General features: G+C 47.2%; 3 protein-coding genes, 4 long non-coding RNA genes and 1 pseudogene across 18 annotated transcripts; 5 read left to right on the top strand and 3 right to left on the bottom strand.

Annotated features, from left to right (window-relative positions):
• The first annotated feature begins 73,060 nt into the window (after positions 1 to 73,060).
• Positions 73,061 to 169,304, top strand: Stk24 (serine/threonine kinase 24). Of its 5 annotated transcripts, none has more exons than XM_087586281.1 (11): positions 73,061 to 73,241; positions 116,482 to 116,712; positions 144,845 to 144,901; positions 152,087 to 152,195; positions 152,698 to 152,855; positions 158,138 to 158,323; positions 160,140 to 160,285; positions 160,655 to 160,778; positions 161,550 to 161,618; positions 163,088 to 163,224; positions 166,201 to 169,304. In XM_087586281.1, the coding sequence occupies exons 3-11, from the start codon at positions 144,866 to 144,868 to the stop codon at positions 166,235 to 166,237; spliced, it is 1,002 nt and encodes a 333-aa protein (XP_087442407.1). In that variant the 5' UTR covers positions 73,061 to 73,241; positions 116,482 to 116,712; positions 144,845 to 144,865; the 3' UTR covers positions 166,238 to 169,304. The 5 variants fall into 5 exon arrangements, with proteins under 5 accessions (XP_087442407.1, XP_087442404.1, NP_001120966.1 ...); XM_087586278.1 differs by lacking the exon at positions 73,061 to 73,241 and adding an exon at positions 73,543 to 74,030; NM_001127494.1 differs by lacking the exon at positions 73,061 to 73,241 and adding an exon at positions 73,851 to 73,892 and having other exon boundaries at positions 166,201 to 166,291.
• On the bottom strand, positions 146,763 to 154,063 carry LOC148001158 (uncharacterized). 2 transcript variants are annotated; one of them, XR_015639084.1, is made up of 4 exons: positions 153,996 to 154,063; positions 153,687 to 153,830; positions 148,930 to 149,059; positions 146,763 to 147,432 (listed from the first exon to the last, which is right to left on the bottom strand). It is a non-coding gene; the product is annotated as an uncharacterized LOC148001158 (long non-coding RNA). The 2 variants fall into 2 exon arrangements; XR_015639083.1 differs by lacking the exon at positions 153,996 to 154,063 and adding an exon at positions 147,910 to 148,099 and having other exon boundaries at positions 153,687 to 153,895.
• A 407-nt stretch (positions 169,305 to 169,711) lies between the features above and the next one.
• Farp1 (FERM, ARH/RhoGEF and pleckstrin domain protein 1) lies at positions 169,712 to 407,928 on the bottom strand. Of its 5 annotated transcripts, none has more exons than XM_087585903.1 (27): positions 407,537 to 407,928; positions 350,446 to 350,639; positions 242,023 to 242,127; positions 231,944 to 231,986; positions 228,287 to 228,365; positions 222,244 to 222,341; positions 218,940 to 219,054; positions 217,886 to 218,033; positions 215,223 to 215,318; positions 214,031 to 214,194; positions 212,563 to 212,631; positions 210,607 to 210,682; positions 209,670 to 209,928; positions 197,462 to 197,649; positions 195,976 to 196,065; positions 194,774 to 194,907; positions 183,571 to 183,652; positions 180,381 to 180,618; positions 179,436 to 179,566; positions 178,061 to 178,129; positions 177,816 to 177,905; positions 177,181 to 177,263; positions 176,989 to 177,101; positions 176,398 to 176,564; positions 173,622 to 173,729; positions 172,548 to 172,699; positions 169,714 to 171,185 (listed from the first exon to the last, which is right to left on the bottom strand). In XM_087585903.1, exons 2-27 carry the CDS (start codon positions 350,614 to 350,616, stop codon positions 171,104 to 171,106), a joined length of 3,150 nt encoding a protein of 1,049 aa, XP_087442029.1. In that variant the 5' UTR covers positions 350,617 to 350,639; positions 407,537 to 407,928; the 3' UTR covers positions 169,714 to 171,103.
• On the top strand, positions 302,368 to 306,005 carry LOC134482025 (uncharacterized). Its single transcript, XR_015639080.1, has 2 exons — positions 302,368 to 303,500; positions 304,522 to 306,005. It is a non-coding gene; the product is annotated as an uncharacterized LOC134482025 (long non-coding RNA).
• On the top strand, positions 343,603 to 349,031 carry LOC148001157 (uncharacterized). Of its 2 annotated transcripts, XR_015639082.1 has the most exons (4): positions 343,603 to 344,087; positions 344,745 to 344,847; positions 346,058 to 346,164; positions 347,001 to 349,031. It is a non-coding gene; the product is annotated as an uncharacterized LOC148001157 (long non-coding RNA). The 2 variants fall into 2 exon arrangements; XR_015639081.1 differs by lacking the exon at positions 346,058 to 346,164 and having other exon boundaries at positions 344,003 to 344,087.
• A 30,569-nt stretch (positions 407,929 to 438,497) lies between the features above and the next one.
• LOC100909886 (uncharacterized) lies at positions 438,498 to 441,801 on the top strand. The gene is made up of 4 exons (XR_015639079.1): positions 438,498 to 438,560; positions 440,125 to 440,240; positions 440,820 to 441,065; positions 441,565 to 441,801. It is a non-coding gene; the product is annotated as an uncharacterized LOC100909886 (long non-coding RNA).
• A 27,625-nt stretch (positions 441,802 to 469,426) lies between these two features.
• Rps7-ps12 (ribosomal protein S7, pseudogene 12) lies at positions 469,427 to 470,065 on the top strand (annotated as a pseudogene).
• Positions 470,066 to 491,321: 21,256 nt separating this feature from the next.
• Positions 491,322 to 527,182, bottom strand: Ipo5 (importin 5). Of its 2 annotated transcripts, none has more exon segments than NM_001427143.1 (24): positions 491,322 to 492,662; positions 493,121 to 493,262; positions 494,692 to 494,920; positions 495,412 to 495,631; positions 496,826 to 496,948; positions 497,685 to 497,852; positions 498,453 to 498,625; positions 499,894 to 499,990; positions 500,525 to 500,779; positions 502,708 to 502,791; positions 503,961 to 504,179; positions 505,939 to 506,112; positions 506,195 to 506,284; positions 506,368 to 506,492; positions 508,980 to 509,086; positions 509,995 to 510,082; positions 511,844 to 511,964; positions 512,049 to 512,171; positions 514,916 to 515,020; positions 515,352 to 515,448; positions 516,191 to 516,293; positions 518,076 to 518,268; positions 520,849 to 520,929; positions 526,981 to 527,091. In NM_001427143.1, coding segments are annotated over 24 exon segments (3,294 nt in total). In that variant the 5' UTR covers positions 527,071 to 527,091; the 3' UTR covers positions 491,322 to 492,575.
• Positions 527,183 to 528,965: the final 1,783 nt, after the last annotated feature.

The following is a 528,965-nucleotide window of genomic DNA, read 5'->3' as shown; positions in this document are numbered from 1 at the left end:
GTAGAGGGTGTCAAGGATTTAAGACGAGACACATGCCTAGAGATGTAGTTCGGTTGATAGTGTACCTGCAGTGCCAGCGAGAAGACCTGGATTCTGTATAAAGAACACAGAATGCTATGGGTTGGTAGAAAGGAAGCTGAGGTTAATTTCCCTTCAGAGGATCTTGTCAGGCTGTCTAGGTCATGACAGTGGTCCTGCAGTTCCAAAGGGCAAAGGGAATCCCTCATTTTATGTTCCCAGAAGGTGTGGTGATGAAAGTTCCATACCATGTGACCTAGCCTGTGTACAGGAGTCAGTGGGCCCAAAGACACTGAAAGCGATGTTGTAATTTAAGCTTGTCTTGGGCCCCAGCCTGTACCTGGGCCTGGGGCAGGGGCAGGGGAGGACTGGGCTTGGGGCTGTAAGTGGGAGGGAGCATTCAAGTCCACTGCTGGTGCTTACCAACATGGTGGAGATTGAGAAGCTGCTGGTTTGGAGATGTTTGTGTGGGGAGAGAGAAAGTAACAATTAGAGGTATTATGACCTGATAGGTTAGATCTCCCTTCACAGGGAAACCTGGCATGAGGGTTCCTGCCTGTGATCCCAGCACATGAGGTGGAGACAGGAGGTGAAGGCTTCCAGTTATCAACCCCATAGAGAGGGAGACCAGGACTTCCCATCCCACAATCCCTCGCACCTTTCCTTTCCAACTTGGGCTGGGCAGAATGGCTCCCACAAAGAAGGGCGGCAAGAAGAAGAAGGGCCATTCTGCCATCAACGAGATGGTGACCTGAGAATACACGATCAACATTCTCAAAGTGCATCCATGGAGTGGGCTTCAAGAAGCGTGCTCCTTGGGCACTCAAAGAAATTGGGAATTTGCTTGAAGGAAACGGGGACTCCAGATGTATTCACTGACACAGGCTCAATAAAGCCGTCAGGACCAAGGGAATAAGGGATGTTCTGTACCGCATCCGAGTACATTTGTCCAGAAAGCGTAAAGAGGATGAGGGTTCACTAAACAAGCTCTACATACTGGTAACTTACGGGCCTGTTACCACATTCAAAAATCTACAGACGGTCAATGTGGATGAGAATTAACCTGCTGGATGTCAAATAAAGTTGCAGAACTGCCGAGAGAGAGAGAGAGAGAGAGAGAGAGAGAGAGAGAGAGAGAGAGAGACAGAGACAGAGACACACAGAGACACAGACACACAGAGACAGAGACACACAGAGACAGAGACAGATAGACATAGAGAGACAGAGACAGAGACCAGCTGCACATGTGGAAGGATGACTTAGAAGGAAGCATGTTAGCCTCCCTCAGGCGTGAGGAAAGCCATCATAAGGACCATCCTCTGAGCAAAAACAATGCCATCTTCAGCTCATCTGGGCCTGTGCACCAAAGATCAACAGCTGGGCTTGTTGACTAACTAATGATCCTTCCTGGAAGGAGGCCGTGGTGAGGGTCATGAGACCTGCACCTGAGAATCCAGCCATCCCTCCCAACCAGTTGTACGCAATTCTGTTCACACGTGGCCTCCAGTCTTGGGGTAAGGCTAGAAAGTACAGACAGGGAAGGACTAGAGGAGGGAACTCCGTCCACACAGTCATGGGAGAGTCATCAGACATGCCTGCAACCTCCCAGTGCAGCTCTTTCAAAGTCACCTGTATCCATTGCTCTGTTAGAAAACCCAATAAACTCTTAGATTCCTCAGAATGAACCTTGGTGCAACCACTTCTTGGTTTTTCATTGGGAGGTAGAAGGAGATGGTGGGTGTTTCCTTCTCCCCAAAGAAAGGCATTTTAGCAACGGAAGCCATCACCATCATAGCTGGTGGCAGAGAGGCAGGACACAGGGGAGGGCTGTTGTAGTGCCAAAAGAGGACATGTTTAGGGTCTTTGAGAAGGAGCAGGAGACCATCACACACAGTCAAGAACAAGGGCAGAGGTTAGGGGTGGGGACAGAAGGGACTATGTGTTCAGTCACCGGTTTATGGGTCATGGCAAAGACACTGGCTTCTCCTCAAAAAGTCCCTAGCCACACACTGACCAGGGCTGAGGTGAGATCTCTCCAGCTAAAGACGCAGCAGAAAGAAGTCAAGCTATCAAGATCCCCTCATGACCTACAAAAGGGCTGTTCAGTCCAGGAAGGTGGCAGTGGAGTGGCAAGCAGACACCTGCTCGGAACACTTTGCAGGTGATGAGAAAGGATTCTCGGATGGACTGTGTACTGGCTGGTTTTGTGTGTCAACTTGACGCAAGCTGGAGTTATCACAGAAGAGGAGCCTCAGTTGTGGAAATGCCCTCGTGAGACCCGGCTGTAAGGCATTTTCTCCACTAGTCATCAAGGGAGGAGGACACAGCCCATTGTGGGTGGTGCTGTCAGGGCTGGTAGTCTTGGGTTCTATAAGAGAGCAAACTGAGCAAGCCAGGAGAAGCAAGCAAGTAAGAAACACACACACCGCCCCATGACCTCTGCATCAGCTCCTGCTTCCTGGCCTGCTTGAGTTCCAGTCCTGACTTCCTTTGGTGATGAACAGCAATGTAGAAGTGTAAGCTGAATCAACCCTTTCCTCCCCAACTTGCTTCTTGGTCATGATGTTTGTGAGGAATAGAAACCCTGACTAAGACAAACTGGACATGGGAGACAAGAGAAGGATATTAGGACCTTCAAGGTGACCCGTCCTAAGGGCTCTGAGTGTTTGGTTTCATTTGGTACTCAAAGCTACCCTCAAAGGAAGTGGTCCAGCATCCCCTGACTGCTCCTGAGGAGACTGAGGTGTGTGTCAAGCAATGTGTGTGAGGGACCATGTTTGTACCTACATGACATCTCCCCTCCCTTTCCCTCTCCTCTTCTTGCCTCTCCCCTTTCCTTTTCTTCTCTCTCCACCCTTGCTATTCAGTTATTTGCTTAACAAGTCTCCCCAGAACGCACCAGAGGACACCCCCAGTTTCCTTTGTACCTTTACAGTCACGGGAACAGAAGAACTCACAGGACCTTCAGCTGGAAGGAGCCAAGGCTCTGAGACTGTGTACATTTGCCATCCAAGGGCAGCATAGAGGAGTGGTCAGTCTACGCCATAGAAGTCAGGGTTTCAACTTAAGGTCCACCTGCCTTTTATGAGTTGTCCCTTCCCCGCCACGGCGCCTGAACTGTGAGCCCTTACTTTCTAAAGTTGTGTGTTCTCAGACCAAGCAATGAGGAAAGAGCAAAAGACAGGGAGTAAATGATTACATACAGTCCTGAGGCTCAGTCTTCTGGGCAGGAATATGGGTTACCTGGAAGTATTGCCCTGGGTGATTATGTTCAATGCCCTTTTATCCAGAACTAAGGGGTTCCCAGAGGGATTCCCAGGACAGAGGAGAGCTGGTTGCTTTAATGAAGTGAAACTAGACATAGAAAGTGTATTGGTTTGGCACATAATAGGTATTCTTTTTTTTAAAAGACATTTATTTTATGCATGTGAGTACACTGTAGCTGTCTTCACGCACACCAGAAGAGGGCGTCAGATCCCATTACAGATGATCATGAGCCACCATGTGGTTGCTGGGAATTGAACTCAGGACCTCTGAAAAAACAGTCAGTGTTCTTAACCACTGAGCCATCTCTCCAGCCCAGTAGGTCTCTATACAAGCTGGTTACTGTTTTACTTCTTCACCAACAAATAAATACTTAGCAAGCACCTACTTTATACTAAATGTGATTTAGTGCAAAGCAGATGCACCCTTGCCTGCTTTGATACATTTTAAGGCCAGCATCCAGCCCAATTCCTTGGGGTTGACCAGCAATGGCTGAGTGAATAGTGGAGACTATCTAAACTAGAGGACTGATGGGGATCAATCCGAGTTGGCCCTAACTTTCAACTAAAGTCACCCTTAAATGTTTATCTGGGAGTGTCCCATCTTTGCCACAAGGTGGCAGAAGAGTACACTTGTGGGTTACAAAATAACAAAAGTTTTTTTGTAAACATCAGCCCGGTCTCCGGAATTCTTGATGCTTAAACATCACAAGCCTTGCTAGATACGGGGATTGATATTTCTAGATGTTTCCATCTCGAGATGGGTGGAGGTGAACTTAGCTAGTCTGGTCCGAGGATTCCAGCAACGGCTGCTATTCCTCAGAGCGGCACTAAGAGGCACCCAATAGCAATGGGCTTTACTGAATTGGGGGATACTGAGGAAGAAGACTGTCAATTGGAAGGAGTTTTCTGTATGGTGGGTTCTGCAGCATTTCACTCTTGTCTGATGCATTCATTTTTCATTCAACCCGTAGCACATTGCTGTTTTCCATGTGTTGAGCTGCCCGACGGATTAGCAAATACAGAAACGGTGGAGTTTGCAATAAGTGCTAACAGAAGCAAGTCGAACAAGGTTAGAGAACAGCAAGGGTCCACTATGATTATATTATTTATATACATTCTACCGAAAAAAGTTCCGTTGGTTTCAATATGTTGTTTTTTCCAGAATCTTCTACAAGATGCTAGTCTGGGAGTCTATTATACACAGAGTTCTTCCAGAGGAGTCCCGTAGAAATTATCTTGGGATTTCCTTGGCGTTTTTCATCTGAATCCTGTTTTTGCCTCTACCCCCCCGCTGCCCTTGGATCTTTAAAGTCTGAAAACATCGGAGTCCTCTTCTGTTTAATTGACTTGTCTGGGTACAGAAATCCAGTTGAAGGAGGTTCTCTCTTAGGTATTTAGGGAGCATCCTTCCTTGTCTTTCTACTTTTGGTGATGCTATTAAAATCCCTTGCTAGAGAGATGGCTAAGTGGTTAAGAGCAGTGTCTGTTCTTTCAGAGGTCGTGAGTTCAATTCCCAGCAACCACATGGTGGCTCACAACCATCTGTAATGGGATCTGATGCCCTCCTCTGGTGCGTCTGATTTGAGTACAGCTACAGTGCACTCATATACATAAAATAAATAAATATTTCCAAGGGACAGCACCATGAACATTCTGGTTGGTTCTTTTCCTCTCAGTTAAATCTTTCTGGAAACACCCTCATGGACACACCCAGATATGCTAGCAGTAAAGATAAGTCATTGTATATGGGAACCCTTTTCTCTAGATAAACTTATCCTTTGACTATATTACAGGCTGCTTATTTGTATCCAAAATGCTTGAGGCTCTAATAATGTTTTATTTCAATTAGAAACAGAATCAGGAGATGATACATCCCAGCACTCGGGAGGCAGAAGCAGGTGGATCTGTGAGTTTGAGGCCAGCCTGGACTTGGCAGAGTGTTTCAGGACAGCCAGAGGTATACAGAGGAACCCTGTCTCAAAAAAGGAAGGAAGGAAGAGAAAAGAAAGAAAAGACAGACAGACAGGCAGACAGACAGACAGGCATAAATAAATAAGTAAATAAATGGTGTATTTTCAATTTGAGGACTCTTTAAAAATCAATTTGGGGTACTCGTGTACATAAAATGAGGTATCTTGGGTTGGGAATTCCTTTTTTTTTCTATACAACTTACACACACAATCTGAAAGTAATTTTAAATTATTTGTTTTTGAGATAAAGTCTCACCATATAGACCAGGCAAGCCCGAAACTCGCAGAGATCCACCTGTCTCTGCCTCTGGAATACTGAAATTAAAGGTGTGCATCACGATTCCCGGCTTCACAGATAGCCATGCGCAGCCCCTGAAAGTCATTTTATGCAGTAATTTTTTATACTGTGCATTTTGACTAACACCTGCCACATGAAATCAAGGTGTGGAATTTCCCACTTGCGCCCTTACACTGGCAGTCAAGAACTTTCAGATAATTAAGCATTTTAGATTTGAGGGTTTGGATTCGGGATGCTCAGCCTATAATTTGAAATTTCATTGTGATGTGTCTGTGTAACCTTTTTATCCATTGTGCCGGATGCTCGTGGAGGCTTGCAAATAGAGAACAGTGTTCTTTGACTATCAGAGAGACTGTGATGAATGCTTAGTTCAGTCTCCTGCCTTCTGTTTCCCTGCCTGCCTGCCACAAAACTCTTAATTCAGTATTAGTGCTCCCTGACCAGCCTTGGATGCTCTTACCCTGTTTCTTCCTGGTATCTCCTAGTTCTGATTTCTGTCGTGATTGCCTCAACTATGTTTCCGACTTTTGAACAGACATTCTCATTTCTGCCATCCTGTCCATAGGGGGTCTTGTAAATTCTGACTTGAAAGCTGGGTGTGGTGGTGCTCACCCAAAGCCCCCAGCACTTGCATGGTGCTGGCAGGAAAATTAGGAATTTAAGGTCATCCCCATCCATATACCTAATTTGAGGCTAGCCTTGCCTATGAAACTTGAGATATATAAATAGATGGGTAGACAGGCAGACAGACAGACAGATAGGAATGGATATTTTAGGTAATTGAGAGATGGAGGCTGGAAGATCTCAAGTTCAAGGCCAGCCTGCACTACAAAATGAATTCCACACCATCCAGGGTAATATAGCGGGATCCTGTCACGGGGAGAGAGAGAGAGAGAGAGAGAGAGAGAGAGAGAGAGAGAGAGAATGAATATGAGAATACCTACACACAATACATTAGTTAAATTATCATTTGTTACAATGCCCAGCTGTATTCTGTGATCACAGCATCTTATAATGGATACTATTTCCATGTCTTTCTTCCTATATACATTGTATCCCCAGCTGCTTTTTTGTTTCCTATCCGATGTGCTTGTTCCTAGTATTTTTCCAGACAGACTATTTCATCAAATGTCTGAGACAGTTGTTTGCCTGCTTGTGTTTAGGAGTTGAGGCCGAGAGCCCAGTTACCAGCTCTAGGTGTCCTCATTAAGGAATGTGACAGAATGACATTTTCATTGCAAAACCAGAATGGCACCGTTGGAGCTGCCAGAGCAAGGGGACCTTAGGAAGGCCCTCCCCGTGGCGGTGTAGGTACAATGTGTGATGGCTGTCAACTTAACTCATCTGAAATTAACTAAAACCCAAACTGCCGGGTGCAGGGGAGAGAGGAGAGGGGGGAGAGGAGAGATGGGGGAGACAGGTGACGGAGACTGGGCCTGGCTTGAGCATTGAAAACCTCAAAGCCCACCCCAAGTGACATACTTCCTCCAATAGGCCACAACACCTAATCCTGGTTACATAATGCTACTCACAATGACCAAGCATTCAAATCTATGAGCATATAGGGCCCACTTTTATTCAAACCATCACAGCCCCCTTTCCTTCCTCTAAAACCCATGGCCTCTTTTTCATTGATTATTATTACATATGTGTGCTTAAATCCATAAATATAACCTGCTGTGTCCACTTACTGTTGCTTGTACAGAGGCGATGTCAGGATTGGCCTCTTGATATTAGGTAATTGTGGGATGATGTCACAGGTGAGGCAAGTACAAGATAGAAGGAGGCCTGTCATTGGACAAGAAGGAAGGGCGGGAGAAAAGTTTGAGGTAAGAAGAGACTGGAACAGAAAGGAGGCAGAGACAGGAGGGAGAGGGAGAGAAGCCGTGGCAGGACAATATGGCAGGTGATGTTAAGATCCACGCTGTACCTTTACAGGTTGTTACGAATGTTCTTAAGGGATGGATGTGTATTGGGCTTTGTATGTTTAGGTGGGCAATTATGTCTTATCAATTGGGCCAAAGGTTATTGTGTTGTGTGTTCTTTCATGTAGCAACTTAAGTGTAAGAAAGTGTGGGGCGGCTGGTCTGGGCCACCACAGAGTTAGGATGTGTGTTTCTGGCGTGGAAACCTGCTTTGGGAACTAGATAGGTAGAGAGATTGCTGCCAGGCTCAGAGAGAGGCCTTCAGCAGTGTGATATGGGATGGAGCAGAGCGGGTGAGAGGCTTTGCTGACTGAGACTTAAGATATCCAGCAGCTACCTTGGGGCACCGTGGTGTCGGACCTGGGGGGGGGGGGGATAAAAGACAACCATACTTTTTTTTTATATTTTTTACAACGACATGTAATTAGGGAGCACATCCCTGGGGAAGATTAACTGCCTCTCTCTCTTTCAGTAGTTGCCCGTAGTTCTTTGTCGTTTGGGACCCCTGGAGATTCCCCCCTCCACGTTGCCATGATTACATGTCCTTATTCATACATGTTGTTGTGACATCAAGAGTGACGCTTCCCAGTCATCTCTCAGTCTGGGACTCCTACAAACTTTGTGCCCCTCTTCCTCTATGTTCCCTGAGCCTTAAGTACAGGAGTGGTGTTGTAGATGGGTCCATCAGGGCTGGAGGCCCCAGGATTGCATTCTGACCAGTTGTGGCTTTCTGTAATGACCTCTATCTGCTGCAAAAGGAGACTTCTTTGATGAGGGTTGAGAGCTGTGAGTACAGAGATTCATAGGATACAGTTAGCCATAATACTGTCCCCTTAGCACAATCTTCTTGTTGTTTTGAGACAGGGACTCATCCCTGGCTTTCCTGAAACTTTCCATGTAGACCAGGCTGGTCTCAAACTCACTGAGATCCGCCTGCTTCTGCCTCCTGAATGCAGGGATTGAAATGCATGCCCAGCCTGGCCCAGCTGCTTAGAATAATCTTAAAGAACCACAATAGAAACTGTCTTTGGATGGTTGACCTGAGAGAGGAGTTGAATAGAGATTGAAAAACCATGGCTTCTCTGTGAGGCCCATGGGGACCAGGCATGGCCCTTGCTCTGGTTACCCTGCCAAGTGGTGTCTCCTTAACACCACGGATCTCTTTCTGTGATTTGGATGCAGACTTCGAAAACAAACAAACCTGTGAGTGGAGGCACATACCTGCAATCCCAACATTCGGGAGGCTGAGGTGAGAGGATTGCTGGGAGGGCCAGTCTAGCCTGAACTACAAAATAAGACTAGTGGAAAGAAAGACAGGAAGGGAGGGAGGTGGGGAGGAAGGAAGGAAGACAGGAAGGCAAGAAAGAAAGAACAGAAAGGGGAAGGAAGGCAGGCAAGAAAGACAGGAAGGAAGGTAGGAAGGCAAGAAAGAAAGGAAGGAAGGAAGAAAAGAAAGAAAAGGAAAGAAAAGAGGAAGAAAAGGCATGATAAGTAGAAATAGTCTGGAGAGATGGCTCAGTGGGTAAAGGAGCTCACCACTGAACTTGATAACCTGAGTCTCAGCCCTAGTACCCATACGGTGGAGAGAACTGACAGAAATAGTACACACACACACACACACACACACACACACACACACACAGAGAGAAACACACACACACAGAAACACACACAGAAACACATAATATATTCATACACACACAGAAACACACACACAAACACATAATATATTCATACACACACACAGAAACACACACACACATATACACACAGAAACACACACACAGAAACACACAATATATTCATACACACACAGACATACACAGACACACACTCACACATATATACACACAGACACACACAGAGACATACACACACAGCACACACTTGCACGCACAAATATATACAAAATATTAAAAGTAAAGGCTAGCAGATTGTCATAAAAATCATTGAAATGTTTTATTACATTATGGCTTAAACTGCAAGAGGTTTAATATTAAAATCCAGAGACTGAGAATTAGGAAAACCTTACAATGAAACAAAAAGCTGAATTGCAGTAAAGCCAGGGACTTCAGCCGCCTCCCCCAGTGGTAATCTCCCCAGCAAACATTTTCAAGGACAGAGGACATGGAATTATCATAATAGTTCTGATCTAGAACAAAACCATCCATTCTGATCCCTCTCTGAATAATCAGAGCTTTTGAAATCATTGTTTAAAAAAAAAAAGTAATTAGGTAATGACCTCTCTGAGAAACGTGAAAAGATTTTTCAATTAAAAGATAAGTTTGAGGGTGAAGACTTTATTTATAGTTGATAATAACCACATTAGTCAAATTAATGAGTTCATGTTCAGAAGGTGTCCAGTGAATCGTATTTCTGTAAGAATTATCTCGGGTTTCCCATAAATTAGGGTGCTTGCAATTGGGATTTTGAAGACCAGGTGAGGGGAAGGCTCCCAATCACACAAAAGAGGTGATTATGACACCGATGGTTCCCAGCTCTGAGCACACACTACGTGCCCCACCGGCAGGAACTCATTTTCCCTTAGAGGTTAGGGTTTATCATCAGAACGCATGCGCACTCTCTGCTCTGCTCCTTAAAGTCTCCAAGGGTTTTTCTCGACACTTATTTAAAGAGAATCTAAGGTGTGCACTTAGGCAGGTGTGCCTTTTACATGCAAGTGTAACTTGGGAAGGTCGTACATTATGAAATGAAAGAAAAAGTTTAAGAGGAAGCCTTGGTCAAGGGAGATGGACTCTCAGTACGTTACTGTATAAAGTCCTGCAAGGCTTTCTTGATTTGCTGAAGGACTTTGTTTTGGAGATTCTAAGTTTACATTAACAAATTAACACATAAAAAATACTTTAAAAAGAAGAGCACCACGCGTTGAAGAGATGGCTCAGTGGTTGAGAGCATAGTGGTTGAGAGCGCAGTGTTCCTTCAGAGGACCAGAGTTCGGTTCCTAGCACCCAGGCACCCAAGTAGGTGGCTCACAGCAGCCTCTCTCCTGCTCCGCGGCTTCTGACGCCCTCTTCTGGATTCCATGGGCATTGTGCTCTCATAATGGTTTCGTTGTTTTCCAAACCAGTTCTCTCTACTTAGTGCTAGATATCCTGGAGCTCACAACATAGACCAGGCTGGCCTAGAGCTCACAGAGATCCACCTGCCTCTGCCTCAGAATGCTGGGAATAAAGGCATGAGCCACTATGCTGGGTTCCTACCCACTGTTTTTTAAAAAATAAATAATCTTTTACAATAAAAAAAAAAAACACCAAGGAAAGCTTATTCTATAAAGTCAAGGATCACGAGGCATTAGGATTTTATCCTCCTTGGGCACTAGATTAGCCGGCCCCAATTTCACAATGCTAGTGGAAGACACTGCAAATTCTGGGGGTGGGGGTGGAAGGCAGTGTTAACAGACAGAACCTGAGTCGTGCAATCAAGTCTTCTTCAATGAACATATGAGTGCAAACTCCGTGTAGCAGGGAGACATGACCATCGAGCGATCCGTTGTATCTTCCTTAAAAATCGTCTGGAATGCAGACACCTTCAGCTTGTCTGAGTGTGAGTGAGACCCAAAGACAACTGTCACACAGTAGGTAGCCCAGCACAGAGAACAGCCTCTATAGTTCAAACATGTGCTGTGAGCACACGAAAAGACACGAAAGAATGAAATGAGAAGGTAAAGCAGATTCGCGTGAGACCAGGCAAGATGTGTGTGTGTCGTCACAGCAAAGGGGAGGCTAAGGGTACATAGTGAAGTCTTCCTGGGAAGGAGATATGGGAAGGATGTCCAATTTATATGGGCATTTAAAGTTATAATAAAGCTGTCATCTCAAATTAATTGGACAAAACGTGAACTGTTTGACTTTTCAACAAATGTGATAGAAAAGTAGACCAATTCTATGCAGAAAAATTAAATTGGACTCCTATGTTCCTGAGAATGAGTTTCAAATGAAGCAAAGAGTTAAATATTTTGAAGAATGAAACACTGTGAAAGTCTACACGTCAAAGTAGCAATTATGTATCCAGTGTCACTGGGGAACAGTATAAGAAGAATTTAGTTTAATATAAAATGCCCCATCCCGGGGCTGAGGATTTAGCTCAGTGGTAGAGCGCTTACCTAGGAAGCGCAAGGCCCTGTGTTCAGTCCCCAGCTCCGAAAAAAAGAACCAAAAAAAAAAAATGCCCCATCCCTCTTTTCCATTTTTTCCTGTGTGTGCTATGTTCATATGTATGTATGTTTCTCATATATGTGGGCACTTGTGGGTGTGGGCACACATGGGTAAATGCGCACACACTCATGTAAGGCCCAAGGTACATGTCGGTGATCTTCCTCAGCCACAGTCTACCTTATTCACAGAGGCAGGGTTTCTCAATCAAACTCAGAGCTAAGTGATATGGCTAGTCTTGTTAGCCAGCGTCTCTGAAATCCCCTGTGGATTAGTTATGTTTCTGTGGTTGTAAAAACATGCCATGGCCAGAAGCAACTTACAGAAGTTTTAGGCTTGTGGCTCAAGAAGGATAAGCATCTATCATGGCGGAGATAGAGCAGCAAGCCCCAGGCCTGGCTGCGGAGCCAGGGAGCAGTGTACAGCTTCAAAAGCAAGTACAGCGCAGAAAGAGCAGACCAGAAGCAGTGTGAGCCCTTAAAATCTCGAATACGCCGGATGATGCACTTCCTCCAGCTCGGAGCAGCTTCCTATCTTGTCCCCAACTGGCACAAAGTATTCAAATGCCTCGTCTTTTTCATTCAAACCACCACACTGTTTCAGCCTTCCCAGTGGACTCTCCTGTACATGCTGTGTATTTGAACTCTGGGTCACATGCTTGTGTGGCAAGGACTTTATCCAAGGAGTCCTCTCCCCAGCCCTGAAAAGCCTCAGGGAACTCATAGGACTATGGATGAAAGAGAGTCGGAATCCTTTTCATTCTGAGCAGTCAGGCTAAAATGATGGACCAGCGGTAAGACCCCTCGCAAAAGCTTATTGGATAGGATGGTTAACTTGATGTCGCTCAAGGTTATCCTTTAAGCCAGTACAGTTTAAAACATTATTGTCTTCATGGGGTTGGGGGATGGGGATGCTCATCCAAATGGGACTCTCCCAAGGAAAAGAATTCCACCCCCAGGTTAAATTCCTTTCTTTTTGTTTGTTGGTTGTTGTTGTTGTTTCTTTGTTTGAGACTGGCTTTCAGACTCTAGCCCAGGCTGGCCTCAGACTTGTGGCAAGCCTCCTGACAGGAGAAACTATACTGTGGTGCTTCAAATGAGAATAGAAGAGACCCCTTAGGCTCATAAATGTGAATGCTCCGTTACCAGGAAATGACACTATTTGAAAGGATCAGAAGGATCTGGAGGCGTGGCCTTGCTGAGGGGGTTATCACTGGGGGTGAGCATTGAGGCTACAGAAGCCTACACCAGGCCAGAGTGCCTCTCCTGGCCTGGGGAACAGGATGTAGCTCCTAGCTACTGCTCCAGTATCTGCCTGCATGCTACCTTGCTTGAGACAGGGACGATCCAGGACTAAATCTCTAAAGCTGTAAGCAAGTCTCCAATTAAATGCTTTCTTTTATAAGAATTGTTTTGGTCGGGGTTGGGCATTTAGCTCAGTGGTAGAGCGCTTGCCTAGCAAGCGCAAGGCCCTGGGTTCGGCCTCCAGCTCCGAAAAAAAGAAAAGAAAAGAAAAAAAAAAAAAATTGTTTTGGACATTGTGTCTCTTCACAGCAATGGAACAGTGGCTAAGACACAAACTGAACTTCTTTTTTCCTTTTCCTATATAGCCTGCCTCTATCTCATGGCAATTCTCCTGCCTCAGCTTCTTGAAGTTACAGACGTATATTTAGCTTATGAATTTCTGTTTGGAAGGATGGTGGCTCTCACCTTGAATCCCAGCACTCAGGAGGCAGAGGCAGGAGGATCTCTGTGAGTTTGAGGCCAGCCTGGTCAACTGGGTGAGTTCCAGGACAGCCGGGGATACATAGAGAAACCCTGCTTCAAACAAAAACAAGAATTACGGGTGGCATTTTTATTACTTATTGCCTGTTTTGTAATGGTGGGATTTGAACCCAGGATCTTTACATGCTAAGAAAGAGGAAGTGTCCTAACCCTGAACTACATCCAAGTTTAGATTAACACCAGACTCTGGGTGTGCTTGTTCTCTCTCTCTCTCTCTCTCTCTCTCTCTCTCTCTCTCTCTTTCTCTCTCTCTCTCCCTTTTCTCCTCCCTCTCTCTCTGTCTGTCTCTCTCTTTCTCTCCCTCTTTCTGCATCTGTCTCTCTTTGTGGCTCTCTTCACATCCCCTCTTTCTCCTTCTCTTTCTGTCTGTCTCTCTTTCCCTCCTCTCTGTCTCTCCCTTCCTCTCTCTCCCTGTCTCTTTCTCTCCTTCTGTGTCTCTTTCCCTCCCTCACTTTTCCTCTCTCTTCCTTTCCCCTCTCTCCCTCTCTTTCCACCTTTCTCTCCCTCTTTCCATCTCCCTCTTTCTGTCTTACCCTTTCCCTCTCTCCCCCTCCCTCTCTCTCTCTGGCTGTCTTTCTCTCCCTTCCACTCTCTCCTTCCTCTCTCTTCCTCCCTCTCTTCTCTCTCTCTCCATCCTCTCTCTCCCTTCTATCTCTTTCCCTCTCTCCCCCCCGTCTGTCTTTCCCTCCCTCTCTTCTCTCTCTCCCTTCTCTCTTTTTCTCTTTCCCTCCCCCTTTCTCTTTCTCTCTCTTTCCTCACTTGCTCTCTCTTACTCCTGGTGAACACGATGACTTCGTCTCCATCTGAAAGTCCTCATAGCTGGAGAGAAGGGAGCCCTGTAGTGGAGACACCCTGGGCACCAGCTTCACTGAGCATCAGCAGTGGGGGATGGGCTGTTGTTTCCTGACGTCTGGCACTGGTAAGGGGGTGGTGTCATTTAGGCAGAAAGCATAACACAAGTGGTAGTTCTGGTGGAGAAGAAAGCAGATTGCAGTCATGAGAAATACAGCTAAGATGGGGACATCTTACCAAGAAATGGCCTGTAATTCTGTGGTGTTAAAAGAAAAAAAATCAGGCTGATGACCTAATTAAGGGAAAATAAAGGATATATCAACTGGATGCAAGACCAGATTCTGAGTCGGGGGAAATTATAAATGCCATCATCTAGTTAGGTTATAGCATACCATCATTATTACAAAATCCTCTACCTTCTACTGTAATTAAGCAAATGTCCTTGTTCCTCAGAGGTGGGGGGAGGAGGTAGGGGAGGAGGTGGGGGAGGAGGTAGGGGAGGAGTTCTTCTTTTCCAGAGTCAAGTCACAAAAGTAGAGATGTGTCAGGTGTAAAGCATATCTGGCACTCAAAAAGCTAAGGCAGGAGCTAAGGTAAGCTAAGGGCTCCCCAGGGCTACACGGTGAATCCAAGGCTAATCCAAGGCTATAAAGCAGGCTGGCAACCTGCCCGATTACATAGGGAGACACCCTCTTTCTCTGTCTGTCTGTCTCTGTCTCTCTTTCTCTCATACATACAATCTCTCTCTCTCTCTCTCTCTCTCTCTCTCTCTCTCTCTCTCTCTCTCTCTCTCTCTCTCTCTCTCTCTCTCTCTCCAGCTCCTGAACTGAAAGGTTTGATAACCACCAGGAAAGATGCCAGGTCATTGATAAAACCCGGGAGACAAGAAGATCTGTGCCTTGGTTAAAGAACACCTTCTCCTCAGGGGTTTTCATTACATTGGTCTTCATTCTCAAGAGTTTTCATTACATGTTTCTCCGTGTTCACACAGTCGGGTGCTGTAAGTGAACAGTGCTCCTTTTTTTTTTTTTCTTTTTTCTTTTTTTCGGAGCTGGGGACCAAACCCAGGGCCTTCCGCTTGCTAGGCAAGCACTCTACCACTGAGCTAAATCCCCAACCCCGTGAACAGTGCTCCTTATTTGTATAGCCTTGTCACTATGCTCACAGTAATCTACGTGCATGAAGTCAGGATGTGCACGGAGATAATACAGTCGACTGTGTGTCCAAAGGTAAGCCTGACTGCAAAGCTGACTCAGACACTGGCTGACAGCCAAGGTCAAGCTGGACTGCCCTGCGGTTTATCTGTTTCCAGATGTTTTCCGGAAGACGGGAAATTGCAGGATCAGACCTCCTTCCAGACCACACCTACGTCCTTTGGATTCCTAATTCACGAAAGCACATTGAGGTGCAACCCCACACCTGACACTTAGTCCTCAGCTATGAGGCACAGAGATGTGCTTACATTGGAACCACAGAGAGCTGCCCAACAGTGACTTCCCGTGACGGGAGCAACTGTGTGTGTTTGAATTAAAGCTCAATAGGTTGGGGTCATGTTGACATTTTAGTTGTGGGTAGACTTAAGGACATCGCAGTGACCTGTTAGGAATAGAGGTTTGATTGGTTTTTGTTTGTTCTCTCTCTCTCTCTCTCTCGTGTGTGTGTGTGTGTGTGTGTATGTGTGTGTATGTTTATGTATGTGTGTGTGTGTGTGTATGTTTGAGTATGTGTATGTGTATTGTATTGTGTGTGTATGTGTGTATGTGTGTATGCATGTGTTCATGTGTATGTATGTATATGTGTTTATGTGTATGTGTGTATGGATGTGTATGTGTGTATTGTATTGTGTGTGTGCATTGTGTATGTATGTGTTGTATGTGTGTCTGTATGTGTCTGTGTGTATGTGTGTGTATGTGTGTATGCATGTACATGTATATATTGTATTGTGTAGTGTGTGTGTGTCTGTGTGTGTGTGTCTGTGTGTGTGTCTGTGTATGTGTGTGTGTGCGTGTGTGTCTGTGTATGTGTGTATGTGTGTGTGTGTCTGTGTGTGTATGTGTCTGTGTGTGTATGTGTGTATGTATATATGTGTGTGTATGCATGTATATGTGTATATTGTATTGTATGTGTATAGTGTGTGTGTGTGTGTCGGTGTGTGTGTGTATGTATGTATATGTGTGTATGTATATATATATGTGTATATGCATGTGTATGTGTGTATTGTATTGTGTGCATTGTGTGTGTATGTGTTGTATGTGTGTCTATATGTGTCTGTGTGTATGTGTATGTGTGTGTGCATGTGTATGTGTGTATGCATGTATATGTGTACATTGTATTGTATGTGTGTAGTGTGTGTCTGTGTGTGTGTCTGTGTGTGTATGTATGTATATGTGTGTATGTGTATGTGTGTGTATGTGTGTGTCTGTGTGTGTCTGTGTGTGTATGTGTGTATGTATATGTGTGTATGTGTATATGTGTGTATGCATGTATATGTCTATATTGTAATGTGTGTGTAGTGTGTGTGTCTGTGTCTGTGTGTCTGTGTCTGTGTGTATGTGTGTGTCTCTGTATGTGTGTGTGTGTGTGTGTGTGTGTGTGTGTGTGTGTGTGTAGATGTACTTACACATCCCACATGCAGGTAAAGACCAGAGAACAGCCTCAAGCATGAGTCCTCAGAGCTGTCCAGCTTGTTTTCAGAGACAGCATCTTTCCCTGGGACATGAACTTGCTGATCAGGCTGGGCAGAGTGGACTCTGGGGATCTTCCTGTGTCTGTCTTCCTCACCTGGATTATAGTACATCCTACCACACATTCAGGTTTTATGTGGGCGCTGGGATCAAATACAAGTTCTCATGTGGAGATCTCTCCAAAGCCCCTACTGCTTTTCTAGCCCAGTTTAGCTTCAGCTTTCTCACCTTCATCTCCCAAGTTCTGGGGTTAAAATCATTAGCTACCATGTGCCACATGAAGAAGGGTGGGTACAAATGTACAATCAATTTATTTGTCTTTTTTTCCCCTCTCTCCCATCCTTCCTTTCTTCGTGAGACAGAGTCTTACCATGTAAATCTGGATGACCTAAAATGTGCTATGTGGACCAGGATGTCTTCACACTCAAAGAGACACACCCGCCCCTGTCAGTGTGGTTCTGGGATTAAAGGTGTGGCTTAGGATCCTTTCAAGCTTTGGGTAGTTTGGGGAAGGCATATGCTTCTAGGAATACCTTGGAAACAACGCTGAGAGCAGAGGTGAGGACTGGGCTGGATTTCCAGAAAGGACCAAGTCTGGAGAAGACTCGGAGGAACACAGAAAGAACATTTGCTGGTAACACTCTGCCCTTCCTGCAGCCTGTGTTCTCCTGAATGTCACCCTGGAGAGCAGGGTTTCTCCCAGACTGCCCGAGCTCTGATCTGGATGAGGATCCTAGGCTACAGAGGGGATGAAACAACGGCATTTGAAGGGGAAACTCCCTCACTCTCTCCTCCCAGTGACATCCACATCAGGCTCGCTACTGGTGTGGCATGACAGATTATCATCTAAACCCTCCTGGGCCAGACCTCATTCCTCCTGAGGAATTCTTCCAGTGAGAGAGAGAGAGAGAGAGAGAGAGAGAGAGAGAGAGAGAGAGAGACCGAGACCAACCAAGAAACCCCAGGACCCACGGAAAGAACCAACTCTCAACTGAATGTTGTCCTCTGATCTCTGCATGTGCACCATGTATGTACACACATGCAGAGATCATGCCCACACAAATGCTCACACACTCGAGTGCACACACGAATAGACAAATAAGAAAGTAAAACAACAAAACTGCATAATCCATTTGATCGAAAAGAAGGGAAGCTTCCTAGTCTCAGCACACAGATCACTGCCAAGTTAGAGAGAGAGATTTTTCTATTCTTTCCAAACATGCATGAATCTTCTGGTGATTAAATAAGGCACTCACCAATGTTACAACTCAAGAGTGTCTCCTCTTAGACTCAGAAGCCACTTCTTCACAGGGGGCTCATCCAGAAGCCCTGTCAGTCTGGTCTGAAGTGTCATGGATGACATGGGCCTGGTCCCACACAGCAGAAGCTTGCCTGATGTGATGGCCTATGTCCTCCTTAGGCAAGTTGTCCCTGTGCTCAACATAGTCTAACCTAGGAAGAGCTTGTTCAGTGTCCAACCTCATGCCCTTCTCTATCATGGGAGTTAAAGATTGTTCAGGGTTGGGAATAGAGTTTCTCTATTCTCCCTCTCCCTTCCCTTCCCCTCCACTCCCCCTTCTTCCCCTCCCCTCCCCTTCCTTCCCCTTCCCCCTCCTTCCCCTTCCTTAAACCCTTCCTTTCCTTTTCCCCCCTTCCTCCCCCCCCTCCTTTTCCCCTCCTTTCTCCCTCTTTCCTCCTCCCCTACCCTCTCCCTACCCTACCCTACCCTCCCTTCCCCTCCCCTTCCCCTCCCTCTCTGTGTACCTATGTCTGTGTCTATGCATGCATGAGCTTTCTGATGGCTAGGTTTTATGTCAACTTTTAAGTCAGAGCCATCTGAGGAGAGAACCTCACCTGAGAAAATGTCTCCAATTCAGACTGTAGGCAAGTGTGTGGGGTGTTTTCCAACATAGCAACTGATGGGGAAGGGCCCTGCCCACCGTGGATGATGCTGCCCCTGGGCTCTATAAGAAAGCAGGGTGAGCAAGCCATGAGGAGCAGCACCCCTCCGTGGCCTCTGCATCAGCTCCCACCTCCAGATTCCTGCCCTGACTTCTTTTGATGATGAACAGATAAGGAGCCCTTTCCTCCACACAGTGCTTTCCCATACAATGTCTAATCAAAGTAATAGTTACCCCAAAACAAGCTTGTCCATGTATGGTGTGTGTGTGCGTGCGTGCGTGCGTGCGTGCGTGCGCGTGCGTGTGTGTGTGTGTGTGTGTGTGTGCGTGCGTGTGTGTGTGTGCATGCGTGCGTGTGTGCGTGTGTGTGTGTGTGTGTGTGTGTGTGTGTGTGTGTGTGTGTGTGTAAGAACAGCATTGAATACTGTTCCTCAGACGCTACTCTTTACTTTTTGTAGCCAGGGTCTCTCACTGGCCTGGAACTGATTACTAGCTGGTTGGCTAGCTCCAGGGATCCAAGAGTCTCCGCTCCCTCATCTTTAGCCCTGTTTCCCACAATACTGCACAGGTGCTGTGCACACGAAGTCATGCCAAGTCTGAGGTAGAAGATACTGAGCACAGAGATCCACCATCTTGTAGCCTCCAGGTCGCCAGCCTCAGGCACTTCCACTTGGGACTTTCTATTGAGGCCAGAACACAACCTTTGAGCATGAAAACAGCAAATTGGAGTCCACAGGACAGAGCACTTCCTAAGTGTCCACAGAAGACTGTTGCTGGCCCAAATGCTTGCTTGTGGGGAGACTCCTGAGCACTGTGGCACTCTGGATGTCATCGAACCCATGAGGCCTGTTATCCTGTCACCCAGAAAGCCTGGGGACACCACCACCACTTCACACAACACCAACTATCCCTGTGGTGCCTCCTTCCATTCTTTCTAGCATGTTCCCTGAGCCACAGCCCAGAAACTCTCCTGAGTGGAAGGTCTACCACCTTCTGCAGGCTTCCTCTTTGGAGACCTGAGTCACAGGAAAGGTCACGCCCCCTCCACCATGTGCTTTGTGCATCCCTCACCAAGACTTCATAGTCCAAGCTTAGACTTTTGGAAAGAGAAGCTAATGACTGAAGAAAGATGGAGAAGGGGCTAGAGAGATTGCTCAGTGGTTAGAGCACTGACTGCTCTTCCAGAGGTCCCGAGTTCAAATCCCAGCAACCACATGGTGGCTCACAGCCATCTGTAATGAGATCTGATACCCTCTTCTCATGTGTCTCAAGACAGCCATCGTGTTTTATATATAATAAACAAATAAATCTTAAAAAAAAGAAAGAAAGAAAGATGGAGAAGGAGGAAGTTACCCTGAGGAAGAACAGGTGAGAGGTGGGGACCCTGGAGAGAGGTATTCTGGGATACCCGTGGGTCCTGCATTCTGCAGCAAGGTCACCATTATACAGTTACAATGCAAGTGAAATCAGACCAGCAGCTGCCCTCTGACCCTAGCCAGGTTGGTCTTTTACTCTCAGAATTTGGTAATGAGACGAGACAACTCTCATCTCTGGTCCTTTCCTAAAGACACCTGAAGCAGAGAGATCAAAGCTAAGAGGCTGGAGAGCTGGTGGCATGGTAGAGCCTCTCTGAGACCAGAGCTCGGGAGGCCGCCTGCCTGCTATTACTTGTGGGAATCCAGCAACCAACCAGCCCAGGAAGCTGAGTGACCCCCCTCTATCAGTCAGTCCCCTAGCAGCCAGGATTGAATGGATAACCAAAAACCCCTCTGTTTCTTTTCTCTCCCAACTTTGGACCAACCAGAGAAATATGCCACCAATTGGCGAGCCCATTCCTGTGGGGGTTTTTACCCAAATGATTTTCAACCTGAACAACCAGATTTCGTTTTATGTCTTTTTTTGGGGGGGGGGGGGGCAGCAAGAATGTTTTGCATTATCGATGTCTCTCATCTCTTCCACTGTCCCCAGCTCCATTATCAGCCCTGGGAGGCTTCCCCAGCCTCGCTCATTCTGAGACGTCAGCTATCGAAGCTGAGATTTCTACCCCCTTCCCGTTCCACTTTGTGCTTATTCCTCTCTCTCCTTCCCATCTGATCCTGAACCTTGGTCTAGCACTGAGAGCCCTTGGTGCAATTAAAACTCCATCAGGGAGACAGCCCTCGCAAGACAGAGCTGCTGCCAGCTCACTAATGGAGGATGCAAGGCATGCGCAGAACAGCGTTCTGTCCATTAGAGGCTCTGAGAAACTAAAGAGAGCCCCCTTTGACCTGCTTGCCGGGAAACTCAACTCCTGAGTAACGGAGCGGCCTCCGGAAGGGACAGTTTACCAGTCGAAGAGTAAGTAGTTCTTTGAAACAATCTTTTATTAAGAAGAGTTAACGAAGCTTTTTATTTATAAAAAAAAAAAAAAAGAAGAAAAAAGAAAAAATAAGGCTTCCCAGGCTAGGTCATATTCCCTCCTCAAGTAAAGCTGTGTGTCCTCATTGACTCTGAACTGTTCAGGGAAACCCGAATGGTTTAATGGGACAGTATGGGAGAGGCTTGGAGCTGGACCCGGCTGTCACTGCTGGGAAAGTGGAGGACTGTACCTGAACCAGCATAGAATACAGCAGAAGAATACAGTGCAATTTCCAATTGCCTACACCTCGAATTCCAGAGTTCAGGGGGGGATGGCCTGCCGAGGCAGGATGCCCGTTGCAAGTTTGAAGCCAGCTTGGGACACAGTGTAAGACTTTTCGGAACCAAAACCAAAACCGGGTCTGTGGAGTATGTTTCAGGACACCAGGGCTATGCAGAGAAACCCTGTCTTGAAAAATGAGACAGAGAGAGGGACAGAGACAGAGAGTCAGAGACAGACAGACACAGAGACACAGAGAGAGACAGAGACAGAGACAGAGAGCATGGTCCCTGGACTACAACCTTAGACCCACCTGTGAGACACCCACAGCTGTGCAGAGGCAGGGACTCTGAGGATGGTCCCAGCAACCTGTGTCTTACCACGTCCCCAGGTGACTTCAATACTGACAAGGGAAGTTGCCAGCATACGGAGCTGTTACCCACCTGCCTGTGATCCTGTCTGCCCGAGAAGGCAGAGCCCAGCAGGAAAGTCATAGACCTCATTGTCAGGACTTCAAACACCTTCTATGTATACGTGCAGTGCTCATCCCAGGAACCCAGAGCTGGAGGTAAGGCTTTGATTTGAATTTTCTGTATCCCATAGCTTCAGATTACCTGGAAAGTAGTCTGAATAGGTTTTAGCTGTAGCTGTGGCTTTGTATCTGTCGGGTCATGTGCTAGTTATTGCACTCTGAGTCCCCTGGTTGATTGTCAGAAATACCATGAGTTAAAACTGTCTGTCGATAGAGTGACCTGAGGCTTTGCATCTCAGTCCTACATTAAGCACTGCTGGATTCCTGGCTTTCCTCATAGTGAGATGAGAAAATGCCAAGTAAGTAAGTGTCTGGGAAACGAGTCTTGTTTACTAGTAGTCACACCATTTTATAGGCCCAGTGCAAAAGCTTTGAGAAACACATCAGAGTTTTCCCACATCAGAAACACTGAAAAGGCTTTTAAAAGACCCTGGACCCTTCACACCACCTGAGACCCAGGAGTTCAGTGAGTTGTGAGCATTCTAAGCCAGCAGGTAGCAGAACTGGGATCTGAACCAGATTTCTCGATGGCCAAACCCTAGCTCTGGCTCATGAAGCTAGCTCATGGAGTTCAAAGGTCAAGGGACACCTGAGTCACACGGCAGATGTGCTATGGGAGCACGCTGGTCCCTACCAGGCTTCCTTCACAGTAAGAACAGTGTTCTCCCAAGTGGGCCACTTCAGAATCCGTCTCACAAGTGTGCTGATCTCGGAGAGGAACCTTTGGGAATCCTTCTTACCAAGGGGATTATTTGATATTTTGAAAAGAAAAGCGGGGGTGTAACTGGTGGTGTAGCTTAGCTGGCAGAATATTGCTTGCCTCACAGACACAAGGCCCACTGTCTAGTCTCTCGAATGGTGGAACACACCTGCCCTCTGGCACTTTGACGGTGGAAGCCGGAAGATCAATAGTTTAAGGTCAAGCTTTCTACATGGGTTGAGGTCAGCCTGGGATATACGAGACCCTGTCCCTCCCCTCGCACCTCCCCCTAAAAAAGAGAAAGTTCACATGCCAGCTAATTGCTTGAAGATCATTCCCACTAAGCCAGCCCACATCCTTTACATTCCGACTCAAAAAGCATAGCTTTTAAAAAATGTCCTTACATTTATTTTATCTCGTATGTGTTTTGTGTGTACATGCTTGCATGTGTGTGTATATATGCGTGTACGTGTCTATCTGTATGTATGTGAGCATGTATATGTGTATGTGAATAGGTGTGTTTGTGTGTTAATGTGTGTATGTGTGTGCATGTTTGTGTATTGATGTATGTATGAGTCTGTGTATGTGTGTGACTTAGTGTGAGTGTATGTGTGGTTATGTGTGTATATGCGAGCGTGCATGTGACCGTGTGTATGTGTGTATACATATGTATATGTGTATAATTGTGTGTGTGATCGTGTGTGCATGCATATGTGTGTATATGTATGTGTGTACCCGTACCACATGGCACATGTGGAGATCAGAGGACAGCTTGCTGGAGCCAGTTCTGTCTTCCTATCACATGGGTTCCAGGAACCAAACTTAGCTCATCAGGTATCTTGGGCACTTTTCTGTTCTGATGATGAACCACAATGATCAAGGCAAGTTAGAGAAGAAGGAGTTTATTTGGGCTTACAGTTCTGGGGAGATAAAAGTCCATCATGAGAGGGAAACACCAGGTATAGTGACTGGAGAGGCAAGCTGAGGAACCACATCCTGAACCAAGCACAAACCAGCAGGAGCCGGCTCACAGTGGCTACTTCCTCCGGCAAGCAATGGGCCCTCAACTTCCGGGTGTTCAAATACGTGAGCCTGTAGGGAACTTTCTTATCTGAAGCCTTGCCTCAGGCTTGGTGGCAGAGCCACCCGCTGAGTCACCCCCATCTCTGTCTTTTTATCTTTTTCAAATATCAGCAGAGAGAACCTAAGCATGCTTTCCCTGGCGCCTGGGCTTTCTCAGAGTTTCTCCCGAACTACTCTCCTTGACTAACTTAGGAGTGACTTTCTCATGTGGTCCATCTCTCTTCCTCCTGCTGCCTGCATTTTCAGCTTGCCTGGCCTGTCGTGGGTTTTTTGTTTGTTTGTTTGTTTGTTTTCTCAAATGCTAATACAATTGTTCTCCGGTTTCAAAAAGAAAGGAAGAAAAGAAGAGAAAGGTCTGCGTCCTAGCATGGGGGCGGGGCCGTGGTGGGGGCGGGGCCGTGGTGGGGGCGGGGCCTTGCTCCACCAACCTCCTTCAAACTTCCTTCCAAGCTCTGCTACTTCCTAGACCAGTGTCCTTCGACAAATTACTTAACCCTCCAGCTTCTCTATTTCCTCATCTGAACATCGTTTGGAATGACGAAAGCAGCTGCCCACAAAGGGACGCTAAGAACATGTGACCATGAGCAAAGCACCCAGTAACATCAGCGCGGATTTCACACCACTCCTCCGAGGCTCAGCATAAACCACAAATTACCAGCTAGTAATCCAGAGCTTTCACAGGACCCAGGTTCCCTAATCTCTGTAGAAAGGTCCCCTTGCTTGATATTGATAGTCCCGAGATCCGCCAGAGAAAAGCCAGTTCCACCATTTTGGGCCAAATGTAATGCAAGCTACATTCAATATTAAATACTGACCAAAGGATGAACTTCAGTCAGGACAGTTCCCTGGAGTTTCCCAGCTGAGAACGGACTCAAGCTACACGTTGAAGGGGTTTATAAGGACAAGCCTATAGGGAGCTGTAGTTTCCCATGACTCTTTGTGTCTTTCCAAGATACACAACTCCCAGCCTTCCAGGAAGTTACCTGGTGCCTGGGCAGGTGGACCTTACAGGTTAACTTTGGGCATTACGACAACTCCATGACAGAGGGGCCACACAGTGGATGCCCACCCATGTACCCATGCTCTCCATTCAATTCTTCTTTTAAGTGTGTGTGTGTGTGTGTGTGTGTGTGTGTGTGTGTATGTGTGTGTGTGTGTGTGTGTGTGTGTGTCTGTGCCTGGATATGAGTGTTTTGTCTGCATGTATGTATGTATAGTATAGTATGTATAGTATGTATAGTACATGCCTGCCTAGTGCTTACTGAAGTCAGAAGAAGTTGCCAGATCCCAAAAAACTGGATTTACTGATGGTCATGAGATGCCATGGGGATGCTGGGAACTGAACCTGGGTCCTTTGCAAGAGCAACAACTGCTCTTAACTGCTGAGGCCTCTTTCTGGATCTACTTATGTATTTTCTAATTGTTGGTTTTATATTTTGTTTTGATCCTTCATTTACTTACTCTTTTTTTGTTTGTTTATTTGTTTGTTTTTAATGTATATAAGTACAATGTGGCTGTCCTCACACACACCAGAAGAGGGCATCAGATCCTATTATACATGGTTCTGAGCCACCTTGTGGCTGCTGGGAATTGAACTCAGGACCTCTGGAAGAGCAGTCAGTGCTCTTAACCGCTGAGTCATCTCTCCAGCCCCTTCTTACTCTGATTTTAAAACGTTTTATTGGTAAAGGAAAGAATAGTCACAGAAGGGCTGGAGAAATAACTCAGGCAGCAAAGGCTTGTCTGTCAAGCATGAGGACCCAAGTTCAATCCCCAGCCTTCACCTGAACATCCCGGTATGGTGATCCATGCCTGTAATTCCAGGGCTGGGGAATCAGGAGTAGGAGGAGCCTTGGGACTCACTGGTCATCCAGTTTAGCCTAATAAGAGGCTAATGAAAAATGAGACCAATGAAAAATGCTTTTTCAAAGAAGCCAACAGCGTTCCTGAGGATAATACCTGAGGTTGTCCTCTGCCCTGTATACACCATCAAACGTGCAAATACACATATGTGCATATGTAATTTACAACACATATATGTACAACTCACATGTATATTGGCATACATAACACTGTTTGGTTTCTGACCCTGGTAGAGACTGAGCTGCATATTTTACACATCAAAGCAGACCTGACCTCCAGGTTCTCCCAGCATCCTCCCTCAGTCTCTCCCTGGCATACCCTGCCCCAACCTTGAACTTGCCAGCTCAGGGGCTGGGCTGCCCTTCCCCCAGAGACTCTACCCTATATAATCCAGACATTTTGGCCTTTCTATCTTTGCATGCCCTTTCTCTCTCTTTCCTCCCTCCTCCCAACCCCTGTGGCAACTCCCGGGCACAATCTGGTGCAGTGCAGTCAGCTCTGCAAGGGTTCCGGCAGCTGAGGGAGGGGTTGGGGTGGGGGGGGTGGTTAGAGCACAGGGTTAGTCTGAGAGCAAGCTCACCTCCTCCTTCTGTTTCCTGTCCTATGGACAGAGAACAGCACTGACTTCGACATTCTCAGGATGTTCTGTTTTTGAGACTCTCCTTCAGTCTGTGTTTTAGGCAGGGTCTAAGCTGGCTTTGAGCACAGAGATACACCTACCTGTACCTGCCTGTGCTGGGACTAAAGGTGTACATCACCACACCTGGCAGAAAAACAGCCTCATGCTTATCGGTTTATGTTGAAGCTCACATGTCCTGGCCCACTTCCATGGTTCAAAAGGTCCTCCCAGGCGGGCAAGATGGCTCAGCAGGTTAAAGAGCTTGCTGTGTGAGTCGGATAGCCCGGGGCTAGTCCCATGAAGTGGTGGAGAGAACCAGTTCCTCAAAATAGTCCTCTGACCTCTTAGTCACATAAACAAAACATGCATGCACCCCAGTACATATCACACACAGCTCAAGTGCACCCCAGTACACATCACACAGCATGCATGCACCCCAGTACACATCACACAGCATGCATGCACCCCAGTACATATCACACAGCATGCATGCACCCCAGTACACATCACACAGCATGCATGCACCCCAGTACACATCACACACAACTCAAACCACCCCTGTACGCAACACACAAACATGCACACACACACACACACACACACACACACACACACACACACACACGATAATAATAGTTTTAAAGTCTTCAAGTCTATTTTCCTTTGCAAGGTTTTTTTTTTTTTGGTTCTTTTTTTCGGAGCTGGGGACCGAACCCAGGGCCTTGAGCTTCCTAGGTAAGCGCTCTACCACTGAGCTAAATCCCCACCCTGCAAGGTTTCTTACTACTTTATTTTCTTTGTTAATTAACAGTGGGGAGTCCTCAGCCAGGCTGATGACACAAAAGTCCTTCTATTGAAGGAGAGAAAAGGTAATATCAGGCATCAGGAAGACCTTCTCTGACTTTGGATAAATGCAACCATTGCCTGGGGATTGGACAAGGGTTTAGGGAGCATGGCTGCTGTGGGCAGGCCTCTGTGTCCACAGACACCCCCCCCCACACACACACACACACTGAACATCTGGTTAACATCTGGTTTCTGAAAGACCCCTCCCCCCAGAAGCTATGTGGCCTTCTGGCCTGTCATGGAGGTTGCCAGGGGCTTAACATTAGGGTTTTGAAAACTCTGACTCCCCCAAGGGGGAACAGAACTTTCACAGTTCTCACTGACCAAAAGGTTTCTTTATTCATTTGTAGTAAGGGCAGTCTGTCTTCATTTTAACAAGTCAGTGGAGGAGCACTGCTTTGAAGAAACAGCCCAAGATCAGAATTGTACAGTTAATATAAAAATTAAAGCACAGAAGCAAAATATTGTAAGAAATATTCCTGCCAGGCAATGGTCAGCTAACAATTTCCCATTTTTCGCTATCTAGTAATAAATACTTTGTTTCTGTTGTTTTTATTTGGAGACAGGGTCTCATATAATCCAGGCTGACCCCAAACTCACTAACTAGCCAAGGATGACTTTGAACTCTTGATCCTTCTCCCTCCACACCTCAAGTGCCAGGTTACAGCCATACACTATCCCTGCATGGATTATTTTCCCCATCCTGTATGAAAAACAAGACCCTTACTCTGTAATAGCAGAATCAAGAGACTAGCAAAGGACAAACAGTTCTTTTTTTTTTTTTTTTTTTTTTTTTTTTTTTTTTTTTTTTTTTTTTGGTTCTTTTTTTCCGGAGCTGGGGGGACCGAACCCAGGGCCTTGCGCTTCCTAGGCAAGCGCTCTACCACTGAGCTAAATCCCCAACCCCGAATTTCCCAACTCTTAGACCAGCAGGTGCCAGCCCCCAGCTGGTGGGGAGGGCCCTAGAGCCTACTTGTCTGTGACTCTTTGATGATTCTAATCTCACCTCACACTGCAAATGCTCCATAACCATGTCCAGAACCCCTTTTCCTCAACCATTCCCCAGGCTTTGACACATTCCTTGTTCTTCACCTTCATTGTGTGTCAAGCCAGTGCTTGGACGAAGCCTTGGAAACATTGTATCATGGTGGTTCTTTGGGTGGAGTTTCTGTCAATCAATCAGTTGCACTTCCTTGTTTCAGCTTGGCCGGCTTCCAGATCATTTCTGATAACTTCTCTTAGGCCCTGCTGCCAATTTTCCCCTTACCTAGAATTCAGGCTCTTTGTCTGAACTGTCCTCTTGCAGTTCTGAGTCCCTGGTAGTATCAAGAATAAGGTCCAGAATCTAAATAAAAGTCTGTGCAAACAGAACCTGACGACTGGTGAAACTGGTTTTGTGGGAAAAGCAGGCTTTCTTGAGAATGATTGGCATGAAGAAGTCCTGAGGTGGGAATGTATGCCAGGGCAACATTTTAGGGCAAAGTCTGGTTTGTTTTCTCTTTCTCTCTCTCTCTCTCTCTCTCTCTCTCTCTCTCTCTCTCTCTCTCTCTCTCTCTCTCTCTCTCTCTCTCTGTTGGGGTCTTTATCCAGACTTACATTTCTAGTTTCCAGGAGCTGTTGCTGTGGGAGGGTGGTGGCTGTGCCCTTTCATTAGACTTCCTCTGACCTTTGTAAACAGCAGCCTACAGGCCTAGAGAGAGAAGCCTCCACCCTATTTTTGCTTCCCTTATCTCCAAAGCAACAGTTTCTCAACAAGAGTACTATGGACGTTTGGGGCTGGGTAATTCTCTTTGGGGCTGGGTAATTCTCTTTGGGGGAGGGATGTTCTGTGAACTGCAAATTAAACAAAATGTCTCCCCTCTACCAACAAGCGGCCAGTAGCATACACTCTCCTCATTTCTGATGACCCATGTATCTGTAGACATTGGTAGATTCTCCTCGGACGGTAGGCATGGGTGGAGAAACCAAGGCCAGGAACCACAAATCTAAAATAAACGCCATACTTCCGAGAGAGACAGAAGGAGGTGGGGGAGGGGAAGCAGTGACTTGGGACCTCAGACTGTGACTAGGCCACAGGGTAAGTAAACACCTGTCATAGCATGTGGCTACATTGAAACACAGGGCTCAAATGATCCCCTGCTATGAAACCTCAAAAGCTCATCTGTGTAGCAAACTATTAATATATGTTTGTGGAGAATGCACACCTTCTGTGTTTGCTTACTCAGATGAAACACGATTTTGAAAAACTTCCAAATCAATCCGATTTGTAGTTTGGCAATTTTTCACTAATACGTGTGTGCATATACATATTCTATCCACATGTATAGTGCATTCTGATGACTCTGAATCCCCACCCTCCTGGTCTCCCTTCCCTCCTTGTCAGTCCCCTCCTCCCTACAGATCTATGTGATCTTTATCTTGCCGTTTTACTTTGTGACCCAGAGTTTAACCAAGCTCTTCTGTGTGACCATAGGCTGGGACTCCAGCCTACCCCTAAAGGCTGGTAGGCTCAGCGACGGGGCACGACTGAAGACCCTGACTTACCCTTCACCTAGAATCCGTGGGTTGCCAGTCGTTTAGAAGGGAGGGGTAAGGTCCACATGCCCCTCCCACATCCAACACTGACTGTTGACAAGGTCTGTGCTGGCCCCCTGCGTGTATGTGGTTACAGTTGCTGTGAGTTGGTGGTTACAATGTCTGGTTCTTCCATTCTTCCTGCCCTCTTCTCCAACATCATCCAGAAACAAACAAACAAACAAAAAAGCCCAGAAACAAAACAACCCCCCCCCCACACACACGTTTTAAACAGAATATCACGCTGGGCAGTGGTGGTTCACACCTTTAATCCCAGCATGCAGGAGGCAGAGGCTGGCAGATCTCTGAGTTCCAGGTCAGCCTGATCTACAGAGTGAGTTCTACGGCAGCCAGTTCTACACAAAGAAACCGTGTCTTGAAAAGCAGAAAACAAAAAGTGTATACCCCGCTAAGGACTGATACCAGAATCTTCCTTAGAGTAACAAGCAAGCTACCCAGAGCCACAATCTCTGTTCTTGATTCTTTTGAGATTCTGAGTTGTCAACAGTAGTGGGACATAAGTCACAGAAACAATTCCGCAGTAGCCTGAGGGGTTGTTCTCAGAGGCCACTGCCGAGGATAAGGCAGAACTCTTGACCTCACTGCAGAAAAGAATTTCAGGAAACATCAGTGGGAGACAGGGTCTTAGGGTCTTATTGCTGGGAAAAGACACCACAACCAATGTAAGTTTTTATAAAGGACAACATTTAATTGGGGCTGGCTTACAGGTTCAGAGGTTCAGTCCATTATCATCAAGGCAGGAGCATGGCAGCATCCAGGCAGGCCTGGTGCAGGAGGTATTGAGTTCTACATCTTCACCAGAAGGAAGCCAGGAACAGACTGAGCATCCCCTCAGGCAGCTAGGAGGGTCTCCAAGCCCACCCCACAGTGACACACTTCCTCCAAAAGGCCACACCTTCTAATAGAGCCACTCCCTGAGCCAAGCATATGCAAACCATCACAGACAGAGTTAGGTTTATTAAGAGAATTTTAGCATCAACTTGAGTGGGGTTGTTTAAGACAAAGGGTTCCCAGGAGAGAGTAGCCACTTAAGCATCCTTACAGTAGCCATGTATATGATTTTAGTGGCTCCTGAGGTTGCATCTCAAGGGTTGCTAAGGAACTCATCAGTAAACGAGAATATGAGGTTGTGGGGCTGCTCCTGGGGTGGGCTGGATACGACAACGATGCAGTAAGAGTTCAAGGTTGCAAGAGCAGCACGGGAAGTCAATTTTTTAAAAAGATTTATTTTTATCGAGCTGGAGAGATGGTTGCACAGTTAAGAGCACTTGCTGCTCTTGCAGAGGACCTGAGTTCTGTTCCCAGTAAAGATGTCTGGCAACTCACAACATCTATAACTCCGACGCCAGGGGATCTGCCCGAAGTGGAAACCTCTGGTTTCTCTGGACAGTCAGTTATGTCAAATGATGTTTTGCTGGGGCACACGGCTGAAAGAATGTCTTGCTAAAGGAGACAGGTGAAAGAATGTTTTCCTGAAGCAGACACGGGTGAGAGGCTGTTTGGATATGGCAAACACGTGAAAGGACGCTTGATGAAGGAGTATAAATATGACCCCATGGACAGTGGGGAAGAGCACTGAGCATTGGTTTGGTTCGCTCTGCATTGCTATTCTTTGCTAGCAACACACACGTGTTGTTTTGCCTTACGCAGCATGGTTGAGCTCAACGTTGGGGTAACTCCAACACTGAGAGAAACTCAAGAACTGCTCCTGAGGTTCCTGAAGCAGTGTTGCCTCCTCTGTGGACTCACCTCAGACCCATTGGTGAGCCTTGCAGTTCTTTCTGGGTTGAACTACAGCTGCTGGTTCCTGCCTGGTGTCTGACGGCAAAGGACTGGGCTGTGGCTGCCAGTTCATATGTGGCGTCTGCCTGCCTAGAGGGCCGGTCTGCAGCTGCTGAGTCCTATTTGGTGTTTGCTACAGGACTGAACTGCTGCTAATGAAGACCAAGCTCGTCCCCAAAGAACTATTGCTGACCAGGTACACTTCCCCATATCCTAATAATTTTTCTCTTCCACTACCTCTGCTGGGTGGTGGGCAAGAGGAGAGGTTGAACCCTTATTAAAAGTAGGTTGCAAAAAAAATATATTTATGCCTACATCTGACACCATCTTCTCCACACACGCATGGGCACATACTCTACACAGAGGCATACACATAGATAAAAGGGGTAAAAATATCCTTTATAAGAATTACTTTTTGGGGAATTGGGTATTTAGCTCAGTGGTAGAGCACTTGCCTAGCAAGCACAAGGCCCTGAGTTCGGTCCTCAACTCCAAGAAAAAAAAAAAAAAGACTTACTTTTTGGTCTTGCTTATATGTATTTAAAAGATTGCCATGTGCTGTGTGGGAGTCCACAGAAGAGAATGTCAGATAACTGGAGTTGGAGTTAACAGGCAACAGTCATCTACCCCCTGTGGGTGCTGGGACCCACACTCTCGGGAAGAGCAGCAAGGGCTCTTAACTGCTGAGCCATCTTTCTAGCCCCGGGTTATTTATTTGTTTGGTTGATTTTGTTTTTTGAAGACAGGGGTCCTCTATATACTCCTGGCTGTCCTGGAACTCACTCTGTAGACCAGGCTGGCCTAGAACTCAGAGATCCGCCTGCCCCTCCTCCTAGGTGCTGGTATTAAAGGTGTGTGCCACCACTGCCCAGCTCACTTTTTCTTCAATTGTAAGCAAAATTAAGTCATTTATTTATTTCTTTTCTTTTCTTTTCTTTTCTTTTTTTTTGGAGCTGGGGACCGAAAGTGCTCTACCACTGAGCTATATCCCCAACCTCTAAGTCATTTATGTGTTATTGTGTATATGTGCACACATCTGCACACACGCCGCTGTGTGCATGCTACAGCACACATGTGGAAATCTGAGGACAGCTTATGGAAGTTGGCTCTTGCTTTCTACTTTTGTGGGTCCTGGGGAACTGACATAAAGATGTCAGGCTCAGTGGCAAGTGCCTTTCCCAACTGGCCTGTTTCAACATTCTCCTCTGAAAACATCTAGTAAAAAAACACACATAAAATAAATACTACCTCTGAGTCTGCAAACTTGGTGGCAGATGTTACCTGTGCTGAATTTTTTAATTTAAATTTAATGCGTGTGGGTGTTTGGCCTACATGGACATCTGTTCACTATTTGTGTACCTGGTGCTTGATGCCAAAAGAGGGCATAGGGCACTGGATCCCGCGATCCAATAGTCTCCTTAATCTCCTGTGTCTCTCTGTCCTAATTATATTGCCCAGGCTAGCTACAAACTGTCCACCCGCCTCAGCCTCCGCAGTACTAGGATCATGGGCATCGTAGGCCACCATGTGCAACCCAGCAGCACTCCTTTAAAGTGAGCCAAGTTCTCAGCACCAGGGCTCACCACCAACCCGTAACTGAGTGTTCATAATGAGGTTGTTACTGCATACACAACACTAAGGATAACTGAGAAAGAAAAACCTCTTGTTACTCCCCCACCCCACAATCAGGTGTTTTCATTTTCCTCTGGTCTTTACCAAATAAACATGTTTTTCTTATACACATTTCCCCTTCTACCACATGCCACACACAAGGACAACATTAAACTTCAATGACCCTCCTAAGGAGCAGGAGATGGCAGAATAATCAGCTGTAGGATGCTAGAGTATTCACCTATAGAGTACTTAAAATACTCAACCAGTAGGGTGCTAGAGTACTCAGCTGTAGGGTGCTAAGTACTCAGCCAGTAGGGTGCTAGAGTACTCAGCCAGTAGGGTGCTAGAGTACTCAGCTGTAGGGTGCTAAGTACTCAGCCAGTAGGGTGCTAGAGTACTCAGCCAGTAGGGTGTTAGAGTACTCAGCTGTAGGGTGCTAGAGTACTTACTCAGCTGGTAAGGTGCTAGAGTACTTGGCTATAGAATACAGGGTACTCAGCTGTAGGGTACTAGAGTACTTAGCTGGAGGGGGCTTGCCTCTCATGCACAAAGCCCTGGGCTCCTCCCCACCAGCACTGCACAAAGTTGGTATGGTGGAGTGTAACTGTAATTCTAGTACCTAGAAGCTAGAACAGAAAATCATACGGCCAAGGTTATCCTTGGCTACATAGAGAATTTAAGGCCTGCCTGGGCTCAAAACTATCCAATACTTGCAAGGGTTCACTGCCCTGAGGTATTAGCGGCAGGCTTCCGAGAAGGCTTCAGTCCTGATTCCTCACACCCATCCACGTCACTTACTTAACAGAGGACTTTAAACTAGAAGTGACCTTAGGTACCATCCAGAGTTCTCACCTTACAGATAAGTCGACTTTTCTAGATAGCAGGAAGTGTGGATGACAAGGCTGGGAAAAGTTCCAAGCCTTCTGAGTCCCTGAAGCTGATCGGTTTGCAGGACACTGCTTTCCTTAGTGTGTGCCTGTAAAGTTCCAAGGCACGCTGAAACAGAATTATGACAGAGGGGCTATAGTGGAAGTGGTTCCCCAAAGTTCATAGGTTACAAACTTGATTTTCAAATCAATTCATTGATGATTCTTGGGGTAGGACCTCTGAGGGTTATTTAGGGTTAAGTGAGGTCATGAGAGTAGCAGCCTCATGATAGCACTGGTGGAGTTGTATGAGGAGACCAGAGCTGGAGAAATGGCTCAGCAGTTAAAAGGCACTGGCTACTCTTCCAGAACTGTCTTTAACTCCAGTTCCAGGGGACCCCGTGTCTATTTCCCAGAGGTACCAGGCACAAGCACTCTGTACATACATACATACATACATACATACATACATACAAACATATATATGTACATACATACACACATACACACATACATACACATACACACATGCATGCATATATACACATATACATACATACACACATGCATACATATACACACATGCACATACATGCATACACATGCACACATACATACACATACACACAAACATACACACATACATGCACACACAAACATACACATATACATACATACATACATACATACATACATACATACATACAGTTAAAAAGAAGTAAATAAGTTAGAGCCGAGCCCCCCCTTCTGTCATGTCCCCTGTCACATCATGGTGCAGTAAGAAGGTCCTCCTGCAGGGAGGCCCCAAGTCTATGGAAAATAAACTCTTTATGAATCACTGAGTATGTGTTGTTCTGTTATAACAGCAGGATTTGAGACAAGAAGCTCATGTAGTTGATTTATTGCAAAGGGTTTTAATTCCATTTCCTGTACTGTAAAGGCTCAGTTCTCAGCCTGTAACATTTAACGGAAATTGCTCCTACCAAAAGTTAAGAAATATGGGTTTAATCTGTTCTCTATAGTTTATGAGCACCGAGCCCTAGGATGGCTTAACTTCCATGAGTCTCGGTTTGTTCCTTTGAAAAACTAGGCAAAGCCCAAGAGATGCAGAAGACCCTCAGAGCGTGTTGAACGTTCTGTGCACCCACTCAGCAAGCCTCGCTTCTGGGAATCACATTTACAAAACTTCATTTGTCAAAATGGCCCAGTGTTTGAAAGTCATGTGGCCACCCTCTGGATTACAGCTACTGTCCTCTAAGTCTGCCAGTGTGAGTGTCCTAGCTGGTTAGTGTCATTGTGTGTTAGCGATGGGTACTGTAATGTTCACAGAGGAAGAAACTGAAGGCCACAGTCTCCAAGCATGCCTGAAGCCAGTGGTGGAAGCAGGAGTCATGCCCCTGTCTGCCTCCCTCATAACCCGTTTTCTTCCTACTATGTATTTTTTTTGTGATGAGAATGACCGGAAGACCCAAGGAGAAGGTTTGACTTAAGAGTTCTGCAGTGGGAGCTGGGCAGTGGCTTAAGTGAATGTATCACTTGGCCGAAGTCTATGGACTATATTTGAACCCTAGCGCCCACATAAAAACCAGGCAGTTGTCCCAGCCCAGTTGTCCTGTAGCTCCAGTGGAGACTGGTGATTTCCCAGACATACAGGCTAACTAGACTAAGTGAAGGCAAGCTCTTGGCTGGGTGAGGGGCCTTGCCTCACCCCCAATTGACAATAGTACAGTTTTTATTCATTTAAGTGTTGATTCTAGTTCCTTTCTTCTTTCCTTTTGTTCGTTCTTACTTTTGAGCTAAGATTTTGCTTTGTAGCTTAGGCTGGCTTTGAACTCCTGCCTCCACCTCCTCATTCTTGATATTTAATGATATTTTACTGAAATGATCAGTAGGTTCCTCTCATAGATCTGCCAGGAGGTGCCAGGGTAGGAGAGGATCCCCAGGTCCAAGGCCTGGACACAGCATCGTTGGGAAGAGGTGTGGGCAGGAGAGGTGTGTACAGGAGTGGGCAGCAGGGGTGGGTAGGAGAGGAGGCAGCAGGGGTGTGTACAGGAGTGGGCAGCAGGGCTGGGTACCGGCCGTGTTCTGTGGATTAAAGAGCTAGAACTAGGACATATTCCAGGTCTGTCAGTGAAGATTTAGATTCAGTTGCTTTCACATAGAAACTTCTACTTAAGAAGGTAAGCTGCAATTTTTGTTTGAATCTATTTTCTTGTTGCTTATTTCTGCTTTTGCTTTAAGACAGGGCCTCACTATGTAGCCAAGGATGGTCTAAATCTCGCTGTCCTCCTACCTCAGCTTTCTGGGGTACACATCCTAACACCAGTTGGAAAATTACATTCAGCCTTTCTACGCGTGCCATATTGGCTAGAACTTAGTTACAGAGGATTCTGGGAAATGTAGTCTTTAGTGCGGTTACCACATACCCAATAGTTAATCCCAATTATAACAAATAGAGTAAGATGGATGTTGAAGGACACTTCCCACAGAAGACTGTGGGAAAGCAAGCAAGGGGAGAATCATTGTCCTGGTATGGTCTCTGAGGACTATGAAGGAGTGTTTATTTTAGAAAATCAACAAAATATCCTCAATCCAACACTTTTCCAGTGCTAAAGATCGAACCCAGGGATCTTCTCACACATTCTAAGAAAGTACTCTCACTGAGCAACAGCATGGCACTTTGTTTTTTGAGACAGGGTCTTACCATGTAGTCTTAACTTTGCCATGTACCCCAGGCTAGCCCAGAATTCTCAACCTCCCTGCCCCCACCTCAGCTCCTGTGAACTGGGATAACTGGTGTGTGCCACCACCTCTGGCCCCAATCCATCTTACATTGCACTTTCCCACTGAGGTTTCCTGTTTATATATGTGTTCGTATTCTCTACCTCTTCCAGAATCACTAAGTCAAGCCCTGAATTGTTTGCCCAGGCTTTTAAAAGCCCTTGAGTGTTTTTAATTGGACAAGACATGAAGCTCTAGAGGAGGCTGGATGGAATGTATATTAGATGGCTTGCATGGTCTATCAACATGTCCTTTGACTCAGGCATATTTAGTCTACGTGTACAACATGAAGTCCAGTCAAGGTTATTCCTGACAGCATTTTCCTAATAACTAAAGAATGGAAGCCAGCCAAATCCCTTCAGTAAGGGACTAAGTAAATCATGGAATGTAGCCCTCCAATGAACTGCTCATAGCTATTAGCAATGATGATGTCCTCATATGGACACATTCCAATATATAGTCAGTGTCAATGATACAAATGTATTCTAACGATCCCATAAGATTACATTGCCTAGTGACATTGTAACCATCTCAGTTTAAGTAAAGACATTTCTGGAATGATTTTACACAATAGTAACACTGCACAATGACATCAGAATATATTACCACTTAAGAAACTCTGTGTTACTGTTTTTAAAAAGATAGCTAAAGGCTGGGTGTGGCAGCACATGCCTTTAATCCGAGCACTGGAAAGGTAGAAGTAGAGGGATCTCTAAGTTTGAGGCCAGCCTGGTCTACAATGTGAATTCCAGGACAGTCAGTGCTATCACACAGAGAAACTTTGTCTTGAATCCCAACCCTACCCCCACAAAAGGCAAGCCAAAGAAGACAGGGAATGTTGTATCAAATTTTGTGTATTAGAATACTCAGTGGTATGGGGTTGGGGATTTAGCTCAGTGGTAGAGTGCTTGACTAGCAAGCGCAAGGCCCTGGGTTCAGTCCCCAGCTCCGAAAAAAAAGAAAAGGAAAAAAAAGAATACTCAGTGGTGCTTGTGCTGTACAGAAAAACTAGACAATTGAACAACACAGTAGACTGGGCAAAAGGTTCCAGAGGAAGCTAGGGCTGTATCAAAGTAACAGGAGCCATGAGCATGAGAGGGCAGATGAAATCAAGGGTGTGGGGAGTAGAAGACTTGGGTGTAGATCCTCTTTAAGGTTCTTGGAAGATTTGAAGCAAGGTTATGTCCGTTTTCTCATTTCTTAATTAGAGTTTCACTGCTATGAACAGACACCATGACCAAGGCAACTCTTATAAAGGACAACATTCAATTGGGGATGGCTTACAGGTTCAGAGGTTCAGTCCATCATCATCAAGGTGGGAGCAAGGCAGCATGCTTTGCCCCAATTTGGGAGACAGAAGCACCCAGTTAGTGACTGAGACGGTGACCAAAGCTCTCCAATCGATACAGAATTCCAGCCCCTAATTAACTACTCATGAACTGCTTAGTAATTTTACTGGAATATATTTCTCTACCTAAATATTCTTGGAAATGAAATAATAAGTGTATATTTTCCTTTTGTGGATTTGTCTGTTTGTTTTCTAAATATCCCGATTTTACTTTTTAGAATTAATGTGTATGTGTGCCTGTGGCTATGTGCGTGTGTGTGGGTTTTCACAGAGGCCAGGAGAAGGTACCAGAGCTATTGGTAACAGGTGGTTGAAAGCCACCTGATGTGGGCACTAGGAATCAAATTCGGAACCTGTACAGCAGCAGTACGCACTCTTAACCACTGAGCCATCTCTCCAGCTCAGATTTTGACTATTGTTAATTTAAAAATATTACTCTGAAAGAATTAAAACACCCCCTCCCCCCAGTTAGGAAACACAGAAGAGGCCATGCAGCTGGTCACCCAGGGTGGGTAAGAAATACTTTTTGCTATAAGCAAGATGCCAATTATGTTTATGTCAGTGACTCTGACCCAAACAACCATCTGTGATCTCTCAGCTCAACCAGAAGACCTTCAATCCAAAGACCTGGAAGTTTTCAGTCTCCACAGGGGTCGGTTCCCCTGTTCTCTGTACCCGTCAGAAGTTTCCGAAAGTGGCACGCACGCACGCACGCACGCACGCACGCACGCACGCACGCACGCACGCACGCACGTAGGCAGGCACGCACGCACGTAGGCAGGCACGCACGCACGTAGGCAGGCACGCACGCACGTAGGCAGGCACGCACGCACGTAGGCAGGCACGCACGCACGTAGGCAGGCACGCACGCACGTAGGCAGGCACGCACGCACGTAGGCAGGCACGCACGCACGTAGGCAGGCACGCACGCACGTAGGCAGGCACGCACGCAGGCTCAGATGCGGAAATTGGCAGATTTCCCTTAAAATGTGAGTTTTAATTACATTTCATGTATTTATTTTGTGTCCAGCCACAGCCATGCATATGGAGGTTAGAGGACAGTCTGAGGGAGTTAGTCATCAGCTTCAAACATGTGGGTTCCAGGGATCAAACCCAGGTCATCAAGTTTGGTGGCAAGCACCTTCACCCCCTGAGCCATTTTGCTAGCCCCATATTTCTTACTATGCATGTAAAGTTAGCATTTATGTCTGAAAGTATTTGTTTGCTTGCTTTTATGGTACTAGGGATTGACCCTAGGGCCATACCATGCTAGGCAAGCACTCTAACACAGCTCTTTTTGTTTTGATTTTGATTGATTGATTGATTGATTGATTGAGACAGGTCTGGTTAAGTTTCTCAGGCTGACCAGAAACTCACCTTTGAACTTGAGCTCCTCTTTATCCTCCTGAGCATCAGGAATGATAAGAGTGCACCATTATATCAAACTCAGAAACACAAGGTCTGACTGGGCTCTTTGTCAGCTTGACACAAAATAGAGTCATCTGAGAGGAGGGAACAATTGAGAAAATCCATAAGACAGGGCTGTACCCAAGCCTGTAGGGCACTTTATCAATTACTGCTTGATGGGGGCTGGCCCAGCCCATTGTGGGTGGTGCTTTCCCTGGTCAGGTGGCTGAGCTCTATAAGAAAGGAAGCTGAGAAAGCCAGGGTGAGACAGCCAGTAAGCAGCACTCCTCCATAGCCTCAGCTGCTGCCTACAGGTTCCTACCCTGTTAAGAGCTCCTGCCGGACTCTCCCTTCAATGATGAACAAGGATACAGAAGTGGTGTTTCATCACAGCAGTAAAAACCCTAAGACACTTATATTTAGCAAGTTACTTAATACATGAAAGCTTTTCTCTCAGCTTTCAATCTGCTGCATTCAGAATGGTTTTGCCATTTGCTATTTTAAGTGCCTGGTACTCTACATGTACTGTAAACGCCCCTGTATCTGTCCGGCTCTCTCAACAGGTTTTCTCTCTTGAAGCAGCAACTCTTCAGCTTCCAGTGTGAGAAAGATGAGTTGCCTTCCGTTGTTTAAGCTCCATCAGACCCAAAGTCATATATCAGAACCTGTCCATGGGAAATTTGATTTCTGGACATCATGTTCTTTACTTGTATTTATTCTCATGAGGAATTCTGGGTTTAATAGTATCCATCTGTCTTAGTTAGGGTTTTATTGCTGTGAACAGACACCATGACCAATGTAAGTTTTATAAAGGACAACATTTGATTGGGGCTGGCTTACAGGTTCAGAGGTTCAGTCCATTATCATCAAGGCAGGAGCATGGCAGCATTCAGGCAGGCCTGGTGCAGGAGGAGCTGAGAGTTCTACATCTTCATCTGAAGGGAGCCAGGAACAGACCGAGCACCCCAGGCAGCTAGGAGGAGGGTCTCCAAGCCCACCCCACAGTGACACACTTCCTCCAACAAGGCCACATCTTTTTTTTTTTTAAAGATTTTATTTATTATGTATAAGTACACTGTAGCTGTCTTCAGACACATCAGAGGAGGGCATCAGGTCTCATTACAGATGATTGTGAACCACCATGTGGTTGCTGGGATTTGAACTCAGGACCTCTGGAAGAGCAGTCAGTGCTCTTAACCGCTGAGCCATCTCTCCAGCCTAAGGCCACATCTTCTAATAGTGCCACTCCCTGGGCCAAGCATATGCAAACCATCACATTCCCCGAGCTGGCCTCCACAGGCTTGTTTAAACAGAAGAGTCTGAAGCCATACCTAAACTTAGCATAATAAAGTATATTTAGTCCAACTTCCAAAGTCCCCATAGTCTACAGCAGTATCATCAATGTTAAAAGTCCAAAGTTCAAAGTCTCTTTCTTGATCCATCTAATCACTTAACTGTAATTCCTGACTTAATTGTAATTCTTGAATTAAGACAGGCAACCAGCTGGGCAAACTTCAAACTCTGTCATCTCCATGTCTTCAGATCTTCAACTCCTTTGTTATCTCTGTTGTGTAGCAAACTCCTTTCTCCTGAGCTTGATCCACTCCCTGTTAGCAGCTTTCCTCAGGAGATAGCCTGTGGCTCTGGCATTTTTAAAATCTTTGGGTCTCCAAGGCAGCTTGTTTCAATGTCTTGGATCAACACATGATCCTCCAATGGGCTGGCTTCACTTCTCCAGCTCTGTAGCACTCAGGTTGATCCACTCCACTGCCTCAGCCGTTCTTGGTGATCATCCCATGGGACTGGCATCTCCAATACACTGGGGTCTTCCATTGCATCTAGACTTCACCAATAGCCTCTCCTAGGCTCTCTTCATGGTGCCAAGCCTCAACTCCTTTGCCTGACCCCTTCAGTCCTGGACCATTAATTACAACTGAGGGTGCACCTTCACCAGTGGCCTTCCACGGCCTCTCACCGTGCCCAGCCTTAGGTGCTCTTCATGACCCCTTCATGCCTTCAAAACCAGTACCACCTGGGTGACTCTTACACATTACCAAGTACAGCCACAGCATGAGGTACAACCTTGGCATCTCTGGAACACAGCTCTCAAAAAACTCCAGAAGATTTCACCTCAGTGATGTTGATCTTTTTCTTAGCTCCAGCTAACCAGCATCAATTGTCCCAGTGGTCTCCTCCTCATGATTATAAAGACAGAGACACATGGCTGAAGCTGCTGAGTTCTGCTGCTTGCAGGAGCTGGAACATGGTCTCCTAGTTTTATTACATTATCACCAGCTTCCTCTTTTTTTTTTTTTTTCCGGAGCTGGGGACCGAACCCAGGGCCTTAGCGCTTCCTAGGTAAGTGCTCTACCACTGAGCTAAATCCCCAGCCCCCCTCTTTTCTAATCCCTTCACTGCCTAAACTTGGCTGTCCTGGATCTTGCTCTGTAGATTGACCTTGAATTTAGAGATCTGTATGATTGTCTCTTGGGATTAAAGGTTTGTACTAAGTTGCCTGGAGCAAACTTAGCTGGGTGGGGTCTTTCCCAAGGTCATTACTCCCTTAATTCCATTTAATATCCTTGAGCACAGGACTCAGCTCCATTTCACTTCCTGGTGTCCCTTTAATACTCGACCATATATTTTGTATTTTTCCTTTCTCAATTTCCCTTTTTTTATTAAAATGCTCTTCATGAGACTTAACCAGTGAACAAAATCTATGATGGGCATTTCTGAGACTTCCTTTGTCAATTTAATTAATCTGAGTCTTTTCACCTTAGCCTCAGACCAACTCTTCAGAAAAGGGCAAAAAGCAGCCACATTCTTCACCAAAATACAGCACATACTGAAATTCTTCTCTGAAAATTCTTGGGCCAGGCCTGCACAATTCAAATCACTCTCAGTAACAAAGACTTCTGCATTCCTACTAAGATAGCCCATTAAGCCCCATTTAAAGCATTCCACTGCTTTCCAAATCCAAAGTCCCAAAATCCACATCCTTCCAAACGAAATCATGGTCCGGCCTATCCCTGGTACTAACTTCTGTCTTAGTTAGGGTCTTATTGCTGTAAACGGACACCATGACCAATGTAAGTTTTATAAAGGATAACATTTAACTGGGGCTGGCTTACAGGTTCAGAGGTTCAGTCCATTATCATCAAGGCAGGAGCATGGCAGCATCCAGGCAGGCCTGGTGCAGGAGGAGCTGAGAGTTCTACATCTTCACCTGAAGGAAGCCAGGAACAGACTGCATCCCTAGGCAGCTAGGAGGAGGGTCTCCAAGCCCACCCCCACAGTGACACACTTCTTCCAACAAGGCCACTTCCTGGGCCAAGCATATGTAAACCATCACACCATCTAAGATCCATAAATTCTTCTTAGAACTGCAGAATGGATCCTTACTTGGGAACAGGATCTTTGTGTTGGGCACAGTGACACATGCTCATAATCTTAGCAATTGGGAGGTAAATGTATGTGAATTTCCATGAATTCTAGGCAAGCCTGGGCTACAAAGTAAATACGAAGCTAGCCAGAACTACATAATAAGACTTTGGCTTAAACAACATCAATAATAAAATACAGTCTTTGCTAGTATCATTAAATAAGATAATGTCATGAGCTCATTAAAATGCCTCTTATGGAAATAAATGGAAATTAGCTGGGTGTGGTGGTGCATGCTTTAATCCCAGCATTCAGTGGGCAGAGTCAGGAAGATCTCAGAGTTTGAGGCCAGCTTGGTCTACAGAGTTCTAGGACAGCCAAGACTACACAGAGAAACCGTGTCTCAACAAAAGAAAGAAAGAAAGAGAAGGAAGGAAGGAAGAAAGGATGAAAGGAAGAAAGGAAGAAAGGGAAAATGGAAATTGACTAGTATTAGCCAGGATATAAAGAAATCAAAACGCTGTGGATGGCTATTATGAATATAAGATGATGTTGTTACTATGGAAATAGTTTGACAGTGCCATTCAAATTATAGAATTACTAGCAATATCACTTCTAGGTAAATACTCAAGATAATTGAAAGCAGGGACTATGATGCCTGTGTACCCTTGTTCACAGCAGTGTTAAGAGACAACTGTAGAAACGAGGCAAGAGTCCATCCCGAGATGAAGGATAAGCAAAGGTGTGACAGACAAACAATGGAGTAGTAACATCCTTAAAAGGGAAGAAGGACCCTAGGAAGATAGCCCTGAGGACAATGGGAAAACAGTCCTGAGGACCCTAGGAAGATAGCCCTGAGGACGATGGGAAGACTGCCCTGAGGACGATGGGAAGAAAAAGGTACCAGACAAGGAATGAGAAATCATTTTGGGACCAGTGTTTCTCCACGCCAGTGTGAAGCCCACGGTTCCTTCTAGTACCTTCTCTTTGAGCAATATAAGGAATAATCGTAGTCTTTGGGCCAACTTCATTATTTCATGAAGGAGGAAGTTGAAGCCCGACAGTTGAAGTGACTCGAGTGGAAATACAGCTTCTGGAAGGTTCTAGGGTGGTTTCCCTCGCTGTTTCTGAATTTTCTTTTTAAATATTGCACTATCATTGATAGGTTCTCTTTACAATGGGAGCACTCATCTGTTCATGGAAAAGTCTATTTATTGAGTAATATAACTTTTTAAAATCACAACTAGTGAAGAACCTACTAATATAGTTTAGGGCTTTTAGAGAACAGCAGCAAATCACCCTGTCTCAAGCAACGAACAGCCAAGTAAGAGACGCAGGCTTGTGTTGTTGTTGTTGTTGTTGTTGTTGTTGTTGAGTTTATTTATCTATTTATTTATTTATTGGGTATGAAGGTACATGCTCCACAGTGGAGGTCAGAGGACGACTTTGAGGAGTCAATTCCTCCTCCTACCATGTAAGCCTTGGAGCTCAAACTCAAGGCTTCAGGTTTGGTGGCCAGTGCCTTAGGCAGCCAAGACGTTTTTTCTTTCTTCTGTAAACGAGACTTTTGAGCAAATGGAAAGATATGTAATTTTTATTAAATTTTAAAAAAGCTCTTTGTTCCTAAAAAGTGGCGCACATAAATATATATATATATATGTCAGGTACTTCATGTAAATAAACATAGTGTACATTTAGCCTTTAAATGCTTAGAAGTGAAACAGAAGTATACATGTAGGCTAAAATAGCGGGCTAGGGTCACAGGCAAGTTCAGATCTGATAAATTTTGAGCTTGCCCAGCTGGTAATTCCCCTCTGCTCGGTACCATTGGAGGGCACTGCTCACTGAAGACGCTGTGGGACTGTGGAAGCGGTAACTGCAAGGTTCCTGAGTCAAAATTTGGGGGTATCAAGTAAGGGAAACTAGCTTGCTCAAATTTAACCCAAATGGGAAGTGGGTTGACGTCAACCATTCAGAAGGAGGTCACAGAACCCACAGGACAGAAGAGCCCTGGGCTCCTCAAGGGACAGGAACAGAGGGAGCAATCTCACAGGCCAGGCCCTCCCTGTTCCTCTGGACCACCCGTTTCCATCTGTTCTGCGGGGCTGAGCGACAGCAGTACCAGCAAGGGCACGTTATAAACTCTGGCAACGCTGGAGATAACGATGGACAACAGAACCTAGTAACCAACAGAGCCACCACTGAAGAAATCGACCAGGGACCTGAGCTCAGAAAAGCAGTGAACCGGACAGATGACTCACCGTTTGTTGGCGGTGGAGTAGCAGTGAGGGTGAGAAGCAGGGCTCTTCCAGGCACGTTGCTGGGTACCAACGTATGCACCAAACAGCACCCCAGGCACGTAGCTGATACCTATGTGGTTATGCTGATATTCATCCATTTAAAAGAACGAATCTCAGGGGTTGGGGATTTAGCTCAGTGGTAGAGCGCTTGCCTAGCAAGCGCAAGGCCCTGGGTTCGGTCCCCAGCTCCAGAAAAAAAGAAAAAAAAAAAAAAAAAAAAAAGCGAATCTCCGGGCTGCAGAAATGGCTCAGACGTTCAGAGCACTGACTGCTCTTCCAGAGGACCCACATTCAATTCCCAACACCCACATGGCGTCTCACAACTCTCTGTAACCCTAATTCCAGGGGATCCAACATATATGCTGGCAAAACATCAATGCACAGAAAATCAACTAATTAACGACAAAAAAACTCCATGTTAACTTTTTTTCCTTTGGTGGTTTTGCTTGTTTGTTTTGATTTGGTGTTTTGGTTCTCTGCTTTCTATTTTTCCCTAATTTATTTTAATTAATTAATTAATTAATTTTAGTACTGCTATATAGTAAGAATACAGGTAGGCAATGAGACGACTCCCTGGAGAAGCCCTCACACCCTCTTGAGTCTATTCTCTGGCGCTGAGAAATTTGGCTCTTCCCTATTTCCATCTTTAAAAGTTAAGCCATAAAGGGAACAGCAGAACCCACAACAGCGGTGTAGTAATGTAGTATTTTTAAACAATCAGGGAGAACAGACACGGGATACCCAGAGAGTCAGCAAAGGGGGAGGGCCTACAGCTTCCGAGTCACGCTCTGGGCCAAAGGTCACCGCTCCTCTAGCATGGGTCTAGCAGGGTTTTTGGTTCTTAGCAGAAAACATCATTCCTGGAGTGAGGGTGGTGAGAAGCAGGAGAAGGAGGAGAAAGAGAAGAGCAAGAAGAGGAGGAGAAAGGAGAGGACTCCAGGTCCCACAGACTTCCAACACATGTCCCTGAAGCCACTGCTGTGCACAGAGAAATCCAGGGAAACAGGGAAGGCAGAAGCTGGACCAGAGAATGCACACTCGAGGGTCAGAAGTCAGCTGGTTCTGTGGCACAGACTTGTTAGGCAGAAGCAGGTGGATCACTATGAGTTCAAGGCCAGCCTGGTCAACATGGCTGGAACCAGACCAGCTAGGGCTATGTAGTGGGACCCTGTCTCAAAACTTCAGAAGGAAAGAAAGAGAGGGGGGAGGGGGAAACAAAGAGGCAGAAGTACCCTTACTTAGAGCTGTTCACAGAAGCAGTCCTTGATACAGAAATGGCTTTCTGCTGTGGGCTAGACTTCCATGAGCAGGAGGTGGGAGACAGGAAGAGGGATGTGGTAATGGTGTCCTCCATGGGTGAGAAGCAAGGCCAGGGCAGAATTCTCAGAGAAAGGTCAGGGCCTCTCTGTGGACCACAAAGTTCCCTTAATGGACCTAAAACTGATGTGAGCACTTGGGTCGTTTGTTGCCTGGGTTGCGGCTTGGTGTTCTGTGCTTGTCTAGCGTATGTGAAGCCTTGGGCTCCATCTTCAGCATGGCCACAGAGCAAGCCTGCCCTGAAACCTTCCAGCTCTCTCATTGTCCGTACTGCAGTGACTCGTGTACAAGTCACAGACTCCTGTTTACAGACAACACAGAATCCAGGAGATAGGACAGCGTGTTTGTACATTTTCCTAGTGACCTTCTCTCCCCTGGTCCACCAAGGAGGCAAGGCCTTTGCTACCCCACCCCACCTCCGACTCCCATGTCCTCAGCAGGGCCACAGGCTACTTTACCTAAAATGGAATCACAGAAAACTAACTGCCTTTCTCTTGGGTTTTGTCTTAAACTGAAGAGATAATAGTTTTTCCCCTTCTGAAATCTCTACTTTTGAAGATTTCGTTGGACACATATGTAATGAAATACGTGTCCCCCAACTCCCCCCTCCAACTCTCCCTGTATGCTCTGAGCATGTCTCGTTCTCCACTTCATGGCCTTTTGGTGTGTGATAGCCCACCAAGTTGTTGGTTTTGTCCGTATGTGCATGAGTGTGGAGCTGTGCTCTGGAACACCGGAAACCTACCAGGGACTGTTCTTTAATAAAGAATGATGCTCCCTCCCACAGCAGCTACTCACTGCCCATTGCTCCTCTCCACGGGGCAAAGCCGAGAGACCATCCACCACATCTGCACAGGGATTTCAGCTAACTCCGTCTCATGCTAAGACTCAGATACTCCGTGCTCAGCCCTAAATAGGACAGCTAACCCCTCTCACCCCACAATCTCCAAGTTCAGGAAACACCGGAGAAGAGGAGGCAGAAAAGAATGTTAAGAGAGGGGTTGGGGATTTAGCTCAGTGGTAGAGCGCTTGCCTAGCAAGGGCAAGGCCCTGGGTTCGGTCCCCAGCTCTGAAAAAAAGAGAAAAAAAGAAAAAAAAAAAGAAAGAATGTTAAGAGTGGAGAGGGTGTATGTTGTGAGGTGCCAACAAGAGAGGGGGACGGGATTGGGATTGTCTGAAGCAAATAAAAGGCCAAAGGAGGGATTCTTCCGCCTGGGACTGCCCTCTGCTTTGACCACTGTAGTTAAAGATTGCAGGGGGTGGGGGGGTTGGGGATTTAGCTCAGTGGTAGAGCGCTTGCCTAGGAAGCGTAAGGCCCTGGGTTCGGTCCCCAGCTCCGGGGGGGGGGGGGGAAGAACCAAAGATTGCAGAGGGCCCCACAGCGAGCCCTTGACCCAGCCTAGAGCACTCGGCCTCAAGAAGCAGACCCGTGCAGACTGAAAAAGACACTACGTTTAGAGATGAGAAGGGAGCAGGGGAGATTGAAGTGCAGCCCTGGGTGTGACCCAGCACACAGACTGGGTAAGGCAGCTCAGAGCTGCAACACCAGTATTCAGTGGGTAGAAGCCACATAGCAAGCTCGAGGCTACCTGGGCTACACGAGACTGTCAAAAGGGAAGAACGGGACAGTGATTACTCATTTGCTGCTCTTGCAGAATTGCTGGGTTCGGTTTCTCCAACCCACACGGCAGCCCACGAGCACCTGTGTCCTTTACCGAGGTGGGCTCCAGTGCATAGTTTGCCACAGTGTTATGAGGTCAGGAGGGTCTGGCCTTTCTTCAGGGGCAGAGACACAAGTCCTCACCAAGGATGCTGTAAGCAACTGTGAAGAAACTCACCAGATCGTCAAAAGCAAGCAAACCATTAAATAAAGGCAGGAAGGTCAAAGAGAGGCTAGGTGAAAAGAATGGAGAATTCAGAGGAACCAGAAGGGGAGAGAGTGGTGAGCTGAGTCTGTGATAAAATGTGCACATGAATGGGGCTAGAGAGATGGCTCAGCGGTTAAGAGCACTGACTGCTCTTCCAGAGATCCTGAGTTCAAATCCCAGCAACCACATGGTGGCTCACAGCCATCTGTAATGAGATCCGATGCCCTCTTCTGGTGTGTCTGAAGACAGCAACAGTGTACTCATATACATGAAGTAAATAAATAAAATCTTTTAAAGAAAATGTGCACATGAAAATGTCCCAGGGAAGTCATCTGTCCATATGCTAAGAAGAAAATAAGCAAAAAAACCCAAAAAAGCAGGTCAGGGTTTGCCACTTGTGAGGTGTGTTTTCAGCTGCTGCCTGTGACGTCAGCGCCACGCTCTCTGAGTTGGTTTGACAGTACCCGCTCCCAAGGGCTGAGCTCTGAATTAATTATAAATCTACAGCATAAATCTAGGGTGACAGATTCAGACCAGTGGCTGCCAGGAGCAAGATTAAGAAGGGACTTCAGGAGACTGTGGAGGGCGGAAGACACATTCATTATCTTGATTGTGGTGGCTTCACAGGTGTAGACATACGTCTAAACTTGTCAAATTTATGTTATGTGTGTGAAATTCATAATTGTATTTCTTTGGGTGGGGCTAAAGATATAGCTCAGTGGACAAAAGTGTTTGTCACTTGAAGCCAAACAACTTGAGTCTGATTCCCAGCACCCACATGGTAGACAAGAGATCAAATTCCCAGAGGTTGTCCTCTGATCTCTGCATGTGCACTGTGATATGCAAACACACACACACACACATACATGTAAACACACACACACATACACACACACTCACACACATATACATACATACTCACACATACGTACATATACACACACATACACACACTCACACTCACATATATATACACACACATACACACACACTCACACATATACATACACACACACCCGTACACACACATACATATACACACATATACACATACATACACACACACGTACACATACACACACATACACATATACACACACACGTACACATACACACATATACACATACATACACACACTCATATACATACACACATATACATACACGTACATATACATACATACATATACACACATATACACATACACACACACTCACACACATATGCATACACACATGTACACATACATATACATACATATACACACATATACACATACACACATACACATGCACACATATACACATACATATACATACACACATATATATATATACATACACAAACACACATATACATATACACACACTCACACACATGCACACATATACACATACACATACACATACACATACACACATATACATACACACACATATACACACATACATACACACACTCACACATATACATACACACACTCACACACATATATACACACACACTCACACATACATATATACACATATACATACACACACGTATATATACACACATATACATAAATGCACATACACATGCTCACACATGCACACATATATGCATACACACATACACATACACACACAGATATGACGCATATACTAAGTGAATAAATAAAGTATAGTTTAAAAAGTTAAGCCAGTGACTGGAGGTAGAGAGCTAGCTTGTGGTTAAGAGCAGGCAGGACTGTTCCAGAAGATCCACGCTTTCCTCCCAGCACCCACATTGGGCTGCTCACAATCTCTGTAACTCCGGCTTAGTGGGACCCCAACACCCTCATTGACTATCACGGGTACTGGACACACAGACATAGACCTAAACACATAAAGATAAAAATGAGTGATGCCCTATGACAGTAGTTACCTGGAAAAGGAGTATGTTTAAAGCCAGTGAATAAGTGAGGTTAATGAAACTAAATAAGCATCAGCCGGACAGTCACATGCAAGGAAAGTAACAAAACACGCAAAGACACGGAGAAATGGGAGGTCTTCACACAAGGACAAAGAGACGTACAAAGAATGTACTCAAGAAAGGACTTGCACTGACTTGGAATTGGAGATGTTGGTGTTGACTGATGGGCTTTGGTAGTTACCTGGGTTCAGTCCCCAGTACTTGTTATTGTTCCCATAGTAACTATGCCACCGTTGTAATGATGATGCCACTGGGTAGAAGAATAAATGTGTACAGGTGCCAATGAGTGCCTGTGTACACTGACTCCCAGTCCCAGACTTGTTGTTGAATAAATGTAGGGTTGTCTGCTGTTCCCTCCTCCGTTAAAGGAGCCAGCACTCTTTAGAGAAGGCTGGATCCAGAGCTGAGGCAGTGAAAGCAGCAGACAACCCCACACCATCTTCTACCAGGAAACATGAGTCCTCCTGAATAACCTTTTGAAGGCAGCAGGTCAGAAACACAGATTATCTCCCGTTTGGGGTTTCTTAAACTCAGGCCCTGTGTTTTGGCAAGAATACCACAGTTTCACCTGTAAAACCAAATGAAGTTTGAGGAACCTGATCCAGACATTTGAAAACTAGGGAGGTGCGACAGCTGTGTAACAGGCCATTTTACTAATTGCTTTTGTTGTAAAAGGCACAGCTGGGTCAATCGGCCGAACTGGAACTGGATCCAGAGATGGCATACTAGTAAAATATAAATGCTAATTTTTATGTAAAAAAAACTTTGTAGAAAATTATGTTGAAAGAATTTTACAATGGTAGGATGCCAGGTCAGCAGCGTGGTCATAAAGAACTCTATCTAGAAAGATGGCGTCTGCAGTGTTTCTGTGTCTGAGATTGTTTCCAAATGAAAGGAGGCGGCTGTCAGTTTCTGTGGAACATGTAAGAAATAACTCTGCAGAGCTGGCCATGGTGGACTGCCTATGAGTCCAGCATCCTGGAAATTGGGACAGGAGGATGAAGAGTTCTAGGCCAGCCTGGGCTATAGAGTGAGCCTTTTCTTAAGAAATAATCCCAGGGGTTGGGGATTTAGCTCAGTGGTAGGGCGCTTGCCTAGCAAGCGCAAGGCCCTGGGTTCGGTCCCCAGCTCCGAAAAAAAGAAAAAAAAAAAAAAAAAGAAATAATCCCAAGGGCTGAAGGTATGGTTCAGGGGTAGACCACCTGCATAGCATGCCTAAGGCTGTGGGCATGATCCCCAGTACAACACAAAAGCGAAGTTCAGATGGTAGAGACTCCAAAATAGTGACAGATGCTCACGGAGATAGGGTGCATGGAAAGCCTTCGGTGTGGCGAGAGCATGCTTTCTGTGTCACATCCCTGTGTCTGGTCGCGCTATCAATAAAAGAGAATAAACACACTCAAGTATTTAGTCTCGAAACGTTCACAAGAAGGAACCAAGAAATAAAGGTAAGAGGCTCCGGGGAATCTGGGCTCAGAGAAGGGGTGGGGGCAGGGTGACATTGGAGAGGGCCAGTTCCCAGCAGTGGGCAGTGCAGCAGGTCTGAGTCCCCAAGGTGGATGATAAGTTAGTCAGTAAGGGGATGTCTTCAGAAGACGAACGCATGGAAAAGGTTTTGTTTGTAAAGAAGGTTCAATTACTTTTACTGTTTTACATGTATAAATGTCTTCCATTTATGTATGTATGTATGTATGTATGTATGTATGTATGTACACCTTATGTATGTCAGGTGCCCAAGGGATTCAGAAGAGGGCTTTGGATCCTCTGGAACTGGAGTGACGGGTAGCTGTGACCCACCATGTGGGAGCTAGGAATTGAACTTGAGTCCTCTGGAAGAGCAACAAGTGCTCTTAACCACCGAGCCTTCTCTCCGGGCCCCGAGAGGAATTTTACACTCTGAAGCGTAAGGGGATGGATAATGACGGGATGAAGAATGTTAATGAGCAGAATCAGTAATGACGAATCCAAAGCATGGATTTATAGCTACGTGGCGCGTGAAAAGGCATCTCGGAAAACAATGAAAGCTGGGAAGACGAGGCAGAGGATTTTGAGTTCGAGGACAGCCCCAGTCTTAAAAGCAAACAGAAAGCTAAACCAGAACAAAATAATAAAATCCTAATATTCTATATCCTAAGAAAGAAAATGTCTGCCTAGGCTCAGTCTGAGGGACCAGTCAGGAAGCAGAGAGCAGTGAACGCTGTGCTCTGCCTCCTCCTCTCTGTCTAGAGTCCCAGACTGCAGGATGCTGTCCAGATTTAGGATGGGTCATCCCTCCTCAGTTAACCTAATCTGGATAACTCTTCACAGACATGCCCAGAAGTCTGTCTCTTCAGTGCTTATAGGTCTTATTTAATTAACAGTCAATATTAACCATACCTCCACACCTTGTCTACCTGACACCCAAACAAATCACGTTTAAGGCATGATTTCCACTCCTTGTCCCCATAACTCATGTCTTCTCATAACGAAAACACAATCCAACCTCAAACATCCCCATCGCCTTCACCAGTTCCAACACAGTTCAGAAGTATGAGCAAAGGCAATCTCTACCACAGCTCCCATAAAAACAAAAATGAAGGTATATTCTTCCGACATCTGATGGCACAGAAGAGTGAGTATTCTCTCTCTGAAAAGGGATATGAGAGCTCAACAAAGAAAGATCAGACCAAAATAAGACCCCAACCAAGCTATCAAATCCCAAGGATCAGAATGATACTTTGTTTCAAACACATTGAGAGAGGGAAAAAAAAAGTCCCGGATTTGATCCCCAGAACTGGATAAACCAGGAGCAGTGGTCCTCACCCACAGTCCCGGCACTCAGAATGTGGAGACAGCTCAGTAATTCAAGGACATCCTTGACTGTGTAGTGAATTTGAGGCCAGCCTGAGTTACATAGTTCACCAAACAAAACAACAACAGCATCGAACTGTACAGGTTCCCTGCACTGCTTTTGTTTTCACTGGTTCAGAAGTACCCATGGCAACGGCTTCTTTTTCCACGCTGGCACTGGACACGGGAACTGAAATAGGACGCTGGACATATTTCACAGAAGTGGCCGTCATGTCTAGGACAGAGTCTTCCTCATAAAAAACAAAATTAGAATGAGTTTTCGTTTCCATTGCTTGCAACTTTCAGATCTCAGTCCTAGCTATCCAAAGGGATTTTTTTTTTCAAGTTTGTCAAAGGGATTTCACATGTATTTGTTATATAAAGAAATTATGTCAACTGAGAAATAGTTCTTTCCCGAAGCGAATACTAACATTTACCCTTTGCAACCCATCGCCCCCAAAATACAATTAGCTACATGTCTTTGAATCAGGAACGATCCCCCTGCTCCTGGGACCATGTGCTGAACAGCTGGTCTCCCAGCTGGTAGTGGCTGTTTTGGGAGGCAGGGCTCAGCTGGTGTAGGGAGGACACGAGGATGGGCCTTTGAAGGTTCTAGTTGGGCTCTGCTCTCCACCATGGTCTCTGCCTCCCAGGAGCTCTCTGACGGGACCCGCCATGTCTCCCCCATGATAACAGACCGAATTCCCTCTGAAACCATGAGCCAAAATAAAACCTCTTTCCTTGTGTCCATCAAGCGTTCTCACTGTGATGAGAGAACATTAAATGTAGGCACTGTTTAAAAATGAAGGTTAAGGGGGTTGGGGATTTAGCTCAGTGGTAGAGCACTTGCCTAGCAAGCGCAAGGCCCTGGGTTCGGTCCCCAGCTCCAAAAAAAAGAAAAGAAAAAAAAATGAACGTTAAGGGCTGGAGAATTGACTCAGCGGTTAAGAGCACTGGCTGCTTTTCCAAAGGACTCTGGTTCAATTCCCAGCATCCATATGACATCTCAAAACTGTCTGTGGCTCCAATTCCAGGGTATCTGAAATGCCCACATAGACAAGCATGCAGGCAAAACACCAATGCACGTAAAATTAAAAAATAGAAGTAAAGGTTAGGGGAGACGGAGAGATGGTTTAACTGTTAACACTTCCTATTTGTAGCGGTAAATATTAATAAAAGAATCTCTACCGTCCCACGCTGGTGCTGGCTCCGGTGGGCCACATGGCATCTGCGGGGTATTTTCATCTCAGTCAGCAAAGCGTCCCAACCTCTAAGCTCCCAATCTCCATCCCACACCGCTGGCTACTCTCTGAGCCCAGGAGCAGCCGCCCTCCTGTAACTGTCATCTAGTTCCCAATGCGGGTCGCCACCACGCCAGTTCCATACAGAGTCCACCTATCCAGTGGCGTTCTTACTGCGGACTCTGCTCACATTCCCAGCATCCGCCCCCTAATGGTTATCGTCACAACTCCCAGTAACCCGCTAAAATCAAAACTCATTTAGCTTGTAATTTAGCAATCAGATGTATATCAGTAAATTCAAACTCCACAAAATGTCTGCACAATAAACTCACAACCAATTGATAAAGATATAATCTGCCCACCTAGATAAGATAAATTGTCCTATAAAAGTCCATCCCTTATGAAATATTCATAACTACCTGTGGCCATTTAAGGCCACACGGATCTGGGTTGTCCCTCTGCCTCCACCTTGGTTCCTCCCTTTCTTTTCCTCTCTCCCTGCCTTACAAAAACTCTGTCCTGCCTTACTTTTTCACTGCCCAGTCACAGGCCTTGTCTTATCTTGTGCCAGCCCTCTCCTGCATATAGACATCAACCACACCTGTTATTCCAGGATGTGCTGCTGTTCCAGTTACACCTTATTATCCAGGTCTGGTTCCAGTTGCCCATAACGGGGAGCTCACAACCTCCTGTAACTCTGATACCCTCTTCCGGCTTCTGTAGGTACCCACAGAGTTGTGTCAGTCTCTGTCTGTCTCTGTGTCTCTGTCTGTCTCTCTGTCTCTCTGTCTGTCTCTCTCATACACACATACACACACATACACACACACAAATAGATTTTAAAAATAAAAGCCTAAATCAACTTTAAAAAGCTTAAATCATGCCTCTAATCCCAACACCTGGGAAACTAAGACATGAGGATTGCCAAGAGTTTAAGATAAGTTTGGGTTATGGAATGAGTTCAAGGACAGCCTGGGCTATGGTGTGAGAGGCTGTCTCAAAAGTGTGTTAGGGTATAGCTTAGTGGTAGATCCCTAGGTTCTGGGTTCTGTTTTGAGAGAGAGAGAGAGAGAGAGAGAGAGAGAGAGAGAGAGAGAGAGAGAGAGAGAGAATGAGTGTGTGTGTGTGTGTGTTGCACACACAGAGCTATCAAATATGTTTGATCTTAAGAAATAAAAGATGGGGCTGGGAGAGTTGGGGATTTAGCTCAGCGGTAGAGCGCTTGCCTAGGAAGCGCAAGGCCCTGGGTTCAGTCCCCAGCTCCGGGGGGGGGGGGGGGGGAGATGGGGCTGGAGATATGGCTCAGTGGTTAAGAGCACTGATTGCTCTTCCAGAGGTCCTGAGTTCAATTCCCAGCAACCACATGGTGGCTCACAGCCATCGTTAATGGGATCCAATGCCCTCTTCTGGAGTGCTTGACTGAAGAAAACAACAGTGTACTTCTATATAATAAATAAATAATTAAAAAAATAAATAAAAAATGGAAGACAAACAAGGGACCGCAGTCTTGTCAGCCACCACCAAGAGAGGAAGAGCTACATAATGTTCTTTATTCTAAGAAAAATGGGAGTCTGCCATTTCCCTTTCGTGTGGGAGTAATAGTTTACGGTTTGGAAGATCTACTGGAAGAGCCAGGAGCAGAAGCTGATGACCAGGAGGGGATTTCAGGGGATTTCAAAGTGATGCACCATCTTTGCTGTGCACCCAGTCACCTCCGTTTTCCTAGCTGTGGGCTCTGGAGTTTGTCTGGAAATACTGTGTGGCCCACCCCCACCCCCACCCATCAATGGATGCTCCTAGCAGTGCCGTACATAAACAGCAAGACTTCAGAGTAGGGGCAGAGCAGATGGATGAAATGTGAGTCCCAGGCTTAGAGAACTGAGTCAACAGGAAAGGGGGGAAGGGAGGGCCAAGGATGGGTCCCAGCACTTGGAGCAGGTACACTGATTAGACCAGGTCAAGGATACAAGAGGAGAAGCAATATCATGTTGTGGTAGCCCTACATGGACTTTAAAATATGCTAGCAGAGGTCACGCTTCATGAAGGCATCAGACTAACCCATGTTAGAGGCTAAAACAAAGAGAAAGGCAGCCAGCCGGTTACCCATGAGCCATGTCTATGTAGGTCATTAGTAAATGGAGCTCCATTTCTGTGGTGTGGTCAGGCGTGCACCAGATTGGAGAAGTCTGACAGAGTAACACAAATCTGAGACATTTGTCTGTCTGCTATGTGACTGAGTGTGGTCTGAGGCAGATCAAGTCTCACACTTGAAATGCCTTTCAGGAGCTCCTTTTAATCCTGGGTGTGTGTGTGTGTGTGTGTGTGTTTGTTTTTGTTGTTGTTGTTTTGTTTTTGGGGAGGGTGTTTGTTTCTTTGTATTTTGTTTGTATTGTTGTTTGTGGCCACAACTAGAGATGCAAAGACACAGCCTTGATGATTCTTGTCCTTTCTTCACCCCGCACCATCTCACCCCCTTGAGCTTTATACCTTCTGAATGTGGAGCAACACTGTCCAGTCAGCCAACGGGGGAGGTCCAGCACCTCCTGCCAACCAACAGGGGAGGTCCAGCCCTGTGAACAGCAGCACTGTGACTCCTACCCAGCCTTAGGGCTGAATCTCAAGCACGATCAGTGACAGGAACTGCCAGTGGTGGGTACAAAACAAAGCAGAAGCCCCTAACAAACACGTTAATGCTAATTACCAGTGTTAATGTACAGAGTAATTTTATTTTTTTTCTTTTCTTTTTTTTGGAGCTGGGGACCGAACCCAGGGCCTTGCGCTCACTAGGCAAGCGCTCTACCGCTGAGCTAAATCCCCAACCCCAAGAATTTTAATCAAACATTTATTAGTTGGATATTTCAACCTTTTAACTGCTTCTATTTTTTCTCTTATAAAAGTAATATGGGGGGACTGGAGAGATGGCTCACTGGTGAAGAGCACTGACTGCTCTTCCAGAGGTTCTGAGTTCAAATCGCAGCAACCACATGGTGGCTCACAACCATCTGTAATGAGATCTGATGCCCTCTTCTGGTGTGTCTGAAGACAGCTACAGTGTATTTATATATAATAAATAAATCTTAAAAAAAAAAGGAATATGACCTCATTTTCACATATACATTAAATTGTTATTATTTTTCCCTAAGCATGATGTTGCAAACTAGAAGTGTAATACCCAAGTACCAGTACTTTATGGTTTTGTTTTGTCCTCTTACTGAAGGCCCCTCTAGGAAATTGCATCCGTTTACATTTCCGTCTGTGGTCTGTCACTGAAGATTTTCCAATATGGGCATTTTCTAAATAATAGAATTTTAATTTTCAAACTTGTGCATGTCTAGCTATAAACAAATAAGCATCTTAATAAATGATTCTCTTGCTGCCTCATGCTAGAACATTCTGGAATCACAAAGACACAAACTAAACCCAGATTCCTGCCTTACAGGCTGCATGGCTGTTCATTGATGGTGTGTATGATCTTGGGGATCAGACCCAGGGCTTCATGGGTAGGCAGACACTACACCACTGAGCTTCAATCCTGGTCCTCACACATACTTCCCTGTGGGGAAGGATGATACTTTTTGCTTGTCTGAGACTGACTTTGAACTCCTGATTCTCCGCCTCTACCTCCCACACAGTAAGAATGCAGCTGTGTGCCACCATCCCTGAATCCTCTCTGTTGAGGTTTGCTTGCTGTTCTTGTCGGTTATGTGTTTTGGACATGTCTTTATCTTTAACTGCTTATGTATTATGGACTTACTTATTACAGGCTGTCATGGAGTCATTAAGGATAGCACCTTGACCTTTCCGGTGGCTACATAGTTTCTGTTTTCCCCTTTGTGAGCTTTGGAGTCGGCCTACTTCAGACCACTTACCCAACTTAAGATGTTTACAACCCAAGGCAAATCACTTCGATCATTTGTCGACATCAACACACAAGGTCCCCAGAGCCCCAGTATACAGTTTTATTTACAACTTTGTGAGCAAATGTATCGCCTGTGGCTGCTTTGCTAACACAACGGTGAGGTTGAAGCCCAACATATTTACTATCTGTGTCTTCAATGAAAAGTATGTTGGCTATGATCTAAGACTGGCTAGCCTTGTAGTTCTGAAAGATGATCCTGGATTTCTCAGGTTTCAGATTAAGCAGCTACCCTTAGCCCCTACTTCCCCACTTCAGAGGTCACAGGACTTTTGTCTGCTGACTACATCTTTATTTAGTCTTGCCCCAAGAAATCACTCAGGCCCATTTGTCTCCATTGCTGTTCTAATTGCTATGATGAAACACCATGGCCAAGGCAACTTTTAAAGGGACCATTTGATTGAGGGCTTGCTTATAGTTGCAGATCATCATGGCACCGGGAGTAGTGGCTAGCTAGCTGGCAGGCAGGCAGGCAGGCAGGCATGGTGCTGGAGCTGGAGCTAAGAGCTTACAGCTGATGCATAAACACATGGTAGACAGAAAGCAAGACTGGCCTGGCATGACACACCTCTTCCAATAAGGCCACACCTCCTAATCCTTCCTAAACAGTTCCACTAACTGGGGAACGTGTGTTCAAATACATGACCCTATGGGGGCCAGTCTCAGACCACCCCGCCTTCCAATGCCCTTGCCCTATCACAGCTCTTTCCGGGCTTTCATCTTTTCTATTTCGTTCCTTTTGTAGTGCTAGGAATCAGACCAGAGCGGGTGTCTTACCACGAAGGCCCCATCTGGCTCCAAACTCAAAATAGTAGTAAGAGTCCTGGGTACTTGTTCGAGTCTTTAGCTCTGGTTGTCAGAAGCCATAGTCACCTCTTGCAGCTTTCATTCTACTTTCTCTATGTCCATGGCTGTGAAGATGGGTTAACAATTGATATTTAGCACCTGCTCTGGAAGAACTGCAAGAAGACGGGAGTTTGGCTCTCAGCCGTTTGTTTGTTTGTTGTTTTGTTTTTCAGGATAGAGTTCCTCTGTGTAGCCCTGGATGTCCCAGAACTTGCTCAGTAGACCAGGCTGGCCTTGAACTCACAGATGTCTGCCTGCCTCTGCCTTCCAAATGCTGGGATTAAAGGCTAGTTCTCAGCATTCTTATTGGCAGTGCACAACTGCCTGGTAACTCCAGCTTCAGAAGTTCTCAGATCTAATGCCCTCTTCAGGTCTCCTTGGGTGCCACCCCACACATGGCACTTACACACCCTGGCCTCATGTAAACACTGTGTAGCTGTGCATGGCCTTGAACTCATTTTTAATTTTTTGTTACAGTTGACATAAACAAGGCTTTATTTTTTTAAATTGACATTTTTATATTTTATTAAGAGTATAGCAGGGGTTGGGGATTTAGCTCAGTGGTAGAGCACTTGCCTAGCAAGCGTGAGGCCCTGGGTTTGGTCCTCAGCTCCGGGGGGAAGAAAAAAAAAAGAGTATAGCAGAACTGACTGAGTTCTTTTGAACATCTTTGTTTTTTCTTGTGATCAAGCAGGAAGGATGACTAACAGACTCTTAAGATTGAGGTCCCAGGTAATGGGTGATTCTTTTTTTTTTTTTGCATTTTTAATTGAATATTTTCTTTATTTGCATATCAAATGTTATCATCCCCTTTCTTGGTTTCCCCTCCGGAACCCCCTGTCCCAGTCCTCCCTCCCCTTGCTTCTATGAGGGTGCTTCCCCACCCACTAACCCACTTCCTCCTCCCTGCCCTGGCATTCCCCTACACTGGGGCATCGAGCCTTCACCAGACCAAGGACCTCCCCTCCCACTGGTGCCCAACAAGGCCATCCTCTGCTACACATGCAGCTGGAGCCATGGTCGCTCCATGTGTACTCTTTGGTTGGTGGTTTAGTCCCTGGGAGCTCTGAGAGGTCTGGTTAGTTGGTATTCTTCCTGTGGGGTTGCAAATCCCTTCAGGGCCTTGAACTCTTTTTTTTATTTTTTTTTTTCCGGAGCTGGGGACCGAACCCAGTGTCTTGCGCTTGCTAGGCAAGCACTCTACCACTGAGCTAAATCCCCAACCCCTGGGCCTTGAACTCTTTTTTTTTTTTTTTTTTTTTTTTTGGTTCTTTTTTTCGGAGCTGGGGACCAAACCCAGGGCCTTGCGCTTCCTAGGTAAGCGCTCTACCACTGAGCTAAATCCCCAGCCCCAAACTCTTAATCTCCCTGCATCTATTTCTCTGATTCCGAGATTGCAGGCAGGTACATCACACTTGGTTTATGTGGTGCTGAGGGTCTCCTGCATGCTAGACAAGCGCTCTATCAGTTGAACTATATTGTCAACCCAGCCTCTTACCATTTGAGTCCTAATATGTGACTAAGGCTGACTTACAAACATTGGCTGTCAGCCAGGGAGAGGGTGTGCTTCAGTAACCCCAAGCACTTGGGAGGCAGACTGAGGGGGACTGCAGGCTCATTGACAGTCTGAGCTACATAGAGCCTCTACTTCAAAATTACAAGGACAGGGACATAGATCAGAAGTGACCCGCCCAGCATGTGTAAGAGCCTGGGTGTGAGTCCCAGACTCACAAACAAAACACACAAGGAGAATCTGCTTTTTTTTTTTCCTTTCAGTTATATAAGACAATAACTTATTCTTCCCATTTAAGATAGTTTTGAATACTTTCCCATCATCTAAAATTGACAGTTTAGAGAAACAAGAGACTTGGATCAGGGGCTGGAGAGACGGCTCAGTGGTTAAGAGCATTGACTGCTCTTCCAGAGGTCCTGAGTTCAAATCCCAGCAACCTCATGGTGGCTCACAACCATCTGTAATGGGATCCGATGCCCTCTTCTGGTGTGTGTGAAGACAGCGACAGTGTACTCACATACATAGAATACATTAATCTTTTTTTAAAAAAATGTAAAAATGTGCACCTTCCATGCCTCATGCATTGGGGGGGGGGGGAGAGAAAGAGAGAAGGAGGAGGAAAGAGGAAGAGAGAGAAGGAGGAAGGCTTGGATCAGGACCAGAGGGTGTCTGGAAGACTGAGCTGGGCCTGTGCTCTGTGGAAAGCAGAAGGAACCCCTATGACTGGAAAGCTGGTGCTCCTGTGATGGGCTTGAGGCTGGCTGGTTTGCCTTAGGGGACGGACCACTTGTAGACCTTGGACTCTGTAGGTTTAAAGATGGGATTTCCTCACAGTGTTTTCACACCCACACAAAATAGCACAGCTGTGTAAGGCTTGCTGATCCAAACAAACAAGGATGCTCCCTGCCAGACGAGGGTGCTTCTTGCCAGGGACAAGTGACCAGGAGCTCTGCAGTCTCAGGTGTTGCTGTCCTGCTGCCTGGGACTGTGGGCACGGGATGCTACTTCCTGGCTTGCCCGCAGCCTGGCACGCAGGACGCTCTTAGTCTAAAAAAAGTCAGATCGAGAGTGCTGACCTCTTTCATGGCCTTGAGTACGTTGCACAAAAGAGACAAGCAAGTCTCAGCCAAGTTGGTCATCAGCAAGCTATGCAGTCTTGGATGACAGCCATGTGGTGTTGCCCTAGAGGTCCTTCAGGCTGGTTCCAAGTCAGAGGTGTGTTTCATGCCAAAGGCATAATTATGTTACAGTGGGTGACCGCGAGCCAGAAAGGCAGGTGAACACCGGAAGTAAACCTGGGTCCAGAGGTAACACGTAGTCCTGTGTGGGCCTGCTCCTAAAGCAGTGTTTGGCTTACTGCTCTGCTCTTGCTGCCTTGAAGTTGCTCCTTTGAGCCAGGGTGTTGTTATTCTGTAGCCCAGGCTTGGTCTCCAACTAGTGCCAATTCTCCTGCTTCTCAGCACTGGAATTATAGGTGTGAACCGGCACACCGAGCTTTGAAATCATTTTGTGTATGTATGTGGTCATGGGGTGTGCACAGGCTTCTAAGACAGAAGTCAACATTGAATCCCTTCCCCACTTGAACCACTCTGTCCCGTAATTAATCAATTAATTGAGATAGGGCCTCTCACTGAACCTGGACCTCACCGTTCCGTTGCGCTGGCTAGCCAGCAAGCTGTAGGCATCTGCCCACGTCTGTCTCCCTAGTACCAGGATTACAGACATTTGGTTTAGATGGGTACTAAGGTCCTCATGCTTGAACAACAAGCAAATCTCTCCTCAACTACTTGGCATGTTGTTTGTTTTGTTTTGTTGTTATTTTGAGGTAGGGTTCACCTAGCCCTCACTAGCCTCAAACTCACCTTGTAGTGGGATCTTGAGTCTCATGCGACTACCTCCCAACCGCTGGGATTGCAGGTCTGAGCCACCACACCGTGGTCTGGAACTGTTAATACATTTTGGCAGAGGATGTGCATTTCCATCTTGCGTCTTGCTTGGTAGTCTGAAGAAGCCAGAGATGCACTGGACCCTGATCATCTGTCCCTCTAAAAATCCCAGCTTCCTTCTTCCTCCTGCTAAACGGGAAGCCATGATTTTCCCCATGGCCTGGGCCAAGGGACTCATTAGCCCTGCCTATGTATAAAATTTACACTGTGGCATCTTATCCCAGCAGGCTGTGGCCTTGACCTCTACCCTGTTTTCCAGGGAGTTGGGTCAGCAGGGAAGTCATTTGATTGTCTAATTCTTAAAACTCATGGTTCCCAAATTCTGGTCTAGGGGATTCTTGGGTATTGCTCAGAATCCAGAGGTACCATGGGACACTTTACATTTTTTAGAAAACATAGCAAGGCTAGATATTTATCAGACATCACACTGACAGGTATTAATATTTGTCTCAACATTGATCATATATTAGATCAATGATGCTATGTCATTTGCAAAGTCAATGATATGTAATTTTTTTTTTTTTTTTGGTTCTTTCTTTTGGAGCTGGGGACCGAACCCAGGGCCTTGCGCTTCCTAGGCAAGTGCTCTACCACTGAGCTAAATCCCTTTGGCAATTACTGTGATTTAAAAAAAATCAGCGTGTGGTGGTGTCCATTATGACTCTAAGGTTGGGAAGTTATACCATATCCAACAGGAATGCATCCCGTTAGCCTGCTAGTCCAGGAGTGGATATGACTTTGAGGGACTGGAGAGGTGGTTCCGTGCTTAGCTGCACTGGCTGCTCTTCCAGAGGACCTGGGTACAGTTCCCTGCATCCACATGGCTGCTTACAATCACCTGTATCTGGTTCCAGGGGATCCGATGCCTTCTTCTGGTCTCCATAGGCACTGTGTATATATATGGTGCTCAGATATACACACTGGCAAAACACCTATACGTATAAAATAAAAACAATAGTTAAAAACTACATTAGCATTACAGTACTTTCTTTTCACCTGTTCTCTGTGTATTTATGCATGTATGTATATCTTCATGTGTAGGTACATGTATGTGTGTGGCTGTATATATGCATGTATGTATACCTTCATGTGTAGGTACATGTATGTGTGTGGCTGTGTGCGGAGGCTAGAGATCAACCTTGGGTGTTGTCTGTGACACGAGCATCCACCTTGGCTTTTAAAAACTGTACTTATTATTATTGGTGGATATGCGCATGGCGTGTGTGGAGGTCAGAGGACAATCTTGTGGTATCGGTTTTGTCCTTCCATTGAGGATCACACTCAAGTTGCTAAGTCTGTATACACACACACACACACACACACACACACACACACACACACACACCCCATCTGATAGTTCATCAGTTATGCTAGGCTGGCTCCTTACTGATCTTACCTGCCTGGGATTACAGGTGCATCCCAGCATGCCCCTGGCTCTTTATTTGAGCCTTGGGGCACCTTATGAACTGAGCCATCCACCGACATTATTGAGGCACAAGTGTGCGCTAAGCTATTTATACATGGTGGCTTCCTCCTCCTCCTCTTTGTTTCCTGGTTCTGTTTGCTTGTTTTCTAAGACAGTGTTTCTTGTGTAGCCCTGGCTGTTCTGGAAGGTAGACCAGGCTGGCCTCAAACCCCAGAGAGCCGCCTCCTTCTGCCTCCCATGGGCTGGAACTAAAGTTGTGCACCATCGTCACTGCCTGCAATACATGGCTCCTTAATTGGTCTGTTAGGTATGTCTTTGGGCCAAGACACACTACGAAAAGTCAAGGCTTTAAAACGGGGCTATAGAGGAGAAATCTGAGACCTCCACACTAAAATGGTGACGGGTGACCCCACACCCTCCCCAACAAGAGGCGAGCTAGAAAGGGTCTAGTGCACTAGGAGTCCCTCCCAGGTGGCTGTGGTGCATCTCTCAGGGTACAGAGCCAGCACAGCCCTGAGACTGGCACAGCTGCCCTGACTTCACTTTCCAGGAAGGTTTCAGACACACGGGGGGTGGATGGCGACACCTACTTGTTTTCCTGATCCCTTTCAAAGAGGTTTTTCTTTTCTGTATGCATGTTACTAAACATTCTCCCTACAAGAAGGGGATTCGGTGTTCCTGTGCACTGCTGTGCTCTGAAGGGCTCGTCTACCTGAGTAAGAGATTATGTTTTATTCCAAGACCCTCGGAGAGGGGCGATTTCTGTAAAAGGGACTGTGCATTTCTGTAAAAGGGTTGGCATGAGTTGGTGCCATTATTCTGGGATGTAGGCACGCTTACGGAGTTACTGTAATGTAGCAGCTTCTTCTGGGTCGGGCACGATCACTGCCACCCTAACCTTTATTTTCGTGTTCACTCATTGAGCTGAGCTATTTGTATATGTATGCTCCAGTGTGTGAAGATCAGAGAGCAACTTGCTGGAATCTGACCTCTTTTTCTACCGTGGGGCTGAACTCAGGTTGGTGGGTTCAGAGGCATGTCCTTTTACCTCCCTCACAGGCTGTAGACGGTCGCTATCTTTGCTTCAGAGTAACTGTGACCACTAGGTCAGTAGCAGGTGACTCCCAAGACTTCCAGCCTATTGGCATTCCTTACACAGGGATTACAGAGGCTCACTGAGCTCTCAGGCCCTGTGGTCCACCATCCTCCTAGGGAGCCTCCGGAAGCAAACATTGGACTGGTAGCTCTAATGTGTAGCCTAGGGGGACATCTTGGGGAGTATAGCTGCCTTAGAATGTGCTCCTTCCTATAAGAAAGCCCAGTAAACTTACTGATTCGCCAAGATGAATCCTTCATGGTGGTCTGCCTGTGTGCTCTCTATTTGAGGGGAATAGACATTTCTTTACATCTCTCCAGGAAAAAAAAAGGTAAGAGTCGTGAGTGTGTGTGTGTGTGTGTGTGTGTGTGTGTGTGTGTGTGTGTGTGTGTAAAAGCAGATTGTATGTGCAGACACATGTGTGGGTATGTGTGTGTGTTCTGTGTTCACACATGTGCTGGGCAGCCTCTGTAGACCATATCATGCTGAGTCTTCATTGGCTGCAGAGTGGCCCTCCCATGTTGCAGAATCAAAGGCCAGCTACACTGGCCTCCCTTATCTGTGTGCTTTCTCGCCCACTGGTCATAAGAATACATAGCCACAAATCTAGGTTTATCTAGTGAGATTTTATGCACAGAACCCCCACCCCCCACCAAATGAAAGATCCTCATCCCTCTGGAATTACTAGGATCCCACAGAGTAGCTCTTGACATCAAACCAGGAGAACGGAGATGAGAGTTGTACCCAGCAGAGTAGAAAATGAATGTAGAGAGAAGAGCGGTGGTTCTGCTTTACCCTTGAATCCATGTGCCCTGCTTCCTTCTGGGTCACTATAACCAAAGCATCTGGCAGGAACAATTGAAGAAAATGTATTTTTTTTTTCTCAATGGATCTCAGTCCATATGGACAGAAGGGGTGAAAGCCGGTGAGGGTCAGTCTGTGGAGCAGGAGTATATACGACTGTTCACATGACCCACACAGGAGGCAGAGAGTCGGGGCTGGGGATGACCTTTAAATGCCCTGGCTAGTCACCTTGCACCAGCCACTTCCTAAAGGCACTACAGACCTGGCAATGGTCACCAGTTTGGGAACAAGTATTCAAAACAGGAGGCTGTTTACTGCTGTGGTCCTTGCCTGTGATACCAGCACTTGGGCCGTAGAAACAGGAGGACAAGGCGTTCAAGGCCAGACCCAGCCACATAAAGAGTTCAAGGCCAGCCTAAACTACATGAGATCTTATTTTAAACAGACATATGCAAATGAAAACAAAGCAAAAAAGATGGGCGGGGCAACTTTTTTCCTAACACAGGTGAAGTCAGAAAAGTACAGCTTCCAGCTTCCAGTGGGGGCTGAGACCGCATGTCAGAGACCAGCAAGAGGATGACAGCAAGATCATTGTGGGTGACGGGACAGAGAAAAAGGAGTCATAGGACCTAGCCAAGAGGTCAGGTTCAAATCATGAACTGAAGCACTTAAGTGACCAACCAAGGAGGACCTCGATAGGCTCAGGAGAGCTGATGAAGCCTTGGAAGAGGAGTTTGAAAAAACCCAACAAGTCTGGAAGGGTTCCTGGTGCTCCCAACGATGAGTCAGAATGAATTCTTTTAGAATTTGAAAAGCGCCGAATCAGCAATTAAAGCTGTCTTGGATCCGAATGGGAGCTATTCTGGTAGATGGGTGGTAAGAGCGTGTTTCTGTGGCTTGGTTAAATTCAGGGTCTTGGATCTGTCACAGCAATCCGATTTCAAGGGCTAGCGTCACCCCCAGCGATCCTTATACAACCAGCACCCTGAGCAACAAGATGATCAGCGTCCATGGGTATTTGACACCGAGGCTGATGGTTCCTTTTTGATTTTGATATTATGGTTATTATTTATTTATTTATTTATTTATTTATTTATTTATTTATTTATTTATTTTCGGAGCTGGGGACCAAACCCAGGGCCTTGCGCTTGCTAGGCAAGCGCTCTACCACTGAGCTAAATCCCCAACCCCTGTTTTTTTTAAATACAGTATAAAAATACTCCAGATGGGGCAGGGCAGGAAGGTAAGTCTTTGGATAAAGTGTTTTCAGTGAGAGAATATGGGCTGTCTGGTCATGGTGGTGCATACCTTTAAACCCAGCACTCAGGAGGCAGGACATAGGCAAACCTCTGTGAGTTTGAGGTCAATCTGGCCCATATATTGAACGCTAGGTCAAGCCTATTAAGGAAGACATTGTCTGAACAAACCAAACTAAACCAAACCAAACCAAACCAACAGAAAGCACCCCTCCTAAATACACATAAAGGACTAGATTCAGATCCCCTGAACTTATGTAAAAGCCAGGCAGGCATGGTGGACAGGTCTAATCCCAGAATTCCAGAGGCGGAGAAAAGGATCCTTGGAGCAAACCTGCTACACTCACTGGAGCTAGTAAGGTACAGCGTTAGCGGGAGATCCTGCTTCAATAAATATGGGGAAGAACATTCCCAAAATATGCCCAGGGTTGACGAGGATGGAAAAACATGCCTAATGTCAACTTTGGGCTTATACAACACACACACACACACACACACACACACACACACACACACACACACACACACACACACACCAGGCCCCTGAACCAACCATAAAACAGTAAGGACCGAGGCTCTTGGGTTGGATCCATAACACTGCTTCTTTTGTTAATCCAGGTCTGATTATTCAAGTTTGGCTTTCCATCATTCAGGAGAAAGTTCTCTCTTGGACTTGCTGAGGGTGGGGGGAGGTAACTTTCTCTTACTGGTTAAAAAGGGCCTCGGCAGCTCCACCAACCTTCAGGAAACCAAATGAAAGTGGGCTGGGAAGGCAGGACACATACGAGATACCTGTCTTTGACCCAAAGGCAGGGTCATTTCTGCAGTGGTTCCATGCTTACTGAAGTCATTTGTAGCCTGGAACCTGGGTCTGTGACTCACCGGCATGCTTTACTTTGTGTTGTGACATGGTGTTCTTTGGGCCCACAATTCTGTGGATCTGCTTGAAGTAAAAATTAAAATCATTCTCCACCATTTATCTTTCTTGTCAGGAACTGGGGCCAAGAGCTTTTTAGCAGTGGCAGTGTGTTCCTGTGGGGTAGATGACATCATTCTTTGGGGGATGATTTCATTTGTGTCCTTTCTGGATCCATTGGAGAGCAAACCCAGCCTTGAAGGGGGGAGAGGGGGGACCCACACACACAGCACTCATGAGTCTTTGTGTACTGAAGCCTTAAGAAGTTGATTGGCAGGGTCAAGTGGCCGCTGTTCAGAGTGTGACAAGCCTTGTTAATTGGCTCTTCGCTGAGGGAAATCTCACATGAGAATTTTTCCAGTGAGCCTGCCCTAGCAGGTGCTTCTGAACTGCCAGCCGTTTCTTAGTACAACCAAAGTCTTCCCTTGACTGGATGAGGTCTTGAGACCCTGCTCTCCCGAGATGGTGCATTTCTAAAATGTAGCCACGCACAGAGACAAGGAGGGTGCTGGTGGGAAAGAGCTCACTTGAACAAGTTTGCCAGAAAACACTGTTTACGGGCCCCTGGTTCTGTTAACATCTTCCCTGGAAGATCTCGCCAGACATCCCAAGTGATTTCTTTGCTTTTGGAGCACTCACCAGACAAACTCTCTGAGGTTCCGGGACTGAGGGGTAGCGCTTTGCTTTCCCTATACAATAAAACCATAGACCTACACCCCAGGAAGGATGAAATGATCCCTCCCCATAGACATGGGAAATGAGAGTGCGGAAGGAGGCACACAGTCTCAAAAGAGAGGAGGCTGGTTCATCCCACTAGCCAAGATGGGAGGAACCCTGGAAGAGCGCTGGTCAGAAACTCCGAGATCCTGTGTGTCAAGTTTTATCCTTCCCTTGCGATTCAGAGTTTAAGTCCTAACCAGAAAACTACCCAGAACTGCGGCTGGATTTGGAGATGGGGGTCTTTAAGGAAGGGAGGTAAATGGGGGTGTTAGGATAGTCTTTTTTTTTTTTTTTTTTTTTGGTTCTTTTTTTTGGAGCTGGGGACCGAACCCAGGGCCTTGTGCTTCCTAGGTAAGCGCTCTACCACTGAGCTAAATCCCCAACCCCAGGATAGTCTTAATCTGCTCTGATTGGTGCCCTTATGGAAAGGGAGCTCAGGACAAACATATTCAGACAGAAGGTGGCGGGTGGTGGCCAGCTGCAAGCTTCAGAAACTTGACCTGTGGCTTCCAGCTTCCAGCACCACCTCTGTACTGTGGGGGTGTTCTGTGAGGGCGGTCTTGGCAGACTGATGTGGGGTGTGATGAAAGGTGACCCCAGTGCTGTCCTATAAGAGCCTCCGAGGACACTGCATGATGCTTTACTCACACCATTCTTCTGTGTAGCTGGTGTAGCATCCTGGTCTATCTGTCACCCGACAATGACACGTTTCTTTGTACAGTTGCTGATAATTTGGGGCCAACTACTTACTAGACGTGTAGAGATTGTATCAAGTAGCTGTTAGTTAGTTACCAATCTATCCATATTTTTCTCCTTTAAGTTCACCCTGAAAGTTCCTGTCTTTAATCTGTGCCTTTAAATTGCTAATGCCCTGGTGTCTAGCTGTTCTTTATAAAGTGGTGTTTAGGGATGCTTGTCTTTTTGACTCAGAGAGACGCAGGCAGGATTGAACAACTGATTTCTGCTGTACTCCTCAAGCTTGGCAGAGTTTAGAATTGGTTTAGGGGTGACTAATACAAGGGGGGCTCCTTGTGTCGAAGAGGCTCTGTATAGGAACATAGAAACGTCCTTTGAGGCCCAGAATATATGTCAAGAGCACAATCCATTGCTCAATCCATGCCTTCAAGCGAACACAAAAGGCAAAGAAGGGGATGAAAATAATTTGATGCATTAGTGTCTCCATGGAGACTGGAAATACGTATAATCTTTACGGAGCCCCTCACAGGCTCTCCTTTCGGAATTAGGAAGAGTATACAACCTGTCATAATCATGTATTGGAGGTGCAGAAAAAAAAATCGTAACAGGAGGCAGAGAGATCCTCTTTCCCACTCAGCTGCAAAAGCAGCTATTATAGCTCCAAGTTCTGTATTGTATACTTCCGAAGTTAGGATCCCAGGACACTGGTCTGTCTGCCATTAAGGGAAGCACCCAGGGTCTGGCATTTGCATTCCCAAGCCTGGATTGTAGGCTAGATATGTAGCTGTCATTAAAAAAGGTGTGAGTGAGTGAATGTGCGAATGAATGAATTCTTGAATGAATGAAGAGTTCTTGCATGCGATTAGCTATTGGGCAGGATCTGATTCTGCACTCAGGTCCTGCCAACCATGTCTGGGATCTACTGGCCTAGGAATGTTGGGTAATTACCTATGAAGGATGCAGCTGAACCAGTAACTCCCGTGTGACTTCCTCTCTCCCCACAAACGTGGTGCTCAACGTGGTCTGAGAAGTAAAGTTCAGCCAGGGAGGGAACAAGAAGGGTACCAGGAAGGAGAAAGCCAATCACGTTGTTCAAAGAAGTCAGATCCTGGGGTTGGGGATTTAGCTCAGTGGTAGAGCACTTGCCTAGCAAGCGCAAGGCCATGGGTTCGGTCCCCAGGTCCGAAAAAAAGAAAAAAAAAAAAAAAAGAAGAAGTCAGATCCCATCGTATGTGACAAGTTCTCACAGTCATCTGTGTTGGGGCACAGAAGGAGACACTGGCTCACTTTGTAAATTATGTCACACTGCGCTTCGGTCTCTGTGGCTTCTCCACTGCAAGTTAGCTCAGCAAAGTCAGTTGCAGTTGTCCATCATTTACTGGTCAAAGGCCAGTTCTCCAACACTTCTGGTTGTCCCCATTCTCTTCGTCCTCGGTCATGCTATAGGTATCACTGTCCTGATCCCTAGTCCACATCTTAGCACGGTGTCTGCCTAGGTGGAGGTTAGCAGTGGCTGAAGAAACCATCTTTAAGTCCAAGAATAGGGCTGGAGAGCTGACTCAGTGACAGGGGTCCTGAGTTCAACTCCCAGCAACCACATGGTGGCTCACAACCATCTGTAATGAGATCTGATGCCTTCTTCTGGTGTGTTTTGGAAAACAGCTAGAGTGTACTCATATAAATAAAATAAATAAATCTAAGTCCAAGAATAATAATCATTTGCTAAATCTTGGTATATAGTGGGCTTTTTTACTATGCAGATATATAATTCAAACACACACATATGAATTCTAGTAGCTTGAAATCAGACTACCCTTATTTTTATTTACCTATTTATTATTTTTGGTCTCACTTACCCCATATGCAACTAAATATGTAGGAGAAACTGGCCTTGAACGCCTGACTTTCCTGTTTCTACCTCCCAGAGTTAGGACTTCAGATTACATATTATTGTTTTCACCCCTGTATTTTCCTGACACTGTGTAATAAAACTATCTTTCTATATTGCTGCATTAGTTACAGCTCTGTGCTGTGACAAAGCACCAGGACCGAGGCAACTTTTTTTTTTTTTTTGGTTCTTTTTTTCGGAGCTGGGGACTGAACCCAGGGCCTTGCGCTTCCTAGGCATGAGCTCTACCACTGAGCTAAATCCCCAACCCCGAGGCAACTTTTATAACAAAGTATCTATTTGGGTGAATTTCTCCAGAGGGTCTAGAGTCAGTGGTGGCAGGGGAGCTTGATATGGGTGGCAGCAGCATAGGAAGCTGACTGCTCAGGTCTTGAACCATAAACACCAAGCATAGAGAAGAGTACTGCGCAAGGAACCAGGCTTGGAACCATTAAAGCCCACCATCACCACCACCAGTGACTTCCTCCAGCAAGGCTGGGCTGCTTATACCTCCCCAAACGGCACTGGACTACTAGGGAGCAAGTGTTCAGATACATGAGCCTGTGAGGGACATTCTCATTAAGGCCATCACAATTACTAAACATGTAACCTCCTGAAATTATCTTTCCCTCTTTTCTTCTTGCTCCCCCCCCCCCCCCCTGCTTTTTGCGGGTCATAAGAAAGGGTTTCCCTGTATAGCTCTGATTGTCCTGGAACTGTGTAGACTAGGCTGGCCTTGAACTCATAGAGATCTGCCTGCCTCTCAATGTACTAAGAAAGTACTCTTTATGTAATCAGTCATTTTCAAGACTGAAAGTCGCTGCCTCCTAGTAGACACTGTCATGTATTTCTGATCATTCTTTCATGTTATTCTAGGTAGAATTTGAGTTTGAATATAGGCCTACTCAAAATTCATGGTCTTAATCATTTTCCTCTGTATTCTTTATGCACTGTTTTTTTTCTTTTCTTTTTTTAAGTTTCTTATGTTTAGGGAACACATAAACTCTTGGGTATCTGGGTTCATACTTTAAATGTTTTCAGTTTATTCTTGAGACGAGGCAACGCATCTCAGTCATGTGACCAGGAGTAAGCCTTCTAATGGATCCTAGAGGACACTTAGGCTAGGTTTCCAAAGGTTATGGATGGGGCTTACTTCTGATGCAGGACCTTGAGGGAGCCTGTGTTCTTGGAATACAAGGACACCTCAGAAAATAATCTCTTCCTTATCTTCTATTTCTGAACTCCTGGGGACTCACTTTGTATGCTTAACCTTGCACAGCCGAGGGGCAAAATGGGCATTCAGGAATGAGGTCTCAGGGTCCCTATGGCCCGAGGCAGAGCGATTCTGACTCTTAGACCACTTCCTATTTGTCACTAGTACATACAGTACTTCCTGGAGGCGCATGGATTCACTCCATCGGTCCTTGTTTGCTGCAGAAGAAACAGTTTAGAAGGAGGGCAGAGCTGGTGCCCAGAGTGGGCCCGCGGCCTTAGGAGCAGTAAAGCGAGGGGAGGGCTGGGTAAGAGTCCAGACCGTGGTTTCCTTCCATTGTCTTCTCTTCCTCCGTCACCCCTCCGCACCTCACTTTCCCCTTCTTGTGCGCAGCGCAGAGATGGCGGGGGCCCAGCCCTTCCTCCGTCCAGCTAAGTTTCCACACCCGGCGGCCCAGGCGAGGTTGAGTTCAGTATCCAAGGCACTGCACACAAACTGCCCTCTCTACCCTTGGGGTTTCCTCCTTGATCTGGCTGGAAACTTCGTACGGACAGCGAGGACGCTCCGCCCGAGTCTTTTGGAACAGGCCCCAGGCTAGGCCCCTCTGGGGACACCCCGAGTGCAGACTCTGGCCTCTGGAGGGCCGGGGCGGGTAAGAGGGAAGAGTAGGAGTGGGTGGTGCTCTCCGCTCCCCCGGGCTCAGCTCTGCTCCGCGCGCGAGGCCCACCCCGCGGTTCCGAAGGACCCGGCCACGCAGCACCCGGAGAGCGCCCGCTGAGCCCCGAGGACCCCGCCCGCGCGCCCGCAGGGAGGCTCCACTGCGGCCTAGGGCGCCCGGCGGCTCCTCCCCTCCCCCTCCCCCTCCCGGAAGCGCGGGGCGGGGTCCCCGGCCGGGCCGCGGGGGCGGGCGCGGGGGCCGGGCCGGGGCGGGGCGCGGCGGGTTGTGCGCGCCCACTCGGCTCCAGGCGGCCAGCGCTCGCGGGCCCAGGCCGCCCGGCTCGACCCGAGCACCGCGGCGGCGCAGCGGCGGGAGCCTAGGAGAAACAGCCGCAATCAGGAGACATTCCCGCTGTCCCCGCTGCCCGCCCCAGGCTCGGTGTATGGGGCCGCGGCCCGCCAACCTTCGCTGAGACCGTCCCCGGGGTGCGGTGGCCTCGGGCTCCAGAGCCCGCCCCGCCACCCGAGGGCTGCGCGCGGCCCCGGGCCTGCTCGCCGCGCGACTCCGCGCGTCCCGGGCCAGGAAGTGGCGGCGCCGAGAGCCATGGCCCACTCCCCGGTGCAGTCGGGCCTGCCGGGCATGCAGGTAGGCTGGGGCGTCCGGGTCGGGCTGCGGGCCGTGGCGGAAGCGGGCAACTTGGCGGTGTCAACACGCCCCCCCTCCCCCCAACGGCCGGGCCCGTTTCTCCGGGATCTTCGCCGACCGGAGCAGCCGGGATCTCGGGTGTGTGCACGTGGAGGGGCCGTGGGGTCTGCGGCCTCGGGTCGAGGTGGGGTGCAGGAGCTTTGTGCTCCCCAACTCGGACGCTCAGGCCAAGCGCTCATTCGGGGCAGGAGTCTGAACTAGTGTCCTTGGAGGCCCCGTTTGGGTGCCTGGGCCCTGTTTGGGCCTGGCACAGGGACAGCGGGATTCCAGGGTCTTCAGTCCCCAAGAGTCCCTCCCCAGAACCCCCAGACGGGAGACGGGAGCGCGGGACGGGGAGCGCGCCCCGGCTGGTCCCAGCCGGGCGGGCCGCAGGGCGGGGTGCAGGAAGGTGTAACCTCGCGTCCAAGCCTGTAGTTCTGGTGTGGAAAGTGCGAGGTTGCAAACCCGGGAGGCGGAACCCACACCTCTGCGAGTGCCCTGGCGTGCAGAGCCCAGGTTCACCCCTCGGATGCCAGGTCTCCGCTGCTAGACTTTCACTTTGAGACACGATGGCATCCAAAGCAGCTGTGTGCTAGCTTGCTTCTCCCTGCACTCTTTGTATCTTCTTAGTTCGCCAGTGACTTTTTCTTTGGAGGGGAAGGGGGCGGTGAGGGGAGGGAGTTGAATTTCAAGTTTACATGGATGCACGAACATTTTTTTTTTTTTTTTTTTTTTTTTTTTGCTTTTGAGGATGTTTTTCTGTACTTTGAAAAACAATCACTGGTCTGTTCTTGTAAAGTTTGTGAGCGTATAATGCAGACAAAATGATTGCGATTAACACCGCAAGACCAGTCAAAGTTTTGTTTTCCCAAGTGAGTGAACGGAAGAGTTTTGCTTTAAAAAAGCAAAAAAAACAAAAAACAAAAAACAATAAAACCTCAGAATATCCGAGATGATCAGTCTACAGACGCAGCAGGCGCTTTCTCTCGGGCTCCTGGGTTGAGCGGCACGGGCCTTGCCTCTTACTGCTTCTGCTTCTTCTGAAACTATTTTCCATCCCTGTTTTCTTTCTTTCTTTTTTAATTCATACCTCGGGAAGGAAAATGGATTTCTTTGTCCAGGTTTGAACTCTGGAAGAATAGGAATTCAAAGTTACCACTTTAGTGGCCATTAGAGCTTGAGCCCTTTTTATTTTTGAGGAATAATAAAGTTGGAATTGAGTGTCACTGGAAAGGTGCTCTCAAAGTATTCTTGAAGTCTCACCTTGCGAGCCCGGTGTAAAACCTGATGCTGCTGGCCACAAGTTGAAAGTCAGCCGCGGCCTCCTACAACTCTTGCCTTGGTTCGACTTTAGAGACAAAACACCTGGGTCAACCGGGCGACAGTTTCTTACCTGTACAGCAAAAAGGACCTCTTGGCACATTAAAAGCACGTTTTTCCACGTTTTCTTCATTCATGTGTGGGAGGTCAGTACCAGGTGGTTCCTAGCTGGGGGCTGCTCTCTCATTTTGTTTGTTTGTTTTAAAGAATGGGCCAAAATTCTTCACTTTGGGAAAAGAAAAATTCAATAACTTTACCTAAAAAGTGTATTTCCTGTGTGTTCTTGAGAGGAAGCCTTTTTAATTTTGTTTTTCGGTATGGAGATGATAGCCTTTTCTCAGTATTAATTTTTTTTTTTTTTGTCTGTTCTGGTTCTGCCAAGGAGGAATACTGGCTTTTCACAGCCCAACCTGCCCCTCTCTATGTCTTCAAACCACATGATAACATTTTTAGTGCATTACTGGAGACTGTTCCTATCCTTCCCTTCCCTCCAGAAAAGAAAAACCAGTACATTTATTTTCAACTTGGAGTCAGGAGCTGCAGCCTGCCTCCCTAGGAGCTGTTTTGAGGATCACATGAGAGGCTTGCCTGGCCTTGACTCTTGTCTAGGATAAAGCTGGAGAGGAAGAGGTCTTCCCTGTTGCCCCACAAACTCCCTGCAGACTCCTGGCTAGGGTTTAGGAGGAACTGGGTTAAGTGTTTTGGCAAGTGGGGTGTGGTAGGGTCGAGGCAGGAGGATTTCTGTCAGTTCAAGGCCAGCCTGGGTTACCTTAGGGAGTTCTAGGCTAGCCAAGGTTAATCCTGTGACCCAGTCTCAGAAGAACTGGACAAAGTTCGGCAAGGCAGCAGACTCAGACAGCCCGAGGGAAATAAGTCGAATTCAGGAACTCTTTTGTATAAGGACTTTATGGCCTGCTAATCACTTTATATCTGTTGTTGATTGCTGGTCTGATGGAGGAAGAGGTTACTTATACCGTCTTGTAACTTTGTGAATGAGGAAGGGTTTGAATGGACCAAGGTAAAGTAGTGTGTAGAAAGGCATACAGTGATTAAACCCAGGTCTTCACTCTGCCTTTGCCAGTGTTAAACACCATTTTGTTTTAGGTTGTATTTGCTGAAGAAAGAAAGATAAGATGAATGTGTGTGTGTGTGTGTGTGTGTGTGTGTGTGTGTTTTCCCCCTCACTCAGTAGCTGTGATTGATGGGCAACTCTAGTGATCTTTGGTGAGGAGTTTCGGGCTGTACACCTGACTGTTTTGATGAGATTCGCTGGGGATTTTCTTTTCCTCTTTGGGTTTTGTAGTCTGTTGAGAGAATTAGAAAGTAAGACCTGGCCAGGTGCCTTTAGTCCCAGGAGACAGGGACAGGCAGATCTCAGAATTCGAGGGCCAGCCTGGTCAACAGAGTGAGTTCCAGGACAGCTAGGGCTACACAGAGAAACCCTGTCTTGAAAAACTAAAGAAAGAGAAGCCATTTTGAGCTGAAGGTGGAGGTACTTCCTGTCTTATTCATGAACGTTCACTGTTTGGCCGTGCTGGTTCCAGTGAAAAGTTGAGTTGGAGGTGGGAGGGACCTGTTTAGTGCTTTTGAGTTTACAGTAACTCATGGTACACAAGAATTAGCTTTATGCAAGTCAGGCATCGGTGGCTCGGACCTTAATCCCACAACTAGGGAGGCAGAGGCAGGCGGATCTCTGACTAGTTCGAAGCTAGTTTTAGGAAGGTTAGGGCTACATAAAGAAACCCCATCTTGGGTGGAGGGATCTAAAAGAATTAGCTTTTTTTGCTTAAAGGATTCTTTGGGGAAAAGCATATATGTATGTAGTATGAGATAGACGTGTGTAGGAGCCCTGGGAGGTTATGAGAGGAGCCATGGGAACCAAACTCCAGTCCTCTGCAGCAGTCCACCTCTGCAGGCTGTACATTTCTGTCGAAAGAATTCTGCTAGCCACTTTTACAGCCTCTCTGAGCTGTGACCCCTGGAAGATAGACTTTGTTTGCATCAGGACCAGAAATTAAAGCTTCAGACTGTGACACTATTTCTTGTTCCTTGTAAGTCACTACTGCCATATTGGGCGTTTAAAAAAGAAAAGCCGGTTGTAACATTGAATGGATTCCACAGCCTATTGGTTCCTGGCTCCAAGTTTAAAATATACTAAGTCAGGTAAATCACATGTGTAAGAAGGCTGGAGTTAAATTCAGCACGTCTGGAGGCTTTGCATCTAAGAGACCCTTGTGCTTTGCAAGTATAGATAATTTAAAGGTGTAGCTAAGAAACTTAGATTTTACTTGCCGGTGTTTTTATATTCCTGTTTTCTCTCCCTTTCTTCAGCTCCTAGTCTGCACATCGTATCTGTGAGAAGGCTTGTGCACTTAGCCGGAAAGGTGCTTGCTAGCGCATTAGAAGTCTGGGAGAGAAGACAAGATCATTGTTAGTTATTCTGGCTGTCTGCCCACCCTCTGTGTGGCATATGTCCATAGGCTGTTGTGTACTGTCTGGTCTCCCTCTTCTCTCCCTGCTTCCTTGGGAGATGCCTGCTCTTGTTGCTCCTGCACCCTGGTGGGTGGTTCTGTGTCTGAGTGGCCTTTCAGTAAAGTCACAGGCCTGGGTTCCAAGAACATAGATGGAGGTTTAGCACCTTCTTGTCCTGATGCAGACAGGGAGTCTCAGAGGATGATGTCAAGACACAGGTCCCTGCCTCAAACAGTCAGCAGGCAGGCCCTGAGAAGGTTCCAGTAAGTGGCCCAGGAGGCCAGGTGCACGTTTAGAAAGCACCAAATTTCTGTAGGGTGGGGAGGTGGGGTGTCTAGGGCGCCTGCTGGGGCTGAGGCCTGGAGACTGGCTTGGGTGGTGTCTTGTTCTTTGGGCTGTCTGTGTTCTCAGGCATAGATGATGGGGAAAGTGTGTTCTGGGTGTCCACCTGGGTATTGGAGTTTTTGAGCAGAAGATGCCAGAGTAGGGAATCTGTTGTTGGTGCTGTGCAAAATAATTGAGGAAAGTCGGGTATGTTTTTCTGTTTTAAGTTTTTTTCTCACCAGGACGATCAAGTTCTTCATTCTGTTCAGGCTGGCTTTGAACTTCGGATCCTCCTGTTTCTACCTTGCCAGTGGTCACATACGTGGTTGGTTTTATACAGTGCTGGGGAATCCAGTTCTTGGCTTCGTGAGTGGTTGGTTAGCTGCCACTGGACCAAGTGAACTGAGGCACAGCCTTGCCTTTCAGTCATTCTGTACCTATGTCCATTTGTGGTGTTCCTTGTTGCTAAGAATTTGTTTTGTTTGAAAATGTGTAGGGTTGGGGATTTAGCTCAGTGGTAGAGCGCTTGCCTAGGAAGCGCAAGGCCCTGGGTTCGGTCCCCAGCTCCGAAAAAAAAAGAACCAAAAAAAAAAAAGAAAATGTGTGTGTGGTTCCCTGGCCCTGCTGCCTCCTAGCCGCCCCATTGAGCCACATACTACCATCCTCATCCCCGAAAAGGTTTTCTCGTTTCTTTTCTTTTTTTGATAGGGTGGAGGAAGTCCTTGCTGTGTGTACATATGCATGCAGATGTGCATGTCCCCATATTCATGTTGGGGTCAGAGGACCACTTTTCCAAAGTCAGTTCTCGCCTACCATGGTGGTAGGTGAGATATGGGGATCAAACTCAGGATATCAGGGTGGTAGATCCATCTTTTTATTTTTTTAAACATTAAATAGCTTTTGGGAGGTTTTGTTCTAGTCCCAGATCAGGGAGTGTTTTTTGTTTCTTTTGAAATGGGGTTTCCCTGTGCATTCCTGGTTGTCCTGGAAGTAGGGGAGCCTCCGGCTCAGTTCTGCCTTCAATTGCTGGGTTAAAGGTGTGCGCCACCGTTGCCTGGCTCAGGGAAGGTTATTGATAACATTTCATACAGGCACCCAGTTACCTTCAGCAATGCAGGCAGATTGTCACTGACAGTAGTGTCTCCCAGCAGCTGTGACAGTGGCAGGGTGGTCTCCTGGCCTCCAGATCTGTGGATGTTTGTTCCTCTTGGAGCTGCTGTGCTCCCAATGAAGTTGAGCTGCCTCTCTGGTCTGGTGCACATTTGTCTTAGTGCACGTTTCTATTGTAGTGAAGAGAGACCATGACCACCGCAATAGCAACTCTTACAAAGGAAAACATTTAATTGGGTCCAGCTTACAGTTTCGCGGGTGTAGTCCATTATTGGCATGGCGGGGAGCATGGCGGGGAGCATGGCGGGGAGCATGGCGGTGTGCAGGCAGATGTGGTGCCAGAGAAAGAGCTGAGAGTCCTACATCTTGATCTGAAGGCAGCAGAAGGAGAATGGGTGTAGCTGGAGCATATGAGACCTCAAAGACAACATCCACAGTGACACATTTCCTCCAACTAGGCCACACCTCCTAATTGATTTCCTTTCAGAGTTGCCACTCTTTATGGCCAAGCATTCAAACACAGGAGCAAGTCTTTGGGGGTCATTCCTACAAACCACCACAAGGTTGATGGAGTTCTTTTGTTGGTTCTTGGCAAGCTGCAGTGTGAACAGCTAGTGATGGGTGAGCCTGTTCTCTGTCCTAGTGTGGTTTTATGGGGCACACCCTCCAGACCATGGTCCAGGAGGAGTCTGATGGTCTCTTGCCACACAGTTTTATTTGGGTGATTTTTCCTGTGATTCAGACTTGCCTGCTTGGAAACTGGTACCTACAGGAAGTGGGCCCCACCCGACCCTCCCTGCTAATGCTTTCTGTGTGCCTTAGCTGGGGTGATTATCACTAATGGAATCTTGTGGCTGGAGTGCTTGCAGGAAATAGACCTGCATTCTGTTACTCTGCTGCTGCAGTGGAGAACCTGGGCTAGCCTTGAATCTGTTGGTAGTAGTCATTTCTCATAACTAATTTTTACAGTGGGATCTACTAAATGTCTTGGTGTTAAATGTCTTGGGAAAAGGATACATTGTTATTAGAACATCTGCCTGGGCGGGGGCTGTGTCCAATCCTGAGTTCTTGGAACTGGGCACTGCGGCTTATTTCTACAGGTTTAGCATTCAGAAAGGCAGGCAGGAGGGGCGCTGTGAGTTTAAGTCCTGGACTACAAGGTCAGTTCCAGGCCGGCCTGGATTATAGTGGGAGAACTGTTAGCTGCTCTGGGTAAAACAAGATGGAGATTAGCTTGCTACAAAGTACACCGTGGCCTGCTCAGTGCGTGGGAGACTTCAGAGACCTCCTCCTGTTTTGTAAGGGTTTGTGGTTAGCAAGAGAAACTGTTGCGTGCTGGAGTCTTGTCTGAGTCAGTGATGGGGACATGGTGAGTTGTATGTGAATGCTTACCAAATGCGCAGCTAGGGCTAGCCTAGTTAAATCTCTTCCTGTTTTTACCTCTAAGGTCTGGAAGCTCTGATAGACCTCCCTATCCTTTGTTTGATTTTCGGTTCCTTAGATTTGTTTAGTTTTTATTAGAAACAGATGCACAGATTAGATGCGCATGGTCACCTGTCCCCTGCCTCCATTTCTTACTTCCTGAAGGCAGCCCCCGTGGTCTCTCTGTGCTGACTTAGCCATCACTCCGCGGCTTAGTGGGCAAGTTTAGAAACTGCATCCTCTGTAGACCCCGGGTTGTGCAGATGAGGATTTAGGTTTGGTTTTGTTGACGTCTCTTCCTTCACGTTAGATCTGACAGCAGTGTCTACACAGTCTGCAGGCTGGGCAGTGGTAGTGAAGTACAAGCTCTTTTCACGTGTCTTGGGTTTTTTCAGCTAGACTTCCCCAGGTGTCAGGACCTCCTCTTAGGAAACTCAGCTGGAGCCAATCTCAGGCCTTTCACCTCCAGAGAGAATCTCTGGTGCTCCTCCACTGGGCTGTGGTGCTCCTCCGCTGGGCTGGTACCCTTCAGTTTGGTCCACTCCTCCTCTCTGAGTCTCTTGGCCTTTTGCTGCCTTGGTTCTTTTGCTGCCTTGGTTCCTTTGCTGCTGTCTGCTGTTGGATACCTGTTTTCTGTATTCCAGTCTTTCCTGGCTGTATTCCGTTGGATTGATGGGTAACCTGAACTCCCCTCCAGTGAATTAGGGCACAGGCTCTTCATAGTTACCTGTCGGTTGGGTAGTGTGATATGGCATAAAATCATAGGTTTCCTTCCAGAATTGGGTTTTCATTCCTGGGGGCCGAGACAAGGCCTCATGTGTTCTAGGCCAACACTGAACTACATCTTGTTTTTTGTTTTTGTTTATTTTGAGACACGATTATGTTGTGTAGCCCAGACTGACCACCCTGAGGCTGGGGGTACGGCTATGTCCCCTGTGTCCTGCAAGCCTCCTCCAGGGAGTTTTGAAGACACTTCCTTGTCTGCTGTATTCTAGCTGCATTCTGCTGGAGCGCAGTGCGCACCAGGACTGGATTCCACCCACATAAACCATCTTGTCCCGAGCCTGGAAGAGGTTCCTTTGTGTTGTGATGTTCCGCAGGGGTGCCTTGGCGTGAGTGCTGTCGTATCTGTGTGCAGCGGCCAGGAGGCCTTTACAGTCAGGCAGCTGGTGTCCTGTGATGAGGTCTGGTTTGTTTTGTTGAAATTCTTTTGGAAGCTGTACCTTCTCCTCTGATCCTTGAACAGCCCTACCCTTTAAAGCTGTTTTCTGTCCCCTGTCTTTCCCACTGGTTTTCTGGGCCATTGTCTTTACTTTTCAAGCCCCCCAGTGAGCATTTCTGCTCCTGTGTTCTTAGACGCCAAGAGCCTCTGTGATGCTGAGTGTTCCTCGTTATAGTGTGCTTCCCTTTTTGCCTCAAGTGTCTGTTTTATTTCCAAGGCATAATTCTTTCAAGTCTCTAGTTTTTCCTTTATTGGGTTTAGTGGCTGGGTTTTTATTTTGTTTGTGTGTTTTGTGCTAGAGGCCACCCTCTAATCCCCTTTTGTTTATGACTGGAAATTGCTAGGACCTCAAGTAATTTTTTTCTTCTTTTCTCCTTCCTGTCTGTCTGTCCCCCCTTCACTCCCCAGGGTTAGTATGTCCCTCTAAATTAGGGAATGCTTCCAGGCTGGCCTTAAACTTAGGTTTTCCTTACCTGAGCCTCCTGAGTGCTGGTATGTGCCACCATGCTGTCTGTCTGTTTATAGTAATGCTTGCTGTCTGTCATCCCTACTGGACAGGACCGTTGGGAATGGCCTTGTTAGATGTTTGCCTGTTTGAAGACCTTGGTGAGTCTGATCTTTCTGCTCATTTCCATCTTTTTCATCCGCTGCAAGTTCCCCTCTTCCTAGTCTTTATGGAGGTAGACTGGGTCGGGGGAGGGTAGACGCAGTGCTGTGTGGTGCCTGGTTAGGAGTCCCGTGCTTCCCTCCTGCCCTGGACAGCATCAGGACCATTAGGACAGCGACTGGGCTCTGCAGGAGGAGGGAGTCTTTCAGCTGCATGGTTCCGTTATCAGACTTGCCCTGAGTCCCTGAACTCAGGCACCTCTGTGGGGAGATTAGTTACATATTACCCGGCACAAGTGCTGTGAGGGTTTAACTTGAGGAGAGTGCATCTCGGAATGGAAACATCATGGGGTGGGGGTGGGGGAGCTGGTCACATGTCTCCAGACAGGAAGCAAATGGATGTTGGCATTCAACTGGCTTTCCCTTGCCCCTTTTAATCAATACTGGACCCTCCCGATACCACTGTGCTGCCTTCAGTGTGGGCCTTCATGAGTGAAGCCTCTTTGGAATCTCCCTCACAGATGCACCCAGAGCTGGGCCTCCTAGGTTATTATTCCTCTAGGTCATTTACAGCCTGCTCACCGGGAGTCCACCGAGGCCGGGCAGTACCTTGGGGCCGGTACCCGCGGTTGCCAGTTTCTGGGATGTTGGGGTTCAGTGCTGTGAACTGATTCTCTGCTCTCCCCACATGTGGATTGTGCTGCCTTCTGCTGTGGCTTGAGACTCCAAGTTCACGTGCTGGAAACTGAACTTTCAGATTTATGTTTTCTTCCTGTTGTGTGTGCAGCTTTTGGGAAGTAGGACTGGACAAGACCGTAGTGCATAGCTCTATGATGGGGCAGATCTGTAGGGAAAGGGGATCCTTGAGCTGACGGGCTGCCCTTACTGCTACATGCTGCCTGACCCCCAGACTTCCCCGAATTTGAGGCTATGAGAAGTGAGTTTGCTTTGTAAATTACATGGTCTGCAGTGGCCTGTCCCAGTACCAGGACAGACTCCGACTCGAGTTCTCTCTCTGCCCCATCTTCTCACCTGCTTTCTAGCAGGTGCAGTCTCCTGGCTGGCAGGTGAAGCAGCTCGGAGGAGGACGTGATGCACCTGGATGCGGTCGAGGAGGACATAAGGCTAGAGGCATCTGGGTGGGTCCAGAGTGAACTGGACCATGGTGGGAGGGGAGGGGGATGATGGAGGGGAAGAAGAGAGAAGGGGAGAAGGCTAAGAGGATCAAGAGAGCATGTGGAGCCAGGAGAGAGCACAGCCCAAACGGCTGGTTTATCAAGGATGAGAGAGGAGCTGGGGGAGGGAAGCTAAGCCCAGCCCCCAGGCTGGAGAGGCTTGGGGTAGGAGCAGGATGAGAAGTGCTGGGAGAAGGAAGCCACAGGTACCAGTGAAGCTTTCCCTGGGTTTCCTTGAGACTTAACATTAACCATGCTGTATTTATATCAAACTGGAAAATACTAACCTTTAATTTGCCACCTTTCGTGGGAAGCCTTGTGGGAGGGGCCTGATTTTATTGGTTCTTGTACTCTTGGGTGGTGACTGGGTGAACAGCAGGGCCGTGGGGAAGGGCTGATGTTGTCGGGTTTGCAAAGATGGGCTTAGCTGTGAGGAGAGCGCCGGCTTTGGGTGTCAGGGCCGTGTTTCCCTCTTTCTTGTCCCAGACCCTTCCAGCGTTTGGATTCCCAACACTGTTCCCCTGCGTGCCCAGTGCAGGGCTGGTGACTGACGGCGCGTAGGGCCCTTCAGTATGCATACACGTTTGTTTTTATACTTTCAGGGAGAGAACCCAGGGCCTTGGGAATGCTGCGTGAGCATCGTTACCTTTGAGAAAAGGTCTTCCCTGGGCTAGAGGACTGGTGGTCTGGCTGGGCAGGATGGGTACAGTTGGGTGGTACTTGTTCTTGTCACTGTGCACCTGACTACTGCTGAGGGTGTCTAGCCTTGCTAACCCTGTGAGAGGAACCGAGTGGCTTGGCCTCTGCGCTGGTCTCATCCTGTTGGTTGGTGACTGCACAGGATGGCGTGTGCGCCTTCAGGTCTTCTGACTTGGCGCCGGTCATGGCTCTCCTGCTCACACTTAGGCTCGCAGTTGGCTTCTTGGTGTTAGGATTGCGGTGTGGATCTCTCTTCATCTCCTTTCTGTCTGCTGCGTTTTACAGGGGTCATCTGACGCCATGGAAAATACAGATCTTTACATTACACTTCATAGCAGAATTACAGTTGTGAAGTAGCAATGAAGGTTATTTTATGGTTGGGGTCACCACAGCATGAGGAGCAGTATTGAAGGGCTGCAGCGTTGGAAGGTTGAGAACCACTGCCTTAGGGCTGGCTTCCCAGCTGTCAGGGTTGTTGAGAATGTGTTGTTTGAACAGTGACTCAGGTCATTGCTGCTGGGCTCCACTCTCTACCCTCTGGTTTTGGAGGTGGGAGGTGGGGCTGCGGTTCTGTGACGTTGGTTCCCAGGTGTGTTGCTGCCTCTAGGACCACACGTGGAGAACATTGTGTTGGGGAATTCAGCATCCAAGTCCCAGTGGGTCCGGGGGTCCGGGGGTCCGGGTCTCGCTGGGAAAGCCAAAGCCGCTTATGTGGCTCCTGTTTGTAATCTCTGCAGGTCCAGGCCAGCCTGTGCTCCACTGCACAGGGAGACCGGTCTCAGCCAAACCCAGACCACTGCATGTCCTGGCTTGCATTTTATTTGGGGAGACTGATTTTGGAACCTCTGGTGTAGATCTGGGGCAAAGAGGTCTTTAAGTTGTAAGACTTGGGCTTTTGTTTTTCTAGTCTGTGTTTCTAAACCCATGGGGTGGCAGCATGTGGGTGTCCATGTCTTTTTGACCCTGGAAACGTCTTTGTAAAGGAGCACATCTCTTGGAAATTGCCCGGCCCATTAGGTTATCCTGGCACCTGGCACCTGTGTGGAGACTGTTTCCGGTGCTTCTCTCTGCTTTCTGGTTCTTCCTGACATGAGGTAAATGCCAGCGGGAAGTCAAGGCATGTGGTGACCCCAGCTTCTCGTGGGCCGTTTCCCATATATCAGCGTCCTGGGTTTGCTCCAGGGCTACACCACACACATTCTTCCTTATCTGGCCTTAAGAACACCGGTCACGGCCACAGCCACAGCCACCACAGCCACCACCACAGCCACCACCACCACCACCACAGCCACAGCCACCACAACAAACATAGGTTCAGGGAGTAACCTCCGGTTCAAGCACTTTCCTCAGCCTCAGATCTATCTGTATTTTGAGATAGGGTCTTGCTCTGTGGCCCAGTGGGTTGTCGTCATGTGTGTCGGTCCGTCCGTCCCTGTCCCCGTCGTCATCATCATCGTGTCCCCCCCGCCCCCCTTGGGCTTCATGCTTAGAAATGACAGCTGTGCTTACATTAACTCCCCTGAATTGGTTAAATTATACTTTCAAACTTTGAGGTTTTGGAACTTTTTTTTTTCATTTTTAATTGTACTGTGACACTTGTGAAATTTGAGTTGTGTGTGTGTGTGTGTGTGTGTGTGTGTGTGTGTTTGCTTTCAAACTCTAGGGCAGACAGTACATGGTCGCGTTAGTGAATTGTTTTAAGAAAGGTGGATGCAGAGCCTAGCTCCCTCACTAGAAAAGAGCTTGAAGTCTTTCGGAATGCCTTCGTCTACTGTGTTTTTGGGAAAAGGTGAACTCAGTGTGAAGTGAAACCACACGTGTTTCCTGGCTGTGTGTTAGCAGGGGAGGGGCACTCGCACCTCACATCGGGGAGGTGGACCGTGGGGAGGTGGACTGGGTAGATAGTCTCGTGCTGACCTGGAGTAAAGGCTGTGGCAGGTATGCTGGATGGCATTTCATTCCCCAGGGGCCTGAAGCAGAGCCTGTCTGTGCTCACACAGTGGTGCAGTGTTTCTTCACTGTTTGATCCATGTCTCTTAGGTGTGTTACTGTTCAGACAGAGCAAATGGTTTCTGGAGCACAGGCTTGAGAAGTCCCTCCCACTTGTGTAAGCGATGGTTTTCTGAAGGTGCCTGTGGAATGTAGCAGTTCTGGAGCTCTGCTGTGGAAGCGCTCCTGCTCTGACGATGTCATCAGTCCACCCTCGGCATGTGACCGTAACTGCTGTGAAGAGCTAAGGTGACAACAGATTAAATTGTTTAAGAGTAGTAGACTTTTGGTTGTTTTGTTGTGGTTTTAGAGTTTCTCTGTTTTGTAGCTCTAGCTGTTCTGGAACTGCTGTGTAGACCAAGTGCTGGGATTAAAGGCAGGAGGCACCATGCACGGCTGAAACTCCATCCCCCTTTTTTAATGTATGACCTGTTGCATGGGATGTTTCGACTGTAGCTGTGGGGGGTTCCGGTCCTCAGTCTTCCTGCAGCAGAGTCTGCAGCCTGTCCTGCTGGAGGCCTGTGATAGCGGGGCCTCTGAGACTTAGCGGGCGGAAGGGCTCGTGTTGCTTATCTGCTGTCTCTGCCAGCCCCTTTCCTGCACTGGCCATGCTGTGTGGGCACAGACTGTGGAAAACAGTGTGAACTGGGTGTGAGGACTGGGAGAGGAGGGCACTCCCTCCCCGGGGAGCACCACCCCTCAGCCCGTGTTTCTGCTTTGCCCACTTCTCCGTCCTCTGCGTGTATGTGAAGCTTTAGGTGGTGGCACCCATAAGGCAGGTGCCCGGCCATGTCTTCTTTAAAACTGGACCATAAACCATCCTGAATTTCCATAATCTTAGGATGATGTGTTTTATCTTAGGTTCCTAACAGGTTTCTCTCCTTCTCTAATACAAGGCCTGCTGATTTCCAGGGCAGAAGTCAGCCTGTCTGTCTGTCTGTCTGTCTGTCTGTTCATGCCACAGCATGCTTGTAGACGTTCTAGTTCTCTTGACTACTGCCCTCAGGTGCAGCAGGCCATCAGGCATGGTGGCAGTTGCCTTTGCTGTTTGAGCGTCTTGCTGGGCCTCCAGGTCAGAAGTCTAGGTAGGAACATACTGGTGTACCTTTTTGTTTCTGGAGAAGGAATGGTTACTTACCCACACATCCCTGCCGTGCACGCGCTCTTGCTTGGGAAGCATTGAGTTCCCTGTGGTTAATTGCGTTGCACACACTGAACAGTGGCGTTTGTAAGACCGGGCTCCTTACTCCTTGCCCCGCTGTGTTTTAAAGAGTGGGTTGGATGGGAGCGCTTCTAGGTTCTTGGTGACTTTGCAGCACGTGCAGAGGCCAGATAAAGGCAAGCAGCATGAATTGTAGGGTGGGGGCGTTAGAGTTGTGTTTCCACCTACATGGGTCTGCACGTACACAGGTTGTTCTGGAGTGTGAGAGTGTGTGTGTGTGTGTGTGTGTGTGTGTGTGTGTGTGTGTCCCACAGCACGCACACGGGTATGTTCTACAGTGTGAGTGTGGAGGCTAGAGATAATGTTAGTGTCTTCCTCAGTCATGTTTTATCTTACTCTTTGAGACAAGGTTTCTCACTGCACGGAGCTCATAGGTACATCTAAACCGGCCAGCCGACTGCTGGGAGCTGTGTCTCACCCCCTCTCGTACTGGGAGCATGGGTGATGGACATCAAACTTGGTCCTGTCTATTTGCATGTCAGTATTATGAATGGAGCCCTCTCCCCAGCCCTACCCTCCCTCTTTGTGACCCAGCTTCATCTATGCTAGTCCAGGCAGGCCTTGAACTCACCTTGTAGCTGGAAAGGGAAAACTTGTGAGCCTCCCGCTTCCCCCTCCCGAATGCTAGGCTTACCAGCAGTTGTACCAACATGCCCAATTTTAGAATCGTATTGTAAATTGTCACACAACCATTTGATGACTCTTGTTTTAAAATAGCCTTTTAAAAAATGACTTAGTTTTGGCCAACTTTACCTGTATGGGTGATTTGCCTATGTGTGTGTGAACTGTATATATGACTGGGAACTGTGGAGGCCAGAAGGCAGCGTTAAGTTAACCAGAGTCATGGTTAACAAATGGTTGTGAGCTGCCTTGTGGTGCTAGGAACCGAACCTGGACCATCTGTGGCTAGGGATTACGGAGGCCTGCCGCCATGTTCCGGTTCCTGTCATGTGCCCTTGATTATTCAGTGACTTAACTCTTGAACTTGGGCTACGCACAGTGAAAGAACAGATGTTGCCAGGCTTCCTAGTGATGTTCCTGGTTTGAGCCCAGCAACCAAGAGTAGCCTGATGGCCATTCGTTGACCTAACAGTGCTTACGGTAGATTAGTGGCAGGTACTTCCTATTTGACTATGACTGTTGTTATTTATTTATTTATTTATTTTCTTTCTTTTTTTTTTTTTCCGGAGCTGGGGACCAAACTCAGGGCCTTGTGCTTGCTAGGCAAGCCCTCTACCACTGAGCTAAATCCCCAACCCTTATTTTTTTTTTTTTTGGAGACAGGGCCTCTTTACATAACCCTGGCTGTCTGTGAATGCACAAATCTGACCATCTGTCTCTGACTGTTGGGTTTAAAGGAGCGTTCCACCAACACCTGGCTTTTGTGATCACTTCTCTGGTGTTCAGAAAGAAGCATCTTTTCCCACTGTTTTTCCGAGGGTGGGCAAGTTTCAGCCTGTACCCAAATCGTAAGAGCTGGGAGGAGGAAGGGCTTTGTTTGTTTAAATAACTTTCAGAGCAGGGTGGTCTCTGCTGTGGGTACAAGTCAGTTCTGATTGGTCAGGAGAGGTGAGTGAGCTTGACCTGTAGGATTTCTCTCTCTTAACTTCCTTCCTGGTGCTGAGCAGCTGCGGGCTTACTGTCCCTTCCAAGGGAACTTGATTTCTCCTTTTGAAATTGATAGTTCCAGTAGGCGGCAGCCCTTAATGATCAGAGGAAAGAATAATTGCTAGGGAATGAAAGGTTCGCAGCTTTTACCATGAGGGGAATGGAGCTCTGGGCTTTGTAGGGAGGCTGCCGTTTGTCCCATTCTGACTGGAGCACTGGGGCTGGAATCACAGGTCTGCATGTGCATGTAGCACATCTGAATGTGGTAGTGTCTGAAGGAGGAGGCAGGGACACAGGGCAAGCTTCGGCTATTACCACGTGACAGCCTTTCAAAGGATTTTACCTTTTTGTTGCCTTACTTGATTAGCTGGATCTCACACTGTGTTCCAGGATGGCTCAGAGCTCAGCATGGCACAGGCTAGCCCCCGACTCAGCACTTCACCTTAACCTCTGGATTGCCGAGATTACAGGTGTGAACCAACACACCTGCTGTAAAGGGTTTCTTTTCCACCCGATGAGAAGGTCAGAGGGTGAAACTTTACCAAGCCTGGTGGCCTGATCCATCTCTGAGATCCATGTTGTAGAAAGACAGACTCCGTTCCCTGGGTTCTCTGATTCCCACGCACATGCTGGGATAAATATAATGAGGATTTCTTTTCAAGACGGAATCCAAGCAGGTTGTGTGGAAGCGTAGGGACTTGACGTGTCCCTGAGTGCCCAGGGACTGGATTTTTCTTACTTGGTGAAAAGAAGATGTCAGAGGGGTTGTCCCACCTTGTCGTTTGGCCGGGAGCCCACTCACGGTGTGGAAGTCTTGGGAGTATTTCTTTACCCCTTGAGTTTTGTAACAACAGTTTTGTTGGACTGGGGAGCCTGGTCTGCTGCCACTCTTGTCTGAGGAGGGAGGTATCCGTGTGGGCTGAGGTGCTTGGCAGAAGGGCAGGCTTGGCGTTGGAGTCTGCAGAGCCTGGGAAGGCCATGGCTGTGGGTTAATAGACCTGGGGCTGCCAGCTGGCACAGAGTGTGGACGTGAAGAACCTGTGGTGACAGGGACTTCTGTAAGTGGACTGGAGGAGGGGGTGTGGACAGCCACATCCATAAATGGGTCTGGAGCTTGGGGAAGAGTCCAGGTCAGGGAGCCATACGCTAAGTAGGTCAAGTGGCTGCAAGCAACCTAGGAACGGGTGTGACTGAGTGACTGAAAGGGAGGAGTCTGTGAGATTGCCCCACCAAGCGAGGTCCTGCAGGTCTTGGCTTGCTCTCTACTGAGAGTTCTAGGCTGAACCCTGACGCCCACATGACCACGGGAGTGGGTAGTGCCTGCCCCAGGTGGAATCGTTTTCGTTTTGAAAGTTTCAACATTTGTTTGTTTTTCTGTTTACGGGTGCTTTACTTGAATGCTTGCGGTGCACCACGGGCACGTAGTGCCCATGGAGGCCAGAAGAGGGCGCTGGATGCCTGGAGCTGGAGTTCACACTGCTGTGGACTGCCTTGTAGTGGGCAACGGGAATCCAACCCAGTCCTCTGGAAGAGGAGTGGGTCCTCATAACCATCCCTCCAGCCTTCCTTTGAAAGGTCTGATGAAGAAAATCATGTCAGAGCCCTGAATACCTACTATACAGATTTTATTTCGACCCCAAATCTCCCTGCCAGATAGTTGAATGGATGTCAGTTCTGTGGGAAGTCAGAACATGACTTCACAGTGAGCGACTAACTCTTAACAGGGGGCTGCCTGAAGTCCTGGTCTTGGGCTACATGCACAGGAAGCTGCTGGGCCTTTTGTAGGCTCAGTCTTAGGGCTTTCAGCTGGGTGAGTGAAGCTGTGCTTCCTGAATTGGATGGTGTTTTCTGGGGCTGAATTCTCGTTATTGGGGCTTAAGATCCGCTGTGTTAGAGGGTTTCTCAGAGACTCACTTGCTCATGTGCCTGAAAAGACCAGGTTTGTCTTCCTGCATCATCCCCGTGTGCTCCCAGGGACCGAGATCCTTGCCCAACTGTTAGAATGGTCCTCAGCTGTCCTGAGGTGATCCTGGAGGACCAGGAACACCCTTTACCAGTAATGCTAGTGCAGGTTTTTAGGAAGGTGCTTCTTGGCCTGGTCTACACCCTGTCCCTAACCCAGGGCTGAGAAACCAGCCGGGTAAGCAAGTGTATGTTTCCCAAGGTAGGGTAGAGAAGTCCCAGCAGAGAGTTCTCCCTCCAGAGGGACTTCTCACAGGCAACTCTCAGGGAGGAGCATGGCCAGGCATGCTGCGTAGGAGAGTGGTTGGTGTATATATGCAGGCTGCTCTTACTTGCAGCACTGCTCAGGGGTTTGCCCTTGGAAGGTAATCGAGTGACCTGGCATCATGGCCACAGTTAAGGTTGTGTCTGTGTGGGGAAGACCATGGATTCACAGTGTGGCTGTTGAGAATGGCTGTCCCCCAGAGAGGAAGGATGGAAGCCAGGAGCAGTGTTAGGATTATTGTGTGCTGGATGATTTTAATTCTAAGTTATCTCTTGTCTGTATGACGGAGGCATTTAAACTAATGTGTTAGTTTTACTGGGGAAGAGATTTTGGGCTCTTCTGACTCTTGTTTTCTTCACCCTGTAAAGGCCCTGTGTTGATGGTAACTTGGAGATGTGGAGGTGACAATGTGTGGACCCCAGCAGCTCCTCAGGGCTCCCATGTTACTGTCTCAGGCACAGAAGATGTATTAGTGATTTTAACTTTTAGGAACAGGTCTATTAAGGGCAGTTGGAAGTAAGTATTTGGGAAGCAGTGCTCTCTGGGATTTGGAGGAAGGGGACATTTATTCTGTCCTTTTCTGGGCTTTGCCCAGGTAAGTTGTAAGTGAAGAGTACCGTTTTCCACAGCTGGGCCCACAGAGCAGCCTTGGCGTGGCCTCACGGTCATGTGAAGTCTATGGTTGCTTTCAGGACTCACACACACCCCTCCCCCACTCCTCTCTCTTTGAGAATGGTCTTTCTGTGTAGCATCCGCCGCCCAGGAACTCTGTTTATAGACCAGGTTGACCTCCAGCTCAAAGAGATCTGCCTGCCTCTGACTCCCTAGTGCTAGGATTAAAGGCTTGCACTGCCACTGCCCAGCTGTTAGCACTTGCTTTTTAATTCTGTTTGGTGTGTGTGTGTGTGTGTGTGTGTGTGTGTGTGTGTGTGTGTGTGTGTGTGTGTGTGTATGGATGAATGAGTGAATGCCTTTGTCGTGGTGTGTCGTGGGTGTCAGAGGACCCACACAGAATTGGTTCTTACCCTCTCCTGTGTGGGTCCCAGAAATTGAGCCCGGGTTGTCAGCATTGGTGATGTACGCCATCTGGGTGGCTTCGGGGCTCATGCTATTTATTTATTTTTGGTAGCAGAAGGAATTAAAACACAGGGCCTGCTCCACATGTGCCAGGCAAGAGCTCCTCCATTGAGCTGCCCCAGTCTGGGGCTCATTACTCCACGCTCTGTGGGTTGTTCTGTGGGTTTAGACGAGTGGACGGCAGTCCTAAGGTTCATTCTGTCATTTATTATGCTTGCTGTGAGGTTCTGTTTCTTGCAGCTGCCCCTCAAAATCACCTGCATGCAGTTTTGCCCTGCTTGCACACTTGCACGTGGTCTCTGGAGGGGCAGGAGTATAGAGGCCGAGGAAGACGGAGGGTCTCCATCTGTGTGGCTGTGAGGATGCCATCCTTCATACTGGGTGGAGACCTGACTGCAGCTGCTGGAGGTTGCCCACGAAGGGACTCAGTGAACACATCGGTTCCCTAGGGTGAACTTGGGTTTGTTGTTGATTCCCAGACTCTGAGGGTGGATGGGATTTACCTCTCCCCAGGGAAGGAATCCTCCTAACCTGAGGTGCAGAGTGCCTTCAACAGGCAGCTGAGCCTGGTCTAAAGGTTTCCTTTCCTCTTTTTTCAGGACAGGGTGGCTTTCCTGGAATTTTTACTCTTAGACCAGGCTGGCCTTGAACTCACAGAGATCCACCTGCCTTTGCCTCTCCTTCCAGAGTGCTGGGATTAAAGGTGTGTGCTGCCACCACCCAGCTTTGACGGGAGAATCTCAGTGGGGTTGTTAAGCCTCTCCGCTAGTCTGGACCCCCTCTGATTTTTCTCACAGGCCCTCCCAGCTGAGTCATTGGATAAGCTCTCTCCAGAGTTAGGGAGTGGGGACTGGTTAGATGGTCTGCCTCCTGCCTCTCTCATGACAAACTTCTCGAGGCACTGAATTTGGTGTCTAGGTCCCAGGTACCTTTCCACTGTCCTGGTTCCCCTGGGTGACCATTTGGTATGGTGGCAGGGGAAAACACTACATGGCTTCTTCCTCCCCAAAGCGTATATATGCTCTTTTAGGTGAACTGTTAGCTCAGGGGGCTTGGCTGGAGGACTGTGTTTCACAACACTAAGGGATGATCCGGATGTGTGTAGCTCTTGCTTAGAATGGCTGTGTCCCATGCCCGCCCTGCAGCTCTCTCCACCCCCCACATCCATATATAGGTAATGTGGGATCAGTAGAAAACTGTAGACCTCCATGGTTTTACTCAGGTCCTTTGCAAGAGCAGTCAGTGCCACTTTTAGCTCCTGAGCCATTCTGCAGCCCTGCAGATACGTTCGTTCTAAAGTGAGTGAACCTAGCCTTTAGTATGAATTAGGGATAGAGAGCTGAGCTCTGAGGGCTGCCTGCTTATTGTCAGTGTTGAGGTGGGGGTGCTTGATGCTGTGGACCGTTTAAGTGATTTAGTTTTACTCTGCAGGAGCCTCTGAGCTAAACATTTTATGCAAAAATAACATTGAAACGTGCACTTTCAACTTGGAGCCAGGGGTGTTCTCCATGAGAAAGGTCAGGAGTCCATGGGAGACCAGCGTTGGGAGTTGAGGCTGGGCTTTGGTGATCCTGCGACTGCCGGCCCTGGGAAGACCGACCTGCTGTGGGACAGGGCTGCTTCCTCTCAAAACAGGAGCTGGAGCCACAGATTTCACTTTGTGCAGAGAATTTTACCAGATTTGGGCGACTAGCAGCTGGGTGGATGGTGTAAGCTAGAGTGCAGGTCTAATCTCCCTGTCAGAGGGAACCTACAGTGTCTCACTTCTAGCTACTATAAACCGTGAAGTGTTAGCCACACACCTGTGGAAGCAAGAGCATTCAGCCAAGCAAGTGTGGGCAGTGACGACCCCCTTCTCTGTGAGCTTAGAACATGGAGCCAGGCAGGAAAGGGCTGTGGGCTGTGTGTCCCCAGATTATATGTCAGCCTGTAAGGTGGGAACCTAATTCCCTAGGTAATGGTAAGGGAGGGGTTGAGGCAGGGGAACCATGCTAGTTTGAGTCCAGCTTGGGCTATAGGTTGCTATAGGTTGCGAAGGGAAGAGGACATTTGGGAAGATTGGTGAGCATGGAGACCTCACAGGTAGGGTTAGTGTTTGACGAGAAGGAGGCCCGAGGGAGCTTGCTAGTCCCTTCTGCCTTGTGTCAACTCTGAGGAGCAGACCGCTGCCCTGTATCTGCTGGGGCCTTGGGGTGAAGGGTTTTCATGCTCCAGAGCTGTGAGCAGTGTTTCTGTTGTTTGTAAGTTACCTAGTGTAGGACACTTGCTTCTAGCAGCTGGGGTAGACTGAAGTGTAGCACCAGGCTAGTGGAGGGCACTGTATGAGTCCAGCTGGCAGTGCGCTGCGTGCGTTATCTGTATAGAACTGCTGCTCGTGACTGGAGGCAGCTCTGAAACAGTTTGGGGCTTACCTGGGAGAGCTTGTGTATGCCTGGTAGGGGTCACATTCATGGAGTAATTTATTTACTTTATATAGAGCGGCACCGTGCTACATGAAGAATAGTGAAGTGTGTGCAGTCATGTATGTGTGAGGGTAAACCGGCACTTGTCATCACTTGTGTAATTGAATGTCCTGTATTCAGCCACCAAATGAGAAAGTCCTGTGTGCCACAGTCGTCTGATTCTGTGCTGTTGCACATTGTGCTCAGGGAAAAAAATGCACTTAAGGTTCCAGGGTAAAGACTAACGGCAACATTTGTAAATACCAGTGAAAAAAAGGAAAAACAAAGATAGAACCTTTCTGGGGCCAGTGGGATGGGCCAGGACTAGGTGCTTGCTGTGAACCTGAAGCTGAGATTAGTGTCCTGGACCCGCATGGTAGGAGAGAAGCGACTCAAAAAAGTTGACTCTACATCTGTGTCCGTGCATATGGCGTACGCGCACACACAGTAAATAAATGCAATAAAAAATAAAATCTTAGGCGGGGTGTGGTGACACTCAGCTTTAATTCTGGCGCTTGAGGGACAGAGGCAGGAGGATCTCTCTGAGTTTGAGGCCAGCCTAGTCTGTAGTGAGATTCTGTGGGTGTGGGTGGGGAAGCAACAACAAAAAATAAAATCTCTTGAGTCCGAGGACAGTTTGGTCTACAGAGTGAGTTCTGGGAGAGCCAGGGCTACACAGAGAAACCCTGTCTTGGAAAACCAACCAACCAACCAACCAACCAACCAACCAACCAACCAACCAAAACCCCTTCTTCGTATTTTATTGCCAAGAGAACTATATTTTGTGTGCACTTCCTGTCTGGTTTTATCATGTGGGAAGACTGAAGTTGAGAGGCAGATGGCTAGGAGGAGGCGGCATGGACCTGAGTCCGTGTGCCCACATGTTCATCAGGTTCTCCAGGGCTCTGCCCGCTGGAATAGAGGGAGGTAGGCTCTCTCTCCATTGACTTCTGAGGAAGCGGCAGGGACGGGGACTGGTGAGCCTCTTCACTACAGTTGCCTTGGCCAAGCTTGTGCGTGGACCAGAACCGCACTGATAGCTTGGGCTGGGCTTACGGGAGTGTGCACTGTGCATGTGAAGGAGGCTGTGGTCCAGGGTGCAGGAAAGGTGTGTGCTGCACTTCTTGTTTGGTTCAGTTACCAGCAAAGACTTGGACCAAGGCCAGGCTACTAGGTGCTTGATGAACAAGTTGCGAGTCTTGAAGCTAAAACTGGGTTTTATAGTCTTGGCTTTCACCTCCCTGGCTGAGCGTCTTCACCCATGGCTTGCCACTGCATGAATTGTGGACGTTTAAAACAGCAAACGCCTGTATATATCTTTTTTTTTTCCTACCAAATCATTCAGTCCCCCCTCCCCCCAGCATAAAAGTTGTATTTAAAAACCTTTAGGGAAGAAAAAACTTCAGGCTGAAGTCCTTAGAGGTCAGGTGTAAATGGCCACAGGAGGGCCACAGGAGGACTTAGTGGGCTGTGTTGGCGAGCGTGTGTCTTGACTCTTTTCGATTGCTGTTTGCTGCTTGGCACATCAGCGGGAGAGAGAAATGGAAATTTGATTTTCTGCGATGGGGGTTTCCCTGTGTGCACTCATGAGATGAGGCCTGTCTGTCGTGGGAGGCGCTGGAAAGATAAGCTGACCTGCTTATCTCTGGGTTGTTGAGCCGCAGACCAAGAAGGTCCTGCAGGTGGTCTGGGAGGGTGACAGGAGTGTTTGGGACTTGGGCTAGCCTGGTGACAGAAGAAAGCCCCAACTCACCATAGTTCTTGGCAAAACTGGGCCACCCTTTGGTAAGGTTAACCATAATTGAAGCTGTTTGGCTGTGTGACTTCATCATTTAAGAAGAAAAAAAAATTACGAGGTGCTCTCTAAAATGAGTCACCGTAGGGATGTTGGCTTGGTTTTTGTAGCTCTCCTGGCACTGGGGAAGCAGGCCTTTGAAAGTCAGAAAGTTCTGTACTTGAGCTCTGTGGTAGCCCCTGTGCTGGGTGGATGCTGGGACCTGTGGCGCATGCCTGCCTCCTCTGCCTTCACCATAGTGAATGTCTTGGTGTGGTTCTAAGTGTACCGTATCACCCACTTCTGTACCCTCAGCCCTTTGGTTAAGAGACAAAGGCTTCAGGAGGGGCGTGGGTGGGTCGTGGCGTCTTAAGAGAGTCCTGCCGGAGGGCTAGAGACACGGCTCAGTGGTTAAGAGCACCTGCTGCTCTTGTACAGGACCTGGGTTTGGTTAGCACCCACAGAGCAGCCCACCATCTTAAAACCAGTGTCTGGATTCGATGCTCTGTTCTCAGCCGTACATTTGCACAAATGTACATGCAGGCAGGCACTCAGACACGTCAGATTAAATTGCTGGACGTGTGGGCATTCAGGAGGCGCAGGCTGACTGATGCCTGTGAGTTAGAGGCTAACTGGTCTATACAGTGAGACCTGTCTCAAAACAACAACAGACTTCATCAAGTCTTTAAACTTTTATCTTAGTAATTTCGGTAAAGAAACAAAAAACCTAAAAAAATATTTAGTGGGTTAGTAAATATTTTTTTGAGCATTTTCTTCTTGTTTGTTGATTTTCCTTATGAAAAGAATTGTTTAAAAACAACACAGAGTGTTTGGTATCATTCAATTCAAAACATTTAATATGGTGTCCAACATGTGATGCCTTAGAGTCATCATCCAGCTTGGTCTAGGGTAGAGAAGTCGTGTCAGTATGCACACACGTGCACGCTCGTGTGCAGGTGTGTGCGCGCACGTGTGAGTGTGTGCACGTGTGTGTCCATGCGAGTGTGTGCAGGGGTGTGTGTGCAGGGGTGAGTGTGTGCACGTGTGAGTGTGTGCACGTGTGTGTCCATGCGAGTGTGTGTAGGGGTGCGTGTGCACATGTGAGTGTGTGCGTGTGCACGTGTGTGTCCATGCGAGTATGTGCAGGGGTGTGCGTGATGTGTGAGTGTGTGTCCCCTGCCCCTGTGCTCATGTCCATGCAGGTACACATGTGAGCTCCGTGTCAGTGGAGGCCTCAGGTGTGTGAACTGGAGTCATGAGCAGTCGTGAGCCACTCCATGTGAGTGCTGGGGTCAAACGCAAATTGAACTTGGGTCCTCTGGAAGAGCACTGAGCTCTTAACTGCTGAGTGACCTCTCCAGCCCTTAGCCTGGCCTTATTGATCTCTCACACTCTCCCCCCTCCAAAACAGAATTTTCGGAGCCTGCTTTTCCCATAGAATTAAAAAAAAGGTTTAGTGCTAACACTAGGACGAGGGAAGTCAATAACCAGTGTTAACATTTATTGTACATCCTCCTACGTGTAAATCTTATATCTTTCTGAAATGTATACATTATTTCTTCTTCCCCTCAACTGATACAGAATCAAGTCCTGTAATTAATGCTGTCTGGTTGGCTGCATGAGGTGTATGTGGTTTGACTAAGATGTGCTCCTCCCCAGGCTGCTGGGTTGAATGCCTGCTGTCTGGCAGGTGGCTGTATTTTGTGAAATTGTGAAATCAGGATGAGCCAAACTGGAGGAAGGAGGTCGGTCCCAGGGTGTGTGCCTTTGATGTTCGTGCCTGTCCTACCCTGTCTGCTTTCTGTTTATGAGGTGAGGGCTTTTCTCCGACACTCATGCCCACCACCATGGGAGTTTGCTGAAGTTCGTGGGTCTAAAAGGACCTGGGTAAAACCTGAGAGTGAGCCAAACTCCCCCTTTTGTTCTTAGATAATTTCTACACGAGTGTAACCAATATAAATAGGTTACAGCTTTATAAAGGATGAACGGCTTCATCGACTGTCAATCTCCCCACTTGTCTAGTTTCCCCTTCCCCTTGATCCTGTGTTCTGAGACAGGCTCTGTTCTCGGTCTTGTCTCAAGGCTGACTTGGCACAGCCATCCTCCTGCCTCTGCTCTGACTCCTGAGTGCTGAGGTCAGGGATGGGCGCTGCCAACACCCATTAGTCTTCCACTCACCTTGGCCTTACCTTCAGGGTGGGGATTTTTGCTATTCTTTCCATTCGTTTACAAGTGTGATAAAGGGATGTCTGTCTGTCTGTGCACACTTAAGAGCTGAGACATCTAGCAGCTCTTGTGAGCACTTCTCTTTTTGGCTGTCCTGGAAAAACTTCTCTTAGCAGGGGTCTTGAGATGCCCTCGTCACGAGTCGTCCTGGGTGACTGTCATGGAATTGACTAAAGGTAATACCTAATTTTCTGGCCTCCCCGCATCTCGTTTTCATGGTCTTATTTCAGAGGACAGTCGCATGAATGTGCCTATCATTTGATGCTTTCTGCTTGAGGGCTCTTCTTTTTAAACTCAAGTTCCTGTAGTGTCACTGACTCCATGATAGGGCTGTTCCTCTCGCGTCTGTCAGTTTGTGGGTACTGTTCACACAAGTCTAGCATCAAGATTGACCGCAGTGAAACACGACCGCTCTGTACATGGTTGATCTTACGAGTCAGTTTCTTTTCCTTGTTGAGAAAAGAGCAACGTGGGTGGGGGGAGGGGGGTGTTTTGTTCACCTGCAGGACAATCCTCGTGGTTGGGAAAGCGGGGTGTTGGGAGCGAGAGGTCACGCCCGGTCCTCAGCCATGTCCTCAGTCTCGTCCCCACTAGCCTTTTCTTTTGTTCATTCTGGGACTCTAGTCTGTGGGATGGAGTGGCTCCCGTTCTTGAGTCTTGCCTGTTCAGGAAACCTCTGGAAACAAACTCACAGAGAGAGGTGTATGTATCTCCTGGGTGGCTGGGACTGCGGAACAGTCCGTAGGGGAGACTCTAGCACATCCACGAAGCTTTGTCCTTCTAAAGGGTTAGGGCTGAGTTACTGTACCTGAGTAACTGAGGGCTACCGTTCAGTACTCGAGCCTCCCAGGGCAGTCCAGCCCCGGGGAGCAAATCTGTTGCGTTATTTATTTGGTCTGTCCTTGAAGTGCTGAGGTCTTTTTTGGGAAAGAAATAGCTCTCGGGTACTTGGGAAGAGAGGGGTTTTATTGGAGGGTGGTGTTTGTAGCTATTTTTTCCCAGCTGGAGAGCGGGGTCATGCCCTCCCCTCCCCACTTTCCCATTTCTACTGGCCTTTTGAGGCCCAGAGTAGCTGAAGGCAGGCTCCTTCCTCCGTGCATGCTGGGTGTTTCTGAGATGTGCTTTCTGTTCTGTTTTTCCCACAAATACACCTGTTCTTACTGGGCTGTAGTTTTGGAGTTTGGGTTGAGAGATTACAGGGTGTGGGTGTAAGTTGAGTTGTTGTGGCCATACGTGGGAAGTGCTCACAGTGGGATGCATAGACTGGAAGTATAAGAAAGTGTTGTCTAGGCTCCACCGGCAGACCATGCGGGCCTTTGCCTTTTGCTCTCGCTCTCGGCATACGGGGCGAAGGTTTCACAGATGTGTGGAGGTGAGGACCTGGGAAAATCCATTTGTGTTCCAGGCTCTGCCATGCTTTAATGTTTCCTTTCTTAATGTGATAGCAGTGAATCGACCTGAAGATGGTCTCTAGGTTCTGAAAAGCACGGTGGACTTGAACCCAAAATCCGTGCTGTGATTTGGATAAGGTTTGAGTGTGTGTCCCAGGTCTTCTTGTGATGGAAGCTTGCTCCCCAGTGTGACTATGTTAAAAAGAGGTAAGGTGGAACCAGTGGGAAGTGCTTGCCCTGGAAAGAGATTAAGGCAGGCGTGTAGGATGCCCTGCTTGGTTCTAATGAGAGAAAAGGTGGCTAAAGAAGGGTGAGGAACCATCGGCAGGAAATTCTGGCTTCTGCCATGTTCTGGGCTCCTTCTCTGCCGTGTGTGTGTGTGTGTGTGTGTGTGTGTGTGTGTGTGTGTGTGTCTGTCTGTCTGTCTGTCTGTCTGTCTTTCTCTCTTTCATGTGTTCTGTGTGGTGCTGCATGCCACGTGACACAGTCAAGGGCGACCCACACTGTGCTTTTGACCACCATCAAGACTGAGCTAAGTAAACATCTTTGTGATTTAGCCTCAGGTACTTCGTTATAGCTACAGAAGACAGACTCATAGAATCCACGAAGTTTGCCTGCATTTCAGTTACCATCTGTAGTGCGGAGGGCCAGGAGCTGGAACCAAAGTCCTAGTAGAGCTGTTCTCTGGTGGTGGTTGTCTGAGTGACTGTTGTTTTAGACGGTCTTTTTGTCCTTCACCTGACCGGGAGCAGGCTGGGAACACTGCTTATTGAGCAGTGTTTATTTAGGATCACAAACCTCCCAGAGGGTTGCTTATTTAAGTCTATCCTTAAAATACGTGAAAGTGGCCGGTGTACTGTTCAGCAGCGGGGCTGGTGGAAGGCAGTGAGGAAGACACCGGCTCATAAGCGCCGATTTCCATGTCCAGAGCCTAGCGCAGTCCAATGTGGCCTCAGTCTTCCAGGTGGGCAGAAGCAGGAAGTTATGAGTGGCCCGTGGTTGAAATCCACCAGAAGGCTGAGAACAGCATTGAGGGGATAGGATGGGAAGCTGTGGCTCTGGATGCTCTCAAAAGGCCGTGCTTAGGGTGGGACCTGCTCAATCACCTTTTCTTTTCTTTTTTTTTTTTTTCTTGGTTCTTTTTTTCAGAGCTGGGGACCGAACCCAGGGCCTTGCACTTCCTAGGTAAGCGCTCTACCACTGAGCCAAATCCCCAGCCCCTCAATCTCCTTTTCTAATGTAAGGTTTTACCTTTCCGCTGTGACGGCATGTCAATAGGTGGACTGCATCACGCACCGCTGAGCACTAAGGCAGCAGTGGTGATGTATGGGTGGGAATATATTACTCGCCATTTTCCTCATGCTGGAGAATTCGGTGCAAACACATTAACCCTGGGCTTCTGGGATGCTCCTGCCTACAGATCACTGAGTAAATAAGACATCCCCATGCTATTGAAGTACAGCCTCAATCCTGTCCCTGCCTGTGTTTACTTCATGAGTGGTAAGGGTTAGGCAGTTTGCTTCTCCACATCGGACCCATCCCTATAGAGGTAAGTATTAAAGTAGCTACTTACAAGTACGAAGTGACAGATCTGATGTCACATCGAGTGCTTTGTTGTCCCTGTCACCTAACTGTCCTTAGGTCGCTCAGGTGAGAGCTGTAGGTGAGGAAGGGTGTTGTTACATGAACAGAAGCAGCCACTGGACTTGGTGCAGGCTGGCCTTGAAGTTGAGATCCTCCTTGGAGAGGAGGCTTTACCGCTGTGCACCCCTGCCTGTCTCGGTACATCGCGAGTGCTGACCGTGTTTCAGGTTGCCTGGCAGAAGACCGGATGTGTTTAAGTCATCAAGTTTCGAATCACAGCAAAGCAGGTCTTCATTCACTGGTCATGCATGCTGTCATCCCGTACCAGGTCTTCGTTCACTGGTCATGCATGCTGTCACCCTGTACTGAAGAGGCACAGGAAAAGGCATTTGCCCTTAGGGTTCCTGTGCTCTTTCAAGTGTGGTTTCTTTTAAATGGCTTTGCTGAGGTGCATTTATGAACCAGGATGCTCACTTCAGGTGCGCAATTCAGCGACTGTCCGGAGACCACCACCATTTTCGACTGTCCGGAGACCACCACCAAACGATGTACCGGTCTTGACTCCCTCTCATTCCATCCCAGCCCCGTGCCATCTGTCTCACACCCCAGCCCAAGACCACAGCAGTCTACTTTGTATGTTGTGGTTCTGTAACTTTGCCTTCCCCTGGTTTTTTGTATGAATGGAAACACATGCCATTGGCTCTTTCCATACAGTGGCTGTGTGTGTGCATGTCTCAGTTATTTCTGTGTCTGTGGTCCTGGGAATGGAACCTAGAGCCCTGTGCTTGCTGGGTTCTACATAATTCTACTGCTCCACAAAGCTCTTAGCTACATCCCCAACCCTTTTCCTCCTTTTTATGGCGACAGAGGTTCTATAGTCCAGACAAGCCTTGGTTCACCTGCATTAGCCTCCCAGATAGCTGGGGTTGCAGGCCTGAATGCCTGGGCTCAGTTTAACACCTGTCTCTGTCTCCTCCCCTCTTTTGGGACTGTCAGTGTGTGGCTCCGAGTGGCCTGAAGACCAGGCCTCAAACTTATAAAGATGGGTCTGTCTCTGCCTTGCCGCACCATGGCTTACCTCCACTTACATCTTGAGAAATTGCCGTGCTGCTTTCTGAACTGGCCACATGACCTTTGACCAGCAACAATTTGTAGTGGTCCTGTTTCTCCGGGCCTCCTGAGCATTGTAAAAAATGAAGCTTTGCAGAGGTGACTTCTCTTTTCACAGAGCAGCAGAGCCGGGCTCAACTGGACAGAGACCTCAGGCCCTTCCTACCTGGAAATCTGCTTTCCTAAGTGCTGGGGGCTTCCGGTGAGGCCTCAGGCCTGGGCGTGGCTGGAACAGAGTGGAATGCTGCTAACAGAAGCAGCTGCTTGCCTGTCTCCTATGAGCATCCTCCCGGCAACTTGCCCAGGCACAGAACAATGACATGGCCTGGCCTGGGTCCCCTCCTCAGAGCTGAGAATCTGATTGGGGGGGGGGGGGTCAGTGTTGGGTTGGTTCCTTGTGTGTATAATGAGGCAGTAGGATGTTCCAGGTTAAGAGATAAGAGTGCTAGCTGCAGCTTGCCTTTGAGCATTCTCCTAAGACTGCAGTGTCTCCTCTGGTCTGCTGGGTCCTTGTTCTGCAGGCAGCAGGCACCTGCCTCTGGGTCATCTCCTGATACACTCAGCAGACTTATGGAATGTCTCCTGTGCTAACTAGCTCAGTGTAGGGGACAGTTCAGAGCAAATGATAGTGAGGCACAGAGGTAAGAGCCCGTTCTAGGGAAGGATTCCTACCCCAGGTGGACTCTGTCTGATGGTAGAGGTGTGAGGATGAGCGGTCCTTCCCTAGTTAAAGTCTCTTGAGGGGACCGGCTAACCGTTCAGTAGATTCCTACTACTCCACTATGAAAGTGAGTGACCTTGACAAATAGCCTGTCCCTTAGCTGGGTCTGAGGGAGTCATGGCGAAGCGGAACAGCAGGAAGACAGACTGGTTTTTAGGGTTAACTAGAGTTGTACCGTGTTCTGGATAAGGGACTTGTTCTGCATTTCTGAAATGCTGATGATAGTACAATAGACAACGTGGTTTCGGTGCTCGGAGATGGTGCACCAAAAATGCTTCTGGAGACTATGGTATTTCCTGGTGTTCTTGGCCATAATCCCCAGTATAATGAATCCCTGGCCTGGCCAGGCGATGTACCGGCCGTTTTGTATCAACCTTCTGATGGTCTGATGGTCTGCCAGCATCTGTCAACTCGTGAGCAAAACGAGGGTGTGTGTGTGTGTGTGTTTCCCTGTGCCCTGAAGTTTTTGAAATGTGCACTGTGCCTCTTACGGAAGTATCGTGACCCAGTCTGGCGTGCCACCATGGAGTTCTCATTTCTGTAAGCAGTTTCATGGGACAGCTTACTTGGTGCCAGTTGTCCAAGGGCACAGAGCCTCGGGGTTTCAGTGAGAAGCAGGGCTTGGCTAACACTGAATGACTTATGTGCAGTGCTATTCTTGCCCTGCCCCTGATGCCCTGCCTAAGCTAGAGCAGAAGGCCCTCATGCCCAGCAGGATATGTGTGCTGCCCTGTGAGCTTTTGAGGCAAGTAGGCTTTTAGTAGCCTCTAAAGGCCAAGTTCCCTCAGGTAAAGGACTCTATCATTGACTGAAGTCTGCATATCCCCAGGTTGGCTTGGTTTCTAGAATGCTTGGTTTCTTGACACTCACTGCTCCTGCTTTTATAAACTATTCATGGGAGGGTGAGCTCACCTGCGAGGTGGTATCAGGTTTCACTCTTGGTGGTGTTATGGTGTGACTAGGGTTTGCTTTGCCAGGTCAGCATCCCTGGAGTCAGGTGAGCCGAGAGGGATGTGGCTTCTACAGTACTTTTCTGGGTAATTCTCCCAGCCCACAGGAGACCGGGCTTCTACTCCACTCTGGGCTGTGCATGATGAGATTGTGCAAGGGTTGGCCTGCAATTGTCTGCACCCTGCTATGAAGTTCGGTAGCTTCTCACTGGACTGTTCTGGAGTGCTTTTCAGTCAGCCCAGCATGTGGCCTGCTTGAGTGGGACTGCTGTGGTTCAGTTTATGAACTCTGGCTACATACACACGCAATATTCCGCAAGGTTCTTTGTTGTTTTGCATTTTTTGTGTTAATAAAAAGTGCAATATCCATTTACCAACAAGCTACATAATTTCTTTGTGATTTTATTTTATTTTTTCCAAGCCCAACAAAGTAGTCCTGACTTCATCTCTGGTCCTGCTTGATATCTCCAGGAAAACCCTGACCTCTATTTTTCTCTTTCTGCCTCTGACTGCTGTGTGTGCATATGTGCTTGCAGTATGTGTACAAAGGTCAGAGGAGGACATTGTGTCCTGTTCTATTACCCTGTCTTACTCCGTTATGACAGGATCTCTCTTTGAACTTGGAGGGTGGCCGTTAGCCATCAGGTCCCAGGAGTCCCCCTGTATCTGTCCTCCACAGAGCCGGGGCTTACAGGTGCACGCATGGCCACACCCAGCTTTTATGTGGCTGTCCAGCTCTGAGCCATCTCTCTCCTCTGTGCAAGAGCCTCTGTTGACAATTGCATACAGAACCGCTAGGGGCGCTGCGGAGCTGCAGAGGGCTCCATCCTTGGGGCTTGGGTAGCAGTGTGCCCTGGGTGGGGGGATTTGGTTGGAGAACTTTGACCCACAGGTAACTGAAGCCAGAGCTCGGTTCCTTAGCGTCTCCAGCCCTCAGGTCTCAACATGGCTGGAAGGGGGGCGGGGAGGTAGGTGCCCCAGGGAATGCCCTGGGCCAGCCTAGATTCACTTTGATCGACTCCTGCCAAGAAGGAAGTAGTACGTCTATGCATGGACCCTGCTTGCCCTCATGTTCTGAGCCTTGTTTACTTTCTCATGACCTCCCAGAACCATCTCCTCCCTAGAGTAATGGGGTTGAGGGGTGGGACAGAGAGAGACACAGGCTAGGAAGAAGGCCAATTTTTATTTTCTTCATTGTGTCTGTTTCCCAACGCCATGTCCGCCACCCCTGACCCGGATCCTCCACACCCTCCTTGGCCCTGGTTAGCTTGAACTGTCATGAGGACCAGCTAGTCTTGAACTTGGAACTCCATTGCAGATCTATTGGAGTACTGGGATTTAAGGCATACAAATCACAAACCCCCATACCCAGCTTCCTCCTTATTTATAATGCTTTTTAAACCTGAATTTACTTTGTTCTTTAAAAATAAAAGTTTAATCGTGCGTGCGTGTGTGCGTGCGTGCGTGTGTGCGTGTGTGCGTGTGTGCGTGCGTGCGTGCGTGCGTGTGTGCGTGTACACGTGACTAGCCCCTGGAACTAGAGCGAGATGGTTGTGATGTTGGTGCTGGGAACCAAACTCAGTACCCTGTGCTTGCAACTACTAAGCCATCTCCTCAGCCACGGTTCTGCTTGGGGACAGTCTTGTTGCATAGATGAGGCTAGCCTTGCACGTGAGCGAGCTCTTCCTCTGCCTCCTGAGTGCTGGACTTGCAGGGCAGCCACTGTCACCAGCATGGTTTCATGGTAGACAGAAACATCTGCTGGCTGATGTTGGCAGTAGGACCCCTGAGTAATGGGAGTCTCTCTTAGTTGTTTGGACACAAAGTCCTCCCCCCCCCCCCATTCTTATCTGTCAGTTCTGTGGGATAATTGTTGAGATTTTCTTCTAGATCACTCTGCTCTGGGGTATGGCCGAGCTTTTTAAAGCAGAACAATGAGGCAGCGTTTGTGTCTAAAGGGGCTGAGCATGAAGAGCTGCACAGGCGCGATTTTCCATTAGCTTGTGGATAAGGTGGCGGTTATGTAGGCATACGTTTTTTTATGTAACCTTTTAATAAGGGTTCTCTAGCCCACCACCCAGCAGAGGTGGTGGAAGATAAACGTTATTGGGAATGAGGGAAGTGGACCTGGTCAGCAGTAGTTCTTGGGGGTGAGCTCCATCGTCTTTGGCAGCAGTGCAGCTCTGCAGCAAACAGCAAACATGACTCAGCGGCTGCAGTCCAGTCCTCTGGGCAGGCAGACGGCACACACAGACCAGCGGCTGCAGTCCAGTCCTCTGGGCAGGCGGCGGCGCTCATCATTTGACATAACCAACTTCCCAAAGAAACCAGACCTTTCCGCCTCACAGTTCACCTTGTAGAGCTCGATGAGAAAGGTCGCTGTGACTTTTGTATGAACCTGCGGTTTAGGTCTCATTTAAATAGTGATTCCTTGTCATTCACTTAACAATGGCACTTCCTTTGAGAGAGAAGAGTGCCAACTCTGTTACAGTTTCTTTGAGTCATTTTGCTAAAGATGAGTTTGTGCTGGCTCGTGGGATTTTTTGGTTATTTTGTCACAAACTAGGGTTATCTGCATGCGGGACATCAGTCGAGAAAACGCCTCTATTAGACTGGCCAATAGGTGAGTTGGTTTGGCATTTTCTAGACCCTTGGTCTTCATGGGAGGGCTCAGGCTGAGCAAGCTAGTAGGACGCTCACCTCAGTAGCTTCTGCCTCTGCTTTCTCACAAAGACTGACAGCAATCAGGACATGGGTGACACGTTACCCTTTCCTCTCTGACTCACCTGAGTCAGTGTTTTATCACACCAGTGGGGAGGCAAGCCAGGGCAATAATTCAGTTGGCAAATGAACGTTTGTGGTTTGGAGATCAATCAGAAAGCTTATATCCTACCATCTTCTGGGCTTAGGGAACACAAGGTACGCTAATTCTTCACTACTTTAGTAAGTGCCTGTTTCTGGGTGTAAGTGGTGCAGAATGTCACTTCAGAGGGGCATGAGGCAAAGTCCAGGCATACCCCTGCTCCCTCCAGCCATTCTCACTACCTCCTGTGTCACCATGGAATGATGTCATCAGTGCATTGATATACTGATGAGGTCAACCGTCAAGATTCAAACACTCCAGGTAGGATCACCAGTTTGAGGCAAGCCTTCCAATACATGAACCCTTTTCGGGGGCGGGGGGGGGGTTCTTACTTGAATCCTAACACTGGGCGTGGGCTGAGCCCCAGATGCAGGTGAGCTGAGAGTTCAGTATGGGAATTGAGCTGCCAGGCCGGCTCCTCTGTGGTCGTGTAGTCCCTCTCCAGATGCTCTAGGAGCTGGGTTGAGAGCTTCCTGGGTGTTACTGCTGGGGTGGGAACTTCCTGCTCTAAGAGCATAACCTCATGGGGATACTGCGTTCACCTCCCCAAAGGTTCCTATTCAGCTGGTGTAGACTGGTAACTTAAAGACTCCTTTTGGCAACCCAGGTGGAGAACCTCTCCCTGGCAGAGGACTTCCTGGTGAGGTCACCCAGTATTCCCGAGATTTGGGTGTCCTGTGGTTGTTGGTTCTGTTCACTTCAGAGAGGGTAGAGAGATGTGTAGGTGGCAGGCGCTGTGGGGTGTGGCGGTGGTGGTGGTGATGCCCACCCCAAGCACCCCTTGCATTAGAACCTGTGAGGATGAGGTTCCAAGGAGGAGAAAGCACCACATAAACCCACTCCCCAGCAGAAGCCCAGAGTGACCTGGCTCTGGGAGGGTGTAAAACTGTCAGGAGCCCTTCAAGCTCCCCTGTTGAGTCATGCCACACCATGTCTGGGGCAACTGTTGCATAGCATACAGGGGCTCACCAGGATCCCTGTAAAGTGTGACTGCGACCTCGGTTGATATCTTTCCAGAGGGGACACTTGCTCAGGTAGCCAGGCTAGGGCTATCTTCCTTCGATCTGTGTGTTTGAGTCCTGCAGAGATTTCTCCTTGCAATTATTTTGTCCAGAAAACTCCCCATAAAAGGACATTCGGTTTTTCTTAGTTCTCTCTGGTTTATATGCTTTTTGTACATGTCTTGGGAGTTTCTAAAAGAACATTTCATGGAGGCTGATTGAACTCGCACCTTGGCGGAGTGGAGAGTCTCATGTGGGTAGACTCCACCTGTGAACGGCCAGGACGGATTTCCCCATTAAAAGCCTCTAGAGGCTAATGCTCAGCTTAATTCCTCGGTGTGGCGTTCCAGGATTTTGGGGTTTTTTTTTTTTTTTTGGCTTGCCAATTAGCTCAAAGATTTGTTACCCATGAGAAAAATAATTAGAAGTTCAACTGGAAATAGTCCAGGCTAAGGAAATAACCCAGTCGTGTGGGGTGTGGAGTGTGTGTGTGTATGTGGTGTGGTCATGTGTTCCCGTGTCCTCCTGTCATTGAGCATTTTGGCCGTTGCTTTTGGCGATTTCTAAAGTGCCCCCGCCTTAGTGCTACTGTGAGGAGATGCTTGCTGGTGTCCCAGAGCTTTACTCGCAGTCTTTGGAGACGGCAGTCACAGGGTCATATTGCCTCTAAGCATGGCTTAGTCCCTTAACAAACTTGTTGCATGTGGCTGAGACGTTAGAAGCATGTTGAGTCTGTCCCCAGGGTGAATGTCTTACTAACCACAGTTCACTGTGGAATCAATGGTGGTCTTATTGTTATAGACTTGGGTGCAGACCTCAATTCAGATTTCACTAGCTTTGCATGCACTTTGGGTCACATGTGTTTTGTGACAGTCACTACTGCAGAAGCTGTCCCCAGTTCCTATCACCCTGTGTGCCCAGCAAACACGGATCCAATCACCATGTCTAGAATTTTGTCACCGTGGAGATTTCTCTACAGATGAAGTTATGTGTAACTGCTGGTACTTGCAGGCAGTGCTAGTTGGGCGGTGGGAGGGTGAGTGGGAAGATGAGAAAGGAGTTCAGGGGTTCAGGCTCCCAAACTGTGACTTCAGCCTTCAAGCCTTTACTAGCATTAATCAGTGAAGGGAAATAAACCATGGACTCTGAGGAAGGCTTTCATCAGAACATGGTCAGCCTCTGGACTAGTTTAGTCGGGGGAGGCCGCTGCAAGGGCAAGGGAGCGAGGATTTTAGAAGAATGATGGGCATGGTTTAGATGTAAGGGCAAGAAAGGAACTGGGGACAGAGCTTCTGGCTTTAGGGACTGGTAGGTAGTCAGGAGCAGTATTGATGACCTGGGGCGGGGGAGCCAGGTACACAGGACTAAATTTACATTGAGGAACAAGCTTGCACAGGGCTCTGTTGGTGTAGGACTCGGCCAGGCTGGATGAAGTGCATCCAGTTGGGGTGAAGCAGGGATTCTCTGACCCAGTTCACCTTCAGGAGGCGAGATGCCTGCCAGGCTCAGAGGGGCAGAAGGTTGCCATGCCTACAATCAGCTCATGCCCTCGGTATTGCAGGGATGGTGCTGTGGTGTAGAGCAGGTACGGGAATGTCAGACCACAGCACCAGCTAGGGGAAGCTTAGCTTCCCTGATCATGGGGGTGTGGGGTGTGGGTGTGGGTGTGGGTGTGGGTGTCAGGCAGACAGAAAGACAGAGAACTAAAATACCTACTGTTGGCTTTCCCAGAGGCAGAGGATCTGTCTATAATGGGGACATGCTCTCACCTCATCTTTCTCATTTAATTGATATCTAGTCATTTTCCTGGGTAGATGTTCAGTTGCTCCTGGACTTATATGCACAAATTGAAATTGTCCCAGATTGAGAATATAGTTAGAATATCGCTCTGACCTACAGGGCGATATCGTCGGGCAGCAGGGTCTGCCACAGAGTACCAGCTGTTTGCCACTGTGACCAGAGACTGAGTGCCAGCTGCACTCTGGCCCAGTGCTCCAAGAGGATGCTGTGACATGTCACTTGCTGCCAGAGCTATGTGCTATGTGCCGCATGTGCTATGCGCTGCATGTGTCCCATGTGCTATGTGCTTCATGTGCTATGTGCTGTATGTGTCCCATGTGCTATGTGTCCCATGTGCTATGTGCTGCATGTGTTCCATGTGCTATATGCTGCATGTGTCCCATGTGCTATGTGCTGCATGTGTCGCATGTCCCATGTGCTGCACGTGTCCCATGTGCTATGTGCTGCACGTGTCCCATGTGCTATGTGTTGCATGTGTCCCATGTGCTATGTGCTGCATGTGTCTCATGTGCTATGTGCTGCACGTGTCGCATGTCCCATGTGCTGCACGTGTCCCATGTGCTGCATGTGTCCCATGTGCTATGTGCTGCATGTGTCGCATGTGCTATGTGCTGCATGCATGTGTCCCATGTGCTGCACGTGTCCCATGTGCTGCATGTGCCCCATGTGCTATGTGCTTGGAAATGGAAGTGAGTGATACCAGCCCTCACATTAGGAATCTTCTGAGCTAGCCTGTCTGCTATCACTGTGCCTACATTCAGACTTTCAAGGAGGAGGCAACCGCTTAAATGTGTAAGAGTCAGCCCATGTATCTTTAATTTTATAATTTTTTTATTTATTCATTTATTATATATAAGTACACTGTAGCTGTCTTCATATACACCAGAAGAGGGCATCAGATCTCTTTACAGATGGTTGTGAGCCACCATGTGGTTGCTGGGAATTGAACTCATGACCTCTGGAAGAGCAGTCGAGTGCTCTTAACCGCTGAGCCATCTCTCCAGCCCAATTTTATAATTTTTTACTGACATTTTTGTAGGGTTAGTTGTGGTTTGGGTAACAATGGCTCATATATTTGCATTCCAGTGGGTGGTCTATTTAGGAAAGGTTAGGTGGTGTGGCCTTGTCCAGGAGGTGTGTCACTGGGACCCAGGTGCAGTTTGAGGTTCAAAAGCCCATGCCAGACTCAGTTTCGTTTTCTCTGCCTTCAGCTTCCAATAAGATGTGAGATCTCAGTTCCTGTTTCAGTGCCTGTCCGCTGGCCCACCCTTGTTCTCCCTGCAGTGACGATCATGAGTTAAGCCAATGAAACTGCAAGCCAGCTCCCAACTGTAAACTCCTTTATAGTTGCCGTGGTCTTAGTGTCTCTTCACTGCCACAGAGCAGTGACTGACAAGTCTTGTCTAGATGGAGCAGTGTAACGTTTCACAACGAATGGTCAGTCATTCAGGGTAACTGAAAAGGGAGGTGCCTTTGTGTGCAGAAAGCAGAGTTAAGGGTGAAGGAGTTGTAATTATGTGGCAAGCTTGTCTGTGGGAACTGGCTACATAGAATTTCTTCAAGTCTAAATTCTGAGCACTGGGATTGGATTTAGACCGACCTTTCCCCCAGAAGTCCATAATGGCACGAGTCCTTGTAGGAGCTTGCTGGGCCCTCTCAAGAGTAAGGGCACGAATGCAGCACTTCAGTCCAGCGCACTGTGGCGTGGCAAGACTCTGCTTTCCCGGGGGGTGAGGGTGGAGTGGGGGGTGTTGTTAGCTCTTCTCTGTCTGAACCCAGTGAAGAACTTCTGCGCGGGTGTTGGCTGTAGGCTCTCCTGTGTGCTTCGAGACCATGGCAGAAAGGTCTTCTCAGAGCCCAGGTGAAGCTTGGGCTTTGGATCTGGGACACTGCATTGCTATTTACTTTGCTTAGTTGTTAAGGGTTATGACCTTCGTATGATTAAGTATGTCAAGAACTTGGAGCTTTTCTAAACCTTGTTCCCGATTAAAGGGAACCAAGATAAGGTTTGAATACGACGGAAGGTCAAGAAGTCATGCTGAAAGTTGGAGGCATGGTGGCAGGGACCGCTGAGAGCTCACAGGGTATGGCAGGGACCTTTTGAAGCCCCAAACCTGCCCCTAGTGACATACCTTCTCCACCAAGACCACATGTATCCTTCCCAAACAGTCCCACAACTGGAGACCAAGCATATATGGGAGCCATTCTTTTTCAAATCACCCCTCCCCAAATGTGTGTGTGTGTGCGTGTGTGTGCGTGTGCGTGTGCGTGTGTGTGTGTGTGTGTGTGTGTGTGTATGTGTGGTGTATGGTCATGCATGTGTACTAGGGCTTGTGGCTGTCATCAGTGGGAGGGTTGTAGGGGCTTTGGAGGTTATAAGGACAGCAGGTGACTGGGCTCATGGCAGCTGCTCCAATTGGTCAGAACAGGGTTTTATTTGTGTTGATGGAGGTATTCCCAGAGGCCTAGTTGAGGGCCTTGTGATCCTTTAAGGCTTGACCTTGTAAACTCTACAGGGTTTGAAGAAATCCCAAGGCAGGTTCCTGGGCCACAGTGAGTTTGGTGTTTGCAGCAGGCACAGGTGAATGGGGCTGTGGGGTGGGCTGGGTTACCTGTTGGCTGTCAATGTAGCAAGGACTGTGTCACATACACATGCACCACATGCTCCTCTCCTGCTGTCTCCCCTCCCTCACGGCATAGCAGCAGACTGCACCAGGGGGCTGTGGTCTGTTGGTCTCAGCCGTCAGGCAAGGCAGGAGTGTCTGCTGCAGATTGTCTTCTCCTGAGGGCTCTGAGGAGGCCATGACGGCCATATGGGTGGTCACTGGTTGTCAGCCTCACTTCATATTAGCTGTCTCATAGTGACAGACAGCGCAGGCCAGGCAACCTCCAGTGATCCTACGGGTGCTGGTCAGATCTGGCCTTGGGCCATGGGTGACCTCATGTATACGACAGGACCTCTTCATTTGGGGTCCAGGAGCTGGCCACATGGGTCTCCCCTGTGGTTGGGCAGAGCTGAGGTACATTTGTGGCGGTGTTCAAGGGCATGTGGGATTGGTAGACAGATACCCTAGTAACAGCATTCCTTCACTGGCCTCTGCCGTACTGGGGAGTGGGTGGTGAGTTGTTTTTAAGTCTAAAAAGGAAGCCCTAGCTTTGCTCATGAGGATCGAGCAGAAAGATGGTTGCTCTGCTCCCTGAAGCCCCTGCGGTACCCAGGCTGGCTGCCCTCGGTTCTTAGGAGTCTTTCTCTAGGAGTGGTCAAGGGCTGCTGTCTCAGGGAGGTCACTCTGTGGTATCTAGTGTGGTCTGTTGGTGTCTCTGTAGCCTGATGACTTCCATCTTCACCCTTGAAATCTTGAGACCCTTAAGCTTCTTCAGCATAGCCTAGAACACAAGAGTGTAAAAGAGGAGGCTCATGACAGGGCAGCTCCGTTCAGTAGGGTAAGATAGATACGCAGTTGTCTGTGGGAAGAGATTGTACCTAGAGAGCGAACTGTTCTGGGGTTCAGGTTTGCGAAGCAGGGTGGGAGCTGGAATTGTGGGGTCTGCATAAGCAGCTCTGGAGTCACCTCTGGAATGCTTACAAGATGCGGATTGTACTACCTACCCCCAGCCGTCACTAGGTTTAATGTTTAGTGTCCTGGGTGATTCTGTTCAGCTGTGGGGGGTCACCTGGGAGAAGGACTCGAGGAGGAATTGAAGGCCTGGGCTGGGATCTGACTGGTTTCTAGGATTGGCTGGAAGAAGAGCTGAGGGCCAGCTGTGGAGGCCAAGGGACTGAAGTTATGAGGGACAGAGGGTGTGGCCGATGAGGCTCAGAGGCAGGACACTGCATTACTGACCAGAGCTGCCCCGCCAGATGGCTGTGGATGGGCAGGTGGGTAGGCGCAGAGGACGGTCGGGAGCCTTCAGCAGAGAAGCCTGTGAGGCGTGAGCCCAGATGGGGTGGGGTGTTCTTGTCTGTCTGAGTGGGGAGGGACCTGAGCGTGCTGCCCTGGGCGAGGAGCCAGTAGACAGGGCTGTGTGGAAGGAGAGCTGCCAGAGGGCTGCTGGTGAAGCGTGCGGACAGAGGAAGATGGAGTCCAAAGTCCCACGGTTAGGATTAGCCTTGAAGAGAAGGAAGGCCACCCCGCTTCATCCTGGAGGGAAGGAGGTAAGAGGCAGCTTGAACTTGTGTAGTGCACAGCAGCTGCCCCGTCTGGGTTTGAGTCTTATGGAAGGGGGACAGACAACTCGGGTCTTACCTCCTGGCTGCTTGTGGGATGTGGGATGAGCAGATAGACGAGTCCCTATTCGCACTCTCGGTGCTCTTGGGGATATCCCCAAAAATGGTTTCGAAGAGTGTTCACCTGGTGAACTTCACAAGTCTAGAAACAGAAATTTTAGGGTAACCCACCAGCTTTCAAAATGGCCCTCACTTCAGGAGATGACCCTAAGCTCTGAGTTCTCAGACCTCCTTGGCAAATGGAGGGTCTTGGAAAAACTTACACACTGGTACCCTGGCTGGAGACAGTGATTGCCCAGGTCAGGGATGCTTTGTCAGTCACCCAACACAGTGCTATGCTTCAAGTGCAAATGAGCGTGGGTGGGCTTTCTCCTCTGAGTGTGGCAGTCTGTTTAGCTGTGAGCCAAGGAGGTCACAGCCAAAACTGTAGTCTTTGCAGTTTCTTAAGTGGTGTGTGGCAGGGCACTTCGTCCTGTTGTGCAACAGGAAGCAACAGACCTTCTCCCTCTGCTCTTTGGTGGTATCTCTGAGGCTCACATCACAGTGTGTGCACCATCCCAGCGTGTGGACTTTGTTCAGTGAGGCTGCGAGGCTGACTGCGATCATGGGTACTGGTCTCCTCCTTGTGAGAAGGGACTACTGTGACCGTTCCTGCCTGGTTCCTGTCATACAGTACAGCATAGCAAGGCTCCCAGGTTACACCCTTGCAAGCCAAGTGCCAGGAACTTCAACTCTGAAAGCATGTGAGCGGCTGGCACCCAGTGACAGCAAGGTCATCACCACTGTGCTGCTGGTGCTGGCAGTGTCCTGTGCCTGTGACCTACCTTGTCACTGCTCACAGATAACCATCTTCCCTTCTCTTTCTGTGCCTCCTTTGCAGACCCCTGTCCCACCGCATTGCTCTCTTTCTTGTCACCCCACTTCCCAGCCCCCAAGCCAGTAATGGAGTTTCTTTGAAGGAATGGTTTATAAATGACTTTTTTAATAAAAGGGCTGGTTCCATGGGCACTGTGTGTTTTTTTATTTATTTATTTTATGTACATGGGTCTTCTGCCTGAATGCACACATGTGTGCACCACTGCCACGCCGGGTGCCGTAGGTTCATCCTTTGGAGCAGGACTTACAGACCATTGTGGGCAGCCATTCAGGTGCCGAGGAGTGGAGCACGGGGCCTCTAGAGGAGCAGCCGGTGCTCTTAACCTCTGAGCCATCTCTCCAGCCCCTAATAATAGACTTTTAAGGATCAGCTGAACAATCTCTTCTTTCTGTGGTCTGTGGGAAAGCGTGTTCCCCAAACTGGCTTTCGGTCTCCTAATGTCCTTTGGGGTTGCAGGTTTTGGGGCACTGTGGGCATTTTGTTCTCTCAGGTGCTTGTTTTGTCCCTTGTTGGGACAGACATCTCTAGCACTGACAGTGACCGTCCCTGCTGAACCCTGGTGCAGGGCTGCCCTGCCCTTCCTTGGGCATGGGGACTGGGTGTAGTCCAGTACTCAGCCCCCAGTGCTCTAAAAGTTGTTGCAAGATAACAGCATTTGTGGGCCACAGAACAGTCTCTGTTTCCTCTTCTCTGGGACCTGGCTATCGTTCCACCGAGCAGAACAGCTGTAAATGACAACTAGTGGGCCTTTATTTACTGGGGGATTCTCCTTCCCCTTTCTTGTTACCTGGTAGTTGATTAACCTGTATTGTAGCAACTAACCCATCTGGAGGGAAGACATGTTGGGGAGATGGTTTGAGAAAGAAGTAGAGATTTTGCTTGAAGCAAACTAAGCTCATACCTCTTCCTGTCCTGCCTATTGAACCTAGGGGCTCACACATACTGGGCAGGCCTTCTACCACTGAGCCGACTGCCAATCCAAGAGCAATTTAGAGCCCAATCCTTGTCACAGAAAGCAGGCAGTTCCTCCAAGGTCCCGGTGAGCACACGGGTCAGGTAGGACAAACCAACTGTGGCTCCAGGAATACTGATGTCTCCTCTCTTCCTGCAGACCCTGAAAGCAGACCCAGAAGAGCTTTTTACCAAGCTGGAGAAAATTGGAAAGGGCTCCTTTGGTGAGGTGTTCAAAGGCATCGACAATCGGACTCAGAAAGTGGTTGCCATAAAAATCATTGATCTGGAAGAAGCGGAGGACGAGATAGAGGACATTCAACAAGAGATCACAGTGCTGAGCCAGTGTGACAGTCCGTACGTCACCAAGTATTATGGATCCTATCTCAAGGTAAGGCTTAAAAATAACGCAGCTCCCATTATGCTGTGCTTGGCCGAGCTGGGAGAGCGGGCTCGAAGGACTGACAGCACAGCAGGTTTTCAGAGCAAGGAGAGATACGCTGACCTTTGTGTCCAAAAGAACCCGGCTCTGATGGCATTGTTATCATCGAAAAAGTTATACACGATACAGAGTTTTATTTTGGGTAAAAGTGGATGGTGTCCCATTCTCTTTCAAGGAAGAAACTGGGTTGGACTTTGTTGTTGAAGCTGTTCATTAATTTATAGCAGTAGCCACTAATCATTCACAGGGTGACTGTGAGTAGCCACAAGACATCTTGGTATCCTAAACTGTGCATCTTGCTGGTTTAAGTTATCAGCTGTGGCTTGAGCTGGGGCTGTTCCATGCTGCGGAGGTAGCTGATGTGTGTGCCTTTGACTGTAGGAAGGCCAGGGGTGAGTGCTCAGTAAAGCCCCCGGCCGGCAGAGCCCTGCACATGCTCCCGTCCGGCAGAGCCCTGCACATGCTCCCGTCCTGCAGAGCCCTGCACATGCTCCCGTCCTGCAGAGCACTCCACATGCTCCCGTCCTGCAGAGCAATCCACATGCTCCCGTCCTGCAGAGCCCTGCACATGCTCCCGTCCTGCAGAGCCCTGCACATGCTCCCGTCCTGCAGAGCCCTGCACATGCTCCCGTCCTGCAGAGCACTCCACATGCTCCCGTCCTGCAGAGCACTCCACATGCTCCCGTCCTGCAGAGCACTGCACATGCTCCCGTCCTGCAGAGCACTCCACATGCTCCCGTCCTTTCTCTGTCCTGTTGATGGTGACAAGTCGTGTTACTGTGGTGGTTGACTGACCCTTTCACAGGGTCACTAAGACCATCGGAAAACACGGGTATTTAATTTGATTCATAATAGTAGCAAAATTACAGTCATGAAGTAGCATCGCAAATAGGGCCACCACAACACGAGAAACCGTAGTATTAAAGTATTAATAGTAAAGGGTCACAGCACGAGGAAGGTTGGGAACCCCTGTGTTAATGTTCTCTGACCCTGCTCTGAAGCTCTCTACCATGGTAGATATTCGCAGGACCATCGTCCCCGAGAGAGCTCAGGGTGTGTTCAAGCCCCCGCATGAGGATTCTGGCTGAGCTCATAAAAGTAGTGCCCTTAAGAGTGGAGATTTAGAACTCCACTTAAAGAGCTCATACAATAAAACCTTGAAATGATCGTTTCAAGCTAAAGCTGTGTGTTCAGAAGTGAGCGTTTGCTGAGGAGTGCATGGAGCTTCCTCTCAGGGCCTGCTCCTTTTCTGACGTTATCTGCTTGACACGATTGTGCTGAGGTGAAAGGGGTATAGGGTTTGGTTCTCGTGGAAGGGTAATGGTTGTCGGTGTAAGGCTGGGATTTTTGAGAACCATTGGTACACCAAAAGTGAGTCTTAGGAAACAGAAATTCAGTGGCAGTACTGTTTGTTGATGCTGTGAGGAAGGATGGCAGTGTGTAATTGTCAGACTTACGTAGCTTGAGAAGGCCCCTGCGGTGTTATACACGGAAGCAAACCCATGACATAAGAATGAAAACCCAGTCAGACTTGAGGGGTGGGAAGTCTGTAATAGGTGGCTTTTTCCCCAATGTATTTAAGCCCTGTGTGGTTTGGACAAAAGTTTCCTGGAGTAATATAATCCCCATTGCATATACTCAGGGCAGTGTCATTTCTTCCAAGGTGTTCTAGAAATATGCTCCCTGTTCTAGCTCAAGGGCCTAAGGGTCTGTCCTGATCTTGGTGCTACAGGTAATGTAGAGGTCATTTGGGCTGTTATCCACCTCTGGTCCTAGTGGTGGGAGCTCGGGGAGTCTCTGGCTACAAGGGTATTCATCATTGGCCACTCTGGTGCGGCTGGCTGTATGAGCTCGATGTGCCTGACCCGACAGATAACACGGATCCCCGGCTGTAACCCACTTCAGTTCTCGGCTGTCCAGACGGAAGGACAGGGTTTTCATCTTTCCCATTGGGAAAGACAGTCCTGTGATTGACATTCCTGGTTTCTCTGGAGAATGTGGCCCACGGACCTTCATGCTGTGTTGCCAACACTTTCTGAAGTGAGGAGAGTGACTTCTAGGGTTAGATGTCACTGGGCTTTAGACATCCATCATTTTGGTGTATGGATACTGATATTTTTTTAAACATCCCTGCTTCCTTATTTGTAAAATGGAAAACTCATGTGTACTTCAGGGTTGCAAAGATGAAATGCAGATGGAGTTTAGGAACCTACTTGCTTAGTTGCCCGGTTCCTTCCTCGTTAGAGTTCTTCTCTCTCAGGACTGGTAGGTTTCAGTGACATTACAGTGAAAGTGTTCAGTGAGTCAAAGGCCAGTCCGTGGGAAGAAGGAAGACGGCAGATAGAGCGAGTGCTGGAAAGGAAGGGCTTCAGCGTGGGTCCTGAAGCAAAGCAGAGACTTTCCCGGGGAATACCAAGGGCATGAGGAGAAACTCTGCTCATGGTTGCCCCTTGTCCTGCTTGGGTTTCATGTCGGTTGCTGGAGGTGTGCAGGAACCTTACCTCTTGGTGATTTGTAACTGGCTGGTTACGGGTAGCTGTAAAAATTCTTTGCTATTCTTTACTTCTAATCTAGTCAACCTATATTTTTAGCAAATACCCATCTGAAGTTAGGAAGTTTTGGAGTTAGGGTCAGGAAAAACTGGAATAGTGAATTTATCTCCTTTCTCTTCCTTTTACTGGGCATTGAACCCAGGGTCTCACGTGCTAGGTAAGCCAGAATCAAATTATACAACTGTTTTGTAGATTATTTTTTCCTTCAAGGTTAAAGTTATGGTAATTGTGGAGGGTAGTTTTAATCGTCAACTGTACATAATCTAGACTCACCTAGGGAGTCTCACTGAGGATCCTGAAGGTCAGGTTGGCCTCTGGGCATTTATTCAGGAGGATATCTTAATTAGACTAATTGACATGGAGAAAGACTCCGTGGTATTGCCCTGCTGTGGGCAAAACCATTCCCTAGACGGGGGTCCTGGGCTGTGTAACTGTAGAGGGGTGCTAAGCAGGAGAAGTTCACAGATGTTCCATTGTCTCTGTCCTTGACTGGATGTGACCAGTGGCTTCCAGTCGAGATGTCCTGACTGCCCTGCAAGATAGACTACAATCTGGGATCGTGAGCCACATTACTCATTTTTCCTTAAAGTTTCCTTTGTCAGCGTGTTTTTATCACAGTAGAAATGAGAGCGAGAGTGGTATTGTAGGGAAAGACTGTCTACTGCATCCAGATTCTTGAGCTGATACAGGAAGCCTGGAGACTGATGGATGAGGCTGTGCCATTTAAACTAAGTTCACTGTTAAATTAAACCGGCCAGGCTATTAACCCACAGTCTCCTCCTCCCCCTCCTCCCCCTCCTCCCCCTCCTCTCCCCCCCCCCCCCCACCGGTGCCAAGCTTTCTACTGCAGTGGTACTGTAGACAAGGTCAGATGGAGCTGGGTGAGTGGAGGCAGGAAGGCCCAGGGAATCCTGTGGTCTTACGGAGGCTGTGGAGAAGTCAGGCTCTGTGCAGCCTCTCAGTCATGGCGTCTGGATGCTGTGTTTGAGGAGAGCCTGCCAGACCTGTATTCAGGTTCAGTGGTCACAGCCAGGGTTTCCTCTGATCCTCCGCAGGGGTCTACCAACAGGCAGCCCTCAGGCTTCCTGGAAAACCTGGGAGGGAGCCTGCCATGTCTGATGTGCCTGGATGAAGTGCATTTTGGCAAATGGTGACTTAAAAGAAATTTCTTTGTTTTAGATATTATCTCAGTAGAATGACTACAAATCCTTGCCTGAACGTTCTTTGTTAGTGTGCTAATGGGGTTTGTCCTGTTCTTACTGGTCTTTGGTCTCTGGCAGGGTCCCAGTTTTAAAGCAAATCAGGTGTGAGGCCCTAATAAAAGGAAAAGGTATACTTTTGAAATCCTCACTTGCTGTATTTTCTTGTCTAAGTGTCTTAAGAACTCTTTCCTACCCATGGGGTCATTGTCTTTGTGGGTTCAGATCCTAGGTTTACCAGTGAGGTTTTTGATTTTTTTAAAAATCAGTTCCTAAAAATCATGGGGGCATTTTACCCACAGATTCACAGATGTTAATGTGGGAAAGGTCCCTGCCGAGTTCTAGGAAGGGCCTGTGGGTGCATTCCACACCTCACTTGGAGTGCCTTTCCTCCTGGCTTTGGGTTTTCAGGCTTATCTTTTGCCCACCTACCCCAGAGGGCACTGGTGGTTGCCTCAGATGAACTGAAAAGACAGTTGTGCCTGCAGGGGAGACAGAGATGCTTCTGTGGGTGGCCAGTGTCTGCTCCTGGCCTGGATTGTGCTCCTCAGAATATGGCCACTTTCCTGACCGTAGACGTTCTGAATTACCATAGCAGAATACCAGAAACGTCAGCTCCTGGACGGAACCTCTGTGCTGGCTAGTTCTGTGTCAGCTTGCTACGCCAGAGCCACCATTTTGGGAGAAAAAAAAAAAAAAAACAAACCTCAGTTCAGAAAATGCCCCTACCTGGTTGGCCTGTGAGCAGTTGGGCATTTTCTTGATTAATGGGGGAGGGTCCAGCTCTTGGTAGGCAGCTCTGGGCTGATGATCCTGGGTGCTTTGAGCAGAGCAGGCTGAGCAGACCACGAGGAACAAGCCAGCAACTCCTCAGTCAATGGCCTTTGCCTCAGCTCTGCCTTGAGTTCCTGCCCTGACTTCCCTGGATGTTGCGCTGCAGGCCGCACGTTGAAATAAATCCCTTTCTCCCTCAGAGTTGCCTTTCAATGGTGGTTGATCACAGCAGTGAAAACCCTGACTAAGACAGTCTCGGGGAGCACCCTGTACCACCGTGCTTCTCTGCCTTGCCTGCACCACGTTAAAATCTAAGGCACATTTACGTCTGGGAGAATTGGTCTTGCTGCATGGAGAAATGGATCCTGTTAAAGCCTGACTCATGTTCTCCTTCACTCAGACCTTTCTTCCAGGTGTTTTTCAGAAAGCCACTTCCCAGTCTCAGGCATGTTTAGGAATCCCGGTGGCCGTTCACTATGGAGAACATACAGCTGTGTCTGGTCTGTGCATCCGTCTACACCTAAAAAGTCTCATCCAGGGGATTGTCTCTTATTCTCTTTCTTATTCCCAAAGACAGAATCCCACCATGTTTCTTTCCATGAGGAAGAAATAAGACAGTGTTTAATTAATACCAGTATGTGAAAGGGATTTGACATTTATTGGGACTGGTGTCACCACACCAAATATAAAGGGCCAGAGAAAGTCACAGCTCCCACGTGGACCAGCCTTGCGCAGCACGAGGATGTTCTGTGAACCACTGCATTGTGAGTGCAGCAGCTCTGCATGCGTTGGCTCCCACACCACCTTCCTCACACTGAAGGTCCAGGCGCCAGTGTCTGTAATGCCTGGTTGTCCGTGCTGCCGGTTGGCTTCTAGTGAGTGGAGGTCTGAGATGTCTTATACACCCTGCAGTGCACAGGACCACCCTGAGGCCAGAAGTCCTTCCAAATCCTATACAGATTTCTTGTCTCAGGAAGCAGTTGTTGGAGAAACGGTATTTACTGGCTGATGTTTGGGACTGGTTTGGCATACTTAGGCAGAATCTCATATATGATTTCTCTGACCAGACCAACTGTGGGCCCTGTGAAAGCAAGATGGGTCTACACTGTAGATACTGGACCTACATAGAACCTTTCAGTGGTAGGTCATGGTGCTTATAGGTCCAGGCATCATTTAGAGGTGTTTTTTGGTTGGAAAAGGTTTCAGCTGGCAGAGGGAGGCTCAGGGTGGCCCTGAGGGCTGAGGAAGGGAAGTAGAGCCACAGTAGAGTTGCCTTGTGAATGTTGCCTGTGGCATTGGACTGTGACTCTGCTTGTTCTAACAGTGTGCACCAAACCAGAAGTGGGATCTTCTCCCTGACAGCTGCCCTCCCAGGAAGTTAAATGTCTGTGATGGTTACTGAGCCTAAAAGTCCTCAAACTTCGGTCATTGGAGGAATAACGAGACAGGGAAAGTAGTGCTAAAATCGTTTCCTTGTTGTTGTTAGCTTTCTTGGTTTGCTCTTTAAAGAGTACTGTTTGTTTTTGGATGGGTTTGGTTTTGAGATAAAGACTTACATAGCCCAGGCCCTGATCTCCTGCCACCTTGCCTCTTAAGTGTACTACCATGACCAGCTGGGATGTTTTAAAGGTTTTAGCTGAACACGTGTACTCAGTGCTGAGGCAGGCTCTCTCCTCTGTAGGCTCTGGGCTGTACTTGCTTCCCAGATGTGTAGTGGCCCCTGGGTTCTGTGAGGTCGTTTCGTCATCAGTTATTTTCTTGGATTCTCGCCTCCCTTTTCCACTCATGGGTCTCAGAGGAGGAGAGCTGAGGGTTTCAGATCCTGTGCTCCTGTATTAGATTTTCTGCCTGTGCGTCTTGAGTAGACAGGAGTTGTCTTGTGCGTTGTGTTGGTTTATTTTTCCTGTGGCATAATTTGTCTGTGTATGCACAGTAAGCCTGTGCACAGTTCTGTGTGCTTTAACACATGTGCAGATTCTAAAAGCACCGTGGAATGGACGGTGGACCAGCACCATCGTTCCAAAGAGCTGAGCTTGTCAGCCAGTGTAGGATGAAATCATCGCGCAGGTGTAGGCAGGTACAAGATAGAGCGAGGTCTGTCATTGGACGAGAAGGAAGGATTGGCAGGAGAAAAGTTTTAGAGAGAGGAGAAGACTAGAAGCCAGGTGGAGAAGCAACGGACAGAACATGGATTTGTATGACTAGGTGACCAATTATATCTTATCAATTGGATCAGAGGTTATTGTGTTGTGTGTTCTTTCTTGTGGCGATTTAAGTTTAAGAGAGTATGTGGGGGCTGGAGACACTAGGCCACCACAGAATTGGGATGTGTGTGTCTGGCATGGTATCTACCTGCCTTGGGAACTAGACGGTAGAGAGATTGCTGCCAGGCTCAGAGAGAAGCCTTCGGCAGTGTGATATGGGCTGGAGCAGAGCGGGTGAGAGGCTTTGCTGACTGAGATGAAGACATCTACCGGATACCTTGGGGCGCTACGGTGTTGGACTTAGTGCAGGATAAAGACAACCTTTTTATAATTTTACAGCAACAAGCCAGCTGTCACCAAACCCTTGTATCCGTTCGCCTTTCTGTGTGCGCCTTCTGATATCTGAGTGTCCTTGAGGAATCAGTCACGGTATGCAGCCCCTTGTTTAATGGCTTCCAGCTGATATAGTCACATCTGTTGTTTCTTTGTACGGACACAGCACTGTTGCATAGATCCTCCATATCTGTATTTTGAAGGCTACTTGGGTTGCTTCCAATGTTTGATGTTCATGAGTGCATGTTGCTGTAAACATCCACACACTGTTTTGGTATAAACCTAAGTTTTTCTTTTCCCTCAGATAATAAACAACCTTAAGAAAGATTGTGAAATCACGTGACTCGTGTCCTGGTGTTGTCCAGAGTGGCTGCTTCCCCTTGTGTTCCCTTGGCATTTGGTGTTTTTCTTGTTACTTCTTCTAGCAGGAGTGGGACTGTTGGTTCTGTATGGTAGTTTCCCTAATGGCTTCTGAGTATTGTTCACATGGTATGGTGTTTCCCTGTAGCACTCTGGATGTCATACTGTGACACAGAAGACCATTAAAGTCAAGTGCTACCAGGTGACATTCAGAAGAACCTGAATACTTTGTGTCCTCTGCCAGCAGCGAGCCTTCATTGAACTCTGTCCTGCCTCCCTCCTGCCCTGTCATTTTCTTTCTTAGCTTTGTTGAACTGTAATTTATGTGTGAAACAATTTTAGTCATGTAAAATGTACAGTCAAGCTCAGAGTTTCGTAGTCACAGACATAAAAGGTTGTTTTCATCCTGGAAAGAAGTCCAGTGCTCCACGTCAAGCCAAGCCTCGCCAGACTCTGGATCAGAAACTACGTTTGTGTCGGCTTTGTTTAGTATAGTGCGTCTGTATACAGTATGGAGCCTGTGTGTCTGAGGTCGCAGGTATATTTAACTTTTAATTGCCGAGTGTGTTGGTCACATTGTGTTGCTATGACACAATATCCAAGAGCCAACTTAAGTGGAGGGGAGCTTTGTGTCAGGTTTGGTGCATGGTTCCTGGCTCTGTTGCTTCCAGACTGTAGTGAGCAGAGTTACACGCTCATGGCTGCCAGGAAGCTAACTGAGAAAGGAGGGCACAGGGCCTGTCAGTCCTTTCCCAGGTCACACCCTGACCTTTGCTCCCTCGTGCATATGGTTCTTGTGTTGACTCTTGTCACTTTGGAGATACTGGGAGGTGCCCATCTTCTGAGTATGAGCAATGTCACTATAAACATTTGTCTGTAGTTTGTTCTGTGGACCGACTGCATGCTTCCTTTGTCTGCACCCTTAGGGGTGGGAGGGGCTGGGTTGTGCGCTTAGCCTTTTTGAGGAGGTGGTTTTTGTTGTTTTCATTTCCTTTTGAGGAAGGCTTTCACTGTGCTCTGGCTGGCCTGGAAGTCATTGGTAGACCAGGCTGACCTTGAACTCCCGAGATCAGCCTGCCATTGCCGCCTGAGTGCTGGGATTAAAGGTGTGTCTTGAGTAACTTTTGCTTTGGGAAACTATTCAAACTATTTTGCAAATGACTGCTTAGGGTGAATTGTAGCTCTTATTTCTGCTCCTGTTGTTTTGTGTCCTGGTGGCTGCAAAATAGTCTGTTTTTCTACCCAGGATGCTCTTAAACTCACCATCCCTCAGCTGTTGTGAGAGGCATCTTCATATGCTAGTTGTCATTGGGCAAATGAGTTCCTCGGGGTATCCCCTTCTGGCCCGCTCCGTCCCCCCATGCCCCCATCCTTTGATTTTCTGTCCAGTTCTGCAGCTCTCACCTCTTACTGTCCGCTGGTCCCACACTCCTTCTTGCCGATGGATGTTTCCTTACTCATTGCGCATGGATGGTTCTTGGGCTTATCCTGCCTAAGTCCAGCTACTTCCTTGGTATATGAATGGGGTCTTGCATGGCGGCTTTCACTCTCTCACCCTAGGGCAGGCCCCTAGAAACAGGGTGGTGTTTTGGTTTTTTTTCTTTTTCTTTTCCCACCCAGTGATTGAGACTTGCTGGCTCTGGACTGACATAGATAGACTTACCTCCTGGTCATCTTTAGAGCTGTAACAAGTACACTTTTGCACTTTGAAAACTTACAGGATCCCATTTTACTGATATGTTTGAGAGTTAGTTAGTTTTTCAGAGAAGTAAAATGTACCTGCAGGTGATTCCCTCCCCCCTCAGAGTACAGGAACATTTGAATTAAACTTTTTCAATTGTGTGTTGGGGCGGGGGGGGGGCAGTGGTATTTTGAGACAGGGCCTTATGGGTAATTATGTCAGGCTAGTCTTGGACTCCTGGTCCCTACTGCTTCTGCTTCCGGAGTGCTGGCGTGCCCTTATTTCCAGTGTTTACTTCGTTATGGTAGCAGGATATTTGAACTCTTGGGTTGTTACGTGGGGTTAGGCACTCAGCTCACTGCCGTGAGCTTCCGTTATTTAGTTGTTGTGAGATTGGCTTTCTGATTTTGTGCTTCAGTTGGACCTACTGGCCTTTCTGGTCATTGGCCAGTGGGGATAGGTTAGAGGCAAGGCTGATTAGACCATGGGTCCCCGAGGTGGATCACCTACAGGGCGCACCTATCCAGCTTCCCTCCTGTTTACCCCCCCAGCTAATGAGCACGGGGCAGCCTGGGTTCAGGTGTCGCCATGGAGCGTGTTCTCACTCAGCGTGGTGAGGTAACGGATGCTGATGTCTTCAGCAGTAGAGTTCTTTTAAAGTAAGTTCCCAGCTCTCCATGGCCACGTCTGCTTCCTGTGCAGCAGTGGGACATGAAGTCACCGTGCCTGTCTCTCCTTTCCTTCAGTCCTGGATCCATTACTCTGGAATACTTTCTTTCTGGAAGCTGAGTTCTCCTTCAGAGCTCACAGACTTGTTCTTGAGGAAATGGGCTGTGAGCACCCAAGGCAGTGGTTGCCTTGATTGTAGGGAATGTGGCCGTGGCTAGTGTGTGGTAAGAGCTCCCTCTGGAGGGAAGGTCTTTGGCTCTATCTGTGTCTTCCTGTCCTCAGGGATGGTAGCCCATGTGACAGTGGGCACGAGACCGGGGTCCCTGACCTTCCTCACCTTCCTCGTGCCTTCCAAACCTGCCTCTGTCCATCCTTCACACAAGCATTAGAGAACCTCAAGAGCTCCTGTAGCTTTCAGCTAAGGCAAGGCCTGGCTATACCCCAGCAACAGCAACAGACAGCCCTCCCTCCATTGGGCTTAGAACCAACTAGGAGGAAGCTCGTGCTTGGGTGAGTGTGAGAGCCCCCGGATAGCAGTCCTGGCCAGTGATTCTTTATGTCCTTGTTTCTCTGCGTGCTGACCTAGCTTTGTCCTGGCCACCCTGACACTGGAGCTGCCTGAGCCTGAGTGTGATTTCAGAGCCAATCTTGCTACAGAAAGACATGGTGGACCAGACACCTGCACTTCCTAGAAGTGCACTTCACCACAGACTGGGAAATGGGTAGCAGTCATGGACTGGTTTCTGTTGGTAGAGGTGCGATTGCCAGCTCAGCGAAGGGCACATCTGTGAGCGGTTAGTGGTCTCCAGAGAGCTTGCGTTGGAAGATGTTTTGTATATAATTATAAGGGATTCCTGATTACGAAGCTGAGAGAAGAGTAATTATAACTGTGTTCTCAGGAACGTAGGGAGAACTTTGATGTTGACTGATAAAGACCATGTGGCCACTGAGAGCGTGCCTTCCCTCCCCTCCCCTCCCCTCGGACAGTGTGTGGAGAGTGTCTTTGGCAATGGAGGAGAACAGGTGGGCCATTCATGTGGGATGTTCTGCAGGCAGAGTCCCCAGTGTAGGGTGGTTGCTGGGTCTATGCTGCTGCTGGAGCTGTTGCGGTGGGGTGAGGTAGGGGCTGAGGGGACTTACTGAGGGGTCAGGAGGTCACCGGGTAGCTACTGTCACAGTCTGTGTTCATTTTGAGATGGAGAAACATCTCAGTTTAGAACTTTCATTTTAACCCTTGCAGATGATATCTGTCATCCATTCACTTATACAACATTAATTAGTGGAGTGTTTTTTTTTTTACACAGGCTAGGCTGGCCTCCTGGGAATTAACTCTGTGGCACAGGGTGTCTTTAATTAGTTAGGATCTGCTGCATCTGGCATTCTGTGCTTAGGGTTTACTTTTTAAGCTGGCAGTCACACTTAAGACACAGTCCTTGTGAGGCTCTTGACTGGTGTGGGAGAATTAGGATGCTCCTAGTTCCTGCATGTTCCCAGCATGCTCCTGGCTCCTGCATGTTCCCAGCATGCTCCTGGCTCCTGCATGTTCCCAGCATGCTCCTGGCTCCTGCGTGTTCCCAGCATGCTCCTGGCTCCTGCGTGTTCCCAGCAAGCCCACAAATTAGGCTTGCTTTCTAGAGCTGCCCGTGGCCCTCTGCAGGTCTCGCCCTTCCTTCCTGTGCCGTGTGAATTGCTTTAGTGACAGATGGAACAAACTTAACTGTCGGTTATGAATGCCAGGTTATTAAAAGGATTTAATATTGTACCAAATTTTCTATTACTTGGCATAATATTGTAACAGCTTATTTATAACCAAGTCCGTGTCTGTGCTTTATAGTCAGAATATAAAAATTGGCTCACTGGCATGGCTGGTGACGAGGGACTTGTTTTGAGTCCCTTTCTGCTGTCTCCCTTGACCAGACAATTGCTGGTCCTTTAACCTGATGCTGGACTTGCTGCAGAAGTACACAGTGGTATCAGAATTTGACTTTGACTTTGGGGAGTGCTGTGTAGTTGGATACTGAGGAAGGTCTCTTGATTTACCTGTTTGGCTTATGGTGGAAGTTCCTAGCATGCTTTGGCTGGGTTTGTTTCTGCGTTATTGAAAGCACAAGGCAGATGTTCCTAGTGTATTCAAGATGCGGTCTTCCCCATAGGTCCTTCCAGGTCCTTCCATGTGGGAAGACAGCTCTAGGTCTCCCAGGCCAGCTCCCTCCTGGTAGTTACAAATGTGTGTGATTTCCATGTGTTTGGATTCAAAGGCTGTAGGGCCTCTGTGACCTCTGAGCCCTCAGATGCACCTATAGGGCCAATATTCACGATTCCTGGATGCCTGTTCTCTGAGCTTGCCCACTGCTGTGGCTACCATGCAGAGGAAATACTTTGCCCCCAGAACCACGTAGGTACAGTGAAGCAAAGACAGTTGGCGGGGAAGGTTGGTGAAGGCCAGTCAGTTGTGCCTGGTGCACCCAGCAAGGTCACATCTGGAGCAGTAGGGAAAGAGGTCAAGTCCAGTTTCCTGGATCCATTTCTGAGGTTTCTGAAGAATTAGCAGCTTACAGAAAAGACTCTTGATGGTGTTGGAAATGGAAGGACAGGTGTCTGGGGTGGAGACCAAGGGAGACACTAGGAAAATTTCTCCTAGAAATTGAACCTCTGGAGTGTCTGGACTTGTGTGTAATGCTGCCTATACCTTGAGAGCATACTTTGTTTTCCAGAGAGCGTACTTTTCTCTCCTGAACCTTCATTTTCGATTTGAGAGATTTGTTCCCTGGCCTTTGGAGAAGGTGGGTGCAGCCGCTGGGTTCTCCCCTGACTCTTTTGGGTGTCTCCACTGTGGAGGAGGAGCGTCTAGTTTCAGGTCTTACCATGGTGGCATTTAGGCACTAAGTCAAGTGATTGCGTGGCTGCCCAGTAAGATCTCCCTCACCCCAGGGAGCCGCCAGCCAGCTGCATCTCAGTTCCTGAAAATGGAACTCTTTCTAGTCACTTTGGTTAATTAGAGACTTGAGTTTGAAAGCACAGGAGGTGTGAATAATGGAATATAAATATCGTCGGAGTCATTTGTGTGGTTTCCTTTCCTTCTCTGTCTTTATTTCAGAGTCAAAGCAACAGCGGGAACAACCAGGTTGGCTTTAGGAAGGCTCTTGGCCTTCCCGTGTGGACACTGATGTGTGCGGTGAGGAAGGGGGCCACCGGGGAGCATCAGGGCATGAACTTTAAAGTCTGGGTGTGTGAGCTGCGTGCGATGGTGCTGGTCGGTGATCCCAAGCGTCTGGAGACAGCAAGAAGATGACAAGTCTGGGTTGTTGTTTAAACCTGCCGTGCCCTGCGGTGTGGGGTCACTAGGGTGGTGCGGCCTATGGCTTGAGTCGCACCGTTGTGCTATGTACTGGGCATCTGCCCACTGCAGGTGGCTGGCTCTGGTCCGGAATGGCCGTGCTGGTGGGAGCCTCTTCCAGGGCTTCTGAGGAGATGCAGTAGGTGCAGCTTGAGTAAGTTTGGGTTAGCAGGCTGGATGCTGTTCTCAAAGGTTTATCAGGCTCTTGGGAAGGTTTTATGCAGCATTTCCTGAGGATTTAAATCTGAGATGCCTCCCTCTCCCCTGTAGATGTCATTTTTCTGTCAGAGTTCAGATTATAGACTCCCTCTTTTTTTTTTTTTTTTGGTTCTTTTTTTTCGGAGCTGGGGACCGAACCCAGGGCCTTGCGCTTCCTAGGTAAGCGCTCTACCACTGAGCTAAATCCCCAGCCCCATAGACTCCCTCTTAAAGTGGTCTCTCTAGTCCCCATGCTTTGATAGGGGAGGCAACTGGGCTGGGAGCCCCAGTGTGGAGAGCTTAACTTGCACCTCCTGTGGTGCTCTCTTGTCTGTGCTCTGCACCCAGGGATCCTTCCTTTCAGCCTTGGTTGGTGACAAAAATGCAACACTTGGATAGTGTGCTGGACGTGGACACACTTTAAAAACATTCCCCTTTAACAGCGTGCGTGGTGGGCAGTATTTCTGTTGCTGCACATGTCACATAGTCTAGATACGGCTTTGGGGTGTGTGTAAGACTGTATCTATTAGGGACCAATAGCATGTCCTATAATCTAAGGGGCTTAAGACGATATCCGCAGGGGTCCTGAACCAACTCCCCATGGGCCGCTGGGGTTGATTGTGGTTGGAGCTTCATGATGGGCTGAAGAGGTTCCTTAAATGTGTGTTTTGTCTGTCTTTTGGGGGCAGAGTCTTGAGTGTTAGACTTCCCAACTCCACGTGCTGGAATGACCGGTATCTGCCACCACCTCTGGGAAAATGGTGTAAAATTTGGAAGGCAGGGTAAAGGGCTAGGAAACATATTAACTAGGAAGCAGTTACTGAGATTAGGGTAAAAATGTCCTGTTCCCAGGGTGGTGGCACAAACTGTGCAGACTCTGTGCATTCTGCTACTTGTTTAGCTCACATGAGACGTCTCAGGGCTGAAACCCTAATTGAGTGGCTTCTGAGTGTCACTGTCACCTTGACGCTTTTCTGTCAGGACTGGTGTGAAGATACCTCTGACGTTTCTCCTCCTACCTTGGGTGGCTGCTTTACTTTCCCTGCTGGTTAGCTGTAAACTTAAGGAGTCCTGTGACACAGCTATTTCAGGGTGGCCATTGACCCTTGCCCTTAGGTCTGGCAGGGTGCCTGCCTTCTCCATTGGGGCTTCTTGTGTCTCATAGCCCTTCTTTACTACCTTCCTTGCCTGCCCCCCCTCCCAGTACTTTCCTGTCAGGCTCACTGTGGTTCAGCCTCTCTCTTGTCCTCAGGTCCTTGGCGACAGCTTCTCTCAGCAGGCCTCCCTCGGGGAGGTTTGAGTGAGGCCTCCTTTCGGATCCCAGGTTTTGTGCCTCAGGTTTGCAGTGCTGGCACCATAGGTGCGTTGAGGCCTTGCTGCTGAGCTGGCCTTATGTCCAAGAGTTGACGAGAGCAGGATAATCACTTTAACTCAGAACACACAGGGGTGGAGACTTCAATGCAGAGAACCCTTTCTTCACAAGGTTAGGCTGAGAGCCAACCCTAACCTGCAGGGGAAGCAAAGCCACCCACCCAAGGCAGGAGAGACCTCAGATACATCTTCACACAAATTGAACACAAGTCCAGATGTAACAAACTCCTTGATGTGAATTCCTGAGAGGCAGGGCACACCTGGGCCCATGCATCAGGCCCCGTGGAAATGCTTGGCAGAAGCTGATCTTAGATTAGATGGTGGAGTAGCGACAGCCAGAGCTTGGGAAAGGTGTGGGGAGGTGAGGGGTGGACGGAGGAGGAGTCTCTGTGTTCTAGAGCATAGGAGGGGAACCGAGGTTGGCAATAGCTAACTGAATTTTTCTAAATTGATAGCAGAGAAAATTTTGACTCTTTGCCCAGCATGAGGGAGTGATAGAGTAGTTATTCCAGTGCCACCAGTCTGCCCTAGATGTTTGTTGAAATGTCACACCATGTTCCACAAATGTGCAATTACCACATGTCAAGGAAAATAAGAATAAAAGCTTTATGTGGGTGAACAGGTCAAGGATATGGATCCTTCTTTGAGGCTGTTTTCAAGGAAAACTTGCAGTAGATTTTCCTCATGGCGGTGGAAGGGAAGCTAGACACAGCCACCACAAAACCCCTCACAGCTTGTCCTGTCAGCGTTGTGTGCCTCTCTGGTTGTAGTCACAGGACCAGGATGTGACAGGTAATGAGTGCCCCTGCCCTCTTGCAGACATGCTGAGGGAGCGACTGGGGGAGAACTCTTCAAGTCATTTTCTACTCTCCACCGGTAGGCGTCCTGGAGGCTTTCCTAACTTCATACGTTTTCTCCAGAGTCTCCGTTCTAACTTGAAGGACACTACTGTTTCCTCAACAGTGACCTCGCAGTAACAGCCCCCAGCCTTCAGTGTTGAAAGCTTGTGTTATGACTTGTAATTCAGCAGCTCACAAGACTGATCCTGCCTTGATGTTTGACACTGCCCTAAAGCTGCAGGTCAGACTGTCCCCAGGGCGCAGTTAGCAGCCCCTACTGACTCAGAGTTAAGTTAGACAGGGCTTGACTATTTGAATATACTCCAGTTCACCCTTTCTTTCCTTTAGCTGCTCCCCTCTTAGATTGTTGCTTGAGAGAATAACACATGGGGCAAGGGAGATGGCTTGGTTGGAACTGCTTGGATAGGAGAGTTCAGACCTCTAACCTCCCCTTGGGAAGCTGGGTGTACACCACTCGAACCTGTAATTGTAGTGCTGGGGTGAGGTGGAGTGGTTATGGAGATGGGAGGATTTCTCAGCTTAGCACTTGCTGCTAAGCTTGATGATGTGAGTGCTTATATATTGATCACCTTCACACACAGTCTGGTGCAAATGCACATGCATGCACCTGTCTGTCTCTCTCCTCTCTCAGTCTTCTCTGTCTCTGTCTCTGTCACACACACACACACACACACACACACACACACACACACACACGGTTTTCCTAACAGTCCTGGCTGTCCTGGAACTCACGTTGCAGACTAGGCTGGCATTGAATTCACAAAGACCTGCCTGCCTCTACTTCCCGAGTGCTGGGATTAAAGGTGTGCATCCCTACTGTCCGGCTTGGCACAGCGTTTTTGAGAAGAGCCAAGTTGGCCATCTCTGTGAGCGCACATAGACTGGCCTACAGAAAATGGATGGCTTCAGTCTAATAGGCCCTGGGTCGTCATGGTTACGTGGAGACCTGTGGCATCAGGTTTAAGGGCCAGCCACACTGGGCACCTTCCTTCTTGTTTAGGGGCCTCCCTGCGCTCTGTAGCTGTGATGATGCAGTTGGAGTTGACCTTCTTCTGACAGTGAACAAAAGCCTCATCCGATGCCTTGGTGAGCACCAGAGCAGTTCTCTGTTGCACATGGCTGTGTGACCTGGAGAGGGTAAGATGGATTTGCTCATGGCTTCTGTGCGGTACTTAAAATTGGTGCTGTGTGGGAGCCTAGGGGCCCCCTCCCTCTCACGTCTGCAGTCAGGGCAGCCCCCCTCTGTGGTGTTCTTTACCATTTGGCGTCACCAGCTATATTCATGACTGCCAGGCTCAGCTGCAGCTGCCGTGATGGGAGTCACATGTTTGTTTTCTGCAGGAGTAAATTTTTTTTTTTTTTTTTTTTTGAGCTGAGGACTGAACCCAGGGCCTTGCGCTTGCTAGGCAAGCACTCTACCACTGAGCTAAATCCCCAACCCCTGCAGGAGTAAATTTTAAACTTTAGTGATTGCCCTTGTCCTGGAGAATGAAAATGGCTTGTCGAGTCCATGGTACCATTACAGTGACGGGGACAAAGCGGAGCTCCTTGCTTAGCTTCAGTAGACCCAACACCAGCAAGGAGCTCTTGCTTTGAGAGCACAAAGAATACTTATTTCACTATCAGTTATGGGGCAGGCTCAGTGCCCAGGAGATAGAAAAGTTCTGCTTTGTGCTTTCTGAGGCTGGGTCCAGCGTTCTTTCTTCTCTCCTGAACACCCTGTCCTAGTGTAATTGAAGAAGGTCCCTGGAGACCTGTGGCAGTTCTCTCTTGGGTTTTTTATCTAGAAAGTTGGTAGGATAGAAATAAAATCCCAGTAAGGCTAAATATTTTACAAAACTGCAGCTGCTGTCAGCCCGCTGTTACCTGTGGTTTAAAGTAAGTGCTAGTGGACATCGTTGTGGCAGCACAGATGCCTTCTGTTCTAAAGCTGCCCTGTTCCTGAACATGGCATGAGCTAGGAGGTCAGAATCTTAATCATATTATGCAATGGGCTTCTTGTTGATGAAAGACAAGGCTTAGTTCTAGGGAGGTAAGTGGGCTGTGCTGCTGGAGCCCTGCAGTGCAGCACTGGCTCAGGCCTGTGGGAGAAGGACATCTGCTGGGGAAACACGAAGTGGATCGCCTGGAGAGGCTCCTTAAGACCTCTCAGAGGCACCACCATGTTAGGTTTTCCGTGCTATAATACTAGGGCAGTGCTCAGTGCGGCTGAGCTAGCCTGCAATCCCAGCACTCAGAGCGCAGGAGGGCAGGAATTCAAGGTTATTCCCTGCTACATAGCAAGTTTGAGGCCTTCCTAGGTAATTCGAGACATTGTTTCAAAACCCCAAATGCAACAGACAACAATCCCAACTCCGAACCTAAAGTGTTTGCCTCTCTCCCTGGTATCTTCCTTTGGTTGCCAGTACTCACCTCCTGACTCCAGGGAATCTGACATCCACTTCTGACTTCTTGGGACTCGTGCAGGCATGTGCACTGGTGGGAGTGCATGCTCTCTCTCTCTCTCTCTCTGTCTCTGTCTCTGTCTCTGTCTCTGTCTCTGTCTCTGTCTCTCTCTCACACAGAGAGAGAGAGAGAATGAATGAATGAATGAATGAATGAATGAGAATGGTTTGTTTGGCTCCAGTTTTAGAGGGGACAGTCCACAGGTTGGGCATGGGTGTGGCGTTAGGGGCAGCTGCAGTACAAGCTCATTCCATTACTCCCCTCAGTTCCATGTATGGCATACGCACAGCTTCCCCCCCGACACCCATGTGTAGTGCTCACCTTTCTCCCGTCTTTTATCTTCTAGAAATGATCACACAGAAAGATCCAGAAATAATTCTTCCCTAGTAATGGCCTAGGCACACCTCACTCCACAACAGACATGGAGATTAACTGTTATAGGCAACAGATGCATTCTCGTGGCTACTCCTTTAGCAAAGGCAGCTGGGCATTAGAGAGAGTGGGAGATGAAGAAGGGGGGGGGGTATTGCTGGATGTGGAAGAGTTACTGGTGCAGCCTCGATTGCATTCATCATGTCGCGTGGTGTGGTGTGCGTGTGTGTGTGTGTGTGTGTGCGTGTGCGTGCGCGCTCATGTGTGTGCTCATGTACTGGTTTGGTTTTGAGTTTGTCTTCTGGGGTCCTGACTCAGAGAAGGGATTTGTGGGTGTAGGTTGCCTCCTTCTCAGAGGGTTTATGATTCCCATTTCCCGGACGCTGCTGTTTTTGGTCAGGTAAGTGAATCTTTGAGGTTGAATAGAAGCAGATGTCTTCAGCTTAAAATATTTTCCTGCTACCTCCAGGGCTCACTGCGTTGATATCCCCTGTGTGTTGGTCCCAGGATCTCCTGAACTTGAGAGGTCACCTTACCAGCTGCTTCCCAGTCAGCACCCAGGATGTGTTATACTCCAGTTTGTATCCAGAGGGCAGTAGTCAGTAGAGTTTTGACAAAATGAACTTCCATCAGCTGGTATCTGTGTATACTGGCTGGTTTTGTGTGTCAACTTGACACAAGCTGGAGTTATCACAGAGAAAGGAGCCTCCTTTGAGGAAATGCCTCCATGAGACCCAGCTGTAACACATTTTTTCAATTAGTGATCAAGAGTGAGAGGACCCAGTCCTTTATGGGTGGTGCTGTCCCTGGGCTGGTAGTCTCGGGTTCTATAAGAGAGCAAGCTGAGCAAGCCAGGGGAAGCAAGCCAGTAACATTCCTCCATGGCCTCTGCATCAGCACCTACTTCCTGGCCTGCTTGAGTTCTAGTCCTGACATTCTTTGGTGATGGACAGCAATGTGGAAGTGTAAGCTGAGTAAACCCTTTCCTCCCCAACTTGCTTCTTGGTCATGATGTTTGTGCAGGAATAGAAACCCTGACTAAGAACCTGTGCCTTTTTCAGTGCTTGAATTCAACAGTGTGCTTCTCTTCACCAAGTCTGCTACTCCACCCCGGGGTGACAGGTCACAGCCCTTCGCAAGCCACACAGATGCTACTCTGTCCAGCAGGGGAAAATGTCTTAGCGCTCAGACCCTCCCAAGCCTCCTCTGATGTGTGCTATGCAGGTGTTCACTTTTGTTAACCAAAATCTCCACAGAGCCAAGTCTGCATTCCACAGTCCTCAGTGACACCTGCAGCGTCTGTGCCATGCTTAGGGTGGTGTGATCACCAATCTTCCTGATGCTGTGACCCTTTAATACAGCTCCTCATGTTGTGATGACCCCCCCCCACACACACACACTATAAAATCATTTCATTGCTACTTCCTAACTTTGTATTGCTACTGCTATGCAAATACCTGATAGGACACGCACACGCACACACACGCACACACACACACGCACACACACGCGCACACACACGCGCACACACACGCACACACACGCGCACACGCACGCGCACACACGCACACGCACGCGCACACACGCACACGCACGCACGCACACGCACACACACGCACGCACACACACACACGCACACACGCACACGCACGCACGCACGCTCCAGTTCAGAACTGCGGCTCAGGTGAAGCACTGGAAACCTTTGAGTAGTACAGTGCAGAAGGAGCGGGAGCAGGGAGCTGGTCTCCGCCACAGCCTGCCCTCCCATGGTCCCAGGATGCAGAAGGGACACACACTTGAGCTAATACAGAAACAGGAGCTCAGTTTGTGGGCCTCGCTCTCGTGCCAGGGTCTGTCTCACGTCATTTCCATTGGCAGCTCACCAAGGTGGATGCTTTGGAATTTGGAGCACACAGGAGGAAAGTGAGTTGTGAACTTGCCAAGTGGGTGGCGGTGACATCTACGAAGGGCAGAGGTCATCTACAAATCAGGCTACAGGACTTGTGTCCATGATCATCTTCCGAGAAAGGGGCATTTTTTATTCGTTCATGTATTTTTTTTTCCTTTTTAAACAAAATCCATGTCGTAAAGCCTGCAGTGCCAAGCCAGGCCCAGACCTTTGTCACATGTCCTGATCTTACCGTTTGGTTATTGAACTGACAGGCCTTCAGGGTACAGCGCAAATATAAGGTGGATCTCTCATCCGACTCCTGCTGGAATAATAATACACATATTATTTCCTGTGGGGAATCTGCCCTGGCTTATTTTTCCTGATCTGGACGCCATTAAGATTTACAGACTTCGCACGCACACAGGGGTTTCTGGGTCCGTGCATCTATGCATGGTAGCCAGAGGTGCACGTGGGACAACCTCCTATGGCTCTTTAGCTCTTAGTGAGAAGCTGGGTCCTTCCTCGATCTGGGGCTGGGAGCCAAGTCCCTATCTCCATTTCCCTCTGAACTGGAGTCAAAGGCCCGTACATGGTTACACGGCTGCTTGGCTCAATCTGATCCCAGCGATTGCAGAGCAAGTGTTCCAACCCCTGCCCTCTCTGCACCCTGTTCTTAGGGTCGGTGTGGGACCTCCCTTTCAGTCACCGGGTTCCCGGTCTTGGGAATAGTTCCAAGCACATTTGCTTGCGGTGTTAGTGCTGCTCTGTGTCTATGCTAAATTCCTGTCTTCAGGCAAACACTACCAAAGTAAAGAGAAATGGGAACATTCTGGCTGTGGCTGATCTCCCCAATACTACAAAGTTCACGTTTTAAGAAGAAAGAGGACTGGGGATGTAGCTCAGTGGTAGCTGCTTGGCATGGTGGGGTTCTAGGTCCAATCCACAGTGCTACATACGGTGGACCCACAGTGCTACATACGGTAAAAGAGAAAAGATGAGCGAAGCCTATGAATGAGGCAGAACGAAGTAGAAAGATGTAATAATGTGCTTGACTGTGGGAGGCGGAGGAAGCCCCAAGTGATTGTGTGTTGCTGGCATGGTCCTTTCAGGAACCCCATACTCCCAATCTCATGGTAGCCCGGCGCGGGGGGGGGGGGGCATCTCCCACCCCTCCCCCATGTGCAAATGTTGATAGTATGTTCAGACAATGCCACCATAATTTTTCTCCGGCCAGATAGATAGATGTTCAGGGCCTGAAGATTGCTTTCCTACAGAGACTGCGTCTACTGAGATTAACTAAGCCTGCATCCTTGTTTACCGGTATTCTGTAACCCTTCCTCATGGTCAGCAGTATGCAGTAATTCTGCCTTCCTGTTCAACTGTGTGTAATATGCAGGCTGAGCTTGGGGTGCTGTGGCTTTCGTTATCAGAGCTCAGCCCGCCTGACCCAGCTTTTCCCTGCCCGTGTACCTGGTTGTGTTTTCTTCATTCTTTTGCCCCATCAGGTGTGCCCCCAGAGCTATGCTATGACTCTGTTGTGTGAAGCTCAACTGTACATTAGGAAAACACAAACATTTCCTGCGCTCTGCTTTTTCCGACATACAGAGCACACATCAGCTAATGCCTACCTTAGATGCTGCATCTGGTACACGGTGAACAGCACCAGCTGCTGACATTGGAAATCTGAGCTGCTTCTAAGTATGATATTTATAGAGTGGCGATACAGAGCAATGACTCAACGGTTTGCCTTGTAGAAGTTTGGTAGGTGCACGGAAATTACTATGGCATTCACCTTAGGTTGTGTGTGTAAAGATGTGTTCAGATTGTATTCAGTTCTGGATCGCTTCTGTAAGATCTCTTACTACACTCATATAAATATTCTGAGGCGGAATGGAAAAAGAAACAAATCCCAAACATTCCAAACATACCCGTGTGATCTCATGCCTTTTCCAGCATGCGCCATAACGTAGGTGGCCCAAGCTGATACATCAACCTTTACCTGTGGAGGCTGGAAGTCGGCAGCCAGGGCTCGGCAGGGTTGTATGTTTAGGGCCCTCTCCTTGCTTCTCCTTGTGTCCTTATGAGATCTGCTGGTGTTCTGATTTGTGTTTCTAATGACATGTGCAGATTGAACTATGGCTGCCACAAACTCTCCTTTTCACTTACCCCCCCTTAAACGCTGCCTCTGAAGACAGCCATGTTCCAAGGTATTGGGGGGGGGGTTAGTGTGGCTGAACTTCTAAGCTGAACGTCCATCTCTCTGTGCTTCAGTGGGCTAGGCTTAACTGCCCATCCCAGTATCACCAGTTAAAGAGACAGTGGGAGTGCCAGAGAGAGGGGATTTGACCAGGCTTGCCTTGGGAGGAGGGGCAGAAAAGAGGTTCAGTGATCCCAAGTTGGTCTTTGGGGTTCTGGCTTTAGGTTTAAAAAGAGGAAGAACTGGGGCCAAGGGTAAGGAGGGTGTGTAATTAAGTAGTCTGCTTGGTCTTTAATTCAGATCTGGTTCTGCAAAATAGTCCAGAAGCTGCTGGGTAGCCATCTTTGAAGGGACCAGCCCAGGCCTGAGGAAGGATGTTTCTTGTTCTAGAACCCAGCCTCCTAATACTCGTTCTATGAATGAGTACTAAGGCTGAGGACAGCTCTCTGTGCTGGCCCAAAGGAAGGATGAGGTAGGATGGGTGTCACCGGCTTTTGCAGTGAGTGATTTTCATGTGTACATGGAATCAAGCAGGGACCTGACAAAGTAAAGCAGGTCAGGGGTTCCTAGGTTTTCAGGGCCAAAGCCTGGCTCTTTCAGTCCCAGGAGCCTGTGTTTGATAACCATTTCCTTTGCACCAACCAAGGACACAAGTAGTGGAAGGCAGAGAAGGGAGATTTATTCAGTCACTCCAATCCCAGCGCTTCATGTCTGCCCTTGAGCCCGGGCACTGACGTCTTTAGATTTAACGTAGAAGGTCAGAAGCACGCAAAACTGAGCAGTCTCTCCAGGCATGGTCTCACACTTAGTGGCAGTCTGTCTTTCAAGGTTGCCTGTCCAGTTGTCAGTGTGAACTCTTCCTGGCAGACAGGCCCCTCCTCCTGACTAGCACACCCCTTCCTATCTCAGTGTCTGGGGGATGTCAAGTCTGATAGTGGGAAGTGTCTCCCTTTAAAATGTCTTCTCTCTTTCCAGGACTGACACAAACAGATACAAAATCAAAGTAGAAGTGCCAGGTCTTCAGCCTGCTTTTTAATTGGCTTTTCAGCAAAAATAGTTTCTAATCACCTATTAGGACTTCAGAGGACGGGGTGAGGGTTGGGGCACATCATTACGGTAAGGAAACTTGTAACAATAAAACCAGAAGTTAAAGTAACACCTGTAATCTGAGTTCCTGAGAGACTGAGGCAGGAGGATTGTGAGTTATGAAGACTTTGCCTTAAAACCTAAACCTGCCTGACAACAAAACCCCCAGACAGCAGCATAAACAGGAATACAGTGTATATACAGTGGGGGGAAGCACACTTGCAGACATGGCTGGAGGCTCTACTTGACAGTATCTGGAGGCACAGCCATTGATCAGCTGCCTCTTAAAACTGAACTGGATTTTCTGATGGGAGAATGGCAGATGTGAACACAGCAATCTCGTGATGTCCATGGACTTGGAGTAGTTGTGCAAGAGAGACAAGACTCTGGGTTTCTCGGGATACTCTGTAGGGAAGTTTCAGTTGAAAGGAAGGTGTGCCCAGTGAGTGGAGTATTAGCATTTTGGTAAGGAGAAAGATTTTTCTCTCTTCTCCCCCCCCCCCGCCCCCCCCCCCGTGTGTGTGTGTGTGTGTGTGTGTGTGTGTGTGTGTGTGTGTGTGTGTGTGTGTGTAAGTTAAAGCCATGTCTATGAGAGTATGCAAGGTACCACAATAACTTGGTAGGCTTGTGGCTGGTAGGTAGCTTGGGGGCCAAGGGCGAAAGGGAAGCTTCTCAACCTGGATATATACTTTAGTGCTTCAAAATATTTTTTGACTCTTAAAGAGTCAGAATTTTACTAAGAAAATTATTGAATAATGATCCTATATCCCTCATGGGAAAAGTCATTGATTTACATGGAGGTCACCTTAAAAATTAAAATAATTCAGGTACATTTTGTTGCAGTCCTATGAAGCCTGCTTGTGTGTTTTCTGGTATCCAGGTTTTCCAGGGCATGGTCACCCCTCCTCCTCATAGTGCTAGTGTAGGGTCCTTCTCCAGGACAGGTCTCTGCGGCCTCCCCAGACCTCCCTGCCCTGAGACTTCCAGTGCAGGCGAGTCAGTTCCAGGTTCCATTTTGCTTTGAAGTGATCATTCGTCTTAATTGGGACAATTTGGTTTCACCAGCTTATTTCCAGGCATTTATGGATGATGTCATGACTGATGTCAGCATTTGCTTAGTGAATGAACGTCACTGTCTCTCTTGAGCACTATGTGAGCTGTGAGGTTTCGGTTACTGTGCTCTGCATGGGTGGGTGGTGAACACATATGAGCTAGAACTTTGTGGCCCAGGTTCACCTCCCGTCTGGAACGGATTATCTAGCACAGACTAGCCTTGAGCTCATAGTCTTCATGTCTCAGGGCCTAGCCCCACCCCATGCTGGGATTGCAGGGGGCACCACCACATCAGGCTGAAGCTCAGAAGATTTAAGTGACTTGCCTAATGTCTCCTGGTGGGTTAGACATTCTTCCTGCTTCAGTGTTCGTTTGCAGTGGTCACCCTTGGCCTGGCGAGTAAGGTTGAATTGGCTTTCTGGTGTGAGCATTCTCTGGGATGGCTGTTGTGTGCATATATTGGTGGTGTGCAGGCTTCTTCCTTCCCATCATTCATTCTTCCCTAAGCAGTTACATCACTGTTGCCGTAGAGAGGCTCTTCAACCTAGAGATGATAAAGGGATGTGGGCAGCTGTGTGTGGGTTACCTGAGACAGCCGTTTGCATGAGGAACTTGAGCACCCTTGGATTGTGTGATACCAGCTTGGCTCTTGGAACCCATAGACACGGACAGGCGTATACCTTTTGATGGGTTCTTGTTTGAGGGTTGTTGGTGGAACCAACAGATGGCTAACTTCAGGTGCCCTCTGCAGTGCTGGTGTTGTGAATGGTGTGCTGACAGGCCTTGGGGTGTAGACTTCAGAGCTGTGCCGTGATTCTGTGCACACCAGCAGGTTCTAAGACAGGACTCTTCCCTCGTTCCCGTTTTTAAAATGTAAGTGTATTGAGTTCTTTTTCTGGCAAGTTCAAACATGTATAAAGTACATTCAAGTTGCTGCCCTCTAGTCTCCCTCCCACCGCATTCTTGCTGCACAAAATCCTTTCCCACATTTGTGTCTCTTGATTTTGAGGCCACATTGTGACCATGGGTTTAGAACTGTTCCCCGAGGACACTGTACCCTAATGTCCACAGCAACTCTGTTCTCATCAGAATGGGAGGTGGACCAGGCTTATTGGTCCCCATTTCTGGAAAGAGGAAGCCATGGTTGGAGCTGTAGTTTGGGGGTTATTCTGGCCTGGCAGAGAAGGGGCCCAGTGGGAGGAGGCAGGTAAGCCTGTGAACCACGAAGGACCGCCTTGAAGGCTGGGCAGGTCACAGTGCAGTTAGTAGGTGTGGGTGAGGGGCAGCTGGGGAGTGTGTGCAGGAGGGAGAGTTCAGGACATGGCTCTGCTAATCTAGGCTATTCCTCTGCGCCATTCCCCTCCAGGTACCCGTCCACCCTGGCTCTCCTCACACTCTTCCTCGGTGTTAGCTGTCCCCTTCCTTAGTGCCTGGCAGCTGGAGTTTTGGAGATTGAGGCGTGGTGGTGAAGGCTGTGGAGAGAGCTTGGTCCAGCTTCCCAGGGTGGCAGTGCACACTGGGCTTGCTCAACCTCTTGTTGCCAAGGCAGTCCAACCAGGGTGGGGCTCCCTGATGTGGCTTCCACACCTCTGTTGTTGAGGCTGTTGTGAGTGGGCAGGGGACATGTAGGAGCGTTAGACACGGGACTGCAGCATGGTTGGTCGTTAGGAAATGGTAACTGCAGTGTTTGCCCTGAGTTTGGGCAGTGCCCCGCCTGTTCCTGGAGGAAATCAGACAGAAATAGGAGGGCTGGTCTTTCTACATCACCTTCCTCCCCAGGAAGGAGTTTGAGTCTGAGCTGTAGAGCTTTTCCAGTCAGTACAGGACCCTGGTGGTGTCAGGAGGGACAGAAGCCTGGGTCAGTGCCTCCTGCTCGTCAGGAGGGTGTTGGCTTCTCTGGGTAGACGTAGGAAGAGTACATTCAGTCAGCCTGGTGAGATCTGAGGGCCAGGGTGTGGTCACTTGGGTTTTGCTGTCCAGGAAGCAGTGAGGTAACCTGAGCAGAAGGTTGCTTCTGAGGCTACACAGGGGTAGGGGCGGAGGCAACGCTGCCTGGACCTCATTTTGCTGTTAACAGACCTAAAGCCTGGAAAAAACAAGAGATGGGAACTCAGTTGGACAAACCATTAAAGAGGTTGTGAGGGAGTACAAAAAGTTAGAGTGCCATTTAAGGAAACAGTTTAGAGTCACTCCTTTGTCACCCGGAAAGTGGCCTTCTTTGCAAGACAGTTTGTTTCTAGCTATTAGCTCTAGGGTACTTAGAAAGAGTTGCACTAGCCTTCACCAGCAGTCAATCTGAGGGAACTGTTGCCCAACTGGCCTGGAACTTACTATGTAGCCAAGACCAGCCCTGAACTCACTGCCTCTGGCTCCCAAATGTTGGGCTCACACAAGAGCTCCTGTGCTCAGGATACCGCTGCCTCCTTCCCTCCTCCTCTAGCTTAGCACACAGACCGACCGATGGGTTTAGTGTGGCATCTCCACACATGTATGTCATTATACTTTGTTCTTACCCTCCCTTCTGCTGAAGTTTCTGGAAATTCAAGCCAGCCCTTCTCCAGTAGCCACTACAATGAATAAATGCCATGTTTATGTAGACCCAGACGCCTGTGGAGGCTCTGTGCCTCTCCCCAACCGGGACTTGGCCTTCATATGCTAATAGGCCCGCCCCTTTAAAAGCTTGAGAGATTATTCTTAGAGCATTAAAAGACTTCACAGGTTGGGGATTTAGCTCAGTGGTAGAGCACTTGCCTAGGAAGCCCAAGGCCCTGGGTTCGGTCCCCAGCTCCGGAAAAAAAAGAACCAAAAAACAAAACAAAACAAAAAACAAAACAAAACAAAAGACTTCACTAGGACTATCTCGGATTAACCTCGGTTGGTGGAATTTGCTTTCAATTCTGAAAAGACCAAATACTGACATTGTTTGTGCATTAGTACCTCCCTGACAGACATTAGCACGTGGCTGACATGCTTCCTCTCCGTTGGTAGTGAGGATTGCCGTCATGGACTGGATCTGAAATGAGTGCCAGACAGATAGATGGTGGTTGGTTCAAGTCAAGAAGAGAGGGGGTACAGGTGAATTTCCCCACCTTGAACAACAGAGGTTCAGTCCTTGTGACAGGAACCACATGGCGGGTAGGTTGTGTTCTCAGAACCAAGGTGCAATTCTATCCCAAAGGGACAAGAGGCCAGAAAGGGAACTTTGGTGTGTCTATCCCAAACCCTAGTGAGTCCCTTAAAGACATAAGCAATGAGGACATTGATTCTAGAACCCACTTGGTACCCGAACCTGCAAGTATGCATGTCCCTTGCAGAGAACTGTGGGAGGTGTGAGGGAAGAGGAGCTTCGAGAGAGGCCCTGGAAAAGAACAAAGTCACATACTGGTAAAGGGGGGGCTGGAATGTGTGGCTTTAAAATAGTAACAAAATATTCTTTCCACTTAACAAATTTCTCTAGTTTTGCTTTAAAACTAACTCCCTCTTATTTCTGCTTCTGCAGGATACTAAATTATGGATAATCATGGAGTATCTCGGTGGAGGCTCTGCCCTGGATCTGGTAAGTACTACTGTGGCTGTGAGACCTACCTCAGCCAGTTCTTACTCCATGCTGGTTTGAACAGGAACACTCTGTCCATTTGACCTTTTCCTTAAGGAAGCATAAAACTATCCCTAACCCGTTTTCGTTTCTTAGACAGAGCTTAAAGTTACAGGTCTGCTTTTGAGGCCACTGGAAGAGGGGGTCATTTCATTATAAACCAATAATCTAATCTGTAGCAGCAATGAAAGCTTTTACCTGGAATTAATTGTTTTACTGAAGACCCCTTGGCTAATGTAGTCTTCAGACCACATTTACCAACTTCTGGTAGAATAGCTATTATTTCTGTAATGGCCACCATGTTTTTTCCCTTTATTTTTATTTTTATTTTTTTTTTTTTTTGGTTCTTTTTTTTTTGGAGCTGGGGACCGAACCCAGGGCCTTGCGCTTCCTAGGCAAGCGCTCTACCACTGAGCTAAATCCCCAACCCCCTTTATTTTTATGTATATGTATGGGTGTACTTGTATGTATGTCTGTACACCACTTCAATGCCAGGTGCCTGCAGAGTTGAGGAGGCTTTGGATCCCTTCGAACTTGAGTCACAGCTCATTGTGAGCCTCTATGTAGGTGCTGGAGAGGGAACCAGTCTTCTTGGAGAGCAGCAAGCGCTCTCAATTGCTGAGCCATCCATCTCTCTGGCCCTGTCATCTTGGTTTTACATTTTAGATTGTAACAGCTCTCCCCATAAACTTATGACATTTTTCATCCCCAGAGTCAGACACTATGTGAATATTAAGGCATGGCTTCAGATGTTGGAAATGTGGTCATCAGGCAAGATGTTGCATATATGGCCACCCGTGATCTTGCCAGTGTCCCTGGTGCATTAGAACAGAGCTGGCCTGACTTAGTGTTGCCTCCTCTCTAGACTTGCCCTGTAGGCTGGTCAGCCCACAGACTTGGAAGTAGAAGTTAGGGAGATTTGCAGTTTCACATTGGGCTTTGTGGGGTACTCATAGAAATGTGGCTTCTGTCATCCTGAAACACTGTGTCCATTGTGTCCATGTGTTAGAAACAGTTACTGCACTTGTCTTCTGTGTCCATTGTGTCCACGTGTTAGAAACACTGTTGCTGCTCTTGTCTCCCATGTCCATTGTGTCCACGTGTTAGAAACACTGTTGCTACACCTGTCATCTGTGTCCATTGTGCTTATGCGATAGAAACACTGTTGCTACACATGTTTTCTGTGTCCATTGTGTCCATGCATTAAAAGCAATGTGGCTGGGGCCTGAGGGAATGTGTCATTGGCAAAGTGCTTGTGGGGCAAGTGTGAGGACCTGAGTTCAAGGAAGGCTCTATCACTCTGGCACCAGAGATACCTGTCTGCATCCCAGGGCAGCAAGGAATCTTCCTGACAGGAAGAGCCTAGGCTCACTGGTCAGCCAGTCTAGCCAAACAGTGAGACCAAACAGTGGGGCCCAAAAATATGGTAGAGAAGAGGCTTGAGGATGATACCTGATGTTGAATGCTGGACTCCAAACATATTCAGACAGGAACTCATAAAACTCACACAGACGTGCACACAACACTTACAGGCACCATCGTTAATGAAATTGCACTCCTGACCCCTGTACTGGTAGGTTTGTGAGTGGCGAGATCCCCCAGATAGGCTGAATGCTTCATTTTAGCTATTAAAGGTGAGTCTTTCCTGATGAGATGATAATGAATGAGAGCTTCAGGAGGTTTTCCAAGGAAGGAGATACCCCCTCCCTCTTTGAGAGAGCTCCTTTCTTACAGTAACAGCATTATGTAGTTTCCTTAGAAGATAAACTTCTAAAATGACATGTCTCTAGAAAGCTAATAAACTAATTGAGGAAATTGCACATTGTTGCAAACCATAAACATTCTTTAAAATACTGTTCAAAGCGAAAATTTCAAGAACAAGTTGATATGGTATAATGCCAGGCTGTGATACTAAATGGGAAAAAATCAGCTGAATGCTTTTCATGCTCCTTTCTATAAATATCTACACTGCACAAAAAACTCTTCACTTTTTCACTCTTAGGGGCAATACAGGAATGTAGAAACTTGCTTCCCTTTGTGTAGATCGAGTGTTATCCACCGTGGATTTAAGTTGTAGCACATACAGAGTTGTTTGTAGCGACTCTGTCCGCCTGACAGACAGCCCTTCAGAGCAGCAGTTCTGTGTCTTTAAGTGCTAAGTGTGTTCACTCACAGGACTGCTAATAATGGAATTTACTTGCGTCGATGTCTGCAGTTTTAGAAATCACGGAGGAAAATGCAGAAAGAGGTAGCTGCATTTTTGACTCTCACATGGTTTGAGAGTCCCTGGACCCCACCATCCTCATAAACATTTTCAATGAGAAGAAATGGCATTCTTTTCGGGGTACCCTGTGATTGGGTGCTGAAGGGGCATGATGCGTCAGCTCCTGGCTCAGTGGGACCTTCTCGTCCTGGGGTCTGGGGTGCTGCTCGTCTCCCAGTTGATTGTCTCTTCCCGTCTTTATCACATTCTGTCCTTTTTGCCCCCAAGCCTTCAAAGCAGAAAAAGAAAAAAATACTTCAGTAATGGAGTGTGGCAGTTATGTTTTGAATATTGGAAAGAATCAGGTTTATTTTGACAGGATCTCTTTATACATTTTAATGAATGCTGCATGAGTGAAGTTGAGAGCTATTTCTTTGAAAAGTTCAAACTGGCTTTGTTTATTGTCTTTCTCATTAATGAAGAGTTAGCCTGTGCCTGCAGGAGCTCTCTGAGGGCCTGTAGGGGAAGAGGAGACTGTCCTGATGCTGCTGTGTCCATCTTTGCTAAAGAGAGGGAAAAAAAAAAAACTACCCACCACGTTCTGGATCCAGCATGAAGGATAGATTGACAAGGCAGCTTAGACATTAAGAGCACTGAGTTAGAACAGGCGTGTATGTGATTTTTTTTTTAAATGCGCTCAATCTGTTTGTTGATCTGCTTATTTAAAATTTAAATAATTAAAATAACTGTAGGACCCCTTGCTCACCCTTGTTCTTTGGCATGTACTCTGAAATCTGCTGTCTCATCTCTGACCAGACTGCTGCCTCCAGGGCCCTGGAGACTTAGGAGAGCTTGTGCTCTGCAGCCAGCACTTGGTAATGTCTGCAGGGTGGCATCAGTGCACAGGGCAGAGTGCCCTGCTGCCGCCAGGGAGCCGAGTCCGTGTGGAGCTGCATCTGAGGACGCACAGGGAGAGGGAGAGTGGGAAGGGAGAGCTGGATGAAGAACATGGAGTTGAGAAGCCATGAGTGGAGGAAGAGGTTTTAGCTGATTAGAGTATCAGGCAGTCTGCTGTCAGAGAACCTGAGGGCAGCCTTGAGATCTGATTATGAAGGAACTTTGCTATATTTAATCAGGCAAAGATGTTTGACCAACTTAAAAGTGAGCATACAACATAGTTTTGAAAAATCAGTATGGTATTTGGGGGAATGTTTGGGGTGAGCCTGCTGTAGGCACTCCGTAGCAGCACTCCCAAGTGCATTGCCCTCCCACATGTATGATCGTTTAGGGCTTCTCATGGTCTTGTCCAAGGTAAGATTAGGAGTGGACATGTGCCCCATCTGCCTACACTCCATGGTTTGAGTGGAGTCACCAGGCCACGTGCTGTGAAAGCCCAGAAGATGGTCTGTAGTTGGTAACTGTGTGCCCTGTGTGCTCTGATGATGACTGTCTGGTGGAGGCAGAATGGAGGCTGTGTGCGTGTGTGTGTGTGTGTGTGTGTGTGTGTGTGTGTGTGTGTGTGTGTGTGTGTGTGTGTGCATGTGTGTAAGGGGAGGGTGTTAGAAGTTACCTGTAGATGGGCTAGAGTCCACTTTTGCTGTTTCAGTTGCATTTCTGTTGCTGTGACAAAGCACCACCATCGAAAGCAACTTTGAGAAGAAAGAGTTACTTGGCTTACAGTTCCAGTACAGAAGGGCCAGTCGTGGAAAGGGGAAGCATGAAGTGAGCAGTAGGCGTGGGGACAGAGAGAGACATGTAGCGTGGCCACATGTCGCTGACCGCTGACCTTGTGCTGGGTGAGGTCTTGCTGCAGCCCTGGACCCCGTTCTGTTGTTGCGAGCAGGAGTGTGGAGCCAGTTCTGTCTTTTCCTTTCTCTCAGGTGACGAGAGCAGTGCCCTTTCCTCTTCCCTGAGTGCTGCCAGACATGAGAGAAGGTGCCTTGTTCATCAGCGTGTTTCAGACATGCTCTGGCGTGCCGTGCGCCATTCGGCTCCCATCCTGGTTAGAATTACCAATCATTTTGGCAGGCTAGTGGATACAAGCAGTTTGATTTTTTCTCTGTATATATAATCATATGAAGGACAATTCAAAGTTGCTGGCATTTATTTCTCTTTCGTTTTGCTCTCTTTTGAATGACGACAGCCAGAAAGGCTTAAATGTTAATGGGGGTAGCCAGGAGAACAGCCATGCTGGGTGACCTTGTCTTTATAGTGTATGCCAAGGTAGGCCTCTGAGATGACCAGAAAACCACGCCAGGTATAAGTTGGGCCATAATGCAGGGGATTGTATTAGTCAGGGTTCTGTAGACTAACAGTTTATGGTATGAATCTTTTATCCCCCCCTACACACACGCACACGTATATGTATGTATATCTATGAGAGATTTATTATACATACTAGATTTATTAAAATGATTTGCAGACCGTGGTCCACCTAATGAATTCAACAATGGCTGCCTATGAACGGAATATCTAGGAATACAGTAGTTGCTCAGAGTAGGAAGCTGGATGTCTCAGCTGGTCTTCCATATGTATAATAGCGAAGGCGTAGGCCCTAATGCCAGTCAAGGAGTGGACTTGCGAGTGAGGGTGAGCAAGGACAGGGAGCCAGCCTCCTTCTCCCATGTTCTTTATATAGTCTGCCTGCAGGAGGCATGACCCAGATTATAGGACGGTCTTCCAATCTGGAAGACCTGGATTAAAGGTGACTGACTCCACTTCACATAATTAGTCAAGAATCTCTCGAGTACGTCCAACCATCTTTGAGTTTTAGTTAATTTCAGATGTAGGCAAGTTGGTAACAAGAACAATCACCACAGTGAACGAAGGCCTCGGCTGCTGCTCTGCACCCCACACACCTATGGGATGTCACATGGCATCAGCACAGCTGTGCAACTTACAGTGACACCAGAGGATGCATGAGGTGCTTTTGTTACTGTTTTCTCTGTAGGAATAATGCTGTGCCTGCCTGCATGTATGTACTGAACCATGTATGTACTGTACCATGTATGTACTGTACCGTGTATACACCTGTACCTGCATGTATGTACTATACCATGTATGTACTTGTGCCTACATGTATGTACTATGTCGTGTATGCACCTGTGCCTGCATGTATGTACTGTACCATGTATGTACCTGTGCCTACATGTATGTACTATGTCGTGTATGCACCTGTGCCTGCATGTATGTACTGTACCATGTATGCACCTGTGCCTACATGTATGTACCATACCATGTGTGTACTTGTGCCTGCATTTATGTACTGTACCATGTATGCACCTGTGCCTGCATGTATGTATGTACTGCACCATGTATGCACCTGTGCCCGCATGTATGTACTGTACTGTGTATGTACCTGTGCCTGCATGTATGTACTGTACCATATGTGCACTTGTGCCTACATGTATGTACCTGTGCCTGCATGTATGTATGTAGTGCACCGTGTATGCACCTGTGCCTGCATGTATGTACTGTACCATGTGTGCACTTGTGCCTGCATATATGTACTGTACCATGTATGTATCTGTGGCTGCATGTATGTATGTACTGTACCGTGTGTGCACCTGTGCCTGTATGTATGTACATGTACCATGTACATGCCTGTGGAAATCAGAGAGTGGCTTTAGATCCCCTGGATCTAGAGTTATGGATGATTGATTGTAAACTGTCATGTGGATTCTGGGAATTGAGTCCTGGCTCCTCCCCAAGAGCAGTAAGTGGCCTTAACTGCTTAGCTGTCTCTGGAACTCAGTGGTTTTTTGAGACAGTCTCTAGATGTAGCCCAAAATGGCTTGAACTTGGGACAATCCTACTATTATGGCTGCCTTTTGAAGTGCTGGGTAGGATTTCAGACATGAGACAGCACACCTGGCAACACAGTTTTCTTTTTAAAGAACAGGGATGTGTCTTTCCTTTGACTAAGGTGCATGAGCTTGGGTTAAAAAAGTATTCACTGTCTCTTCAGAATGTCTTAGTTCACCTGACTTGCAGCACTTGCTCTGTAAGAGCTGCTTTTAGGCCCATCAGACTGCTGACGCATCTCTCTGCTAGGGGAGCAGTGAAAGATGGCACGTGTGTGTGTGTGTGTGTGTGTGTGTGCGTGTGCGTGTGCGTGTGCGCGTGTGCGCGTGCGCGAGGAGGGCGAAGCTCTGTCTGCTTCCCTTTAAATGGGGGTGGGGACAGGATGGACCACATACATGCAGCAACATGTATATTCTTGAATTGATATTATGGAATCAAGGGAAGCAGCTCCTTTGAGTTTCTCAGAATAAAAGCAATTACTCCCTCAATTAGGGCTAATAAATGTTTTATGTGTGTGTTATACAACACATTCTAGAAGTCTTTGAAATTGAGGGAAGCACTTTCCCTAGCTGGGGAACTAGATCCGGGAGCAGCAGCTCTGGAAGGTCCTGATGGGGCAGCTTGAGGAAGGAACAGCTTACGCTTCCCACAACTGCTCCTGTGCTTGGGTGACGTGGACCAGTCCCCAAGGGTGGGTGACGTGGACCAGTCCCCAAGGGTGCTGTTATTACTGCAAGTGAGTTTCAGGGGCTTTCAGAATACAGTCCCATGGACAGGCCTTGCCTCATTCAGAAAAATAAACTGTCTGTCCGTCCGTCCATCCACCCACCACCCACCCCCCCACACCAGGCCATCTCCATCCATAATAGAGTCAATTTTTTTTAAATTTTCAGTTTTTGAGACAGGATTTCACTATGTAGAGCCAGCCGACCTTGAACTCACAGACCTGCCTGTTTCTGATGCCTGAGTGCCAGGATTAAAGGCTTGTGTGCACCTTGATGTCAGTTGTTTAGGCAGAGTATCTGCTTTATGTAAGGATGTCCTTCAATTTTAATTATCCTATTTAGCATAGATTTTGTTTCTCAAACTGGGCTAAGGTAGTTGCTAAGTGACTAATGATCTTCCTTTTTCCTTGTTAGTTAGAACCTGGCCCTTTAGATGAAATTCAGATTGCAACCATTCTACGAGAGATTCTGAAAGGACTTGATTATCTACACTCAGAGAAGAAAATCCACAGAGATATTAAAGGTAAGGGCTACTCTTTTTGTTTGTGTTTTGGAGACAGGGTTTCTCCTTATAGCTCTGGCCATCCTGGAACTCTGTAGACCAGGCTGGCCTCAGACTCAGAGATCACCTATCTCTGCCTCCTGAGTGCTGCCATTAGAGGTCTGAGCCACCACTGCCCTCTGTTTGTTTCCATTTCTTTTTTCTTTTTTCTTTCTTTCTTTTTTTTTCTTTTTCTTTTTTTCAGAGCTGGGGACCGAACCCAGGGCCTTGCGCTTGCTAGGCAAGCGCTCTACTGCTGAGCTAAATCCCCAACTCCATTGTTTTCATTTCTTTGAAGCGCCCTATGTGCTGAGCCCACCACACTTCTGTGCTCTCCCAGCTCTCCTGCCCACTCTGCCGGCCTGGGACCAGGCTGGGCTGTTTCCAGGGAACCTTGCTCTTACGCATCCTCCTGTCCTGTGGGGAGAGCTTGCTTCAGCTTCCAGGCAACCTTGGCAGTAACAGTGCCTTTCTTGTCACGCAGCGGCCAATGTTCTGCTCTCTGAACATGGAGAGGTGAAGCTGGCTGACTTTGGAGTGGCTGGCCAGCTGACGGATACCCAGATAAAAAGGAACACCTTCGTGGGCACTCCCTTCTGGATGGCGCCTGAGGTCATCAAGCAGTCAGCCTACGACTCAAAGGTGAGAGCGGTGCTGTGGGCCGTGGGGATGTGTGGTCCTTCTGTTTTGATCATGTGGCTTTCTGTCTATTCCCGAGGTAGGCTGTGGTGATTCTGTGACCTTGGTTAATGTCCACTTCCTTCTCCATCTCCTGCTACACCATTGGCTCCCTTGTTCATCTGTCCTTAGTGGCTGTCTTTACCTTAGTTTGTGTCTGACGTGGTGAAGATCAAAAAGGAGCAGGTGTGGGGACCGTACTGGGCCTTCTGAGACACGCAGACCCTAGATGGCTTAGGCTGTTAGGGTCTGGTCAAGAGGGCTGACCATGTCTACACATGAAGGCTGCTGGACCCTTGGCTCAGTGGATGAGGGGCAGGGCCTGGACAGAGCTCTGCCTGTTCTAGGTAGGACATCTAGAGAAATTCGAGTCCTCAGAAAATCCCACAACAGAGTGGGCAGGTATGGTTCCTCAGTGATCACAACTAAGTGTTTCGTTTTGTGTCAGGATCCGTATCCTCAGAGGCTCCATCAGCAGGGGTTCCTTGTCGGCTTCTGTTCCTAATGCTTTCACTTTTTGCTTTTGTCCTTTAGTTTTCTAAAACCTTGTAGTATAGACTAAAAATGACCATCCGTCAGAGGACTATGCACAATAAACATTGTCATCGCAGAGAATTGGCTTTCCTGAGCCACCAGACTTTCAGAGTGAAAAATAATTAATTCAGAAACGTTCACAGGCCAAACTGGTTTCTCTTCCCTTCTTTCACTAACTTATTATCCATCCATCCATCCATCCATCCATCCATCCATCCATCCATCCATCCATTTATTCATTCATTCATTCATTCGAGTTACCTGTCTGTGTATTGTGTGAATTGTGAGTGCTGATGCCCTGGAGGGCCAGAGGCTCCAGATCCCGGAGATGAAGGCAGACAGGCTGTGAGCTACTTGACCAAGCCAGCTCCGTCAGTCAGCAGGTTCTCAGGGCAGGAGTGAGGACTGAAAAGATAAAAAGACAGTTAGACAGCATTTAACGTGACTCCTGCCAGTTCTGAGGCTGAAACAGATGTTTTATTTTCCAATCTGCTTTTATACCACTTTAATCACATGCAGGATAATGAGATCAGTTCTGAGTCAAGGAACAAGCAAGACTCCAGTAAACACCTTTCTGGGGCTCATCAGGATGACCAAGACAAAAGGACAGCCACACAAGCTTCAGCTGAGCCTGCTCTGAGCTTTTCATTAACTCAAATGTAAATGTTCTATTTCCTGAGTACTGGACCAAAGTCCAATTCCCGCCAAGTGTCTAGAAGGTAGTAGCCCCAAAAGGCTCTGTGAGCTACCATACATGGACTCTGGAGATGGGGTAGGCTGTGAGCTACCTGACATCGGTGCTGGGACAAACACGGATTCTCGGCAGAGCAGTACGTATGTGCTCCTAAGTGCTGAGCTACCTCTCTCCAGCCCTCCAAACAAAACAAACCCCAGGTTAGTTTTGCTCTGTAGCCAAAGTCTGACAGCCTGACACACTGGTGATCTCCTGCCTCAGCCTTCAAGTTGTTAGGATTGTAAATCTGTGTTAGCATGCCTGGGCTTGCGTCTCTGTCTTTCCTGTCTTTCTTGGGCCCTCCTGTGTGTAGCATTTCTGGCCTCATTAAATAGTTAGGATAACTTCTCTTTGGAACTGTGTTGTCAGGTGTATGCTGTGCTGTGTCTTTGGGTGAGGATATAGGTATCCCTCGCTTTGGCTGGCTTGGTGAGCTCACAGAGAAACTGGTGGTGTGGTAGCTCCAGTAGGAACTCTGGTCCTGTCATCCATCACGAAGCAAGAATACTTCAGGCTAGTCAGGTCTGTTCTCCACATTCGCTGCTTGTTGGTTCCTTGTCTGTTGGAAAATGGGTCACCTCCATGACTACTTCTCGTCTGAAGCCTTGTCTTCTCTTGGCCTTTTTCCTGAGTTCTGTCATGTAGGAAGTTGGGCGTATTGTCCACTGTTTGCTGTCTGAATTCATGTTTGGATTTTGGTAGGAGAGAGATAGGATCCAGGTTCTTAGCTGTCCTGTCATTCTCTTTCAGTTGTTGTAGTAAATTACCTTGTGAGCCATGGTCCTTATGACTTGGGGCTTAGGCCTCCCATTTCTGTTGAGCCCAGGGCCGCTCATTTTCTGATTTCCCAGAGAGCTCTTCTGACACCTCTCTGAAGCAGATCCTTGTTGTTCAGCTTTTGTTGTTCTTGACAGACTGTACTTCCTTGCCTGACTCATCTGAACCCTCAGGTGCCACAGTTCTAAGTATAGTCATAGACAAGCAGGTATGTGTGTTGGGATTTGGTATCTGTGCTGTTTGTATCCTCTGTCTTCCTGGTCTTCATTTGTTGGGTACATTGTGTTTAAACGCGTTTGGTTGTTTCCATGGCTTCTGATCACGTATGAAATGGCTAGGTGTCCTGGGTGTGCCAAACCTTTGTCAGTAGGCATCAGATGGAGACAGAAGACTGCACAGGTCCCTGCACAAGTCCTGGGGGGAAGACAGCTTAGCCAAGCTAGAACTAGCAGAGCGTGAGAATGCTGGGCTGCGCGTTAAGGAGTTCACTACCACTCACTTCTCACATGGGTGGGTTTGAATATTTCCTGGTTTGGTTTTGACTGGTTCCATTATAGAGTCCAGTCTGGTCTTAAACTTTCAGTTCTTCTGGGCAACCAACCTCCATAGCTAGGGTTACGGTGCTCTGCCATCATTCCTGGTTGGGTTCAGGATGTTCCAAAGAGGAATGTCAGTTGCTTGCAGCCTGGGGGTTGGTCACTCTGTGTACATGGGGCTGAGTAAGCAGGGCCAGTTGCTTGCAGACTTCTAGGTGCAGTCAGTGCACAGCAAACCTGCAGCAGAGACCATCACTGTCAGGCCTAGTAGCGGGGTAAGCTAAGCCGGTGTGGAAGTGTAGAGACCTGGATGGAGAGCCATCGCCAGAGGCCCCGTGGATGTGTCTCGCTTGGGTGCAGGGGAGTAGGTACCGGTAGTCACGAGGACTGCAGAGGGAGCACGTGAGAGTCAGGCCTGCCCCAGTGCTCCTGCCCCTCTTCTTCCTCCTGTGTGGCTTTCTCTCTTCCTCTGCCACCTTCATGGCGCTGACTGGGGGCACTGTGGTAAGGATTTCTGCTGCTCACAAGGTTGCAAGAGAATGGGACTCCAGGTGGTTAAAGGCCAGAGATTGTCCTGGTCCCATGGTACCCTGCGTGGGCCTCTCTCGCCACCCACCTGTGCCTTGCGTCCTGGATTGATGATGAGTCCATGGCGCAGTGACAGGAGCAGGTGCTGCTCTCCACCCCGTCCCCACATCCTGTTTGCCAGCCTGTTTTGTCCTGTTTCACTGGGTTTGAGCTCCTGACAGCCCCGCTTGCTGTAGAGTTGCCCTAAGACTTGTGTTCCTTTCATACAGTGGTCATTTAAGGAATGCACTGTGCATAGTGGTGACAGACACACGGGGGCTTGGGCTGTCCTAGTGCCGAGTCTGTCTGAGGCTCAAGTCAGAATCTGCAGGACCCTAGGCTGGGAATACACTGAGAGAGAGAGAGCACATCAGCTGTCAGGGGTGCTTAGTCAGGGCTTTAGTACTGTGGTAACTATAGAGACCACAGGCAGCTGGGGAGGACAGGGTTAATTCACCTTCTGATGTCCAATCCCTCATGAAGTCTGGCCAGGACCTGGAGATAGGGACTGCTGCAGAGACCACAGAAGGATACCGCTTGTTGGCTGGTTCTTTCTGGCTGGCTTAGTTTGCTTTCTCATACACCAGGGCCACTTGTCCAGGGGTGATGGCTCCACCCACAACGGTCTGGGCCCTCCCATATCAATCATTAATCAGGAAAAAAAAATCCTCCTCGGCTTGCCTCAGGTCAGTGTGATGGGGCGTGTCCTCCATCGAGGTTCTCGTCCAGCTTGTCAGGTTGATACAAATCCAACCAGGACAAAGGGAAATGACACACAGAGTGAGGACTTGAGACCTCATGCTTAAAGGTACTGGGGAATTGGCAATAGAGACTGTTACTGATTAAAGGACCTTGGGCGGCCTCGTCATCATTTGGGACATGTGGACTTTGGATCCTAATTCAGATGAAGCAGGTGTGGAAAGTTTTATGGTTTTTAAGCACTAGGAAGACTCAGGTATTACTTGATACTAAAGAATTATAGATACTCCTTGATAAACTCACTGTAAGTTGGAAGAACCCCCTGCCCATTCTGGTAGCAGTGCTGCCTGGAACAGGGGCCGGCTGCTGCCCCCAGTACCACACGAAAGCCGCCATGCACCCAGCCCTCCAGCTGCTGTGCACACAGCCTGGGAAAGCTCCAAGTTCAGGAGCTGCATTTCTACTACCAGTGTCAGGATGCAGGCAAGCCCTGCTTGGCTGGCATATCGAAGTACTGGGGGCAGGTGTCAAGATAGCTTTTGTCTGTTTGTCTCTTTCTTTGAGACAAGGTTCTACTATAAAAAGCTCCAGTATTTTGCTGTGTATGTAGCTTGAGCTGGCCTCAGACTTGTGGCAATCCTGCTGCCTCTGTCTCCTGAGTGCTGGGATTACAGGTCACTATCCTTACCAAAGTCTGTGTGGAAGTGACAGTAATGATTACCGTTGTGTGCTGTATGTATGACTATGTTAATGCTGTCCATGTCTGTGTGTTGTAATAAACATTCGGTAGCACTGATGGAGAGCATGTGCCCCGGGTTCAGTGCCCACCACTGCAAATGCAATCAAACAGAACACAAAGGCTGTAATTTCTAGGCACAGTGGTAATATACACAGTTGTCCCTTCCTACACCCTTGTAACTACCTCCCTTGTGAAAATCAAGGGGACCAATGGGCTTAGGGAAAGCTGTTTGTCTAGTGTTGTAAGACCCTGATTGTAGAGCTGATTTGAGACCAGGGTGCTCACTTGGTCTGAACCGAAGTGCGTGGCACCAGGTGCTGCTCAAGGGACGCCGTTCCTCCTCCTCATCTGCTCCGTTGGCTGCTGCTGCTAGGGCTGCAAAGTCCCCACTGAGCACACCTGACACAGGCATGATGTCTACCGTAGACGTGGCCGTTTGCATCGCTACTGGAGCAGTTTTGTATTTGTATGTAGCATTTGCTACATAAAATCTGTCCACTTGTTTCCTATGTTAAAATCATGCTAAGGGCTTGTGTGTTTTGTAGTTCAGAATAACGGTCTTTTTCAGAACCTGAGAGTGAAGCACACGTACTTTCCCCTCCCTTGTGCTTGTCTGAAGGTGGGTCTTTTCCGTGCCTTTAAGATGCTTTTGTCCTTGCAGGCGGACATCTGGTCCCTCGGCATCACAGCCATAGAACTGGCCAAAGGCGAGCCGCCACATTCTGAGCTGCACCCCATGAAGGTGCTGTTCCTTATCCCAAAGAACAACCCTCCCACGCTGGAGGGCAGCTACAGCAGACCCCTCAAGGAGTTCGTGGAGGCCTGCCTGAACAAGGAGCCCAGCTTCGTGAGTGCGGGCCCTTCCTGGGGTCGGCTTGGTCTGCATTTCCTCTGTTGGGCTTGTGCCAGCTGCTCTTCCAGCCGTCTCCCTGGTCTCTGGAATCTTGGCAAATGAATTCAATTTCTCTCTCTCTCTCTCTCTCTCTCTCTCTCTCTCTCTCTCTCTCTTTCTTTCCTTCTTTCCCTCCCTCCCTCCCTCCCTCCCTCCCTCCCTCCCTCCCTCCCAGAACTCTCTGCAGACCAGGCTGGTCTGCCTCGGCTGGGCTCCCCCACTTCCCTGTCCCTTTAATTATGGATGCCTAGTTTTTGTTGCCCATGTTGCCTTCTTGCCTTTCAGGGATTTAAGATGTAATTATTTTATCTTAGATTCATTGAGCCTGAAGAATATTTTACTTAGTATTGTGAGGTAGGAGTATCAGTTTTTAATATTGATAGAGAAAAATCAGGCTGTAAAACTAGAAAGCCACTTCAGCAGTAGCAGAGCATAGACTCAAAATAAAGGAAGCAGATGTTCAGTTTCCAGTTGTCATGTGCCAGGAGACAGACACGTAGGTACACATGAGCCACCCACTCTGCCACCCTGCCTTTTCTCTGTGTTTACTCAGTGGTGGCAAAGCCTGTGGCCTTAGCTACTCTGAGCTTTCCTCATTTTTCTCTGAGAACTGGGGCAGCCTGTGTGTTTCGTCCCATGTAGCCCTCCGTGCCCTAGCTTTGTTTTGGGTTTAGCTGGGCCAAGGCTTCACTGAACCCAAAGAATAATCATGGAGGGTCCCCGTGAGCTTTTGTCTAAAATGGTGAGAAGATGAATTTCACAGGAGCATCATGTGGCTCCCAGTAGGAGCCAGTTCTGGCAAAGGATTTAGAAAGGACAGGCAACCCAGTCTCGGCTCCAGAGGGGCTACAGGCTGAGGTCAGCAGGTCAGCATTTGGTACTGGGTCAGGTATCAGATGGTGGGTGTGGTTTTGGTGTCAGTCCTGGTGGTTGGTTGTTGTGCCGTGGTGCTGCAGAGTGTAGTGTAAGAGGGATCCGAATGTGTGTACATTTTCTTCTAAGCACACGCAGTGCTGGTTCATTCCCACCATGCCCCCTTCTACCTTGGCTTACCCTGGACCTTCAGACACGAGGGCTCCAGAGCTGAGGACACTGGGATGTTTGGATGTCACAGCCGGGAGCTGATGCCAGTAGGGGGAGCCACTGGCTTAAACTCTCTGTGCATTTGGTGGGAGTTGTGCCATTCCTGGGTGGGGATCAAGCTATTGGTCCCAGTCACCAGTGTGGGGATAGCTTCATAGACCTATTTTTCTAAGTAGGGAGTGCTGGTGACTGAGGGGACCCAGCCAGGAGCCAGTCAGGTCTCTCCTGACTCCTGCCCCTACCTCATAGATGAGTCGAACCTGTGAACTCAGTTTCTGGTATTCGTCTAACACCGGAGAAGATCATAACGACACGTATTTCCCTTAGCCAGCACTTACCATGAGAAACCAAGTAAAAACAAGATGAACTCTCTCAGACAGTACTCACAAGGTTCTCTGTGGAGTTCTTCGCAGGAGTTCTCTTGCTTTGGTGAACTGCTCTAGTAGGATGCTTCAGTCTTTGTTGGAAACTCTGTGCCATTTTTCCTTGTGCCTGTAAACTTGGGCACAGGTATGATGACTTCTCCAGCACGCCTGAGCGGGAAGCAGGCTCAGAAGCAGGCTCAGAAGCAGAACCCAGGGCTGCTCCGTGGTACGGTGGTCTGGCATTTTGACCCAAAAGTCTTGTCTGTTAGAGGGGGATGAAGAAGAAACTTCCTCTCCTGCTTATGTCGACGTGTGTTTTCCAGAGGCCCACTGCTAAGGAGTTATTGAAGCACAAATTTATAATCCGCAATGCAAAGAAAACGTCCTACCTGACTGAGCTCATCGACAGGTACAAGAGGTGGAAGGCGGAGCAGAGTCACGAGGACTCCAGCTCGGAGGACTCAGATGTGTAAGTCGCCCTGTGGGGCTCCCCACGCCTGCAGCACACTCTTGGACCCTGCTTCTTTGGGGGTGGGCTTCTGTGTATGTAGCTGTGGCAGATAGGGGTAGAGCTGGGGTGGGGGGGGGGCAGGCAAGCAAAAGAGAGTACAGACAAGAGCCATGGCCAGGAGGAGGAACCTGTGGAGACACTGAGACCCAAGAAAGACGAACAGTAAATTGGCAGATGGATCCTGAGGAGAGCTGAGGCCACTGTGTGCGGGAGGTGGCAGTGGCAGTGGTTGGGGTGGGCCAGGGGTGGGGGGCCGGGGGTCATTGGTCTGCGCAGTGCAGCCCCTGGCCTTGTCTGTGCTGGTGAACTTGGGATTTCTATTCCAAGGGAGACAGATAGCCAGGCGTCTGGAGGCAGCGACTCTGGGGACTGGATCTTTACCATCCGGGAGAAAGACCCCAAGAATCTGGAGAACGGAACTCTTCAGCCCTCAGATTTGGAAAGAAATAAGGTACAGCGTGCCTACCAGCCAGTGGCCCTGGGGAATCGTTCACAATAAGCCTGCTGTGGGAGCAAACGAGGTGCCCCTCCAAGCAGCTCCTTGCTGGCATCTGCCCTTAGGGAGTTGACGGGTTAGAGATTGAGCTCTGTCTGACCACCTGAGGACTGAGATGTGGGCCTGAGCGTGGGTGCCGGTCTGCTCCGTGCTGAGTCGTTACCCTCGCCTTGTGTAACACGGTCCTCCTGACCCTCAGCCACATGGTGGACTTGGATGTGACGCTTCACGTGTGAAAACTCTGAGTAGCTGTCGGGCTTACAACACCCTGATTTCCCTCCGGGAATTTTAATTTCAGGCCCTTAAAGATCAGTATGTTCTTTTGATACTTAATATAGACTTAATGTTGGTGAGGTGGTTTTCCACTTAAATTTACAAAAAGTTATGTTTTAAAGATGAGTTTGTCTGTCCATCTGTGTGGCTGCATAGGCCTGAGGAGCTCATTAGTTCAGAGAGAGTGGGAGTCTCTCACTCTGGCGGTACGGACAGAGTACCTGGCTTCAGCTCTCTAAGGTTTCCTCAGCAAAACCTGCAGAGCACTCATGTCTTTGTCTAGGGCGTTCACGCCTGGCATCTTGCAGTGGGTTCACAGCTACGTGGGTAGCGCCCCTTTGTAGAGAGAAATAGTTTCCTCAGGGGGCGGCTGGAGAATCCAGTCATCCTTGGTAGGATTCTGCCTATGGCAGCGGTGCCTGCTTCTAATAGTCCCTTCTCTCCTTCTCCAAGATGAAAGACTTCCCAAAGAGGCCCTTCTCTCAGTGCTTGTCCACAATCATTTCTCCTCTGTTTGCGGAGGTAAGAGCCTTGGCTGCCAGGGATGGGGGGAAGGGAGGAAGGGGACCAGGGCTGTCCTTCTGAGGGTGGCTGTTGGTACAAGTTAGGGGCATTAAACCATTTGCAGAGGCAGTCTCAATGTTGCATTATGTCCATGGTGACCACTGGCCCTGGGCGCTGCCTTCCATAAGCCAGGCAGGTGACCAGGGAAAGCCGTGTAGGTTATTACTGGGCTTAAACTGTTTTTTTTTTTTTTTTTTTTTTTTTTTTTTTTTTGGTTCTTTTTTTTCGGAGCTGGGGACCGAACCCAGGGCCTTGCGCTTCCTAGGTAAGCGCTCTACCACTGAGCTAAATCCCCAGCCCCGGGCTTAAACTGTTTAATTCACCCCTCGGTAGCCACCCCAAATCCACTAGAAATGAGATTAATATTCTGGAAGTTCTAGAGAACCGAAGCGGGAAATCTCCTTTTTTTATTTTTGTTTTGTTTTGTTTTGCTTCCCCACAGTGTGCTCTGTCCCCCAGTGTGCCCTGTCATTAGGGGTAATGGGTGAGGACTAGAGTTGGGTGTTTAGCCCTTCGTTTTAGACGCCCATTGGAGCTCAGCGAACAGTGACATAGAGTGTGTTGAGTTTAGCAGTCTGGTGAAATGGAGGGCCCTGGTTCTCCTGTCTTGTCTTTGCTGCTTTGAGACACTTAGGTGCGGGTCAGGTCAGAGGCAGGGGAGTGGAAGATTGCAGATTAGTCTCCAAATTCTGTACCTGGAGGTGCCAGGGAGGACTCTGTCTCTGTGGCCCTCTCCGCCTTGGCCAGTCCCTCCCCGTGTCCCTTAGAAACAGGATAAGGAAACTTGCTCTCGTGTTAACACCGCGTGGGGCCAGAGCTGAGTATTTTCTAAAACACGTGCTAACAGTGGAAGCAGCGGGAGACTCTGGAATATTCCACGTTCTGGAATATGGGTTCGTTCAGGAGAAAGAGTTGAAGTTGGTCTTAATGCCTGGGAGGTGCCTTAAGTCACAGTGATGCCTCACGAGGGCAGAGGAGGGTATTGCAGAGTCCTGAGGCTCAGGGTTGCCACGTTTATGTGAGAACAGTTTTGACCCCGAAGGCTGTGTGCCTGAAGTTTATAACCAGGCCCATAACCATCAGGAATGAGGCTTTGGTACCCACAGGCTGCCGGGTGGCACCAGAGTTGTACGTGGGAGGCATTGATGGCACTTTCAGGGTGAGCAGAGGCTGCACGGGGAAGAGAAAGCCGAGCGTGTGAAGGTGTGTGCAGTTACTGGGCTAGTGACTGTGCTCTGGTCTGGAGGAGACACCTGTATGTGCTCTTTAGAGACAGAAGATGAGGACCCAGAGTGACTCGGGAGCCACAGAACTCTGCCTGGGCCCTTGTCAGCCTGGCATGTGGTGTTGCAGGGCCTGCTTGTCTCTTCCTGGAGTGGCTGCTGCCAGGTCTGTGCACGTACGACCCTGCTCTTGTGTGTTTCCAGCTGAAAGAGAAGAGCCAGGCGTGTGGAGGGAACTTGGGGTCAATAGAAGAGCTTCGGGGAGCCATCTACTTGGCGGAAGAGGCCTGCCCTGGGATCTCCGACACCATGGTGGCACAGCTTGTACAACGGCTGCAGAGGTAAGTGGCTCCGGGCTGGGACTGGGTTTCAGGAGAGGAGCCTGGTGTTGCTGGCCTGGCTTCCCAGACTAGGAGCTGTCGCAGTCTGCGGCTTGGTAATTCTCTGGGTTTTCTTGTTCTGTTGTCCCTTGGGCTGTGGGCTCACAGTAAAGCTCCTGGGGGAGAAGGCTTGTCCTGAGTTGGATAAAGTCTGGATTTCTGAGTCTGGAAGGGACCGCAGACCTTTGTATTTATAGCTCCAAAGAAACGCAAGAGCAGAGAGCGCCCCAGTCACATGGAGACCGTGCTCAGATACCAGAGGCTTTGGTGGAGTGGACTCTGAGCCGTGCCTAGAGCCTCTGCTCTGACCTCTGGGAGCTAGTTCCTGTCTCTGCCTGGTGGCTTTAGCCACATAGCCTCCTTGTAGAATAGTTATTACTACTGTTCAGGGCAAAAAATATAGTTTGCTTGTTGGCCTCCAGTCTTGAGGCCATTGAAAGAGGAGACAGTGTCTTTTTAAGATTGCCCTGATTTGACTCTTACAGGCCACAACACATTACAGAGTGAAGGAAAGTACAGCTTAAAACCCGGTCTGTGTGTTCACACCTGTAGAAGCTCTGTTTCCCTAACTTGGGATAACTTTCTCTTTCCTCCAGTGGCATCTGATTTTCATTTAAAAAGAGGGTTGTCACAAACAAAACAGAACTACATTCAGAAACTGCCTGTTTATTATCCTGCTTCCTATTTTCTGCTCGAAATACTAAGGTGTCACTTTTTCTGTGATGTGCGTGCATTCATGTGTGCACGCCGCGGTCACAGGTCCGAGGACAGCTCTCAGCAGTTGGTTCTCTTCTGCCCTTTTTTAATCCAAGGATCTAACTTGGGACACCAGGCCTGTCTGCCCTCTCACCCCAGTGAAGCCTGCTGGGTGGCAGCTGGCCTTGGCTTCCGCATAGTGGGCTGCAGGTCTACCACACTCAGATGTTATCACTTCAGGAGTTTTGCATGTGGTCCAGGGTTGCCTGATGTTATGTGAGTGGTTGGTAGGTGTGACTTGATTTCCCCAGGAGCTCACGCACAGGAAGTATGACAGGTATACACCTAGTTTATCCTCTTCTTGTTTCTGGATCTGTCTCCTGCTGAGACACCTAAGCTGGCAGCTCTAGTGGAAATGTGATAGGAGCCGCATAGAGAATTTCACTTACTTTAAGAATATTTTATTGATTATTACTGGGAGGGTGCACGTGCCCTCATGCGGATCCCAGGTCAGGATTATGTTGCCAGGCTCACAGCAAGCACCTTTGCCTGCTGGCCCCACATGTGAAGGTTTGGATATTTGGGTCTTAACATTGCCTGCCTGTCTCTCTGTCTCCGTGTCATTGTCCCCCACCCCAACCCCGTGTGTGTGTGTGTGTGTGTGTGTGTGTGTGTGTGTGTGTGTGTGTGTGTGTGTGTGAATTTTTGTGGTACTGGAGATTTAATTCTTGGTCTCGAGCATGCTAGGCAAGTATTCTACCACTGAGCTGAGTCCCCCGGCCTACCCACACATGGAATTTTAAATTTTCTAGAAACTATATCAAGAACATAAAGAGGAACATGCAAAATTAATTTTAATTTTAATTAAAGTATTAACTTTAATAAGTTCCTGCTTCAGCGGATAATCACCATGAACAGTTATCCAGTAGGATAGTTCACACTGTTTTCCTCGGTGTTAAACCTTTGAAGTCTAGTAGGTGTTGTGTGTTAGCCGTCCTTGTCAGTTCAAACCCAGATTCCAAGTAGACACAGCTTTTGTGCTGAGTGGGCCTTCCTACAGCATCAGAAGTGTCTTGGTCTTGTCTCAAACATGGCTATGGCTTTGCCTTTCCCCTGGGTTCCAGCAGCCGCAGCCAGTGCCCGTCCCTTAGACTTCTTCCCAGTCTGCTCCCAGGTGAGCTGTATTGGATGGTCATCCACTCACAGAAGCAACTCACACATAATGAGTCATTTGTAGTTCTTGACATTTGAGTCCTGGATGCTGTGCCTCGAGTGTGCTGCTAAGAGGATTTACAGACCCATCTGAGTGTGTTCAGTGTCACGAAGCAACGCTGGGTGCAGTGTTTGAGGCGATTTTCCTTAAATATGTCCTTTGGGCTCAATGCTCATCTCCTACCTTGTAGCAGTCAGAGGCAAGACAGTGTAGACTTTTTTTTTTTTTTTTTTTTAAACAAAACAAATTATATAGTCCCGTGGTTGTGACATTGCCTCTGGTGTTATACACAAGGTGTTCATGCAGACATAGGCCCTCCTTTGGGCCATGTTTTTGAATACTGCTTCCAAGGAGCTTGTCGGGCGGCATACGTATGCTGCTGTCCCAAAGAATTGCTGAGCATGGACTCACTCTAGCTTGGATATGTCCCTGAGCTCTTGCAGTGTTCTGGACACCACCAGCTTTTTAAAAATAGGCCCTGGGCTGGAGAGGGCTCAGGGGAAGGTGCTTTCTGTATAAGCAGGAAGACCTGAGTGTGGGTCCCAACACTCATATAAGGGCTGTGTGGTGGCATGTGTTTGTAATCCAGCGTGGGAAGGGGTGGTGATTCTGTGGAGATGTGGGTAGGTCCTGGAGGAAAGAGGAAGACCTTACACACACACACACACACACCCACACACACACCCACACACACACACACCCACACCCACACCAAAGCAAGGTGGTCCTAAGAGGAAGACCTTACACACACACACACACACACACCCCAAAGCAAGGTGGTCCTAGGTGTGACTTGGCGGTCTCCACAGCCCTTATACAGAGGCTGGTCTTTCATGCATTGTGAGTTTTTAGTTAAATCCAGTTTTCATAGCTATTATAAGCTCTTGTGTGACAGATCTAACCTGCTCATTCTTGTTCTCCAGGCAGTTTCCTCGGACTTTGAAGCGTGTGTAAAATCGCAGTGCTTTGGTTCTCCGAGACCTCGCTGTGGCGGGAAGCCATGCTTACTGACCTCTGCTTTTCCCTAGATATTCTCTGAGCGGTGGAGGAGCCTCAGCGCACTGAAAGCCCATGGCGTCCTGGTTGGTTTTTCCTTTCTTCTTCATCTTCCTTCTTTTTAAAAGTCAACGAGAGCCTTTGCCGACTCTGCGAAGAGGTGTCACGGAGGGGCCCACCCTCCCCTAGCGCCAGCACCTATCCAGGGACAGCCTCGTCGTGCCACAGCCAGATGGAGTCTTCTGATAGGGTGGGGGAGGGTCTTCTCCTTCAAGCAATTATTTTATTTTTTTATCGTTTTTAATTTTAATCATAGTGCACATATTCAAAGAAAGTATCTTTAAACACAAACAGCCCTGAAGTGTATATTTGGATTGTTCTAAGGCAGTTGAAGACGCAACCTCAGGTATCTCTTTGTATTGATAGCTCCTCCCCCGGGAGACGGAGAGTCGCTCTGGTGGATCGGTGTACAGATTGTATATAGCGTCATTTTTACCGAAACCCTTTTGGCGTGCATAAGGATCACTGTGTACACGTTGGCCAAGTGCTTCTGTAGATAATGTCTGTGGAGTAAATATTTGACAGGCCAGAACTCGAGTCTTATTGCCTTGCCTTTATTACGTGTAAATTTGAAGTTCGTGACCAGTGATTTGGATTTTATTTTGTATTTACAGGGTCTGTCATTAATAATAATTATCCCCCCCCTCGTGGAACACTCCCATTTGTACCTCAACAGACGCAAATTTCCCTCTCGTTCACCCTGCGCCCCTTTTGGTACACATAGAAGTTTTCCTTTTTCCATCAATGGTACTGTTTCTTAGTGTTTTCAATTGGAACATATCTTGTCTCACAGAGCTTTAAATTATTCTTTTAAGTTTCTTCCGGATGAAGCGCTCTCATCTAACCTGTGTTGGGTTGTGCTGCTGCGTCTGTACCAGATGTCCTGTCTGACATCTTCCATTGAATCTTGTAGTACAACCTGCGTATCATCTTTCCCACCTCAAAGTGTCTGAATGCTTACACAATAAATTTTATAACTCACTCGTTTTGCATACTGTTCTTGAAACATGGCTCCAGGGGGCAGACGAGGCACCTGCTCTGTGTATGGTTGAGGAAGCCTGTGTATGTTGAGACATGTTGAAAGACTCCAGGAAAAAGTGCCCAGATGTCAAACAGCCAAATGTCCAGGTTATCTCCCTATGCAATTTGTGTGATTGGTTCCTGAGTTATGACCGATGTTGCAGGTTTGTGAAACTGCTGGCCTCTTGCTGGGGACTTGGAAGGATGGTTTTGCCTCTGCTCAGGGAGCTGGGTCTGCCAGCCAAGCTCTCTGTTCTTGTATATGGCAGAGATCCCTTGGCAGAGTGGGAATCCCCTGGTTCTCAGAGCCCGTCTTGCCAGTCTCACTCAGACCTGTGTAGTGTTTTTGTTTGTTGAAGTTAACTATTGTCCTCCTGTTGAAGTGTTAGGTCTTGAGAAAGACAAAGGGTTTTTGGAGCAGGAACTTTGGGTGAACTTGGTGACATCAGCTCGGCCTCGTGCTATAGTGTTGCAGGAAGGCAGGCCAAGGCTAGAAGTGTTGGATGTGAGACAATTGCTTAGATTTATTAAATGGGGACTATTAAATTGTGATAATCTATTAGAAGTAGTAGATTTTGGGCTGGAGTGAAGATTTTATCAAGGATACATTTTGGCTAGGGGAAATAGACACAATTGGTTTTTTTTTGCTTTTTTTTAAAGAGTCATGTGTGCAGTTCCCTCAAAGACCAGAAGAGGGTATGAGATACCTCTCCTGGGGACTGTAGTCACAGGTGAGCTGCCCTGTGCATGCTGAGAACTGAATCTGGGTGTTCCACAAGAACAGCCTGTGTTCTTAACTGCTGAGCCATCACTCTGGCCCCAGTACAGTGTTATTTTATACCAAGAATGTTACCTGGAACAATAATTTGAGGATATTTTGTGTTTCTAGAGTACTTTGCTTTGGAGGTTTTTTTGTTTGTTTTTCTCTTTTCTGTGCGAGGCTTGATGTGTAAACCAAAGGCTGTTGCAGGAAAGTCACCAAATGAACCTGTTGTGCAGAGAGCTGTTGACCTGAAGAGTGTCCCCAAGGACTACAGGCATTTCAGTGCAGAGAGCTTGTCAGTCTTACAAGCGGGTCGTGCTACAGTAGTGAAGCCATGGTCTTTTTTTTTTCCCCCTCAGTGCTGGTACATGAGCCAGGACTTCTGTGTGCTTGAGTCAGTGCTTTCCTGGGCTTCCCCTGCAGTCCCTGCCCTCCATCTTTAAAAATGTAACAGTATGTCTGAGCTGCTGAGAGGACCAGATACTATTTAAGCATAAGCTTATGACGTGAATGTAGGCCGATCCTCTGCACTCAATAGGCCACAAGGCACGGTTCTCATCTCCTGTGAAAGCAACAGGTGGTTCTTTGGGAGTTTATTGGAAACCTTGCTGGGGATGTAGGGTTGACAGTTTTAAAGTGGATTGTCTGGTTATATAGTCTCCTCTGTGTTGTACACTGTAGCACAAAATAAATTAGATGTTCTATGGACGTTTCGTTTGGCTCTGCAAGCTGTATTCATGTGTTCACTTCTAGTTCTTTATTCAGAGCAGGACCTGTCTCAGAACAGCACTGGTACCCGTTTCACATCACGGCCACTGTGGGCAAGCTCAGCATCACCCAGAAGTCCCTCCACAGTGTCGTATCATGGCAACCATGCCACCAGTCTGGGAAAATGAGCACCTAGAAGAGCAGTGAGGCAGGCTGACTGCTGAGCTCTGGCTTCTGGGACAGGTTGTCCTTTGGGTGGTCCGTGCTGGCCCTCATGAGTGCTGAGATTGCAGGCGTGCCCCACGTTGGCGTCCGTGATGGCTTTTCCCCATTATTGCTGTCCCAGTGATGTGGAATCACCTGTGCAGACTGGGAGATAGTGGGCTCCTTCCTGAGCTGCTTGGCATGGTTCCGGGTTCTGTATGTGGTGTTTTATACTATTCTTTGGCAAAACCTGTAATCATATACGCATTACATTTCTTAAAAAACCTGGCTTCTGTGTTTCTGCTACAAAATATGGCAATGAAGGTGGATTCCTGAGCACGCATATTGTCGTGCGAGGTCAATAAAGCTCTGGAAAGCTGTTGTCTCGTGTTGTGGATCTGTCAGACACCGGCTCTTCAAGCAGTCCTGCTGTACACTTGGTTACTCTTTCTCTGCAGCGATATGGGGGTCTGGAGTGCCAGTCACGTGGAGAGAATTTGTGCTTACACTGCCGGAGAAAGACTCGACTCCAGCCCTGTGAGAATTTGGTGACTCAGAGGGAGCCTGTTCCCAACACTGGGTGCCTGGTGATGGGGTCCTCCTAGATAATTTGTAGCAGTGTCTGGGGAGCTTCAAGATCTGTCCCTTCTCACTAGGGTGTGCCTTCTGCCCAATCCTTTACTCATCAGTGTGCTACAATGTTGCATTTCCCCAGAAACAGTGTCCCTTCCTACCTTTCTATCCACCCAATACCTCCCTCTGCCCCCACACAAAGAGAAGACACAGGTGGTGGTTTTGCCTCAGACTGTGTGTGCTGGATCGTGGCTTGAGGTATTTTTATTCCCTTTTGTTAGTACTTAGAACCATCTGGTACATTGTAAGGCAAATGATTGACACATCTTACTCCTCATCCATGTGAGTCTCTGACACCAGCCGCAAACCCTCAACGTTGGGTCTGTTTTCAGGTAAGAAGGCCCTTGCTGGGGTGTAGGGCACAGGGAGAGGGGACTGCTGACCTGGCCAGCTTGCATTATAGCAGGCTCTGTGCATGAAGGGAATGGCAGCCACCCAGCCACCCTAGAGAACAAGCAAACATTTTTCCACTGGGAGGCTCAGGTAGTGTTTGGCAACCAGGTCCCCCAGAGGAGTCTGTCCAGGATGTGGGCTGTCATCCTGTCTGTACCCCGTGCCCAGAAGGAATGAGTATAAAAAGAGAAAGACTTGAAGACAGGCACAATAGATACTATTAGAGAATGTGCGGGTTCAAACCAAACCACGGCCTTGCGGGGAGTTGGGGCCAATCACCAGGGTTGGGATTACGTACCATTTCCATACAGTGCTTCTCCAAGAAGCTCACTCAATGCCCCAAAATGTAACAGCACAAATGGCCCCAGTCAACGACATACACCTTCTCATGCTTGTGAAACAGACAGCAAAACATCACGGCCTAGGAGTCCCCACTGAACACGCCACACGCAGGGCGGTGACGCCCACGTATTCCACTGGGTATCTGCTTCTCCACAGAAAACAACCCCACTACATTTTTGTAAATAGTAATCACAAACAGTTTGGTCAACTTCCACCAAGGAAGTGGGTATGGCAACCAGGGTCTCCCTGGAGCCAACCCCTTTAGTGGAATGGAGTACTCCACAAATTGCTTATTCCAGAAAAGTGAGTCCTACGGATGTCCTATTATAAAAGTAGAAAGACTGGAAAAAAATGAAATCCAAAAATGATCTCATTTACTTAAGACTGCGCTGTGTGTTGCAAACACTGGGGAAATCCGTTTGGAAAGCCGCAGTCTGTAGGTGAAAAGCCCACTCGCCATGTCTTCTCTGACACGGTGAAGGGGCATGGGGCCCTGCGCTGGATGTACTGCAGTCGTTTGGCACTCTTGATGACACTGTGTCAATGCTGGCACAAGCTAAAGTGCCCCTGGAGAAGGAATGGCAAGACAAGCCCTCCCATGCCCTAGGCCTGGAGGGAAAGGCTGTCCAAAGAGACTAGTACTGGAAAAGACAATGTTTGGATATTGGCCTGTAAAGGGAGGTGGGCGAGAACCACTGCAGACCATCGGTGTGCTCACACAGGTATGGATTTTGCTGGATTTCAAGGTATCCTCCAGGAAAGCAGCCATGGATGGTGCGGCAGTGGGCGTGTCCAGTGGGCGTGTCCAGCCGTCAGTACAGGTGAGATTCTTTGTGACTCAGGCTGTGGGCCCGAGAGGCCGAGCTGGTGGCACTTCGGATCACTTCCATCCACCTGAAACGAACGGAAGGGACATAATCACTTGGGTGACTCTGTACGCCCATATCGGGCTTGTAACAAACAGCGCCATTAATTGTTACTTCCAAAGACAAGTGAAGTCCAGAGCTCATCAAAGAATGCCCTGTTCCTCGAGCAGAGGGTCCCTGACGTGGTTTTAGGGAGAGATCTGGGAACTGTTGGCACATTTCACATACAGCGGGCAGTTTCAAAGACGACATAAGGGGTGCATTCCCAGAGCCATCCTGCCCACTGGATGGGCCCATCATGTTGGACATTTGCAAGAAACCAGGAAAGCACTGGATCTAGGACAGGCCACGTCTGCACGCGGCTAGTTGTTACGGTTGAAGATGTTACTAGTACCAGGACTCGAGGACATGTTCAGAATCCTCTGTCCCAAGGCACCTGGTCCAACATGTCTTGAGCATGGGTAAAGACCACCTACTCTTGGTTGGGATTCAGCATAAGTCTTAGAAGGATCTCGGCCAGTGATTCTCACCGGCCCTGTTTTTGTTGCTACTCCATAACTGGTTTTAGTAGTTATGACTTGTACTGCAAATATCTGAGTCTTCTGACAAGTCTCAGGCGACCTCCTGCAAGGGTCGAGACCCACAGGTTGAGAACTAATCTGCGTTGAGCCTTGCCGCCTTTGGGGCTCGTTTGCGAGTGGTTTGGTTTAGGGGTTGCTGGCTGGTTTCCTGGACATTCTCCAGGGACTGCTTCTGGTTGGCCTGTTGATCTAGAAATGCTTTGGGCCAGTGAGGGAACACACCATCATCCCGGCAAATAGCAAGCACAGAAGAGAACTTGCTCCTTAGGGGCGGGGGTCTGGCATGTCGAGACCTCTGATTGTTACTGCAGTGCAGTCATCTTGGTCGTCTTGTGAGGTGCTATGGGATTCATTTCCCGAAAGCCCAGTTTCCCCTTGGAATGTAAATTTCATGAACAGCTTTAAGTCAGAGTTCACACCCGAAAACCTGGCAGGCAGCCTTCTGACCTGGTCTCCGACCTCTCCAAAGCTCGGCTTGCTTTCTAAATGGGGTCTTTAGCCAGAATCATCCTTTGGGTCTATTGTGGCCACTTGTGCTCTTTCTCCCTCTTATGTGTGTGTACCTGCTGCAGCATCTTGGTATAACGTGTACATGGTAGGGTACCAAGCAAGGTGTTGGCATGTGCTAACCTTACATGGTAAAGGCTATCTTCTCTACGATGCCATGCTGTGGGGCTACGAGTGTGAAGCAGACCCACAGATTGCACACAAACTCCTCAGGAGAGACGAGCCCTGATGTCGGGATGGAGACCACAGTCCTGCAGGTGGGCTGTGCAAACATGGGGCGGGGGGGGGGGGAGTACATCTACCTTTCAAATGTGTATTCGCTTTCAGCCCTGAAGTAGTACACGTGGGACTTGAAGTGCAGCTTGAACACGTAGTCCTTGTGGATGTTCTCAGACTCTGAGGGAATGGTGAGTGAGTAGCCCAACAGCGGTAGACTGGCGAGGGGGTGACTGTCCTGCAACAGAGTACAGAGGAGGCTTTGAGGAAGCGGTCGGTGGTGTTAGGTAGGGTTGCTGTTCTAGTCAAGGCTTCCAGCTTGGGGATACGCTGAATTGGAGGAAGCGTATCTTGAGCAGTGTGCCTCCAGGAAGAGGCATGCTCTTGTCTCCTTTCTTAAGGGCCAGTCCATTAGAACAAGTCAGGCATCTGGCTAGAAGGACACCCCTGGGTGTGTTCACCTTAAGATAATGTATGCACACCTTTCTCCGTCTCTGCCCCATACGTACCACAGTGTGTGGAGTCATCGAGAGGCCTGCCTTCCTGAGTCTCGACTCAGAAGGGCCAAACTATTCTCTTTCTCGTTACTTTGGTGTGATGGTTGAACACAAGTATGCTTTAGGCTGCCCTCTCTTTTTTTATAAAGCTCTTGTCCCTCCCAGCCCTGTGGCTGACTTCCATGTCAGCCTGTCTCTTCCCTTCTCCCAGGAAGCTGTGGGATGGAGAGCTTACCCAGCCTGGTGCTCTCTTAGATGCTGTGAATTGTCCACCAGCTTCTGTTTGTCTATTCTCTGTCCCTGAGCATCTGTTTATGTCTACTCTTAAGTTCAAGAACACCAAGAGGGGACTCCCAAGACTGGCGCTGACTTCTCTCTCCTGCCTTTTATTTCTTACGCTGGCAGAGTAAAAGGTTTGCTTTTGCCCCCTCCCCTCACAGAGCAGTAGCTAGTAAGACAGCTTGTCTTTGAGTAACTGGATGTCAGTGTTCATTTAGAGCTGAACATCTCCGATGAACATGGCTGATCCTGGAACCCTGCATTTCCCTACATCGGATGCTTTGTGCCCGTCAGGTGCAGCAGGCTCAGGCTCAAGGAGCCGTTGCCCTGTGTTAAGCAGGCATACTTCAGGTTAGGGCCAACTGCCCCGTATGGGGCGCTTACCTGGTGTGATTTGTAGAAGAACAGGCAGAAGTTGGTGAATACCACCCACAGCTTCTGCCAGCCATTGCTGTTCTTGAACTTTCTCAGCAAGTTCCCAGAGAGCTGGTTCTGAGAGATAGTCGGGTGGGGGAGGGATAGGAGGTGGTTAGAAACAGATCAGTGACAAGCGGGGGAGTCGGGAACAACCCTTCCGTGGCATTCTCTGCATCTCAAGAGCCGGGTAGCCTCTGTGGGTGGCTCTGGAGTCCCCAGCACTGAGCACAGGTTTCCCACAACAGACACCGTTTGTCATCAGGCTGTATGAAGAATTCCTGTAGCTTGTCACAAGTTAATCCCTGCCCTCCCACAGGTGTGAGTCCTTGCAGTCACCCTTGGATGTCATCGGGGAGTTATGTGGTCAGTCAAAGTGGGGCTGGGAAGGGCCCTCGGTCCTATGTGAGTGGCATTCTAAGGAACTGATTCGGGGACACCAAACAAGAAGCAGAGGTTAGAGTGGGCGTCTGTGACCAGATGGCCAGCCAGTGAGCTGGAAAGCGCACAGCATCCCTACAGGGAAGAGGGCCTCGAATGCAGGCTGGGGTTCTGGATTTCTACCACATGAACTGTGAGAAGTCATCTAACTGGGACTGAGGTCTTTCCCTGGAAGATGCATGTCTGTCAGCATAGACCTGTGGAGTGGTTCTATGCTGCCACCTAGTGGGAAGGTTCAGAAGCCACTCTCCCAGTCACCACATCCCAGCATGCTTGTTCATGAATCCTTGCTGTGTGTAGTGAAGGCCAGGACGCAGCACAGAACTGCACCAGCTCCAGACAGGGGAGAGGTCTGTGTCCACCTCCTGACAAGCCAACCGTTCACCCCGCTGTCACGTGACATGAGCGGAGGGCAGGGAAAGAAAGCGGGAGGTGTACAGCAGTGAAGGCTAATTGGTGTCACCTGGCAGTTCATGGAGAACGGCTAGATTGGCAAATTGAGCATCTGTTACCTCACAGCTCAGCATCCCGGGCTGAAGGGGCAGCTCTGTAGCACATTGTTCTTGCAGGAGGCCTGAAGTGGGTTCCCAGCACCCACACCCGTGGATCATAACCGTCTAGAATCGAGGATTCAACACCCCCTTGGCTATCACAGGCATGGCGCTCATGTGCATATAACCCCACCCCCTGCTCAGACTGATGAGAGATGGAGAAGTGAGCTGAGAAGGGATTCTGTCTGAAGAGCTTCAACCATCCACCCATCTGGCTGCCACTACCTGCCTGCAGGGGGGACAGGGGAGTTCTGGGTAGTGGCAAGCCTTGTTGCCCATGAGACAGACCTAATAAGCCCTTCTGTCTGGCCCTCCTTTCAAAACTCTCTCGAAACAACGTCACTGGTCTGTTACTGGGTCCCCTCTCACCAACCCCAGTGAAGCTAGTGTCTGGCCTGTCACTTGTCACAGCACTCTGCCCTCTTAAAGCTGAGCCCACGTTCACATGAGCGGCAGAATCTTAAAAGTGAAGCATCTAGGAAGTGGGGCCAAGAGAACTTCCTGGCAGCATCACACGGTCAGCATCCTCGTGGAGCGGAGGAGCTCCTTCTAGGAGGACTACCTCCCCGGGATGGTCATCCCCAGGACGGTCCTCCCAGGACGGTCCTCCGCTGCTTTCAAGCACAGGTCCCCGTTTCTACCGTGACCTGCCTCACCTGCAATGCCCTCACACACAGGCCAAGATGAAGGGTGACGTGGAGGAAGGGCAGCAAGTGGCAGCCTCTTACTGGGCAGGGCTTGGCAGTGTGATCACAGGACACAGGGCTAGATACTCACAGGAAAGGGAATGTGTATGGCAGTGCCAGGGTCTTGGCTGGGGCCCCCTGAAAATGTCTTGGGGACACAGCTCTAGTAGGAAACTGTGGAACACCATTCCAAGACTCTTTGGAGTATCCTAAGGAATGTGCGTGTACATCTCCAATCTCTAGATCAAAGAACCAACAAACCACTACCATCTTTGGCTCAGTCATGTGACATTAGGCGGCCCAGGCATGCCAAGAATTAGAACTTTGTACACTTTAAAGAACCGCTGGAGTCTTTTCTGTAGAAGCGCCCCCTCTTACCCCCTCGGGGCCAGAGTTGGAGACATTGAAGACATAGAAGGCACGGGCAGCCACACAACTGGAGGGGACCAGGGAGCCTCGTAGCAGCAAATGCTGTGGGGAGTGCAACAGGAGAGAACTTTGCTGTTCCCAAGCCTGCCAGGTCATGCAGTGGCTACTTTGAAGTGGGATGGAGAAAGGTCTAGAAGGTATGTGTAGTGATCCAGTGCAAGGCTTACCTTCAAAGCAACTTTTCAGGCACAAGTTACTGAACCCATCTAGCAACACCTGCCCTGGGGTCCCTTCTTGGATGTGTCCTGTGAACTGTAACCGTGCCCTGCTAGAAACACCTCGTCCCCTTTCAGACCTGGCTACCCCCTGGGTACCTTATTCCACAGCTGCCATGGTGTGTGGGGGGCTATTGGTTGGGTATAGGCTGTAGAGGAGCAGAATCTTGCCCTTGGCTGACTCCACAGAAAGAAAAGAAAATGTGGAGAACAAAGGAAGTGAGGAGGCTCACAGCGGCAGGAAGCCAGATGAGGGGGAGCCGTGCCACCCTGCCCCAGCTATAGGGTGGCTACAGCTCCTTATACCCTTAGGCTGGCTGTTCTGCTCCCTGCTGATCGCAGAAAGGCGCTCAGTGGCTGGGCAGAGGCTCCTAGGTAAGCTCGAGGCTGGAGGTGAAAGCTAGCTCAGGTCCCGTTTCCATACCTCCACGGCAATGCTGAAGTCCACCATGGAGACGCTGGTGCTGCGATGCCAGCACACGTGCACCATGGTGTTGCCACGGTGAGGGGCCTGGCGCTCCAGCGAGGTCCGAGAGGCGCTCAGGTCGTCTTCTGACTCCTGGTCAGCAGCTGTGGCTTCATCCGGGGACTCTGCAGGATAAAGGGCAGTACTGGTGTTTCTCTTCCCTAAGACCAGCCTGGAGTGATGGCAAGGCTGCAGGTAGGGACTCCCATTGTGGTCCTCCAAGGGACCTCCCAGAATCCCCCCTGCCCTGGCTGGGATCCTTCCTGTATGTAGACACCGGGCCTGCTTCCCCCTCTGTGAATACCGGCTATTACGGGGCAATGTTGGCTTGGAAGAGATGACACCCTGGTCTCTCTCATTCTCAGGAAGGATCTGCTTTTAGACAAGTTTCTTCTCCTTTAACACTGATCCCTAAAGCATGGATAGGAGGCCTCCCTGTTAAGGGTTCTGTGTATGGTGTTCTGTAAAGCAAAGCCCTTTTCTCTCTCTCGGGGGACAGTCCTTGTATGGCCTTGGGCTCTACCCGAAGGACACATCCACACCACTTACTGTTGTCAGGGGGGCTGCTGGCGAGGAGTTCGGGGGTGGGCCCATTGCTTTTCTCAGCCAGGTCAATGGCCATCTGGATGTCCTCCAGCCATTTTTCCATCTCTGATCGGGAACTGAAGACAGAGATGACATCGGCTTGTCAGACCACAGCCAGTCAAAGGCAGGCAGTAAGAGGTCAGGTTCAGTACTTACCTGGCGGCCACGATGATGGACTGCCGCTGGCCCCGCAGGGTCAGGCAGTGGGGTACGCCCCACTCCTCCTCACTCTCCTCGATCTGTGGAAGGAGAGTTTATCCAGTCACCGCTGGGCAGTACGCCAGGCACCTGGTGCATTTGTAGACACTCACCAAGCTGGCTACCAGACCAGTAAAGACAGAAGTCAGAGTGGGACTCAGGCGCCAGAGGAGCCGTTTCCACAGTCAGGGAGGACGCTCTAAGGCAGAACTCAGAAGGCCAAGGGACACTGCATTAACTCCTTTTGACAGCCCAAATACCTCCTCTCTCTCCACCTTCTGAGAAAGTTGACATAAGCCAGGTCCTTGTGCAGAGGCAGGTGCCCTGTGGATACCTGGTGACCTGGATAGTGTGGGGCCTGCCTACCGTCAACCTTGGTGAGGAAGATTGGCGTTTTCCTCACTGAATAGGCAGCTAGGACCAGCCGAGAGACAAGAAGGGCAAGCTCGTTTCATACGACCCACTCCCTCCCCGGACTCTACAAAGACCACCCTGTGGCCTCACATGGGCAGACGAGACCGTGTGTCCTTGCTAGTGGACTCCCCGAAGGATCTGCTCTTCACAATGGGGACATGCCCGCCCTGGACACTCACCGTCATGCCATAGAGCGGGAGCTGTCCGTGGACTTTAAACTGATTAGATGCCGTCAGTCCCCGGCTGGTATACAGCAAGACATCGTTGAACTAGGGGTACAAGCAGAAGCATGTGGGCCGGATGGGTCCCTCTTACCTCCCAGGTCCTCCCAGAGGAGTGGAGGAGGGCTAGCTTCAAGACCTTCCTTGCCCACTGGCAACATGGTCCTGGGACTGCCGAGGACAAACAGGCCTGCCCCACTCACCAGGAAGAACATGCGCTGTTGAAGCCCCTTCCCGGAGAGCTTGCTGAGGCTACCCAGGCGGATGAACTCCTGCAGAGCAGACGGACCTCAGTTTACTAGGAGGGTGAGAGTCTCGGTGGTGCCTGCGTTCTGGCCTCCTCAGCCCTCACCCTGCTCCATGACACTATACTGCTGAGCAGTGATCAGTGAGTGAGTGTGAGTGTGTGCGTGTGTGTGTGTGCGTGCGTGTGTGTGTGCTGTTCCCGGCCTCCTTGCTGTGAAGTCATGGCTAAGCGCCATCTCTCTCGTCCCCAGCAACCTTGGCGGCAGGCAGCCGGGGGACAGGGAGGATAGTACTGAGGGTGGAAGATCTTCCCCACGCTCAACAGTCGTGGTCTTTAGGGACCAGTAGCTGTCGAGTGTGAATGGCAATGCAACAGGATCTGAAGGGCTTTGCCTCTCCAGCCTTGCCTTTCTTGAACTCCAGATTCCCAAGAGCCTGTATCTCACAGGAGCAGGCATATCAGCAAACAGTGTTTTCAAGATGGGGTCTCTCTCTCTCTCTCTCCTTCCCCCCTCCCTCCTTCCTTTTTCTTTTTCTTTTTTTAAACACAAGGTTTCACCACATAGCCCTGGCTGGTCTAGAACTTGCTATATAGACTATCTGGTCTGAGTGGAGTGTGACGTCTGAAATCCTAGGTGAGGGAGGCAGGAGGACCAAGAGTTTGAGAGCAGCCTGGGGTAGAGATCAGGGGCCGAGCGTGCCCAGGACCGGGCTGGGGCAGGCTATGAACACAGCCACCCATCCCGTAGAGAACCAGGTAGAGTGTCATAAATGATTGAATGATTATGTCTCCTGAATGATGGCTCCCCCTGCCCCCAAGGAGCTTAACAGAACAAATGTGGGCTACTTCCTATCTCCCCATCCCCTCTGGGCTGGAAAGAATGTGCAACATTAGTCACACAAACCCTGAGTGAGTTTCCGACATGGCGTCAGCAGGGCAAGGGTGTTAACAGTGTAATCAAACACAGCTTGTCCATAACTGTTCATCCCATGGAGCTCGGACCGTGTGTGTGTGTGTGTGTGTGTGTGTGTGTGTGTGTGTGTGTGAGAGAGAGAGAGAGAGAGAGAGAGAGAGAGAGAGACAGAGAGAGAGAGAGAGAGAGAGAGACAGAGACAGAGACAGAGACAGAGACAGACATAGTATTGGACCCTAAGCTTTCTCTGTCTTTGCAATGTATGTGTCTGGAGGAATGGGCCAGGGAGGGCGGGACATAATTAAGCACATTAACCAATCAGGAAGCCAGAGCTAAGTGAGTGACTGCTGGCACACACAGCAGCCAGCTTAGCCTTCCAGCCCTTACTCTCTGACATTACCCAACACCTTGTGCCTACCCTTCCTGGGATCACAAGATTGTCAATGCCAATCAGATCCTTCTTGAGCTCATGCAGCTTCTGGAAGTTCTCCATCTTGATCATGGTACCGTGCAGCTGTGCCACCATCTCTGTGATCTCTGCCAGCGCAGCTGAGGAAGGGAAACAGGCTGCAGCTTAGCGCAGACGGGACCTGCAGCCAGGCCCTCAGGACGCACTTACCCCAGGATGTTTTGCCTCAGCCAGTGTGCCACGCTCCACCCTCAGACATTACTACACAGTTTGGTCCAACAGACATTTGCTGGGCATCCACTGGTCAGCAGGATGGGAGGAAGCTCAGCGGGGGAAAAAGGGTGTCTTAGCCCCATGGTGCTCATGCACAGAGGTGCCCAGGGGCAGGCTCTTCACCGGTTGGTCTCTGTATCCTGGTCCCCGATCAGCCAGGCTGCCTTACGTCTTAACAGGTAACACTCGAGCCCATTTAACTTTTAAGGACGAACGAGTCCCACTAGTAACTAGAGAAACAGAATGCAAACTGGCCAGGCCTGCAAAGGGGTCCCAAACCCTGCCCTGCGGTTGACTTGCTCAAAGCTGGGAGAGGCCTTTAGCCATCTCATCCTGGCACAGCTGATGGTAATGCCAGTGGTGTGAGACAAGATGGGAGAGAGCAGCATTTAGGCAGAGGTCAAGGCGCCTGCCCTGGGTCCCCACAGTGGGCCTGTGGTGGGAGTACTGAGTCTCAAACAGGCAGGTAGGTTGGGTACAAAGACAGGGTGTGTTCTATCAGGGAAGAAGACAAAGTATTCTACCAGCATCACCTTCCCATGGGGAGATCAGCTGGAACCATCACACAGGATGGAACCCTGGGATGCTACAACATTAAATGGCCCAGAGGCCCCCAGTAAGATAGCATCCCGCTGTGGGCACGCAAGCACAGTGGCGTGGGTGGTGTGCATGCATCCTTACCTCTGCAGTCCCTGAAGTCGGCATGGTTCGGAGGGTGATGCTTGCACAGCCTCTCCAGGACCTGCTTGTAGTGCATGAGCCGGTGCAGCGGGCGCAGGAGGAAGGTGTTGAGCGGCAGGTAACACACCTTCTGCAACTCGAAGTCTCGGCAGAAGTGTTCCAGCCGCCGGGAGCCCTTGATGGAGGTCTCCAGGGCCTCCAAGGCCTCGCTGTGCTTCCAGAGGTGGGCCGCCAGGTGCTTAGGGAGGAAGCAGATGGTCGTGTCAGCACGTGCCCACCGGCGTGAGTGTGAGAACTGAGGAAACCTTTGCACCCGTGGTTTTTACACGTTTTAGTTCTTGCATGTTGCTACTTTATTATTTCAATGAGCTACTAAGCAGGACACAGAAGACTCCATGAAGACAGTGACTAGTTTAAGACACACCTACATTAGGAAATGGATGAGCTACGGGAGGAGTTTCAGAGCCTAAATGTTCTCTGGAAAATTAGAGGCAGTGCAGGGTGGGCTTGCGAGGCCAGGCTCTACTTTCTCTGTGTGCACTTTCAAGTGCCTTGGGCATATGTGGGCTGATGCTGGCAGGTGGGTAGTTTACGTTGTGGGCCGGAGACCACGTACTGCAGAAAGACCTGACTGTCATAGGGGGGATAAAACCATAGGCTAGGCTGTCCTGGTCATGTTATATTCAGTGACACGTTCTGACACGGTGACAGCACTGTGCAGAGCTCAGCTGAACTCAACACACACAGTGAGGGCACATGCTCCTGTGCACTGGCCAGAGAGCCAGCTGAAGAGCCAGCTTAGCATGTGCAAATACAGACTGGTGCCTGGGGGAGGGGGTGGGGCAGCAAAGCCACAGAGAGCAGGCATTGCTGCTAACCCAGGATGCTACATTTCTAAAACGGTCTGCTGCTTCCCTCCACGCTTCCTAAGAATTCTTTAATACCAACAATAAAGACCAGAATAAAACAAGATGATCAAACAAACCCCATGCGACTGAACGAGCTCCCCACAGACTATTTTTGTTTGGCTTGCACAGAGCCCCACACTGCAAATCCTTGCGGTTAGCATGGTGCTGAAATGCCATAGAGGCTGGGGAGGCTGGCCGAGCAGAAAATGTCGGACCATGGCCTAAGGGCCGCAGTACCTAGCACAGAAGGTATATTTCTAGTTGTCCATGCCGGTTAATGGAGAAGGCAGAATTAGCAGCTTTTGGTGGAAGGGCAGTGGGGGGTCCTTGGCAATCAGGGCTGAGAAGGCCACGTGGTGGCTGGTGATGCCCCTGGGAGTGGGAGGAAGGGACATACGAGTCTCCCCCACCACTCCTGAATCCTGCAGCTATGCCCCAGGTAAGTGAGAGCTAGAGTGGTCTGAGAAAATGTGGCTGGAGAAGAGCCATCTCAGGATTGGCCAGTGACTGGGGTACAGCTCTCAAGTCAGACCATGGAAGAAAGAAGCTAGCTGGTCAGGCTTCATCTGTACCATTTAACCCCAGGATACTCTGCAGAAGATAAAACTGAATCTGTGAGAGACCCAGTGGCAGGCACAGAGAGCTTAGCTCAGATAAGGACGTATTCTCACAGCCCAGGCTGGCCTCAAGCTTGAGGTCTTCCTGCCTTGGCCCCCTGAGCAGCTGGGATCAGAGGACAGTGCCGACAGGTCCACAGGCATCGATTAAAAGGACTCTGTATGACGTGGGACTTTTCTTCACACTCGGAATGTCTGGAACCAAGAGTGAGCCCCAAGCGGGTAGAGGCCGAGACAGTGGTGATACTGCAACGCTGCTTCATCAATCTTAGCTGTATTAGTTACATCAGTGGAAAATATTAAGAATAGTGAAAACCATGAGTGTTGTGGGGGAGGATGGACCCTATACACACTGTACTGAAAAAAACAAAATATATTTTTAAAAGGCTCCTACAGATATAAAGATGCCCGTTCTTCTAACCCCGAGTTCTGTGCACCCACCTCACAGGGCTAAGACGTGGCTGTGGGACTTGCCAGGGTATGCTTGCCTTCCTGGATTGATTCCTTACTTCGCAATCTAACGCAGTCTCTCTCTGATGCTGCCCCACACTGCAGCACGGTGTGCTTTAGATATGGTCAAACACGGATGCTTCAGGGTCTACTGAGTTACACGCTAATCTTCATTAAGAAAGTGGGGAGGGCTGAGGACGTGGTGGTGAAGGAGAGTGCTTTGTGATGTGAAATGAGGCTTTAGGTTCAACCTTACACAGCACCATGAACATGCATGTACACACACGCACACACATATCATGCACACACACGCACACACACATATCATGCACATATCATGTATACACACGCGCACATATATCATGCACATACATGCACACACGCACACATACACACCCCATACATACCCACCATATACATCACACACACCCTCTACACCCCATAACAACACACCACACACACACAACTGCACCCCACACAAAGCAGGAAGTTGACAAGAAATGTCTTGAGCAGCTCTTCATCTCAACACAGACAAATGGAATAAATTCAAGCCTCACAGAAGTGTGGGTGCCCTCCTGCATAGTAGGTCCTCTTTACCACAGACAGCTGGCTGCACCACAATGGTGGTAACGCATGTGGCTGCCTTCTTAGGGATCATTCCTTTCCTGGGACAGTTATCAGGGACTGAGGGACCAGCGTGCCCCAGCTGCTGAGATTTGACATATCTTAAAAAACGCAAACACAGGTGTGTTCAGCAGACAAGCAAAGCCTTCTGGGCATTACAGGCATCACTGATGTGTCCAAATGGACAAGTAATAGTCTTAGACAACACTAGGAGAGGATTGTGGGTTAATGTGCCTTAGCTCTCTTGGGTACACTTACATTGTAGACGCTGCTGTTTGGGTTTGAAGACACGGAATTTACTAGAAGGCCTAGATAGTCTGGCATCTAGGGCTTGGTCGCACAGTCAAAACGACTGAGGAAACATTCAGCAGAAGCATTGTCTGCGTCGTGGCTAAGGTCGTGAGTGATCTGTGTATAAGTCAATGCCCATGGCTTATCTGTAGTGCAGAGCTTGTGAACCAGAGAGAGGTTATGCTTTCCCCAGTAACGTGAATAGAAAGGTGAATGGTCGGACTGTGTGGTCACCCCTGGGTGCTTTGTCAAGCTTGACAGGTCAGGTGACTGGTACCCCCTCACCCCCACCCTGCTCACCTTCATGCCCTGAATGTTCTTCAGCATGACGTCCCCGATTCTTTGGTAATCTCCTCTGATGTGGGCGTTTGAGCGGCCTTCCCTGGGGCAGAGAGGTGGACACGCAGAGTTAGCAATGAGACACCCACTTGGATGTCTCTCTTCCGATCGCCAATCTGGATTTCTACCCAGTGGTTCCTATGTATTTTTCTGGGGAGCATTAAGTGCTGAAAGACTTCTAAGTTCGCCCCTGGTTCAGTAGAGAATTCCTCTACTATCCAGGCATGATTCCAGCACTTGGGAAGCTATGGTAGGAGGGTTGTGAATTCAAGGCCAGCCTGAGCTGTACGGTAAGACCCTGTCTCAAAAACCAAACCAACAAGAGATCTCCATTTGTTTTACAAAGAGAACCATGGTTGGGTCTGATGGAAATAATTGTTTCCTTCTACACATGGGTCATGAGGTCAGTCAGCATAAATGACACTTGCACCAGTTGGCTTATGAACTGATTCCACCCATGGGACCGAGAGACACTCACAGGGAGCAAGACACCGCCCCCAAATCAGGGACTCTGTTCCCAAGAACCAGAAGCAATTGACCTCCTGTAGGACCCTAACCCTAACCCCTAAGGAAGGAACATTGTGACTGAGGACTGTCAGGAGATCCATTCCTGGAGTGGGAGGGGCAGATGACAGAGTGGCAGGATGGGTGGCCAATTGGAGTGGGCGTGGGGCCCTCCCTCACACACACACAGGCCACAGAAAGTGAACAGGTCTCTAGAGCACTAGGGTACAGTGCCTCAACAGGCATTCCTAACTCAGGGCTCAACTAGCAAAGAGAGAATGGTAGTGTATTTGCTGACCATTGCCCTGTGAGCACAAAGTTGAGCGGCAAGCTGTATCTTTGTCATTTTATCTCTAGCTGAGGTACACAGAAACTTGCTTGTCATGAGGCCATGAGCTTGCACTTGGCTGTGGCAGTTTAGTCTCGAGGGCTACACTTGTACCGCATGTTCACCTCCTAATTTAGTGGTAGGAATGGAGTAATAACCTAGGCATACCCTGACATCCCCTGGTAAGGCTAGCCAGAGGCAACTTATAGGCAAGAGACAAGCTAAACAAGAGAAATGCTAAGAACCAGGCACGGGATGTCAGACTGAATGCAAGTGCTGCCCAGAGAGAGAGAAAACAACACAACAACAACAACGAGGAGGACAAAACAGTGTCGGGGAGCCGAGGTTTACAGAGATCTGGGAGCTCCTGATCCTCCAGCAGCGAGGAGAGATTTCTGTGGGGGGCATGTGAAGCCTCTATCTGTGGCTCACCAGGGATCTGCGGGGAACCAGAGTAGGGGTAGGCAGGGTGTGCACAGTCCTCATAAATCAGGTTCAGGAGCAGTCACATCTGCAGACTAGAAACCCTCTGCCCCAGGTCTTGACAGCGCCACTCACCGGCACTACTGAACCCGTTCAGATGTGGCATGGAGCACACATGACACAGAGAGCGTTGAGGCAGTGTGAGGGTGTACCTGCTGTGCTCCCCAACCTTTCAAGCCTTCAAGCTCCATCCTTCCTCCTGGCTGCCGTAACTACCATGCTTTCTCTCCTCTCTACTTAAACCCCGATTCTCCCCCCCCCCCCGCGCCCACCCTTCTGCTTACAAGAGGAACCCCCTTTGCTGCCGCTCTTCTGGCTGCTCCCAAGATGGCTGTGTCCTTTGAGGCTCCATAAAGAGTCACCCTCCCTTTCTGCTCTCTCCTCCGACATCCAGGTTCTCCTCTGCTACTCTCGGCTTCAATCCACAATGCCAATTCTATAAGTTACTGTTCTTCAAGCCTGCTGACTCAGGGGTGCATGTTTCTCAGACCTTTAGATGACCTGCTGGGGCCAACAGGACGCCCCTGGCAATCCTTGGCTTAGTGCTAAATCCTGTAAGGCCTGCTCACTATCCCCTCTCTCCCTGTGAATCTATGCTGTCTCTGGCATTTTGGGTTATTAAAATGGCTGGTGAGTATAACATGTGGCCATTTTGCCAATCCTGTTCTGGTTGATAATTTAATGATGGTTGCTCCACCTATCTATACACACTTGACGAAAGGAGGGAACTGGCTTCACAGGAAGTTTCTGCCTGAGGGACACCATCTGGTGGTCAGAGGTGTTCCTGCTGCACCCTCACCAGGGTGCCTCATTAGAATTGCAAAGTTCTCCCCACCCCAACACCTTTCATACTGGTCCAAGAAGATGTTCTGTCAAAAGAAGACCCTTCTGCTACGCCAGATGGTCAGGCTCTTCACGAAATGGCACATACCCACCGAACAGAGGGGAGACACAGCTCACCCTGAGAGTTCCCGGAATCTACATGGATGGCCCAGAGTTTGCAGACAGGCAGACCATTTCGTGGCGGAGGTTCAAAGAATTCGAGTTAGCTGTTTCCAGGACAGTGGTTTGGGCTGAATGGGCAGGGATAGATCCAGGCGTCTACTAAAACAAGAACTTCCTCCTGCATGGCTTAATAACAGTCCATGACAAAATCAAGTATGTGCAGGGAAGGGTAAGGGGGTGGGGTGGGGCGGCAAGCTTAATACCTTCCCTCCCGCCATTAGAGGTGTGATCTCAAACTTGTGGGGATCCTTCTGCCTCCCTCAGCTCTCCAGGTTCCCAGCACAATGACAATGACACAATGACAATGACAACAATGAAATAACGTGGGGAGTCAAGGTTTACAGAGATCTGGGAGCTCCTGATCCTCCAGCAGCAAGGAGAGATTTACTTAAATCTGTTTACTTAAAAAATGCACTGGTATTAAGACCTTCAACAGGGGACTTCCTTCTTGTGTCTTCTTGCTGTCAGAACACATTGTCTCTGTCTCTCTGTCTCTCTGTCTCTCTGTCTCTCTGTCTCTCTCTCTCTCTCTCACACACACACACACACACACACACACACACACACCCCTGGATTCTTACTGTAGAGACAACACTGGGTGTGAAGTACTAATCAGTCCAAATGCAGCAGGAAGGCAAATCTGCAGGGCATTAGGTCTGGGTGATGTCATGGGAATAGGCTGCAGCTGTCTAGAGCTCTGCACAGCATAGCACATCTGTCTGCCCTGCCTTCCCACATCAGATAGAGCCCTGAGGCAGAGGGTCCAAACCCAGGGCAAGCCCACGGGACTGGGAACAAGCCTCAAAGTCTTGCTGCCTCACGAGGAATTCTCCAAGTCGACACGTCTAAGGCATTTATCTTACTAAGAACGGCCCGAAGGTCATTTTATTATCAAGAACATGAAAAAGTAATTATAACTTGTCCAGAACATCCTCTGGATGTTAACCCCAGAAGAAAAGGGTCCTTGTTTAGAAGGCAGGGCCATGTATTTGCTGTCTGGATAATTACTGCACTGTAACAGCCAAAAATTCTTTTGACAATTTCACTTAGGAAAACCATGATCCACACAATGTGATTAATTTACTTCCAGGAACGTCTATGTGTGGCCTCACGTGCAATGTCTACAATGGGTACACATGGAGACAAATAGCATGCATTTTTGGGTTTTCTGGTCCTGAAGGAACACTTGGACCCTTGTGAGCTGGTCAGTCACTTGGCAGTGGATGGAACAGGAAGGAAAGAGAAAGAAAAGGGCATGAAAGCCATCAATCACCAGTGGGCAAGCCCAACTCACAGTAAGGCTCCCTGGGTCGGAAGCTTATCTCCCAGCAGCCCTCACAGGGACAGACAGACAGATACTGCAGGAGCTGCTGGGAAAGCCTGTTAGAATAAGTGGACCTTGGTTCTCCTGCTCAAATCCCAACCTAGGTTCAATACACAATCCACTCAGAACCTGGAATGAGGTGTCTCGTAGCATGCCAATGGCCTGTCGCCATGCCTCCCAGTTCTCCATCGAGGGTACAGGAGGACTAGCTCTGAGGACCAGGTTGGAGACTCCTTACCAGTGAGAGCAGGGAAGGACTCACTCTGTGTCTCGAGTAACCCAGTGCAGATCTAAGCATGTCCATAACCCCAGTCCCCTCTTGTAACAAAAGGTCTATGATTAAAAAAAAAGCTTGCTTCCTGCCTCGAAGCAGGAAGGGCCTTCGAGAATGAGGGGCAGGGTATTCAGTATTCAAATCAAAATCTGACTGGACTCAAAGGGCCAAGGTCTCCTCTGGGCCTAAGTAGGATTTTCATCTTTAAACCAGGGCAGTCTTTTAGCGTATCCCACCCAGGCCTGCTGTGAAAGCTGACTGGATATAAAGGACCATTCTGCTTGTTTTCTGAGGCTTTGTGAGGGTGAGAGAAAGTGATTGAGACAGCATATAGCCAGCTCAGACAGGGTAAGGGGAGCCAGCTTGCAGCCACCTGCAATACCATGAGTGTGAGTGGAGTCGGTGTGCAGGCAGGGGCAGTGCCATGAGCTACACGCCTTGATGAGTCTATCTCTAGACAGCTTCTCTGTCTACCTCGGAGGTGGGGGTAGCTGTGTGTAACATTTTGCAAGTCATCTCGGACATGAAATTTCAAAGTTGGGTGGAATGTCCACCTTCCCAAGGTGGAATCCAGGTGACTTTCTCTGAGTGTGTTTGAACAGCTGAGTAAACGGAACTGTGCTTTCAAAAGAAAAAAAAAAAGTGTCTCAGCCACGTCATTAGAACTCATCATAGAACTCAACAAACCAGTTACGGTCTTGAGGAAGGTGAAAGGTGGCTTTGGCTGGTCTGGCGTAGCCCTGGCCTCAACCTTCTGCTTGGGTTTGTTTGCATAGCCCAGAGGGACAAGAGTGTTGGCAGACTGGGGATGGCTGAAACATTCCAGAAAACCTTCTGACGTGATTTCTGCCCTGGGTTTTCCCACCGTTGACAGTCCCCCGTGGGCACGCCAAGGGTTGAACCACACATGTACCAAGTCTGAGGAACCTCTGATACGGAGAAAACTTTCTATTTTTTTCTTTTAACAGTGATAATGGCACCTGATTTAATTCCAGTACTCTGAAGGCAAGGCAGGGGAATCCCTGTGAGTTTCAGGCCAGGCCAGCTTAATCTACAGAACAAGTCCCAGGAAAAAACAAACAAACAAACAAACAAACAAACAAACAAAAAAAACCAAAACCAAACCAAATCAAAACAGGAGAAAACCCCCAAAGCTAGAAAATAGCAGGGAATAAAACCTACAGTTTGACACCAGAACACGATGCAACTAGAGATGAGAGAGCGGGGCCTGCACAGGGAAATCTATCATGCTAGCAAACCTAAGAGTATTCAAATTCAGTTTACTTTTTAGAAAGCTCAGGTTGGGCTGGGAGATGGCGTAGTGGGAGAAGTCAGTGGCTGCCAAGCCTGAAGTTTCATTCCTGGGTCCCATTTTTTTGTTTGTTTGTTTGTTGTTTTTTTGTTGTTCTTGTTTTTAAAGCAGGAAGAGACTACTTACGTCTGCCCATCCCAGCATGCCCGTGGCAAGATGGGAGGTGCAGGCAGCAGGATCACCCGGAAGCGTGTGGGCCAGTTAGCCCAGAGTGTGCAACACAACAGAAATAAGAGACCCCACTGCAGCAAAATGGAAGGGGAGAACCAACCCGTTATCCTCTGACCTGCACACGCCAACCCACACCTACATACCACACATGTATACAAGATCAAATTAAAGATCCAAACCCATCAGCTTTCCTCGTTTCTGTGTGGGCATACTATGTGAGGCTGGCTACCAACACTTGGTCTTTAAATGTATGACGCAGTATGCAGTCTTGTAAGGAGTATTTTCCCGCTCACGGTTTACAGGTGAGCGAGTACCGTCAGCGTCGGACAGCTGGATGTCTACCTAAGTGATCGATGCCAGGGCACTGTCAATGTGTGCTAGCACCGTGTTTTCCAACAGCCATTTTCCTGGTCCCTAAATTTGTTTCCTAACGACCTTAATTAACATCAGCCAACCTGTGTTTCCCATGTCATCATATATAAAAAGCATAAAACCTTTACCTAAACTTTCTGTCTGTCTGTCTGTCTGTCGTCTATAATTGTGTAAACTCCCTTCCTAATAAACTCAACTGTAGCCCCTTCTTCTCGTGGACTGTGTCCAGGCCATGGCTGCCTGCTTTATGTAGGCATCGCTGTCCCTTGTGCCCTCCAAAGCCAGGCTCTCTGGGACACTGGACCCTCCCGTGCCATCTGTGAGCAAAGCCCAACACACTTACTCCATCCATCAGCCTCTTGACCCTACCACAGAATGCTGGGGACGAGCTACTCGTGAAGAAAAGATTTACAGAGCCCACTCCTGGTTCACGCAGCCCCATGGCATTTCGAGTTGGGCATGAAGGCAGGTGGTAATGGTGTGACTGCTTGTTGTGACAAGCACTCACAATGCAAACCAGGAACCCGAGGGGACTGGCACCGACCCATAATCTCCCTTGGTGCCCTCCTCCTGAAAGCTGGATGGGTCCCCTCTAAGAGCTAATTTTGGGATCAATCCTTTAATGAACTGAACCACAGTCTGTCTCCTTCACACATGGAACTTGTCACACTGGTACAGAGGATAAAGAAGTGCAATTTGATTCACTCTGTGAAACGCAAACCATAGAATCCTACCTTCATCCTACCTTCACTATTTTCCATTTACTGGGTAGGGGTGTCAGCTGTTCCCTAGAAGCAGTTACCCTAAGAAGTACCTGAGAAATAAAAATTTCAGGGTTTCAACCCTAAAGTCCAAACTAAACAGGGCTGACAGGAGCCTAGAATCTGCATTCTTCAAATCCTTCCATGGCCTTCAAGCGTGGCCAGGGACGGAGTTTGCACCATGGATAACTACTTTCTGGAATGGACAGGCGCCCTCTGCTGGAGGGACCTAGAGTTGCATCACTCCCCACTAAGGAGCTGCTCTGCTGGGCCTTATTGGAAACTCACTCCTGTTTTTGTTTTTTGTTTTTTTAATTGGATATTTTATTTATTTACATTTCAAATTTTATCCCCTTTCCTGTTTTCCCCTCAAGGACTCCCTATCTCATCCCCCCTTCCCCTGCTTCTATGAGGGTGCTCCCCCACCTAACCACCACACCCTCCCACCTCCCTGCCCTACACTAGGGCATTGAGCCTTCACAGGACCAAGAGCCTCTCCTCCCATTGATGCCCAACAAAGCCATCCTCTGCTACAGATGTGTCTGGAGCCATGGGTCTTTGGCGGTTTAGTCCCTGTGAGCCCTGGGAGATCTGGTCGGTTGATATTGTTCTTCTTATGGGGTTGCAAACCCCTTCAGTCCTTTCTCTAATTACTCCATTGGGGACCCAGTGCTCAGTCCAATGTTTAGCTGCAAGCATCCGCCTCTGTATTTGACAGGCTGTGGCAGAGGCTTTCAGGAGACAGCTATCAGAAGCACTTGGTGTTGCAAATAGTGACTATATATATGGTGGATCCCCAGGTGTGGCAGTCTCTGCTCCACACTTTGTTTCCATATTTCCTCCTATAAGTATTTTATTCCCCCTTCTAAGAAGGACTGAACATTCATACTTTGGTTTTCCATTTTCTTGAGTTTCCTTGGTCTATGAATTGTATCTTGGGTATTCTGTGCTTTTGGGCTAATATTTACTTATCAGTGAGTGCATACCATGTGTGTTCTTTTGTGCCTGGTTTACCTCACTCAGGATGATATTTTCTAGTTCCATCCATTTGTCTGAGAATTTCATGAAGTCATTGTTTTTGATAGCTGAGTACTCCATTGTGTAAGTGTACCACATTTTCTGTATCCATTCCTCTGTTGAAGGGCATCTGGATTATTTCCAACTTCTGGTTATTATAAATAAGGCTGCTATGAAAATAGTAGAGCTTGTGTCCTTGTTATATGTTGGAGAATCTTTTGGGTGTGAAACAAGCTGGAGTAGTCATTCTAATATCGAATAAAATCGACTTCAACCAAATGTTATCAAAAAAGATAAGGAAGGATACTTTATACTTGCCAAAGGAAAAATCTACCAAGATGAACTCTCAAATATGAAAATCTGTGCTCCAAATGCAAGGACACCCACATTCATAAAAGAAATCTTACTAAAGCTCAAGCATACATTGTACCTCATACAATAGTAAGGGGAGACTTCAACACCCCACTCACATCAATGGACAGATCATGGAAACAGAAATTAGAGACACAGTGAAACTAATGGAAGTTATGAACCAAATGGATTTAACAGATATCTATAGAACAGTCCATCCTAAAACAAAAGGATATACCTTCTTCATGGTACCTTCTCCAAAATTGACCATATAGTTGGTCACAAAATAGGCCTCAAAAAAACACAAGAAGCCTGAAATAATCCCATGCATCCTATCAGATCACCACAGACAATGGCTGGTCTTCAACAACAACAAAAACAACACAAAGCCCACACACATGTGGAAGCTGAACAATGCTCTACTCAATGATAACTTGGTTAAGGAAGAAATAAAGAAATTAAAGGTTTTTTAGAGTTCAATGAAAATGAAGGCATAACATACTCAAACTTACGAGACACAATGAAAGCAGTGCTAAGAGGAAAACTCTTAACTCTGAGTGCCTCTAAAAAAAAACTGGAGAGAGCATACACTAGCACCTTGACAGCACACCTGAAAGCTCTGGAAGAAAAAGAGGCAAATGCACCCAAGAGGAGTAGACAGCAGGAAATAATCAAACTCAGGGCTGAAATCAACCAAGTAGAAACAAAAAGAACTATATACAAAGAATCAACAAAACTAGGAGTTGGTTCTTTGACAAAATCAACAAGATAGATAAACCCTCAGCCAGACTAAAAAGAGGGCACAGAGACAGTATCCAAATTAACAAAATCAGAAATGAAAAGGGAGACATAACAACAGAAACTGAGGAAATTAAAAAAAATCATCAGATCCTACTACAAAAGCCTATACTCACAAAATTGAAAAATCTGGATGAAATGGACAATTTTCTAGACAGATATCAGGTACTGAAGTTAAATCAGGATCAGATAAACCATCTAATCAGTCCCATAACCCCTAAAGAAATAGAAGCAGTTACTAAAAGTCTCCCAACCAAAAAGAGCCCAGGACCAGATGGGTTCAGTGCAGAATTCTATCAGACCTTCAAAGAAGACCCAATACCAATACTCTTCAAACTATTCCATAAAATAGAAACAGAAGGAGTGCTACCCAATTTGTTCTTTGAAGCCACAATTACGCTTATACCTAAACCACAGAAAGACCCTACAAAGAAAGAGAACTTCAGACCTTATGAATTATCGATGCAAAAATACTCAATAAATAAAATTCTCACAGAGTCAAGGAACACATCAAAACGATCATCCATCATGGTCAAGTAGGCTTCATCCCAGAAAATTCACTCCTATGGCTCAACTCTGTCCTCTAGTACAAATGGACAATAAATAGCTCACTGTTCTCAGAGGACTAGCCTACAGGTACCAGAAAAGCCTGTCATGTGTTCGAGGCCAAGGTCCCTTTATTTTTCCAGTCATTTCATTTTGAATGGTATGCAACCTCATTGCTTCATTCCTCAGGTTGAATAATTTGGATTCAAACTGGCAGAGATCAAAGCTCCCTTTTGAAGTCTTTCACTTAAACTCAGCCCCTGCTGAAGTGGTGGGCCTGGGCCATCGATATCCCTGTGCCCCCATCCTCAGCAAGTCTGGGGCCTGTTAGTAAAGCCTGCCAACCCCTCCCCCAAGGAAAGGCCATTTTATATGCTAATGCACTGAGGGATGGGAGGGCTCTGCACAGTGGTCAGGCGTGGGACTCTGCTTTTCTATTAAGTGATATTCGATGGCCTTAGTCAGAGCTTCCAGAGAGAAGAGCCTCAGAGCGGACTCCTTCAGGACCTCACTGTCACTAGATGTCCCCCTCCTGGCCACTTCCGAGCAGGAAGAAAGGAGGGCACAGCTGTTGCTGCAGGAGCTGAAGCAAGCCTGTGCTATTTCCCCCTGCATTTTCAGATGTGTATCTGGTAGACAATCAACCCCCTGATGTGTGTGACCGCTGTGAGCTTCAAGGGCCTCAAAAAGGCTCACAATTTTTTTTTCCATAAAAGGTTCTATTTCAGGTGAAGTTACATCAGATTTCCCACTCTACAGTAAACAGAATTTTCCCTTTTTTTTTTAAATACTGCCATCTTCATCCCCTCCTCAGGGCCTTCTCTGGCGTTTAGAGGAGAGGCTTAAGCATTGTTTTGAACCACTCTTCCACTGATGGGTATTTAGATCATGCTCATGTTTTAATTCTGCGTTGGGTGTCTTCGCTCATGACGTACCATGATATTAAACTATATCCTTATGGGGCTGCAGAGATGGGTCAGCAGTTAAGAGTTCTTGCAGGACAGCCATGGACCGGAGTTCAGATCCCAGGTAATGTCAGGTTGGTTCTTCTAATAGGCCTCTAACTTACAGCTCTAAGGGACCTGCCACTGTCTTCTGGCCTCCATCTGCTGACAGGTGAGCACCCCTGTGCACACGCAGGCACCTACACTCATGCAAGTATGTGCCTGAGTGCGCGCATGTACACACACACACACACACACACACACACACACACACACACACACACACAAAAACAAATATCCTGGGGCTGTTACGATGGGTAAGGTGCTTTCCAAGAAAGTCTGTTGACCCAAGTTTGATCTCCAGAAACCCATAAAGGTGAAAGGAGAAGACCAATCCACAGAGTTGTCGCGGAACCACATGTACACTGAAGCATGTTTATCCACAGACATAACAAAACATGTTTATACCCTCGTCATATGGTACAATTGTGTGCATATGTGTTGCACAGACTTTGCATTTTCAAAGTATTCTTTAAAACCTTTGAATGCAATACGACATTTTATATGTGTGTATACACACACGCACATACACATGCGCACACACACATACACGCACGCACACACACACGCATACAGCGTGTATGTGGACTCACAATAACTGTGAAGCAAGCAACAGTGAAACATTACCTCACAAACACTTCCTGTCCCTCTACTGACCAACCCTCAGTCCCTCAGAAGCAAGTATCTTTGGCTTTAAATTAACCATGTAATTAGCATAAGAAGACGAATTTTGAAGAGTCCCCAAAGTCAGCAAGAGAGACCCGAACGTGGAGTATTTCATTGGAAAATATTTTAAGGCTGCTGTGCCTCCGACTTTGGTCTCTGTTGCCTGTATGGGACAACATGAAATCAGACAGGGATGGTGGCATGAGGGTGTGGGCCGGAACCCTGGTGTCAGACTGGACTGTACTCACCACAGGGCGAGACGCTGCTCAATCTCCTTCAGAAAATTGGTGTGGAACTTGTGCAAAGGTTCGAAGTTTGGAAATATGAGACTTTTCAAAGCTTCAGGCATGGAGTCCTCTTTGCTGACTGTGCTCTGGAACCACTGGGAAAGAGAGGGACAAGTCAGAGGTGACTGTGCCCTGAAACCACTGGGAAAGAGGGGGACAAGTCAGAGGTGACAGTGCCCTGAAACCACTGGGGAGAGCCGGGACAAGACAGAGGGACGAGTGCGGAGGGCAGCAGGAGGCCATACATTTTCTCATGGGATTCTGAGCAGTTCAGAGCTGTCCAGGGCAGAGGCTGGCTTTCCTGCTCTTCCTTTCTACTCCACAGGGGAAAGTGCCTATCTCTAGGCAGTTGCTCTCTTGAGTGGTTCCCCAGTGGCTTATTTAAGCCAGGGCCAATCTCTCCATCGAGGAACTACTTAAACCCAGGCCTCATCCCGGGGCAGCTCAGTGGGGAATAGTGAGTTCAGGATGGTAGGCTACTGTTTTCTTCAACCTTTTAGGAGCTGTCCCCTGTCCCCTTCATAAAAACGCTGGGCATAAAGATGGCATAGCAGCTGCCATTACCACGGTACTGTTACCGATGTGCACGGGAACTGCGTCCCAGTGTTTGCAGGGCATCGAACATAAACCTCATCCCAACAGTGTGGGACTCCCTCTTCACTGGCTTTATTCTTTCTCAAAATTATGAGGTCAAAGTCCCCTGGGAACCCCCCCCCCACCATTGTGCGCTTTTAGATTGGACAGGCCTGATGACAGCAGTCAGTCACTTTTCCACCATGTTACAACTTACTATAAAGGTAACATGAGGTCTCCCTCAAAAACAAAAAACAAAACAAAAAAAAAAAACCATGCAAGCAGTTACATCCGATGACAGGCAAAGCAGAGAACGCCCTGGATCGGTGCCCTTTAATTTTCATTCGCTCTGCTTTAGGAACATCTTCCCCTTGCACTTAGAAACCACAATCATAATTTTTTTAAAGAGAACACTCCAAAATAAATACACCATGGACGTTGTCTGCCGTAACCCAGGAACAGGATCTGTAATCCTTACGAATAAAGTCGGGGAGCCTGACATTTACACAGCCCAAGCCTGGAGGCAGCAGGTGAGCATTAGAATAACTACACCGTAGAAGATTCTGCACGAGAGGAAAAGCTGCACACACCGAAGCGATGACCTCAAGATCCTTCAGGTATGTGCGTTCTGTGGTGGAGACTTCCTTAGCAATGTAGTATGCCTTGTCGGTTGGGAATCTCTGCAAAATCCACAAAAGAGCCAGACATAGCAATCGTGATTGAGTGGTAGTGTCTGAGACATGCCCTGGCCTCAAGGCAGTCATTCCCTGATAGGTTTCTAATAGGTAAGACCATGTTAGCTACTAAACTAACTAAGTTTATTTCCTGCCTTCATGCATGTCATGCATGTGCATGTGTGTGTGTACATGTGTGCATGTGTGTGCATATGTGTGTGCATGTGTGTACATGTGTGCATGTGTGTGCATATGTGTGTGCATGTGTGTACATGTGTGCATGTGTGTGCATATGTGTGTGCATGTGTGTATGCATGTGTGTATCTGTGCATGTGTGTGCATATGTGTGTATATATGCATGTGTGTGCATGCGTGTATGCATGTGTGTATCTGTGTATGTGTGCATGTGTGTGTGCATGTGTGTGTGCATGTGTGTATGCATGTGTGTGTGCATGTGTATTAGGAGGAGTAGCTAATAGAGTACATTAGCTTCTTGATACATAAGTGTTACCACCAGCTAGAGGGCTTAATTAAGGAAGATTATTCAATCTTCCAGGAAACAAGATGGATGATCATCCTCCTGAGACCTGCTACTCCGGGCTGGCAGACTTGGCTTCTTGAGATCTTAGAAGAGGGTATTTACAGTGTAAGTGGCAGTGGATCAAAAGGAGATGGCGAGGGGCTGGGGATTTAGCTCAGTGGTAGAGCGCTTACCTAGGAAGCGCAAGGCCCCAGGTTCGGTCCCCAGCTCCGAAAAAAGAACCAAAAAAAAAAAAAAAAAAAAAAAAAAAAAAAAAAGGAAATGACGATACCAGTGTGTCTCAGTCCCCTGGAGCCTGTGTATGTGTGCATGTATGTGTATATGTGTGTGTGCATGTGTGTGACGGTAGCAACCCAAAGCAGGCACCACTGGAGCCTTGCATTTTCCTTAGGCAGTAAAATGAAGAGCCTACCCATTGCACTTGCTTCCCGAGAGAACTACCCGTTTCCACCTCGGCATGCACATCAAGGAGCTATCAGGGGAACCTCTGCAAACGTCTGGGAGCCGTGTTCATGGAACACCAAAACATGAGGAGAACAAGGCGTGTGCTGGCAGGTGGATCCACACTGCAGTCCAAATACACAGTGGACACAGCCATACGGAGAGAGGTGTGCTGACCCATGCCACCCCAGGATGAACCCCGCGGAGGGGACACCAGGTGAATGAAGCCAGTAAGAAAGGGACAAGAACTGCAAGCAGTCTGGGTTGGTTGTCAAGGAGTGGGGAATCACTAGTCAACAGGAAAGGCTTCATTGGGGAATACACAGAGTTCCCGTGACAGCCGGCCAATGCTGCACTAAAGGCTGGTGTGGCTTACTGTGTGGCTATTTTACTACATTCCCTCTTCCCCGTTATCTGCACCTTTCGCCGGCCCTCTTCTTCATCGTCGGTCCTTGGGCAAGCTTGGTCGTTCAGGAGCGGGCTGATCAGGGGAGAGGCCTGCTTGTTGTCAGGACTCAGGTTGGGAGACAGGGTCACGTTGGCTGGGGCGGCTCCTCCCTGCGAGTTGATGGACAGCTCTGAAAGGTGAGGGCTACCAGTCAGGGAGCCTATTTGGGGATGAGAAGTTTTAAAAAGAAAGAAAAAAAAAAAGTAATTCCTTCTGTGATCGGAGGGCTTTTTCCAACTTTTGTCAGTTTTTAGAACATGGCTGCTGTTGGTGAACAATGCCTTGGTTTCCTGAGGTCCCCAACCCCCACAGCAGCTGCCTTAAGAGTTATGGTGCCCAGGGTCCGCCTCACTCAGGGCAGCCACAGTTACGTGATTAAAAATGAGACAGAGACCTCTGCACAGATAACAATCAAGGGAGCTTAAAAGCATCGCACAGTCCTGCTTTCATCTGGTAGCTACAGCCTCTGCTTCTAAAAAACCCGCTCCAGGAAGACATGGCATCTACGTCACAGTGAGACTGGGGTGGGGTGGGGTGGGGGTGGGGGTGGGGTAAGAGCTAAACTAGCAGGCGTCTAATCGGCTGGTAGACTCAGGACAGACTACAACACCTTGTGACAATGGGTCGCAGCTAACAGAGGTCAAGCAGCTAATCCCCCACTCTACAGGACAGAAGCAAGCTCGGTGTACCTGGTGACGGTCAGTCCATGTCTGCTATTCTTTGGGACAGAAATACTAGCACTGCAGGCAATGGCGGTCATTTAAAAAATGCAAGCTGGAGGATCCCATTACCACAGTTCCCCTTTGTGAGTCAAAGGTGACAGGCCGTAAATTAGTCCTCAAGAAAGGATATCGCATCAAACAACAGGAAACTGCACCGTTACCTATACACAGGGCGCTCTTTGCTGACGTGACTTTGCAAGAATCTGTCCTTCAGCCCCCTGAGTCTACACGAGGTGTTTCGTCGAAATACACTTCTACGTTGTGTTTAGACCTAATGTATTTATGGTTCTGATGCAGAGCAAACGTAGGTGAACTGTTCCGATTATAAGGAAAGGAAGCCAGTGCCTGCCCCCACTTTCAGTCCTGATCCTTGCCACCCAGCACTTTGTTTAACATCTCCGAAGGACAGGTGAAATGGGTTTCTGGAAGCATCCTCATGTCCCTGACCCCTAAGTCCCCTCTTTTCAGTTGTTTGCATATAGTTTGGAGATACAAGATACAGCAGCATAGACTGAGGCAAGTGTGGGGCAGACTGTGACTCTGATCCCAGCAGGTACAACCCTCAAGGAAATCCCCACCAGTCTCCCCGCTCCCAGGCTGTCTTGTGAGCTGCACTAGCAGTGCGTGAGCAGTGAAGAACCACCTTGCCCAGAAGACAACAAGAAACAGCTCTTGTGCCTACTGACAGCTCATCAGTCCAGGAATCCTTCGAAAACAAGATTAGAGCAGCTGAGAGAAGACTCAGAAGAAGGCTGCATTAAAAAAAAAAGAAAACCTCACGTTTAAATAAACCTTATTGAAGTCCTGGTGTTAGACAGAGGCCCCATCACCCCACACACCACCAGATCCCATAAATCCCGGAGAAAAAGGCCAGAAATCGCTTCACAAATGTCAATTTTATTGACACCAGTGCACAACTGGATACAATAATTAGGAGAGAATGAAAGCTGTTAAATAGAAATAGTGACACACCGGAATTGCATTGTTTCAAGATACTACACTATTCTCTTTTAAAAAGAAAAAAAAATCACAGAAAAAAAAAGTTACCGCTACAAATAGAAGTTAGAAAAGAGAAAACTCTGGCAGTTTGTGTCAAGATCAAAACATTCCATGCATTTGTGAGTGGCCGCGCCGAGAGTCCTTTTGATTTATCCACCAGTCAGTCATCTAGCTAAATGTGGGGCTTACCGTCCGCTCTCACGAGATCGGGTGGGCCGGTTATAAGTGACAGCATGCTGGGCCTTGGGGCTGCAGTGACGTGGTACAGAAAAAGCATTCACCTCTCTGAGAGAGTTGGAGCCAAGGATGAAAAGTTGTTAGAAAGCTAGCTTCAAGTGGGGCGGGCTGTGGAGGAGATGGTTACCGGCAGGCTGTGAACAGCTTCCAGCAGCAGAGAACAAACCGCCTGCCGCCTCCTGCCGCACGAGGAGAGAGTAAGGTGCACACATTCAGAGACAACCACACCACCCTCCACAGGTAAAAGCTAAGGTCCTGCCTGAGCGGCCCCCCATCCCCCACCCCGGCGAGGCTTGGCGTTAGTTCACTGGGCAGGCTGGAAGCATAAGCGACAGACCGGTCTCTGAGAGGGGGAATGCCCTGACACCTTTTAAAGAACAGAGTTGGTTAGGTTTGGAAGAATTCCTACTGGACAGACTACCTCAGAGAGTCGGTGGAAGGCTGCCCTGCTCGCTTGCCCCAGGGATAGAAAAGGCAGGCAACAGCTCAGGTTTGCCCGAAGGGTTCTACATGTGGTCTAACCATGTCTGATTGCCTCACGGGGGCAGGGGGTGGGTTGGGGTGGGTTAACCAAGTTGGGGTGGTTAATTTCCTTTTCTGAAGAGGTTCTTGGGTCTACTCACGAAAGGAAGAGGGCTGGGTGTGTAAAACTGTCACACTAAGACACGGTTAAACACCAACACTTTGATCTAGGAATCCGTCAGCAAAGCTAAGGAAGGAGACGCCCAAGTTTCTGAAGCTGGGCCTATGGAGACAAGGCCCCGTCCTCGAGGCTTGGGAACCTCACATGGGATACAGTACCCAAATGAAGACGTCACCGTTTGCCACGTGGCAATCAATGAGACATGCTGGTAAGAGCAGTAAGTAGGATCTGGCAGCTCGGGTCTCCAGACTGGCAGGCGTGAAGGGTGTGTCTACAGCAAGCCAGGGTTCAAGGTTATATAGAGTTAGTACGGACGGCTACACAGAATTGGGATTAGGTGCGGAATGATTGACGCTTGGGTTTCTGCTCTTTAAACCACCTTTTCCTGATGACAAATGAAAATGAGACATTTCTTTGTCGGGGAGCTACAGGTAAATAATTCTGTAGGACCCTACAAGAAAGCACCTGGACAGTAAGGCAAGAGGCAGGAAGAGATATCATAATTAGGGAGAGATCGGCTGCTCACTAAACCTCTGGAAATTTCAAGTGGCTTTATAAAAATCATTCCCTACTTCTAAAAGTCGCCATGTACCTCCTCAGGCACTCAGGTTAGTAGCTCCCCAGTCCTTTGCCTCTTTCCCACGTGATTTCTTCCTCCCTCACTAATCTGCGTGAAGCCGTCTGGGTTCACGTCAGCCGGGTGGGCCATCACTGCTCTTAGGGCACCCAGTCCTGGCAGTTGCCTTTTCAAATCTCCTTAAGTGGACACTTTGTCGTTCTAGAAATAATCACGGGACTTGGGAGTGGCCCTGCCATTTTTGAGGATTTCAGACTATCACCCACCCCAGAGCCTGCCTCTGCAGCGCTGTCACTTTCTTTTAGAATGCATTCATAATTCTCTCCTGGCCCACAGGAGGCTGAGCTCAGACACTCAGGGCAGACTCCTTATCAGAGGATATGAGTGGTCTCGGGGAAGCAGGCACTTGTAGGAGCAACCCAGCTTCCTGCCTCCCGTCCCCTCTGAGGACTGGCACAAGCTTCCTATTAATGACCTGCCTTTTCAGATTAGGCCAAAGCCTTGGAGGGGGGGGTGTGGAGAGGGAGGGAGGGGTGGAGGGAGGGGTGGAGGGAGAGAGAGAGAGTGAGAGAGAGAGAGAGAGAGAGAGAGAGAGAGAGAGAGAGAGAACACCAATCTATTAATCTATTTCTCAGGTAATTAAAATGGCATTTCACATGCTTCTGGACCTGCCCCACTTCGTAAACTAGTCAGTAAGTTGATGAGTGTCTAATTTTAAACTTGATAGGGATTTTGTGTAGGTTCTTTTCCTGTAAAGAGAGTAAAAAACCCAATGAATTGAAAACTAGAAAACTCACCATTTGATAAATAATAAAATGAGAAAATTTGATGGCGCTGATGACTTCTACTTTCAACATTTCTTCACTATTCCCCCGAATAAACTGACTTCCTTTGCAAGGTTTTAGGGGCCACAATCCTATCTTTTGTTACCTGGTTCTAAAATATCTACTTTTAACCTATGTACCCAGAATGTGTTCACCCCGAGGCATACGTAGGAAAGACAGAAGAAACGCAGGACTCTTTTCAAACTCACGACTTCCCACTATAAAAGAAGACAATGAAATCTCGATAGAGACTGTCTGGTCTGTGTACCAACCATGAGGAAATCCCCACCACACTGAGTCAGAGGTGGGTCCCTGCCCAGCAGACCCTAGGACAACAGCTGGCTGGAATGGCAAGGTTCCCACACGGAAGAGAGAGGTCGCAGTTTACCAGTGTTAGAGACGGGGTCCTCTTCGTAGTGCCTTAGGTGGTCGGGGAAAGTTACACGCGCTTCTCAGAACCAGCGCCCTTTGAGAAAAACTCAACAGGCAACAGGCCAGTCACTTCACGATCTGTCGCCAAGCCATTCAGACAAGCAACAGTGACGCCAGAAAAACAGGCAGGTGGACGGACAGGAGGATGGACGGACGGACAGACAGGGGGCGACTCAGGGTAAAAATGGCAGAGAGCACACAAGACAGATCTTACATATAGGGCAAGGAGACAGGAGAATGCTGCTTTGTTTGAAGACGGTGGAAAACTTATGAACCTGATGTCATTGTAGGGATGAGAACATGGAGTCTAGTGTGCCATCTTGTAGGAAGGACAAAGCTTCAGCCATTGGTGGGAAAGAACAATCACATCAAACAGGTTTTTTTGTTTGTTAACAGCCGGATGCCCGTAAGGACGGGTTTTTTTTTTTTTAAAAGCCTCTTGAGTTCAGAGTAGTAACACGAGGTATTAATACCATGCAAACATTTGACATGAGTTTCTTCCATGCTCAGTCACCAAACTCATGGTTGTCAGAGAGGACAGAGAGCGCCCAGGTGACAGGAGTTCATGCTGTGTGAAGGTTCCACACTGAAGCACAGTGCAGGTGTGAAAGCGGACAGCATCTGAGGAGCATGCACTGTGGGTGCCCACCGGAAGGACAGAGGGCTTGCCTGCTGGAGACACCAGCATGGCTTCCTTCACAGACCATGCCCCACTCCCTCCCACCAAAGCCAATCTATCTCGGGTGTTTTACTCCCATGGAATAGGAAAGCCCAGCCTGTGGTAGGCCGGCTGTGTGAGCATCCCATGTAAGCTGCTGTCTCAGATGCGATCTGTTCCACTGACATCTGTCCCCCTTCACAGTGACCCTGCTCTCCTTCAAGGGCTTGCTCCACCCCATGGCACCTTATATGGTGCAAGGCCTTGAGAGAAGATGAGCCACGAAAGCCAAGTCTACACTTCTCCCGGCACTCGGGTGAACACGTTTCAGTCTGTCCAAGTGCCACTGGGTGAGAGGAGTGCTGTGCTGTTCTACAATGGGTATCCCAGGTACAAATTGGTATTTAGGCAGTGTTTTGGGTTGTTTTAAAGAAAAGGACACCAAACAGTGCTCCAACAGTGCAAGGGACAGAGGGTTTGCCATGCTCCGAGGACCAAGACAGAGTGTTCAAAACAGAGCGTCTTCTCCCAGGTGGCAGGTACATGCTGACAAAACTGTGCACAATGGAACAATGGAAAGAATGTCTCTTAAATTTATTAAACAAACGACAGACATGAGAACGAAGTCCCCAGACTTTTCTACTTGAGAATTAATTCAGTGAATTAGAAAATTTTAATATAACATATTATTACTTCGAGGATTAAATGCACACACAGAGAGGACAGGAGGAAATTGTGTTAAAAGACACGGGCTGGGCTGGTGAGATTCGGTTAGTGAGGTTTGCAGCAAATTTTCCAAGGAGGGAAGAGGTGAGAGCAAGGGACGACAACCCCTCATCCCATCTCCCGGGGAGAACAGTCATTCTCGGTAACTCAAGAACTAAGTGTGGTCTTTGTGCAACACCGCAGGCAGAGAGGCCAGGGCCTTGCTTCTCACAAAGGGCACTGGAAGCCGGGGGGAAAAGGAGTGGAGGGTGCAGCTGCATGAGACAACATCGTGAGGGATGACAGACTGGTCAGTACTGTGCCACAGGCACCTAAACGACCCCTCTGCTGTGTCCTACCTTAGGGACAGCTGACCACCCAGCCTCGTGTAGACCCAATACCTCAAAGCTCCCTGTACCCCACGTGTCCCATTCCCACCTCCAGACTCTGTAAGTGCCTTGGCCAAGTGCTTTGCCTTCTGCAATTTCCTACCACTGCTCAATATTCTGAAGCGGCCCCGCCTGGCCCCAGCAGGGAGCTGCAGTGCCACCTGGCTGCAGCACCAACCCTTGTCTCACTCAGCTGACCTTTCAAACTCCAACCCAACAGCTGCAGGCTTCCCACATCAACAGCTGTCATCTGAAGTCACCAAAGAACAGCTAACCTGACCCAGAGTCCTCAGGGAGAAGTACAAATGCTGCCTACCATGGGAAGCTGCCGTCCAATACCAGAGCCACGAGTGTGCAGGGGAGCCCCCTTCTAGGCTACGCCCAGTGGCCATCCCGGGCTCCATGTCGTCACGCTGAACAAGGCAAAGCCTAGCTGCTTGGAGAGCTCTCAAGAGGTTTTTAAGCTCGTCCATAGCTTCTTTCTGGTCGGGTTTTCTTGGACAGCAACAAGCTTCTGGGTGAGAGGTTTCATCTATGGCTTTCTCAGACTGCTATGCTGTTCATCGGATGAAGACCTTTTTTCCAACAGACCTACCCCTTTACCTTGTCCCTGCCACAGCTGGCTGACAATGAATCCACACTTCAACCCCTGCTGCCAGGAGACATACTCAGAAGTCTCTCTCTAGGCTACTAAAGGAAGAACCACACAGCTTTCTGTCCCACTGGTGGCAACCGGGCCGCATGGATCTTTGATCTAAGCTGACTCCACGTCTGGATCATTATGGGATTTTTAAAAAACGATTTTCATTATTATTTCTTCTTCAGTTAAAAGAAAACTGACGCGAAGAGGCTAATTTTGGCCTGAATGCCAGGCCTTTTGTGTTAACATCCAGTACCTGGTATTCGGTCTCCAGTGAGTTCATTTTCCCTGTTTGAACTTTCAGCTCAACACGAGGGAAAGGGGTGGATTGAACCAACCAGGAAAGAACAGTGCCAGTCGGTTCTTTGGTGTCACCAAAGTCAATGCCTTTAGTTAGTCCCTGCTCAGAGGGGTCTGCCAATCATCGTGCCTGTCCCTCTGTGTTTGCTTGGCCAGCATGAAGCTACAGCCTGCCCTTCGAGTTTGAAGAAACTGGCTCGATACTTATATCACCAAGAAAATTCTTGCATTTCATTGGCAGAATTCAGCAACAACAGAACAGACCCGAGCCATGCACTGTGATGGAGGGAGGGAAGCCTTGGAGGAGCTCGGAGGAGCAATGCATACAGATGGGAGAGAGGACCGAGAAACAGCTCGGGAAACAGCTTGCAGGAGAGTTAACGGTCACTCTTGAAATTCTAGCTAACCCAGGTAAGGGGCTCAGGCAAAGCCAAGCGATCAAGACAGAGGCACACAGAGAAACTACACCTGAGTGACGACTCATAGGCTGAATCTACCTGTAACTCAGTGCTCATTCGGTGAGGGCTGCATCTGTGGCAAACACAGTGCTGCTCAGAGAAGACAGAAAGCATTCTGAGTGGAGAAAGCAGGCTAAACGCACATGGTCAGCGGCTCTAGATAAAAAGGGAAGACCAAACTAAACGAGCCTCTAGGCACATTCACTATCAGTTTACCAATGTTAAAAATGTTCTCTATCTGGATTTTTAACCCTCTTTTTAAAAAATGCTTGGCAACTCACAACCAGGGTGGCTCTGAGGCTAATGCACCCCTTTGGGCTGACCCTGCTTCTTGGTTCTTCAGGCTGAGCTTTTTTTTTTTTTTTTTTTTGCATTACTTGGTTTAAATCTTCAAAGATGTCTTATTACTCAGATTTTAAGCACAGGGCCAAACAGCACGAGGGGAGAGGTGGATGTGTAAGAAATTCCTGAATGTGAATCACATGCTGGAAAGAATCTGGCCCCACAAACTTTCTCTAATTAAATGCCTGTCTAATAAAATACCATCGATGGTATCCAGATGACTGCTGCAGGGGGCCGGAGTGGTGCAGATTGAGCTCTGGAACTCATTAACGGCATTTCTTCATGCCGAAGGAATTTCTTGCCTTTTTGCTCTTAAGGAGGATCCACGTGGGAAACCACAGTTAAGTGTCTACATATACTTCAAAATAAAATCCAACAAAATATCATAATGTAAGGGGGTCCTGGAGCAGCTGTGAGGAGCTTTAAAATCTGAGTTTCTCTGGCTTCCATCCCTGGCCTTAAGACACCGATTTATAGAGCAGTAGTGAGTAGGCAAGGTTCAAAGACCCACGTTCCTTGTGCAGTCCAGAGACCTGCACCGTGTATGCTGCTATGGAGAGACTGACAGATCTCAGGCCCTCTGGTCTCTGCCTTTTTTCCCAGCCAACCCCATCACTGGCCTCCCTCACCTTAGTTCAATGTCACACAAATGTAGGCCCTTTGTAAATCCCAGGGGAGACTGTGGGCTTCAGAAGCCTAGGAGTCTGAGGTCTACATGGCCAGAGCAGGGGAAGTTCTGGGGAGGTTTGGTGCTTTCTGAGCTTTGCACAGGGACAGCGGGGACAATTCATCACCTCAGCAACCCTGCCACCCCATGCTCACTACAGGCACACACGTTCTCTGACTAACTTCTGGCATCTACTGGAGTGGGGGATAAGCTCCTGTAAGGACAGCTAGTGAAAGGACGTGGGTCGTGGGACCAAACTTGTCCCCAGTTCTTTTAGGCTCTATTCATTTGCTGGGACTGTTGCTTTCTTAAATACCAGCTAAGAAACAGAGCTTTAAATTGGCTCGGCTGGCACAGAACCAATCAGGAGAAAACTCTGTGCTACAGCACAAGGGGAGACAGGTGACAGGCACTGGGCACTGCTTTGATGACACCATGCTAAAATCATTCCTGTAGGAGCTGTAAGAACATGCTTGCCTCTCTGGGGTCAGATGTGCTGATCCAGTCCTAATAACATTGTAAGGCTAAAAGAGCTCAATTTAATTTGGTTGTCAGACTTTCTGTATAAGCAGCAACGAGGGAAAGTCCTTTAAAAAAGACCACGGTCACAACTGAAACAACCAGGTTTGACTCTGCTCAGCTCCCGCCTGACCACGCTTTCCTATAGCAAGCAGAGAGCTTCTCCTAAGACCAGGCAGAACGTTCAGAAACATGTTAAGACTGCAAACCCCACTGGAGGGTGAAGAACAGCTATTGGCTCCTAACTGCCTTTGTCATCCAGGGTTTTCACATCTAATTCTAGTTAGCAATTCAGACAAGCATCTCCAGAATTAAAAACGTGGAGCCTTAAAGGTCCCGAGTGAGAAAGGGCTGAAGTCAAGCGACTTGGGGTGGGGGGATGGGCGCAGCTTTTCGGGCACAGGCACAACACTGGCCGTGCAGCAAAGTCACTGAACTAACTCCACAGGAATGGGCTTGCTCACCCACAGCGAAGGCTTGGTGGGTGACTCCTGATGCCTCTGCAGAATCATCTAAGGCAGGGTGTGAGCAGACTACTTCAGGGGACAACTGCCAACCGCTATCTACTCAGTTCGATCCACCGATCACCCACTGTGAGTCAGCTGACCAAGAAAAACCAGATATGCTTGCATAAATATGGACGGAGTCCCTCCACGTTTGAAAACGTGGCCTCTCAACGTTCCCGCTGACAAGATTCCTCTGAGATCCACAAGCCAGGCTCTGCCTCACTTCCTGAACAAGCCCAGCTTCCCCACTGAGATCTAGCCACGGAAGGCTCCTAAGGCCACCGGCATGGCAGCCCAATGAGGGTGTACCACCTTTGTAACTCTTTTTCAAAGTTTTGTAGTTCAGAGCTAAAAATTTTGTTCCATGATTAAAAAAGTATCAAAGACTGAAAAAAAATACAAATGGAGGCTTTTAAAAGCATTTCATCTGTGCGTTCCTCACACACCAGCTACCAAGGTAATGGCTTGGCTAACAACATTCTCTTCCAAAAGACTCTGCCAGGCCCACCATGGCTGAGGGAGAAGCCATCTGTGGAAGCCAGGCTGAAGCCCTGACCAACAGATCCAAACTCTCGGCCGAGACTCAGGTATCACTCACTTTGACAAGGGCTCAGGTAACAAACGAACGGCCGGGTGGCAGGCAGAGGCCGCCATGATTTTAAAAGAAGTCATAGGAACACCAAGGTGTCTGTGTTCCCGCTGGGGTCGCTGTTCCTAAGAACATATAGAACCTAGGGCAGTAGCGTAGCAGGGCGTGCGACTGGCAGGAGGCCAGGCAGGCACACAGTTGGCTAGCTTGCTGGAGACAACAGTGCCCGAGGTAAGGTACTCATCTTTCCTTACCTTACCATTCAGTAGCATCTCTGGTTCTCCAAGAGATTCTGAGAGTCGGCCATTTGCTAGAAAGACTAATGATTTGACCCAGCCACGAAAACCCAACCAAAGGAGCAATCCCAGGTCAATGGCTATTCCTAGAGATCGGAGAGCTTTCACAGCCTCTCACAGGAAGCCCAAAGGACCCCAGGTTCTTCCAGTTAAAACATCCACTATTCTTGAGTATGGTTTTACCGACACAATCTCAGCTAGCAATCAACCTACACTTGGCCTCTACCTGGACTTGCCCATGCCTCTTTATAGGGCCCAGAGAACACCCTCACTTTTAAATAGGGGACGGACAGTTAAAACACTTCCCTGTGATTTCAGGGACGTTTCAGTCAAAACCCCGCACACACAACTGCACGCACAGAAAATCACCATGTAAATATAACACACTGTTCACACTACCAGGTTCATAACAAGGGATTTCTTACTGCCTTTGACCAGCAAAGCAAACCTCCAGTAACCTGTCCTGGCTTGCTGTACACCTTGTACCATGCTTTCTAAAAGGCAAGCCACTTGGGTTAAGTTTTGTGTTGGTTACAGGTCTGGATAGTCAGGCATGTCCCATGAACACGTGCCTGTCCCAAACTTTACCTAACAAACGTCGACTAAAAACAAACAAGTTACTAGAGCAGACCCCCTCCCCTGTGGCAACCCTGGATTTGTGACTCCTTGTAATCAACAGCTGACCACCTGCCTGCCAGGCTCCTCACTCGTGCTCCCCTTCCTCCTCGCCAGGCTGTGGGCCCTGCAAGCCGGTCTCGCCCTTCCTCTTGAGAGGGGAACCCGGGCTTGTTGGGTGACCGAGCGCGGGGGACTTCCTTGAAGGGCTCGCCATGGCAGAGTCTGAGTCGCTAGACTCATTCCCGCTGCTAGTGGAACACTCGGTCACCTGCAGGGGTGCCAGCTGGCCCACTGCACTATCTGAGCACCCAGCCTGATCGAGGACGACCTCTGAGGCGGAGCCTGTGGGTTGCGTCCCATTGGCTAGCACCGTACCCTGGGGCGTGGCCATGTCGGCCAACCCTTCCTCCTCCTGGACGTCAAGCCTCTCCATGGCGTCTGGGGTGGGGGCTGCCTGGCTAAGGATAAGTGGATCTGTCTCTGACTTATTGTATCTGCTGGGGAGATTCCTCAAGTATGGCCTCTGCAGGGCTGGGGAACAGTTTTCATACGGAGGGCCCTGCTTTGGGACGGTATCTTCTCCCATACTCCTTTCCCTAAGGTCGTGTCCATTTTCAGAAACATAGCCTTGGGACCCGGTTCTGTCCCAGCTCATGTCTGGACTGGAGCTTCTGCTGCAGGGGGACAGTGGGGTCGCCAGGGGGCTGTGGCCAGCGGAGGCCCTGAACATTTCATCTATCAGGGAGCTATGTCTTGGGAGCCCGGGGCTCCCGCTCAGATCAAAGGTAATATCTGCTGAATCATCATCAAGGAATTCTCTAGAAGGAGGCCGGGAGGACTTGGTAGAGGGAGGGGAAGCTCTGCGCCTACTCTCCGCTCGCCTCTCATCCCTGGACAGTAGATAAACACCACTGGTCAAATCGCCTTCGTAGTTGTCATTTGTCTGGGACCGTGACTGGGACCCTGGTTCTCTGAGAAGGTCGTATTCACTATCTACATCGCTACAGTCAATGAAGGGAATGGAATTGCTACTGCCTCCAGCAGCCCGGGATGCTGGACCTGTGCTTGGCTGCGGGGGCTGAGGGTTACTTGGCCGGATGCCATCCTTGCCACCCTCTTCCTCATCCTCTTCCTCGGGCGGTGCCGCAGCAGCGGTTCCATCGGCAGCTTTGCTCCCTGAAGGGCTCTTAGAGAGGGCGGGACTTTGGCGCGGTCCAGGCTCCAAGGTACAAACTTTCGTTTCCTTGGCTTGTTGGCAGCTCTGGGCACTGGGAGACTCGGTACCTTCACCGAACGTAAGGCTGGCGCTCTGCGGAGACTGGGTAGGGAGAACAGGAAAAGCAACGGGAGATGGTTATACACAGAGTGGAGAAGAGGCAAAGAAGTTGGCTTTATAATGACCCCTCAGCTAGAACGAATGGCACACAGAGGCCGTGGTTGAGTGAAACTCATGATCTGTAGGGCTCCTTCGGGGTGGAGATGTGCTCCAACTGGGTCCCCAGGGATGAGTTAAACTGACATTGCTTTCCGTGACCTTCATCTCAGGTGGGGATTCCAGAGTGTCCGTGTAGCAGATGGCCTTTTCAGTCCACAAAAGCTTACTAACAAGGGTCAATGGGACGGCAGAGACCCCAGAGAAGCCACAGCCTCTGCGTGCCATTGAGAGACAGGGTGGCATGATGGGTAAATGGCTGGTGTTGAAACCACATAATGGAAACACTTTTATGGTCTCTAGCAGGTTACGCCAGTTTACGCAGCAGATGCCGACTGCTGTGTATGCTTAATCCTCAAACTCATGAGGTTCAGAATTAAAAGATAAGACAGCGTCTCCCGAGGATTGCTGTGGGCAGGATCCAGGCAGAGCCCAAAGCCAGCTCAGGGACCTACCTGTGCCAAATCCCAGAGGGAAAGGAGACAGGACTGGAAAGTACAGTGGGCAAGGGCAACTCACAAGAAGTGAAGGAAAGACCTGGGGTTGTCCAAGACCACCACCGACCTGTTTTGGCACTTCCGAATTCGGTGCTGTGGGCTGTGAGACAAGGCTCCTAGTGGAATGGATCTTGCTGTGTTTTCTGAGGGGGAATCACACAAGACAGCTAACGTCAGGACTTCAAGCACGGAGGTACCCAAAGCTTTCATCGTCAATGTGACGGATGCACAATATTTTCCAAACACAGGCATGGAAGACACTACGTTTTCCTCAGAATCTAGCTGCCGACGGACCGAGAATGACTGAACAGTGCCTGCTGACTACAGGGGAAGTCAAGAGGGAGGAGCACCAAAGGCTCTGATCTGCAAGCTAACACGACATCCATTTGTATATTTCCTTCAGTATTTTCTAGATCAGATCTATGACAGTCCAATGCTTGGCTGAGAGCATCCGCCTCTGTATTTGTCGGGCTCTGGCAGAGCCTCTCAGGAGACAGCTATATCAGGCTCCTGTCAGCATGGACTGAAAATGGGGCACCCAATGGAGGAGTTAGTAAAAGGACTGAAGGATCTAAAGGGGCTGCTTTCAATCCCATAGGAAGAACAACAATATCAACCAACAGACTCCTCCAGAGCTCCCAGAGTCTAAACCACCAACCAAAGAGGACACATGGAGTGACCCACGGCTCCAGCTGTATATGCAGCAGAGGATGGCCTTGTCGGGCATCAATGGGAGGAGAGGCCCTTGGCCCTGTGAAGGTTCAATGCCCCAGTGTAGGGGAATGCCAGGGCAGGGAGATGGGAAGGAGTGGGTAGGTGGGGGAACACTCTCATAGAGGTAGGGAGAGGGGGTAAGAGATAGGGGATTCCGGAGGGGAAACAGGGACAGGGGATAACATTTGAAATGTAAGTAAAGAAAATATCCAATAAAAGAAAGAAAGAAAAAAAATACTGATACAGGTTGGGCACCCTTTACCCTGGAGTTTGGAATATAAGTAATTAGGTTTTGGAATACTTGCCCTTATAAATGTGATGACTTGGAGATAGGAGCTTGATCTGAACATGAAATTTATTTGTTCCCCATCTACCTTATCCACATAGCTTGTAGGCTGTTTTATATAGTATTTATAATGTACATTTTATAGTGTTTATAATGTACATTTTTTTTTCTTTTCTTTTTTTCGGAGCTGGGGACCAAACCCAGGGCCTTGTGCTTGTATAATGTACATTTTTGACTGGGATCTTTTCAACTCTTCAGACTTCCAGGTCAGTGCAGACCAACCTGCAGTTGTAAATGCATCTAAGTTGTAAGGATGTACCTGTCTGCTAGACCCTGTTTGTCTGCTGGGGGACATGTTCATGAACACCAGAAAGGGGTTCAAAACAAATGTGGGGAGGCACTTGGTGGGGCTCAGGTCATTACTTCACTCTCGGTCCTTCATCTGAGTCCAAGTAGGCTCTGCTGCTGGAGGCCCAGAGGCACTGACATGCTCTAGGCTCTCTCTGGAGCTAATGGGCCAGGGCCACTTTCCAGGCAGGAGCCCTGTGCTACTCCCCTACAGTCTCGGGGTCTCCACGTGTAAGCAGGAAATAAAAACCACTGACCGTGCAGGGCCGGCGTGAAGCAAGGGGCCCTGTACGGTGCCTGGCAAACATCTGGACACACAAGCGTCTGCCACCAACAGCAACAAATTCTGTGGCTTCTCTCCCAACCAGAAACATTCGCAAGCCACACCTTCAAGTGTGTGGGGACTCCTTGAGGACCAGAACTGGCTTTTGAAGTGCTGTGATCTCTGCTTTGGGCCCACTCCTCCCTATAGCAGCCCCCCACCCCCATCTGTCATTGTGCCCTCAGGACATCTTATCTCGAGTTAGTAGCCTGGGTCCTAAAATGTTCTCGCCCAACCCCGACTTGCTGAGGTGGACTGTGCAGCTAGCTGAGCGTAACTCACCCCAGGCTGGGTAAAAGACGTCTAAGCCGCTCGCTCGGAGAGAATGGTGCTGGCTCCAAGGAGCCTCTTACCTTTCAAACTGCACTTTCTTGTGGCCTCCTTCTTTAACGTAGTCAAGAACTTGCTTCTGAGTCCGACCACTGAAAGGAAGACCACGAAAGGAAAGGGAGGTGATGTGGGGGCGCTTGCCTCTCGGCCAGGTGACAAGAAAAGCAATCCATTTGATTTCTGGATATTTTCCTTGTATGTAACAGAACAAAGAGCCAATTATATAAACCCACTTGGTTGGCTGTGAAGCCGCAGTCCTAGTGGTCTCGTCTGTGCAGTCTGTGAGGAGGGGGAAAACTCAGTTCTCTGTGTATACCTAGGCCAGTGTTCCTTAAGCAGCGGAATGTCAGCATTGTTTGAAAAATGACTGATAATGTAAACCCGAGACGGTCCAGTGTACGCACCAGTCTCTGATGCAAAACACCTACGATAAACGAGACACTTTGCTTTCATAAATAAACTCCTTTCTGCGTGGGAGCAGCTGTGGGGCTGGCTCAGTGGAACAGCACTTGCCTGGAATGACAAGGTGCCCGAGTTCAAGTTCCCAGAACCATTAAAAAATAAACGCTTAAAAAAAAAGGGGGGGGGGGGGCTGGAGAGATGACTCAGTGGTTAAGAGCACTGACTGCTCTTCCAGAGGTCCTGAGTTCAATTCCCTGCAACCACATGGTGGCTCACAGCCATCTGAAATGGGAGCCGATGCCCTCTTCTGGTGTGTCTGAAGACAGCTACAATGTACTTATAAATAATAAATGTTTAAAAAAACAAATAAATCTTTAAAAAAAACTAAACAGACACAAGAAATTGCAGGCGATCAATTGAGGGAAGAGTTACTTAATGACTCTGATCATTCTGTTTGCTTTTCATCAAGACAGGGTTTCTCCGTATAACCCTGGCTGTTCTGGATTGTGCTATGCAGACCAGGCTGGCCTCCAACTCATCGGTCTGCCTCTGCCTCCCAAGTGCTGCTGGGATAAAAGGCATGCACACCCCACCCCAGCAAATCCATTTTCTTAGGGTGCAACCTCTTACAGGCTGTCCAGGTTCTAGTAGATGATCTTACACCTGAGGATATATGGGCGGTACCACCTGGACACAAGGGGCTTAAAAGAGCTTATGAGAGTTGAGAAGGAGAAGTGGTGGCTGGTACACTGAAGAAGTTGGAGGAGAGAGAGTGGGGAATGGGTTTGATCGAAACACACTGTATCCATGTTCGAAAACCTTAAATGATTAAAAAAAATAAAATAAAACCATCCGAGCACTTGTGCTGGCATCTGAGCTCAATGGGCAGATAGCTAAGTGTTTCTCGAAGGTTCAAACCGAACTGGAAAGGCAAGGTGGAGTTGGCTAGGATAAGCAAGCTAGCACCTCCATCGGCCACAACCCTGACCGCCTTATTGATCTGCTGTGAATCACAATAGCTGTGATGGAGGAAGCCTTAGAAAAATGTTCACATGAAGAGCAGAAGGGTTTGGGAAGGCCCACGAGTACCTAAACCGGAAGGACGACCCTCGGCTGAAGAGAACTGGCTTTGGCTTTGGCTTGGGTTCTTCAAAGAGTCTGAAGAAGGCATGGTGTTCCACACATATCTTCCAGAAGGACTTGCAGAAGTCTCGACCGGCCATCAGGAACTCCAAGGTGTCCTGGTACGAGCTCTGAAAAGGAATAAATACAGCGTTTGTCTCCCCTCCGCCCCCAGCACTGCTCACAATCGGTCTGATGAAATAGGAAAAAAAAAAAAAAAAAAAAACCAACAGAAACCAATTTTGTTCAATAAAATTGTTAATTGTGTGACTTGTTACACGATTGTTAATTCAAGGATTGAGCAAGATATGCTCGTTCCCAATGCTGAGGCAGGGGGCTTTCCAGCCTCTGTCTCCTTAGAAGTATTAATGATCCTCAGCTGACAAACTTATGCCTTCAGATTCTGGAAGAAACATGGTGACTTTCTACTCGGTGTTTCCAATTTCAGTGTCCCTGTTACAGAAACAGAAGTCACCAGAGTCCTTAACATTCCCGGCAGCTCTGACTATTTTGGGGCTGGCTTTCTGGAGCCATAATTACATTTCCCCGACAGAGAGTCATTTATTGGGGGCTTTGCTTCCACTCTGTCCATGCTGCAGCTGAACTGTGAGCCCGGACTGCCCTGGGGACCCCTGTGGGACAAGGACTCGGGTTCAGATAGGACAGGCACCAGGGGTGCACCACCTCTGCTGTGTGGCTTTTGGCAGACGAAGAAGACCCTATTCTCTTCCTGGAACCCATCCCAAGTAGGCAACACTCTCGGGGGTTCTGTACTGGGAAGTCATATTTAGCCCACGAGAATGAGCTCCCAGTGTAAGGGCAGCAGTGGGAGCTAGCAAGCCAGGACTACATCTAAGCAGGTAAGGAAATGCCAGGAATGTGGCAGAATGCTAGGGTCCCGGGGCGGAGCTTCAGGCTGGACATGAGGGCATTACACAGCTCAAGGTATTTGGAAAAGAAATGGTCTCCTTAGGTAAGCACCCATGTGCCCTTTTTATCCTTCCTCCCAGAAACCAGAGTGACAGCAAAAGCATTCCCAAGCTTCTGGCTACACAATCCTCCCAGAGCACCTTTACAGGCAGCTGCGGGAAGTCTCTGCTGAACCCAACCCATTCACAGCTCAGCTAGACCCGCACTTACGGTGTCCTTGGTGACTTACGTTCACGTCAGGTCTGAGCTTGATGAGGAAACGCTTCCGCTTGAAGCTCAGCTTCCGCACCTTGGCCCAGTTAAAAGCATTGATCTTCGTGAAGCCCTAAGAAAGGAGAGTAACCCCATGAGCCAAGCCAGGCGTTGTGTGCACGTGGAACGGCAGGTGGGGGGAGCCAAGGGTTAGTCAATCATTGAGAAGCAGCTTTTGATGGAAGATTCCCAAGCTCTGTGTTCACTGGATACCAGACACTCATACACCGCTATTTCTCACCAGTTATAGAATTTGGCATTCAGACCACACCTGCCTTCATGTAGGAAAGGCACTGGTCAAGGTAATAAAAAGAGGATAAATAAAAATAAAACCAGGCTGGAGGGGTTGGGGATTTAGCTCAGTGGTAGAGCGCTTGCCTAGGAAGCGCAAGGCCCTGGGTTCGGTCCCCAGCTCCGAAAAAAAGAACCAAAAAAAAAAAAAAAAAAACCACCACCACCAACAACAAAAAACAAAACAAAACAAAACAAAAACAAAAAAAACCAGGCTGGAGCGATGGCTCAGTGGTTAATAGCACTGACTGCTCTTCCAGAGGTCCTGAGTTCAATTCCCAGCAACTACATGGTGGCTCACAGCCATCTGTAATGAGATCTGGTGCCCTTTTCTGGAGTGTCTGAAGACAGCTACAGTGTGCTCACATACATATATAAAATAAATAAATATTTAAAAAAATGAGACCAGGACAACCACCATGCCAATAAGAACGATCTCTCACAGAGGGCAAGGTATTGAACTCAGGGCTTTTTGGATGGTATCCATCAGAGAGCACCCAAAGCCCAGTGAGACAGATTTATTTTCTCCATTTTACAGAAATGGAAACCACAACACGTACATGTAAATGTGCACAGAGATGGTGTGCATCACCCCCAGAGTGGTAGGATGGGACAATCAGGCACGGGGTTTCACAATTAATCCCACAACAACTAAATGGTCCAGCAAGTCTCAATATTTCGACCATATAAAACAAACAAAGCACATTAATTCAATCGTGTCACTTCTTTCCTGTCTTTATGACTTTCAGAAATGTTTAAATGCTGGTTTGGAAATTTAATGGTCATAGCTTAACATTGGGTTTTATTGTCCCTTAAAATCAGGTATTTGAATTATTTGTAGGGGTTAGAAACTGTGGAGAGCAGATTCTTCTCAGATATCATCCTGCACCTCAAAATGTCCTTCCTAACACCAGGTATGAAACCCAAGCCCCAATTTTTAGGGGTGTGAGCGTGTAATATTTAATGTGTGCCATAAGTTGATCCTATGTAGGAGAAGAACTGCTACAACCCCTGTGTGTGTGTGTGTGTGTGTGTGTGTGTGTGTCTGCACTTGAGAAAGAAAGAGAGAGATGTATGTGTGTGTGTGTGCACTTGAGAGAGAGATGTATGTGTGTGTGTGTGTGTGTGCACTTGAGAAAGAGAGAGAGAGAGATGTATGTGTGTGTGTGCACTTGAGAGAGAGAGAGTGATGTATGTGTGTATATGTGTTGTGTGCATGTGTGCTTAGAAATATGTGGGTGTGCTTGAGAGAAAGTGTGTATGGGTTTGCTAGAGATAGATAGATAGATAGATAGATAGATAGATAGATAGATAGATAGATAGAGAGAATGCTTGAGTGTGTGTATGTGTGCTTGAGAGTGTGTGCACGTGTATGCTGAAGAGTGTGTGTGTGTACTTGAGATTGTGTATGTGTGTGTGTATGTGTGTGTGTGTCTATGCTTGAGAGTGTATGCATGGTGAGGGATCTAGAGAAACTGTGGGGCTGGGTCATCCTAGAAGTGTGTGCTGTGTGGAACTTTAGTTCACCAAACCGAGACTACGTGGAATCGTTCTCCTATCTGTTAAGTGGCTCGGGTGGGTTTGCATAACAGAAAAGGAATTTTACCAATAAAGAATGTTCACTATGGTAGCTTCATAGGATTCAAATATCTATGCAAATGAGCCCACGAAGCTGCACTTTTTAACTATGGGCAGGCCTGCAAATCATACTTGAAGGAAGCTGGGATGGGAAAACATTGATTGGTCAAATAAAGCCACCCCACAGCCAGGGACGGAGGTTGGGCGCACTGAAGAGCAAGGGTCACCTGCCCTTAAGGATGGCACAGGTTAAAATGCATGGGCAGAGCCTGTCTTGCTGCAAAAGGGTCGGGCGTGTAAGGTTATTCTTTCTGAAAAGCACGTGTGCTTTCAGAGTTAGATATAGCAAAGTCCGAAATAAGCTGGTCCAACACAAGTTGATTTGAAAGGAAAAAAATAAAAGGATCGAATTTTAACTAAGTGCCAAGATTGTGGCCTCTGAGTATGGATGGCATTTTCTTGGGATCTGAGGTCATCGCTCCTGGACACTCTGCTCTCGGTACAGGCATACTGGGAGTCATCAGTTTATAAATCTGTTAAGATCTATTAAACCAAAACAAATCTCTAATGTACAGTCTCTGAGCGGGACAAGGAGGAATGCAGAAACAAGCAAAAAGACAGACAAAACACCTGAAAGCTGAAGGCCTGGAGGGGTTACTTTTCTTGTTTTCTTGAAGATATCCACTAGAGGTCTTAGCCCGGCCTCCCACGTGAACCTGGGTAGGAGAGCCACCCTCCCTCCCCAAGGGAAAGGCACTGTGTTCCCCACACCTGAAACACTAGAATTCCAGTGTTGGCGACAGCAAGGTTGATCTTGGTGCCTTCCCTGTCCTTGGCAGGGTGTAACCGGATTCCATACATCTCCAGTCGACGGGCCACCTCCAGGAGCTGGAAATCTGACTCTGCCGGGGTTTGTCCACTGACAAAGCAAGGAGGGAAGAGAAAGGCCAGGGGATTTGAATCCCCCTATGTCTATCACTTTGAGATTGAGCAGCTTCTCCCGGGAAATAAAAGGCATTTGAAGGCAAGCCACAGGCTGTGCGATCAGATGACACCCACCTCCACTTGTTAACCCCAGAGCCGCACATCGAGGACAAAAGCCCTATTACCAGGTAACACAAAACCTCGAGGTCTATCTCCAACCCAGCCAGCTCCACAGAATCTTGGTTTCCTCTAGGTCACGTCAAAGTGAAACACCTCTGTGTCAGGCAAGTTTTCAGCCAGTTAAAGTAAGCTGAACTTGAGAGCAGAACGCTAACTGGGTTTCTTCTAGTGCCAGGTGCAAATGCCTGCCTCTGAGCCACAGAGGGAAGGGAGGCGCTGAGTGTCCTTTGAGGATGTTCTCTCCATCCAAACAAAGGCTCCAAACTGGGGCTATCACAAAAGCTCTGAAGTCTACCTATATTTAACCCTGTGCCTGGTTTGACATACCTCCCCAGGCTTGGTTAGGGCGACTGTCCAATGGTCTGCAAGCCTTACCCTCTCCTCTATGTTCTCGGGTTACTCTGTCTCACAGCTAGGATCTCAACCCCTTGTCTCTGCATTTTTTTTCTTTTTCTTTTTTTTGGAGCTGGGGACTGAACCCAGGGCCTTGCGTTTGCTAGGCAAGCGCTCTACCACTGAGCTAAATCCCCAACACCGTCTCTGCATTTTTTAAGAGTTCAGAATGGACCACAACACCCCGGGGAAAACCTGAACTTCTTCCTTCAGCCTTTCTTCTGTGTCACATAACACGGAGGTGTGTGTACTTGAGCTCATGCACCTCTCTGTGCCAGGAGGCAGACAACAGCTGCTGGGGAACAGGAGGGATCCCTACACAACTCACATGTGGCTGTGGTGGAACTCCACGATTTTGTCTTCTAGTGCATCCTGTTGAGGTACATACTTATTTTTTGCTAAGTGTTCTCTGTCCAAAGCTTCGTCGAAATCCCCAATCTCAGCTACAAAGAAACAAAGAAAAATGGGCCACATAGGATAAACTGTTCAGAATGTGTTACAGTCCCTGGGCAGCAAGTACAACAAGGACTGGTAACATCAGGTGAGCACAGCTGGTGGGGACCGAGTTCAGCCACCACCTCAGAGTGGGATGTGACCTTAATTCACAATTAGAGCCATGTGGAAGGTGACTTCTACTGCTCCTTCATGCTAGTTATGAAGAAAACTTTAGACTTATCCGTCTTTTAGTCACACACACACTTTTGTTTCTTTTCTGATTTAATGTTGTCCATACACATGTAAAAGGGAACTGTACGGTGTTTTGATACAATATGCAATTCATAGTGACATTGTAGCAGCTCTCCTGCTACTTTATGGGTTCTTCTTTCCTCTGCCTTTCTCCACACCTTTAGTCTGCCTTTTCAACCCTCTAACTAGATACAACAGAAAACAGGATAGAGGGGGAAGGAAAGAGATCCCTGAATGGGGGCAACATGGCTGTTAGACTACTTCCTGCTGACTGGCGTGCCAAGTTCCTTGGGGCAAGTTTGATCTTCACTGGCAGGATCTAATTTCTTCTTGTTGTTGTTTTTTTGCACGACTTTGTGCATGGCTACTTAACAAACCATGACCAACAAGAACCAACCAATAACCCACCTTACCTCTCAGGGTCCTGGCATTTATATATCCTCTGAAAAGTCCCCAGAATTCTAAATATCACACCATCACAGAAACTATCTGCAGCTGACAAAATCATGTTCCTGCTAGAGACTGAGGCAAATCATAGTGAGCTGCTGTGGACAATTTGAAGCAGTCCCATATCCTACGCCCAGAGTTAAAATGAAAATGTACTCTTAATATATCTGTGTTTGTTAAAGAATCAAAACTCAAAAAAAAAAATTATCACCACAGAAACCATCAGGTCATTGTTGAACGATAAACTTAGCCTTCACCATTTCTGAGACACAAATTCTGTCCAACCACTGTTGAGGTATCCAGCTCACCCATCCAGTGTGCTACAGGGCACTGGGAGTGAGTCCTCTCTCTCTCTCTTCTCAGTAGTAAATTCTACACACGTGGGTGATTGTCGATGACTCAGTATAAACATACCTAGGAGTTAACTGATGAAACTCTTACACGGACTTGCTAGTCGTGTAAAAACCTGAATTGTTATCAAAGAAGGGATGTCAGTGGGAGGAAAGGTGAACAATTTAATGTGGTGGTGGTATTTTACCTTAAGCGTTTATCCAGTTTCTTATATTGTCTAGAAATAACAGGGGAGACTGTAAGTGCACAGTTCTTTCTTACCCACAGGCAACACAATGTGCTTTCTTCTGCAACCTCGACACATGTTAGGCAATGAACTTGCTGTTCTGTGCCCACATCAGGCCCTAGGTTTGAAAGAACAACCAATTGTGCCTAAGAGCACCACTGAGTGCAGGTCTGTCAGACTCCTGGGAGGCATGCCTTTCCTGTGCATCTGATTACCTGTGTAACAAACTACCAGAAAGAAGTGTAATGATCCTGCCGCTCAGGGAAGCAAGTGTGTGCTGCTGGAAGAGCTACTTTCTGTTCAATCATGCAAAGCAGTCTGCCACATCTGGTCCACTCACCCACTGTCATCAAGCATGGAATCTATGCTGCCCCATGCCACACTGAGACTGCCTGTCTTGCACTAAGCTATGTAAACTCATCGGGCAACATCTGGATGAACTTCACTTACTGGTTTCCTCTGCCACGACGAGTGGGTGACGGTGTTTCCTACCTACCTTTTCTGGATTGAATTTTCATTCCGTCACAGAGAATAGTGCACAGAGCTGAAGGCTGCCCTGGCCTACAGACATTGTTATCGGCTGCCTGAATGGAAGCTTTGATTTCTTTCTACAGTTCCTTCTATCTGGTCTTGAGAAAGCACAACTGATTCCTGTTATTCAGGCTGGAGAGATGACACGGTGGTTAAGAGCACTTACTGCCCTTGCAGAGGACCTGGGCTCAGTGCCCAGAGCTCGAACGGCAGCTTGCAAGCACCTGTAACTCAGTTCCAAGGAGCCCTGTGCAGCCCTGGTACCTCTGTGGGTAATCTAGTCTATGGTGTGCGTGTATGCATGGAGGTGAACACTCATAAAATAAAAATAAATGGAGGCTGGAGAGATGGTTCAGTGGTTAAGGACACTCTTCGTTCTTCCAGAGGATCTAAGTTCATATCTCACATCAGGAGGCTCACCAACCACCTATATAACCCAGCTAGTCTTATGCCATCTATTGGCATGTATGGGCACCTACACACATGCAACATATACATAAAATACACGTAAACTTAAAAAAGTAAAGTCCCTAGAAAGGATAATCACGATTTACAGAGTTTCTGTGGACAAAGAATTAGCAGTCACTGCATGCTGCCCTGAAGGGAACTCTGGGGCCAGACTCTGGAAAAAAGGAGACATTTGCACGGGCCGACCGTTCCCTCCATGTGGTTCTATCTAGGGGTGTGCTGTTGAGTACACACCGTTGATTCACGCACGCAGAGTCACGCCCAAGTGCAGCTCATACACCACAGGGGTCCTCTCTACCACACACATCACAGTGTGCTCCAGCACGTCAGCGGCACGTGAGGGGGGAGTATATAGCAGTCACCAACGACAGAAAGATCTGACCTCGAAAACAAGGGTGGAATTCTCTTGTTGGCCCTCAGTGGGCACAGGTGCCGGAGGCGAATCAGATTCTTCAATGCTACAGAGGGCACTGAAGACACACACTGATCTGGGGAAACATTTTAGTGACTGGGCAAGCCTGACATGAGACTATCGGGGCAATGAAGCTAGGTTCTAAGTTTTGTAGGAGACTTAAGTGACACCTACAGGAGCTTTGTGTCCTAACACTAAGGACTCGCACCCAGCGATGTACACCAAATCCAAGAAGGAGACAAAGCAGACGTGGTGAGCTTGTCCACTGTCCACCTAAGCTTCTCTTTGCGAGACGCTGAGGTGACACTCTGTATTTGTCCTTTAAAAAAAAAAAACCAAATATCGCCAGAACATGGAAGTCCTAGGTTCTAAGTTAATGTCAAAGGATGTGCTCTACCGGGGGTATCCATCGTAACAGCAAAAAAACCACAGATGTTCTTCCTGTGACTCATCAATCAGACCATTGTGCTGATGCCAACCCGATTCCCAGAGGCACGGCAAGGAACTTACATTGTACGATGTGCGAGATCAAGAGAGCCGCGCTGGTGTCGTTACACGTCAGCCTGCCTTGAGCCAAGTCCTGCTTCACCTGCAGGGCGAACAGGTACCTGCAAAGGTCAACAGAGATGGAGGTCACGCAAAGGAGCTGCAGTGTTGGTGTTCAAAGTAGGCTTCCTCGACAGTCTGAACGCATAGTAAGAAAGTGAAGAAAGGTAGGTGAAGCCACGTGAAGAGAAAGCCTATAGAATCTGCAAGGGCGCTGAAGGGCTTAGAATTGCTAGTTTTAAATGGAGGCGAGCCCTCTTAAATACGTTGTATCACAAGAGGCCTTGAAGGGGCCTCCAAAGCCAAACCCGTGACAACCTGACCACGACAAAAGTGATTGAAATGAACCAAAGTATACTGGATTATACTTATGAATTAATAAATTATGAATTAATAAAATCAACGAGTCCACAGCGACTGAAGGTTGGTGAAGAACAAAAGAATTGGACACATCACATTCTACAGCCCTAAACTAGGTCACCGGCTGGTGCGTGAGTGGCATGAAGGTTGTGGGAGTAAGTAAGTGAATTCCCTCTGAAGCCTGCGTCCCAGGAGGGAATGAATGCCTATAACTGCAAACCTGACCGAAAGCCTGTGGCCTGGGAGTCACAGGTCCTAGAAGGGAAACTGCTACTGCTGTTCTGCTAAATGGATGTGTCATAAAAATGCTTCCTAAACATTTGCTTATACACATGGTTCTCCTCGGCCTTGGCAAGAGAAGCCTCCTTCTGCAGTGGGCAGCAATGCAGAGGCTCAGCTGGTCAAACTGACGAAGATAAGTGGGTCAAGGAGCAGTCGCCCGAAAGGGGACATTGATATCGTCCCCACACCAAGGCTCAGGGAACGCCACAGTAGAGGGGTCAGAAAGAATTTAAGAGTCAGAGGATGGGGAAGAGAGCTATGAAATGCTGATTTTGGACATGGCATGGCCGTTCCACTAATCCACTCACTGCAGACCCTGCCACCTGCACAAGGTCAAGGCAGCAGGCTCAGTCACCATCTCAGCGGGCAGCACTAACCGGATCCAGTGACATTTTTGTCTCTTCTTTTCTTTACAGAATTATTTATGTATGTGAGTACAGTGTTGCTGTCTTCAGACATGTCAGAAAAGAGCATCGGATCCCATTACAGATGGTTGCGAGCCACCATGTGGTTGCTGGGAATTGAACTTGGGACCTCTGGAAGAGCAGTCAGTGCTCTTAATCACTGAACCATCTCTCCTGGTTATTTGTTTGTTTGTTTTTGCCAACCCCAAACAAAAACAGAACCAGAAACCCCAAGAGGATATAAGGAGGGAAGGGGCTATATTTGAGGATGCTGGCGGAGTACACGGGAGATGCTTGGGTAGTTACAATCAAGACACACTGTGTACATGTATGTATATAGGCATGCATATATGTATTCATGTATGTATAATGACACCTACAAAGGTGATGGCTGAAGGCAAATTAGCATTAGTGTACACAGAGTCCGAGCAGACGGCGGAGTCTGACTTGACAGGACCTGAGAGGGAGTAACAGGAACAGAACCCACTCTCAACAGCCTCTAAAGAAAGCCACTCTGGCGAGGAGAGTCAGCCAGTTTAAAAGAAATCCTTTGTATAGGAAGCTGGATGTTAAGGACATTATATCCTATGGAAGAGTGTCACATCTTCTTTCTACTTCACAGTCTCAGCATTGTGTTAGTGATGTATGGAACAAGTTGCTTAGAATAGATTCTGGTCAAACTGTTCCATTGCATCCACAGAGATCTTAGAACAAACTTCCAGGTCTTAAGAATACACAAGTTTGGGGGCTGAGAGATGGCTCAGCGGTTAAGAGCACCCGACTACTCTTCCAGAGGTCCTGAGTTCAATTCCCAGCAACCACATGGTGGCTCACAACCATCTGTAATGAGATCTGATGCCCTCTTCTGGTGTATCTGAAGATAGTTACAGTGTACTTATACATAATAAATTAATAAATCTTAAAAAAAAAAAAAGAATACACAAGTTTGGAAGAACAAGCAGAACAGCAAGAGGAGGCAAGGAGACAAATCTAGGAGACGTGGTGTTTTATAGTCCAGGAACAGCGTAGTGAGGAGAACTGAAGAACCATGCTGGTCTGGGAGAAGCCCAGGATGAGTCCCATTAGCGTAACAGGTCACTAAGTGATAGTAGCCTTGGATGGCCTGGAATTCGCTATGCAGACTAGGCTAGGCTTGAACGTATAGAGATCTGCCTGCCTCTGCCTCCCAAGTGTTGATTAGGGCCATGCGTCATCACGCTCAATCTTAAGGTAGAAAACACAGAGAAGAGAGTTGGGGGCCAGGGTGAAGAGCAGGGAAATTTGAGTTCGGCGAAGGCATTATGTAACATGTAAAGTACATGTGCATATATATAAGATCAGAACGGATATCATGCTAATGTGATACCTGACCAGATGAACTATTTCTATGTTCTTAAGTGTTTTCTTTCTTTTTATAAAGTACAGTTGCTACTTTGTGAAACAGAAGACTGGTTTATTATGGTTTTATGGCATTGGGATGGAACCTTGGGTGTCACACATGGTGGCTGTGGTGTTTGGATGAGAATGTCCCCCACAGTCTCAGATATTTGAGCATTTGGTCAGCAGTTCATGGTGTCGCCAATTCCAGGCACAGTTGGGGAGGTTTAGGAAGTATGGCTTTGTGGAGGGAGTATGTCCCTGGGGGTGGGTTCTGACAGTTTAAAGACTCCTGACTTTCCAAGTTCACCATTTTGGCTTCATGCTCGTGCTTTAAGATGTGAGCTCTGAGCTGGCCGTTCAGCCACCACCAGCAACCTGTAGTCTCTGCTCGGCTAACATGGCCTCTAACCATCTGGAGTCATGATCCCAAGTGAACTCTTCTGTGAGCCTCCACGGTCACTGGTGCCTTGGTCATGGTCCTGGCACTTTTTTTACTTCAATAGAAGAGTAGCAATTTGCTAGACAAGTCAACAGAAGAGAAACAGATTTGCTAGACAAGTCAATAGAAGAGAAACAGATTTGCTAGACAAGTCGATAGAAGAGAAACAGATTTGCTAGACAAGTCGATAGAAGAGAAACAGATTTGCTAGTTAACAGAAGAGGAACCAACCAATTTCCTAGACAAGTGCTCTGCTACTCAGCTACACCTCAGCTCTAAGTTGTTCGTGGTTTTCATTCATTTAAAAGAAAAGGGCTGTCAAGAGTACCTACCAGAGGTTTCCATAACAACTAGATGGGACTCAGTGTTGAGTCCACCAGGCTCACCATAGATGATGGACTGCTCCAAACCCACAGTTACACAGACAGCAGTGGTTAAACTCAGTGGCTCTCCGCCTTGTTCATACACACAGAACAAACCAACCAACCAAGTGACGTGAATGTGGAAAAGGGACCCAGGGTTGTGGGCTGACGGGTAGGATGGATGCAAGAGGAGAGGGGAAGAGTGGTCAGAATGCCCATCATACACAAGTGTGAGACTATCAAAGGACAGATTTATCAGACAGATAATCCATGGGAGGACGAAACTGGAACAATTCAATCACAAATATTAGCATTAAAAAATAATAACCGGGGCTGGGGATTTAGCTCAGTGGTAGAGCGCTTACCTAGGAAGCGCAAGGCCCTGGGTTCGGTCCCCAGCTCCGAAAAAAAGAACCAAAAAAAAAAAAAAAATAATAATAACCAATCTCCTTTAAATTGCTTAAGGCAGTTCATTATTAACAACTAAAATGCAAATAATAATAATAATAATAATAATAATAATAATGATAATGATAATGATAATGATAATAATAGAAGAACCAAAAAAACGTGATCATTGTGTAGTCGGCAGAAAATAAATCCCGATGACACTGGGGAGCTGGTGACTGACAGCGGTGACCTTCGCAACCTCCTTCCTGTTCTGCCTCCACTACCTGCTGCCCACCTCCCACAAGACAACAAGGCAAGGAAAGTAGGAACAAGAACCAACCTGTTCAGGAGCACAGTGGTTCCTGGGGGAAGAGCCGGCCTCATGGTTCTGGATCAGGCAGTCCCTGCTCACCGAACCCAAGACTTCACAGAGCTATGGGCCTTAATTCTGAACTGGCAGGGCTTTACGTTATAAAAGCATTGCACTTTGAATAATTTATAAACTCAAACACAAGGTCCTGTGTCTATAGAGCAATGTTCTGGGACATTATTTCCGGCCAGGGTCTAACAGGCTTTGCGGGTATTGGGTGACAACAGAGGGCCTTGGAAGTGTATACACGAATGTGGAGGAGACGTGCTTTTCTTCTGGCCATGATTAGTCTCTCCTAGGCTTGGGGTAACATGAGAAACCGTGGCCTTTCCTAACCACAGGAGCTGTAAGCAGAACGTACTGGCTGTTCTTGCTTCCAGAGACTTAGCGACACCTTTGGTGCTATAAATGGAAGCGATTCCAATCAAGCCCACGGGAGCCAGGGCGCAGGCTTACTCAGGAGGCACTAAATGCGGCTAAATGTAAACGGTAGCACAAAAAGCTTCCAGAGGAACAACCGGAGAACCTTCGGTTCAGGAGACTACAGGCCCACATCCCAGGCGCGTGCGCACGCACGCTCCCTCTGCTTCGAACTCTGCAAAACATCGACTGTTTGACTTGTTTCATTTGGAAGGTCCTCATAGTCTTTCTACTCTTAGTAAAATTAACTTAGTTTCCCCGCCACTCAAGCGGGACTTTTGCAGGCGGTCTGCAACAGAATTCTAGTAGAATCTTTTGACTGAGAACAGGAAATGACCCTACTGAAGATAGGCAGACACAGAGAGAAAAGGGGAAATTCAAGTGTGGCTCCATTCACCAGCACAAGAGGATTAATTCTGAGCTTTGCCACAAGGAAAGTCGGGGGTGGGGGTGGGGTGGGGCTAAGAAATGTCTCAGTGGTTAAGAGCGCTTGCTGTTCCAGAGGCCTTGGGTTCAGATCTCAGCATCCACACAGCAGCTCACAATCTTAACTCCAGTTCTGGGCGATCTGATGTCCTCTACTGGCCTCTGAGGGGCACTAGACACACATGTGGTAATACATGCAACACACTCAATACATGTAAATGAGACGAAAGGGAAAAGCTGGGAATTTCTTATAGAAGGAGCCCCTGGTTACTGCTTCCACCGTGCACCCCCAAGTCGGGTCTTCTCTCTCTTTGAAGCCTGGGCACTAGTGTCCAGACTGCTGACCACTGAATGTGCACATCAACAGTCAGAAAGGAATACCGCTCCACTAAGCCTCAGAGTGCAACTTTATCTATAGAAAACGGGACGCCTGCTATTCCTGGAGGGTCTCCATCCTAACTGCAAACCTAGACGGACTTTCGTCCTGCTAATGGCAGCCAGCTCTGTGCTGGGCTCCTGTCCGCATGTGCCTCCCCTAAAGCCCCCTGTCCTGACACCTCTCTTTACCATCTAGTACCAACAAATGTCTAAAATCTCAACAGTCGTCATCATGGTAATTCTGCTTACACAGGAATTTGAGAGTGTGGAAGGCTCAACCCCAGGTTCCCTGGACGTCAAACTGTGCTGGGGACAGTGATGGGGCTGTATAGAAAGCTCAGATTGGGGGGGTAGGAGAGATGGCTCAGCGGTTAAGAGCACTGGCTGCTCTTCCAAAGGTCCTGGGTTCAATTCCCAGCAACCACATAGTGGCTCACAACCATCTCTTCTGGTGTGTCTGAAGACAGCCTCAGTGTGTGTGTGTGTATAATGTATATACATATATTAAGTATATATATTTTTAAAAAAATTTCAGATTGATTTTGTTTAACGTCAAGCCGAAGAATGGGATTGCTGAGCTGAAAAAGCAGGTCTTCAAACACTGGATGGAAAATGACGCCACCTCACTTCATAACCAATGATGGCTGCAGCAAGACATGGTCCCCTCCCCTTCGTCTTGTAGGCATCGATGGAAGAGAAGGGTGGAACCGTAGCACTTAACAGGTATGGTCAAATAAATCCTGTCTGCTTTTCCTCTATACACTCTAGTGAGAACGCCCCGCTGACAACCACTAACCTGGTGAGTTCTTCCTGGAGTTGGGTGTGGTCGGGCGGGAAGAATTTCACAACAAACTTAACAAGCACGTGCTTCGGCCCTGAAACAAATGACAACATCGGTAAGGTGTGTGGTGACCCGTGCTTCCCAGGTCCCCAAGAAAGAGTTTCGGAGGCTCATTGACGTTACCCAAGCTTTCGAGAGTTCGGCCGCCGCCACCACCACCACCACCACCACCACCACCACCACCACCACCACCACCACCACCACCACCACCACCACCACCACCAAGCCAGAATGGTCACAGCTGCTAACTTAGTGACAGACCATCATCCAAGAAACTGTCCACAGGACTACATAAATCTGTTCTGTTTCCTCTGGGATTTTTCATCATTAGCTGTATTTTTCACCAAGTGATTTTGGTTTGTTGATTGTCTTTGTTTTCTGAGACAACGTTTCTCCTTGCAGCTCTGGCTGTCGTGAACCCCTCTGTAGACCAGGCTGGCCTGGAACTCACAGAGATCTGCCTGCCTCTGCCTCCCGGGTCCTGATTTATCTGTTTGTTTTTGTGTTCGCTTAGTGCATTGGTGTTCTGTCTGCATGCATGTGTGTGTGAGGGTGCCAGACCTCCTGGAACTGGGGTTGCAGACAGTTGTGGGTTGCCATGGGGGTCCTAGGAATTGAAGCCAGGCTCTCTGGAAGAGCAGTCAGTGCTCTTCACCAATGCTTTTAAACCAATCAGCTGTATTCGATTGAAGCCAATCAGATGGTTTTGATTTGTTGGTGGTTCTCTTTTACACAGGATCTCATTAGATAATGTCATCTGGCTTCGCACTCATGGAGATCCGCCTGCCTCGGACTCCTGGGGGCTGGGATTAAAGGCAGATGACAGTGATTGCAGACAAGCTACCTTTGTCCACAGATAGAGTCACCTGAGGAGGAGGTGAGGAGATGTAAAGTGTTCATCAGGTTAGGGTGGGCAGCTGTCTACAATGCATGGCCGCCACCACCTAGTCTGTCTTTACAGTCTCGTGCACATTTCCAGGGACCCACAACAAAACCGGGAAGCGGCTGGGGACTGGAAGAGCATGGAGGAGCATGTGATGGAGAACTCCAGATTCAGCAGAAAGCCAAACAGAGTATACTGTAGTGATCTGCAATGTGAGACTTCAGACTGTTGGATGTAACAGCCTCGGAGGGGCTGCCATGTGGAAGGAGGGTAACACAGCTCCTCAGTGACTGATGGACGGGAGGGAGGAGCAGCCTGGGTTAAAACTGGGGCCTCCATGCCTGCCAAGCACATCCTCCATAGCTGAGGTAGTGACATTCGTGCATGCACACACAGACACAGACACACAGACACACAGACACACACACACACACACACACACACACGAGATTTCAGGACACATTGTTTATGATCACATGTTTAAGTGTAGAAATAAAAAGTAAAAGCAAGGTACTCTAAAGTGAGGATGTTGGCTGTGTTCATACAAATGATAAGAAAAAGACGAGGCATGGAGGCCAGAGGGAGGATGGCTCAGTGGGTAGGAGCACTGGCTGCTCCAGCAGGGGACCTGGGTTTGATTCCCAGCACCCACACAGAGGCTCATTACTTTGCTCCCAGGCAATCTGGCACCCTCTTCTGGCCTAATTGGTCATTGCATGCACATGGTGCAAAACATACATTTTTTTTTCTTTTAACACAAAGCATAGAAATGCTGAGGCTAAGGATCCTAAGATATTCCCATGTTAACCCTAAAAATGAGGGGAACCAGTGGCACCAGCTCCAAGGCCAGGCTGAAGTTCAGGGAGAGGCGGAATGCCTCAGAGCACAAGGCGAGAAGTGCATCCTTTCCTGTCAGTCAGATATTGAGAGAACAGCCATGGTTGGATGAGAGAGACAAAGGCCGTTGCCTTTCTCTCTACTCAGGAAGCTATTCAGGTCCAGAGGGACCCAAAGCTAGAACAATGCTATTGTCAATGCCAAGTGACAGCTTCGTCATACAGGGCCAGTCGCAGCACAGGGAGGAGTCACTGAGGTTGTAACAGGCCTGATCCAGTTATGACTTTGCAACCATGGCTGCTGTCCTACCACAAGGGGGCCTCTCATGCTTCGCTACAAGAATAAGTGACTGTCTTCTGGATTCATAGAGAGAAGCATGAACATAAGGTCCTGGTTACCTGCACTGGTTGGGCAGGAGGTGGCTGCTGTCAGCAGTGTGTACCCCAGCTCTCTTATTGTATCCTGGGAACATTAGGGGAACAAGGGACTCTCATTTACTGTGAGTCATTGTTTAATGTAAATGACTGGAGATCAAATGTAATTGTAGGAGGGCCTCAAAGACACTTTGTTGCCTGTCTCTACACCCACAGCAATCAGTAAGAGTGGCCTGGAGGTGTTTCTCAATTAGAGAACTGTGAGTGAGGGCATCAGGTGAGCCAGCTTCAGGTGCTTCTAAAGCCTGTAGTTCTGGTCGACTCCATCTAGGCCTTCTGGGACAACCTTTGAGAACACAGCTCATCTCAAAGCAGAGAAAATGAAAAGCTGGTGCTCAGGGGCCAGGAGATGGAGAGCAAAGCACAAGCTTCCTCTTTCCTATTGTTTCATGGCCCCTCAAGCTCTTCTTTCTAATACGCAGGCCAGACTCACATTAGAGCTCTGCTTATTCATAAGATACACACACCACAACACATACACATGTGCACGGGCACATACACATCCCTACACACCACATCCCCACACACACTCACAGACAGAAACATACCATACCTACATACCACACACACACACACACACACACACACACACACATACACACACACACACACAGTCACTCACACAGACACACATACCACGCCCACCACACACACACACATACTCAAATAGACACATACATACCACACACACTCATAGACACATAACATAACATACATAGCACACACACACACTCACAGACACATACATAATACAAAGACCCCCCACAAACAAAACACACACACAGGCATACACACGCACACACTCAAATAGACACATACATATCACACATACCACATGCACATACACCACACACATACACTCACAGACATATAATGTACCATACATAGAACACACATACACACTCACAGACACATACATAACACAGACCACACACACACACACACACACACACACCACACATACGCATGCATGCACGCACACACAGACACACATTTAAGCACACGCAATCTCACACTCACAATTAAGCACTTTCTCCTCAGACAACGCTAGCATTCTGATTTCACAGGCTCTGAAAAGGGAGATTAGAAAACCTCGAGTCTATTTCAAGAATAGAAGGCTCCACCCTTCCCCTGAGCACAGAGCAGTAAAAACAGCAAACAGCACAGAAGAGACAAGCTCAATTATTCCAGGGCTTAATAGCAGGCATTAGTCATTAATCAAGATGATATTTGATTTCCAGGAGAGGTTTCGATTACCAAAAGATTATGTATGAAATGGCGGAAGTTGCCTATTTTAATAGTCTGTGGATTAGTGGGTGATGACAAGCTGTCATGGGGGAACAGGGAATCTGTATCTCTAGGGATTCATGTCACAGACAAAAAGACACCTTCACATGGGAATCACCTGGCCTTACAACTGCCGTTAATGTTACCAGGGAGTGTGAAGGGTATACTCACTTCGAATCTGCTTCACAATGGGCTTCAGAAGATCCAGCCACACCTAAGGAGGAGTAAGCAAATGGAGTCAGATGTCAGCGAGAATGTGCAAGGTCTTGAGACCGTTTCAAGCTACTGAAAGTATTTTTGAGAATATGAGGTTGCGAGCATATTTTTCTTCTAGAACACAACATTTCACAGTGCTGCCTCCTTTAAAATCTTTTATTTTATTGTTTTCTGTGTTGGAGCATTTTACCTGCATGTATGTCTGGTCACCACATGTGTGCAGTGCTCCTGGAAGCCAGAAGAAGGTGTTGGATCCCCTAGGACTGGAGTATTAGATAATTGTGAGCCATTGTATGCATGCTGGGTACTGAGCCCAGGTGCTCTGGAAGATGCGCACTGCTCCAGGCTTTGCTTTTACAGAATGCACTAGTGTACAGCCTGCAGATACTATGCACTAGTGTACAGCCTGCAGATACTATGCACTAGTGTATATCCTGCAGATACCATGCACTAGTGTACAGCCTGCAGATACCATACACTAGTGTACAGCCTGCAGATACCATACACTAGTGTACAGCCTTCAGATACTATGCACTAGTGTATATCCTGTAGATACCATGCACTAGTGTACAGCCTTCAGATACTATGCACTAGTGTACAGCCTGCAGATATTATGCACTAGTGTACAGCCTGCAGATGCCATGCACTAGTGTACAGCCTGCAGATACTATGCACTAGTGTATATCCTGCAGATACCATGCACTAGTGTATATCCTGCAGATACCATGCACTAGTGTATATCCTGCAGATACTATGCACTAGTGTACAGTCTGCAGATACCATGCACTAGTGTACAGCCTGCAGATACCATGCACTAGTGTACAGCCTGCAGATACTATGCACCAGTGTAAAGCCTGCAGATACTATGCACCAGTGTACAGCCTGCAGATACTATGTACCAGTGTACAGCCTGCAGATATGCACTAGTGTACAGCCTGCAGATACTATGCACTACTGTACAGCCTGCAGATATGCACTACTGTATAGCCTGTAGATACTATGCACCAGTGTACAGCCTGCAGATATGCACTAGTGTACAGCCTGCAGATACTATGCACTATGTACAGCCTGCAGATATGCACTAGTGTACAGCCTGGAGATACTATGCACTACTGTACAGCCTGTAGATACTATGCACCAGTGTACAGCCTGTAGATACTATGGCCATTGAAACCTTTGTAAGGGGCTGGAGATGGCTCAGTGGATAAGAACACTGTCTGCTCTTTTGGAAGACCTGGGTTCACTCCCCAATAGCATGACAGTCAGTAACTCCAGTTCCAGGGGATCTGACACCTCTCTGGCCTCTGTGCACATTACATAGAGGTGGTACTCTTACATACATGTAGGCGAAACACGTATATACATATAACATGTAAAAACACCCTTTCTCAGGTTCAGTTGAATGGCTGACGGGTGGAAGGAGCCATCAACAGTAGAATGAATGCTCAGGGTAATGGAAAAGAGTTAAAAAATTAAAAACAATAAATTTTCAGAGCTGCTGGGAAGGGTCAGGAGTGCAGGGCTCCAGCAGACCCAGGTTCAGTTCCTAGTGCCATGTCTGGCAGTTAACAACCATCTGTAACTCCAGCTGCGGGGAATCTGGTGTGTCGGGTCCATAGGCGGGTACCTGCACGCATGTGCATATACCCACACATAGACACACACCCACTCGTGGTTCGAAACCAATAAAAATAAACATTTTTTTAAAACTAAAAATTTTTAATCTTGTGTGTGCTTTTATCCTATTTACCCATTCTGAAGATTTTTAACGAATGAGCAGTTAATGAATGATCACATTCGTGGCTGAATGAAATACGTATGTGGTTGTCTATACACAAAATAGAAAATCCTTGAGGGACGATGGGGGGATTTATAGATTATTATATATCATAGACTATCTACTACCACACGTTATCTACATACATACATGCTATGTCATACCTCCCACACTACCTAAAGTTATTTACTCCTCGAAGCAAGCCAGAGGGACTCCTGGGATCCAGGAGAGAAAACTGAGCCATGCATGGTACATGACCCATCCCAATGCCTAGCTAGGACTGAACTGGGTCCCCTCATCCTCACGTCCTAGCTCTTTCTCACCTTCATGCCCCCTGCATAGAGTTCAAATCAGAGAAAGAACAGCTGGCCTTATTAATAAAACACAAGCTAAGCACACAGTCTATGCGCTGCTTTTTAAAAACTGTCCTTGAGTTGCTGGTCGGTTGAAAGGGGTTCTCTTTGCTCATAGGACAGAACCAAGGTTAATAAAATCCTCGTGGTGAAAGGAAAAGTGAGAGACGGACGCTGCCTGCAGAAATGATGTCGGGGTGACAGGTATTTACAAAGAGAAATTTTCAAAGGCAAAGAAAATGCTGACAGTGGGGAATGATTTGTGCTGAAAATGCAAATTACAAGGGAATACCACTTCGAGCACTAAACACACACATGTATGTGTGTGCACATGTCTGTGCATGTGTGAGTGCCTGTGCATTCGTGTGTATGTGTGTGTATGCGTCTGTGCATTCATGTGTATGTGTGTGTATGCATCTGTGCATTCATGTGTATGTGTGTGCATGTGTCTGTGCATGTATGTGTGTGCCTGTGCATTCGTGTGCATGTTGTGCATGTACGTATACCTGTGTGTATGTGTGTATACGTGCATGTGTGTGTGTGTGTGTGTGTGTGTGTGTTTGTGCATGCATGTGTCATCACTGAAGATGGCCAGGGCACAACTCTTATTTACAGGTGGTGTGTTGGCACAGCTGGGCTGGAGGTGTCCCTTCACATCTTCCTCTGTCTGGTCACCTGTGTCTGGTAAACATGTATTTGTGCACACAAAATGTATATCCAATGAATGCTAACCTTAACGTTTTTATGACAGTGATAAAATTTTTACAACAGCCTAAATAAAGCAAGGAAATAAAGTAATGGGTTTCTACATGATGTGTTACCAGGCAGGATTAACTATGATGCTCTTCACTATTTGTGTTTGAGACATTCTCACTCTGTAGCCCTGGCCAGCATGGAACTCAGTAGCTAGCCTCATCTGGTCACAGGAATAGAACAATTCTGCTATCGAAGCAGGTCATTATAAAGGAGGAGGTTTGGTCCCCACTGCATCAAGCAGTTAGTCTCTCTGCCTCATTATCTAAAAACAAATGGGACTTACTGATAAGTTGGATATGAGCGCTAAAGGGACACACATGCACATGCACACACTCACATGAACACACATGCACCTGTGTGCACACACAGGCATGCACACACATGCAACACACCTGTGCCCCTGTGCATACACACAGAGACATTCACACACACACACACACACACATGCACACACACGCATGCACATACGCATGCAAACACAAGCACACACACAAGTATGAACCTGTGCACACACAGAGAGACATTCACACACACACACACAGGCATACCTGTGTATGCACAAACACACACACTTGGGCATGCACACACACAGGCACACACATGTGCAATCGGAGACCATTATCAGTTGTCTTCCTTAATCACGAGCTCCACTTTTGAGACAGTTTCTCTCACAGATCTGGAGCTCACCAATGGACTGTTTCAATGAGTTTCAGGAATCTGCCTGTCCCCTTATCCCCAACCCCACCTCAGTGCTAGAATTACTGACGTGCTATTCCTTGTTTCCTGTAGGTTCTGGGGATCTGAATTGAGGTCTTCATGCTTGGTGTGACCGAGGCATCTCCAATCCAGAAAAGCCTCCAGGACATATTGGGGATAATAATATCTGGTTCGCAGGAAGCCAGGAATAGCATAGACTCCCACCAGCCAGGCTAGAAAAGCCCATGGTTCTGTGGGCCTGCAGACAGCCATGAGGAGGCAGGCTTTAGAAGCATCCCACCCAACCAGTTTTAGAGTTTAAGATGAAAGGTCCAAATGGTTTCCTGGTAACTGCATCCAGAGCAAGCTCAGCAGAGCACAGAGGAGACAAAGGCAGCAAGCATCACAGGGCCAAGTTCACAGCACCCAGCACTCAGCTGACCACCAAAGTCGCCAGGCACAGAATCAGGAAAAGGAGGCCCACGGGGAAAATAAAAACTCAACCCAAACTAGCCCAGGAGCCTGAGAGGAAAGCAGCGGAGGAAAAAAAGAATGACAATTTCTAGATACTTATCCACTTAAAACACTGAGACAGAAGAGGTGTGAAAGGACAGGCTAAACTCTCAGAGGGAAAACACACCGTGTGAGGAAAACCCGTGGATGGACAAACGCTAGGTCAGACGGGAATCCAGAAGGAATGCACCCCATAGCTGCTCCATGCTTAACCTGATCGTGCTACCATTATGTGGTGACAATGTCTGGGCCACTGGCTTTCTCAGCTCTGCTGTCCACCCAGGAATGCTCTCCTATATGCCGGAAATGCCGTGAGGGTGTGTTTACGTCCTTCTTGTGTGCATGTAAACTACTTACCAAGATGGGTCATGTCCTGGGCCAGGAGCCAACTATTTTTAAAAGTGTTGTGTTATACAAACTACATTCCTCAGCCATTAGGAAATTAATTTTAAAAAAACCAACAAATCAAAAAACGAGGGAAACCTCTGTATGCTCACAATGAACTAACTTCTTGAAAGAAAAATCAAAGAGAAATTTGAAAGCGTTTTTAAAGTGAATGAGAAATGTCCACATAACAAGTCAAAAGTCACGACATGACATTTAAAAACATGTAGATTTCAAAACATCCTCTGGATGGGTAGGGCGGCACACGCCTGTAATCCCCGACACTGGGAGGACTGAGAACAGAACAACCAGGGCTACAAAGACAGACCTCGTTTAAAAGTAATGAAACAAACAAACAAATCTATTAGTACAAAACTTATGAGCCTTCCATAGTTGACTGTTTAGTGAAGTGGATCTCAGAGTGGAGTGTCGAAATCATCCTCAAGGCTTTCTGTTTTTAAATTCCTTTATACAAAGCCCCCTCCCCCAACTTAAATGAGACAGGGTCTCACTGGGTTGCTCTCTCTACAGATCAGATGGGCCTTGAACTCACGCAGATGTACCTGGGATCAAAGGTGTATGACCTAGACCCTAAGACCTTGAGATAGGTTTAGATACATTGACTAGGTGGCTCTTGAGTTCCTAGACTTGGGAGACAAACCTGCATCAGCCTCCCAGTACTGGAACTACAGGCAAGGGCCAATGCACCTGGCCATGAACTTACGTACACACACACACACACACACACACACACACACACACACACACACACACATATACACACACATCAGCTGAGTTCCTGATCCAGGGTGAGCCTGAGCGTATTCTCCTGCAGGCAGTTTCGGGGGATTCTGATGCATCCTGCTGCTCTGGGGGTTGCAGTGGAGAATCAAGGCCTTGGTTCACCTATTTTCAGATCTCTCTCTCAGTGTGCTGTCTGCAGCTATCAAAGTGCAGACACTTTTAAAACTCAAGTAAGATCATAGGGATTATAAAACCAACTTCCTACCCACCAATCATTTCTACCAGTTCATTCCATAACCTTTCTTCACATCAGACACTCTCGACAGTATTTACGCCACCCCCACCCCCCAACCCCCGTCAAGTGAAGAACATTCCAGCTAACGGTCTGTCAAAACTAGTGTCCAGCCCAGGACTGTGATCCAGATCTGGCTAAATTAATTGAATTTCTTTCAAGCTAGGTGAGTACCCCTATCAAGCACCCAACACTGACCTGCTAAAAGAAACTGAACACATTTGAACCCTACATTACAGAGTGTTCATACTAACTTACAAGAAGAGCTTTAAATTAAAAAAAAAAAAAAGTACAAGAGAGATCTGTAAACCAAAGCACAAAGTCCATTATGGTACAGGTTCTACCTATGCAGTTGTGCACCAAGCACATTTAAACAGATCTTGCTATTCCAGATCTCTGCAAAAGGAAATTTTATAATAAAGGCAAGGTTTAATATTACAAAGCCTGAGTTTGGGGTGTGGGAGTACAGGGGGGCAACAGTTACCTGGCTGTCTAGAAACCTTGACCCTGAGATTCCTATTTTTAATCAGTTAATCAGGATGCTGGTGACTCGAGACCTTGAGGATGCTGAACTCTACCATTAAGATGCATTCCTCGGCCGCCAAATGTGCTTTTTAAGATGGGGGTCAGCCATGGACCTCAGCCACAGCATTCGTAAAACGGCAAGTATTCCGTGTTACCTACTTGTAAGTTACTTGTTTAATTATGGTTACCTTTAAAATATTCACTTTAAACGATGTCATTTGGCTACGGTGGGTTTTCTTTTTCTAAAAATGTGCCGGGAAGCCACGGCAGGAGCTAGGCCTGCCCGCTGAGCAAACTCTGAAGTATACAGCACTGGCTGGCAGAGGGCCTCAGCACTTGGGCCTGTCACTCTGGAGCCACCTGTTGGCATGCGTCGTCAGACCCTGCCGTGGTGACAGAGCTGACCTACTCCATCACCTCCCCTAGCTCACCACGCGCCCCGGGTATCCTTGTCCTGAGATATTTTTAATCCATTACACCTGGCATGTTCCTCACAGCGCCCCGTGGTGCCTCAGAGTCAGCCTCCAAGGAGGAAGCAAGGTGAGGGACCGTGGCTATTCATTAATAAAGGACAGCCAGCAGGGATACCTGTCATACCAAATGACTGCAGTTTCTGACTTAAAACCTATCAAAAGTCCACTTGCCACAGGCGCCTTTTTTTCTCTTCTTCTCCTCCTAGCTAGAAGGGACACAGGAAACAAAATATTGGGCTTTTCCCTTGAGTACCCAGACTGACAAAAGAAATCAGGCTGATTCATTCAGCCTAGAAACAATGTCTCTTTAAAGACTGGTGGGCTCGCCTGAGGGGCTTCTGAGTTAGGACCCAAGGGTAGATAGAATCCAAAAGACTTAAGTGTCTACCATGTGCCAGATGCCCTTCCTATGCTCATTCCATCACTGGGGGAAATAAATGTTATCTACCCAGCTCTCTGGGCTAGATGGAGCGGCTCGTGCAATAAGGAGGTCTGAGGACAGACAACAAAGGTGACAGACAGAACACAGTGCTTGGGCTAAGCAGGCCTGAGGGGAGGACCATGGCTACCTGCTTCATTGTGAAGGGCTGGGTAAGAATCTCCCTGAACTTGTCTGCTGACATTTATGGATGGGTGAATACCTACCAGAGAGGAATAAAACCAAGCAGACATTGGTGATTGTGGGGCGTGGGTCAAATCTGTACTGTGGCCAGTTTTGATATGGTTCTGGAGCAAACGGGTTAACGGTTTTAAGTGTGTATGTTGGGGAGTGGGGGTGGGTAGAGAACACTTAATGAAGAATTATATTTCATGATGCACAAAAGTCGTATGAATTAAAAATTATCACGGCCATCATGCAATGGTGGGTTTTCCCCCATGCATGTGTATGCAAGTGCACTATTTCTGTGTGAAGGTGTGCTATATGTCTGCGCAGCTGTACTATGTGTGTGTGTGTGGGTGAACTGTGTGTGCACACAGGTGCACTTTGTGTCTGTGCAGGTGTACTATGTATGTGCGTACATGTACTATGTGTCTGTGTGGGTGTACTAGGTGTACTATGTGTGTGCTCAGGTAAACTATGTGTCTGGGGCAGGTGATCTATAGGTGTGATCTGATACACCATGTGTGTATACAGTTGCACTATGTGTCTGTGCAGGTGTACTATGTGTGTGCTCTCTGCTCTACGGAGAGATCCTTCAGGGACAGAAGCTGTCTGGCCCAGGGAGCAGCAGAAGGTAAACTCACGATGAGCATGTGACAACCTCTGCTGACTAGCAAGGTACAGGATAAGTTCTCCAACTGACAATCTAATAATCACTATTTGCTTATGCACAACCTTGAGAAACATGTCTTAAAGACTATGGCAAACCTTTGTTTTCCTTTCTAGGGAAAAATATGCTCTGGGCTGGAGGTACGGTTCAGTGGTAGAGTATCTACCTAGCATATGCTTGACCTAAATAAACTCTATTCTATACTATACCATCCTGCAGCTGGTCCCTCAGGGAAGGGATGCCTCAGCATAGGCCCGTGGAAGCACCCCCTTCCCCCACATCTGACTGCACATCCAGCAAACATATTCCTTCTCTCCTTATCTTTTTATAAAACACAACAGTCTGGGAGTTGAACCCATTGCCTAACCATTTGCTTCCACTGAGTTACCCTCCCAAGTCTCACGTTTCTATTGCCATTATGTAAGAGTAAGCGCTCTTTCTACGTCATCACTGACATTTCTTTGTTTGGTTCTCGTAGCTGTACACATTTTTAAGGGCTATATGGATCACAGCAATCAAGCCTTTTTCTTTAGAACCTTAGGCCCGGCATAGGTCCCTAGGGTTGCACAGAAAGACAGACTGAAGTAAGAAGGGTGTGGCTGGAGCCATTAGACAGTTCTACCATTAGATAGTTGAGAGTCCAGCGTGCAGAATCTCAGACCCCTCTACCGACCTCAGCCGCAGAAAGGCTACTCTGGTTGGGCAGGACTCAGACAAGCCCAGGAACACGAGGCCATTAGGAGCACAGGGCAATTTGGGCAGGCGCCCAGCAGGCTTGTTAGAAATAACAAGCCGGTGTGTCTTTGCATGTCTGGAAAGCCGTTACTTTAACATAAAATGATCCAACGGCAATGCTCCAACCGGCCTACATGGTAATTGTGGCTTCCTGGGCTCTCGTCGGAAGCTGTACACCTCTAGTGAATGGGAACCATGCCTCTCGACACCTGACACTTCAACCCGTGTTTCTTATACAATCATGACGACTCAGTGGAGACACAGAGCTGTCAGGTGAGTGTCGACTTACAAGTCAGCAGGTCTGTGGCCACTCATGGCATTTGACAAAGGACTGTGTCAGGGAAGCTTACAATTATGGTCCTGACTAGGAGAGGACGGCATGGGCTAGGGATAAAGTTTGCAGAGTCTAGTGTATGAAAGACCCTAGACACTGCTGCAAACGAACAAACAGAAATCACAGAAAGGGGAGGCCAAAGGCAGAGTGTTTAGAGACACTCAGAGGAATCTCACTTGCCTCACTCTGGGTTACCAGATCAAGTGCCACTGGCTGTGTGCCCAGCTCAGGACAGCAGGGCTTCCCCATCCCGCATCTTTCCCAGGGACACACTCGTCCTAGATTTTGATGCTGCTTCCCTTTGCTTGTCGTTCCTACTGCCCCAACGCACGCCGGCTCTGTGGAGACCTGTCACAGTCCTGTACTGTCCCCTGGCTCAAGCCTGACCCCTTGTAGCTTACAGGTTCTCTATATCAGCATTATGGTGTCCCCAGAAGAGGGATGAGTCCTCTGTATTACTGTGTAGACTATGAACAGCTGCGTGGGAATGTAGCCAATCAGCCTACTGCTAATAACAGAGAAATCAGCCATTGACCAAAATGAAAGGAAGCTCTAAGTTTGGGATTCAAAATGGTCATACCCTTTAAGAGCATAGTTTGACGTGTTTTGCAAACTTTTAAGCAGCGGGACCTATGCACTGGGCCTTGCCACACCGTTGGCTTCGAACTACAGAAACCTGAATGCCAGTCTGTCTACTGCAGCATCACCTGTGTTAGAAAAGGAAAAACCATAGTCCGTCGTTTATATCACAAGGTGGAGATGACGTGGACCACTGGGGAAAACAGAAGAGGAGGACTCATGATGAGAATTCCCTCTGGAGTGAGGAAATAAAGCCCGTAAAGGGCTTCCTCGGTGCACGGCTGAGCTGTGTCTTGGCACACACACTCCACAGACTTTTACCTGAAACACGGATGGATGTGTATGATAAAGCAACAGAACTACGGAGTGGAGGTAGAGTGAAGGGGGCTGTTTCCAGTCTCCGTGTCCTTAGACGCCGCTGGTCTAGGCACAGATTTCTGTCGCATGCATTTTGAACGTTTAACCGAATACATATTTAAATAATACTTGGGAGTGCTTTCCTTGTATTTATTTCTGCCCAATCAAAGAGGCAGCAATCCCTCACCCTGAAGATGAACAGATGGTAAGGCAACAAGAATCTGGCACCCGCTCATGTCTCTTACCACGATCTTTCTGTGGTCAGGGAACTCCAGGCCGAAGTAGTCACCCTCCACAAGGTTGAGGTGGTTGCACACAGCATCAAAGAGGACCTTCCCTGGTGCCCGTTGCTGTGGACAGAGAGAACCGGGGTTACAGACATCTCTGCTAGAGGCACCCAGGCACACAAACCACGCTGCTCCCCATCTTCCAGTCAGAGGGGTACACATGGGGTCAGCAGGACTTGCCACCACCCGCCCACCCTGTGACATACTGGGTGTCCCTTCTGTATTTATGCTCTTGCCAACTCCAGACTTGGAGATTAAGTCACTTTCTCCCCCATTTTCCAATAACAAGGTGCTTTAGTTGTTTCTCTTTGGTTTTGCGATAGAGTGTGGCTGTGGCGCCCAGCCTGGCCTTGAATACCCAATCCTCCTGCCTTAGCCTCTGAGAGCTGGGATGACGGGCACACATGAGCATGCTTAGCATCTGTTTCTGAGAGGGTTTTGGGTTTGCGGCACACAGGTCACGGAATTGCGTTTCTCTCCCTCCAGCACTCCACTGTTAAGCTAGGGCAGGGGAGATGGCTCAGCAGGTAAAAGGGCTTGCTACCAAGCCTGACAACTGACCTAAGTTCAATTCCCAGGTACTCGAGGGAAGAGAAGGGAGTGACATGTGCAATACTCCACTTAGGCTCATGCCTTGGCTTCTCTTTACAACTCCATGGGTTCTTAATGTCTTGCTGCTATGATGGATCGAATTCTACCACACGCATCAAACCTTGGGAGGCAAAAGTCACTGGTTTTATGTTTCCACTTCTCATCCAATACCCATGTAACAGTTAGGAGTCAACTAACTCACCATACCTAATGACAGTGAGGGCTGAGACCTGACAGGGACAATGAGTGTGCCCATTAGCCTGTCCTCGCATGGCCACAGGGCCCAATAAAGGTGGTTCAGCATGGTGTATTATGTGCTTTTGTTCCTGTAATAGACACTGCTTTATGGTCCCACGGCTGCCATCATGGCAATCTGGAAGAGACCCACAGCTACCTGCGGGTGTATGACATCGTCTGTGAATAATCTCAGCTCACTGTGGCCATGGGTCACATGCACAGACACTACCAGAAATCTCCCTTCTGCCCAATAAAATGCACAGACACACCCATGCACACTTATCCAAAGGTAGGGACATAAGAGAGGAGTACAGACTACGGGTCACCAACTCTGCTTTCTGCCACCGTGGTACTGTTATCTGCTGTCTGTGATATGCCGTATGTATGACGGCCATTTCCCAGGTAGGCTGACAGACAGGGAAAGGACTTGCTTTTACTAATCCTTGGTTCTAAGTTCATTTTCTCACACCAGCATGCAGGAAGCTGCGTGATTAAGTTTGTGGGCTGACAGTTTTTCCTAGAACCTTCTTTCCTTCACTAACTCCAGCAAAACTCACACACCGTAACAAAAACATTACTTTAAAAATGGACCATGGACTAAGACGTTGTGGAAGAATTCCTATACCATACAGTCTGTCTGTCTGTCTGTCTGTCTGTCTGTCTTCCCTCCTCTTCCTCCTCTTCTTCCTCCTCCTCTTCTTCTTCCTCTTCCTCCTCCTCTAAAAGACAGATTACAGTCCATTTCACAGCCTCCAACACTCCAACACTGCTTGTTTTAGGATTCGCCAATTTTCTGCCCAGCTGGCAAGCACTCATACTTCCCAGAGAATTCCTGGAACTATGGGAATCTCTTAACTTCATCTAGGCTTACAGAGTCTGAGAAACGAGACTTCACAGTTTAACACTAGAAATTTAAATAAGCAGAGAAAAGTCAATATACAATGAGTGTCTTTATGGACAAGGGTATTAGACTAAACACGTCAGCAGAGAGGTGGTGGAGAGTTACCACGAACTCAAGTCCTCTGCACAGCTAACCTCATGGTCCTGAAGCCAGGCTGTGCCCTGTCTTGCAGCCCTCAGCCTTACCTCCGCTTTGCAAACACCTATGTTCTGCCACAGAGCAGCACCATAAGTAACTGACAGGAGTGGGTTGTAAATAAATTACCAGAATCTAGTTAATGGTGGCAAAGTGGATCTCATTTCTTAAGAACTGAACATTTACTCTTGTGCTCATTTACGTGAACTGTGCCTTCTATGGTACTAGATTGCTATTTAACATGGAGATGCTGACATGGAGTTTGAGTGACTGCTTCCTAGCCCCTAAGACCCATCTATAGGATGGCGACTCAGAAGCATTCTGAGTTCCCTGTGAATTCTGGCTACTCTCACAGCATGGCATGAGAACACTTCTAGAGGAGTAAAGACTGGTAACAGGACAGTTTCACAAGGAAATGACACTCCGATGTCCTCCACAAACTCACTGCTAACATTCCGATGGGTATCAGGGCCACTATAGCCTAAAACACCTCCAGTGGCAAACCAGGACACATTCATGGCAAAGACTGTTGAGGAGGGGGTAAGAAAAGCCATGTTTGGAGAAGGCTCAGTCCATAGAACACCTTCCATACAACCAAGTTGGAGCCCCAAAACCTACATAAAAGCTGGCAATGATGGCTCACTGTGGATCCCCAGAGCTCACAGGCCATGTATTCTAGATAATCGTGAGTGCTAAGTTCAATGACACAGAAAAGAAGAAACAAAAGAGTATTAGAGAAAGAAATCCAACATAAACCTGTGGTCTCTACACACAGCGCTCTCTCTCTCTGTCTTTCTCTGTCTCTGTCTCTCTGTCTCTCTCTGTCTCTGTCTCTCTGTCTCTCTCTGTCTCTGTCTCTGTCTGTCTCTGTCTCTCTCTCTCTCTCTCTCTCACACACACACACACACACACACACACACACACACACACACACACACACACACGCACAAATAGTCCAATTGGGGTAGTGGCCTAGGATGTAGTTCAGCTGGTAAATGACTTGTCTAGCATACAAGAAGCCCTCAATTTAATCCCCAATGACACACTATGTCATTGCTTGGAATTCCAGCTCTTGGGAAGAGGCAGGGGAAAGAGTATCCTAAGTTCAAGGTTACCTTCAAAGGAGGCGACGCACAAAGGTGGTGAGGAGACATCTAGAAAAGTATTTTCTTGTTTTTTTTTTTTAAGATTTATTTATTTTATTTATGAGTACACTGTAGCTGTCCTCAGACACACCAGAAGAGGGCATCAGGTTCCATTACAGATGGCTGTGATCCACCATGTGGTTGCTGGGATTTGAACTTAGGACCTCTGGAAGCAGTCAGTTCTCCTAACAGCTGAGGCATCTCTTCAGCCCTATGGATGTTTTCTTAAATATTGCCATGTGTTTGTGCTTTTGCAAAACCCCAAGGCTCCTACGGCCTCTAAAATCTGAATTTAGCCAACCCCACATTCAGAATTCTTGATAAAATATTCTAGAAGCATTTTCCTTATCAGAGGTCAATGTGTGACTATCATGTTTCATTCTGGAGAACAAATTGGCAATAAATGAAATCACATAATCAAATCTCTTGCTCTTTCTCTTATTGGCTACTCTTAATTAAGTTCCACAAGCATTTGAATTTTAATCTATTGCCCAAACAAGTTGGTGGACTCCACACTGTGTGTCCCCATGGTCTTCTCCATTTTAATTGGCCTTTCTTGGGCCCTATAAAATCACATTAGTGGGAAGTTTACATGCTTGGGAACAATCCCTGAATGGCATGCAGATTCACAGCCACAGTCTAGCAGGCAGAAACCTAGGCTCAAGGGCCTCAGTTTCCTGTAGTTTTGGGCTTTCCATACAGTTTTATGCAAAGACATTTCTTCCATTTTCCAAAACACTAAAGCTACAGTTTTATAGATGAGGGACAAAGCCCTCTCCTTTCCTTAACTCCCTAAACAGCTGAATAAATGAATCTCCTACTCGAGAAAGCACTTGGGAATTACCTCATAGACAGAAATCTATAAAGGTAATATCTGCCGAGGCTCACAAAATTTCCATCTGCTCAGGAAAGCCATTTGTTTGTTTGGTTTCGTTTTGTTCCTCCCCTGTTAGGGGTTTAACCATGGCAACCAAGGTACACTAATTCAACAGAAAGGAATGGTGTCTCTCAAGCCTTGCCTCCTCTTCCTACCATCCACACCTTTTAGAAAACTTTCCTAAATCCTGTAATCCACAGTCTACCCATCGGACCATAGAGGGTTACAACGTCCCATGGATTGTCTTATAAACTTTGGAGCACTTCTGAATGGGTAAAGAGAATTATTAATAAACCAGGTAGGTTGAGATATACTTTCTCAGGAAGTAAAGTTATGTTCAGGCACTTTTCTTTTTTTTTTTTTTTTAAAGATGTATTTATTATATCTGAGTACACTGTAGCTGTCTTCAGACACACCAGAAGGGGGCATCAGATCTCACCACAGATGGCTGTGAGCCTCCATGTGGTTGCCGGGAATCGAACTCAGGACCTCTGGAAGAGTAGTCAGGCGCTCCTAACCACTGAGCCATCTCTCCATCAGGTACTTTTCTATGCACAGGAAATGATTTCCCCAAGTCCCTGACATAGACAAATACTTAAGATAAATTAGAACCCATGCTAAGTATTTGGTAAGCTCCAGTCCAGGGAGAGACTCTCCAAAAATAAGGTGAACAGAGCCTAAGGGATGGTGTCCGAGGTTGTCCTGGAGCTGCGTATGTATTTGTGTTCAGGGACATGGACACACACATGCGTGCAGAGAGAGAGAGAGAGAGAGAGAGAGAGAGAGAGAGAGAGAGAGAGAGAGAGAGAGAGAGTGTGTTTTAGAAAACGAAGCAGTTGCCTATTCTTTCTCATGGCAGAATATTTTGAGAATAGAACATCCAGGAAAGTTTAAAAGAAACATTCTAAATGGGGCTTGGCAGACAAGTCTGCCAGGTGAGCATACACAAATATGCAATGTATCATTCAGCACATGGGACATATATACATGGCTATACAATGTATCATGGCACAAGGGACATATATACAGATATACAATGTATCACTCAGCACAAGGGACATATACACAGATATACAATGTATCACTCAGCGCAAGGGACATATTTGGTGTCATCACAACAGAAAGTCCTGACTTCCAGCTCTAAAGGATGCAAACTCTGCAGTGATGGTGTTAGATTCTGATGAGGACTGTTCATGGCTCCCTGGCAGCTAGGGGCTCAGAGTGTTTCTAATGAAGAAACGGCAAGCAGGCTTGGGAGGCAATGAAGAAGCTCAGCCAGTCAGGTGCCCATGGTTCCAATCCCCAGCACTCACAGAAAAGCTGTGTATGGTGACGTGTGCTTATAATCCTGCTGCTGTGGGGACATGGACAGGCAGAGATCAGGGCTCACTAGCCATTAGCCCACTCAAATAACTGAGTGTGGAGACACTCAGTAAGGGTGCCTGTCTCAGAAGAGTATGTGGAGATAACCAATGACACCCATGCACACGTGAACACACAGACTACACATACAATTTAAAACCAGTAAACGAGAAGGAGACTTTCTTATAAAGACAGTGGGGTCGGATGAGAGCAGGCTCATTCAGAATTAATTACTTTTTCATTCCAAACACAGCCACAGACTGCCTTAGGAATTCAACAGGTGAGATATTGCTCAGTCCTACGGTATCAACTCAAGAAAGAATGATAGATTATTCTTACTCTGGTTATTGTTGACACAAGGTCTCACGTGTATGCACAGGCTGACCTAAACTAACTCTACAGCCCACGCTGGTCTGAAACTTTCAGTGCTCTGGCTTTAGCCTCTAAAACAACTGAACCAGAGATATCATTGCTCCTCTGGACAGATGTGATGCTAAAATAAACTTTTTAAAACTGTGCCCACAGCAGCAGGGTTCATCTTTGCTACTATTATGGAATCTCTAGGTTGGGTATCAGTCAGAGGTAAAGTCCAGCTGTGGGACCCCAGAATCTTACAACTTCGTGGCTTCACCTCACACCTGGAATCTGTATTTGGGGCTCTTTACTGTCCCCAGCGAATCAGTGAGATATGTGTGTGTATGTGTGTGTGTGTGTGTGTGTGTGTGTGTGTGTGTGTGTGTGTGTGCGCGCGCCTGTGTGAGTGTGTGTGCCTGTGTGTGTATGTATGTGTGCGCGCACGCCAGCCACAACATTCATGTGACATCAGGGGACAGCTTACCATAGAGTCAGTTCTCTCATTCCCTCACGTGGCTTCCAGGTATCAAACTCAGACCAGGCTCACTGGCATGTGTCCTAAGAGCCGACCCTCTGGGGCTGGAGAGATGGCTCAGTGGTTAGAGCACTGGCTGCTCTTCCAGAGGTCCTGAGTTCAATTCCCAGCAACCACATGGTGGCTCACATCCATCTGTAATGGGGATCTGATGTCCTCTTCTGGTGTATCTGAAGACAGCTACAGTGTACTTATATATAATAAATGAATAAATCTTTAAAAAAAAAAAGAGCCGACCCTCTGGTCCCACAAAATGGAATTATGGTCACAAAATATCTTGCCAAGGGCCTGACATATGTTCTCTTAGTGTCATTGCCACTGTAGAAGAGATCATTGAGGAGGGAATGGGGTCCGTACTGAAAGTCGTGTTCCTGCCATGTCCCCAGATTCGGAGCTCAGTTCTGCCCATAATCTGTCTCTAGGGATGGGACCCATGCCCCCACCAGTGTGTATCCGCCTTAGAACTCAGGAGAAAGTGACCCAGCACAGTGTCCCTCTATCTGAATGCTCACTGATTTGCTGGGGACAGTGGAGAGTCACAAGTACAGATTCCAGGTGTGAGATGAAGTCCAAAACTTTGTAAGACTCTGGGGTCCCACAGCTGGACCTTGTCTCTGATACCCAGTGTAGAGATTCCACAGTAGTAGCAGATATGAACCCTGCTGCAGAGGACACGGTCCAACCCATGGTCCTGGGGAATTTGGGAAGCATGTCATTCCAGGGACCAAGTGAGGCCATCGGGGTAGGCCCAGCTCAGGATGACTTGTCATCAGATGATGAAGCTGGGTAAATACAAGAGAAAAAGGCAGAGACTGAGGGGGTCACAGCTGCAAGCCCTGGGGATGGATGCTTGGTATTGAGGCCAATGCCAGAAGCTGGAGGAGGCTGGGAAGGACTCTGCCCAGCATGTCAGAGCAAACAGGTCCCTGACACTACTCTGGCTGTGGACTTGTGGGGACTGTTGTAGCTTGCCCTCCATTCTGTGGTGTCTTGTCTCTTCCAGTCCTGGTAAATAACTAATCACGTTAGGGCCTAGCTCTCAGCCACATGTAGACAGGAGCAGTGCTTGGCACTGTCTCTTTAGGAGCAAAGGAAGAGATGGAAACAGTGCCTCAAGACAGACTGGGAAAAATTATGGCCTTCAAAAATCCTCCAGCTCGGATCCAGGCACGCAGCACACAGGCTCACTGTAGGGCGTCAGCTAATTTTCTCTGGGAATGGGTCTCCTTGGCTTTACTGTCCCTGTGCAGTTCGTGAACCAGGCTCCAAGGTTCAAGATCTTTCCATCTCGTCATCTCTTTTGAAAGCTTTAAGACCTGGTCTCAGGCCTGAAGCTGCACAAGGTCTCAACACCTCACCCTCATCCCCAGGACAGCCATTCTTCAGCTGGGCCCTCCCGTTCTCCCGTTCTCCCACAGCCCTCCAGCTCCAGGACATAGCTTCCAGAGAAGCGGGAGCCAAGGAGGCCACCAACTGAAAAACTCACAAGGACCCTGGATCTGTGTGTAAATGCCCATGGCTTTGTTTGTTTGTTTTGTTTGTTTGTTTGTTTGTTTCTAGAAGGATTAGCACAGGCCACTGTCAGCCTGGGCTTAATGCAAACTATGGGAAAAACGTCAGCCGTGAGCTAAATATAGAAAGGTGAATGCCCTCACTCAGTGTCTCTGCTGTCTCCAGGTACCGGGCTGAAATGGCGAAGAACTAAAAAAAAAGTTTTTTGTTGTTTTGTTTTTAATAAAGAAAGGGAATAACTTCCTAGAAGAAAATGAGAGGAGACAGAGGGCAAGAGATTTCTTCAGAATTCTGGGAGACGACAGAGAAGCAAGCTGAAATCTAGTTACAGAGAAAGGGGGTTGGGGTTCCAGGTGGGAAGCAACCAGATTAGGCTGACTCTTTTGAGGGCAGCAATCTAAGAGGCTACACACCAATAGCAAAGGGTGAAGTAAAATTCTCTTAAAGCTTGTGTGTTCAGGTACCCAAGAGCCTGTAATTTACAAACCGATGACAGCTAAACCCATGAGGCTGTAAAGGAGTATGGGTATGTGGTGGACAAGAGTTCCTAGGACTAAACAGTGAGGGAGAAATAAAGACTTGGCTCTAAGAGTCAGAAGGTAACACTGAGGACTCCCAACACCAGAGGAACTCAGGGCAGGATTAGACTCCAGAACCTCCCCAACACCTCTGAAATCTGAACCCAGGCTCTGCACCAGAGAACAAAGAGAATGGAAATTATCTAATAGGAAAGGAAACACAGTCCGGGGGGGAAAAATTCTAGAGGTTTCCCACCTGTGAACACCCATGGATCATCTCAGAATGAATGAGGGAAGCTGATCTCAAGGCGGAAACCTTGAGAGAAAAGAAATGAAAAGACAGCTCTCAAAGTTCAAAATGGTACAGGGCTTTCAAGAAGCAATCCAAGGGTACACTGTGCTGACCACCCGAGGAAAAGTCATGTCTTAGTGATTGTGGTGGGGTCACAGAACATCAGAGTGCACTTCTCCAGCTTGAATGACACACCTCCTTGTGTGCCACACTGTGAATGACAACTACATTACAGGGTGTGTATCTGCATATATTTCACCCACTGCTAAAGACATACAGCATACACACAGTACCACGGTCCCTGGCTACCACTAGTACTACACACTATATACGATGTCTGAGCTGTATTTTCGTGTGACTGCCGCCAGTGGCTGGTTTATGCCAGCATTGCCATGGACCACGGGGGCAGTATGGTGGCTATCCTGTCAGAAGGGCTCCTGGAATTCTTCAGCTCCACTATAAACCCCCAGAGTCACCTTGGTGGGTGGCAGTCCAAAATGGACATGGTGACATTATGTGGTGCATAGCTATCTATTTCAAACCGTGACAGGGCTTGACTGTGGCTTTTCCGTTTAGGGACCATCTCTCGTGTAATTAGACACCTGGCATCGGCAGGGATCCGTACAGGCCCCTCATGCACGGCTGCAAACAGGGCCACTTCAACATGGAGGGCAGTGCCGTGCCATGGCTGTGCTCACATGAGGCAAGTTGTCATGCACCTTAATTCCCACTTCTGTGACAGGGACACCATGACTGACCTCCTCCGCAGGGCTGAGGCCTCCAGATACTTTAAAATACTAGAGGGGCAAATGCAGTTCAGTAAACTCTGTCCAGTCTCAGCCACGGCCATGATGACCATGGTGGGGCAGGAGGGGGGTGTGATAAAAACTCAAGAAGTAAATTGCTGTCTGGTACCCTGGACAAGAAACAGCGTGATCACCATAGACAGGAAGTAAAACTTTACACCTCAGCTCTCAGGGACTAGAACAAAGCTTTCATTCTGGGCGAATTTAGCTAAATGTTTAGGCCTGCCCGTTAGTCCACACACAAACCCTGCCATTCTCCCCTGTACAGAAGCTCTGGGGTGGCCACGCTGCCTGCAAGGACACACTGTCCCCTTGTTTCCCTCGGCACTGAGCCTTGGTGTTGGGAACACTCATTAAACACACATCAAATTGGGTTTCAGGGAGCCCCAGCGTCCAGGACAAGAGAGAATGGGTCCTTTCAGCCTTGCTGTAATTCATGGACCATGTAACCATGTCCTGAGCACAGAACTCCCTTCTTCCTGCATTCTGGGGCTATGTACACCGTGTGTGTGTGTGTGTGTGTGTGTGTGTGTGTGTGTGTTATGTGTGTGTTGTGTAGGGGTGTGATGTGTAGCTGTGTATTGTGTGTGGTGTGTGTATGTGTATGTGTGTGTTGTGTAGGGGTGTGATGTGTAGCTGTGTATTGTGTGTGGTGTGTGTGTGTGTGTATGTGTGTGTTGTGTAGGGGTGTGATGTGTAGCTGTGTATTGTGTGTGTGTGATGTGTGTTGTATGATGTGTGTGTTGTGTAGGTGTGTGTGTGATGTGTAGGGGTGTATGTGTGATGTGTAGGTGTGTGTGTGATGTGTAGCTGTGTGTGTTGTATGTGTGTATGTGTGTGTTGTATGTGTGTGTTGTGTGTTGTGTGTTGTGTAGGGGTGTGTGTGTGTGTGTATGTGTGTGTGTGTGTGTAGGTATGTGGTGTGTGTGTGGTGTGGGGGATTTCTGCTGCTCTCTTAAAACTATGTGGGTCAAGGAGGGAATCCAGTCTTTCAGGGCTGTCGATAGTCTGTCTGCTCCTGACATGAGGGACTTGTCCTTGTAGTGTTAAGAAATTCTAAATTTCATTAATATAAAAAGACCTTGACATTTTAAAGCTTTCATTTCATTTCATAGGCAGGGAACCAAATTGCACATCCAGAATGAATAAGACGTGGAAAAACCAGGTTGCAACCGCTGAAGAGTAGGCATTCCAACAAAAAAACCACTTGCCTGCTTCTCAGGGTCTGCCTTGTCTAGTGCCTTTCTCTTTCAGTCCAGTGGTCTAAGCCATAAAATGCACTCAGCCTCAGAACCCGAGGTGGTGGCGGTGGTGTGAGGGGTCAACACCTGATATTGCATGACATCCAGAATCACTGTTCTAAAGAAAGGTGCAGAGTGGCTATTTATCTGACAGAAGTGAGGGCTTTGCAGCAAATCAACAGACAATGGTGCTGCTGGGTTCTATCTCCCTTCACACTCGGTCAAGTGACCTTGGCTTCCAGCTCTGCCCCAGGAGTCAATCTCTAAAGACATTCGTCTGAAGTCTGATTCTTCCGTCCACAGGTGCTTTCTAGGACAATGGCTTGATATGTTTTTAATTGGTCAGTTGTGAGAACAGGACCATTTTCTCAACCCTGAGAGAGGGCTTTAAAGTCCTTTTTATGCAAAGTCTCTTTAATTTAAAATTATATAGAAAGGAAAAATAGAAAAAAAATATCACAGGAGTTGGAATCTGGAGAAGTGGCCTATTAATCATCCGTACTTCCTGCTCTTCAGAGGGCTCCAAGCTCAGTTCCCAGCATCCATCCACATACACGTGACATCTATTCTTTCACACGCGTGCACATGAATATTTTTAAAATTAAAATAAACAAATCACTTCATGCCTGTAATGGCAGCACTCAAAGGAGTCTGAGGCAGGGGGATTGCAAATTTGAGACCAGCCTGGGTTATGTAGCCAGATCCATTATAAAACAAATCCCATTGCTTTGAAATCTTGGACAAAGATTTTATATGACTAGAAATGTCTTATTTACCTATCGATTTCAGTATGTACTTGGACAAACAAACCTGGGCTGGTTAGTTCTTGTCAACTTAACACAAACCTAGATATATCTGGGAAGAAGAATCTTGATTGAAAAAAACTCAGTGAGCGTGACTGGTAGACATATCTGTGGGGCATTTTCTTGATTAATCCGTGATGTGGAAGAGCCCATGCACTATGGGTAATGTCACCCGTGGCCAGGTGCTCCTGGGTAGTATAAGAAAGCAGTATGAGCAAGTCATGAGGAGCAAGCCAGTTAGCAGCACCCCCTCCACAGCCTCAGGTCAGCTCCTGCCTCCAGGATCCTGCCCTGACTTCTTTGATGATGAACAGTGCTGTGGGGCTGTTCTTTCCCAAGTTGCTTTTGGTCATGGTGTTTTACCACAGCAACAGAAACTTTAGCTGGGACAAATCCTAATGATTTTACTCAGAAAAAGAAACAATGTTATATTGACAGGTAAAAATTCAATTCCTGGGGCTGGAGAGATGGCTCAGTGGTTAAGAGTCTTTGTTGCTCTTGAAGAGGACCTGGGTTAGTTTCCCAGCACCCACACGGTGGCTATCAACTCCAGCTCCATAGGAGCCGACACCCTCTCCTGGCCACCTTGGGCACTACCATGCATGTGGTATATGGGTACACTCGTCGTCGGTACAACACTCATATGCATTAGAAAAATAAAATCGTTAATAAAAATAAAAACACAGAATTATATATCTGGCACAGAAAACAAAACAAATATCGAGGAAAAAAAGAATTATTGTTGGCTCTGGCATCTCAGAAATTCTCTCCTACAAATACTTCCTCACTGTGGTTTATGGTTTATAGACTCCAAAACCCACGTTGAACACATATTGATGGTGATGGAATTGAGCTCAGGACTTCTTGACACCTAGTGCCCATCACACTTGGCTATGTTGAAACGTGACCCTCACTGTGGCAGCATTGTGGGTGGGGTGTTTGAAAAAAAAAAGATTCAACTGTTAAGAGGTTAATGGTTTCCCTGATTGAGCAGAACCAGTTCATGCTTCCCCTCCTGAATGAACACGTCCGTCTTCCCTTCTTCCTGTGTTATATTAAGGTGTACACACCCTCCACACCCTCCTCAGAGGTCGAGCAGATGTGGTGGCCATGTTTGGGGCCTTCAAAGCCTCCAGAACTTTAAGTTGATAAACGTATCCTTCTTCTTTGCCCAGTTTCTGCTGTATCAACGGGAAACAGAGAAAGACATTTCTCAGTCTCTTCTCAGTTCAACAACAGCAGTGAGCGGGGGTGGACCAGGCCCCAGAGCAAGCTCTGCTGAGCTACAAAGAGGTCAGACTTCTGTGAGAATACCTAGTGCTGACTGACCTTAGACAAAGCTCAGACTCACACATGTGTACAACTCTGGGGTCAAGAAGCTTCCAAGCGAGAATATAACACAGGTGTCCAAAGACTCGGGAAGTGCAATGGTAGCAGCCTTGACTGAGAGGGGACTCGGGAGTCATGGCTGACTGGGGACAGATGGGAGTGTTCTGTGGATGGGTGATACACTTAGTACCACCGAATGTATATTCTTAAGAAATTAAAGTGTATTTATTTCGCTATAATAAAAAATAGGGGCTAGGTAGAAATATTGATAATCTGCTAAAAAAAAAAAGAGAGTGATTGCTAATGGAAAAGTCAATTTATTAAAAAAAATTTTTTTATTGGAAAGAATGATGGAGGTGATTCTACCCTGAACATTTTTAATGGACGACGCTACTGCTGCTGGGTATAAAACGTGTATGATCATATTTAGAAGCAACAAAGAACGACGAAAGGTTCTGGGATTATTGGGTCACAATGAAGTCTGGCTTGCCACTTGCTAACTACATAGCCTAGCAAACTCTCACAGCCCAGGGTTTTTTATTGTCCCCCACACCCATCACCAGTCTTCCAAAGGATTCTGAGAGCCCAAGAAGTAAAGTTTGCAGGAAGCGTCAACACTATCTTGTTTGGTAATTCACAGTTGAGCAACTTTACTTTTACCAGAAACATTTTCCATGTCATTTCTAACATTTGGTAACTATAAAGACAGTAAACCTCTCCATTCTTTAGTCACCACAAACTAAAAATGTATCTTCTCTCAATACTTTACAACTTTCTTACCAAAGATTGGGACAACTGAGGCAGAGTAGGAGAGAGAGGGAGATGGAATGAGTCTTTAAACACACACACACACACACACACACACACACACACACACACTCATATCATGCTTGCTGCCCTGCCCTCATCCTGCCATTATGGGTTCTTATACCTCTGGAACCCTAAGCCAAAATGAACTCGCTCTTCCTTAACTTGCACTTGGTCATGGTGTTTTACCATAGCAACAGAGAAGTGACTAATGCAGAAGTATATCATAAAAGAGAGAAAGCATGTCCCAAAGCAGATGCTCTACCTAGAAGGACGGAAAGATTCTGAGTCAGCCATCACAATTTTTAAAACCATGCCATGACGAGTTCCACATCACTAAACCGTCCACCTGAGAAATAAGATGAACTCCAAGCTATGACTCAATCAGAGGCTTAACCTCACGATGAAAGTCCTTCAAGGGTCCAACTGCAAAACTCAAGCTACCTACACTAACTCAGATATGGTGGTCCACACTGCATTCCCTGCACTGTGGAGGCTGGGTCAGTACCCAGCAAGATCATGCCCAGTAAAACTAGGGGGGTGGGCAAGGGAGAGGGAGAAACGGAGTCAGTGGCTATTTAAAGCATCTATACCTGGACCGTCTTGCAGGCTGTGTCTTCAGGCTGACCCACACATGTCCCTGGACCTGGAGAGCTGGGACACTGAGACAAACCTATAGGACTCTTCTCCCTTATTTCTGACTGGCTATGTGAATGTTTACCCATCAAGCTCCCTTCCCATCTTTGCCTCCCCCTATGTCACCATGTGACAAACCACATAAACCATTTCCAACACACCCCAACAACCCCGCCCCCCCAGTCAGCTCCCTCAGAGACTAGCATCTCCACTAAGCCACATCCCTCACAGTGGGGTGAGGGGCTGGCGTTCAGCCACCCGGATGAGCTACATATAACCCATCCCAGCCACTCAAGCTCTTCTCTGGGGAACACTAGACTTTCATCTACCTCAGGACCGATGCACAGGTGGGGGCACACTCTCCCTAAACTTCCATGGTTTCTTTCTTCACTTTCTTATCGTTGCTTGTGCCTGTTTCCCGACATGGCTGACCCATGTCACTTTAGACTCCCATTGTGCCCGCCCCTCCCCCATCTCCGTCATTCTGCTGATTCTTTGTGCACACCACTCACCACCTCTCAGCAACGTGTTCCACACCCACCGCCATTGCCCCCTGCTGGTGTGTACATGGCAGGATGGGGACCCTTGTCTTGTTTGTTTCTTGAAGGTGGTTCTCATAAAGAAGTAAGTCTGAAGTGGTAATTCCCATAGTGAAACCACAATGGCATAATCTTTAAAGAGGAACCACTATAAAACACTCTCAGAGTTTACGCCTTCTAAAAACTGTACACACATACTACAATAAAGGGTCCACCACAGGTGAAATGTTTATATATATTGCAGGATGGTGGCTTTCCCTTCTCATTTCCACGCTGCGGGTGTGGGTAGAGCCCAGGACCACACACATACTCTGCCACTGAGCTGCACACGTAGTCTTCAAGCTCAGCGTTCAAACGACAAGGAAATATGCTCAGTTGTACTACACAGAGCCAAACGGCCACACGATGGCTGCTTGCACAATCGCCTACCTATAGGAGGCTCCACCATGTGTTTAATAGGCCACAGCCTGTGAGTGACCAAGTCTCTCTACCTTACCCTCGAGGAGTCCTAGGAATAGACCTAGAACGAACACATGGGCCTGCTGACTCTATGGGACTAGGGCTTTCAGGACTTGGGCAACTGAGTCTTTTCTCACCTTCGTTGTTATTTGTGTGACTGTTTCGACAGAGTGAAGAGAGGACTTTAAAAAAAATCTATAAACATTTATTATAAAAATTTGTCTCATATATATATATATAAAACATTTAATGTAAGTCTCACTCATGATTCCACTAAAAATTCATCTTCAGACCTGATCTCTCATATTCCTAATTAATTGTTATAATCTATAACTTTCCTGAGGTTAATTTTTTTTAAAGATTTATTTATTATACATAAGTACAATGTCACTGTCTTCAGACACACCAGAAGAGGGCATCAGATCCCATTACAGATGGTTGTGACCCACCATGTGGTTGCTGGGATTTGAACTCAGGACCTCTGGAAGAGCAGTCAGTGCTCTTAACCACTGAGCCATCTTTCCAGCCCAGGTTAAATTTCTTTAATTTTGAGAATTTCATCCATAACTATGCTGTATTTACATCATTTCTACTCCTCTCTCCCCCTTCAGTTCTTCCCATATCTGTACCACCTCCCAAGTCATGACCTCTTCTATTACTGTATGAGCACATATGTACACACACACACACACACACACACACACACACTCACCCCACACGGAGTCCAGAGACGCAGTTCATTCTTTGCTAATCCGCACTGCTTTGTAGCTGCAGCCTCAGTCACCTTGATGTCCCTGCCTTGCGTGTGACAGGAACAAAGTCATGGCGGCCAAAACACTGAGGGGGCCAACGGAAGACACAGCACAAAACGCCAGGGCTACGGTTTACACTTTTACATGGAATCCTACCCAAACAAACTACACTCGGCAGCAGGAAGAGACCCACAGCGAGCCAACAGCAGCACTTACTCAAAGGCTGTGTTGGAAAACAGGGAGCTTCAGACAGAATACAGCCAAGTAGGACTGTGAACTTTAAAAGAAAAAAAAATTCTCTCAGTCTTCCGTGACCGAACTTTCATCTACAGGGATGACACACAAGAAAGAATGTAGCCAGTGAGAAAAGGCGTAGCCCCCTTCGCTAGAGCCAGGATGGTGAGAGAGAGACAGAGAGACGTGTGTGTGTGTGTGTGTGTGTGTGTGTGTGTGTGTGTGTGTGTGTGTGTAACTAGGAGTGGCAGCATCCTCCGCCTACAGCCTGAGCTCACTGAATCTGTTTTATCCAAATGTCAGTGGTGGCATCGTGCTTCCAGAAAAATCAAATTAAAACAACTAAAGAACCCCAAGCATGACTCTGAAACAAAGACTCGATCATCTGCTGAAAATTAAACCTGCCGTCAAAAGAAGAATAGTTTGCGGAAATTAGCTGAGACCAAATCTGACCAATTTGGGAAACAAAAAGGCCTCATTCTAAAAGCTCGGCTCTGCCTTCCGTGCCAGCGTTCTGAGCTTAGCGTGCAAGACGACTTCCACATATTTTACACAGCGATGCTGAGGAAGACTCCGATTCCAGCTGCGCATAACTCGTGGACGTTCTGGTCCACAGAAACCGCAGCGAAGAGTCACATGCTGGTTTTTTTCTCCTCCTCCAATGTGCGATGAGTCCAAATTACAAGGACAAAGGGGAGAAGCCCAGGGAAGAACGGCACGCCCTGGCAGCTGAAGTAGCACAGTGGCTCACAAGGATGATGGGTGGAGAAGAGGGATGCTGGTGAACATACATGGGGGGTTCAGAATTGCAGGGGTCCAGGGGTCCAGGGCAAAAGAAGGCAATGAACACTGTCTCCAAGACTGTGCCTGTGAATAAGAATATTCTTCGGGGGTGGAGAGATGGCTCAGTGGTTAGAGCACTGACTGCTCTTCCAGAGGTCCTGAGTTCAAATCCCAGCAACCACATGGTGGCTCACAACCATCTGTGATGGGATCTGATGCCCTCTTCTGGTGTGTCTGAAGACAGTGTGTTCCTCGGTGGAGTGAGCCATGCACCCGACGCTCCGCTTCCCTTCGTGACAGGCTTCCCAATGAAGAACGAATCCAAAACATGTATTATAATGTTTGTAATTCCCTTTTGGTTTGCCACGTGTGCGAGCCGGCATGATGACCGGAAAGAGCAGTCACAGAACCTGCTTTGCCTCCCCGGCAGGATGGCCCAGTGGCCGCTACAGGTTTGAGCAGTACCGTGCCTTCAGCCCCTGTTTGGTGAGTTCTGGAATTTCCTGTCACCGCGAGACACGACTTTTACCTTCTCTATACAGCAGCTCTGAACACCAAAGAGGACAAGCTCTATGTATATGTTAAGACAGGTGTTACTGGGACATCTTCAGACTCCGTGGACTAATGCCTTCGAGAGACAGTGTATATTATGTAATAATTGATCAAGAAAGCAGATCCTGGGGCTGGGGCTGGCTCAGTGGGTAAAGACCTGGGTTTGAATCCTACATAAAAAGTCAGTCAAGGCCCTGCATTCCGGTAACCCCGGGACTGTGCAGCAGAGAGAGAAAGGCAGGTTTGGAGGGTTTGCTGACCGCCCAGCTGAGCCAAGCAGCAAGCTTTGGTTTAAGGACTGACCGGATCTTTTTTTTTTTTTTTTTTTTTTTTTTTTTTTTTTTTTTGGTTCTTTTTTTCAGAGCTGGGGACCCAGGGCCTTGCACTTCCTAGGCAAGCGCTCTACCACTGAGCTAAATCTCCAACCCCGACTGACTGGATCTTAAGACACTAAAGCAGAGAGCAACAAAGAGGCCCTGCTCCCGCCTGCACACATGTGCACATCCGCAGTCACACACACTCACTCAGTCACGGATTCGATGCAAAAACACTAGCAAGCAAGCCAAAAAGAAGCCGGATCCTGATTTGCTGAACACAACATCTGAGCGGCACCGAGCCTGCCTATTTTTAACCCCGCTCCCATGTTACCCTTGGCTCGCCAAAAAAAAAACAAAAAAACAAACAAAAAAAAAAAAAACTGGCCCAGCGCTGTTGACGAATCTATACCTAACACGATGGATTGGCCTGGCAGAGGCCAGGCAAGGGCAGTAATATTAATGGCCTTCTTATATAGACAACCGTGTACCATGAGCAGCGTATAAAAAAGAGGTCAGTGACAGGGAGCCTTGCTCTAGTGATTGAATTAATCAAACCAGTGACTCGGGGGCCATGAAGAACAACGGAACACTGCTGCGTGAGTGACCGGATGCTTCTAGAAGCACTGTTTTCAATTATCATGGAGCAATGACTTGTTGCTCCCAGAGAAGGTCTGGACAGTTTTCACAATACCCGCTTCCTGTTCTCTATCTAATTCACCAGGAGAGTTCTACTCGTTTATTTTTGCCTCAGGAAAGAGTTTTGTGGAGGGGCCAACAAACAAAGCCCCAATGGCCGCCATCAACAAGGAAGCTAAGGTGGGCCAACGGTTCGCTGAACAGCCCACATCAAACACACTGAAGTACCCCAGAATTGGAATTCCAGAAACCCAGCTCCTGAAGTGTCCGGGGTCTTTAATGATCCAAGTCAACAAGGGAGGTGGGGGTAGGAATGTGACAAGGGAAGGGTGGACTTGAGGGACACCAGGTGGTCAACACGTTTGACAAAGGAATTTACCCCAGTGAGTACTTCCTTCCCTCTGGAAATAAAAGCAAACTCTTTTTTAAGTCTAAAAACACCACGTGTGTGTTGGCAGGGGAGGGGGGTGCTCTGCGAGGATACCATTTCGTAAATGTCAAATTATTACCTATCAGGTGACCGATCGTCAGAGTGAGGTACGGTGAGAGCCTTCAGTCAGTCACAATTCCGTGTGAGCACTTTAATGCCAGGGGTACCCACTGCACAGTACCAGCCACGTGAGTGGCAGAGGGGAGGAGAGGGGCAGCAAGGACCCTATCTTGTCTGCTCCGCTGCCAAATCCCACAGACGGGCTGCAGGGCTCTGAAGTTGCCTGCCTCCTGAAAAGCAGGACTGCCATCATGGAAGATGGGCACTAGTCAGCTGACCTGCTGTCTCTTTTCTCAGCCATGAATTAAAAGACAAAGCAAAGGAAGAGTCCTCCGGCACGGAGAAGCCATTTTTTGCAGCGGGCATTGTTTAAAATTGAATATACAAATGATTGGCATTTCATCTAGACTCCGCCCCACAGTTACCTGGCAACAGGCAGGTGTGCCTGACCCACTGTAAAAGGGGCTGCTTGCCTCCTCCTCACTCTCTTGCTCTCTTCTCCTCTTGCCCCTTAGCCTCCTCCTTCTCTCTCAGGATGCTCATATGGCTGGCCTCTACTCCATTACACACTCTCTCTCTCTGCCTTTCTCTCAACTCCCCTCCCAGTGCCTTAAATAAACGCTATTCTATACTGTACCATCCTATGGCTGGTACCTGGGGTGGGGGTAGGAGGGATGCCTCAGCACGGGCCTGCAGAGGCACCCATTTCCCCCACACCATACCACGCCTCCACAGAACACATTCCCTGGGCATTTTCCTTTTTTATAAAAGGAAAATGTGGCTCAGCGGTGACAAGGGCTAGCTGCCCTTGCCGAGAATCCCATTCTACTCTAGCACTCAAATAGGGGCTGATAATTTTCTGTAGTCCCTGTTCCAGGGAATCTGATATCCTCTTCTGGCCTCCAGAATCACTGCATGCACCTGGCACGGGGACATACATGCAGGCAAAGCACCTGTACATAGAAAGTAAAATCTTTAATGAGGGAGACAAAGTTGTAACTGTTGTAACTCCTAAGCCTGATGGGAGAAGAACATTTCTTCCCAGAGTATCTAAGTATAAGACAAGCAGAAAACCTAATTTATGTGTATTCCCTTCAGACATAGCTCAGCTGAGCAGAAACTCAGGATGTATATGAGCTAAAAGGGTGAGTGAACTCTATTTTGGTTCAAGTGTTTTAAGTGCTGTGACGTTGACTCCTTTATATGGGCTTTGGAAAAAAAAAAATTCTTGTTGACACTCAACAGGAAGCCTGAATGAGGTGGCTGTGAATTCTGGAAGTGACGTTACCTGTAGTGACTAAGCAAAGTTCACTGCAGACGGCATGTAAAATTTTAGTGATTCTTGGTAGAAAATAGACAGATTAACCAGACATATGTTTTCTGTATGAGGATCTATTTCTGTAATTTCCTTCTGAAGTGTATAATAATGTGTTAGTGAGGTTTTCGACACTGTCATAAATACCAAGAGAAACAATTTAAAAGAGGGGAAGATTCGTTTGGGCTCACAGATTCGGTCCAGGGTGAGCAGGAGCCATTGTTTGGGGCCTGAGTCAAGGCAGGATTTACCAGTGCATTGGTTGTGTGTGGTGGAAGAGGCTATCACTCACGGCAGCCATGAAGCAGAGACACGAGGGATCGGGACAAGATATGCCCTTTGTTAAAATATTCCTTTCATTCTTAATGTCTATACGTGTCTGTGGGCTGGTATGTATACAAAAGCCCAGGGACTCGTGGAGGTCAGAAGAGGGCCCTGACCCCTGGAGCTGGAGTTACAGGCAGTTTTGAACCACCTGACATGAGAGTCAGGAACAGAACTCGGGTCCCGGCTACTGGTGGAGCTTAGAAGCAGCAGAGATTTATACACCGAACGGCTGGCACCGCACCGAAAGTTCACCGAAAGGTGAAGTGCTCAAACCTTCTGGTTCTAGTGGGTTCCACTTGGTGCTGAGGCTGAGAAGCAGCCGGTCTGCAGCCTCTGATGTGGCTGCTGTCGTTCTGAACTCAGTTCCTCGTGCTTATGGAACAAGCGATCTTAGCCGCCGAGCCATCTCCTCAGTCTCAGAACGTGTTAAAGATGTACTTACTCATACGTACAGACTCTTTCTGTTGAGAATCAGAATATTTTTCTCACCATGCCAAAAAAGAGTAGCTATTCTGCCAAATACGTTGGAGAAGTCGCCGTGTGGACCAATCCCGTGTGGCGGTTATTAATGTGTTTATGTAGCACACAGAGCATGTGACTACAAGTATTTTCAGTTCACTCGTGTGGTGGGGATGTGCGGGGTTCCCAGAGTTCAGGTTTTTGCTGTTTCTTGGGTGTGCTTTACTAAATTCCACTGAACGTTTGTGGAAGGCACCAGATTAGAACATCCTTGTAGAGTTCTGGTGATGTGTGCATGACGTGTGTGTGCATTCACATGGGTCAGCATTGGGTGCCTTCCTCAGTCACTTTCCTTATTTTTAAGACAATCTCTCCTGAAACCTGAGCTGGATTCATCTAGACTGGCCACCAGCAAGCTCAGGGTACTGCCCGTCTCTGCCCCACTCCCCAACACTGAGGCAGCCTCCACAGGCAGCCTCTGCGTGGATGCTGTGATCCCAGCTCAAGCCATCATGCTTACTCAGGATGCAAGCCGTGCCACCTCCTCACCCCTGACCTGTGCCTTAGTAGCAATTCTCGGGCAGCAGCTTCTGCTCTGTGCCTCTGCCTTACTTCCTGTTGCATGGAGCCCATCTGACCATGGGTACACGGCATCAGACAGACCCACATTCAGCCAGACGGCCCTGACAGCCAGAAGGGCAACAGCGTAGGCCTATGGCTGATGTCAAGCACCACAGACGGAGGTTGAGATTCCAGTTTTCACATGAGACGTGGGTGTGGGTCAGGGCTAGCCTGGCATCCATATGGGTCAGGGCTAGCCTGGCATCCACATCAGGCAGAGATGTGGTCACTAAGAGTCCCTTACATGGCATTCCTTTTTCACACAGTCCTTTCGTGCACTGTGCTGTATTTAAACTAGATTTAGATGCTGCTTGAAAGCGCCCGGTGTAGGCACAGGCTCACGGATGCTGCAGGAGGAGCCGATGGGCAGGGAAGGTGGACAGTTGGACCCAGGCACAGATGGAGGCCAGGGAACGAATCTCGGGGGTCACTCAATTGCAAAGCTGTGGATCGACAGCAGGTGAAGTGTGGCTCTCCGCCGACTACAGCCTCCAAATGCCTTCTTTTAATAATCAAGGAAGTTAAACATGAAAGCTAATGAGGCGAGGCCTCCTCTAACCAGTTCTGAGATTGGTCGCTCGTGTGTTACACGGTTGACTTTCCCACCTACCTCCGTTTGGATGCTAACACGTGAATGTGTTCCTTCCCTGGATGAAAACGGCCTTTGTTGCTTCTGCACACATCTGAGAGACCATCGGCTGCCTATAGAGCATGGCACCCCAGGCCCCCAGATGAACCAGATACTGAGGCCATTGGCCTCCCAAAGTCGCTTTTAATTCTCAGAATCTTTTCTTGGATGTGACAGTTTTCTAGCCTCCCACTCTGGGGTGTGATTTAGGCTGGACCTGAAACTCAACATGCTAACTCCATAGCAGGGAACGGGTAATGGACTCTGCCTCCACGATTGTGCAAACCACAACTGTGCTTTCCGGCCAAAGGAGGAAACACCAGCAGGAAATGGTCAGAGAGGAGAGGAGTCCTGTACTCCCCAAGGCTCATGGTGACCACCTTAGTCTAAGAACAGCTTAGGTGCCCTCATTAAATGTCCATCCTGCCCAAATCTTGAAAACTTTTGAGGACAAGATGTCAGTAAGACCACAGGTCTGTGGTGGGCTGACAGAAATTGGTTGGCTCTATGATGGCTGCCAGACAGATAGTTGATAACATCTATGTTCCCATCTGTGTCTCCAGTACCACCACGGCTGACAAACTGTCATGGAAAAAACAGAAAGAGTACGAGTAGAGAGAAAAAATAAGTGGTGCCCGAACTCTAAGAGAAGTCCCACATGTTCCCAGGGAAGGGAAAACATCGTTCCTCCTTAGTATCTGGGCCTAGTCTGTTCTATGCCCTTACTGGCTTCACTCTGAGTCTAGCCTGTCCTGTCTTCTCACATTGTGGCCTCCCTGTCTTCACTCTGGGTCTAGCCTGCTCTATGGCCTCCCTGTCTTTACTCTGGGTCTAGCCTGCTCTATGTCCTCCCTGTCTTCACTCTGGGTCTAGCCTGCTCTATGTCCTCCCTGTCTTCACTCTGGGTCTAGCCTGCTCTATGGCCTCCCTGTCTTTACTCTGGGTCTAGCCTGCTCTATGGCCTCCCTGTCTTTACTCTGGGTCTAGCCTGCTCTATGGCCTCACTGTCTTCACTCTGCATCTTTATCCTGTCAATACTCAAGGATTAAAGAGTCGATTTTTGAGTTTGTCCCTTACTCCTTTTTATTTTAGATTATTGCTTTAAGACTATGTGTCTGTCTTTGCTTGTGTGAGGCTATCGGCAAGTTAGTGCAGGTACCAGCGATGGTCAGAAGAGGGCAACAGGTCCCCCAGAACTGGGTTGCAGGCGTTGTGAACTGCCAGACGTAGGTGCTGAGAACTGAACTCAGGTCCCTGGCAAGAACAGGATTTGATGCTGAGCCATCCCTCCAGCCCTATCTACCCACTTTTTAAATTCTTCAAGCAACATCTGCTTTATTGGCCCCTCAGTTGTTTCTTACTCTTGTTCCTGGTTCCACCATTCCTAGCGAGAAAGGAGACATGGTTTGCTTCTGGTCTTGAGGTTGTGAGGAATGAGCAGCGATGTTGAGGAGAGGCCAATGCCATCTGTCTGGCGTTTATCCCTACATGTGTTATTTGATTCCTGAGTTTGCTGCTGCGGAGAAAGGAAACTACCATTTATTGAGCGCCACTGAATGCCTGTGGGTTCCTCTTGGCAGACCACTCTGGTGACTAACCTTGATGGTATCCCATGAGGTAGAAAGTATTCTGGGACAACCTAATTATTAGCAGGTCGCTTGGGAAATATTGGGTACAAATGCAGCACTGATGTTCGTTTGAAGATGAAATAATCGGGGGGGGGGGGGTGGCACATGCCTTTAATCCTCACACTCCGGAGCCTGAGGATCAGGGAACCAGGTAGAGATACACATCGAGTCCCTGTCTCAAAACGAGGGAAACAAACAAATTTCAGCGCCTAGCTGAATACAACTGGCTCTCAGCAAAACATCCATCTCTGTCTTTCCCACTGAGGAAAAATGAGCTAGGACTCAAGCCCAACTCCACCTGTCCCTACGGGAGCCCATTTACCACGGGGGGGGGGGGGGGGGGGCGGTTACTTAAATTCTCCTCACCCATTGGTTCCTTCCACACGCCAGGTAACAAACCAAGTCTCTTGTTTAGAGCTGATGGCTTTCACACTGTTTGCTCCTTTGCTGAGTGTGGAGGAGAGGTGGAGAGGCCCAGGCCCCGCCAAGCCCCGCCCATGCCCCACCAAGCCCCGCCCATGCCCCGCCTCTCAAACGTTCCAGATACCATTTGCTACCTTCTTCCTTCCAGTTTCTTTTTCCTGGGGGGACACTGTTCTCTTAACCTTTTAGGACAACAGATCCACACTACAAGGCGTGTAGGACCAAGCATGGGTCTCTCATCTGGGGGTGTAGGGGACACCTCTCGGGGACACACAGTAAGCACCCTTGGAGGCTGTGGGCGGGCCTTCCAGTGCTACTCCACTAAGTCGGATCAGTGCGGCAGAAACTCACTCTCCACAGGTTCAGGGGGCCAGATCTTCCTCCACTAAGTTGCCGACTGCACTGGACCAGGGACCCAGCAGACCAAGTATGGCCTCACCTTACACCTTCATTACACGAATAACATTGTATCCACCATGAGCCGTCGTTGTTTTAGGGTGCGTCTGGTTCTGTTATTGTTTTGTGGGGTATTTTGGTTTACCATTCTTCTTTCAGGATGGAGCCTGTTCTTTACTCCAGGCTGGCCTCAAACATGCAATCTTCTAGCCTGGGTTTCCAAAGCGCTGGGATTACGGGTGTATGCAACCACACTGGGTCTTCCAAAGTGACAGCAGATTTAGCTTGCTCCTGGGTATCCCACGAAAGAAAAGCCTGTCCACCGTCTCCTCTAACTGAGCTGTGTCTCCCTCCAATGAAGTCAGAAACCAAGACTAAAGCAACTGGGCATTTGATGGGAGCAGCCCAGAGCAGGTGGGAAGAACCCCAACGCAGGACAATCTAGGGCAACTTCTCTACCCAGCCTGAACATTTACTTTTGGGCTTGGATGGAAAATGTTTTGTTTTTCCAAGTTGTTTCCCAACCACCCCCTAAATGTAAAAAGAGGCCCTGTCTTCCAAAGCCTTCTCTGTTTACAAAGTCACTGCCCTGCAGGGGCTCATTACTCCACTGGATTCCTGTTCCCACCTTTCAAATCAGCGAGAGCATTCCACAATCTCTTCCCACGGGATTAAAATTAAAATAAAAATTCCAGCAGCAACCTGCCCCTTCTCTATCATGGATCCTCAGGATTTAGAGCAATCACCACCCTTGGCAACAGAGCGAGGATCTTAAGCCAGCAGGCAGGTTTGCAAGAGAGATCTCGTCTTCCTGGAGGTGGGGTGGGGGTGTTTTAGCAGCACCAGTAATCCAAGCCCTGGCTCCTGGACCAGGCAAAGCTCCAGATTGAATGGGACCCTGTGTCAAAATTAACTAATTAAATGGAGGAGGTGCCAAGAAGGCTCAGGGGTTGGGAGAACTGGCTGCTCTCACAGAGGACCAGGTTTTAGTTCCCGTACCCACACCAGAGAACTCATAACTCCAGTTCCAAGGGGGAGCTGATGCCCTCTTCTGACTTCTGTAGGTACCTGTATGCCTATAGAAATACGAAACACATACACAGACTCAGGTGCACACATTTCCACATAAAATAAGGCACCTTTTTTTTTTTTTTTGGTTCTTTTTTTCGGAGCTGGGGACCGAACCCAGGGCCTTGCGCTTCCTAGGCAAGCGCTCCGCCACTGAGCCAAATCCCCAACCCCAAGGCACCTTTTTTAAAAAAGATCAACTTATTTATTTTATTTATATGAGTACACTGTAGCTGTCTTCAGACACACCAGAAGAGGGCATCAGATCCCATTACAGATGGTTGTGAGCCACCATGTGGTTGCTGGGAATTGAACTCAGGACCTCTGGAAGAGCAGTCAGTGCTCTTAACCTCTGAGCCTCTCCAGCCCAACACCCTTCTTTAAAAAGAAGGTGAAGCTAGGCATGCTGGTACCTGTCTTCAATCCCAGCACTGAAGAACCAGGCTGCTCTTTTTGAGTTCACGGCCAGCCTAGACTATGTAGTGAGTACCAGGCCAGTCAGGGCTACACATACTCTGTCTTGAAAACAAACAAACAAACAACAGACACTGTAGAGCGCAACTAAAGAAAATACCTGTGTTAACTTTTGACCCGCATGTGCACGAGCACACATGTGCATTTAACTTCACACCCTATGACTCATTTAAAAATAATTTTAGAGGAATAAAAATCATAAAGAATACTCCAGCCTTTGATCAAGTGACAACTGTGCTTTCCCAAAACCCAGAAACGACACTGACTTCAAAGCAGGTTTGGCAGATCAAGGACACCTTCCAGAAAGGGACACGGGCTTCGTTGAATCGCTACCAAGACATGTCCACCCTGAGTGAGAAGACGTTGTGAGGGCAGTCAGTTAGCACTAGGCCTGGAGGGATCCTCCAGCTTACTAATTTCCCAGAATACACAACCAGGACCAGGAGGCCCGAAGGAAAACCAGGACGATAAGTCCAGGAAATTACATCCCGACTAGAGCTACGGTCAACCAGTAGTGACCTCTGATGAAGAGCATTTCCTTGTCAAGCGGCATGATAAGTTAGCTTTGAGGATGTTTGATCAGCCGGCCAAACACCGTGGGCCAGAGACTCAGAATTCTTAATCATCTGCCGTTCTTCGTGGAATTTGTTCTCTGGTTCTTAACCTTTAAAGTCCTTTCCAAATGGGAGATTACAGAATTTCACACTTTCCAAACCTATCGATTTTACTAACTTGTACGGAACACAAATAGCTCAATCCGCGTGGCTTTCCTGTACATATAAGCTTACATACTACACATACGACCTACGAGTTGACATTTGTGTTAAGTATTTCAGCTGGAAGTCATGATGCCCACTACTGTAAGAAGTAAGTTCAGGAATGCTTCAAAGCACCAAGTCTGGATGAGAGAGATCATTCTGTGGGTATAAGCGCTTGCTCTGGAAGCACGTGGAGCTGAGTTCTAATTCCTAGCTCCCACGTCAGGCATGGCCGCCCCTTGCCTATAAACCCAGACTAGGGGTGGAGTCCAGGTTTACTGAGAACTTGTCTCAGCAGCAGACCTGGGATGGTGACCTTCTACTTGAGTGTGAGACCTTCCTTCACGGCAGTGGGGCAGAGAGCAGCAGAGGAAGAGTCTGTCCTGCTCTGGCTTCGGAGTGTGCAGGCACCTGCATGTTCCACACCCTCCAAATAAAAATAAAAGGCTGAATGAAACCTGTTCCTATACACAGACAACAACGAAACAAATTCCAACCTCGAGTCCTAAGGGCACCATTCCCAAACACGCTTCCCCAAACCGGAATGGACATGAGCAATGACCTCATCCCATGTGACCCTTTCCGTGAACCCCAAACAAAATTCAAAGTGCAATGTTAGCAGCTTCGCTGGAGAATAACCTTCGTTCTGTAAAATGCGGCCGCTGGATGTAAACAGCTGTTTTCGAGGGTGGTTTAAACACCCCACAGCCGAGTGCAAAAGCATCTGTCAGCCCCGAGCCACTCTGAACGTACTGCTATTTTTCCTGCCGAGGCCTGGAAAACTACCCGTCTGCCTTAGGCCTCTACACCTAAGGGGTTTCTAAGAATACTTCCTACTGAGACAGCCAACCAACAGGGACTGTTCATATCTGACTCCTTTTTTTAGAATTTCCATACGAGACCACAGTGCTTCCTTCCCTCTCTCTGCCCCCTTCTCCGCTCCCAGCCGTCCAGGGCCTCCCCACTTTTTCTCAAATCCAAGAACTTTGAAAGACTTACTTACATATATGTATACATACATACATACAAATACAACCAGCTGGGTCCCTTTGGGGTTGCTCGTATGTGCGTGTGTTTAGGGCAGATCTGTGGGACTGGATAAGCTATCTGGGGGTGCATGAGACTAATATTCGCTCTCTCCGCATCTGCAGATTGTCTGACATGTCAACTAGTGTTGTCCTTACACAGGCTCCGCTGGGGCAACATGCTCGTTGAGATTTCAAAGCTTCCCTCACTTACTGTGCTTCTGAGGGTTGGAAACACTGAGCAGATCTATTCCGCATAAATGTCCCTGAGAATCCCCTTAACAATCGAAGACGCCCTGCTCCCACAAAGTACAGCCATAAAAAAAACCAGGAAGGCTCTCCCGATGCCCACCCACCACCACCTCCCTGCCAGAATCTAGATCCCAACACTTCCTGGGTCCGAGGTTCTTCACACTGGGGCTTGCCTCTCTCACCGGTTCTCTACTTTACTGTGACAGATTCCTGTCAGGCAAACAGCTACTGAGATCTGCCCTGGCTTCCCTCGCTGGCCAAGGGGCGCTATGTGCTTGACCCCACTCCCTCTGCACACTGAACCGGTGAAGGGACTTTGTTTTCATGCAGATGGAATCTCAGCCGTCCCTGCCCTCTCTGGCTTGCTTCTTCTCTGCATGGACCGCCATGCTGCTCTGGGGAAGCTCCTTTAACACAGAGGCTATGGCTGTTCATGGGTGGAGGGATAAGGAAAGCAGCATGTGGACAATTTGTCATCATGGAGGAAGGGCTATGACGGGTTCACCTGTGCCACATGGGGTGTCCTGCCCTCAGAGGGAGGACGGATGATGGTATTTGTCTTTCAGATCCTCAATGCTTTGGATCGAGGATGGTGACGGAGGTTGGAGATGAAGAAATGAGTGAAGCGGCTGCTTCGTCCCACCCCAGGCAGGGGCTACAGCATCTCCGACAGTGGAGATGAATTTCTCCTCCTGCCCTCATCAGACCTAATCATGGCTCTCTCAGGCCAAGGAAAGTAACAGTCACATGGCCGTTGGGATTTTGGTGTTGTGGTGTTGCGTTTGACTCAGAGCCTGGAAAGAGCTTCTCCACTTCCTTCCCCACTACAGGGGAGATAAGGAAGGTCAGGGACGAGGTCTGTCTACAGGGTCAAAATCAAGGTGTTTCTATAACAAGCACTCCTTACAAGAACCCAGCGGTAAGGAAAAGGAATGGCCTGTGACTATGAATGGTCATGACCCTGCTGATCTGTCTGGTTTGTAAAATCCGGTCACTCTAATTAATGAGGTTGCCCCAGGCAACCTTCCTCCCCTTGCCTTGTCCCCTGCTTGGAGGACAGCCTTCATTTGTGCTTTGTAAAGAGATCCAGGCCATATGCAAACCTGTGTGTACGCACGGATAAATAAACAATAAAAACATGTGTTTCTTTTTTATCTTCCTGTGTGTGCTAGTGCATGTCCGTGTGGCAGGCACGGTGCATGCATGTGTCATAGAGTGCTTATGGGGGACAGAGGATGGCCTTCAGGGTCCATGGTGCCCACACCATGCTAGCGGGTCTCACCCACACACTTCTGGGAATTCTTCTCCTCCTTCCCCCTTAAAGAAGGAACATGGAGATTGCAGATGGGCGGGTGTCTGGGGATCCAAACTCAGTTTTCATGTTTACATGGAAGCTTGACCCGCAGAGAGATCTCCTTGGCCCAACACATGCTCTTCAGGAGCTATCACATCCCCTGTGTGTGTCAGTTCTGGGTGTAGTTCCTTCCAAAAGGCAAGAGAGCTCTACATCTCCCGGCTCTCTTAGGCATCTGACCCTACCAACAATGAAGGAAACGTGGAAACATGAACAAGCGTTAAGCGATGTCCTACAAATAATGTGGGAAGAAACGTGAACAAAATACCTCAGCTGTCGGAGATTAACAAACACCAGGAAAACTCTAAAACAAGAGAGGAAAGTGGGCCTTGGAAACCTACCACCTCACTGTGAGGCTGGGCTTTGGCCTTGGCCCACTGTGGCAACCTCACCTAACAGGTCCTTCAAACAGGTTCGTTCATACAGGTTCTGCTGATATGGTAAATGGTGTTAGGAGCAACATACAAGGCAGGGAAAGCCCCAGTCACCCAACGGAAAAAAGGAAGTACATTTAGGCGGTTGGAGCTACCATTCCCTGCCCAGGCTTCCTCCAGCTTGGGGTCAGTGTCACCTCCACACTGCTGACTTCTGGGATCTGTGGTTCTCTGTGGCCAACTATGTTACACACTGTAGGGTCTTCCTACCAGACATCATGAGAAGTCCAAAACTGTCTCCAGGCATTGCTAAGTATCCCCTTGATGCAAGATGGCACCAAGGTGTGGATCACTGGGACACAACTTCAGAACTGCAATCCCAGGTCTGGGAAGACTAGGGAAGTCATCCAGGTCAAGGGCTGTCACTTAGGAAGCATTAATAGACTTCCTGTGACAGTAGCTCTCTAAGGTCACTGCACGCAGAAATCGGAAGTACTCGTGCAAGCCAGCGGTATTGGCGTCTCTCCTCAGGACTTAAGAGACCCACAGTGTCTTTTACAGAAATGACGAGACATAAAGAGTTCCTTGTGTATTTGAGAGCACCGCATGGTTTTTAAAATGCCATTAATGGCGCTGTTCTTTTTATTGGAAAAAACTCGGGCGGATGAATGGGAAAAGCTTCAGTTTATCCTTCAGCTAAAGGATAAGATTTCTGAGTGAGTGCTGAAGAATTCCAGAGTGTCCTCCATGTTTAGAATGCATGCGTATGCTCACAGACACAGTGTTAGAGAACGGGGCACTTCCTTGGAAGTCAACCTATTTGAAAAGCAGCTGACACACACATTCTGTGTGCTATATAACAGGGTTCAAAGCACCTACCTCCTTCCACTGCCACTGAAGCAGCCATGAAAACTTGGAAACCTACCACCTCACTGTGAGGCTGGGCTTTGGCCTTGGCCCACTGTGGCAACCTCACCTAACAGGTCCTTCGTGCACTGGCCCCACGCCTTTGGTTCAGGACCCTGAGCAAATGCTGCCAGTGACCAGCAAACAACACAGGGGGAGCCTAATGTCATCCAAAGGCCACAAAGCCAGCTTAGGCCAACAGCATAGCCAACCTTCTCCCACCTCTACGGTGACAGGAAAGTAGGGAAGGAGGGAGGAGCAAGGTCAATCCTAAACCACAGATCCTAAAACTTCCGAATTCAAGCTTGTAAGTGTATTGTTGGAGCAAAGGCTTTCACGTAGTTCTTCCGGGTATGGCCACCTTTTCGAAATGCTGCTCGTCCTTAGCAGTTATTCTGCTACCCAGGATCAAACCTCTGTGGACGAGGCTCAAGGCCTCCGAGTCTTCCATGGACAAAGCGAGGGAAGAAAGAATTTGAATGTGCATGTAAGAGGCCCCTGCTCTTCCCACGCTCACCTGCTGGGCGCCATCTCTGAAATGGAGCCAGCTGGAGCTTGCTTTCAAGTCTCCTGGCTGGGGACTGCCTGGCAGAGGTGCTGTGCAAACATGGAATTGAGAAGGGCTTCCCTCAGCAAAGGTCAGTTTTAATAGGATATCTAGTGCTGAGAAAAACAGACACCAAAACTTATCATAATGGCTACCTCTGTGTGACGGGGTTTTCTTTTTCCCCTTTCTTTTAAGTTTAAGTTTGTGTGAGCTCAAAAGATTTCCTTTACAGGGAATGCACTGCTTCCTTTGCCAGAACTCAAACCAATGTAATAGCTTTGTTTTTCATAATCACTATTTCATCATGAGGCTGCAATGCCCAGGGCCCTCTCCTTGTAAATCCCTTCTGCCCTCTGTCCTTCCAGCTAGAGGGCTCTCAGCAGCATGCCCCTGCACGTGCAGCCACACCACTTAAGTCTGCAGCTCTACTCTGCTATGAGCCTGCAGAGCCCAGCCCACTCAAGTCTGCAGCTCTACTCTGCTATGAGCCTGCAGAGCCCAGCCCACTCACCGATTACTTCCTGTTCCCACACTCCTTCAGGAAGCATGCCGAAGCTCATCTGCATTGCTACACAGCCCGTGCGATGGACGACAAAGGTCCTGCCTTAGTGTTGGTCACAGCTCCTACAATGCTGGGGACTGTGTTTAATTCCTCTTTTACAATGCATGGGCTTCATGACCAAGGAATTCGTAAGCACATGGTGAGAATAAATCTCTGTGTGAAGGCACGCAATGTCAAAAGTTGTAGTTGTCAATTAATGGTGTGTGTTCCTCTCTGCCAACCCCAATGTTCTGGGTTCCCAAAATGAAACATACACACACATTCACACACATACACACACACTCACACACACACACATATACACACATACACACACATTCACACACACACATATACACACACATACAAATACACATATAAACACACACATACACACACATACACACACATATACACATACACACACTCACACATATACACATATACACACACATACACACACTCTCACACACACACATACAAACACACATATAAACACACACATACAAAAACACATACATACACACTCACACACACATACACACACACTCACACATACAAACACCAACACACACACATACACACACACAAACACACATATAAACACACACATACATACACACACACACACACACACACACGCACGCACACGCACACACAGAGCCTTCTATTTTAACATGCCTCAAACAGCTCAATGGTTGGGCCTCTCCCAAACCTCCACATAGCTAACACCTCCCTCTGATACTCCTGAGTTATTACTTACTAAAATCTATATTCCGTCTTTGCTGTCCTAGACCCAGTGGGGAGGTGGAGGGCTGGGACCGCTCTTCCCTGGCTTTTACATGACTGTTATGATCTGTCTTCTGCCCATCTCAGGCCAGGTCTTTACTCCTTTCCTGACATGGTAGCTATATCTTCTTCCTCCTTCAGGCCCTTGCCTTGGAATCCTAAAGTCCGGCCTCTATCTCTATGCCCAGCCACTGGCCGCCGGCAATTACCAATCAAAACCAACTGGGGGCAGGGACCTCTCAGTGTCTTACTTACTTACTTACAAGAATGTCAGTGCGGATTCTTGTGCAATTTTGGGGACCCATTAACATAATACAAGCGTTAGACCAAATCCTCAACAGTCAACATACAGTATAAGCACAAATAAGGACTTCTATATTCCTGGGAACAGCTGGCAGACAGGGCGCAGAGCAGCTGAAACACAGGTAAGCTCCCCTGACTCCAACTGATGGCTTCGTCCTCTCCAAATCACACAAGCTGGTGCTGAAAAGAAACCGCCCAGAGGCATGTCATTCCTCCGAGCCAGGCCCCTCTGTGTGAGCATGGAGCCTCAGCATCCAAACCCTCATTGCAGGACACTGAGGGTGACAGAGAGGCATGGGACCTCAGGCAGGGCAAAGGAAAACCACGGCCTCTTCACTTTTCCCTGGTAAAATGGGGAAATGTTCCACTGTGCTAATTCAGGGGCTGGTGGATAAAGTGCTTGCCACACAGGTATGAGAAATAAGAGTTCAGATTCCCCAAAGCTGATGCCCATGTATGTGTGTGTGTTTGTGTGAGTGTGTATGTGTGTATGTGTATGTATGTGTATGTGTGTATGTGTGTGTATGTGTGTATGTGTATGTATGTGTATGTGTGTATGTGTGTGTGCGTGTTTGTGTGTGTGTGTGTATGTATGTGTATGTGCATGTATGTGAGTATGTGTGTGTGTGTGTGTGTGTGTGTGTGTGTGTGTGTGTGTGTGTGTGTCCAAGTCCAGTGCTTGCTAGGCTGGGACAGGAGATCACAGAGCAGGCTGGCTAGACGCTGTACTGGCAAGCTCTGGCTTCAGGTGAGAGACGCTGCCTCAGTCAATAAGGCAAAAGTGATGGAAGATAACCCCTGACATCAGCCAAGGGCCTCCACACTTGTGTGTGCGTGTGCATGCATACTCTTGCTCACACACATGCCCACATATATCTGGACATGGATACAGGCATGCATGTGGAACCCCCGAAATATCTTAACTAAAAAAATAGATTGTAGGCGGCTTAGAGAGGAAATGTTCCCAGTGCGCATTGACAGTGCTCAGAAATAGGGGCCTCCCCAGGACCACTCGGCTGCCCAGTGAGGGGCTAGGGGCCTTTGCAAGCACGGCTATGCTCAGCCCTGCACAGGCATCCGTGGGGAGTCTAAGTTGCCTTTCTTATTGGCATGCTTTATAGCTGATTAGCTGCTACTCCACTGGGTTTGTCTGTCAAGGCCAAAATGCACCCTGGGTCTGAGGTGACTCAGAGTCTAGGGGCCTTTACCATGGAGCACAACAAACTGAGTTCCTTTCCTAGGACCCAAACGTTGGAAGGAGAGAACACACTTAATACTTACAAAGGTTGTCCTGTGCCTTCCATATGTGCCACGCATGCCACCTGACCCCCAAAACAAACAAATGCAAACTATTGGCCAGCGGTTACAAGGAGCACAGATTACTCTACAAACCCGCCCTGGTAGCATGACAGAAGATCATTCAAGAGCCCCCTGGAGGGACAGAGTTTGGTGGCAATGTGTGCCCAGCATGTGTGAGGCTTTGGGGTTCAGTCCCAGCTTTGCCACCACACCGTCCACCCAAGTTAAATCCTCAAAGAAATTAAAACATCATTTACAGTACTCTGCTTATTTTGGTTTTTTGGGATACTGAGTTTCACACAGCCAAGGCTGGTGTCGTGAGTTCCCTCTGTAAGTAAGAATGACCTTGAACTTACAGGAGAATGCCACCAAGCAGGGCCTAGAACAGCATTTAATATTCTTTCCTGGAGTTCAGTGACAGGACACAGCAGCCCTTTGAATTTGTGCAAAGACAGGCACCTCCTTCAACTGCACACATTACTCCAATTTTGCTAGAATTCCAGAGAGTTCAGAGACACCACCCTCTGTCTTCTGCCTCCTGTACCAGTAATACTTAAGAGAGAACCAGGAGGGTTTTCTTATGACGCCATTTAAAACTAGAGCAGGCTGACATGCTAAAATTATTGTATACAGCTGGTCGCAGCTGCAGTACGTGTCTTTCCTTCCACCCCGGGGTTGTCTTAAAATTCCAAAGAACTAACTGGTCTGAACAAAAGCCTGGGAAGAGCGCAAATCCAGTGCTCGGTCCAAAATGCCTGCTGCTTCACCAAATGATTAAGCCATGACTTCATCTCCACCACACACCTGCAATATAATTGCTTCACAAAACCACGCACAGATGGCTGTCGAGTGCTGCAAGTCCACATAATTAGAGTCCGAGGGCATTATTTGGACAAGGTTTTGGACCTGCAGAACTCCTGCCCCGGGCAAACACATCCTCTAATTAACTGCATCAGGTTCATTGTGCTCCAAGAGAGACCAGAAGACTGGACATTCCGTCCCTCCTCACGGGGACTCCGCAACAACCCGCAGGGCGATCAGCCAGTTCTCTAAATAATAAATAACACACCGGGGTCCTCATTCTGACTTGGACTCATAGGAAGGTGACAAATGGAGATTCATCTGCTGTCATTTAAAAGCCATCATGTGAAAGTCATTTAAATCGGCATCATTCGAAGTCATTTAAATCACTTTGCTGCTGGAAAAAAATGCTTTATAGTTTATGGGCACTTTAATGGGGGCTCAGGAGCCCAGAAGGGAAGGCAGGCTCACCAGCAAGTATTGTGTGCACTTGAGGAGATGGGCAGGGAACTGTGGGCTAGTCTTTGGCAGTCCCTGTGATTTAAAAGAATTCCCATGTCTGCCCAGCCTGGGGAGGAGTGCTCCTGCTGACTCAGACAAGAAATGTTATTTTATCCAGGGAACTGGAATGGAAGGGCTTGGGAGACTGATCTGATGGCAAGAGAATCGTGTGTGTAAACCAATCCAGGGGGAGGAGAGTGAGCTTGTGCAGAGAGGAGCCTGCATCTGGGCAATCTGGGAAAGGGAGGTGTGAGGGTCCACATCCAGGATGCTCTAATGGGAAGTTAGAGAGAAGGACACGGAAGACCCCAATCTGCCAGATTCTCTCGGGCCAGGATTTCCTTTAAGCCCCCCAGGTGTCACATGTCACCTGGGTGTCCTGTCCCTAAACAATTCAAAGGCTCCCCAGGTGAATGCGCTCCACACATGGCATAGACCAATAATGGGCTGGAGGGTAGGCAGTGGCCTGAGGTCATCCCTGTTCCTAACACTTCCTTGTGCTTAGAATAACTGCAGTTGTGTCCAGTATCAATCTAGACAAAGTCTCAGAACAGCGCACACATACGTAGATAATCCAATATTCCAGACAGAAGTATTACTGCTTAAGAATTTTAACGTTCATTCCTTTCCGGGCTGAACAGCCTAACTAACATAGGAATGACCAAACCTGAATTGATCTTTATTTTTGGACTAAATTTTTTAGTTTAGATAAATCATAACAAAACCACCTTGGAACGGTGGACAGCATTCTGCAAGACCCCGCTGACCTTGGAACGGTGGACAGCATTCTGCAAGACCCCGCTGAACTTGATCAGCGAGTTGAATCCATTTGCAAACTGACTCACCTCACACGGAGCCAGAAGTGGACATGCGGCAGGTCGGCCTTAGCTGGAGACTTCCAAAGCTTTCAAAGCTCTCGTACTGACAAACTAGGGTTTTACAGGTAGCGATTCAGTAAGCATCCGTCAACTCCTGGCCTTCTCCATTGAGCAAGAACGGCAAGGCCTGGGTTATGGGTGAAGCTGTTCTCTCCTTCTTCCTGGGTCTGCTGAGAACACTGAATGGTGCTGCCTGCTCTCTGTCTTAGCAGTGTCCTCTCAGTCACCCCTCATCTGGACTTGGCAGAGGAATGTCGCATGTATGGTGGTGCCATGGTTTAGGAAAGAGAAACTCACTAACGCTGCTTTGCAGGAGTACCAATGTTTACCAGGCCAGGTGCGCAATGCTGGTCCTCTTCTCCTCTTCATTACACAGCCCCCCTCAGGTAAGTAGATAGGGATTTGGAAAAAAAAATAATAAAATCTTTAGAGACACGATTTTTGGTTTTGTTTTTTGTTTTTAAAAGACGACATGCTTTCTGCTCCTGCCGGAACAAACCAAACCAAAGACAACGAAACCCTTTGGAGCTGACTTCTGGACATTGCTGCTCCAAATGTAATGATTTGAAGCTATGGCCATTCCACTCTTGGTTTTCCTCACACAGAAGGAAAGAGTAACGGGTGGATGTGTTTCTGTGTACCCAAGTGTACTTGTTGGCAAAGAATAAAAGACAGTGAGAGCAGCGTAGTTTGACAAAGTGTCACAGTGAATTCACAGTCCAAAAATGTCTGGAAACTGAACCTCAATCAAAGGTTTGTGGACTCAGCTCTAGAAGAAACAGAAAGATTGCATACAGGAAATGGCTGCTTGCTCTAAAATGGCTGTCTCCGTAAAACGGCACTGTGAATCCTTCTGCACTTGGACAGGACACAGCACATTCTGGGCTGGCTGAACTTCCCTGGTAAGTCCCTGTTCTATCATTTTTTAAGCCCAAGGAGGTCATCTCCTCTTGCTACATCTTGTCACTCCAATACCCTTGCTCCATGTCAGTACATCCAGTAAGCAGTGAGCTTGGAAATTACTTATGTCCTGGTCTCTTCATGCCATTTGAAGGCACACTCCAGCCTTTCTCTGAACTGTATTGGGTCTTCAAGTCTTCCCACAAAATCCAGAGTCACCGCAGAACGTTCTTAGAACCTGAGAGCAGGGTTCACATGCCCTTAGGGCTCATTCTGCGTTTCCTTAGGCGGCTTCTCTTCAGTTCACTGGAAATGTAATATTGGCTGGCAGCGACTTCTCGAAGCCTTGCTCAGTTATGAGGAGAATGCTACCCCTCCTGGGCAGCCACAACCGAGTCCTGTTCTCACAGGCCTTGTCAGATAGTAAATATTTATCCAGCATGCCTGGTCTAAGCAAGAACACGATAACCACCTTTCTCCTGCTCCTCACCAACAGAGAAAACAACGACCTCAAAATGCTAAGTCAGTAATCTAGCCAAATTTATAAGGAGTGCTTCAGAGCAGAACACACACGGAGAGCTTGAGGAGGTTACCTCCCCTCAGCTTTCCCCTTCGCTGCCTCCTTCTTATCTACCCCACACATTTAAAACATTTCTCCCATTTTTTAAAATTAAAATCAGTCCTACATGTTCTGTAAGGAAGCAACCATGTTGCCCAAACAGGATTGCATACTTTAAGGTCACTGCACACAAAGCCAGAATCGTGGTGGTTATAAAAAGATGTTGCTCGAACCAGTCAGTGGTCCCCTGCACTACCCTCAGATGGTTGGGCTGTCACAGTATGATCTTTTTTAATCCTCCCATGGCTCAGAAGATGGACCAGATGGATGGCAGTGGCTGCTGCTGATTCTTGGGTTATATTCTACACCGGCAGTGCCAGGACAGTGTACAAGAATGAGGGGAAGGTTCTAATGCAGAGCAGAGTAGCCACAAGCCACAGTGGTTACTGGGCTCCTGCATATTGCTGTCAAGCTCTTGAGAAGGGCTAATACAATTGTATTTAAAATGTTGCTTCATTTACATTTAAATTGTCACACAGAATGAGTACTATATTAAAGAGGTGCCCTTCTAGAGCACAAGATACATTTATGAGCATGCTATTTAAGATACAATGTTTCAACATACAAACAAAGTTTCCCCAAGGCTTCTACCTGCCTTCATTCTTGCTAGGTACTTTGTAGCACCTGCTCTGACTCAGGGGTCCCATTTCGCTAGCTTAAAACAATGGGGTTACTCTAAGGGAGAAATAAGAGCATATTAAGACTTCAGGTTAAAACACTGAATTCAGTGGGTCTCACAAACTCCTACTTGTGTCATAACCGGCTACTTTCACTTCACCTACACCATGTCCGGTACAATGGTTGTGGATGCTTCCAGAACACCACACCAAAGGTTACACACACACACACACACACACACACACACACACACACACACACACACACACACACACAGAGAGAGAGAGGGGGGGAGAGAGAGAGGGAGAGAGAGAGAGAGAGAGAGAGAGAGAGAGAGAGAGAGAGCACGAGCACACAAAGAGAGGGGAGGGAGGGAGGCAGGGAGGGAGGCAGGGAGGGAGGGAGGGAGGGAGGGAGGGAGGCAGGGAGGGAGGGCGGGCTCTCTGCAGACCAGGAAATGTCAACAGAAAGACCCCTGCAGGGGAAGATAATTACACTGGGCTTCCTACTCTTGGGACAGCCTTGCCAGGGTCCACCCACTTAGTTTAGCTTGTGCTCCAAAGGGTTCTTGTACGGAACACAGAGGCTATTGTTCCCCAGAGGACTCTCCTCAAGTGAAACTTTGTCTCCATGTTCTTCAAGACACTCTCCAAGAAAATGTGGAGGAAAAACTGGGCCAAAGGGTGTCAACTTGGAGCTGTTTACACAGACCCTTCTTTGAGTAACCAAGATGGGACTGGAAGGAACACTCATTCCGAAGACTTAAGAGATCTGGAGGTCAGAAAAGCCACCACACACAAAGGCTGAGTAACTCGAAACATGATGAGGTGTAGAAGGTACTGTGCAAGCTCGAGCGTGAGGAGGTAGGTGCCACTAAACTGTCCCCATAAAGGCCTGTGTGCTAAAGGCTTGGTTGGCAGGCAGTGGGATGAAATTTTGGAGAAGTTAGGTCACTAGGGACTACACCCTTGAAGGAGATACTCGGGACCCTGGTCCTCTTCTCTTTTTCTCTCTTTGCTTCTTTGTAGCCATAAGGTGATCGGTTGGGCTGCCACATACCCCCTTGCCCCATGATAGTACAGATCCAAGTGACCATGGACAGGAGCCCATAAACTCTAAGACAAACTAACCCTTTAAGATGAGTCTATCACGTAATCTATCCCAATGACCAAAAAGTGAGCAGTGGGCGGGGTCCAAGAGAGTGATCCCAGGTATAGAGAGGCAGAATGTGGCCCTCTAAAAACCACTCCCTCCAGAAACCTGCCCACCATGGCGACTGCTCCACACATCTGGGATTCAGCACCACAGGCAACCTGTATGCTCAACAAACCATTTTATTGAGACACAAAACCTCTGCAATGTCAGATTCGTGTGTGACTGTGGATTTGGGCATCACTTACGTAGGTGAGCCTGTGTGGGTTGTACACATGTGGGTGTGTACCCGTGTACCCATTCATGGATGTGTGGGCCATAAGTGAGACTGAGCACCTTCCTCAATCGCTCTCTACCTCGCATTCTTGACAGAGCCCACTTTGAACCAGGATCAATGGATTGGCTAGGATGCCTGACCAATAGGCTGCAGAGACCTGCCTCTGACTCCCTCTTGCAGTGACAGGAACTATAGATGCATACCACCATGCTGGCTTTTTATGTAGGAGCTGGGGGTCCTAGTGCTTGTATGCAAGTGCTTTGTTGACTCAGCCATCTTCCCGGCCACAAGCAAAGATCAGTTTTGAACACTCAAACTGTATCAAGAATTAGACGAGAATCAGATAACTGTTGCATAACGCACAGGTGCGATCCACTTCACCCTTTCCTTCCTCGCCTTGTTTTTCTCCTTAGCACTTGGTGCCAGTATAGCTGGTCCTTTGTCTGCCTTGGTGTAGTAGAATATTGTGACGTGCTCAGTCATGTTACTGCTGGACTGTGGGCACCTAAGCAATGCCTGTTAAGATTTGGGCTTTGACTACGTGAATCTCTGGGCTGCTCTTTCACATATGCAATGTATATGACTATATAAACTCCACAGAAAGAACTCAGACCAAAAGCCACGGACCACCGAGACAGACTACAATGTACACAAAGCCTTCTGCAAAGGGCTCTGTGTGAATCCCTTAGCTGTCTGGTCCTCCCTCCATACTTCTAAGTCACCAGAAGCCTGTGTCCTTGGCCACCAGAGCATATGGAGGAGGTGTGACTGTAGCACCAGTCTCAGGGCCTGAGGACAAGAGACCTACCCACTTAGAAGTGATAAATCACCTTCTACCCAATCTCATTCCACAAAAGAAAATTTATCTCCATACACCAAAAGTTTGAACTAGACTATAGAATGAGAAGGATATTGGGGGTGCATATGGAGAAAGAAACTGGGACCACTTCTTTAACTGTTCGCAAAGGCATGCGTCTCCTTTCCAGTCCCTTCCCAGTCTAATATTAATTCTACTTCATGGGTCCCTGTGACAAGAGATGCTGATATTCTTATATATAGCACCTCCAGCGAGATAGCATCTGCTTACTCTCTCGGGACTAAACACAACGACAACCTCCAGGACCTCACAGGCTCTTCTAGAGTCCCATGAAAGGAAGAGCACAGGAGTCCCAACCTGTGGAAATCAGGAATCAACAGTTGCTTGTATTGCTGGGGATCCTTAGAGCAGAGCTTAACCTGCTGCTTCGCCGGCCCAGGTGTCTCACACCACACCCAAACACAGCAAATGCTGACAGAGTGCACACAGCACACAGAACGCTTGTGTGTAACAGTTCAGGTGCGTGCTTTCCTCTGTCACAGGAGGCCGGCATGTTTTTAAAGCAGTGAGGATCAGCAGGAGGCCACTGAGTAGATAGAGACACACTGGGTAGTAATGAACTGCTTTCCAGGGCAGGGTTAACTCACCTGGATCTCTCTAGACTTCAGTCCTTACCATTAGCCAGAGTTACCTTACCCCAGGGAAGAAAGGCTTGTCAGACCAACTTGCCCACACAGGCAAACTCTAGGCCAAGCACTTGGCCCTAACTGGCCGCTGGATTCACCACCAAGTCTTGGCACAGATGTAACCTGGCAAGAAAGTAGATTTTGATGGACTGCAGGCTCGATACCAGTGACAGCTGACAGCTGACACAGAATATTTTAGTACACAGTACTACAAACATTAATGAGTTATAAAATATCATCCCACTGAGTGAAATGGCTCAGACAGGGGAGAGAAAAGGCATTAGGAACTGCTGTTCCCACAACGCCCAGAAATAGAATTCATAACATATGATGAGCTTAATTAAGACATTTGGGAACTTGGTAAAAATAAATAATTATGTAATGGAGGGGAAGGCTGTGAAGACTTAGAACAAACATTTAAATCCCACACAAGCCAGTATCTCACCAGCACATATACCTCATTTATCTCTGGCTGGGATTCGTTTGAAAGCTGCAACCAGGTGTTGCTACCTCTCTTGAAATAAAACAGTGCTGGCCTTTGTAAACACTTGGAACTGTCAGGCTGACATCATGTGCCAGACATCATGAAAGGCATCAAGAAGAATGAAAGAAGTAAAATGAAAGAAAGCATCATCCCTCTCTCGACTGTCTTAAAATCCAGTAAGAGGAGACAATAATATAAGCACATGCACACAATGAAATGAGCACTGGAGGCCACAGAAAATCGCCTCTGAGGGACACAGGAAATGGCCACTGAGGGACAAAGGAAATAGCCACCGAAGGACACAGGAAATGACCACGGAGGGACACAGGAAATGGCCACCGAGGCACACAGGAAATATCCACTGAGGGACACAGGAAATGGCCACCGAGGGACACAAGAAATGGCTGCCAAGGGACACAAGAAATGTCCACTGGGAGACACAAGAAATGGCCACTGGGAGACATAGGAAATTGCCATTTAAGGAAAGAAAGGTTCCTTAGGAAGTGCTAGGTTCTAGGTCGATACTGGTGAGCTTAGAAGGAAGTGGTGTATTTTATAAGCCTCTCAGTCAGTTTGAGAAGACCTATGGCAAGGTAAACTAATTGAAATCTGTCCCAAAGGAGGACAATAACTTTAAGATGTGCATGAATGGATATGTCACATCACTCATGCATAACTTAATGTCATCCTCCCTCTGGCTGTAAAAATCTTAAGCTCAGAAGACAAAATCAAAGATGGTCTCTTCACCAACACATTTTATTCCTCTCATGTATATACATGTGGATATGCACGTGTGTGCTTACACCTGTGCAGATGCATGTATGAGCATAAAAATGCATGTGTGTACATGTGGAGGCCCCAAATTGGTGTTGGACATCTTTCTCAATCAGTCTCCACTTTACTGAGGCAGAGTATCTCTCTGAAGCCATTATTAAGTAAGAGAGAAGCTATCAAGCAAATACTAAATAACCCATCAGCCAATCCATGGAGAAGTCTAGGAGAGAAAGCAGGATAGTAAGGGAAGCTTAAGACGAGCTGGCTACAGGTAACTGACTAGTCAACAGGGAGACTGCTTTAAGGGAGAGGGGCGCAGGCAGCTGAAGACAGGATCACAGATCTTGATGGCTTCCCAGTGACAAGGACAAGAAATCAGGAAAAAGGGGAGAGCTCCCAGGGTCCTGGTATAGAGACTGCATAGAGAAAAGAGAAACTCGGGGACAATAGTATTGGAAACCAGAAAGAGGACAAGATTCAGTCGTCCACATGTTCATCTAAGGGTTTATGAGCTGCAAGGGTGTGGTCTGCTCTATGTTGAGTCTGTACTGAAATCACCAGGGACACTGATAGATACCGCCACAGGGACCTCAAAACCTTGGGTGAAGATTTTGGACAGTGGGGTAGAGTCTGGCTTCAATCTATATTATCATGAAGACCAGGCTTGTCCTGTACCTGATGATGGCTTAGACCAAGTTCAGTTACTACCATAAACTACCACGGGAAAGAAGCCACAATCCCATTATGCGATTTGCTATACAGCACGTCAGGTTCAACCCTGACAACCATGTACAGCCAAAGCATCGATGAGAAGGTCACCATGAAGGAAGGACATAGCAGGGTACCATCTAGTCTAGTTCAAAGCAACTGAGGCTGAAGACACAATGGACCACCCAGCTCTCTGAGGTGTTGCTGAATCTTTTCATGGCAAGAACAACACACTTGGGGTTTGAATTCTGTGTGAATCAGGAGATAGATTAGTGGAAGGATAATAAGCATATGTGGATGTCTCATGTGCACTTGCCTCTGGTCGCTAGTGACATCACTACACTATCACCCATTTTCCTCGGGGTTTAGAGATGGAAAGGCCCCATGAATTCTGAATGAAATAAACTGAACTGGCAAGAAAAGTAGCTACACAAAGGAACTGGTATCCAAGACAGAAAAGCAAAATTAATTCATTTTATGCCAACTACTTTGCACTTGTTTTTATGCATGTGTGTTGGCAGTGTGCATGTGTGCGCTTACACCAGTGCAGAGGCACGTATAAGGGTGTGAATGCATGTGTGTGCACGTGGCTATGCATGTGCACGCTTACACTTGTGCAGATGCATGTGTGAAGGTGTAAATGCATATATGTGCATGTGGATATGCATAAGGTGCAGACACCTGTGCACATGCGTGTGTGAGCATGTGAATGCACGTATGTGCACATGGAGGCTCCAGATTGGTACTGAACGACTTTCTCAATCATTCTCCACTTTACTTATTGAGGCAGGGTGTCTCTCTGGAGGCAGGGCTCACCAGTTCCAGCTGGTGTAGCTAACCAGCTTACCTCAGAGATCCCATCTGCCACTGAGTGCTGAGGTTATGGGTGGCTGCCACGTCAGCCTGCATCATTCCAATCTGTGACAAGGTGGCCAGCCTACAAACAAGTGGAAGGGAAGCGAGGGCTCCTCCATGGGATAGCACAGAAGAAGAAAACAGATACACATGAACCATTTCATATTGGAATTTTTCATTCCTAAGTAAGGGCGCGCATGCTGCTGCAATCTGGCCCTACTTTATCGAATGAAGAGACGAGAATGATTCTTTTTTTTTTTTTTTTCCAGAGCTGGGGACCGAACCCAGGGCCTTGCGCTTCCTAGGCAAGCGCTCTACCACTGAGCTAAATCCCCAACCCCAAGAGACGAGAATGAAAGCATTAGAGTTGAGCTTCAGACACTAAGACAACAGTAACCACACCTTTCTGACAAGCCTAGCACAATGACAGCAACTTTCCAAGCCTTTCGTTTTGAAGTCAGGTCTACAGATAGATCACAGGTGAGAAAGGACCTGCATGGCCTTCAGCCTGAGGTCCTCAACTCTGTCCACACCATGACATTCTCCCTCTGTCCAGGTGGAAGAGAGTCCTGGGAGACTCAGCGAGGTGAGTTAGCTCAGTGGGTGTCAGCATTGAGCAGCTAGCACTGAGAGGGGGAGGGGGAGAGGGAGATCTCTGTGCTCTGCTTTTCTCCCAAGCTTGCTCCATTGCCCCGAGTCATACTTGGAGATTCTAGGTATTCAAAATCAATTCTCAATTCACCATGGAATGAAATAGGCGAAAGGGAGTCCGCAATTTAAATGAGTAATTGGAGTTGGTCACTCTAGAAGTCTAGTAATATCTAGTGTAAGGGCAATCTGCACATTCAACTAATGCCATGAACTTACCGCTAACCTCCCCAATGACCCATGCTTCTGCTATTAAAATCAGATTTCCACAGGTGTGCATGTATAACGGTGTGTGTGTGTGTGTGTGTGTGTGTGTGTATGTGCCTCTGAGAATGAGAGTGTGTGTGTGTATACACACATGTTCCAGTGCCACATCCCTGAAGCTGAATTTATAGATGGTTCTGAGCCCTCCAACTCGGGTGTTAGAACTAACCCTGAGTCCTCTGAAGAGAAGTACACGCTCTTAATTGCAGAGCATTTACCTAACACATGCATGCCATTTAAATGTAAGCCACTACCCAAGGCTGCTGCACTGCCATACTGGATAGTACAGGCTTGAAGGAAACAGCCTACCTTCTTTGGGAATGCTCTTCCTGGAGTGGAGATGCTGTGAAATTTTAGCATTTGTTGTGTTAAGTGCAGATCCTTAAACGTAGTCATCAAGAACACAGTGTGTGGGGGGCGGGTATGTCCAACAAATAAGTGAACTCCTTGTTCTTCACCACCGTAAGGACACTGCTTGCCCCACTTAGAGTCACTGTGACAAAATATGTGAACGACTGGGGATGGGGGCTGAGGTACTTCAGCTCAGGGATGCAGGTATCCCTCCCTCCTCAGTTCTCTGCTCTGCTCTCTCTGCTCTGCTCTCTCTCTGAGCCTACGGTGAAGCAGAATATCAAAGTGGCAGGAACAAGGTATACATAACCTGCAAAGATACACCCCAAAAGCCAGCTTCAACCTGGGCCTCACCTTCTAGTCTTCACCGTTTACCAAAAATGCTATTACATTATGATTTCATCATGAGACTGACACACTGATTCGGTCAGAAGCCTCAGGATCCGATCACTTCCCCCAAATTCCACCAACTGGCAACCAAGCCTTCACTACACCAGCGAAGAGAGATACGGCGTACCAAACTGCAAAACTGACCAGTGGTCCCATAGATTATGGGAATCTCTGGGTAAAGGCATAAGCTACGTAGGAGAAGCAAGGCCTTTAAAACTCTTTCCCTCAAAGTAAGACGTCCTGAAAGCAAGACGTCCTGAAAAACAGTGGCAGACTGTCTGACCAAATGAGATGTCTTGGTATCAAAGATACTTCCAGACTTAAAAAAATAAATGGGCCTTGGGAGGGCTGCCATTCTGTAGGACAGTAGCCTCCACTTATTGATTATCTTGCCTTTCTGTGGGGTCTTCTGGGTGAGTCCATCAACACCTCGGTAAGCAGTTGGTTTCTTACAGGAGGCACCCATCTTGTAATTCTTGTGTGTGGCACTTTCCAGAAGCGTGTTCTATCATCGGGGGCTGAATACAGTCACAACCTCCTCATCGTTCCAAGTTTTTATAGACATTAAATTCACATAACAGCTTCCTCTCAGTTTCTCCATGGAATGAGATGCCCCTCATTTCCCCTCAGGGACACTTCTAAACTAAGTCCAACTGCAGGAAGTGCAATTTCCTTTTCCTCCTAGAACTCTTCAGCTACAGATGACAGCATTTGAAGAGTTATCCTGTTTAATTGAGTCAGAAATTATCCTTTTTAAAAAAGGTTTAAAAAAAAAAAAAGACAAATCCTCTCAAGCACATAAAATCCTCATTATTCCAAAAGTCCTAACAACAGAGACGGAGAAGCACAATTATTTTAGAGCAGTCCACCTAAGACAGTGGTGTAATGATAGCTCCTTTTACAGCAATGTCAAACAACATTCCCTGGAAAGAACTTTCCAGGAATTCTTTCTTAAGATCGAACCTCTTTTAATCTTCCTTCACAGGAATCTTTTAAAATATGTATTTCTTTGAGTTTTAAATAGACAGTTGGACGTGAACTTGTCACCAAACACCCATGGCTAATACGAATCCAGCCACAGTGTTCTGAGCCCTTGTCGGCTGTTTGCCACCCTCAAGGCTTCTGCAAATTCAGGGCTGAGCTGTCATCCTTGCACTGTTCCGGGCTGGGGCTCAGGGCTCCTGATTCTCCTAGTCTGGGGACAATTGCTGGGGCTGTGTGGGTTAACTGAGTTAATCACAATCTGAAAGAAGAGGTAAGGGGCAAAGCGCAGGGCGGATGTGCACACCAGCTTTCAATCTGCTCGAGGTGGGACAGGCCAAGGGCTTGGCCTTCAAACAACTGCTCAATTCCAAGTCTCAGTTAAAACAAAGTCAGCTGGGAGTCAGGGAAGAGCTGAGTCTGTAAAGTGCTTGTTGCACAAGTTTGAGGACCTAAGTTTGCCCCCCCCCCAATAACCTTTGTAAAAAAAAGTCAGGTGTGGTGGTGCACACTGATTGTCTCAGAGCTGGCGACTGGGAGGGACAGGCAGATCCCTGTGGCTCAGTGGCCAGCCAGCCTAGCCTAATCAGAGGCCAGCGAGATACCCTACCCTAAGACACAAGGTGGGCAGAGCCTGAGGAATGACGACCAAGATGGTCTACTGACAGTGTGTGTGTGTGCGTGTGTGTGTATGAGACACAGCTCACTGACAGCTCTGGGATGCCTGTACCAGACAGTCTCAAATGTCGACTTAACGGATGTTGATCCTGTCACAGCTTTTCTCTCTTTGCACCTGACACAAGTTAATTTTATTCCTTAAAATTAGCTGGTGCTAAAAATGTACTTTAGTGCTCCATGCTTGCTTTATCGGATGGCGGGGTCCAGGAACCTATGGTAGATAGAGGTCATCCACAAGCAGGGTGGATGACCCTGAATTCAGGGCGAAGGGAACTCACACTTTCAGGCTTCAGGACCAATGGAGAAGAAAGCCACCAAATGAGGCACAAAGACGCTTTCAAGAGCACGTGGTCTTATTATCGGTTGTGACTAACCTGGCTAATTTTGGTGTGTGGTGTTCTCACTCATAAGATTTTATCCATACGAAGCTTTACTTTTAAAAATAAAAGTTTAGAAGCTGGGATGAATAAATTCTTTCGTGTGTATGCATGCACTGTTGATAACACATGCTTGTCAATTTGTCCTAATTGCCCATACAGTCGCATTTTATAGTCAATAAAGTCCCTTAAGACTGCATCCCACACAAGAAGCAACCAGGTGCACTTTTTATTTCTTGTCATTAGAAAATCAGCCAGAATGTCACGGTGCTTCTACAAATGAGTGTGAGAAGTCAACGAAACCAGGACATAAAAAAACAAGACAAAACGAAACTGCAAGTAGTTGGGTTTTCTATAAAAATGCGTTTGTTTGCGAAAGGTGGGGTTTTAAAAGGCAGATCCAAACAACAACTGAAAACAAAACACCCAGAGTTTGGGTTTACTGATTAACTAGTTGTGCTGCTTGTTCACTAAACAAGGTCATGGAGTGCAGACCAGTACCCTGTCTAGTACCTAGATCTATTTGGGTAAGCAGATCCCTAGGGATTGGAGAAAGGTGAGTCAAGGAGTTACAGGATGGGGTGCATGAAGAAAGGGGACACAGAGAGACAGACAGACAGACACACATGAACAGACACACAAGGCACGGACAGACAGGGACACATACATGTTGCAGTATATTTTATCATACTCTGAACCCCGAGATTGTGTTATGTACTGGGGGAGAGGGGACTGTGTCTAGCTGTGCAATGGCTCAGCCTTAGTACACACTTACATTACCTCTGGCTGGAATACAGACACACCCTTAGTTCTCACTTTAATCCCAAACAATGAAGTTGAGTTAGTTTGTAGAGGGAAGCAGCTGTGCTTGAAAGGAATGGGTAACTGAGTGGCAGGCAAAGTAATGAATCAAAGAAAGATTTGACAGAATAGGTTATGCCCAACTCTCACAAGAGGAGAGAAGAAAGGGAAGCTATTTGAGGGGCAGTCCAGAGATAGAGAGAGAAAGGCCATTTTACTGCAAGAATTTCACAGAGATAGGTTGAAGACAGAAGGAGCCAGAGAATGAGAAGAGCACAGAAGATTAGAACAAATTGCCAGTTAGTTTGAGACTAAGCAGAGCAGCAATTCAGAAGAGGCTAAGAAAGACAAGCCACATTGAGTCAGTCAGCTTGGAGTGGAGTTTTCAGTCAGAACGGCTGAGTTGAAACCAGCCAGTTAGAGCTCAGAAAGAAACTAAGAAGGGGTGAGATTATTCAGCAGCAAATCTCAGAGGCTGAAAACATTCTAGGCCTATATTAGATTGTACAGAGGCTTCCAGGACTAAGCGTAGGTTAGCAGGCAAGACAGTAAACTTCAGAGACAATATTTACATCAGAAGAATAAAAGATACTTTTACACACATGCACACGGAGACACACACAAACACCCACAAAGACACATACACACAGACATGCAGATAGACAGACAGACAGACAGACAGACAGACACACACACACACACACACACACACAGAGTGAGCTGCAGGTAAACTGTGGCAGAAAACAATTCAGGAAATGTGTCAAAGCCTGGAAGCTAGTGACTCCTGGAGTGGTTTGGAGGCTAAGGAGAAAAGGTTGAGGTATACCAGATGGCCAACACATCCTGAACACTCCCAGAGAACACCAACAAGCTACTTGGGCCACTGATGGATAGTTTTAAGTAGATCTGGTTCAGAGTATAGAGAAATGATTCCCTCAAAAGAATGCTTTTGCTAAAGAGCTACTTTTGCAATTAGGATCACTAGTTGCTCTTCCAGAGGACCCAGGTTCAATTCCCAGCACCCATGTGGTAGCTTACAACCATCTGTAACTCCACTTCCAAGGGATCCAGTCCCCTTTTCTTCAGGTACCAGGCAGGAATGTGGTACACAAATATACACACAAGCAAAACACCCATACACATAAAATAAGGACTTTTTTTTTTTTTAGGCCAGAGGGTGATAGGGTGTGGAACACTGAAGGGACGGAGAAAGAGAGATCAGGCTAAGAGGAAGATCATGCGGGGTAGTTCCAAGATGGTCAGAGAACAGGGCCCACATACTGATGTGACTGGGTCTACAGAGCTGAGAACCAAGGAGCAATGGGCATGGGAAAAAGATGTCAGTCAGAACAAGATGCTTTGGGGGCAGGTAAGAAAAGACAGAAAACAGCGGGGAGTTGCCCTGACTCATGATCACTAAGCTATCCAAACTCCCATCTGCTCCCTTTAGAGCGACAGGCTCAGGCTGCACCTGCCTTTTCCTCAGATCTTCCTGCCTCCACCTCCCAAGCTGAGATTACAGACATGTCCCACCATGGCCAGCATGACCTCACACTCTGTACCTCAGCTTCTTCTAGAGATAATACCACAGCACAGGGGAGACAGCAGCAGATATGTGACTAGCCAGAGGGACATCCATCCCAGGTGTGGGGATCTGAATGAGAATGGCTCCCATAGGCTCATATATTTGAATCCTAAGTCTCTAGAGAGTGGAATTATTTGGGAAAAAAAAAATCAGAAAGTGTGGCTTTGTTGGAGGAGATGTATCACGGGGGTGGGGGGTTGGGGGTGGACTTTGAGGTTTCAAAAGCCCACGCCAGGCCCAAGTCTCTTCCTCTGCTGCTGCCTACAGATCAGGATGTAAAGCTCTCAGCTACTGCTCCAGCACAACGCCTGTCTACTTCCTGTCATGATGTGAATGGACTAAACCTGTCAGTCTGCAAGCAGTTAAATGTTTCCGTTCATAAGAGTTGCCTTGGTGTGGTGTCTCTTTGCAGAGACACGGTGACTGACACACTAGGTATCTAATATCTCTGGAGACAGCTGCCACTGTATGCCCAGCTCGACCAGTTTCCCCTCAAGCCGAACACCATTGGAATCTGCACTGACCACTGTCATCAGCCACTTTTAACACTTAAATAAATCAAAAATGACATGAAACAGCCCCTTGACCACGGGAGCCGTAGCAGAGGCCCAGAACACATCTCCCACCACAAGGAGCTTCTCCTCACATCACCTTGCCCGAGGCTCCGTTGTGAACTCAGGTCATGAGGAATTTTCATCCAGTAGTATAGGTAAGGGGTGACCAGATTTAATTTTATTAATAAAGACTTCATAACCACGGGTGATTTAAACATTCTCAGTGAGGAGAATCGGCATGTGGAAACAAACCACCGGAATATTTCCTCGAATACAGACAATATTCAGAGAACTAAATACCAAGTGAATACGCAGTTGGAAATCTCTGCGGCTCTGCTTGGGAACAGTATACATTATGCTGTCGGCATAGAGACACAGCTTAGCGTGCTTACAAAGACCCTTCGGGCTCATCACGGCAGCTGTCAAAAATCACTCATGAATAAATGAATAACGTGACATTCAATTTATGACACAGGCCATGAAATCAAGAAAACCATCATCGTGGAATTGCTAGATTTTATGTTTTCCCACCCTGCAAGTCCTCTGGGTCTTTTAAAAATGTGTTTGCTGAGGTGGGTAGGCAACATTATTATGCCGATAAATATGTCCCGTGAATCAGCAAAGAGCTGCTCCCGAAAGGGTAGGGAATGGTCCAATGGCCTAGAACTCAGCTCTGTCATTGCATTAAGATCATGCGGCACACTCCACACCACCTGTGCACACACTGTGCATCCCATTCCCCATCTTGGCCCACATCTTTAGAAAGAGCCAGAGGAGGCTCCCGGGGACACCTGTATTCTAATGAGCCCCCTACGGAGAGTCTCATTATGTAGGAAGGGCTGGAAATTTCCACTCCAGAAGGCTCACAGCCTGTTCACATTCCCTGTGCTCTGTGTGAGAGTAACTGTGAGCTGGGAAAGAAACACCCCCCCCAACTTAACATTCACAAATCCCATTTCCCTTAAACTCAGTTTAAAGTTGCATCGACTGTATACAAGGTCACAAGATCTTTTTTCACTCTGGCTATGATTAGAATCTCCTGGGAAACTCTTGGAAAAATAACCATCCTAGGTCCCTGTTTGACCAACTCCATCAGAATCCTGTAGCAGGAGTGAGGTGTCTGAGGGTTTCATTTGGTGGCATTCATCTGGATGACTCTAGCAGGTAGCCGGGACCCAGATCACTGCATTAAAGAACCAAATGTCATATGATGCCTAATTTTGATTGTCAACCTGGTGGGATTTAGAATCACCGTGGAGACATCAATAGGAGATGATCTCTCTCAGGTTAACTGAGGTGGGAATTATAAATGGAAGGGTCACTGTCCCATGTCCCAAACTGAACAAAAGAGAAAGTGTGTGTGCTTATGATACTGCATGCATGCTGAGGTCAGAGGACGACCCACGGAAGTGGGCTTTCTACTTCTGTGTGTATGGGTGCTACGGAAGAGAACAGATCAATACTCTTCTGTCTGATAGTCCATGCCAATTCTTATCATCAATACAAAAATGTCAGATACTGAAAATTAACAAGTAAACAGGAAATAATCCCATATTTGAACTGCTACTGTAGCTTTCTGTATCCCCTCTCACCCCAGCTCTGCTCTCTGACAGGACATACAGCCACAGGGTCCAGGAAATAATGATGGAAATGCCTTCCTCCTCCTGCAATTGAGTATCCTTCAAGCCTTTGGGAAAGCGGTGGGATTTCTAAACGCAGTCTAATTAAATTATGGATTCACTTCTACTTCCTAGGAACCTAACACTAAACCACTTGCAAAGCAACAGAAGAAAAAAAAAGTCACAGAACTTTCTGGATTTTAAAAAAAAAAAAGCTTATTTATTTTTTTCATAGCAATAAAAGTCTGTCAGACCAATAAAAAAAATGTTTTTAGTTCTTAAGTCAGTTTTCACTCTCTTTCAGTATGACAACGCTGTCTTTGGAGATTTATAAAATGTCACACAGGTTGGCAATTACCTGGAAAAAATTGTTCACTAGTTGAAACCATAAAACAGGCAGACAAAGAAACACACTTTCCCGCAGCACATCTAACACATCCAAAGTTAAAAACAAACAGCGCAAGGTCAGTGAGAGGACTTAGCAATTAAAGCTACTTGGCTCCAGCCAAGCCTGAGGAGGACCTGGTCACCCCTTTACCCTACCCGTGAAAGAAAACTGACTCCTATATTTAAGGTTATGTGCGCACACACACACACACACACACACACACACACACACACACACACGCGCGCGCGCAAGTCAAATTCCTGACAAGAACGAAATGTTAAAAATGACAGTTTTAAACAAAAAGGTTTTAATTACCCATACTCGTTTTATTCTGACCTAACTGAATCTAACTTATAGACATTGTCTACTTCATCTACTGTGCAATATCTTATCACTACGGTAAACAAAGCCTGGCTACAATGTTGCATTTTGTTTCTCCCAACAACTGCTGTGCTATGGTACTGTGGACTAACAGCTCCATAAAAAGGGGCAGAGAAGCACATACCGCCCAGGGGGAATTCTTGTTCTACATTGCTAGTTTTGTGGAAACCCTGAATCCTGCCGGCGAGTCTGGCAGGCAGAGCTACTTCAGAGACAGGAGCCTTCAAATGCCCTATTCAGAGACTGGAGCAATGGATCTCATCCTTGACATTTGGAGTCCTCATTCAGTTACATCAGAGGGGGGGGGGGGGGGGAGACTGGGTACAGAAGTCCTAATTGTCACTATGCTTAGTGTCACTCTGGTGACAGGCACAGAGCCCTGTGGCTGGCCAGGTAGCAGGCTGGGTGCTTCCAGAGCACAGCTGTCAAGCATCACCTTCAGACCCCTGTTAGAAAACAAGACACTGGGACTTCTGGTCCATCTATGACTCCTGAGAACACTTCAGGAAATACCTCTACCATGTTGGCTTCACACACAGATTAAGACATGAACAGTGACTCCATGAAGTACTTGGGAAAGACAGCAAAATCTATGCAACCAAGGGTGCTTTCAGTTCTCAGCTAATATTTAAAGATTCTACACCATCACGGCTGCCCCTCAACCCCCGCCAGCTCAGAGAGACCAGGAGGGTCATGTGCTGGCCCCTCACCAGCCAGGTGTCAGCCTCTTCTCATGCCTGAAATTGCTCAGCTGACAAGTCACCAGGGAAGTGGAATATTTTTATATTAACTTACTATCAAAGTCTTTTAGAGGGCTACACGCCCATGCCCGCATGCTGGGGAACGGAGACCGCCTCTCCTTTCAAATCCTAAAAAGGTAAGGAACTGCTTTATTGTAATGAACATTTTCCTCATAAGAAACATTTGTAGGATTTTTGCGTTTAAGGAAACGCAATTAAACCCATTAAAAATGCTAAATTATGGGATATTTTAAAACCAGACATGCATATAACTGGTTTTATCATCAGTGGTCAGCTCATGGACCAATCCTGTTTCAACATGTCCCTAAAATTAATTTGTAGGAGTAGAGAGATGGTTCGATGATCAAGCTCACATATATGTATATATGTGTATGTGTACGTGTGTGTGGTGTGTGTGTGTAAGGATCAGATGCCTGCTTCTAACCTCTGTAGGCACTCACACTCATATGCACTTTCCTACGCACTGATGACGTGTTTTAACAAATTAAGAAATTGCACATATTCTCACACCTACTGTTATACAGAAGCAGGTTTTAGATATCCTTTATTCTGTGAATAAACCCACTTGTCACTGCACTAACCCACTTGTGAATGGCAATCATTTCCTAGTTTTACATCATCTTGTAACAGTAAACACTACATTACGACACTAACTTACTACAGAGTCACACAGAGAGAAACCAAAGCAAAATCCCAGCCCCCTTCCCTGCACAGGAATTACTTCTGAAACGGATTCGCCAGCAGCCCTGCCTCACAAGCTAATCTGCCACTTGCTCAAAGTCCGTAAGAAGGGCGCCAAAGGGCTTCTTTTTCTCTTTTAATAAAATTGTCTTATTCTGAAAGTCACACGGTAGCAATAGCTAGTAACCTACTGAAATTAAAAGCATGAAACAGAAGGACGGCTAGGAAAACCCAATTTACCTGGCACAAAGCTAAGGGTGTTTTCTCTACCTTGAACAATAATTGTTTCTACTTTGTGTCAGACTTTGGCTGGTCAAGGCTGACTTGAAACTGCTAGTAGCCAAGGTTTAAACTGGCATTGGCCCTTAGTACTTACTGTGTCAGCCCTTTTACTCAATAGAGAATGAGGACACAAAAGAGAAGAAAATGTGTCAAGCAAAACTGTTTTTGTCTAAGACTCTTGTTTCTCTGCCTCCCCAGGAAGTACTCAATGAGGTAGGCCAGGCCCTCTTTCCTCCCCAGGTCTCCCCTTGGCCCTGATCCAAGGAACCTGAGCTCCACAGAGGGAGGTCTGAGACAGAGAAACTGGAGGCGCTGTGTTCTTTTCTAAGGCAGACCTGGCTGTGAGCACAGAGGAGGCCCCAGGGAATCTGCCTGAATATCCCCTCGGTCTCCTGGGTCCTTTCTCACTCTTCTCAATGTCTCTCTGTAAAGATCACAGAGACAAATGCACAAAGTGACCAAGGGTGGCGAGGTCAACAGTGGTGGCCAGTGTGGGTGGCAGAAGGGCCCGGCCACTCAGGGGTCAACTCTAGGGAACCAGATCGAACTGAGTTTTGCCATGTCTTAAAACAAAGGCTTAAACAGAGCTCCACCCACACGCTGCATCCTCATGTTCCCTTCTGATGTCTTAGCATTTTTAATTTATGTGCATGAGTTTATGTGCACGACTTTGTGTGCACCTACACATGCAGCTGCCCACGAAGGCCACAAGCAGGTGCCAGATCCCCTGGAACTGGTTCAGGCAGTGTGAACCATCTGATGTGGGTGCTGGGAACCAAATGGGGGGGGGGGGTCCTCTCCAGGCACAGTGAATGCTCCTAACCCTGGACCATCTCTCCAGCCCCTCACATCTGCTGTGTGGGAGGAGGAATGAGTGCGGTCACGGGGAACCTTATCCATCGTCATCTAAGATACTTCAGCACTAACTTACGGAATCCCGTTTCTGTCAGACGTTTAACTACAGTGGGAAAATGCCTCCCTCCAGAGCTCGCTCTCAAGTCAGACGATAGACTGCTCGAGGCCAGGCTCTAGACCAACTGAGCATCCTTTTTCTGGTACCCTGAGTTCCACCAGTATCTTCTCCCTGCCCTAAACTCTCATTCTGTTCCCAATCCTTTATAGTCTTCTGTCATGGAGAAGCCTTTCCAAGAGCAGACATCACCACCTCTGACAGCCACTGTCATGCCTGCTACTCAGACTCCATACTGCCAGTGAGTACGCCGTTGGCAATGCCCTTCCTTGCATTTATACGTTAACATGGCGTCCCTGGAGACTACTCAATATAAAGAGTGCTTAAGCTCACACAGAGGGAGTCCAAGGAGGAGGAAGGGAAGACTGAGATGCACTTGCCCCATGAGCTGGTCCCCAAATTAGTATGCCCGTCTTTAGCTGCAAGTAGTCTCTGTTACAGTGACAGCCCGGCTTTCTGCCTTGGTACAAAGAGGACTATTCTTTAGTGCTTTAAAAACCCACTATAATCGCCAGCATCCGCCGACGGGAGATGAGAGAGACTTGCCACCAGGTCACGTTAGTAAAAAATGCCCACAGATTCTTGCTGAATTGCTTTGCAATGTACATGCTGTATCAAATTCAGGTCCCTCCGATGACAGAGTCCAGGCCTATCAAGGTAAGGGGCGTTTTTTAATAAGTCATACAATGTCTAAATGACAGCCGTCTCACCTGTGTTTAAAAGAATTTTTTTCCCATTTCTGTGAATAATCCCAACTAAGCCATTGTGACGCGTGACCTCACTCTGACTTGAGTCAAAGGCATGTGGGAAGCCAGTCAAACACACATGCTAGGTGTGACAGTCATAATGGCATTCCCAAAAAGATCGGGAGGGTTCTGATACGACTGATGCTTAACACACTTACGGGTTCAAAACTGAATTGATCACTGGGAAAAAATCGAATGGGGGTTGCAGATTGGCTAAAGGAAGTGGATTCCTGGGGTATAATCAAGGGTTATAATATATCCTGGCCCCTTTGTACTTCCCACTTGCTTCTCAGCGGAGGAGAACAATTTTCTTCTGCCTCATTATAGGCCTAAAAGAAATCCAGGCAGCAACCACAGTCCAACTGAAATCATAAGCCAAATATATCTTCTTTCTTTGAAACCATCGTTTAACATACACCCACACTCACACATGTACACACACACACACTCACACACATGTACATACCCACTCATACATGTACACACACATGTACACACACATTCACACACATGTATACACCCACTCATACATGTACACACATATACACACCCACACTCACACATGTACACACATATACACACACTCCACACTCACACATGTACATACACACATACACACACAGGAAAACTCACTAACATACAGGAAAACGCTCCCACACATGAACATACTCATTCACGCACACAGGGAAACACACTCTCACTCATATACTCGCACAGGGAAACACACACACACACACACACATGTATACACCCACTCATACATGTACACACATATACACACCCACACTCACACATGTACACACATATACACACACTCCACACTCACACATGTACATACACACATACACACACAGGAAAACTCACTAACATACAGGAAAACGCTCCCACACATGAACATACTCATTCACGCACACAGGGAAACACACTCTCACTCATATACTCGCACAGGGAAACACACACACACACACACACATGTATACACCCACTCATACATGTACACACATATACACACCCACACTCACACATGTACACACACACATGTACATACCCACTCATACATGTACACACACATGTACACACACATTCACACACATGTATACACCCACTCATACATGTACACACATATACACACCCACACTCACACATGTACACACACACATACACACACAGGAAAACTCACTAACACACAGGAAAACGCTCCCACACATGAACATACTCATTCACACACACAGGGAAGCACACTCTCACTCATATACTCGCACAGGGAAACACACACACACACACACACACACACACACACACACACACATTTTTTACCTCTTCTGTCAGTTCAGAATTTACCACAGTCAGAAGAGAGCCTGGACAACCGTATGGTTTCCTCCACCACAGTTTCTAATACAGAGGACCACAGCATAGACTACAAGAAAGCGGTGGACACAACAACCGTCCACATGCACAGAGTGCCCTGCTGTCTGCATACACCAGTGTCTCCATCCATCAGTTCACATACGTGACTCGTTCTAAAAAGGAAAAGGAAGGTTTGCCCACACGCAATCAGTCTCAGTTGCTGGGGCCTTGTAATCTTCAAAGTAAACAAACTGTTCTCAGTAGGAAAGCTGGCTTTCATTCTGTACCCTTGATAATTTCAGAAGGTTCTAGTCTAGTCAGTGTGATAGCACACGTGTGACACAATGTCAGCACAGAGGACTCTCAGGGTGTCACACATGGCCCATGTTCTAAAAGAAGAGATGGGTGGAGAGGGACATTTGACAAAATAGATTTTCCATGAGAAATATATGCAGGCAATGAAGTCATGTTCATTTTAATAAACATGAGTAGTGGTACATCCTACGACCCCACACTCAGGAGGCACAAGTAGGAGGTTTGTGAGTTTGAGGCTAGCCTAGAATACACAGAGAGTCAGAGGGCAGCCTGGGCAACATGGCTAGACCCTATCTTGAAATGGAACCAGCAAAGACCCAACAACAAAGCCCACATGCACACACTCAACACTACAAATCTGGGGTACAGCTTAGTGTGCAGAGTGCTTGCCCAACGTGCGAAAGCCCTGGGTCAGTCCCCCACACCAGATGACCTGGCACGGCAGCACACGCTGTAACACTGCAATGGCCGCACTCGGGAGGGAGAGGCAGAGGGGTCACATGTCCAAAGTCATTCTAGGCTACAGAGCAGGTTTTAAAGCCAGCCTGGGCTACGTCGAAAGACCCTGTATCAGAAATAAATTAAAAACATGCAACCTAGTGTTTTCCATGCAAAGAATCTAGGGCAGCCCCAGAGAGCGCTTAGAAAATAAACATAAGTTGTTCTGCCAGCAACACTTGTGTGATATTAAGGGTGTGTGAACAGCCCTGTTTCCATGGAGACCAGTGAACACACCTGTTCCTCTTCATGGTCAAAACTGCAAAATGCCATCGAAAAAAATCACCAGACTCCGCATAGACAGAGTGACCTGTCTTTGTAGTCAGGTTAAACCTGAGGCTTTGTGCTAGCTCCCCTTCTAATAAATTAACTGTTCTGGAGCCAGGCCTGGGAGACGGTACATTTCATACCAGCACTTGAGAGGCGAAGGCAGGCAGAGCTCTGTGAATATGGGGCTAGGCTGGTCTACATGGGAAGTTCTAGGCCAGTCAGGGCTACGCAGTGAAACCATGTCTCAAAAAAAGGAAAAAGGAAGGAGCCGCTCAGGACATGGATCTGGGATAGAACACATAGAGAGCTTGGGGGAGGATAGATAGAGCACATGGAGAACATGGGGGTGTCTGTTAAGTCTTTACTATGACAATAGTCAATCAGATAATTAATTAACCCGAGTCTTTTAACTGGGTTTTAGAGCTGAGGGGTTAAGTGTTAAATAACATCATGGAGGTGGGGCAGGGATGGGTTCAAGACAGTGTCTCTCCATGTAGCCCCGGCTGTCCTGGAACTCTGTAGACGAGGTGGCCTCGAACTCAAAGACCACCTACGTCTGCTGTTCAAGGGCTGGGATTAAAGGCACGAGCCACACTACCAGGTACAACTTAACTCTTATGTGCTTACCTACAAGCACATTTTTAGCTCCCTCCCTGACCTCGTCTCAAGGCTGAAGAACAGGGAACCCCAACAGCTCAGGAGCAGGGAGCACAGGTTCACCCTACTCTGTACAAGGGTTCTTCCTGGTACCCTACATCTGGACATGACAGCTACAAAGCTCTCCCAGGTCGACACTCCTTGAACCACAGACTTGTCATGTGGCTGAATATTCTTTATCCTTTTTTTTTTTTTTTTTAAAAAGCACTGAAAAATAAAAATGTGTATCTTGGACTTACAAGATGAAAATCATTCTGGAGATGGCGCCACACTGCCCAAGAGTGGTTCAGATGGTCAATCCGATGTCATGCTTATTTTACCACAATTTAAACAAAAAGCCCAACCTCTCCTACCTCACTGGCCGGACTGGCCTGTGGGCTGTGCCCTGCCCCCTGAGTTAATCTCACCTAAGGATATCCACTGTGAAGCGAGGAGAAGGAGAGAAGGGAAAGCAGGAGAGACAGTCAGTTTGCTAAAACTGAGTGGATATGGATTTGCCATCCCATGGCAGACTGACAGCAACCAGCCCCACCACAGGCCTCGGTCCACCCCAGAGCTCCAGCACCCTGGGACTGAGGATGACTCTCAAAGTCCAGTGGTGGTAATGAGGGCATTTCCAGGATTCCGGCTGTCTCTGCAGACCTTGCCTGAGGGCCTTGAAACTGTGAGGTGTATCCTTTAACCCATGAGAACACTCTGGGTTATAAACCAGAGGGGCCAAGGCTGAGAAATAGGCAGGGACTCCACCTCCAAGGCCAAACTAGAGGATACAGAAAAGTCGATTCAGTTTTGGTCTAAAAGGTTTTGCAGCAGGTGATTGGCGGACCTTGGAGACCTCTCCTATGATTACCAAGGGTGCGTACAAACCCACGAGGACCACCCTCACCCACACTAATCTGCAGAGGGTCACGCCACGTGCAGGCCAAGAAGTGTCAACACAGCAACTGACTGAAGGCCACTGCCATCAGCTGCCCACACCACCATGAAACCACAGCCACATGGCCACAAAGCCCAAGCTACACCAGAAACAGGCTCTGCTCAAACCCTGCCATTCACCCAGGTGAGCGCTTCCCTCGCTGTGACATTCATATGCTTAACGCCTAGATGACGTAACTACCCTTCTCCAGGCACAGCCCGATTCCTCTTCCTGGTTTTCCAATGTTTCACTAAGACTAAAACAACACCTCTTTAATCCGAAAATTTCACAAACTGCTTTGAAATCTGATTTTAAACAACTTTCCAAAGCCTCGGCCATTGCCAAGAGGAACTCCTCGGCGCCGGGACCCCACCCCTTCACCAGCAGGCAGGCGCGTGAACTCCATGTTAATGTTCAAACCTCAGTAACGGGAGCTGACATTCATTTACCGTGCACAGTAGACTGGCCCTGGAACTTTACCTCTGGTTTTGCCTTCAAAGGGCAAAGTCCAGCCTGGGAATCCTACTTTCAGAGCACAGAGGCTCACAGAGCAAATTGCCTGAGACCACAAAGCAGGTGAGTGGCTATAAAGGGGAACGGACCTGGATCTCTGATGTAAAAATTAGTGTGTCCTGTCCACTCCACTTCCCCCGGCCTCCTACCTCTGTCTTGCTCTTCTTTGGACTGACCACGTTAAGAAAAGGCTCAAATAACATGAAACTCTTGGTAAACGAAGCTGGGAAAACCACTTGAGTGGGAATGCTGTGCTTTTTTAAATCACCCACTCTCCCTGTCTCGCCCTCTTTATCAGAAAGGAATGGGGCTGGGGGAGATGGCATGGACTCACTCCGTGCCCCTTGGCTTCTGTTCTGCCCCCACTAGTCTGTCACCCTTGGGGGTGGGGTGGGATTAAAATGCACTTAGAAGTCACACGACTGTTTTTACCCAGAATGATTTACATTACCCTTGGGAAGCCGGAGATGGCATCGGTAGGGCGGAGAACTTTCAGCGTGTCCGAGAAAACTGACTAGTCCCAGCACACCACCTGACCCCACAGGTTTGCATGCCACTCATACAGGCCGCCTCCCTCACTTGAAGACATGGCCACAGGTACACAAGTCCTGCCAACATGACCCAATTGCTTTTCTGAATAGAGAATCAAAGGCTTGGGGATAGCTCAGAAAAGCACAAAGAAAGTCATTTGGTTTTCTGCATCTAAGCGGCTAGAGGAGACGTTGTCTGGCTTATGTAAATCCAACAAGGTGGAGGTACGCATCACACATGTGCAGTGACCAGGGCCCCCAACACAAAGAGATGAAAATCGATTGTGGGAAGACAACACCTGCCTTTAGCCAGGAATTCAAACCACCACAACCACACATGCTCCACACATCCACACATCTGCGAGATGCACATACTTTCCCCAATGCCTTCAATTCAGTTAATTTCCACAAATTCTTTATGAGGCCCTACTGTACACCAGGGCCTGTTTGTCCCCTAGTGTTACAGAATTGAAGCAATTGCTGAGAACAGAGTCTGTGAGGCTATCACTTAAAATCACGTGGCTGTTTTTAATCTCCTTTTTACCGTCACACAGGACGATCTACATCACCCTTGGGAAGCCAGGTCCTACCCCACACTGAGAAGGTTTCATGGGATCCAGAGGGAGGCAAGGCATGAAGGAAAGACGTGCATTATAGCTACTGGATCACATCGCCAGATGGTCCCTGAACTGCCAGCAGGAGATGAGGAATTATTAGCTCCATTTGACAGATAAAGAAACTAGGGCAGGGGAGGTGTCACAGGCTCTACTCTGTGGGGGTTCTGCTCATTTGGTTTGAGTGGGAAATCTCACTTTTGAGTAGACACTCATGCTTGAACACTTGGTTTCCCAGGTGACACTGTCCGGACAGGTTGTGGAAGCTCTTGGAGATGGAGAATGTGAGGTAGGGACCTAAAAGTCCGACAGCCAGGCCCACTTCCTTTTCACTCCCTACTTCCCGAGAGAAGATGCCACATGACAAACCGCTCCCATGATGGACCTCATGGAGTCAGTAATAAACTCTCCCTTGAGTATCTTGTTTCCTGTTGGGGGCCTGGTCACCACAGCAAGAAACGCAACTGATACACACAGAGCACTGCCAAGTGCTTGGGCCTCAATAAATAGCAACTTAACAGCCAAGGGAAGAGATTCGCCCCAGGCCACAAGCATATTAGTCACTAAATCAAAGTTAGAATCGAGATGTCCCCATGCGTGTCACAAGTCCCGAGTTCCAAACAAGAGAAGTGAATAAAAAGTTAGAAAAGCACCCTGAAGTGAACAGCAGAAGAGGGGCTCAGAGACATCACGGTCAGCAGGGTCAATACTCAGGAAGCTGAGTGGCGCGGCAGACGGGGTCAGGAAGTAAAGTTTACTCAGTTCTCGACGCCATGCCAAATCTCTGGATAGCCTACGCAGCCCTTCAGAAGCCAAAGTCCTCCAAAGAACTATGGGACACAGTTACGTATCTGTTCACGAGTGACTGCTTCTTCTCCACGTTACTCATTACTATGAGGATTTGAAACGATGAGCTTAGACTTTCTTTTGAAACACAAAGTACAGGTATGCACACCTCCACAGGAGTCGCCAGCCCAACTGATGCAGTTTCACATTTGTTTCTCTTTGTAAAATTAAAAATTATGGACAAAATTTCTCCATCCCCTCGTGCTGTAACCAATTATCATGCATTTTGTGGATTTTTCAGTCTCCCACCCCCACCCCAGGCCCCCATGAATCTGCAACTTTCCTGCCTCCACCTCCAGAGAGCTAGGATCCTCAGCATGTGCCATGTCCCCCAACTTGAATGTATGTGTTCTGTATCCTTAAAAATAGAAAGAGACTCATGTATGATCTCTGAACTTGACATGCTGAGGTCATCTTTTGTTGCCGTCAGAAACCCAAGATCATTCCCCTTTGGCTTCTACAAACCATCTTCTGTTCACCAAACCTGTTTATAACTGCTTGTAACTTTCCTCTAGAAAAGCCAGCAACTGACAGCTGTCATTTTGCATTGTAATTGAAAAACACTGTCTCCGTTGAAACTATGTTGCAAAAGTAGCTTCAGAGAGGTGGCTCCTGGCAAACCCTTTTCCCCACGCTTAGCACAATCTGTAGACATCTAGACTACACTAGCTAGAGCAACGCCAACAATTCTGTACCCTAACTGAGCGATAGAATGATCTAGAGAGGACACATGCGTCCTGGCAGAGAGAGAACGGGAGTGATTCTCATTGTTCTGATGTTACTGCTCTGGGAGAAAGGTAAGAACCAAAATAGGTATAATCTGGGCTGGTACGTTGGCTCCACAAGTATAGTCACTTGCCACCATGCCTGATGACCTGAGTTTTCCTGGAATCCACAGGTGATAATAAGAAACTGCTGGGTTGGGGATTTAGCTCAGTGGTAGAGCGCTTGCCTAGCAAGCGCAAGGCCCTGGGTTCGGTCCCAAGCTCCAGAAAAAAAAAAAAAAAAAAAAAAAAGAAACTGCTATCAGTGGAGCATCAGAAAATCCAAGGGCATCCTCAGCTAAATGCAGAGTTCAAAGGCAATCTGAGACACATCAGAAGACACAAACGGACAGACAGATAAAGAGACAGACAGACACTGTAATACATACACACATACATACAGACAGACATTGTCATACATACATATATACAAACAAAAATAAACACTGAAAGAGAAAAAAAACAAGAAAAGTTTTAACATGAAGCAATGTTTCACCCATGCATGGGCAACAGACAATTTTGAGCATGTGAATAATTATAGAATCATGAAATATAAGACAGGCTTCATGTGTTTTGAACAGTTAGATGAGTGATGTGGAACTAAATATATCCGAAGTTCAAATATAGCATGCAGTTTCTGTGGTGCCCAGAACCCTTAAGGGACAACTAGTCAGTAGCCAAAGCCATAAATAAGAAAGAGAGTGAGGGGACAGCCTTCAATGTACTTGATCAGGTCACATGAAAAACACAAGAACTCTTTTTAGTGACAGAAGAGACCAACTGTTTTATCAAAATTGAAGTGTGCCTTCCATATAGGCAGCAGTAAGAAACAGCCAGCAGTGGACAGGGCAGCAAACATGGCACCCTGAATGTGACTCTGAAGAGGGGCTGCTTGAATTTATTTAGTGCATGGCTTGGCTTTCACATGACACAGGCACACACACACACAGACACGCAACGGACATACACAGACACATACAGACACATGAACACACATACAGAGACACACACAGAGACACACAACAGACATACAGACACATACAGACACACACACACACATAAACACAGAGAGACATACACAGAGACAAAACAGACATACACAGACACATACAGATACACACACATTAACATACATACAGAGACACACAGAGAGACATAGAATATACACAGACACATACAGATATACATACACACCACAGACACAGACACATAAACACACACATATAACAGACACACAGACACACATAGACACATAAACACACAGACATACAACAGACACACACATACACACACACATACACATAAACACACACAGAGACATACAACAGACACACACATACACACACATATACACATACACACAGATACAGACACACACACCACAAACACACACACACAGACACAGATACACACACCACAACACACACATACACATAAGCATACACAGAGAGATATACAACAGATACACATACACAGACACACAGACACAAAGACACACACACCACAGACACACACATACATATAAACACACACAGACATCCAGCAGACATACAGACACACACAGACACATACACACAGACAGACACACATACCACAGATAAACACACACACAGACACACGACAGACATACACAGATACATACAGACACATATCCACCATACACAGACACACCCATACCCACATTACAAACACCACAGACACACATACAGACACACCACACACAAACATGCACGCGCACGCTTTTCAAGTGTCTCCAAACTTCCAAATTTCACTTGGTCCTTTCCACTGCTAGAATACAACATCGCAAACTGGGTAAGTTACTAACAACAAAAATTTACTTGGTTCACACTTTTTAGAAACAGAGCAGTGATGGCACATGCCTTTAATCCCAGCACTTGGGAGGGAAAAATAGGCAAATCTCTGAGTTCGAGGCCAGCCTGGTCTGCAGAATGAGTTCCAGGACTGCCAGGGGTACACAGAGAAACCCTGTCACAAAAAGCAAAACAGAAGTTAGAAAGTAAAGTAGAAATGAGGCCACATGTATACTCTTTGACTTGGAAGTCACCCATACAACACTAACATGAATCCATCTGTGAGAAGCATAACCACCTCTTAAAGGGGCATTTCAGTCTAGCACATGCCTTTAATCCCAGTATTTATAGGCAGAGTCTAGACAATGACCTATCTCTGTCAGTTTAATGCCAGCCTGATCTATATAGCAAGTTCCAGGCTAACCAGGGCTGCGACGAGACATTGTCTCCAAACAAAAAGGAGGTGAGGATTCATGGTATTCTGGGTTTTAAAGGAACATTGGAATCACAGCAAGTCCCCAGGCAACTTGCCTTTCAGCAACCCAAGATCTCTGAACCTAAAAATGATCCAAGTCCACTTGGTGTCCACTAAGGACGACTTTGGCGACTGTTTCTTCCTCCTGCTCACCCCTTATGTTTGTTGTTGTTAGGTTTTTTATGTAGCTCTGGATGACCTTGAACTTCTGACCTCTTGTCTCCAAACCCCAAGTGTTAGCACTGCAAGCTCACGCAAATGCCCGGTCTCTTTCTCAGCTTCAATTTTAATCGACAGATGAAATGATACATTAACGGCGTATGCTCTAAAGTTTAGTGTATGAATACCCTGGAGAATGGCTAAGTTGGGTTGATTTAGCACATATATGCCTATCCTGGTTTTGTCCCAGAATGTCAGTATCTAATACACCAAAGAATGTAGCTTGTCCATCATCCATCCCCATGATGACCCAGTCAACAAGCTGCCTAGAAACAGAAGGCAAGGGTCCAGCGAGATGCTCAGACGAGAAGGACAAGAAGACAAGACAAATAGGTATTTTCCTTTTCACCAGATTAGGCTACACCAGCAGCTGGGGGTATAGCTCAGTGGTACAGAGCCTGCGTAGCAAAAAACGAGGTCCTGAATTTGCTCCTTGGTAGAACGGGGGCTGGGCAGACTGAAAGTCCACACCTTAAAGATTCAGCATTTCCCAGGCTGGGTCAGCAAGATGGTGAACCCACCACATTCTCATCTGGCCATAAAACCCTCCTGTGTCCCACAAGCTCCCAGAACACGTTTTTGTCGTAATAAAAGTTGACACTGAAGTCGTAAACATAAGTGGATTCCATCTCAAGATGGCTTGAGTTGGGAAAATAAGGTGAAATGGGGAAAACAGACCTTTTATTAAAAAGTGTTACATTGTATACAACGATATCGAAAAACTGACTTGTTATCTTTCATTTCCTCAGAGATAGGGCTTCGTGGTACTGCCCAGTCTGGCTGCCATATCATGGCAATCCTCCTGCATCAGACTCCCAAGTGCTGGGCTAAAGTGTGAACTACCGCTTAAAGCAGGGATTTTCAGTGTTAGAGGTGTCGTGGTGGCGCAGCCTTTTTAATTTTCCTTTTGAATTTGATGTTTGGAAAAACATGTTGGAACAGTCGTAATCAAAAGGCCAAAGTCCCTTCAAAAGGAAAGCATATGAGTTGGTGTTAAAAAACCTTCTTTTCTTTTACAAAATCATCCAGCGTCTATTATGCTTTCTTCTTTATTGAACCATGATACATGAAACATAACATTTACATTTTAACTGCTTTTAAAGCACACAACTTAACGGTACGAGCGTCCCCACACCTAGGGCCCTCCACTCCTTCCTCCAGAACCTCTCATCTTGCAGAGCCATGTGACGCCATCACTAACCTCCCCCGACCCCCGCCGGCATTGTTCTACTTTTTTCTCTACCATAATTGTGCACATTTGGCAGTGTTCTTCACGCCTTCGGAATAACGCCATTTCAGAGTTTACTGATGGATTATACAAAACACACTATACATTTGGGGGCAATAAAGCCACTGCTGGAATTTCCGGTTACACAGAACGGCCTATGGAAACGCTGACCACTCGTGTGAAGAAGCGAGGGAACCTGTGATTCTGTTTCATCCTTAAGCCCCACACTTTCATAAACATCTCTGAACGAGCATTGTACTCCACAACCTCTGTACCAGCCCTTCCTGAACCCCCTGGAACAAAGCCGTGCAAACCCTCACTAGTCCCGACAGCTCACCACAAGAGCTGTCACTTTATTAAATGAAGCTTTATTCACTGAGATTTCTAACACCTGCATTGATGGTTCCAGATTTGAGGCTGAGGAAGAAGTCAAACAGAAGCTTACCCTTCCAGAGCAAAGGTTCTCAAAGGGTCTTTGAGTAAAGACCCATTGGGGGTGCAGTGACCTTTTCACAGGGGTCACATGCCAGAGGTCCTGCATATCTGATCTTCACATTACCATTCATAGAAGTAGCAAAATGACAGTTATGAAGTAGCAGCAAAATTACGTTACGGTTGGGGTCACCACAACAGGAGGAATGTGTTAAAGCGTCTAGGTGTTGGGAGAGCTGAGACCCACTGCTGGAGAAGTGTTTGCACTTCACTTCCTTGTTTTCCTGTGCCTTTCTTACCTGGGTTCTGCCCTATGTGTACCGTAAAAAGCCCACAGAGGTTGGAGACATCAGCAGCTAGATTTCCTGGAGACTTTTTTTTTAAATTAAGAAAGTTGAAGGTATTGTATCTCCTTAACTCTTAAATCAGCTGTACAAAGATTGTAAAAGTGGATCTGGAGAGGTGGCTTAGTGATTAAGAGCACTGACTGCTCTTCCGGAGGTCCTGAGCTCAATTCCCAGCAACCACATGGTGGCTCACAACCATCTGTACTGGGATCCGATGCCCTCTACTGGTGCATCTGAAGACAGCGACAGTGTACTCACATACAGTAAGTAAATAAATAAATCTTAAAAAGAAAGAAAGATCATAAAAGAGGCAACAGCTAAAGGTGGCTCACACCTGTAATGCCAAGAGAGATCTTGAGTTCAAGACCAGCCTGGATATATAGTGAGACCCTGTCTCAACGAAAAAAAAAAAGTATAGAAATACATCTTATCATTAATACTGACATTTTCAAAAGGAGACTATAAAAGTAAATTTATTTAAAACGGTTGTCACGTTGTAGTATTTTATGATATCAGCAAACTAGTGTGTATCAAGACCTGCAGCAGTTACTTAAGAATTTACAAGGGAAAGGATGGGGATGTGGACCAGTCAACAAACTGCTTCCCTGAGAACATGAGGGTCTGAACTCGATTCCCAAAATCTGAATGTTTTAAAAAAGCAAGGTGTGATGGCTTGAATTTTTAATATCAGTGCCGGGGAGGCAGAATTGGGCAGATCCCTGTCACTCTCTGGCCAGCCAACTTCCAAACCAGCTAAACAATCTGTCTGGGAACGTGAAGAAAAAGACGGTGGATGTGCCTAAGGAATGATACTCAAAGAGTGTCCTGCGGCCATGCACACATAAACAAAACAAAAAGGAAAGAAAAGAGAAAACTACCACACTAACGTTCTGTCTTAGGATTTTACTGCTGTGAGCAGACACCATGACCAAGGCAACTCTTATGAGGGACAACATTTAACTGAGGCTGGCTTACAGGTTCAGAAGTTCAGTCCATTATCATCAAGGCAGAGGCATGGGGCTGGAGGAGCTGAAAGTTCCAACTCTTATTCTAAGGCAAGGCTGCTAGAAGATGACTCACTCCCAGGCAGGTAGTACTAGCCCACATCCACAGTGACACACCTACTCCAACAAGGGTACACCTCCTAATGGTGCCACTCCCTGAGCCAAGCATATACAAACCACTATACATTCTCTACATCATTTTTAATGTTTGGTTTTTTTTTTTTCCTTTTTAATTTTGAGTCAAGGTCTCGCTATATAGCTCTGGCTGTCCTGGAACTCTCTTTGTAGACCAGGCTGGCCTTGAACTCACAGAAATCCACCTGTCTTTGCACCCAGAATACTGACACTAAAGGCATGTGCCACCATACCTAGATTTAATGTCTTAATTATTATAGAGCTTATTTAGGGAGCCCAGGGGGGGCTGAAAAAGAGTTTCCAGTCTTTGTATTCAAAGTCCCATTTAAGAATTATAAAAGTTCATTATTTTTTTTAAAAAAATCCTTCTAGAAATAAAAAGAAAAAATGCTATTCTTTGCTTTGAAATGCATAGAAAAGAAAAACCTTAGGGAGAAAAAAGAAATGGGATAAAACAGATCTTTGTCCTGACTGTAAATTTATTCTCTGCCCAGCTGTGGCCAAGCCAACACCTCTCCTTTGTGATGGGACTCCTGAATGTTCCATGGTTGCTTCTCCCTCCCCACTCCCTATGGCCATCATTATAGTAAGCATATGTTTCCCTGCATAGCATAAGGGATATTCTCTAGACTGCCAATCTACCGCAGAGAAATCAATCCCAGCAGTGAGCTGCAATCATGAGTTCTCAACACCTCCCTGTGACTTCATGGGGAGACTATTTATACCCAGGCAGCAGAGTCTGAATGTGTAAAACAGCTCTGCATGTGCGTGTGTGTGTGTGTGTGTGTGTCTGTATTAAGAGCAACAAAGGCAGAAGAATGCATTTGTCAACAGTAGATTTCTCCACAAACTCTACAACAGTTTCCTGTTTGGTGTCACTGGCAGAGAGCAACCAGAGCACACTAGGTTCCAGGCGTGGCGGAAACTGTCACCTGTGTCACCTGGTCCTCTTGCAGGCACTGCCATGGACTCAGCACGAGTCAAGCATGATTTCCAGCCACACAAAATCACAGGTAACATGACGGAGACTCGCCAAATGTGAAGATGTCTGTTCAGAAACCATGATGGTTCATGGAGACCAAAGCGTTCCTTCCTCCCCCTTCTCTCATTCCGCAACAACTTCCCTGATAGCAACACCTGGGGAGGCGTGCGTTCGAGTGTCATCGTAAGACACTATCTAGAGACGAGTGAAGGAGGCACAGTCCTTACAGGACTGCTGAGCAATTACCAGTCACTTGTTCCAGCTGCTGGCACGCACATGACAAGAAGGAAATTAGTGAAATGGTCTCGGAATATGAACAGCCAGAATGACACGGACAGGAAGTACAGAGACTGCCATTTTCAAAGCTGCTTATAACCATCTGATAAGCCCCAGTGATATCCCAAACAATTCTGCACATTCATTTGTTTTAAAATCCACCCTGGAAAATATGCGTGTAGACTTAGACTCAGGCATACAGAAAAACGACAGACAGACAGACACAGATACATACACAGACACACAAACACATACACACATGCACACAGAGACAGACAGACACAGAGACACATACACAGGCATGCATACAGAGACACACACACATATGTACACAGACAGACAGACACAGAGACATGCACACAGAGGCAGACAGACAGACACACAGACGTGCACACAGAGGCAGACAGACAGACAGACACAGAGACATGCACACAGAGACAGACAGACACAGAGACATGCACACAGAGACACACATACACCCAAGGATGGATTCTAACTTCAAACCAGAAGAAACACTGCCTCCACCCAATCCTCTTTCTTTACAGTAACTTGTATGAATATCCATCGTGAACTGAAGCAGCAGGCAGGACAGAGAAGGAACAAGAAACTGGCTGTGTGACTTTGGATCAAACCAGCAAAGTCAGAGGCAGCTGGTATTCACGGGGGCCTCTGTATACTTGACTGTCATCTCATGTAACCTCACTACTGCCTTCCAGGCAGGATCTGTCATCCACTTTTGTTGAATAGCAAAACCCAAGTAACAACTTCAAAGCATTAGAGTCTGATTGTAACCAGTTTCCATCCCATAGCACAGTCCAGGAGACGGCTTCCATATGAGGACATCAGGTCAGGACACTGGACTTAGTGGATCACTCTAGAGCTCCCTGAGATCCCAGAGGTGAGAGGTTGCACAGTGGCAGTAGATAAATGGCAGTAAGCAACACCAGCACAGTCCTGCCCATGCTGGCAGCACGCTCACCATCACAGAACAGATGACCCGGGCGCTAACCTAGAGTCACTGCCAAGGAGGCATTTTCCTCCCCTTCGACACCTTCTCAAACACGAGAAACCTAGTGTTTTCCTCACTGAACAGCCTTGGCCTCGAAGTTGGCTCTGTGGTTGCCTAAGTCAACAACAGAGCTATGACGTCACCACGCTCCACCCGACGCGTGCGCGCGCACTCTTGACTGGACATCTCCTACTGTTGGAATTCTTCCTCAGAACCAAGTAGCTGGCTTTGTTTTGATAAAGGCTACTTTAAAATCCTCAGGGACCCAGGCCTGCCAAAATCAAACTGAAAAATGATGGTGCCACAGCATTTGAACAAGTAGTTCTTCTAAAAATACCACCCTGAGAACTTGGACAGTTTTATTTTTCCACAGCTATAGATGATCACCAGGAGAGGTTATGAAGTGGATCGGTATGGAAGAAAAAGGTCTCCGGAAATGCTTAGACAACTAAGCCAGAGGTGGCTGGAGCTTCCAAAGAGCACATTCGAGCCAGCCTACATCTCCTGCAGTACCCACGTGGTCAAGCACCAAACCCCTCTCATTACAGGGCTACCATCAGCTTGCCTTCAGGATACACCTTAACATGAGATGGTCACCTTCCTTTCTCAGGTAAAACACACACACACACACACACACATACACACACACACACACACACACACACACACACACACACACACTGCTCTCTGGAGCCTACAAAGTCTAGAGGCGCACAAACCCAGTAAGGGTTGTCCTGAAGTGTTAAGACTGAGTGATGTCACGTGATCCAATCTTCTTTCAGCTGTGGGACTCTCAGACTGAGCAGTCAGGAAGGTCAGACAGACCAAGTAACTATTTTTAGAGGTTCAAGCGCTAAACTCACTGGAGTCTAGATCCATAAGTAATTACTCTGTCATTGCATGTACTATTAACATCATGCACGCCTCAGCCATTGTACTATCGCAATTCCCCATGGTCTACCACGGGCTTTATAAAACCGTGAGGTTTCGGATCTTTCTGTAGCTGTTTGTCCCAATCTCAGCCACGTGGAGACTTTTCTTGAACTCAGAGAAAGCCATGCCTACTCCCCGAATGGAGTCACACAGAGGGTGTGGTGGTGTGGGCTAGCGGAGTCCTGAGCAAGGTGAGCTAGCCTGGCCAACGTCTAACTGATCAGGAGCAGGGCACTCCCCTTCCAGTCTCTCTTTCCTCTTCTACAGAAAAGAGTATAAGGAGACTTTTCCAACAACCATCCAGCCAAGTTCATGCACCAAGAACAAAACTCGGGACTGCCTATAAGAGTTTAACACATCCTTCTTGTTTCACGACTCAAATATATAACGAATTTACGCACTCTGTATATTACCTGTAGATGAGACTCAGACACTTATAAAAATAAATGCTATTTAATTAGCACACGAGTGTTCCTGTCACAGGGTGAAGTATTGGGCTCAGCCAGGAAAGACAAAGGGCAGGACCCTCAGGGGTCAATTCCTCTCCTCAAAGTTAAGTGATGCAGGCATCCAATAAGGAATTGGAAACTAAACACCGTGGTTCTAAATCACCCACATGTGTGTCCCAGTGCAAGGAGAAACACAGAATCTGGCCTATGGTAATGAGAGGCAGAGGGGGCCACTCGGTAAGAGGCTGGTGTGGGAGCGGGAGATTTCATTTGGATGTTTGTGTTAAGCTACACTTCCTCAAACCCTACCACAGATTTCCTCAGCATCTTCTAGACACAATTTTTAAAACAGCTTAAAGAGTTTAAACATGCAGAAAGAGGTAGCATAAGCCTATAATTTCAGGACTTAGAGGAGTCTGAGGCAGGAGGGTTTCCTAGACTCTGAAGCCAGACTGTGCTATACACTGAGTTCTAAGCCAGCCTGGAATATGGTATAAGACTCTGTCTCAGAAGAAAAAGAAGAGTTTTAATAGATGCTGTGAAAAGAAAACAAGAATTGCATGCAAATTCAGAAGGGTGGCGTTACTGTAGGTCGCTGTAGAATTTAAGCACTTGGAACACAGACGTTTTAGCATCACCCTGAGGAGGTTTTAGGTGGCGTTGTAAAGAATTGGTTTTCAAAGACTTGGTTTTGCGTTTTCTTGCCTACACTTCTTTACAATGTGCCTGGCCTTTCCAGTTAGGTCACTGGGCCAGCCCAAGGTTGGTCGTTCAGAAATCACAGTGAATCTCACACAGAAACAAAGTAGGGTGTTGCCAAATATGTATAAAATGCTCTTTCACCAAACACACACCCAGATTTGAGGCTCGGGGCTCAAAACGTCTAGAAACATTAAAAACTTAACTTATCAAAAAGGTCAGGGGCCTCTGGATATTCCAAAAGCTTCCAAGGAAAGTTTGTGGAAAGAGAATCCAAGATCATATAACATACCTTGAGAGGAGAGCTGATGGGTAACCAGGCTGCTCACTTCCCACAGAACCCAACGACTTAAAACAGTATCTCTGGAATCTATCACTAAAAACTCAGTGTTTCAGCCTCCCGCTGTCCCCTTTCTTCTGTAATGCCCAATGACAGGTATAATGGGCCCTACTCTTGGGTAGACATCTGGTTACTTTCCTACCTCCTGAGATGCAAGCCCCTGTGACATCCATCATTTTGACAGTTGAACAATTTATGTGTCAAAGGACTTGGGGTTTGGAAAAAGAATGAAGTTTTTGGTTTTTTTTTTTTTTTTTTTGCTAAAAATGTGGCCATAAGTTCAAAGTCAAACAGTGACTAGACTCAAAGTTATTTTTAATGACAGATTCCTCGAATCAAAATAGAAACCCCTTTCTTCAATAAAAGAGCCAAAACCAGACCCTTGTTTAAACGGTTTTTGCCTTGTGATACAATAAAAATGAATCACTAAAAAGATTACCTTTTTTAAAAAAAATTACTAATTATTTATTTTGACAGTGCAATCAGTTCTCTGAGTCCATAAATTCCACAAAAGGATTCATCCATTTTTGCATGATGGATGCATTCTAAATTGTCTCTGTGTCTGAAAGCTTGTATGGAGAGTGTATCTATGCATAGGGGTATGTGCACATTGGGGAGGTCCATGTATGTGCACACACACACACACATTTATAACACACTTCTACGAGCCAGTGGTTAAGTTTAAGTATCTTCCTCTACCTTATTCTTTGAAACAGAGTCTCTTGCTTAACCTGGAGTTTGCAGTTTTGGCTGGACTGGATGCCCAGAGAGCCACTGGAATCTGCTGGTCCCTAACCGCTTCCGTCACTGGGGTAACAGATGGGCGTACGTGGCTTTTGTGTGTATACTGGGGGCCCGAACTCAGGCCCTTGTGTTTTCACAGCAAGCACTTTAGCCCCTGAGCATCCCCAGCCCAAATGAAAGTAATTTTTAAAACTTAGGTTTGTAATGAACATATATGCACATTGTTTTTCTACTCACTACACCGAAAGCAAATCAGTGTGACACACTTTATATGACACTGATTGGGTGAGGCGTTATAAGTAAGCTCATGATGACGTGAGGCACACCACAGGGCGTGTGCAGCTCAAATGCAGCTGCTATGTCAGTGTATATAAGAGACTTAAGCCCCTGTGAACCTGTGTCCATTCTGAACCTATGTCCAGAAGTAAAGTGTTGACAGTTAAAATGGTTTAACAGGCATATCATCTGACCTGTGACCATTTGTCTGAAGGATGCTTAAATTTTCTGTCCCTGAGTACTAAGCTATTATGCAAAAACTGATATAAGAAGTTAGTCCCTTAACTTAGGTTTTCACTTAACAAAATGCAACTGAGTCTGGTTATTTGCTCTAATTGCAGTCTATGAAGTCATGACTGAATTGATGTGACTGAAACATTACTCCTGGGGGAAATACAGGCTCAGGGTCCTGAGAGCCTCAACTCACATTTTACCAACCCATGAATGCACGCATGCAATCCTCACTGCATGCATGTTTTGTAGACAGACACGTTACTGAACATTAACTGCTGGTCTGTTTGCTTCCACCTTGCTCACAGCCTAGGGCACCAGAGTCCATGCCTAATGGAGTCTGAACTACTATAGCATTCACGTCCTTGGGAATGGCAGGCACTACTTTAGCATGTGCATAGGGGTGAGCGGGAGTGGGGGACAGCGATTTTTTTAAAGGCACAAACAATGCAATAGGAAAAGCACCACAGCACTAGACTATAGAGAGGGCCATTCAGAGTCAGAGCTGAAACCAGGAGGCCAGGACTGGTCTGATACGCGTGGCCTTGTATACCAAACCATTCAAAGTTTTCAGCGCTTTATAGTGTTTGCAAGTAATTAGGCATGCCTTGGGGAGCCATGGAAACACGTAAGGGTTGGGCGAATCTGCCAACAGAATCTGTTAATAATGAGGATGGGCTGATGCTCAACAAGTGTCAATGGCTTTGTACAACGTGACTGTCACTTACAGCTGAGAGTTTCTGCAGATTTTTATAGGATTGCTAAGGTTACCAGGCACTCTATCCCCAACAATACTGTCATCTACCGTCAGTTGCCCCAAATCCACCACTGACTTTCCCACCACCAGAATTCTGTAGAAAGAGCCAATGCAAACATGTTTAAAGCACAGGGAACTGGTGTTCTCAGCTTCTAGCTACCCAACCATGGCTACAATCTTTGCTTGCCTATGATGGCTACAATCTTTGCTTGCTTATGATGGCTACAATCTTTACTGCCTCCAAGATCTTAAGCAGATGTTTAACTGGTACCTCTTACCGTGACTAATGGCTGCTTCCTGGCTGATTCGAAAACTTCTTGGCTGTCTCCTCTCGGGAGGTGTAGGCCCAAGGCACCAATGCATCTCTGATGTTGATGTATATTGCTGAGGACAGTCCTGTCCCCACACTAGAAGATCACATCTTGCCCCCCTGCACTGGGACCCTTGGGAATGGTTCAGCCTGGTTCACAGTATCAGAAATCTGTCACTCTCTGAACAGTGGTGTCAGTCATGGATCCAGTGGCCAAAGCACATCTGTCTTCACAAGGAGCTGACGCTCACGGGGACTTGGGAGTGCAGTAGCTTTCATTCTTGGACCCAGTTCTTTTTATTACAACAATCTTAACTACTTTTGATCTCTGCCTCTGTGGGAATGGACCACCCTCTAGTCACAGGGTGTGTGGGGTTAATCCTATGACCTTTGCTCACTTCCCACTGTCCATGGCTGCCAACTACAACGATTCCAAACTGTACCTCTGGGTTTAATCCTTCTCAGGGTTACTGCCTTCCTCCTCCTGGGTTGACTCTTGATATCCCATATTACTCCCAGCCCCCTCATGCCCTATGTATGGCAGGGCTATAAGTGCTACCAACCCATGTGAGGCAAATCTATATGAGTGGTAGACACCCTGTGTGAGGCAGGTCTATATAGGTGTTACATACCCACATGAGGCAGATTGTCTACAATTAAAACTAGGCCTGGCCATTCAAGGTACAGCATGAGTTAACTGACTCCTAAAGAGAAAAACTAAAGAAATAGGACCCAGAGACAGCTTTTCCCTAACAGTCGGGGCGGTAGACATCCAATAAGCAACACACTCTGATATCCACATTCACTCAAATGTACCCTCCTCTGAAGGAGGCAGGGTACAAAAACCTCAGCTAATTCCATGAACCAAACCCACGGGGAGAATCGCAGACCCCTGGAACAGCTAACTGGTTCCACTTCAGTGCTCAAGGAAAAGCCCCTCAAGGGTCTTGTTTCTAGGAGACATTATGGCATAATGTCTGCTGTTTAAGGACCCAGTTAAAATTAAACTTCGATAAAGGCCATTCTTAGAGTATTCGCATATCCTTGACTGAGAGGTTTAAGTTATGTCCAGGATGTTCGTATTCTGTCTAAGCTCCACCCCCACAGTTACCCGGCAACAGCCAGGCAAGCCTGACTATAAAGGGGGCTGCTTGCCTCCCTCCTCATTTTCTTGCTCTCTTGCCCTCTTCCTCTTTGTCCCTGTCCCTTTTCTCGCCATTCCCCTCCCCACTTCCCTCCACGTGCTCATGGCCGGCCTTCTCCCCTCTTCTGCTCTTCTCTCATTAAACCTTTCCACGTGGAACCATAGTGGCTTGGTGTGGTCTTTCTGAACACGGCCGAGATTTCTACCCAACACAGGAGTACATGGAAGGGCTACACTGTGTGTGTACACACACCCCTACCAACAACAAAAGGAGCAGTCACCTTTCCTAGACGATACCATACACTCTACTTTTATGTGTGTATTATATGCACGCGTGTGCACGTGTGTGTCAGCCAGAATTCAATGTTGGATATCTTCCTCTGCTCTCCACCTTGTTCAGACAGGATCTCTCAATGAACCTGAAACTCACCAATCCGGCTAGATCAGCTGACCAGTGAGGTCCATGGATCTGTGCCTTTCCCCACGCCCAGGGCCACTGGACCTGGCTCTGGTGTGGGTGCTGGGGATGGGGACTCAGGTCCTCAGGCCGGCAGAAGGATGCTTTACCAGCTAAGCCACTTCCTCAGCCCTGTAGTCAGGAGAAAGAGACAGCTATACTCTGCTTCTGATCTCCCCCTGTAGTCATTAAGATTTTTATCTCAAAAGCCACCGAAAGAAAGGGAACCCTCTGTCTTTTGTCTATGCTACTCTGCCTAGCCACAGAACAGTGGGTGATAACAAAACTAGTGTTTGCTTTTAAGGACTGCCCTGTTAGTCCTGTGAGATTTCTCAAGTGTGAAGAATGAAAGACCCCTGGGGCCTTCAGACTCACCTGGGCTCGTCCTCCTCTACCCACTCTAAGGGGAACTGAGAGAGTCTTTAACATTAAGCCCTGAGTTTATGCAGGAACATAAACCTCACACCTATCACTGACTCTATCAGGATTTCCTCCTATCAGTTAGGGACCATGTGACTTCGTCACGCAAAAAGCGAATTTAAGCACAGGACCTCAAAACCCTGTGCTGTCACCAAAAGGCACGGCTTGCCTGCAATGCCCTGCAGAACACTTCTCAAGCAGGTAGGACAGATGTGGGTTTAAATACAGGCATTTGACTGTATTAGTCAGCAAATGCATCTGCCATTAATAATCCATCCCCCTCATTCACAAGCGCCTTGCCAAACCCACGGAAGAACACGGTAATGTCGTGGTAAATGGAGATGTTCCTTATAAAAATCTAAACCTTTCAGGAACTAAACCTCAGCAATTCCAAATTAACATTTAAGAACTAATGAATGTAATCAAGAAAGCACTTGGGAAAGGGAAGCTAGCTGGCTTTTAACTTCAACACTAGCAATAAACCAAATCCCTCTCTTTGGTCTAATTTACAACTACAACAGAAGTAGATTTTCCCCGGAAGCAAATAAAGCTAGGACGAAAAGCTGCCTTATTCCCTTTAAGGGGTGAAAGGGGACCTTGCAGAGCACAGCCCAGGGACCTACCAGGAGCAGGCTGGCTCTGTACAGAGCTTCGCACACCTGCATGGACCCCAGAGAGGTAGTGAACGGTGTCCCCATTTAATCCAGCTCCAGCCTGGCTGATCAATTTCTTCCTGGGAACAGACTCCTGGGGCAGCTCTTTTTACCTCTTCTCTTACTGACTTCCAGTTTCCACACCCACTCTTGGGCTCTCTTGGGACCTTAAATTCTGCCTCTTACACAGAGAAAGACCCTTGTCAAAGGCTTTTGCTAAGCATCTACTTCAAACCCAATTTACAGGAGAAACAGAGGGTGTGTCTCTCCTAAGAACAAAACATCCCATACCCTTGCTAGCATAGGTTTGCGGCTAAATACATAGGCTGGAAAGAGACCAGGGACTCTGCAGGATAAAGGAAGGCCAGCATCAGACCAAAGGGGCAGGTGTGGCTCCTTGGGAAAGGGCACGGCCTCTGTTGTTGTTTACTGGAACAACAATGTTCAGAAGGCGTGGGCTTGGGTTTTGGACAGGGTGCTAAGGACTGAGGTGCATATTTTACACATCAAAGCAGACTTGGTCTCCAGGTTCTCCCAGCATCCCTCAGTCCCTACCTGGCATACCCAGCCCCTAACCTTGAACTTTCCAGCCCAGGGGCGAAGCTGCCCTTCTCTCAGAGGCTCCTCCCTATATAATCCAGACATAATTTTTTTTTTGTCATCATCGTGGTCCTCCTCTTCCTCCCCTCCTCTTCCTCCTCCTCTTCATCTTCTTCTTCCTCCTTTTCCTCTTCCTTCTCTTCCTCCTTCTTCCTTCCTCTTTCTTCTCTCTCTGTGCATCCTTTTCTCTCTTTCTCCCATCCCACCATGGCAACTCCCCTGGCCTCAATCCTTGGGGCCAGTGATGCCTGGAAAGCAGCTTCCCAATAAACCTGCTTTAAATATAATCTGATCTGGTTTTGACTGGTTCATTTCACTGGTGTTGGAGAAATAACCTATCAGTGTATAGATCCATATTCTTGATGGTGGTGAGGGTAACACAAGGTTATGCCTACGTCCACCTCTACCTGTCATGTACACTAAAATGTCCTTTTTCTTATACCAGTCATTGCCTCGATAAAGCTAAAAAAGACAGAACTAAAACTGGACACTGGTGGTACACGACTACAAATCCAAACACTTAATCTAAGGTGAGATGCTTGCCACAGTTCAAAGCCAGCCTGGGGTTATACAGTGAGACCCTGGGGGCAGGAAGAGAAAAGATAAAAAAAACAGGGCTTTTCCTGTCCAGATTGGTTAATAAATGACATGACAGGCATGTAGGATAGAGTCTGTTTTCAACATTAATTATATTCAGTTATACAGAAGATTATATATGAAGGGAATTCTGCTTTAAGTTTAGTTAGAACTCTCTAGAATTTCCAGGCATGTATTTTAATCGAGGAGATATCCCTGAAGTTTTAATAAAGTTCAAAATGGGTCAAGACCAGTGGTTCTCAACAGTTCCTCCCCTTGTGGTGACCCCCAACCATAACGTTATTTGTGTTGCTACTTAGTAACTGTGGCCTATTTTGCTACTGTTGTGACTCATATGTAAACATCTGATAACCAACCACCGAAAGGGGTCACACAACCCACAGGTTGAGAACCAGTGCTCCAGAGGAACTTGATCACTGACTGATCTTCCCTTCAAGAGATTATGATTCGAGAAGAGGGGGAAAATTCTAGAAAATAAAATAACAGTGTGGGTTGTAAAAACCCACGTTTGTTTTGTTGTTATTTGCAGTTGGAATGTGAGTTGAAAAGTACTTTTAGGAATTTGGTTTAAATGTATCCTAAAATCTAACGGTGTTTATAGGTGGGAGGAGGGGGGGAGGCAAACAGTTAGAGATGTAAAAACAGGATGTACTCCAAACAGACAACTCTAAATTCAAACTTGGGATCCAGTCAAAATTGACATTTGTTCTCCAGCACCAGCTGATCCCATCACCACATCCCCAGGAGCTCCTCTGCATCTGAACCTCATAAACACAATGACTAGACAGCCAGCTCCCAGCTTGGCACTGGCTCAATTTAGATTACTTTTGCTCTAAGACACTGCCGTGGTATAAAGTCTTCCAGCAACATGGCTTCTATTGAGGCCAGGAATGGCCTAAAACTTTCTAACTTCTCACTACTCAACAAGAAGCACGGGAGGAAACCCACTAACTAGTCTTTCTCTAATAGAATACTACTGTAGCACTGCTTTTCATTGGTATCCTGAGGATTGAAGCCAGCTCTTGTGCAAAGGCCTGGAACCTCAGACACCACTTGGGAGGCAGAGGCAAGACTGTCCCCAAATCAAGGCCTGCCTGGGCAACTTAGTGAGATGCTGTCTCAAACTAAAAAGTTCAAGGTTGTTTGTGTGGAAGGGGTGCTGCTCAGTGGTCATGCACAAGACCCCAAGTTCAATCTCCATCACCTCAGAAAATAAGAGGAAATAGAGAATTGAAGGACTGCCATAAACATTGCAGTGTACCTAATACATAAGTCCCTTCATCGGGTTTTATAAGGCAAAGCATTAAGAACCAGATGCACAAAGTGGTCTCCACTATTTTTCCATCAAACAGGATAGTCGATGAGCATTTAAGTCGTTGTTTTGGTGGGTAAACTGGCCAGAATTCTAAGAAGGAATCCAAGAGATCCCTTCTTATTTTAGAGACAGAACGGCCCTTTTTCCCAACTATAGGTTCCAAAACCAGGAGGGAGAGTTAAGACGTGCAGTGTTATCCACTCTACCCTATCTCTAGAGCGAAGCTCAGTGTCCTGTTAAGGGACAGAGTTATAAAATCTAGGCATGGAGCGAATCCTGGTGGGAAGAGAAGGATGCGAATGGCTAGACTCGGGAAGAGAAATCCTGCCACTGAAACAGTGACCTTCTGCCTTTCCCAGCAACCTACAGTTCAGACTACACACTGCCACACAGAGGGGCTGCCCAAAGCCACCTTTTACAGGCAAGCAACATCAATGAGGACATTATGTATGTTCTGTTGCTTGATGTCATTTTCAACACCATCTTTATACAGCGTGCTCACCGGTAGCAAATCCTTCCACCTCACGGTCAAGCACGCATGTATGTATACTCGTGAGAGCGCTCTATCATGTGCACACTCTATCAGAATCGAAACCTGTGAATTAAGAGAAAAATCCAAAATAATAAGCTTCCACCGTGAGAGAAGAATATAGATTGTATATTCTATCAGCACTTTCCCCATTCCTTTGGAAATATTTTGAGCACTAACAGATAATAAGCATTTTCAGTCATGACAATGACTCTAATTTGCATCTTCTGCTTACACACACATATTACTGATGATTCGTGAACAGCATCCTTCCATCGGTCCCTCCGAACAGACTGTGCTTTACCCCACTCCCAAAGAGTTGGAGTCTTGTGGTTTGGGGTGAAGCCCATGGATTTGCATTTCTCTCTAACTAGCTCTCAGGTGGCTTTCTGCTTGAAGGCTGTGGTCTGAGACGGGTAAGAATCATTAGCTACACATGGTCTACAGTTCTATACATGGTCTATGAGGCTCAGACTCTCCCTCTGGAGGTCTGAAGTCAGGGTGTTCAGAAAAAGCGAACGCAATACTGTTGAAAGAATATAGATGGCTAATCATGTATCACACTTTTTCCCCACCACCAGGAGGCTGAAGCAAGGCTGTTCTCCTTCAGTCTAGGTTACATAGCTCCCAGGCCAGCCTGGGCTACCATATAGGACACTGACACCAAATAGGAAAAAACAAAGTTAAAACAAAACAAAACCCAAACAGATAAACTAAGTGTGCGACTGCAATCCAAGCACACTGGAAACCATGGCAGTGAACAGCTGTCCATGCAAGGCCACCTTGGGTTAAACACTGAGTACTAGACCAGCTTTGGACTCTGTCTCAAAAGATCTGGAAGAAAATAGTTATAATCCACTCATTTTAAGCATCGAGTAAGGACTGCCTTTTTACAAAGCAGACCTGTGGGAAAGCATGCCAGCCAGTCAGTGAGAATCAGGAGGCTGGATTCTACATCTAAAACCAGGCTTAAACTGTGTCCAGGGGGGAGCCACTGATTGCTCACAGGGATGCAAGCCTTTTGAAAGCTCACCTAGTCATAATACATGCACTAGAGTTAAACAAAAAGTCAAAGAGCACCAAACATTATTAGAAACAGAGGGCAACATTCTGTGAAAATGAAATGCAAATGAAGGCATAGGGCACAGCTCCCATAGCAGTTAGCAATGGGTTAATCGGGTGTGCCCGCATGGTGACTGGACACATTCGTAGAAGAAGAAATCCATGTGGAGGATTTTCCTCACAGCCCACAATGGACAGACAGTGCCTCCGTTATATTTGTGGTGGCTGCCATCTCCAACTGACTCTAAAGATATGGAGTTTCACAGTCTCAGCAGATATCAGACTCACTACTATGAACAAGTTTACTACCAAAACCTACTCACTATACTGGGGGTGGGGGCAGATAATGTATTTTCTAATGATACTATGAATATGACGCTGTTTTTAGGGGTGCTGGAGATCTCACGCAGGGCCTCATGCATGCCAGGCAAGCTACCTGATCACAGTGCTACACTCCAAGCCTAGACATAATTGTTTAATAATGTTTTCAAGCTAAGGTCCAACCCAGCAGGAAAAGGTCTACAGAGCCACTGCTGGGAGCTGCAGGTGGTCTCATTATACGGGGAAACGATGGTGAAAGTCTTCAGTTCAGCAGTCTCAAGATGCTATGGGCTTAGGGAGAAGCAGAGAAGCAAGGGAGGAGAGGAAACAAGTGAGCAAGAAGGTCCAAGAGGAAGCCCTGTGCACGAACGAATCACCAGCCAAACAAAGCAAGACCAAAGCAGAAGCCCCGCCCACAAACTCCAATTACCGTCACAAGAGCAAGGTGCAAAATGAAGCTCCTCCCACAAACTCAAACCTCCAGTCACACAGGAGCAAATAGTTCCAAGCTGAAGCCCCGCCCACAAAGCCTTAGCTACCAGCCCCGACTTTACAAGTGCTTCTTTCAACTAAGATAGGCTTTCCGAGCTCATTATGACACGCTGGCAAATCCTGAAGGTGCAGCGCTAGATGATCTCAGCTTTAAAGCAGTCCACACCCCAAGTACCAGGTCCTCCTCCGGATGCTGAGAGCAGAATGTCTATGCTTAAGTTAGCATTCATTCCATGCCAAAAGTTCCTACACAGAAGAGGATGAGCTACTCCCGAAGTCCTGCAGGTCTCTGCCTCTGCTGGTCATAGACTTCTTTGTGTCTAGCACCACCCTAAAATTCAGATGATCAAACTGGACATGTGGCCTTTGGAGCCTTGATTTGCACTGAATACAACTGCTCATGTACTATGCTGGTATGTGCAATGGTTGTCCAACCCCCAACCCCACCGGCAACCCCAGACAGATGAGGAGAAACAGCCCCACCTTCAAGGTGATTTTCTCTTTTAAGAGCAAAACAGGTAAAGACTATATCTGCCAGGAACCAGGACCACACACATGGGGGAGCCCTGTATGCTCCCTGCACTAGAAATTGCTCCCCAGGAACAGGTAGCGAGTGGGTGCGGCTACTCCAAGAAGCCACAAGGAAAGGGCCAAGGGGTGGGATGCCAGGGCCCCAAAGCTGTCAGCTGAAACCTCAAACTTGACCATCTCTTCCTTCTCAGAAGGGAGACAAAGTTTCCCAAAGCTGACACAAATCTGGACAGGAGATCCAGCCCCCCACTCCCCATCCCCACCCCCAAGAAACAAGCACATGTTCTGACTTCTTCCTCCCTGGAGTCACATTCCTTTGGAATCCCACACAGCCTGAGTCTCACCAATCCCATGGAACTAAAATTACAGCTTCTCCTTATTTTGAAGGAAGGCTGCCAAATAATTAGGGCTCACATTTTTAAAGGACCAAGTTAAATGTGGTTACGCATGCATACTTCCCTTACTCTACGAATTGCTAGGCAAAAAGGACACATGTTACCAGACACGTTCCTCGGTTGGGCCTATTTTATCCACACCTAACCCTTGCCCACCCATCCCCCCAACTTAAGAACTCACCTTAAGGTGGTGTAACAGTATCCAGTGTTACAACAGTATTCAGTGTAACAGTATCCAGTGTTACAACAGTATTCAGTGTAACAGTATCCAGTAGGGTGGGAGGGTATGAACAAGCAGAGGTACAGAAGGGCTCCTTCCTTGTTTCCATCACAACCAGTCTGGAAATGGGTATGGATCTAGGAGGTTAGCCTGAGGTGCTAGGAAGTCTACTGTGTAACTGCCAACCTTGAAGGGGAGAGCATGCATGAGCTTGCTTCAGCCACAGAGCAGATACGGTGCTGGTGTGAAGAGAAGCTGTGAACAAAGGCAACGAGGTGCCCGTGATGCCTGTGAAGCAGGTGGTGGACAATGTTATTCACTGTGTGTGCAGGTACATGTGTGAATGTGTGTATCTGTAGGTCAGAGTCAACCTCAAGGGTTGTTCCTCAAGAGCAATAAAACCACCTTAAAAAACAACAGAAACAAACAAAGGAACCAAGACCTAAGAGATGGCTCAGCAAATAAAAGCACCCATTGCTCTACTGTTGGATATAGGTTCAGTTCCCAGCATCCACATGGTGACTTACAACTGCCCAGGAGTCAGTTCCGGGGGATCTGACACCCTCACCTGACCTCTAAGGGCATGTATGTTACAACGTCCATACATGCAGGCAAAGCATTCATGCACATAAAATACATCAAAAAGAAAAACGTAACAGAACTGATTTTTATTACACATTTTCTGTGTGAGGTGTGTAACGTGCATGTGTGTGCACACACATACATACATGCAGGCCATGGCCACGTGTGGAGGTCACGGAACAACTTTAGGAGATCCAGTCTTCTTCCCCTCCATGGGTCTCAAGGATTAAACTCAGGTCTTGAAGATCTGCTGCAAGCGCCTCTCCCTGCTGTGGCCTCCCTCTCACTGGCTCAGCCTTGTTTTTTGAGATGGGATTTCATGCTGTCTTGGAACTCACAGATTTAACTAGGCTGGCTTGCCAAAGCCCTAGGGGTCTGTCTGTCTCCACCTCCAGAACTGTACAGCAAGAAGGGACCAGCACTCAGGGCTCTTCATTGTGGGTTCTGGGAACCTAACTCAGATTCTCATGCTGGTACTACAGACACTGACTGAGCTATTCTGGCCCCACTACTCATTATTAAACCAAAACCCGTTCCCCATGCTCAGTTCCACCCCACTCCGTCTGCTCCCCACTGTGCTGCTGTGGCTTGCTTGCTAGTCATGGGACCTGTAAGACAAAGTTAATGTAAGAGCTCAAATCCTACCAAATTCTGCATCCACTGATAAGAAAAGGGGCATTTATGGCAAATTTATAAGTAATTATTATAAACTGATTAGCACTCTCCACCACCAATAATCCACCACCCCACTCCTCCACCCCACCCTCACCCCTCCATCCCCAACAAGTCCTGACTAAACCCAGTGTGGGGTGTCTGGGGCTTAACCCACAGGGGCCTCTCACAGGCAAAGCACAGAGTGAATGACTGCATACTGTAGCTTTTCCTTACAGCCTCAAAGTTTCCTACAGGGCCTGAAGGCTGTGTAAACAGATTCTGCTTCTGCCTCCTGGGCGCTGAGATTAAAGGTGTGTGCCCTCACACTTGGCTTCAATACATTTCATACATTACCTCCCCAGACGTACCTCCCAAGTGACCCCTGCTTCTGCACGGGTGCCTGTGTACACTGCCTCTGAGGCTGAACCAACTGAAGGGCAGGGCCCACCAGCTCACAAGTCTGAGAAACGCCTTCAGTGTTTACATTCCTTCCTTCCCAGGAACTTCAAACCATTTTTTTTCCTAGTTTCCCGTCTTCCCTCAGACTCCCAAAAGTCAATGATTAGTGCTCTATTTAGAAGAGCATTAAATGTGCATATAATTCCTCTGGGGGAAGTGTTAGTACTTCATGTTGCCTTCCCCTCGTGGGGGATGCTACATTCACTCCCCATCTTCTAGATCTTGTTGTGAAGTCTTTTTAACATTTTATGGAGAGAGAGAGAGAGAGAGAGAGAGAGAGAGAGAGAGAGAGTGTGTGTGCGCGCGCACGCGCACGTGTGTGTGCATCATGGTGTCTGTAGAAGTTAAAAGACGATTTGTGGGCTGACATCATGGGTCAGAAGCTATCGATCCTTACCAGCAAGCCTGATACCTGAGTTCAATTCCTGCGACCTCCATGGTAGGGAAATGGACTTCCCACAAGCTGACCTCTGACCTCCACATATGTGGTAAGGTATAGATACTGCTCACACACACACTAATTAAGAAAGACAACCTGTGGGAGTGGGTTCTCTTTGCCACCATGTGGGTCCCAGGGACAGAACTCAGGCTATCAGTCTGCACAGCCAGAACATCGCCCACTAAGCCATCCCACCAGCCTTCAATACAACATCTCCCACACAGTCTCCCACAGTCCTGCTCATCAGACACGCACCTTCCTGGTCAAGCTCGCTTCTAATTATCTGTTTCCATTTTGAAATTTCTCACATCTGTAAGATCATCCCAAGCATGCATGATAAGTGATTCTTATATGTTCTTCGGGCAGTTTTCCAAATTATTTTGCTTCCAAACTGATGGAAAAGACTTTTTTTTTTTAAGGTGTGTAATAGCTTTGAAAATACAAATAATTTGATCTTTCCACTTCTGATTAAGTCAAAACCTTGGCATGAATAGTGACTATCGGCTCCCTGGAGAACGGTCATGAAGCTGGCTGGCTTTAACGAGATGGCTTTCCTGGTTCGCCATCCAGAAGAGCATCTGCTGCTGCCGGACTCCGGCAGTCAGTCTTCATCCTGTTGAAGTCATTTCCATCTGCTTTTGTTTGCCTAGACACTAAAAGGCATGGCCAAAAACATAAGCTTTTTAAAAATATTACTAAGTCGTCCCCCCACCCCCCGTTTATTATTCTGAAAGTTGGCCTCACTTCCACACCTTTCCTGCATTCATGAACAGCCTTCGCCTCACTATACTTTGAAAATGTGCTCATTATTTGTTTGGAGTAAGGAATATTCCCTTTCGGGTTTGTTTTTCAGACAAGGTCTTGCTGTCTAGTGCAGGCTGGCTTTGAACTCACAATCTTCCTCTCTCCGGCTCCTGAATGCTGGCTTGCAAGCATGTGCTGAAGCTTCTTAGTTTTAATTTATTAGTATTTTTACTAACATAGTGGCTCCTAAATTCTTCGGTATATTTTCCATGCCTGTGGCATCGATTAAGTTTTGTGGTTATATTATACTCATAGTGATATAGAAAATATCTGTTCTCTAAAGATTGCCTATAAAACTATATAGGGCTCTTAAGCAAATGAATATGGGTGAACTCACCCTGGAGAAATGAAAGGATTAGCTGATAGGAATTTATACACATGGCTGTGCTGCGCTGGCACGGAAACCTGGAAACATCTCAAATGTCTATCAACAGAAAATAAATTGAATAAATTGTGACTTATCTAAACTATGAGTGGCTATGTAGCTATTAACAAGAATTAGATTGCTATCTGGGCATCTGGAAAGGTGTCTGTAATATGTTGGTAATGAAAAGAATCCACAAAGACATGCACAGGCTCACAGGAATGGACCGCTCAGTCTGAGGCAGAGCGTGCCCACAGTGCTGTGGGAAGGGAGACTATTGTATTCACAGGAAGAAATGTTTTCCAAAAGAATGACACGAACACACATCTAATTCTTACAAAAATCACCTCAGAATGATGGAACTACGAATGGCTTCTCCTTTCCACAATAAAATGGACAGACAACTCAGAGGTAAATAGCACTGGCTGCTGCTCTTCCGGAGGATCAGGGTTCAATTCCCAGCACCTACATGGCAGCTCACAACTGTCTGTAACTCCTGTTCCAGGGGATCCAACACCCTCACACAGACATGCATGCAGTCAAAACGCCAATGCACATTAAACAAACAAACAAATAAGTAAATAAACTTTCAGAGGTCTGGAGAGATGGCGATGGCTCAGTGGTTAAGAGCATTGAATGCTCCTCCAGAGGTCCTGAGGTCAATTCCCAGCAACCACATGGTGGCTCACAACCATCTGTAACGGAATCTGATGTGTGTGGTGTGTCTGAAGACAACTACAGTGTACTCATATAAATAAAAATAAATCTTTTAAATAAATAAATTTTTTAAAAGGGTGTTAAATGAATCATATTTAAAATTTGGTGCAGTGGAAGATCCACGCCTCTTTTTTTTTTTTTTTGGTTCTTTTTTTCGGAGCTGGGGACCGAACCCAGGGCCTTGCGCTTCCTAGGCAAGCGCTCTACCACTGAGCTAAATCCCCAACCCCCACGTCTCTTTTAAAAAAAAAAAAAACAAGCTTCTGATGGGTGGTACGCACCAAGCAACCATGCCCTCACAGTTGACTTTCCCTCTTCTAGAGTGAAGCCCTGTCTTTTAACACCAGTTTGTCCTCTCAGGTCAAGAGTGACCAGCGACCGCCATCTATCCCTGTGTCTTTCCTTCTCTATGGTCAATTCTCTTCTCTCTCTGGTCTAATACAGCCTCTAACTTTATAGAGTACCAAGGCTCCACTTCCTGGTCCCACCCACGTTTTCTAAGAACTGACCCTAGACTAAGAATCAAGGAGAAGCAGGGAGGTGAGAGAACGAGCAGGTAATGCTCACTGAGCACTAGTACCCTGCTGAGAAAACCCAGCTGCAGGACTCAGCTACGATGCTGGTACCAAGCAGTCTTGAAGGACGAAAACCAAAGTCTCTTAGATTGGCAAATACTCCCTTTTTCCTGAGCAAGGAGGAGATCCTCACTGGAAGGGAAGCAATTTACACACGTCTAGAAAAGAGTATGGGCAATCAAATCGTTTTCCCCGAAAGATAACTTCTTCTTATTGCAGTGGAAACGTGAGAGGAGAACTTTCCAAAGCTCCCTGAGCCACATGGGCTGCTTGGCTGGGGAGAGACAGCCGAGCGTGTCCACAATTCAAAGCACTGGCGGAAGCAGTTCTCCATTTCTATGGGCATAAGAAGTCAGCATCCCAAATGATTCCCCAGGTCGCAGTAATGTTCAGGGTTGAAAGAATGTTAAAATGTCAGGCTGGAGAGATGATCCGCGGTTAAGAGTACTTGCTGATCCTCCAGAGGACCTTGGTTCAGTTCAGAGTCACAGACTGTTTCAGGGGATGAGGTCCCAGGGGAATCTGTATTCACATGCACCTACTATTCCCATACCCCTACACACACACACACACACACACACACACACACACACCTACACTGCTAAATAATCTTTTTTTTAAAAAAATCACAATGTCTTCACTAACTTGAGTGGCAACTTCCTGGGCTTTTAAGTTCCCCCTGAGAATTTAAACATCATAGAACTGTCTTCCTGAAGAGGCTTCTACGTGGGGAGGCTCCTTCCTTGCCTCCCTCATATCCTGGGGCTCTCTGATCTGCCTTCCCTGTGTGCTGAGTTAATGCTTGCAAAGCACATATTCTCCTTAGTTCCTGTTGGGTGGGGAGAGTAGATAGCTGGATAGGGAGGGTATACAGTTACTCCACTGTCTGACAGTGATGATGCAGTGAGTCTGCCTCATTCAAGGACAGTTATTGGTCCAGCTGGCCAGCATAACAATCTAGCATCCAAGTGCCCACCATGACTGGCACGCACACTGCACCTTATTCTCATTTGGTTCTGATCTCCAAGACATTTCATATCAATCCAGTCCTGGTGATTTTTTTTTATTTTAACAAAGAAAGAAGATTTAATGGAGAATGTATGACAGGCAGAAGGGTGTCTTGCTAAATACTGCCATCCATCATGACTTGGAAAACTCTAACCAGTGAGTTGGACAGTTCAGCCGAAGGCAATACAGAGCATTCAGGCACTTGACCCAGGAGAGCAGTAGATACAGCAGAGGCCCTCAAACTTCTGTGACTCCTGGATGTCAACCAACACCACAAAAGTCCTCCCACCATGAGGAGAGCCTTCTTCTGACACCAGGGAAACCACGGTAGATTTCTCCAAGGGTGGGGTGGAGGGAGACAAATAATACTGTTGGAAATGTCATTGACTATAGAGGTTTAATGGCAGTGCACCCTTGGCTGACTGGCATGCATTAGTAACGGGCACATATGCACCAGTTTATGAATTCTACCTCACAGCATGGACACCTTACAACTACTGGCAAGAATCTTTTCCTGCAGATCCCAGCAGATCTTTAAAACATCAGTCGGTAAAAGCCACCTGTGTACCCACTGCACCTCAGAACAAGGAAAAGGAACAAAAATGAAAGTCTGTAGAAGAGAAACTCATGGACCTGATACAATGTAACAGAAAAAAAGCACTTGTAAAGAATTGAGTTGTTTTGTTTATTTTTATGAGGTAGAAGAGAAGCTCATGGACCTGATACAATGTAACAGAAAGAAAGGCTCTTGTAGAGAATTAAGTTGTTTTGGTTGGTTGGTTGGTTGGTTTTATGAGGACAATGAAATTCTCCAGCGTCTTTCTGAGTGTGATGGCCATGTCACCGAGGACTGTTTGTATGTGGTCCTGCTATACATGGCCCTGTTTACTGTCTGGCTAGCTGGCACACTGGCCACTGTTTATAGATGTGTCTGTCACCTTTACTCGCTGAGATTCTCTCCATCCATGCCCAACAAGGTGCCAACTACAGCAGGCAGAATGAGGACCATATAGGCACATCTACCCTGGATTTATTAAAAGACATTCTGAAAGACAAATAGGCCTGATGCCCAGGTCACAATATCCATGTTGCCATGGCCAAGGTGATGTGCCTGATGGTCTTTCAACAGCTCCCTTCTATACTAACACTGGGCAGAACCATTTTCAGTGGCCCATAATCCAAAGACTTGTGAAAAAACACAGTAGCATAGACAATTGTAGAGACACACCTGCACCATCAACATTTTTGACTGCTGGCATGTATGCCTTGTTTCGGTTTTCTCCAAGGAATGCAAATTGTGTTGGGGGTAAATATACTTAGGGGTTCACAGGTCCTCATAAAACCCCACTGTATTTTAAAGATTTGCTCCAAATGCTAATACTGAAAGTTATGGTGTTGACTAGAAGCCCTTAAAGTTAGCTATTCTAACAACTTCATGCTCAGTGGCAAAGCTTTTTAATGGTGTTCAAATCTTTAGTGTGGTGCCTCTCTAGAGATTCCATCACTCCCAAGGCACAGGCAAGCTGATCTCTTGTAGTTTTAGGCCAGCCTGGTCTACATAGTGAATCCCAGGCCATTCATGGTTACACAGCAAGATCCTGTCTGTCTAGTTAGGGTTATGACTGCTGTGATAAATACCATGACCAAGGCAACCTGGGGAAGAATCCTCAGTGAGCTACGACCAGCCCTTCCCAAAGTGCAGCCCCCTTCACCTTTCTAGTTGCCCTCAGAGGCTGCAGAACTCCATCCTCTAAAGAGTAAGTCCCAGGATGCTGCCCCTGTTACAGAGTTGTGAGAGGCCTCCCAAAGTGAATAGCACAAACAGAAAGGAATTCTTAATGGAGACATTTACTCAGACGCTACATTTTTAGATACAACTTTTATAGCGCTTGCAAAATATAAGGAAAAAAAAACCCTAACTATGTGTTTCCAGCAATCGAACACGGCGGCATGAATATCCTCTTGGTCTGTACCATGAGACTATCAGAAGAAACTATATGCAAAGGAGAACACTGTGGACAGGGATAGAAAATAGAAAAAAAAAATGTCGCTTGCAAAGAGCTTGGTCTTGTCAGTCACTCAGGATGCTGTGCCTTAACTCAAAAGCCATACGTACTGGTGGGATCTACGTGCCAACTACGGCAGATGCCACCCAGCCTGCGTGTGCAACACAAGTTCAATATAATAAGTACTTAAAGGTTATGCTTTTAAGAGTAATCGTCACCTGACGATTCTACAAGTGGCTTAAGGAATACAGAAAGTCTGCTGTATTATATCCTTACTCCTGGTATGAAGGGGACACCGTGGAAGGTCACACAGGACCTATTCCAGACTTGCATCTCTCTAAGAGGCAAGATTCAGAAACGGTAACTATCAAAATATAGACAGGAGATAAAAACCAGAATGACTGGTTTACAGAATGAAAGTGCTGAACGAAACAAATGCCAAGTAGGCTGGGACTGGGTCAGTTATCTTGCAAACGGTACCACTCCATGGCATCATTTTCTGTGATTTTAATAGAATAACCTGAGACTACCATGTTTACCATGATTTCAACATAAGGACAGTGGTGTTAAGCACATTCACACAATCATGAAGCAACCCTACGGCACTTCATCCTCTCAGTCTGAAACGTGAAGTTTGCTACACAACGACTCTTCATTTCATACACAGTCCTCTCCCACCCCAGAGACCACTGCCATCCACCTTTTCTCCTATAAATTCAGCTACTTCAGGTGTTTCTGACAGGGAGAATCTTACTGTATCTGTTACTCTTCTGTGACTTCCTTATTCCAATGCCCACAATGTATTCAGGGTTCACCTTTCTTTTTTACAGCTGTGTAATACTCCATGTGGTGTGTGTGTGTGCGTGTGTGTGTACACATATATTCTAAAAATAACATGTTCCTTATTCATTTACCTGTGGGTGGATGTTTAATTCTATGTTGTGCCCACTGCCAATAGTGCTGTTATGAACATGTGTCTGCAAATGTCTCTTCATGATCAACTTTTGGTTCTTTTGGAGCATAGCCCATCCCTCTCAAAGTGAGATTATAGGGTCTTAATTTTCTGAAGAACTGTCACTCTGCTTTCTCCAAGAGCTGTCAGCCCCAGCAAGAGCAGGAAAGGTCCCCATCTAGACACATTGTCCTCACAGTCCCGGTTACGCTCTGGTTTTGCTCTGCTGGAACTGTTTGCAGTGGCTGTCCTAATGGGTGTGAGGTAATACCTCCTCAGCTCGCATGTCTTGGGTAGCCAGTGGCACTCTGGGGCTCACCAAACCCTGGAGAATACAGAGACAGCAAGCAAAGACTTATTTCCCAGCATGACAGATACATTCCAGGAAATGGAATTTGCCAGGGCCACAGTGAACATCACAAACACAGCAGGCATGGGTGGGGCACCCAAAGGTGGCCGTCTAATACAGACTCAAATGGCAGTGTTGAGAGATTTTAACGCAGAACACCCTCACTTCTATCAGACAAGTACAGCAGACATTTTCTCATGCCCCAATGCCACTGCAGTTTGATTCTCAGGCATACACAGGACTAAGGTTTTGTCTGGAGTGACCTGGTAGTACAGCCGGCAATCCTACCCTCAGGAATTTGAGACAGGAACATTATAGGTTCAATGCCAGCCTGGCCTATATAGCAAGAGTTACTAGGAAAGAGACCTATCCTTCATGCTCCAACACGACAGTAACAGGAAAACAGTCTCAGAGTCCTATAGTGAGAAGGCAGCAGGAATTGGTCTGCCTGTTTTTTCAAATAATTTGAGAAATCAATTTCAACTTGAACTTAACATTTTTTAAAACAGAAGTTACATATGAGGGGGAGTTACATCCCTCCAAATAAAAACCTTAATAGGCTCTAATTAGGAAAAGAAGTTCACGCAGATGGTTGTATTCTCAGTTAAAAGGAAAGAGAAACAGAAACAGTAAGAAAACCTTGTGAAGGGACAGATTGTCATGATGCCCCATGACAGAAAATCTTGTGAAGGGACAGATTGACGCGATGCCCCATGACGCTGGGAATATTATTTAAGGCAAAATATGTGAGGAAACAACCAAGAAGGGAGACCAGCAAGACAATGCAGCAGCTTGGGACACACCCACCAGTGTGAACTCAATCCTAGAAGCCATGTAAAGACAAGGGGCTGCACAGCTATCCTCTCACCTCCACACACACGTACACACATGCGCACACACGCTCAATGAGACACACACACATACGGAGAGAGACACAAATGCACAGAGACACATAGAGATACACAGACACACACACAGAGAGAGACACACACACATGCAGAGAGACACACATCTACACACATATACACAAAGGGACACACACAAGCACATAGAGAGATACACAGACACACACACGCATGCACATACACATACATGTACACAGAAGGAGACACTCACACAGGAGAGATACACAGAGATATATAAAGACACAGTAACAAGGACACACACATACACACAAGCATCATAGAGATACATACACACACACCAGGCTTATCCCCACAAGAGGAACCCACACCGTGGACTCCCACACAGTCCGTCCAGGAAGGCCAAATTAAGCCGCAACTCAGTTGATGTACCAAAGGAAAAGGAGAGAAAAGGAGCCACAGCTCGCCTCACCTCAGTGTCACAGTAGAAAGAGGGTGCTGGAAGGATCCCATGGATGGAGGGCACAGAGAAAAGGTCCTTGTTTTCCTCTAGTACCCTGTGTCCTGCCAAACTGTGCCCAGAACAAACCCAAAGGACAGCATTAGTGAGCCAGACTAAAGGGTAAAAAGCAATGTGGAAGCCACGTGACATGGTGCATACCCTCTACAAGGGTCTCTCAAAGCAGCCCTGGGCCGGCAGGTTGCTAAGGGCCACTGTTGGCATCTGGGTTCCTACTGGCCCAGTTTTCTGAAGAAAATGAGAACTATATTTTGGGGCCTGGTCACCCCTTCCAGGGCTTTCTGAGAGAGCTAAATGGAAGGCAATAAGGAGAAAGGTCCCCCTGACAGAAACTATCCCCATAAATAGGAAGTAAGCTAATGAAAACAACTGCAGCAGCAAGACCAGGTCAATGTTGTATAAATTTCTTGTGAAATTTAAACTTTGTATCCTTACGCAGAAAGCTGAAAAACTCAAAGTAGCTTCAGGAAGTCCCTGAAACTGACAAGACTCTCTAGGCCCCACCCTGCCATAGTTCGAAGCTGAAGAGTCTCTTCTCAGACAAGAAAAAAAGAAAAAAACTTTAAAAAAGGCTGGAACTACCTGGAAGAAAAAGAAACTAGCCAAGCTGCCTGGAAGAGGTGTAGACTAACTGAGGCACCGGGAAGGGATTCATTCTCTCCAACCCGTTGAGCTGCCTGTAAGCTGTGTGATGTGTGCCAGATTCCCAGCTTTTGTGAATGGGGCTGGCTTTGGTGATACAGATGTCCATGACTCGTGTCTGCTGCTGTAAATGTCCTTCACCCATGTTCCTGTAAGTAACCCCAAGGAAACTCATGGTTTACCAAGCCGGACTTTGGTGGTATCTGTACTTTGTCATGGGCTCCCAATCTGGGGAGAGCAGACGTGTGCATCTCATCTCCCCAGGAAGTTCTACCACACGACAGTCAGCAAACTCTCCTCAGTGAGAGCTAGACAAACCACGAGAGGGTCAACAGAGCCCTGGGGTGAACCCCGGCAACTTGACCATGTGGTCAACACACAGAGACCATCGTCTTTGTTCTAAAACCTACCTGGACTCATAGAACTGTTGTGTGTGATGGACCCGGAATTAATAAAAGGCAAAGAGCTGTTCTCAGCCTTTGTCGTGAACTGCAGACCCCACCTACAGACTCCAATAAAGTGTGCTCACAAGAGTAGCTAAACCGAGTGACATTGGTCACAACATTCAGAGCAGTATCCGAGTTCCGTTTCAACACACGCTGGCGTCACTAAAGTATCGTCCTCTTTTTTATTATTGTCCTTAAGTTTTGCTATTGACACAGGCCACAAGCAAAGCATGTGCCCAGGAGTCAGGATTTACATGAACAGAAGGTGTATTTTGTCGGTGCCTACCAGTGAGACACGGCCCATAAATGACGTGGCTGACGATTAACAGAGAGGTACTCGATGCTCTGCGTGCTCTCTTGCTATGAAAAACTATATGATCAAAAACAACTTACAGAGAAAAGGGTTTATCTGACATACGAGTTACGCTCCAGTGACAAGGAAAGCCAGAGCAGAAACTCAGCACAGGAACCTAGGGGTAAACTGAAGGAGAGGCCAGGGATCTCCATGGCTTGCGCAGCTTGTTTCTCATGTAACCCAGGACTCCTTACCCTGGGGTGCACTAGACTAGGACCTTGCACACCCATCATTAATCAAGAAAATGTCACCCACAGCACAGCCCGATCTCCCTCCACAAGGGGACATTCTCTGCTGGACAATCCCAGTTAGCATCAGGCTGACCAAAAAACGGACCAGCACCTTCCGTGAGGCATTCTTGGCCTCCTGCTGAGAGAGCATCTGCTGTTAGCAACTGTCCCACAGCAAGACTGCTCAGCCCTCCGCTCTAAGGTTTCTTGGTGGAGGTAGAGTGGACAGGAGGCATCATGGACTGAGAGGCTCTCACTCGCCCATCCTCTGTGAGTCAACTTCACACTGTTGGAGCTGCCCAGCTGGCAGTGTCCAGTCATAAGCAACCCCTCCAGCCCTCAAGCATGTTCTCCCTTTCAGGGCTTGGGACTGCCTGGTAACTTTGGGACCACTCTCTCTCCTGGTGTGTCCAGATCAAAAGTAATTGAAATTTCACCCTGATACTACCGTTGACAGATGAGCCACCATAGCCTCTGTTATAGCTCATATTTCAAGGGAACTCCACTGAAATTACACGACAAGCCGCGTGATATAAACCATGAGCAAAATCCTTGGGAAGCACTGGATTGAAGCAGTCCCATCTCCATGACAAGTGTGACAAGCAAGTGTGACAGACAAGGATTAGACAAAAGGCATGTTAGAGGTCAGAACGCAACCTCTGTTTGCTATGTCTGGCATTACTTCTGTAATTGGGAGGCTAAGGCAGGCGACATGAACCCAAGGTCAGCGGGGACTACACAGTGGGACCTTGTCTCAAGATAATTTAGTGACAATAGTGGAGGCGCTAGACAGGTGGCTGGCCACCAAAGTGGGAGTTTGCTCTACATGCAAGTCAGGCACAATCACACATGCTTGCAGTCCTGATGCTAGGCAGTGGAGATAGAATCGCAGGGGCTCAGGGGCTGCTTTCACTGAATATACAGCCAGGTTCAGGGTGAGACCCTGCCTCAAAAATTAATGTGATCAAGAGTGATTAAGAAAGGCAAATGGAGGGGGTTGGGGATTTAGCTCAGTGGTAGTGCCTTGCAAGCACAAGGCCCTGGGTTCAGTCCTCAGCTCCGGAAAAAAAAAAAATTAAAAAAAAAAAAAAAGAAAAAGAAAGGCAAATGGTATCAAACACACACACCCCACACATACACACCACACACCACACACACACACACACACACCACACATACACACCAGACACCACACATACATACCACACACACCACACACACACACCACACATACACACCAGACACCACACATACATACCACACACACACCACACACATACACACACACATACAAACACATACACACCACAGACGCCACACATACATACCACACACACCACACACATACACACACACAACACATATACACACACTACACACACTACACACACACCAACCATACACACACACCACACACAGATACACCAGACACCACACATACCACACACCACACACACACACACACACACACACACACACACCATACATACAGACATATACACACAGACACACACGATGCCTCTTACCAGAGACCTCAGCAAGTGTCCCCAACAGGTACCTACTAAAAGAAGACCATTTCTTACATGATATTTATCTGTCAATTGGTCCTTGGTGACAGCATGGAGCCACCCAGGCTGTATGTAACCTTAAAAGCTATACACCTATGGTCTCCATGCAGGCAGCTCCCTGCTCCCAACTCATCACTGCAGTCTTCCGATCCCACAGGAGGGGCTGGCTCACCCCCATGACTTCTCTGCTACCTGTCAACTCCCTGTCACTTCTATTAAATCTCTCAAGCTTGGCCTTCAGTCACCCGCCCTGTGCCAAGGCCATCCTTCCACAGACACAGGACAGCTGATAGGCTGCATCATCCCTATGGCCCCTGTGGGCTCCAACAACTGTGATCTGGACTACGGATGCCCTCGGGTGGGACTCTGGTTCCTGCACATCACCCTCTCACCCCTCCCAAACTCTGACGCTCCCCCACACAGACTCCATAGATTAGCTTAAGAGAAAACAACTGTTCCTTTCACACCACCTAAAGGAAGACATTTGCCAGAGCTCGATGCCAGCTTACCGCCCACTCATAAATAATGTCGGTCCCTTCTGCAAAGGGTAGTTGTTATTTTTCTTCACAGTCTTATCGCTGGCAGCACCTTGCCTCTCGAGTCGACAAACACCTTATGGAGCCCGGATCGTGTTTCCAAGGTCACAGTCTACAAATAAGACCGGAGCCACAGAATCCCATTGTGGGTATCTGGTCCGACTTCCTGCTCATGTAAAGGAGGAAATAATCCTAATCAAAGCTCTCACACTCAATTTCAAGGCTAGTGGAGGCTTTTAGAACTGTTCTTTTCCACAATCAATCTATCCGCAGGAACTCCCCGCCTGGCCATTCATCCGTGTATGCTTTGGGACTTACAGCTGCCACACCCAACTCAGATGTTCGGAGCAATAAAAACGAGCAAACGATAAGACAGGCTGGATCAAACAGTCCGATCGGAGATACACCTGCCTTCATATCTGCAATCAAATCGAATAGCATCCCTTCCACGGACACACAAGGCCCACACGGCCACAGGGATCTCAAAATCCCAGGACACTTCCATTGTTCAGTCTACATGACCTGGATGCAGGGATCTCGTCAGCACCCCAACTCTTGGAAAACGTGCATGCCGCTGGGCTCTGGAAATGATAGGGACTAAAATCAACAGGCAAAACTGCACGTAAAGTTCTAAGGAGGAACCCCACACACACACCCCACCTTCAGTGGGTTTTTTTCTTTTATTTTGTGTTTTTTGAGACAGAGTTAGTTGTGCAGCTCCAGAAGGACTGGGCTGGCTTCAGAATCGTGGCAACTCTCCTACCTCGGCCTCCAATGGGTTGGAACGACCCCATATTGCAGTGCGTGGGTCGGTCTGCCTGCTTCAGCCACACTCGCTCTCACAGACCTTCAGAAAGCCAGTGGGCTGCCTGACTGGTTTAAGGGCCACCATGCACATAAAGAGAGCTCCAGGCTGGTAGGAGTGAGCGCACAGGAAGAGGAACGAGCGTGCTAGTGTTTACTTCAAAGCTCTGTCCTGTGCTTCTTTCTCCCATCTGACTCGCACAACGGCCCTGAAGTAAAAGCAGGGCCTCAACCAGGCTCAAGAACAAAGATGACAGTCCACTTACAGCAAGCAGGATCAGGCTTCCCTCCCCGAGAGCAGCATGGGTACTCTGCAACACTACCTCTCCAGGAGAGGCTCCATTTGAGCATGTAAACTCTGTGGTAAAGTCGGCCACACAGCCAGCGAGCTGTCAGGAGGACCTAGGCCTCTGCATCCCTCTCTCCCTCGACCTTCTTAGATGGAGCTAAGAAAAATTATTTCCTTTCAAAGCAAGGAGAAGGGGGGAAAAACAACTTCTAAATTTCCTACTGTGGCTCATTTTCATGTCAGAGGTGGACACTCTTTAACTGCGGCCTCTTCCTTTTATTTATTAGCTTCTCCTGAGTAAGTTTAGGGAGAAAATAGCAAACAGCTGTGATCGGGCTGCATTCCTGAGTGGTGTGGCTGAGGACGGCTTTGATCACCACGAGAGTCAGTAAAGCTGAGCAAAGCAGTCGCAAGCATCCCGGGCTTAAACTCGGCTTTTTGCTTCTAAGGAGCCAGAGGCGAAAGTTAACAGTATTTATCAGGAATGATTTATGAAAGAAAAAAAAACATTTTTTTCCCTCCATTAAAATGGCCTTTCCATTTAACCTCAGGAGGCTAGACCCAGACATGCCCCATTTATCATCCTACGTTAAATAATGCACAGAAACGACCAGGCAGAGTGGAACGGACTTCAGGACTATTCCAGAAAGTTGGCTAAAGAGCCAAAAGCAACACGAACATGCAGAGGGAAATGACTGGCTTGTTTTTAAGAGACCAGCGGACACGTGAAACTCCCTGCACTTGTTCTCACCGAGGGCTAACGATTAAGAGGCAGTGTGTGCTCCGGGCCTTGGCTTTAAAGAGCCAATTAAAGTTTATGCAGGTCTATCCTGTTCCTCCAGGCAAGCCGGAGAACACTGCAAAGCCGGGCAGGGCGCGTCCACACACAGGTGTACTTCATCTCCATGAGGAAACCAGGTCCAACGGGCCTCATTCCCTAAGACTGCTGATAGAAAATGGAAGCAGGAACTCCATGAAAACTTTTTATAAAAAGGCAAAAACGGCTTGATTTAATTAATGTCCAGCCTCGGTTTTCTCAGAAAAAAAAAACCCACAGGGCCACAAAGATGAGACGTTGAGCATTCCGAGAGGACAAACGTCTGCTTTTCCCTTTGACAGAGCCCAAGGATCAGGAAGATGGCTTTAAAACCCTGCCCTTCTGTAGGCTGATGTCATTGTGCAGGTGAGGGCTGGCACAAGTTAGATCAAAGCCATAACTGGACAGTAAAAAAATAAGGTGGGGACAAAGTTTTTGTAGGGAGGGAGAGAAGGAGAAGAAGGAAGAAACAAGATGAAGACTGAGAAGGGTGACCCAGATCTGGGTGGTCCGGAACTGCCAAGGTAGCCGGTGTGGTTTTCTGTAGACAAATTTATCTTATCTAGGTGGGCAGTTTATATCCTTATCAATTGGTTGTAAGTTCATTGTGTGGATGGATTGTAGATTTAACATATAAATCTGATTGTTAAACTACCAGTTTTTAGAGCTTTGATTCATCGGGCTACAGGGGATGTGAACAAAGTTCCCGGCGGGCAGAGAGGCAACCTGTCTCAGTTCTGGAAGCCGTGCTAGGCTACAGAATGACTGGGGCTATCGTGTCGTGGTGCCATGCTGGAATGGCCCACAGAGCATGATGTGTGTGTCAGGCGTGGTAACAAACCGCCTAGAGGATCTCGTGGAGAGGGCGGCTAAAAGGGAGACAGCCGGGAGAGGGTGGCTTGCAGACCGCACGCACAGTGGAGTAGCGGCTGGCCGGAGTGAGCGGATCTGGTTCTCAGGAACGGACAGAAAATGTTCCTTTTCAATTTTGACCGCATCACCCTTCCCCAAGCCAGACAGCCTGGAAGCACAAGTCTCCATTGATGACTTGCCCAGGTTTCTGCGAGGGTCAGGGCAGTGAAAAGCCCATTTCATCTCGAAGGTAAGGAAATGAAAGCCCCATTTAATCACTGTAGGCTCGACTTGAGAGTGTTCCTAATTAGGGCTCCAAAATACCCTAGGCAATCCTGCTACCAACAAAAAGAGCAGAGCATTTTTGATGTGGTCTCTTCTGTGACGTCAAAGGCAAGTGTGAGGGCGTCGTCTCCAGCTTCAACAAACATGGTGAGTTTATCAGCCAGGCGTTACTGGGAAATATGTTATTTCGTTCGGACTCCTTTTTCCCAGTGCCAAGGGGTTCAGTGAGCTGCAGGGTAACCACCGGACGCCCCTAAGCTGCATCTCCAAGACCCATGAAACATGTTGTGCCTCCTATTCCCAGCCCATGTCCTTCTCTACATAACGCACTAGGTATACAGCAATGGCCATATCTGATCAGACTGCGCGTGTTCTATCTTGCTTTAATAACCCCCAGGGAGTGGTGCACACACCTGTAATCTTGGAAGCAAGTAAGAGAGAGGGTTTGAATTTGAGGCTAGCCTGGGCTACAAGGCTAGACTCTGCCTCAGAAACAAAAGCAAAAGAAACAATATCAACAATAATAGTAATAGTCCCACAGTGATTACCATCTTGCCAGAGAATTCCAGAAAAGGCTGCTTCATCCAACAGCACATCCCAACTTCCAAGGGCAGAAAGGGAGAATAAGGTATTACACCTGGACCCAATGCCTCACTCTGCAGACAAGAAAACTACGATGTCTGGTTACCAGGGATGTGTAGAGACTCTTAGTCAGAGCCAGATGGGAGACAGAGATTTCCAGGCTAATTAGATAAAGGGAATAAACACTGAAGGAGAACACTGCCCTCTGACAGAGCCTGGTCAGGGTGGGCCAGCGGGGAGGGGGAGAGGCAATAACCAAGCAGCCCAGGCCTGGAATGTCTGCCCTCCTGACAGATTAAACTAGAGCAAGATGAGGGAGAGCATCTCCGGGAGTTCAAGGCTACCCTGTCTTAAGTGGTGAGGTTCCAGGCTACTCAGAGCTGTACCATGAAATACTGTCTTTAAAAGGACTAGGCAGGGTCACACCAACAGGATCACAGTAGCAGCATCCATGAAACTCAAGAAGGGAAGGGAGACAGTTAAGCTGAGGGCCCTGAGTACCAGAGCCAAAGCCACCCTGGCTTTGATGTGACCCTGAGAAGGCACTGCCAGTGAGTCCCCTCCCTTTTAGGCTGGTCTGCATGTAACTGTGAGATCTACACTGCTGGGGAGGAGTCAGGACCCAGGGGCACTCCCACCTCTACTGCCACACATAATCAGGCAAGCGAACTGAGTGTTCCTTGATAGGCTAAAGCAGAAGCTAAAGAGCAAAGCCGAGAAAGGTTCTGGAGAACCTGAGGGGAGATTCCTACTCTCTTCTCTCCTGGACCCCCAGGAGTCCAGATATTGACTTCACATACAGTCTTCAGGCAAAGGAGGCAAGCTACGCAGACTTTGAGAGCTACCACAGCTTCTAAGGAAAGCAAGGAGAAAATGATACAGGTAAAAGCCCAGGGTGATTTCCCGCCCTGACCACTGGAGAGGCTGCACTCTCTCCACTGCCTACCACCACTCCTGTCCTGGATGGGCACGCAGCATCTTCTTGTCACCTGCTATATTCTCGTCTGAGACCAAACACTAAGAGCTGAACACAGGGGGCGGCTGCCATCTGCTTCTCCAGGCACCCTCCCTGGTGGAGCAGTTTGTTCACCAGAGGGCCAGGAGAACATGAAACACAAACGGACCTTCACAGAGGTGGTCTAAGGGGTCGGGGGAGATAGGATTCCTCAGTGACTCACATGTCATTAAGGCTTCCTAAGACCTGGGACCCACTGTGCATTATAAGCCTCCCGAGAAGAGAAAGCGGTGTTATCAGTCCTGAGGTGTGGCTTATTTGAAGTGTTTTCAACATCAAGGCGATAAAACACCAGGCGGCAAGCACTTCCTATAAATGTTGGTTTTGAACTTTCCGATGTGCAGAGGAAGTACCTAAAAAAACCATCCAAGTTCAACATTGAAGAGGCTCGCCCAGCTAACCCCAGGGGTGGGAAAAGACTGGCTGGTGTCTGCTGTCCTGGCTTTTTTGTTGTTGTTGTTAAAAGGTTTCTAAAGGCTACAGAAAAAGGAGAGAGAGAGAGAGAGTGAGAGAGAGAGAGAGAGAGAGGAGATAAAGAGGGAAGGGAAGAAAGGAAGGAGAGAGAAAGAGAGAAGGAAAGAAAGAGAAAGAAAGGGCAGAAAGAGAAAGAAGGGAGAGAGAGAGAGAGAGAGAAGGAAAGAAGGAAATAAAGAGAAAAGAATGATAGATCGCCACCAAGAATATGGTTTGCTTTCTTGTGCAGGAGCTGGTCAGGGAGCTTGTATTTAAAATGACTGCTTGCAGACATCTGTATTTCGACACACCAGGCCCGGGAGACTCATTCCTAGAACAAGAGTTCACTGAAGACTGACCCCCAAAGGAAGCTGCAGAGACTCGTGGCTTCATCCCTTACCCATCTGCAGGACGAAGGCTTGTGAGCAATGGGGACACGCTCCCACAGGATGCTCCATCCTGCACTTGTGGGAGAGGAGGACACTTCCAAGGTCAGATGGCCTTGGTGAATTCTCAGCAAAGAGCTTTGAAGCACAGATAGTAAAGCAATTATGGGGAGATGGTCTGGTCTCCGAGATCAGTCCTGGAGCCACAGCCCTTCCCATCCCTGGGATGGCTGACTCACCACCAAGTCTTGATGGCTTCCAGCTGCAGGGTGGCCAGGGGCTCTAGCTGCTCTTAAAGAGCACAAGGCAGAGATTTAGAGTCTGTTCCAGCCAGAGACATGCCGATATCCATCTGTCCTACTATAGCCAGTTTAAGGAAAACATCTGTTGCCCGTGGGCGAGAAGGCACACTCTAACTCAGAAAGAGACATATTAAAAGTACTGCACTCTGATTGTAAAATAAATTCACTGTAGCATTCGATTGGCAAACACCTAATGAGCCCCTATCATCCGCCCAGTTACACGGGAGAGGGAGAGAGCAAGGAGACCACAATTCGGGTCCCTACCCTGAGAAGCCATCGGCCAGGTAAATAAATGCCACAAATTCTACAAAACTCCCAAGGTGCACCAGGACAGCTGCAGGCTTCTTATACACGCCATTTTATTTAATTTCATAAAACATCAAGCAGTATTTACTATTACCTCACTTTCTGGGGGGGGGGGGAGAAAGCAGATATTGAGAGGTTAAGAAAGTTGCACAAGAGAAACAGTAGAAGAAAAAGTGGAATTTTTTTTACCCCAGGCAATGGTCCACCTTGACTAGGGTACAAACCAAGAATTCTGCGAAAAGGCAGAGGGGAAAATAAAGCCACTGCCCTGCCCAGGGTAGAAGGGCCATTAAGGGCACACAGGAAGGGCTCCTTACAGAAAGGGGTTAAAAGTGGACAGAACAGCTCTTAAAACACAAGAAGGTAAATACGTTTGTGTGTCTGTGCCTGAACAGGAATGAGCATGAAGGCTAGAGAAGAGCCTCACGGTGCTCCTCAGGGTCATCTGCCTTTATTTTGAGACAGGCTCTCTCACTGGCCAGGAACTGACCAACCAGGCTACAGTGGATGGCCAGTGAGGCCAAGGGACTCACTTGTTTTCAGGTCCCCAACCCTGAGATTATGAGGGCACACTAATTGCCATGACAGGATTTTTGTTTTTAAACATAGGTTCTGGAAATCCAAGGCAGGCAGATCTTGTGCTTGTATTTTTTTTTTTTTTTAAGTAGCCCAGCTATCACTCCAGTCCCCAAAATAATTTTAAAAGATGAAAATACAATTCTATTACTACACAGTCCCGACACAATTTCTACTCAGATGGTAGCTGGCTGTGGAGCTGTGACCTTTGCTCTTAGGAAGATCCACCGTTGGAGGCTGCACAGTGATCCCACAGCCTGCACAACACAGCATTTGATAGTTTCTCTACTGCATTCTGCACAGGAACACCATTTAACAGAGAGCGCCGCTGGAGCCTGGCCTTCTACAGGGGCAAATGGGAAAGAGAAACTGAATACTTCACCAAACCAGTCTGGCAAGGAGGAGAGAATACCGGGAAGGAGAGGGAGGGTTCCAGAAGGCAGAATTCTCAGCGGGTGGCAGGTGCTTTCCCCCAATGCCAGAAATTAGCAGTGGCTTTGTTCACTGGAATATGAAGTCCTAGGCCAAGTCCTTGAAAGATGAATTCCTCAGCAAGAAAATTAAGAAGGTTCAAAGGCCGTTTCGCAATGTGCGATAAAAAAAAATTGGTAGTTTTAAACACAGCCATTCTGAGGTTTATCTTTCCCTGAGACACTTAATTCACACTCCCTGAACAATGTTCTGTGGAATAAATATAATTTACTGAATCATATCCCATAAATGATTAAATGATGGGTTACACCGTTAATGCCGACTATTAAGTTTCAGGCACCCTCGCCAACAGAAATAATGAACGGACTGCCTCCGCTGTAAAAACAGGTGTGTTCCAAAGGCTGGCTGAGCCGTGGCCCGAGTTCAAGGCGGATTGTCTCCCTCTACCACCGACTACTGATGCGGGCACAGGCAGTCAAGGTAGAACCGAAAAGATTAGACACAGGTATGCCGAGGCCTCTCTGACTGAAGTTGAGAAGTGCAGTCTGGGGTCTGGGGGCCCCATGGGTTACAGCACCATAATTGACACCTTAATCTCTAGGAAGAGATACTTGAGCAAGAGGCTGGGAAGAGACTGAGGCAGAGTTCTCAATAAAGAGCATGAGGGCCCCAGAGGCTCAGAGGAAAGGAGGAGCCGAGGACTGGGACTCCGCCCGCTCCATGGTTCCTTCCCCTCCCCCCCAGCCCCCCAACCTCTCCCCCACCCCTCTCCTGGCCCCAGACCAGGAGACCAAAGGAGGAGCCGAGGACTGGGACTCCGCCCACTCCATGGTTCCCCTCTCCCGCCCCCGCCCCCCCCCCCCGCCCCATGACGAAAGGAGGAGCCGAGGACTGGGACTCCGCCCGCTTCATGGTTCCTTCCCCTCCCCTCCAGTCCCCCAACCTCTCCCCCACCCCCCTCCTGGCCCCAGACCAGGAGACCAAAGGAGGAGCCAAGGACTGGGACTCTGCCCACTCCATGGTTACACACACACACACACACACACACACACACACACACACACTCCCCTGCTCCCCACCCCTGTGATGTGGGGGTGGTGCTCTTGTTTCACAGTTGTCCTGTGGAAAGTGTGGGTCACGGCTTTTGAAACTCTCCACACAGGAAGGCCATGAGCTCACTTTCTCCCATTTCCTCACATGGAAATACCACGCAGTGAGTTCTGGTGGTTTTCTCAGGATGACTTTACCTGGATCCAACACGTGCAGTGGGGAGACAAGAACTGACTGTGCTATCAAGGAATTCCTGCAACCCACTTAGAGAAACACTCTTCCATTGAACACAAACGTTAAGATATTACATATCTTTAGATGCAATTATACAACTTGATATATACTGATCAGTTATACATGGCACATATATAGGCATGATAGATATAATACATAAAACACACATTCGGTTACATCTGTTTGTGTATGGGAAGCCACAGGAAAGCTCCAAGCAAAGCCATCCAAGTCCCTATGTGTATGGGTGGCCCGTGTACAGCTCTGACGTCCAGCGATGCCTACTGGGAGAGAGAGAGGGGTGGAATGCCTGAGCACACAGACCCTCTGGTGTGCCTCACTTCACTGTACCACTGATGACCATTCCAAGTTACCCAACCCCACCTGGACACCACCACAACCCCTGGCTTACTGGAACTTCAAAGGCTTCCTGGGTGTCGTCCAGCATCTGGATTTTGACAGTCATAAGTTTTCCTGAAGGTGTGGGCGGTGGTTTCTGTCCTCGTTCCAAGGTGCTGATCCCCGAGTTCTCTGGGGCCCCCAGACGTGATGCTGGGGTGGGCTTCTGCTCTATTTCTCCCATGATGAAAGTAGCTTATATAAGATCTGCAGGAAGCGATAAGAGAGAAAAAGGTATCAGAAGAAGGGGTTTTTCTTGCAGTGTTTTCTCCTTGCTTTGAGTCTCCCCCAAACTACAGCAGCTAGGTAAGAGAGGCCTCCTTGTACCCACCACACAGCCTCTGTGTATCTACCTGAAATGTCACATTTACACATTCGTGCCTTCCTGCGTGTCCCTTTGCATTTCTGCATACTGTATATTTTATTCTAGCTCCATGGTCAGCTCTTAATTATTCGCACTGTAGACTCAGCTGTGTTGTTCTCTAGTTCTGAGTCTCCAATAACCAGGCTCGACTTTCCACACCTTTAAAGTCGGGTAGGAAGACGAAAACGGGATCTGGGCTCTGTCATTAAAACCCACTAATTATCCTGTAGGGACTTGGTCACATAGTAAAGAATGTGGTCATTCTAAAGATGAGAGGAGAACGCACACTGAGGCTCGCCAGCTGACACTCGAGGAAATAAACTCAGATGAGATGCGCCAGACGGGAAACCCGCTGGGGTTTTGCCTGCCATTCCTGAAGTTCATTTTTGATGATGAGAACTTCACCCTTTGCTTCTTCCTCACCCCCCAAACCTCCAACAAGGCACCTTCCCCAAGAAGCCACTGTGCATACTGTAACTTTCAATGAAGGCCATTTTCCTAAAAACAAACTATCCTCTTCCCTCCCATAAAAGCCTACCCTTCTCTCAGGATACCCTGCCTCTGCCCCTCCTCTGTATGGTCTCAGCAACAAGGCTTGAACACTCTCCCTTCACCTAGAAAATTCTTAAATGGCTTTAAACATCAGTTCAAATGTCACTTCCTGGACACTGGGTACAGAGCTTCTTGGGTTCTGCTGTCTATTCTGAGCTCATGGTTTGAGCCAAAGTCACTCCATATGGCTGAGACAGCCATATGTCCACCCCCACCCTGCCCTTGATGGCACAAGGAACCCTCTAAAGAGGCCCTCATCTCAAGTGTTCTCTGTACTTCGGTACCTACTGAGGCCCAATTTAGCACAAGACAGAGCTCAAGATGGCTGCTCAATGACAGAGAATCAGTCGGGCAACTACCCGATGGCTGCAGATCCCGTGTCACCGGAGCACAGAGGAACAAAATGTCAACTCAAAATATAACAGTTAAGGGGTGTGGGGAGAGGTCCTCCGTCCCAGAAGAAGGAGAACTGAACCATTTGGCTGCAAATCTTGGGAAGATTTAAGATGGCGTGGGCCTGGGAGGATGGTTGTTAGTAAAGCACTCACCAGGCTCGTCCCCAGCACTGGAGAAGCGCTGGAGGATCCTTGGAGCTCACAGGCTAAGCACAAGCAGATCAGGGAACTGCAGGAGTATAGAGGAGGGGCTGCTGGAGAAGGGAAGGGAGAGAGGGAGGGAAGGAGGGGGGAAAGGGGGAGGGAGGGAGGAGAAAGGAAAAAGATAGCAAGTTGGAAGGAGAGGGTAAATGGAGGCTGAGAAGTTACAGATGAATTTTGACAGTGAGCTATAATCTGACTATGGAGACCCTCTAAGCCTAGCTGAGAACAGTGTTTCCCTGTAGGGAGCATTGAACCACAAGGACAATAATAACACCACAGAAACACAACTTTAGAAAAATGAGACGACAAATGTCATGGAAATAAGAGAGGGGAGGCGGGGAGAGTCCAGCTTCAAAGCAACTGTAGTAACTCGTAAATGAGGTGGTGACCTGGAGAGCGGAAATGGAAATAGAAGACTGCCTGACACTAAGTAACCAACCCAGTGTTGCCCGTGGCTAGCTGCTGGGAGAACAGGTGAGGTTGGAATGCTGGGAAACAGGAAGCCAGGGCAAAAGGCAGGCAGAGGAACTGGGTGCTCCTGTCCCAGGCTTCCGTGGAGGTGGGGATGGACACAGGCCCTGGGTGTAGTCTGCCTTACTGTTACAAGTAAAAGTCACAGGTGTGAACAGAGAGAGTGACTGTGGAACCCCTAAAGTAAAAGAGTAACTTATCCCAGAGGAGGACAAGAAATCACAAAGAATGGAGGGTACAGAGACAGTTAGTGACAGAGTCAGTCGAGAAGGGGGCATCGTGGGATTACAAGGTAGCAGATGTGGAGCTGGGGGCAGCATTTGATGCCCCTCAAACATACTGCACACTCCACCTCGGGTCCTTGGGAACAGCCAGTTATCTTGCAAGCCTCATTTTGTTCTTCTGTAGAGGCAAGTAGTTTCCCAAGAACTTTGTCTTTTCACAGTAAAACCCTTCATGCTCTCACAGCAGGCATGAAGTGATCCAAAGACACCAGACCAGAATGCAGTGCCCCATCCACCACTGACACAGATCACTAGGCTCTCAAAGCCAATGCCTGCCATCCACCAGCATGGGACGTGAGTACATTCTAGGAATCGCCTTGCCTCCTGCCCCTCCCACCTCCATCATCCCACACAGGAACGTGAGGGGCCGCTATTCATTTTTAATACACCCTGACAGTCTGGGTCCCATGACAGGGCAAGGTCAGCAACAGACAGCTTTTTCAGTCAGAGCTACCCCCTCCTTCCCACACACCCACTTAAGACTAGGCTCAGTTACCTGACATCTTTCTAATCTCTGCCACAAATAAAGATTCGCCAAGTTCCTACTTTAACCCGCCTGGTTGTGTGGTCTAGACTCTAGCGGCACAACTCACCATGTTGAGAGACAAGACTAGATTGTTCACCTACAATTCTAAGCACAGCCTTCTGGGGAGCAGAAGACAGAACACCCATGTGTGCTTGATGAGCCAGTGTAGGTGCTGATAGATTCAATATGAAGTCAACTGGTCTCAAAATCCTCTCCACAAACCGTGCAAAACTACTTCTACAGATGTGTTCCTTGACATCTTGTTGTTAAAAATAATGTAGGGCTGGAGAAGTGGCTCAGCGGTTAAGAGCACTGACTGCTCTTCATGAGGACCTGAGTTCAAATCCCAGCAACCACATGGTATGTATGTATGTAATGTATGTATATATATATATATATATATATGTATATATGTGTGTAAATCTTTAAAAAAAAAATGTAACATTCAAAGCAGACCACACTTGTAGTCTTGTGCATCGTCTCCATTCCCAGCCTCGTGTGTGTGTGTGTGTGTGTGTGTGTGTGTGTGTGTGTGTGTATGTGTGTGTGTGTGTGTACAGCCCGACCATCTTTCTTCCCAAGAGCCTCAGCTGCATGTTCACTCTCCTAGCACTTTGGTCTAACTCCCCACAAGTCAGTGACTAAGAGACCTGGAATCTTACCTTCCTTTCTTTACAGTCCTCAATGACCCCATTCCTGTACTACTTCCCAGTATTGTCATTTCCCAAAGGATGTGACACTTGCTTTCTTCTTACGTGGTACAGTAGAAAGCTCTGTTGAATTCACATGTCAACTCAGCCAAAAGCTTCAAGGGACACAGCTTAAGCAAGCTCAGGGAACAGCACAGGAATGCCGGCAAGTCATAAACCAAGAACCCTAACTGTTGCGTGACGGAGAAGCACACACTCTGGCAGCACACACGCCTAACCAACCCAAAACCACCTGTGCATCAGCGTTAACCTGGGCCCTGTTCACCTCTGCCAACCCTCACCCCCTGGATGCCTGAAGAACAGTCAACAGGAAGAACAGGTTACCAGTACCATAGGCATTCTGCACCTACGTAAGGAGCTTACAAAGCAACTTTACTCTTCCCGCTCCTCGAAACGTTACTTCAACAGTGTAAAGAAACGCACTTTTTTATCTGGCAGAGAAATGATGACAGACTGGAGCGCCGGGTCACAGTATCCCCGCTTAAAGAGTTACCCTTGGAATTTACCCAAAAGCAATAAGGAGCTCAACACAAAATTGTACACTCCTTCCCCGAGATGAGAAGACATCTGGGCTCCCAAGGAGACGCAAGTAAAGGTCAGACAGAGGAGATGCGAGCTCACGCCAATATACAGCTGGGTTCTCCGAGACACACAGACCGCCCCTGGCTACAAACCAACAGTGGCGTTCTCAGAATGACCGGGGCAGATGTGCAGAGCAGCTTCTCAGGGTACAGGTAGGATGGAATGAGTTACCCCACGAGCAAGTCACATGGAGGGAACACCTGATGCAGAGGCCAGGGGAAGGCAGAATCGGCAGGAGAAACAGGGCCAGGCTTCATCCAAGTCATAAGAAGCCACACTAGCAGGGCAGAGCCCTCTGAGTCTCCTGGGTGAGAATCCCACAAATAGCTAGCTGATAAAAAACAAACAAACAAACAAACAAACAAACAAACAAACAAACGACCTCCTCTAACAACCAAGGTGAGGACCAGGCAAACAAGGGGCAGGGCTGTGAATACCTACAATTCCACCCTTGGGAGCCTGAAGCAAGGGAAATCTAAAGCCAGCAAGACAGTATCTCAAAATGACAAAAACAAACAAAAGATAGCACACCAAATGTCAGGATATCACCCATAGCAGAAACGCCAGGAGCTATAGATTCAAATTTGTCCTGATGTGTAACTTCAGCACAGGGAGGTTAGTCACAGACAACAGAGACATGATCTGCATGCCCCTGAAGACTTGGAAAAGGGAAGATGGTTAAAACAGAAGAAGAGAAAGAAAAGGAGAAAGAAAGAAAAGAAATTGTTTAGTGCAGGGTTTAGGAAAACATTCCAGAAACTAAAGATAAGTTTTCATAATTAAAAATGCACAGTGGGGAATCGGAGACTGTCACCAAGGCTTAGGACCCAGGTTCAGTCCCCGGGACCCACTTCAGAAATCATGCCACAGCATGTCTGTGCCGACCCTCAAGCACACAACCAAATAAATACAACAGAAAATTTAAAAATCCTTTTAAAAAGTGTTATCATATCCTGCTAATAGACAAACCACTACCAAGACACTTCATGGGTCTTCCAGAATGGAACGAGACAAAGCACTGAAATATTCCCAAACATTCGAAGGCTCAAACGTTAAGCCAGGGCAAAGGTCCACCCAAATGTAAGCAGCCAGATGTGATCAATGGGTGAGAATTCTGAGGAGTATGACTCGGGAGTCTTTTAAAAGAAACGACTGGAAGATAAACTGCAGGGAAACCAGAAGTAGTCAGACACAACAACAACAACAACCAGTTAAAAGTTATTTATATTCTAGAGAAAGGCTAGACAACTGCAGTGGCTGTAAGACACCATAACTCCTGCAAACGTAAAAATAATAAAGCCGAAGACTTAGCAGAGAGTGGAGAAACCAAAAACAGCAGAAACTCCATTTTAAAACTGCAACAGGCTCTGTCTTCAGAGACGTACAGACGGGTGACTAGGCACACCCACTACAGGACATGGCTCATATCCACTAGAATGGCTGTAATCTTTTAAAGGCAATAATAAATATCATCAAGAATGTAATTCCCTAGACTGCCCATGGCCAGTGGGAATAAGGGTAGTGTAGCATGAAGAACATTCTGGAAACTTTCTAAAAGTTTGACCAAAAAGTTAGTATCCAAACCCTTAAAGACTTGCTCCAATAACTAAGAAAATTTACTCCTAGGGCATTACCCCATGCCAAATGGAAGATAATGGATGGGCAGAAGGATGGACAGATGGGTAGGTTGGACAGATAAATGGATGGATGGACATATGGATAGACAGACGGATGGACAGATGGATGGAATGGATGGATGGACAGGTGGACAGACAGATGAGTAGATGTCTGGACAGATGGATGTATGGACAGATGGACAGATAGATGGACAGACAGGTGGACGTATGGACAGATGGACAGACATGCAGATGGATGTATGGGCCCAAATGCCCTTTGGCTATCTCAGTACAGAAACAAAAATGTAGCACATCACACAAGGGAACATTAGTCAGCACCAAGAGTGTCAGTCTTAACTCATAAGATGATGTGGATGAGCCCCTACCCCTCAAAAAAATGTTTTACAACGTGAAAGACACCAGAGGCAAATGACAATGCACACATGGTTCTATTTCCCTAAAAAGACAAAGGCTGCGAGGTTACACACCCACATGTGCAAACACAGCCACCCATCACAAGGACTCCTCTTCCTCCGGCACAGGCCTCTGGGCTGTGACAAAAGGATCCTGCAAACAGCTACTTCTCAGTCCATTCTGCTGGGAATAGAACCCCAGGGGCACACAAACAGCCCAAAAGTAACTCCGTGGGGCAATTTCTTTCTGCAAAAGGGATGTGCTGGAACCCAAGACTAGGCTAATGAACCTACGTGGTCGAAATGGCCTCTGTCTTTTAGCCCTGACGTAGGTGGGAGCATGACCTCACTATGTGAAGAGACTGGCTGACTGGCACAGAGGGAGAAGGCAAGATTCAGAGATTATGGGCCCTTTTCAGGCTCACTACCTTTGGTACAAGAAAAAAAAATTCTCAGAATACGGAGAAATGGTTTATTCCTAGGATAATCACTAAAAACAGGTTGCTAGGGTGAGGATGGGGAGCACGGGTTGAGAAAAAGATCACAGGGAGATTAGATTTTTCTGGAGCAACAGATGAGTCCTATGGGGTAAAGGTCACAGAATAGACCTTTGGATTGTACATAAAGGTCTGAGTTAAGGGGTACGGGAAGAGTGGAAGGGTATGGACAGATGAGTGATTCTGGAGGGGGGCGGTGTTCACCACTCTCCTTGTCACTGTGACCCAATACCAGACTTGAAGTGAGTTCAGGGAACATTTATTTGGGCTCCTGTTTGAGGGTACAGTCCATGCCGGCAGGAAGGCAGGTAGACACGAACAGCTCCAGGCAACGGTGGTATGGAGAATGCAAGACTGCTTGCTTCTGTCTAGCAGGTACCAGAGAGACGGGAACAGGAAGGCAGGCCGGCTATAACATTCCAGGCCCACTCCTCAGCAACTTCACCGTCCAGCCAGTGCTGGCCAGTGTAGCCAGTGCTACGACTGTCTAAAACAAGAGCATTATCTAGAGATAACACCATGAGATAATGCCAAGTGTGCAAATGCATAAGCCTTTTACATCCAAACCAGCAAACAGTCTGTGGTGGGGCCTACGGACACAGAACCCTCTAGGAGGATAGAAAGACAGGCATCAGGAAGCAGGCTGCTGCATCATGGCACCTACCTGGTAAAGGCTAACACCAGGAGAACTCAAGCCTAGTTCTTCATTGAGCACCTTTTCAAAATTTTGTGTACTAGAGGGATCTGGGGAGATGAGTCGGTGGGTAAGAATGCTTGCTACAGAAACTGGAGAACCTGAGTTTGGGTCCCCCACATAAAATCCAGGCACAGGAGTACCTATCTGTAACCACAGCATTGGGTAGGAAATGGAGTGGGGAGACAAGAGCCAAGTAGACAAAACAGCAGGCCTCAGGTTCAGCCACAGACCTTGCCTCAAAAAGCTACGGTATAGAGTAGCATTTCTAAACCGGAAGGCCCCCTAAGACCATCGAAAAACACAGATGTGTATATTAGAGTTCAAAACAGTAACAAAGTTATAGTTACAAAGTAGCAAAAAATATAATTTTGTGGTTAAAGGTCACCACAACATGAGGAACTGTATTAAAGGGCCACAGTATTAGTAAGGTTGAAAACCACTGGTCTAGAGCAATAGAGGAAGACACTGGAGTCCCACTGGAGCCTAACATGAGTGCCCACATGCACACAAATACACAACACACATATCTCTCTATCTCTCTCTCTATCTATCTCTCTCTCTCTCCTGTCTCTCCCTCTCTCCCTCCTCTCTCTCTCTCTCTCTCTCTCTCTCTCTCTCTCTACACACACACACACACACACACACACACACACACACACACACACACCATACACAGAATACCTCAGGGTCAGGCCAATGATATGGTTTATCAGATAAAGGTGCTTTGCTCACAAGCCTGACAAATTGTCTCTTCCAAGGTGCCCACATGGTAGAAGAGAGCTGACCTCTGACCACACGAATTAATAAAAACAATAAAAATCCGCTTCTGCAAAATTATACCCCACAGGTCTATTACCTATTAGGGTGTAAGTAGGTAATTGTCCCTCTCCGAGTCCCACTGCGTGAGGATTCCAGCCCTATCTAGATCATAAATCTACTGAAATGTAATCGGCGAAAAGGGACACCTCACCACCAAGACGAGTGACAAAGAGTCACTGTGCGCACAACAGTATTCCCCTTCCGGTTTTAAATGTACGCTTACCAAATGTACCAGCTTACAAAAAAGGCAACCCACACCCCGCATTGTTACTCACAGGTGAGACCCTGGAGGAAGACAGGCTGGCACAGAGACGCTGCCACCTGGTGTCCTTGGAACATTTCCCGATGCCACACATGCAGAGCAAAGGAGTGTGCATGTGCCATACCGTGGGGATGAAAGTCAAGTGTGTCAAACACCTGGGAGCGCAAAGGACAAAGGGTGTGTGACCAGTCCCCAACAGCTCAGTTCATCTGCTCTGCCTGTGGGAGCAGAAACCTCCAGGACAAAGACACCTTGTGTTCCTGGCCCCTGTCACCAGGCCCCAGGAGAGGGGAAAATAGAGACAAACCAGACCTCTGCCTGCCAGAGACGGCACCAAGGGAGCCCACTGATAAGGGGTTCTGAGAGAGCTCAGCAGAAGCCTTTGCAGCAGCAGAGGTTGACTGGTTGGTTGTATTTTTGGCAAAAGAAACCGTTTTATGTCACCTAGGTGGTTGAAAAGGGAGGGTGGCTCAGACCTGATGATTGTCCAAGGACAGGGTCATCTCTCAGCTTGGTGTTCTATTCCTGGGAGGGGATGGAGAGCTAAGAAAACTCAACTGTAATCGAGTCTCCAGCCTTCCTCACCTACCACAGTAAACACTAAGTACCTATAGGAACATTACAGTGTCTTCAGCCAGGCATCGGGTGCAGACCTCTACCTCCCACACTCAGGAGAAGCCAGAGAATCAGAAGTTCAAGGTGTCACCCCCAGCTACACCATTATTCTGTAGCACTCGAGACCATCTCAGGGAGACAAAAATGTTTCTTAATTAAATACTTCTAAGAAATATCTAGAGAAGACATCTAACTAAATAAGAGGGGTATTTCTTTATTTTTAGTATTTTTACACTTGGAGCTTCAGAAATCCAATTTTGGGTCTCCAGCACACACACACCCCAACTCCCACTCCAGGAAAGGAAAATAAAATCCAAAAGTTCAGTCCTCACTGGGTCCTAAACTAAAAAACCTGATTTTAATCAGCGCCGAGTACCATGTCAGTATGTGCAGCCTCTCGTCCCACTATTCTCCTTGGTTCTACATAAACTTATTGTTTAGCCCACTGGGTGAAGGTGAGTGGAGCCCATGCTCACCTCCTTCCTGCAGTCCCTCCCCATCTCCTCACCTCTGGCTCTCCACCTCAGCCAGGACCCCACAACCTGTGTTTTAAGAAGTCTTTGGTTGTGCTGATGCACACCTAGTCTGGGAATCACTGTTTTAATTTTTTTTTTGTTCCTCTTGGAATTCATTACACAACTGACAATGACCTTGAACTCCCCATCTTCCCGCCTGTCTCCCACATACCCCAATGTGCTGTGGTGAGAGGCATGTTCCACCTCACAGGTGAGTTTGGAATCATTCTGACTTAAAAGGTTCCAGGAGGGTGGCGTGGACAGACTGTGTAAGTCCATTAACAACGCTAAGCAAACTGTCCACTTACCTAGGAGCTCAGCACTCGGGTCTGGGAAACTCCCACTCACTGAATACAATGTTTCCAACAGCTCTTGGCAAGAAAAGGGCCCAACTCCCACCAATCAATTTTCAATTCATACTGCAACCTCTCTCAACAGAGACGCTACCTTTGCTTACACCCTGACTGATCTGGGTGAGCATATTTCCTGCAATGACAAAATGCAACTGGGAAACAAAAGTTCCTTTATCCCCGTAGGTAACCAAGAAACCAGGACAGGGAAAATAGCAATAACTCAACCTTTGATGACCGTCCGCGGCAGATGCTGACTGTCTGCATTACTTCAGCCTCTGTTTTACAGGCAAGTAAGAAGGCCCGTATCCTAGTCGGCTTTCTACTGAAAAGATCAAACACCATGACCAAAAGCAACTTGAGGGCAAAAGAGTTCACTTCATCTCACAGATCTCTCATGACGGAAGTCAGGGCAGGAATCCAAGGCAGGAACCTGGAGGCAGGGACTGTCAGAGACCACGGAGGAATGTTGCCTACAGGCTTGCTCTCCGAGACAAACTCTTCTATGCCCCAGGACCACTGCCCATGGGTGACAGACACCTCCTATAGCTGGACCCTCTCCCATCAATCATTAATCAAGAAAACGCCCCTAAAGATTCGTCTACAGGTTAGTCTGATGGAGATGTCTCTTCCCAGATGACTCTATAACTGTGTCAACTTGACAAAACTAACCAGGACAGCCACAGCGAAAAAGATATCAGGTGAAGGTGGACTCCGGTGAGGGAATCAATTACTTGCCGACCCCACTCATGTCATAAGAACAGTGCTCCAGAACTATAACTGGGTATATTTCTTAAACTGAGCCAAACTTGCCCTCCTTAATCACAGCCACTGGCCAAAGAAAGGTTCTCTTCCTAACCGGCACAGGTCAGCATCTCCAAACACCAGAGCCTGCCATGCTACCCAGCCCACCTTAAAGGCAAAGCCTGTCACCTGATTTACTCACTCGTCATCTACAGAGACGGCTACTCCTGTCTAAGGCATGTTGTCACTCAATGTCTCAAGGACAGAGCTCACCACCATTAGCAGGCATCTGCAGGCCCCTGCACCAGAGCAACTGCACTTTCCACTCTGAGGGATGGGAAACAGTGACTTCAAACCAGATGGCTCTACCCTGATGAAGGTGGAGAGAGGGCCCACGAGGAGAGAGCAGGCACTCTGAGCTAACTGCTGGAGCCCGCAGTTTACTCTAGATGGGGTGCAGTCCTTGAATTCTCAAGTCTTAGACAGGCTGAGGAACTGCATCCTGAGCTGGACCTTAAAAACAGGGGAACGGGGTGGATATGGGGGTGCAATTCCTGTAATTCCGGAGCCTGAGAGGCGGTCACAGGAATGTTATGAATCGGAGGCCACCCTGGGCTACACAGGAGATGCTATATTGGAAAGTAGAAAGGGAGAAACACATTTTTTTTTAGTATTATCAGTGGTAGCAGGTGGCCGGAGTGGGTCATACGCAGATTTCTGTGTTCAGCGGTCTTTATTAAGCGAGCAACACAGAACAGGGACAATCCTGGTAGATCCTGGTGAGCAGAGGCAGGGAAAGAAAAGGGGGTAGAAGAGGCGACGCATCAGGAACTGAGGACAAAGACTAGAAAACATCCCTGCGCTCTAGGATGCCATGTGTTCCCGCCCTGAGAGATGGAGGCCGCAGACAGGCATGGACACCAGCCTCTTACTCTATACTTAATGATGCCTACTCTATACTTAATGACGCTTACTCTATACTTAATGACGAGACTTATTTTTTCATAGCAGTTGTTTCGGAAGGCTGAACAGTCAGGAGCATTTTCCCACACTCCCTCTCTCTTCACATGGCTTCACGTCTGTTCGCATCTTGCATGAGTGTGGGGGTACCCCTGTGACAGGGGACCGACGGACCGATGTGATTATTATAACTAAGGTATGTCACTAGCCTTGGGGGCTCGTATTTATGCCACAGACCTCACAGGTTTGCTGACTGAACAGCAAAGCCACCACTGCGGTGACATTCAGAAGACTGTGCCCAAACCTCTGTCCTCCATGTACTGATGCTTCTTTCCTCAGTCTTGACCCAGACGACCACTCTGCCTCTGTCATTTTGTCTTCTCTAGATCAGCATAGATCAGAATGATATAGTCTGTAGCCTGTGTCACTGTTCAACCCATGTGAAGAGACACCACACCCCAGGCAAGTCTGAGAAATGAAGGCATTTAATTGGGGGACTGCTTAGAGTTTCAGAGGCTTAGTCCATCATCCCCATGGTGGAAGCATAGCTTGCACAGAAGCAGGCGCGGTGACGGAGAAGCAGGGGACAGCTGTATATCCTAATCCGCAGGCAGCAGGCAGAGAGCCTGGTGGGGGGTTTTTGAGACCTCAAAACCTTCCTCCAGTGACACACCTCCTCCAACAACTGTTCGCCTGGCACGCAACTAAATGAGCCTATGGTGCCACTGTCATTCAGACCACCGTGGGGGCCCTCTCACCTAAGCCTCATGGTTTTAAGGTGTGTGTGACACCTTTCTGGACAGCTCCTTTCTTTCCATGGCCAAGTAACTAACTTTCCACTGAATGGGTGTGCTGCCTGTTTCGCCACCCTTCTGGAGGACATCAATGCTGCTCCCAGGTTTTGGGTTATTCTGAGAACCTTTCCAGTCAAAGTGGAAGGAAGCAAGAAGGCAGGGTCAACCTGAGGTTGGCAGTGACAGGCGAAGCCTCAGGGTCCAGGATAGATATTCACTATCAGTTCTAGTTGTCCAGCTCCCATCTGGCTCCCAGCAGGATTTTTAACTGTCTGGACCTGTCAGGTAATTGAGCTTATCTCAGAGGCCCCAGGAGATAACGTGTCTCCTTCAGTTCGTGGGAAAATGGGAGGCTTAGTAACTAACTACAAGTGTCTGGAGTAAACAACAACAAGAAAGCATTCCAGCTACTTCCTCTAATAAGCCACAAAGCAGCATTTGTTTCTAGACCAAGCCGGCACAGTCCCGCCAGCCTTATTATTTAATAAAGAAGTATTCAATAAAAACCTTACATACTGCTTATGATCTCTAAGACGCTCCGCTGGGGTTTCACGCTCTCTAGAAAGAATACTTAAGAAATCAACGTCCGGGTAGCCAGCTGGTGCTTGCCGAGCACAGGAGAGCCAGAGTCCACCCAAGTGCCACATAAAAGAGATGTAGTGGGCCAAGGCTTTTGGCTCAGCACATGAGCAGTGGAGACAGGAGGCGTGTAAACTCAAGGCTATCCTCCTCAACTACATAGCAGGTTCAAGGCCGACCTCAGCTACTAAAGGTACGACCTCAAAATGAATGACTAACAAAATATAAATGGAAAATGAATGCCCAAACTAAAATGTTTCTGTATCCATGTTCTATTCACTGACCAAAAACAAAAAACAAACAAACAAAAAACCACTTGCCTAAAGCTTGTTAAAATCCACAAAACATAAATGAGAAGCCTCCCCTCCCCTCATTAGTCTATGAAGCCATTAAGGGCAGACTACTCCATCCTCCAACAACTTCACTCTTATTTGAACAACCAACTAGGCTGTATTACCATAATCCAAATGACACCACAAAACACAAGTGTCAAGGGCAGTGTGCCCTTCCTTTAGAATCAATGATTGATTACAATAGTGAAATGTCAAGGAAAAAATAAATATAACAAGAAAGTCAAGCCCCTTGTGAAATAATGAGGAAGTTTAAATGTCAGCCTGGTTGACACATAAAGTATTCAATCAAACGCTATTGTCCTTGTTAAAAAAAACTAATGATTAGGAAAGGCACACTGTTGCCTGTAGCCTGCTTCAAGGGAGAAGCAAAGATCGGACTGTTCACCCAACTGAGGTCACACTGTAAAACAGAGATCAACAGCCCAGCAGCCTGACTCAGCCCTAGTTGCTACTGTCTGGACTATTCTGTAAGCTAACTTAACATTTCCTAGAGTGTGTGTGAGGGCTGTCTTAGTTAGTGATGAGACACCGTGACCACGGCAACTCTTATAAAGGAAAGCATTTCACTGGGGCCTGGCTTACAGTTTCAGAGCCTCAGTCCATTATTGTCATGGCAGGAAGTATGGTAGCAGGCAGGTAGACACAGTGCTGGAAAGGTAGCTGACAGTTCTACATCCAGATCAACTGGCAGCAGAAAGAGAGAGGCACTGGTCCTGGCTTGAGCATCTGACACCTTGAAGCCCAATCCCTGTGACACACTTCCTCTAACAAGGCCACGCCTCCTAATAGTGGGGGCTTATCATTTTAACTTAACCAACACTTAAGTTGCAGCCTCTACATCAAGTACAGTCCTAGGAGCTTTCTAAGACCCTAAATCCTCACAACCTTCCCTGGATGCCTCTGTGACAGATGAGGAAACCAAGGCAGCAGACATTAAGACAACCCACCCAGCAACCCCTGGTTGCCAAGTGGTAGTCAGAGAATGAGATCCAGATGGGCTGATCCCCAAGTGCTGGCTCCAGGGACATCAGGATGCCTTTAGGATGCCATCACACAGCCTCTCACGCAAGGGTTGGTCAAGCTGCTGCCACAAAACCCACTCAGAAGACTGTTGCAGCAATTTCTCCCGGCGAGACATGAACAAGTGTCTATTCACCCACGACAAAGCAAACGACAGCCCCACCAGAATCCAACCAGCGAGTTTAATAGGCATACAGGACTGCAGGTGACCCCCAAGCAGCCACGCCCACCAGAGTCTCACCACAGAATGGATAGCTTGGTAGATCGAGTCCCCTCTCCGCTTCAGTGAGCTCATCCACACCCTGGCAACTTCCCAGACCATGAGGTCATGTGCTACTTGGGCATAACTGCATACAGCTGGGAGGCAGGTATAGCAGGAGTGGCTGGACTCTCAGGTGAGGGACTGGTGACTCTTTCCATCCCCCTCCATGGGGAAATGCCAACTGGAAAGTTTGAGGGGAGACACAACTACCGTGATGAAGATGGGAATTTAGGATGTTGTGATTTCTACAAACAGATACCATTGGGAGAAACCCACCAATTACTTACTATCTATCTATCTATCTATCTATCTATCTATCTATTTATTTATTTATTTATTTATTTTGCTGAGTGACTATTAGACTCACCCAGTGTTTGGTAAGCTATTTATATGTTTGAACCAGGAGTTTTCCTAAATGTTTGAAAGCCTTTCTCAATGTCATTGGCAACATGACAAGTAGTCTATGCACCCAGGGGCAGGACCTCACCAAGCACCTGTTTAAAAAAAAATTGCGTCCCCTTAGTGACTATTGGCCTTCCATGCCAAGCCATTAAAACAGTGCCCAGCCAGCACTTTGGAAGGCCCCACTGAGCCTGGGCTAGATATTAGACAATGCACAGGCAAAGTCACTGTCCCTCTGGAATTCATCGCTGTGTGCTTCAGGAAATGCTCCAAGACAGCAGACACTGCACAGGTCATGTCTAGAGACACCAAGACAATGGGTCTGTCCCAAAGCCAAACTTGATGCCCACACGACACGATACTGGGCTAACACAGAGACAAACTGAACCTCACCCTCAGACCTGTGCCACGAAAGAGGAAGGCAGACAGTGCTGTGGGTGTGGGGACAGGATAAAAGAACAAGCCGGCAGACAAGCCCAGCGCCCGATCCCGCAGCTGCCAACAACGCCTTTCATCGAACACTTATGCACTACTTATAGTTCAGATCTACATGGGGCCCCTGGCAGGTGCTTGCAGAAGAGTATGTATCTAGGAGAATCCCTGGAAAACTAGAGTCAAGACATGTAGAAGGAAGGCCAAAGACTCCGGCAAATGCCCAGCTGTGCTGCCCTTCAGTAGCAAGCAGGCTTCTCTGGACAGGAGCCACTGACTCTGGTCTCCAACCAGGGCTGCCGAGGCTTATGAAATGGCATCAGAGTCCAGAAGGAACCAGGCATTGTGTGACCTTTTCTTAGGAGACGTGGACAAACATCTACTCCTCAAGACAGAGCACAATCCTACCAAAATGCAACATGGTGAACCAGTGAGTTTATCAGGCTCACTTGCAAATCGGGGTGAGGACTTACTTATAGGAGCTTTGCAGGAGCCAAAAACAGGTGCATCTCTGAGAAACCTCACACAGGATGGGTGGCGACTTCCCTTAGATGCATAGATGGAGTCTTCCCTTTGTTAACCTTCCACAGGCTATAAGCTACCATGTCCCGGGAGCCACAAGACCATGTGGTTTGGGCAGAACGACATACGGCTCAGAGGACGACGTAGGAAAAAGTCATGGGACCTTCAGGTGTAGAACTAATGACCCTTCCCACCCACCACTAAGATCGAACATTGACAGGTCAGATCCTAAGGAGTAAACATGCACAGCTGTTCTGATGAAGATGGTGATATGTGTTATCCACAGAGGGAAACCCCAGGCCTGTTGGCAAACATGTATGACTAATCCAGCACTCAGGAGGCTAAGGCAGGAGGTTTGCTCTAAGTTCAAGTAAGTTCCAGCCCAGCCTTGGCTACAAAGTAACACTCTGTAGCAAACAGGCAAACAAAGACGCTACCAAGCTACAAAACACATTACAAAACTCAAACACAATCAGGACAGTGAGGAAGGGTGGGGGAGACGAATCAGCAGACTGGGAATACTGTACAAAGAAAAATGCATGCGCTTCCTTGAATTATACTCCCGTTTTTCAAGTAATAACATTGAAATTTCAACACAAATATTTACCTACACAGCAGTCCTATGCATGTGTTAGACTCGCTCAGATCGGGCAGACTTTAGAAACAGGAACACAAAACCTGAGTAACTCCGTGCAAATGAGTGTATACCCTGTTTAGAGAAAAACCATCGCTTGAATGAGAATCCTTTTCCAGTATAACACTTTCATTGATTCGTTGATTTTATTGATTGATTTCTCATCGTACATCCTTCTCCCATTCACTTCCCAGTCCTTCCCCGTGCTCCACACCCCCACCAACAAAAAATAAAGTCCAATTTGTGTATCCTCAATGGGGTGTAGTCACACTCTCAGTGGCCTGGCCCCTGGATGAAGCTTCATCCTCCTCTACTCCCACATCCCTGCTGAAAGTCACCTACTATGGAGGGCGACACAGCATCCTATCAGTTTTTAATTTTTAACAGTTCTCTCCAATTGCTTGCTGTCTAGGCTGTTCCTAATTGGGCTGGAGAGCCCAGGGAGGTTTGGGCAGGGGAAGGGCTGTCTCAGAAGTCCACTCTGAATGAGAATTTTTAAGAAATGAAGTCACTATGAATATTTCATTTGGACATGGTGACTCATGCCAGTAAATTCAGCACTTGAGAAGCTGAGATTTTTTTTAAAAGGGTTGCATCAGGTTTAAGGCCAGCCTGGGCTGCATAATGAGTTCCAGGCCAGCCTGGTCTAAAGAGTGATGCTCTGTCTCAAACAACAACAAAGAAAAATTTCCCACTGAAATGGTCTCCTACCAAACCCTCACTGAAGTAAACAATGTCCTCCACATCATCATAAGAACAAGACCATAAGAGTTCTGGAGACCACAGAGAAAATACAAAATCAAAACCAAGAATAAGCAGAAATTGAACAACAGAAGAATTTATAATCTGTTACAGAAAATACGAATGGGCTAAAAGGCAAGACATAAGAAAACAATTATGCAGTTTTCCTTTCATCTGAGTCTATGTAAATTAATACTCCTGAGAATTGTTTCAAACTTCCAAAGTTCCAGATAAACGATCTTTTAAAAAAATGATTTATTCCAAACTCATTATACTTGAGCCCAAGCAGAACAAAAGTACTTTGAAAGAATGTATAAAATCCTCCTTGACCCTTGACCCAGTAGAGCCTGGTTAGACGGCTGCTGAGCCCAGGCCAGCCTGAGCTATAATAGTGAGTCTTGTCTCAAAAACTGAAGAAAGAAAACAAATCCTACCAAAACAACAGAAAACACTCAAAAGGAGTATCCGCTGTGAAGAGGCTGGACTTGTGGCTTGCATGGCAGGGGTGGGGTACACATGTATAGGGGCACCCACATCCGTGCATATGCATGAAGAGGTTTATATGAAGTGTCTTCCTCTACTGCTCTCAATTTATTCTTTGAAGATCCCTAGAGTTCTATATTTATTGAGACCATTAAAGATTACCACTCTACTGTTAGTTTTATTCTATTAAATGTTTAAATTGTGATTAATAATTATCTTGATCAATGCCAACAATCAATTGTAGCTAATTAGCCATTTAAGGAAGTCACAGGTAAGTGATGAAACAAAGCTTCTACAAAGGAACCAAGATGGCCCCTCTAACCATGATCTCACTTAATATGCAAATTTGCTGCAACACACACACACACACACACACACACACACACACACACTGCTCATGGAGCATCAGGAAACAGTAAAAAAAAAAAGAAAGAAAAAAAAAGTGTTCAGCAAACACTCAGGCAGTGAGTCTAAGGAATATATTAATTTGATAGCGTTTCAGAAATGAGAATGTGCTAAGGGGTTTATTCAAATAGATCATGTTTTAAGGATTTGGAATGGAAGCAGTGATTATAGAACCTGGACAGCTTCATTAGGAACAAGTTGGCTTCAGTGTGTCTCCATCTCTGGCATGTTTCTAGGCTGGGAGAACGGGAGACTGTCAGGCTTGTATATGCATCTCAGAGAGTACCAAGACCATATGAGGTAGGAGCAAGAGGCTGTGGTAGTTGAGTGGGTTGCTACTTGAAGTATGTGCCTGAGAGTTTTAAAGGTGGAGCATCTTCCTAAACCCGGGTTCTCAAAAAGCCTCCATTCTCGTAGCATCAGATCTCTGGCCAGCTGTCTCACTGAAGGCTTCCACAGCACGCAGATCAAAATTTTGAATGACAAATCATGAACACAGAATGCCGGGAGGAAATGAAACAGCAAGGCGATACAGCAACCACCACACAGCACATCTTTCTGTAGGCTCTGATTCCACCCACTCTGACAGGTCGCTCCAAATAAAGGAGGCAGCTGGCTGCTCACACTGGCACACACTTCTGTGAGGGGAAATAAACACAGAGCCTGCTTTCTCGTGACTCAGCATCCATAATTATCAGAAGACAAGGGTTAGCTGTTCATTTTACTTGTGAAAGACTGCTGAGCTCTAATACACACACACACACACACACACACACACACACACACACACACACACATGCCTACACATGAATATACTCACTCACATACACATACATATGCATACAAGTGCATAAATGTATGCACATACACATGCACACACGCACATAAATGTATGCACACACAGGCATCGATACACATGCACATCAATGTATGCACACATGTATTCACACACATGTACCCACATGCATGCACGTGTGCGCACAAGCACATGTACACGAGCGCGCACGCGCGCGCGCGCACACACACACACACACACACAGCCTACTTGTAGCTTACATAAAGTACTAGACAAACATAATAATCTCATAAAATCTATCTTACTTGATAAAAACGGAATGGTGGCTCATACCTACAATCCCAGGGGGGAAGTGAGGGGGAGGAAGAAGTGTTCTATGTCCACTGGTCTATAATATGTGACCCTGTCTCAAAAAAAAAAAAAGAAAGAAAGAAAGATAGACAGACAGACAGAAAGAAAGAGAGAGAGAGAGAGAGAGAGAGAGAGAGAAAGAGAGAAAAAGAAAGAAAATTTAAGACTAGACAGCAATTTTTAGTTACTGGTTAAAGTTGGGGTTTTGTTTGTTTTGATTTTGGTGTTTTGTTTTGTTTTGTTGTTTTTGTCAATTTGACACAAGCTGAGAAAATGCCACCCCAATAGGGGTGACAGCTCACAAAGCTGGGAACCTGGAGCACGGTGTACAGCCTGCAGGTAGCTCAACCAGTTGGGTCTCTAACAGACAACTGATCTGGTCTCAGAGTCTTCTTTGCTGCTTGGCTTTTCTCAGAGTCTTCACAGCTTAACTCTGAGAGGGACTCTCAGCTTTTATGGCTTACTCTGGCAAGGAGCGACCTAGTTATTCTTGTCAGTTTCAGGAACTTCCTGGAGCTCTTTTGAGTTGTTTAACCTTCCTTCATAAAGAGCTTTCCTAAAGGATGGAATGTTTCAATAGCAAAAATCATAGCTCATAGATCTACTCCCTACCAACCAACCGACTTCTGTCAGTTTCTTATGGGGTAAGTTTGGGAGACAGAAAAAGACAGAGAAGGAAAGTTTTTGAGGCAGGAGCCTCTCAAGCACCACTCTCTATATCTCTAGAGAACATGGACCAAGAAAAAGAGAGTATTTTTCAGACTTTACTGATGTAAAGACACGGAGACCTAGATTCCATCTTCAAAAACCAACATAATAAACTTCCTCTATTTCAACTTCTTACACCAATGCAAACAGTCCGTGAAGAAACACAATGTGAAATCTGTATCACCGAACTGACGAAGGAGCAGGATGGCTTTAATCCCACCACCATTATGATCTGATCGGCTCAAAGGAAGGGGAATTAATAAATAGGAAACCATCACAGACAGGGACTTGAAACCAAGGTCTGGGGACAAGAGGCAAGGACAATAATGACAGGCCAGTTCTCAGTAACTACATGGCACTGGAGTAAAATAAACATGTATAACGAAAGTACAAACTCCCGCTCGAGCGGCAAGGCAGGAAGAGGCTTTGCAGTGGGAGTCACCCTTTGTCTCTCTGAGAGCAACTTCAGGGCTCAAACGCTCTTCCCAAAATTGTGTTTTATCCACATATGACATCTTACCTGGGAAACTGAAAAATAAAACATGCAAAAAATACTTAATTACACAAGGCTGCCAACTGGCTTCAAAATGGGAAGCACACCTCTGCTGGAACTTTTATTCCTGTAATTTGCATAATCCGGTTGACTAATTTACCATTAATTCAAATCCCTTTCTCTGCTGCTCTCTATAATATCAGGTCTCCTAGCAAAATCCTTACTTAGTCTCTTACCATCAAAAGCAGTAACTCTGCCTGTGACACACGGTACAAAACATGAGCCGGCATCCTTTACAAACTGGACCTGGCTAAACGGTGGCCATTCAGGCCCATAAAATGATTTAAGAATGTATGTCACACAACATTTGTGAAATATACCCTCAATCCCAGAGCTCAGGAGGCTGAGGTGGGAAGGTCATGAGTTCAAAGCCAGCCCAAGTCTAACTTGACAAGTTAGCCAAGACAGCCTTGGATCCACAGAGAACTTACCTCAAAAACAAGAGCAAGGGCTGAGGAGATCATTTTGTCAATGAAGCACCAGCCAGACCAGCATGGGGAGCTAGGATCCCAGAACCATGTTTTAAATGTCCGGCCTGGCAGAGCCTGTCTGTTACTCCAGTGCTGGAGTTGGCATGCAAACCCCAGGATTCTCCAGCTGGCCAACCTGACCAGGCAATGACCATCATGTTCAGTAAAAGACCCGTCAAAAATATAAAAGTGGAGAACAACAGTGGGGGACCCCAATGTCACCTCTTGCTGCTACAGGCACAAAACACATGTACACTACATGGGTGCACACACACATATACAAACATACACACATAAATACATACACATACACATACATATACTCATATACAAACATACATATATACACACATACTCATATACATACACATATATACATATATACTCATATACATATACACATATACTCATATACATACACATATACACGTATATACTCATACATACACACATACATACATACATACACATATACACACATATACTCATATACATACACATATACACATACATATATACACACATACAAATACACATATATACATACACACGCATATATACACACATACACACACAGATGTACAATTGTCAAGGCCATTAAGTAAATTTTAAATATTTTTCCTATATTGTTCAATGACTCAATGAGAGACTCCTCCTGGGAATGGAGAGAGCTCAATCAATAGAGAGCTTGTCTTACAAAGCAAGGACACAAGTTTAATCCTCAGGACCCATAACAGAAAATCGAAAGGTCTTGGCATATGTTTGCAATCCCAGTATTGAGAAGGCACAGACAGACTGGGGCTTGCAAGCCAGCCAGCCAAGCATACTCAAGATATCCAGGCCAGTGGAAGACCCTGTCTCAAAAGTCAAAAAGGATGACTGCTAAAGTGGTACCTGGCCTCTGACCTCACACACGCTGGGCATAATGGCACGCACCTTTAATTCCAGCGCGTGGGAGTAGCACAGAGGCAGGCTGTTCTCTGAGTTCACGGACTCTGTCTCCCTTATCTCATTACATTATTAAGACCCAGAAGAGGATGTGAACTGGACACCAAATCCACCTCAGTCTCCCTCCCTCCTCTTTGACAAGCAGCAGCCGGTGAGTCAGCAGCTACCGAGAAACTCACTCAGTGGGAATCTCAAGTCTCTTTCCTATCCTGTGGCTAAGAATACTCAGAAGTCCCTGAACAAGTAGAGCGGCCATACGCCAGTTATCTGTTTGCCACCTGCCTGGAGGTCCAGACTCAGAGATATTCTGATTTAAGAGGCCAAGCATTCTCTCTGCCACATATAGGACAATGTCAATCAAAGCACACCTCCAGGTCTTCCTGATGACTGTCTTGGGACAGACATTCCCATTACAAGCTACAAAGACTTTTCTGTAAAGAGCCTACCCAAGAGTCCTCTTTACGGTGAAGGGAGCTACAAAGAACAGAGACCCGAGAGTTTGTCCTTCACTGTCCTCACAGGCATAGTGAGGCTGCTTGAGGCTCTCAGGTCAGTTAGGGCAGGTCAGGAGGCAGTCGGAGTTCTAGAAAATTCTCCAAATTCAATCCACTTAATAAATATTTATTAAGTCATTTTTTTCCTCACAATAACTGATCTAGGCATTCAAAATGGCCTGGAATTCTGTGGTGGATGGAACTCCCAAAGTGACGGGGATTTAGTCCGAAAAGACACTACGCACCAAGGGGGTCCACCCAGAGTCACTTCACGGTGGCAAGGCTGCGAACCCGTGATTAACAGAGTAGACGCAGCACCAGCTGCAAGAACCTTGATAGCTCAGGCCAGCAAACTCGAACGTCCCAGGATTTTTCTTTTTCTCCAGTCATCAACAGTCTTCATGATCTGTCTGAGTGTCTGAAGACATCCAACGTGCATAGGACATGCGCGGATCGTGTGTCAATCGGAACAGCATGATTTACAATAAACTCCACACATTCCGAAATGGAACGATATCACAAATGGTCCCAGGAATGACACCAACAGGAGAGAAGTGAGGACAAGGTGATCTCTTCCCATCTGTCTTCCAGACGCCTCCTCTAGCTGTCCACACATCTAAACCCCTCCTCCAGGTGACGTCCCTCTGATCTCCAGCCCATCCATTGCTCAGCTCAACAACAGTTAAGATTCTGCCTGACACGGAAATCTTTCCTACTCCGTGACCTACAGACTAAAAGGGTCACTTAGTCTACCACTGAAACCCCTTAAGGTGACACTGATCGAACCTTGCCAGACATTTCTCCAGTTCTCCTTGGGCATACTGCGTCTTCCTTCCTTCCCTTCTGCCTAGATTATTGTTCCTGAACCCTGAAAACACATTCTTCCGTTATCAAAGCTTTCCCTAAATGCCACGTCCTCCATGAAACTTTTCCTGCTCTGTTCTACCCGACAGCCCAGAGCATCCTGAATCTCCCTTCAGGTGTTTTACGCAGCCCTATCTCATATCTCTCTACAAACCTAATAGGGTTGAATACGTACATCACAGTTTAGACCATCAAACCTGTTGAAAGAGTATGACCGCAAAAGACAGGACTTACAGAAAGATGCTCTCTGCCTGGAAAGGGAGCGATCAAATCAAGGCAATCATGTTCAATACATTGTATCGGTTTCGGGGGTGGGGGAGAGGAACCCGGAGAAAACAGCCCAGCAATACTTTTGAAAGTTGAACACACACTTACCACAAGACCATCAATTCAATCTCTGGTTCCATAGCTAGTGACCATCCCCGTACACACATTTGCACACTCAGTGGCATTATTCATAGTAGCCAGGGGATGGGAGTCACCCAAAAGTCCATTGGCAAACAAATGGAACCACACAATGTGCTATGGAGGGAATCTATGTCTGTTTGGAAGCTTCGCCTGTCAAGTAAAACTGACTGGCCTGTGGCTGAGACAGGAAATAGAACATGGAAATTCCTGTAGGAAGGAAGGATCCTGTAACATAGCCAGGTGTGGAGAGATCCACCTAGGAATATAGAGGAGGACAGGAGCTGAGCAGAGGTAGCCAGCACGTGGCAGAACTTAGACTAACGGGATGATTAATGTATATGCTGGTTCGAGAACCAGCCAAAGCTTATGGCCAGGATATTTGTAAATATAATTTGAGTCTCTAAGTCGTTATTCTGGGAGCCTGGGGACAGAAGGAAAAATCCTCCAGTTTTACAGATGGTGCCCAATGTGGGACATGTAAGCCAAGATTAAAGCTCCAGACTCAAGCTTTAGCCAAAAGTTTCTAACACCAAGAAAGCCAGACACAGACTGCAGTTTGGGTGAGGAAGAGACGGTTCCCTAGCAACCACAGAGTGTCCAGAGGCCTGCCTACAAGATTTCTCCTTCTTTTCTCTCTCTCTCTCTCTCTCTCTCTCTCTCTCTCTCTCTCTCTCTCTTCTTTTTCTTTCTTTCTTCTATAGGAAGGGTTGGAAAGAAAAGGAGGGGGTATAGGAATAATATAGGAATAATAGGAACCAGGTAGATTATTGAGTCTACTCTAAAACCAAAAAAAAAAAAACATTCTACAAGTCAATGATCTTAATCTGGTTATTTTTGCTCACACTGGTATATATAGATTTTTATATATTGTTATAAAATTAAGGATATTTTTTAATCACAACAGACTTACGTTTCAACTCTTGTATAAAGTATTTAACCTATGCAACTGATTTACAAATGCAAAGTTTAGGTTCTAGTCAGATGGTCCTGAAGGGATGGGTGTTGCTTCCCTGGAATGGAGTCCAGAGAGAGGTACCATTATGCAGGAGGGAGTGGAGCCTTCGCTGGCACGTTGGGTGTTCTACTAGTGTTCTGAACACAGAACCTTAAACAGAAAAGCAAGCCTCAGAGAGGAGGAGCTGGGGAGTGAAATAGCATCTGGACTGCATTGTCTTCACTGCACTGCCTGGCCTTCCCTGCCCTGCCCTGCACCGCCTGGCCTAGCCTGCTGGCCTGCACTGTCTGCACTACACTATCTACACTGCACTGCCTAGCCTACACTGCCTGCACTGCACTGCTTGGCCATTCCCTGGCTCTACTGTCCTTTTGACATTCTCTAGAAGCATGAGGCTTCTGTTCAGTGACACACAAACTCATCCGTATCAGCTTACAAGAACCAACATCAGATTTCCAGGAATGGTTTCCAGCTATTATTCCATAAAGCTGTAATTTAAGTGTGTGTGTGTGTGTGTGAGAGAGAGAGAGAGAGAGAGAGAGAGAGAGAGAGAGAGTGTGTGTGTGTGTACACACACACAAAAAAAGATTGTCACTCCAAGATTATTTTACTATATTTTACTTTTAACTATGACCTTGAGGGTTCCCCACCTCCTTTTTGGCTCTTGTTCCTATGGTAAAATTCTAAAAAAAGTGACGTTGCAAATATCCCTCGTTCTCTATCTAAACCTAGCAGGTGGCTGCCCACAATGGTCCACAGGCAGAATGGTCACACCACGGTGGGAACTGGTGCAACCGTGTGCCTTCAAAAAGTTACTACAATCAATCCTGTATACCTTCAACAGGTTGAAAGCTTATGGTAGATTGTAGCGAGGTGGCTGACCGTGTGTGTGTAGCATATGGGTTCTACCTCCAAAATGGAAAAAAAAAAAAACCTTAAATGCAAGCAAAATTAACCATCGAAACCCGAAGGAGAATTACCCCGTTCAACTAACAGCTCAAAGAAAGCAAAGAATATGAGTAGAGGTTTTGTGATCTTTCTGCCACAGCCTTCTGACCCCTCAACGTAGCTCGTGCTGGTTTCTGTGACAGACGCTAACCCCTAACCCCTAACCCCTAACCCCTAACCCCTAACCCCTAACCCCTAACCCTCAGCTGCATTCAAGGGTGCATTATCACTGGGTGGGAATGCAGGTAGAGGAAGACAGTAAGACAAAGTGGTAAGGAGGTGTGAAGGGAAGGAAAATGAAGTATGTGTGGGGTGGGCAATTAGTAAGAATTCAAACTGATGACCAAGCATTCATCAATGGAGCAGGTCCTTTATAAAACAAACCCCCCAAGCGAGTAGCCTCCCAGACCAGATACGGAGTTCCAAAGAATGGGTAAGCAGTAACCGTAGGCATTTAAAATGGCTGACAGAGCTGAAGAAATGGTCCAGAAAGAATGGCGGAAAGAAAGCCACAAACTACACCGAGAGAGAACAGAATAAGCACCTCCAGACACAGACACAAGAGAAGGAAGTGAGGGGGTGGTAAATCGCTCAGAGTTAAATGAAAGGAAATAGATCTGCAAACAATCACGGAGCTGGATTGGAAGGAAGACTAAGGGAAGAGGACCTAGAAACTCCAGTCCCTGAACGGTAAACAGCATGCAAACATGTGCAAAAATTTAAAACATATACAAAACCCTTCAAAGAAGTGATACAGAAATATTCAAAGACCTTAAAGACTCTTTGCTCACAGCCAGGCTTATATCTATAAGTGTCGCAGTACAAGGAGCCTCAAGTAAGTGGCACTGCCGGTTTGCAGATGGGCTATAAGGCTTTAAACTCTCGGAATAATGAAAGAACTAAACGAGCACATCCAGTGGAAAAAGCTACTTATGTGCCAGACAGAAAAACACTAGCCGGGTCTCTGCTTCCTCTTCCAGAACTTCCCAATGCCAAGAAGGAATTCAAAACAACAGCTATGAAATTATGAAGGCAGGAGAGTGTGAGCCAAGAACTTGGCCAAGGAGGCCTGGGAAGACGAGACATGGCCAGATCGTAGTCAGGAGCCCCAGGAAGACAATATCCATCAGGACCTCAATAGAAAAGTTGACAGTGAAATCCAGGCCAACCAAGAATGGATCGAAATACAGTCCCAGAAATGGCAGAATCCCGGTGATGAGAACAGATTATGCTCCCCAAAGGATGCAGAAATGGGCGTTGGGATAGAATACAACATCTCCCATTGTATACCTCACAATTAACTAATAAAGTTTTGGGACAAAGGAAGAAGAAAGGACATAGAGTCAGTGCTTTTTTGTTTTGTTTTGTTTTAATATTTCAAAGAAAAAAGCTGGTATCTTAATTTGAAACATGAGCCTTACGAGAAAGAATCATAATTTCCTAAGATATTACCTTTCCCTAGACATTTGATTTCTAAGATCCCCCTCAAATCTCCCTGTCTCTTAGTTTCTTCTTTCTTTTTCTTTTTTTTCCTTTAAAGTCGATTTGATTTTTTTCATTTTTATATAGAATTACATCTGGTCAAAATCCATCATCTTTCAGAATCTATCCATGGCAAATTCCAGAAGGAGGTCAAAAGTGTTAATAAAACTGGACCAGAGAGATGGCTCAATGAGAAGATGTGCTTGTCTTGAACTCACACACACACACACACACACACACACACACAAATTAGTGTTTTTTAAAATATTAACAAAATTGCCTCTAAATGGTAGGATTTAGGATGTCTTTAATTTTTTTTTCCTAGCTTATCTTTTTTGGTTTTTTTTGAAACCAGATCTCCTGTAGACTGGCCTTAAATCCCTACAGAGACAAGGCTAGCTTTGCCAAGGCTAGCTTTGAGCTCCTGATTCTCCTACCTCTACCTCCTGAGATTAAATTCTAAGATTATAGATATGCACCACCACCCTAGATTCCTTATACTTGCCAAACTGGTTTTGGTTTGATGTTTGTTTGTTTGGGGTTGTTTTTTGTTGGTTTTCCTTTGGTAATGAAAATGGAACATTTTCATTTCATTACTTTTTAACAAGGTCGGGTATCACTAGTACTAAAGAAACCAATACAACTCACTGGTTTTATTCTCCTTTGATCTAGCCTGCAAAATCTAAACTTCAGACTCTTCACTCACTGGGCCTATCCTCTTACACCTTGTAGGGGATGAAACTTAGATCCAGAGTGGGTAAGCCTCAGCAAGGACAGTAACTCAGGCAGCCAGACTTCACAACAGGTGCTTGATGGGGTGTCACCCCATTACCCCTGCATACCCCTCCTCCTATCTTGTTATAGATTATTCATGGACAGACAGACAGCGGGTCTTCTTCAATGAATAATTTCTTGTCCAGGGGACAAAGAAACTGATAAGCCACATTTAAGGGGAAAGCACATGATGTCATCTTTATCAAGTTTATAATCATTAATATGGAAACTATATCTAGGAAAACCACAGAAGACGATGGTGAAGACAGAAATAACAGAAGATTGTGTAAACTAACCAAACACTAGAAATCACCTACCGACTGGTAGTGATTCAGTAAGAATTAGAGCAAGCATCATCAGGGCGACATTTAAACATCCATTATGGATAAGCAGGGCATTGTGGGAAGATGCCCTACTATTCATTCCTCCCAATCCGGCAGCTTACACTTAGGGATCCATCTCTAGTCTCTCCTGGAACTCCTTAAAAGACGGACATTAAATTAAATGCATCCACAAAGCAGCGAGGCACCACACACAGCAAGAACGTAGAAGATCATTGGGAAGAAAGTGAACTGAAGAAAGCTTACCAACTGGGAAAAAAAGCTGAAGTCTGCATCATGCAAGGTGCGGCAGTGAACACGGCTCCGAAGGCCAGGACTTGGAAGACTGGCCAAGGACATGCACAGCGGTAACACCACTGAGCTGCAAGCTTGAAATGCTTACAAGGAGGAAGCAAGAGATGTAGCTCCGAAGGTAGAGCGCTTGTCCAACCTTCAAGAAGGTTCAACCCCAACACTGCATACACCAGGAGTGCTAGCATGCAGGAGGTATTCAGGAGATTCAGAAATTCAAGGTCATCTGTGGCTACATAAGTGGTCGTTTAAGGTCGCCTGGGGTGTGGCTTAAAAGAGTAATTTTTACATTATGTATGTTTCTTAATCACAATCAAATTCTGTTTTTCAGAAAAACCAAAACGGGGGCGGGGGCAGAGAATGGGGCTCAGGACCTATAGATAAACCAGTAGGGCAGCAGGAGGAGACAGAAGGACATGTCACGTGACAGCATGTTCCCATTCTCCGATATTCATCATTAACACACTAACACTAACATAGACAAGAACCTCTTTATCTCCTAAGACAAGCCTGGTTTTTTGTTTTTTTTTTTAAAGGCAGTGAACTTCTAAAGAGCCAGACAAATGAGCCACCCAGAACTTCGTGCCCCCAGCACCCCCTGCAGAGTGAACTGCACCACCTAATTGAACAATTTATTGCTTTCCCCCCCAACCCCCGCCATAGTGCAGGTTTCAAAGAAAAGTGGGGTGGAGATAAAGGTCCCCAGGTGCCACAGGACTTTGTTCACCGAGCCTCAGTTTCCTCCATGCAGAGATATCTGCGGCTCATCTAGTTGGGAGAAATCAATTAACAAATTTAAAACGATGTGTGCAAAGTGCACCTGCCCTGTGGCCTGCTGTCATCCAAGAATAAAATAGCAGCTTGAGTAGAGAGAGTTCAAGCATCCCATCCAGGGGGGCTGTTCAAGCACGAGAGCTCTCTCTAGGAACTGTCTTTGCCAAGAGCCATCTTTGCTAATGCTAACTTAACAAAGCTGAGTACAGTGGCTTGCTGGGCCTTACCCCATCTCACTTTCTGTGGGTTCTGTCAAAAGGCTATTCTATTTACTCTGGCCTTCCAAAAGCATCTGAAATGTACACAAAAGAAGAAACATGAAACTTGCAGGCACTCAAAAATACAAATTCTAAGCTCTATAGGGCTCTCCTTGCAACTCTCAGTGGAGTGTCCTCATCACCCTTTGGGGACATTTTAAACACCCAAAGTGCCCAGCACAGACAGACAGGATGAGCTTCATTATCCAGACCTCAGAGACAACAACCTTTGAAAACATTCTGACCAAATGCTATCATATGGCTAGAGAAATAAACAGGTCTCTCAGTCTCTCTCTCTGTGTGTGTGTGTGTGAGAGAGAGAGAGAGAGAGAGAGAGAGAGAGAGAGAGAGAGCGAGCATGCACTCACGAACTGACAGGTATTCGTGCATAGGTGTTCAAGAGCATGTGGAGAAATCTCAGTTTCAAGTGGTGTTCCTCAAGCACTGTCCGTCTGTCCAGCTTGGTATTTTGAGACAGGGTCTCTCACTCGCCCAGAATCTGCTGTGTAGTGAGACTAAGGGCTAGTAAGCTCCAAGGATCCCTCTCCCTACCCACAACCACTTTTACCTTCCCAGTACTAGGAATACAAGTCACCATGCCTGGCTTTGTTTTGTTTTTGCTTTTCTGGGCTTGTTGTTGTTGTTGTTGTTGTTGTTGTTGTTGTTTTGGGTTTGGTTTGGGAATACAGGTCCTGGGAACAGAGCTCATGTCCTCATTCTTGCATGGCAAGCACTTACCATTCTGAGTGGGAAAGAACAGAAGGAATCCAAGCAGGGTGTTTGACACCTGGGATCCCAGCACTTGAGAGAGAAACAATGTTTGCAGCCAGCCTGGGCTACAGGAGAGCTCATCTTGAGAGGTAGGAAGGGAGGATGAGGAGGAGACTTGTGTGTGTCAGAGGTCTTTGTGTTAGAGGAAAAGAAGGGAGAAGAAGAAAACCAGGACTCCAGGGAACACCCCTCACCTCTCTCTGAGGTCACAAAGCTTCCCTACAGCCCTTGCTTAAACAGCCATGAGCAAGAGGGATAGTCACCAACACAGCCCACCTCACTTGAGCTCTGGTGAGAAATAAACCCAAGGTATGGGAACAGCTGGTTTCTGGTTAACTTTGTTACTGATGCTCTATCCTGTCTGGATCCAGGTCCCTGTCACCAGTCTCCACCTTGCCCACTCCATGCTCATCACCTATGCAAAGGAAACAGCATACTGAGTTCCCTCCTCCTCCTCAGAGCACAAGGACCACACATAAATCTAAGCAAAACCGTGTGTGCGTGCGCATGCATGCATGTGTATGTGTGCGCGTGTGTGCATGCATGCTGCATGTATGCGTGCGCATGTGTGCATGTGTATGTGTGCGTGTGCGTGTGTGTGTGTGTGTGTGTGTGTGTGTGCGCGCGCGCGCGCGCGCGCGCGCGCGTTTCACGGTGGATCTCCTCTGCAGTCACTCACTACCTTATCTCTTCTAGGGTCAGGCAGGTATCTTACTGCATCTGGGCCTCACTACTTGATAAGACTAGCTGGCCAAGAAGCTCCAGGGCTCTGTACCCCAGCACGGGGGCTGCACATGGCCACGTGTGTGAGTCTGGAAATCTGAGGTCTGCCTGCTTGCACGCTATACTCACAGCCATCTCTCTAGCCTCCCAAAACGCTGCTTAGATGCTTTTCTTAGGCCCTTAACTGACATCCTAAAAACACCTCAGAGCTTTCATTCCAGGATCGCAAACTACTTAGTACTCAAAGGCTCCAGGTGGAAAAGCAAAAAAAAAAAAAAAAAAAAAAAAAAAAAGGCACACAAAAACGAAAACGAGAAACGACCTTTGCCGATTGATCTATAGCCTAAGAATATTCCAAGTGCCTCATGAGGAATTTTGCTAAGTATCACCTGGAATTTCAACAAATGGAGGGACAATGTGCTGTCTGACTTTTTTATGGCTACCAACTGCCCATAAAAACTCTTCGATCGCTTTGCAGTGCAGGGACAGAACTCTCAAGAACAAATGACCTAATTAAGCCTGCGCTGTCCAAGCTGAGCAACACATTAACGTGCTGCTGAGTGTGAGGAGGGGAGGTGCTGCACAAGGGGCGTGAGGAGAGCTGCGCAAAGGCTGCGCAAGGGGCTGAACCTGGAGCTGTGCCTGGAGCTGTACGTGGAGCTACGTGGAAATGCGTGGGGCTGCTCGAGGAGCTGCAGGGGGCGGGGGGCTGCACGAGGGGCTGCAGGAGGTGCTGCGCAAGGGCTGCTCAAGGGCTGCGCAAGGGCTACAGTGGGTTCGCTGAGCTTTCTCTGACAAGCAGCTAGATCAACACGGGCTCACACAGGGAGACTGGCAGACATCCCTAATCACTTTTATTTCGGACAACCAGAATGCAAGCCCCCACACATACTCTTATCTCCTGCATATTTTTCAAAATGTGCTTGTGCAGCACGATGAAGGCATCTTTTTGGCACAGTGTACAGGTCTGCCTTAGCCATTGGGTTGCTGCCAGCATGATACAATAGTGTGGATCTGTCGGCTCTCATCCCAGCTTTCGGAAATGTGCTAAATTATCCCACACTCTCTTTGGGCTCCAGGCCCCCACCCAAACGGGTCTCCACAGATGTTCAGGAGAAAGCTTCTCTCCCCACCCCCTTGAAATGCATGTCAAGGGACTGGCAAAATCCCGTAGAAAGAAATGAGCAAGTCAGCACTGTCTTGCAAAGCCTGTGATGAGCTCACTTCCTCCTCTCTCCAGCTTCTCCACTTCCAAAATGTAAGCTTGCCCAGTGTCTCTGTACGGTAGAGCAGGGTGGACAGGTGACGGGCTCACAGGTAATTTGTTCTCTGTTCCTTTCTGTGATGCCACTAGGCATACTGGTGTCTCCACAGCTGCCTTGAGCTGTTTTGGGGCATCTTGGTAATTCTTAGTCTTTGCTTTATAAGTGCTGGGAAGGTAAAGTTATAGGGGAAATTCCAAGGTTTGGCGACCGGCAAGTACTCAGTTGCATGTCTGAGCCCAAACAGCCCTGTCTCCATTGCCTACTCCCACAGCACCCTACTTTCAGATCTTGACTGACTGACATCCCACCAGTGTCTCCTTCCTCCCAGCACTTCTAGTTCAAAGATGCCAAGCTCCTGTGAGCAGCAGACACATCCCACTTCATTCAGGGTTAATCAGAACTGGAACTCTCCAGCTTTTCCCCTCCTGCACAGCCAACAGCAAGGGAAAGACCGGCAGGATCTCCAGGGACCGTCCTCTCTTTGTCCCACCCAGAAGAAACCTCACACACTGACTGAGGCTGGCCGACACCCACACAGGGAGTGGAAACAGCTGCAGAGAAAAGAGGCAAAAAGATGGGAACCAGTAGGAAACCCAGACACAGGCAGGATATGGGTGCATTTCAGTGGTGGTCTCAAACAGGTCACCCACATGAAATGCTAGGATGGGGTGGGGCATGAGGCAAAGCAAATCAACTCTTCTGAGTGAATCTAGCAATACTTGCAATTTCTGCATAGATTTTTATTAATCAGTTTGATGACATGCTACCGTTCTTACAGTAAACTTTCAAGTTTAGACCTTAGACCTTCATAAAAAGAGATGAGCTTCCAAGTAAACCGCATGGCTATAGCATTTCACCAAAATTATTAAGACACTGGATTTTTTGTTGTAGTGTGTCTGTTTTTTGAAAGGACAAGGAGCAAGACGTAGAGACAAGGGTAGACAAGAAAATCCAGGGACCCTTGATAGGGATGTCAAAGGTGGATTTGTATCCTAAGTGGTGCTTGGATGGCCCCTCCCAGAGCCCTATGGCTCATCCTAGTTGCAGACATGGGAGGACTCTGGCACGTAAAAAGGCTAAGCTTTCCCAGGTTTATTATTAAAAAAAAAAAAAAAAAATGAACCAGAGAGATCAAATGCTCACAGACATCAGTCACAAGAAGAAAGAATGTGGGATTTTAGGCTGAAAAGGGGTGACAGGGATTAGGAAGACTGTGACAACACAGCCCCTCCACTATATGCTGCTTCTAGAACACACAAGGCTTATCCAGGCTGACCCTAGGCAGGGCTGCCAGAATTACTCTCTAAGAATGCGCAACCTCACATCTAAGTTTCTTGTGACAAGATGACCAACGGGTGGCTCCCCTATCTCTTCGGGAGGGGGGGCAGGGGCAGGAGGATCCCAGCTTCCATGCACAAGTCTTGATCTGACTTTGACAGCTCTAAACGCCTACCTCTGACAGACCGCTAAGAATCACATTTGCATGTTGTGTGTTTTACAAGAGAGCATGCAAAGAGTCAGAACCAAAAAGACGGGACGGGGCGCCCCAAAACAGAGACAACGTAAGGAACAGGAAGTATCTAATACAGAATGCCCATGGAGGAGACAAGACTTTGCAATATATTAGAGAGCAATGGAGCAGTTAGCCTTCCCTAAGGACAGCCCTATTATTGATAGTGCAAGCGTCCAAGAAACCGGAGGGGAGTCAAAGTAAAGTTAGGGAGATGGAAGTTTGTGTTGTTGTTGTTGTTGTTGTTGTTGTTTAAATACCTGGCATTCTTTAAACAACACCAGCACCACTCCCCAAAATGTTTTTAATTAATTACTGCTAGGAAAAAATTTAAGTTTTTATATACAGTGTCACACAGTCCCAAAGACACGCTCTCAGTACTGGCTCAGCAAAAGACGGTACTAGAACCGTGCTGTAAAGATGGCGTGTTGATGGAACCCTCCGTGCCCGGTGGGTCCTACCCAGGGAACCTGGACATTTTTACTTCTTCAGTGAGCTTCTATTTGTCATCTTTCCCAGAAACCCACAAACTCAAAGCATTTGCCACTCTGCACGCTAAGAAGAGGTTTCTCCATCAAAGGTAAATCTGAGGCCAGAAGAGACAGACGGCAGAGCCTACCAGCAAGGGAATCCCGACTGTAAGTCAGGGAGATCCCTGCCGCTGGCCAGGACGACAAGGCCATTCAGCCCCATCCGGAAAAGTTCAGATGACCTCAGAGTCAGGGCAAAGCTGAGCACTGGAGGATCTGAAGAGTACTGAGCAGGAACTCAGGCACTGAGCCAGAGCTTTGCAACGAATTAGCCCAATGCTCCCAAACAGAGGAAAGACACGCAAGGCAGATATCGACTCTGGGCAAGCCAAATTGGGCAACATGGAGAACTAGGCACCGCGCATACACGGGTCACGTGGTCAGCAGCTGCCGCAGAGTCTGCATCGGCTGCGTGGCAATCCGCCTTTTATTGTGGAGGGATGCACATCATTATTAGCCATAGTTACCGAAAGAAAAGCCAGATCCTAGCTCCACGTTTGAACCGACATAAAGTTTAAACCACATGCCATAAAGCTCTAGAAGAACCCGTGACTTCCTTTTAAAACGCCCTCAGACTGCAGGAGATCTCTAACCCTTCAGACCTGGCTAAAGTCCCGGGCTCCACGTAGAAAAGCCTGATGAGACAAAGGCAATGGCTCATCGCACCGGCAAAGGCTCACCGCACCGGCAAAGACCGGGAGGTATAAGGCAAAAGTCAGGCCTTCTTCATATGCAAAGAACTTCTAAAATTATATAAGAAAAATATAATCAAATAGGAAAATGGGCCAAGGACAGGCAGATCCCCCCTCCCCCAATAGCTGTATACAACTGACAATATGATTCCAACTAATGAGGAGAAAGTTCAAATAGTATGGTGGGGAGAAGGAAGAGGAGGCACCTCATCCTTGAAGTCCACTACAAGGACCATGATGGTTTGAATATGTTTGGTCCAAGGAGTGGCAACGTTTGGAAGTGTGGCCTTGGAGTAGGTGTATCACTGTGGGCATGGGCTTTAAGACCCTCATCCTAGATTCTTGGAAGTCAGTCTTCTCCTGTCTGCCTTCAGAACTAGATGCAGAACTCTCAGCTCCTCCTGCACCAGGCCTGCCTGGATGCTGCCATGTTCCCACCTTGATGATAATGGACTGAACCTCTGAACCTGTAAGCCAGCCCCAATTAAATGTTGTCCTTAAAAGAGTTGCCTTGGTCATGGTATCTGTTCACAGCAGTAAAACCCTAAGACAGGGACAGAGGCTAAGCTGGGATACAGGAGACTTTACCTATCATTCACTCACTCACTCACTCACTCACTCACTCACTCACTCACTATGAATTAAGAAAGTAACAAAAAAAGGCATCTTCCACCTGTCATCTCAGCACTGGGAAAGCTACGACAGGAGAACTGCTGTGAGAGTTCATGGCTAGCCTGGATTCAGGTGGAGTTCCAAGAACCTTCTGGGCCACACTGTGAGACTCCAAAGAGAAGATGAGGGGGAAAGAGGAGAGGAGACCGGCATCTGATTGGTCAGATTCAAGAAGGCGAAGACATCTCACACAACTGTGGGGTCTGGAGTGTGGAGTGGTAGCGCTTGTTAGTGAGGGCAGCAATACAGTCTCTTCAGGCTCACAATGGACCCAGCTCCAGTCTGAACCTGCATTCCCCTGCAGAAGATGGAACCCTGGACAAGTTAGTTCCTCTTCTTCTGCTGTGCCACTGCCAAGCTGCGGTGACCCCAGAAGGGTGCTGAGCATTAATAAACAACTAACTCTTTGTAAGGTCTTATAAAACCATTCCTAGCACAAAGGGAGCATTGCCTTCAAGTCTGTGAAAACAAATACATCTGCCATCAACTCCCGAGACTAAGGCAGCGATATCTGGATCCAAGTAGACCCTTAGGGAGGACATCGTCGTGCATGCTTTTAATTACAGCACTCTCAAGGCAGAGGAGGGCGGATGTGAGTTTAAAGCTGGCCTACTCCACATAGAGAGACCTTGTCTCAAAAAAAAAAAAAAAAGCAAAACCTCAACTCGGGAGGGGGGCTGCTTGCTGTAGCTATCTATGTCATGGGTGTGGGTGTCATTAACAGACTGTCTCTCTTGGCTCCCAGGATGAGAGTTTCTCTAATGTAGACACAAGAATTTGTGTCCTCTCCCTCTCTACCATCAACACAGATTTAACTACCTCTATTACAACCAGAGGCCTGGGCTGGGGAGACGGCTCAGGAGGTGAAGTGCTCACCAAGCAGACACGAGGCCCTGAGTTCAGAGCCACAACACCATGTAAAAAGCCAATGTCACACACTACCAATCCTAGTGCTGGGGAGGTAGAGACTGGAGGACACACACACACACGCACACCACACATACCACACACACTCACCACACACACCACACACACATACCACATACACACACCACACACACATACCACATACACACACCACACACACCACACACACACACACACACACACCACACATACCACACACACTCACCACACACACCACACACACACACCACACACACATACCACACACACACACACACACACCACACACACACCACACACATACCACACACACCACACACACAACACATACCACACACACCACACACACCATACACACCACACATACCACACATACCACACACACCACACACAAAACACATACCACACACACCATACACACAACACATACCACACACACCACACACACACACACACCACACACACCACACACACACACACACCACACCACACACACATACACACACCACACACACCACACACACATACACATACACACACACATATACATACCACACACACCACACACACACACACACACACACACACACACACACACACCCCAAGCCTTGCTAACCCAACCTCCCAGCACCACATCTGGACTTTGCAAGTCCCATCTCTTGGACATGGTTCTCTGTCTCCGCTCCATCTTTAGACTGAGAATTCTGCCACCTTCCTTTCCCCTCTCTAAATGTCGGGGCAGGCTGGTGAGAAGCTGCTCACAGCATCCTGGAGGTGAACTGCCAGCCCTCACCTGCCCTCGTACAAAGCAGCAAACGGGCTGGAGTGCATGTTGGCTTTGTGATCAGGTAGCCTGCACAAGACAGAAATCCAGAAGCACTTGTAGACGGTCAGTGACTGTTGCCAGACCCTGCTTGATACGTGACTGACTATGAGAAGTATTTTTACTAAGCAGGATACAGAGAAGGAAAAAGACCTGCAGCAGACCCTTTGGCGGCTGACCTCACTTCTGTTTCCTACTGCACACACTGTCAGAGCATCAAGGATATTGAAGCAGCTTTGTTCTCAGCAGCTGATGATTCCACACAACAGACACCTACGAATAGGCATCTACTGATCATTTGACCGTGCCCTTCTTTTACATGCCAATACAAAGAATGAGAGAGAGGTTCAGAAGACGGCCCAGTGGTAGAGAGGTCCTAAGCGTCCATCCCCAGCACAGTTTAAAAAAAAAAAAGCAGAGGAATGGGGGTGGGGGGAGAAGTCTGAAAACTGTAAGCCTGAAGACCTGAACTTCAACCCCAGCATCCTGCAGCTGAGCTGTAACCCTGGGCACTGGGAAATTGGAGACTAGAGGATCTCTGGGGCTTTCTCGACAGCTGGTCTGGCCAAACTGATCTCCATGTTCTGTGAGAAACCAGCTCCAAAGAAAAGCTAGAGAGTGACAGAGGAAGACACCAGCGGTAAGCTATGGCACGCACGTGCACGCGAATGCGCACACACACACACACACACACACACGCACACACACGTGTGTCCCATACAAACAAAAATATCACAAGGATCTTAAATCTGTATTCCAGAACACTTTCCTGATAGCAAGGCCCAGTGAAAAATGGGTTGTGCTACCATTTGTGTCAACATCTATGCACGTCCACTTCTGGATAGATATTTCTGATTTTTTTAAAAATACTGTTTCTCTCTCTCTCTCTCTCTCTCTCTCTCTCTCTCTCTCTCTCTCTGTGTGTGTGTGTGTGTGTGTGTGTGTGTGTGTGTGTGTACACAACTGTGGCAGTCAGAGGACAACTTGTAGGAATCAGTTTTCTCCTTCTACCATTGTGGGCCCAGGAACTGCAGTCAAGTCATCAGGCTTGGCAACAAATCCCTTTCCCTCTGAGTTATACAGCTAGCCCTAGGAGGATAGTTTTAAAAGACGGGCGATCACCACACGGCCCCTGGGCTTGTCTTCATGGGTAAGAACAGAAAATGCTATGCACTTGGGAAGACCAGTCCTTCCTCACATCAACTCACCATTCATCACTGCTTTCATCAAATCTTTTCTCCGTGGCACTACGAACATACTCTTTCTTCTCAAAAACGTTTTATTTCCTTGGGACAGGAGTGCTAATTCCATGGGTAAAAAGTGCTTGCCACACAAGTGTGAAGACCAGAGCTCCAACCCCAGAATGCTCACAAAAGCCAATGCCTGGCATCTATAATCCCTGAGTTCCGACAGCAGACAGGAGGTGGAGATAAGAGAACCCCTGGAAGCTTGTGGGCGGCTAGCACGACACATATAGTGTCAAATTAGGAGACCCTGTCTCATACAAGGAGAAGGTGAAGACCAACACACAGGTTGTCTCCTGAACTTCCACACGCTCAGCAAATACACACACACACACATACACACACACATACACACACACACACACACACACACATACACACACACACACAACTATGTCAAATACAACTGCAAAATTTTAAAGAGGAACTCAAAAACAAACCCCAACACTAATACTTTCAAGGAAACCAAGTTTCTGGTATTTTTGAGATCCAGGACAATAAGGAAGAAATGACAGTGTCCTGCACTGGGGACAATTCTGACAAGCCCCTGGCCAAGACTGTATAGCTCTAGACTCCTTCCTCTCAGACAAATGGTCAGATCACAGAGAAAGGACATAAAACTGGTAGGGGGGAGCTTGTTTCCTATTAAGCAAAAATCTAAGTTCTCTAAAAGACCAATAAAGCTTTCATGGAGTTCACGGCAGGAGGTCAGACACAGGGAGGCGGCCACAGATGCAGGTCTTTGTTGTTTAATCAAATACAAAGTACATGTCTTAAACCTCCAGATTTATTCAAGGATAACCACATCTTCTCTTGTACACATCTGCAGAAGGCATCCAGACTCCCCAATCTTTCCATCTAGAATAAAAAAAGCTCTTAACTCCTCTCCCCCAAATGAGTCCCAGAAACACTGCCAGGCAGACACAGTCCAGGTGCTCAACTACCCTCCATGTAGCTCCAAGTAGTTCTTCTATTTGGCCAGCCAACTGGCATGCATGTGTGCGCGCGCACACACACACACACACACACACACACACACACATGCACGCACACACATACATACACACATACACATACACACACGCATGCACACACATATATACACACACACACCCGCACCCATGTACTCACCGATTCCCTGAGCTCTCTGGCCCTCCTGCCTACCTATTAATTTCAATGTTCTGAAGGTGCCATTCCCTACCTGGGTACACATGGGGGCCCCTGCAACAGAGTGACTCATGAAGGTAGCCCACAATCTGGCAATTTACTCTGAATTAAGCCAAAGACCATAATCATTGGTGCTTAGCGAGGTCATGCTAAGTTTAATTTCTAAGTCACTAATGTATGATATCATAGTACCAAACAAGCATTTTCTTCTTCTCTGTCTGAAAGGGGTATTTGTTTTTAAACTCCTGTTGAAGCTCTCCCAGCTTGCAAGAGCATTGCTAAAGCACTCCTGACTTTGCCAGAGACAAACCTGGCCTCTGCTATTGAAACGTGTCAGAAGCGCATGAGTGCATGAACACACACACACACACACACACACACACACACCACACCACACACACACATACTCCACACACATACCACACCACACACACACACACCACACACATACCACACACATACCACACACACACACACACACATACACCATACACATACCACACCACACACACACCACACCACACACACACACCACCACACACACACACCACATACACACCACACATCACACACACATACACCACACACACCACACACACCACACACATACCACATCACACACACACCACACACATACCACACACACACCACACACATACCACACACACTACACACACATACCACACCACACAAACACACACATACCACACCACACACACACACACACACACACACACACACACACACACACACGAAGGTTGAGAACATGAACGAATGCAGATCCACCACCAGCATGATTCCACCTCCCAGGCTCAGGTCTGAGAGGTTTGAGGTTCTTTTTCCTTCGGATGCACAAAAGGTAGTATACTCTCTCCTAGAACACAGGCAAGACACAGTTACTGACACACCCTGAGAAAGCAGTCTCCACTCTCAAGGCTGCCCAGCCACCCCTGGCCAGCGGCAGGCAAGCTGGGCCCACAGGAGCGTTGACTGCAGAGACAAGGCTCTGACCTAAGCAAGCTTTCCCATTCAAGGCTGCTGGAAAAGCATTCCTATTCAGGACCTAACTGCACGGAAGGCAGAACCCCTGACAGAAAGTGAATCCCAACCCCCACCCCACTACCAAAAGCTACTGAGGGGAAAGAAGCCAAGGATAAAAGAGATGGGAGGGGCCGAGCCCTCCAGGGCCCTAAGCTCTTCTAACTTCACCCTGGGAATCTCCAAAGGATAAATATCACAAAGCAAGTCACCCTCCCCATCACAAGAACACAGCCAAATTCCTCTGAGTAAAGGTCAACAGGAAATGACCTGAAGAGACCTTTGACCTTAATTGTGTTGATTTAAGGATTACTGAAGCAAGATTATTGGGGGAAAGAAAGCCACAAAACGTATGTGGACTAGATTATGACTGAAAAAGGAAACACTGTAAAAAAAATTTAATTAAGGAGAGTGCAGAATGTTTACAGTAAGGAGGTGGAGGGCAGATATGGGAACTAACTTCTGCTCCATTTCTCTGTGAACCTAAAATATCTATTTTTAAAACTTTAAGGGAAAAGTTAACTAAGGCAGGCAGGAAAGAGAAAGCAATCTGGGCTCAGAGCTCGGGGAGAGTGTGCATCTTGCCTGACTACTTCATCTCTGTAGACATTTTCACGGTGGCTATATTGGGTTTGCGTTTAAAAAGAAATAACAGAGTCTGGTGTGGTAACACACACCTACAATCCCAGCCATGTAGGAAACCGAGGCAGGAGGATGACACAGTTGAGACCAGCCCCAGGCTACATAGGGAGACCCTATCTCAGAACAACAGACCCAGGTGTGGTGACACAAGGGTGTCTGTCATCTTAGCACTTGGGAGTAGGAGGATTTGGAGCCCAGCCTAGGCTGCACGCACCTTCTCAAAATGTCAGACGAAGCAAGAGCCAAACACTTGGGCAGTTTTCCCTCTGCAAAGCCCTGCTGGAGTGTTGGAAACTTTAGTGAAGCCCCATCCTGACCTCCTACTGCAGACCACTCTGGATCTCAGGCTCTGACTTAAGGAGACACCGTGTGACTTGGGAATCACCATCCTAAATATACCCGAGCTCCTGGTTCAGGCTCAGGAATCACTCCCCACCTCGGAAGCCACATAGAGAATTCCTTGACCTAACCACCTGTGAAGAGCCTGCCCCTCCCCCAAGCATGCTTAGACAAAGAAGGGTTGGTTCCAGTCGTACAGCAGGGATCAATTTGCAATACCATGTCCTCCTGTAAGCAAAAGTATGTCGCGCTCAGCCCAGCCCTCTAAGGTGGGATGAGAAACTCTCCAAGAGTTCCAAGTCTGTCAAATTTTTTCAGTGAGTTTCAGACCAGTAAAGGCTACATAGTGAAACCTTGTCTCAAAGACACAAAATAAACACGTACTAAAAATATAAAAATACTGATCAAAAAGGCTCCGCAAGTTATTTAGAACTCATGGGTCTTACTGCAATATATAGTATTAAATAGACTACAATTTAAAATACGGATGAAAACTGCCACTCAGTAATGAAAACTTTTTCTATCTTCACAGGACCACACAGGGACAGTCACAGGGCTGAGCCAGCGGTTGTATCTGTGATCCCTCCAGTGGCTGGAAGCCAGTTTCCATGATCGCACCCACTGAGTCTTACCTCCTGGCGCCACACTCTAAGTCACCTCCCATTGCATCGTGGCTGGCCCTATGGCCAAGCACACTGTGGAAAAGGCAGCTTAGGTCTTCTAAGACTAGCTCATAAATGTCACAACCCTATCAGGGTTTCTTTGAGGACACTCACTCCACCACGAGCTCCCATCCATCCACCTATGGTAAATGACCACCCTGCCCATGGAGCTCCTTAGAGGTTCCTTGGAAAAGGATCTCACAGTCCTAGCTGACATCTTTATTGCAAACATTTGAGCCAGAACTCAAGGCTGTCAAAAAGCTACTCCCAGAATCCTAACCCACAAATACCACAGAGGGCTATTTAGCACCACCACTTTCAGCCACTGAAGTTGTGGGAGGGCTATAAACAGCCCCTGTAGTTCCGCCCCTGCAGCTCCGCCCCCAGAGCTCCGCCCCCACAGTCCGCCCCCAGAGCTCTGCCCCCGCAGCTCCGCCCCCATGCCTTTTCTCCTTAGCTACCCCATCTTATAGCTCCTTTATTAATTTGATTAGCACTTTAAATACATGTAGGAACTTACCAAGTCAGTCAAGAAAATTAACCTATACTCCCCAAAGCACCCTCAGGACTGACTTGCTCGCGTGTACTTCCTGCTGACAGGGATACAGACCCGACTCTGTTTCTACATGCCTTTTACGGCACCCCCTGCTACCACCAAGCAGCTGCTCCAAGAGGCTTCTCTGCTACACACACCAGGAAACTCAAGCATCACTCCAGATAAGGCCCTTTAAAACTTATTTTCTAGCGCTTGCCTAGGAAGTGCAAGGCCCTGGGTTCGGTCCCCGGCTCTGAAAAAAAGAACCAAAAAAAAAAAAAAAAACTTATTTTCTGTGTATTTTTAATTTTAAAAATAACCGGGAGGTGGTGGTGCATGCCTTTAATCCCATCACTCGGGAGGCAGGGTGTGATACCCAGGGAGTGTCACTATTAGGAGGTGTGGCCTTGTTGGAGGAAGTGTGTCACTGTGGGCGCCGGCTTTAAGACCCTCATCCTAGCTGCCTGGAAGCCAGTCTTCTCCTGTCTGCCTTCAGAACTAGATGCAGAACTCTCAGCTCCTCCTGCACCATGCCTGCCTGGATGCTGCCATGTTCCCACCTTGATGATAATGGACTGAACCTCTGAACCTGTAAGCCAACCCCAATTAAATGGTGTCCTTACAAGAGTTGCCTTGGTCATAGTATCTGTTCACAGCAGTAAAACACTAAGACACAGAGCTAAGCAGATCTCTGAGTTCAAGGCAAGCCTGGTCTGCGGAGTGAATTCCAGGACAGCCCAGGCTTTACAAAGAAATCCTGTCTCAAAAACAAAAAACTAAATAATAAATAAACATCATAAGCTACTACTACACAGCACTTAAACTGGCTTAAAAACAGTGCTGACAATGCTAAATGCTGTCAAGGACTGGTAGATATTGGCTCATGAGACGTCAACACTGATATTTGCATTCACAGTAGCTCTGCGTTTACAGGAAACATACTCAGAACTGCCTAACTGGATACAACCAGTATCCTTCAGCTGGCAGATGGCCAGACACATCGTGCTGCTCCATGTAATGACCGCCAGAAATGACCGCAAGAGAAGCGAAGCAAGTTTAGACCCTTAACGGGCTTAGAAGTATCTCCCAGACATTATGCCAGTTCTCAGAGGTCAGTCTCCAAAGACTGGGCTGTGACCTAACAAAAGGCATTCTGCAGATGAACAGAATACAGTGAACGAAGATTACCCTATACACACACACCCCTTACATACGCACCCCTTACATACGCACCCCTTACATACGCACCCCTTACATACGCACCCCTTACATACGCACCCCTTACATATGCACCCCTTACATATACACCCCTTACATATATACCCCATACATACACACATACAGACACACCTCATATACACACACACCATACACACATGCACACACACCATACATACACACACATACCATATGTACACACCATACATATACATGTAACATGCATACACACATATACACACACCCCATACACACACACCATATACACATCCCATACATACACATGCATATACACCATATACACACACCACACAAACATATACCATACATACACACCATACACACACCATACATACACACATACACACACCCTATACATACACACACATATACCATACATACACACATACACACACCCCATACAGACACACACACACCATACATACACACATACACATACACACATACACACACACACACAAAACCCACCTACCCTCTTGCACAGAGCACAGGTGCTCAATAAAAAATTGCTGTCAGAGAAAATGGCTTCATCCCTCAAGTGACAGGTTTTCTATATCTGTACTCAAAGTACCTAAGAGCATTTGTTTGAGGATTCTGGGGCAGAAAGAAACTACTTACCTTTAATAGCCCTTGCTTGAACTTTTCTCTGGAGCGCCTTTTCTCTTGACTAGGTACCCCACAGTGTGTGTACCTCTAGACATATAGGTACATACATATGTATGTACATACATACATGTCCACAAAATCTTTTCTGTCCTGAAGTGTCCCAACATTTATCGTGTCCCTTGTACCACTTGTAATTGTGAAGACTCCTGGAGTCTAAGACGGTGTTGGGATTAGCAATTTACTCATGAATCCACCATGAGCCTTTCACTGATCAACCAAAGTACCAGGAAACTATGGCTGAAGTTTGAGGCTTGTGGCTCCTGACAGACATCCAGGAACTCACTGACAGCAAAGCCAGACATAAGAGAGAAGCTGTGCACAACGACACTGGTGTCCCTGGATCCTGAACTCTGCACAGCGCTCTCCAAATGAGCTGCAACCCCAGCCCGTATCCTCCACTGCTCAAGGTGTGCCAAAGGAAGTCAGAAACAGACATCACCTCCGCCAGGACTTTGATGGATGGCCAAGGCTTGCGTGTGCCAAACGGTATCTTTCCTGTCAACACACTGGAATTATCACACAACAGCCCTGCTCGCTGGAGATGGATTAGGGCTGAGAGAACTAACAACTTCAGTCACTGGCTTATAACAAATGGAGACAGCAGGGTAGAGAATGGGCCTTATCATGTGGGACTCCCTCAGGCTGCAGGGCTATGCTGACCACTCCATGTTTTCCTAGATGAATAGGGACGCTCTGAGCCGCTCTGAGCCACTCTGAGCCGCTCTGAGCCGCTCTGAGCAGGTGCTAACTCTTCCCTTGTCCTTGATGAGTGTATTTGAACATGAGTTGGAAGAACGTTGCCATGAGGACAACATGTTACAAACGACGACAAATGACTTACAGCCTCACACGGGTGTCAGGTCAGAATATAGTACTTGAGCAAACAACCAGGTGTGGTAGGTCAAACCTGTGATCCCACCATATAGCGGGCAGACAGGAGACCAGGGAGTTTAATAAGGCCAGCCTCAGCTATATAGCAAGCTTGAAACCTCAAAGTGTTCCAGGAGACATACATAAATAGATATTTAGATATTTAGATATTTAGATATTTAGATAGATAGATAGATAGATAGATAGATAGATAGATAGGCAGAGAGAGAGAGAGAGAGAGAGAGAGAGATATGTGATCATGAACTCTGACCCTGAAAGTGTTCCAGGAGACATAGATAGATAGATATTTAGATAGATAGATAGATAGATATTTAGATAGATAGATAGATAGATAGATAGATAGATAGATAGATAGATAGATAGGCAGACAGAGAGAGAGAGAGAGAGAGATGTGATCATGAACTCTGACCCTGAAAGTGTTCCAGGAGACATAGATAGATAGATATTTAGATATTTAGATAGATAGATAGATAGATAGATAGATAGATAGATAGATAGATAGATAGATAGATAGGCAGACAGACAGAGAGAGAGAGAGAGAGAGAGAGAGAGAGATGTGATCATGAACTCTGACCCTGAAAGTGTTCCAGGAGACATAGATAGATGGATGGGTAGACCGATGGACAGACAGACAGATAGACAGACATTGATGTGATCATGAACTCTGAAGCTTCAACAAGTTCCTGACAGGTGGGGAGAGAACCCTGTTGAGCCCCCTGGTTTTCCTTATCTGTGCCTAGGCATTCGGTGTGCCTTGAGAAGCAACTGAGGTCAAGGCAGGTCTGTAATCTGGCTGTCCCCACAGCTCCCTCCACAAACCATTTGACAGCCACTCCCAAAGTGCAGAGGCACTCCCCACTCCAGAGTACTCATTTCTGGTTAATCCTGGAGAGAGCACCAAACAATGGGGGTTCAAATGCAGCTATGGCATTGTAATCCCAGTGAGACTGGACTTTTCTTCCCAGGGCTCTGAAAACACAAGAAGGGGGCTGGACAAGTGGCCCAGGAATCAGCATTTGCTGCTTCTGAAGAGGACCTAAGTACAGTTCCCAGCACCCACATCAGGTGGCTCACGACCACCTATAACTCCAGCTCCAGGGAGATCCCCTTTCTTGTCATCTGTGGGCAACTGTATGAACACACATGTGCGCACACACTTGTACATATGCATACATGTGCATACGTACATGCACAGAGACAGAGAGAGAAATAAACTTTAAAGATGCCGATGTCCAGGAAAGAGCAACGGCTAGATATAAGGCACCATGCCACAGGGCTAGAGATTCCACAGCTAGCTCTCGGATCCTGAGTTGCCTCTGCTCTTGCTTGGTCTGCTGCTGAAAGCTAAATAAAAACTAAAAACCTCCCCCACCCTGTTTCACAGGGCTTGCGCTAGGCTTTTGTCCTTTGGGATAAAAATAAAAGGCACAGAGATGCTTATTCCACAGTTATGTACAGTACTGCGACAGGAACACTGCACACTAACAACTGTGTGAGAGGAGCAGGGCTAATGGGCTAGCACAGGACTAAATGGGCCAGCACAAGGACCTACCTGCCTCCACCTCACCAATGCTGGGATTACACATGCTACCATGCCATCTTTACATATGTCCTAAAGATCAAACCCAGACCCTGACTCTTACATGACTTTATCACATAAGCTATCTCCCCAGCCCCTTGGGGGTTATTTGTGCTATGGTACATTTTCTTGGTGAGGCTGAGGATCTAACAGAGGACTTCACACTTGCTAGGGAATCACACTACCACTGAGCTATGTCCCCAGCCGCCTCAACTGCTTTTTTGAAAGATTGTATCAATTAAATGAAAAGATAACAACATTGTTGGTCTACATTCTGCAACTGTCTGCACGCAAGGCTTTTATCTGCAACTGCTGCTAAAATTCCTTCCCAGGAGAAGTCACAAACATCGTCTATCCCTCCTCCTAAGGTCCTAATGACAAACTAAGGCACAATTCTATTAAAGTTCACGCTGGGGACCAATGAGTTTATTGGGCTTCCTTACAGAGCATAGGTGAGCCATTACCTACAGAGGTGTGGGTACTTGTCCCCCACAAGGCTACACCAGAGCTTTTACCCAGCAGGAATAAGGGGTAACTCATAGACACACAGATGGAGCCCCTCTCTCCCAGTCTTTCTTGGTTCTTCTCCCAGTCTACATATTCTAGCCCCTCCCCAAGACACTATGCAATTAGGATAACACTGCATACAACAGGTGTTAGGAGCACTGGCTATATAGTCACATGAGGGTTCTGGGACTCTCCCCAACCTTCTGTGAGTGCACATGAAGTGTCAGCAAGTCCAGCCAGGATGATTTTTTTGCAAGTGAGCACAAGCTGAACACCCCAAGATAGAAGGTGTTTGGCTTAGAGCAAGGGTTTTCAACCAGTGGGTCAAGACCCCTCTGAGAGTTGCAGATGAGGAATTTACTTACATTATGATTTGTAACAGTAGCAAAATTACAGTCATGTAGTAGCAACAAAGTAATTTTATGTGGGGGTCACCACAGCATGAGCTGTATTAAAGGGTCCCAGCATTAGGAAGGTTGGAGACCACCAGTCCACTGTCCTCTAAGCCTTAAAAGACAGTCTTTTTTTTCGGAGCTGGGGACTGAACCCAGGGCCTTGCGCTTCCTAGGCAAGCGCTCTACCACTGAGCTAAATCCCCAACCCCTTAAAAGACAGTCTTGCAAAGCAGCAACTCCTTTTCCTGAGTAAATATTCAAGTAAGATCATCACTGTCTCATTTGGGTAACCTCTTCTGTGAGTCTTGTCCCTTGCTATGTGATCAAATGCCCAACTCGAAGTAACCTGAAGAAGGAGGGGCTTATCTGAGCTCACAGTTTGAGGGATACAGTCCATTCTGGCAACAGGTGGCCCAGTAGTGGCAGGAGTTTATAGTAGGACCCTTCACCTTGGCAGAAATAGGTAACAGACATTAGGCAGGAAGTAGGACCAAACATAGGATCCTACTTCCTCTAGCAAGGTTCCACTTCCTAAGGGTTCTACCAATTTCCAAGCCCCATGAGCAACTCAGACACAAGAGCCCATGGAATTTTCCACCTTCAAATCACACCACCTCTGGTTTTCCTGACCCTCCTGTAGTCAAGAGTGCCTTCCGGGGTTGGGGATTTAGCTCAGTGGTAGAGCGCTTGCCTAGCAAGCACAAGGCCCTGGGTTCGGTCCCCAGCTCCAGAAAAAAAAAAAAAAAAAAAAGAGTGCCTTCCACTTGGCCCCTCTCAAATCTGATGCTACAGAACTGAGGCACTGGATGCATATAAAGGAAAATGTATCAGCCCCAGAGAAACGCCCTCAGGCCTCCTATACAACATTCATTTGTGTGAGTGCTGTCCATGTGCCTATGCAAACCATGCAGCTTAAACATCCTTAAACAGTCCTTAAAAACAGTTTGCACCTCAGAGAGACTTCACATCTCCATCATCTTAAGTTTCTTTTCCTATTGCCATGACAAAATATCTCAACAGAAACTTAAGGGAAGGGAGCTTATTTCAGCTCACAGTTCACCCATAGGAGGAGCCAAAGGGGGGCTGGGGATTTAGCTCAGTGGTAGAGCGCTTACCTAGGAAGCGCAAGGCCCTGGGTTCGGTCCCCAGCTCCGAAAAAAAGAACCAAAAAAAAAAAAAAAAAAAGGAGGAGCCAAAGGAGAAGTGTCCATCACAGGAGGAGCATCCACCACAGGAGGAGCATCCACCACAAGAGGAGCATCCACCACATGAGGAGTATCCACCATAGGAGGAGCATCCACCACAGGAGGAGTATCCACCATAGGAGGAGCATCCACCACAGGAGGAGTATCCACCATAGGAGGAGTATCCACCACAGGAGGAGCATCCACCACATGAGGAGTATCCACCATAGGAGGAGTATCCACCACAGGAGGAGCATCCACCACATGAGGAGTATCCACCATAGGAGGAGCATCCACCATAGGAGGAGAATCCACCTTGGGAGCTAAAGCAGCAGAAGCTTGAAGCTGCAAGTTACATCACTCCCCAGTGAGGAAGCAAAGAGAAATGAATGTCAGCTGCTACTGGGTTTCCTCTTGCCACTCAGCCTAGGGAATGGCACCACCTACAGTGGGTGGGTCTACCCACCTCAATTAACCTAATAAACACCTCCCCCCCAAGAGGCCATCTCCCACCCAGGTGGTTGGAGATCTCACCAGACTGACAACTGAGATTAACCATCACACCCACCAAATCACTTGCACAGAAAAATACATAGAAAACCGTTTTCTTGAATGTAGTGTTGTATAGCAGATGAAAAACAAATTCTTTCCATAATGTTCTGAATGGGAATCTTCGGTACAGCCCAACCCAAGGAGGACCAGGAAGTAAATAAATGCACTATTTAGTATAGGTTAGTATTACTTAACAAGGCAGGCATAGGTGTGTGGAACCCATAGGAATTTACAACGCACTTACAGGCTCTGGATTCATCTTCTACCTCTGTTCTCCTTTTGCCCCAACCACAATACAGCTGCTGTGGCGCAGGCAACCCATCCAGTCTTCCAGGCTCTTTCCCTGGAACCCCCATCAGCAAACCTCCCAGATGTTGGGGGCTTCTGAGAAGGCATTTTCTCAGCAACAAAGGGGCTTCAAGTCGCCTGCACCACTCACTGTTGATCTAACAAACACCAAAGTGACAGCATGAGATTGGGGTTTGGGGGGGTTTGGGGGAGGGAGCACACCAGCTACAACAGCTAATTAAGCTGCAGCATTTAGATAACTGGAGGTAACAAGCCCAAAGCACAAAGCAACATGCTCAGAATGACAGGGCAGAAGGACAGAAAGGACCACTTCTTTAAAGACCCTGGACCCCTCTGAGGCGGGAGCCCTCCTCCCTTTACCCAAGACCTCTATTGATACATTGAAGAGCTATCTCATCAATGTCAGTCATTTATATTGAGTGGACAGGACGATTAAAAATTAGGAGACTACTCTTCCTGGTCTCATGCGACTTACCTGATCTAGACAATGTCATGCCAGGAAGGTAAGACTGTGAACCTGGGAAACAACAGTCAGCCTTGGACACCCAAAGCACCTCACTGCTGATGATTCGAGAGTTACTGCTCTAAGGGAAAGCCCATGTTCCCAACAACAATACTGGGATGTTCACAACTGCACGTAACTCCAGTTCTGGGAGCATCTAACACCTCTAGCCTCCATGGGCACCTACATTCATGTGCACATACACAGACTTACAAATAATTTTTGTTTTTGAAACATGGCCTCTTTATGTAGCCTTGGCTGTCTTGGAACTCACTCTATAGACCAGGCTAGCCTTGAACTCACAGAGATCTACCTGCCTCTGGCTCCAGAGCGTTGGGATTAAAGCCACATGTGTGCCATCATGCCTGGCTACAAACGAGTTTTTAAAAATAGAATGTTAAAATTTGCTTTTGGGGTTGGGGATTTAGCTCAGTGGTAGAGCACTTGCCTAGCAAGTGCAAGCCCCTGGGTTCGGTTCCCAGCTCCAAAAAAAGAAAAAAAAAGAAAAAAATTTGCTTTTGTCCAGGGTCCCAGTTTGTTCTTGTTCTTAACTGATTTAAAAACTTAATTCTTTCTCATATTCTTTCCATCTGTGACACAGAACCTAATTTGAAATTTCTTTTTTAAAAAAAATCTGTTTACTTGATTGTAATAGTAACCACTCATTTATCTCTATTTTGAAAATAAGCAGGTTGTTTCCCCTCCCCCCATCTTTTCCATCTTTCCCAGTGAATTTGTTTAGGAAAGAACAAAACTGACTCATGGCAGCCAAAGCACGGCCAGTCGCCCCCTTCCTTGCATAGAAGAACTGTTATTTCCCAAAGCTGAACACATCCCCTGACCAGCAATACACTCAACAACCAGACCATGTGAAATGTTATGCTAAAAATGTGTTCTTCAAAAGACAACACCGCAAAAATGAAGACGGGTCGACAAGATGGCCTAGCAAGTGAAGGGTCTTGCTGCCAAGTTTACCAGCCCTCATAACCGATGGGGAGAACTGACTCCTGCAAGTGGTACTCTGACAGACACATCACACTGCACCAGCATGCACATCTGTGTTCGCGTGCACAAAACCATATACTCGCACACACAATAAAAATACAGTAAGGAATTAAAAAGTGATGAAGGTAAAATACACGAACGGATGCAAATATTGGAAGGACAAACATGTAACTAAGGATGTGTGTCCAGAGGTATAAAGAGTCACAGCTGTAAAAAGGTGGTCCTGGGTATGTACACTCATGACAAGTGTATTCAATACAGCCAAAGAACGAACACATGCACATACCCGCACACACACACGCACGCACACACACACACACACACACACACACACACACACACACCCCAAACCAAAACAACAATAATGTAGAAGGCATACAAAAAGCAGACATACAGTTGACTGGGAAACACAAAACGATTCCAAGAGTCATCAGGAACATATAAAACAGAACTACCTACTCTATGACTCCACATCCCTCTAAAGGGCTAAAAAGAAAAAGACTGACAATTCCAAGTGCAGGTGAAGAGAACTCACAGGGCAGGTGGGAAGGTAAAATGGGACAAACCCCCAGAAAACAGAGGGCACTACAACAAACACCTCAGGAACCCAGCAGAAACGGTGAAAGCATACTTCCACACAAAGACCTGTCTACAGATGTTCTCAGGAGCGTTCACGAACACCAATCTCACAAACAACCTGGTGGCCCGAGATAGATCTTGGTATCACAAACCAGCTCCTGTAAGAATCACTGAGGGGCAGACATGAGCCACCTGGGAAAGCTGGTGGAATATCACAGGGACCGCCGCTGAGAATTCCAAATCCCCACAATCCATCCTTCTGAAACAAAGCTACTTAAGGAGTTTGGAAAGGGAGGACTATGGACAGATGTGCTAATGGAATTCCAAGAGACAGCGCTGTCAGGAAGGAAAACAATCCCAGAAGCCTCTAGTACAAGAAGGAGTACAGAACCCAGCTGCCTTATCCAGGCAGGGACTGGAAGAAACATTCATTCCAGTTGGAAAAGCAAGTGGATGAAAGGGTGGGCTTAAAGCAAGGGTATTTGGTAAGAGATGGTGGGTCACAGGTGAGTTTTATTTTTCCCATGTTTTCATTCCATCATCTTTATGAACATGTAAAAAAAAAAAAAAAGAGTGTGTCTTTTACCCATCAGCCAGTTTTAAGGACCAAATTGCTCAGTGACAATAAAGTGAATATAAAGTCAAATACCAAATTCTCATAGCCCCAGAACGGCAACCTATCCATGCTAAGGTCAAGTGTCCCATTTAAAAAATAAAATAAAATCCAGGGACTAATTTAGAAGAGCATTAAAAAGCTAGGCATGTTTACACACTCAACAAATATTTACCAAGGGCTTGCTATGTCCCAGGCACTACCCTAGATCCGGAAATAACGAATGAGAAGGAAAAGCCGAAAGTACCACACTACTGACTTCCAAGTCTTCCTCTGAGGTTGGTAATCAATCACCTTTATGAAAACCATTTCTCCAAAAGTCTTCAGGCAAAACAAAGTCACTACTGCCATACTGGGCTTATTGATACATGGCAGAGTTCATTAAAGGCAACCTAGTTGGGCCTGTGGCGTTTTTTTTTTTAAATGTACGCACAAGTGACAGGTTAGCACATAAGATTCCGTGTAAATGATGAATCCCACATAATTCCAAATCTTGCAATCTATAATTTCTGTGCCACAGGAGAATCCAACCACCACTGGAAGTTCATGCGACCAATGTCAGTCGGTCAAGCGGTATAGCTGGTCCTTCCTTTATTTCACAAGTAGCAAGCTCAGAGTGCCATGTTTAAACAATGTATCAAGCCGCCACTTTGTTCAAAGCATGCCTTCCAAAACATTTTCTACGGACTCAAACCAAGGGAAGGCTATCTCCACTAAAAGTCCATTTCTCTCCATTGAAATGAGCATTCCCCCCCAGGGGGCTTTTTGTTTTAAAAACAAAGGCAGCAATTGCCATAAGTGGTTGGAGAAGTTGGCATTTCCAGTAATCTTAATGGAAACCATCTGGCTCTTACCTTGGCCACAGGGAAGTAGTTAATGACAGTAACAGCCAAACCTGTGTCACGGAGGGCCAGAAGAGTACAATCTAGTAATGCCACAGCATAAATGTCAGCCATTAAAGGGCAAGAAAAAGCAGTTCAACCACTTATGTTCAAGAGTCCACTGGGAGAGCTCTCTCCTTTCTGTGTGTGCTTGTGTATACTCCCGGCTGGCCTCAAACTCATTATGCAAGTATAACCAAAGGTGACCTTGAACACCTGATCCTCAACTCCGTAGGGTCAGCAGGAGCCACCACACCTGGTTTATTGGAGGCTAGGGACAGAACCCAGGGCAAACCCACCAAGGAAGCTGACAGCTCCTTTCCATCAAAACTTCCAAACCACAGGAGAAACACAGCCGGAAGACCTACTGAGGCCCTCCTCCTCTCCCAGGCAAGCCACCAACACAGAATCCCTGCCAGTCCTGTAAGAAAGGACTCCCAGCCCTGTATCACAGGGCTGTGGAAGCCTCTCTGTACTGTAGCATCTTTTAGAGAGGAGTTCTCAAAAATGCTAAACCATTCTCTGCAGCAAACAACGCCAGTCACAAAAGATTGGTTTAAGATGACCAGGGAAACGTCTACAAAGTCACAATCTCCTTGATCCTCTCGGAGTATTACCAGGCTAGTTTTCCAAAGTAAGACCAGCATGCGAACATTCAGTTTTTCTTTTTCCTATCTAGAGTTCTCCAACATCCACTCATTTTTCCAAGTGAATTTAACTGTTAGGCATTCTTCACCTGCCCTCCTTTCTGTTACTGAGATTGGAGTTAAGGCTGGCCTTGAATTTATGAGCCCCCTGCTTCTGTCTCAGGTCACTGGGATTTCCTAGGTGGCCCCCAAACCTCCTCGCCCTTTTTCGATATTATTTTTAATGTTCATCTTTAAATATTTCCCCTTGGATAATTTAATGAAAAGCAAGACAAAAATCTGTCCCAAAAAAAATCCCAATATCAATGCTCAATAAGAGTATCAGTGGGCTGGAGAGATGGCTCAGCGGTTAAGACTGCTCTTCCTGGGGTCCTGAGCTCAATCCCCAGCAACCATAGGTTGGCTCACAACCATCTGTAATGGGATCTGATGCCCTCTTCTGGTGTGTCTGAAGACAGCAACAGTGTACTCATATACATAAAATAAATAAATAAATCTTTTCCAAAAGAGAATATCCGTATATAAAAGTACACTAAAAATAGACATCATGTGCACACCTATCTATAATCTGGCACTTAGGGGGACTGAGACAGGAAGATCTCCAGCTAAACCAGTCAGGGATACACTCTAAGATCCTATCACAAAAGAAAGTGGGGTGGGGAGGGGGATGTTTGCATCGCATCGTATACCTAACTTCAGGAGGATTCCCAACTTACAAACTCCTAAGTCTTAACAGCATATCCCAAGTCAGAGGAGCACACCACAGTTCTGCATACTCCCCCCCCCCCACCATGAGGAGGTAGTTACCTCATCGATGACCAAGTATTTCTAGCTTCCTGTGGGCTTGGCAGACATCTGCTCACTATCTACACCACCCCGACTCCCCCAGTAGACCAGTCACTGCCCAATAATGTTTCTATTTATTTTACCCAGAAGCAGAGCTTTCGGCCAGACATACTAAAAACACAAACGTTTCGTTGTGCTTGGATTAGGTCCAATATTAGTGCCTTGCTGCAGACCGATGCTGAAGGAATATAAAGTGGGCTGTGTGGATGCCATACCCATAGACGATGTGCATTGTCAGGGACCCACCCACCTGAAAAGCCGAGGCTAAGACGCCAGCAAGAACTGTGGGGCTGAGGGAAAACGATGGGGATTTGAAAGGGGCCCCACCTTAAGCCTGAAAAACACCAACTCCTCACTAAAGCTTTCATAATCCAAAAGGCTTTTCCTGGTTCTCCATTCCTTGTTCAGATAGAAAATGAAAAGCAAGACAACGCTAGGGGAATGTTCTGAAGTGGGCTTGGCCAAGTACCCACGTGCAAAGCACATTAAAGATGGCCCATCGCTGGATCGAGGTTATGGTCAGAAAACGCAGCCTACTGGAGGGAGGGAATGGAAGTCTGGGGGGGTAACCATGGGCAGGGGCCAGAGCTAAGGGAATCAAACGCGGGAAACTAGCACGGAGGAAGGCTGATACAAAAATAAATGAAACAGCCGGAGGCCACCGAACTCCGGAGGGGGGAGGGGTGTGAAAGGCTGAGCCTGGTAAACTATTCCAGATGAGGCAGTTACTCGGTCTCAAACCTCGTTCCTTTGTGAGCCCTGCCTCCCTCTTTTCAAGGGTGCTCTAGAAAATCCCCGTCAACCGCTGGTTTCAGGGTCCCATCAAGAAATCCGGTACCCCTCCATGATACCTATCTATAAGGCGCTCATGGGGGTCCGGATGGATCACGAGGCTAAAGTTTCCAGAACTTATATCGTAAAAAATCACAATTAGAAGTTATGAAATCCCACCCCCCACACACAATTATTATTATTATTGTTATTATTATTATTATTATTATTATTATTATTATAAATATCCTGTGCTTTCAAAAAGGAAAAAAAACTTTCCCCTCCATAAGGCACAGAGCAAAGAGAAACAAGATCTAACTTAAGAGGGCGTGTTCCTCTTTGTCACCCACCGGGAGGCTCTCGCCCCTCACGGGCGAGCTGCAGTGACCCGGCGGCACGGACACCCGCGCGGCCGGGGACCGACCTCCAGAGCCGAGATTGCAGCCTGAGGTCCGGAAGAGGCGTCGGGGGCGCTGTCACCCGGCCGGGTGGGATGGGAGGAAGCGGGGGGGGAGGGGCGCCCGCGGAGGGGAAGCCAAGCGGGAACCCAAGAGCTCAGAGCCCCGCAGCCCAGGTCCGCGGAGGTGAGCTCCACCGGTTCCCAAGGAACCGCGGCTCCTGCTATTGTTGAAGGGCCTGCGGCCGCCGGCTACGAACACAACCATTCCCGCGGACTCCGCAGCCAGCTCGGCCCGCGCCCAGGGCCGCGGGCGCGGGGACTCGCACAAGTTGCCGCCTCGGCCGGGTCTATCCCGGGCAGCTGCCCTCCCGCCGCGGTCATTGTTCGCCGCACGCCTCCTACCTCGGCGGCTCCGGGTCCGGGCTGCGAGCTACGAGCTGCAGGGCTGGCGAGGGCGCGGCGGCGACAAGCAAGGGGTCCCCGCGGGCGGCGGGCAGCGGGCGGCGGGCGGCGGTCGCACGAGCTAGGCAGGCGGCGGCCGGCCGAGGTCCGAGCCATCAAAGGTGGCGCGGGGCGGAGGGGAGGGCGGAGCAGGCGGGGTGGGTGGGGAGCGCGCTCCGGGTCGCCGCGGCCGCCTCGACGCCCGGCCCGAGCGCCTCTCGCGTGGGGAGGAGCGGCGCAGAGCGGGCGGTGGCCGCGTCCCCGCCCCGCGCCTTCGCCCGGCTCCCCGCTCCCCGCAGAAGCTGCGCCCGCGCCGGGACCAGCCGCCTCCGAGGCTGGTGAGCGGGAAGTGCGGGCCACCACCGCCCCTCCCCGGGCCTGGGCCGAGCCCTCGGCAGGGGGAGCCTGGGCACAGCCTGGGGACGGCGGAGAGCCACAGCCCCCTCCAGCGTCCGAGCTGTGACCTGCGCCAGCACACCGGCCCCGCCCCGCTCCGCCCCGCCCCGGAGGCAGGTGCGCAGAAAGGTGTTACCGCGGGCAGGGCCGCGCCACCCTAGAGCTGTCCCTTACTTGGGCGGCGGCAAGAGCTGGTGTCTGAGATGCACCACCAAGCCGAGCGCGGGAAGAAGCTCCACCGCGGAGACGCCAGCGCTAGTCTCTGGTGACGAGCGGAATGCAGAGGCCCGGTGGAGCCAGCAGCAGCTGGCGGGAGATTCGTGGCACAGACTCCTCAGGTCGCCTTTGGAAGCCTGACATAGGGTATCACGTGGAAAGCGTTTTGCAGAGACCCACGAACCCCCGCGTACCCCAGGCCACTAATCCAGTCTTCCGGCACCACCCAAAGCGGCGCGGCATTCAATGCCAGAGGCACTGGTGCCTCCTCTGATGTTGCTCCGGCGCAGCGTCCACCACCTGAGTGAATCCAGGACAATGCCCATCCCCACCACCCTCCGCCCAGGGACAGCAGAATGCCCCGCGAAGTGTGGCGAGGTTTAGGGTGGTTTGCAGTTGTTTGATCCCTTGTTTTTTCTCCAGAACTTGGTGATAATAGTGGGAAGATTCAGAATCCAAAAGACCCAGGACGCTAGGTGACTTTCAATCACTATCCCCACCCACTAGGTGCCATTTTTCCTTCGTCCTTCTTCCCTGCCTCTGGCTGGGAAAGGTCTTGGGCTGCCGACCATATGGAACACAGTAAAGCCTTGTTCTGCTAGATCCAGAGGCTACTGTGACACGCCCCTAGAGCCAGTTTGGCTCAGAATCTGGTCATTTTCCGCCCTGGAGGAGTTTACTGACCTCAATCCCAAGGGGCACATTTTACTTTACAGGGAAGGCTACAACTGAACTTAACCAAAAGGAAATTGTCTCTGTGGAGAGGGGGAGGCTTAAGACATGAAAACTGGATTATCAGAGAGAGGCACCTGTACGCCCCGGCCTAGAAAGCAGTCTGCTGAGGGCTGGGACTGTTTCTTTCATGCTGCACAAGTCTCTGTGGCCTCAGGAGAACTAGACAGGCCTTGGGCAGTTTGCTGGAGAGAATCATGGGTAGGTTGGAAGCTGGCTCTGTGGCCAAACTGCGTGTGGCTTTTCAAGTACGGGTGAGCTATTTTCAGCCAGTAATTTTCTTAAGTGTAGTGGTCAAACTGCCACCAGGAGCAGCAGCACTCAATTTTAAGAAATGGAAATTCCTCCCCACTTCTCCCCCCCCCCCCCCCAGAAAGTCTCCTCATGTAGCCCAGAGTGGTCCTCATGCCTCTAACTCGTAAGCAGTTGGGATTGCAGTCTGAACCACTAGACAGACCCAGTAAAGGAAAGCAAATTCAGACAATTACACCTCAAGAACCACTGTAATAAGGAACCCGCCTCAGACTCAGAGTCTCTTGACGGGATAAGAAGGCAGTGCCCAGACTGATTTCCAATGGGTTTGAAGATGCTGCAGGTGATTCCCAGTGTGCAGCCTGGCTTTGCTAGCAACCTCTGAAGCAGTGCAATTCCCTGGGAATCTTGCTCCTATTTGGATTCTGTATCGGCTTGTTTCAAACCTTCCAGGTGGTGTATTTTGGTTGGTCCAGGGACTGTGCTGGCAGTCATGTGCTGTGTCCCACGACTAAAGGCCAAATGGTAGGTACTAACAAAAGGGTAAACCATAACATTTTCCCAGCCACACTCACGGAAGCAATAACATTTTCCCAGTCACCCTTACAGAAGGCCAGCACTTTCTACATTCAGTTTTCGGTTCAACTAATTTGGATGTCTAGGATATGACTGGTTAGGTTTTGCTCTCAGAGTTATCTATTGGGTCTTCGTATGTCAGGGGTGTAGGTACCACCATCATGCATGTAGGTCAGAGGACAATTTGTACGAGTGGTTTCTCCTTCCACCACGTGGGTTCCAGGGATCAAACTTGAGTCATCCAAGTTGGTATCGAGCATCAAGCACTCTTACCCCGCTCAGCCATCTCATTCCCTCCGCTCACGCTGTTGTACTACCTCAACATTAATAACTAAGAAGGTAACTGTTTCTGGAGGCAATCTGAGGGAGCCAGAAGACAGAGGAGGAGCTAGTAGAAAGACAATATGGGGATTAGAAAGCAAAAGGGCTTGGAGCACCTCCGTGGTACAGAATTCAGTGGAGATATGTCTCTGTCACTGCAGACCCTAAAAACCGAGGTGTGTCTTGTCAAAGCAAATCACTTCTGCCTTGTGTTCAGAATATACTTAGGATGTTCTAAGCTGTGGGTGAAGATACTTAGTTACCTATTATTAACCCTTTTATTATTTTATCTCTGATAATTCTAACATAGAAGGATGAGGCATGAGAGTGTTTTTCTGTGACAGACATTTCCTGTGGAGACACAAAGCACAGGTCCACTCTCCCCAGAAAGGAAAGAAATTGAAGTAATAACTGTACCACAGCACAACCTGGTAAGCCAGTGAGGACTTACTGGGGATAACTAACAACAGTGTGAGTGAGAACAACATGGCCCCAAAGTAACTGCCTTACCAAAGAGCCCGCCCCAGCACAGGCAACCCCAGGGTCTACAGGATGGGTGGGAAGAGCTCCTCCCAACATGCAAATGGGCCAGCTAGTTTCCTCCGGGAGGTGAGCTTCTCAGACCTGTGATGTTTGTTTACTTCCTGAGTTCCCCCCACCCCACCCCACCCCTGTCCCTACTGGGGAGAATGTTTCCATTTGGAGGAAGCAGCTTCCAAGGGATGGCAAGTTAAACACTAACCTGAACTTCATAGGGACACCATGTCTGTCTGTCTGTCTGTCTGTCTCTCTCTCTCTAGCGCTCTCTCTCTGTCTCTGTCACACACACACACACACACACACACACACACACACACACACACACACAGTTTTCTTTGTGGAGAGCATGTACCGTTTTCTGCAGGAGAACTAAGGTCAGTTACCAGCATCCACATCAGGCACAGTTGCCTGCAACTCCAGTTCTTCTGCACGTGCACATAAATAAGTCCTTTAAAGCAGAAACAGGTGGATATGGTGGCATGTGCCCATAATCCTAGCACTAGCAAGGCAGAAGCAGGCTGATCTCTGTGAGTTTGAGGGTAGCCTGGTTATTATAGTCAATTCCAAACCAGCTAGACCTAAATAATGAAACCCTGCCCCCCTTACACACACACACACACACACACACACACACACATTGCGGATCAATCGTGTGTGTACATAATAAAAATAGTACAGAATAGTACTAAGCAACCATTCCCAGTGTCATTTTCAGAGGTAGTTTTTCCACCCACTTTTAGACTTCCTGAAATAGCCTGGCCTTATACAAATGGAGGGGGTTGGGGGTGGTGAACAGTTGGCTCAGGAGTTAAGAACACTAGTTGCTCTCGCAGAAGACCCAGGTTCGGTTCCCAGCATCCACATGTTGACTTATAGGTACCCATAACTCCAGTTCCAGGGGATCCAAAACCTTCTGGCCTCTGCTGGCAATAGTCATACATGTGGTTCATATACATACATGCACACAAAACAATCAGACACAAATATTTTTAGAAGTATATCACACAGATCTTTACTACAAAGAGCTCATGTGTTACTTTGAAGACAAACTATTTTTCTGCCATTACCATCCACTTCCCAGCAAATGTTACCATTCTTTGGTCAGGGGAATCTAGTTTTGGGACAAAGCTCTTCCTGGACCTACAATATGCTCTGTCAGTACCTGAGGAACCTGCAGCCAGGCCCTGGGCAAGGAAGCATGTCTGCCTCAAGCACCTAAAGAGTTCTGATTTACTCCTGATATACACATCCTGCAGATACCCTGGCCTTCAGAGTGACCAGATCACAGTGACTCACTGCTGTTACAAAGGGGAAAGTGAAGAGGTCACTTCTGTGGTTAGATTACAGCATATGTGACTGTCCTAGTTAAGAGTTATGATTGCTGTAATGAAACACCAGGACCAAAAGCAAGTTGGGGAGAAAATAGTTTACTTGGTTTATCCTTCCACATCATAGCCCATCACTGAAGGAAGTCAGAAAAGTTCAAACAGGGCAGAAGCCTAAAGTCAGAGGCTAATGCAGAAGCCATGAAGGGATCCTGTTTACTGGTCTGCTCACCATCCATGGCTTGCTCAGCCTGCTTTCTTATAGAATCCAGGAACACAAGACCAGGAATGACACCACCCACAATGGGCTGGGCTCTCCCACATCAATCATTAAGAAAATGCCTTACAGGGGTTGGGGATTTAGCTCAGCGGTAGAGCACTTGCCTAGCAGGCACAAGGCCCTGGGTTCGGTCCCCAGCTCTGAAAAAAAGAAAAGAATAAGAAAAAAAAAGAAAGAAAGAAAAGAAAATGCTGTACAGCCTGACCTTATGGAAGCATTTTCCCAGTTGAGGTTCCCTCTTTTCAGAAAACCTCAGCTTGGGTCAAGCTGACATTAAAGTAGCCAGGACGGTGAATGTCACCACATTTGTTACTTTATTGCTATGACACTCACAGGAAGCAACTTGAGGATTACCAAGTTTGTTACTTTATTGCTGTGATGCCCACAGGAAGCAACTTAAGGATCATCAAATTTGTTACTTTATTGCTGTGATATCCACAGGAAGCAACTTAAGGAAGAAAGATGCTAACTCACAGTTTGTGGGGATACAGTCCATTATAGTGGGAAAGCAGGGTGGCTAGTGGTGACTCCACGGTGGCAGGAAGATACAAGTGAACTCCTCACCTTACCTCTGGCTGAAAAAGAAGAGATAGCTGACAGGAAGCTGAACCTAGACATCAAACCTCACCATCCACAGTGACCAACTGTTGGGCCCTACCTTGGGGTGTTTCCCTTCCCCCTCGATGAGCCTTTTAGCCTGCTATAGCAAGAAGTTGTTTACACCCTTGGCAGCTGCTCCCGGCCCTGATTTGGGCCCCAGAGTTTCCATGGCACCCTTCTCCCTCACTGAGCCTTTCAACTTATTGTTATTAAGAAATTGTCTACACCCCTGATTTGGGCCTGGGACTTTCCACAACACAGATTTTTCCTGTTCCCCTGTTTTCCTGGTTGGGGATTTTCAACTGCTTTGTTGTTTTTCCATGGCTTTTGCCTCTGTTATATAAGGAAATCTCAGTAAAGGCTGGGCGGCATTCTTTCAACACGAATGACCCGAGTGTGTGTTTCTTCTTAAATCTCTCAGGCCTACACCTGGTTCTCAGTGTCATGATGATGCAAGCGTCGTCAACTAACTTCCTGCAGCAAACCTTCATCATCTCCTAAGGGCTCCAAAAGATTCCCAAACAGTTCGGCAACTGGGAATCCAAACTACAACCACCATCTTGTTTACTCTCTTCAGTGACATGCCCTTGCGACCTCGCTGGCTTCCCTTTGTGCAGCACAGTGCCAAAGTGAGGGCTATCAGAGAGTCACAGACAAAAAGAGGGGACCTTTTCTGCTCAGAGCTCATAAGGACTTGAGAATTTGATCCAATGGCTCGAGTCATTGAGCCCTGTCATAATTCATATGGATGAGCCAATCAACGAGATGTCCCAAGTGAGTTTTGCAATAACTACAGAACCAGGGGACTCAACAAAGCAATTCCTATGTTCTTGACCCTTAAAGTGTGAGATGGAAAATCTGTTGTGTTGGAAGTGACTTGCTTTGCAGTAGATAGCTATCACAGCATAGTGTGCTAGAAGCAAGAGTGTTCAATGTTCAAAGTCACACAGCCTGGAAGACTATGAGACTCTTTGTCTACTTGGCAGCACATTTGAGGGTTGGAACTAAATTTAATTTCTGCAGCCCACCATGCACGTTTCACCCTGTTCTGGAGCCCTCCTGCCTGTGGTGTTGCAGTTAGCACCTCCTTAATGGACCCAGGGAAGCTGAGTGGCAAAGAAAGCAACTGACATGCTGTGGGCACCTGGGATAGGAGAACGTGAGGGATGAGGCCTTGATTCTTCTGCAGGGAGGTTAAAGATTGAGGAATCAATGGCAATAACAGACCTGGGTGGGGTGAAGGTCGAAAAGGGGGGGTAGCATAGAAACTGGGCGTCAAAGGAGTGTCTATGGGATGTCTTTGTTCAGGCTGTCATACCACACTACAGAGAGATTCCAGTCATTTGTCCTTCCTCTCTGAACATCTAAAACATGGCCACAAATCAGTTCACATTCCATCACTGATCTGTTCTTTGAAGATGGGCAAGCTGTGACTCTTTCGGTCAACAGAGAACAGTAGAATTGGTGCCGTGAGACCTTTATGACCAACACAGAAAGACCACGTGGCTTCTAGCCTGTTCTCAGCACAGATTCTCTCAGGAGGCACAACAGGCCCTAGACTACCATGCTCAAGCTAGTTGGAGGTGCTCTAAGCAACAGTGCTGGGAGCCCACAGTTCACTCATCCTGGTCCATTGGCAGGATGGGAGGGAGGTGGACATCTCAGCGAAGCTTCACTCTACTGTCCCTGTTCTCCAGGCCCCCAGCCAGCCCAACCTTCTGTATCCTTCCAGCTTATGCAGTACCGTAGGACAGAGAAGAATCCTGGCAGCACCCTGTCCTAATTCTTATTCATGTTTCAGTTACTTTTCTGTGGCTATGCTAAGTAAGACATCATGACCAAAGCAACTTAAAAAGTAAAGGTGTACTTGGGGCCTGTGGCTTCAGAGGAAGAGCCATGACCACACTATAAGAGAGGATGACAGCAGGCAGGCATGGCACTGGAGTAGTGGTTGAGAGTGCACATCTTGACCTACATGAGCGTGAGGCAGAGAAAGCTAACTGGGCATGGCATGAGCTTTTGAAACCTCAAACGTTACCCAAGGCCACACCTGCTTATCCTTCCCAAACAGTTCCACCAACTCAAGACCAAGAATTCAAATACATGAGCCTACAACGGAGTCCATTCTCATACAAACCAGCACACACAGCATCTGGGTAAAGTGTGTGTTTTAATCAGTGAGGTTTGCAGGCAAGCTATGAAACGACGGATGGCCAGAATGTCCACGAACAAAGATGGCATGGCAAGGGTTTCTTCTAAGTGTGTGTGTGTGTGTGTGTGTGTGTGTGTGTGTGTGTGTGTGTGTGTATACCTTTCAGTGTAGAGGTCAGACGGACAGACAGAAGTGATGTCAGATTCTCAGAGCTGGAGCAACAGACATAGGACATCCAGTTTGTTGTGTGAGTGCTGGGATACAAACTCTGGTAAAATTCTTAGCCACTGAGCTGTCTCTGCAGTCTCCATGGCAAACTATTAAATCTAGTCATTAAAAAAAAATGCCGGGGAGCAATTTTATTAGGGATTAAAAGAAAACTGTAGGACAGGAAAGCTATAAATCTCAACAGCCTCCCAGAAGGGATGGGTGGTGAAGAGGAAGAGAGAAAGCTGTGTCCTTCATAAGGAGGAAAGCTTCAGAGAAGGGGAAAGAGCACTAAGTCCTGCAGCAAGGACACTTAGGCTCTAGCCAGCACATCTGAAAGACAGAGACACAGAGAAATGCTCAAAGAGAAATGCACAAAGGGAATGCTCAGGCTCTTTTGAGTCAAGGCTCAGAAATGTAAACAGAGCCTCAAAGCAGCTCCACACAATGGCTGCCAATGCTTGTCACTGATGTGGGAGAAAACAATTTCATTATTTTATAATTGTATGTTCATCTTTCTTTTCATTTATTTATTTCAGAGAGAGAGAGAGAGAGAGAGAGAGAGAGAGAGAGAGAGAGAGAGGTCTCACTCAGTAGAGCAGGCCGCCTTAGAACTCGTAGAGAGATGCACCCGTCTCTGCTTTCTGAGTTTGGGAACTAAATGTTGAATGTAGTATTAAAAGCACAATACCGCCTTTGCCGGAAAGGTGCTGCACATGCTCTGGCCCCTCCAGTCTCCCTTCGGTTCTACCCGGCTTGTATCCGGGATTGGCCACCACCAGCTCCCAGCTGGCTTCCTTTTCTACCCATCTTATGCTCCAGGAGTGGCGGCTTCACCATCCCCACCCGAGACCCTTGAACCCACGGATAAAGGACATACACTCAGCTTGTCACTTTACAGATTGCCTTTCGTGGCACGATTAATGGGTGCAGATACCTCCCGCCCGGAAATGCATGCCCTTACCAATTTATTATCTCCGTATCTCCCTGTGCCCTAAACTTAGCGGCTTGCATCAGCTGGCCTCCACCAATATCCTTGTCTCCCTTCACCTGTAGCAGAGGCCGCAGGCCCTAGCTGTCCCAAGGTTGTTGCTTCTCGTTCCAAAGGATGGCAGAAAAGCCCCTCTCTCTTTCCCCTCCATCTCCTTTTCCTCTTAGGAACTGGAAGTCCCACCTGTACCTTCCGTCCAGCAATTGGCTCCCTGCCTTCTTTATTGACAAATAAAGAACCAATTAGGGAACAAGACCTTAGCAACGAAACCTCCCCTTACACTAAAGGGGTCCGTGCCAGCGCACCAGTCCCTCTTTCACCTCAGTTGTCTCTCACATCCCATTTCCTTCTGCCATTGGGTTGCTAATCCTTTCTTTTTCTTTTCCCTTTTTCTTTTTCCTTTTTTTTCCCAATCCACAGTATCTTTGATGTCCTAAGACATTCCTGCAGTGTATATGTTTCTCTGGTTTTGTTTGGTTTAGGGCACTTTGAGTAGCAAATTCTCCCTCTTTAGAGCATCATGTCTTTCTGACGCTTGTTCTTATAAGGTTTCATGGTTTTGCTGGAAAAAAAATCCCTTCGCCATCCACTCAAGGCTTCTCACTTCAACAGTGCTAACCTCGTGCTTTATCGTTGATCTGTACAGTATTTATTTTGGCATGAGAAATGAGCTGTGGCTCCAACTTTTCTTTTCCCCCATATGGCTATGTACATACTGTCTGAATAACCCACCTCAAACAGGATAAGATTCAACAGGGGCTGGAGAGATGGCTCAGTGGTTAAGAGTACTGACTGCTCTTCCAGAGGTCCTGAGTTCAAGTCCCAGCAATCACCTGTAATAGGATCTGATGCCCTCTTCTGGTGTGTCTGAAGACAGCTATGGTGCACCCATATACATTAATTAAATAAATAACTATTTTAAAAGAAGAAAACTCAGCAGGTAAAAGGTACTCACGGCCAAGTTTGTCCACCTAAGTTCAGTACCTGTCTGAACGTGAGGGAAGCAGAGAACCAGCTCCCACAAGTTGTCCTCTGACCTTAGCATGTGCTGTGGCACATACATGCCCACACACTTGTGCACACACTATGAATATATAAGTACGATTTTAAATATTAAATTGCCCACTGTACCTTATATTACAGTCAACATTCTTTCCCTTAGAATTGCCTGCTTCTATCCAATACCAAAGTGTTTGTGTTTCCAACTTCATAATGTGTTTCACTACATGCTACGGTTTAGACCAAGACTTTGTGACGAGTCTTTGTCTTCCCAAGTGAATTCCAGTATTAATAATCCTATTACGATTTTGGTTAGAGTCTTCTTCGAGCTGCAGCCTTTAACCTCAACTCTTGGAATGTCTTCCTTTCTACTCAGAACTGTTAAAGCAGGCTCGGCTGTTATTGCCTTACTGGGTATTAGCTCATTTGACTGACACATCACCCTATGAAATTGGAGCTATATTATAATCCTGTTTTACAAAGGAACGGTCTGGGACACAGAGAAGCTAAGTAGCTTACCCGGGGTCACCCAGCTAGTTAATTAGCAGAAAAGGGGATTCCAACCCAGGAGTTGAGTTTCGGAGGCCGTTCTCTTAGCCTCACTCTCCGGAGATCCCAGACAAAAGGAAAATCCGAGGACTGAGAACAGAACGGGATGAAGTGATGCAAGGATGTGTAGCCGTCACCCCGCGTCAAAGAAACAGCTTTTTTTTTTTTTTTTTTTGGTTCTTTTTTTCGGAACTGGGGACCGAACCCAGGGCCTTGAGCTTCCTAGACAAGCGAAGAAACAGCTTTTTGCAAAGATGGGGACTATCACAGAGGCCCACGACTGGTCACAATGCAGAGAGTAAATGACCATAGAGTACCCAACTCCAACTGAGACGTCTACAGAGCAATACCCATCATCCCCTGCTCAAGCTCAGGGAACATCACAGACGAGGGATTGTAAGAGTCGAGGCACCAGACTGATGGAGTGTGTCCCTTAGGCATGACGGGGACGCTGCATACAGGAGCACTCAGCGGTATGGTCACCTGAACAAGACCAGCACAATGCTGAAATGACAGTGTGGATGGGCGTTCCCTAGATGAAGAGCTACAGGTGGCCGATGCCTGCAGAGAGATGAGCTCCCATGCAGGTTCCAACCCAAAGCGGTCACTATGGACATGTCTACATAAAGTTAAATGGCTCAGTATGTTCTATATGCATGTGTGCATATACATACATACATACATACATACATACATACATACATACAACATGTAACAATAAAGACATCATGGAAGTGAACATGGAAGGAGATAGAAGGGAACAAAAAGATCAGAGTGTTGTAGACACACTGCTTGTGCAGGAAGTTCTTAAAAAATAAAATTACTAACTTTTAAAAAGTAACCTTGCGCTGGAGAGATGGCTCAGTGGCTAAGAGCACTGACTGCTCTTCCAGAGGTCCTGAGTTCAAACCCCAGCAACCACATGGTGGCTCACAACCATCTGAAATGAGATCTGATGCCCTCTTCTGGTGTGTCTAAGACAGCTACAGTGCACTCATATATTAAATAAATAAATAAATCTTTAAAAAGTAACCTTTACTTTTTTTCCCCATTTTACTTTTCCTCCTTGAGCCTGGCGAGAAATTTAGGAGCTGCCCATAAGGAAGCTGTAGGCTGCAGTCATTCAGAATCTGGCCCGTTATATCCTTAAGGAGAGGGTCTACCACTCTTGATAGTAACTCGGAGTGTTTTCATTGTTCAAGAGTGCGCGGCTTTCTGGCTTGGCGGCTGCCATGTGAACTCACTGCTGTGGAATTGTAACAAGTTGATGTCAGCGAGGTAGAGAACAGAACAGGGTTTTCAGAGCCTGGAGCAGGGGCAGTGAGAGCCAGGAGGTAAAGGAAAGTTGGGTGGCTGTGTGATGAGCTATTGAATAGTACAACAGTTGTAGCACACTGGAGTATACTGAATTTTTTGAATAGAAGAAGAGGTTTAAGTATTTTTTAACATAAAGAAATAATAAAAGCTTGAGGTAATAGATATGCCACTCAAGTTAGGACAGACTCTCTCTCAACCCATCTCTCTCTCTCTCCCTCTCTCTCTCTCTTTGTTGCTCTCTCTTGTATGTGTCTGTGTGTCTATGTGTGTGTACGTGTATATGTGTGTGTGTCTATGTGTGTGTACGTGTATATGTGTATGTGTATGTGTATATGTGTATATATGTGTGTGTGTATGTCTGTGTGAGTGTGTGTGTGTGTGTGTGTGTGTGTGTGTGTGAGCACACGGGACCTTATAAAGGTGCTTGATCCTGCCCCAGGCTGCTCTTCATAATACCTGAGATCTGAGACCAGATGAGAAAATACAGCACCTATTCACAGTGGAATGTGAGGCAGGGGAAATCAGGACATTCACAGAAGAGTACACAGAGCTGGGGACCGGAATCCTGAACAAGATGAACTACAAGAATCAGCATGTTTCCTCTCTTACATGGAACTATGTTTCAGGACAGGAGAGGAGAAGGGGGGCACTGAGAGGAGCAGGAAGAATTCTAAACTTCAGTGTTAGCAGGATTGGGGTCCAACGGCAAGGCCTGGAGCACAGACTGCACACAAAGCTCCGCTCATCGCCAAAAAAGTCAGTGCTATGTCAGAGTGTCTTACCTGCCTCTACATTTCTACCCTTTAGGTTGGACACGGCATTCGTTACTTTGTGTGGCTGGGATCAAAATGCCCAGCCAGAGCAACTGACTGAGCGGGACTGTTTATTTAGGCTCCCAGCTTCAGAGGTCTCAACCCAAGTCTCAGAGTCAAAGTGACTCCACTGACTCTGGCTCTGTGGTGTGGCAGGACATCACAGCACCAGGAGCAGGTGTTCAGCTGTGCAGGATGATGTCGTACAGGTGAGGCAGGTACAAGGTAGAGTGAGGCCAGTCATTGGACAAGAAGGAAGGATGAGCGGGAGAAAAGTTTGAGGGAAGAGGAGGAGATTAGAATGAGGGAGACTGGAGGAGACGAGGAAAGAAGCCACGGAGAAAACGTGGAGGCTGACGTTAAGATTCCACTCTGTGTATTTACAAGTTGTTATGAATATTCTTTAATGCCTTTTTTTAAAAAAGAGATTTATTTATTTATACAATGTTCTGCCTGCATGTACACCAGCAGGTCAGAAGAGCTCTCATTACAGATGGTTGTGAGCCACCATGTGGTTGCTGGGAATTGAACTCAGGGCCTCTGGAAGAGCAGACAGGGCTCTTAACCTCTGAGCCATCTCTCCAGCCCTGTTATGAAAATTCTTAAAGGATGGATGTGTCCTGGGCTTTGTATGTTTAGGTGGGCAATTATATCTTATCAATTGGATCATTGTGTTATGTGTTCTTTCATGTGGAGAATTGAGTCTGAGATGTATGTTTCTGGCAAGGTATCTAGCAGATATCTTGGGGCCCTGCAGTGCTGAATCTAGTAGGGGGAAAAGACAAACCATTTTTTACAATTTTACAACAACACACCTCATGACAAACAGAAAGCCGGGGAAGACCAGGGACCATCATAGCCTTCCAAAGCATCCTGCTAAATGCCCTTCTTCTTGAGTGACACTCCCTCCTGAGGATGTACACAACCTTACAAACAATACTACCACCTGGGGTCAAGCATTCAACACACGAGCCTGTAAGGACACTTCCAATTCTAGCCACATCAAAGCTCCACATGCTGTAGGGCAAAAATAAAGGTGACAAGTTTCCCCCAACGGCTGCTGCTGATGTTGTATGGGAGAGGACCACGAAAGGGTGAGTTGAGGAAGAGATCACCCCTTGTCTCCGCCTGGTCAGAGTCATCTGATCCACACAGAGCAGCTCTCTGCCTTCACCCACGTTTCGCTGTCATATCTCACACAGGATATCCCAGCTACGGAGTAGTTTATCCCCTTTACTCTGCAATTTCACCAACGCAAGCTCCAGTGACTTCACCTAGGCTGGAGAGATGGCTCAGCAGCTAAGAGCACAGCTGCTCTTCAACAGACCCAGGATGGATTCCCAGCACCCTCAGGGCAGCTCACAAACAGCTGTAGGTCTAGTCCTGGGGCATCTGATGCCCTTCTTTGGCTTCTGCTGGCACCAGGCATGTGGTACATAGATATACATCAGGTAAAATGCCCACATGCACACAAAATAAAATTTTCTTATATAGTCCATAACCACTTGCCCAAGGAATGGTATTGCCTACAGAGGGCTGGGCTCTCCTGCATCAATGGACAAATCCATAATACTCCACTGATACAGCCACAGGGCGGTCTGATCTGGGCAATGCCTCAGTTAGAACACCCTTCTCAGATGACTGAAGGTTGTGCCAAGCTGACAGCTAAGCTAACTAGGACCAAGGGTTAAACACATTTCATGTTCTTGCAGCAATGCTCGGGATCGAACCCTGAGACCTGCAAGGCAAATGCTCTACCAGCTGAGCTCTGTGCTCAGCTCAGAAGGGAGTTCTGTGTAGAGAGCTGAGTCAGGTCATGGGCTATTTGCTCTTCCTTAACCTGTTCACACAGACATGTTAAGGTGAAAAGTTTCCCCCAACCGCTGCTGCTGCTGATGTTGCTGTGTCTCCCATGCGAGGAATGGGGGACACGTGTCATTTGTGAAATAATGTCCCTTCCCCGTTAACTAAGCAAAGTTTCTATTATACTTTCAAACACAGCCCACAGCAGTAAATCACAAAATTATATCCATTTAACTCAGTAACTAAAGGGAACCAAGCAAGCGAAGGGCTTGGGCTTAAATGACAGCCATTTGGGCAAACGAGTTGTTCTTTGTTCCGTTTTGAGACCAGGTCTTACCATGTGGCCCAGGCTGCTAATGACCCACAGACTGATATCATTAAGAGAAAGAGCTGTGACCTAAAACAAGGCCAACCTATGGATAGACAAGTGACAAAGGAAACAGGATGAAATTCCTGATAGGATCTTGGTGGTGACTACACAGGTATTCACTCTAAAATTATTTCAACTTTGCCATGTATATATCATTTTTGTGGCAATGATAAATTCCATTCCTAGGTGTGCACTCAAAAGAAGTGAAAATACATGTGTAAAAAAAGCGTGCACACAAATATTCACATGAGAAATATTAATAGCAGCCACGAAGAGGAGGCAACACGTATCCATATACGTGAGCAGGTAAAAAATAAAATATTAAGTGAATTGGACCACCCCTCCATCTAGCCCATCGATGAACTGCTGGAATGAATGAAGGGGTCCTGCAGATCCAGAGCTGCAGGATCTCCATGACACAGGGCAACAACAGGATCTCCGAGAGGAGTAGCTGTGAGGATCCAGTATTGGTGGAGTAGCAGAAGCCAGAAGCCTCGAACTCATTGCAATGAACATTTGCAAATAAAGAAGTGTGGACGAAAGGGTGTACTGTGGGACACACTGTGACACACCAAAGCTTCCCTGTTGGGGGGGGGGGCAGGTTACAAGGGTATGAGGGGGAGGGGGAAATGGGTGGAACTGGGGTGCATGATGTAAAAACTGACAAAGGGGGCTGGAGAGATGGCTCAGTGGTTAAGAGCACCGACTGCTCTTCCCAAGGTCCTGAGTTCAATTCCCAGCAACCACATGGTGGCTCACAACCACCTGTAAAGAGATCCGATGCCTCTTCTGGTGTGTCTGAAGACAGCTACAGTGTACTCATGTATAATAAATAAATAAATCTTTAAAAAAACTCACAAAGGACCAATAAAAAGTTAAAATATGTATATTAAATGTTTTTAAACCCTCGTTCCTTCTGGTTGTCTTCAACTGTCAACTTGACACAGAACGCTGTTGTAACCGAGGAACTGTCCAGATCAAATTGGCCTCTGGGTAGGATTGCGCAGGACTGGCTTGCTTGCTAACTATATAGGAGGGTCCAGCCCAGGCAGGCAGAGCCATTTCCTGGGCAGGTGATCCTGGACGGTATAAGAAAACTACCTAAGTTAGAGCCTAGGAAAGAACTGGCAAGCAGAAAATTACTTTGTGACAAAGAACAGTGGCGCCTGCTACTTGAATGAACTTTGAAACATTGTGTTAAGTGAAAGAAGCAGCTGCAACGCTTTGTGATCATCAACCAGATAGCATTTAGAGTCACCATGGAAACAAATCTCTGGGCACATCCTGAGGGATTATTTGAGGACTACGATGGGGAGACCCACCATAAATGTGGGCAGTACCATTATATGGCTTGGGTCCTTAGTCTGCTAGAAAAGAGAATGAATGAGTTTTTAACCTTTTGTCCTCCTGACTGCAGATGCAAAGTGACTCAGTGACTTCAGTGCCCTTGGCCAGCAGTTCCCCACCATGCTGGGCTGAACCCAGAAGCCAAAACAAAGCCTGCCTGCCTGCCTGCCTGCTTTCCTTCCTTCCTTCCCTTCCCTTCCCTTCCTTCCTTCCCTTCCTTCCTTCCTCCACTTCCTTCCTTCCTTTCCTTCCTTCCCTTCCCTTCTCCTTCCTTCCTTCCTTTCCTTCCTTTCCTTCCTTTCCTTCCTCCCTTCCCTTCCCTTCCCCTTCCTTCCTTTCCTTCCTTTCTTCCTTCCTTCCTTCCTTTCCTCCCTTCCCTTCCCCTTCCCCTTCTCCTTCCTTCCTTCCCTTCCCCTTCCTTCCTTTCCTTCCTTTCCTTCCTTCCTTCCTTCCTTCCTTCCTTCCTTCCTTCCTTCCTCCCTTCCTCCCTTCCTTCCCTTCCCCTTCCCCTTCTCCTTCCTTCCGTCCTTCCTTCCTTTCGTACTTTTAGCACAGCAGTAAAAAAGGTAACCAATGCAGAAGTCAGGCACAAAAAAGCCCATGTTATATGATTCCATTCATAAAGAAGACCCAGAGACGTGGCAGAAGATTGAAGGTGGTTAGGGTCAGGGCAGCTAGAGGAGGGAGGGAGGAAGAAAGGAGGGAGAGGCAGAAGGAGAGAGGGAGGGAGGGAGAGAGGGAAAGAGGGAACAGGAGGGAGAGGGGGAGGGAAAGACTGGTTGTTAATAAACACAGATTTTCTTCTGAGGAGGAACTAACACATTTTTAATATTAAAAGTAGGGTTTAAAGCTAATTTTTATTGGGGAAATGGAGGAAGTAAAGGTCTCTCTTTTCTTTGAAATCCACATAGCATCTCATTACATGGGTACATTGTTCTCTAAGGATTACTTATTGGGATAGGTGGTGGCGGTATACACCTTTAATTCCAGCACTGGGAAACACAGGCATGAGTTTGAGGCCAGCCTATTTTACATAGTGAGTTTCCAGACAGTCAGGGCTACAAAGAGAAACCATGTCTGAAAACAAGCACACACACACACACACACACACACACACACACACACACACACACACACACACAATCATTATCACTGGAGAACTGGTGCAGTGGTTAAGAGTACTACTCTTCCAGAGGACCCAGGTTCAATTCCTAGCACCAAAGGCTGCTCACAGCTGCCTATAACTCTGGTTCTATAGCGTTCAGTACCCTCTTCTGGCCTTTGAGAGTGTGGTGGTTTGAATAGGAATGGCCCCATAGACTCGTGAGTTTGAATGCTTGGCCATGGGGAGTGTGGCCTTGTTATAGGAAGTGTGTCACTGTGCGGGTGGGTTTTCAGATCTCATATATACCCAAACCACACCCAGTGTGGCACACAGTCTCCTTGTGCTGCCTGCAGATCAAGATGTAGAGCTCTCAGCTCCTCCAGCACCATGTCTGCCTACCCATTGCCATGTTTCCTGCCATGACTGAACCTCTGAACTGTAAGGCAGCCCCAGTTAAATATTTAATGTTAATGGTGTCTCTTCACAGCAATAAAAACATAAGACAGACAGTATCTATGAATGTTTGTGGTGCTCAGAAACATATATAATTTAATTTTTTAATTATTTATTGATGGACATTTAAAATGTTGCTATTGTACTGCATGCTTCTATTACTCCCCCCACCACGTAGTTTTGCATGGGTCTATGTGCGACCGTAGGATAAATTCTTAGAAGCAAGATGGTCGGGTCAAACTGTTGTGCTTTTTAACATTGACAGACTTAATTTTGATGAGAAGTACTCCTCATGTGTGGCTAAGGTCTGCACCAGATGAGGACTCCCTCGCTCTCCCCATGGCCACATCGCAGGTGAGGCTGTTACACCTTCCCAGGAAAACCGTCCCACAGTGTATCTCAGCTCTCTTCTTCTCTCTTTCCACTGTGGAATGTTCGCGCCCTGCCCTACCCTGTGGTGAGCAGTCTTACCTCATTTCCCTCATGTGTGTGTTTGGTCACATTCTTTGTGACCGTCAGTTGCACAGAAAGGCCAGCCCTCTCAAGGGCACATGATTCCCTTTCTATAATCAGAAACCAATAAGTAACACATTCTAAGGTCCAAGCACAGCAGTGGACAGGTAGACAAATGGTAGAAGTTACATATCCTGGGTAAAATGGCCTCCCATTGGGACTGGGTATATGGCTTACTTAGCAGAGTGCTTTCCATGGAGACATCAGGAACAGAGTTCAGGTTCTGGTACCCACATAAAGAGCTGGGCATTGGGGTTGGGGATTTAGCTCAGTGGTAGAGCGCTTGCCTAGGAAGCGCAAGGCCCTGGGTTCAGTCCCCAGCTCCGAAAAAAAGAACCAAAAAAAAAAAAAAAAGAGCTGGGCATTATTGAGTATATCTGAACTCCAGCCCAGGGACGAAGGGGACAAAGACAGGTCTGCCAGCCGGTGGAACCCATGAGCTCCACATTCAGTGAGAGACCCTGTCTCAGAAAAGCGATTGAAGACGACCCTGGGCAGTGGTTTCTGAGCTTAACATGTGACGTGCATGCATGTGCATGGACCCACATGCATGTGTGCACAGAGATGGGCATGTATATATGTAACTGCAGGCTGTCCCACCCATGCATAAATCCCCTGAAATGATGACGCTGAAATATATTCATGAACAAAGGCTTAGGTCATAAGCTTGGGTTTGTCCCCTGACTAGCTATCGGGTGTTCTCGTCTAAGTCCGGCTACATGGCTGGTTACCTGTTTCTCGGTTTCATGCAACGGTCTTCCTCTGTGTCTGGGTAAATTTCCTGTGCCTGACTATCTCTCAGAATCCTCTCCCTCCCCACCCCTCTCTGACAGGTGTGTCCCACCTTCTAATCCGGCCTCAGCACATTGGCCACAGGCTTTTTTATTGGAAGGCGGCTTCCATACGTCGCACAAGAGATTGTCTCTACACACGTTCACAGAGAGACTCACCCTTGGAAGGCACCATTCAGCCTTCATTCTGCTCATGCCCATAGATGGCTACAATCTACACAGCTTATCCTACAGACAAAAGAACGAGGAAATGAGGGGGTACGGCTACCCCACAATTGTAGAAGTCTTTCCAGTCCCCACATATTTCTTTTTTAATGAGTATTGATGGGCAATTATAACATCATTAGCTGTAATTAAATTCTCATTTTGTACTTTTCAAATTTTCCCTTGCTTTAAACTACACCAGTAAGAACTAATTATCTGAAATATTCCTTGGAACTATGTCGCTACACATGGACTCTTAGTACTTAGGACGTATTGCACATTTATTAGTGATTTTGTGTACGTGTGTGTGTGTGCATTCGTGTGTGGGGAGGTGCCCCTCGGTAAATGTGAGGAGTTCAGAGGACAGCTTTGAGGAACTGGTTCTTTCCTTCCATCATGTAGGTGTGGGGATTGTACTCAAGTCTTCAGGCTGGCAGCAAGTGCTTTTATTGGCTGAGCCATCTCCCTGGCCCCTGGGCATTGTTTTCTACCATCTAAAGGCCCCAGTCTCTAGGACTCCAGAGAAGACTTTCTTCACTTGAGAATTTTGTTTCCTGCCCCCTCACAGGTCTCACCCCTGCCCCTCACAGGTCTTACCCCTTCCTCCCCAGTTGTCTCATCCCTACCTTCCCTCAGGGTTTCAACCCTGCCCCCTCACAGGTCTCACCCCTGCTCCCTAACAGAAGTCTTACCCCTGCCCCTCACAGAGGTCTCACCCCTGGCCCCCCACGGAGGTATTACCCCTGCCCCCCCCCCAGAGGTCTCACCCCTCCCCCACCCCAGGTCTCACTGACGTCTAAACATGATTGGTCGTTAACTGTGCCTTACTTTTCTCTCAATTCCCACGAATTAGTCCTCACAGCAGATTTGCAGTATAATTAACTTGTAGCTTTGATTTTTTTTTCATGGCAGAATTAACAGAGTGAATTTTTCCATGGTAGAACCACACTCTATATTTATTTCTTCTTTAAATAAGTGTTTCCAAAATCAGAAACGCAAGATCTATCACTTAATTTCTATTCCAAGCCTCCTTCCAAAGACATGAGGCTCAGCCGGCGCCATGGCGGGGGCTCCTCTGCCCTCCCACAGTCCGTCCTCCCACGCCACACCAAAGCGGAAGAGACAAACATCTGAAAGAAGGAGAGGACTGCCTTGGGCTCACAGCTTCAGTCGGAGGACAGCCCCATTGATGTGGGGCTGTGCTGGACCAGAAGCGTCATGTTGAAAGTGCATAGAAGAGGAAAACTGCTCACCTCAGGGCACCCAGGAAGCCAAGAGGAGAAATGGGAGGCAGTGGGACGCCTCAGGAAACAGAGAGTGTGTTTGCTGTCAGGCCAGACTACCTGAGTTTGACTGCGGAACCCACGTGGTGGAAGGAGAAAACAGACATGAAAAACTTGTTTTCTGACCTCCACATGTACTCCATACACACACACACACACCCATGCATGCAGACACACACACACACGCATGCACGCAGACACATACACCCATGCACACACGAAAGCACGCACTCATTAGAAGAATGAATGGATGGAGGGAGGGACAGTCAGACAGAAAGACAGAGTGTAATATAAAATTTAGACAACAAGTAAGAGAAGAGGTACATGAGTGAACTAAACCATGGATTAGGTCAGAGCACTCATGACTTATAACCCTGACTGACACACCTCCAGATGTGTGTCAGTCTCCTAGATCTCTCTCCAATGAAGCTGACAGCCAAGGTGGAGCATCACAGAAACCTTCTCCTGTCCTCCTCACCCCGGCCCAGGCTGCCCGTCGGCGAGTCCAGCCATCCCATGATCACGACAACCCTGCTTAGGCAGAATGGAGTCCCTGCTGCTTGCTGGACCACAAGCCTAGCTTTCTTTTCAGTCTGAACAAAGTCCCTTCTCATCTCCTTCGGAAGCATGGCCTCTTTTTCTGTTATGGCTGCAGAACACGGAGCTTTCAAAATCAATCAATCAATCACTCAATCAATCAATCACATCTACTTCCTTGTGCTTCAGACGCATATTGAAATGGAGGCTGTGAGGTGAGAGGTGCTGGCCTGGGAAGTCCCTGCCCTGAGGAGCTGACAGCAACCAGGACGTCAGAGGAGTGGAGAACAGATCCCGGATGAACGAACTCCACCTGAGGGAGAGGGCAGGAGAACCTTCTGGAAAGGAGCTAGGTTTCCCACCCAGAGTCCTGAGAGAGGACTATGCTCCACACGCTGATTGGGAAGACCAGCACGCCTGTCAGAAGAACCACATTCGATAAATGTGGTTTATCCACACTTGATACAGACCTTATCACTTCACACCACCAAAGCTCAGAGAGCTACGGATCAACCCACCAAAAGCTGGAGACCACTTGTCCTTCCAAACAGCATCTCAGTCACAGGTGATGGGGGTTAGACGTTTACCATATTTTTGTAGGAAAATAAAGCCCCACCTTGCACCCTGGGCCTTGGTCTATCTCAGAGGCCTCTCTGTATTCATGACTTTGACACCCTGTCATCCCAGCTAACAACATCTTCTATTATGCCAACGAGTGGGTGCTGGGTTTGCTTTAGATCAAGAGAGCCCTAATTAACGTACCACACAGAGTCCAATAACCAGTCCTGATTATTTCTATTACATTTGAGTTGTGCTACAGCGTCAGGATGTTTCACTAGATTCCAAAGGGATGGGGAAGAGACAAGCAGAGAGGTAACGCACCTGACAAAACGCAGGTTTCTGACCTACTGGTATGTGCCTGCTCAGGCTTTACGATGTCTTAAGACGGCGTTTCCCAAACTGTCACATGAAATGGTGTCTTATGAAAAAAGTTAACGAAGGGACGGATTTTAAATTTTATTTTTTTTTAATAAAATACATGCCTTCCTCCAGCCTCTACAGGTTGCTCCACACTCGTGGCCCACGCACAAAGATGGAGAAATGAGCCCAAGGAGACTAAGTATTTGCTCAAGGGTTCACAGTTAAAGCTCAAGGGTTCACAGTTAAAACAGGAAGCTTGGGGCTGGAAAGACGGCTCCGTCAGTAAAAGTGCTCACTATGTAGCACACAGCTGGAGCGAAGCAGAACCCTACAAACTCACGCTAAAGCCGCATCTAGCAACGTGCACCCAGAATTCCAGCACTGGGAGAGTAGGGTGTGGCCAGTCCAGGCTCAGTGAGAGACTCTAAGAAAACAAAACAACCAAGTCCTGCAAGATGGCTCAGGGGGTAAAGTTTCCTGATGATCTGAGTTCAATCTCCAGGACCCACGGGGTGGAAGGAAAGAATGCACCCCTGAAAGCTGTACGGTGACCTACATATGCACAACATGACATGTGCGCACACACAAACACATTACATAGATGATGTAAAAAATAAAATAAAACCGAGAAGGCTGGCTGTGGTAGCTCAGCCTTTAATCCCAACACTTGGAAGGCAGAGGCAGATGGGTCTCTTGTGTATTCAAAGTTGGCCTGGTCTTAGAGATTTCTAGATCAGCCAGGGATACACAGTACGAGCCTGCCTCAGTGAAAGCAAGAAAGCAGAGAGCAATTGAGGAAGACACTGATGTAGAGCCCATTCCCATGTACATGCACACAGATTAGCATGCACATAGAAACACACATGTATACTCACATGTACATACATGTACATACATGTACACATGCACACACAGGTACATACACACACACACATACACACCACCACCTATGTATGCACCTGACCCAACTGAAACACTCCAGCCACAAAAATAGCTCCTGCACTTTGACCTCTCTCTTTGAAAATGCATTGGCTAAAATCATCGTCTTTAGGAACACATTCAGACCGTAGTCTATCTGGGTCCCACACATCAAGCTGCATGCAAGAAACCAGAAGATCCTTACCCCCAGTCCTGGGTTTCCATGAATTCATGCTTCGTTCTTAATTTTGTTTTTGAATTTAATTTTACGTGTATGAGTGTCTGCCTGGAAGTGTGTATAAGCACCATATGTGTGCCTTGTATTTTCAAAGGCCAGAAGAGAGCATCAGGTCCCCTGAAACTGGAGTTCAGATGATTGTGAGCTGCCATGTAGGTGCTGGGAATCGCCTGGGTCCTCTGTGAAAGGAGCCAGTGTCTTCACTACTGAGCCAGCTCTCTGACCCTTTTAATTTTTAAATTAGTCTATTTATTTATTTATTTATTTATTTATCCTTTGTGTGTGCATCTATGTGTGTGCATCTGTGTATATGTGTGTATGAGTGTGTGTGTGCATCTGTGTATGAGTGTGTGTATATCTGTGTGTGTATATGAGTGTGTGTGTGCATCTGTGTGTGTGTTTGCATCTGTGTGTATGAGTGTGTGTACATAGCATGTAGTTCAAGGCTTCAGGAATGTTGGTGGGAACTGGCTCTCTCCTACAGTGAGCTCTGGGAACTGAACTCTCGGGCACTCAGGCTTGGCAGTGGGCACCTTTACCTTCTGAAGCATCCTGCCAACAATCCATGCATTTTTGGCTAGCCCATATTTTCTCTGTTCATGTAAGCTTAATTTTTATTCTCTCGTTTGTCCTGATATATGTTTCTGAAATAAACATTTTTAGTTAAAAAAAAACAGTATTATGCAACAAACAGCAGACAAAGGGAAGGGGGCTGTTCTAGATTTTAAAGAAACTAGGTAGAGCAGAAGGCTATGGGTATAATTCGAGGAGATTCAAGCAAAACAAACATAGGGCGATGTTTGTGAGGCAGCCAGAGGGCTTTTGGTTGAGAGCTGGAGAGAAGGCTCAGCAGTTAAGAGCACTGGCTGCTCTCCCAGAAGCCAGGCTTGATCCCCAGAACTGCACGGAAGCTCATGACCCTCTGGAACTCCAGTCCCAAGGAGCAGACTTCTTTTCCTGGTCTAAGAGGGCATTGGACATACATGGTGTGTGTATGTATGTATGTATGTATGTATGTATGTATGTATGTATGTATCTGCAAACCACCCATATACATTCTATAACAACTTTTTCAAAACTGTTTGTTTATTTTATGTATATGAATACATGTAGCTGTCTTCAGATACAGCAGAAGGCATCAGATGGTTGTGAACCACCCATCTGATGTGTGCAAACGCCCACACCCATAAGTATGTGCACCACATATATACGCCAAACAAAATAACAAAAATGTCAAGAACAGCGGACATCCATTGCCTCTGCCTCTTATGGGATTAAAGATGTTGGCCCCCATAGACAGCTTTGGTTTTCTAAACAAGAAGGAAGGAAGGAAGGAAGGAAGGAAGGAAGGAAGGAAGGAAGAAAGGAAGAAAGAAAGAAAGGAAGGAAGAAAGAGAGAAAGAGAGAAAGAATGAATCCCCTTTGGAAGCTTCAATCATCATTGTTTTTAAAATGTAATATTCAATACCAGCACATACTTATTTATAGAACTTTCCCCCCCAAAAAGTGACAATTTAACCAAAGTGTAAAAGTCGGACAGAAGAATGCAGAATTTGATTATTTTGATTGACATATTAAGAAAAATAACCAGGGGTTGGGGATTTAGCTCAGTGGTAGAGTGCTTGCCTAGCAAGCGCAAGGCCCTGGGTTTGGTCCCCAGCTCCAAAAAAAAAAAAAGAAAAAAGAAAAATAACCAACAAGTATATAAAATGTATGGCAAGGCCCTGGGTTCAGTCCCCAGCTCCGAAAAAAGAACCAAAAAAAAAAAAGTATGGACATTAACAACCACACAAACTAAAGGACATCCTTTGAAATCAGCGTGCAAGGTTAGAGGTTGTTTCCGAATATATATATATCTCCTCCCCCTTGAGACAGGGTTTCTCTGTGCAGCCCTGGCTGTCTTGGAACTCGCTCTATAGACTAGGCTGAGGTCAAACTCACAGAGATCTGCCCACCTCTGCCTCTGCCTCCCAAGCGCTGGGATTAAAGGCATGTGCCATCACTGCCCTACTTCTGAATGATTTTGCCTAGTTTTTTTAAAAATAATATTCCTTGCACCCAGGAGAGATGAACGTGAGGTAGATCCACATTGCAGAGCTACAATAAACCTACTGAACGATGGGAAAAGAAAACATGTTTTTATCACATTCTTGCTCCATTCGTGGTTACTTTTGTTACCTCCTGCCCCAGAAGAGACCTCTAAGAGACCATCTAGACACAGCAGATACTTCAGCCAAACCTTGTTGAGTCTGATGTTTTCCTTCCACAGCTTTGGCAGGGTGTTGAGCTCAGGCTGCACCAGATGTGCTGCAGGAAGTGAAGGTGTGTGTGTGTGTGTGTGTGTGTGTGTGTGTGTGTGTGTACGTATGAGAGGCCTGAGTGGACCTTCAGTATGGAAGTTTTCTTATCTATATGTTTTAGATCTAAAGTGCACTCCAGAGGCTCCACGCAACAATGCTCAGAGGAACACTGCCTGGGACACTCTGTTGACGCTTTGACAAAATACTCTGACAAAAGCCATTTAGAAGGAAGGGGTTTCTTTTGGCTTACAGTTCCACAGGGGGACTGTAAAAGCAGCTTTAATTCTCCTGATGTAATTACCATCTCAGATGTCTGCTAACCTAGGTCTAGTCCTGGAGGCTTCTGTACAATTTAATCTAGGCCTAGAATGTTTTCCACCTCTGAGGCTTACTGAGGAATAAGCTCACCCCTTCCTAGTTCTTTCTGAACTCTGGCTGGCAGATTCAACTCAGCTGTTCCGGCTCAAACTCCTCTCCAAGCTGACTGAATCAATCTGGCTTCTCTCTCGGTCTTTGACTTTTTGCTCTCTTGGCCTCATGTTAACTTTGGAAATCTGTTCTTATCATCTGGCTCCTTTTCGTTCTCTGGTTCATCCTGTCTTCATCTGTGTCTATCGTGTGCGCTCTCTCTCTCTCTCTCTCTCTCTCTCTCTCTCTCTCTCTCTCTCTCTCTCTCTCTCTGCAATCCGTGTCTGTAAAACTCTCCCAGTAAAACTTTTTCTCCTTCCTTATCTCTCTATATGTTCTCTTAAGTAGTCTCTCTTTCCTCTCCTCCTGAGAGTTGAGCACAGCCTATTCTGTAATATCTTTCTCTGAATCATCACTTTGTCTGCCATTCAATTAGACATCACTTTTAGACATGGCTGCTTCCTTTTACAAACTAACTTTACCTTCATTGTTTCGGATTTAAGGTGTGTACTAAGGTTAAGCCACAGCACAACTAAAAATAGATCCCCCCCCCCCCCCCCGCAAGTAAATGATACAATTTGTTCACAGTGTGACCAAACATCCTGCAGCAGGAGACAGTCGTCATAGTGGAGAAGACTCAGGAGCAGGCGAAGAAACCCTGCCGGCAGGATCAGCAAACTGGCTGATTACATTACATCTGCCCTCAAGAACTGTGAACAGGAAGTGGGGCCAGGCCTCGAGTCGCCCACAGTGGATTCACTTCTGCCAGTGAGGTTCTACCTCCTAAGAGTTCCACAACTTTCTCAAACCATGCAAACACCTGGAGATCAAGTGTCTAACACACGAGTCTGTAAGAGACGTTCCCTGCTCAACCTGCTTGTGCTTTTGGGAAGCGATCATGAGGGCATTGATGATGTGAAGGTAGTAACTCATTATGGAGTCGTAATTCAGTGGACAGTCTGGAGTGAGATCTAGCTAAGGTAGTGGGGTGCTAGAAAGGTACTGGAAAAGCATCTGGCCGTGAATGCCTGTAGTCCGTGCAGTGGTAAGTGGAAGGGGTAGATAGATGGGTGCCCAAAAACTTCCGGTCGGCTAGCCTGAACTCTGTGCCAAACTCTGTGAACAGGCCAATGAGAGACCCTGGCTCAAACAAAACCGGAAGTTGCCTGATGACTGAGACTCTCATATGTACACCATGCATGCACACCCCACACTCCCATGAATACTTGCAACATGAACACGCATGCGTAGAAATTAGTAAAGTTAAGGGAATGAGGCAATGCCCTTTTTGTGGGCTCATATTCTCTCTCTGTACAGAGAGAGAGAGAGAGAGAGAGAGAGAGAGAGAGAGAGAGAGAGAGAGAGAGAGAGAGAGAGAGAGACTTAAACTGTAGTGGTATTATATTAATCCACACTATACTTTCCCGAAAGATGCGCGCGCTTCTCGCTACCGTTTCAATGTTCTGCATTCCCGAAGGACAGACACTCATACACAATCTTATATATTTTTAAAAACCTTAAACAGTTCAAAGGCTGGGCCACTCCCTAACCCCCACGTGGCTAACACACACTCTCCTCCAATATTCCTGAGTTAATACTTAATACATCTATATTTTTTATCTTTGCTGCCCTGGCCCCCTGCTGGGCAGCCCTCCCCGCCTAGCCATTGGCCGGTAACTTTATTGACCAGCCAAAAACTAACCAGGGACAGGCTTCCTTTAGTTCTACACCTGGGACTCTACAAACAGGTTTTGGGTAACATTATTAGCACAAGAACACAAACCACTCCAGTAAACAGCAAGGATTGAACTTGGAAACTGTGAACCAAATAGATTTCCTTCTTCTGAATTGTTCATCTCTAGCATTTTGTCACAGTGGCACGAAACAGTCCAACACGACATTTACCAAGCATTAGGTTTGTCGGCTGTGCCTGGAGCTTTGTGACAGACGGAGCCCGTCCACCCTCGAATGTGCCTGGCAGTGAGAAGAGCTCCAGAGCCTGAGGGCTGATGTCAACATCAAATTTCATCCAGAGCAGAGAGATAGTGCGCTCTAGGACAAGAAAAGAGCTTCCCACAGCATCTGCCCAGTGGTCAGGATCTCTAGGCAATAGGGACACTACTGTACTATAAAGTGTGTGTGTGTGTGTGTGTGTGTGTGTGTGCATGTTTGTATGTTTCTGTGTGTGTATTTCTCTCTCTGTGTGTATAGGTGTGTGTATGTGTGTCTGTGTCTGTATGTGTGTGTATGTTTCCGTTTCTGTCTGTGTATGTGTGTATATGTGTGTATTTCTCTCTCTGTGTGTATATGTGTGTATGTGTGTATATGTATGTGTGTATATGTATATGTATGTACATATTATATGTGTGTGTATATGTGTGATTCTCTGTGTGTGTCTATGTGTATGTATCTGTGTCTCTCTGTCTGTTATGTGTTTCTGTGTGTGTGTATGTGTGTGTGTGTGTGTGTGTGTGTGTCTGGGTCTCTCTATGTCTCTGTGTGTGTTTGTGTCTGTCTGTCTATGTGTCTGTGTTTGTCTCTCTGTGTGTTTGCGTGTGTCAGTACATAGCTATGCCTATGCATAGCATGTGTCTGTGTGTTTGTGTGTCTGTCTGTCTGTCTGGGAATTGACTCAGTCTTGTGAGGTAGGCTGGAAAGCTAGAATACCTACACGGGAGCTGGTGCTACCAGTCTTAGTGCGCATGTCTTCATCCACAAGAAGAGCTTGAGTGGCTTGTACTGCCCTGCCCTGACTGGATGAGGTTCCCTCAGATCTCTAGCTAACTGCCTGTAGGCATTCACCACGAGTACAAACAGTCTTTCAATACTGACAGGCTAACTGGGTGCTACAGCATGGCCTGACCTGGGAGACACAAGCTGACACCAGCAGAGCAGAGGAGCCACCCCTTGAGGTGAAGAAGGGCCAGCCTCCATGTGCTCCCCCATTTACCCAGTGTGGTAGATGTGAGCTGTACCACACTGGGCAAGGTGTTCAGGGGTCATAAGTGCTGTCCTCGAACATTAGGCCTTCTCCTCAGTGCTGATGTTACATTACCTCAAAATATGACACACACACACACACACACACACACATACACATATACATACCCATATAAACACACATACACACACATACACACACACAAACACACACATACAAACACACACACAAACACACACACAGACACACAGACATACACATACACACACATACACACATATGAACACATACATATGAACACACACACAGACACACATACATACACATACACACATACACACATATGAACACACACATATTCACATACACATACCCATATAAACACACATACACACACATACACACACACAAACACACACACAAACACACACACACAGACACATACACACACATACACACATGTGAACACACACATATACACATATACATACCCATATAAACACACATACACACACATACACAAACACAAACACACACACAGACACACATACATACACATACACACATACACACATATGAACACACACATATGAACACACATATGAACACACAGAGACACACATACATACACATACATACACATATAAACACATATATACACATACATACACATATAAACACACATATATACACATACATACACATACACACACATACAAACACACACATACACACACACACATACACACACATACAAACACATACACACACACACACACACACATACACACACACACCAGCATCACAGGGTCTCCTTTAGCTAGGCTGTCCTTGAACTTCAGATCCTCCTCCCCGCATCTCCCAGGGACCCGTGTTTGATTCTAAGCACCCACATCAATCAGCTCACAACAGCCTGCAACTCAAGGTATAGGGGACCTGACATCTTCTGGCCTTGGCAGTCACCAGGCACACAGGTGCACAGATGCACCCAGGCAGGCATGCTCATGCAAACACACACATGTGCGAACACGCAAACACATGCACTCGCACGGACAGGTCAATAAAAATAAATACACAAATCTTTTAAAAAAATAAGTAAACATTAAGAGCTTCTGTCAAGGGTACATTTATTGTGACTTAGCTTCTTCCCTGCGTTTTTTAAAAAGATTTATTTATTATATGTAAATACACTGTAGCTGTCTTCAGATACACAAGAGGAGGTCATCAGATCCCTTTACAGATGGTTGTGAGCCACCATGTGGTTGCTGGGATTTGAACTCAGGACCTCTGGAAGAGCAGTCAGTGCTTTTAACCTCTGAGCCAGATCTTCAGCCCTCTTCCCTGCATTTTTAATATGAATTCCAAATGTTAATGCTAACGTAGGTGTCTTGGGTGGCAGCGTGACACTGAAAGTCTTCAGAGCAAAGGAGTAATTATTGATGAATCATGACACAACTCTCCCAGCATGTTACAGGGTAGATTCCGGATCCTTCTTAGTACCGAAATCATGACGTCTGCCCACGTTTTGGAGGCGCTGAAAGGAGAAACCTGCCCCCAAAGCTGAAAATTATCTTCATCAAATTAAAACAGAAAGCATCAAACTGCTTAAGATCTTTTTTTTCAGCCTCTACTCCCACTTCAAAGGCAGTGGAATATTTTAACACTTCCTATGAATATTTAAGTTAGATTATAAGTGTGTTAATGTATATGCACTTATATTAAAGGAATGGATGTTCAAGTTAAAATAAAATTAACCTCGGGGCTGGGGATTTAGCTCAGTGGTAGAGCGCTTACCTAGGAAGCGCAAGGCCCTGGGTTCGATCCCCAGCTCCGAAAAAAAAGAACCAAAAAATAAATAAATAAATAAAATAAAATTAACCTCTAAAAAGACTGAGAAGCTAGATCTTGTGGTGCACACCTTTAATCCCAGAACTGGGAAGGCAGAGGCAGGTGGATCTCTGTGAGTTCGAGGCCAGCCTGGTCTGCATACTAAATTCCAAGTGGGCCAAGCCAACACTATAGTATTAGGCCATGCCTCATGGATTAAAAATTAAATTGAATTGAAAAAATCTTAAACTTCATAAGAAAGGGGGATTTTAACTGTTGGCTAGGGGATAGAAAAAAGATACAAGCCAACATTTCTTTCTGATCTGGACCCGTAGTTCTGTCTTTCTGTTCTGAAATGAGCCGACAGGAGGCTTTGTGAGCAGCCTCTGGGGTCCTGGGTTGAAGCCCAAGAAATCACAAGTGCTGGTTCTGAGACAGCAATTCTCTCAGAGCCTTGCAACCTGCCTGGAAGGAGGGAACGCTGACAAAGACTAACTAGGCCAGCAGCACTGGGGTGAGGCACACCGGGAGGGATAAAAACCAGCCCCCCAAATACAAAGGCTGACCCAATTAGAAGGCAGGTTGATAATGAAACATTGTCTCATACCCAGAGAAAACAACATCTGTATTCAGATGAGCGGCATGGAAACAGTGAATATTTTTAGGATCTTAGGAGAAGACTATTAAATATTTAAGAATGGCCTGCATTTAGAAGTAGAGTGGTTCTGCTTGGTGAAATGCATGCTTAGCTGTTCTCAAAGGTTAGTGGGGTTTTTTTTTGTTGTTGTTGTTGGTTTTTTGTTTGTTTGGTTGTTTGGTTGGTTTTCTTTTTTTGGTTTGGTATGTTTTTGTTTTGCTGTTTTGTTTTTTTTTTAATCAATCTAGATTTCAGCTTTAAAACTGATTTAGGAGACTAGCTACCTTAAGCTTCTTCTAAGAGTAGCCAGGTTCCCCCACAAAGCCAAAAAGGGAGTCAGGACTTCAGGATTCCGAACAAGGAAGGGATGGGGCTGTCCTTAGATGGGGGCAAGGGTGCAATTCCATTCAGACCTTGCTCCACAACCTCCAGCACAGTTAACTGCACACCACCAACGGCTTCTATTGCGGTGATGCTGTTAAAGGAGCCATGCTGAATTATGCTGCAATATCTAAGATTATGTGTTATGGGTATGGGCTGGCGTGGGCCCTGTGAGCCCTAACGCAAGATGATGAACAAATGTGTCTGAGGCCTGATTTTAAATCTAGGACAGAATTGTAAAGACCTTCACCTACCTGCTCAGCCACTGCAGAGAGTGCATAGAGAAGCATGGGTCATCTAACACCAACAGAAAACACAGACATTACATTGTGATTAACAATTATTCATGTTGGGGTCACCACAACATGAGGAGCCGTATTAAAGGGTCGAAGCTTTAGGAGTGGTAAGAGCCACGGGGATAGAGGGTTTGTTGGCTCATTCATTCATTCTACTTTCATTATAGAAATTTTCTTACAAGGCATCAGAGAGAATAATAGCATCATGAACCGCCCATCTGTCAATCATTCCACCTTTACCCCGTTCAGTCCCCTCCCCAGGTACACACAATTATTTTTGAAGAAAACTCTAAATATCGCTTACTTGCACTTGTAAATACCTTGGTCTATTTTATATGTATGTGTGTATGTACATGTATGTGTGTGTACATGTATGTGTATAGGTACATGTATGTTACATGTCATACATGACAATTTTGAGATGTGATCACAGTGTCATTATTTTAACCAAAACATATTTACACTGAGCCTTTGCTTGGTGTTTGTTTCATAAATGTTTTAGATAGTTGGTTTGAGGCAGGATGCAAATAAGGATCTTAACAAAACAAGTGGTTTTATTTATTTATTTATTTATTTATTTATTTATTTACTTATTTATTTATGAGGCAGGGTCTCATGTAGCTTAGACTGGCTTCGAAATGACAATGTAGTTGAGATGACCTTGGATTTCTGTCTCCACCTCCTTAGTGCTAGGATTCAGAGCCTGAACCCCATGCCCAGGCATTTTGTCTGGTGTGGGGGATTGAACCCAGGGGTCTGTGCATCCTAGGTAAGGACCAACTGACCTTCATCCTCATCCCTGAACATAGCGTTGCATTGCTATGTATTTTCTTTTTCTTTTCTGCTGCCCTGGGGGTAGAATTAGGCTACACTGGGCGCTCTCCACCTACCAGGCAAGGGCTGTGTCACTGAAAAACATCCCTAGCTCACACAGATTTCTTAAGGATTTTTAAAGCTATTTAAAAAGAAAAACAAAACTATATGTTCTTTCTTATTTTTTTTTCCTTACAGATTTTTTTTCCACTGTGAAGAAACCAGGCCATTTGTCTTGGACAGCTTCCCACATTTTTATTTTGCTGACTACAGCTTCATGGTATTAGCGAGCCATTTTGACTCCAGGATTTCTGGTAACCAGCAATTAGATTTAAAGACTAGATCTAATTCAGGTCGGTATTGAAGGCAAGAAGAAGATATTGTGATGCCTGGCAGGACCTAGTTCACCTCTGGTCTCTTTTTGCATTCTGTGCCCATTAGAAACTCTTTATTTGCAAAGTCTAAATTTAACCATATATTTGTGGATGTGGTAATTTAATCCCATGTATTTAAAAATCTTATTTATTGATTAACATATGCTGCTTGTATTTCTTAAGTTTTAAAAAAGGTTCATTTGGGGTTGGGGATTTAGCTCAGCGGTAGAGCGCTTGCCTAGCGAGCACAAGGCCCTGGGTTCGGTCCCCAGCTCCGAAAAAAAGAAAAAAAAAAAAGGTTAATTTTTATGTGTATGAGTGTTTTTGCCTTGCACATGCCTTGCAAATGCCTGGCATTTGGAGAGGCTGGAAGAGGGAGTCAGATTCCCTAGAGACGGACTTACGGACAGATGCAGGCCACCATATAGGTTTGGGAACCAAACCCGGGCTCTGCAAGAGTAGCAGAGGGTCAGAGCCGTCTCCCCAGCCTGCTTTGATTAGCTTGTTTGTTCCTTACAGGGTTTCTGGTTGCCGGTGTTGACCTCAAGATTTCTACATAGCTGAGGATGACCTTGAACTCCTGATCCTCTTGACTCTGCTTTCTGAGTGTTGGGGTTACAGGCGTGAGCCACCAGACCCCGGGCTCTCCTGTACAGATGCAGCTGAACTACTTATTTATACACACTCCAGTTCTACCATTCATTCATGTATGGAGGCTGAAGCTGAAAGAGACATAACTAGAGGAATACAGCTCATGATAGAAAGGTAGGCGGCGATCCCGACAAGGTACCTCACACCTGTAATCCAGGAGCTTAGAAGGTAGAAGGCAGAGGGATGGGACAAAAGCTGGATGAACGTTTGATCTTCAACAGAGTTCCAGGGCAGCCAGGGTCATGTGGAAAGACTGTCACGGCTAGAGGGCGGGCGGGCTACAGCCAGCTATTGCATTATAGGCTTCTCAAAACTGGCGGACTCCAGACCCGGATATAAACCTCATAAGACCACTGCAGGAGGATAAGCAGGCCTTTATTAAAGGGATAGCTAACAAGTCCTGAGACCCATAGCAACTGCAATTCATTAATAATTTATAAGCAGCGGTTCTCCTAATTCTGAGATAGCTTAGCATGTCCTAATGAAACACACTGGGTAAGCACACAGCCACACAGCTCCCTGAGGAGAGTCAGGCAGTGGTCCTGAGCCTGGCCATGGGAATTCATGGATGATTTGACCCCCAGGTGGATTGTGGTTCTGTCTTCTGTCTTAGGATGCTTTGACGTCCCCTGAGAGCCTCAGAGACCTGGAGTCAGCTACCCCTCCCTCAGATGACTCGCTCCTGCTGGGAGCAGCTTGCCTATGGTAGGAGGAGAAACCTCGTAGGTTCTGCAGCAGACCTAAGGCTCAGCATACCATCAAGCAGCTCGGTGAGAAACGGCTTGCACATTTGTTTAATATTTTTAGGCAGATAGTGGGTTTTCGGAATAAATGCGAAGATAAAAATCAAGTCGTGAGGCTCGAGAGTTTATGGAGTTCTTTGCACGGCGAGTGGTGAACCCGGGGGGCTGTGACAAGACAAACTGTGGACAGTAACAAGCACAATGTGGAAGGGATGAGTGGGAAGCACGGGTGATTTTAGAAAGCAAACTCGTACAGGATCGTGTGTCGGTTGTTTCTCTATTGCTGTACAAAACACACTGACCAAGGCAACTTACAAAGGGAAGTATTTAATTGGACTTATGGATCCAGAAGGTTAGAATCCAAGCAAAGACATTGGGGACTACGTAAGGCTTTTTGAAACCTTAAAACTACCCCCTCCCCATGACACACCTTCTAATCCTTTCCAAACATGGTCCACCAACCGGGGACCATGTGTGAGCCTATGGGAGCATTCTCCTTCAAACCGTCATGCTCTGCTCCCTGGTCTCCAAAGGCTTCTGGTCTTATCATAATGTAAAATTCGTTAATCCAACTGCAAACGTCTAAAAGTCTTCCGAGACTAAAGGAAATCTCTTAACTGTAACCCCTTTGTAAAAATCAAAATGCAAATTTCATGCTTCAAACAAACGGTGGCACAGAATATACCTTACCATTCCGCAAGGGAGGGAAGGGAGAATGGGGAGGAGATACTGGACCAAAGCAAGACTAATACTCTGTGTATGGGAGTAAAGGTGCCTGCAGAGTCCAGCAGGGTGTGTTAGATCCTGTCTATACAGACTATGTTAGTTGGTGTTCTATTGCTATGAAAAATACATCACGGGCTGGAGGGATAGCTCAGTGGTTAGGAGCACTGACTGCTCTTGCAGAGGTCCTGAGTTCAATTCCCAGCAACCACATGGTGGCTCACAACCATCTGTAGTGGGATCCAATGACCTCTTCTGGTGTCCCCGAAGACATCTATGGTGTACTTATATATAATAAATAAACAACTCTTTTTTAAAAATTTAAGAAAAATACATCATGACCGTGGTAATTCCTATGAAAGAAAACACTTAATTGGAGCTTATTTACAGTTTCCGAGGTTTAGTCCCTTATCATCATGGCAAGAAGTGTGGTGGTGGACAGGCAGGCATGGTGCTGGAGAAGTAAGCCCAGAGTTCTATATCTAGATCCACAGGCATCAGGAAGAGAGAACCTCTGCGCTTAAAATGGGCTTTTGAAACCTTAAAGCTCACCCCCCAGGGACATGTTTCCTCCAAGAAGGCCAAACCTACTCCAACAAGGCCACACCTCCTAATTCCTCTCAAATAGTGCCACTCCCTGAAGGCTGAGCGTTCAAATACATGAGCCTCTGGGAGTCATTCCTATTCACACCGTCCCCTGGAGCAAAAGTTCAGGCCGTTATAAGTCTCCCACCCTGCAATCCAGGATCGAAGGTAAGTGCTCTTCAAAAGCAGTGCATGCTCTCAGCTACTGAGCCTTCTCTCTGGGCCGCATTTCTCTCCTCCTGACCAAGTGGGCACCTTCCTCATGGTCTTTTGGTTTTTTCTCAAGTAGCTTCTGCTCAGTGGAATCAGGGGCAAAGATGGCGTGCCACAGCGTGGTGTACGGACAAAACAAAGTATCTTCTTCTCGCCACTGTTACCTTGACATCAAAGCGAAAGACTCTTTTCTGTGTCTCTAAAAGGTATGGGGTTGTTGGGCCTGGTGACAGGAGCTTGCGGTCCCAGTTTCTCAGGAGGCAGAGCGAGTAAGAAGTCAAGTTCATGTCCTACATGGTGAGTTCGAGGCCAGCTTGTGAGACTTTGTAGGCTTCGTCTCAAGTAAAGAGAAGGTAGGTGCACTTGTGTAGCACGCACAGACATGGGTTCAAGCCCGAGTACCACCAACAAAACAAAACAACAGCCCCGAAGTTTTGAGATTTCCCCCTACAAAAGCCAGAACTCAATAAATTCCACTCTGCCTCTCAACCTAGAGAGAAGACCATATTCCCTGGGTTGTGGGCTCAGTCCTAAGGTCACTTGCACTTCAAAAGTCACCTACCAGTCCCCAGGCTCTTTAACTATGCTTTTGAATATGGCGACTGGCTGTACATGGAGGATCCCACAGCTTTCTCCTCAAGTTCTAATCATTTGTCCAACTGGCTCACAGAGTCCAGGAAGACATTTGTGTTTCTGATTCCTTATAAAGTGTGTCACAAAGGATGCAGAGGCCAGAACTGGAGGAGAAGGTATGCTTGCTTAGTTACAGGATGGGGAGACCCAGCAAGGCTTATGCTAGAAGGTTCTAGCAAGGTTCTTGTGCTAGAATCCTTCCCTTAGGATACGGGGGAAAAATCCCCTGCGGGATAAGGAGAACCTGATGACCTGATGTCAGACAAAGACGTCAGAATATTTCTTTATGGCTGTCTGAAGGGAGGGAGGGAGCAAGGAGACTGTCTTTTTTTAGAGCATGGGGAGGGGAGTTGAGGAGAGACTAGAGATAGAGAAAGGCAGAGAGAGGAGGAGGAGGAAGAAGAGGAGGAGGAAGAAGAGGAGGGAGGGAGACAGAGAAAGACAGAGACAGAGAGAGACAGAGAGGGAGGGAAGGAGGGGGAGGGGAGGGGGAGGGAGGGAAAGGGAGAGGGAGAGGGAGAGGGAGAGGGAGAGGGAGAGGGAGAGGGAGAGGGAGAGGGAGAGGGAGAGGGAGAGGGAGAGGGAGAGGGAGAGGGAGAGGCAGAGGCTGGCCAGAAACATGTGAAGAGGGGAGAGAAGGGTCAAAGAGAGTAAGAGAACAGAAGAGTAAGGAAGAGTAAGAGCAAAGGAGTTGATTGTCTTAAGGAGGAGGTCGTATGCTAGAAACCATGTCCAGAGCAGAAGTATACACTGTCATGGTAGGAGACAGGTTCTGAGTCCCTTCACCCAGAATTTGTCTTTTCATAGACAAAAGCTTTGTTCCTCCTCCGCCTTTGTGCTCCTCCTCTGCCTTCCTAACTTTCACAGGCCAAGCCAGAATTTCTCCCACCCACCTCAAGCCCCGCCCCCCACCCCACCCCCCCACCCCACCCCCCCACCCCACCCCCCCACCCCACCCCCCCCACCCACCCCACCCCCCCCTGAGGATAAGACTACATCCCACCTTCCTCAGAGAAGTCAATCCTGAGCCCTTCTCTCTCCTACCTACTTCTCCATAGAAACCCAGTGAAGACGCTGGGCAGCAGCACGCTCTGTGCTCTGCTCGCTCCTGTTGCTGCCTCCTACTTACCATGAGTCACCTCCTCAACAATGGTCTCCTGCGTCCCCCTCTCAGGCACTCAAACCAAATAGCCAAGATGGCGCAGGAGACGTGGCTCAGTAGTTAAGGCTACTTCCTGCTCTTTCGGAGGAACTGAGTTTCATTCCCAGAACCCATATCAGGCAGCTCGTGACAACCTGTAACTCCCGATCCAGGAGATCCGACGCAAGCCCATATGCACACACATATGCTTAATTTTAAAACATGAACAAATCTTTTAAAAATACCAAGTGCTGACCTCTGCTGGGCCTCCACGCCGCGGCACCAGGACATGGAAACCTCTAAGGAGAGAGGATTTTACGACAATCTACTTTTTTAATCAATTAACTTGAACTGCTGGAGGACTCTACTGAAAATATGAAGAATTATTTTTATACAAAGGATCCTTAAGCTTGGAGCACAATGAAGATTGCCTCTGTCCCTCACGCCCACTGTGTAGAAAAAAGTCCCCAAATGAACAGTCTGAATGCTGAAGAAGGAAACAGCGGGTGATGGACAGAGGTGTCCCTCCCATCCGTGAGGCAGATGGGGCAGTGGGCATTACTTCACTGGTAATGATGGGTAAGGTTGTTGTTAATGCTTAAATACATTGATTAATACTGATGTGTGTGCACTCGTGTCCCTAGCATCATTGTGAGAGCAGGCAAGGAGAAGAGAACACCCTAGTATTCGCAGGATTAACAGACAAAGTGTGGCACAGATATACCAGTGATGATGGGGCTTGAAATATAGGAATCTTGGCTGGAGCTCTTCAGTGAATTGGTGTGCTTGCCACACAAGCCGAGAGCCTGAACTTAAATCCCAGCATGAGTGTAAAAACACTGGGCATGGTTGTGTGTGCTAACAGCCCTGAGCCGTGGAGGACAGAGACAGGAGGGTCCCTGGGCCTTGTTGGCTGCCAGCCTGCACCAGGTCCAGTAAGAAACCTTGCCTCAGAGGAATAAGGTGGACGGTGATAGAGCAGAATGACCTCTGGCCTACACACATGCACATACATGCAAGCGCATGCACACACACACACCATACATACCACACACACCACACACACCACACACACCATACATATACACAGGCTAGCTATATATATATATATATATATATATATATATATATATATATATATATCATATAAATACACACCACACACACACATGCACACATGCTACATACACACATCACATATATATTTATATATATATATTCACATACACACAACATACACAACACATATACACACACCATGTATACACACATGAACACACACCATATACACACAACTCATAGACACACCACACACACACATGAACACACACCATATATACACCACACACAAACACACCATATATATACATACCACATACATACACAAAACATATATACCACATACACACACCATGTATACACACAACACACATACACACCCCATACACATGTGTACACATAAAGCACATACATACACATTCACACATCACATACACACACATACACCACATACACATACACCATGTATACACACAACACACATACACACCACACACACGTGCACACACACACCATATACACACACCTTACACACATATGTCGAAGGCCAGATCTGACATCACAGGTTTAACCAAGGCAGGCAGCTAAAGGGGGCGTGGCATTGGTGATTAGGGTCAGGCTCTTAGTAGCCTGGAGGGTGGGGGATGGGGCACTGACATTGGCAGGCAATTTACCCAGGTCAGCACTACTGATGGAACAAAACTTAATTATCTGGGACTGGCAAGAATACCCAGTGAGAGACTTTGAACTCTTAACTCTAAAGTATACTTACATCTAGAAAGACAGACAGATACACATTTGGTGGATGGATCAGAGCCCCAAAAGCCACACTTTATTTCTTCTTTCAGCCTTTTGATGCCTTCTTAGACAAAAGCTCTTTATAAAATCACCTCATAGATAAAATGTTACACAAAGTTACAGAAGGATGCTGATAGTTAAGTTCAGAGCAGTGTTTCATTCTGTAAGCTCAGTATAAGTTCAGGGCAACAGTTTCCCATGGCCTTACTTTATCACAGTGCACACCTGTGGCCTCATCCTGGGACCTGACCTAGAATGAATGTTGTTCTTTGATCACAAATCTGTCCCAAGCCTAATTCTCTCCTCAGTGTAATTGTAAAAGCTCATTGTATTCCCTATTATGCAGCCTTTGTTTACTGTTCTATGAGGAGGGGGCACATTCTGTTCTCAATGCTAACTTTATTATATCTTTCTGGCAAAACAACTAAAACCATCTCTTAAAACTTTCTTCCTGGGGCTGGGGATTTAGCTCAGTGGTAGAGCGCTTACCTAGGAAGCGCAAGGCCCTGGGTTCAGTCCCCAGCTCCGAAAAAAAGAACCAAAAAAAAAAAACAAAAAAAAAACAAAAAAAAATCCAAAAAAAAAAACTTTCTTCCTAAAATTATTTGAATCAAATCAAGAATTCCATGAAGTCATTAATTCATCTAAACAGTATTAATTTATGAAAGGTCATCTTCATGTTGATCTGCAGGGAATTTTCCCAATATGCTGAGCTGGAACCCAGGAATCCTTAAGCTATGTAATAATGGCAGGAAAGACACATAAGCAGAGAGAAGCAATCCTGGGTGAAGTCTGGGGCTGTGCTTCTCCAGAGCTCACCCATGGCAGCCACATGGGTAAAGATTGGATGCACGGGGGTTGGGGATTTAGCTCAGTGGTAGAGCGCTTGCCTAGCAAGCACAAGGCCCTGGGTTCAGTCCTCAGCTCTGAAAAAAAGAAAAAAGAAAAAGAAAAAAAGATTGGATGCACGATGCCATGTAAAATAAGAGCCACTCATGGAAAGCCATGTGTGATTCCATTTTTTAAAAAATTACATTCATTAGTTTATGTATGTATGTGGGTGCCTAGGAACGTACATGTGGAGGTCAGAGGACAACTTGATGGAGCTGGTTCTCTCCTGAATGCTGGGATTAAAGGTGTACACTAGCACACCTGGCTTTAATATCTGAGAACCCATGTGGTGGTCAGTGCACATCAGCACAGCAGCCAGGGAGGACAGAAGAGGGTATTGATCCCCTGGTGCTGAACTTACAGGCAGTTGAGAGCTACCCAAAGTTGTGTGTGCTGGAGACGGAATTTGGGTCATGTGCAAGAGCAGTACCTGCTTCTCACCATTGAGTCAACTCTCTAGTACCCAGTTTCCTGTTGTATTAAGTCTCCATGAATCTGCATAGTTGGTGAAATGCTGGCATACACACACACACACACACACACACACACACACACACATACACACATACACACACACTTATGAGAGAGACAGAGAGAGAGACAGGGAGACAGAGAGAGAAAGTGCCACACATAACTGTTAAAAGAACCAAGTCATGAGCCTCAGGACCAGCTGTGATGGGAGTGGGGGGCAGGGGGCGGGGGGATACACATAGAACAGAAAAGCAGTAACTATAATAACTATGATATGATCTGCCCCCTCTCCTAAATCCTGAATCCTCCAAAGGAAACTAGCCAGCCTCTGCTCCTGGGAACTGTGCTTTTGTGTGTGTGCATGTGCATGAGTATGTGTGTGTGTGTGTGTGTGTGTGTGTGTGTGTGTGTGTGTGTGTGAGTGAGAGAGAGAGAGAGAGAGAGAGAGAGAGAGAGAGAGAGAGAGAGAGAGAGAAACCGACCTTTTGGGAGTCAGTTCCCGATTGCTACCTTGTAATTCAGGGTTTCTCTTCTTGTTTCTGCAACTGTGCTGCACACCCAAGGCTAGCTGACCACAGAACTTCCAAGGATTTGCCTTTCATCTCGCGGTAGGAGCAATGGGATCACAGATGTGGTTATAACATTTTCCCTTGGGATCCGGGTGTAGAACGTGGGTCCTCAGGCCTGTGTTGGCTTTCCTGCTGAGCCATACCCCTGTCCTTAGGAATGAGTTTGGAAGGTGGCTTTCTGAAGGAGGAGAGGGTCTAGAGAGAAGGGCTGGTGCAGATGGCTCAGCATGGCTTGTGCTTAACATCCTTGCTTGAGAGATCTGTGGGAAATCAGGCACTATCTCTGGGCAATATTAGTTGTATTGAAATTCTTGACTTAGCAGGAAGTACAAGCTAGATTCCAGAGCAAATGGCTCTCTCCCTCACTGCTCCCTTTCTGCCTTTTTATTACGTATGTATATATATGAATGTGTGTATGTATGCATCTATTATTATTTATTCATGTGTTTATTTTGTATTTAGTCTCAGGCTGAAATTGAGTCGTATTGCCGTGGGTTCCATGGCGTCTGGCAGAAGGACACGGTCATCTCCCGACGGTATTTGTGAACAGGACCTTATGTTTGTGAGTGGAACCTTATTTGGAAACAGGAAACTGGTCCCAGTGCAATGTGGCCCGTGCTCTTCTAGGGAGCTGAAGACAACATGAACAGCAAGAATGTGAGCAAAGACAGAAGCTACTGAAGTGATACGTCTGAAGGTTGCTGTCGGGTCTCCGGGAGCTGGGATGGAGACCGAGGGCACACTCTACTCAAAGCCTCTGCAAAGAGCAGCATGACAGAAGACACTTCTGTGTGAGCCGCCCAATTTGGGGCTCTCTTTGGTCTAAAGAATTTTTCCAAATTTGTTGGTGGATAGTCAGTTGGATTTGAACCCAGGACCTCATACAGGCCAGGCAAGCCCTGTACCACAAAGCTGCATCTCTAGATTTTTACACACAGAAAGCTGAAACAGTGTAGAGTGTGCAAACAAACAGAAAGAGGGTGCCGTAGAGGGAAGGTCCCGGGTATCATCTGTGTGGAGCACTTATGTAAACCCACAATGTTGGGGAGCTGATGGAAGGAAGCTCACACTCTTTGGAGCTTTCCCCCCAAGAGTGCAAACCAAATAAACCAATTTCTAACTTCAATACATTCAACACCTGCTTTGGCCAGCATTCCCTCTTAGGAATCTGGAAGCCAGATGCAGTAGACATTTTTTGAACTCTCTGGACATTCTGGGGAGAATTGTTCCTCAGCCGAAAATACCTCAGCATGTAGGGCTTTGTTACTTTTCTCTGGAGAGGTTGAGAAAATAAGGTATAACAAGGCTAACCAGTAAGGACAGGCATTAGGCGGCTGCTTTTCCTCCACCAAGATCAATACGACACAATTTTTCTTGAAGTAAGGTGCTGAGGGGAAGAGGACGTCCCAGATTTTAAATAACATGGGTTGGTTTAACTACACCTCTGAGTACGATGCCTTCTTTTGACAGGCTGTGGCTGTGCGTTGAGATTAGATTTCTTTCTATTTTTTAGAAGTCTTAACAGAGTTCAAATGTCTGCTACCATTCATTTCTATAAACCAGTTACCCAATTTAAATGAAAAAAAAAAAAAAAGAAAGAAAGAACTGTAGTTCATACAGTCAGTAGTTAGGGGACCTTTAAAAACTCTCATTCTCTGGGGAAGGATTTAACATGCATTCACGTTAGAATCATTTTGTGGGGTTGGAGCAATGGCTCAGAGGGTAAGAGTGCTTGCTGCCTCTTGCAGAAGACCAGAGTTTGGTTCCCAGCATCAACATTAGAGAACTGACAATTTCCTGTAACTCCGGCTCCAGGGGATCTGACACTCTGGGAGCACTCACCCCCAACACACACTCACACACACACCACACACACACTCACACATACACACATCACACACACCACACATACACTCATACACACAGCATACACACTAACACACCACATACCACACACTACACATAGACATTCACACATACACACATACTCACACACCACACACCCATATACACACACTCACACACCACACATAGACACCCACACACATACACACACACCACACACATACACACTCATATACAGACACTTACATATACACACATTCACACACACCACACACATACATACTCACATACAGACACTCACACATATACACACACACCATACACATACACACGCAACACACATACACACACACACCCCACACAGACACACCAACACACACTCACACATATGCACACCACACACACACACACAACACAGACAACACATGCAGACACACTAACACTCACACTCACATACACATACTCACACATACACATACATACCACACACATACACACTCATCACACACACTCATACACCACACACATCATATACACACACAGTGAGGTCTATTAAGTGTAGGGCAGAAACAGTTGGTATCTTTTTTTTTACTTCGTGATAAGTTATTGTCATAATTCACGTTTCATAAAATCTGATGATAAAGCAGGATACTGAAGGAGTAACTTTTGAAGGATGATTTTAGATCATTAGAAGGTGTTAGATATTTGTTATTTTGAAATCGTCATCATTATCATCACAATCATTGAGACAAGGTCTCAGTATTGTAGCCCTAACTAACCTGAAAGTCACTTTGTAGGCCAGGCTAGCCTCAAGTCCATAGAGGTCCATCTGCTTCTACCTCTTAAGTGCTCAGATAAAGGGGTCGCTCACCGAGCCAGGCCTTCTATGATTATACTTTGAGGAAGTCATATAGCCCAGGCTGCCCTCAGCTCCCCACATGGCCAGGGGTAACCTTGAACTTCTGATCCTCCTGCCTTTACTTCCTGAGAGCTGGGACTACAGGTGTGCACCCCCACTGCTTCATGTGCTGCTGAAACACGACATCAGACCTCCATGAACACTAGGCAAACACTACCAACCCAGCCGTAGCCTGCTGAATTTGTTTTAAGTATTATGATTTCAATGATCAATTATTATAATTGTCATGCTTTAGGTATACTTGTCTTTGATACTTCCCTGCAATGCATCTCTATGACGTTCACCCCCACTCTTCTCCCTCCTCCTCATCCCAGAGTTTGATGTTGACGATTCTTTTTTTTTTTAATTTTTTTCATCTTTATTAACTTGGATATTTCTTATTTACATTTCGAGTGTTATTCCCTTTCCCGGTTTCCGGGCAAACATCCCCCTCCCCCCTCCCCTTCCTTATGGGTGTTCCCCTCCCAACCCTCCCCCCATTGCCGCCCTCCCCCCATAGACTAGTTCACTGGGGGTTCAGTCTTAGCAGGACCCAGGGCTTCCCCTTCCACTGGTGCTCTTACTAGGATATTCATTGCTACCTATGAGGTCAGAGTCCAGGGTCAGTCCATGTATAGTCTTTAGGTAGTGGCTTAGTCCCTGGAAGCTCTGGTTGCTTGGCATTGTTGTACTTTTGGGGTCTCGAGCCCCTAATGTTGACGATTCTTATAAATGTCACCTAAGCGAGCCTAATGTTTGCAAGCCTAGTGTTTGGGTTGGAATGGCTCCATCTGGCCTCAGCCTTAAGGATTAATGTGTGTATGTGTGTGTGTGTGTGTGTGTGTGTGTGTGTGTGTGTGTACGGGTATGTGTTTGTATGATGTGTGTGTATCGTGTGTATGTATGGTATGTGTGTGGTGTATGTGTATGTGTATGGATATGTGTTTGTATGGAGTGTGTGTATAGGGGTATATGTGTATGTATGTGTGTATATAGGTATATGTATATGGATGTATGTATATAGGTGTGTGCATATGGGTATGTGTTTGTATGGGGTGTGTATGTATGGTATGTGTATGGTGTGCACTTGTATGGGTGTGTGTTTTTGGTGTGTGTGTACAGTGTGTATGTATACAGTATGTATATGTGTATGTGTACAATGTGTATTGTGTGTGTTTGGTGTGTATATAGTGTGTGTGTGTACAGTCTGTGTATGGTGTGCATATGTGCTATGTGGATATGGAAACTAGAGGAGAGAACCAGGTGTCTCTATCACGCCTTACCTTATACTTTAGAGCAGTTGTTCTCACCCTTCCTAATGCTGCAACCCTTTAACACTATTCCTCAGTTGTCATGACCCCCAACTATAACACTGTTTTTGTTGCGAACTCGTATGTGTAATTTAGCTACTGTTATAAATTATAATGTAGACATCTGTGTTCTCTGATAGATTTAGATGACTCCTGTGAAAGGGGTTGAGGCCCACAGGTTGAGAACCACTGCCTTTAAGGAAGGTCTCTCTTTGAATCTAGAGCAAGCAAGAAAACAAGCTGTCTGTCTATATGTCTGTCTGTCTGTCTATCTATCTATCTATCTATCTATCTATCTATCTATCTATCTATCTATCTATCTATCTATCTGGCTAGACTTGAGCTCAGCAATCCCACGATCCTCCTGTCTCTGCCTTACTCAGTGTTCCCAGTGCCAGGGTTACAGTGCCTGTAGGACCGCACGTGGCGGGTTTCAACTCTGGACCCTCTGCGGATGCAGCAAACGCTTAACCAGCAACCATGGCACCGTCTTCCCAGCTCGACAGGATGTGCTTAGTTTTTGTTTTTTGTTTTGTTTTGTTTTTAAGGTCATCCAGGTTACATTATTAGCGCTGTAGAACTTTCCCTCTTTGCTTTCCAGCCGGCGTCCTGGGATGTGGCAGCTCTGTGAACTAGAAAGAAGGGAATACAAAGGTGGTAACTCCCAGCGCGTTTCAAAGGAAGCCGCTTCCTGTAAAGGTGAGCCGGGTCACCTGTGCCCTCATCTGACAACACTGAAGATGAAAGGGAGTTTGGGGCACCGACTTTTCCTGTTCATTTGAAGCGGATTGCAGAGCTGACTACCGGAGTGTTTCTAAAGGCGAGGAAGGAACAATGCTGCATTTTTAAATCAGCTCAAGGAGAGCTGGGGCTGTGCCAGCAGCCCGGCTGTCTGTCCGTTTTGTACCTTGGCTCAGTGTGCACAGGGGCTTGGGCCGATCCTCATATAGTGGAAGGAGAAAACGGACTTCTGCAAAGGTGGTCCTTTGACCTCTGTACCCATTCAGCACATGTGCGCGTGCGCACGCTCACACACACACACACACACACACACACACACACACGTGTGCATGCAAAATAAATGTAACTTAAAAACATAAGAATAAAAGCCAATTATATCATACATATCCTGCAGCTACACAGACCAGCACAAATTACATTATAAAAATATTAATGAAATCCAAATCCAGATGCCAACTGATCCTTGGTCTATGATGACAAACCCTATTCACTTCGCCTTGCCCTGCTCTGAGAGAGTCAGGCATCCTGACTGGACTACACCCTGGCTGTTTGTTCCCAGGCACTGAGGTTCTGAGGCAGTCAGAACCCAGGCTGGAAGAGTGTGTGTGTGTGTTGTAGGCACAGTGGGAATGATGCTGTGCCCACTGTGGGGAGACCACGGCAGCCCTCTCCTGAGGAGACTGCTCTTGCCTCCAGAATGAGCACCTTGTACTTCACACATCCTTTTTATCTTTCATCGTGGCCCATGATCACGGTCAGAATTCCTACTTCTTTTGGATCCAATGTGCTTAATATGAAGTCAAGGCTTAAAAAAGAGATAATGGGGGGGGTGGGGATTTAGCTCAGTGGTAGAGCGCTTGCCTAGGAAGCGCAAGGCCCTGGGTTCGATCCCTAGCTCCGAAAAAAAGAACCAAAAAAAAAAAAAAAAAAAAGAGATAATAGTAAAACTTCACACACACATACACACACACACATACACACACACCACACTTATACACATATACATACATACATACCCAAACATAAATATACATATGCACACACAGACACATATATACATATATGCATATACATACATATCCAAATATAAACACATATATGCATACCCACACACATAGTCATATACATATATGTAATACAAACACACATATGCACACCCATATGCAGACATATATATGTATATATATGCATATATACACAATACATCCATACACACAGACACATCACACACATGCACATATACATATCCAAACACACATACATGTATACACATATACATACACATATATCCAAACATAAACACACATGTGCACGTACACAGAGACATACACACACACACACACACAGACACACACACACACACACGCACAGATGTACTAGGAACTGAACTAAGGGAATGTATGTGCAAGGCAAGTCTGAGACATGTCTCTTGATGTGTGCATGTTTTATTCCAAATGTATGCAGAGTGACTGCAGAGAGGGCTCCAACAGAGACAACAACGTAGCCCTGTGCTGCTGAAGACCCAGAAATGCTCTGCAGCTGAGTTTGTTTCAAGGAGGCCAAACAGTCCTCCCCCTGGTGCTCAATCACATCAATAAATGACCAGCCGCTGTCCAACCAAGGGAACAGTGGAGGCGGGAGAACCAGCGTTCTGAGGACGCAGGGTCAAAGCAAGTCTAAGGACTGGATGTGTCGCTCAGCTGAGAGAATACTTGCCTAGTATGCAAGACGCTCTTGGTCCATCTCCAGCCATGATGGTGCATGCTAATCCCAGAAGCAGGAAGAGAAAGACCTGCTTAGGAAGTGCAAGGCCAGTCTGAAATACACGAGACCCCGACTCAAAAGAAGATGGGAAGGGCTGAGAGGTGGCTCAGACCTGAGGGCCTGAGTTCAGTGTCCACATAAAAATGTCCATATCTTAAAGCCTCCATTTACAAGTATGACACGAGAGACGTGATGAGGGTCCACGGAGACAGGAGAGCAGAAGAAAGGTACCAGTAGGGACTCATCCTGCATCTCATGGGAAGCTACATGGGAAGAAATTATCTGTGATGTGCTGGAGAGAAAGTCCAGTGGACTACTGCAAACGTGAGGGCTTGAGTTCAAATCTCCAGCACCCATGTAAAAGCGAAATACGGTCGTGGATATGTCTGTAACCCAAAAACTATGTGGGACAGAGATGGAAAAATTGATGGGGGCTGGTAAGGTCCTTTGGGGTAGGAAGATCGATGAGGTTTGCTGCTGCCAGCTTAGATCCAGGTTCAGTGAGGGACTCTGAGAGCAGGATGCCTGATAGTGTTTTGGGGTTGTCCATATAAGTATATCACACACACACACACACACACACACACACACACACACACACTGTGAATGAACGAATAATTAAATAAGGGATACTTGCATAGACACGTCACAATGACACATTTCACAAATGCCAGAGGCAAAAGATACCCAAGGCCACTGAGGGACTGTGTTTGTCAGGGTTCGCTAGAGTCACGGAACTTATGGGATGTCTCTATGTATTAAGGGAATTCATTGTGATGACTTACTGTTTGTAGCCCAACTCCCCAACAATGGTCAGCTGTGAATGGGAAGTCTAAAGATCTAGTAGTTGTTCAGTCCCAGGAGGCTGGTTATTTGAGCTGGTCTTCTGTGGTTCCAACAGATGTGCTGCCTGGTAAATGCAAGCAGGTGAAAGAAGAGCGAGTCTTCCTTCTTTCAATGTCCTTATTATAGGCCTCTGGCAGAAAGTGTGACCCAGATTTAAGGTGTGCACCACCACACCTGGATCTGGTACTTGCTTTTCCCAGGCTGACCTTGAACTCAAAGATCTGCTTGCCTCAATCTGGTGGGATTAAAGGTGTGTACTACCTTGCCTGGGCCTAAGCTTTTCATGGCCACTATGCCTCAAGAACTCCATGCCCAGATCCAGGTCAGAAACTTGTGTTTTCCGGCCTCAAGATCTGGATCACAGGTGAGCCCTCCAATTCTGGGTTGTAGTTCATTCCAGATGTAATCAAGCTGACAACCAGGAACAGCCATCACAGGGATGAATGGTACATCCATTCAATGGGATAGTATTTGGTCCCGAAAAGGAAGGAAATTCTGACTCATGCTACAACATTAGAAGGTATTCTGCCAAGCAAGACACAGCAGTCAAAAGAGAGCAGAGTGCCAGGACCCAGGCAGCTCATCTGGTAAAATGCCTTGGTAAGTGTGAACTCCTGAACTCAGTGCAGTTGTGATGATCCCAGCACTTGAGAGGCAAAGACAGAAGGACTCCTGGGCTTCCCAGCCACAGCCTAGTTAACTTACCAGGTTGAGGCCAGTGAGAATCACTGTCTCAAAAAGCAAGATGGATGGCCCCTGAGGAACAATACTAAGGCTTTCCTGTGGACTTTATGCCAATGTAAGTAATGCAGGTATACACACACACACACACACACACACACACACACACACACACACACACGGGCAGATACTATACAATTCCACTATGTGACTAACCTGGGTAGTTCCCCCACTCCTGGGAACAGGAAGTACAATGGGGGCTGCCAGAAGCCAGAGAAGGAAGGAGCTGGGTTGGGGGACATATTGTTTAAGAAATAGGGGCTGGGGATTTAGCTCAGTGGTAGAGCGCTTACCTAGGAAGCGCAAGGCCCTGGGTTCGGTCCCCAGCTCCGAAAAAAAAAAAAGATGTTCCCATGTTACACCCCAGATTCTCAGGGCCACCTCCCAAACCAACTGCTTGCATTCGAATCCTCCTGCTGAAGGACATAACCAGCTCACATCAGCTCTTTCTGCTATGACCCATGCCCCTGTGAAGACCACATCTTCATAAACCCCCTAAGTCAAAGTAAATCTTTCCTCACTGAGATGTGGAAATACACAGCCTTGTAGTCACCACACAGGGACAGTGGTTCGCTCAGTAGCCTTTGGAGCTTATGTGTGCCAGCCCCACACAGAATGGACCCCTTTTCCAAAACTCAAGTTATATAAAGGATGGGTAACTTGGGAGAGGCGGGATATGAACACCCAGCACCCTAAGAGTGCCCTGAACACCCACTGGTGTTTTATTTTCCCAAGTCCAAACTGCTGTGGAATTTCCTTGAGTAACCTTCAGGTACCACATGCTTCTTACTCAGCCATACCACTCCCAAGAGTATCGAGTCCGGCCTGTAGTATTAAGGGCTCTGCCTGGCGCTTGCACCTACGCACGCCAACCTCCCTTCCCTCCTCCTCTGGCTGTGCTTGTGCACATTTCGGCTGCTTTTCCATAAGACACACTGAGTTCAGTAATATATAAAGACAAATTTTATAGGAGGACCTGAGTTCACCTGTGAAGAAGACAAGGATTGCAGCCAGAAGTCTGTAATATTGGCATTGGTAGAGGGGAAGGCTGGTGGGTCCTGGGGCCTTGTTGGCCAGTCAGCCTAGCCCAAATGGTTAGTTTGAAATTCAGTGAGAGAACCTCGCTCAAAAAAAATAAGATAGAGAGAGATATGAGAAGATTATGAAGTTGACCTCTATCCACCTTCCAACCAGAACCTTTCTACAGTGGGTGGGCAGGACCCACAAAGGCCACTACTGTCCCCGTTCAAACAAGTGCCACTTGGTCTTGGGATTCAGGGGCTAAAAAGCACATCAGCCAAGCTCCAGCATGGGCTGGAGAGAGCCCAGCACCTGGACCAAGTCCTTTGCTTTGTTTTTGTTTCTTTGAGACAAGCTGTACTGGCTGGTTCTGTGCCAACTTGACACAAGCTGGAGTTATCACAGAGAAAGGAGCCTCAGTTGAGGAAATGCCTCCGTGAGACCCAGCTGTAAGGCATTTTCTCAACTAGTGATCAAGAGGGAAGGACCCAACCCACTGGAGGTGGTGCCGTCGTCCCTGGGCTGGTGGTCTTGGGTTCTATAAGAAAGCAAGCTGAGCAAGCCAGGGGAAGCAAGTCAGTAAGTAACATCTCTCCACGGCCTCTGCATCAGCTCCTGCTTCCTGGCCTGCTTGAGTTCCAGTCCTGACTTCCTTTGGTGATGAACAGCCATGTGGAAGTGTAAGCTGAATAAACCCTTTCCTCCCCAGCTTGCTTCTTGGTCATGAAATTTGTGTAGTAACTGAAACCCTGACTAAGACACAAGGTCTCACTATAAAACCTTGACTGCATTGACCAGGCTGGCCTTGAACTCTTAGAGATTGTCCTACCTCTGCCTCTTGAATGCTGGGATTAGAGGCATGTGCCCGCACACCCAGCTCGACTGTTTCTTCTAAAGATCGACATTGAGTGTGGGGGCCCGACATTAGCTCACCATTATACATCATCATTCCCCATGACCCATTCTATTTCTGTACCTTGGGATGCATCCACAGGACCACTGAACATCCACTCCAGGATAGGGTTCAATGAAATTGACTCAGCGTTGCTTTGTCTGACCTGGGACCAAAGGGGAGCAGGACCATGCTTTTGCTTCCCTCCTGGCCACCAAATTCCAACTGTTTCTGCAGACCCAACAGCCTCCAGGCTAGCGTAGTGACTATTGGCTCTCCATAGACCACACTTAGGTACTCAAAGGGCCCAGGCTGGGTGAGCAATCTTCACCTCCAGGAGAGAAATGTGTACAGCATGCTTTAGGGAGATAATTGCCTAGGGTAAGCTTATTCCTTTCCTCCTGTACCAATGATGCTCATTGCTCCTGATAGATACCACTGGGAACCACCAGGAACGAAGCCGTACCAAGACCCAGCATTCACTCACGGCCAAATTAGTTTTCATATTAGTAGAGGACCAATAAATCCAAAATTCAGCATGGGACATCTGATCAGTATGCACTGTCCTCAACTGCAGGAGACCTTGGTCTCTCCATTAGGGAAACGGCTGCTGCAGTTCTAACCCCATGAGAGAGGCTTTCTCCACAGCAGCTGGTGCAATGGGATCTCCATGGTTTCTCCACCTTTGGTAAACTGCTATTCAGCCTTTAGAGCCTTCCAAAGTTCACAGGAAGAGCATCTGGTTTCCTGAAGATCCCGCTCCATCCCCGACTCCTGCCCCACCACCAGCTCTAGGAACCCCAGCTTTATGCAAATCTTGCCACATTGGCTTTTTTTTTTTTTCTATTTTTTTTTTTTTTTTTTTTTGAAGCTGGGGACCGAACTCAGGGCCTTGTGCTTGCTAGGCAAGTGCTCTACCACTGAGCCAAATCCCCAACCCCGCCACATTGGCTTTTATATCGCCTTTAACTGCTTATCCCCTCCTGAGTGCTTGACCGGTTTAGAAACCCAATTTGCACGCTGGTCTAAGACACTCCTCTGGAGACACTCATACAGAGCCAAACATATGCCTCATCACGGGCACAGCAAAGCCACAGAAGCCTTGCTGGTCCCAAGGTTCTTGCCGAATTAACACTCCTCTTAACCCTTCATTGATCAGGGTCTCTGGGGAGCACACGCCGCCTCCCTTGCTGACATTAACGTATATTTCCTTACTCCTCGACGTTTGATTCTTTTCATGGACTCAGATCCACAAGGGGGCTGTCTGGTAAAGATCTAATCTGCTGTAAGGAACAGCCGATTAGAGTCTCCTCTCTTCTATGTGCTTTACCTACCTGCCATGGAGCTCTATGGTATCATAGAGTGTTCTGTATCCGTCCCTTGTGCAGACTAGCTCTTCTTTCTGGGCACACAGCTGAACCTCAGTTACATCTTGTCACCCAATGTCAGAGCAATGCAACTTCTACCGTAGGTTTCTCACAGCCCTGGTTCCACACGTGATATGTTTGGAGAAAGCAACATAATCTCTGGTCCATCAGCCATCATTCCCGAATGTCCCCATATTCCCTTGGTGGATTGTGTTCATCGATGAGGCAGGTTCTTTGGGACTGTCCCTGAGGCTCCTCTACCCTCAGTCAGCTTAGCCTCTATTATCTGTCTCTGTCCCCATAAGGACAACACAGATGGCTCCCCCCCCCCCCCCCCACCAAGCTCCTCTTTGGCTCTGTCTGCCTCCCGTTTGGGCAAGCAATGTTGCATTACCTCTTCCTGGGGAGACAGGAACAAGTGTCCGCTCACCCATGATGAAGCAAGAAAGCAGGCCCAGAAACCATTCTCCCTAAGTCTAACAAACATGCACTCACTCACACTCACACCCACATCCACACAGAAGAATAAAATGAACATTAAAGTTTTAAATCGAACTGATGGTCTAGTTCTAGGAAGGCTGAGCGAGGCGAGGGGAGTTCACAGAGCTTCTGACAAGGCTCCTGGTTTGTGTTCCGGTCTCGATGATGCCTCTGCTGGTGCAGCTGACGACTCCCTCCTGCAATCCCCCCAGATCAATGTCATCAATCCACATCACTCCTCATCACTCTTTGAGGGTTCCAATCTGCACCATGCTCCTTTGGAGGGGGAGTCAGGCTCTTCAGTATGCAGAGGCTTGCAGTTAGAAACAAAGGGTCCTCGGGAAGACAAAGGGTGATATGTGAGCACAATATGCCAGAAACATGGGTGGACACGAGTGTGCCTTTCTACAGCGTTGGGATTTCTTATGTATCAACAAGTTCACAAGCTATGTGTGGTAGTTTGAATGAGAAATATCCACACAGGCTCTTGTGTTTAAATACTTGCCCCTCTGTTGGTGGTGCTGATTAGGGAGGTCATGAACCTTTAGTGGGTGGAGTCTTGCTGGATATCAGATCATTGTGCCGGAGTGATATGCTAGAGGAAGCAGATCAGTGAGGCTGGGTCTGAAGAGTTTATATCCCAGCTCCACTTCCTGTTTCCTCTCTCTGCTTCCCAGCTCCCTGCTCCTGCTACAATAACAGATTCTTTTATTTCAATCTTTATTATTAGTATCTTAGCTAGTCATTATGTATTTTATGTAGATGGATGTTTTGTCTGTCTATATGTCTGCTCGCCAGAAGAGGGCATCTGATCCCATAGGACTACAGTTATAGACAGATGTGAGCCACCGTGTGGTTGCTGGGAATTGAACTCAGGAACTCAGGAACTCAGCACCCCGTGCTTTTAACTGATGAGCCATCTCTCCATACTTCAATCTTTTTTTTTAATTTAAGATTTATTTATTTATTGTATGTGGATACATTGTTGATGTCTTCAGACACACCAGAAGAGGGCATCAGATCTCATTACAGATGGTTGTGAGCCACCGTGTGATTGCTGGGAATTGAACTCAGGACCTTTGATAGAGCAGCTGGTGCTCTTAACCACTGAGCCATCTCTCCAGTCGACCTCTATCTTAATTATTAATATTAACTCTTAGATTACACATTGAAATTCACAGACTATGTTGCAAAATGTATGTGTACACGTATGTGTGTGTGTGTGTGTGTGTGTGTGTGTGTGTGTGTGCCTGTGTTTTACAGAACAGCTGACCACATAGTTCAGAGGGACCATTCTGGAAACATAACAGAAAGTGGACAAAGAGGCATGGAAACACCTACCTCAACAGGGACAGATGGGAAGTTTTAAGAACCACAGGAACACAGAGATGCCTTATGCTGATCTGGGTGGCAGGCGAACTTGAGTGTCAATGTGAAGTGGGCTGAGCACTGGAGGCAGGAGAACCTGGACCCCAGCGGGGAGATCATGCGGTGGAAACAGAAAAAGACAAACAAGAAGGGGAAACTAAGTAGCGTTGTTCTCACTCTGCATGTAAGCCGGTCAGTCCTGCTCTCCTTTCCTTGCTTCTGGCTCAGGAGTTCCAGCACCGAGGGCATCTCCCTGCCCTGAGCCCACAATAGGGTTCTTCCATACTTCCTTGCCCTCGGATAGCCTCGCTCCCCCTGGGCTACTCCTGAGAGTGAAGAGGTTACCCCTTCCCAGCAATGTTGTTGTTGCTGTTCCTGTGAGACGCATCCCAAAGTACACAAAGCATTGTGAAAGAAAAGGTTCGTTACCTACGTCTTCCCATCTGGCTCAGCCTAACCCATGTCTGTGTAAAACTTTTGTCACTGGGCTGGAGAGATGCCTCAGCAGTGAAGAGCACTCGTTCCGAGTTCTGAGTTCAATTCCCAGCAACCATGCGGTGGGTTACAGTCATCTCTAAGGGATCTGTTGCCCTCTTCTGGCATATAGGTGTTCATGCAGACAGAGCACTCATTAAAAAACTATTCCTCTTAGAGTTTGATCAGTGCGTGCACCCTCATGAAGCTGCCAAGGTGCTGGCTCTGTCTGTGGAGCAGGGAAATCCCCCACACCTGTATTGAGTGCACTAGATCGCACAATCAGATTCTGGCACAGCCCTACTACCATGAGCCCTGCTCCTGCCACGGCTCCCTCCTCTGCTTAAGGCCCTCTGGCTTCCACATGACGACTGAGCCCCAGATAAATCATCTCCTGTTCTGGGGGGAGGGGCTTCTACTACTTAGGGGGGAGGGGCTTCTACTACTTAGTCAACAACCGTTTTTTATTTTTCTCTTTTTTTTTTTTTTTTTTTTTTTTTTTGGAGCTTGGGACCGAACCCAGGGCACTGCGCTTGCTAGGCAAGCGCTCTACCACTGAGCTAAATCCCCAACCCCAACAACCATTTTTTTTTTTTTTGGTTCTTTTTTTCGGAGCTGGGGACCGAACCCAGGGCCTTGCGCTTCCTAGGTAAGCGCTCTACCACTGAGCTAAATCCCCAGCCCCCCAACAACCATTTCTTAAAAGATCTATTTCATTATTTTTTAAAGATTAATTTTACTATTTTTATTTATTTACAGTTTTATTTTTTAAATCATTTTTATTTATGTGTATGTGTATGTGTGTGTGTGTGTGCGCGCGCGCGCGCGTGTGTGCATATTGCATATACCCACACGTCTATATGTACACCACATGCATGTAGGTTCCAGAGGAGCTGAGAAGTGGGTGCTGGATCCCCTGCACTAGGGTTGTAGGAGTCATGGGCAGCTGGACATGTGCTGGGAGCCCAACTTGGCTCCTCTTTTTTTTTTTTTTTTTTTTGGTTCTTTTTTTCGGAGCTGGGGACCGAACCCAGGGCCTTGAGCTTCCTAGGTAAGCGCTCTACCACTGAGCTAAATCCCCAGCCAACTTGGCTCCTCTTTAAGAGCACCGTGCACTCTCGACTGCTAAGCCACCTCTGCAGTCCTTCGATAACTTTTTTTTAAAAAATAATTTCTATCCCCTTTTGATCTATAGCTTCTCATATTTCCCTTGTTTCTAGGACCCTCTAGTCGATCGATATTATGTAAATCTTCGCCATGAATCTTGGTGGGAATCAAAGCTGCAGACAACTCTATAATATGAGATGGTGAACAGCTACGTGTCGGACAGCCAGGACTCTGGAATCAGATGTGGGTTTGAGTTTCCAGTACTGTTCTCATCTGACCTGGGGCAAGTAATTTAAAGTCTCCAAACTTCAATCTCCACAACCATAAAATGTGGACATAGCCCTTGTGAAGATCCCATAAAATAACAGGTTATATCTGCCAAATAATTACTAAATGCCAGAGTCAGATTTAAGGACTTAAAAGTATTAACTCATTTGGAAATTTACAACCGCCTCAGGAGAGTCCTTGAGCAGCCTTGAACGCAATGGGGCTTGAGAGATGGCTGGGTGGGTGTCTCAGGGTTTTACTGCTGTGAACAGACACCATGACCAATGCAACTCTTATAAGGACAACATTTAATTGGGGTTGGCTTACAGGTTCAGAGGTTCAGTCCATTATCATCAAGGCAGGAGCATAGCAGCATCCAGGCAGGCATGGTGCAGGAGGAGCTGAGAGTTCTACATCTTCATCTGAAGGCTGCTAGCAGAATACTGGCTTCCAGGCAGCTAGGATGAGGGTCTTAAGCCCACACCCACAGTGACACACCTACTCCAACAAGGCCACACCTCCTAATAGTGCCACTTCCTGGGCCAAGCATATACAAACCATCACAGTGGGTAAGAGCACTTGCAGGTCTTGTGAAGGGCCCAGGTTCAGTTCCCAGCACCCACACCAGGCAGTGCACACACCTGTCAGTAATGACTGTTCTGTGGGCACTCACATGCACGCGGTACATAGACACTACTTGGGCACACATACAAAAAGTATGCTGCTTCTAAAGGGAGACACAGAAGGATTTTAAAAAAACAATGAGTCCAACGGCATGCATGCGCATGCAGACTTGGGATAAAGAGGTGAGGAGTCTGGCAAGGTAGACATCTTGTCTTGAAATCCAGTTCCGAGAATCCACAAGGGACAACGAGATTGTGCAACTCCCCAATGAGCCTCTGGGCTCCGTGGTCACTGTGGAACAGGTAGTTCTCCACGGTCTAACCGCCACATTACTCAGTCAGCTCGTTTTTACGAGAGACTTTTATTATTCTCTGAGGAGTGTGAAAACCTTTCTAATGAGTATCTCATACGAAATGCCAGAGGCATTTAGAGGAACTTAGCGGTGATCTGAGACACAGTTCTGTGCACTAGGAGGCTGGCTGCCCTTACGCTGAGCATCTACTGAGAGATGTCGCTGCATGATATCACAAAACAAAGACAGCACACACGGCTACTCGAGGAGTGCTTTGGTCTCAGAGATATGAGCAAATCCTAAAACGCCCTGTTAACACCATCGTATCTTGTATTGTACTCTTGGTTGAGCAACCAACCTACAGAACCAAGTGTAATCACCATGAGGACAGCTGTTTTATTTTTAATCACACAGAAACTGCGAAAACGCTGTCATTTTAAACGTGTGGTCAAGGGCAGCTAACTGTGAAAATCCACTTAGGAAATTCCTACTTTTAAAGAAAGATTTATTTATTTTTATTTTATGCGAATGCTTGTGCCTGAGTGAGTGTATGGATGTCCATGCAGTGCCCCCAGAGACAAGAAGAGGGCATGGATACCTTGAAACTGGAGTGACAGGAGGTTGTAAGCTGCCATGTGGGTGCTGGGAACTAAACCTGGGTCTTCCTCAAAAGCACCAAGTGCCCTCAGCTGATGAGAGTCATCTCTCCATTCCCAGAAACCCTTATTTATGGCCAAGGTTTTGCCAATACATGTCTGTGCCATAACAGAATGCCACAGGCTGGTGGCTTATGTGAAAGAGACATCTTTTTTCTCAAACTTCTGGACACTGAGAAGTCTAAGATTGAGACATGCATTTCAAAGCACAAGGAGTTGGTCCAGCAGGTAAAAAGAGCTTGCCACTCAGGCCTGACAACTTGAGTTCACTCCCTGGAAATCCCACAAAAAGCTTGGTGCTGTTATGTGTATCCGTGGTCCCAGTACTCCTGTGGTGTGGTGGGGGACGGCAGTAGGAGTCAGCCAGTTAGCCTGAAGTCAGCAAAAAAGATTCTGCTCCCTGGGTTCTGTCCCCAGCTCCGAAAAAAAAAGAAAAAAGAAAAAAGAAAAAAGAAAAAAAAAAAGATTCTGCCTCCACAGGTGGAAGGAAGAACTGACTCCTGAAAGCGGTTGTCCTCTGAGCTACCCACACAGGCTGCAGCATATCATGCCCACACTCACACACGTAAACATATGCACTCATACAAAATAAACCAAAATTCTGAAGAAAGGCATGTGCCTCGCTAATACCATGTTTTGCCATCGTGTGGCATAAGCCAAAATCTCTTGTGTAAGGACCGTGCATTGGTTGCTTTTGAGATACCTGATAACAGGTATTCCTTAGGAGAGGAAGGGCTAAGTGCAACGTCGGTCTTTTGGATCAATATGGCATGGGCTGTAGTCTAGGCAGGAAGTGAATGGGGTCAAAGTTCATCCCAAGCATCCTTGGGAAAGAGGGAAAGAAATCAGTGCTGATGTGCAGAGACCATAATCAGGCAGGCTTGGAATACTTAGGAAGCCTCCTTAGCTCCCGGACGACCACTCCCGCCTTCAGTAACAGTCCCAGAGTCACCGAGAGGTATGCCCTTCGGTGAATCCCCATCGGCTCCGGTCACAGTACATAGTACTTGGCACCTTCTCTGAATCCACTTGTACTTGGCTGAAGCTAACAGTGTGTTCTGGGCTGTGGCCAGCCATGGAGAGCAGGATGCTTGAAAAATCTAAGGGCCTGTCGCCCACAGGTCATTTCACCGAAGGGACCATGACTCCTAGGAGACATCCTTGGCCCGAATGGATTAATCACTGAGATATTCTTTGCCTCAGTAGACCTTACTGCCCATGTACCCTCTTCTTGAATAGCAATTTCCTAATTAAAACATTCCCTCCTGTAACGAAGAAAGAGACTCAGGAGACCCTGTAAACAACCTTTGAGTCCCAAAGAGCTGAGCCCGGCAAGATTCACAAGGGCTGTACATGCAGTAAATAACTGCTGGGAAGGGAGACGCTAGGACCGGCCTGCAGGAGGCACTCTAACCCGCCAGGTCATGCCTCCTGCAGCTTGTACTGAGAGCTCCAGGGTCGCAGCTCTGACAAGTCATTACCCAGGCTGGGGGACTCTTGGTTCATGCAGTTGCCTTTGTGTCACTCCCGCTCCTGCGTGTAGCCCCTTGTCTTAGTTTGCTTTCTACCGATGTCCTAAAACAATGTGACCGAAAGCAGCTTGAAGGGTGGGGGTGGGGGGGAGGGGTTTATTTGGTTTCTAAGTTACAGTCCATCCTCAGGGGAAGACAAAGACAAAGCTCAAGGCAGGAACCTGGAGACAGGACCTGAGGCTGGTGCAGTTGAGGAAGGCTGCTTACTGACTTTCTTTCACACCACAGGACCACCTGCCCAAGGATGGTATGGTCCACAGAAGGCTGAGCCCTTCCATATCAATCACCAATCAAGAAACCCTCTCCCGGTTGTCTACAGGCCAATCTGATGGAGGCAGTTTCTTGGTTGAGATTCTTGTCTCCGTTAGCTCTGGCTTGTATCAGGTTTGCCAGGGCTCTCTTCTCCCCATGCTCCTGTAGTAACCCCAGTGACGTTTGCCAAGATGGACTTCAGTGGAATCAGTACGTTGGTCTATCATTGGTCCCTTAGTTAAGGCGAGGAAGCATTTGTTTGTAACTCCCTAGGAAAACTTAATACCGATAGAGCTATTAGAAGATGCTTTTCATCAAACTAACAGCTAACCAAAACAATAGAAAAAAAAAATACAGGAATCCCAACTCAAGAGAACGGTAAGGCTCCTGAAAAAAATAATCCCGTAGTGAGAATAGAAAGGTATCCTGGGATGGCCATTGCCCCGACACACACCTACTGGTCCATCCACTGATTAACTAACCAAGAAAAAGCAAGCTTTGGATTGGACCTACAGATAGACTCCCATGATTCTAGCACTCAAGAGGAAACAGGAGGATCAGGAGTTCAAGGTTACCCTCAGATACAGAGCAAGTTCTAGGCTAACCTGAGCTACAGGAGATCTTGTCTCAGGAAAAAAAAAAAAAAAAAGAGACAGGGATTATGACCTAGATGGAAGGAGGAAGTCACCTGGCCAAGGACCTATAGTGGGGGGGGGGGTATAGGTTGTAAATACCAATCCTATACTCTTTTCTCCTCCTCCTGGTTTCCATGATGTAAACCACGCTGCTCCAGTGAGGCCTCCCAGAATCATAGGCCATCAGAACCAAAACTGTGAGCCCGAATAAATCCTCCACATGGTATTTATGTAAGACATTTTGGGCACAGTGAAGAAAGGTAATTAATTCCTCCACATACTGGTTTTTATGCCAGTATTAGGAAAACTGGGTAAAAGGTGCCTGGAACCTCCTTGTATTATTTCTTCCAAATAAAAATTTAGTTTTGGGGGGCTGGAGAAATGGCTCAGCGGTTAAGAGCACTGTCTGCTCTTCCAGAGGTCCTGAGTTCAAATCCCAGCAACCACATGGTGGCTTACAACCATCCATAATGGGATCTAGTGCCCTCTTCTGGCATGCGGGTGTACATGCAGATAGAGCACCCATACACATTAAAAAATTAGTTTTCAAACAGTGGGGATGGTTGACATGGCCCAGAGGGTGGAACCCTGAGCCTCTTGATATGATACAGTAAGAAACATCACTGCTGAAGGACTGGTGCCCCAAACACATGACCCAAGCTGAAAGGCGTGCTATTAAACCACAGGATAGTCCATAGAAGGCTGGAGGACTGTCATAGAGAATGCTGCCGGGATGGCTCAGGGGTTAAGAGAGAATGTAAGAAGCCAAGTTCCGTTCCCAGCAACCACATCACAACTTCCTGTAACTCCCGCACCAGGTAGCTAGCATGCCGTCTTCTGGCTTCCACAAGTATTGCACCCTTATGCATATCTCACACATGAATTGAAAATAAAATTCATTTTTTAATTAAAATACATTTAATTAAAATTTATTTAATAAATAAAAATGAAAGCTTTGAAACAATGGGCAAAACACTGACATACCTTCACAAAATGAGTGTCAAAGGGACGCAGAAAAGTTTTCTTGGCATCTCCAGTCATTGGAGAAGTGTAAATTAAAACCACGGAGAAAAAGCCCTGTTGATTGGCGTCTGCCAATCAGAATTGGAGCTCTTTTAGCCTAGACCTTATACAATTTGTTAACCTTCTTCAAAGGTAGTCAGAGATATAAAACTGTGTTTAGCTCTCCAACTGAGTGTGGTGACTCAGACCAGGAAACTCAGCACTCAGTAGACAGAGGCAGGAGGATTCTAACTTTGAAGCCAGCATAGGTTACATAGTATACACTGCAGGCCATGGTTTGGGCAACACAGGAGACCCTGTCTCAAAAACAAAACAAGACAAGACAAAAAAAACAAAGCAAAACTGAAGGAAAGAGTGTGTGTGTGTATATTCCCGCAACTTTTTTTTTTTTTTTTTTGGTTCTTTTTTTCGGAGCTGGGGACCGAACCCAGGGCCTTGCGCTTCCTAGGTAAGCGCTCTACCACTGAGCTAAATCCCCAGCCCCATATTCCCGCAACTTAATAAACGCAGGCACAGCTTTCTAAGCCGGCACTCCGTAAGGACGAAGCCATGTTCAGCTCGAGCGCCAAGATTGTGAAGCCCAATGGCGAGAAGCCGGACGAGTTCGAGTCTGGCATCTCTCAGGCGCTGCTCGAGTTGGAGATAAACTCGGATCTGAAGGCGCAGCTGCGGGAACTCAACATCACCGCGGCAAAGGAAATCGAAGTCGGTGGTGGTCGGAAAGCCATCATAATTTTTGTACCAGTTCCTCAGCTGAAATCTTTCCAGAAAATCCAAGTCCGGCTAGTTCGTGAATTGGAGAAAAAGTTCAGTGGGAAACACGTAGTCTTCATTGCTCAGAGGAGGATTCTGCCTAAGCCAACCCGGAAAAGCCGTACGAAAAATAAGCAAAAGCGCCCCAGAAGCCGCACCCTGACAGCAGTCACGACGCCATCCTTGAGGATTTGGTCTTCTTCCCAAGTGAAATTGTGGGCAAGAGGATCCGTGTGAAACTGGATGGCAGCCGGCTCATAAAAGTTCATTTAGACAAAGCACAGCAGAACAATGTGGAGCACAAGGTCGAAACTTTTTCTGGTGTGTACAAGAAGCTCACAGGCAAGGATGTTAACTTTGAATTCCCAGAGTTTCAGTTGTAAAGAAAATGACTGAATAAAGTGTCATTCATAATAAAAAATAATAATAATAAACGCAGGCACAGTTGGGGGTGTTTACAGGCGGTCTCTGCTATTTTGTCTTTGTGTTCTTTTCTGGTGTGTTTGTTCAGAAAGACAGTCAGTTAAATTGAGAGCACAAATTTGTAATTATTTACACGTTGTTGTCAAAGTCTTTCTGGAGTGGTGAAGCAGGAATTGTTAAGAATCCACTCCTCTGTAAGAGTGCTTTGAACACCAGCAAGGGACACTGATCTTTCTGACATTGTGCTTTCCTGATTCCCAACCTCCACTTTTGGCTCTGCAAAAATCCTGAAACCCCACCATTTCTTCTCTGAATCCCAGAGTATGGAGACATTGTTAAGGCCTGGGTAACTGTTGCCTGTCTCGACAGCCATTTTGTGCTGTTACAAAGAAACATTCTCATGCCCCAGTTGACTGCATGTTCTGTTAAGTTCTGTGTTTTGCTGTTGGTGGGAGCCAATCACGATAGAAGTCAGTTAGAACTGTTTTGTATAGTTAGCCACAGTAAGCTGTTAGAGTTTTGCTTTTTATAAGCTGCCCCTGGGGTGGACCCCAACATAAGAAAGACACCTGCACCAATATAAGAAGCCATTTGGAGTAAAACTTCCATTTTGAGTAGAGGTCGAATAAAGTTTAAGTTCCTAAGACCTCCTTGGGAATTGATGTCCTACTAGACAGAATATGGTCAGGTATGTGGATAACTGATATCCTGGTTGGCAAGTTAAGACATGAGTGTTAGATAAGGCAAGTCCCCTGAATATCTCAACCAATGGGAAAACATACACACACACACACACACACACACACACACACACACACACACACACAAACCACACAATAGGGCAGGTGTACAATCTCCTAAATCCCAATTGATGAAATAATTTGGCACACATGTTTGTGGATTTTAGGCTTAAAAGGTTCTGTAATATTTTGGCTAGGGGGGTCACAGTTCAGTTCCGGAATCTGGATTGTGTCCCTGATTGATCTGTCTCGGGGTGTACATGCTATAAACCAGTCCTGTTTGGCTGAGATCTCCGTGTCTGAGTGGTTCACGTGGCAGACCCCAACATAAGTTACTTCCCAGCAGGTACCAGAAGGAGGATTATCCCTGGCGGTCCCCTAAAGGCCACATCACTAGCAACAGCCTCTAGGCAACCCAGATCATTCTCCCACTCCTACAGTAACCATAGATACCCTAGCCCTAGCTGCAGCCCTGAAGCAGAAATGCTGTTCATGAACTAATGATTTTAGTTATTCTTTATTTTTATAATTGTTTTGTGTGTGTGCACACATGTACATGTATATATGTGCCAATTTGTGTGCAGGGTCAAGCCAGAGGACAGCCTTGGGTGTTATCCTTAGTATCATGGTTTGAACATGCTTGGCCCAGGGAGTGGCACTACTTGGAGGTGTGACCTTGTTGGAATAGGTATGGCCTTGTTGGAGTAGGGGTGTCATTGTGGGTGTGGGCTTTAAGACCCTATTCCTAGCTGCCTGGCAGCCAATATTCTGCTAGCAGCCTTCAGATGAAGATGTAGAACTCTCAGCTCCTCTTGCACCATGCCTGGCGGGATGCTGCCATGATCCCGCCTTGATGATAATGAAATGAACTTCTGAACCTGTAAGCCAGCCCCAATTAAATGTTGTCCTTATAAGAGTTGCCTTGGTCATGGTGTTCGATCACAGCAGTAAAACCCTAAGACACTTAGGGACTCCATTCACCTCCTTTTAGACAGGATCTCTCACTGACCTAAAGCTCACTGTGGTGCTTGTGGGTCAAGAAGCAAGCCCTCAGCTGCTGCTCCCATGCCATGCCTGCCTACCTGTTGCTGCTTCCAACCAGAGGGTCGTGGACTCTACCCATCTGAAACCATAAGCCCCAAAGAAACTCTACTTCTTTTTTTTTTTTTTTTTTTTGGTTCTTTTTTTCGGAGCTGGGGACCGAACCCAGGGCCTTGGGCTTCCTAGGTAAGCGCTCTACCACTGAGCTAAATCCCCAGCCCCGAAACTCTACTTCTTATAAGTTGTCTTGGTCGTGATGCCTTATCATGGCAATAGAAAAGTAACCAAGATGCTCACCAACTAGGCTAGACTGTTCAGTCAGTGAGCCTCAGATGGTTCTCCGCAGCTGTGGGGGTACAAACACGCCATGGTATTCAGCATTTTGTATGGGTTCTGAAGATCACATGCAGGTCTTTACGCTTGTAAGTTAAGTACAGATGCTTTGCTGACTGAGGTATTTCCCCCAAGCCCCACAAGGGAATTCAGTAAGCACAAAATGAACGCATTCACAGCAGGATCCAGATGAAGAGAGCCATGGCTCAAGGGGTCCAGAGGATATGTGTTCACACACCGTAAGCTTTCAGAGACGCATTCCAGCTGGGGTTTGCTGGACTCAAGTTAGTGAGAGGCCCTGTCTCAAGGGAAAGAGGAAAAAAGTGAACAGAGAAGAACATGCAAGGTCCTTCCTGGACTCCACACATATGCACAGGCACATTTAGCCTCAAACAGGTATGCACACATAGTACAGGTGCACACACACACACACACACACACACACACACACACACACACACACACAACCAAATTAAAAAACTAAAATCTTGGCACTGTTCTTACTATGCCTTTCTTTCTTTCTTTCTTTCTTTCTTTCTTCCTTTCTTTCTTTCTTTCTTTCTTTCTTCCTCTCTTTCTTTCTTTCTCTTGGGGGGCTGGGTCTCTCTATGTGAAGGGCATTCACAGGATGCCCTTCTCTCTCCCCCCCTTTCTTCTTCCTTTTTTTTTTAAGGTTTATTTTTATGTATATGAGCACACTGTCGCTCATATACATAAAAATGGTAACAAAACAAAGAAAACCATAAATCTAGTCGCTTTTCAAATGGTGGGCGGGACACAGAAAGGTTGGAAATTTTAGCCATAGGTGCTGTCTGAAGGTGCTGTCTGAAGCTTTTTTTTTTTTTTTTTTTTTTTTTTTTTTTTTTTTTTTGGTGGTACTAGCTGTCTGCACATTCCTAATGGTCTCAAATATGGCAGCTCACAGACAGAGCTATCAAGAAAGCTGAAGAAGGCCTGAGACAAATTGGCTCTGGACTTGTAACATTTCAAACAGTGGGCTCTGCTTAGCAACCGCCTCCGCAGAAGACTCAGCAGGAGCTGCTCCTCTCTCTGGAACCCACTGCTCACTATGTAGCTGAGGATGGCTGTGAACTCCGATGCCCCTGCTACTATGTCTCACGTGCTGGAACTGGCACATGAGACCACAGCCAGCTAGAAAGCCATTTGTTTATTCTACCTTAATTTTTTTAAAATTTTGTTTTGAATTCTGTGTATGTATGTGTGTGCCTCTCTGTGTGTGAGTGTTTGTAAATGAGTGTAGGTGCCCTCGGAGGCAGAGAAAGGGTGTTGGATCCTCTGGATCTAGAGAAGTACAGGCAATCATGAGCCTCCTAGTATGGGTGCCAAGAACCAAACTGGGTCCTTGAATCCATCGCTCCAGCATTTCATCCTACATTTTATTTTCTTTTTTAAAAATTCTTTAATGTATTTTATGTATGGGTACACTGTAGCTGTCAGACACACTAGAAGAGGGCGTCAGACCCCATTACAGATGACTGTGAGCCACCATGTGGTCGCTGGGTAGCTGGGAATCGAACTCAGGACGTCTGGAAGAGCAGTCAGTGCTCTTAACCTCTGAGCCACCTCTCCAGCTCCCTCATCCTACATTTTCAATGGCATTGTTTGAGTACTGGGGCCGGCTAGCGGTAGAGTCCTTTCCTAGCTTGTGTGAGACCCTGAGGTCTATCCCCAGGGTTGCCAAAAAGAAACAAAGTACTGTTTAGCTGTAAGTTTTTATTGTTCTTTTGTTTATTTGATACAACTCATCCAGAGGGCAATGTCTGGAGATTTCATCTTGGCATATGTTCTTTTCCCGTCTGTCATTAGCTGGGCTTCCCATTGGTCACTGTTGGAGCTGCTCTGGCTTTTGGCTAAAGTCTACTTTGCCGGACATTCTAATTGATACCCCTATCTCTCTTACTCTTGCACACATATTCATTCGCCTCTGCTTTTCCTTTCCGTGTGTCTTTGTGTTTGGAGGGCAGGCTCATCCTTGACTGGGGCTCAGCATCGTGTAGGATCTTACTTGGTTGAGATGTTCTTCATATGATATGATGTCACCTGACTGACCTTTTGTACTGTAGTTGTTGCTGGTTGTTTGTGTACTGCTGTGCTGCCTGGTGTAGAATTTAACTGGACACACACACACACACACACACACACACACACACACAGACATATACTCACACAGAGACATACATACACATACATAGACATACACACTCACACAGACACAGACACATAGACATACACTCACAGAGATACACACACACACACACAGACATACACTCACACAGAGACATACATACACATACACAGACATACACACACTCACACAGACACAGACACATAGACATACACTCACAGAGATACACACACACACACACAAACATAGCCATACACTCACACAGACATACACATACATATAGACGTATATACACAGAGACATATACACAGACACACACACATATATATATACACATTCACACACAGACATACATATTCACACACACACACTTACACAGACCCCTTGCTCCCAGACACCCCACAAAACTGCTAATGATCAATTTGTGACTGAGAAGGACCAAGGATGAAGCCTGTGCCACCCACCCACACTCTAGCACACACCATCTTGTTTCTTTTCCAGTCCAAGACAACTCCACCCACTTGAAAGCCTGTGTCTGTTATTTCTGGTCTCATCTCCCACCCTAAGCACATTTCTCCAAAAGCAATTCTTTGAGTTTATTCCCCTCCATCTCAATGTGTTTGCATGATTAAATTTCAGATGATTCAAAGAGGACATTTTTTTTTCCAGCCAAGATCAAGAAAAAAAACTCCTCGTCCTGGGAGACTAAAGTCTGGCTTCTCAGGATGGTTGTGCAGCAGAGCCCGGGTCCCACCTAGAGAACAGCTCCAGAGCACACTGTGCTTGAACAGTTGCTGCATGCTTAAGACCACGGGGGCTAAGAAGCTCTTCTCGGGATTGTGGCCTATGCCAAGGCGCCCCGCCTCAGGGATTTCACCCGTGTGCGCCAAGGCGATGGTTTATTCGGCTTCGGGTGGAACCCAGTGATTTATGCAAACTAGGTTTGCACTGCACCAACAGAGCTACACTCTCAGCCCTTCTGTTTTTTTTGTGTGAATTTGAAAAAACAGTTTGAAGTTCCCTTGGAGGGACGATGGCCTCATTGTGTTCTACCACACTTTGTTAAATCTTTCATAGGATTCCTTTGAATCGGTTTCATTTTTCTTTTGGATTTCATTGTATATCATAGTCTCCATTAAGACAAAAGATAATAATTTGTACTATCAAACTCCCCCATTAGTCATCCTGACGGATTTATCTTTTCCTTTGAGTCTTTCAAAATGCAAATTAAATTGTCCGTTTTTAATGGTCCCTGAAAGGAATGGTTTCTAATGGTAACCCCTTCCTATGCTTATGGATTTCTAAGCGATGCGTTTTGTTTTTTAACTTTTAGAGCCAAGCATCCTGACAGGGTGATGACCTGGGCTGGCAACACTTGCTCGAAATTACTGTGCAAACGTCTTCCCTTGTTTTGGGTTGTAGAATGGAGGCTTGCTGTTCTCTGACAGCTTTTCACAGACTGAAGAAGCCAGGGGCTGTCAATGTTAGGATCAGCTCTGGCACTGGGTCTCAGGGACATCTCCCTCCTGGTCCAGGATTATAGAGCTAGCCCAAGGCTCAAAGTTCATTGTCAAAGCCCACTCTCCTGTGAGGAGCAGCCACAGTGGGATGAAGGCAGGACTGGGATCCTGGCCTATAAACCTCAGAGCCTGCTTGCAGACTGCAGGCAGTCTTAGACAGCAGCGCCAGCTGGAAGGGATCTGAGTGAACAAAAACGCAAAATGGCTTTCTTGTTTCCCTACTGTGTGACTGCCCCGTGAACCCAGCCGTTCCACCATTAAGTCTTATCTTGGAGGAAACTGAGGGAAACTGATTTCATTGTAATGCAGGGGGAAAAAAATCTTTATTTGCTTCCAGAAACTCTCTTGGTTACCACAGGCCCTTGGGAGGACAAAGTCTGGCTGCTTGGCTCTCGTTTCCAGCCCCGGTTGTCTCTGTGGCTGGAGAGAGCTGCAGTAATGAGCTGAGGCCCTGGGCTCATTCTCTGGTAGAGTCCGTAATGAGCTACAAAAAGCCCCTGACTGCAGGGTCCTAAGGATGCCTGTGTGTCCCTGGCCCCAGGGAGGACCTTATGGGACACTGTGGGATGTTGTCACACACAACTGAAAAAAAAAACAATTTAAATATACATGATTTATTGACTTTCAGTTGCCAAAGCCCTCCCTTAGATGAGGGACACAATCAGTGGAAATGTGCCCACCCACCCAGTTTTAGGGCAGGACAGAAAGTCAGAAGAAATTGAGTGGATATAGAAGAAAAAGGAGTCTCTCCCTGAGTCTATTTGAAGTTTCTCCTGCCCCCATGGTAGAATTCTTGACTCTGAGGGGCTTGGTGTGAAGAATGAGGACCAGAGTATGGATTCCCCAACACTCTTGTGAAAAGCTGGGTGTGCCCAGCCCTGGGAGACAGACGGGAGGATCTCAGTGGCTGTTCAGTTAGAGGTCTGTCTCAACACTAAGGCAGAGAGAGCGAGCGAGGAAGATATTCCACTGTGATCTGTAGTTTCCACAGGCAGCACATCCATAGGCTTACACACACACAAACACATACACACACACACACACATACACACACACACTCTCTCTCTCACTCATATTCTCTCTCATACACACATATACTCTCTCTCTCACACACACACTCACACACACATACACTCTCACACACAAACACTCTCACTCACATTCTCTCTCCATACACACATACACACATTCTCTCACACACATACACACATATGCTCTCACACACATACATACACACTCACACACACATAATCTCACACACATACTCTCACATGTACACACTCTTACACACTTTCACACACACATACTCTCTCTCACTCATATTCTCTCTCACTCATATTCTCTCTCACACACACATACTCTCTTTCACACACACACTCACACATACATACACTCTCACACACAAACACTCTCACTCACATTCTCTCTCCATACACACATACACACATTCTCTCACACACATATGCTCTCACACACATACATACACACTCACACACATACATATAATCTCACACACATACTCTCACATGTACACACTCTTACACACTTTCACACACTTACACATACTCTCTCTCTCTCTCTCTCTCTCTCTCTCTCTCACACACACACACACACACTCACAGGAATTCTAGTACGATAAGCAACCTTTGCTGGGAAGGCTGCCTGCATAGAGACCATATTCCCATCAGATAGAGCTACTTAAAGCAAGAATGCTAAAATAGCAATGCACCATGTTTAAGGCCTAAGCATAAATAGCTTATTCCTCTCCCAGATACAAGCCATTAATTTTCTGGGAAGCTCATGAACAAGAGTATAAACTTTCATTTACAGTCAAAATGTGACTTCCTCTGCAGCCCCACAACCTGAGGTTTTACCTGGTCAGCTGCAATCCAGTGTATATCATGGGTCATCAAGGTTCTCCTTTGACATGCAACTTCAGAAGTCACCCAGACAATATAGGTGCTGCTGTAAAGACAACCCAGGAGACTCTCAGGGGAAGCACAAACCATGTGTAGGACACCTGTCCTGGGTACCTCCTTTAACCAAGCCAGTTCAGTCTGTCAACAGGTTCTCCAGGGCAGGAGTGAGGATTGAAAAGAAAAAAGACAATTAGACAACATTTATCATGACTCCAGCCAGTTCCGAGGCTGAAGCAGATGTTTTATTTTCCAATCTGCTTTTATACCACTTTAATCACATGCAGGATAATGAAATCAGTTCTGAGTCAAGGAACAAGCAAGACAATAAAATCCTATAACACCTTTCTGGGGGCTCATCAGGATGACCAAGACAAAAGGACGGGCCACACAAGCTTCAGCTGAGCCTGCTCTGAGCTTTGCACTAACTTAAATGTAAATGTTCTTATTCAAGGCCCATTTCCTGAGCCCAGGCCCAAAGCCAGATTCCTGCCCAGGACTTTCTTTTGTCCTGATAAGGTCAAATTCCTGTCAAGGGTCTGGAAGTCAAGCAAGTGGCCTCAAAAGGCTCTCTACACTCTTCCTATAGTCTAGTAAACTCTATACCTGCTTCTGTCTCAGCTTCTCTTCCTGTTGCCATGACGAAATACTCTGACAAAAGCCACTTAAGGGAGAAAGGATTTATTTTAGCTCACAGTTCAGGAGTACAGTCCACCATGGGGAAGTCAAGGTAGCATGGTCCAGGGGTGCAGTCCTGTTGCTTTTTTTTTTTTTCTTTTTTCCGGAGCTGGGGACCGAACCCAGGGTCTTGCGCTTGCTAGGCAAGCGCTCTACCATTGAGCTAAATCCCCAACCCCCTGTTGCTTTTAAAATTATAAAAAATGCCATCTTTTATCCTGCACTAGGTCCAGCACCCCAGTGCCCCAAGATATCGGGTAGATATCTTCATCTCAGTCAGCAAAGCGTCTCACCCGCTGAGCTCCATCCCATATCACACTGACGATGGGTTCTCTCTGAGCCTGGCAACAATCTCTCTACCCGTCTTGTTCCCAAGACAGGCTGCCACCATGAGAGACATACACATCCCAATTCCATGGTGGCCCAGTGTCTCCAGCCACCACACACTCTCTTTAACTTAAATCGCCACAAGATAGAACACACAGTACAATAACCTCTGATCCAATTGATAAGATATATTGCCCACCTAGATATACAAAGCCCTGTGCACATCCATCCCTTAAGAATATTCATAGAGGGCTGGGGATTTAGCTCAGTGGTAGAGTGTTTGCCTAGCAAGCGCAAGGCCCTGGGTTCGGTCCCCAGCTCCGAAAAAAAGAAAAAGGAAAAAAAAAAAAGAATATTCATAGCAACCTGTAAATGTGCAGAGAGGAATCTTAGCATCCACCTCCATGTTCTCTCGGCTCCTCTCTCTCCTCCCGTTCCAGTCTCCTCTTCCCTCAAACTTCTCTCCCGTCCATCCTTCCTTCTTGTCCAACGACAGGCCTCGTTCTATCTTGTCCCTGCCTTCACCTGCATAATGACATCATCCTACACAGTCTGCCATGGTGAGGAAGTCAAGGGAGCATGGACCAGGGGTGCAGTCCACAGTGGCGGGGAAGTCAAGGACAGAGGGAACTGAAGCAGCTGGACACCCACAGTCAGAAGAAAGCAATGGTGTGGGCTGTAGCTCCGTTCCCGTTCTCCACGTAGACAGTTTGGGATCCTCTGTCCAGGGGATGGTCTCAGCCCCAATTAACACCCATCTTCTCACGTCAAGATAATTCCTCACAGGCCTGTCTCCCAGGAGATTCTAGACTCCGCCGGCAAACTGTGTCCCATGGTGAGAGGCTTCTTCTTTCCTTTCTCATGCCCCTGTCATGTTCTCTCCCTTTTCATACTGCCTCAAGCAGAGCTGTACTCCGTCCGCAGTCCTTTGACCGAGTGTCTCTCTGGGCTTGGGTTAGGGTGTGCGTGGAACAGGATTATGCTTGCTGTGCTCAACTGTGCTGCCTAATGCACTTTCTACCCTGCTCTAACTGTAGCTTTGGGGTTAGTTCATCCAGTGTCTTACTTAGGGTTTCCATTGCTGTAAAGAGACACCATGACCAAGGCGACTTTAATTGGGACTGGCTTACAGGTTCAGAGGTTCAGTCCATTATCATTAAGGCAGGAGCATGGCAGCATCCAGGCAGGCCTGGTGCAGGAGGAGCTGAGAGTTCTATATCTTGTTCCAAAGGCTGCTAGCAGAATACTGGCTTCCAGGCAGCTAGGATGAGGGTCTTAAAGCCCATGCCCACAGTGACACACCTATTCTAACAGGGCTAAAACTTCTAATAGTGCCACCCACCCTCTGGGCGGAGCATATTCAAACCACCACATCCAGCCTCAGCAGGCTGGCCAAACTGATTGGACCTGCTAAGATGACTGCCAGAGCTATATCAGACAACTTCTAACCCCTCATCTGTATGCCAAGACATAACCTCCCCTAACCAAAGAGCTGACACTTGCCACGAAAGTGGTTGGAAAGAACGGTAAAAGGAGAGAAAGAAGTGGCACCCATATTCCTGAATAAATGAATATCCCCCTCCAGTTTTGTTTAGTAACATTCTGTATATAACCTCTGACCCCTAAGGGTGGAAAAGCTGATTTTCGAGTTCATGTCTCATATTCTGTGTCCATGTATGTTTGGATGTGTACAATTCTGAGAGTGGAGGCTACAAGGCTGTATTGGGTACCCCCTACACCCTGTCTCCACTTTATTACCAAGGCAGGGTCTCTCCCTGGACCTGGAGGTTAATGACTGGGTACTAGCCAGCTTTCTGGAGGATCCTCTATCACTGTCTCCTGAGCATTGGAAGTACGTGATCGCACATGCCCAGCTTCTTAGGTGACTTCTGGGGACCCGAATTCCAGTCCTCATGCCCACACAGCAGGTGCTGAATCCCCTGGGCCAGCTCCCCAGACCTTCACTTTTTGTATACTAAGCCAAGAAGAAAGACTTCAACTGTCCAGTCAGATCTGGGCCTTGTTACTGTTTCACAGTTCCCGAGGATGGGGGTTGGGGAGAAGAGATGAGTCTGGGAATAAGAAGTGCTACAATTACAAAGACCTGCATCTTCTACCCAGAAACCTGTTCGTACAGCCCCCATCCCTAATCCATCCCTAGTCTTTCCTAGATAGTGGAAACAGAAACACTCAGACTGTGGGAGGAACATTTCCAGTCTACTCATGGGATTGTCCTCTGGGACACAAAGAAAAGCACACACACACACACACACACACACACACACACACACACACACACACAGAGTCTACCTAGGAAGCAGTAAGGTGACTGTTCTCATTATGTGCTTTGTGTAGGAGAAATAAATGCATTCAAATTGTACACGACAAGATAGACCTTAAGTCCAGCCTAAGGTCAGAATTGTGTACTTTTTTAAAGGGCTATGACTTTTTTTTAAACAGACATATGTTAGATTTCCAACAATATAAAACCCTTTCACCAGATGGCACATGGCTCCTTTTCAGAAATGTGTTCAGAACTGGCTCACTCCTGTGCTTGGAAGGCTGACGAAGGGGAATTGGGTGGGGTTTGAAGCTCGCCCAACGCACACAGGGGTAGCTAAACTTAACATTTAAAGGGACGCCACTTTTTACATTTTACCCGTAATGATCTTTCCTAATTCCTCTTGCTTCTTTGTTTAACTCTGCCATTCCAGACCAAAATTCTGATGGGAATTACAGATTGCCTTAAAAGTAACAGCAGAGGCTGGAGAGATGGCTCAGTAACTAAGAATAGTGCTGCTTTTTTTTGCAGAGGACCTGGGATTGCTCCAGAACCCATGTGATGCCCTCTTCTGGCTGTTGAGGGCACTGGGGGCATAACATGGTGCCCAGGATTCATGAAGCCAAATCATCCCACCCCTACACAACGTTAAGTCATCTAGTAGCACCAAATGGTTTGTCACATATTCAAGATACTGGCTGTTTACCAGATGCTGAATTCTCTCGATGACTATATGAATATTTCAGTCCCAAGCCTTACCAGCTTTAACTTCCCACTTAGGTCACTCTTGCCAGATGTGGAGGACCAGTGGATATGCAGGTGAGGGATGTGAGTGGCTGTGCTAGGAGCAGTGGACACATCTGTGTCTTTTCAGTGTTACAATGTATCGAATGGTAACAACTTCACAAGCTATCCGTTTCCTTGGTTTCCAGGCTTCTTCTAGAGCCAGCAAACACAGGCTCTCCTATTCCAATCTTTGGAAAATTGTTTTACCCTCTGACGCGTTCCTGTGTGTATGAAATGTGTTTTAAGTGTAAGGAATCCCCACATCCCCTCTTGTTGCCCTCAGTTTCTCAGTGTGTCCCCTTCTTACTTCAATAGCTTTTAAAAACAGTAACCACTAAAGTGAGTCCCATGCCCATAGGCATGAGGTTATTTACTGGAGCCTCTGCCATTTCTCCCATGACTACACCACTGAAGAAATCCTTCCCTCTCTTAGTGATCCATGACTGTCAGTACAGCCTTCCAAACCCTCTGCCATGCATGAGGAAGGCTCCTGGTCTGGGTATTGGTTGCTTTTTGGTCTCTGCAGTAGGCTTACAGCTGTAAGCGGATTGGGGCTCACAGTTCCAGAGTGTACTGGCTGGTTCTGTGTGTCAACTTGACACAGCTGGAGTTATCACAGAGAAAGGAGGCTCCCTTGAGGAGACACCTCCATGAGACCCAGCTGTAAGGCATTTTCTCAACTAGTGGTCAAAGGGGGAGGACCCAATCCATTGTGGGTGGTGCCATCCCTGGACTGGTGGTCCTGGATTCTATAAGAGAGTAAGCTGAGCAAGCCAGGGGAAGCAAGCCAGTAAGACACATCCCTCCATGGCCTCCTGCTTCCTGACCTGCTTGAGTTCCAGTCCTGACTTCCTTTGGTGATGAACAGCTATGTGGAAGTGTCAGCTGAATAAACCCTTTCCTCCCCAACTTGCTTCTTGGTCCTGATGTTTGTGCCGGAGTAGGAGCCCTGACTAAGACACAGAGGGATGAGTCTGTCACGGCAGAGAGGCACGGCAGCAAGCTGCAGACATGGACACAGGAACGGGAGGATGAGAGTGCACACCAGGAGACACAAGTTATAGAGATGAACAGAAGGTGGCACAAGTCACCAAAACTCCAAAACGCACCTCCAGTGACATGCTCCCCTCAGCAGGGCTGGACTGTCTGCCCCTCCGCAGGTAGGGCCAGCAACCAGGGGCCAGTGTTCATATACCTAAGACCACGAGGGGCATTTTCATGCAAACCTCTATAGCCCCCTGCTGTACAAGTAACCACAGTTGCCATGAGTTCAGGAGCAAAAGGCACATCAGGTCTAGAAGAGTGCTTCCCACTACACCCCCTACCGTCTTTTATTCCAGTTTTCATTACTAATAGTCACTTTCATAGCACGTATCACACTTTACTCAGTAACACAGGCCTATTTGTAAGTTACAAAATAGCTATACAAGGTTAAACAGGGCACAGAATTAAAACAACAACAACACCCTGAGTCTTACTGGAGGCAGACCATAGCTAGAGGTGACAAGGTATTGATTACTTGGCTTGAGGGTTTGCTGGAAGTGCTCAGATCTGCAGGGTCAAAATGAGCCAGGGTTGGGGGTTGGAGAGGTGTCTCAGAGGTTAAAGAGCACTGACTGCTTTTCCAGGGGTTCTGAGTTCAATTCCTAGCAACCACATGGTGGCTCACAACCATCTGTAATGGGATCTGGTGCCCTTTTCTGGCATGCAGCCACAGATGCAGGCAGAAGGCTGTATACACAATAAATAAATAAGAACCTATTAAAATGAGCCAGGGTTGATCAGAACTTCAGAGTCAACTAGCCAAGCAGGGAATTCATGGGATGTTTGCATATTGGTGGCCAGATGGAGGGCAGTCACTGGGTCACATCAGGCACTGGGGACCGTGAGGATCTGAAGCCCTAGGGACAACTGGATGTCTCTGTTGTTCCCTCGACACACAAACTTGGAAGCTGGGTGGCAGGTGGCTGTTGTGGCCTTACATATCTTGTTTTATGGGGTCCAGGTGAAGGCTTTGTATTCTTCATGGGCCAGAGACAGCCCCATGTACTACAGTGGTCTACAGGCAGCTCCTTTCTACTTTTAGGTGTAAACTGTCTACCTGCTATATGGGTGATTCTGGTGTCCTCCTGCCTCTGTCTGGTGCTCAGGACGGAGCCAAATGCCGCTAAAGTTCACTCTGGGCCTGAACTCCACAGCTGAGTAATCCCAGAAAAGTCCTAGATAAGTCCCTAGCATCCCCTTTGCCCTTAGGGTTCCAGTTATTCAAGATAACCCCACACCCCATCCTTCTCTGTAGCCAGGCTGGCCTCAAACTCATAGTACTCCTCCTGCCTCAGCCTCCCCAGTGCTGGCATCATTTGTTTCTTTGCTCTTTTGGTGAGGAGAGGAGAGATAGAAACCGGTTAATCAGGGAAGTGAGCCCAAAGCAGCCATTCTGTGAGTGCCCTTGCTGGAGGCCAGGGATGCCAGGGAGAGCTCTGGTTCCTAGTTATCGCTTTCCCTTGCCTGGTAGGCTCTAAGTGAGGAGGCAGCTGGACAGCTTGTGGTTGGGCTGACTTGGCTCAGTTCACACCCTCCCATTCCTTACCTCTCTCCGTTATCTCCGCCATATATATGCCCTTTTAAAAGCCCCCCAGGTAAACAGTCCGATGGCATCCTGTTTCTATACATTCCTGCATAGGAACTCTGCCCTCTGCCTCTCCAGGTCCTACATACACCATCTATAACAAACTTCTCCCCAATACCTACCTTCTCTAGTCCTTGAAGTCTAGGCCTTGAATGTGAGACTAGCTCAGGGGGCTTTGATGGCTGTGAAGTCTTCAACAGTCTTAGCCCACGGAACCAGCTAGGCTCACCAAGCTGATAACGGCTTCGATGCTCTCAGTGCCACCCCCATTTTCCCACATCGCTTTGGAAAATTTAAAAAGATTTATTTTTAATTGATGTGAGTGTATGGACATGAGTGCAGCTGCCCTTAGAAGCCAGAAGATGTCAGATCTCCTGGAGCTGGAGCTGCGGGCGGGGCCCCCCCGGGCTGCCCAACATGGATGCTAGGAACTGAACTCTTGTTCTCTGCAAAGAGCAGTGTGAGCTCTTACCTGCTGAGCCCTAGGTGTAGCCCCTCATTTGGCCTCGTTCTAGCATACCTGGTGGCTAAGAAGCTGGCTTCAGATCCGAAGTATTTCAGTAGAATCGGTAAGAGATTTTTAGAAATAGCCTTAGCATGAGTTAGTGGTTTTTTTTTTTTTTTAATGGAAAAATTCTAAATGCCATTGTTCTCAAACTTGTTAAAGCAGGGATGCTGCTCTACTGCCCTCTCAAGGTTTTCAAAGCTTTTCTCCATTAACAAGAACTGAAAACAAAAACAAAAACAAAAAACCAAATCCCAAATAGCATCTTAAAGCCACACCTAAGCTGATCATAATGTAAACAACCATGTCTTCACTGTTACAAAGCTTCAGCCACACTAACTTCAGCGTGCTTGCTGGGAGGGAGGCTATTTACAGCGCAGGACAGTCCTTTGCGAGTGGGGCTGGACAGATGGCTCTGTGGTGAAGAGTGCTTGCTGCTCTTTTAGAGGACCTGAATTCCCAGCATGCACACAGGCATGAAGGACAGCTGCAGATCTTATGCCCTCTTCTGGCTTCTGTAAGAACTACACTCATGTGCACAAGCCCCTACAGAGATACATACATGGAACTGAAGAAAACAAAGCCAGAACGATGTTTTTGAGGATTTTTGAATTTTTAAATACATATTTAAAAATACTTTGCATAAATTTTATAGGAAAGAGCAAAAAGTCTTTCCTTAGGCATAATTCTCAGGTCTGCTGATCTCAGCAGCACAGACACCAATTTGGACCAAGAGAGATCAGCATGGCCCTGGTGTGAGAACGATATGCGAATTCCTGTTTGATCTTTTCTAAGGCATTACTTTTGCAAATTGTGGACCTATAAGGTTGATCAATAGGGCAGGAATTCAGTGAGTTTATAATTTTTGAGGAAAAAGAATCTGTTATATATATTGATGAAACCCTACAATATTAGGTTTTGGGTTTTTATTTTTGTGTGTTTTTATTCAAGACTGGGTCTCACTGTGCACCTGTGTCTGTCTTGGAATTCACTCTGTAGACCAGGTTGGCCCTGAACTCAAACGCCCGCCTGCCCCTGCCTCCTGAATGCTGGGATTAAAGGTTGCGTTACCACCGACTGACATACTGGCAGTTCTAAGGAATAGAAAAATAAATCTGAACTGGAAAAGCCTCCTACTGGATGTGGCTGGTCATGTAGCATCATTTTTAATTAAAAACGCCTCATAAATAGAAATTAAATCATCAAAGCTGTCACTATTCCTGTGGAAAGCCTGACTTCACTCTCAGCATCGCGTTGGGCAGCTCACAGTGGCCTCCAACCCCAGCTCTGAGGGATATCATGCCCTCTTCTAGCCGCTGTGGGTAAATTCATGCACCACCACCCCTACCCACATATAGACACATCCATATACACAATAAAAACAATAAAAGCATAAGCACAACCAAGGACAAAGGGTAACTATACTAATGTAAAGCTCCACCTCTTTATTGCATTTACCACCAATCTCCCTACTATATAGGTTGAGATGTAATTGTTTGTTCCCTGGAAAGGGGCAGCAGCGTTCTGGACTTTGAGGCCACCGTAGGAAGCATGATACTGTTTTAAGACAAAACAAGAAAAAAAAATCCAAATCTAAGGAGGCAGCCTGGGGGCTGAGCTAGGCTGACTTTTCAATGTCCGTGGTACAATGGGATTGAACTCAGGGCTCCTGCATGGCAGGAAAGGACCCCTGAGCTCCTCTCCTCTAACACAGGGAGGGGCTCACCAAGTTGTCCAGGCTGGGGTTGGATTCCTGGTGTAGTTCTCGCAGCCGTGGACTGCCAAGCCTCTACCTCCCTACTAGCTGGGCTGCTTTAAACTCAGGTTTCTTCATCTGTGGACTTCTCATTTCACTGAAACTGTAGCTGTTTATATTTCATTTTTAAAAGTCAACCCAGACACTTATTATTTTAACCTCTGAGCACCATGTAATTGCATTCCTTTCTGCAGTAGAGTGCATTGCCTTGATACGGTACACATTGTATACTGAGCTAATCTGAGCAATTGGTATTTTCATCTTTGAATGCTTTTTTACTATTAATATTGTGGAAAGGGGCTGTGGATGGTTTGAATGCTTAGTTACAGAGAGCAGAACTCTTGAGGATTAAAAAGATCAGGGGTGGCCTCGTTGGAGGGAGGTTTGTGTTGAGGTTTCAAAAGCCACACCAGGCCCAGTCTCTGCCTGAGGAGCACCATGACTGCCTGCCTGCTGCCGTGCTCCTGCCATGGTGATATCGGAATAAGCCTCTGAACTGTAAACAACTGTCCAATTAAAATGCTTAAGTCAGTTTGGTCATGTGTCTCTTCACGGCAGTGAAATTCGAAGACAGGAGCTTAAGGCTTGTGTTTGCTTCCTCAGTCCCACTTGGTGGAAGTTTATTCCTCTGCTATCTACACCAACATCACAGCATACATGCTAACAGATTTGTGCATGCATATGCATGTAATAAAAAACGAGGGAGCTGGGATATAACCCAACACACTTACCTGGCATGTAAAGCTCTGGGTTCAACCCACAGCACAGTTTATCTTTCCTTACTCAGGGACTTGTGTTCTTCACGGTTATGCAGGACGGCTATTACAAACTTCCTGCAAGAATACCTCAGAGGCCATCTTTGAAGTTTTGGTTTTAGGGTAGACACTTTATAGAGGTGTGTGTGTGTGTGTGTGTGTGTGTGTGTGTGTGTGTGTGTGTTTGCAGGGAAGGGCAGATAATCACTGTTGACTGAGGGTAGACATTTTATAGAGGTGTGTGTGTGTGTGTGTGTGTGTGTGTGTGTGTGTGTGTGTGTGTTTGCAGGGAAGGGCAGATAACCACTGTTGACTGAGGGTAGACATTTTATAGAGGTGTGTGTGTGTGTGTGTGTGTGTGTGTGTGTGTGTGTGTGTTTGCAGGGAAGGGCAGATAATCACTGTTGACTGAGGGTAGACATTTTATAGAGGTGTGTGTGTATGTGTGTGTGTATGTGTGTGTGTGTGTGTTTGCAGGGAAGGGCAGATAACCACTGTTGACTGAGGGTAGACATTTTATAGAGGTGTGTGTGTGTGTGTGTGTGTGTGTGTGTGTGTGTGTTTGCAGGGAAGGGCAGATAACCACTGTTGACTGAGGGTAGACATTTTATAGAGGTGTGTGTGTGTGTGTGTGTGTGTGTGTGTGTGTGTGTGTTTGCAGGGAAGGGCAGATAATCACTGTTGACTGAGGGTAGACATTTTATAGAGGTGTGTGTGTATGTGTGTGTGTATGTGTGTGTGTGTGTGTTTGCAGGGAAGGGCAGATAACCACTGTTGACTGAGGGTAGACATTTTATAGAGGTGTGTGTGTGTGTGTGTGTGTGTGTGTGTGTGTTTGCAGGGAAGGGCAGATAACCACTGTTGACTGATCCAGACACCTGCTGCTTAGTGGTTTGGGGTCTGAGCCCTCCATATTAGAAACACAAGGACACTCATCAGGAATGCGGATTTCCCTTCAGAGTGTTGTGAATGAAACCAAGCAAATGTGCTTGTTTAGGTTACGTGCAAAATGTTTTCTGCTGGAAGAAAACAACAGGAGCAAGAAGAGACTTCATGGGGTGTTTGCTAAGCCTTTGAATTAAGAACAAATTTCCAGTGGCCCGTTCTGTGAAAGTCAGCAGACAGCCACACCAGTAAGGCGACAAGGCCACAAAAGCTGCTCTATCTAAGAGCCCACGTGAGACTGGATGCCCTTCCTAGGTACACGCCCTCCATCCTGTAGCGCCGAGGAGACTATAGTTCTGCCCTCTTGACACACTACTGGAATCCCGTAGGCTGGGTCTTCTGAGAACTAAGTGACTTTCCAGTTCAGATGTCCCTAAGTTCTTCAGCGTTGACTGAACTCAGGGCCCCTCACATGCTTTGGCAGCATCGGTCCACACCATGCTATATCTCAGTCTGTTATGCAGTTTAGGCTGTGTCTAGTATGTGTAAATGATTCATTGGGAGTTGCCTCCCAATCCCCCCAGGACATGGATGTTAGCTGCCACCAACATAGTTAATGCCAGTAAATTGTCAGTTACCACAACAGACCTTTGACAACTCCAGTGGAGAGAACCATTTATGCACAGCCATCTTTCTGGACTCCATAGAAGTAGTCCTGCTGTGGTAGGCTGTTCTCAGGTAGTTTGGAGAAGATCAAACCTCCTGGTCGTGGCGTTCCTCTATCTGCAGGCCGAGCCATGGGGACTTTGGGGGAATATCTAGTTGCAGCGAGGTGAGATAGCCAGGCCCCCGGTTTGTCACCCTGCTGGCCTGTATCCCCTCAACATAGCTGGCAGGACTTGGGAGACTGCTGCAAAGCCAGCGGGGTGCCTTACCTAGCTTCACATGGATTAAATGGACTGGCTTTGTCTCTCAGCCTTTTGAAGTGTGCCCCATGTGAACCAGAAGGCAGCTGTGATACCCTAGGAGACAGACACCTCTTCTCATGTGTGCCCAGAACCCTCAGTGCATGGACACTACACCGACAGCCTGTATTTTGGAACATAGGTCCTTTTGTCCAGTGCTGGGGAATGAACGTGAGGCTTTGTGTGTGGCTGAAGTCAGAAGGAATCACAACCATGAGATACTTTTACTGTCCCATGTCCTGCTCAGAAACTAATCTCCCTTTTACTGAACACTGAACCCAGAGCCTCATACTCACTGGAATTTAGTCTCTTGTAGCCTGGGGAGGACTGAAGCCAGGCTTCATGTGACACTAAACCAGCACTCAGCCGGCTCAGCCACTTCCCCTGCACCTGCAGTTGTAAAGGCTGGCAATGTGGCTCAGTGGATAAAGGTGCTTGCCGCCAAGTCTGACAACCTCATCTGATCCCTGGGACTTACACTGTGGGAGGAGGACCAACTCTTGCCTTCTGACCTCAATGTAATACTGCAGAACAGACACATTAATGCATGTGCTAAAGGGGTTGGGGATTTAGCTCAGTGGTAGAGCGCTTGCCTAGCAAGCGCAAGGCCCTGGGCTCTGTGCCCAGCTCTGAAAAAAAGAAAAAAAAAATACATGTGCTAAAGCAATAGATTAAAAAAAAAAAAAAAAAAAACAAAGCTGTAGCAGGGGCTTGAGAGTTCAGTGGCTAAAAGCATGCACCACTCTTACAAAGGACTGGAGTTCTGTCCCCAGCACCCACAGGGCAGCTCTGACCATCTGCAAGTGCAGACCCTGGGGCTCTGACTCCCTCTTCTGGCCTCCGAAGACACTGCAGATAGTTTGCAGACATGGCAGGCAGGCTAACACTCATGCCTATGAAGCAAACATCCCAGAGGGGTTGGCACAACCATCTGGGGAGCCGGGGCAGGGCTAATTGAGGGAGATACTAGTTGGCTGCTTGGTTGTTTGAATCACCTACTTGGCATTCAAGTGAGCAACCCTTCCAGATAACTAGAGCCTAAGATGCTTTATCAAGCACACACCGCACCCCACCCCCAGATCAGTAGACCAGCTGCATCCAGTTGTTTTTTACTTATGGATTCTTACTAAGCCAAACTACAACCTGGGTTGTGACAAAGGTGCTTCACATTACAGCGTATCCAGTTACCACTGGAAGTTTATTTCTAATTTACAGCATCGTGTGCTTAGTTACAAAATTCCCAGAAAAGCCTTAGTTTTCTCTCTAGAAAGCTCAGATTTGTAAAATGTATCACTGACATGCAAGGCCACTAAACATGGTTAAAAATGGGGGAAACCAGTAGTTTTCATCTTGCATAGACAGAGTGAGGTAGTTCAAGTGTGTCTCCAGACAATGTAAAAACTCGGCTCCCAGAGCATCTCAAGCTGCTCAGGCCTCAGGTTATTTATGTGCATGCATTGGCCTCAGCACCTGTTTCTCCAGTCCTTCTACCTGCCAATCTGCGTCACAGAGTATCCTGCTGTGGACCCTGGAGTCGTCGGTGTGCAGGCACTGGTCCTCAAGTACTTAGCAAGGGGCACACTCTAGCTCTCCACAAATCCCAATACTTTCAACCACGCCCCCACCTTACCTCTGCAAACGCAGCAGTAATCTAAACAAAAGCCAAATTTAACACTGCTCCAGGCACTGGGAGAGTGCAAAGCCCCATTTCAGACTGGAGCCAGAGGGTCTGCACCACTGACCAGGGTCTCTTTGCAGGGAACAGAGCGCTAACCCTTCCACACCACACCCCTTCTCCAAGAGGCTGAGAACCTGCAGAGAGTACTGACCAGTGCTGAGGTCACTCAACATATTTTCTGTCAGATCCTGAAGCAGCCAAGACTGTCCATGTGGTGGCTAGAGGCTGAACGTATATCCCAAGGGCATATGCTAACCAGTGAGCCATCTGAATAAAACCCATTTTATTTTCAATTTCATTCCAAATTTTGTTTTAATGAAGTAATGCAAATCATTTAAAGAAAGAAATATTTAATTTTAAATTCTGATTTATGCATAAAACTCATTTTGTATCACAGTTAAATTTAGTACAAACTATGAAAACGTTAACACCGAGGTTTCAACAGAAAATCGGTTAAGATCCCTTAGAAAATTACTTAAAGGAAACAACAGCTAGTCAGTTACTGCTCTGATGTTAATACATAAAGAAAATTTCACACACTTTACTGAAATTTTCAGTAAATAAGTTTAGCCATAATACTTGTAAAATTAAAAACTTCGAAAGCTGCGTGTGGCTCTGAGCAATTACAGTCTGCAATGAAAATCCTAAGCCAAAACTTTTTGCTCAACAGAACAATCCGAGCTTTGGAAAAGCTGGTTGAATTTGCAAACCTTCAGAATACCAATTATGAACAGAGTAGCTGTGTTATAACTGAGCTTAAATTAACTCCAAGACAGCACACACACTTCCCAGGCCGCACTGCAGAGAGTGTGGAGGGGAAACATTGAGCCAGAACTCTCACCTTAAAAAAATATCAGATCACTCTTATATCAAACATGAAAGCAATCAAGGACAGACAGCACTGAAGTTCTACACAGGCCTCTTTGTGTTTCAATGCTGTTTATTGAGGAGTGAAGGAGACTGCCAGACATGCCAACGACACTTCACATTCAAGGGCCGGGAGTGGCACAGCCTCCACACCGAGTCACTGCATAAGCCTTCTGGGAAAGAACCAGAGTGACATCACGTGACAGCCCCATGCTTCTGGTTTGTCAGCAGTTGTTTGCAGCTGGTTGGCTGGTAAAGGCTTCTTTCTACCCCTCCCCCCTAGACTCACTCCATTTACAGAACGAACACTAGGTTGTCCCCCAGTCTGTGTAACACACATCTATGTGGATGAACTGATCTGAAAGCCGCTCTCCTTACGTTTCTGCGTCTACCGAGAAAAGGAATTGTTTCCCCCTTCCCTTCACGGGGGTCAGACACGGCAATAGAAAAATACTCTGCAGTGCTACCACAGGGCTTACAGGGACCTCCTCTGCGGGTCTGAGGAGATCCACGGCAGTCCATTCTGCACACAGGACTGCTTTTCCTGCGCATGGCTCCAGAAGAATGGCCTACACACAACACTACTGCTCTCTCTTGCTCAAAAACAAAACAAAGAAACCTAAACAAAAGGGTAAACGTTTATTTGGAGTTAGTCTTCTGGCAGGTGGTATTAAGGCCCTTCAGGCAGAGTTCAGGAGCTCCTGTATGGCTGCCTGCTGCTCCGGACTGAGTTGAGCTATGCATTCAGTCCACAATCCTCCAGAAGTCTAGGGGGAAATGCACACATTTAGACACGGTAATCTCTTCAAGTACTTAGTAAACAATGTGCAAAGACTGTAACAATGCCTAAACAAACACTCTATACCTTAATTTGATAATTATTGTAAAATCAATAAATATGTTCATTTTTTTCCAAAGTTCATGCCTCTACCTCGGTGAGTGAGTCACCCACAATTGCTTTATTCTAACATCATCATTGAAGTGCACCTTTTCCCTTCTGATATTCTGAAATGAATGATCATGTGCTAAGTACCTACTGAAGGAACTTAACGTGCTTAGTGGAAAGATTATGATAATAATCCATTTTGAAGCCTGTTTATATAAAAATGAAATTTCTACAGCCCATTAAACGTTAACTCCTAATGTACATCAAGGACAACAGAACCCACAACCAAATACCTAGGACATTTTATCTGTCCTTTCCAGTTCAACCAAACCAGCTTACCTGTACTTGGCGAACTACATTGGCCAGGCGTTTGGCACAGGGGTCTTCATGTTTGATGGCCTCATGCATTTCTCCTTCTGCAATTATACTGAATATTTTCGGTAGATTGGTATTATTTGGGCCAAGAACAATTGGATGATTACTGGAAAAAAAAAAAAAGAGAAAAAGAACCTTTATAAATAAAATCTGTAAGAGGGATCACTCATGGCCACACTTTCCTGTTCTACATACATCAGTATGTTCATTAAGAGCAAATGTCTTGGGGTTGGGTTAGCTCAGTGGTAGAGCGCTTGCCTAGGAAGCTCAAGGCCCTGGGTTCGGTCCCCAGCTCCTAAAAAAAAGAACAAAAAAAAAAAAAAAAAAAAAGAGCAAATGTCTTCTTGGCTCAGTTAAGGAGAAAGCCAGATGGTTTTACTTAGTAGGCCTGCAGTTTCTTCTTATGTAACTCAGGAAAAACAGACTGGCTCATTTCTCAGAATTTTTTTAAAGACCAAACAAAAGAATTAAGTGCTTTTTATTAATCTGCACTGTGTCAAAAACAAACAACAAAACAAATTCTCAAGACAGTTTTGTTGTGTCAAGTCTGTAAACTCAGCAAATATGAGGCTGAAGGAGGAGGAGTGCCAAGTTCAAGGCCAGCTTTGGGTCTCTTACTGAGACCCCGTTCAAGGGAAAAAAAAGAGGGCTCAGCCATACAGCACTGCCCGGCACATGTGAGTGCAGTACCACAAAACAAATAAGCTACATACAATAGTACCAAGAATAATGTTTGATACAGCAAACGGTCTCAAAAGGGTTTCTTGGGCATCTCAAGAGTAAACGAGGGGATAAACTTCAGGCAGGCTCAATGGAAAGAAAACAGTGAACTTGAGTAGGAGTCACTGACACAGGTCACTCCCAAGGAGATCAAATAGCCTGAGGATTGCTATTTCAGATGCAAGAAGGACAGGGTAGTCTGAGAGTGGCTATCACATTCCTCAGAACCTTGTGGGTCATGCACACACACAGTATTTATGAGCCTTAACCAGGCATGGAGGAATATGCTATCCCCCAAACCAAAACACCGAGTTCAAGAATTCTACTGGATATATGTATGAACTGTGAACAAACTAAACAGCGATTAGCAGTGAACGAGCCAAGAATAGAGTCAGCCGGAGGGCAGTAAGACAGACAGCAAGGAATTGTCTTGATCCCAGAGTTTCTGAAGTCACTCACTATGTTGCTGCAGTATGAGTGACACCACACACAAGAGCAGAGCACAGTGGCTGCCTGGTGGACTCCATTTCTTTTGGACAGGATCTTGCTACGTTAGCAAGGATGCTCTTGAACTTGCCCTGAGATCTCAATATGCCTTACTATACCTCGCCCCCACAGACCTGATCCATAGCAAATGTGGCAGGCAACTGAACAGTTGATGGTAACTTTCATGAAACTATTTGCTAAGAACAGAGAACAACTTCAAGTTACATCTTTGTCCAAAAAACACACACAAAAGCATGCTGCAGGCCAGGGTTAACACATATGCACGCTGGCCACAAGTGAGGCAAGAAAGGAAGAAGGCTGGCCTGTACCTTTCAATCAGGTCACACAGGTAACTGAAGGTCTGGACAGCTTCTTCTTTATCTTCATGTAGGGGGAGCCACGACAGCCAGTGTGGTAAGACCTCCTCCACATTCACGCAGTCAGGCTTGAACTTCATGATCTTTCCCACTGCTGAGATGCAGTTCTCTGTGGCATTGACATTTTCTTTGGTCTTAGAATCTGCAGACTGAATGACTCTTACAAGCAGCGGGAGTGCTTCTAAATAAACAAGTAAAACAGGTCAGCTAAACTTCACGCTGATGAAGAGGAACAGAACGGTTCTATCTCTGGTCCATGACTGATTGCTAAAGCTTCACTGTCCCAGAACTATCTGTATGCAGTGGAGGGGACACCAAGCCTGGACAAGAGCATGAGAGCTATGCCCGAGAGCCGGCACACACAGAACACAATGCGGCCTATACTTCTTGCCTATGCTTGAGAGCCTCAAGCTTGAGCACTGCCAGCCTCTCCTCCCTAGAAGGCTGGTGAAGCCACTTCACCTTCATTTCCATCTATGAGATAAGACAGCACAGGTTGTGCTGGAGATGGGGCGGGAGATTAAAATTAAAAAGGAATTATAAAAACAAGAAAGGTAGGGCCGGGTAGGGAGACGAAAGCAGAAATGGGGCCAGAGTGTTCCCTGGTGTGGCGAGGAGGCCAGGGAAGAGGCTGCCGGGACAGAATGCACAAAGCAGAGTGAGCACACGCACCTGTACAGAAGGGGCGGTAGTTATCTCCACCGTACTGCGCCATGACGCCAAGGCCATATGCTGCAGCTTGCCTGACTTCCGGGCTGTTGTCACATACATACTGGAGCATTGGCCTTAAGAAATATTCTGCATACTTAAATGAAGCTGGACTACAGTGTTCTATGATATCATCGAAGATGCACAATCCCCATTGTCTGTCTGGCCAGGGTCTATGTGGACACTATAAAATGAGAATCCCTTTTAAGTACTGAATACTGGTACAAAAATATAAACAATTATGAACCATCTATTTAGGGAATGTACCCAATACAGGAAATAATAACGTTTACAGCAACAACACTGGAAGGAATACATAATTTACATAACTTCATAGTCCTGGATTTGTGTGATTTGTCTCAGAATCCCCCACACGTCACAAGGAACTGACAGAGCAACGTGCATACATTTACTTTGTAAGGTGACCAAGCAGAGCACTATGCCTGCAAACCCCTGGTACCCAGGAGGCTAACACCACCCTGTCCCAAACTGGGACTGTTGGCAAAGGCCTGTAGTCCCAGCTAAAGTTCCAGGCTAGGGTTGGGGATTTAGCTCAGTGGTAGAGCGCTTGCCTAGGAAGCGCAAGGCCCTGGGTTTGTTCCCCAGCTCTGGAAAAAAAAAAAAAAAAAGAACTAAAGTTCCAGGCTGAAGCAAAAGGCCCTGGGTTAGGTCCCCAGCTCCGAAGGAAAACAAACAAACAAACAAACAAACAAACAAACAAACAAACAAACAAACAAAGTTCCAGGCTGAAGCAAAAGGATTCCAAGTTCCACAGCAGTCTGGACTACTTAGCAGGACTGTTTTTCAAAGAAGAAAAAAAAAAAGGTGCGTGAGAAGAGAGGCAGGAGAAAGAGCGGTTTCTTTTTTTTTCTTTTTCTTTTTTCTTTTTCTTTCCGGAGCTGAGGACCGAATCCAGGGCCTTGTGCTTGCTAGGCAAGCGCTCTACCACTGAGCTAAATCCCCAACCCCCGAAAGAGGGGTTTCTGATAGCTTTGCAGCAAACTGCCTAGAACATGCAAAGTCTTGGGTTCTCCATGATTGTAGCTGTTAATGTACAAGAAGCTGTGCATGTGAGGGAGCAGAGGTATGATAAATCTACTTGTGTTTACTTTGTTAACCTTAAACTGTTCCAAGTATTTGAAAACCAGATAGATGAGCTTATTTACCAAAGGCCACAACTGCAGACTGTATCCAGCAAGGATCACTGTTTCAATGTGCCGAGGACATAGAAAACACACAGGGCTGTGCATAATTAAAAGTGTATGGTCCAAAGCCCACCTCAGAGGCCCATCTTTAACCCCAAGTAGAAGACATTCTATGAGACGATGCGAGGACACAGGCTAACTGTTCAAATAGCTTTGAGGTGATTAACACTTACAATCAGGTTGACAATTAATGGGAGCAGCTGTTCAAACCACGGCAACACCTTTTCTTTGTAGCTACTGAATATTGAGTGTAAAATATCTGAGACTTTAGTCAGTATATAAACATCATTATCATCCTAAAAAAGAAACACAACACAATCACATGAGTTAAGAACTACCTGCTTGAGTTCTTGAACATCTATAATATACTCTATATCCTGAGGTCTGACAGGAAGCCTCTACCACGGAGCAGATGGTAAGAGCTGTGCTTACTGTAGCTGCCTTGGACTTTATGCAAGCACAGCCCAGAAGAGAGGCCACACAGCAGATGCTGGCCCCACCCATGGTCAAATGTTTGCATGCACAAGGCTGCATGGGCTGACAGGATGACGGCAAAGGCAGGGGCAGCTGAGCCTGGGGTAAGGAGCATCCCTAGTTAATTCCAGTTTGAGCAAAACACTGAGAAACTGAGGTAAAATCTTCCTCTCCAAATAAAGAGGCCCAGGGATATTGACCCAGGGGTAGAAAGAATGCTTGCCTACAACACACAAAGAAGCCTTAGGGTCAGCTGCCCCTGACTGCCAACAGTCACTCTGAACAACCAACCACTGAGTGTGGGAAACTACCACTGAATGCAAATGACGTTTGTAAGCAACAGGCTATCAGGGAACCTTGGTATCCGCTAGGTTCAAACACTACCAAAATAAAAAATAAAAGAAATATCCAAACCCAAAGACCAGTTCATTTCAAAAGACTAATTCTATAAACGCCAGATTCTTCTCCGAGATAACTTGGGAGGTGAACTAGAACTGGAGCATGCAGAACACCTCAGGTGCAACGTCATGGGAGTGCAGTTCTGAAGGCCTGACTCACTTCATCTTGTAGCGACTCTTCAACCTGTTCGTCGTAGTCTTCATCTTGTCTTTTAACTTGCCGCAACTCTTGATTTTTGAAATGTTCCTCGAGCTTCGCCTTCAGTATACCTCCCAGTTCCTCGAAGTGTTCATTGTTGAGACACCCATCTCCCATCACTTCAATGCACTGCGGGTGAAGAAAACACCGAGGTTTGAGAAAAAAATCCTCTCATTAGGCCTCGAGTGCACCCCTCTATCTTATATCTAAGAACAGCATCCCACAAAGAGGCCTTAGAAACAAAGCTTTTCTTTAGGACTAGCTTATGTGTGAAGTGCAGATTCAAAGCCAGGACATTAACCAACCTTTCCCATACACACCTAGCTTTGATAGCAAAATAAGAGATGAAAAGGCTAAGTATGGAGATGTAGGAATTAACAGGAGGATCTAGACATAAGTGGTGCATAAACCGCGGCCGAGATACCAGGGTCAGGCTTTCTAGTGTTATCCTAGGACTGCACACCAACTGCTTCACCAAGTGAAGCTACAAATTTCCTATCAACTCTCAACTATGTAACCAACCCTACCTGTAACAATCCTTACAGTGTAACCTATTTCTCCAAAGGTTACTTCTCAACCAACAAATACAATGATACCAACATTTTAGAACAAAAATTGCCACATTTTCAGCAAGTGACTTGTTACAATTCACTTGCAAAGTCCTGTAACTCCCTGCCCCAATTTATTCGGCAAACCGTCCTTATAAAAGTACTCAGATAAACCATTTACCTTAGCAAAGGAGTGCATTATTTCCGAGAGGACGTCTGAGTCAGGCTCCGTGCCAATGGCCTTGATGAGAGCATCGCACATGAAGTGCCACATCTGTGTAAGGTACTCGGGACCCCGGACTCTTGCACACTCCAGCAGAAGAGGCATGGACTCTGCTGCTGCCACTCGAACCCGTTTTATCGTTAAGGAAATGCACCATCAAGGAACCTCCTTAGTGTCCCAGCATTCTACTGACATGCCCCACTTACCTAAGACAAGTGCTGTGTTAAACAAGAAGGTTCAAAACCAGCAAAGGCTTCCTACCTTGCCTTGCCCCGCCCCAACCCACATAGCAGGAGCAGGTCTAGAAGGGTGAAGGGCCTCTCACTGTTCTGCTTCTGTACTACATGCAATGGCAGCTAAGCTCTCCTAGAACTACTCAGGATCCTATGTAAGACTTGCTGGCTTTTAGTGAGGACTGAGTGGCTCTTCCCTTTCTACTACCATTTATAAAGGAAACTTCGTAAATAGTCATTTCAGAGGCTAAAGGCTGGGGAGACGGCTCAGCTTTGCTTTTTAGAGCACAGGGGCTCAGTTCCCTTGAATGCACAAGATGGCTTTTTAACCGTCCCAACTCTAGTCCCAGGAGTCTTCTTCTGACCTGCACTGTACCAGCAGGCATGCACCATGCCTTCATTCAGGCATAGCAAAGCTTTCATACACATGAAATCAAAACTAAACCGAAAAAAGTAAGTTCAAGTCCAAGGGACTGGCTCAGTGGTTACTAAGAGCACTGGTTCCAGAGCACCCAGGCTGACTCCACATGGAGAGTCCACATCCACATGGTGAATCACAACTAACTTGTGTGCCAGGGCTCTGACAGCATCTTCTGGCCTCATCTGGATAATGGACGCATGTAGACACAGGTGCAGAGTTAGAAGCACCCGTGTTCCTAATGAAAGGAAACTGTATTTCCTCCTCTGGCATTACCAGGGGTCTGCTAGAGACCTGACTGTAATGCACTCCTCTGACAACACTAAGGAACATGAGGTTGGTTTGGTTTCCTTGTATGCACCACATGAAAATGAGTGCTATGTGCAGATTAGAAACACACCCATAGGTGTGTCAGGGTCACACATGCCAGGGACTTGAGGATGAAACTTGTAAGATTTCCTGAGATCTATGGGAAGTAGTGCTACAGAAAGTCAGCCATAGCTGGTGGCTGATCCAACAGGTACTGTGGACACCTATTCCTAAAATGTCAGTCTTCACAATCAAGGTCACAGAAAGCCAACTACAGCATGGTTCATATTTTCCTTTTCACACCTTAGGAGTGAGGTGAAGGAAGGCAGGCACACACACATCAAGTCAGAGCACGTGCACAGCAATGGTTGATACAATGTGCAGCTCAGGTAACTACAGATCTACACCCAGATGTGCTCTACTAGCTGTTGAAGGATATCATCATGGAAATAAAATTTCAGCAGTGGGACCATCAGTTTGACAACCTGTTCAGTGTATTCCACGAAACCTTCCTTTAATTCCTTAGCATAACAAACCTGCAAGAAAAGAAATCAAGGTCTAAGTTACAGGGTTTCAAAAGATTAACACTGATTCTCTGACCATGTCTGTCTTACACTGAAAACAGACTAGTTAGCTTAATACTGCAAGCACATTTCTGTTCATTTATTCAAAATATATTCTTAGTCCCTATATAGACTTGCCTGAAATACACAAAAATCCTTTACTCCCCACAGCCTGTACCCAAACCTCTGTACACTTTACAGAACGCACGGTGATGGCCAGCTCTGGGTAAGGACTTGCTGTTCAAGGCTAACCTGAGACCCAGCGTGGGTTGCATGGCTGTGTGAGAGTGGAAGGACAGCCCACCTCTGAAAGGTTTACTTTGACTTGACTTAGTGTGCCACGGAGCTTGTGTGTCTGCATCCCACATACATCATACAAACGGAACAGGCACAAGCAAAGGAGAAACTGTGCAAGTACAAGGGTCTAATGCATTTGCATGCAGCTACTCAAGTCTCATGCACCAACGACTGAGGATGCAAGCAAAGCTTTCAGTCGCAGCAACGTACCAGCATCTGGCAAGCCGTTGACTTCTCCTCCAGTCCTGCAGTTTTAATACCAAAACTCTGCTGATCTCCAAGGTTTACAAATTCCCAACCATCGTCGTCACTCATATTCTCCATGTCCTGGGTGTCTAGAAGGGCCACTTCAGGCTTAATTGAAGCGGTCTTCATCAGTGGCCCCATAACCACAGGAAGGTACTGCTGGAATTCTTTCCCAAGGATTTTGCACATCCTGGCCCACGCTGAGATCATGTAAGAAATCTGGGGGAACATTCCAAACAGGGCGTAAGGCAATGGGTATCTTAGACAGGTGAGGAAACAGATCCAGACATGTGCATGCCTTTCCCAATGCCGTCCACTTCCAACAGAGCAGCAGCCGAGGCCGTTCTACTTACCCCTGTGATGCAATTACAATTTCTTCTTTCACTCATCTGTGCCACTAACTAAAATGAAGGCCAGCTTCTAGACATTGATCTTTTCGAAGGAAGAACTCATACTGCCTGGCACAGCATCTACAAATACTATGAAAGCCCACTCTCCAGGGTGCTATCAGCACAGGAGGCAACAGGTTTCACTGGGACATCCATCTTCATGCCTCCTTCTGGTTGGTCCTTCCCTTCCTGAGGTCTGGCACCTGCCTACACCCTTCCTCCACCAGTGCCATTCCATTTCTTAGGTCACCGGTTCTTCTGCAAACTGCATCTCTCCTAGCTGACTAACATGCTAGTTAGCACGTGTACCATGTTTTCATTACCCACTTGTATGTTGCTGCCTCCGTGCTACTGTGAAGAGACAGACTGCGGGATCTGGACTCCTATGGGCATTTGTCCAGGAGGAACACAGGCAGCTCCACAGCAGCACTGCAGCACTAGTTTTAGTCTTTTTCAGACAGGGTCTCACTGTGTAGTCCTGGCTGACCTGGAATTCTTTATATAATAAAGTAGCTTGGCCTCTGCTTCCCAAATTCTGGGATTAAAGGTATTGAACACTGCATCTGCCTTTATGTGGACCAGCCTGCCCTGCCTCCCACATGCTGGGGTTAACATTCCCCAAAGTGGTGAACTAAGGACTCCTCATCCCCTACGTCCTCAAAGTCACCATAATCTAGCATGCGGTCGTTGTTTTCTCGATAACAGCTGTTCTGCTTGGGGACAACATGAAATATCAGAGGAGTTTTAATTTCTACTTAATTGTGAAGAAAGTCTACTCATCCCACGTGCTCTGTGTCTATTTCCTCTACACCAAGCATTCTGCATTTGCAAATATACAGCTGACACTGCAGTCCTCCTTCCCACACTCCCTCCATACAGCCTGTGGTCTCCAACCTCCCTACTCTTAGCTGTTTGCATTCCAGCCTTTTTACCTGCTACACAAACGTAAGTGGGAATTCATTTACACACTACTGCACTGTAAAGAACGGAAAACCCAAAGAGGATGAGTCTCTGCACAGCGGGACTTTCCTATGTAGCTGAGAAGTAATCATAGAAAGGTCCTGTAAGGGTGATGGTTCTCTAACTGTTCAATGCCTTGTGAGATGTTAGCACTGCCAATACCATTAGGACTAGGCTAAGCACCAGTGTTATCAAAACCACTGAGAATACAGCAAGAAAGCTTTACGAAGACTAGGACTCAGCCAAGCACGTGCACACAGACATTCCCTCTGAGGAAACAGAGCCTACATCTTCGACATACACACAAGGGCTGAGACTCTTAACAAGGGGCACAAGTCAATGGCAAACAGCCAAGAGGCACCTAAAAGACATACTTTACCCTTGAGAAAGATGTGTGAGTCATTACGTATGAGGAGAAATCCACAGTACAGTTAGTTCTGAACAGCTCTGCTCCAGAAAGCAAGCAGGGCCAAATACAGAGTCCGCCAAAGCAACAAACCTGAGCTTTGAGAAGACAGGAACTAAGGCTAACAGGGCTGAGAAACAGTTCTGGAACAGCGAATGACCAAGGTCATTGTAGCCAGAGGCTAAACTAAGAGTGTCTCTAGAAAGCTGTCACCATTTTAAAATTAGCATGTGGGCTGGAGACAGGGCACTTGCTCTCTTGGGGACCTGGGTTCATCACATGGTTGCTCACGACAGCTAATAAATAGACATACTCAAGGCGCACACACATCCATGCAGGTAAAACACAAACCAGCCAACACCGCACAGGCACACGCCAACTGCACTGCTCACCTGAGGGTCGTCATCTTCCATGTCATTGAAGTCGGTCTGCGTCTTCAACAACAGCTGCATGACATCCGAAGCATCCTGCATGAACTAGAGAGTGCACAGAAGCCATCACCTTACACCCATCAGAGATGTCCTATGCTTGCTCCCCACTCTGCCTCCCCTGCAGTAGTAAAACACTGGCAACACAAAAACCACCACCCTCCCAACACTAAACAAGCTTCAGCCGTGTCCTGGGCCAGCAAGACGGCTCAGCATGCCAAGGAGCACATGACGGAGGAGAGAAGTAACTATCGTCACATGCTCCCCAACCTCCCAATAAATAAGTCTTAAATCTATATCTTCCTTTTGGATCAGTCATACAGATAAAATTATTCAGAAATGTTTTTTTCTGTATTGTATAACATAATGCTCTAAGAAAATATACTTCAAATTTAAGGTAGAAAGGAAGAAATTTCTAATTGCATTAAAATCTAGTTTATAGTTTATGTAATTTAACTGTGAATAAAGGAAGAAAATTATAGATTGCTTTATGAAAGTGTATAAGTATTTTATATGATTTCTATTTAACTGCTGTTCTCTCTTTCTTTCCCTCCCCACCCGCCTCTCTCTCACACCCACGCATGCACACACCTACGTTTTGGTTAGGCTTAGTGCCCTTACAACAATCAATCCAAAAGTAAGTAGGTAACGATATGGCCAGGGGTGATGGCGCTCGCCTTTAAGGCCAGCACTTGGGAGGCAGAGGCAGGCAGATCTCTGAGTTCAAGGCCAACTTGGCCTACAGAGTGAGTTCCAGGACAGTCAAAGACTACAGAGAGACCACCTCTTGAAAAATAAAAACAAAAACCAGGCTTCGGAACAGCCGGGTTGTGGCAGCATAACAGACTTTTAATTCCTAAACTAGGATGTTTGAAATTTGTGGCCAGCCTGGCCTACAGGAGTTCCAGAACAGCCAGGGAGGGCTACACAGAGAAACTTCTTGGGGAAAAAAAAAAGAGAGAAAAGAAACCAAGAAACCAGACCAAATCAGAATCATTAATATTAACAATGAAAAAGAGTAGGGAATTATGTATTTCTATTTAAAACAGAATGTGTGAGGGGATGGTTAAGAGAAACAAAACAAAACAAAACCCGAAAAACCCTTTAGCATTCAGAGAACCGTTTATTAGACAGAAAACAGCCTCCCCCAGTTGCCAAGGCCCTGGAGCCATGCCATCCAGAGAAGCCTACCTGATGGACACAATCCCATCACTTACCTTCTCCTTCCCGACGGCCAGACCAATGAGGCTGATGCACTCGATGGTCTTCCCTCTCAGCAGTCTCAGCTCCTTCTGGACTGCATTCTCAACAATGTGCTTCAGTGAAGGCATGAATAAGTCATAGTAGGGGACAAACTTTTCTTCTGCAGTATCTGCAACTGATGCAATGGATGTCACAACTTGTTCCAAAACTAACTTGGTGCCTTTCTGAATCAGCTGAAGGGAAGACATGAAAGCGATCATTTCAGTAACTGACTGGAACCTACCTCTTGACTATTTTTCTGAACAGATGTTATGGCCGCCCTCCAGAAGTCAGAAGCACACAGCCCAGCTGCTGAACTCACAATCACACAGCAGTTGGCTGTGTGCCTGTGCGGTGTTGGTTGGTTTGTGTTTTACCTGCATGGATGTGTGTGTGCCTTGAGTGTGTCTATTTATTAGCGGTCGTGAGCAACCATGAACTCATTTTTAATTTTCTTCCTTCCTTTCTTTCTTTCTCTCCTTTCTTTCTTCTTTTTAAATAGATAAAGCTCACCTTTTGCTCACTGATTTAAACAATACTTTTAGGCTGCCCTACTGTGTCTCCGAGAAAATCCCGTCTGTGACTCATCCCAGCTCAGACTATGCCCCGGGTGGCTGTGGGTCCTGACTACAGGTTGCCTTATGTTCTGACAGCTCCCTGGATGGCCCTTCTAGGAAAATGTGCTTTCCTCATCCACAGTCCTTCAGACAGCAACCCTCTGCCTGCAGCAGACATGAACACTGTGCTGTGTGCTGGCAATAAACACTATAGCACTCTTTACTGAGAACCAGTCACCGCTCCAGAGTCCTTCATTTCTCTGTCAATGGCAACAACATCCTGAGCAGCCTCTCCTAGGCTACCTCAACACTGCCCTCCTCTTCCCATCTCAACCAACTTCCACACATGGGCCCTCGGGATCCAACAAGCTAGGTTCTCTTTGCCGTCAAGTTCTCTGTCTGTCCAAATCCACTTGCCAATCCAGACTGTACGAGGAGCCTCCTCACCTTCCATGACTTCACCTTCTTTATTTCCACCCCCATGTTGCCTCTGTCTGTCTGACACTCGATGCCTGGACAAGCCTTTTGCTGTGCTTATTTATGGGGTATTCCCCACATTTCACATCCCTGCTCGCTAACCACACTCCAGTGTCACTTGTTAGCATCAATACCAGATACAGGAACTGAGTTGTCTAACGTGGCCATGTGACATGTATGGGTTTGTGTTGGCAGGGTCCAACAGAGACAGGGAGCCTTATGTTCTGTGCTCTGCCTCATTACTGTCTTGAGACATGCCATGCCTCAAGGGTGGCCATGAACCTGGGCTTTCCTTGCTTTAGTCTCCCAAGGGACGGCCAGACAAGGGCTGCCTCCACCCCAGGCTCTTTAGCATGCACCTCACTTTCCTAACAGAAACCCATGTTCACAGTCCTCTCCACTTTCTCTCACAGCACAGCTCGGATGCGGTGCCCTGCAATTGACACTGTGGCTGTCATGTACGGCCTCTGTGGTGGCAAACTCCTATAATCCCAGAAATTGGGAGCTGGGCACCACAGAAATTCTTTCCCTGACTCAGAACTGAACATGTTTGTGTCTTCTGTCACTCTGGCTAGTCACCCCTACACCTCTCTTTTTACCCAACTTGTTCCAGAGACTTTTACTTTGGACTGTCTTTCCTAACTTTAGAAATTGCCAAAATTGGGGCTGGGGATTTAGCTCAGTGGTAGAGCGCTTGCCTAGGAAGCGCAAGGCCCTGGGTTCGGTCCCCAGCTCCGAAAAAAAGAAAAAAAAAAAAAAAAAAAAGAAAGAAATTGCCAAAATTACCAGTTGCTGAAGAGCCTGGAGCATCTGCCTTTTGCTTTTAGGTTTTTGTCCCAGTGACAGTGCCTGTCTCAGCTCTCACCTGTCCAGCAAACCTTATGTCATATGCAGAGGCTTTGAGAATCTCAAAACTCACCTCCTGGAGCTTGAGCACCATAATGGAATGCAGATGCTTCACCAAGTTATCCAAGTAGGGAATAAGCAGTGACTTGGGACAGTCTTCCGTGAAGTTAATGAGGGCAGCTGCTGCGTGGGCCTGCACCCGTTGGTTGCCTTGGTCTTCCATGGTCTGAAGCAAAGCTGCAATCACCTGAAAAATTCAACCAAGTGATCTGAGATGCGTATCCACCCTCCCTTTAAAGTGTGCAGGTAACTGAGCACTTGGTACCCACCTTCTCATGAAATTTCTTTTGAAAACCAGGTGCGAAATCTGTAGCCATCTGACCCACGGCATTGCAGGCTGCGTACCGGACTCTTGGGTGCTGGAACAAGTTCCTTTAGGTTAGTAAGGGCAACAAATCCCACATGAGACTTAAATAATTACAAGGCATTTATTGGTACTTACAGGATCCTGGAGGAAAAGCAAGACGAAATTTACAATCTCATTGAGAATTCCTTCCATCTGCTGGTGGCATCCTTCACCAATGGCGGACAAGGCCATTAATCCCGCATGCCGGTATTTCCAATCAGCTGTGAAAGAATGACACAGAAGGAAAGTAATTAGATGCTCATCCCCATACTAATTCTGGAAGAGAGAAATGTAAAACAATAATAAAAGTTAAAATTGTTCTCTACAGCCATGCCACCCTGGATGAGTCCAGTCCTGTCTGGCCTTGGAGACTAAGCAGGCCCGGGGCTCTGCAGCATTTAGACAGAACAACAACACACTTCCTATGTGTATTTCAGAGAAACGGACCTTGATCTAACTTGGCTGGCTTCTTTTCTACTCTCAGACAGACACAGCCTTGCAGATGTCCAGCTGAGGTTGAGCCTGAAATCTCCCCTCACACATTCCCTAATGTGGGGGTGACAGGCATCACCACGCCCTGCCTCACTGTAGTTATGTCCTGGCTTTCTCTCCCAAAGATGAAGACTTTTCTGAGTTGCATCTACAGCTTGCTCAATGGTAGAGTGCTTACCCACCATTCATAGGCTCTGGGTTCCACCTAAGGGACCAAAAATGCAAAACAAAACCAATGTTTCTATATGATTCACTGTAAGCAACAAATACCAGGACTTTTGGTGCCCCAAACTGTTTCCTAGTGAGACTGATGCCTTTGAGGAAAAGCCAAGGGAAGGATGCTCATTGTCCAAATATTTTTATTGGGTAAAACTCATCTGTATTCTAGCATTAATAACAGCTAGTTGTTTTTGGTTTACAGAACATTAATTCAGCACTGCTTATTTTAGTGGACTCTATATATTTGTTTTTTGGGTTCATTAAATAAGACACGCAGCTGGTCCATTGTGGCACATAACATCAATTTCAGAAGATCAGGAATTTAACTAGCCAGCCCAGCTAAACAAATACCTATCCCAGAAACACAAAGTAGGGCCATCAAGATGGCTCAACAGGTAGTAAGTGGTCTGCCACCAAGCCCACCAAGTTTGGTCCCTTGAGTCTACACAGTGCAAGAAGAGATTTCCACCAAGAGGCCCCTGTGCCTACATGTGTGTTAAGGCACACGTTTGCCTCAACATATAATCACCCTAATTAACTAAATAAATGTAATTCAATTAAAAACAAACACCCAGCTATTTAGAAATGGAGGTCAGGGGAAAGTGTATAATCAAGTAGGACACAATCTGTGTTTCTGGATCGTTTCTTTCCCCCACCTTTTTTCTGGAGGACTTCCAGGGTTCCACACGTGCTAAGCACGTATCTCTGCTCCTGAGATACAGGCTCATCTCTAAGCATTCCTGCTTACTACATTACAGTGACACAGGCTTTGTAGCTTCATATTTTTCCTAGAGTGAAGTCAGCTAAGCATAAATGAGTGAGTTTATACTAAAGTTGTGGTGTGAGGATAGATGGTTCAGTGCCAAGAACCCCAAAGGCCTTTCTCAAGGGCTTTCACTGTCAACACTATTCCTGTAACATTCTTTTACTCTACCTTTGAAGAACAGCGTACAGAGATTATGTGTGAAATTCCAAGACCAGATAAATATGCTCAATAATATGAGAACTCACCTAAAGTATTTAAAAATATTACACAAATACAGTAATTCTTACAATTCTCCTTTTTGCTTTGAATAATAGTTGTTCTTCACAATAAAAGTATGTCTATCCAGGCCTGGTACTGCATCCTTTAATTCTAGCATTCAGGAAGCAGAGGCAAATGGATCACTCTCAATTCAAGGTCAGCTAACAGTTCCAGGCTAGCCAAGGGTACACATTAAGACCCAAATTCAAACACATGCAATTATTTCTGTGAATAATGAGTGTGACTACTACACCCAGCTTGCATACTCTTGTAATATTCTCTGGGCTTCACACACCTGTACTTTAAATTGTAAAAACGATCATCCTTATCAACTTTTTAAGTAGAAAACAAACTAAAATTAAGCAAAAGTAACAATAATATGGGTTTGATATGACTATAGGAACACAGCTGACCAAGGAACAATAACCAACTAACACAAATGGTTTGGCTTCTAATTGTACCCAGTGAAAAATTTCCCCTTTTATCCCTATCTTTAAATTAATTGATTTATTTATTTGTAGGTAGGGTCTCATTTTGTCCATTTCCATCACAGCTGTGTATCACCAATGCCAGGCTTCAGAGTTCCAGGCTACCTAAAACAGCAGCTGCCCCAAGCCAAATCAACAACAAAAGTTTCCTACCTCTATGCACTGATGCTAGTTCTAGAGGGAAGAGAAGTAATGATATCTTCAGCATTAAGGTAAAACTTTATTGTTGAGACAGCCTTGAACTTATGAACCTCTTCATAGGCTCACAAGTGTGGGGACTACAAAAATGGTACCCATGCATGGCTCCTAAGAACACAGTCTTTAGTTTTAGACTGAATAGAATTTCGTCAGGAGAATATAAGAATTAGGTTAAACATTCTAGAAACAAGCAGATTAACTGTAAACAGTCTACATGATTGTCAGAGCTTAAGCTTAAGAAGGGCACACCCGCTACTAGACTACGAGAAGTCAGAAAGGGAGCTCACCGTTTTGAAGCATTTGCATAATGTGTTCCTTAATCATTGGCAGGACGAGCTTCCCACCCAGTCCACAGGCCATTCGGTCCAATGCGCTCTCACCAGCAACTGCATTGCTAAATACACAATGAAATTAGAATAAGCAAAAAGGATACAGAGCAAATATCTGATAAGAATTCGGTCTTTGCTGTAAGTTGTGGGCTTAGAACCCTCCAGGTAGAGAAGGAAAAGGAGGGTAAGTAAAACATTGTGTGTGCTAAATTAGGGTGGATGTTGGGCTCTTGCATTTCGGGTGAGTGCTAGATAGGCGGTCTACACCTCCAGCCTGGCACATGGAAACTTCCGTCTACCAGGTCTGCGGTGTTGTGCTGTCCACAGCTTATTTTTCAAGAATTAAGTAAATCAGCTATTGAGGAAAACTGTGTCTCTCCTAATCTAGAAAGACATTCAGTTCACCTGTGGCAGACACCTGAAACAGAAGCTCAGAACCAGCAGGTGCACCTGACGCTCATCTGCCTCTAAGATGTCTCAGGACGGGGCTGGGGACTTAGCTCAGTGGTAGAGCATTTGCCTAGGAAGTGCAAGGCCCTGGGTTCGGTCCCCAGCTCCGGGAAAAAAAAAAAAAGAACCAAAAAAAAAAAAAAAAAAAGATGTCTCAAGACGTACTCAGGCTGCTATCGGTCACAGACCAGATCTTGATGTCTCCCTCCCTCTCCATCCCCCCCTCTCACACACACAGAAAGACAGCCAGCGACTGACTTAATTCTTGAAAAAAAACCCCAGACTAATGTATACATTTTGCTGTCGTGGATATCCTTCCTGCTTTAACTTGAACTAACCAAGTAAAGTGTTGTTTTAAGATGATCCATTAAGTGATACAAAAATGCACCTAACAGAAAGGCAAACTTTAACGAGTTTAGAGATACAACTTGGTAAGGAGAGACAGGTCTCAGATCCCGCAGTCTCAGCCCCGCCCTCTGTTCACTACTAGGCTTCTAGCCCTAACCCAGGATTTGTAGATTACCTATCGAAATCATCATCTTCTAGCTCATCAGCATTTGCCCAGTCCTCGTCTTCTTCTAGGTCAACCATCATTGCCAACATCTGAGGAACTAAGGTCAAGAATTAATTTATACCTCAAGACTGAATTTATTTTATCGATGTGTTTTATTTTTAATACCCCCCCCAAAAAAAGAAAAAGGGGAAAAAAAAAGAAGAAATCTTCAGAAATTTAAGTGAGACTGATTTTTTTCTTCAAAGGATCGCATTTCCCAGCAAGCTTGCCACACAGGTTCTACAGCCTTGTGTTCAAGCAAGCAGACTCTCTTCAGAATACTCATGATGCACTGGTTCTCTCCTGGAACCTACATAATGTGGATGGAGAGAAGTGACTACGAGTGGTCCAAGCAAGCCTTACAGAACTACAAAGCACCAGCCACTGCCTCCTGGGACCTGAATGCCTGTGAAGGCTGGCAGGTTCTGAGTTCTTTAGATCACTCTGCATGAGTAACAGGGAAAACTGCATGCATCCCCCAATCTGCTTCTTCCTTGGCACCTTCATACCTCTTAGCAACTCACACTGATTAACCACCATTGTTTCTATTGAGAGCTTCCAATGCTAAGCCTTACGAATCTCTCGAGAAGAGCTTTGTTAGCTGTATCTGTTGCAATTGTCCTTTTCCCTTAAGCTCATGGTTTAGCTGTTGAGACAGGGTCTCTCGCAGCCCAGGCTGGCCTAGAATAGACCTTGTTAGTTTGAGCCTTGTCTTTTGGTAGACAGTTAATTTAGTATTTGCAATTATACTGGTATCTTTATCTCTGGCTTGTAACTAAGCATTGAAAGTGCTTTCCTATTAAACTTCCACTTAGAAAACCTATCTAGATTTACTTGGATCTTTAACCAACTACAAATTATTATTTTTTAACACATCTGGGGTTGGAATTTTTCTTCTGTGTAAGTAAGCAGTTGTCTCACGACCTCTCCTCACTGGTCTCACAGGTCAGTTGTGGTTGTGCTTTCCATGTGAGCCATCTCTTTCTTACACTCCTCTTTCTGCTTCCTTCCTCAACGTACCAACAAACCCTGCACCTTGGCTATGAGGCCAAGCTCTCCATGATGCTCATCTGACCCATTCTGGCCAGCCCCTTAGCACCGTGCTCCCTCATAGCAGCTGTAGACCGGGTCTACGTGAGCAACTCCCACAGTCTGACTACAATGAGAACTTCTGTTTATTTCTGTTGGTCTCTTAATGGCCTGACCGGGTCTCATCTGCTTACCTGTTGTTTCTACCATGTTTCCTGTTCTTATCATTAATAACCTTATAAACTCTTAGATCAATAAGTAACAATAGTTTCCTTTGCTTCCAATCCTCAGTATGTCACTGCTGGCTTTGTCTGGAACTGGCAACAGACATATTTGTTCCTGCCATCCACCCTTCGTCTAAATCTTGCTCAGATACCTGCTGCTCATGATGAAAAGGGACAGGCTGGTCCCAAAGCTAGTGTGTCCACAGCACAACAATCGCATGGGCCTCCTGAGCACATGCAGCCCTCCCTGCCGGGGGAGAGCTGAGTGGTCCTGTCTGCTCCCAGTGTCCATTCTCTCTTCATCAGTTTGTACGCTATGAACTCTGCACACAATTTAAGAATGCCAATTTCAGTTCTAATACCTACCAGGTTTCAGAGATCCGCAAAGTCCTAACTAAAAGCAGATCCACAATATTGGGTTCACCAAACATGTACAGACAGAGGCATCCCCCAGATTCACCTAACTCAACACATACTCATTACTGAGTAAGCTGAGAAGCCACACAGTCCTAGCGAACTGACTGGACAGTCCCCATCGCAACCGTCGTCACAGAGCTTTGACTTACTGGTCTGTGCGATAATATTGGTGTGCTTTCTTAGCATAGCAGCTGCGGTCTCCGACAGCGTCACGATCACTTCCAGGGCAAGCTGGCGCTGCATGTTATTGAGGTTAGTGTCTCCACACAACTACAAAGACAAATTCGCACACATTCAGTAGTGCAGACTACTAGAACACAACAAGCAGAGCACTGATCTAGGGAGTCAACTTGCCTTTAGACTTAACTGTAGAGTTGCTTCTAAGTGAGGGCGCAAATACTTTGGCACCGTATCTGCAATCTCAACAAGGGATTTTAGGACCGAATCATCATTCTGGTAGCATGAGTCGTTGACAGCCTACAAATGAGGAAACAGAAAACAAATGTTGTGCTCAAGACTCACCTTGTGATGCAATGCCTCATTCCTAAGAAGCACTAAATACTTGATCAGTGCAATCAGGCAAGTGCAAATGTGTTCCTGGAGTTAAGAGAATACCTTTCCCTTTGAGGAACACACAGACAGATACAGACAGACAGACAGACAGACACACACACACACACACTACACTTAGGCCTGAGTCCTGAAAGAGGCAGATCTAAACTACCGTGAAACAGCATCCTAACTGTAAGAATGGCTTAATCACAAAACACTAGTTAGGGCCTGGAGAAAGGGGACCTCTTCTAAACTGCTGAGCACATGTGTTCATATAGCCACTCTGAAACCTATATGGCCCATGTCTAGAATGCAATCTCTTCTAGGAAGCAGTTCTTGCTTGACATACGATTGAGGTCAAGAAAAGTCAATGCCAGGAGATGCTTGCTCTGGCTGATGAAGGAATGGCAAGGTTCTCTCACCATAGATCTCCCATCATCACAAATGCCAAGTGTTTCTAAAAATGGGAAATCATATGATCTGAGCCTAGAATGTAACAACTTATTTTTAGCTTTAGTTATATCACAGGTTGGACCAATTACAACAAAAAAGAGGGGTAAACTGTGTATATAGTGACTACGCCCAAACCTTTTCTGAGCCAAGATCCACTGTGTTAATTCTGGTTAGCCTGAGCTCACCATGTACACAAGGCTAGCCTCAAAACTCAGAGACCCAGTGCTTTTGCCTTCAAGTGCTGCAATTAAGGAAGTGGGCCTCCACACGCAGCCCCGTCTGTCACTGCTCCCTAAAGAACACAACTTCTTACAGAGCATCTGCCTCCTGTTAGGTATCAGAAGCCAGTTACACCAAAGTATATGTGGTCACATACGTATTCAACACCATTTTATTGTAAAGTATATACGGTCACGTATAAATTCAATACCATTTTATCGTAAAGGACTTTGGTATGAGCACAGTGTACTACATACACACTCCCACACATGTGGACTTTCCTATGTGCAGAGTGTACTGCACACTCACACATATATGGGCTTTGGTATTTCCATAGTGTACTGCACACACTACCACACGTGTGGACTTTGCTATGTGCACAGGATACTGCACACACATACCCACGCATGTGGACTTTGCTATGTGCACAGTGTACCACATTCTCCCACATGTGTGGAAGCCAAAGGTCGACATCAGGCATCATCTTCTATCACTCTCCACCGTAATTTCTCATTGACCCTGAAGCTTGCCCTTGGGCTGGTGTGGTTATCCCACTGAGCCCCCTGGGTCTACCTTGTCTCTGCCACTGTGGTCAGAAAATTTTACCAACAGAAAAAACAAGTGTGACTTGACCTATCAATGCCATCTGTCCAGTTTTAGCTATGTGCACAGATCACAGACTATTCTGATAGTTTTCTAGGGTAGTTGTGCCTAAGCACTTGCTTGTGGAAAAGCAAGCTATTTTATTATACTGCATTTTATTTCTTCACTTTGTAACAGGCATAGTACTGACATTTAAAATATGTATACACACAATTGAGTTGTGTGACCTATGTTAATTTCATTTTAGGATATCACATATTTGCTCAAAAACCTCCAGGTGTTGGGGGTTGGACAAGGCTGGACCACTACAGTACGGATACCAATCTTTGATTTGTGATTAAGACAGGAGGCAGGCAGCCTTGGAGAACTAACTTGTTGCTGGGAACTAACAATGTGAGGAAGCATAAACTTAGAACTGCAAACGGCAGCAAGGCCAGCCTGCGGCCCTGTATGCACTCATGAGAGCCCTCCACTTGGTAGGAATGTGCTCTTGGGCAAGTGTGTTCTTCCCGCTCACCTTCTCCTTGTACAGAAAGGGATGGAAATCTTATAGGCTATCTGCTAATTTAATAAATAAGCCCTTATACAACCTCACCAACAGACAGGTTTTTGTAACTATTAAGGGCTAAAAAAGCCTATGAGGGTCGAGATGTAGCTCAAACTGTTGTCTGCCTAGTAAGCAGGAAGCTCTGTATCCCATTCTCAATACCTCGTAAGACTGACGTAAAGTTCAGGACTTAGGAGGCAGATAGATTCAGGATGATGCTCAGTTCAAAGTCCTCCTTGGCTACTTAGCAAGCAATAGGCAAACACAGGCTACCTTTGATTTTACCTCACAAAGAAAACAATAAAAAAAAAAAATCCTAAAAGGACAATCTACAAAACTCAACCAGAAAACTGTCTTTCAATAGCAAAGGGTTGAGTCTGAGTGAAGCTAGGCTGTCAGAAGCTGCCTCAGCCACGGAGTGGGGCTTGGCTGGGTGTAGGGGTGGGAGGCAGATCTCTGAGTTCTAGGACAGCCTGGTCTACAGAGTGAACTCCTGGACAGTCAGAGAAATTCTGTCTCTGAAGAGCAGAACAGAACAAAACAAAATAGATCTTGTCTCAAAAAACCTTTCAGGGAACCAGAGAATAGCTCAGGAGGTAAAGTCACCTGCAGCCAAGACTGCAATCTGAGCTTGATCCCCGTGACTCAGAGTAGAAGGACAGAATGAATTTTCCCATTTGTCTTCTGAAGTTCACAGATCAGGAACCCTTGCAAGGACAGTGAATGCAGGCTCAATGGGTACACATGTCCATGCCCACTGACTGAACCTACAATGGATGAGAATGCAATCCCTGGAAACCAGCGTCAGGAAGGAGTGCATGCGGCCCATGCGAGGGTGTGCTCTCACCTGTAGGAACCCAGGCAGCAGGTCTGCGAAGTGTTTGAACAGAGCGACGTTGTGCTCGTTAGCAAGGATAAAGGCAGCTGTAGCTCGGGCAGACAGTGTCCGGATCTGCAAGGGAGGCAGGAGTTACCCGTGAGGGGTTCGGCAGACTCCAGTGAATCCAGCATTTATACTTTAAGGCATAAGAGTCAAAATGGGGGCTGTCAGGATGGCTAAGAGGGCAATAGTGCTTGCAGCACATGCTTGGTTCCCAGCACCCACATAAAGGTAGAAGAGGGCCTACCCGACAGCTGCTCTCTTCCTGTGGACATGGAGATGCTAACACTCACCCCGACAGAAACAGAACCGAAAAACAGTGGGTACAAACAGCCCTTTACCCAACTGACTCAGGTCACAGGTCAGACCTGAAGCTGGTGGAAATAGAAGTGAAATGTTTTACCGAAGGATGTTCCTGATCTTGCATACACTGAACTAACATCCGTTTGATGACGTCCAAATAGTGCTGTTGCTGGTTCCCAAAAATGCCAGGAAAGTTCCTAAGAAATGATTCAGAAGACCGGACTTTAAAAGCTATACCATCTTTCCAGTACTCACCAGTCCTTAAATCACACCTACTACACATTCTAAGTGGGTGAATGAAAGAAGGCAGTTGAGCTGCACACAGAGAGCAGTGGAGAGAGGCCACTCCAGGCCCCCTTTCTCCTATCTCAAGTAGAAGACAAGCTATGGATGGGAGGAGAAGCCACACCTGAGGTCCGCACACTGACCACCTGCATCCAGTCTTAGTGACCCAGGACACTCAAGCTGTACCACTGTGTGTCTGGAGAGCTAAATGCAACACTGAACCACACCAGTGATGTGTCTAGAGCCCGTTACGTACTGCTTACGCCAGCACAGGTACAGACCCAGCTGCTGCTATTGTACAAAGCAGACAGCCATGCAGCAGTCACCGAATGCTGTGACAAGCACTTCTCTAAATACAACGAAGTCTGTTAAAATATGGAATGGCCACAGAAGACCCAGAAACATCTTCTGCAGGGTCACCATGTTCAGAATAACAAAGTGGATTTTTAAAGTTACACTGGGTCCTGTGTGAAAACACTTCAGAACTGTCAGACACACAGGGGAACTGCCAAGTGTGAGAAGAGCAGCTGTTCCTTCTTTCACACTGGTTCCAACACAAAGACAAAGCTTAAGAAACTATAACTCAGAACTTCCAGGCCAAAACAAGATGGTAGTGACAATAAAGTTTTCAAAATACTAAAACAGATTATATACCAAAATATGTGAAGGGCAGCTTCCCGGAGTCCCATGTTTTGTGAGCTGACTGAATCAAAGAGGAACTTCAAACCTTCAGGCCACTGGTTGTTGCCATCCTCATCTACAAATACAAAATCCAGACATGAAGTGTACAGCTCAAACTTCATACATTTGTGTGACTCACAATGCACAGCAGCATAGATGCCTCCCATGCTACTGACGTCCATTAAACCACTCCGCCACAGCGGCAGTACTGGGACAGGGCAACTGCATGGGACGGTGTGGTGGTGTCAGCAGACACTGTAGAGTAAGGAGCACTTCCGTTTGCTAAGTGTTTGGGCACACACACACACAGCTACACCCACACCTTCTCCCTCCCCAACTGTTGAAATGAAAGTAGTTATTGCTTTCATTCTGGAGGGATCCCTGGAACTAGAGATGCTGCTGTTTGCGAGGCAGGGCCTCACTACATAGTCCCACACCAGCCTTGCCCTGTTAGAGCATCCCATGACCAGCACACACTGTGCAGTGCATATAGGGTGCTGGGTATGTGTCATAGGACACCATCAGTGTTTATTTAACAAGACGAAAAAAATACAAAGTTGAAGCCAGACCTGGTGGTGCAGGCCTCAAACCCAACTTAGATAGGACAAGAAAATCGCAACTTCAAAACCATCTCATGGATAGTAGTAAAGTGCTTTCTGCCTAACGTGTGAGGTTTTACATTCAACTTTCAGTTCAAAAGGAAAAAATGGGGTTCGGTCCCCAGCTCCGAAAAAAAAAAAAAAAAAGGAAAAAAATAAGCAAAGAAGCCCACACACCTGGGAGGCTGCAGAGGATTGCCCTAAGCCCACAGCCAGCCTGGACACCCAGGGAGTAAGCATACAAGGTCCTATGGCCTTTAGAGGCTCACTGCTCACACTGCCACAAGTAACCATGAGTCTGGGGCAGCCTAGACACCCGTTAATCTGTTTGTCTTCTTCCTCCTTTCTTTCCACCATTATCTTTCTTTTTAAAAAGCTGAACATTGAAAACAACCAAATTCCCGTTTTTAACTTTATTTGTGGTTTAGGCATTAAACCCTAAGTCCTGGACATACTAGTCAAGTACTCTACGTACTCCTGCCACAAAAGGCCCTTCCACCGTTCAAGCTTAGGGATGATTACAAGGAGATTGGGCTGGAGAGATGACTCAAGTAGTTAAGAGCACTGACTGCTCTTTCAGAGGTCCTGAGTTCAAATCCCAATAACCACATGGTGGCTTACAACCATCTGTAATGGAACCTGATGCCCTTTCTGGTGTGTCTGAAGATAGCTACAGTGTAGTTATATATAATAAATAAATAAATCTTTAAAAAACAAAACAAAACAAGGAGATTAAGATAGGTCCAACAACACAAAACAACAAAGCATGCATGTGCTATGAGACCCTGAATCAAAGACAAAAACTGTCTACAGAGCACCTTGAATAGAAATTGTTAAAATATTAGAATTAGATTTTATAAATACCTGTAATCTTTAGCTATAAAGATAGAATCTAAAATTATATTCATTTTGATAGAATACAGTTTTTCAATAGCTATAAATATTCTAGTTTAAAAACCAAAAGGACATGAAAGTTGGGCATGTTGCCTTTCTCCTGCTGTCCCAGCATTCAAGGATCTGGGGCAGGACTCATATGAGCAAGAGACCAACCTGGCCTATAGAAGCACCAGCCACACAATGTGGAGGGAGAGGAAAGGACCAGGTACAGTCGTAGACGCTCTTATCCACGGCACACGGGAGGACAGGGTGGGGCAGCTGCATGTGCCAGGACATTAAGGCTAATTAGGACCAGGTCTCAAAAATGTCCAAAGAAACAGGCAACTAAAGAGCCCTTCCCTTGTACCCTACTGTGCACAAACCTATTAAATTCCTGGCCAATTCTGCAGCAATATCACAGATTTTCTTCCTCATGCTGGACTGTGTTTCCATCTGAATGATCATCAGCAATTCACTCTTGATGGCGGTCTGGACATCTGATGGAAGAGCTGGATAGACTTCATCAAATGCAGAGGACAAAAGACGTCTTAGGAGAACAGCGGCCATTTGTCTAGCCTATAAATAGATAACATTGTTATTAACCTTGTGTCTTACTAGAGAAAATATTTCCAGCCCTGTGCCATGGATGGGTTTCATTGTCCTATTTTTACGACTTACTTCAAAGTACCTTTTCTTTTTTTAGGGGGAGGTGCAGCAAACTTTATTGATAGTATTTAAGGGAGTAGGAGTTCTCTCTAGGCCCCTCCTGTCATGGGGGTCTTGGATGAAAACTGGGAGATGCTCAGTATAGTCATAATAATCTTATCTTGCACAGGCAAGAAACTCCAAACACTTGAAAATTCAAATTGATCCTTCTGGGGAACTATCGATCACGTGCCCACCTGGCTTTGCCTCCCTACCTTACCTTCTGCTCTGTTTGGACTACTCTTGTCATTAACTGCCCTTCCTCATTAGTCTCTGGTAAAATGCTATGGAATCCATTTATGATTCTCTAGTGTGAGCAAATCTGCAAGTTGCCAGTAGTTATAAAGTATTGATCTAACTCAGGTGTACACTGAGATTCACATTAAAATCTACGGAGCTGGGTGGTGGTGGCAACAGCGCACGCCTCTAATCCCAACAGTCAAAAAGCAGGGGCAAGGCTGATCTCTGGTGAGTTCCAGGACAACGAGGGCTACACAGAGAAATCCTGTCTCAAAAACAAAAACAAAAATAAATAAATAAAGCCAAGAAACTCCTGTGGAATATATTTATGATGACTTCTTGAGTTAACCACAAGTTAAGGGGAGTGACAATCAGGATACAGAGGCTCTTTCACAGCTAACACCTGAGCCATATCAAGGTTTGCACAAATTTAACATGGCTTCACTTTGTGACTGCCTTCACAGTATTAGCTCCCTTGTTAGCCATCGAGCAGAGCAGCCAGCTGTTACTGTTAATCACCCTGTGAGGATCTCCACACCATTCTGAATTACAGTGTACAGAAGGACCGGCTAATAGCTACTGTACACTGCTCTCTTCATTTCCAACAAACATCATAAGCAAATGCTTGACTGTTAGCAGAGAATGTCTAGGACCTTGCTATATATGCAAAGCTTGTAGGCAGGGTTTTCTAGACCCAAGCATTTAACACTTTTAAATAGTAAGAGACATTCAGTACTGGAAGGACACTGCTTTATGGTAGGAAACAATAAAATTAAGTACTAAACACACAAGAAAAGCAAACTATAAAAGGCATTTTTACCACAGAGGAAATACATTAAAATTCCAGTAAATCTGAATCTTGTACAATAGATAATTCGCTAAAGGTCCAAACTCCCTGGCTAGGCAGGGACAGAAGACTCACAATTACAGATGGCCTAGGTACAATGTGAGACCATTTTTTTAAAAAAATGGTAGACCAGGGAGATGAAAGCTAGGTATGGTAGCATAATCCCAGGGATAGAAACCAGAACCCTGAGAAATCCTGGGGCTTGCTGACTAGACAGTCTAGCCAAATCAGTGAGTGAATTTCTGGTTCAGTGAGAGATCCTGTCTCAAAGATAAAGGGGAGTATGAGTGTGGAGACCTGAGTCACTCTCTGGACTCCAAATATACATGCACACACAGAGGAACATATACACAGTTAAAAACAAAGCAAGAATCTGGAATGTACCTTTCTTTCTTGGAACCTGTCCTTTTGTGCCTAAATCCTCATTATAATGGTTCTTCTAAAATTATATAAAAACAGCTGAGTGTGGTGCACACCTTTAATCCTAGCATTCTGGAGGCAGAGGCAGGTGAGTTGCTGTGAATGAGGCTATCCTGGTCTACAGAGTGAGTTCAGGAAACTGTTCCTGAGCTTCTCTCCAGCACACATGCTTCATGTAGAAGTGGCCATGCACACATGTCTTATAAACTTGTTTTCAAACTATCTGGTTAACGTTAATGCTGTTGAGGGCTGGGGATGGCTCAGTGCCTGCTGTTCTCGAGAAGACCCGGTTTCGTCCCCAGACCCACATGTCGGTTTACAACAGTCTGTAGGCACTTATCTGGTACATATATATACACATGTACACAAAACATTTTATGCACATAAAATAAGTCAATCTAGGGCTGGAGAGATGGCTCAGTGGGTAAGAGCAGTGACTGCTCTTCCAGAGGTCCTGAGTTCAATTCCCAGCAACCACATGGTGGCTCACAACCATCTGTAATGGGATCTGATGCCCTCTTCTGGTGTGTCTGAGGACAGGTACAGTGCATTCATATAAAATAAGTCAATCTAAATTTCTCTTCAAATACTTTGCAAATAGAACTTCTTTCTTCCTTTAGAATAGTTCAATGAGAGAATCCAATTTTTATAGCTAGAAAATTTATTTGTTATGTGTGTAATGCCAGACATTTTGAAAGAGGCAGGAAAATTGTGAATTTCCAGGACAGCCTAGAATATACAACCCCCATCTCAAAACTAAGATCTTCCTAAAAGTAATTATATATAAAGAACTAATTATTAACTACCTTAATAGGCTATAAAGATTCTGATATGTAGTGAGTTATTAGATTCTCATTGTCACTGAGCATCCCTCCGTGAGAGAGAGAGAGAGAGAGAGAGAGAGCGCGAGCGCGAGCGCGTGTGCGCGAGCAAGCGCGCGTTACCTCCTCAGCGGCTGTGGTGTTTCTGATGGCTTGTAGGAGGAATGTGATCTTGGACCGGCCTGGGATATTCTCATAGGTTTCCTGCGTGAGACAAGGGAAAGTTGAGATAAAATGTTAGAAAACTGCATGAGCGAATCGGTGAGGACACATGGGTGAGGACACAGTGAGTCACTGCCGACGTTGGCAGTTTCCAGACGGGTGAGGAAGGAGCTCTCTACTTACCTCTTCATGTGTGCACACTTTCAAACTTATGTCCCCTGGTTAACAAAAAAGATATTAGTAAATAAAAAATCTGCAATGTGGGGCTGGAAAGAAGATTCAATAGTGAAGAGCATGATTGCTCTCTGAGGACCTGGTTTGATTACCATGGCCCTGTGGCTCATAACAGACAATTCAGTTCCAGGAGCGTCAAATAGAACATGAGCACAATGTACTACTACAAACAAGCGCTAACTCTGATATCCGTAAATATAGTACATATCAAACTACTTAATCTGGGGGTTGGGGATTTAGCTCAGTGGTAGAGCGTTTGCCTAGCAAGCACAAGGCCCTGGGTTCGGTCCTCAGCTCCAAAAAAACCCAAAACAAACTACTTAATCTTGGCAACATTTTCAAATCACAATTGCTTAAAAACTCCTTAGCTAAAGCAAGAGAAAGTATCCAAATTCTTTATGGTATATTTTCAAGGAAGGAATATTCTATTTCTCAAATGATTGTAGTCCAGAGAAATTTGGCTAAAAAACAATAAAAAAAAATACAAAAAACCCCCAAAAAACAAAAACAAACTCCAATGTGGAATCTGGATCTATTAAAAGTGGTTTTGTGATCAGAATGCCTTTCTTCTCTCCTAAGGTAGTACCGGAGCACACAGTACTGTGTCAGCAGTAAGAAGAAGGCAGATGACATCAGTCAAAAGCGAGCTCAGTGATATTCCCCTGTGGACGGAGTACACAAACACTCAGCCCTAAAACCATACATGTAAGAAATATACAGACTGAGCAGACTATATTTAGCAACATATGCACATATATATGTATATATGCATGCAATATGAGGGTTTTTTTTAAGCCCTGAATTTGAAGGAGAGTTGGAAGGGGTACATGGGAAGGCTAAAGGAAGGAAAGAGAAGGGAGAAATATAATTAATTATATTAAAATCTCAAACAACAACAAAGCAAAATTGTTAGAATAGGTCCCAAACCAGTCTCGACTTATGTTGAAAAGAATTCATGCATGAGAAGTCTAATAGCGGACCTCTCACCTGAACACTAGATCAGGTTAAGCACGTTTGTAGTATTGTACCTGGAAAAGCTCTTAATAAATGACCTTTCTACCTGTCTGTCTAAAGTAGATTTAGTTTCTTAGCAGTCTTAACTTGAAGACCTTACTTGCTGTCACTGGATTTTCAAAAACGACACAGGAAGAAAATAAAGGCTACTGAGAACCTGTCCTGGTATCCCTATAAACCCTCTAAGTGCATCACAGCACCTGAGATACTGGCAGAGAAGGTGAGCACCTTGATCCCCTGAAATCACTTAAAATGGAAGACAACAATGAATGACAGAGCCTGGGCTTCCAAGACAACCATTCTTCAAATGTCTCTGGCACCCACAGCTCTGGGTCTCATTCTTGGGACTAGCATGGTCAAGAGTTCTACTTACATAAGTTTTTTTTTTTAATATTTATTATGTATACAACATACAGCTTTCTGCCTGCATGCCAGAAGAGGGCATCGGATCCCATTACAGATGGTTGTGAGCCACCATGTGGTTGCTGGGAATTGAACTCAGGACCTCTGGAAGAGCAGTCAGTGCTCTTAACCTCTGAGCCATCTCTCCAGCCCCCTTACTTAAGTTTAAGTCCCGAAACACCTTAGTCTAGGGAAAAGCTTTCTGTGGGGGAGGCGAACCTAAGGCCTGCAGTCCGACTGAGATAAAACACGTGATCTAAACACATGATAGAAAACACGTGATCTAAAACACATGATCCAACAGTGCTGAAAACAGCGCCCAAAGGTCTACAAGCTGAGGTGCTGCGCTAAGTTTATTACAAAAATGACATAATTTATGTAAAATATGGGCTGATTACAAAATATACACGTGTCTTGAAAATTTTCACTTAAATTTTTACCAAAGCAACTAAAGAACACAGCAAAGCTGTTACTAAAAAGTCATACAGAGCACGTGGAAGGCCAAAGCAAGAATGAAGCTCACACTGCCTGCAGTTCCAGGCCAGCCTTGGCTACAGGGTTAAGACTCTTGTCTAGAAAACAAAAATACAAATAATCAGCAAGCAACAATCTCCTCTAAGTGAAAAACCCTAAAGAAGGAAAACTCCTGTTACAGGACTAACAATATAATAAACCTCTTAACTCCCTACCCAGCAGAGTTAGACAGACCCAACCTTATGCGATTCCTACCATACATAACCAAAACCTGTCCAGCATTGCACCCCCCTCCCTGCCCACAGAGAAGATCTCTACCTGCTCACTCCATCAGATTTAGGGCAGTTCCTTGCATGAGAAAATGCCAAAGAGGGAGCAAGGAACTTCTACTTTAGAAAGATCTTGGTTCCCTAATCAAGTATATTTTCCAATGTTATCCTTCTTCAATACAATTATTATCAGTGAGGAATTTTAAGAATTAAAGTTCATGGGGCTGGAGAGGTGGCTCAATGGTTAAGAACACTGACAGCTTTTCCAGAGGTCATGAGTTCATTCGAATCCCAGCAACCACATGGTGGCTCACAACCATCTGTGATGGGACCTGATGCCCTCTTCTGGTGTGTCTGAAGTCAGCTACTCATATACATAAAATAAAAATAAAAAAAGAATTAAAATTCACACACAATTAATGTCAGATAAAAATGCCCAACTGTAGATACTATGAATGCTTTTGAATTGCTTGCCAATTATTTATTTAGTTCCTTATTTGTATTAGTTATTGTATCCCAAGACATATGAACATCCAAAAGAATCTTCCTTCTCTCCCCTCCTTCCTGTTTTGAAGTTGGGTCTCTTTATTCAGTCCTGGCTGGCAGGCCTGGAACTTAACTAGACCAGACTGGCCTTGAACTCAAAGATCCTCCGGACTTGGCTTCCCCAGTGCTGGAATTAAAGTCATGTGCTAGCTACCAAGCTGTACTGGCTGGTTTTATGTGTCAACTTGACACAAGCTGGAGTTATCACAGAGAAAGGAGTCTCAGTTGAGGAAATGCCTCCGTGAGACCCAGCTGTAAGGCATTTTCTCAACTAGTGATCAAGAGGGAAGGACCCAGCCCATTGTGGGTGGTGCCATCCCTGGGCTGGTAGTCTTGGGTTCTATAAGAGAGCAAGCTGAGCAAGCCAGGGGAAGCAAGCAAGTAAGTAACATCTCTCCTCAGCCTCTGCATCAGCTCCTGCTTCCTGGCCTGCTTGAGATCCAGTCCTGACTTCCTTTGCTGATGGACAGCAATGTGGAAGTGTCAGCCCAACTTGCTTCTTGGTCATGATGTTTGTGCAGGAATAGAAACCCTGACTAAGACACAAGCCCATCTCAAAATTATTTCCTTAAATATGAGAAACATTTTCTGTAAAGTTAGAACGTTCTTGTAGACTTGGATCTATTAAATGATCTGTTCAAATGGAGAAACATTTTAGAAAATTTAAAGTCTTTCAACCACTTCAAAAAAATGTAACAATGTGACTTTCACTGTTTAAGAGTAAAAGTAACCTTAGTCAAGAGTCTGATATTGATGTGTCAACTAAGTATTTTTATTTTGGTTGAATAAATTACAAATATACTCTTGGAACCCGTGCCAATTTCTCAGCTCCAGTAAAGTATTCTCATATTTGTTTCCTCAGACTTAGTATTTCATTTGTTTAGGTTACTTACAAATTCCCCATTCAAAGGGGGGCACTGAGAGCTTCTGTGCAGTCGTGCGTGTGCGTGTGCGTGTGTGCATGCACTTTTCTAGGAAGTTTTATTTACAACTTAGTATTATACCATATGGTATCAAGGACCTCCCCCACCCCAAATTTACTCTTTTGCCAAACTAAGAAAATTCTGTATCACAAAACTTATTTTCTATATAATCATGTTTTCAAGCTATACTAAGGAAAAATGTAGTATCTAAATATTTTCACTAGGAATAGAGTACTAACTTATTTGTTTCTGATTGTTCTTTATGAGAAAATGTGCTGAATGCTACTAACCATCCCTAAAGAGATAAAAGATTTACAACAGGCACCAAATTGGAATTCAAGCTGAACCAGACACTGGTATTTAGCTCAATAGAAGAGAGATTCCCACCAGGCCTGACAATAGACTTAAGCGACTGGAGGGAAGGGGAGAATTAAACTAGCTTACTAATTACAAAGCAGTTCTGCTCTGCAACACATGGAGATTTCTATTATAGGGTGGGATTAAGAACTTGCTTTGGTCTAAAAAAATTACCTCGAGTTTGCAGAAAGTTACAAAATGTTTAGGCATCACCATATCCCATGCAGAAACTGTTGCAAGTAATACATGCATGCTACTTCTAAATACATATACCACCTTTAAGATGAACCTGGCAAAGCATGTCCAGACAAGTGTACATCTAGTCCCATGTACAGTACACTGTGAACACACTACAAGTGTACATCTAGTCCCATGTACACAAGCCCATCTTGAATACCTTCAACACACCACAAGCATCAAGTACTCATTTATAGGGAGATGCTGGTATAAATAATGCACCTTATTTATATAATGTGTGATCTTCTGGGTGACAATGTGAAATGAACCCAGGGAAAATTCAAATCGCAGAATTATGCATACTATAAATCCACTCCGGTAACATGATGTATATATGAATGCTTTTAAAGATACATTTTCAAGGAAGACTCATGAAATACTCAAACGTGGAGAATGGGTGAAGAATTGTACCGTTTGAATTTCACCCTATATATTGTGTTTTACTTGAATAAGGCAGGCATGGGAACCTGTGCACTAAGGAAAGCTAGGCTAGGGGAGGTGGGGCGGGGGCTGCCACAGGTTTGAGGGCCTTTGTAAACTAGAGCCAAACCTTGTTATGTTCCCTCCCCCCAAATTAATTTTAAAAGTACCACTAAAAAAAGAGATAGTTTAAAGTGGCATTTCACACATAAGTTAAGTTTCCAACTTACTTACTAAACTAAGTGTGGCCAGAATATCCTTTCTACTCAAAGCAAAATTAGCAACTGTGTTTAAAACTTTAAACTTTAGATCGGTAAGTACAAGACATGTCAACTTCACTAGCGACATGTAAAATACATCTTTGCTCTGTAAATAAAGGTATCGACACATCTTCAGAGTCTCCTAAAAAATCATGGGTCGCAAGGAGCTCCACGTATCAACTTTCCTAGGAATTACCTCACAAAAATCTGAGCTTCAACACTAACAATGTATCATCCGTCTTCTATTGAGCTAATAGGATTATTGCAAATGGGTTTACAACTGCATCTGAAATGGAACTCTTGAACTAAGACAGATTGAGAACGATCTGGGTTATATGAAAAGAGATGGCACTGGCCCAGTTAAAACAGTCACACTCCCCAGTATTACCCATTTATAAACCCAAATCTCTAGGGATCAAACAAAATTTGAAGAGCAGAGCGAGATGGTCGGCAGGAATCCCTCAAAGGCAACTTCACACGATCTTGAAGGGACCCAGCTTGTGCAGCTCCTTTCAGAAACCAAAAAGGGGCTGGAGGGAAAGACGCCGTAAGGCAGCGACAAGCAGGACACACGTTTCCCAGAGCGGGGATGGGGAAGGGAGCAGCAGGGGTGGGGGAAGCGGGCCGGGTCCGGAGCTGCCCGGGTCTGGCCGCCCTAGAGGGCTGGTGGGCCACGCGGGGAGTCCGGGGCCCCGGTGCGGGGCCCGCGGGCGGGGCAGCGCGTCAGGCGCGGTGGCACGTGTGCGCGGGTCGGCGGCGAGGCAACCGGCGCCGCCGCTGCACGGGCCGGAAGGGCCGGGGCCGGGCGGGAGGCGCGCACGTGGGCTGTGGAGCCGCTGTCCGCCAGCCGGGCCGACCTGCGCCGCTCCGCCGGCCGACGAGCGCCCAGGGCCAGTGGGCCGGCCGCGGAAGGGAAGGATCAGCGCGCTCGGGTCGCGGGGCCGCCGATTCGCTTACCTCCGCCTGTTTCCGGACCACATTGTCGGGGCTGAGCAGGTTTCCCAGGAGCAGGTAGAACTGTTGCTGCTCCGCCGCGGCCGCCGCCATTGCGCTAGGCGTGAGAGAGAGAAGGAGGGAGCTGTGAGGCGCGCTGGCGGGCCGGCGGGAGGGTTGGGGGCGGGCCCAGCGCGGCGACCGGCACCAGCGGCGGCGCGGGTATAAGGGGCCGGGCGGGAAGGGCGGGGCCGAGGGGCCAAGGGAGGACGGGGCGGAGCCTCGCGCCCTCTCACCCCGCCGCGGCTGCCGGCGCCCGTGTCCCATTGGCTCGCGGCGCGGGGGGCGTGCCCGAGGCCGCCCCCTCGAGGGCCACGCGGATTGGCCACGCACCCTGCGGTGTCGTCACTCCAGCGCGCGCCGGGAGGCGGGGCTAGCGGGTGTGTGTGGTGGCCGTAGGGCCGCTGTACAACGAGGTTGGGGTTCTCGGGGCGCGGGTGGGGAGGAGCCGACCCGGCCGGGCTGCCGCGAGGGGTGTGAGGCCGGGCCCAGAGGAGGGGCCAGCTCCAGAGCGCGGGAGATTTCGGCGCCCGGGGCTGGCTGGATTCCCTTCCCTGCCGCCCGTCGCGTGGCCTCGCCTTAGGGCTTTGGGGCCCCGGGACCTCCCACCCCAATCTCCCCAGCAGCGGATCACAGACACACACGCCTCTGCAGACCACTCCATCTGTCTGACCCTGTGATGTCGTGTCGTCCCCCTCAGCCTGTGACTCAGGCCGCCCCTACCCTCCGCTGTCCTGTGACTCATGTCCTGGGACTGTCCCGGAAGAGGGGTTGCTCATCACGGTCTCTCCCCCTGCACTTCTCCACCCGGGATCGAAGCACACACGCTCCCATCCGGGAACTGCCACCCGTCCTGGTGCTTGGAGCTTCTTTGCTCTCTAAGGATGGGAGAAGGCATGAGCCACTCCCTAACGTGGTTGATCTTATGATAGTTGACGCAGGCCAGCACGGAGGGGACCAGAGACTGCCTCCCTCCTCTTCTCTGAACTCCAATGCTTACACACCAGGGTTGGTCCATCATTCTGTCTGGGGCTGCCTAAGCTGAGAGAGCAGAACTCAAATCGAAACACTTTGAGAATCAAATGCTCATACCAAGAGAAAAAACCGACTCCAAAACTAATGTATGAAATGGTCTGACATGGAAAAAACAATGTGGCCCAAGAGTGAAAGAGCACCCCCAGTTGGAAACCAGTTCTGCAAAATAGATGGGTTGGCCCCCAAAGAGAACGCAATCAGGGTTGCAGCTACGACTGTAGAGGGGAGACCTTTCTCCACAATTCAGATTCCGTTGTAAAAATCTTGGCTGGTTCTCAACCCCCAAATTTATCCAGGTCCTTTGCCCAGACTCTTTTGAAAGCCTACAGTGTGTCCAAAGCATTGCCTAAGCTGAGGGTGACAGCAGGAGGAAAAAGGGTGTCTTGAGTTAAAAGGACTCTACTACTTCTGAGTAATTGGTTTCCACAGCCTGAGGCAGGTAACTGCAGCTCAGCAACTCATGGATTTTTCTTGAAGTTTTTTTTTTTTTTTTTCTGGCAATTGTGTGTTTTGAAAGTCTTAAATATTTTTTTCTTGGGTGATTTTAAAGTTGGTCTTACATCATCCGTGGTCAGGTCATGCAAAATCTGGCCAGAAGCCCTGGGCTAACTTGGACCTGGGCTAACTTGGAATTGTAAGAACCAGCCAAAACTTCTACAGTGGCATTTAGTTGGTTTGTGGAGAAAGTTATCGCCTCTAGTTTTAGCTGCCACACTGGCAGGGTTCTCTTTTCTACAGCAGGCCAGCACAACTATTGTGTAAAACTGGTTTCCTACCTGGAATTCATTCTTTGGCCACATTTGTTTTCTTCAAGGTTAGACCATTTCGTACATTAATTTGGAGTCGATATTTTATCTTGATGTGTGTGTGTGTGTGTGTGTGTGTGTGAGAGAGAGAGAGAGAGAGAGAGAGAG

Source organism: Rattus norvegicus, chromosome 15, assembly GCF_021556685.1.
Source record: "Rattus norvegicus strain SHRSP/BbbUtx chromosome 15, alternate assembly SHRSP_T2T, whole genome shotgun sequence".
In the NCBI taxonomy this organism is placed as follows: domain Eukaryota; kingdom Metazoa; phylum Chordata; class Mammalia; order Rodentia; family Muridae; genus Rattus; species Rattus norvegicus.
Note: the sequence above shows the minus strand (reverse complement) of the source record. Positions and strands in the feature narration are given on the sequence as shown.

Bases quoted from the DNA above. Each gene is read 5' to 3' on its own strand.
- Stk24 (XM_087586279.1), top strand. From the start codon at position 114,209: ATGGGGTGGGGTGTTCTTGTCTGTCTGAGTGGGGAGGGACCTGAGCGT. The intron at 114,422-116,481 runs GTAAGAGGCAGC...CTCTTCCTGCAG, and splicing joins TTCATCCTGGAGGGAAGGAG to ACCCTGAAAGCAGACCCAGA. The intron at 116,713-144,844 runs GTAAGGCTTAAA...CTGCTTCTGCAG, and splicing joins ATTATGGATCCTATCTCAAG to GATACTAAATTATGGATAAT.
- Farp1 (XM_087585903.1), bottom strand. From the start codon at position 350,616: ATGGGAGAAATAGAGCAGAAGCCCACCCCAGCATCACGTCTGGGGGCC. The intron at 212,632-214,030 runs GTACTCGTGGGC...TCTTCCTTTCAG, and splicing joins GGGTCGTCCTTCCGGTTTAG to TGGTCGGACTCAGAAGCAAG. The intron at 173,730-176,397 runs GTATGGAAACGG...ACTATCTCTCAG, and splicing joins ACTTCAGCATTGCCGTGGAG to AACCAGCTCTCTGGGAACTT.